Source organism: Malaya genurostris, chromosome 2, assembly GCF_030247185.1.
Source record: "Malaya genurostris strain Urasoe2022 chromosome 2, Malgen_1.1, whole genome shotgun sequence".
Classification (NCBI taxonomy): Eukaryota; Metazoa; Arthropoda; class Insecta; order Diptera; family Culicidae; genus Malaya; species Malaya genurostris.
In genome coordinates this window covers 285,885,902-286,427,973 of record NC_080571.1, presented here as the reverse complement: position 1 = coordinate 286,427,973, position 542,072 = coordinate 285,885,902, and the positions used below count along the sequence as shown (strand labels likewise).

General features: G+C 37.5%; 5 protein-coding genes and 1 long non-coding RNA gene across 11 annotated transcripts; 3 read left to right on the top strand and 3 right to left on the bottom strand.

Annotated features, from left to right (window-relative positions):
- Nucleotides 1–4,128: 4,128 nt before the first annotated feature.
- On the bottom strand, nt 4,129–67,607 carry LOC131430427 (carnitine O-palmitoyltransferase 1, liver isoform). 6 transcript variants are annotated; one of them, XM_058595420.1, is made up of 14 exons: nt 67,576–67,607; nt 67,283–67,498; nt 22,745–22,987; nt 17,901–18,037; nt 17,670–17,826; nt 17,464–17,583; nt 16,564–17,400; nt 16,469–16,494; nt 16,093–16,155; nt 15,572–15,637; nt 5,934–6,072; nt 5,624–5,872; nt 5,206–5,565; nt 4,129–5,139 (listed from the first exon to the last, which is right to left on the bottom strand). In XM_058595420.1, the coding sequence occupies exons 3-14, from the start codon at nt 22,883–22,885 to the stop codon at nt 5,017–5,019; spliced, it is 2,418 nt and encodes an 805-aa protein (XP_058451403.1). In that variant the 5' UTR covers nt 22,886–22,987; nt 67,283–67,498; nt 67,576–67,607; the 3' UTR covers nt 4,129–5,016. The 6 variants fall into 6 exon arrangements, with proteins under 6 accessions (XP_058451403.1, XP_058451402.1, XP_058451404.1 ...); XM_058595419.1 differs by having other exon boundaries at nt 67,283–67,594; XM_058595421.1 differs by lacking the exons at nt 67,283–67,498; nt 67,576–67,607 and adding an exon at nt 29,791–30,309.
- A 7,266-nt stretch (nt 67,608–74,873) lies between these two features.
- LOC131427150 (large ribosomal subunit protein eL38) lies at nt 74,874–75,442 on the top strand. Its single transcript, XM_058590089.1, has 2 exons — nt 74,874–75,011; nt 75,090–75,442. Exon 2 carries the CDS (start codon nt 75,091–75,093, stop codon nt 75,301–75,303), a length of 213 nt encoding a protein of 70 aa, XP_058446072.1. The 5' UTR covers nt 74,874–75,011; nt 75,090; the 3' UTR covers nt 75,304–75,442.
- A 36,497-nt stretch (nt 75,443–111,939) lies between these two features.
- Nucleotides 111,940–479,769, top strand: LOC131429253 (uncharacterized). The gene is made up of 23 exons (XM_058593304.1): nt 111,940–112,543; nt 183,577–183,711; nt 233,401–233,425; nt 233,647–233,843; nt 254,299–254,440; nt 268,718–268,880; nt 300,752–300,952; nt 302,231–302,412; nt 303,976–304,001; nt 357,381–357,402; nt 365,446–365,614; nt 373,744–373,910; nt 378,252–378,280; nt 378,678–378,805; nt 406,288–406,354; nt 406,426–406,591; nt 424,488–424,642; nt 431,398–431,567; nt 432,495–432,562; nt 444,016–444,172; nt 456,285–456,390; nt 478,915–479,020; nt 479,080–479,769. Exons 2-23 carry the CDS (start codon nt 183,652–183,654, stop codon nt 479,355–479,357), a joined length of 2,784 nt encoding a protein of 927 aa, XP_058449287.1. The 5' UTR covers nt 111,940–112,543; nt 183,577–183,651; the 3' UTR covers nt 479,358–479,769.
- Nucleotides 479,770–482,483: 2,714 nt separating this feature from the next.
- Nucleotides 482,484–508,579, top strand: LOC131430424 (uncharacterized). The gene is made up of 3 exons (XM_058595415.1): nt 482,484–482,725; nt 507,992–508,369; nt 508,437–508,579. Exons 1-3 carry the CDS (start codon nt 482,598–482,600, stop codon nt 508,561–508,563), a joined length of 633 nt encoding a protein of 210 aa, XP_058451398.1. The 5' UTR covers nt 482,484–482,597; the 3' UTR covers nt 508,564–508,579.
- Nucleotides 506,445–507,070, bottom strand: LOC131430425 (uncharacterized). The gene is made up of 3 exons (XR_009229526.1): nt 506,980–507,070; nt 506,619–506,848; nt 506,445–506,556 (listed from the first exon to the last, which is right to left on the bottom strand). It is a non-coding gene; the product is annotated as an uncharacterized LOC131430425 (long non-coding RNA).
- A 13,818-nt stretch (nt 508,580–522,397) lies between the features above and the next one.
- Nucleotides 522,398–524,518, bottom strand: LOC131427149 (golgin subfamily A member 2-like). The gene is made up of 2 exons (XM_058590088.1): nt 523,715–524,518; nt 522,398–523,601 (listed from the first exon to the last, which is right to left on the bottom strand). The coding sequence occupies exons 1-2, from the start codon at nt 524,488–524,490 to the stop codon at nt 522,491–522,493; spliced, it is 1,887 nt and encodes a 628-aa protein (XP_058446071.1). The 5' UTR covers nt 524,491–524,518; the 3' UTR covers nt 522,398–522,490.
- Nucleotides 524,519–542,072: the final 17,554 nt, after the last annotated feature.

Genomic DNA, 542,072 nt, shown 5'->3' with positions numbered 1-542,072 from the left:
TATTGTAAACAACATTTTCAATCCGGTAGAAGATGCTACAAGAACTCGAGTCTCTCAATGCATGAACCGCGAGCGAATTTTTCTACATGTCTTCGCTCCACTTCATACTCTGAGTATTTCACGACCCTTAAAAAAATTACAGTTTGATAATGATTGGTGCTGTGTGGAATTTACCAAGAGAAAATCGATGATTCGACTTGATGATTCTCATACTCAGAGATGCCAGGTAAAAATTTCAAATATCTGCAGACAGGGTCTGTAAATCTGAAAAAGTATGTCTTGCTGGCAGCAATTTGAAGCTGTGCAGCATAAATTCGTCCGTTTTGCCTTACGTCAGCTGCCTTGGAGAGACCCCCATAACCTTCCTAGATACGAACTTAGATGTAATCTCATTGGACTTGAGTTGCTTAGTGATCGACGCAATGTTTCAAAAGCAATGTTTGTTACCGATTTAATTCTGGGAAACATCGACTGCTTCAGCCTTCTCGGACAACTCGATATAAATATCAGACGTAGAACTCTCCGGAATAACCCTTTTCTTGTCCACCAGTTTGCTAGAACGAATTATGCGTAGAACGAACCTGTATCAAGCATGATTCGTATATTTAATCGTTGTTATACTATTTTCGATTTTAATTTTAATTCGCTCTCGCACTGGTGTCTATTCTATGTTAAATGAACCATGCCGGTTTTTTGTTGCTGCGATGATATCCGTCTCTCTTTGATGGCACTGATTGAAACGTGTGAAGAGTTGCTAGTGAGCGTTCTTTGATACGATAAAAGCCATCCTTGTTCCTTATTTTACATTTTGGCAAGGAAAGGGTTCCAATCAGCTTTACAGCCCTGTTCAAAATGTATGCCTTCCTCGTTAGTTTGTATAAACGCCTCTTTCAATATGAGAAAATTGTATTATTACCCAACAGTTTTTATGATTTATTTATGTTGGTTTTCTTACCTTTGATCATAGTTTATATTCTGTTTTACCCTGATTCCAGTGGTTCTATTCAACTGTGTGTAAGTGTATTTTGTTGTTATTCTACATTTTTAGGCTCCGTACTTTTACTGACATGTTATTTTATTTCCTTAAATGTTAAAGATAGTTGTACGCAGTGGTGTTTTTGTTCTTACCAATATTCCATTTCGTGTAGTGTTGATAAAAATATTTTCTAATTTTTTAGCTGCACATCCATATTTTCGTGCCCAAGTAGCAATCCGCAACTAGTTCTGATACGACAAAGACCAAACTATGTTGCAACAAGAGCACGAATATGTTTTACTGGTTAAAACATGGTGACAGCAATGTTTCATCATAACATAACTAGTTACGAAATAGTTATTTAGGTTTCCAATAATAACATCTTTGTGTCATATTGAATTAAATATAATTTATAAGCTATCGTTACTTAATCCAAACATATCTTTAATCACAACAATGCTTCTAGCTACTAGTTGAAAATAAGTTTATTTGACTTCAATAGTAGCAACCCGAAACTAGTTTTGATATCACTTAACCCAACTGTGTTGCAACAAGAGCACGAACATGTTTTTATGTTATACTGATTAAAACAAGGTGACTGCAGTGTTTCTTTATAACGTAAACATTGAACTAACTATCATTTGTAAGTTATCGTTACTTGATTCTAACATATCTTTAATCACAGCTATGCTTTTAGGTACTAGTTGAAAAAAGGTTTATTTTCCGTTGCGAAACCATTATAAATACATAAGCGTATATGTAAATCGTTACTGTGAATTGATGTAGTAATAACTTAGATATTATAAGATTATAACATATAATTTCTTCATTGATTCAGATAGTTATCGGTAGGTTTTCCCAACGTTATGATAACGAAAATGCAAACAAAACAACCTTTGTTGGCTTGAATATGGTGAACACAATATGGAGTCTCAAGAAGTGTATGAAACATAAATAAAACCAGGATATTACTTGTTTTAAAACTACTTTTTGCCGAAAATAGTGAAAGGCAGAATAGTCATTTTTGTTCTATGCACTGTCATAAACACGAAGAAAATAATATAGGGATTGAACATCGATTGTGATAATATCATAGTTCTCATGATATATGAATTTAAAATGATGAGAAATCACTCTACTTGGAATAATTTTGAGCATTGTGAACATAGTGTTAATTTGCTGTTTATTTTTTATATCTTTATAAACAGATTTTGATTGAAGGCGCATAAAAAACAGTTAAGTAAAATTTAATTCCGCTCGACAGTTTCAAAATCGTTGTGAAATTTGTACCTTGTATCAAGTTTGTGATTTAAAGTACTCTTCTGCTTTTTTATTGATGATAGAAAAGTGTTCTGTATTCATTCAATGTTTATAATGTCGATTGTGACTAAATTTCAACTAGTTTACTTGAAAACAAGTTATTTTCAAGTTATGAAAAGATAAGTTCTTTCAGTATGGCATTACAACGTAACGACAACTTATTTTTAACCGACATAGAAACTAGTAGAAACTGCGCTTTTTGAGTCATGCAAGTGGTTAGATGTTAGTAACAATCACTCAAATATCTGGTTGCAAACTAGTCACAAACAAGCTAGCGTAACAAAAATTGTTACTTGGGTATTGAATTTCTTTTTCCTTATTCAGTCATCCATTTCCAAAAAAAAGGATTACTGTTTTTTTAATGACATCTTTGTAAAGCCGCTCATCATGGTTTGACGGATAAGAACTGAGGACATGCGGTTTTATTGAAATTATATTAACACTTGGGTTTTATTAGTATTACTACAGCATGTTCACATTTCGTTATCTTCGGTTGATCCTTGACAGTGTTACCATCCGCTCAGGCACTTTTGAACATCTGGTGTACACTGACTCACAATCGAAATGTATCAAGACCAATTTGAAATAACGCACCCAAGGGAACGGTATAAGCATCATAACATTGAGTTACTACTTCTATTCTAATAGATTCTAACTAAAATTAGTGTGCCAATAGTCATCTCATTAGTAGAGTCACCATGTTATTTTACCGATTATTCGACTTTCAATAAATATGTGGTTTTCGTATATGAAATGACTAATGGATATGAGATGAATGGGGGTACCGTTATCCAATTTCTATCTCTTCTATTGGTCGATCGTTAGTCCTGAGCTGAAACGGTGGCCTTTATTACCGTTCTTGCATGCACTTACTCTTACATTTCACTCACACATCATCTCACCCGTCAGGTCCCAAACGACACATCCTCACAATATAAACTAGATGAACATCGTTTGACACCTATCAGTAGTTTGCTCATTGATTCAGTCATTACTATTTTATTCTATTCTACAATATTCTATCTCATTCCACAGTATTCCATAGTACACAAACCACCAATAAATGTCAAAGACGCGGTTTACCGTTCATTTGTTGTCGTCGTGTGAAACCCAATTGGGATACGTTTACTCAACTTAATTTCCACTTCACACTGGTAATAAGGGCCGGTGGTATGAAAATAAAACATAAAAAAGTGCTCAGTTAAGTTCTACCGAGGTTAGATGTGAATCGACACTTTATTCGCAAAGTTAAAAGGTTTATGTCTAACCATTACTATCTGAAAGCGCGTCTAACTGTTTTTGTGGTGATGGTTACGACGACATCGACATTGTTTACGTGTGCTCCAAGTATCATGGCGGAAGATTCCAGCTGATCGATAACTTTAGGACCACCGTATGTTCCAGTCCATGACGTTTTGGCAACCCGAGATCATCTTTATATGACATGTCTCTATAACTTCTTAAAAGCCATAAACGTACAAATCTAGTGACCAACTCATCCTTTATCTTCTAAGGAACGGTATGGGTCACGATGAACGATCCCTCGGACTGCAGAAAACGGCATCAATGTCCCAATGTCCCTAGGGGAGTAAGCCGCCCCTTAATACGGCTTCACTTCCCTTTCTTTCAACAAGATCAACAGCTACGTTGAGCTAACCGCAATGAGCCTAATAAACACATTTTTACTGTGCGGCGAATGACCAGGAACGGTTACAGTCGCTAATAAAATGAAACAAACATTTTTACTAAATAAAAAAAGATTGAGAGATCTGGATGATGGGCTGGAAATATTTTTCGAAGATTTCTAAACTTATTTAGGAAACACATCACTGTTTTACCTATTATTATTTTATTGAATCTACTCTCACATTTGCTATAGCCGAGTATTAACTATTGAATTTGCATTCACTCGGATTTGACAAAATATATTCTACTGAACATTTTTTCACTTAAAATATCATATACATAGTTTTTTTTTCTTGGTAAATTGCATTGCTTGCTTGCCTCGATTCCGGCAATAATTTTTCGTTCATGACTGTGTTACTTTCAAGCTGTTTAATTTTTGTTTTCTGATTTCATAGATCTCTAAAGTCGTTTTCCCTGAGGGTGCTCAGTTTTTTCCCCGATTTTTTTGGTATTAGTTTGTATTTAAATTAAATCGTTTCGCCCGTGAACACAGACAATATATGCAAAATTGTTCAAAAACAGAGTTTTTTGCTGGATATAAAAATTTGATGTATTTCTGAATGGGTACACCTGAAAAGGAAAAGGTTTGCTATTTAGTTAGATTGCTTTTATTTCCCTAATATAATACAACAGTCTAATTACAACAAAGCTTCTCAGTTTTCATTGCTCTAGTAACCGACAATCAAAAATTAAATAATCAGGGATTCTGGTAAAGATATGGGTTTAGTTTTCTGTTCTATTCTCCTGGTCTACAGTCTAATATCAACATCATCTTCGAAACTTAACGAGTAAAAGATCTATCTAAATTATATAAGTTTACAGTTCAGTACCTAAAAACAAGTGATAGCTATCTATAACCGAACAGACATAGTAGTAATTGCATAAATTAGCAGCCGGCTACAAGATGACGGTTTTGGAGGCCTGGCCTACTGTGACCTGTTGTATTCACAGAAAGGGTGGATATGTTGTTTATGTTGCTGTTTTCCTATGAACATTCGATCAACTTATCCAAGAACTGAGATCGGTCAACGTGTTTAGTTTGCTACTGCTGCCGTTCCGTTGGAGACATTCTTCTGCTGTTGGTTTCTGTATTGCTCGAACAAATATTTCAAATCTGCCAACGCTCTGGCGATCTGCTGCGCAAAACGTTCCGAGCTCTACAATGCAAAACCAACAAACGTTGTTAATCGGTGAGGTATTCGAATACCTTAAAAGTAACTTACCGTAGTCTGACAAGATTTTTTCGATGAAATGTGGAAGAATATCAAGTCTTCGCCAGCTACGATGTAGGACACGCCATAACCATCGTCGGCTACAGGACCGAAACCGCCACCTGCACTGATACAATTCGGATGCTTTTTTAGGTCCATCTTAGCCGTTTGGCCGTGCGGTGTTTGACTAGTGGACAGTCGCCATGGTTCACTGAGTACCTCCTTCAGGAATGGCGAATCCAGTTCTAGGTACTTGGAAACCACGTACAGACAGAACAGATGTCGATCAATACCCTTGCCGCACATGGCATCCTGGTAACCTAGCTGGTGACGATCGCAAGCCGCGTTCAGCAATTTGACTCGTTCTTGCACCTGAGATTAGAAGAATGTCGGATAACCTAATCGACACAAAAAAAATAATTGCACTTACACTACAGTTTGGATCCTCCATGGCCTTCACCCAGGCGGCTGATTCGATTGTACAGGGACGGACGGTTTCGGTACGACCCTCACGGAACAGGCGGGTCATCGATGCTTCGTAGGTCAACGAAAACTTGCCGGCATCACGGAAATAAGCCAGTTGTAAAGCCATCTGTAGGAAAGCGTCCGGCGATAGGCGACACTTTTTCATCAATCCTTTTCCGTACGCATCGTGGACAAAAATGCGTAAATCGACATCCTGTGGAAAAGGTTCGGGGGTATAGCAAGACACTGCATTGTGAATTAACGGGCGTTCTTACGTTTAGTAACTGTTGCGCAGCCAGGTGAGCCTCCTGAATAGCGTCCAGCGCTACACTGTTATCCAGATCGAATGCCAGCCGCTTCGGTTTCGGCGGCTCAAACTCGGGAATGCCGAGCGTGTTTCCGTTTTCGTCATATCTGTACCGTTGGTGGTTCATCAGAGAAAAAGAGAAATTCTCGTTAAAGGTTCGGCAGTTGCTTTATAAACGGAGCAGTTACGTGCAGGTTTTTGAGACATATTTGGGCATGCACACTAATGAACAATTCACTATATTAAACGCAAGGCAAGTATTGATTAAAAAGAAGATTATAGACATATTTCTAATTCAAGCAATGTTAGTACTCTGTTGTTGTAAATAGGACAAAATCGAAACGTCTTACATAATACCTATAATAATTGTGAACCGATTTTTACTAAACAGGTAAGTCTTTTTGTCTCATTGGAGTCACCATTAATCAATTTTACTCTACTAAGGTTAAAAAATGGGTATTAAGTGACTTTTGAGCCTTATCAACACGACGGTCAATAAGTTCCCGGTCTGATAGACAGATGGCGTCACTAACTAAAAATCCCTCTAGCGTCTAATAGAGACAGCCTTGAGGTGTTATCCGTTAACATTTCATGACAACCGGTTCATTAGTGTGTTCGTTATTGCGCTTCTAATGACGCTACTATTTAAAATTTAGAAACAATGAAGAAAAAACAATTTCGTTTGTTGATAGGTAAAACACTGTTTCTTGGTGAAAGAAATACAGTGTATGCAAAGAATAAGTCACTTCTAAGAATTATCCAGGTTCTGCCTCAAGCCAATCAACCACTATAGGGACCGTGCACGATTACAAGTAGCGCCATTAGTGGCGAATAGGCGAAAAAACTCGACCATAGCTTTACACTGTTACCATATGTTCACGCTGAATAAAACAGTCAAAAACCTGTTTTAATACAACATAGTGGTGTAATGATCCTTTTCTCACATCAATCATATTCTCATATATAATACTGTGGTATACTATTAAAAACCTTTCTCTCCGATTCTTAAAATAAACCAAAGAGATTATTTGTGCAATAACTAGTATAACCTACAGAATGGAACAGTTATCTGACATCGATGAGAAAACGAAGTGAGTTCCACTATTGTAAGTATTTCGGGCACTAGAACCCGAGAACGTATAATCGAAGTTGGTTCGTATGGCCATCAACTAACATGATTTTAATTGCAACCAAAAAATATGCTTAATTTTCGGTAGGAGCATAAGATCAATTATTTGAACCTAAGATTAGGAATACCGGACAAAGTGTAAAAATAAGTGAGATCTTTTTTTGAGTGTATGACTATTATCTGCCGTCGTTATTCGAAAACCGGGAATACTTTCGAGACCAATTAAGAAAACTTTTTACTTTTTTCGTTTCGATTCTTCAAGTGACGGTATACAATTTTTAACACACTTTGCCTATCATTCCGGAACCGAAAGTCTGATCCGGATGAAATTCAAGAAATCCGTATAGAACCATGAGACCGTTCATTTGAATCTAAGTTGGTCAACATCTATTAAGACATTTCGCTCTCGATCCCCGTCCCTGTCCACCATCTTCATTGGAACTAACAAGATCTTTTTTTTGTCACTAACTTTTTCGTTCCCCCTTCCCTGTCTCTTCACCATCTCGATGGCAACTAATTAGATCTCTGTCGTTTTCAGACATTTTGTTTCCACATCCCCTTTTTTACCACGTTTTCCACAATATTTACTTCTCTTTTATTCTCTTCGGCAATATCATCATCACCGCCCACGGAAGACCGCTCCAGTCGAAAACCAGCATGCGGGTCACCCGCCGGGCCTTCGTAGCCTGGGGGTGTTTCCCGCGGACCCACACGGACCAACGCCATCTGGAAGACTCATGCAACACTCAATTCATCGACCACTGCCGATCGCCGATACGATTTACGAGAACCCGAGATGACATAGTCTAATGATACCAAGAATGGCTTTTATCGTATCAAAGAACGCTCACTCTTCACACGTGTGAATCAGTGCCATCAAAGAGAGACTAATATCATCGCAACAACAAACATCCGGCATGGCTCATTTAACATAGAATCGACACCAGTGCGAGAGCGTATTTCTCTCGATGACATTTCTGAGAATCAAAGGTTAGCACGCTGCTGTGGGGATCTTCTCTGAAGCAACAAACGGTCGTTTGTTTTTCTCGTTTTGGTTTTGAAATATTGCAACCTAGTATGAGAATCATCAAGTTGAATCATCGACTCGATTTTCTGCGATAATTGTCAACTTGCGATTCTCTCTTGGGAAATTCCACACAGCAACGATCATTATCAGACTGTAATTTTTTTTAAGGGCCGTAGAATACTCAGAGTATGAAGTGGAGCGAAGGAATGTAGAAAAATTCTCTCGCGGTTCATGCATTGAGAGACTCGAGTTCTTGTAGCATCTTCTACCGGATTGAAAATGTTGTATACAATATAGATAGCAATATAGCAGCTTCTGTCAAATTTTCGGCAATCACCAACACTGAATGATACTATTATAGTTTTAAGTTAGTCGTTAATTAAGATTAGAAAATACCTTTGGCATCTTAGAGCTTAAGCAGTGTGCCTAAAATTATATTACATTATTGAATATTAAGTCATTTTCGAAAAACACACACACACTGATACATTGCTCAGCTCGACGAACTGAGTGGAATGGCATATGACACTTGGTCAATTTCTACTAGTCGATTTTCAAGTGATTGTACAACCTTTCTATATGAGAAAGGCAAAACAGTTCAGGCAATGAATATTTGTTGTTAGTTTCGTGACTCGTATTTTCAATATACGTCAAACTGGATACTCGTGAGTTTGCTAGCATTTTTACGATTGCAATTTATTTTCTTCCTCCATTCTATGAGTACGGACCATCCTGCGAATTATTTGAACTTTTAGTCAAAATTTGACAGTCGGGCAGTCATTCTTTATCGAGTAGTTAAATTTATCTGAAACTGCGGCCCATTTCAAAGTTTGACGGATGGAAAGTTATTTGGGTCTATTTTCCTCTGAAAATAAAGTAATTGCAAGTAATGTAATAATTGCAATTCAGCGAAAGTAAGAATAACGTCGAGATAAACTTACTTCATTTAAAAAATATTTAAACTTTTTATTGGGGTATTTTCTTTGAGTGAAAGTATAAAAAGAAATTACACAGTAGCAATTTTTACTAAAGGTCTGAAATAAGAATGTTTTAGCAAGATATTTTTCAGTGTTTCCAGTCAAATCGATTAAAAAATCATTTCATGTGCTAAGAATATCGTTGGAGTTTGAGTGAATATGACAAATATTCTACACAAATCCAACTGCAATGACAGAAAATGACGTGGCCGTATTTAGATGCAGAATGAATAATTCGACTCAAAATTTAATAGTCAGTTGATGTTGAACAATCGTTCGCACCACACGCGAATAGTTCCTGGGTTCGGAAAAAAATCCGCAGAGAAAATACGCTAGAAAGTATTTTCAAACTCAGTTTACAAGTTTTACTATAGTAGCATTATTTTTCCACTCGCCGCCTCGTGCGCTGTCGTCGCCGGGCCACTAAACCACGCCCTCCCGCTTGTGAGGAATTCTGGCAACCGTCAGAAAGCCGGCTGCATTCCGGCTACTGTCAAAATTGTCCAGACGAAATTGCGTCATTATCTCGCCTTACGTGTGTTGTTTATTGCCCGCCTCTTTCTTTTTTCCTTTTTTTTACTCGACTTCATTTGATATTCGTCAATCCCGCATGTACGCACAAAAAACGAATCTTGAGACGAGGTAAATGAGATTGAAATATGGGTTTGTTTGGTAGTGAGAAAACAATGTTATTGGCAATAATATTTTTTATAATTAGTATATATGAAGGGCAATAACTGATTGTCTTGTATATGTGCTTTTTATTGAAAAAATAAAACCAAGACGCTAAAAATGTAGAACCGATTCAAAACGGTTCTGCCAATCTTGTATGGCGAAATTCTCTGCCGGAAACGGTTGTTGCATTGTTGTCAGACTTTTGCCGGAATTCTGGCAGAACTCCGACAAAAACGGCTGGCTGACATAGCCAGCCGTCTGGGGGGAATCTGCCCGCCGCGTACAAGTGGGCTCGTGCACGGTCCCTATTGGCAAAATTACGCTAACATGAAATATAAACGCGCTGCTTGTTTAGAAATGATACTTTCAGCAAGAGCTGTCAAATCGATAGAAAAATTTTTAATTACTTCACCTTTTTAACGATTTCTTATAAAAACGGGCAAACTCATTTGAAAAATCATAGTAGAAGTGGAAGAAAAAGTTTTTACTCTAAGGTGGTAATGTTGATCTTAATTTATTGTGCGAAAACTAACGCTTATTTAGAATGGAGCATTATGTGTGGTTCAAAACCATTTTTAAAATACCAGGAAATAACAAATAAAGTATCCAAAATAAATGATACTCGATTGCTAAACATTCTAGTACTCGAGAAATTAACACTACACTGGTTTCTGTTTAAAAAAAATGTTGGTCCGAAAAAAATCTAACCATTACCCAATTTCACACAATCCTGAAAATTTTCCATGTTTAATCATAATTTACATTAAAGTAGTAGCAATAACTTTGAAATTGATTTTCTCCTACTCCAAGCTTACATTGATTGCTGATTGATCTATTTGTACCATTGAATAAACGAAAAATCGTTGCAGATCACGGCTACCGATATGAAAGTTTTTGGTAGAACCCTAGGACAGGACCAGACAACTGGCTTCTTTTTCCAGAAAAATATTTCTCTTCTTATTCCGGTTGCTCCCTGCTGTAAATAATAAATGCCTCGGGATCACTGTTGCCAGTAGAGATAATTATTCATTCTGAAAACTTTCTCCCCTTATAACATGCCATTATTTATCATTTGAAAACACTTAGACAAATGTTATATCGATCAAAAATATAGCTCTGGATTCATTTTGATCAGATGTTTGTTTTGAAGAAAACGTTTAGTTGAAACAGCTTAATAATTTTTTTCTAAAACACTCAATTTTGGGTAATTAATTTTTGCAGCTTTATTTTTATTTTTCTCAAATAGAATATGTTGAATACCTACTTTAGTTAATAAAGCTGCAAAAATTAATTACCCAAAATTGAGTGTTTTAGAAAAATTTTATTAAGCTGTTTCAACGAGATGACACACTTCGTGATTTCAGGCTTTCTCTTTGTATCATCCAGTGATTGTTAAATGTACTCGTATACTTTCCGCATTGACAGGACTTAAAAACAAATTGAACTTATATCCTATTGAAATTAATAATTTTGAAAAGATGTCCCGAAAAATAAAATATCCAATATCAAGCTACATTGTTACCGACGATACTGACAACACTTTTTCTACCACCCTGCAGTAATATTGATTTCAACAACTTGTACTTGCTTATGTCAATTTTAACCAATCACGAGCTGGTCCGAAATTGGTCCTAAAAGTGGATTAACAATTGTCAGGTCCTGTCCTAGGTAGAACCCTCTTTTTCTTGGTTCCATTTTTCATTGGCAGGTGTCGCTACCGGTAATTCAGTTTCGTGGCAATGTGCCAATTGACTGGCATAAGACCCTGTCAGCTTGGAGCGAAAACAATCTTCAGTTCAGCAACGCCATCGCACGGTGTCACATTCAACATATTGGGCCGTATGAATAAAATGTAGTAAAGTCTCTTGTTTGTAGTATCTTCTCAAAAACATAGTCCACAGAGTAAAACACGTTTGGTTTGGTTTTAATTTTCTACTTCATTTTATCAGCAAACACACGAGTAGCAACCTCTGGAGCTACCTACCGAAAAATTGTAGTAAATACTACATGTTCGAACGTTGTTGTGTAGTAAAGTCTCTGCTTTTGACAGGAACGTGATCCACATGTAGCATTTACTACCGAAATTCAAGCATGCTACGTTTTATTCATACGACCCATTATGTCAATTGTATGGGTGCGCAGTGCTGCTATTTTTAGGCGCACGAATTTGACATTCCTCTCCCCTACTTCTGTGTGCGAGATTCGATGCAGACTCGCCTGAGGGCGCCATGCTCGCAAAAAATGTTGTTTCCAATGATTTGTTCGGGAAATGTGAGAGCTGCATATCTTGTTAATATGATGTCTTTGCTGGTATGCTGAATTTAAACGTGATTGCTTAAACACCGAGGATGTGCCGCACTCTTTTTGACATTATAAAAATATCAAAATGCAGGGTATTCACAATTCAATTTATTTTTGATTATGAGAAGAAACCTTGTTTAATCCATCTAGTGGTGTGATAATGCCATTCTCTTGCCATTTAAATAGTCTCATTAAAACATTTGTATGATTCTATCCTCAACTTACATGAAATGTCAAGATTTTAGATCTCCGGAATCGAATTTTTTGTTGTTGTAGAATGTCTGAAAATTGCATGAAATTTCTTCGAGATCTTAACGCTTCATGAAATTCTCACGTCTCATAGTCGAGATTAAAATTTTTTTTTTCGAGATCACACCAAATGTTGACGTTTCATGTAATTCTAAGACATTTGGCAACAACAAAATTTATCGATTTTCGAATGTTTTTTTTAAATTTCGACCCTGGCACTAACGGAAATTTTATCGATTTATTAATTTTAGTTGTTTGACGTAAAGCCGCCATAACTAAGTTCAGTTTTTGCAATGACTGAGCGGAAACATATATTGGAGAAGCCAAATGAATGAAAAACTAACAGAAAAGATGAATTTTTGGAAAAAGATACGCTCAGAGACATTGAGATAGCGCTATTGTGTCTGTTTGGCGTTTTAGAGTGACTAAAACAAGATTCAGAGTGGCGAAATGGTAGCGCGTATGCACGGAATGCATAAGAACGCAGGTTCGAGTCCTTTGCAAAAACTGAACTGACTGTTTCCGCTCAGTCATTGCAAAAACTGAAAATTTTATGATTTCCAAAATTTATTTTTTTTTGTTGCTAAAAGACTTAGAATTGCATGAAACGTCGAGATTTAGTTTTTTTAATCGACTTTCTGGGGCTTAGGAAAATTTAGAGATTAGATTTCCAAAATTGATTTATTTTGTTGTAGCCTTAAAATTGCATGAATTTTCGTTGGAATGAGATGAAATATTAAGACATTCGACAATAAATTCGTCTATACGGCAGCAACTTTTTTTCGATTTTCGTATGTGTTTTTTTAAAATTTCGACTCTGGGACTGAGATGAATTTTAAGATTCCCGAAATCTAATTTTTTTGATCGACTTTCTGGGGCTTAGGAAAATTTTGAGATTGCCGAAATCGAAGTATTTTTTCGATACCAAATGTCTTAGAATTTCAAAACTCTGAGGCTAAGAATTTTTTTTAATATTTCCGAAATCGCCTCTGGTGAGTAATGTATGTATACAGTTTCCTGCGCATTTCACACAACACAACCTTAGTAGCTATTGGAAAAAGTGCACCCATTTCTCACTAAAAGCGCTGTCAGTCTATCCGTACAGTGCGAGATCTAGGTTTATTTGATTTATGCTTCTAGTCAGCCTTTATAGTTAATCATTGTATACTGCTTCTTGTCATCTTTCAGGTATCTTTCTTTCTCGGATACGGCGTTGAGGAGATTCTTTGTCTTTAGATAGCAAAGTCTTGGCATTACATTCCTTTTCTGGAATTTGGTCTTTCTGTTTCAACAGACTTCGCAGCCGATTCTTAGTGTACAGAATCATTGCATGGCTAGTACTATGGATCCTACTGACACTAATGCCGTTTTTCATTGAAAAACACTGGTGGCGTGGATTGCTCTGGTTTTGCACTTTCGAGCAGAAATGCAACATTCTGACGGTGTTTCATTGCGATTTCTGCTCGAAAGTGCAAAAACAGAGCAATCCACGCCACCAGTGTTTTTCAATTAAAAACGCCATAAGAATCCTTCCAGGTCGGGGCTCGAACTTGTCTTTAGATCTCTAGATTCGACTTTTATCTTTAGATTCGATGAATAAACCGATCCATTCCATTTTTGTAATGACTGACAAGTCATACGTAACGCTCGTATCCGTGCTGTATTGTCGATACAAATACTGCGTCCAGTTTTTTACCCTCAAATGTACTGTATTTTAATTTGTACTGTATTTTTACACTGAAATGTACTGTATTTTTCACACTGGAAATGAATTATTCTTGATCAGAGCGCGTCACAACAGTTTTGCGAAATTTTGATGATTAAAAAGTCTCATAAAAAATTCTCTAAGTCAAAATCAACATTAAAAATATCCGCTTCTTAAAAAATGTTTAATGAATAACAGGTGCATTTTTTTAGTTTTGGCCGAACCTAAAAATGCCCTCAAAAGAAAATAAAAAAATATAGATTATGTTCAAATCATTTGATAATTATTTGCTATTAACGATTTGTTCAGTCTAGACTAATGAACAGCGTGGCGCCCGAGCACAGCTGAACAGGCTCGGTTCTTGTGTTCAATTAGGCTGTTTCTTCGTGTGTTTCACATGCATGATAGTATAATTGGCAAAACAATTTATTCGGATAGGAGCTAGCTACGGGTTCGAGTCCCGTCTCTGCGGTGACTTTTTCTCGGTTTTCATTACTTAGTTGTATTTGCATGTTATATCAAATTTATTTACTTCTGTTTTTTATTCACTATTTTTAGAAAAATGCTTGTAAAATGTACTGTATTTTCAAAGTCGATGTACTGTATTTTCTTGATTTTATACGCCAAATGTAAGGTTTTTCGTCAAAAAATATACGAGTGTTAGCCATATGCCATGGATCGAAACAAATGCTAATCGGATGGAATAATGTCGGGAAAATATAGCGGGTGGGGCAGAACATCCCATTGCAATGTTTTCAAATAAGTTATTATGACTTTCGAAACATGGATTCTTGCATTGTCTGCAATGCTTTGTTCAAATACGCACAAATCATCGTCCGTATACGTCACCAAGCAGTGTTTAGTACGGGGTCTTCATCGAGCAACGACACCAAAATGGTCATCTTCGAACTTCTTCGGTTGTCCGTGACGTTATTTGTTTGTGAAGTCAAAGTTACCGTTTGGAAACGTGCAAATCACTTTCTGCATGGTGCTCAGCCAGAGCAGAATATTTATCGTTCACTTCCACTAAAATACGATGACTTTCAGCGTCACTTGTCTTAATGTTTCTCCCCGCAAAAAAATGCTTTATCAGGCACAAATATCGACTGGTAAAGAGTCATTATCTTCCCGGAGAATATTTACTGTTGTATGTGCGAATAATCGACTAGCGCCATTTTTCGTAAAACGCTACGAATTAGTTCCAACACGTGATATGTATGGAACTATTCAGAAATGTGTTTGTTTTTTTACATGGACAACTACACAACCTAAACTGTTAGCCATAAAGCCGTTATGCTGCTGTGCCGCTTATGCCTAGGCATTAGAAACCCACAATTTATTGTCGAATCACATGTTATTTCAATGACACAATTAGAACTGCGTTTCCATTGTTTCGATTCAGCTAACGTAGTTGTTGCATTCCGTTCATCATCGAAACAATGTAAACGCCATCCCAGGTTAGTGGATAGGTGCCGTACAGGTAGTACATGTCAGTAGCGATTGTTCCTTAACACACTAGAAAGCATTTATTAAAAACCATTACCGTTTTTGTATCTGCTCCTCTGCTACAATGTTCTCCCACACGTGTGCCAGTACAGGTGCATCGGCCCTGTATGCGGGTAGTAGTTAAGCAATTATGTGTATTTTTTTTTTCGTTTGATGATTTTTGTTTAAAGGAAATAAAAAGTATTAGCAATCCATATTGTACCAGGTACAACTAGGCTTTGGTAGAATTGGTATGGGGTGACAAATGTTGAAAATGGCCAACACAATATGACAATCATCGAGTAATGAGAATGTAGGTGACAATCAGCAGACGTATTTCATTTAAAGAATCGTGTAAATTATTAGGCAGATCTACCAGCACCGCTCACTAGACTAACCAAACATGGACTAACAACTGTACAATTCGTAGACTAGCATACTCTTTATTAAACGGAAAACTAATACCGCAAAACCGAAGCATATTAAGTATATACAAGGGCTAAAAATGTCTCAAAAAGATTCACAACACAAATCGGGTGTGAATCGGGTGCATTTGCTACTGTAAAAGACATTAATTACCGCGGCTGAGCTTCTTCCATGATAAACGTTTCCCAGATGTGTGACATCACTGCTGCGTCCGCCCTGAAGATGGTTTTTAATGATTTTGGTTGATTTTGAGTTGGTAGAGGGTGTAAGGATGTTTGGATACCGTAGTTGGGCGAGTTTATGAATTGCCACATTGGGAAGACAAATGCATGGATGGAAGAAAAAACATTATTGAAGTGAATGTTACATGGACTACAACTAGAACTGCGGTACAGTTCGATTATACTCTATCTGCTGATCAGATCTGTGTGGGACATCGGACTATGCGTATGGTATATAATACAGCGTGTTGTCCGGATGCTGAAAATGATTACGTGTTTGAAACTTTCACGCAGATATTCGTACTCACCAAGTATGTTCGGCGTTAAATCCGACCTGGAAGGTAAAGATGTACAATTTTAGTAGTGTTGCAGTGGTGGCTTTCAGTTAATAAGTTGACAATACCCTAGCATTGCTTCCTATGCAAACGGTGAAACTCTTGTCGAACCATCGGTCGTGCCCATTTCCGTGCAACAAGTTTCTTCCGAACTGATCCAATTTCTCCGGATGTGCCATATCGAATTCGAACGGCTGCTCGTCCAGTGACAGCACAAAGGCAGAACTCTCGATCAGGTGCAGCGAGGTCTTGTTGACACCTTTTAAAAATACTGATTCTCGGATTTTTGCCCACTTGGTACGATCACCGGCGGTTAACGAAGCTAGTAGCTCCTCTCCTGGCTGGGGTTTATCGTGACTGTGTAGAATCTCCTCAATTTGAATTTGAATTTCACACGGACGTAGAATGCGACCGTTGTGATAAATAACAACTTTGTAGTAGCAACCTCGGAACAGCACTACAATGTGATTGGAATCCTGGTAGTGGACAATTTTGTCGGTTTCAATTCCTGGAACACGCACCGTATTGAAAATGCGTTCGTACTGCCAAGAGCACAGTGGCACCAGCCCTTGCACCAGAATAGGTTCCAGCTCCTGCCGTTCAACGGTTCGCCTGAACTGCAACAGCATATTGATGACGTTAGCTGCACGAGCACTACGGACAGTTGTCGGTTTTGTAAAAATAGCATCCATTCCGTAGAAGTTACTGTTCACCATCAAGGCTCCACGGCTGCGCAGGTAAACGTACTCTTCCCACCAATCGGACACGTAATTCGTTGACCACCAGCTTTTCAAGACCAAATAGAACTGCAGTTTGGTGGCGATACCATCCTGAAACTCCTTTGCCAGCCTCTCCATGCGACTATAGTTACTGTCGTCCAGCAGGGGCCGCACGGATCGTAGATACTGTAATTGAAACATTTTCGGTTTCGTATTTTTGAATTGGTACATTTTTTTCACGAATCTTACCCTTGTCATTGTGTCTTTCACGGCCGGCAGAGGCAACCGGGGTAGAGAACCTTGAAAACTGTACAGACCCGGTTTGTTCCATGTTGCTAATACCTTAACAAAAAGTGCCCACGCTCTCGTCTGTAAATGAACGAAAAGAACGAACGATGAACCTGTAATTCCTTTGCCATCATATAGCAAAAACAAACGTGATATGCTACACTTACCGGCAGGGAAACCTTACTACCCGGTGCCCTCTTTTCGTACATCCAACCTTTGTACATTAACAGCAGCTTCAACGAGTATCGCATTGTGTAACAAATGCACAACCAGAAGAGAAGTCCTGCTAAACCACATGCCGCCACCTGATAGCCCACTGTGTCTCTGGAATCGAAACCAAACAACATTAGTTAGTTAATTATCACACTTTGCTAAATCGGAAGCAAAAAAAAACTTACCCTGGTAATAGTCCTAGACATTTATTAACTAAGTTGAATGGAACCTGTCGTTGTGTGAAATGCAGGGCAATGGCAACGGCTATCACTAACCATAGGCTCTGTAGGTGTGCTGGGTACACGCCGTTACGGACTCCGGTCTGTCAACAAAAAATACAATGTTTTCCATTAGAAGTTACTCAAAAACTCTGTAACATTTGGTGTCTTGTTTCAAATCTGACAGATAATTTGCATTTGCGAGATTGTAGTCTTTTTTAAGGAAGCATTCGATTTACGTATCTTTTTTTACGTTACAAATTCTAAATAACGTAACCTTTTTTTCCAAATAACGTAAACTTTTTTCGCGAACCTACTTCGTAAAAAGTGGTTTTGAAAAATATATCAATATATATGCAATGGCAGTATTCGAATGCTGTATTTTGGAAACTGATATGACGAATAGTTCCCGGAAAATAATGTTTCAACTCGATTCAGAATCCAAGATGACGACTTCCGGTTTATTGATTTTCCTTGAATACCATTACAATATAAGCATTTTCTGAACGGATTTGATAAGATGTCGGAAAACGATGTTTGATGTGGTTCCGAAATCCAATATGGCGACTTCCGGTTCAATAACATTCCTTTAGAACCTTTACAGTGTGAAGAGATGAATTTTGTCGTCATTACGACTTACTTTACTATTGGGTGCCTTTTCAAAATTAACCATATGGAAGAATGGGCAGAACTTAATCGTGAATATCTCGACTTGTAATAATGGCAGCAACATGATTCTTTCACTATTTCATCAAAAATATGATCAGGAATTTAGGATAATATTTTGAACAGTATGAGATAACCACAAACAACTCAAAAATTAAGTTTTCTCAAAATTTGAAAACAACGCGGAAAACTCTTTACTTTCGCTTGGGTTTTTCGCGCAAGGACGACGATTTTAAGGTAATCAGGCACATATCTTCAACTGACTGTGTATAAAAGCGGAACCGTGGTCGAAAATCGATCATTTCTTCTTGTGCGTTTGATGAAAGCAGACGTCGTGGGAATGATTTAATCAACTAGCAGCTTCGGAGAGTGCACCTTCTGCGTGGTTAAAAACCTCAAACGCTCAGGTCGCAACTCTCATTTGGACTTCAGTCGTACAGTGGAGCAGTTGGCAATGAAAGCAAACCTTTGCGTGGTATAAAGCCTCAAACGCTTAGGTCGTGCTTTCATTTGGACTTCGGTCGTCAGGTGGAGCAGTCGTCAGGTCGCAAAGCCAGTCCCTTCGAAGAAGATCGATTACATCATCCTGTTGGTGGTCGTTTGCATTGAAGCAAAATACAACGGAAAATGGACAACAATGTGGAATATTCTGCAAAATCAGCCCTTCTAAATGCTCTAAATGTTACCTAATGAACTATAAAGATTGCTTCTTTGTAAATCGAAAATTAAAATTATCAGTGTCGTGCAAATTTTGATAATTTGATCAGTTTTTTGCATACTTTCATAGTTCTAAATTCGCAACAGTGTTTAAAATCATTTATATCTAATCAGTGTTTAATATCTTAGAAAATTATACAATTTGGCTCTTCTGGGATGCCCGAAATTAATCCTGTACAGCATTTTGATAGTATCTTTTACTAAAACATTGTAATCCGAAATGAAATATCCGACATCAAATTTCTCTAAGGTGCCATTTAGAACCATAATTTTATACCCAAAGAATTATCGAAATTTTACTTCAGGCTACTGTATATGGCCCATTTTTCAACCAGTTGTAGTTTGTAGTAAACTTTCTGCTGATTTGGAATATAAAATGCATAGCATCGACTCAGAAGAAATTCATTTCGAATTTGGCTGTCGTTGTCATCGTGTTGATTATGGTGCGATCGAGGAATCTCCAAGCGAAATACAAAGCTTGTTAGCGCAAGAAGACGGAAGTCAGCGGTATCCGTTGGAAGTCAATGGTATCCATCGGAATTTGAACTGAACCCGTCACTCTCCATCACGAACGCCTTAATAAAAGGTTTTTTCAGAACCACCATTATTTTATCATACTACTATACTGGTTATTTTGTAATATTTGTGTGTCATAATGTTTAATGTAACTAATCTGTACTGTAGTTTAGGTGTATCGTTTCAAATTCTAGTAGTGTGAAAGGGCAAAACTTGCACAATTCACACTATCGATCAACTAATTTATATTCTAAAGTATAAAGTAAGGAGGTCAGTTTTATTCGTATTGACGACATCCAGTTATGTCTCTGACATTACACACCTGTACTTTTTTTTAAACTTCTCCAAACGTGTGTATTTTTTTATCGGATTTGTACGTACCGAAGTTTTCAATAAACCAGAAGCCACTATCAGCACGATGAAATTTTATTTTGGAATGAAATTATTTGATGAAAATCTATCTGTTCGTGGTGGTGCTGGTGTCTACTGTCGCGAAATGAGCCTAGAGCAGTCTCATTCACTTGGTAGATATTGTACTGTGTTACAGGTAGAAATCTACGCGATTCTGCGTGGAAAACAATCGACACATCAGCAGAGAATCTGTGGTAAACGAATTTATTTTTGTTGCGATAGTCATGTAGCTTTAAAGACACTTAGATCGAATGATTCACTGTCGAATCTTGTGATCGCATATCGAACTCAAATTGAAGACCTCAGCATTTCAAATTTTGTTTACTTCTTAAGGGTACCCGACTATTCTGGTATTACTGGAAATGAGGTTGATGAGTTGGCAAGAGCTGGTGCAACGAATGATTTCGTTGGTCCTGAACCAGCTTTACCACTTTCAACTAGTTGGATAAAGCACAAGATTCGTTCTTGGGCTGCATCCAAACATGCCAGCTACTGGCACATCTTGCAAACTTGCGCTCAGAAAAAAGCATTTTTACCCGATTTAAATCTGAAAATGTCAAAGTGTCTACTGCATTTTTCCAAGCATCATTGCAGTATTCTGGTCACAGCTCCGACTGGACATTGCAAACTCAATTATCACACGGCTACTATTCAACGTGCTGAGTATTATTCGTGTGATTTGTGTGAATGCGATTACGGTACTTCATATCATCTGATATGTAACTGTCCCGCATTGACGCAACTACGTATCCGGGTTTTTGGTTCTCCATACATGGTTGAGTGCGTATGTGTATGCGGAGCTACAATTAAAGGATATTCTCTCGTTTCTCACCTAATGTGGTAAGGAGCTATAGTCAGAAGGGTTCATCATTCTTCCCGGAGTGAATGAATCCTTTCTGTATTGATCTTAAAAAGGTTTTGGCATCCTTAATGGGGTGCCGAATTTACTTTTGCTCATAAATACTACGAATCGTTCAGTATGTTTACTCTCTAAATCCTCTCGGGGGTTGGAGGTTTTATTAAATGTACATTTTGGCACCTGCAGATCATTCCGCACCCTTTCGGGGATGCAGAACTATTTGTTTCTTTATGTTTTGTGCTGTTTTCCCATTGCACCCACTTCACAATTTCCTTCCATGTTCCGTTTCGTAATCTTTCCTTCCCACCAGGAAAATGATCTCCAATTAACTAGGGGAACGTGCCACATGAGCCAATTAGTTCTGATTCCTGATACTGGTTAATCATTGGAAGTTTGGCTTGCTCCGCTCTCAGTAACAATGAATCTCCCTGTATCACTGTTACTGCCAGAGTTGCCAGATTATTTTTACAAAAATCTATATCCGGCACTATCGGCGCCGGAACCCGAAAACCGGTATAATCGAAGTCAGTTCGTACGGCCGCCATCTAACATGACGTACAAACTCTACTAGTTCTTATTCAAATTTTGAAGATTTTATACAATTTTGCCATCGTATTCTAAACGATGACTTCAATTTTGGTTGCATCTGAAAATATGCAGTTATTTTTGGTAGACCATAAGACCTTTCATTAAATCCTAAGATTGGGAATAACGGTTTTGAGTCCAGTTTACAACATTTTTTACGGTTTTTGTTTCGCCAGTTTAAGTGACGGTGTACAACATTTAACAGACTTGACCCTATAAATCCGGAACCGGAAGTCGAATCCGGATGAAATTCAGGAATTCAATATGGGACCGTGAGACCTTTCATTTGAATCTAAGTTTGTGGAAATCGGTCAAACCATCGCTGAGAAAAATGAGTGAGAAAGACAAAAGGCCTACCGTAATTAGCATCATTCATTCCTCTAGCTGAAGTATAATAACATGGCGTAAATGTCCTGACTCTACACATTCATAACGTGAGTGAAAATTCAATGACATCTATAATGTCACAGTCAATCGTGTTAATCGAGCACTCAGAAACGAGCAGTGTAGTAAGAATTCATTACTCAGTCCGTATTTGTCAAAAGGTTTACATGTTCAGAAAGATTCATTCAAATTTAAAACAGTGTTGCCAACTCCGGGTTCGATTTGGTACAAGATCCGTCATTGTTATTATTAATCATTCAGTTCTACTGAATTAACTTAAACTACGAATACGTAAAATTTTGAAAACTGTGACCTGATTAAAATATTAAATAATTTAATTAATTTAAGGTAATTTTCACTCTCTTTTGTAAAAATCCTTTTAACCGAGAAAATAGCGAAATCCTCGCAACCCTGTATTTATAATGATTACAATGTTCTGGCAGCTGTTATATTTTGTTTTTGGATTCGACACGTGTGCGCAAATACCGGATTTCATAAACTCATAAACTAAACCACTAATCTCAATTTAATGACGTGTATTGAATGATATACTTTCCTCACCACGAATGATTACAGGAAAACAAAAAAACATGACCGAATCAAAGCACAACCATTTGTTATCGATAACACACATTGGCCGTATATTTGTCCCCTTGTGGACGTTGTTACTCACCCGAAATCGCGCCAATCGCTTCTTCCACGAGCGTACACCGGACTGCCACACCAGATCCAGCACTTCCCGGTCGTAGTTCAGATGCCATCCCTCGTGAGTGATGGAGAATGAAAACGCAACAGCTGAATGGGCTTCAGCCATGGTGAGGCTGCTGCTATTTGCGGTGCACTTCTATAGGCGTCCGGTTCGGTCGATGGGTTTGCACCGGTAACAACTGGACACAATCACAGATTGCAGCAGGACCTGGAACAGAAAATAAAACAATAAGCAGGTGCATTTAGCGAGTTGATAAGGTCAACGACATATTTTTTTTTTTGAATGCGAGGGGAGGGGGGGGGCAGCCCTGATGCCGGCCTGTAAACTCGACAGAGAATTGGTATGACATCGCGGAAAATTTCGGTTCGGCGCCGGTCGACTGATAAGCTATCTCGAATACACACAACTTGTTTCAGGAAGAAAAAGTATTTATCAGATACGGTTTATTTAGGTTCGCAAATTACTGCGCACTCTAAAAACATGACACTGAATAATATCTATTGTTCAGAATATAATGATGTCTAGATTTTTTGATAGTATCCTGTGAAGGTTCCAAAACATTTGAACGTAGTCTTGCTGCAAAATCGGATGAGTGCAGCTTAGAAATTTTACTTTTGCTAATTTAGATTTTTTAATTCTCATTCCCTTAATAATAATAAAATATTTGTTGAAATGGCTATATTTCTAGTTGAATTCAACAATTAAACATGCTGTCATTTTTAGCTAAGGCACACTTCATTTCCATTCAACTAATTTTTTAGTTGAATTAGAAAAATAAAATGTTTTTTTAAATAACTATTTATTGGAATATGAGTTAAAATTAAATTATTAAGAGCTCAAATCGCCTATGTTCAGTATTTTTCTGAATATTTCTAGAAATCCCATATCCAAAGAACATCGATAGTTGAGAAATAAAGTATTTTTTGGGTATCTCGATTTAAAAAAAGGAAATATTCATTATGCTAAGTGCACATAACAATGGGAAGAAGTCGTTCTTGGCTTTAACATATCATATAGATAAGTTAGGCAATCACTGCGACAACCGATTTTGAAACCAAGGCCCGGAGGGCTGAGTGTCATATACCACTCGAATCAGTTCGTCAAGATCAGAAATTGTGTATGTATGTATGTAGCGATCAATGTTCTCAAAGATGGCTGAACCGATTTTCTTGTGGTCCCATACGAATTTCATCCGGATCCGACTTCCGGTTGTGAAAAGGGTAAACAGGTGGAGATCTACAGAGTGAAAATATAAGCTCTAATATTGATTAGAAACTGTTTCTTCGGTTCGACAGCCTCCTTGTATCGATTATATGGTTTTGAGTGCTGTTTTGTTTATTACGCTCCCAGCATCCAATATATTATCAATATTATCAACGAAACGCTGAGCCACAAGACTTTCAAAACATTTTTGTTTAAGTGTGAGGATTTGCTTAACAGAAGATTTAAGATTTAAATAATTTCACGAAGGAATACAGTATTAACATTCTTGCAATTTTTTCTAAAAATCAACACATTTTATTCAGACTTCATGCTCTCTTCAATAATTCTTTTAAGTGCAGCTTTTACCCCAAATTCGATCATTGTTAGTGTTTTCTAGATAGCCAGAAATACCATCAGTTATTTGTATGCCAAATGATTAAGAATTAAATTTGAAGCCTTATAATTAAAATTGAAATTGTTATTATCCGAACTATTCAGTCTTTTGTAAGACTACCACTAAGTAAGTCTTGTTAAGACTTTCTGCAAAATGTGTTCAGGAGATGGGCAAAACCGTTCATTACAAAGAATCGCTCCAAGCTTAATAGTTCTACCGAAAGAATTAGTTCTATTGAATCGTTCTTTCATTTTTCTTTTTTATATATCATTTATATCATTTATATCATTTATTTATCCCGGTTTTAACCTATTTGGATTCGTTCTTCTGAAACTTTGTATGTTTCTTCGAAAATAATGTGAGAGCTACAGATTACAGATTCGATAGTAGTGAGTACTTATTGCATGTATTTCTACCAACAATCATTCTCTTTTTATACGTTATCAAAGGTCACGAATGTGTGTAACTTCTACCAGATTCCTCAAACCAGCAAACATTCCGAAAAACACAACTAACTTGTATACATCCTCAACGAATTCGACATCAACACCCGCATTCTTGTGAATCCTACTATGATATCCATAGGTAATGATGTTTAATATAAATTAAACATTGAACATTTACTGAACAGATCAAACCATCTTCTAAACCTTTCTAAGGTTTTTCACAAACTCTCGGAAACCAATTTCAACTCTCAAAGAAGGAAATCAAATACTCATTGCAAACGACGCAAAGTGGTTCGAATCAATAAAAACGTGGACATAAATCAGTAGCTACCAAACGGTTCTTTTAATGTATATAGTTGCTTTTAAGAAATTATTTACAAATATATACCGCGTAATTTGATTCTATCCCTAATTGTTCATGGCCTACTTTGACAAAAAATATAACCATAACTATTTTTTCTGAAGAGATAGAAATTTTTGTTCTTTTACAAAGTTTTAGAACTATTGAAAATAATTTACTTTGTCAAATATGCCAAAAGTCTAGGTCGCACCGTTTCGGATATACAAAGCGTTTTTATGGCAACCCCCTTAAAATCAGTTTTTTATTCATAACTTGTTTCGAGTTATTTTTTATGCATACTTTGTTTGGAATAATTGAAGAAAATAAAAAAATCCCATATTTTTGCTGAAGGTAGTGCATAGGTTTGTTGTTTCCTGGCAAAGTTATACAACATTTTACCTTTTTTAACCTATGATAAAACCTCACACCAAAGCGAAATATGCAACTTCATGCAGCTGATTTTTACAAAATTTATAGGAAAAGATATGCCCAAAAATATAAAAAAAATCTAAGTGGAACTCGATGTAACTTTTTTTAGGCCTTTTCAAAGTTAGTTTTAGTTATTGAATTATGACAACCCACTTGAAACTAGTTTTCTGATAATAACTTGTTTCAAGTTATTTTTTATACATACTTTGTTTGGAATAATTGTAGAAAATATAAAATCCCATAATTTTGTAGAAGGTAATGCCTAGGTTTATTCTTTTCTGGAAGGTTTATACATCATTTTACCTATTTTTACCAAGGAAACCTTGTATAGAAGCAAAATATGCAACTTAATACAACAAACTTTTGCAATACTTATAGGAAAATATTTTGTCCTAATCCAATTTATTTTCCATTAAAAAAATCCTGAGTACTATTCGTCTGACTCATTTTCACTATGGCCATGCTGAAACCACGAATGGTTAAGAAACGGAGGGCGTCACGCGTCTGCTATTTCTGTAACTCACTTTTGCAATGAGCGCAGAGATGTCTAATTCGCTCCTGAGCTATTTCAGTGAATCGAATCTTTAAAGTGAGCTGATAGCTCACAGCTTTTTTTAAAAGAACCGCAGCTCACCAGTTCACCGCACTGGTAAGCAGGGATGCCAGGTTCACAGATTAATCTGTGTTTCACAGATTTTCAACCTTTTGCACAGATTTAAAAAATAGTCACAGATTTACACAGATTCTGAAATCGATCACAGATTTTTGAAATTGATCACAGTTTAGCACCAGAAATTACAGAGCGGTAGGAAATAGTGAGACCTTTTTTGTGCTTACTAAAATGATTCCAATCAGCTATTATGGAAACGGGAAGACGTACACAGATTTTACACAGACAGGTTTTTGGCTTGATCACAGATTTTTGAAAAAGGTGGAAACAAGCTACGAGCTGAAAGGATCTTCGGCTCTTGAAGAGCGAGTTATAAATGAGAAGAAATGTGTGCATGAGCTTTTGTTCGTTCTTCCAAATGGGCATCTATCCTTCTTCAACAGATTGAATAAACCATCCGACTTCCGGATCCGAAAATATAGGGTAAAGTGTGTTAAAAATTTTATACCATCACTGAAAAGGCCGAAAACCCGTAAAAAGTTTTCTAAATCGACCTCGAGTCTTCTCCAATTGATAGTTTTTATCAATAGACGGTCAAACAAACCGATTTCGGTTATTCTTTTAAGAATCGAAGAAAATTATTTTTAAGAATACCACAGTTTTATATATGATAGTATGATTGATATGAGAAAGGTGGATTAAATACACCACTAGGTGGATTAAAACGGGTTTTTAATATGTGTTTAATATGTGTTATTTTTTCGGATTTTCAATATTTAAAGCTAATTTTGAAAACGCCTAAAAATAGCATCGAGTTCCACTTAGATTTTTTTTCTAATATTGGTAATTGTCAAAAAGTAAACAAAATAAAAATCACAACAATTTGCTTAAGTTGGGCGTGCAAGCATGAGCTTGTTTATGCGAACGCTTTGTGGTAGATACTTAGGTAATAGAGGTAAATCGTAGATGAATTTAAAAAAAAACTGTTTTAAAAATAAAGTGAATATTTCTCAAAAAATAATTTTTTTACATTATTTATATCTTCAGAAAAAATACTTCAAATATTTTTTTCTTCAAAATAAGAAAGAAAAAAAAGATTTTTTTTTGAAAAAAAATTATTTTTACTCTAAATTGGTACTACCCCCTTAACAAAAATTAAGGTACCACTTTCAAAAGAAGCGTGATATAATCTTGTAAAATTCGTTCGAAGACACGTTAGCTCTTAAAAATCAGTGAAAGTCAGTCAGACTTTTGACCGTCTTTTCCAGTTTTGGACCACTGTGCGGCGGACAAGGTTAAAGTCGACAGCTTTTTAAATTTTGCGAATCCTATTGAAATCAATACCAAGATTACAACACAAGTATGATCTCAAATTGACATTACTGAGACAAATTATGATGAAATGAGGATAACCATTAGCCCACTCAAAAACATGAAGGCTCCTAAGAATTTTTTATAATTTTATTAAACATGTTACCTGATATTTCTTTAGCAATCATATTATGCATTATTATTCTGAAATTTAATAGAAATTCAGCAAAAGCATCCGTTCGAAGTGCTGTTGTTGATAAAAACTAAGAACTGCTTTCTGATTCATTAAAAATTGCTGCCAAACCCTTACAATTGTTGAACGAAACATGGGATGTTGGCCCCATCTCATATGGATTGTGTTCCATAAAACCTGTGTGGGACAATACGATGTTTCAAAACTTTTACTGAACTTCTCACTTAAACACAAAATGGAGTATTGCCTCCAACTTTTCATTTGTTTAATCAGGAAAATCGTGATTTACTAAGATTAGGGTTAGTAAATTTTTTCCCGGATTTGCACTAAAATTCCCGAATTTTTCCCGTTTTTCTCCGGTGAAACGAAATTTCCGACTTTTTCCCGGTCACTTGCCACCCTGATAAGACCATTGGCACAATGACGCTAGAATGAGATGTAGGGGCGCTGCTTGTTTAAAGATGATACTTTCAGTAAGAGCTGTCAAATCGGTAGGAACATTTTTAATTACTTCATCATTTAAACGGTTTATCATAATAACGGGTAAACTCTTTTGAAAAATCATAGTAGAAGTAGAAGAAAATGTTTTTACTCTGAGATGGTAACGTTGATGTTAATTTATTGTGCGAAAACTATTTTTCATGAGGCAGAACAACAGTAAACAAGTTCACACTGATAACGGTGCAAAAAACAGTGCTTGACACGTGCAAATCTTCCGTTGAAACGTGACAAGGTTTTGTAAACATTCGCGACAGGCACAATCTTCAGGTCTACATTTGTATTCGATATTCGCGAGCTCGATCCAATGTTATGAATAAGTAGTTTTGACTAACCAGCGTGAGTTTGAAGACTCGTTCAACGCCAGCAGAAAAGCATACTTAAAGTACCTAAAACAAACACGTTATTGACAGTGACCCTGATCTTCACTACGCTTCAGTTGTGTTTGTAAATGTTCGCTCTGGTAGCCGTATCCGGCACAAAAAAAAGCCACCTCAAGCCGAAGGATGTGCGCGAGCCAGTTATTGACCGTTTGGTGCGAGGCTTCAAAACATTGCTACTCGCACTACAGTTATGCTTTTGTCAGGTAGTTTGCCTCACCAGAACCACCTCAGCAGCGACCTTGGCTCAACAGGTTTCTGTTTTTGTTTTCGATTCTAGTCCGTTTGCCTAGCCTACTTTACAATGGGAAGGTTTGATGGTCGGTGAAAGCGAACGTTTTGTTGACGTTGAGTGTTCTGTGCACTGTTTGATGTTTCGGTTCAGTTGGGAAGTTGGGTTGGTATGATTTCATTCACTGATCGGTTACAGATTGTTTGCAGTTACGCATCGGTTCGGCATCATGTTTTTTTCTTAAAAATACAACTATATCAGGGTATTGCTTGTTGCAGAAGCTATGGCGCAATTGTTTCAACCAGAAGCGAAAAAGTTTCTTTTATTATGAATTACAATCAAACAGTAGGAAGATTAACTTCACTAACAATTCAGAACAACACTTGTTCCGATCGGGGGGTTCACCGGTTTGCATGTTTAATTATAAGGAATATTTCTACGACGCAAGCAGTTATAATTTGCAGTACGCAAAGCGTCGTAAATTAACTGCAATTGATCGATGTCAGAGGTTAACTACCATAACCAGTTCGACGACTTAGCGAGCACTCAATGAAGCAACACTGTAAACACAGAAGTTCCGGCCGTTCTGACTATGCACCAGTTTTGGTGTCACTTCCTCACACTACTTCCCGTAATACGATCACACTTCCTATATGGGCTTGAATAAGAATATAATTCAAAACAGCTGAATAACTCAATCGCACTTTTTGTGGTGTTTTTTTTCTTTCAATTTTAGCTACTGCAACTAAACCGTAGGCGGTTCACCTTGAGTAACAAACAAGTACTTGCTAGCTATGTTCTGTTTTAGAAACTTTCCACTGCAAGAAACGATCAGCTGTGGAGACAAACATCAACACGATCATATCGATTCCATCGAGTCACCCATAAACCATAAGTGTACTTCACACCGTGATTTCCGGACTGTCCAGTGCCGCGACGATCGTGTAAAAATCTGATCGAAAAGACCTTCTCACCAGTTCTCGCCGTAAAAGTGCAAGGTCGTCCGATTTCCAATGGTTTACTATAGCCCGCGTTTCGACCGATCGGAAAGAACCATGAAGATTGAACTTACACTTCACACACCGTGCTTCAAGGCAATTCGCGTACAGAGTGTCGGTCGGTTACACAATCACTTGGCTATCGACTGCGGATATAACTGGTGACGTTTCGACAAACTATTTGGTAAATCTTTCGAAGTAACTCCTTTGCTCGGGGCCCACGAGCGATTTTGGCCAGTCTGCTATGGTAAAATTCACACTTGCACGCACGTAGTTTTGCAAACTTGTTGTTTTCCTTCACTTGAAAGTCTCGCGAATTGAAACAGTACACACACGACATACGTAGCAGGCCGGGGGAACCGTTAGTTGCTAAACAAAAATAAAGTAGACAATCTCGCTGTGGCTTGCGTACGGCACACAATTCTCACCAGCAGAGAGGAAACGCGACTGCACTGAACCGACCGCAAAGCTTGACTAAAGGCGGTTATCTGAATGACGACCAGTTTACGCGCACAACACAGCCGAATCACTGCAAGTGAGAGTCAATGGCGGTCAGTGAAGGTTCTATAAACCTTTTTTATCATGCGGAAAAGACAGTTGTTCACTGGTTTGGTTACTGTGAAGTGAGTGATCTGAGCTCACGGCTCCAAAAATGATACGAACTATCCTGATTTATGGACGCATGACTGTACGTACGTCTTCGGAAGTCGCGACGACCCTGCACACGTTGGTAATTTACAGAACAGTAAATGGAGACTTGTTCATAAGCGACCGGAGTCATTCGAATCAAACGTGGTTTCTATCCGGCTACTACCCATTAAATAGCATATGAGGTAGATTGTCATTAGCTGAGAACCTTGGGTAAGTCACCTAACCGTGACCAATTCAAATGTGGATTTACAATTCGTGAATTATATCAGACAGACAGTGTGCACTTGCACTTTGCCGAAGGCTTTTTGGGTGTGATTAGTGGACCTAATTTGCACGGATTGAAACTGGGACATTCGAGTGAACCTTTCCTTCACCCAAGCTTGATTATTCGACCGTTTCATTCGAAGCTTAATATAGTGGTTTTCAGCTGGACATAGAATGCGACGGAATCGTCGCAGAAGAGCGAAATAATGAGCGTCAGAATCACTGATGCCAGGTTTGCATATTGGTATGTAAATTGGCAATTTCGTTTGTTAGCAGACTTTGCAATTAAGCCGGCTTTTTTGCAGATTTTCAAAATTTTTATAAACAATCGTCCATTTTAATGACTTTTGCTATTACTGTAGGGTTTTCGTTTGGTTTTTTCGTCATACTTCTAAATATTGAGGTCGCATAGGACCATTTCTAATACGCAGACGCCTAAAATTTCACCTGGCATCGCTGCCAGCAAATTAGACAGTTGTTTTAACCCCTTCGCTGTCTGTTGTATTGAAATTAACTAGCATTAGAGCCAAAAGAAAAATTAATCGGCTGTTGGATTGAGGCCAATTGCATTTTCAACTGGTAAAATTCTTTAGCGACAATTGTTATTTCATTGTTCATCGGAAGCACCAACAAATGTATATCTGTCAAAGACGACCAACTTTTTAGAGTAGACAAATAGCACAATCGAATAAAGCACGAGGTTTTGAAAACCAAGGCGTCGATTAATACAAAATATAAATGAAAAGGGAACATACTAAGCACAAAATACCCAAGCAACCAGAAGTTCCACAATTACTTAAAAAGTCCACTTTCTTGCTGCTTAAAAGTACACGCTGAACTTTTGAGAACTAGAAAGTACAGATCAAGTTCCGCGTGAACTTTCTAGCTGCTTAAGAAAATACGTGGCAATTTTTGACAGTTCGAAGTACAGAACAAGTTCCGCGTGAGCTTCCGCTGCATAGAAGCTGAACAATGTATTCTAGAAGCAGCTTGGAAGTTCGTTCCGCTGTGTCGCACGAACTTTCAAGTGTGGATAATTACTTAAAAAATGGGCTGCTTAGAATGCTATTGATTAACTTTGAGAGCTGCTAAGCCAAATCAGTTCCATTTATCCGAACTTTTGGTTAGTTGGGTAACCATTATGTACGATTCAGACGATCCGTCTTCTTTTGTCACAGTCAATCTCCGTCACCGGCACCGTCAACATTAATTACATGCATTCTTATGGAGCCATTCACACGCAACGTCACTGTCACGGAATGTCTTGACGGACGGAGCGTGTGAACGTTCCGGTAAAGAAAGTATTAAACTAATTTTGACGGAAGCTGACGTTCCGGTGACGGTGACGGAAAAAAATCTGTGCAAGTTGTAGCCGTAATCTGCCACATACGCATTATCAATATGAATTCATTATGACTGAAGTTTTCCTAATAATAAATAAAAAATTAGTCATTGTAACGGTCAATTTAAAAATTATTTTTTTTCTGGCTTGTGGTCTCGAAGGGGTTGAATCGATGCGAATGACAGTTTCGCTATCTTTGCGGCATTTTGTCGCTATCTTATCGCATCGCAATCTTTTCTAGCCGACAGTGAAAATCACTATATTATGAATGCCAGAAATTAGTAACCAGACTTGCGTGAAAGGTGCCGTAGACAATTAAAATAAAACAATTGCTAAACTATAATTTTGGGAAATAATATGGAATTTGCCAATTGTTTTCGAATTTTGCATTATAATTAAAGCACAATCAGCAATTACCTTCATGAGAACAACATTGAACACACTCTATGAAAAAAATAAAATTACACTCGACACAAATTCAAGCATTGACATGTAAAAATAATCATTCAGGGGTTTTGGTACCTCATGTGTACCGGTTTGTGCACTTGACTAATTTCGTTTATTTTACGTTTCGCATTCATCTCACCGGTGCATTGGCAGATTATGTTGAATTGCTAATGCCACCTCGCAGATCAACATAAGCAGACGTAAAGTATTTGCTCTTTACAAATCACTTATTTGCACCGAAGTGCAATGTCTATATCAGTGATTCCCAAACTGGTCCCTAAAGCCCACTAGTGGGCATTAGCTCATTTTCAGTGGGTAGTAAACTCAAAATAGTTAACAGGTGCGCAATGAGTCGTAAATAGTGGGCTTCGATACCTGAAAATCTTGCTGAGGAAGGCCCTGAATAAAATGTATTCATGACAAATTTATATGTCACATGGCCGGGTAATATATCATTGCGAGAAACAATCCAATTCCAATCTATCACTTGCAAAAATGATGTGATTGGTGCATCATTCAATTCTTGTGAGATTTGTGAGAAAGAAAACGAAAGCAAGAAGATGAAAATTAAGCGCTGTTACGACCAAGAATTGGTCAAATAAGAATGAGTGTAAATAGTTTCAAGGTTTCATTAGAAATTCATATCATGTCTATATTCTGTAATATGAGACTTTGGCATTAAATCTCTAACACTACCCAGATCACATGCACCTAACAAAAAACCCATAAAAAGTAATCCATACTGTAAAACTCAATTAGCTAAGTTAGGAGAGGATAGGATATAAATAAGCGATTAATTTAAATGAAAGACATTCTTAAACTCATTCGTAAACGACAATGTTTCGATGTTGTGTGAAAGAAATATCCATAGTGGATAAAACTACCAAAATTCCAAATTCAATTCATACAAAATTCAGAAAAACAAATGGTCGGAATTCAGACCCAGAATCCTGCTTGGTTCAGGTTTTTTTTCCCGTAGCGAAACCATTATAAACACAAAAGCGTATATGTAAATAGTTACTGTGAATTGATGTAGTAATAACTTAGATATTATAAGATTATAACATATAATTTCTTCATTGATTCAGATAGTTATCGGTAGGTTTTCCCAACGTTATGATAACGAAAATGCAAACAAAACAATCTTTGTTAGCTTGAATATGGCGAACACAATATGGAGTCTAAAGAAGTGTATGAAACATAAATAAAACCAGGATATTACTTGTTTCAAAACTACTTTTTGCCGAAAATAGTGAAAGGCAGAATAGTCATTTTTGTTCTATGCACTGTCATAAACACGAAGAAAATAATATAGGGATTGAACATCGATTGTGATAATATCATAGTTCTCATGATATATGAATTTAAAATGATGAGAAATCACTCTACTTGGAATAATTTTGAGCATTCTGAGCATAGTGTTATTTTGCTGTTTATTTTTTATATCTTTATAAACAGATTTTGATGGAAGCCCAAGTAGCAATCCGCAACTAGTTCTGATACGACAAAGTCCAAACTATGTTGCAACAAGAGCACGAATGTATGTTATACTGGTTAAAACAAGGTGACAGCAGTGTTTCTTCATAACGTAAACATTAAACTAACTATCATTTGTAAGATATCGTTACTTGATTCTAACATATCTCTAATCATAGCTATGTTTTTAGCTACTGGTTGAAAAAAGGTTTATTTTCCTTTGCGAAACCATTATAAAAACGTTAGCGTATATGTGAATCGTTACTGTGAATTGATATAGCAATAACTTAGATATTATAAGATTATAACTTATTAATTTCTTAATTGATTCAGATAGTTATCGGTAAGTGTTCCCAACGTTATGATAACGAAAATGCAAACAAAACAACCTTTGTTGGCTTGAATATGGCGAACACAATATGGAGTCTAAAGAAGTGTATGAAACGTAAATAAAACCAAGATATTACTTTTTTCAAAACTACTTTTTGCCGGAAATAGTGAAAGGCAGAATAGTCATTTTTGTTCTATGCACTGTCATAAACACGAAGAAAATAATATAGGGATTAAACATCGATTGTGATAATATTATAGTTCTCATGATATATGAATTTAAAATGATGAGAATTCACTCTACTTGGAATAATTTTGAGCATTCAGAACATAGGGTTATTTTGTTGTTTATTTTTTATATCTGTATAAACAGATTTTTATTGAAGGCGCATAAAAAACAGTTAAGTAAAATTGAATTCCGCTTGACAGTTTTTGGATCGTTGTGAAATTTGTACCTTGTATCAAGTTTGTGATTTAAAGTACTCTTCTGCTTTTTTATTGATGATAGAAAAGTATTATGGATTCATTCAATGTTTATAATATCGATGGTGACTAAGTTTCAACTAGTTTACTTGGAAACAAGTTATTTTCAAGTTATGAAAAGATAAGTTATTTCAGTATGGCATTACAACGTAACGACAACTTATGTTTAGCCGACTTAGAATCTGCGCTTTTTGAGTCATGCAAGTGGTTAGATGTTAGTAACAATCACTCAACGGCATCCTGGTCTGGAATTCAGATCTTGTCTTAGAATCCATGTATAGAATCCAAGTCCAGATTCAGAATCCAAATAAAGAATTCTGTATCAGTTTCAGAATACAGAATCCGGATCTAAGAGGTCCAGAACTCAGATCCAGAAACCAGGTCCTTAATCATGCTTCAAAATTTTGGCCCAGAATCCAAGTCCAGGGTTATGTTTCTGAATCCAGCTTCAGGTTCAGAATCCAAAATCAGGATCAAGTTCCAGGTTTCCCGATTTTGGTGCATTCCCAGTATCTCTGTCAAATTTTTTGAGTAAAAATCTTATTTGGAATCCTGAATTCAGCTCCCAGATTTAGACCCAAAACCTTCATCGAGAGTTCAAGCCAAGAAATCTTGTTCAGGTCTAGAATCCAAATCCATGCTCAGTATCCAAGTGTAGATTTCTGCCTCAGGTTCAGAATCTGTCAGAATTCTGGTTCAAAAACCATTTCCAGATTCAGTATACAGATCCAGAGATCTTGTCGGATATCCATCTTCAGGGTCCTGGTTCAGAATCCTGGTCTAAATTTAGAATCTCTGTTAATAATAATTTAGAATTGAGGAATCCTAGAAAACTCAGGTCCAGATTCCAATTCAGGCTCACAGTTCAAGTGCAAAATAGGTTCAAAGTTTAGTTTCGGAAACTCTGTCAGAAGTTCAGAAAACAAAATTCTGGCGCAGAATCCAGGTCCAGAATCTAGGTTAAGGTCAAAAGTTCAGATTCACAATCTAACTCTAGGTCTAGAATCCAGATCCATGTTCCGAATATAAATTCTGAATTCTGCTAAATTTTGTAACTGTTTCGATGTCAAATTGAACTAATTTAGCAATAAAGTTGAAGATATGATTTATTTGACACACCTTATGATCAAGAAAGAACCGGAATTTTATTAAAAACGTGTTTAATCCACCTAGCAGTGAGATGATACCTATTTTTATCAATCCGCATGTGTTTTTTGCATGAATATTCTTCGGTGTTTAAGTTTTCATGACATTATTTTAATGACCCTCGTTTTAAGCGACAATTTGAGATTTTAATCACTCATTACTCTGTTATGTCGAAACTGCAAATCGGATCGAATTTGAATCTAGAAGTGTGATAATCGATTAAACATGCCATGATATGTAAGTTCCACTCTAGAGTTTACGGTAGTTTAAGGTACTTCCAGAGCCGGTATTCAGGAACCAGCATAACCCAAACCGATTCGTATGGCCATATGACGAATAAATTACAACAGTTTTGAGTTCAACTTTGAAGCTTTTCGGGATTGTCATCTTCTATATCGGTTTGAATTTTAAAAATTCATCATCATGTAATTCGAGAACCGGAAGTCATAATTGGATAAAATAATTAATTTTTGTATATAAGTTTGTTTTAATTAAAATTTTTGTTTCTGAAATTTGATTAGGCTTTTTTTGAGAAAACGATTGAGCTTTGAGAAACGATTTTATACTGGAACCGGAATTCTAAAAGCGGTATGGCCGAAGTCAGATAAATTCACCTGAGTAGCTGTACACTTTACATTTGTTTCAAAACATTTGAAAATCAGTTAAGACATCTTTGAGAGATCATAGCACGAATTAAATTTTTAGGTGCCTTCTGATCGACAACTGAATACCACTAAAACTGAAAAAAGTTAATTTTTTTATCGACTATCCAAATCTGCTAACCCGATAAACCTGATTAAATTATGTGGAATAGACATTTTTATACAATCCCCGAAACCGGAAGTTGGATCTGACTGAAAAGCAAGATGTTTTATAGAACTTTGAAACTTTTCATTTGAATCTTAGATGATTCTTAGATTTCATTTGCATCTTAGATCGGTTCAGCCATCTTCAAGAAAAATGAGTTACACAATTTTGATTTCGTTTCACATATCATCCTGTAGTTCCGAAACCAGAGGTCGGAACCAAACATAATGCAGGAACTTTGTTTGGGAGCATACGACTTTTCGTATGAATCTGAATTTGTAGAAAAGAAATTTTCCGAGAAAATTAATTGAAGTTATTTGTCACACACGCATTTGCTGATCTCGACGAACTGATTCGAATGGTATATGGATGTTATGTTGTTCCAGCATTTATTGCTGTAAGTAGTTTAAAACAAAATAATTAAAAAAAATTCTGCCATCATCTGGTTTATATATGTCATATTCGAACGATTATGTTGCCAAAAACGAGCCGTGCAAAAATCGGTCCGAGGCTAAATGTCATGAAAAAGAATGCTGTACACAATCCTTTTGGTTCTTAGAAACAATTGTATGTAACAGTATAAAAAATCGTGTTTTCCGTTGCTCCCAAGCATTTCTTTGTCATACAGCGCTCAAAACTCCTACTGCTGGAATAGGGGGAAAAGTCGCTTACAGAAAAATTTCGATATCTCCGTTAAAAATGGACGGATTTTAACAATCTATGGCTTGTTGGATAGGTATTACCGTGCGGAATCTAAGTCTGAAAACATATTCTGTTTTCAAGGTCAATTGTGACAGATACTGTCAAAAAACTGAAAATTTTGACATAAAACTTTGTATAACTCAAAAAGTAAACATCCGATCTCAAAACCATTCAATAGCGTTTTGGGTGACGGGGAGACCTTTCATTTGCGACTAGTTTGATGAAAATCGGTCCAGCCATCTCTGAGATCTCGACCTCTTAGTTGACAACACACATACGGACACACACACATACACACACACACACACACACACACACAGACATTTGCTCAGTTCGTCGAGCTGAATCGATTGGTATATGTCATTCGGCCCTCCGGGCCTCGGAAAAATTTTCGAAAGTTTGAGCGAATTCTATACCTATTTTTTATATATATAAAAATAGGTAAAAACGCAAAATTTCAATTTTTCATAAATTTCTTTTTTATCACCTTCAAAGTACTCTCCTCCTGCGACAATACTTGCATGCCAACGCTTGATCCAATTTTCCATACAAGTTTTATAGGCCGCCGAAGGTATTGCCTTTAGTTCACGCAGCGAATTCTCTTTTATGGTCTTTATGATCTCAGAACGCGTTCCCCGCAATGGCAATTTGAGTCTGGGGAAGAGGAAAAAGTCACACAGAGCCATATCTGGAAAGTACGGTGCTTGATATTGGTTGAGTTTTTGGCCAAAAACTGCGACACAACCAACGCTGTGTGAGCCGGCGCATTATCGTGAAATTCTGCTTTTTTGGCACCAGCCGAGAAGCGACGGGTTTCAAACCCAAAACATCAGTTAAAATGTGTTCGGCTGATCCATAAGAGATGCCCAGCAACACAGCAATCTCTCTAATCGGTACAGAACGATTTTGCAACACGATTTGCTTTGCCGATTCAATGTTTTCTTCAGTAACAGATGTTGTTGGGCGGCCAGGGATCTCATCATGATCCAAGCTTGTACGACCACCTTTGAAGCGTTTATACCACTCGTATGCCTGTGTTTTTCCTAGACACGATTCACCAAAGGCCTTTTCTAACATTTTCAACGTTCCGGAACACTTACATCCATTTGCAACACAAAATTTGATGCACGCACGTTGTTCTAAATTTTCATCTTTTATAAAAATCGCCACACGAAAATTTTTCAACTTCTTTGTATAGACGATATGCGTCAAAATTTGACAGAATGTGTATAAAAGTGTTGCCAACGTTGAGAGAATAAAAGTTTACCGATTGGACAAGCGCGGGAATTTTAAAATGAAATGAAATTTTTCTTTTTTGATCATAAGGTATACTCAAATAGTTCAAAATTAAACTTTTCTGAAATGTTTGGTATAAACGAGTATCAAAGAAGATAATTCATAAGGCGCGTTTGCCTTTTTCGTATTTTAAAAGCTCATAGCTCAGTGATCTGTAAAAGGATTTATATAATCTAATTACCAATAGAATCGAAAATTTACAACTTGAACGTGTATTGCAACAACATTGAAGTTTTCCAATAGTACATTATTAAAAAAACCTGTTTGATTTAACCCATGACAGCACCAGCCAATCAGAACGCGAGATGTCTGCATCTATACAAGAGCATCCATATAAAAGTTGAATGGTTCATTTTTCCTACCATTTGCTGAGCAACTGTTCCCGAAACAAGACACACGAGAGCAACATCGAGGACCTGTCGTCTCACTGTTTCCCGATCTGAATGCACGAGACACCGTCAGCACAATGACACCGAAAATCGGTAGAAAGGCAGCCAAAAAGTCCAGCAAGGCCCATTGCCGAAACAAGACACACACGAGAACCATCTCAGATCTCAATATTTCCTACCAAAAGATTGATCAAGATGGAAGTTAAATTAATTTGCACCGTCACTGACACATTCAATTACGAACGGCAATGCGAAAGCAAAAGTGATGATGTTGAACACATCTTTATACTAGTATACAAATATGCCGTACGAAACAGAGTTGCCACGTATACAGATCAATATGTATTTTTGTCGTGATTACTTTAGTATGCGGCCGAAAACAAAAATGAACAAATTGTTAGAACAAATGTTTCCACTTGATTTGCGCATTCTACTTTCCAGGCGAATCAGAACTGGCTAAACTTAAAGCAATCCTAAATATTTCTTTATCACAGTGATGTGGTCGTCCTGAAAAGCACGGAGGTTTCAACTCCTCGTCGTTACGGATGGCCAGCTGCAGATGGCGAGGGATGATTTTCGTTTTCTTGTTGTCACGGGCAGCGTTACCGGCTAATTCCAACACATCGGCAGCCAAGTACTCCATCACTGCCGCCAGATAGACCGGTGCACCGGCACCGACACGCTCTGCGTAGAGTCCCTTCCGGAGCAGACGATGGATTTTGCCAACTGGGAACTGCAGACCAGCACGGTTCGAGCGGGACTTGTCCTTGCCCTTAACTGTTCCTCCTGTGTACGTGTTTCTGCGTAAAAATTCCACAAGATGCTGTTAACAGCTAGACAGCCAATTCAGTATTACTGGTTGCCGCTCTACTAACTCTCTCTTTTATATCGTCTCACTGTTTTCCGTTCTGCGATATTTTAACAAAGGGAACGTCCGTACACCGCTGCCAGTAGCAGGTATAAAATTAAATGTGATGTGAGAAATAGCGTCATTTAAGTTAAAGCAGCTCTGAACGTACGAGACACCGTCAGCACGATGGCAACGAAAACCGGTAGAAAGGCAGATTTGTACCGTCACTAACACATTCAATTACGAACGGCAATGCGAAAGCGAAAGTGATGATGTTGAACACATCTTTATACTAGTATGGGGTCGTGTGGAAATATGCCATGCGAAACAGGGTTGCCATATATACAGGTTAATCTGTATTATTATTATTATTGTTATCATTATTATTATTATTAGAATGACTCTTGTATACCGAAGATCGTCGATACATTTCAGACCAAGCCATTGCAATGGAAATTTCGAGAAGAATCAGATATCTTCGAACTTCATAGCTTCAATAAAAATAAACTACAAATTTGTCGTGCCTAGCCTCCTATATAAGCAAATTAAAAAGGAATTGTTTCAAGTTTGGAATATATAGTTGTAGAATAGTAGCTGTTTAATGTAACTAATCTGTACTTTAATGTAGGTGCATCGCTTCAAAATCTATTAGTGAAAAAGAGGCAAGCTTGCAAAATTCATACTATCAATCAACTAACTGATATTCGGTAAAGTGATGGAAGCTTGTCAGTTTTTTTCGTATTCACGACATCCAGTTATGTCTTTGACATTGCCAGGTCATTTTTCCAAAAATCTATATTCGGCGCAAAAATCTATCTGTACCATATCGGTATCAGAATTTCGTCAACATAAGTTCACGGAAATGTCACCAAAGCTCATTTTGGTGAGCAAAAAAAAGGTCTCGTTGCTTCTCCTGTCTATCCATGCTGTCAACGAAAATCGGTATTTATCTGTACGATCCGTGAATTAACGGTATTTTGGGAGTACCATATATGTATTGTATAAATCGGTATATCTGGCAACGTTGGTCTTTATTGAACGCAAGAAGGATTTTTAATCAATGACGACATCTGTCTGTCAGACCGGGGACTTATCGATCGACGTGTTACATTTCAAATTAGATGAACTAGGCTACGCTACCAACTTGAACGTTGGCCTTCATCGAAATGTACTTGGCCCGGTCACCAAACCAGTATTAGCGCTTAAGTTTTCGTATGCGTATGTATGAGTATGAATCGGTATATCAGTTCCAGTCCGTTTCGGATCAATACAATCTCATTTATCGGAAGGATGCGGCTTAATAAAAATAGAAACGATTTTGTGCAATTCGAACTACTACGCCCGGATGAGTCGATGATTCAACAAAACTGGTAGTTAACTTTTAGTACAAAATGGGTTATTGTAACTAAACTTCATGAATGATAGAATCATCTATTGTTTGACTTCCGTACAGCAGGACTTCAGTGCGACCTTTGATCTTTTTTCAGCAGTGGGTGTAGAAAGAATGTTTGCATCAGAAACCTTTCCTCGCTTGCTGCTGATCCTAACAGCAATAAAAATCACTTTTCATAAGCCAATAATATATATTTTTTGCGGGTGTCGTTTCATCACTTGTTTACCGCAGAATAACCGGATAGAATGACTTCGAAATAATGAAAACCGGTTCATTCTTTGCCCATAACAACAAAACAAAATGCTCCCACTTCTTCAAAGCACAGCTCCTGTCCCAATGCTTGTGTCGGTTTTTCTACACACTTTATCAGTTCACGGTGGGACTGAAAATGCGGCGATATGAAATGTTTAAATTCCATCAAAAAATTCCGATTTTTTTCTCTTTTTGTTTTTAAATGGATTCAGGCTGATTGGAGAACGCACATTTCAGCAAATCTAAAAGTACTACGAAAATCATCGAGGAGTATCGAAAATGTTACATGATCGACTTTTCATTGATTTCGTAGTTTCAGATGGGTTACAGAATGGTACAACAGTTCATATCCTCTCTCGTGTCAACGTTCTAGAAACCTACTGACATTCCAAGTCCGCAAGAACTTGTTAGCAGCTTGTTCAAACTTGTGCAAATAACAAACAAATAAAGTGCAACAGTAGGCACAAGCCAACTTGAATGGCATACTGACGTTCTAAAATTATCTGTGACGGTTTAGTCGGTCAATGACTCAACGCTCAACCAGTCGATAATTGGACAATACAAGTAATACCCAAGGATGAACAATTACAGTAATGGTAGCAAATCTCCGCAAATCGCGATATCATACGAATTCCAATAAACTCAACCCACTCTGGTTTCGTTCACTTTGCCACATCCATGCGAGCGCAGTAAACTCGACGGAACAAGTTGCTCGGTTGGACTTTGGACCGGCTCAATTTACGTCATTCCGTCGCAGTGTACCACGGGACCTCATCACAACTACAACTGCATCTTCGCGACCCGGCGTTCGGTCGGTAGCATCTCACCGAGAAGTGCTCTGTCACCTCCTCCAAGACAAGCTCACGGTATGTGCCATGTGGCAGAATGTGCGCCGTTCCGAAATAAATTAGCGTCGTCCGTTCTACGGCGAGGCGATCGGGTAGAATGAAGCTCGATCGGTTGGTTCGTTCATTAGTGTTATTTAGCTTTTTTCTTTGTCGTTGGCCTAGTGCCTATTTGATTTGAATGAATTTGCTTGACGGTGGATGATAAATTTGGAATTTGGTGGTTGTTTCTAATGGTTATATTCACCTTTTGTTTATGGTTATGGTTTGTTTGTATTGTTTGGTTCAATTGTTTAGACCGCATGGCGATTGGAGATGCCATCAATACACTCACTGATGTTCGTTGATTCGATAGTTTGTTTTACTGTATTGCTCAATTAAACTGAAACTTAAACATGGAGTGTTTGTTCCCTCACACATATTGTGGGATTTTTTCACGCTCGTTGAGGCAATTGTTGAGTGCTTCATTAATTGCTTGATGATTACATTAGATATTCAAGGTTACATTATTTGCTTCTGTTGTTTGTTTGTGTTCACATAGTTTGACGTTGTCCAGATATTCTTTGTAGGACGTGAGAATACGCACCGGGGTCGCTTTCTTTCTGTCTAAACGAGATTTTGCTATTTTGCTAATATTGGCATATGTCATTCAAGTTGACTGGTGTCAACTGTTTCACTTTATTTGTTTGCTGTTTGAACCACACACCAATAGAATCAATAGAAACTCGATTATGTAACATTCGCGTTACTTGCCGATGATTTTTGTAGTACTTTTAGAGTTTCTGAAATGTGCGTTCTTCAGGTAGCCTAAATCGAATTGCAAAAGAAGTTCATTAAATCTTCAATATAATAATCTGGAGACTCCAAGTTCTTTACATCGAAGGCTTATGAATATTTATTTATTAGATCATATTTTTGCATACATCAATCACAGCGAAATGGTTTGTTCTACAAAGCGTTAGATTTTGGAAAACTACATAAAATAAGCCTAAATCCGGGTGAGCTGCCGCAACGCACCACTAAATCAGAACTTAACTTATTGTTATTAAAAGTTGAAGGAACCTACGACTTATTGAAAAATGATTTTGCGTTAAAAAACAAAACTTGTTCTTGACATTCATAACACATGGGCTGAAAAGTCCCGAGTCTAACACATAGATGGCACTAGTTTTATTGCAGTCACCCTTTTTCAGTTATTACTAACTTCAAAATAACAGCTGTTAAAATTTCATGATGTTCTATTCATACACGGAACGACCGAAATTAGCTCTGCGCCTAATTCGTATTACTGTTTTTTGAATTAGTTGATTTTAACAACAAAATTTCCATAATAACTATAAAATTAGTTAAAATTGAGAATTTACTGTGCTGAAAAAACTCTTATTTTTAGAGAATGTGTTTAGTTGGCGAATATCCTGGGCACAAACCAGCAGTACTTCAATCCAACACGAAATTCTCATTGACAACTAATTTTGTGATTAAAACCAGAATATTTGACTCTATTTATCTACCACCATCATTGCTGAAAGGCAGCACAAAGAAAACAAAAATTAAATTGGAAATTTGGCTAACCCCTAAATGACCATACCTGCATCGGCCAGAAATAGTCGAAAACACGTTTTCGTTCGGCACGTCAGAAAAGACATTGCACTTCGTTGCAAAACAAAAAGTGTTCTGTAAGTAGCAGAAACTTTACGTCTGCTTAGCGGTTCAAATTGAACTGCCGAGTTTAGCACTAAGCAGTTCAATTTGAACTGCTCTGCACTGATGAGTCAAAGACGAAACGTAAAAATAATAAAAACGGTTATGTGCCCTAGCACAAAATTTGGCTAACCCCTAAATGACCATACCTGCATCGGCCAGAAATAGTCGAAAACACGTTTTCGTTCGGCACGTCAGAAAAGACATTGCACTTCGTTGCAAAACAAAAAGTGTTCTGTAAGTAGCAGAAACTTTACGTCTGCTTAGCGGTTCAAATTGAACTGCCGAGTTTAGCACTAAGCAGTTCAATTTGAACTGCTCTGCACTGATGAGTCAAAGACGAAACGTAAAAATAATAAAAACGGTTATGTGCCCTAGCACAAAATTTGGCTAACCCCTAAATGACCATACCTGCATCGGCCAGAAATAGTCGAAAACACGTTTTCGTTCGGCACGTCAGAAAAGACATTGCACTTCGTTGCAAAACAAAAAGTGTTCTGTAAGTAGCAGAAACTTTACGTCTGCTTAGCGGTTCAAATTGAACTGCCGAGTTTAGCACTAAGCAGTTCAATTTGAACTGCTCTGCACTGATGAGTCAAAGACGAAACGTAAAAATAATAAAAACGGTTATGTGCCCTAGCACAAAATTTGGCTAACCCCTAAATGACCATACCTGCATCGGCCAGAAATAGTCGAAAACACGTTTTCGTTCGGCACGTCAGAAAAGACATTGCACTTCGTTGCAAAACAAAAAGTGTTCTGTAAGTAGCAGAAACTTTACGTCTGCTTAGCGGTTCAAATTGAACTGCCGAGTTTAGCACTAAGCAGTTCAATTTGAATTGCTCTGCACTGATGAGTCAAAGACGAAACGTAAAAATAATAGAATACAGTTGTTTGCGGTCAATCTTATTAAAAACAATCCATTTATCTAACTTATGAGCATGTCAGGAATACCTTCCGATTGGTGGAATTGAATTTTTTCCTGAGTTTCACAGTTAGTTTTCAAAGTAAAGTCAGAAAAAAGAGGAATTGGCGCAAAACGGGCATGATAGTGAATTTTGCGGATCTTCTTATTATCATAAATCGATTCTACAGAAAAAAAAGCATAAGAAATACTAATTTTGAAAAAAAGTTTTATAAAATTATTGAGCAAAGTCGCGTTTATGATCGTTTTTTCCCCACTGTGCAATGGCTTAAAAAGTGTTATGGAGACTCCGTTTCATCAGAAACAACAATGAAACGTTGGTTTGCTGACTTTAAACGTGGTCGTAGAGATACCGATAATGCAGAATGCAGTGGACGTCCAAATGAGGCGGTAACACTAGAAAACATAAAAAAATTTACAAAATCGTTTTGAATGATCGAAAAGTGAAGTTGCGTGAGTTAGCTGATATCGTAAAGATATCAAAAGAACGTGTTGGCTTTATATTGCATGATCATTTGACTATGAGAAAGCTCTTTTCAAAGTAGGTGCCGCATTTGCTCACTGTTGACCAAAAACGAGAACGTGTTGATGATTCTGAGCAGTGTTTAGCCATGTTTAAACGTAACAAACCGGAATTTTTGCGTCGATATGTGACAATGGATGAAACATGGATTCATCACGTTACTCCGGAATCAAAACGATAGTCATCTGAGTGGACAGCTACTGGTGAACCTCGTCCAAGGCGCCCGGAAGCGCAACAATCGGCTGGAAAGGTTATTGTCTCGGTATTTTGGGGGGTGTGTGCGTGGTGTAATATTTATCGTTCTACAAAAGCGGTATTAAAATGTTAGAGCCAAATTTTATATGTTGCTGCATTATCACTCTATATCACAGGTTGCAATTTCATACACACTATCCTGTATTTCCGGAACCAGAAGCCGGATCTTGATAGAATTTTATATTAACTTTTGGAATAATATTTTTAATTTTAATCAAAGTTTCTAAGTTCTAAGCCGTTTCTAAGGAATTGGAGTTATTTTCGGTTTGGAGCACACGAGCATTTTTCCGGTACTTCCAGAACCAGGAACGATGATCCGATATACTTAAAACCGATGTATTTAATTATCAACTAACTATACATGCCCAATTAAAGAATTATACGGCTATTTGAATATATTTGGCTCTATTTTTCCGTATCATGTACAAAAACTCGTCCCTGAAAATGAATTTTTTTCTACTTATCAATCTGTAATTCCGGAACCGGAAGGACCTTTCTCTTGCATCTGAATTGAAAAAATCGGTTGAGCGGTCTCCGAGAAAATCGAGTGCACTTTTTTTTACTCCCGAATCGGAAGTTTGATCCGAATAAAATTCAATAGGAACCTATGGGACCAAGAGACCTTTCATTTGACTCTAAGTTTGTGAAAATCGGTCCTGCCATCTCTGAGAAAATCGAGTGCACATTTTTGTTACATAAAAACATACATACATATGCACAGACAGATATATCTCGTACTCGACGAACTGAGTCGAATGGTATATGACACTCGGCTCTCTCTACTTTGGTTCAAACGTCGGTTTTTAAAGTGACTGCATAGCGTTTCTATATGAGAATGGCAAAAACCGCATAACTTCGGGAATCCGCGTAAAAACTGCATAAGAAACCGCGTAAAAAGACCAAGATAAAAGGGAAAGTTGGGGTAAAATGAGCATTTGCACGGAAATCGTTCGACTTAAACTCGACGACTTTTTTTTATACCCCATTTTTGAAATTTTATAAATGCACTAACTTTTCTCAGAGATGGCTGAACCGATTTTCACAAACTTAGATTCAAATTCAAGGTCTTGAGGTCCCATAAAAAATTCATGAATATTATTTGGATCCGACTTCTGGTTCGGGAGTTATGGGGTAAAATGTGCAAAAAAATGAAAATATGTTTTCTAACTTTTCTCTTAGATGGCGCGACCGATTTTCACAAACTTAGGTTCAAATGAAAGGTCATGTGGTCTTATACGTAATTCCTGAATTCCATGCGGATCCGACTTCCTTAAAAAAATTTCTAAATCGACCTCAAATGTTTTCCAATTGATAGTTTTTATCAGTAGACAAACAAACCGATTTCGTTTATTCTTTTAAGAATCGAAGAAAATTATTTTGAAGAATACCACAGTATTATATATGATAGTTTGATTGATATGAGGAAGGCATCATTACACCACTATGTGCATTAAAACAGGTTTTTCTTGAATTGTTCGCATATAAAACCTCGAATAGCTCAACGATTCTTCTTCGAAGACCTGCAATGAGTTTTTACTCACACTTTTTAAAATCTCAAAAACCGAATTTTGTTCACTAAATTTTTCTTTAATAATCACCCAAATCTAACTTCTTGATACTCAATTACTGTAAAATCGTCAATTTCAAGAACTTTTTTTCAACAATGATCAAGTGATGAGTAACGAGTTCTCTAGTTTGTAGATTTTGTTACCCGAAGATTAAATAAACTGTTTTCGGTGCCGGAAGTACCGGAAACAGTGATCAAAAGCTATAATTTGGAACGTACTTTCTTAAAGACGGCATCACCGACTTTCACAAACTCACAGATTCAAATGAAAGGTCTTGTAATCCCATAGGAGACTGGTAAATTTTAACCAACTTCGGCTAAACCAAAGCCTTTGGTTCCAATAGTAGTGGTGAAATGGAGCTCACGTCGTTTTCCCAGAGACTGAAAAACACCGAATGTCATAAACTTAAGCTCAAAAAAAAGAACTTATAGTCGAAATTACTACACTTTATCCGAGTCCGACTTCCGGTTCTGTAGTTATAGGGTAATAAGTATTTTGAGTTTCAAACCGTGACAGAAAATTGCGATACCAGAAAAAAAACCTGTTTTGATCCACCAAAGTCATCCTCCAACACGACAATGTTCGGCCTCACGTCGCAAAAGTGGTCAAAAAGTACCTGGAAACGCTGAAATGGGAAGTCTTGCCCCACCCGCCGCATTCCCCAGATGTCGCCTTTCTGACTTCCACCTACTCCGTTCGATGGCACACGGCCTGGCAGATCAACATTTTCAATCCTTCGAAGAGTTGGAAAAATGGATTGCTTAATGGATAGCGTCAAAAAAGGACTCCTTTTTTCGAGCCGGGATCCGAAAATTTCCGGAAAGATGGGAGAAAGTTGTCGCTAGCGACGGACAATACTTTGAATAATACATCTGTAAGCACTTTTTCGCAATGAAGTTTTAAATTTTGGAAAAAAACGGCGGAAGCAAAGTTGTACACCTAATACATTTTATTACATTTGATCACTGTTGCTGGTACTTCCGCAAACAAAAGCTGGATATTGGCATAGTGACATTCGATTCATTCAACCATACACTAATATGACAAACAAATTTATTTACGAATCTCTATGAAGATTTGAATTTTGGATATAAAAATGTACCGGTAGTCGGACTTGAATAAAATTCAGCAGATCTTTTTTTCTTACTAGAGAAATTACCTAGTAAATATAAAAAGGATGCTTATATTCTTATGGTATCTTGAGACCTTTAATTTAAATCGAAGTTTGTGGAAATCGGTTCAGCTATCTCCGAAAAAAGTGAGTGACATTATTTTTTACATTTTTGGTGCATATCATCCTGTAGTTCCGAAACCGGGAGTCGGATCCTAATGAAATTCAGGAACTTTGTAAGGGACCATGAGGCATTCATTTGAATCTAGGTTTGTGAAAATCGGTTCAGTCATCTCAGAGAGAAGTGAGTGCATATCACACGCACACACACATACACACAGACATTTGCTCAGCTCGTCGAGCTCAGTCTAATGGTAAATGACATTCGGTCCTCCGGGCCTCGGTTCAAAAGTCGGTTTTTGCAGTGATTGTATAAGAAAGGCAAAAAGTTTTCTAAATTCGACTCAAAACTTTTCCAATTTGTCATATTAATTGAAGGCCATGTGAGCCGTTTTTAAATACACTCTGGATTCTCTGGATTCCGGTTCCGGAAGTACGGAACACACTTTCGTATCTTATGAAATGCTTAACCGATTTTAAATGGATGATCTAATGGTTCCATACAAAATTTCTGATTTTTTTTATTTTCGCAAACTTCCGGTAACGGATTTACAGGGTAATGAGAGATTAAAATTTCCAACCGTCATTTAAAACGGTGGTGCAAAATATCCTAAAAATTCTTCTAAGTTGAGCTCAAAACTGTTTCACTAGGTGGCATAACAGCTCAACATAAACAGTTATTCACTGACGAATCGAAGACGAAATGTAAAAAAAAAACGTTTCAAATGCGACAAATCATCGTTCAAAGCTCATTCTCGGGTCAAGAGGCGATCTTGACTCACAGTGGAAATAATATTTGGGGCAGGTGATAACATTACTTTGTATTTCTTTGAAGATGAGTACAGAAACGTCATCGTGCATGGTCCCCGTTATCGCACCATGATAACGCGCTGCCTAGGCTTGAAATCCCGTAGGCTAGATAACAGTTGGTTCCAACTAGCCCAAGTATCACGTGTCACATTGTCAATGTTTTATTGCGATAACGATTCGATTAAAATGTAATTTTTAGCTTCAATGATTGACTTCCTAAAATTTTGATTCCAAGGTCCAATTTGTTTCAGTTTTAATTTGTTTTTTTTTAACCGATTGATACTGTCCAAATCATATCATAGACTGCAAGTCTTTTTGTGCGATCAAAGTTCAAACTTTGTCGACGAACGTGGAACCAAGAACACAAAAAGGCAGGACGTCATTAAAATTTTCGTATATCAGCGGTATTCACGAAAGAGATTAGCTTTTGATTTTGCAAATACGATTTGCGCAAATCACGCATCTTTTTTTGTCATTTTATTTTTTTTTCCTGTTCGAAAGTTCATTGTACTGACGTCAGTAGAATAAGCTCTTCGAGGATTCAAAGACTTTCGAAACAGGATATGATTTCCAGATAAGCCACTTTGTTGACCATGAGCGTCTTCGTTTTTATCTACGATAATCATTAAGGTAGATAAAATTGGCAGCGAGTTTATTTTTTACACAATAGTCAATACCAACACGTGATTCTTCTATAGATCATGTTGCATTCATTAGAACGAGCGGGCCGGAATCACTTCCGTGGATGCGATCTGCTACCATAGGTCAGAATTCTGAAAATGAAGGATCTTTTGTTTGATCGTAACACCAGTATTGCCATTGCCCATGCGATCAAGCAGAATTAGGAATCAAAACAAATTGACTAAATGAAAACCTTCCTTTATTTATTTGAAAGTGTGTTTTATTCAGAAGTCTGTCGCATAAACAGGACGCTAAGTTCCGCAAGCCACTGCAGCAGTAAGATTTTATCATCTCATCTAGAGTTCACGCTGGCTACACTGCCGTTCCAGGTATAATTGTCCCATATATGTAGGAAATCCCCAATGACATGGAACAGTTACGGCAGTAACATTCCATATTAAAATGAACGAATCTTTGTTAATTTAATTATTCTTGTTCAGACCATCGGCATGGACATGGATGAGGAAAACTTTCTTTGAGTTGAACAACTTACTAGTCAGTCTAAAACAGGTGCAAAACACAAAAGAAGATAAAAGCTTCAAATATTCTAATGCCAATGATGATTCATTCCAAGTTGGATTATCAACCAAGTTCAACGTCCAATGCACTATGGTCCGAAACGGGGAATTAGCGTGACAAAAATATTTTCACTATTAAATATTAGTTTTTTGTAGTTGATGTCTTCACAAAAGTTGTTTGTAATCAAATGGCGCTCCTTTTGATGAAAAAAGCTAATAGGGTGGTCCTTATTTAGATTGAAATCTGAAATCTATCTTTCTTAATTGAACTCAAAAATGATTTTGTTGTGTCTCATTTCTCGAAAGAACAATGTATGGAACATTTGTAGAACTAATTTGATACTTTTATTTTGCTGAAGAAAGTATGTTGATACGTTAAGGCGTTTAAGAGTTATGCAATGCTTTTGAGTTTTTGAAAGGTATTTTCAAAACTAATTTAAATAAGTTAAAAAAATAACACCCTTCCAATTTTCTCTTGAATTTTTACTTATATTATGACCTTTCAGGAACCGCATAGGATTCATTTTTATTGATCTGGCATCTAATGAATATTGATATTTGAAGCATGACTAGTTTTTGATGAAAAAACAATCATAACTCTTTACTGGTAGCTCATATGAAAAAGCTTGGTTGAGCAAAATTATGTGCAATGATTAGTTCAACAATTCTTCTAAAGACAACTTTTCGGTGGAACGTTTCATAAAAAAGTTAGAACAAAAAAAGTGATTTTTCAGGAGCCACCCTACTTTTACTCGGGAAAATTGATGTAACTCGATCAAATGAAGAGCTAGAGAGGTGCTTTTTTTAACAAAGTTGCTTGCAATAAAATTTCCTACAACTTTATTGTGCAACAAAATCATTTTTGAGTTCAATTAAGAAAGATAGATTTCAGATTTCAATCTAAATAAGGACAACCCTAGTAACTTTTTTCATCAAAAGGAGCGCCATTTGATTACAAACAACTTTTGTGAAGACATCAACTACAAAAAACTAATATTTAATAGTGAAAACATTTTTGTCACGCTAATTACCCGTTTCTGACCACTGTGCAATGGCTTTCGTTTGTTATTATGTTACTAAAATATTCATTATCTTGTTGCTTTCCGTACAGTCGCCGATGACAGTAGCGCGTCATGCGTAAAATCGGACGCAGACAAGGATTAACATTTTATCAGGACTAGTAATGATTAGCAGTGTCGGAGCATAGACATTGACCGTCGAAAATCCGTTGCTAATGGCAGTACGATTAGTATTATCTGTTCATGGGTCTCTATCCGCGTCGCATTATTCGTTCAATGGCGTAAGTTCCAAGGGTCATTTTTGAAGCAGTTTAAAAACAGTTTGTGGTCATCCTCTTCGGTGACTCGGTCCTACATAATTCGTAATTTGCCATATTGAGCCTCTAACATTTCAATATGATGAAAGGTACTGCAACGAGATCGCGAAGCGATGAAACAGCTGTTCCGTGCTAATGACACAAGGAAGTTCTACGAGAAGGTGAACCGTTCGCGCAGAGGTCATGTGCCACGGGTCGATATGTGCAAGGACACCAACGGGGATCTTCTCACGAACGACTGTTAGGTGATCGAGAGGTGGGGGCAGTATTTCGACGAGCACCTTAATGGCGATGTGGCGGAATACGAAAGTAGCGGCGCGGTAACGAACTTGGGAACGCGTGCGGAGGACGATAGACTGCCGGTCTCAGACCTCCACGAAGTCGAGGAGGAGGTATGTTACCATTTGGATGGTTTCCCCTGTGTGCCAGTACTGAGCGAGCAAATGAGAAGACAAGTCAAAAGCACAGATCTGCTATCATAGCTACCCATATAAATTATAGCAAACTAAATTTGTATAAATATATATGTATATCTTTAGTCTAAAATCACGTCCATTTTTCATAATATTAATTATATCAGATATAGACAGGAATAGAATATGTATTATGGTAGAAATGATAAAACTAGGCACTTAAATTTTAATAGTTCGGTCTATAACTAAATGTAAAATGAAAATGTAAAATCACGTACACAAAATATACAAAATACACTTCAAACACAGTTGGCGGAAACCGGAAACCATAGAAGTATTTGACTAGAAAGTTGAAAAGTTTGTGTGAGAGAGAGGGAGATAGAGGAAGAGAGAGAGAGAGTAGTTCTTGGCAAATCTAAGCCGGACTGACATTTTGGACTCGCACCTCGAACCGAGCAGATTAAAAAGACGCTAGAAAAGTGGTGAACCAAAGTCATTGTAAACCACATCTTACTTACGGTGAAAATTAAAAATAAAGAATCAGGTATGAAACCGCAGCCTCAGCAAGGCCAATAGCACCTACCTCTCTCTCTCTCTACTCGTGAATTAGGACCCTGCAGATGGTACCCTAAGGCCATCGGAGTAACCAAATGTCCGAGAAGTACCCCTAGCATGGCAACGCTGGCAAATGGTAATCCCCCCGAATGCTGCAACGATCATCAGCGAGAAACCACCGAGCTTTCCAGTCAACCAGATAAGAGTTTCCCAGCGCCACCCAGATCCAGCCGGCCGGCCGAATACCGTCGAGACACACACACACACACACACACACACACACACACACACACACACCTACACTAACCAATAGTAAGTAGAAATAAAAATACAAAAAAAGTTGAGACCGTGTTTGCGCTTCTGATTGAATACCCTGTATAGAGCCGACCTTGAGCCTCCGAACCTCACGCTCGAGCTCGCCAGTAAAAGAGGCCTTCGGAGCCCACCCCAGAAGGTCCCCGTGGCTCTGAACAGGGACTAGGGGCAATAGCGCATTGATCCTTCTGATCAGCGAGACAACAGGTAAGTCGGTTGAAAAATAATAAGGCCCCTGGCGTTGACCAACTACCAAGCGAGCTACTAAAACACGGTGGTAATGCACTAGTGAAAGCACTGCACTGGGTCGTTACCAAGATCTGGGAAGACGAGATTTTACCAGAGACATGGATGGAAGGAATCGTGTGTTCCATCTACAAAAAGGGCGATAAGCTGGATTGCTGCAATTACCGCGCGATAACTCTGCTGAACGCCGCCTACAAGGTACTCTCCCAAATCTTATGCCGCCGACTTTCACCGACTGCAAACGAATTCGTGGGACAATATCAGGCAGGATTTATGGGCGAACGCGCTACCACGGACCAAGTGTTCGCCATCCGCCAGGTGTTGCAAAAGTGCCGCGAATACAATCAATGTGCCCACACATCACTTATTCATCGATTGGAAATCAGCCTACGACACAATCGATCGAGAACAGCTATGGAAAATCATGCACGACTACGGATACCCGGACAAACTGATACGATTGGTCAAGGCTACGATGGATCGAGTGATGTGCGTTGTTCGAGTATCGGGGATAAACTCGAGTCCCTTCGAAACTCGCAGAGGGCTACGGCAACGTGATGGCCTTTCGTGTCTGGTATTCAACATTGCTTTGGAGGGTGTGATAAGAAGAGCGAGGATAGACACGAGTGGCACGATTTTCAGAAAGTCCGACCAGCTACTTGGTTTCGCTGATGATATTGACATTATAGCACGCAACTTTGAGAAGATGGAAGATACGTACATCGGACTAAAAGCTGAGGCCAAGCGGATCGGACTAGACATCAATGTATCAAAGATAAAGTACATGAAAGGCAGGGACTCGAGAGAAAATAATATCAGCCACCCATTACGAGTTCTGTTTATTGGTGGATATGAAACTATCTACAAAACGCTGATTAGACCGGTCTTCAAATTGAGGACGACCTGCGAACCCTTCGCAGCTACCGAGGCTGGCGGCGAACAGCCATGAACCGAGTTGAATGGAGACGCCTCCTGTATACAGCAGAGAACCGCGTGGTCTACGACTGAAAGAGTAAGAGTAAGTAAGGTACTGCAACTTTTTATTCAGCATACGTACCCGAGTATTGATGAAGTTCACAAAAAATAGCAAAAAAGATTAGTTGTATACACTCAATATAACTAGTACTAGGTTTGTAATGTAACAGATATTCTCAAATTTTTGACAATTCGACTGGACTGTCTTCAGCAGTGGTTCCCAAACCATTCTGGTCAAATGCCCATTTTGAATATATTATTCGTTCTACTGCTAACCAAGAAAAAAGTAATTAATTAAATTCTCCGGCAATCTAATCATCATTTTAACGCTGTAAAAAATGATTATTAATAATTAAGATCCTAATGATCCAATTGCTCAATCGGCGAATTAAAGAGAGAACGTCTAGTAAGGGGAAATGTAGAATATGTTTTTGTGTGCGAAATTCTACCACAGCTCAACTAAACTAAACAACTAAAATGTGAACCACACCGACCGTGCACAGTCAGATCAAATACCAAGTTCCTCTTATACCGGGAAGTATTTTGAGTTATGTATCATTACATCCACAGTAGTTCAGTTAACAGAACGATTCGTTATTTCATTTTATCACACGGAGAACCCTTCGATCATAAAATTGCGATATCGCAGTTTTTGATTTTCGCGATAGTTGATTTAACTAATTTCTTTTTGATTCAACCAATATGGTTTTTGATTTACATATATTCAAGTAATTGAAAAATATGTTGTTTTGAATGCTGTCAAATGCCGTAGACAGTTGAAAGCAAAACAATAATCGCAATGCAAAATCAACAACTTATTTAGTTGAAATCTGTTCGCGTCGCTTCAAAATGTCAATGAAAACAACATCGATGAATAAAGCGTTTGGTGAAATTGTGTCCATTCGATTTGAGAAATTTATGATTCCATAACAAGTGTTTATCTAACAGAGGTGTTGTGATAAAGTTAACCTTGTTTAAGATGAAAAAGTTTTGGTGACAAATTAGAAAATGTTAATGAATGATCATCTCGTAATCTTTCAGGTATGCGCAAACATTTTATGCTTCAAATTCGATCATTGATTTACTTCCAGCAGACTGTTTTACTTCCAGCTGTTTGATACCGATGATGGTGTTCATGCATTAGCAATAAAACGCTTTTTGACATGAATTTAATTTATAAAAGTAACAGGAGCGAAGGGTTTCAAATACACAGAACGCGCTGCGATTGAATGGCGCGTTTGAATTGCCATCGCAAAATTCCAATTCCCAGCGGTTGATGCACCCAAGCTCATATAAATTGACTAAAATTATCAGTGCATAACTTTGATTCAACCGTTTGAAGGCATCATCTTTCAATACTCATTTTAGGTAAATTTAATAATTTCGCTAGTTTACTCGCCCCTCCGGGCACTTTTGCTGATTAAAAACGGTTTTCTACATCAATCATTTCTGATCGAATCAGAAGTATTTTTTCAGAATTTAGATCTTTACTGATCTCGATTTGACACGATCATGATCATACAAAAATCAAAATCACTTAGAGATCAGATCAGTTCTGATTTCGTAATGTGATTTATTCCTTGGTTAAGATCACTTGAAATCAGCAGTGTTCGGTGGTTTTCCCAGCCTTAATGATATTACATGTCAATATAAAATACTGTTTATATTTTAACAACGATATTTATTTCATTAATCTCAACATACCGAGCTTGTTTCAAATAGATCATGACGTGTATCAGTAAGTATATTTTGATTATTTTCGCAAATCAATAACATTGTTCCAGTGGATTCAACTATTTGCAATGTCTAAAACAAATAAAACCGATTTATTTTTCAACTAACAGAATTTTGTTTCAATAACAACACCAGTTATTTCAACTAAAATATTTGTTGAAATTGAAAGGTATGTGTCCTCACTAATTGACAGCATTTTTTTCAAACAGTTGAATTAGTTGTTTCAACCATCGTTTCTGTTAATCGAAAAACAAAAATGACAGTTTAGTTAAAACAACAATCGATTAGTTGTACCAAATTTTAACCAATCGAATTCAGAAAATCAACTAATATTCTGGTTGAAATGGGATCGCGGGTGGTTCCGTGCAGTTATAATTTCAGTCTGTCTTTTCTTTGGGTAACAGAGAAAAGCTTTGCATTAGGTGTGTTTTCTTGTGGCGTGGACTGCACTGTGATTTTTTTTCATGTGTTCATCTAAAAGTCACTTTTCGAGTTATTGATGGTTTGGGTTTTACTTGTGTGAGAGACAAAAACGAAAACATTTGAAATCAAACAGTTTATTTGCGATTCATCAAGTTTTACGGAGAAAGTAAAGACAAGAATTAAGTTGTAGGGATAAAGATGTGAATGAATGTGTGTATTACTTTTGTTAGTATTTGGTTCTATGTTATGTTAGGAAAACTCGCAGGTCCTCTCACTCAATTATAATTAAGCGATATCTAGATCTGTATTCTGGTTCTGAACACTGAATCTGGTTATCGAACAAGGTTTCTGGATCAGAATACAGAATCTGAACCTTGATTCTGGACTGAGATTCTTTATCCGAATATAGATGAACTTGAAGCAGAATTCAAGTACTAAATTCGGAATATGGATCTGAATTCTAGACCTGGACCGAGATTGTGAACCTAAACTTCTGACAGAGACCTTAACGTAGATTCTAAAATCTGAGTTCGAAACATTGGCTTGGACTTGGATTCTGGACCAGAATTCTGTTTTCTGAAACTAAACTTTGAACTTAGACTGTGGACGTGAGTTCTGTTCCTGGATTCTAGATCAATATTTTGCCTTTGGACTGTGAATTTGGAATGAATTCTGGACCTGAGTTCCCTAGGACTCCTCAATTAAAAAACTTAAACCTGATTTATTGACAGAGATTCTAAACCTAGACCAGGTGTCTGAACCCCAGGGCCCGACAAGTTTTCTGGATCTTAATACTGAATCTGGACATGGATTTTGAACCAGAATTCTGACAGAAGAATCCTGAACCTGAAGCAGAAATCTGCACTTGGATTCTGAGCATGGATTCGGATTCTAGACCAGAACCTAGTTTCTTGAACTTGAATTAGTGACGTAGATTATGAGTCTAAATCTGGAACAGGATTGTGGACCTGAATTCAGGATTCTGAACAAGATGTTTTAATTCTGATAATTTGACATGCACCAGATTCGTGAACCGCATTTTGAATTCTGAACCTGAACCTGGATTTAGGAACAGAACTATGGACTTGGATACTAGGTCCAAATTTTGTAACATGATTAAGGACTTTAATTCTGGATCTGAGTTCTGTACCTGTACAGTGAACCAGTATTCTCTGCTTGGAATCATAACCTGGACCTGACTGGAGTAACTTGACCTAACCTCTGAATATGAATTTGAGATCTGAGTGCTGCATCTAAATTCTGAACCTAAATTCGGGACTTCGATTCTGGACCAGAATTCTTAGTCTGGACCGGGATTCTGGAACGAGATGCAGGGCCTCAACTCTTGACTTATGGATATGAATTCTGAAGTTAATTCTCAACCTGGACTTGGACTTTGGTTCTGGGCCAGAATCCTGATCTTGGATTTGGATTCCGGACCAGAACTCCTAACAGAGTCGGGTGTTCCAGCAATGCTATTACATTTCTATAGAGAAAGGCGAAACATTTCCTAGGATGTACAGGGTCCGCCATATAACTTTTTTTTTAACTACCGGTAATTTCGACATTGGTAACCTTAATGCCACTTCTGATTTGACAGAAACTTAGTATTATCCTTCCGCTGAACGAAAATGGTAGTGTATACGCTTGAGGAACGCGTGAAAATAGTGCCAACTGCGCTTGCGATCAGCTTGAAGAAGACACCGATTTTTGCCAAAAATCATCTTCTCGGATGAGGCATATTTTCATCTCAGCGGGTATGTTAATAAGCAAAATTGTCGCATCTGGGGGACGGAAAGCCCGCACGCTATCATAGAGAAGTCGATGCATCCTCAGAGAGTGACGGTTTGGTGCGGATTTTGGTCTGGCGGCATCATGAAAATGAGGCAGGAGCCGCCGCCACGGTCAATGGCGACCGCTACCGCGCCATGATTAGCGATTGGTTCTTCCCGTTACTTGAAGAGGAAGACTTGGACACCATTTGGTTCCAACAAGACGGCGCTCCGTGCCACACAGCCAACGCTACGATCGATCTTCTGCGCCCAGTCTTCGAAGATCGAATTATCAGTCAAAATTCGGATGTCGTTTGGCCGCCTCGGAACTGTGATTTGACGCCGTTAGACTATTATCTTTGGGGGACTGTCAAAGATAAGTGTTATGTGGACAAGCCAGAGACAATTCAAACCTTGAAGGACAACAGCCATAAGCTGCATACGTATGGCGTACTGCAAGGCCAGCCGAGGCAGCCATTTGAATAAAATTAGATTCCACATTTAACCGGAAGGATTGTACTTTAATATGAAAAAAAAATTTGAAATCAGATGAACCGTTTGTGTTTTATTGCATGTTTAAGAAAAAAAAAGTTACATGGCGGACCCTGTACTTCCCAAGAAAATAGTAAAACTCTCACCATTAGCCTGTGTCCTATAGAGTTAAAGAAAAGTGTTCTGAAGAATCATACAGTAATATGAAAAAGACATCATTGCACCACTAGGCGAATTAAAACAGGTTACATTATTTGAACAGACAACGTCTGAATACTCCATAAAAATGCAAAAAATTTATAATTAATTGATGAGTTGGCATCTACATCTAAAAAATTGCACCTTAATCCCTGTTCTGAGTTCTTTTAGTTTGAAGAGTTGTTGACTGCAATAAAAATGATAAGCGAGTCAATCTTAAACGAAAGGGAAAAAAATCGTTTTCAATTCGAAGAATAAGATGTTCGGATTAGTACCACTAAAAAATGCACAGTCCTATCCGAAAACCCTGAGCGTAGCTTCCACTCCATATCAAACTTGTGAATTATCCTTCGTTCCGCTAATATACTTGATAATTACCACACTTGATACTTTTACAACTTTCGGAGACCATGAAGTCTAGTAGACAACAATCGAGGAATGTCGAAAAATGTGAAGAGTCATGAAAGTAATATCGCAAGTGATGGGAGTAGTTTTTTTTAAGTTTTATTATCATCGTGGTCCAACAGTCAAGTGCCCACCGGTCCCAGAAAGTACGACAAATCTAATTTACAGTTCGTGTAAGGCGTGGCGAAGGCCGGTTCAAACAAACCACGGCGATAATAAAACAATTTCCATCGGCCACAACTGTTAACAGATTGCCGCAGCTCTATCAGCTTAAAGTGTTTATGGTTTGTCAGTTGTTTGTTCCGAAAAAAAAACTTAAGACAATGGGCAAAGCGATCATAATAAGCGGATGTTTTTGATGGGGTAACGTTGTGCCATCCAGAGCTGCAAATTGTCAGTCATGTCAAATGACCTTGACAGACTGACTAAAATCATCTTCAACTGTAATCGGTACGGTCAAAGTGTCTGTCAAATGCAGAGATGCCAGATATTTTCATAGCATATCTGTATTGTTTTGTAAAAAAATCTGTAAATATCTGTATTCACTAATAAAATGAAATTTCTACAATAAAATGATGATAAAAATGTTATTCCAATAAATTATGGTTATAGAATAACAAATTTAATGAGCATTCATTATTCATATCTACGTAATTTTCTTCTTAAGTATGAAAATGTTGACTTCATAAGTTGACATGGAATTTCAACGTCCAATACGCAACGTCAAGTCGGGTCATAAAATTCTCAGTCTGACAAAGTTCCATGATGACTTTCTTGAATATGAGTTCCAATTGGTTTCAAATTATAAATATATTTCAGTGCTCATCATCAAATATCTGCAAAAAAGATATCAATTTCAATTCATGATTTGCCTGTTTTATCTCGTTACTGTAAACAAACTCTAATAAATAGCATAGGTGGAAAAGTTTAATTTTTTTTATTACTTATTGGAAAATCTGTATAAATCTGTATTAAATTTAGAAAATCTGTAAAAAATCTGTACTCTGTATTCAATCTCTATGTACATGTGAAAATCTGTATAATACCGATAAATCTGTATAAATGGCATCTCTGGTCAAATGAGATACTCGATAGTTCAATGACCAAGAAGAAGTATACTCAGTCAAAGACAGGTGACGCATTTTCTCTCTCTCATTCTCCTATTCCCTGTTGAAGTAAAAAAAATCCATGAGAGTACTAACATAAACATAAATTGATAAAGTCTTTGTAAAAAGTCATCGGATTTCGGAGTTTATTGGTGTACATGAATTTAATTCAATATTTATGCTGCTTGATTAATATTTAGTCACATCGTAATCAAGCAGTGACAGGAGAAATGAAGATAATATCAATCGCATCGGCAATCAATTAGGGGCCTGGTGAGTATAATATCAAGAGAATTTAAGTTATGACAGATCGGCTCTCAGACACTCAATATATGATGATTGGTAGAGCCTGGTTGGCAGCAGTCCAGTGACATAAACTTTTCAATCTTCGTCGTGCAAAGTTGCTCGTTGATAGTGACATTTAGCAGCTCTGGTGCCATCATGACATTTGCGAGTACTGTTCCACCCAACTAAAGGAATACTAGACATGACAGTTAAAATGGTTAAAGAATCCAATTTGAGTGTTTTGTCTGTTAGTCTGTGACAAAACTGACCGAAAAAACACAAATCATCTACACTCCACCACGACACACAGAAAAACTATCCAATTTTTGTCAAGACTTATCTATTAATATTTATTACAGATAAAATTTACGTAAAGCTTATGATTTTTTTCTCCAGATAAAGGCGTTCATTCACCTGTGACTCTTATTAAAAGCCCAATAATTCGATTATTTCATTTTTAAATATCATTCAACATCGTCATTATTTTAAAATGGATTACATTCTATTTCTGAGAAAATTAATAACCTTTACAATGAATTCGACGTCAACATTTCAAAAGGGCATAAAAAAAGGCGGGTGGGTAATGTCAGAGACATAACTGAATGTCGTGAATACGAAAACAACTGACATGTTCTTCAACACTTCCGAATATCAATTAGTTGATCAATTGTATGAATTATGCAAACATTTCCTTTTTTCACATTTTTCGCAAAAACAAAGAAGGCTTCACTTGATCTCGATTACTGTGAATTTCACACAGCGAAAAGTGCACAAATCTAATCAAACAGTTCTAAATTTGCACTAAACTGAGGTTTTTTACCTTCGATTTGCGAAGAAGAGATCCTAATAGTTCTTTAGGAAACTTTCAGAGCCATTAGAACGGCTGATTTTGTGTGATGCTCTCCACCGTTGTTCTCTTTTCGTTATTGTTTCACCAATGCAACTGGCAGCTGTGACGTAATCGCTCTTGTCGGAAGCGAAACTAGCTTTAAAAACGACACACAATAAATCTGCTCGCAGTGGCGATAGAATCCAAACTGATCCAATTTTTATTAAGAGATTTCTTTTTACGTGATATCTTTTGTAGCTTTTTCACTAATGGGCGGTCCTAACGGCTATAAAAATTGCAGCATATAGAATTTTAATTTCGATTATTTCATTTTGGATTTGCATTTCATTGAAAGAAACTATCAGGATGCTGTACGGGATTCATTCCTGCCTTTCAGAAGGACCAAATTGTGGAACTCACTACGATATTAAGAACTGTTCGGAACATTTGCTCGAACGATTTGTTGTACAGCAGCAGATATTTTGTTCTCTTCCTCAGAACGCGTTCTGATGGGCTGGTGTTGACATGGGTCAAATGAGACAGGGTTTTCAATAGTGTACTATTGAAAAACTTCAATGCTGTTGCTATACACGTCCAAGTTGAAAAATTTCGATTCTATTGGTAGTTAGATTATATAAATCCTTTCACAGATCTCTGAGCTATGAGCTTTCAAAATACGAGAAAGGCAAACGCGCCTTATGAATTATCCTCTTTGATACTCGTTTATACCAAACATTTAAGAAAAGTTTAATTTTGAATTGTTTGAGGTTATCCCTGGGCGTTAGCACAACCTTGAGACAGATTGAACGATGCTGACGCGATCCCAGGGCTTGTCTGTATCCTTATTCAATTGAGAAGGATGCACACTAATGGTGCCATGTAATGTCTGACAAGAAGAGGCAACAATACACAGAATGGGAACAATAAAATGGATACGTTCCTCTTTCTGAGAGTGCCAAACTTGTCAGGCATTGTCCATGCTACAACAAATACTACACTTTGATCTAGGGTAGAGAAGCGATCCACTAATCAAGTTTGATCTCTTTTGCAGTATGCAGTTGGTTTTATGATGACGGAATCATATACTATTTGTTACCTCTTGGAACCGCAAATGGAGTGGATAACAGCGCCCGAAACATTCACACATAGTAATTTAGTTACTTGTTGGAAATAACTCTCTCTTAGATTACATTGTAGTATGCTTGGCGCTTTCTCTAACATTCGACACTTTTATTTAGATCCAAACTAATGATTCACTCACTCATCAATCATCATTCATATGCTACTATGCAAAACATATATTTATTTCCTCTTCCAAGATTGTAGATTAAGTGCACCATCAAGCCATATTTAGTAAGTATAATTTCAATTGAATATCTTCTTTAAATGTTTCAGCAACGAATTTGCTCATGGTGAAAGGATCAATGCACAATTCCTGGCAGCCAGTGTTCAATTGGTCAACATAGACTAGTTCGTCTGACAAGGAATTGAAATTGTATATTCTGGATCCATAAATGGGCCCGGTTTAGAATCTGCGCTATTCAGCTGCCCGACCGGTAAACCCAGAAAAAAAAAGAATTGTTTGAGGTTATGTCACACAACTGAAATTTTTTTTCCTTTATGGGCTACTCTGGCCGAGGGGGGTGGTTACAACGATCCGCACTTTCCATACCGGACGAACTAGGCTATGGTGCCCAAATGAACACTAGTAACGAAGGAGGAAACCGGCCTATCATTGATAGGTTCCCTCCAGCATGTAACCCAAGCGACAGATTCCTTTACGGTTATCAATTTGCAACGAAAGATACGAATATCTTCTATTGCAAGTTCCCCAGAGAGTTTGTCACTTGGGCAGGAAGTGTGTGCTTCACCCTGTAACCAGACAATCATTGAGTCGTGCGTCTGTATCGTATTGGTATTTTGTCATCCTATCAACTGCTTCTGTGTCTTAAATGTCCTCGTCGATGAAACTTTGCAAAATTTCGCTTTGTATCCGCTTTGGTCTTGGCCCTGCTTTCCTATATAGTCTTTTATGTCTGAAGCGGTACAAACGATTATTACTTTAAAGTTCCTAAATAGATGTAGATATGTTTGATCTACTAACACTATCCATTCTAATTTACTCTGATTGTTTCTATCTTTGTCGAAGTTACGTTACATTTCCTTTTCTCAATTGCATCGCTTTTTTTACTATGCCAGAGAAACCTTTTAATATCTCAATGTGATAATTTATCAAGAATAAAGAAATAATAATAATTACTTTTTTTCTGGGTTTACCTGTCGGGCAGCTGAATAGCGCAGATTCTAAACCGGGCCCATTTATGGATCCAGGATATACAATTTCAATTCCTTGTCAGACGAACTAGTCTATGTTGACCAGCTGAACACTTGCGGCCAGGAATTGTGCATTGATCCTTTCACCATGAGCAAATTCGTTGCTGAAATATTTAAAGAAGATATTCAATTGAAATTATACTTACTAAATATGGCTTGATGGTGCACTTAATCTACAATCTTGGAAGAGGAAATAAATATATGTTTTGCATAGTAGCATATGAATGATGATTGATGAGTGAGTGAATCATTAGTTTGGATCTAAGTAAAAGTGTCGAATGTTAGAGAAAGCGCCAAGCATACTACAATGTAATCTAAGAGAGAGTTATTTCCAACAAGTAACTAAATTACTATGTGTGGATGTTTCGGGCGCTGTTATCCACTCCATTTGCGGTTCCAAGAGGTAACAAATAGTATATGATTCCGTCATCATAAAACCAACTGCATACTGCAAAAGAGATCAAACTTGATTAGTAGATCGCTTCTCTACCCTAGATCAAAGTGAAGTATTTGTTGTAGCATGGACAATGCCTGACAAGTTTGGCACTCTCAGAAAGAGGAACGTATCCATTTTATTGTTCCCATTCTGTGTATTGTTGCCTCTTCTTGTCAGACATTACATGGCACCATTAGTGTGCATCCTTCTCAATTGAATAAGGATACAGACAAGCCCTGGGATCGCGTCAGCATCATTCAATCTGTCTCAAGGTTGTGCTAACGCCCAGGGATGTCACACAACTGAAAATTTTTATCATAAAATTGTGATCATATTTCCGGTGGCATGTAGCAAAAATTATGTTGATTCGTTAGATACAACAAGAGATATTCACGATCAAAAACTTATCACTCTCTCAGAGGATAAATTTTGAAAAGGCGCCCCATAGTAAAGTAAGTCGTATTCACGACAACAATTGACAGATTCTCTTTGTTTACTTTCTCTTTCGACTATATCTGCGTTATTAAACAAATGTTCGTTGCATATTTGGTACTGTTAGAAACATGGGAATATTGTCTTCTATTCTATACGAATATTTTGTAAGTACACGTCAAAATTAAGTAGATATTAACAAAAGAAAAAGTAAACAAATAGAAACTCTCATTGGTTTATATGACCTTATGAAATGTTGGCGTCGAATTGTCGTTATATTTTGCTGGCTTTAAAATTATTACATTCTGGAAAAAAAGGCCGTCCCCCAAATCGTGCCGCCCTAGGTCGGGGGTTCACGAGCCTAAGCGTCAATCCATCACTGACCCCTATTTAGAAACCAAAAACAGAGTCTTAGATGAAGAAGAATAGTTGTCTGGAATTTATCAATTCAACGAACTCGAATTAAATACTCACTCGAAATGATATCTTTAAAAAAAATTAAAATGCTTCGTTTGGATGCTTAAAATTGATTTTGTTAGGAATTGCTTTTTTTATAAGTTTCATGAAATTTTCCAACATTGGTTCAACTTGTACGACAATTGGATTCAATGTTGCTGATGTTATACTACTGAACCTTCACTGAACCAGAGTAGTGCCATGTGTTAGGACAATAATTATAGACAAATGCGGAGCGAACCGAACCGAACCGTGCGCGGGCCGTGCGAGTCACTGGAAACAATGAACTTCTGCCGTTGGCCCTCGAACGTGCCGGTTTGGTGGTACCACGGCGAGAAGGTTGATGATTGTCAGGCAGTTTTTGAAAGTAAGTAACATAAGTAAGCGCACAAAAGTGGACGGTCGGTCGGTGGTCGTAAAACCTCTTGTATTCTCCCATGTATATATTGACTTGACTATACGCGATGTATGCGCGCCTGAGGTCACACAGCCTTCAAGCTGGGTTGGCCGCAAACATTGGACGCTGGTGTGGAAGTTGGATGAGCACGCGCGACGATGCCGACGGACGGCAACGGATCGAAAAGGTTTGTTTTCGATTTAGAATGATGGTTGCTGCTTACTTTGACCGATGTTGCGTAAATACTAACTGTGTTTGAGCGTTGGCAGCTATTGGATGACAAACCTGTTTCTCGTGCTCTTTTCGATGCCCTGTAAGGGCTGATCAAGTTGGAAGGCCTACGAATGAACGGGGTTTGTTTATATGCTAATCTAACAAAGAAAAACGATTTTGATTGGTGAATCCTGAATGAGTGTGACAAGCTGTTACAAAACGCAGTGAAGTAAGAAATCACGATCAGCAACTATCGAACAAAGTTGCAACACTTTTAGGGTGAATGCGTGAGGTGATAAAATTAGGAACAGTGACATACATTTGCCATTTTGGCGCCTCAATTAACATAGCAATAATTCGATTTTGTTGGCGATTGGATGCCACTAGTAAAGTTTACGATGTGTCGCAAATGAAAACCTCGTCATTTACCCTTATCACATGTTAGTCGACTAGTCTTACTCTGATCTTTCGCCTGTGCTCGAATGCAATTACGGCTAACCAATGCACATATGCAGTGAGGTCTACCGCCGGCTACAAGTTGAACTACGCGCTAGATTAGCCATTGAAACTAGGTAGTTTGCCTCATTAGAAAACGCTGGTTCTGTGCGAAGTTCGTTCTAGGTAATTTCCGTAAACAAGTTTACGTTCTAATGATATTCCGTGAACTTTGAACTCAATATGTTAGCATATTGAATGTTAGCTTTTAATTGTTCCAATAAAATTACAGTAGAACCCAACAATTTTGTTGCCACGTTTAATCCGTTTAATCGAGCTACCTGTTCAAGTAGTGCTCGATTTTTAGCGTTTCACAAAATGTGATGTTACTCAATTGCTTTCCGTTGTGGTGCATATCTTTACTGACACTTCAAAGATTATTACTATACTTTAAACTCGAATAATCGTCCTCCATATAACCTACAGGTAATGTAATAAACACAGCGGAAAATTACATCTATCTTTTTCGCGGAACAAACTATGGATCGTCGTAGGGCTCATTGATGAATAAGTGACTTATTACAAGGGACGTGCATTTTGACGGAATCCACTCACAACATACACGCGTACACCAACTTTACTCACGCACCCATACAGACAAATGCAATCGATCGAAAGTAGGTCAGCGAAAAATTAGGCACGTTGACTGACAAGAGCTTTGTGATATGCTTTACGGTATCAATAGTAGGCCCTTTGGGCAGATGGTAATTAAAAAGCATCGCTCGGTGGAACTTACCTTAACAATCTCACTGTATCAGTAACCGTAATGATTTCACGATTCGTTAGAAAATGCTACAAAAAATTCAAGCTTTTCACTCTATTTATAGACGAATTTCACTAGTTTTATCTGGAAATAGCCTTGTGACGTTACACGATCTTGTGTCCAAATCAACAATGATTTCGCATCGCAAATTTCGATAAGTTAGCGACCCTACTATCAGCTACGTGTTTTCTGAAAAAAAAGATCAACACTACACGAACATTTGCAATTGAAAAAGCTATGCAGCGACGAACGAAAATAATGCTTACATGCAAACCACGACTCAAGCGAGACTGCTCTGTGTCTGTCCGCTCTGCTACGAAAATGAAACGATAAGGGACATAAAAAAATGTCAACAGAACACAGCAGGGAAACTGTCAAATGTTTTGTAATGACAACCGGAAAGGCGCGACATCTTACGGATTTTGTGCAACATTTGTTAATGGTAACGAGGGGTCCTACGATTAAAGTTTGTTTAGTAAATGGTAGTTGGAACATATACTGTGGAGTCACGATGGACCAGCCCGGTGGTAATAATAAGGCGCTCCAGCTAGTGCTATCGTAACCAACCTCTCAGTCCTTCGGGGCCATCAAAGCTAGCAAGTCAGTGAGAGCAAAGTAAACAAAATGAAGTAAAATACAACACTTCATTGATTGTGAAAGTCAGTATTACAATTTGGCAGCGCACTTTTCATAACGATATCACATTTATAATCAAACATAAAAAAATCAACTTTCACAGCTAAATATCACAGATATTTAGCAAAAACGAACTTATATACTTTTTCGTTGTTTTCGTCTTTGCGGAAAAGATGATGGTCACGAAAACTTGGCGGCCTAGCAGGGACTTGCGATGGACGGTTTCAAGATAAACCGACGACACGACCTGCCACTCGACTATCAAAACTGTATCGCAGATTTAACTACCCCTCAGTAACTGGTAATGTCAAAATGGAATCGCTTGAAAAAATGTTGGAACTGGCAACACAAGTTGCTAAATTATTGATTTTGAAAAACAGTTACCAGTAGCCTTGGTAATCACATATGGAATGTAAAGAAAAACAAAACATTCTTACTTAAAACGGAATCTGAGTGTAGTTGGCCCGCTGGCAGGTATTAAATTTATTCTTTCAGAGATCTGCCATAGCTGCATAATCTGCCATAGAGATTGTGTCGTATGTCGCTTTGAAGTCAATGGCGCGTTGTATTCTCGATACTTCTGGAGTAGGGTAACAGAGGTATTTTGGCCACTTCATATATTTTGGCCCACCTAACAAACTTTATCAATTTCATCGGATTTTATCGATGTTAAGTAACCCATGTTGCATCAATTTGAAGCTAATCACATTAAATTACCTATTGCGGAAGGGGTTTTCAAAGATTTTATAACATTTGTGGGATATTTTTTCAAAGTGGGCCAAAATAAAATCAATCTTAAAGTGGGCCAAAATACCTCTGTTACCCTACTTGTCTCATAACGAATGTGTAATTCGTAGTGGCGTACCGTACCGGCAACGCAAATTATTCACTACCTTCAGAAGGAATATATTCATCTATCACATTTATCACTTTCATAAAGTTCCCAGAAATACTTACATTCCTCGTTTAAAGTTTCAACTTTTTTATGTCGTTTATTTTGAAGTCCAGCCTGCAGATTTAATAAAAAATGTATCTGTACAAGAACATTCTTGGTTTTGCGGCACTTTTTTTATTTGCACCGCCAGGTTAAGTCGAAACTCGTTTACGTTCGGCACGACAGTAAAGACGTTGCACTTCGGTGCAAATAAAAAAGTGTTCTGTAAGTAGCAGAAACTTTATGTCTGCCTAGCGGTTTATGTTGAACTGCTAGGTTACATAACAGTTCAACATAAACTGTTATATACTGACGAGTCGAAGACGAACCATAAAGTATAGAATTATTGTTATTTTTTGCAGTTTTTTGTAAAAGATTTTTAATAATCATGAAATGTGGAATTATTCCACAACTGTTTCAAACTGTTTGTTTATTTATTCTGGTGCTCCTTGGTAACTAGTTCAAAGAAACTTAAACAGTGTTGCACGAAGAGTTAGTTTTCGTCGTTTTCAAGGGGTCGCTATATTAATGGTAACTGGTGGTGGTAAATCGCTCACGAACACTTTTTATTCCGATTTTTCTTCGGAGTGTCGGAGTGTCAGATTTTTTCCAAGCATATTGTTAGGTTGATCAAGAGATAAGTATATATATATAGTTTTTTAGAAAATAATTTACATTCTATTTAATCTGAAAATGAATCTTAAAGTGCCTACTTCTCATCTTCCAACCACAGAGAACAGATATCTAAGCTAGTACAAACTTTTTCAAAAAAGCTGTGAAAAGCATACAAGTGAAAATCCGTTAAAATTCACCATTGCGTACGACTTTGCACGCATTAATTACCATTATATGGAAGTTCGAACGCAAGAGCCCATAAGCAACTGCTGAGCTACTCAAATTACTTACACACATTGAAATCTCTACTTGGATGTCTTGGATCTCCGTGCTGCTTCAACGCAATACAAAATCGAACCCATGTTCTGTTTCGATATTTATTTGCTTCTGGCCTGCCGCCACTTAATTTCGGGTGAAAATTACCAACGCAATTGAAAATAGCATTGATGACTACAAACTTATTTTACATCGGAGTCGATAATTAACGAGTCGTGAGTCTAAAACTAGAAATGTATTTAAAAAAAAATTAATTTTCGATTTTTATTACACTGATAAAAATCGACACGTTGGACTAAAGTATTCTACAAATAAATGAAAATATATTGAAACACATAGATATTACACTTGAATTCCATCAAGAAAACATCAGAATAATTTCAAATGTTTGACACTTTTTATGCAATTGATCATACAATTACTATCGAATGTCCAAGCATATAGTTAAAAACTTATGGAAATTCCTAGATTTCAATAAATGTTACACTTAATTTCCATAAACTATATATACATACAAATTAAATTTAAGAGAAAATGTTTTGATATAAGTTTGAAGTACCATTTTTTTAATAAAAAAATGTGAATGCAAAATAAGCATACAGAATATGAAAAAAAAAAAAAGGCGGGTGGGTAATGTCAGAGACATAACTGGATGTCGTGAATACGAAAACAACTGACACTGTCAACTGTCGTGAATACGAAAACACTTAACACTTCCGAATATCAATTGTATGAATTATGCACGCATTCCCCTTTTTCACATTTTTCGCAAAAACAAAGAAAGCTTCACTTGATCTCGATTACTGTGAATTTCACACAGCGAAAAGTGCACAAATCTAAGCAAACTGTTCTTGATTTGCCGTAAACTGAGGATATTTCCCTACGATTTGCGAACAACAAATCCTAATAGTTCCTTAGAAAACTTTTAGAGCCATTAGAACGGCTGATATTGTGCAATGCTCTCCACCGTTGTTTTTTCCCAATGCTAATGACTGGCAGCTGTGACGTAATCGCTCTTGTCGAAAGCGAACTAGCTGTGCAGACGACACAAAACACATCTGCTCGCAGTGGCGATACAATCCAAACTGATTCAAGATTTGTTGAGAGGCTTGTTTCTACCTGATTTCGTTTGTAGCTTTTTCACTAATGGGCGGTCCTAACGGCTATAAAAATAGCCGCATACAGAATTTTAATGTCGATTATTTCATTTCGGATTTGCATATTTTATTGAAAGAAACTATCAATATGCTGTAGGGATTCGTTTCCAGCATTCAGAAGAGTCAAATTGCGTAATTCTCTACGACATTAAACTCTGGAAAATTTTTCGCAAAAAAAGGCTTCACTTGATCTCGATTACTGTGAATTTCACACAGCGAAAAGTGCACAAATCTAAGCAAACTGTTCTTGATTTGCCGTGAACTGAGGATATTTCCCTACGATTTGCGAACAACAAATCCTAATAGTTCCTTAGAAAACTTTTAGAGCCATTAGAACGGCTGATATTGTGCAATGCTCTCCACCGTTGTTTTTTTCCCAATGCTAATGACTGGCAGCTGTGACCAGGGTTGCCACATATACAGATTAATCTGCATTTTACAGATTTTTCAGATAAATTTGTGACCAAGATTCTGTATTTGCAGATTACAGATTTTTGGCAAAAAATACAGATTTGTACAGATTTTTTATAGCGAAAACACTTAACACTTCCGAATATCAATTGTATGAACTATGCACGCATTCCCCTTTTTCACATTTTTCGCAAAAACAAAGAAAGCTTCACTTGATCTCGATTACTGTGAATTTCACACAGCGAAAAGTGCACAAATCTAAGCAAACTGTTCTTGATTTGCCGTGAACTGAGGATATTTCCCTACGATTTGCGAACAACAAATCCTAATAGTTCTTTAGAAAACTTTTAGAGCCATTAGAACGGCTGATCTTGTGCAATGCTCTCCACCGTTGTTTTTTCCCAATGCTAATGACTGGCAGCTGTGACGTAATCGCTCTTGTCGAAAGCGTGCAGACGACACAGAACACATCTGCTCGCAGTGGCGATACAATCCAAACTGATTCAAGATTTGTTGAGAGGCTTGTTTCTACCTGATTTCGTTTGTAGCTTTTTCACTAATGGGCGGTCCTAACGGCTATAAAAATAGCCGCATACAGAATTTTATTGTCGATTATTTCATTTCCGATTTCCATAATTTATTGAAAGAAACTATCAATATGCTGTAGGGATTCGTTTCTAGCATTCACAAGGACCAAATTGAGGAACTCAACGCGTTCTGATTGGCTGGTGTTGACATGGAGCAAATGAGACAGGTTTTTCAATAGTGTACTATTGAAATACTTCAACGCTGTTGCTATACATGTTTAAGTTGAAAAATTTCGATTCTATTGGTAGTTAGATTATATAAATCCCTTCACAGATCACTGAGCTATGAGCTTTATAAATACGAGCAAGGCAAACGCGCTTTATGAATTATCCCCTTTGATACTCGTTTATACCAAATATTTCAGAAAAATTTAATTTTGAACTATTTGAGATTATGTCACAAAACTGAAAATTTTATCATAAAATTGTGATCATATTTCCGATGGCATGTCGCAAGAATTATGTTAATTCATTAGATACAACAATAGATATTCACGATCAAAAACTTATCACTCTCTCAGAGGGTAAATTTTGAAAAGGCACCCCATAGTAAAGTAAGTCGTATTCACGACAAAATCATGTGTGTGCTCTATAAAATATATATTATTCTACTTACAACTTCAACAATGTCACTTAATAGTCAATTATAGAAATCATTCTCTTCTCAAAAAATCAACTTAGCTTACAACTATTGACCAGCAAGGCATTTTACCAATGAATAAAGGCAATTTAATCTCGAGCCTGTGTGACTTGAAACGAAAAGGCGGAATTATGAGCTAATGAACCATCAACTACGCCGAATTTTTGAACTAACATTTGAATCGCTGTCTTGACTCTTCGCGCTTCCCTTGTCCTGTGAAACAAATTATAAGAAACTACCGAAAATACTAACGATATTTCTTTCGTGTTTTCATCAACAGCCACAAGACCCCTTCTTTTCAAGAATTCTAAAACCTTATTCACGTCATCTTCAACTTACCCGTCATCTGAAAGTATCAACGTATTGTGAATTATACATATTTGAAAAAAAAATCGATAAATAGGAATTTACCCTCTGTCTAAAATATCCAATATATGGGGCGAGAACCTTATTCAATCAGTACTGTTCTTATTGCTGTAGCAATTTTGTTTTAAAGTTTTATTAATATGTTTGACACTTGCTATTGCCGCAATAGTCAGGGAAAATAAAAAATAACGAGAAGACATATGTGCATCAATAGGCGGAATCTTCAAACTGGCATGTGATGAGACAGGGCGCTGTCATGAGTTTACAAAGTCAATTCTTAAGTTCCAACCTTTCGATATCAACCTGTCCGCACTTCAAACTAAAATGTGGTTACACTCAATTAGGGTATGGATAGCACATTTTACATTTATGGTTAACGCTTTTGAAGTACAAATAGGAAGTTTTTGATTTCTTAGTGTGCCTAGAAACTTGAATTGTATACGAACATTTTAAGAAAGGTGTTGATTCTTAGCAGTGTAGTGTATGTTTACCGATGCTTTTGAACAAGGGGCTATTAAAAGTGTACCATTACTGATTTCTACACTGAAAATCATTTTACCTATTTTTTAGGAGAAATCATTCATTGTCACTAGCTATCCAAAATTAGGTCGCTGTCTGCTTTGTTTTTTTTTTGCTCTCTAAACCAACGATAGAGGCGGCAAATCTCTTATTTTGCCCTGGGCTCCAAATTTTTCCCAGTACGCCACTGCCTGTATGAATATTATTTTGTGTGTTTCATACTATTAAGATCAGGGCTTGTAAATTGAAGCATCGAATATTAACAAATCTGTGCTATTGACACACATTCGTATGTCAGGTAGAATTCACAGCGCAACCTAATCAAGGAGAGCTGCTTCGTTGTTTCATTAGTTCATGAATATGCCCGCTTGCTGAGACCTATGCTTCATGAGGTTAGCATTTGATGAATGGTTCTCATATTGTAGATGCCTATGAGGAAACTAGATTCATAACTTTTAGTTTCGATGAATAATAATTTAAAGAACATTGCTTTTAGTGTTTCTAGGATATACACACAGTGTAAACTGCCAAGAAACAAATTGATCGTTTTGAAAATGTGCTCAAATGCAAAATTTCTGCTATAAAATGTTTCAAGTATGTTTGAAATGTGATCAAATTTGGTCTTGGAATGCGAACATTATGTTAAAAATGATTTCTGTAAACCTACACTTTAAAAATAAACCGTAAACATTGCCTATATGACTTTGCTTCGCGTCTTGTAGCACACTGTGAAGCGTGTTTTTCGTACAATACTAACGAGAGCGAACCCTTCATTTCATTACATTGCTCATGGATTGCTTAGTTCATGCTTAACTGAGACTGAGAGCACAGACAATTTACTTGGCAAAGGGGAATTGGTCTGCTCAGTAGCATATACTCTCACGCATCCAGTTTCTCTCTAATATAGGTCTCTCATTCAGCTATGTCAAGCAAAGTGTTCACAGCAGATGTTTTTTGTTGCTTCGTTCGTTTGAGGATTCACAATACAAGCCCTGATTAAGATAAGTCAATAATTTGTGAAACCTGAAAAGGGGATTTTAAAAGGTCGGAAGATTATAATATTAATTTTGAAATGAAAATACAAAAGAAGTATTAATATAGCTCTAGCAAATACAAATTTGTATTATTTATTATTATTATTTGTATTTGGGGCAAGCTTTGTGTTCTCTATAGAATCGGTAAATTGGCTTCCCTTCGAAAAATGAATAGAATCTTGTTTATTGTGTTTGATTATATTTTTACGAAACAGTTTACTTATGTTGGTACTGTAGGGAAAGTAACAATGCTTCTGACAGCGAAATAGAACCAACCTAGTATTTTGGCTTTAGGCCAATTGTATGCAGATGACAATCGTGTCACCGCGGTGCTAAAATCGAGCGCACTCTGTACTTTGATATTTACTCTTTGTTCTTCCAGGTGTCGCTGTAGATTCTCCGGAAATTACACCGCCGCCATATTTGTGTTTCTTCGGCCTTTCTTTCTCGGGTTGTGCTAAACGTCAACAGCACACGTTCCGTGAGCGGAGAATTTTTTCGTTCTAAATCGAACATATAGCTTTAAAGTGAGTGTTGAACGTAATAATTAATTGATTTTTCAACTACTAATGGATTCTTGTTTTACATTTGGTGAATATCTGCAGAATGCCGCAGGAAATTAAAGAAGTTAAAGATTTCCTCATCAAGGCTCGCCGGAAGGATGCCCGTGCCGTCAAGATAAAGAAGAACGAAAACAACACCAAGTTCAAGATCCGCTGCTCCCGATACTTGTACACGCTGGTAGTCCAGGATAAGGAAAAGGCAGAAAAGCTAAAGCAGTCGCTGCCGCCTGGTCTACAGGTTAAGGAGGTCAAGTGAATTCCTTAGTGATTGTTTTCTGGAATGTTTTGGATACACGGTTCAATTGTATTAAGATCGAGAACTAACAGCTGGTTTATGTCAACCGATTCCAATAATAAATGCTGATCAGGAGGATGAATTACCTGTAAAATTCCAACTCGGTGTGTTCTTTTTATTTTGGCTGTCGCTGGAGTTAATTGTATTTACGACAAAAAAAAGCAATATTCGGAATCAATTCTCAGGTGATAAACCACAGTATCGTAAAAATGTGAATCATATATCGTAACTAATGACAAGTCTGCAGTCTATGATTTGTAGGTTGCTTAAAATAAAACTGACAAGTTAATCTCGTAGTTGCATTCTGATCCGGAAATGTAAGTATTTTATATTGTATTTGAGATGCAAAAACGTGGTCATTTCTAACATCGGTCGATAGAAATTAATTTTGTGTTGAGAAGTATATTCCATCGGAAACTCTGGCGATGAAAACTAATATTTTCATTTTTCCAAATTTTTTTTTCAAAGCTTTCTTTTTGTCTAATTGCAAGCATTATATTACATACACCCTTATTCTGAATAACGACGTGTCGTTTTTTCGATCGTATTTCATTCCTATTCCTAATAACGCTAGCAAAATCAAAGGTAGCTAGGATTCGATCGAAAAACCAATACGTCGTTATTCAGCATAAGGGCGATATTCTTCGATAGCTCTCAAAAACAACGGACTCGAAGAACAACTCATTTCACTCGCTTGATAATTAAAATAACTTTTCGTTTGAAGGATGTATTTCCGTGGAATACAATCATTTTTGTGTTTTCAAAGAAACGTTATCCTGGGAAACCGCGCATTCTGTTTATTTTTTTATTGTTTTATTTTGATCTGTATTTCCCGGAAACGACACATTCTGATGAAAGTCGGCTCTTTCAAGTTCATTACTGGTATTAATTTATTGAGGCCCGGAAAAATGTTTTTATTGCTCATAGTGAAACATACCTTGGAACCTTTTCTTTTGATCGTTCTATCAACGACACGACCAGGCACTCCGAAGGAATCGGAATAAAATGTGTTCGTGAGCGATTTACCGCCAGTTACCGCAAATAAAGCGACCCCTTGTTAATAATAAAAATGAAATTCTTAAACAACACTTCTGGTTGCTACAACATAGTTACCAAGGTACCCTAGAAAAATAAACAAATAAATTGATAAAGTTCGTCTGAATTCGAATATCGCAAGATTGCTTCTGTGAAGTTTTGAAGATTATTTAAAATATTTCTCATAACAGATATATAATTTCAGTTTGACCAGATGGTGGTGTTTCGGAAGAGCCTACAAGCTTTTTAATTTAGTAAGCTTTCAAATATGAATCTCCAGAAAATATGCGAAATCTAGCTGTGTATATACCAGATTTCGCTGTGGAGCTCTACATAAACTTCGACTGCGAATTTCACTATCAATATATTCGAAAATTTGACGAAGTTACCATTTAATTGTTTCCTGATAAAAAATGAAGAGAGGGTATATAAAACAGCCCAAAAATACAGCCGGTTACTCACTCAAATTGTTAACTGTCCATAGAATAAATATCGATTCTACTATGACACGACCGACCGCAGTAAAATGCCCATTCATTTATTTTTCAATAAAAAACTAAAAATAGTTTTTGCAAATGTATTTTACTTTACATCTCGTTCATGGATGTTCTGTTTGTACAAGTACCGAGTGTTTGAATAAGGATGGATTATCTTAAGTATGACTCGCAAAACTTTTAATTCTGTCATCAAAAATACTTCTTTAATTCTGTCATCAAAAATACTTCTTCGCTAAGAATCTTGGTGAAGTTAATCTAAGTCGTCTTAATCGTTTTAATTTTTCGTCATTTTCCCTGTATGAGTTTTTATTGATATTTTGTAGAATTGGTAACCATATAAGCTAACCATTTAAATTAAACCCATAATACATTTATAATTGCAATTTCGTATTCCTTCTTTGCGACATACAATAGAACCGTGGTGAAATACTTATTGTTTTGTTCTATTCCATTTTTTCAATTGAACAACAAACGTAACCAAGGATATTGTTATTCTAGGAGCAACAGTTTATCAACCTGGGTTGCCAGTTCCAAACATATTTACCAAGATCTCATTTTGACATTACGAGTTATTGAGGGGTAATTAAATTTACGATACAGTTTTAAAAGCGAGTGGCAGGTCGTGTCGTCGGTTCTATCCTCCAAGATAGAGTGAATTGAAATTTCCCGGGCCTATTTTTTTTTCTCTCGGCGGCCCTGTTATAAGCTAAGTTATAAGGTTATAAGTAAGTTTATTAGCTAAGTTAGTTTTGGTTTTCGGTCCAGTGGATACTTTTCACTAGACTACCAATTTCTCGTGGAACGACGTGCTCATTCGGTTGGACATGCTGATAAAAAATTGGAAAATATATTCGCTCAGATTTTGCATAGCCTCCTTCTTCACATTCATCGTTGTAACCCAAATCCGGTCAACACAAAAAAAGCACCGCTGTGTCGATTGAGGAAAAGCAATTACCTGGTCTTGCCTGGCATTTTTACACAAAAATTTCCTGGATGATGGTCCCAGTCGCGATGTAAAGAAAGAAACAGGAACAGTCGGTTGGCCACATACGATATACCTTTGCGTCGCTCGCTTGTTGTATTTGAAAATCTCTGACACTTTTCCTCTGCCAATTACTGTATAATATTCCTGTTCAGAAAGCTGTTTGAAGTCAGTTTTGACGAAGATTGCATTATCACGTCTCACATAATCTAACTTCATCAGCATCTTCATGCATAACTTCCACAAGCGTATTTCCGGTCACTTGTTTTGCTTATCGTTACGATTTGGAAACACCACTCTTTTGAAGAGTCGACAGTACGGTTTGCAGGTGACATTTCGGACAATGGTGCGGTTTCCACTTGTATCAGCTGCCCACTGTTTACAAAGTTTCCGCGGACATCGGCTTTCGATTTTCCTCCGATCAAGCCTTCCTGTTTATCGAGAAATGTTATTCAACTACTTATATTGCCTGGGTGACAGTTGATATGGCAACAATTTCGTAAGTATAGTGCGAGAGTGGTTCGAAATTCTGCGGTGCACGAGCAAAACTTTGACGCGAGGCTTAGATACAAAAAAAAACAACAACATGTTAACCATTGTTATTTTTATTAATATTATTAGACGAAGTTGGAGTATTTTACTAGTTAAATGTGCTTCTAGCAGACGTTTGAAATGTCAGTGGTTTTCGTGTATCGTATCTTCCGATAAGAATAAATGTCTTTCTGATATTTTGTTTGACAATTTTGACTTTTACCATTCATCATGGATAGGTTTATACCAGAACAATTCTTCTTCTTTTTAACGTCTGGGTGGCGTCTAGAGATGGGCAATTCGCTCCTGAGCTGTTCCAGTGAATCGAATTATTGAAGTGAGCTGACAGCTCACAGCTCTTTTCAAAAGAACCGCAGCTCATCAGCTCACTCATTTGCTACCCAGTTCACTGCATTATGACGAAGGGAACACGCTACGAGCTGATCGGATCTTCGGCTCTTTAAGAGATTCAATTTAGTCGACATCAATTAAAGATAAACTAATTCGCATTGCATTCATTGCATCATTGCAAATCAGTGATTCAATTTCGATCATGCATATGAAAGAAAACCGGTGCATAAGAAAAACGGCGCACAAAATGAACCTTAAGTTCAAACTAAAAGAGCTGATGAGCTGATACATCGAATCGATTCACTTTGGTGAGCTGATCGGTTCGGAGCTGTTCACCAAAATGAGCTGTTTTGCACGCCTCTAGTGGCGTCAGCTCACTTGAGATGACACCGATCGATGGCACAGCAACTCAAGCTATATTGCCAGTTAATTTTCGTTTATAGTCCAATGGACTTTCTTTTCACTGGACTACAAGTGTGAGATCTCGCTGTGGGACAACGTCGCCAAAGTACGGATAAAAATACTTTCTTTCTCGCGGAATATTCAAATTTTCACCGCACTAACACTAAGACTGCTATAATGCCTAATTTGGTAGAATACACTGCAAAACCATGGATAATTCTTATTTAAGACTAGTATGCAGACTAGTATTCAGAATTCGGAATACTGAACGTTTTGCAACAGATATATTAAGCTAGCAGAGTTTTTGGTGTTCAGAAGAGCCAATATTAATGCTTATTGGTTGCTTGGGTATAGTGTGACTTGTGAGGTAGTGTGAAACGGTTCAATTCAACTGGAACCTAAGTCCTTTGAATATCATATTTGACTAAATATCTTCAAAAAAGGTCACTTATAGAAGAGCAGTTTTTCAAATTTTCTGTTTTCAGTAGAAGCATATTCAAATGTCCAAAATAAATGACAATTTTTGCCTTTCCTATATAGAAAGGCTATGCAATCACAATGCAACCGGAGGGCATAGTTTATTATATCGTTCGACTCAGTTCGTCGAATAAGCAGAATGTCTATGTGTATTAGAGATGATCGAGTAAGTATTTTTTTCAAACTCGCACCCAACCCGTACCCGATCGAAAATAGAAAACTTTTACCCGTACCCGACCCGAACCTGGGATTAATTTTAATTAATAATTAAATTGGTAATGAATTTTACCCGGTTTGAACTACCGATACGAGAGTAACGGGATAAAATGTGCAAAAAAAAAAAAAAAAAGAAAATGTTTTGTCGATTTTCTCAGAATATGTGTTAAATCTGTATCCTGCATGAAATTCGCATGGACGTATACAAATCAATACATTACAGGTGATTCTGTATAAATGGCAACTCTGCTGGTAAATGAAAGAAATAAACACAGTCTAGATGACAGACAGGATGTTTTTGATAGGGTAACGTGGCGCCATCATGCCATATGCGAGTACTGTCCAAACTAAAGGAATATTCGAAATGACCGTTAAAATGATTAATGAATATAATTTGAGTGTCATGTCCGTTAGGCTGTGTTATAGTCCCGTAGCCTGCTATTTTATTTCATTCTGATACGACTTCCGGTTCGGATTTCCCAAGTTACGCGGTTTTTTTCCGCGGATTTCCGAAGTTACGCGTTTCTTTTCCGTGGATTCTCAATGTTATGCGGATTTCTTGTTTTGGCTTAGAAATGCATGAAACGTCGAGATTTGGTGTCATCCTGAAATTTTTGATGTGGAACACATCTTCATTTTCTATATAGGGGTGCAAATTAGAAGCTCAAGGAAAAATACACGTAGAAATGTTGTCAGGTTTTAAACACTAACAGCTCAGTATATTTTGTATCAATTATTAATATTATTTCATTATTTGATTTGAAATATTTCTACGATTCGATTTAAATGTATCAAGCCACGTATTTTCAATTATAAATGATTGAAATTTTGATTAGTAGCGAGCAGTGTCCTATTTTGTCTGCTAAAAATCTCCGGCATATCGGATTTTCCTGCCATAGACGACGGTTTTGAAGGTGTAAGCGATATAACAAAGGGAAAGCATCGCTCTGATTGATCAATGGGTGCAAGAGCGAAGCTGTTGGAAGCACGCGAATCTATGAATAGAAGCGGAATTATAGCTAACGTTTCAGTCCTACGCGTAGCATGCTAGAGGTAGGTTGTTGCTAGACCGCAAGACAAAAAGTGCAATAAAACGATTCGAAGCTTCACTTGGTATGCTCTGATCTTGTGTGATGCGAGTTCGGATGAAATCACATGTTATGTCGTTTTCGCCTCAGAAATTGACATCTACCCCAGGGTAAATTTTGAGTGGTTAAGATTAATTTCTAATTTATATAAGATGAACTCGATTGATAATTAGAAAAAGTTTATCGCTTCAACCGAAATCGCAGAATGGTAGTGAAACTTAACGCTATAAAAATAACTTCTTGCATACAAAACTTGAACACAAGCTTAGCGAAGAGAAGCTTTAATATCAAAATCGTATCGCAGGTATGTACAAAGATAAAATTGCATACATTTGGGATATTGGTATAATTTCGTCGGCTATAAAACAACAATGTTGGTTCTTAATCAAGATCAATTTAGGCAGACTCTCGTGCAATTGCGGATTTAAAAGTGTGACGATTGATTGAACTGTTTGATTGTAGATCATTAGAATTTTTGGTTGACTTTTTCCACATCAATGGCACGAACAACCCCATGGGGCTGAAAATTTTCCGACGATTTTTTCGAAAGATGTTTAGTCGACCGTACAAATATTTGCATTAATTATGGTTTCGGCTTTAGCGGTCTGTTAAATAAGAACGGCTGTTATATGCTGCCCGACGTTTCGACCACTGGTCGGGCAGTATATAACAGCCGTTCTTATTTAACAGACCGCTAAAGCCGAAACCATAATTAATGCGATGATTTTTTCAAAAGAATATTTTTTGAGATTACACCATTCGAACAACATTTGCTAATTTTTTCGTGGAAAAATATTGAGGAATAAGTCGATGAAGAGGTATTTTTGAGAACGGTTCTTAATAATCATGGTTTGCGGTGTCCACTGTATCTCAGCGCAGACTGATCAGATGTCAACAAATCAAAGCATCATAGATAGAGCAGATGTTTTTCTAGACCCGAACGCATCTGTTCGATTTTTTAATTTTTTTTAAATTTTTTGTGGTTGTTCAAAATCAATACTTCGATTTTTCATGAAAAAATCCGCCGTTTTGTAGGTCCCCAAAGAACCAAACAACAAAAAGGAAAACGTTGGGGTCTACTATATTACATGTAGAAAATTTGTGCAAAATTTGAAAAAAAATTTTGCTTTCGAGAAAAACGCGTTCAAAGTTTTGTGGATCCCTGTTGTGAATTTGAAAAGCCTATCGGCCAACGTTGCCAGGACAAAAGGGAAGGCGCACTTCATATATATACACACGGAAAATAAAAAGTACCTATTATTTGACTTCTTTTTACTTAATTTTAAGTTCTTTTAAATCTTTTCTTTCATTCGCTCCTTCCATTGTTGTCAATATACAAAGAGCACATCCACCCAACAGCGAAAGTTTCGTTCAATAAGCTAAAATTAAGTGAACCGTGTCAACCTGAAACTACCTAGAGCCACTTTAGGTTATTGAACGGAACTCCCAAATTGGGTGGAATGTAATTAAAATTAGGTTGTTTTGCGGTTCCGTGCAGATTATAACAAACAGTAATCAACTTAAAACTCTCAGCTTCTCCCACATTGAACATAAAATGATCCATTGCCGGTGATCCTGACAAAACTGGCCTTTAAAGTCGATGGAACGGGGACCTTAATACACGATTTGCTCTGTATACGAAATGGGTCATCGGAGTTCGATTGAGATAACACCAACCTGAGCTGTCGCACGACAGAAATAAATTTGTAAATTTTATGAGTCTCCTTTTTATTACGGTTTGAGGATGATTATAAATTCCTGCAATATATTCCATTAATTTAATTACATTGATAATGAATCATGATTTCTTACTTTTAGTATTGTTCGCTGTCATACAAGTTCTAAACTTCTATACTAAACAAATCAGTTCAATATTCTAAAGACTGTTCCAGAAAGTACGAACGCACTTTGATTTCGCTGTAAATAATTCACAAGTGTTAGATATTCAAATTTTATTCGATATACTGATAATATTAGACTACAACAACAGAATATTATTCTCAACATTTGCTACTTAGCCATCGTAAACTAGTTGGCACACCTTCTTGCGAACGTTCCTCATTTAATTCCGTACAGACAAGTCTTGGCGACAAGTTTTGACACTTTTTTCCAATCTTTTTCGAACTGTTGAATGGTTTCGGCTGCCGAGACATGTTTTCTAAGATGTACCTTCGTTAATGCCCAAAATTCCTCAATTGGTCGAAGTTGTGGGCAATTTGGTGGATTCATGTCTTCTGGGACGAAAGTGACATTTTTGGTAGTATACCATTCCACCGTTGATTTAGAGTAGTGGCAAGAAGCAAGATCTAGCCAGAAGACAACAGGATCCTTGTGGCTTCGAATCATGGGTAGAAGTCGTTTTTGTAAACACTCCTTGGTGTATTTTTCGCTGTTCATTGAAGCAGTGGTGATGAAGGGTTTCGAAATCTTACCGCAGCTACAAATTGCTTGCCAGATCATAGCTTTCTTACCAAATTTTTCGACTTCAATCGATGTCTCAGACTGGTTTAACACTTGCCCTTCTCGCACCGTATAATATTGTGGTCCCGGTAAGAATTTGTAATCGAGTTTCACGTAGGTTTCGTCGTCCATGATTATGCAGTTCAAATTTCCAGCAAGAATCGTATTGTACAGCTTTCGAACCCTCGGCCTGATCGATGCTTCTTGTTTCGGACTACGTATTGGTTGTTTCTGCTTCTTATAGGTTCGAAGATTCAAACGTTCTTTAGCACGAAGAACATTTGACTTCGAAGTGCCCACTTTTTTGGCCACATCCCGAACTGAAACCTCCTTCTTTTGCTCGAACGCCTTCAGTATACGTTTATCCAACTGAATGTTAGCAGGACCTTTTTTCGATCCGTTTTCGGTTTATCCTCAAAGGTGTTATCCTCACCGAACTTCCTGATTGCATTTCGAACGGCTTTTTCTCTTACTCCTTCCATTTTTGCTATCTTTCTCAGTGACAGTCCGCGTTCTGTGCACCTTTTGTACACAATTTTTCGACGTTGTTCTGCTGAAAGCCCACGCATTTCGAAACAAACTAATGAAAACGAATAAACAACTGCACAAGTGGTTAGAGAAGAGTGTATACACCAGGACGTAGCCATAAAAATTGACAGATTCTGAAACATTGCGAAATGGCAGCGGTTTTTGGTTGCGTCCATAGTTTCTGGGACAGTCTTTAAACCAGATACGTTAATTTATAATTGAAATTTAGCTAAGCAAGCCTAACTCGCCTTTATGGTAAATTTACCTTTGGAGTGCAAGTGTTTATTTTCGATCTGTTCTAATTAAATCCGTACTGTAACTGTAAGTTGTATTTTAGGTTCAGTTTCAGTAAGATAATTCTATGCTCACACTTACATGAATAGTAGTATCAATAATTCAAGTAATAAATGGATAATACTGTTCTTATACTATTTTATAATTATAAATTCACTGATGACAACTGTTCACAATCGGCTGTATATGACATGTAGTTTTTATTCTTCTTCATTTGTTCTCTTTTCACTGACCGCTGTCTTATCAATCCTCTTGGAAGGTATAAGGTGCGGGTATTACGTTGCTGGGACTTATGGACACCGAGGGGCTTGCTGAAGTGCGTGGCGCTGTTGACAACTTTGTTCTGTAAACCGCTAAAGTGGGGCTTAGTATAAGTTGAACATACACACGAAGTATATTATATGAAGTTTACTTAACTCTAGAACGCTCTCGTGGGGATACCCAGCACTACACCACATACTAACAGACAGGACACTCAAATTAGGTTCGTCAATCATTTTAGCGGTCATTTCGAATATTCCTTCAGTTGGGACAGTACTCGCATATGGCATGATGGCGCCACGTTACCCTATCAAAAACATCCTGTCTGTCATCTAGACTGCGTTTATTTTTTCATTTATCAACAGAGTTGCCATTCATACAGAATTACCTGTAATGTATTGATTTGTATACGTCCATGCGAATTTTATGCAGAATACAGATTCAATACATATTGCCAAAAATTATATACAGAATTGTGCCTACTTCTTATCCTTCAACGCAACACAAAATCGAACCCGTTTTGTTACAATATTTACTTACTTTTGGTCTGCCGCCACTTAATTTCGGGTGAAAATTACCAACACAATCAAAAATTGTCTAGATGCACAACGTTGAGAAAAATAAATGGTTACCTTCCAACATCGCTAAAAAAGTTAAATATATTATAAACGTAATTCAATAATTTATTGTGACGATTCATTTCCAAATATTATGATGAAATCAGGCATCCCTGCAAGCAGCTGATCGGTGTTGACAAACGAGGAGGAACCAACCTAAGACAAGACCTGACATCTGGGGGGGCTGCTTTTGTTCCAAAATGGACCAGTTTCTGATTGGCTGATTTTGATGTTGCCACCTGCACATTGTGAAAAGAAAAAACTTTTGCAGGGTACGCGAGCAATGATGCCAAGTATAAAGAAAATCAGAAAACATATTTATTAAAATGTATAATTTTAGCTCACCAATGAAAATGAAAATTTTCGGAGAATGTTTCACATTTTTTTCAATCTCATTGGTAATAAATGTTTATAGTGGCAGGACTGTGTAATTAAAATAGGCATCAAGCCGTTTTTCTTTTTAGTGAATTAAAGGTAACCAAAAAATATTTGTTAAATTAGTGTAAACTCGAAAGTGTGTTGAGTTTCACGAGAAGAATGAACTGTTGTGTTCCACACTGTGATCGCATTAAGCATTTCTATCCAAACCTGACTTCTTCCGGTTTCCAAAAGATCCGGTAATACGTCAATAAAGGATTCGATTTTGCGTTCAACAAGAGATATTTCGTGTTTTGTCATCAAAGCTCAATTAATTGTTTTTAAGCATTAATATATAATAAAGAAATGCATTCACCAAAACATGTTTCATGTTTGTTTCAAATCAAAAACCTAAAGTCTAAAAATTTATATGTAATATTTTTTTCCTAGCATAGTTATTAAAAAATCTGTACATATGGCTACACTGTAGCCGATACGTTGGTATTTATTCCACAGGGTGAAAATGACGAGAAGGATGATTCGGAAGGAAGAATAAGAAGCCAGTTGTCAGGTCTTGTCTTAGGAACCAACTAGTAAAAAAACTTTTACAAAATACAAGGGGTGTACCGATAGTAAATAGTTCGCGCAGTACAATATAGGTGGAACTAGTGTATCACGAAATATTAATTTTACAAGAATTTACTCATACTGTCATGTCTGTTAGTCTGTGACTACACTACACAATGTTCGTTATTCGGTTACGGTTCACGGGACTTGATTAACAAAAAAAAATCGATATTTCGTAGTAAAGTTGGCCTAATCTTGTTTAAAGTGTATTTGTCATTCGAGCTCGCAAAAAAGTGTATAACAAGTAAACAAAGAGTTGACCTGCGTCAGACCCTGTCAGCTTGGAGCGAAATCAATCTTTCGATGCAGACTCGCCTGAGGGCGCCATGCTCGCAACAAAGGATGTTACCAAATATTTGTTCGGAAAATGTGAGAACTAAATATCTTGTTAATATGATGTTTTTGCCTGTGTTGGGCAGTTGCAAATAGAGAAAAAAAAACAGAAAAGAAACAAATAGTACGTTGACAGCTTCTTATGTCAAAATAATGTTTTTACCACAGATAACAGATATACAGGCTCGAACAAAATGTTTTAAATCCTGCGTAAATTTCAAATTCGCTATACGTTGGAAACACTACTGCCACTTACTCGACTGTTCGCCGCGATCTTTCAAAACGTTTCACTATGTTCCGGAACGATAACAAAATCCTCCTGCCTGTTATAGACATATTTCAACTACAACAAATTTAACACTTATCACACGATTTCCCTAAGTGACAAAACTTGTCATTTTAACCTAGGACAGGACCTGACAATTGTTAATCCACTTTTAGGACCAATTTCGGACCAGCTCGTGATTGGTTGAAATTGACATAAGCAAGTACAAGTTGTTGAAATCAATATTACTGCAAGGTGGTAGAAAAAGTGCTGTCAGTATCGTCGGTAACAATGTAGCTTGATATTGGATACTTTATTTTGCGGGTCATCTTTTCAAAATTATTAATTTCAATAGGATTTAAGTTCAATTTGTTTTTAAGTCCTGTAAATGCGGAAAGTATACGAGTACATCTAACAATCACTGGATGATACAAAGAGAAAGCCTGAAATCACGAAGTGTGATATGGACGAGAATATTGATTATGTTGGTTGAGAATAGCACCGAATCTTTGGATACTTCTGTATGTTATTATTTTTCTCAAAAAGAATATGTTGAATACTTTTGTTAATAAAGCTGCAAACATTAATTACCCAAAATTGAGTGTTTTAGAAAAACTTTATTAAGCTGTTTCAACTAAACGTTTTCTTCAAAACAAACATCTGATCAAAATGAATCCAGAGCTATATTTTTGACCGATATAACATTTGTCTAAGTGTTTTCAAATGATAAATAATTGCATGTTATAAGGGGAGAAAGTTTTCAGAATGAATAATTATCTCTACTGGCAACAGTGATCGCGAGGCATTTATTATTTACAGCAGGGAGCAACCGGAATAAGAAGGGAAATATTTTTCTGGAAAAAGAAGCCAGTTGTCTGGTCCTGTTCTAGATTTTAACCAATAGCAAAACAAAAATCTAGCGTGAAGTGAATGTTGCACCCAAAATTGGGACTTAGTGAAAGCGGCACCCAAATCGTGGCGACACCTCGTGTTGATCGTGGTGACATCTCCAAGTATTCGCCACGCTGATTGAGCAAATTTTACACACAGTTCATATGTGAGCCTGTATATCTGTTATCTGTGCTTTTACAGATCTCGACTAAACTTTTCTAATCCCATTCTAATCCAGCGAGATCCCTGCTAAAATTTTTTACTCCCAGTAAAACTTGTTTGAGCTCAGAAAAAGTTTAGAGTGATTTGCCCCTTGACGTAACATAGATAAATTATGGAATCTTTTTTTGCGAATGGTTGTGGAATGAAACTGTACCATTAATTTGTAAATATATTGGAATTTAGTAATTTTAGATAAACCTCACGAAAGTGTTCTAGGGTTAAATCTCAATTTGAATTCATTCCTGAACTGTCTTCCCTAGACACTTTATTGTCTTATTTCGAAAAATGGTTGAGTGTGACGGGATCGAAACATTCCATTGAAGCAATATGCTAAGTAGCAATAATTATTAAATTCAATCAAGATACCCAGTTGTAGTCGTTAAAGTTGTAGCCTTTTCCACCTGACCAATGGCCGTCAATCAAAATGTAAACAACATAACCGATTTGTTTGTTTATTGGCTTCGGTAAATATTGTGCTAAATAGCAGTACCAGTAATCAAACGGTGTACCAAACGTTGCAAGCAAGATATACAATATGACACCCATCTTTTCGCATCCTTATGTACGATTCAGACGGTCCGCCGGATCGTCAGCTTCCGTCTAAATTAGTTCAATACTTTCTTTACCTTTACCGTTCACGCGCTCCGTCCGTCAAGACGTGCCGTGACGGCGACGTTACGCGTGAATGTCTCCATAAGAATGCATGTAATTAATGCTGACGGTGACGATGACGGAGGTTAACTGTGACGGAAGAAGACGGATCGTCTAAATCGTACATTACTTGACTGTGGATTTAGCATCCGCCGCAGCCGGGAGAATGTCGAAATGCGAATTCCTTTTTTTATGTACCACTTTTTCACATCTTTGTTCTAGACCGTAAAATCCCGGCTTCGTTGCGAGCTTCCCAGGCCAACGGTGGTGCCAATATTTACAGTATCAAATCGTAGAAGTTGAGAAAGATAAATGACTTTACCTTTTTGGTTCGGACAGGTGGGCCTATTGTAAACGATTTAGTAGGATTTTGTCGGTAGCATGCCGGAACTGTCTGGAACGGTTTCTAATCTGGGTCGAAATGTATCTTCCGTGATTTAGATGCCCTTGGATCGAACATCGAAATGATGAATGTTGTATGAATGATGCTCGGGTCGTCAATAAACAGCTAATTTGAATTTTTAATTTTATTCAGCCTGGTAAGCATACGGTATCGCTATTTGGGTATGTATTTACTTTTGAGATGCCGACATTCGTAGCTCTCACAAAAAGCCGAAGGTAAAATAAGCTGTTGACTCGGCTCCTAACTGTGATGAGTGTTATCAACCCAACTCGGTTCTTTGTATCAAAATGATACAAATCTAAACTTCAAATTAGAATGAAAAATGTAACAAATATTTCAATTAGCGTTTTTGGCTCATGCACTGTTTTCTCAAAATCAACGAAATTTTTTTTTCGATGGCATCCAGTGGTGTCTCCGGAAGCCGCTACGAAAAAAATGTCACACTTTGATTCCTCTAGCGGCCCTTACAGAATCATTAAAAGAGTCATTACTAAAAAGTATGTTAGTATAACGAAATAGTCTAATTAGATCTACATGCCGATTCTAACATCGTCGTTAGTCCACGCTCCTTTACCACCTCCTCCACCAACCCTGGAACTCCATTCGCCTACCCACTTTTTTCTTCTCTCTCACCTTTTAAGAAAGAGCACTATTACTGCCATGCAATGCTTGGTGTTATCAACTAGTTATAGGATTATAGATTTAGTTTTGATTGTTGATTCTAATTGTTAGTGTTAAGTCCAAATGTATCTGTTGGATCATTGTAATCTGTTGATACTGATGAGAAGGTTTTATGCCTGCTGGAGAGAGAGATTGCTAAATTTCATCTCCATCGGGCTTTTCCCTGCTCCCAAATAAATAAATAAATAGTCAAAGTTCTTCATAGAGCAATTCCACCGCTAATGACAGATTTTTTTTTAAATTTTATTTTTGTATATTTTAATTTGGCTCAAAGGGATTTTAAGCAAAAATCCATTGAAAATTTTTCAGTAATGCACTAAGGTCTCTTTTTGCACGGGGGTTATGTGCCGTGCTAAAAAAACCGTGTTGAAAAAACCGTGTTAATTGCGAAAACCGTGTTAAAAAAACGTGTTAATTGAGAAAACCGTGTAAAAAAAATCTTGTGAAAATCGCATTAATTTTGGAAAACGTTCAACAAGTGTATTAATTCCGAGAACAATCGATTGGTTCATGTAGCATGTTCGATGTGCTGTACCTCACCGTGTGCGCCAACATATTAACAGCGAAACAACAATTGTCATCCTCGTGATATACTCTATTATCAACGAGACAATCCACAGTCGATCCACAAAACGCTTTTATTTTCAATATTTGTGTCACGCTAATTGTCTTCGCAGATCCGCATCTACGCAAATAACATGAATTCACGCATGACAAACTAAATAACATCGAAACAATAACCTTTTATTTCACCCTTCATTTACGTTTGTAAATGTGTACCAGTCAAATCTGCCTCCGCGAAAGTTTTAGTTAAAATTTGTGAAAGTGGGCGGTTTCTGATTAACCGGATCGGAACATTCATATTTTTCGAAACTAAAGACTGTCCCAGAAAGTATGGACGCAACCAAAAACCGCTGCCATTTCACATTGGTTCAGAATCTGTCAATTTTTATGGCTGCGTCCTGTTGTTTACACTCCTCTCTAGCCACTTGTGCAGTTGTTTATGTTGAAGTAAATAGAACAAAATAAAGCAGAGTACTTCACTTCAGGTTAAATTGAGGTAACGTTATTTACAAGCTTAGCCTAGTTCTTAATATAATACATATTACACAAATGATGTTTAACTATACTACAATGATCGGCCACTGTCGATCATCATGAGAGATAGCTACTATTGTCTTGTTGTTTATTGTGCGCAGAAAGCTTGCGTTCCCCGCTTGCTTTCTGTGTCACTTCTTACTTCTTGTGGTGAAATATCCTCTCACGCCAGGAATGACAAATTGACCGCTACCACGAATGAAATCTATATTTCAACAGTTTATTCGTTTTCATTAGTTTGTTCCGAAATGTGTGGACTTTCAGCAGAACAACGTCGACAAATTGTGTACAAATGGTGCACAGAACGCGGACTGTCACTGAGAAAGATAGCAAAAATGGAAGGAATGCTAACCCTCAGTTGGATAAACGTATACTGAGCGCGTTCGAGCAAACGAAAAAAGTTTCAGTTCGGGGTGTGGCCAAAAAGTGGGCACTTCGAAGTCAAATGTTCTTCGTGCTAAAGAACGTTTGAATCTTCGAACCTAAAAGAAGCAGAAACAACCAAAACGTAGTCCGAAACAAGAAGCATCGATCAGGCCGAGGGTTCGAAAGCTGTACAATACGATTCTTGCGGGAAATTTGAACTGTATAATCATGGACGACGAAACCTACTTTAAACTCGATTACAAATCCTTGCCGGGACCACAATATTTTACGGTGCGAGAAGAACAAGTGTTAAACCAGTCCGAGACATCGATTGAATTCAAAAAATTTGGTAAGAAAGCTATGGTCTGGCAAGCAATTTGTAGCTGCGGTAAGATTTCGAAACCCTTCATCACCACTGCTTCAATGAACAGCGAAATATACACCAAGGAATGTTTACAAAAACGACTTCTACCCATGATTCGAAGCCACAAGGATCCTGTTGTTTTCTGGCCAGATCTTGCTTCTTGCCACTACTCGAAATCAACGGTAGAAGGGTATACTACCAAAAATGTCACTTTCGTCCCAAAAGACATGAATCAACCAAATTGCCCACAACTTCGACCAATTGAGGAATTTTGAGCATTAACGATGGCACGTCTTAGGAAACATGTCTCGGCAGCCGAAACCATTGAACAGTTCGAAAAAGATTGGAAAAAAGTGTTAAAACTTGTCGCCAAGAAGTCTGTACGGAATTTAATGAGGAACGTTCGCAATAAGGTGCGCCAGCTAGTCTACAATGGCTAAGTAGCAAATTTTGAGAATAATATTCTGTTGTTGTAGTCTAATATTATCAGTATATCGAATAAAATTTGAATTTCTAACACTTGTGAATTATTTACAGCGAAAACAAAGTGCGTCCATACTTTCTGGGACAGTCTTTATTCATCGTTCCTGCTCGATTTCGATATTAATTAATTAGCGAGACAGGGAACATGTGGTTGAATGTTTCGAAGAAATACAATATAATGGAAATCGAGTGCTTTATACATTTAATTTTTATATATTTCTACCGTGTAATTTTGATTACAGAATCATACAATGGCATCGAATTCTGGTAAAATGACTCCTAGACCCAGAAAGTCAATCACTCTTCAAAACAAAATAATTGTTTTAGACCGGCTCGCAAATGGTGAAACGGCTGCATCTGTTGGCAGATCTCTGTTATTGAATGAGACAACTATCCGAACCATTAAGGTCTGAGGACAGAGGGTCGCGTGTTGAGTTTTAAATCGACCACGTAGCTCGCTCAATTCCCTTTGTGCATCGTATTTCTCTTGTACTCTCTCGTATATGAGCAAACTGTACCGGGTTGCAAGCATACATTTTATTATTTTGATGAGAAGTTTTATCACATTAATCTATTGTATGGGTTGGACATTACATGGATTCCAATGAACAATGAAAAAATATTCAACTTTCACAAAGATTGAATGTCTGTGTGTTTGGCAGCCTTGTCGAGCCAATTTTATTTCCCTCTCCTTTTTCAGAATGCTATCAAGAAACAAAAGCGAAAAAAATGGTGGATGCATTGAAACTGACTTTGTTTCACAGAAAAATACAAGACTTTATTTTTATCGCGATAACATATATGTTTTTATGTACTAACAGATCGGCTGAAAAGTTCGTATCGTTTCTATGAGAGGGCGTCACTAGAATTAAATCCATACCATTTTCAGTTAGCACCAACCTTCAAAAGATACGTGTATAAATTTGACAGCTGTCTGAATATTAGTTTGTGAGATATTGCATTTTGAGTGAAGCTACTTTTGTTATTGTGAAAAAAATAGAAAAAAGGTATTTCGTGTGTTGATAAAACACTACTTTTTGATGAAAAAAAGTGCCGCCGATGCCAAAAAATGGCTTGATGAGTGTTATCCAGACTCTGCACCGGGCGAAGCAACAATTCGTAAGTGGTTTGCAAAATTTCGTACTGGTCATATGAGCACCGAAGACGATGAACGCAGTGGACGTCCAAAAGAGGCTGTTACCGATGAAAACGTGAAAAAAATCCACAAAATGATTTTCAATGACCGTAAAGTGAAGCTGATCGAGATAGCTGACACCCTAAAGATATCAAAGGAACGTGTTGGACATATTATTCACGAATATTTGGATATGAGAAAGCTTTGTGCAAAATGGGTGCCGCGCGAGCTCACAATCGATCAAAAATAACAACGAATTGATAATTCTGAGCAGTTTTTGGAGCTGTTATATCGAAATAAAACCGATTTTTTCGTCGATATATAACAAAGGACGAAACATGGCTCCATCACTTCACTCCGGAGTCTAATCGACAGTCAGCTGAGTGGACTGCACGCGATGAACCGAACCCAAAGCGTGGAAAGACTCAACAATCGGCCGGTAAGGTTATGGCGTCTGAATTTTGCGATTCGCATGGTATAATTTTCATCGACTACCTGGAAAAGGGAAAAACCATCAACAGTGACTATTATATAGCGTTATTAGAGCGTTTGGTGGACGAAATTTCAAAAAAAACGGCCTCATTTGAAGAAGAAAAAAGATTTGTTTCATCAAGACAATGCACCGTGTCACAAGTCGATGAAAACCATGCTGAAATTAAACGAATTGGGCTTCGAATTGCTCCCTCATCCACCGTATTCTCCAGATTTGGCCCCCAGTGACTTTTTTCTGTTCTCAGACCTCAAGAGAATGCTCGCTGGTAAAAATTGTAGAAGCAATGAAGAGGTAATCGCTGAAACTGAGGCCTATTTTGAGGCAAAGGACAAATCGTACTACAAAAATGGTATCGAAAAGTTGGAAGATCGCTATAATCGCTGTATCGCCTCTGATGGCAATTATGTTGAATAATAAAAACGAATTTTGGCAAAAAAATGTGTGTTTCTTTTAAACGATACGAACTTTTCAGCCGAGCTGTTAATCGCATCTAAACTAAATTATCTAGACTTTGTCACGGTAGATTTATGATACAAGCCTTCAAAGCCGAGATATTCGATGAACAAGTAGAGGTATGCATTTCCGAGCGTTCCAATTTTCAGCAGTTCTTCAGTCAGAAAAAAATACAACACGACCGCTAAACTCAATGAATCATTCTGAAAATTTCACAGAATATTCTCAACCGTTTCCAAGAAAATTTAATTTGAAACGGGAAAATAGCAAAAAACCTACCACTTTACGGTACTATCCTCAGCCTTTAAGGTGAAATGTAGTGTCATAAAATGCGCGCAAAATTTTATCCGCTTCTGTTGAACGAACCGTCGCACAAAGCATACCAAGAAAAACGGACACATAGAAAGAAGATCTTTTTTCAATGATTGAGCGCAGTGGGCTTACCTCTCGTTATATTGGCTTGTGAAAAAGACTGGACGTAATGGATTTTTGAATCCTTCACACTTTGAATATAGCTAATTCAATCGTAATTGTTAGTGATTACTCTTAGTAATTATGAATGACTAACATGAGGTTATATGTATATGTATTGACCAACTTGCTAACCATGTATATGCCTGTTGTTTTTCAATGTTTATCACATTGTTTGTATCACGCTAATACTTGGTTTGTATTTCATTCAGTAGCTTCTCAATGATGCAGATATAGTTTTGCTATAAAAATTGCTACAATCTAAAATAATACCTGTTATAGGATATCACACAGCCAGGCTTTATTGCTTCAGCAACATCAATGCATTGAACTCAACAGAATTGGACATTATTAGCATTATAAATGACAGTTACTTAGAAAATAAACAATTTTTTACAATACCCATTTTATTGTATTCAAATCGTTTTTATTTCAATACAAAACCCAATGCTGCATAAATTCGCGTTATAATTTTATATGTAATTTTTTCTCACGATATCATGCCACCGTGCCCACCGTGCATTTCTTACGCCACCTCAATATGAAACAGCAGCGCGCAAGCAATAAAAAAATGCGGAAAAGTTTATGTGAACTTTTTCAAATTTCGGTTGTTTTAGCTTAAATTTTATAATTTTGAGTTGCATTTTCAGATTCTTTGTGAAATTCTGCTACAAACACTACTTTTCAGTTCTAAAATCATCCCCGTGGAACGGAACAGTAACCGTTTATACATTTCAAAAACCAATTACGGCTCGGCAAAGCAAAATTTCAAAATTCTAAGAATACTTAGTTATGATAAATTTGATTTCGAAAACTTAAGTGTTTTTGGTTTTTCGATAATCGGTCTAGTTTTTGAATAATTGATCAAAAACGCGAAAAAGGCATGCAAGCGTTATGAGTTTTCCTCATTGCTTTGAAAAGTTTGTGAAAACTAATTTTTTGAACTACTTGTGGTAATCTCACAACGTTTTTCCAATTTTTCAATACCATGTTAATAAAAAAAATTTTCTTTCGCTTCAAAATAAGCTTCAGTTTCAGCGATGACCTCCTCATTTGAGCCAAATCTTTTCCCTGGAGCATTTTTTTAAGATCAGCAAAGAGCCAGTAGTCACTGGGGGCTAAATCTGGCGAGTATGGGGGTGGGGAAGCAGATCAAAGCCCAATTCGTTCAATTTCGCCATTGTTTTCATCGACCTGTGGCAGGGTGCATTGCAGCAATTGCGGCACCCACTTGGAAAAAACCTTTTTCATGCTCAATTTTTCATGAAGGATAGTAAATACACTTCCATATGATATCTGTGTCATCTCAGTAATCTCACGGAGCTTCACTTTACGATCTTTCATTATAATTTTTGTCACTTCACTCACATTTTCCGGTGTAACGGCTTCCACAGGTCTACCCGAGCGTTCCGCGTCATTTGTGTCGGTACGACCACGTTTAAACCGACAAATCGTTGCTTTTGATGGACAAGAGTCCGGATAACATTTTTCAATCCATTGTTTCGCTTGCACGGTGTTTTTACGCAATGTTTTATCAAAACACGAGACTCGGTTTTTCCATTTTATCAAAACACGAAACTCGGTTTTTCCATTTTTAAACAAACTACAAAACGACTTTACTCCAACCTCGATAACTCAGCTGTTTCTGGTCGGAACGACTTAAAATTTTGACCCGTTTCAAGCAAAGGTTAGTACTCTAGAAAGACGTGGTTACTGGTTTACTACGAGCGCCATCTCTGCTTCAGTCTCGAGACTTATTCATCCATATGTTATATACTACTGCGCACTCCACAAGTGTCACGGGAGAAGGATATTAGGTTTTGCACGATGACGACACAAATGAACTGCCGATGAATCAAGTTCATCTTTGACAGTTGCCGTGTACTTGTTTTGTTTTGCGACTGCAAGTTAAAAATTGAAAAAATGACGAAAAAGTGCCTGTTAAAAACGTATTCCACAGTGAAAATAACTAAAAAGATTGCCCTGTGTGTGTTTCCAGCATCAAGGAGCGATTTATGTATGAATCTGTTGAGTGTGAGGCGACTTGCAATTTTTACATTCGAACGATGAAGTTCTGATGAAATTTCAAACTGTAAACAAGTACACGTCGACTGTCAAAAAAAGTTCATTCTGTTCATTTTTGTGAGGTTATGTCATGTTCGTGCAAAACCTAATTTGTTAGTATAAATTTCAATAATGGTAGTATTCGCGTGCTCGGATGCACTATTAAATTCACCGATTTCCCGAGGAAATGCTTCAACGCGAGCTTAAGAGAATGTCTGTGGGCTTCAAGTATTCTGTGAAGCATTGTAAACGAAATCTATTTGGTAGTTAAAACATCGTCATATTCACTGATATATTTGTAAACCTGGCACATCTGGTGATCTGGAAAGTAGGAAATATGAAAAGGAGATCGTCTATACTGGTGTAATATAAGTGAACTTCAGCCCCTCGTAAGATTTTATTTGCACCAAGAAATTAGAACCATTCACATGCAAGGATGAGTCAAATAAAAACTGGACACATTGTAACGCCAAGCATTGCTTCTAATCATCAGAAGCTGTTTCAAAGTTTACATCTACCACAATTCATATATGGCATATACGGTAACGAACGGAATAAACTATTCTCTTGCTCTGTATTTTCAAAATTTCTTAATTCTCGGTTGATTTTTCATTAGGGCGTATAAGCAAGTGACAGTTTCTCTTTAATCACTCTCTCTTTCGATTATTGTGATGTGATTAAAAAGATTTTCTTTGATATCACTATTCTGTTTGAAAGTCGAAAGTTTCGGGTATCATTTGATGCAAAGAGTTGAGTGATAAACGTGGAAACCGCTTGGTAATTCATAGAAGAGAAAGTAAACAAAGAGAAACTGTCACTTGCTTATACGCCCTTTAGAAAAATTAACCGAGAATTTAGACGGAAGTAGACTGCGTGAGGGACGATCGTGAGAATCTGTATGGGTTATTGCGAGTACCACCGGATGGGAATTGCTTGTTTGGTGCTCTGGTGCACGAGATGTATGGTATCACTCCGTGTAAGCCGCTGTTTGCATTATACGTCAATCATGCAAGGGAATCTAAGATAAGATAGAGACTCACCTGTGTGATTGTTATGATCATTTAGTTCCGTTTGCTCAAGATATCATCAATGGAGAAATTTCGCTTGCGGACAAAGTTCGTTTATATTTAAACAAATTACGTTGTCACGGATTTTGGGGAGGCGCCGAGGTTTTTTTGCAGCGATCTCGAGGCTGTACGGTGTCAAAATTATAGTCAATCAAAGCGACAACCAATTGGAATTTTTGTCGCCCTCCGAAAACAATAATACTGAATCTTACAGGGTTTTTTTACCGGGGGACTTCAGGTTTACGAACACATTACGATAGTGTCATATGTATTCGATCATCCACATTATCAGTCGATTCTCAGAGACAATCTCTTTACTATCGCAATGGTAGTCTTTCAACAAGTATTCGAAACGTACATTTACCACATGTTGGTAAAACTGCACGTTGCCTTAGCTTTGGACAAGAACCTTCAGATCAGTTTCGCTCGATTTACTATCAACTTACTGGATATACTAGTACAGACAACGAGCTCAACATTCTGCGTGGTCTGGTCATCATGGAGATAGGGAGACGTTCCTTTAAATTATTGACATCATGTGGGATCGTATGTACCACTGAGAACGAACTGGAGACCATCCTTAAGATTTGTGTATTTATGTATTTATATACTTGACATTTCTTTTCTTATGATTATAGGTAAGGGAGCTCCCATTAGATTCGTGAATAGAGTACTTGAGTGTTTCCACAATGAGCAACAACAGGTGTTGTGGAAAGGGCAGTTAACTAAACCGACTTTAAGAAAGCGTGGAATTAAGCAGTGTTACCCACTTTCTCCCTTCATTTTCAATTTAATTATGGAAGCAGTATTGGAGTCCATCGAGGACGAAGTGGATGACCTTAAACTTAATCAACGTGATCATTTCAGTTTTCCGATTTTATTAGCGTCTGCTGATGATTTATTGATCATTGCCGAAACAAAAGAAAGTGTTGAGCAAATTTTTATAAAACTTCAGGAGTACCTGGGTTATGTCGGCTTGAATTTGGATCACAGCAAATGCAGAGTATTATTTCGCCAACCCAAAGGTGATGCAGTTACCAAAGTGGCAATTTATTTTACCTCCAAATTAGATCACCCTATGACGACAAGAACTCGATGTCGCACTGCTGTTCGAGTGTCGAAGATAGTTTTGAGTTTTTTGAAAAGATATAGAACATCTTGGCAAATAGGTAGATTGATCTATGAGACCATTATTGCACCTGTTATGCTCTATGGAACACAAGTAGCTATCCTAACAAAGTATAGTCGAAGATCAATAAGGGGATATGAGAGACAGATTGTGAAGTCCATGGCACAACTGTGTAATGATACCAATGATTCAATTGGATTGGATCAGTGAATCAGCTTGTACAAAAGAGAAGAATCACTAAAAAGATACGAATGTACCAAATGCGATGGTTTGGCAATCTACGACGACGTACAAGCTCCCGTCCCATTCGAATGGCTTCTCGTCTAAAAACAGAACAATTGAGGTCATGTCGTCCCAGTTTCACATGGAGGTATATGATTGATCAGACTATAGAGCGATATGACGATTTAGATCACGAAGGATGGCGCGAATTAGTTGAAGATAAGGAAAAGTTTAATCAAAGGCTGCTACAGATCTTCGATAAAAAAGAATCAGAGAGTAGTGGGTGGGGTATGAACAAAATTTTTGCAATTTGTCGGAAAAACTTTAATGCAGTTTATCTGTTCTAGAAACCGCCTAATGTACTACTCGATGTAGCTATATAACACTTCAATTATGGATCATTATTCGTATCTCATCGACCCGTCTACACATCACTTTTAGATCTACTAAAAACTATATATATATATATATATATATATATATATATATATATATATATATATATATATATATATATATATATATATATATATATATATATATATATATATATATATATATATATATAGGGTGATTTTTTAAGAGCTTGAGAACTTTTTTAAACAATAAAACGCATAAAATTTGCAAAATCTCATCGGTTCTTTATTTTAAACGTTAGATTGGTACATGACATTTACTTTTTGAAGATAATTTCATTTAAATGTTGACCGCGGCTGCGTCTTAGGTGGTCCATTCGGAAAGTCCAATTTTGGGCAACTTTTTCGAGCATTTCGGCCGGAATAGCCCGAATTTCTTCGGAAATGTTGTCTTCCAAAGCTGGAATAGTTACTGGCTTATTTCTGTAGACTTTAGACTTGACGTAGCCCCACAAAAAATAGTCTAAAGGCGTCAAATCGCATGATCTTGGTGGCCAACTTACCGGTCCATTTCTTGAGATGAATTGTTCTCCGAAGTTTTCCCTCAAAATGGCCATAGAATCGCGAGCTGTGTGGCATGTAGCGCCATCTTGTTGAAACCACATGTCAACCAAGTTCAGTTCTTCCATTTTTGGCAACAAAAAGTTTGTTAGCATCGAACGATAGCGATCGCCATTCACTGTAACGTTGCGTCCAACAGCATCTTTGAAAAAATACGGTCCAATGATTCCACCAGCGTACAAACCACACCAAACAGTGCATTTTTCGGGATGCATGGGCAGTTCTTGAACGGCTTCTGGTTGCTCTTCACTCCAAATGCGGCAATTTTGCTTATTTACGTAGCCATTCAACCAGAAATGAGCCTCATCGCTGAACAAAATTTGTCGATAAAAAAGCGGATTTTCCGAATGGACCACCTAAGACGCAGCCGCGGTCAACATTTAAATGAAATTATCTTCAAAAAGTAAATGTCATGTACCAATCTAACGTTTAAAATAAAGAACCGATGAGATTTTGCAAATTTTATGCGTTTTATTGTTTAAAAAAGTTCTCAAGCTCTTAAAAAATCACCCGTTATATATATATATATATATATATATATATATATATATATATATATATATATATATATATATATATATATATATATATATATATATATATATATATATATATATATATATATATATATATATATATATATATATATGAGAATAATACTGTTCTATACAATCCTATCATTTCCTTCACCATTAATTAAGAAATTATTGTCTCTATCACTTTTATTAAACACGTCGATCCTGCGAATACTTAAGCATTTTTTAGTTCCACTCGTTGGTAAAGCCAGCTGCTCATATATGAAAGCAATTGGAGCCAAGACCTAGTCACTCTATATAAGGACTCCAACGCTTCGAAATACTTCGTGTGTGTTATGGGATACCGAAGAAAAAGTTTTATCTCCCCAGCCAGCCACTTATTAACATCGCTTCTCATTCATCGTTTAGGTTGTCGCCATATAATACATATAATACATGACACTCCGTTTTCTCATTTTACATGAAATTAAATCCTAATCATATTTTCCTCTCTATTGATATTACCTTTACGAAATTGAAATTGAAATGTTTACCTCGTTTATCTCCTACACGCTTAAAAATAGTTACTCAAAAATGAGTAAGATCCCACTCATCTATAGGAAAACTCTAATTTAGATTAACTCCTTAGTTACTGAAACTTGAGTTCTTCCACTGGAAACGATTTTTGGGTAAAATCTACTCATTTACTGAGTAATGCTTTATTTGCCCATGTACCAAAAATAGAGTAATCAGTTAAATTCTGAATGAAATTTTATTCCCCACATATACCAAATTTGCGTAAAGTTGCTCGTTTTTTTTAATTGTATTGTATTAAAATATTAGATAATTGACACGCAATACATAAAATAATCATACTGTGTTTATTTATTATTCCGTTTACAATTGATTTCTAACTTCGAGATATCATATCAAGTGACGATCGCTTGGAGTAGTGTGTCAATCGTAGCTTAACACATATGTCAGTACTGCTCAGACACCAATCAGACACTTGATCCTCATAAATGCCACACTTGAGCATATTTGTTTCCATTCTGAAGCACAGTATGGATCCCTTCTGGACACAATAACTGCGTCGATGGCACAACCAAGAGTACAGTCTAAAAATTGTGGTTTTTGCAGACACAACACCGTTTGTGTTAAGCGACTCACTCTTGAAATACGCGATCTCACTAACAAAAAAAAAGAACCTGTTGCTACAAATGGTTATTACAACTTTTAGACTGATCTTGCGAATAGTAACATAAAAACGAGTTTTTGCGTTAAGCTCAAATTTAGAGTGAGAGTTACTCATTATTATTGATGGTAACTACTCAATTTTTTGACGTTTCCATGTATCATTTGAAAATGAGTAACTAGTACTCAAACTCTGAGTAACTTTTTTTAAGCGTGTATGTCGCTAAAATGGCAGAATTTGTTAGCTGTCGAATAACTTTACAAGGAGAGAGTATATGAGAACGTATGTCGGCTATAAGTAATAGGATCCGATTTTTCACATTACAACCAGAGTTACCATATTCACAGATCCCTGTGCAAAACCACAGACTTCCCTGTCTATTCCGCCACACAGACTCTCACAGACTACGATCAAAAACATGCAACACAGATCCCCCAAGTTGAAACACAGACTTTTAAATGGGAACTCTGATCACAACCCTATAAGAAGTTCAACAAGTATTTCTAATGTACTCAACAAGGGCCTCATATTGGTTCCGTGCCAACTGGCGCGGTACCACAACGATCCTACGTTGAACGATTGTGGCGCAACGCCAGGCAAACTGTTCAGCACGATTCGCTATTTCCTACATACGATACAAAACAAGTGAGCGAGTGAGACAATTTTGGCGCAAGAATCTTCAAAACACAGCTAGCTATTTTATTTAGTTTGATAATGGTAATTGATCAAAAAATTCTCCCGTGTATGATGACACCCCTCGTTCTAGTGTTGAAAATAAGTTTCCTTTTAATCACTCAAAATATGTTTTCCCTGCTCACATTCATTTGTCACGACTGCCTCACTATTTAAGTTCACTAATTAACTCCCGGATTCCATCACTAATGTTCAAAAACACACTGCAATTAAACATTCTTCTAGAGAAATCAGGAGTAAGAGTACTTCTTCTCCAGTGTTCCCAGTTCGTATCCGACAATCATGGGTAGAAGTAGTTTTTGTAAACATTCCTTGATGTATATTTCGCTGTTCATTGAAGCAGCATTTCTGCTATCTTTTTTAGTGACAGTCCGCGTTCTGTGCACCATTTGTACACAATTTTTCGACGTTGTTCTGCTGAAAGTCCACGCATTTCGAAACAAACTAATGAAACGAATAAACAACTGCACAAGTTGTTAGAAAAGAGTGTAAACAACAGGACGCAGCCATCAAAATTGACAGATTCTGTACCAATGCGAAATGGCAACGGTTTTAGGTTGCGTCCATACTTTCTGGGACAGTCTTTAGTAGGGATGTCCGGTATCGAGTCCATACTTTGAGGTATCAATACTTTCTCTCAGGAATCGGGTATTTTTGGTATCGATATCGCATCAGAGCGATACTGTTAGTATCAATACTTTTGGTCTCGATACTTATATTATCGCAACAGATTGAAGTCAATTCCTATTACGACGGAACATTTTCTACCCGTTCCCTATGGAACATTTTTATTTCTTCTGCTTCGACGAAGCGTCAAGATCTCGCATGTGTTGGTATGACGTGGACAAGCCGTCGTTGAAATTCGTTCTCGACAATTTCGCTTTGTCCAACAGGTGCGCTGAAAGAGAATACAATGTGCAAAACACGCACATAAATGTCCCAAGTAGCAAATGTAACTTATTGAACTTTCAAGATGTTTTTTTATTGATTTAGAAATGTTATTTATGTTAGATATGTTTAGAAATATATATTAAAATTGGTTGTGCAACTTATCACTGTTAAGTTTCACAATACTACCGTTAAAATCACTGTAGAACAACTTTAAGTACATCTAAAACAATTGTGCAGTAAATCACCAACTTGTTAATGTTCCACTAGAAGCTCTACAAAAAAATTTACATCGTCATGAAAAACGGGAGTAACTATAACAATTGTGCAACTTATCAAAAACTTTCCAAACGGCTGTCATAATTGTACCGGACACAATATACGTCGAAATTGCTATAAATCTCTTATGGAAGAACAAATTAGTGAAATGATTGATGCTCTCCGCAAGGCAAAGAAGGCTAAGCCGAATTGATAACGTTGTTGTAAAAATATATTTCTGCAGAGTCCGCATTGTTTTTGCTGCCTCATGAATTTTTAGATCAGTGTGTGTAGTTTTCTTCAGTTTTAGAAAAACATTGATATAAAATTCAAAATTTGCAAAAAAGTTGTGCAAGATTTATCTGTTTGAATTGAACGCAAAACTTGCAGACATGAGATTATTATCATAAAAGTTGCAGGAATACAGCGTTATATACGCAATGAAAACAAAAATCAATCAGATAATTTGTATTCGGTTTTCATCTCACGAAAAAAAGCAGACCTGACATCACTTTTTAAAAACATTGAACGAAAAGTTAATTTCATCATAGTTACTCCCATAGTTATATATTACCGCTTGTGCAACTTGTTTTTGCAACTTCAGCACACGGACTTACCAAAATAATATTTACAGTGTGTATCACAAAAGTTGGGCCCTCTAAGAAAAATGACTATACTGTATTGTTGTTTAATTCAACTACAAGATTAAAACTGATGAAAAAACAAAACATAGAGAATTTCTTTCCGAAATATTAACATATTAATGTTTCCTGTTATTTAGATAATATATGTCATAACGTTGGGTGAACCATTTTCTATTCAACTCACTGTTACAATCGATGCCATATTGGAAAATATTCAAGAAAAAATCATTTCGAGATTTTTCATGTTTAATTACACATTAGTTTGATCAAAATCGTCTGAGAATTTTAAAGAATGTTTGAATACACGTATTTTAAACACCACTCCGATGATTCTCATTAAAAATAATAGACTGTTCACATGTTCACAGAAATTGGTTTAGAATCATCAAAACACGTTAATTCAAAGGGCTTGAAAATTTCGGGCGTACGAATACATGTTTCACCATAAAAATGCAGTTCGTTGTCGATTTTTCATTTACAAAAACACAAAAGATTAATTCTACAATATGTAGCATTATTATTTCTCACGTGCAGATTATTTTACAAGCTCCATGTTTGTGTTGAGAGCAGTTGTATTGAAAATCAAATGTGAAACTTATTTATTAGAAATTATGTTTGTTATGTTTTTGTAAACGTCATTCCATTTCTTGTTTACATTACGTAGTAGATTGCACGAGTTTCACAATTGTTTTTTCGCTGATTTTATTACTGCCTGTGATTGGATCGACGCATGAGTTTTTGCATCAGTTGCATCTAACTTGATAAATTGCACAATCAGTAGAAAAATACAAGACAGCAACTTAACATGCTACTTGGGGTCATACTCTCAGAGGATTCAATCATTTCAATTTTTCACACTCATTGCACTCTCTTACAGTGCGCCTAATAGCGATGGAATAATAGCAATAAGAATTGGCTTTTAGTGTAGTATTCGTGGAAATTTATGGACAGCAAAACAAAAAAAAAAGAATTGTGAAAAATCTGATCATATGCAATAATTTTCTGTTGTCAAAATATAGTGCAGATAAATCACACTTTATTAAATCGGAACAACGTGTTTAGTTGATTACATCAGCCTTTACGATATAATATCACAACAATCTTGGTGTCGATCTAAAGGTTGTAATAGTACACGAAAAGATGAATAATTTCCCATCAGAATCGTCTAAGTATTCAGTCAAGCGAATGTAATTTACTGAATACGTTGTTTCGATGTAATAAAATGTGACTTATCTGCAATATTTCTTGAAAACAGAAAATTATTGCATTTGATGCTCAGTACGTCTAATTTTTTTCACATCGATTAATAATTAGATTGATATTGAATTTTTGTTTTTCTGTGTAAAAACATTTTTCTGTATATCATAAAAAAAGCCACAGTCAACAATTTTATGTTGAAATGATTGTTGCGCAAGTGTCAATTGATAGGCATCGATACTTTATTACCTTTTGATACCTGGTATCGATACCCGAAATTTCGATATACCGATACCCTAGGTGTCGATACCTACCGATTACCTTCCGAGTACCATCCCTACCAGATTTGAGGTCGATTTAAAAAAGGCGGGTGGGTAATATCAGAGACATAACTGGATGTCGTGAATACGAAAAAACTGTCACGCTCCCATCACTTTTCCGAATATCAGTTAGTTGATTGATTGTATGAATTATGCAAGCTTTCTCCTTTTTCACTAATAGAGTTTGAAGCGATGCACCTACATTAAAGTACAAGATTAGGTACATTAAACAGCTAATATTCTACAAAGACAGCAAAGTTCGAAGATATCCGATTCTTCTCGAAATTTTAGTACGAGACAATTGCAATGGCCTGGTCTGAAATGTATCGACGTATCTTCGGTATGCAAGTCATTTTAATAATAATAATGATAGTAATAATAACACTCGACCCCATACTAGTATAAAGATGTGTCCAAAATCATCACTTTCGCTTTCTCATTGCCGTTCGTAATTGAATGTGTTAGTGGCGGTACATATTATTTTAATTTCCACCTTGATGAATCTTTTGGTAAGAAATATTGAGATCTGAGATGGTTCTCGTGTGTGTCTCGTTTCGGTAACAGTTGCTCAGAAAATGGTAGGAAAGTGACAAAATTCAACTAGTTCTTTAGGAAGATCTTTAGCACTGAAAAGTGCTTTGAATGTGCCTAGTTGGACTTTTGCGCTGCCTTTCTACCGGTTTTCGGTGTCATCGTGCTGACGGTGTCTCGCGCGTTCAGAGTAGCTGCTTTAACTTATATAATGCTATTTCTCACATCACATTTCATTTTATACCTGCTACTGGCACCGGTGTACGGACAGCCCCTTGGCCAAAATTCCTTTCTTGTTCGCAGAACGGGAAACAGTGAGACGATATAAAAGAGAGAGCTAATAGAGCGACAGTCAGTAATACTGAATTGGCTGTCTAGCTGTTAACAGCATCTTGTGGAATTTTTACGCAGAAACACGCACACAGGAGGAACAGTTGAGGGTAAGGAAAAGTCCCGCTCAAACCGTGCTGGTCTACAGTTCCCAGTTGGCGGCAGAATCCATCGTTTGCTCCGGAAGGGGAACTACGCCGAGCGTGTCGGTGCCGGTGCACCGGTCTATCTTGCGGCAGTGATGGAGTTTTTGGCTGCCGAATTGTTGGAATTAGCCGGTAACGCTACCCGTGACAACAAGAAAACGAAAATCATCCCTCGCCATCTGCAGCTGGCCATCCGTAACGACGAGGAGTTGAAAACCCCGTCCTTTTCAGGACGACCACATCACTGTGATAAAGAAATATTTAAATTTGCTTTAAGTTTAGCCAGTTCTGATACGTCTATAACGCTAATCAAGTAGAACCCTTTGTTCTAACAATTTGTTCAGTTTTGTTTTCGGCCGATTACTAAAGAATTTACGACAAAAATACATATTGATCTGTATACTCTGTTTCGCACGGCATATTTGTATACTAGTATAAAGATGCGTTCAACATCATCACTTCCACGTTCGTAATTGAATGTGTTAGTGACGGTGCAAATTATTTAAACTTCTCGTGTGTGTCTTGTTTCGGCAACAGTTGCTCGGAAAATGGTAGGAAAGCGACAAAATTCAACTAGCTCTTTATGATTCATTAGATACAACAGGAGATATTCACGATCAAAAACTTATCACTCTCTCAGAGGGTAAATTTTGAAAAGGCGCTCCATAGTAAAGTAAGTCGTATTCACGACAAAAATTTTTACGAGTTTTCGCCCTTTTCAGTGATGCAATTCAGGAATTCTGTATGGGACCACCTACATGAAATGTTCGAAATCGAAAAAAAATTTTTTGATGCCAATAGTCTTAGAATTGCATGAAACGTCGAGATTTAGTGTCATATCGAAGAATTGTTTTTTGAAAATATCGACTTTCTGGGACTTAGTAAAAATATCAAAAAAGTCCCAGAAAGTCGATCTTTTCAAAAAAAAATTATTTTTGAGATAACACTAAATCTCGACGTTTCATGCAATTTTTAGATTTTTGGCATCATAAAAAATGTTCGATTTCGGAAATTTCACGTACTCCCCCCTATGGTGCTTTTTCAAGATCGAAAATTTTCAAACTTTAACCGCTGGGCAGCACCCCTTACCCATGTCCGATTTAGCTCAAATTTTGCATGAGGACATTTTTCGATGTGCTTAAACTTTTGAGCACTAGCGCTTTACGAAATTAGAGGTGATCCCAAAATATTGGCATCCTTATATGTATAAGAGCGGTAAAAATCAACGTGTTTTGTCGGTTACGTCACTTATACCATCATATCTCTGGAACCAAAAGTCACAGCCATTTGATCTTTGAACTTGATCAATAGCCCGACAGTACCTTTCAAACGAGCATAGGTTTGTTAGAATCGGTTCAGCCATCTCTGAGAAAATTGAGCGCGTCAAAATACAACGCGTTTTGGCGGTTACGTCACTTATAACTTATTGAAAGATGGCTTATTGGTCAAGTGTTGCTTTACAAAATATTTATTTAGCGTTTAAAGCCGACGTTTCGAAGGAATATCCCTTCATCTTCAGGGCAACTATAGGGTTAACATACATGAATAGTCACAGTTTTCACATTATACAATTTCATAACAAATTGTTTACTCACAAACGATTTCAAATAGTTTTCGTCAAGTGGATTGAAACATTAAAAATGATCGAAAATGGGAACGGCTACTCTACACTAAAAGCACAAACGGTGTGAAAACATTAATTTTGAACGAACTGCGATTTGAATTTGTATGCTTGTTTTAACTTACGCAGTCACTTCCCCCTCACATCAAAACAGATTAAACATTGAAATTTTTCAGTCATGGCTGATAATAGAGCAAAAATCAGAAAGAGATAGATGAGCAGCAATAGACAGCGAAAATGAGGAGATGTACACGTAGAAAACGAAAGAGACTGTTGTTAATGTGAGAGAGAGAGAGTACAACAAACTTATAACATCATATATCCGGAACCAAAAGTCACAGCCATTTGATCTTTGAACTTGATCAATGGCCCGACAGTAGCTTTCAAACGAGCATAAGTTGGTCAAATCGGTTCAGCCATCTCTGAGAAAATTGAGCGCATAGAAATATCTTCGAAAAATGCTCACACACATACATACACACACAGACGTTTTCCGATCTCGTCGAACTGAGTCGAATGGTATATAACACTATGAGTCTCCGAAGATCCGTTCAAAAGTCGATTTTTCCAGGAATTCTAATACCTTTCTATAGAGAAAGGCAAAAAGGTAAAAATGCATATTCTCATAAAATAGGGTAAGGGCTCCCTATTTCATCTCATTTGTAAGGATGTCGCCTTCAAACCCCGATTTTGCCACTAAAATCACTATAACTATTTCATATTACTGCTTCATTCGCCTTGCTCCACATTGAGAATTGATTCACATTTCTTGAAAATTTAACAAATATTCATAATACAGCCAAAAACACTTATGATGTGTTCACTACTCTGCTCCTAATTCCATCTCAATGGATTTTTATCCATCCTATCGTTAATCCTTTATTCATTTTATAAATTAGCAATGGCGACAGCAATCAAAACAAAATATTCCACTATTACCCGCATAGCGTTTTGGCTACCTTGGCAGCCATGGCCACCAGACGGCTACCAAAATTGATTCAGTGACGGTTGTCAAATCCAATTTGACAAAACAAAGTCGCCTGTATCTAAGTTAGCCGAGCGTTTTCATCTACTCACCCTCGCTGGATATGTCAAAGATTTCAATGTGAAAAAATCCTGGTGGATACGGTTGTATCGTTTAAGTTGTATATCTGGCAGCGGTGAGGCAGTCGGTCACCAGAATGTCTGCCATAGCCATATTTTTCCAGCTGGCAGCGTTTAGTCAGCCATCTGGCAGCCATGCGTATGCGGGTACACTCTCAGGTTCAAAATGTCAGAATTCTTCTTAAAAACGACCTAATGCCAACTATGAGACAACAAACGATATTTTTAGAACCAGTTTGAAATCATTTCAACGTTTAAAAATTTTACTGTGCAGGTAATTTGGTGAACTTTAAATAAAAACTAAAATGTAATTGTTACTATTTATTCATTAGCCCTTCTTAAAACAAAGTGTAGAGCCAGAGATGCCATTTATACAGATTTATCTGTATTGTATAGATTTTTGCGTTCGCATACTGATTTAAATCAAAGTAGATTTTGTACAGATTTCCTTAATTTAATACATATTTGAACAGATTCATAGAAAGTGAGAAGTAAAAAATTAGACTTTTTTCTCTGAGTATCTATTAGTATTTGATTGCAGTGATTCTTTAAAAGTTGGAAATCTTTTATGCAGCTAATTGATTATGATCAACATCATTTTATTAGTGAAAACAGATAGAGCAGATATAGACTTTCTATGCAACGTAATACATATTTTCTATAAAAATATCTGGCATCTCTGTGCACATCCGATGAAATCAGCCCGGTGGCAAAGATAGGGCACTCCAGCAAGTGCTATCGTAACCAACATCTGGGGCATTTGGTGGGCAATCAGAGCGCTCAGAGTATGGTAAACAAACATTCGAGCATTTCAATTCGAGTAAAATCTTAATTTCCTTATCGTAGTGATGATATTCTGATCAATGATTTGCGGGGAAGTGCTTTAAAGGGTACTGAATAAACAAGTAGTTTGTAATATCCAATTTTTGTTAGCCATTCTTCTTCGTTGTTTTGGTTTTTGCAGAATGATGCTGGCCACAGTTTCATGACGTCATAGCAGGGGGCTGGATGAAATACACACACCCTTCAAAGCGTTATGTTAACGTGACGTTGGAATAAAACCAGTTCTACTAGATTTGCCACAATGGTTATTTCATTAGTATTTACCACGCTCTTTCTGGTAATATTCGAAGCCAAAACAGTTTTATTTAAATATTAATATCAATAATATAATTAAACTAATGTCACGGATACCAAAAACATACTTTTTGATAATGATTTGAAGAAGAAAAACAATTTATTTTTTGTAACAATATGAGATAACTTGGCAACTTTGCGAAACCAAATGAGATGAAAACAAAGCGCAATCAAGTGAACTAAGTGAAAAACTTTCATCTCATATTTTTAAAGACTTTTATTGTTTGTCGGGTAATTTTTGAAGTTTTAAATCGTTAAATAAACAAGTGGCAAGTGAACATTACTAATTAAGAAGTCATCCAGCATTCAATGGTAGTGTAATTGTGTGAAATAGTGATCATGTTTTGAGACGAATCAATTAGTAGATATTCAGAAACATGACGAACTATAAATATTGAGACGAAAATGTTTCCTAAATTGAAAAGTGAGTTTGTTTTAAATTAAAAAAAACTATCACCGAATAATTTAAAACCATTTCTTCCAATGAGAAAGTGTGACAATAGCTTGAATAATCATTTTAAAACATTCCACAGTTTGGTTCAGGTACGTTGTAAGATATTCATGTTCAAAGTAATGAGGTGAAGGGATGAGATGGAAATAGGAGCTCAGATGAAATAGGGAGCCGTTACCCTATTTAGTTCCTCATATATCTCGAAAATGACTGCATTTAGGAAGTAGACTCCTACGAGCTTTTTCATTGAACGTAGCTTGGAGAATAATATTTCATTGCTGAGATTCATTTATTCCTATAAAAACATCATTTTTCAAATATTATTAAAAAGTATTTCCTCGAGTGGCACGCTGAAGTACGAAACACGCGAGCTAGCAGAAAACACATACACGAAGTCTGGAGCACACGCTCGTGTGCCGTGTTGCTACTAGATCGAGAGTCGTGTGCTTCGTAGAACCAGCCCGTGATTCAACTGGTGTGCTCAACTCTTACACATATTTTTTTGTAGAAGCTCTAGATTTCTAGTTATAATTGTATGAAAATAATGTGCCTCAAAACACATACGCCCTTTTCATAAATTAGTCTTAAGTGAAAAAAAATCTCTAGACCAGTGAAAAATACTTCATTTGCCATCACGAACACACATGCCAAGTTTCATGCAAATCGAAGCAGGTCGTACCAACAGTCAGCCGATTCCGCATTGAATTGCTCTACACCTTGCTTCAATTGCATCTGTTTCGAGTAATGCAAAAACGGCTTCAAACAACAGAAATAAGTTGTACGATATCTTCAAGCCAGAAGAAAATAGCACGTTTCTGTTTACGTTTCATCATCTGTTTACTCGTGAAGTTCAACCACGCCGAATAGTTTGGTCAAAAAGTCGTCTGTTTACGATGGCGTCGGTTCCAGCATCACCTCCGCCACCAACGACGACGACGACGACGACGACGATGCCGAGAATGACCACGTTGTCGGTCACGACTAGGACGATAACCATAATGCCGATGCTGGAATGGCATTCAATAGTCGAACAAGGAAGCTCCGGTGTGCAGCACATCTACTAGCAGTCGCATGCCATCAGTCGGACCTGTTGGACGTGCCGCTCGTGAAACTGGAGAAAGTAAGAACCGTGGTCGAAGCAAAATCGCGCCAAACTAACTCGGAAGCGATTGGTTAGTTGTGAAAATCGTATCCTGGTAAACAACGGTTGATATTTGTTTTCATTTCGTTTTTCGTTGTTTTGGCCGTGAAATACGTGAATGAAATCAACGGGGTGGTTTTGTGTTCAATCAACAAGTGGCCATATTTTGAAATGTACATATAAGTGTGATTCGAAGCTTCTGTTCGTGGGGGTGGTAGTTTTTTCCGGGGGTTTCATGTGCTGAATTTTCCACCGGACAGAAGAGACAACGGAGAAGAAACAAATGATTTCTGTCTCATCGAAGAGATAGACGGTCCGTTATGGAATGCAAAAATAATAATCAAGTGTGAATGAGTGTTTCGTGCTGTGGTGGTCTCAAATTTGCAATTATATTAATAGGAGATAATTTCCGCCGCACCTCGCCGGAAATAGCGTATTGGTTTCGTTTAGAGTTCGGTGACGCAGCGGTTGGCGACTATAGCGACCATAGGATAATTAAGGAAGTGACGCCTCGTCAAGCAATCGGGTCGATCTATCGGGTGAGTTTCTGTCCAAGGGGATTTCCATTGCCGATATTAGGGAATCATTTTTCTCACCGCGGTGCCTATTTCGAGTGGGCATGCTGGTTTATCACAATGGATTTCTCGGTATACTTGCCTATTGAAAATATCTTATCAATGAAGACATCACCTCACAACCTCGAACGAACCTGTCGCCGGCGGAAAAAGATAACAGTCTGAAGAAAACGGCGAGGCGATTAGATTAGACTGATTTTGTCATACGAAACACAACTCTGGGGTATAATTCCAGGTCCGAGCGTGCCAAAATGAAGAACGCATATTTTTTTTTATTATTGATAAGTGTTGTATGATTACAAAATATACCGTGCGATATCTTGTTATTGTTGTCAGTTGGAACGTTGGTTCAAGCGCGAAAATCGAATGTGACTGCTGGAGTATGAAATAGTGTTGATAAGCGTTATTATTAGTGATGACTTGTCTTACTTCCAAGTCATTATTGCGAAGAGATAAATTCCATCAATCAACAAGACAATGATTTTTCAGAAAAAAACTTTCTTGTTGTTGATCTTGTTAAGACGTAGAGCCTTCTTGGGCTAGTTTTAAATTTGATCTAACGAGGAAAACAGATCGGTAAAATGACACTCGAATGCAGTTATGTAATGAAAACCGCAGAGATGGGACTCGAATCCGTAGCTAGCTCCTAACTGGGGAAATTGTTTTGCCAATTAAACTATCGTTCATATGAAAACACATGAAGAGACAGCCTAATTGACTAGAAGATGCAAGCATCAAATTTAAATAACAATTGATTTTAATATCGAGCATTTGGGTTGAGCTAGACTCCCTCTATTGGGACTTCTTAATGAACCGAATAAATGAAAATGTGTAATAAATTACTTAATGATGCTACGGCCAGTGTGTAGGACAATAACTAAACACACAAATTACTAGAATTTCATATCCAATTAAAAACCGGTTCTATACTCGTATCATGGTTAAACCGGAGGTAAAGTGTTTGGTAAGAACGAGAATTAAGGTGAGATTCAGTGCCAAACTAAGGCGCGAAATTTCAACCGCATGAGTTAAACGAATCTTCGCACAAAACGGGCCATGCTAAAAAGACAATCGAATGTTTTAATCGTTTTTAACTTGCGATTGTATGAAAATAAATCGTGCCTAATCCACCTAGCAGTGAGATGATATCTTTTTTTTTATCAATCTGCATGTGTTTTTCGCTTGAATATTCTTCGTTGTGTTTAGTTTTCATGAAATTATGTTAATGACCGTCGTTTTAAATGAATTGTAACTAAAACTTTGGAACTGCAAGGCAATTCGAATACAGAAATTGTATGAAATGTATGTATGATTCCTTTTAATCTAAACGTGTGACAATCGATTAAGCATTCCATGAGGTGTAGAAGTGAGTTCCTTTTTAAAGTTTTTGTCATTATTTGTGGTAGTTCCAGAAACGATATTCAGAGACCAGTATAACAAAAAAATAGTTCATATGTCCATGAGTTAGTATGACGAATAAAATATAAATAGTTTTGAGCCCAACTTTTTTTTAAATTCAATAGTATAATATATTTTTGGGCACACTGCTTAAGCTCTAAGATGCCAAGGGTATTTTCTAATCTGAATTAACGACTAACTTAAAACTAGAATAGTATCATTAGATTATGTCGTCTCGAATTTTCGAAGATCCAGCTTTCAGCTGGCGTTCGGCAGTGGTCGGTGAATTGAATATTGCATGACTTCCAGATGGCGCTATCTATGGCCGCTTCCTTTCGGTTCGTGTGGGTCCGCGGGAAACACCCCCAGGCTACGAATGCCCGGCGGGTGGCCCGCATGCTGGTCATCGACTGGAGCGTAGAGCCGTACGCGGTGATGGTGATGTTACGAAGAGAATGAAAAAAAAGTAAATATTGTGGAAACCGAGGTAAATAGGGGGTATGGAAACAAAATGTCTGAAAACTACAGAGATCTAATTAGTTGCCATCGAGATGGTGAAGAGACGGGGAAAGGGGGAACGAAAAGTTAGTGACAAAAATAAGATCTTGTTAGTTCCAATGAAGATGGTGGACAGGGACGGTGATCGAGAGAATCGGGCGGATGTTAGTGTAGAACCTGTAGGTGGAGATTATACTTTCTGAGCGAGGTATAACAGATTACACTTGGATATTATTGTGTTTGAGGTACTGGTATATAAGAAGCATATAAGAGATATCCCGACTAGCCAACACATCTCGGACCGGAACTTCAGGTGGTCTACCTCGGGCCCTTAGGGAGTCCTTTAATGAAGACCTGGCGTCACGATACTCTGAACACGTCCATACGACATGCTCGATGTCCTGATAACCGTCGCCACAAGCGCAGAGACCGCTCTCCACGATTCCAATACGCTGGAGATGAGCGTTGAATGTGTAATGGTTTGACATGAGCCGAGACATCACACGAATGACGTCACGACTCACGTTCATACCCCTGAACCAAGGTTTCGTCGATACCCTAGGGATAATGGAATGCAATCATCGTCCCAGTTCGCCATTGCTCCATGAAGTTTGCCAACTTTCGAGAGTTTTCTGACGAGAGATGCTGAAAAATTCATTGAAGCAGATTGGTCTTTCGTAAATATCACCTTCTAATGCGCCCACCTTAGCCAATGAGTCTGCCTTTTTCATTTTCCGGAATGGAACAATGCGAAGGGACCCAGACTAACGATATTGAATAAGACCGTTCAGATAAAGTTCGCAAGTGTTCCCGTATTTTCCCCAGGAAATATGGGGGATACTTTCCTGGCTTCACTGCGCGGAGAGCTTCTATTGAACTTAGACTATCCGTGACAATGAAGTAATGGTCTTTGGACAAGGTTTCAATGATCTCGAGGGTGTACTGAATAGCAGCTAATTCTGCGACGTAGACTGAAGCCGGATCACTGAGTTTGTGAGAAGCGGTGATGTTCTGATTGAAGATTCCGAAGCCTGTGTGTCGTCAGTGTAAAACATCTTTTCACAGTTGACTGTTCTGAATTTATTATAAAAAATATTTGGGGCCACTTGAAGGCGTACGTGATCCGGGATTCCACGAATTTCTTCTTTCATGGATGTGTCGAAAAACACAGTAGAATCAGAAGTATCCAAGAAATGAGCACGGTTGGAAACAAACGAAGAAGGATTAATATTCTGAGCCATGTAATCAAAATACAAGGACATAAAACGGGTTTGAGAATTGAGCTCGACAAGCCTTTCGAAATTTTCAATCACCATCGGATTCAGGATGTCGCATCGAATTAGCAATCGATATGAGAGATCCCAGAATCGATTTTTCAACGGTAAGACGCCCGCCAGTACTTCAAGACTCATCGTATGAGTCGACTGCATGCAACCTAAGGCAATACGCAAACAACGATACTGAATTCAGTTTAATGAAATGGGTGTTCGCGGCGGATCGGAAGCAGAAGCATCCATATTCCATTACGGACAATATCGTTGTTTGGTACTGCCTGATCAGATCTCCTGGGTGGGCACCCCACCAAGTTCCGGTTATTGTGCGAAGAAAATTAATTCTCTGCCTGCATTTTTGTTTCAGATACCTAACATGACATCCCCAGGTGCCTTTGGAGTCGAACCAGACCCCGAGATATTTGAATGTGAAGACCTGAGCAATAGTTTCACCCCTTAGTTGAAGCTGTAGTTGTGCTGGTTCTCGCTTCCTTGAAAATACAACCAGCTCAGTTTTCTCCGTAGAGAACATGATACCAAGTTGAAGAGCCCATGTCGACAAGTTGTCGAGGGTATCTTGTAATGGTCCTTGGAGATCGGCAGCTTTGGGTCCTATAATGGACACAACGCTGTCGTCGGCAAGTTGTCTTAGCGTGCAAGATGTGTTGATACATTTATCGATATCGTTTACGTAAAAATTGTATAAAAGGGGGCTTAAGCATGAGCCCTGAGGAAGACCCATGTAACTGAATCTTATTGTCGACAAATCACCATGTGCAAAATACATGTGTTTCTCGGACAATAGATTATATAAAAAGGTGTTCAAAACCGGCGAAAGACCATGCTGGTGCAGCTTCTTAGATAAGATATTTATAGAAACTGAATCAAAAGCCCCCTTGATATCTAGAAATACTGATGCCATTTGTTCTTTACGAGCAAATGTCATTTGAATTTCTGTTGAGAGCAACGCAAGACAATCGTTCGTTTCTTTACCCCTGCGGAAACCAAATTGTGTATCTGAAAGCAAGCCATTAGTTTCGACCCATTTGTCTAGACGGAAGAGAATCATTTTTTCGAACAACTTCCGGATACAGGAAAGCATAGCAATCGGCCGATACGAATTGTGATCGGAGGCTGGTTTCCCAGGTTTTTGAATGGCGATAACTCTCACTTGTCTCCAGTCGTGTGGAACAATATTACCCTCGAGGAACTTGTTGAATGAATTCAGCAAGCGCCTTTTGGCAGAGTCAGGAAGATTTTTCAACAAGTTGAATTTAATTCTGTCTAACTCCGGGGCTTTATTGCTACACAACAAGAGCGCAAGTGAGAACTCTACCATCGAAAACGGTTTGTATTCGATGTCGCGACACGGTTTGTATTCGATGTCGCGACACGGAAGATCTTCTGTTCCGGAACAGAATCGGGGCGTACTTTTCTAGCGAAATCAAATATCCAGCGATTAGAATATTCCTCGCTTTCGTTCGTTGTGTTTTGGTTGCGCATTCGTCGGGCTGTGTTCCAAAGAGTGCTCATCGATGTTTCTTTTGTTAATCCGTCAACAAACCGTCGCCAGTAACCTAGGTTCTTTGCTATAACCAAGTTCTTCATTTGCTTATCTAGCGCTGCTTAATTATGGTAATTATCAGGTGTTCCATATTTTCTGAACTTTTTGAATGCTAAAGATCTTTCCGCGTTCAGTGATGAGCACTCTTTGTCCCACCACGGGTTGGGAGGACGAATGTTAGTATTCGCGCCGGGTATACGTTTCGTCTGAGCTCGAATCGCAGTGTCGAGAATCAAGCCAGCCATGCGGGAATTCGTGTCATTTCTCCCGTATTCAAGATTGTCATATTGAAGTTGTCGCAAATATCATGGATCATAGCTGATCTGTTATCATCATGAAGACAACCCCATCCCGTACCGTGAGAGTTAAAGTCTCCTAAAACTAACGTCGGTGCGGGAAGAAGTTGCATGATACTGCTGAGCCAGTAATACCCAACTGAGGCTCTAGGGGGAATATAGATGGAAGCAATACAAAGGTCCTTGCCTTTAATTGTGACATGACATGCGACAACTTCAATACCTGGTATCGAGGGGAGGTGAATTCGAAAGAAGGAGTAGCACTTTTTGATCCCCAAAAGTACTTCTCCGTAGGGATTATCTCGATCCAGGCGAATAATGTTAAAATCGTGGAAGTTTAGTGATACATCAGAAGTTAACCAAGTTTCGCACAATGCAAATGCGTTACATTTCAGATTATTTACTAGGTATTTAAAAGGATCTATTTTCGGGATGATACTTCTACAGTTCCACTGTAATACAGTGTACGAATCCTTGACCTCGTTCGAAAAATTAGCCATCGAAGGAAACGATTGCAGAGAGTAGGGGCCATTTTGCAGTCAGCTGCATCAAAAACATTTTAACTTTTGGTAGGAAAGTCATCAAAATACCTTTTAGGGGGTCAGAAATGCTGAAGACGGAAAATATAAAGTCCACAATGTCAGTGAATTTTACAAGTCCAGCACTTGATGTGTTTTCTGGTTCCTTGCGGACTTTCGGGGTTTTGGGTGTCCCCGGAAGTGTTGGATATTCTTTCTCAGATTTTAAGTATCCGGAACTAGGAGCTTTTGGCTTCGTCTTTTCGTTTTTTTTACCAACACTTCCTTCTGCTGTTACTTTTGGAGGGCCTTCAAGAGATATCTTCGAACCCTTGCTAGGGAGTTTAGGAGATGATATATTTCTCCTCTTCCTAAAACTACGAGGGACAGTTGAAGATGTACCTTCTTGAGGATCGTCAGAGTCGCAATCGTCCGCAGACAAGCAGGTGTAGGGGTTCTGTTCAGATGGTGTGACGATTTTCAGCATTTCTGCGAACGAGCGGTTTGATCGTTGCTTAAGAGATCGTTTCAAATGATCTCCACGCAATTCATACGCAGAACATGCTGTGAGGTCATGCGGGGCCACCCCATAGTAAAGACACTTTTCAATGTCTCTGTCGCAAACGCCATCCGCATGACTCTCACCACACTTCGAGCAGCGGGGCCGATTTCCACAATGGGAAGCTGTGTGTCCTAGTTGTTGACAACTAGTGCAATTCATTATCCGTGGTACGAAAAGTCGTGCAGGCAGACGAACCCTGTCCAGGAGAACGAATTTCGTCAAAGCCGAGCCGGAGAAGGTACGAGTCCGAGTGGGGATAAGACTTTGTCCCATCCGCGGCGATCGATACTGAATGCAAACGTTTGCAGTCCAGTATCTTGACATTCTTAAGCAAGGGATCTTTAAAACATCCGACCCCATGTTTGAGAATGTCCTCGCATGTCAGACTTGGATCCGTGATCATTCCGTCTATCTCGACTTCGCGAGCTGGTATGTAAACGCGGTAGTCCCGCGTAAAGTGATCGTTTCGAGCGATCTCATTAGCATGTTTCAGACTGGTCAACGAGACCCTGAGCTTATCGGGACGAATTTTTGAAATAAATTTCAAGGTTGTATATTTTGACGCCAAGTCTTTAGAGATTTTCAAAATATTAAGCGGTTTATTCTTCTCTTTGGTCCGGAAATAAACCACATAAAGGCCGGCCGAGGGTGAAGGCTCTTCGGGATACTGTTTAACCCGGTGAGTCTTACTATTTGGAGCAGATTTAGAATCTGTTTCCATTTTATCTTCGGGGGCAGGGGAGTATTAAATGGACTTGCCATAGCGCGGTTGAGGTTCCCCGCAAATTATAGGGGGAGTCAAAATATAAGACGATAAAGCGACACGAAGGGAAAAATATAATACTTAGCTAATGATCCGTAGCAACTCGGCCGCTGAGCATTGCCGTTTCAACCTTCCGAGCGAACGGACGTGCTTTGTGTTTACTGCGAAAAAAACCAGTGCCGTGTGTGATAACGTGACCGGACGATCAAAACTAGATTATATCGCTATTGTGTAATAGACAATAGTGCTTTTTTCTGTGAGAGGTTTTTTGTACATTATACACTGAAGCAGTGCATTGTTGTGAGCGGACGATCGAAACAGTACCGTTAGCCGGTGATTGTTTGATCGATCAAGGCCAGATTTCAGTGGCCATTGTGATTATACTGTGCGGATTATAAGTGAGTGTGCTTTTTTCTCTCGGAGGTTTTTTACACATCCTCGAAGCGGCGATACGCCGATCGACGAGGGCTTGGCCTTGGTGGCCTCCGTTGGATTAAAAGTTAAGTACTATTATTTTGTATATTTTTTTTTTCTTCTTCATTCGACCGTTCATTACCCCCCCCCCCCCCCCCCCCCGAATCATTTATTTCTGCGCGGAGGTAAATTTGAATCCCGACCCCTCCGTTATCGATGATCAGATGGAGACTTCTGTTGGCAGCAATAAGTCTCGCATAAAGAGTTATCCCGATGGGCTTGCACTCTCGGCCGGGCCTTACTCGGTTTATTTCCGGACCAAGGCTAAAGAAAAAAAATTGAATGTTTTGAAAATAACGCGGGATCTGTCCTCGCGATACAATACTATAAAAAGTATTGATAAAATACGCCCAGATAAGCTCAGGGTTCTGCTCACCAGCTCAAAGCAGGCTAATGAGCTCGTTCAAAATGATCATTTTACGCGGGAGTACCCCGTCTACGTGCCAGCTCGCGAAGTAGAAATCGACGGTGTGGTCACCGATTCGAGTTTGACTTGCGAGGACGTTCTTAAGTACGGAGAGGGCTGTTTTAAGGACCCCTCACTTAAGAACGTCAAGATACTGGACTGCAAGCGATTGCATTCAGTATCGATCGCCGGGGATGGAACAAAGTCTTATCCCCAATCTGACTCTTATCGTGTGACCTTCGCCGGCTCTGCTTTGCCCAACTACATCCTCTTGGACCGGGTTCGTCTGCCTGTTCGTCTTTTTGTACCTCGAGTAATGAATTGTACCAATTGCAAACAATTGGGGCATACAGCTTCTCATTGCTGCAATAAGCCCCGGTGTGCTAACTGTGGGGAGGCTCATGCGGATGGCTCTTGCGGTAAGGATGCTGAAAAGTGTCTCTACTGCAAGGAGGGTCCGCATGACCTAATGGCATGTCCTGCGTATAAGCTGCGAGGAGATCGGATGAAGCGTTCCCTGAAGGCACACTCCAAGCGTTCCTTTGCCGAGATGCTTAAGAGTGCCACCCCTCCTAAACTGACAACGAACCCATATGCCTGCTTGTCAACTGACGAGAGCGATTCTGATGACCCTTTGGAAGGTCCATCATCGGCGGTCCCTCATAGCTGTAGGAAAAGAATGAATAAATCCTCTCATAAGCTACCTAGTAAGGGTTCGAAGGTGTCTTCTGAAGGGCTTCGAAAAGTTACAGCTAACGGGAATCGGGACAAACCACCGAAGCAAAAGGCTCCTGGTCTCGGAAAACTCAGTTCCGAGATGGAATTCCCACCACTTCCCGGGACAACAAAATCCCCAAACGTCCCTGAAAATCTACCAGAGAAACAACTAGGTGCTGGACTTATCAAGTTCTCTGATGTTGTGGACTGGATTTTTACAACTTTTAATATTTCTGACCCTCTTAAAAGCATTTTAATTGCTTTCATGCCAACAGTAAAAACATATTTAGGGGACTTTAACTCACACGGTACGGGATGGGGCTGTCTTCACGACGATAACAGATCAGCTATGATCCATGATATCTGCGACAACTTCAATATGACAATCTTGAATACGGGAGAAATGACACGGATTCCTGCACCACCAGCAAGACCAAGTGCGCTGGATTTATCACTTTGCTCGACATCGCTACGGTTGGATTGCACGTGGGAGGTAATTCCTGATCCCCACGGTAGCGATCATCTACCGATCGTAATATCAATCACCAGCGGCTCAAAACCATCGAAGACAATCAATGTTTCGTATGACCTCACACGAAATATTGATTGGAATAGCTATGCGACCGCGATATCTGAGAAACTTGAAAGAACTCAACAACTTCCTCCGGAGGAAGAGTACACGTTTTTGGCTGGCTTGATTCTCGACACCGCGACTCAAGCTCAGACGAAACGTGTACCCGGCGCGAAAACTAACATCCGTCCTCCCAACCCGTGGTGGGACAAAGAGTGCACAAATCTAAACGCGGAGAGAGCCTCCGCGTATAAAATATTCAGAAAAAATGGAACACCTGATAATTACCGGAATTACGCGGCGTTAGACGTTAAAATTAAGAACTTGATTAGAGCTAAGAAACGCGGTTACTGGCGTCGGTTCGTAGACGGCCTAACAGAAGAAACATCTATGAGCACTCTTTGGAACACAGCCCGACGAATGCGCAATCATAACACAACGAATGAAAGCGAGGAATATTCTAACCGCTGGATATTCGATTTCGCTAAAAAAGTATGTCCAGACTCTGTTCCGGAACAGAAGATCACCCGCGCCGCGACACCAAATACAAACGAAACACCGTTTTCGATGGTAGAGCTCTCACTTGCGCTCTTGTCATGTAACAATAAAGCCCCGGGATTAGACAGAATAAAATTCAACTTGTTGAAAAATCTGCCTGACCCCGCCAAAAGGCGCTTGCTGAGTTTATTCAATAAGTTCCTTGAGGACAACATTGTTCCACATGACTGGAGACAAGTGAAAGTGATATCCATTCAAAAACCAGGAAAACCAGCCTCCGATCACAATTCGTATCGGCCGATTGCTATGCTTTCCTGTATCCGGAAATTGTTCGAAAAAATGATTCTGTTTCGTCTAGACAATTGGGTCGAGACTAATGGCTTACTTTCAGATACACAATTTGGTTTCCGCAGGGGCAAAGGAACGAACGATTGTCTTGCGTTGCTCTCAACAGAAATTCAAATGGCATTTGCTCGTAAGGAACAAATGGCGTCAGTTTTCCTAGACATCAAGGGGGCTTTTGACTCAGTTTCTATAAATATCCTATCTGAGAAGTTGCATCAGCATGGTCTTTCACCAATTTTGAATAACTTTTTGTACAATCTATTGTCCGAGAAATACATGTATTTCGCGCATGGTGATTTGTCGACAATACGATTCAGTTACATGGGTCTTCCTCAGGGCTCATGCTTAAGCCCCCTTTTATACAATTTTTACGTAAACGACATCGATAAATGTATCAACACATCTTGCACGCTGAGACAACTTGCCGACGACAGCGTTGTGTCCATTATAGGACCCAAAGCTGGCGATCTGCAAGGGCCGTTACAAGATACTCTTGCCAACTTATCCACATGGGCTCTTCAAATGGGTATCGAGTTCTCTACGGAGAAAACTGAGCTGGTTGTATTTTCAAGGAAGCGAGAACCAGCACAACTACAGCTTCAACTAGGGGGTGGAAACATAGCTCAGGTCTTCACATTCAAATATCTCGGGGTCTGGTTCGACTCCAAAGGCACCTGGGGATGTCACATTAGGTATCTGAAACAAAAATGCCAGCAGAGAATCAATTTTCTTCATACAATAACCGGAACTTGGTGGGGTGCCCACCCAGGAGACCTGATCAGGTTGTACCAAACAACGATATTGTCCGTTATGGAATATGGATGCTTCTGCTTCCGATCCGCCGCGAACACCCATTTCATTAAGCTGGAAAGAATTCAGTATCGTTGTTTGCGTATTGCCTTGGGTTGCATGCAATCAACTCATACGATGAGTCTTGAAGTGTTGGCGGGCGTCTTACCGTTGAAAAACCGGTTCTGGGATCTCTCATATCGTTTGCTCATTCGATGCGACATTTTGAATCCTCTGGTGATTGAAAACTTCGAAAGGTTAGTTGAGCTTAATTCTCAAACCCGTTTTATGTCCTTGTATTTTGATTACATGGCTCAGAATATTAATCCTTCTTCGTTTGCTTCCAACCGTGCTCATTTCTTGGATACTTCTGATTCTACTGTGTTTTTCGACACATCCATGAGAGAAGAGATTCGTGGAATTCCGGAACACGTACGCCCTCGAGTGGCCCCTAATATATTTTATAATAAATTTAGAACAGTCAACTGTGAAAAGGTGTTTTACACTGATGGATCAAACATCGACAGGTCCACAGGCTTCGGCATCTTCAATCAAAACATCACCGCTTCTTACAAACTCAGTGATCCGGCTTCAGTTTACGTCGCAGAATTAGCTGCTATTCAGTACACCCTCGAGATCATTGAAACATTGCCCAAAGACCATTACTTCATTGTCACGGACAGTCTAAGCTCAATAGAAGCTCTCCGGGCAATGAAGCCAGGAAAGTATCCCCCATATTTCCTGGGGAAAACACGGGAACACTTGCGAACTTTATCTGAACGGTCTTATTTAATATCGTTAGTCTGGGTCCCTTCGCATTGTTCCATTCCGGGCAATGAAAAGGCAGACTCATTGGCTAAGGTGGGCGCATTACAAGGTGACATTTATGAAAGACCAATCTGCTTCAATGAATTTTTCAGTATTTCTCGTCAGAAAACTCTCGAAAGTTGGCAAACTTCATGGACGAATGACGAACTGGGACGATGGCTACACTCCATTATCCCTAAGGTATCGACGAAACCTTGGTTCAAGGGGATGAACGTGAGTCGTGATTTCATTCGCGTTATGTCACGACTCATGTCAAATCACTATACATTCAACGCACATCTCCGGCGTATCGGGATCGTGGAGAACGGGCTCTGCACCTGTGGCGACGGTTATCAGGACATCGAGCATGTCGTGTGGTCGTGCGTAGAGTATCGCGACGCCAGATCGGAGCTATTGGAATCCCTCAGGGCCCGAGGTAGACCGATTGAGGTTCCGGTTCGGGATGTGTTGGCGAGTCGGGATAGTTCATATATGCTTCTGATATACCAGTTCCTCAAACACATTAATATACAAGTGTAATCTGTTACATCTTGCTTAGAAAGTTCCTCCTATTTATCGACGTTATTTCAACTGTGGCTAAGAATTATTTTCACCTGCAGGTTCGACACTAACTTCCGCCGATTATCCCGATTCCTCATCTGTCCACCATCTTCATCGGAACTAACAAGATCTTTTTGCTGTCACTAACCTTTTCGCTTCCCCCCTCCCCGTCTCTTCTCCATCTCGAGGTCAACTAATTAGATCTCTGTCGTTCTTAGTCATTTCGTTCCCATATCCCCATTTTACTTCGTTTTCCGCAATATTTACTTCTCTATATTTTTTCGTTATATTTACATCACCATCATCGCCCACGGAAGGTCGCTCTAGTCATGCGGGCCACCCGCCGGGTATTCGTAGCCTGGGGGTGTTTCCCGCGGACCCACACGGACCGAGGGATGCGGCCAACGTCATCTGGAAGACTCATGACATATTCCATCCACCGGCCGGTGCTGATCGCCAGCTGAAGGTTGGATCAGCCAAAGTCGACCACTGCGACCCCAATACAACATTATCCAATCATACTATCCTAGTTTTAAGTTAGTCGTTAATAAAATTAGAAAAAGTCCTTGGCACCTTAGAGCTAAAGCAGTGTGCCTTAAAAATAATTATATTATTGAATAAAAAAAAACTCGGCCGCTGAAGCCAAGCGTTAGTTACAACGACCTCTGAGAATTAATAAGCACAGATCACCGGTTCACGGCACCACACTAAACGTCCGTTCACTGTTCGTATTGTTTTAACACAATAACACCCGGCACCGTCTAACGGTATTCATTGTTTATACTGTATTGATCTACTGCACAAGCTCACAAATACAAAAGATTTGGTATCAATTGACCTTGAAACGGATTAGAATGGATTAACGCACAGCTGCTCTAATGCAAACTACCATCCGATCGATACGACGCACAGTGGTTCGAATCAATAAAAACGTGGACATAAATCAGTAGCTGCCAAACCGTTCTTTTAATGCATATAGTTGCTTTGAAGAAATTATTTACAAATATATACCGCGTAATTTGATCCTATCATTAATTGTTCATGGCCTACTTTGAGTAAAAATGTAACCATAACTTTTTTTTCTGAAGAGATAGAAATTTTTTTTCTTCTACAAAGTTTTATAACTATTAAAAATAATTTACTTTGTCAAATATATCAAAAGTCAAGGTCGCACCGTTTCGGATATACAAAGCGTTTTTATGGCAACCCCCTTAAAATCAGTTTTTTATTCATAAATTGTTTCGAGTTATTTTGTTATGCATACTTTGTTTGGAATAATTGTAGAATTTATAAAATCGCATATTTTTGTTGGTTTGTTCTTTCCTGGCAAAGTTATGCAACATTTTACCTTTTTTTACCTAGGATAAAACCTTACGCCGAAGCGAAATATGCAACTTTATACAGCTGATTTTTACGAAATTTGTAGGAAAAGATGTGCCCAATATCATAAAAAAATCTAAGTGGACCTCCGTGGAACTTTTTTTAGGTCTTTTCAAAGTTAGTTTTAATTACTGAATCATGGCAACCCCCTTAAAACTAGTTTTCTAGTCATAACTTGTTTCGTGTTATTTTTTTATGCATACTTCGTTTGGAATAATTGTAGAAAATATAGAATTTCATAATTTTGTAGCAGCTAATGCATAAGTTTATTCTTTTCTGGAAAATTTATGCATAATTTTACCTTTTTATAGCTAGGAAACCTTGTGCCGAAGCGAAATATGCAACTTAATGCAGCAAACTTTAATAATACTTATAGGAGAACATGTATCTTATCCAATTTATTTTCCAATGAGAATATCTTGAGTACTCTTCGTGTGACTCATTTTCACTATGGCCATGCTGAAACCATGAATGGTTAAGAAACAGAGGGCGTCACGCGTCTGCTATTTCTGTAACTCACTTTTGCAGTGAGCGTCGCCCGATCAACATCTCGTCTTAAAAATCGTGTTGCTTCGCGATAACTCAATTTATTTACACGTTTAAACATGAAATCTCTTCGTAAAGGTTTGTACTTTTGCAATTCTTTTTTATATTTTGTCTAGAAAACATTTTTCCATTTTTTAAATATGTGTTGAAGTTTATTCTAATATTGTCAATTGTAAAAAGTAACAAAATAAAAATCGCAACAATTTGCTTAAGTTGCGCGTGCAAGCATGAACTTGTTTATGCGTGTTTACGCGCGTCCAGACTGGTAGTCGGAAATAGGATAGAAATATCTTTCATATATTTGCATACGTGCATAGCATGTATAGTAATAATCCATGGGGTATTTCATACAAAGCCTTTTTTCAACAGCCTGTAAAATATAACAAAGATACAAAAATTCGTCCAAGGCATGAATGTACGGTTTTTTCTTAGGTTTCAAATAAGCGATTCCATAAAACAACCCTTATAGTTTATTGAATGAAAAAAGTTAAAAATTAATAAACAAATAAAAAAAATCCAAACTTGGGCACGAGGAAAAACAGCCGTGAAAAAACGATGACAGATGTTTTTTGTAGATTCCTAGTAGCGTCTGACCCACTGATTTCGAATATTTATTACAAACTTATCAAAACTGGAAAGAAATTGTCACTGGAAGCAATTGATATGCTAGAACTTACAACAGAATAAGAAATTAGCGATACGGAAAACTCAGACGATAGCGTGACTGATACTGATTGATCGAATGCAATGCGACTAAGTGACATATTGTAATGATTTATTAGGTAACATTAACTACCTAGTTGATTGATTAGGTTGTGAAAAGTGTTGGGAAAAGTTACTCATTTAAATGCTAACTTTGTAGTAGATACTTAGGTAATAGAGATAAATTCTACGTAGGCAAATCCAAAAAAACTGTTTTTAAAATAAAGCGAATATCTCAAAAAATATTTTTTTTACATTATTCATATCTTCAGCAAAAAAAACTTGAAATGTTTTTTTTCTTTGAAATGAGATAGAAAGAAAAAAATTTTTCGTCAAAAACAAAATTATTTTTTTTCGAAATCGGTACTACCCCCTTAACAAAAATTAAGGTGCTACTTTCAAAAGAAGCGTTATATAATTTTGTAAAACTTCTTCGAAGACACGTTAGCTCTTAAAAATCAGTGAAAGTCTGTACAGACTTGTGACCGCCTTTTTTCAGTTTTGGACCACTGTGCGCCCTCTGTTTCTTAACCATTCATTGTTTCAGCATGGCCATGATGAAAATGAGTCACACGAATATTACTCAAGATATTCTCATTGGAAAATTAATTTGATAAGGTACATGTTCTCCTATAAGTATTATAAAAGTTTTCTGCATTGAGTTGCATATTTCGCTTCGCACAAGGTTTTCTAGGTAAGAAGTAAAATTATGCATAAATTTTCCAGAAAAGAATAAACTTATGCATTAGCTTCTACAAAATTATGAATTTTTTTTATTTTCTACAATTATTCCAAACGAAGCATGCATAAAAAAATAACTCGAAACAAGTTATGACTAGAAAACTAGTTTTAAGGGGGTTGCCATAATTCAGTAATGAAAACTAACTTTGAAAAGACCTAAAAAAAAAGTTCCACCGAGTTACACTTAGATTTTTTTTATGATATTGGGCACATCTTTTCCTACAAATTTTGTAAAAATCAGCTGCATAAAGTTGCATATTTCGCTTCGGTGCAAGGTTTTATCCTAGATAAAAAAAAGGTAAACTTTGCCAGGAAACAAGAACGGTGCGACCTAGACTTTTGGTATATTTGACAAAGTAAATTATTTTTAATAGTTCTAAAACTTTGTAGAAGAAAAAAAGTTTCTATCTCTTCAGAAAAAAAAGTTATGGTTACATTTTTACTCAAAGTAGGCCATGAACAATTAATGATAGGATCAAATTACGCGGTATATATTTGTAAAAAATTTCTTCAAAGCAACTATATGCATTAATATTTGTAAATAATTTCTTCAAAGCAACTATATGCGAACCGTTCTGGTTTGGCAGCTTTTGATTTATGTCCACGTTTTTATTGATTCGAACCACTGTGCGACGGTCATGAAAAGAATGAGCCCAACTTTGAAACTATTTTGGTATCGTCTTTTTCTGTCATGAAAAATCAGTGCCCTCTTAGAAAAAAAACGTTCAACGGTGGTCCTTCATTGGTCCAATACGTTGAATCATTGGTCCAATGAAAGTCCAATCAATCGTTCAACGGGAGGCCAACACGGGACCTTCGTTTGCCGATTTTGAAACAGACCGTTGAACCGAATGCCATTTTTTTCGTTCAACAAACCCGGCAGACAGAGGTCCATTGTTGAGCCATTTTTAACATGAGGAGTTGGAGCCCCGTTGGACTAGTTTTACTGCAGAATTTCTGAAGTTTTTTCCACTTATTTATTTTTAACTAACACCACATACCTGCACAAGCTTCTACTTCACGTAGAATAACAACAAATTTTCTTTCTACATAAAGATAACATCTAATTTTCACACTATTTTTGCAAGAGGAAAAACAACAACAAACAGCAAATTGAACGAATATTTCTTGCAATATGTCGTTCAACAAGCGTTAAAAGCCCAACAAAATAGAACGGCATGCTGAGAGGGTGTATTTTTATTCTATTTTCTGAAATTAGTGTAGCCATCTCAGAGAACTCGTAGTGCGTTCCACATAAAGTTTTTGGGTATCTTCTGGGATCGAAAACCGAATATCGGTAAAACTGATATAAGTTTATTTGGTCGTCGACTCTCAAAATCTGTAAACCTGATAAATTTATGTTGAATTTTTACACTAATCACACTATCAATTTATTAGAATATTTGAGAGCTTATCTACCCTTAGCTCGCCTTTGTATGGATGATATGAACTATTTTTGGTACTTCAAGTTCAGAGACGAATTTTATAAACAATTGCAAGGTGCCCCGATATGGTAACCCTCTGTCCCCGTTTTCATGCCAACTGTTCATGGCAAATCTTGAAGAAAGTTTAGAAAAACAGGCATTATTAGCTAATCGCAGGTGGAGATACGTTGATGATATTTTCTGCATCATCAAACGTGATTGTTTAACAAGTTTTTTTGGAAATTATCAACAACCTTCATTAAAACATTAAATTCACTTGTGAAACAGAAAAAGAGAATAGTTTACCTTTCTCAGACATTCGATAGTCGATATTCTTTCTTAGACATTCTTATCGTAAGAGAAGCCAAAAACCTATCTTTTCAAAGGTATAGGAAGCCCAAGTAACAATTTTTGCTATGCTAGCTTATTTGTGACTAGTAGTAGTTTTGTGACAAAAAGCGCAGTTTCTACTAGTTTCTATGTCGGTTAAAAATAAGTTGTCGTTACGTTGTAATGCCATACTGAAATAACTTATTTTCAAGTAAACTAGTTGAATCTTTGTTGCCATAGACATTATAAACATTGAATGAATCCATAATGTTTTCCTATCAACAATAAAAAGACAGTATAGTACTTGAAATTTCAAATTTTATACAAGGCACAATTTCACAAAAAATTTGAAACTGTCGAGCGGAATTAAATTTTAGCTAACTGTTTTTTATGCGCCTTCAATCAACATCTGCTTATGAAGATATGAACAATAAACAACGAAAAAACCTTATGTTCAGAATGCTCAAAATGAATCCAAGTAGAGTGATTTCTCATTATTTTAAATTCATGTATCACGATAATTGTATTATCACAATCGATGTTTAATCCCTATATTGTTTTCTTCGAGTTTATAATAGTGCATAGAGGGGCTGTCCATAAAAGACGTCACGCTTTTTTTTGGGCAATTTTCGACTCCCCCCCCTTCCCCCTTTGTCACAAATTGTCACAACTGCAAAGACCCTCCAACCCCCCTATGTCACATGTCACAAATTTAAAATAAATAAAATTCATCTTAATACATACTCAATACAATTTGTTCTATGATTCTTTATTTAATTATTTTTCCTCCCAAGGACCATCCATATTCTCTGTAATTGAAATAATTGGCATAGAACCAGCTTCTTCTTCAGTTTCATTTTCTTCAGACGGTAGATGTATCCCAGTCAAATCCAAATCGTCCGCTTCGAGTCAATCCACATGATTACCTTCTAGGATGGCCATCATTTCTCGTTGTCGTCTCGCTGCTATCCTGATAGGCCGAATTTTCAGTTTTTTATACGTCGATTTGTTATCTTTGTGTACAGCTCGATGCTTTTGAAGCATTACTTTCGAAGCATGGTACATGTGGCATGTTTTTCAGATTCTGGCTTTTAAATCTGTCTGCGCTGACGAACAAAATGCATCATATGGAATATGGAAAGGATCAGCAGAGGTAGGGAACATATTCTTTAAATTGAGGCTTCTTGTTATAAAAAGCGACGGGAATTTAGCAGTTGAACTGCTGCTTAATCCGTTTGGTGAAGGAATTTTCAATCCGTGTTCAATTTGTTCAATTGGAATAGGAGGGGGTAGAAATCTTTCCGGTAAAATTTTAAAAATTGTTTCGGTGTTTCGAGCAACAACTTGGATTATCACATTTTACGATCTGAGTGAAATACTGGCTGGTTCTAATATGTTGCTGTGCCCATTTTAAATCTTTCTGGAGAATTTCTTCTGCATTAATTTCCGATGTTTCAGGATTTATGTATTTTGCCACAGTCGGATGTTTGTCAATTTCGAGTGAACTCCGTATTTCAGCCAAAGTTTCTCCACAGTGCATGAAATTCTTTTTTTCCAGTTCCAAGTCAATTGTTTTACCTCTGGAGTCCAGATGAGTCCCATAATGTTCATGAGGTAAAATGAGGCCAGCGAGCTCCCGGCTTAGGGGTGCCATTCTTCTCTCGACTCGGTTGAAAGCACTCCTACCAGGTGCGTTGGTAGCAATAAATATTGGATCCAGATTGTATTTCAAAAAATGATGCACTCCAATGTTTATGACTTTTTGGTACCGAGGATTCTCGTCCGGTCCACCGTCTACAGTGACAATGAAAATTGGCTTCACATCATTTTGAAACTTGGTGATGTCATCAAATTGTTCTAAACCAATAATGGTTTCCAAATCCAGAGCATGAGAATATGCCGTTGATGAAGAGTGTTTTCCAGATCTAATGGCAATGAATGTTGGGCCTGTATAACCAACAGCACTTCTTTCCCCGAAAGCATTTTTCATTATTTTAATGGCTGCGTATACGGATGGAATTAACTTGTGTTTTTCAGCAACCACCCAATCGTGGTCGGGCAATGAAATTTTGTATTGCACATGCATAACTATTGGGGACTGAGAATTTGCGGAACACGTGACTTTTCATCTTGACTCAAAAAAAAAACTTCATTTGGTCCAAGAATTGAGGCTATTTCTTCGAGATGCTGTATAGTTGCCGTGCAAAACTGCCCATCAACGTGAAAGGAATGAAGATCGTTCTGATCTTTGACGAGTTTGACGGGAACGGTGGATACATGCCTTTTACCTTCGGAAGAAAAACTCCTTTTAGGCAATAAACGTAAATACAGTGCACTTTTGCTTAAGACAAAGCCTTTTTCTCTCAGCGCTTCAGTCAATTCTCTCAGGGTTTTAATACTTCTCAAAGACTCTTCACTGCGTCTTTCGTGAGATGCTGATCCATGGATTGCTATCGTTACTATCGTGTTCAATAGTTCAGGTTGTTCATCTTCCAACCTTGGTCTCCCACGACTATGCCGCAATTTCCATTTTTTTTAAATTTCCGGATTCTTATCAATAAGTTCAGCCATGAATTTCCTTTTCATTGCACGAGATTTTATCTTGCGTTGTTGATCATTGATTTTTGTTATCAACTTTTTTTTCCAAGGCTTCCAGCTCACGTTTTTTTTCCTTCAGATTTTTTTCTTGTTCTTCGCTAAGTTGCCCACGGTTTCTCCTTTCCATTAGCCCAATCAAATCCGTTTTCAGAAGATCAATTTCAGCTTTCAATTTTGCTTCGGCAAACGCTCTCAGAGGTTTTCGTTCAAGACTATGGGAAATTGAAGTTTCTTTTTGCACCTCAGATTGTTTCAACGCGCAAGCTAGCTTTGGTTCTTCTGATATTATATTAGATGATGTTGGCTCTGAGGTTGTTGATTGTGTAGAAGATATTGATTGTGAAGAAGATGTTGACTGCGACCAAAACTGTAATAAGGTCCCCTTTTTTCTTAAAGCCGAAGATTCGTTTTCGTGGACCAGCTGAGTAACCTTCGCTTGTAGATCTTTGTCCTTCTTGATCAGATTCCACTTTTCGATTGTTTTCTTTTGTAAATTAGCTTTCTTTGCACCAGGAAAAGCATTGATGTAAGATTTGAAAAGATCAGTGTACAGAGTATTTTTGTTCATTCTACAATAAAAAATATCATTTAAAAATGATTTCTCCACCAGCTATTTTAAAATAAACCCGTGGTTATATCTTTGCGACGTGTGCGCTAAAATTTGACCACCTGCATGAAATTCGATTGTTATTTAATATTGACGACATACTTTCATAGAAATAGACCTGTGATGACGCACTTTAAGGATCCAAACGAACCGGCAAATTTGAGAACCAAGCGAGCATGACTCTGTTTTGTGTAGAGATGGGCAATTCGCTCCTGAGCTGTTCCAGTGAATCGAATCATCGAAGTGAGCTGACAGCTCACAGCTCTTTTCAAAAGAACCGCAGCTCACCAGCTCACTCATTTGCTACCCAGTTCACTGCATTATGACGAAGGGAACACGCTACGAGCTGATCGGATCTTCGGCTCTTTAAGAGATTCAATTTAGTCAACATCAATTAAAGATAAGTTAATTCGCATTGCATTCATTGCATCATTGCAAATCAATGATTCATTTTCGATCATGCATATGAAAGAAAACCGGTGCATAAGAAAAACGGCGCACAAAATGAACCTTCAGTTTAAACTAAAAGAGCTGATGAGCTGATACATCGAATCGATTCACTTTGGTGAGCTGATCGGTTCGGAGCTGTTCACCAAAATGAGCTGTTTTGCACACCTCTAGTTTTGTGTATGCAAACGAATGGGCACTATTACTTTGTGTCCTTTCGATATATCAATATTTTTCTGGTTGCCGGTCTGTTACCAGAGATGCCAGGTAAAAATTTCAAATATCTGCAGACAAGGTTTGTAAATTTGAATAAAAAATCTGCAGTCAGCAAGTATGTCTTGCTGGCAGCAATTTCTCTATAAAGTATGACAAGCAAAAATGACTTGGCAAGCTAAAAAAAATCTGTAAATTTGGACGAAAGTCTGCGAGAAACTCGATTTTCGAAAGTCTGCACAACAAAAAATGTCTGCAGCACTATATCCGAAATCTGCAGATTTACAGACAAATTTGCAGATCAGGCATCTCTGTCTGTTACTATGATGTACTGTAGTATTGACTAATCCAATGAGCATTTTCACAACGAGATGGCGCTATGATGAGATATTTGTTATCTTTTGGAAATTGAATATTGCGTAATATTATTAGGTACTAGCTGACCCGTCGAACTTCGTCTCGCCTGAAATCATTTTTTTTTAATTCATGTTTTCGGACAGCAGACGTTGTCAAACGTTGATGTTTTTTTTCATTATTTTACTGATTACTTGGCTTACAATAAACGAATGACGACAAATTCATATCCAACACATTAACTTCGTCCCGAAGAAGAAATATCATCAAGAATTATTGTGGATATGTTCAATGCTTTTGTTACGCGAAAACTAAACAAATGAACCGATTGCCATCTCATCCTTCGAGTCAGTGTATTGAACAGAGATTATAGATCTATTTCAAACTAAAGGTTTGACATATGGGATGATGGATTGGATTGAATCATATCCGACTGGTCGTAGTACGACCGTGAAAATTGGCGACTGCGTTACTCCATCATTCATCGTGAGCTCTGGCGTTCCTCAGGGAAGCCATCTAGGACCATTCATATTTCTGCTATATCTAAATGATCTGAATTTCGTATTGCAATGCATGAAGCTATCATTCGTCGACGATTTCAAGCTGTTTCATCTCATCAAAGATCTGAAAGACTCAAATTTCTTGCAATCACAGTTGGATGTATTTTCTAACTGGTACAACGTCAACAGAATGGTTATGAATGCCTCTAAATGCTTCGTTATCTCCTTCTCTCGCAAACGAACCACGACCATGTATGATTACACTATTTCGCAAGCTGTACTAAAACGGGAGACATCAATTAAGGATCTAGGAGTGTTATTGGATTCAAAACTTAGTTTCAAAGATCGCATAGAATATACCCTCTCTAAAGCATTAAAGATGCTAGGATTCATCTTTCGCATCTCAAAAAATTTCAATAACATATACTGCCTGAAATCGTTATATTGCGCTCTAGTTCGTTCTATATTGGAGTATGCTGTTGTTGTTTGGGCACCATATTATCAAACAAATAAGCTACGCATTGAAACTGTTCAGTGCAAGTTCATTCGTTTTGCTTTGCGTCGCCTGGAGCGATCCATTTAATCTTCCAAGCTACGAAAATCGTTGTAGATATACACTTCGATTTGCTATCTGTCCGCCGTGATACACAAAAAGCTGTTTTCGTCGCGGACCTCATCCAATCTCGAATTGATAGTGCAGATCTCCTACAACAGCTAAGTTTTGACATTCTTCGGCGTAATTTGTGGTTTAATCCCTTTCTCAGAATTCCTCGTGCTAGAACTAACTATGGCATTAATGAACCGTTTTCGAGTATGTTTCGCGTATTCAATACTTGCTCTGATGGATTTAATTTCAATTTATCTCGTAACGCCATTAAAACCCGTTTTCTCCAAATCTTTTCCCGCTAGTTTTATTAGGATAATTAGTCAATATGAATAGTTGTTAGTTAGCTTTGTAGTTTAAATAAGGGTAATCTAAGATTTCGTTATGTATCATGTGGACAAATGTTATCTGTTGATACAAAAGATGAGAATGTTTTATGCCTGCTGGAGAAGGAGAATAAAAATCTATGCTCAAGCCGGCTTTTCCCTTGCTCCTAAATAAACAAATAAACAGATGGATGGAAAAGAGATGACCAAGATAAGTACTTTAAATTTTTAAAAATTTAATAGCAAATCCTTAGGGATTATCGATAGTAATAAATTGGTTTTGAACGGTTGTCCATAACCTGTTTCACCGCTAGTGATATGACTTAGTCGTGTTTGATGAATGTTCGTAGCATGATTATGACAGGATCAATTTTCGATTAACGAATTAGCGATAAAATGAAAAATACTTTGACATTCGAAAGTTCAAATTAGCCTTTTATTAAATATTGTGTCCATTAACTTTGACATGAACGCTGGATTCGTTCAAGAATTGTATTAAAAGGCCTCTCATTCGTCGAGCCACCACATCGTTTTGCTTAGTATTCAGTCCTGAGAATCATTATTCTGTTCTAGCGGAGTGAACATGAGGAGTGATTATACCAGTATTCTTCTTATCGTTGAAGCCAATGTATAAAACAGCAGATCTCACAACTAATGGTTCTTACATGCCACGATTTCTCCTTCAGATATGATATTCATGATTCGCATAAGGTAATTCGTCAAGTAATTAAAAGTTCGGAAAATGAAATGATTTGGCTTAAGCAGCTTACAAATCTGTAGGAAATGTTCAAAACGACGAATGTAACAATGAGAGATTCTCTTTGTTTACTTTCTCTTTGGATTATTACGGTACTCTTATCAATCCTTCACTCAAATTATTTACCGATAATAATAACTAAAGCTATCATCTTTGAATCTGCACTGAATAAATTACCGACAAAAAGCAGGAATGTTTCGCTATAATCGAAAGAGAAAATAAACAAAGAGAATCTCTCATTGTTACATTCGTCGTTTTGAACATTTCATACAGAAATGTCATGAATATGTGCATCCTAAGCAGACCGTTTTGAAGTAAACAACTCTTGAAAACTTACCCGAATCGGCTGCACAAACTTCAGCATGCTTAATGCCAGGAAAATATTTTCATCTGAACTCATTATTTCAACAGCAGAATCCTATCATTGATACGAAAAAAACGTGTTTAATCCACCTAGCAGTGAGATGATACCTTTTTTTTTATCAATCCGCATGTGTTTTTTGCATGAATATTCTTCGGTGTTTAAGTTTTCATGACATTATTTTAATGACCGTCGTTTTAAGCGACAATTTGAGATTTTAATCACTCTTTACCCTGTAATGCCGGAACTGCAAATCGGATCGAATTTAAATCTAGAAGTGTGATAATCGATTAAATATGCCATGATATGTAAGATCCACTTTAGAGTTTACGGTAATTTAAGGTACTTCCAGAGCCGGTATTCAGGAACCAGCATAACACAAACCGATTCGTATGGTCATATGACGAATAAATTACAACAGTTTTGAGTCCAACTTTGTTTCAAAATATTTTTTTTTTTTTTTTATAAAAATTTTTTTTTTTTATTCAGGCCAATTTGCGTACAAGCTTTACGTGGCCGAATGAGCCATGTTTTTATTAGATAAAATAATTTTTTTACCGTTGGATCTCGTTGTCACCCTTTTTCTAGGGGGAGAGAAGCTTCCATTTTTATCTTGCGATGAGTGAGGGGCACTTTGTTCGTGGCTCGTCTCGTCCTCCATTGCCGCATCGGTGGTATCGTTGTTGGTTTCCGTTTTTTCTTCGTTTTCCTTGTAATTCGCATTCTTGGGTTGGTTGTTAGTTGCTGTAGACGCGCCTTGTTGTGCATTAATTGCAGTTGTTGGTGGGTTTGATGGTACAACAGGAGTACTGCGCTCACTAGTTTCCGTTGTTGGGCGGTTGTCCTTATTTTTGTTTAAAGATGTCCTTTTTGCAGTTTCAGTGCAAGGTTTGCCGTAGTGTGCAGGTTGTTCACAAAACTGACATGTAACCAGTTGATTTTCATACGTAATCAGCGTTTTACACGGATGTATCCCGTCTTGATCACAAATGATGTAAGATGGAATTGCTTTACGTAGTTGCATACGTACTACTCGCACGCCATTCCGGATACCCGGAAAAAAATTCCGCCATACTTCCCTTTCGATGGAAAGAACTTCACCGTACTGCGACATACATTCCCGAACATACCCCTCGCTGGTCTGCGGGGGAAGGTCATGCACGCGTACTTCTATGGCATTGTCCACCATGTACACAGGGATTTTATATTTAACATTGTCATGATCAATACTGTGCACCCCGTTATTAACCGAAGCAAATGCAATTGCATCTTTTTCACGTTTGAACATAATGTACACACAGTTAGACGCCTTGTTGAATTGAATCTCACTTACATCAGTAACGTTTAGATGCATTCGTTCTTTTAGTAGGATTTCAATTTCATTTGCTGCTGGTCTAACTTTGCAGCGCTTGAAATCAATACAAATTGAATTTGGCCTTGTAGGCCAAGTTTCAGGCTTTGTTAAATCGTATTTGCCCATTTCGTACACTCGTATTTACCCATTTCGTACACACTACACTGTATTGTCTTTGTTTCTATCGTCTCGACCGTAAGCAATTGTCGACTGAGTCTGATGAGATGCCAGCACGAACTGTTTCAAAATATTTGAAAATCAGTGAAGAGAAATCATAGCACGAATTAAATTTTTAGGTGCCTTCTGAATCGAAAACTGAATACCACTAAAACTGAAAAAAAGTTAATTTTTTTTATCGACTATCCAAATCTGCTAACCCGATAAACCTGATTAATCTGAAATAGACATTTTTATACCAATCACTGCTAACCCGATAAACCTGATTAACCTGAAATAGACATTTTTATACCAATCACCCTGTATCCCCGAAACCGGAAGTTGAATCTGACTGAAGAGCAAGATGTTTTATAGAATCTTGAAACTTTTCATTTGAATTTTAGATGATTCTTAGATTTCATTTGAATCTTAGATCGGTTCAGCCATCTACGAGAAAAATGAGTTACACAGTTTTAATTTCGTTTCACATATCATTCTGTAGTTCCGGAACCAGAGGTCGGAACCAAACATAATTCAGGAACTTTGTTTGGGAGCATACGACTTTTCATATGAATCTGAGTTTGTAGAAAAGAAATTTTTCGAGAAAATTGAGTGAAATTATTTGATCTCGACGAACTGATTCGAATGGTATATGGATGTTATGTTCTTCCAGCATTTATTGCTGTAAGTAGTTTAAAACAATATAATTTAAAAAAAATTCTGCCATCATCTGGTTTATATATGTCATATTCGAACGATTGTGTTGCCAAAAACGAGCCGTGCTAAAATCGGTCCGAGGCTAAATGTCATGAAAAAGGATGCTATACACAGTCTTTTTGGTACTTAGAAACAATTGTATGTAACAGTATAAAAAATCGTGTTTTCCGTTGCTCCCAAGCATTTCTTTTTCATACAGCGCTCAAAACTTCTACTGCTGGAATATGGAGGAAAAGTCGCTTACACAAAAAATTCGATATCTCCGTTAAAAATGGACGGATTTTAACAATCTATGACTTGTTGGATAGGTATTACCGTACGGAATCTAAGTCTAAAAACATATTCTGTTTTCAAGGTCAATTGTGACAGATACTGTCAAAAAACTGAAAATTTTGACATAAAACTTCGTATAACTCAAAAAGTAAACATCCGATCTCAAAACCATTCAATAGCGTTTTGGGTGACGGGGAGACCTTTCATTTGTGACTAGTTTGATCAAAATCGGTCCAGCCATCTCTGAGATCTCGACCTCTTAGTTGACAACACACATACAGACACACACACACACACACACACACACACACACACACACACACACACACACACACACACACACACACACACACACACACACAGACATTTGCTCAGTTCGTCGAGCTGAATCGACTGGTATATGTCATTCGGCCCTCCGGGCCTCGGAAAAATTTTCTAAATTTTGAGCGAATTCTATACCTATTTTTTATATATATAAAAAAAAGGTAAAAATCGTTATATTATTTGATTTTTTTCAACTCACGCCCACGATGGCCAACATTATTCATCTAGCTACATCTACTTGTAAAAGACATTAGAACTTTTGCTTCTGTTTACGGTATAGCTGAAACAGTTATGTGCATTCTACCATAAGGTCATTTGGCAAGTAATGATTTTGATACCCTATTAGGCACGTGTTTCCAAATGACGAATCAATCAAGCATGTGAAATCTCCACACAAAACTATTCGTTGCGCGCCAAAAAAATTATTCGACGATCTAGTATTCTTTCCTTCCACGACCAAGCACTTATGCAACTCGTTGCGCGCCAAACATCAATCGTAAATCTAGCAATCATTGACGACTTTTTCAGTGGAAAATTCCATTGTCCATACAAAATAACTTTATTGGTTTTTCCCACTTTTCCGGTAAGTTTTCCTAATTTTTTTGATGTACGAACCCGGTGGGAGTAAAAACTGATCAAACAAAAAAAAAATCATCTCAATCCATCCATCCGTTCTTACGTGATGCGATTACAAAGAATGATCTCTGCATTTATATATATAAACTAGCTGACCCGTCGAACTTCGTCTCGCCCGTTTTTTTTTAATTTATGTTTTCGGACAGTAGAATTGTCAAACGTTATGCTGTTAATGTATCTTTCCATTATTTTACTGATTACTTGGCTGCGATGAATTCATAAAAAAAATTGTCCATATGTTAAAAGCTTTTGTTACGCAAAAATAAAGCGAATGCACCGCGAATCATCTTTTGAGTCAGTGCATCGAATAGCGATTGTTGACCTCTCAGACTATGGTTTCGACATATGGAATGAAAAGTGAAGCAAAAATAACTGAGATGACTACTTTAAATTGATTCCACAAATTTACAAAAGCTGCCCTCGCGACTTGTAGTTCGTCACTTCTCGCTAGTCTGGTGATGTTATTTAATCGTGTTTGATGAATGTTCGTAGCGTGACAATCACAGGAAATAATTTCCATTAACAATTTAGCGATAAAACTTTATATTTACTTTTAATGTATGACTTCTGGTCAGTCAGTAACTATTTAGTAAATTTTCAACATATCAGAGACTCGGATGTTTCGCATCGCTAAGTTCGACTCCTCTGGTAGACGGTAAAAGTTTAGATGCGAGAAATCTTCTTCTTACTTAAATGAACCTTGTTACGTCGAATTTTCCGCACTTTATTTTCAAATCCTTACTCCTCCTTGAGTACTATGGTTAGTTTGATATTGTTAAAAAACCGAATGACAAAATGAGTAATTCTTGGACATTCGAAAGTTCAAGTTACCATTCTTTTAAATATTGTATCCATTAACTTTTACATGAACACTGCATTCGTTTAATAGCTTTATCAATAGTCATCTCATTAGTCAACACCACATAATTTTGTTTAGTACTCCACCTACAATTAATGAATGGTGGAGTTCGGCACTGAGAATCTATATCAGAAAGTTTTATATGAAAATAATGTGCAGTTCTTCTGTTATAGAGGAGTGAAGATGAGGAGTGATTGTACCAGTATGCAGCTTATCGTTCGAGTCAATGCATAAAATCTCACAACTAATGGTTTTCAATCCACCAGAATTTACCCGACGCGAACGAACTTCAGCATGCTAAATTCAAAGCAAACCTCTATGATTGATCTCATTATTTAAACAGCAGCATCTTATCATTGATTCGTACAAACATCGTTCTATTTATAAGGTGATTTGTTCAACTCACGCCTACGATGGCCAACAATAAACAACTAACTGATTACATTGCACACAATGCATCTTCTGGTAAACAGTATCAGAACTTTTGATCATGTTTACGGTATAGCTAGAACACTCATATGCGTTCCATCATTGAATCATATGGCAATCAATAGTGTTGATACCCAATTAAGCACGTGGCTCGAAATGACGAACCACATGAATTCACACAAAACAACTCGTTGCGCGCCAAAAGATTCTTTCAAAGATCTAGTATTCCTTTCTTCGACGGCCAAACACTTATGCAACTCGTTATGCGCCAAAAACCTATCGATGATCTAGCAATCTTTGGCGACTTTTTCAGTGGAAAATTCCATTGTCCATACAAAATAACTTTATTGGTTTTTCCCACTTTTCCGGTAAGTTTTCCTAATTTTTTTAATGTACGAACCCGGTGGGGGTAAAAACTGATCAAACAAAAAAAAAAGCATCTCAATCCGTCCATCCGTTCTTACGTGATGCGATTACAAAGAATGATCTCTGCATTTTTATATATATAGACTAGCTGACCCGTCGAACTTCGTCTCGCCTGAAATTATTTTTTTAAATTTGTGTTTTCGAACAGCAGAGTTGCCAAACGTTAATGTTTCTTTCCATTATTTTACTGATTACTTGGCTTACAATAAACAATTTACGACAAATTCATATCCAACACATTAACTTCGTCCCGAAGAAGAAATACAATCAAGAATTATTGTGGATGTGTTCAATGCTTTTGTTACGCAAAAACTAAACAAATTCACCGTTTGCCATCTTATCCTTCGAGTCAGTGTATTGAACAGAGATTGTAGATCTCTCTCAAACTAAAGATTTGACATGTGGGATGATGGATTGGATTGAATCATATCTGACTGGTCGTAGTATGACCGTGAGAATTGGCGACTGCGTTAATCCATCATTCATCGTAAGCTCTGGCGTTCCTCAGGGAAGCCATCTAGGACCATTCATATTTCTGCTATATCTAAATGATCTGAATTTCGCATTGCAATGCATGAAGCTATCATTCGCCGACGATTTCAAACTGTTTCATCTCATCAAATATCTGAAAGATTCAAACTTCTTGCAGTCACAGTTGGATATATTTTCTAACTGGAGCAACGTCAACAGAATGGTTATGAATGCCTCTAAATGCTTCGTTATCTCCTTCTCTCGCAAACGAACCACGACCATGTATGATTACACTATTTCGCAAGCTGTACTAAAACGGGAGACATCAATTAAGGATCTAGGAGTGTTATTGGATTCAAAACTTAGTTTCAAAGATCGCATAGAATATACCCTCTCTAAAGCATTAAAGATGCTAGGATTCATCTTTCGCATCTCAAAAAATTTCAATAACATATACTGCCTGAAATCGTTATATTGCGCTCTAGTTCGTTCTACATTGGAGTATGCTGTTGTTGTTTGGGCACCATATTATCAAACAAATAAGCTACGCATTGAAACTGTTCAGTGCAAGTTCATTCGTTTTGCTTTGCGTCGCCTGGAGCGATCCATTTAATCTTCCAAGCTACGAAAATCGTTGTAGATATACACTTCGATTTGCTATCTGTCCGCCGTGATACACAAAAAGCTGTTTTCGTCGCGGACCTCATCCAATCTCGAATTGATAGTGCAGATCTCCTACAACAGCTAAGTTTTGACATTCTTCGGCGTAATTTGTGGTTTAATCCCTTTCTCAGAATTCCTCGTGCTAGAACTAACTATGGCATTAATGAACCGTTTTCGAGTATGTTTCGCGTATTCAATACTTGCTCTGATGGATTTAATTTCAATTTATCTCGTAACGCCATTAAAACCCGTTTTCTCCAAATCTTTTCCCGCTAGTTTTATTAGGATAATTAGTCAATATGAATAGTTGTTAGTTAGCTTTGTAGTTTAAATAAGGGTAATCTAAGATTTCGTTATGTATCATGTGGACAAATGTTATCTGTTGATACAAAAGATGAGAATGTTTTATGCCTGCTGGAGAAGGAGAATAAAAATCTATGCTCAAGCCGGCTTTTCCCTTGCTCCTAAATAAACAAATAAACAGATGGATGGAAAAGAGATGACCAAGATAAGTACTTTAAATTTTTAAAAATTTAATAGCAAATCCTTAGGGATTATCGATAGTAATAAATTGGTTTTGAACGGTTGTCCATAACCTGTTTCACCGCTAGTGATATGACTTAGTCGTGTTTGATGAATGTTCGTAGCATGATTATGACAGGATCAATTTTCGATTAACGAATTAGCGATAAAATGAAAAATACTTTGACATTCGAAAGTTCAAATTAGCCTTTTATTAAATATTGTGTCCATTAACTTTGACATGAACGCTGGATTCGTTCAAGAATTGTATTAAAAGGCCTCTCATTCGTCGAGCCACCACATCGTTTTGCTTAGTATTCAGTCCTGAGAATCATTATTCTGTTCTAGCGGAGTGAACATGAGGAGTAATTATACCAGTATTCTTCTTATCGTTAAAGCCAATGTATAAAACAGCAGATCTCACAACTAATGGTTCTTACATGCCACGATTTCTCCTTCAGATATGATATTCAAGATTCGCATATGGTAATTCGTCAAGTATTCCAAAGTTCGGAAAATGAAATGATTTGGCTTAAGCAGCTTACAAATGTCATGAATAGGATCCTAAGCAGACCGTTTTGAAGTAAACCACTCTTGAAAACTTACCCGAATCGGCTGAACAAACTTCAGCGTGCCAAATGTCAGGAAAATATTTCCATCTGAATTCATTATTTCAACAGCAGAATCCTAACATTGATACGTAAAAAATCGTTACATAATTTGATTTGTTCAACTCACGCCCACGATGGCCAACATAATTTATCTAACTACATCTACTGGTAAATGACATTAGAACTTGTGTTTCTGTTAACGGTATAGCTAAAACAGTCATTTGGCAAGTAATGATTTTGATACCCTATTAAGCACGTGTTTCCAAATGACGAATTAATCATGCATGTAAAATCTCCACCCAAATCTACTCGTTGCGCGCCAAACGATTTTCCAAAAATCTAGTATTCTTTTCTTCAACGGCGAAATACTGAGCATCTCCTTGCGCGCCAAACATCAATTGTAGATCTAGTAATCATTGGCGACTTTTTCAGTGGAAAATTCCATTGTCCATACAAAATAACTTTATTGGTTTTTCCCACTTTTCCGGTAAGTTTTCCTAATTTTTTTGATGTACGAACCCGGTGGGGGTAAAAACTGATCAAACAAAAAAAAGCATCTCAATCCGTCCATCCGTTCTTACGTGATGCGATTACAAAGAATGATCTCTGCATTTTTATATATATAGATATATATATATATATATATATATATATATATATATATATATATATATATATATATATATATATATATATATATATATATATATATATATATATATATATATATATATATATATATATATATATATATATATATATAGATTTCAAAAAGTGTGCTGCGCTTGGACGTCACATTCCAACAACCTGTCCCCCTCCCCACTGTCACAAAAGGTCACGTTTTGGGGAACACCCCCCTCCCCCTTGCGGCGTGACGTCTTTTATGGACAGCCTCAGAACAAAAAGGACTATTCTACCTTTCATTGTTTCCGTCAAAAAGCAGTTTTAAAAAAAGTAATATCCTGGTTTTATTTATGTTTTATACACTTCTTGCGACTCCATAGTGTGATCGCCATAATCAAGCCAACAAAAGTTTTTTAGGTTGCATTTCCGTTATCATTACGTTGGGAAAACTTACCGATAAAGGTTAAAGCCGGGGTAAAATAAATGATATTAATAATAATAATAACTTACCGATAGCTATCTGAATCAATGCAGAAATTGTATGCTATGATCTTGTAATATCTAAGTTATTGCTACATCAATGCACCGTAACGATTTACATATACGCTAACGCATTTGTAATGGTTTCGCAACCTTTTTTCAACTAGTAGCTAAAACCATAGCTGTGATTAAAGATATGTTAGAATCAAGTAACGATAACTTACAAATGATAGCTAGTTCAATGTTTATGTTATAAAGAAACACTGCCGTCACCTTGTTTTAACCAGTATAACATAAAAACATGTTCGTGCTCTTGTTGCAACACAGTTGGGTTAAGTGGTATCAAAACTAGTTATGGGTTGCTACTATTGAAGTCAAATAAACTTACTTTCAACTAGTGGCTAGAAACATTTTTGTGACTAAAGATATGTTTGGATTAAGTAACGATAGCTTATAAATTATATTTAATTCAATATGACACAAAGATGTTATGATTGGAAACCAAAATATCTATTTCGTAACTAGTTATGTTATGATGAAACATTGATGTCACCTTGTTTTAACCAGTATAATACAAAAAACATATTCGTGCTCTTGTTGCAACATAGTTTGGACTTAGTCGCATCAGAACTAGTTGCGGATTGCTACTTGGGGGCCGACCAATACGGATAGAATCACACCAAATACTTAAAACCACTCTCACCACCATACAATGGCGGCTTTTCATAATATGATTCATAGAATGCTCACACCCAAGTAGCACGTTAAGTTGTTGTCCTGTATTTTTCTACAGATTGTGCAATTTATCAAATTAGTTCATATTACTATTGTAGTAACTGTTGTGTTATGGAAAAAGCGCAATTTTCTGTGTTGTGCAACATATCTTTAAGGTCTTCCGTTGTCACGAGCATTTATTCACAATTATTGTGCAACTGATACAAAACTCATGCATCAATCCCATTACAAATGCAGCAATTAAATCAGTGAAAAAAACAATTGTGAAACTACTACGTAATGTAAACAAGAATTGAATTGTTGTTTACAAAAACATAGCAAACATAATTTTGAATGAATAAGTTTCAAATTTGATTTTGAGTGCAACTGCTCGTAACACAAACATGGAACTTCAAAAATATTCTGCACATAAATAAATGGTAAAACTACATATTGTAGAATTGATCTTTTATGTTTTAGTAAATAGAAAATCGACAACGAACTGCATTTTAATGGTGAAATATGGGTTCGTACGCCTGAAATTTTCAAGCGCCTTTGAATGTACGTGTTTTGATAATTGCACATCAATTTCTATGAAAATAACAGTCTATTCTTTTCAATGAATATGATCGGGAGAGTGTTTAAAATAAGTACAAGAAAGTTTTCAAATATTCATGCACCTTTTCAGACGATTTTAATCATATTGATGGTTCAATTAATCTGAAAAATCTTGAAATTAAGTTTTCTTCAATATTTTCCAATATGGCATCGAGGATAACAGTGTGCTGAAAAGAAAATGATTCACCCAACGTAATGATTTATTTGACCTAAATAAATGGAATTATAAACATGTAAATATTGAAAAGAGAAATTTTGGTTTTTAGGTCAAACTAGTTGACTTGAACAACAATACAGTTTAGTCATTCATTTTAGTGAACCCGACATTTATGATACGCACTGTAGGTATTATTTTGGTGAGCCCATGTGCTTTAGTTGCAAAAACAAGCTGCTAAAGCGGTAATATGTAACTATGAGAGTAACTATGATGAACTTAACTTTTCGTTCAATATCTTTGAAAAGTGATGTCAGGTCTGTTCATTTTTTCGCGAGATGAAAACCGAATACCAATTATCTGATTTGATTTTTGTTTTCATTGCGTATGTAATAATGTATTTCTGAAACTTTAATGATAATATTCTCATGTCGGCAAGTTTTACGTTCATTTCAAGCAGATAAACCTGATACAATTATTTGCAAGTTTCGAATTATTTTTCTAAAAATGAAGAAAACTGCACACACTGCCCTAAACTTTCATGAGGCAGTCAAGACAATGCGGACTCGACAGCAAAATAGTTTTTACTGCGAGGTTTTCAATTCGGCTCATCAGTTTTTGCTTTGCGGAGAGCATAATTTCACTATTGTTTTCTTCACAAGAGATTTACAGCCAATACATAGTCCGATACAATAATGACAGCAATTTGGAAAATTTCTGATAAGTTGAACAATTGTTTTTGTTACTTTGTTTTTACATGACGATGTGAAAATTTTGGCAGTGTTTCTATAACTACTAGTGCAACGTGGGCAAGTTGGTGATTTGCTGCACAATTGTTTTAGATATACTTAAAATTGTTCTACAGTGATTTTTTTCGGTATTATCGTGAAACTTAACAGGTATAAGTTGCACAACCGGTTTTAATATATTTAAGAATCTTTTCGAACATATCTAACTAAAAAAACAATTCTAAAACAATTGTAGAACCTCTTGAATTTTCAATAAGTTACATTTGCTACTTGGGCATTGCCCCTCAGACAGGATGCTGCAATTAGAGAGAAAAAATTCATCTTCGAAATTGGAAAGCTCAATGGTTATCCAGAGTGATCGATTCAAACAATCTTCGATAAAAAATTAAGATTATTGAAAAAACAATCACTCACGACATTGGCCAAACCAACAGAAAATTTAAAGAGAATTTTAGTAGATTTCAACCCAGATCCGCTCATCCGCTCAAATCCAAACTGAAAAAGTTTGGTTGGGATGTAGTTTTCAGTAGTACGAACTATCAATTGAAATCTGTATTAGGATCGATAAAAGATCATACAGAAAATTTGAGAAAATCCGGAATATATCAAATCTCGTGTTCTCATTGCGAGAAAAAATATATTGGACAGACGAAAAGGACTTTGGAGACTCGGTTTAAAGAACACATTGCAGAAATAGCGAAAGCTTCTAAAGAATTTGGAAAGGGTTTACCATATTGTTACAAATCGAATGTAGTAGAACATATATTTATCGATGATCATGAAATTTCTACAAATGACATAAAAAATCTGAGACAAATTTCCAACCCATGGAAACTAGACGTTGCGGAAAGTTTAGAAATATATAAACACAATCTAAGTTCGTTATTAAATCACGACCAAGGCAACAAATATTCCTGGCTCATCAAGTTGCTACCTACACACAAAAAAAACCTGTTTTAATCCACCTAGTGGTGTAATGATGCCTTTCTCATGTACATATAATATTGTGGTATTCTATTCAAAATTTTTCTCTTCGATTTTTGAAAGAAACCAAGAGATTGTTTGTGCATAAAATACAGAATAAAACAGTGCTTTGATTCCATAAGTCATCCTTAAGAAAACGAAGTGGTTTCACTATTATATGCACTTCCGGCACCGGAACCCGAGAACCGGTATAATCAAAGTCGGTTCGTACGGCCACCAACTAACATGGCACACAAACTCTACTAGTACGCGCTCTAAATTACGATTTAAATGTTTGTTGCATCCGAAAATATTTGAAGTGACGGTGTACAAAATTGAACACACTTTACCCTATAACTCCGGAACCGGAAGTCGGATCCGGATGAAATTCAGGAATTTCGTATGGGACCGGGAGACCTTTCATTTGAATCTAAGTTTGTGGAAATCGGTCAAACAATCGCTGAGAAAAGTGAGTGAGATCTATTTTAGTATATGTGACCACTATTTCCGGTACTTCCGGAACCGGATACCGGGAACCAGGATAGCCGGAATCGGTTTGTTTAGTTGCCTACTGATAATGTCTATCGATTTGTGAAGTTTTGAGACCAGTTTAGGAAATTTTTTACGTTTTTTGTTTCGCCGGTTTAAGTGACGGTGTACAATATTGAACACACTTTACCCTATAACTCCAGAACCGGAAGTCGGATCCGGATGAAATTCAGGAATTCCGTATAGGACCGGGAGAGCTTTCATTTGAATCTAAGTTTGTGGAAATCGGTCAAACAATCGCTGACAAAAGTGAGTGAGATCTATTTTGGTATATGTGACCACTATTTCCGGTACTTCCGGAACCGGATACCGGGAACCAGGATAGATGGAATCGGTTTGTTTAGTTGCCTACTGATAATGTCTATCGATTTGTGTAGTTTTGAAACCAGTTTAGGAAATTTTTTACGTTTTTTGTTTCGCCGGTTTAAGTGACGGTGTACAATATTGAACACACTTTACCCTATAACTCCGGAACCGGAAATCGGATCCGAATGAAATTCAGGGATTCCGTATAGGACCAGGAGAGCTTTTATTTGAATCTAAGTTTGTGGAAATCGGTCAAACAATCGCTGAGAAAAGTGAGTGAGATCTATTTTGGTATATATGACCACTATTTCCGGTACTTTCGGAACCGGATACCGGGAACCAGGATAGCCGGAATCGGTTTGTTTAGTTGCCTACTGATAATGTCTATCGATTTGTGTAGTTTTGAGACCAGTTTAGGAAATTTTTTACGTTTTCTGTTTCGCCGGTTTAAGTGACGGTGTACAATATTGAACACACTTTACCCTATAACTCCGGAACCGGAAGTCTGATCCGAATGAAATTCAGGAATTCCGTATAGGACCAGGAGAGCTTTTATTTGAATCTAAGTTTGTGGAAATCGATCAAACAATCGCTGAGAAAAGTGAGTGAGATCTATTTTGGTATATATGACCACTATTTCCGGTACTTCCGGAACCGGATACCGGGAACCAGGATAGCCGGAATCGGTTTGTTTAGATGCCTACTGATAATGTCTATCGATTTGTGTAGTTTTGAGACCAGTTTAGGAAATTTTTTACGTTTTTTGTTTCGCCGGTTTAAGTGACGGTGTACAATATTGAACACACTTTATCCTATAACTCCGAAACCGGAAGTCGGATCCGGATGAAATTTAGGAATTATGTATGGGACCGGGAGACCTTTCATATGAATCTAAGTTTGTGGAAATCGGTCAAACCATCGCTGAGAAAAGTGAGTGAGATCTATTTTGGTATATATGACCACTATTTCCGGTACTTCCGGAACCGGATACCGGGAACCAGGATAGCCGGAATCGGTTTGTTTAGTTGCCTACTGATAATGTCTATCGATTTGTGTAGTTTTGAGACCAGTTTAGGAAATTTTTTACGTTTTTTGTTTCGCCGGTTTAAGTGACGGTGTACAATATTGAACACACTTTACCCTATAACTCCGGAACCGGAAGTCGGATTCGGATGAAATTCAGGAATTCCGTATGGGACCACGAGACCTTTCATTTGAATCTAAGTTTGTCAAAATCGGTTCAGCCATCTCATAGAAAACCTAGTGAGATTATTTGACACATACACACACACATACACACACACACACACAGACATTGCTCAGCTCGATGAACTGAGTCGAATGGTATATGACACTTGGCCCTCCGGGCCAATTTTCACTAGTCCGTTTTTCAAGTGATTGCATAACCTTTCTATATGAGAAAGGCAAAAACAAACATAGGAAGTACCTAAACAGTTACTACCTGTGTTTGATCTACCTACATTACTACAAAATGCACAGCTGAGCAAATTTTCTTCAACAGACTTATAAAGACACTGATGAAGAACGCAAAAAGCGTTTCGAAATACCGGTATCTCGTCGTTCACTATTACGTTAGTATCATGACGAAATAGGTTTTTTCGTAGTGGACCTATAATTTCTTTCTTTGAGACGGTTTAGTTGAAAATACAGTCATTTTTCTAATGACTATGTCATGTTCGAACGATGATGTTGCCAAAAACAAACCGTGCTAAAATCGAAACGACCTGAAACGTTCATTTTGGATTCCACTGAAACTATTTATAATGTTGTCAATTGGGTTGATTGAGTACTCAGTAACGAGCCGTCGATTAAGAATTCAGTCGGTTTTTGAGACAATGCGAGATGGAGAAAGTATACACTGTACAAATGTAGTGTTTGTATTTTATTCTGAAAATAAATCCTAAGAATCAGTTTTCTCCATAAGGATTGTTTTGTTATTTTTTTTTGATATGTTGTAGTTGAACAACTGATGAAATTTATTGAAAGTTGTTCATTTTTTTTGTTTAATGTTTTGTGAAAAAACGCAGAAGTTTCAATCTGTCGAAAAAAAAATTTGCTAAATGTCACCGTTCTCAAGAAACAGCCACTGGCCATATTATCAGACCCATGTGGAAAAATTACATAAAAGAAGCGTAACAATTAACTTAAATTTAAAACAAAGAGCATATAAAAACGCATTATTTCACTAGCTTTCTGCTGATTTATTTCAATTAGACATCGAAACAGACGCAGAATTTCATGTAATATTCTATCATCGCATAAGAAAATTCGCCATGCTTCGGTTTACTTTATGTATAATTTTCATTTTTTCTAAGAGTGCAGTGTTATTTACATTATGAGATATCTCATATTAGTTCTTTTGTTTAAAGTAGATTAAAGCATTCATTGGAATGAAAATAATAAATTTAACGATTTTCAACTACATTCCGAATTCTGTATGGTCACCTTGAGCACCAGTGCTTAAATCAGTTTAAATTGACATGCCATCTCCGCCTAGCAGTTCAATTTAAACCGCTAAGCAGCCGCAAAGTTTGCACTATTTATGCAACCCTTTAAAAATATTGGTCAGGTGCATTATTATTTCTGACGTCTCAGGTGTAAAGAAGTGACGGCTTATCACTGGCTGTCACAGAATGTGAACATTTAGGGGTTTGTTGGTTTCTGCAAAAAGGACATATTTTGCTTCAATTTTTTTCGCGTTTCACCTTCGGCTCATCAATGCTTAAAGCAGTTCACTTTGAATGTTGGAGAATCTCTCGACCAGTCAAGAACGATGACTTTTTTATTTTTTAAATACCTTGATGAACGTTTAAAACGGTGGCTTGGTGCACCGCTCTTTTTAAGCCATCGTTTTCATCGTTGGAAGTAACAACAATATTTTATAGAATAATAATTATTCTGAATGGGTGTAATAATAGGGCCAGGGAATGTCGGATCTTTTTGCCCTCAAATACCATTACTGCCATCATACGATCATCCATTCATTTATTCATTTATTCAACCCCAGAGTTTGCGTTTACCCTGTATGCATCGATACCTCATTAAAAAAAGCTGAAAGGATAGAACATGGGGAAAAAATTTGAAAGGATAGCCATTCATAGACGTAAAGTTATCCAGGTTGCCTACAAAGCAAATCCATCGCAGTTTAAACTATTCAACAGGACTATACAGGAATCAATTCGGAATGATACTTAATTAAACTCAAATGCAACAGTGATTGACGTGTTGATACATTTAAGTTTTTATTGAAGGAATGATGCAATGATGCATGAAGGCCTTTCCTAGTCATCAGTTCGAAAGTAGTCTTGATATGGTTCAACGCAGTTGTGGTTTTGAATACAACCTATGGATTCATCATATATTTGCAGTGTTTTTCCAGATCAGTGCACGATTCAGTCAAACGTAAGGAAAAGTGGTAGATCATGTTGGTTTTGTCACACAGCTGACATGCTGACATTCATGCACTAAGCTGAAGTATCATTTTTAGATTGTATGATATTTTAATATATTTGCATTATTGGCATAACAACTATTAGATAATTACACACATTGGGACAATTTATGGAATATATATTGTATTTAATTCGAATTTATATAGATAGGTTCATGTAGAATAATGGCTTGTTTTATAACATTTATATATAATGTTTAATGGAGGCCATTCTATTTCCATGTACCAGTAATGATTACTATTAAATTAAAGAAGTGATGAAAATATGCTTCATTTTAAAAAATAATGGGCTTAATGTATTAAGAGGAATCAAATACAATTAAAGGTAGTTGTATTATTATTGTTTATTTCGTATAAAACCGTTTCATAAAAATATTTTCGACGTTCGATATGTGATATGACGACAATGTATAATTTGTTTATTTAGTAAATCGCTCGAAAGTCCAATAACAGATCGGCTGAAAAGTTCGTATCGTTTCTATGAGACAGCGCCACTAGAATTAAATCCATACCATTTTCAGTTAGTACCAACCTTCAAAAGATACGTGTATATATTTGACAGCTGTCTGATTATTAGTTTGTGAGATATTGCATTTTGAGTGAAGCTACTTTTGTTATTGTGAAAAAATGAAAAAAAAAAGGAATTTCGTGTGTTGATGAAACACTACTTTTTGATGAAAAAAAGTGCCGCCGATACCAAAAAATGGCTTGATGTGTGTTATCCAGACTCTGCACCGGGCGAAGCAACAATTCGTAAGTGGTTTGCAAAATTTCGTACTGGTCATATGAGCACCGAAGACGATGAACGCAGTGGACGTCCAAAAGAGGCTGTTACCGATGAAAACGTGAAAAAAATCCACAAAATGATTTTCAATAACCGTAAAGTGAAGTTGATGGAGATAGCTGACACCCTAAAGATATCAAAGGAACGTGTTGGACATATTATTCACGAATATTTGGATATGAGAAAGCTTTGTGTAAAATGGGTGACGCGTGAGCTCACAATCGATCAAAAACAACAACGAATTGATGATTCTGAGCAGTGTTTGGAGCTGTTATATCGAAATAAAACCGATTTTTTTCGTCGATATATAACAATGGACGAAACATGGCTCCATCACTTCACTCCGGAGTCCAATCGACAGTCAGCTGAGTGGACTGCACGCAATGAACCGAACCCACAGCGTGGAAAGACTCAACAATCGGCCGGTAAGGTTATGGCGTCTGTATTTTGGGATTCGCATGGTATAATTTTCATCGACTACCTTGAAAAGGGAAAAACCATCAACAGTGACTATTATATAGCGTTATTAGAGCGTTTGAAGGACGAAATTAAAAAAAACGGCCTCATTTGAAGAAGAAAAAAGTTTTGTTTCATCAAGACAATGTACCGTGTCACAAGTCGATGAAAACCATGGTGAAATTGAACGAATTGGGCTTCGAATTGCTCCCTCATCCACCGTATTCTCCGGATTTGGCACCCAGTGACTTTTTCCTGTTCTCAGACCTCAAGAGAATGCTCGCTGGTAAAAAATTTAGAAGCAATGAAGAGGTAATCGCTGAAACTGAGGCCTATTTTGAGGCAAAGAACAAATCGTACTACAAAAATGATATCGAAAAGATGGAAGATCGCTATAATCGCTGTATCGCCTCTGATGGCAATTAGGTTGAATAATAAAAACGAATTTTGGCAAAAAATGTGTGTTTCTATTAAACGATATGAACTTTTCAGCCGAACTGTTATGAAAAACCAATGGATAACGAAACAGAACTATAACCCAAATACAAATAATTTGTATTTGCTATAAGCATCCATTGCCTTTTGACTCTTCGAAAGGCACCTATGTCATTGTTGTTGTTTGATAACCACTTCCTAGAATTGCACGGAGAAGCCAGCGAATGCAGAACAACAACAGTATTAGTTATTTCACTCAATTTGTTTGGTTAAAATTGTGTAGGGGAGAGTGGTCCTCAGCCGCCAAGTAAGGTTTATGTCTCACAAAAAATAATGAACACTGTTTTACCTTTCTCATATAGAAAGGTTATGCAATCACTGTAAAAATCGACTTTTTAACCGAGGCCCGGAGGGCCGAATGCCATATACCATTCGACTCATTTGGTCGAGTACGCAAAATGTCTGTGTGTGTTTATGTGAGTATGTGTGTATGTAACGTTTTTTTGCACTAACTTTCCTCGGAGATGGCTAAACCGATTTTCACAAACTTAGATTTAAATGAAAAGTCTCGCGGTCCTTTACAAAATTCCTGAATATTATTACGATCCGACGTCCGGTTCCGGAGTTATGGGTGAAAATATGTGTTCTTACTTTTCTCATAGATGGCGCGACCGATTTTCACAAGCTCAGGTTAAAATTAAAGGTCCTGTGTTCCCATACGGAATTACTAAATTCCATCCGGATCCGACATCCGAATCCGGAAATATAGTATAAAGTGTGTTAAATATTTTATATCATCACTTAAAAGGGCATAAAAACGTAAAAAAAACGAAATCGACCTCACATCTTCTTCAATTGATAGTTTTTGTCAGTAGACGGCCAAACAAACCGGTTTCGGTTATTCTCTCAAGAATCGAAGAAAATTATTTTGAAGAATACCACAGTATTATATATGATAGTATGATTGATATGAGAAGGGCATCATTATACCACTAGGTGGATTAACACAGGTTTTTGTTTTGTAATTTTTGGAGGTTTTTACGGTCGCTTAGCGGTGTATATTGAAACAGAAGAATTATTGTATCTCTGAAAATGGTGGACTTCCGGTTTCGGTATTACAATGCGATTATTGAAAATGTTCAATTTCATGAGTATTATTTCACAAGCGATGGAGAAACGAGGTGCACATTTTCATAAAACTTACTGCTTAAATCATCCAGTTGGCAGATCTTGTTAGTTAGTGAATAATTAAAGCTACTTTGGGACTACTAGTTCCCGGTTTCCGCTTCCGAGAGCACTCACTTCGCTTTCTCAGCAACGGATAAACCGATTTTCACAGATCCGACTTCCGGTTCCGAAATTGTAGGGTGATAAGTGTCAAAACATTCAAATTCAAAATGACGATGCAAAACTGGTACGCGTCGGTACGTGCGGTTTTGCTCCGTTCGCAGCATGCTTTGTTCAATTTCGTATAGCATGCAGGGTTGTCACATTAAAATTTATATTTTTCAGGTCGAAAAAAAGATTAATTTTCTAATTCTTTTATTCAATTGGTACCTAATTGTTAGTGTTTTTACAAGATCATGATAACGATGCTTTTGTATAAAAGTACATTTATTGCTTTTCTCATATAGAAAGTTTATGCAATCACTTGAAAAATTGACTAGTGAAAATTTGCCCAGAGGGTTCCATATCAGTCGACACAGTTCATCGAGCTGAGCAATGTATGTGTCTGTGGGTGTATGTGTGTGAGTATGTGTCAAAAAATGTCACTCATAAAATAAAATATCTCGTAGTCCCAAAAGTTTCTACTGAATTTCACACCGTCAGCGACGATGTAAAAAAGGGTAAAATTCGTCTAGAGTTGACTTGAAACTGATTCAATTTGTAGGCTATATTAGTTACTTACTAAACGAACCGACTTCAGCTATACTGGTTCCCGGTTCCTCAGATATGATTTGATCGATTTTCACAAACAGACTCAAATAAAAGTTTAATTTCATCCGGGCCCAACTTCCGGTTCCAGAACTATAGGGTAAAGTGTGTTTAATCATTTAGTGCGGGGATGCAAAATAAAGAAAAATTCTTAGTAACTTGACATAATTTTTTATAAATTGAAAAGGTTATGTTAGTTTATACCCAAAGAAAGATTCTTATTTTATTCAAGATTGAAAAAAAATTCTTCACAGAATCTTCTAGCGATATTTTTGAAAATATAAGTAATATGAGAAAGGCATCATTGCACCACTAGGTGGATTAAAAAAGATTTTTACATTTGATTTCAAGAAAACAATAGGTTTATGGAGGAACTAAACGTATTCATATAATTTTTTTTTGGAAAAAAATGTGTACAATGATAATTATATGGTAATGAAACTACATGTTATTTTATTGTCGTAAAAAGTGTTAAGAATTGTAAGAAACAAAAATTATAACAGAGGGCGAATACGCTTGGTTTTTTATGCCTTTCTCATATGAAAAGGTTATGCGATCACTTGAAAAATCGACTAGTATAAATTGGCCCAGAGGGCCAAGTGTCATACACTATTCGACTCGGTTCATCGAACTGAGCAATGTGTGTGTGTGTGTTTTTTTACAAGGTGAAGTGCATTTATGCACAGAATGTGGGAATGTCCACTGGAACTACCCACTAAAACACCTTGGATCTCCAACCCTATCTCCCCGGAACTACCGTTATGTATTACTTCAGTGCTCAAAGTACCCTTCCCGACCTTATGCATTGCAATAGACGCTCGCACCGTTCTCTTCTACTTTTGGGCCATTTACCTTTCGACTATGAGCCGCTCACATCGCTCCAGAGGATCGACCAGGAGGATGTCGAGGTCGGTCCGGCGATCCCGGTTGGAGCATGATTTCCGGTTTGCTGGCGCCTCGACGACCCAGGACTGGTCTACGTCGCGAACTACTCAGCTAATCCCCGATGATGGATCAATCATTCTACATCAACGAAAAAGTTCCCCGACGATGGAAGTTTTCCCGGACCGACGTTTCCGAAACCCGTGAACGGATCGATCGGCAGGATGCCTGGGTCGCTCCAATGATTCAGGCTGGAGGATGGCTTCCGGTTCACTGGCGCCCCGACAATCCATACCAGTGCTACGTCGCAATCTACTCGTCTAATCCCCGGTGAAAGCCTCTTAGCAAGCGATTCTATTTTGTTGGTCGTTGAGGGCTTGTTGAACGACATGCTGCACGAAATATTCGTTCGGTTTGTTGGAACGGTTTGTTGTTGTTTTTTCTCTTGCCAAACAAGTGTGAAAATTAAGTGTTACCTTTATATAGAAAGAAAAGTTGTTATTCTACGTGAAGTAGAAGTATTGTGCAGGTATGTAGTGTTAGTTTGAAAAAATAAGTGCAAAAAACTTCAGAAATTCTCCAGTAAAACTAGTCCAACGGGGTTCCAATTCCTCATATTAAAAATGGCTCAAGAATGGACCCAGACCTGTACCCAGGATTTCGTTTCGGCAGGGGCCCTAAGATAAAAATTGTGTTATTGAGGATTGCTTATGTCCTTATTTTTAGTGCGCCGACGCTTGTTCGTGTTGAATTTCATCCGGATATGACTTCCGGAGTTATAGGGTAAAGTGTGCTAAATATTGCACACCGTCACTTAAAGCGGCGAAACAAAATCCGTAAAACATTTTCTGAATTGGCCTCAAAACTACACAAATCAATAGCCATTATCAATAGGCAGCTAAACAAACCAATTCTGGCTATGCTGGTTCCCGGTTTTCGATTAACGACGGAAGATAATAGTCAAAAATGGATCTTACTCACTTTTCTCAGAGATTGAAGAACCGATTTTCCCAATCTTAGGGTCAAATGAAAGGTCTTGTGGTTCTACCAAAAATTACTGCATATTTTCGGATTCAACAAAAATTTAAACCGTCGTTTAGAGTACGATGGTAAAATCGTATAAAGTTTTCAAAATTTAAATAAAAACTAGTTGGTTGGTGGTGACTTCGATTATACCGGCTCTCGGGTTCCGGTGCTGGAAGTACATATAATAGTGAACACATTTCGTTTTCTTAATGATGACCTATATAAGCATATCACTGTTTCATTCTGTATGTTATACTATTAATGCACAAACAATTGCTAGGTTTCTTTCAAAAATCGCACAGAAACATTTTGAATTGAATACCACAGTAATCTATATGAGAAAGGCATCATTACACCACTAGGTGGATTGAAACAGGTTTTGTTAGAAGGATAGCTAAAAAATAATAATAACGAGCATATTTCACGATAGGTTCGTGTCATCAATTTGAAGATTTCGTTTTTTTTTTACTTTTAATAAAGAGCACACGTGAGCCACCGTATAATTCTGTATATTCATCTTACAACTACTATTACAGCTATAATACATATTACAGCTATTAATTAGGGTATCAACTCATAAAATGGTCCATGTTGTGTTTATAACAGTTCGGAATTTCAATTTTCTCCCGTTGTCACGAATTGCCCCGGTCACCTCTAGCATTTTCGGTGTCGGAAATATTACCAAAAAAGCGACGTGGACGTTAACATGCACAAATTTGCAATACGAAACTCTTTATACGCTGTATTATGCTTGAAGAGAAAAATGCAATAATCACCTGGTACTGCCATAATTGCATTGTTGAATAATGTTCGTTTATTACTGCGATGGTGCTGAGAAGGCCAACGTTGATGATAAAAAAAAGGCGGGTGGGTAATGTCAGAGACATAACTGGATGTCGTGAATACGAAAACAAATGACATGTTCCTTAACACTTCCGAATATCAAATAGTTGATCAATTGTATGAATTATGCAAGCATTCCCCTTTTCCACATTTTTCGCAAAAACAAAGAAGGCTTCACTTGATCTCGATTACTGTGAATTTCACACAGCGAAAAGTGCAAGAATCTAACCAAACTGTTCTACATTTGCACTAAACTGAGGATATTTTCTTTCGATTTGCGAACAACACATCCTAATAGTTCTTCAGAAAACTTTTAGAGCCATTAGAACGGCTGATTTTTTATAATGCTTTCCAACGATGCTTATTCATCCATCGAAATGACTGGCAGCTGTGACGTAATCACTCTTATCGGAAGCGAAACTAGCTTTGCAAACGGCACAAAATACATCTGCTCGCATTGGCGATAGAATCCAAACTGATTAGATTTTTGTTAGGAGCTTTCTTTTACGTGATTTCGTTTGTAGCATTTTCACTAATGGGCGGTCCTAACGGCTATAAAAATAGTCGCATACAGAATATTAATGTCGATTATTTTATTTCGCATTTGCAAATTTATTGAAAAAAAAACTATCAATATGCTGTAGGGATTCATTTCCAGCATTCAGAAGGGACAAATTGCGTAATTCTCTACGATATTAAACTCGGAACATTTTTCGCAAAAAAAAGCTTCACTTGATCTCGATTACTGTGAATTTCACACAGCGAAAAGTGCACAAATCTAACCAAATTGTTCTTGATTTGCACTAAACTGAGGATAATTACCTGCGGTTTGCGAAAAACAAATCCTAATAGTTCTTTAGAAAAATTTTAGAGCCATTAGAACGGCTGATTTTTTATAATGCTCTCCAACGTTGCTTTTTCATCCATCGAAATGACTGGCAGCTGTGACGTAATCGCTCTTGTCGAAAGCGAAACTAGCTGTGCAGACGACACAAAACACATCTGCTCGCAGTGGCGATAGAATCCAAACTGATTCAATTTTTGTTAAGAGTTTCCTTTATGTGATTTCGTTTGTAGCTTTTTCACTAATGGGCGGTCCTAACGGCTATAAAAATAGCCGCATACAGAATTTTTATGTCGATTATTTCATTTCGGATTTGCATAATTTATTGAAAAAAAACTATCAATATGCTGTAGGGATTCATTTCCAGCATTCAGAAGGGTCAAATTGCGTAATTCTCTACGATATTAAACTCGGAACATTTTTCGCAAAAAAAGGCTTCACTTGATCTCGATTACTGTGAATTTCACACAGCGAAAAGTGCACAAATCTAACCAAATTGTTCTTGATTTGCACTAAACTGAGGATAATTACCTGCGATTTGCGAAAAACAAATCCTAATAGTTCTTTAGAAAAATTTTAGAGCCATTAGAACGGCTGATTTTTTATAATGCTCTCCAACGTTGCTTTTTCATCCATCGAAATGACTGGCAGCTGTGACGTAATCGCTCTTGTCGAAAGCGAAACTAGCTGTGCAGACGACACAAAACACATCTGCTCGCAGTGGCGATAGAATCCAAACTGATTCAATTTTTGTTAAGAGATTTCCTTTTATTTGATTTCGTTTGTAGCTTTTCCACTAATGGGCGGTCCTAACGGCTATAAAAATAGCCGCATACAGAATTTTTATGTCGATTATTTCATTTCGGATTTGCAAAATTTTTTGAAAAAAACTATCAATATGCTGTAGGGATTAATTTCCAGCATTCAGAAGGGTCAAATTGCGGAATTCTCTACGATATTAAACTCGGAACATTTTTCTCAAAAAAAGGCTTCACTTGATCTCGATTACTGTGAATTTCACACAGCGAAAAGTGCACAAATCTAACCAAATTGTTCTTGATTTGCACTAAACTGAGGATAATTACCTGCGATTTGCGAAAAACAAATCCTAATAGTTCTTTAGAAAAATTTTAGAGCCATTAGAACGGCTGATTTTTTATAATGCTCTCCAACGTTGCTTTTTCATCCATCGAAATGACTGGCAGCTGTGACGTAATCGCTCTTGTCGAAAGCGAAACTAGCTGTGCAGACGACACAAAACACATCTGCTCGCAGTGGCGATAGAATCCAAACTGATTCAATTTTTGTTAAGAGATTTCCTTTTATGTGATTTCGTTTGTAGCTTTTTCACTAATGGGCGGTCCTAACGGCTATAAAAATAGCCGCATATAGAATTTCAATGTCGATTATTTCATTTCGGATTTGCATAATTTATTGAAAGAGACTATCAATATGCTGTAGGGATTCGTTTCTAGCATTCAGAAGGACCAAATTGAGGAACTCACTACGATATTCACCACTTTTGGAAACATTTTTCTTGAACGATTTGTTGTACAGCAGCAGCTATTTTCTTCTCTTCCTCAGAACGCGTTCTGATTGGCTGGTGTTGACATGGGTCAAATGAGATAGGTTTTTCAATAGTGTACTATTGAAATACTTCAATGCTCTTGCTATACACGTTTAAGTTGAAAAATTTCGATTCTATTGGTAGTTAGATTATATAAATCCTTCCACAGATCACTGAGCTATGAGCTTTCAAAATACGAGAAAGGCAAACGCGCCATATGAATTATCCTCTTTGATACTCGTTTATACCAAACATTTCAGAAAAGTTTAATTTTGAACTATTTGAGATTATGTCACACAACTGAAAATTTTATCATAAAATTGTGATCATATTTCCGATGGCATGTAGCAAAAATTATGTTGATTCGTTAGATACAACAAGAGATATTCACGATCAAAAACTTATCACTCTCTCAGAGGGTAAATTTTGAAAAGGCACCCCATAGTAAAGTAAGTCGTATTCACGACAAAATTCTCCGAAAACGAAATGAGCGAAATGGGCTGCTTTTGTTCCAAAATGGATCAGTTTCTGATTGGCTGATTTTGATGTTGCTATCCGCACATTGTGAGAAGAAGCAACTTTTGCTGGATACGCGAGCAATGATGCCAAGTATAGAGAAAATCAGAAAATAAGTTTAAAAAAATGTATAATTTTAGCTCATCAATGAAAATGAAAATATTCAGAAAATGTTTATGTTTTATGTTCGTATGTTTAACTTGTTATATATATATATTATATATATATATATATATATATATATATATATATATATATATATATATATATATATATATATATATATATATATATATATATATATATATATATATATATATATATATATATATATATATATATATATATATATATATATATATATATATATATATATATATATATATATATATATATATATATATATATATATATATATATATAAAGGTGATTTTTTTGAGGTTAGGATTTTCATGCATTAGTATTTGCTCAGATTTTTTGAGGTTATGATTTTCATGCATTATTATTTGCTCAGTATGCTCTGACATTTCATCATGAATAGACTTACTAACGAGCAACGCTTGCAAATCAGTGAATGGGCCCTAGAAAAGTTGGCAGAAAATCCGCTTTTTTATCGACAAATTTTGTTCAGCGATGAGGCTCATTTCTGGTTGAATGGCTACGTAAATAAGCAAAATTGCCGCATTTGGAGTGAAGAGCAACCAGAAGCCGTTCAAGAACTGCCCATGCATCCCGAAAAATGCACTGTTTGGTGTGGTTTGTACGCTGGTGGAATCATTGGACCGTATTTTTTCAAAGATGCTGTTGGACGCAACGTTACAGTGAATGGCGATCGCTATCGTTCGATGCTAACAAACTTTTTGTTGCCAAAAATGGAAGAACTGAACTTGGTTGACATGTGGTTTCAACAAGATGGCGCTACATGCCACACAGCTCGCGATTCTATGGCCATTTTGAGGGAAAACTTCGGAGAACAATTCATCTCAAGAAATGGACCGGTAAGTTGGCCACCAAGATCATGCGATTTGACGCCTTTAGACTATTTTTTGTGGGGCTACGTCAAGTCTAAAGTCTACAGAAATAAGCCAGTAACTATTCCAGCTTTGGAAGACAACATTTCCGAAGAAATTCGGGCTATTCCGGCCGAAATGCTCGAAAAAGTTGCCCAAAATTGGACTTTCCGAATGGACCACCTAAGACGCAGCCGCGGTCAACATTTAAATGAAATTATCTTCAAAAAGTAAATGTCATGTACCAATCTAACGTTTAAAATAAAGAACCGATGAGATTTTTCAAATTTTATGCGTTTTATTGTTTAAAAAAGTTCTCAAGCTCTTAAAAAATCACCCTGTATAACAAGTTGAACATTTTCTGAATATTTTCATTTTCATTGGTGAGCTAAAATTATACATTTTATTAAACTTATTTTCTGATTTTCTATATATAACAAGTTAAACATTTTCTGAATATTTTCATTTTCATTGGTGAGCTAAAATTATACATTTTTTTAAACTTATTTTCTGATTTTCTCTATACTTGGCATCATTGCTCGCGTATCCAGCAAAAGTTGCTTCTTCTCACAATGTGCGGATAGCAACATCAAAATCAGCGAATCAGAAACTGATCCATTTTGGAACAAAAGCAGCCCATTTCGCTCATTTCGTTTTCGGAGAATTTTTATCATCAACGTTGGACTTCTCAGCACCATCGCAGTAATAAACGAACATTATTCAACAATGCAATTATGGCAGTACCAGGTGATTATTGCATTTTTCTCTTCAAGCATAATACAGCGTATAAAGAGTTTCGTATTGCAAATTTGTGCATGTTAACGTCCACGTCGCTTTTTTGGTAATATTTCCGACACCGAAAATGCTAGAGGTGACCGGGGCAATTCGTGACAACGGGAGAAAATTGAAATTCCGAACTGTTATAAACACAACATGGACCATTTTATGAGTTGATACCCTAATTAATAGCTGTAATATGTATTATAGCTGTAATAGTAGTTGTAAGATGAATATACAGAATTATACGGTGGCTCACGTGTGCTCTTTATTAAAAGTAGAAAAAAAACGAAATCTTCAAATTGATGACACGAACCTATCGTGAAATATGCTCGTTATTATTATTTTTTAGCTATCCTTCTAACAAAACCTGTTTCAATCCACCTAGTGGTGTAATGATGCCTTTCTCATATAGATTACTGTGGTATTCAATTCAAAATGTTTCTGTGCGATTTTTGAAAGAAACCTAGCAATTGTTTGTGCATTAATAGTATAACATACAGAATGAAACAGTGATATGCTCATATAGGTCATCATTAAGAAAACGAAATGTGTTCACTATTATATGTACTTCCAGCACCGGAACCCGAGAGCCGGTATAATCGAAGTCACCACCAACCAACTAGTTTTTATTTAAATTTTGAAAACTTTATACGATTTTACCATCGTACTCTAAACGACGGTTTAAATTTTTGTTGAATCCGAAAATATGCAGTAATTTTTGGTAGAACCACAAGACCTTTCATTTGACCCTAAGATTGGGAAAATCGGTTCTTCAATCTCTGAGAAAAGTGAGTAAGATCCATTTTTGACTATTATCTTCCGTCGTTAATCGAAAACCGGGAACCAGCATAGCCAGAATTGGTTTGTTTAGCTGCCTATTGATAATGGCTATTGATTTGTGTAGTTTTGAGGCCAATTCAGAAAATGTTTTACGGATTTTGTTTCGCCGCTTTAAGTGACGGTGTGCAATATTTAGCACACTTTACCCTATAACTCCGGAAGTCATATCCGGATGAAATTCAACACGAACAAGCGTCGGCGCACTAAAAATAAGGACATAAGCAATCCTCAATAACACAATTTTTATCTTAGGGCCCCTGCCGAAACGAAATCCTGGGTACAGGTCTGGGTCCATTCTTGAGCCATTTTTAATATGAGGAATTGGAACCCCGTTGGACTAGTTTTACTGGAGAATTTCTGAAGTTTTTTGCACTTATTTTTTCAAACTAACACTACATACCTGCACAATACTTCTACTTCACGTAGAATAACAACTTTTCTTTCTATATAAAGGTAACACTTAATTTTCACACTTGTTTGGCAAGAGAAAAAACAACAACAAACCGTTCCAACAAACCGAACGAATATTTCGTGCAGCATGTCGTTCAACAAGCCCTCAACGACCAACAAAATAGAATCGCTTGCTAAGAGGCTTTCACCGGGGATTAGACGAGTAGATTGCGACGTAGCACTGGTATGGATTGTCGGGGCGCCAGTGAACCGGAAGCCATCCTCCAGCCTGAATCATTGGAGCGACCCAGGCATCCTGCCGATCGATCCGTTCACGGGTTTCGGAAACGTCGGTCCGGGAAAACTTCCATCGTCGGGGAACTTTTTCGTTGATGTAGAATGATTGATCCATCATCGGGGATTAGCTGAGTAGTTCGCGACGTAGACCAGTCCTGGGTCGTCGAGGCGCCAGCAAACCGGAAATCATGCTCCAACCGGGATCGCCGGACCGACCTCGACATCCTCCTGGTCGATCCTCTGGAGCGATGTGAGCGGCTCATAGTCGAAAGGTAAATGGCCCAAAAGTAGAAGAGAACGGTGCGAGCGTCTATTGCAATGCATAAGGTCGGGAAGGGTGCTTTGAGCACTGAAGTAATACATAACGGTAGTTCCGGGGAGATAGGGTTGGAGATCCAAGGTGTTTTAGTGGGTAGTTCCAGTGGACATTCCCACATTCTGTGCATAAATGCACTTCACCTTGTAAAAAAACACACACACACACATTGCTCAGTTCGATGAACCGAGTCGAATAGTGTATGACACTTGGCCCTCTGGGCCAATTTATACTAGTCGATTTTTCAAGTGATCGCATAACCTTTTCATATGAGAAAGGCATAAAAAACCAAGCGTATTCGCCCTCTGTTATAATTTTTGTTTCTTACAATTCTTAACACTTTTTACGACAATAAAATAACATGTAGTTTAATTACCATATAATTATCATTGTACACATTTTTTTCCAAAAAAAAATTATATGAATACGTTTAGTTCCTCCATAAACCTATTGTTTTCTTGAAATCAAATGTAAAAATCTTTTTTAATCCACCTAGTGGTGCAATGATGCCTTTCTCATATTACTTATATTTTCAAAAATATCGCTAGAAGATTCTGTGAAGAATTTTTTTTCAATCTTGAATAAAATAAGAATCTTTCTTTGGGTATAAACTAACATAACCTTTTCAATTTATAAAAAAATATGTCAAGTTACTAAGAATTTTTCTTTATTTTGCATCCCCGCACTAAATGATTAAACACACTTTACCCTATAGTTCTGGAACCGGAAGTTGGGCCCGGATGAAATTAAACTTTTATTTGAGTCTGTTTGTGAAAATCGATCAAATCATATCTGAGGAACCGGGAACCAGTATAGCTGAAGTCGGTTCGTTTAGTAAGTAACTAATATAGCCTACAAATTGAATCAGTTTCAAGTCAACTCTAGACGAATTTTACCCTTTTTTACATCGTCGCTGACGGTGTGAAATTCAGTAGAAACTTTTGGGACTACGAGATATTTTATTTTATGAGTGACATTTTTTGACACATACTCACACACATACACCCACAGACACATACATTGCTCAGCTCGATGAACTGTGTCGACTGATATGAAACCCTCTGGGCAAATTTTCACTAGTCAATTTTTCAAGTGATTGCATAAACTTTCTATATGAGAAAGGCAATAAATGTACTTTTATACAAAAACATCGTTATCATTTTTTTTTTTTTTTTCCAAATAAAATTTTTATTAGGCTCATTTGCTTTAGCTTAACGTGGCCGATTGTCTTGTTGTTAGGGAGAGAGAAAGGGATGCCGTATTACGGGGCGGCATACTCCCCAGTTAGTAAGGGGACATAGGGAGGGTGGGACCTACACAGTATTGAATTGAAATTTGAATACATCATTGGTTTGTGGCATACATCTTTTAGACACATTTTGAGTTCGATGAATCTTCATGTTTTTCAGCTTGTAGCAATGAAGAGATTATTCTGGATTGGGATGCTTCGTTGGTGTGTTCTGACGTTGATGTGACGTTTTTGGGTAGCTTCCAGCAACTCAGTCAGTTCAAGGCAGGTGCATGCTCCGAAGCATCGTTTACACAGGCCATACTTCCAGCAACGTAAAGAAGAGTGCGGTAGAGCTGTAGACGAGAAAGAGATAGGGAGAGCACTAAATTTGAGCATTGATAGTTTTCAAGAAGTTATAGATGAGAGTCATATAAGGAAGATTTCGAGTTGCCAAGACGTCGCGGACTGGTACGAAGGGTGGTATACCTCGGGCCCGAAGGGAACCTATGAGTTGGGACCTGGCATCACAATACTCGACACATGTCCAAACAACATGTTCGATGTCATGATAACCCTCACCGCAAACGCAGACACCACTCTCAGCGAGCCCCACACGACGGAGATGCGCGCTGAACATATAATGATTAGACATGAGCCTTGACATTACACGAATAAAGTCTCGGCTCACGTCTAACCCCCGGAACCAAGCTTTCGTCGATACCTGTGGGATTATTGAGTGTAACCATCGTCCCAGAGTTCCACTATTCCATGTATTCTGCCAGCTAGCTAGAGTTTTCTGACGACAGCAACTGAAAAATTCATTGAAGCAGATTGGTCTTTCATAGATATCACCTTCTAGTGCGCCCACCTTGGCTAACGAGTCCGCCCTCTCATTGCCCCGTATGGAACAATGTGAGGGGACCCAAACCAAGGTAATCTGGTATGATTTTGCAGATAAAGCACTCAATTGTTCCCGTATTTTCCCCAGGAAATACGGTGAGTGCTTTCCAGGCTTCACTGAACGGAGAGCCTCAATGGAACTGAGACTGTCCGATACAATGAAGTAGTGATCTGTGGGCAGAGTGTCAATGATCTCAAGGGTATACTGAATTGCAGCTAGTTCTGCGACGTAAACTGAAGCTGGATCACTGAGTTTATAGGAAGCGGTGAAATTTACATTGAATATACCGAAGCCAGTGGACCCGTCTAGATATGATCCGTCAGTGTAAAACATTTTATTACAGTCGACTTCTTTAAATTTATTATTAAAAATTTTTGGGATCTCTTGAGGGCGTACAGGATCCGGGATTCCACGAATTTCTTCTTTCATGGATGTGTCGAAAAACACAGTAGAATTAGAAGTATCCACAAAATGAACACGATTGGGAACAAACGAAGAAGGATTTATATTCTGAGCCATGTAGTCAAAATACAAGGACATAAAACGGGTTTGTGAATTAAGCTCGACGAGCTTTTCAAAGTTTTCTATCACCATCGGATTCAAAATGTCGCATCGGATTAGCAGTCGATATGAGAGATCCCAGAACCTGTTTTTCAACGGAAAGACGCCCGCCAGCACTTCAAGACTCATCGTATGGGTTGATTGCATGCAACCCAAGGCAATACGTAAACAACGATACTGAATTCTTTCCAGTTTAATGAAATGAATATTCGTAGCGGAGCGGAAACAGAAACATCCATATTCCATTACTGACAATATCGTCGTTTTCTACAACCTGATCAGGTCTCCTGGGTGAGAGCCCCACCAAGTTCCGGTTATTGTACGAAGGAAATTGATTCTCTGTAGGCATTTTCGTTTCAAATACCTAATGTGACATCCCCAGGTACCTTTGGAATCGAACCAGACCTCGAGATATTTAAATGTGAAAACCTGAGCTATGGTTTCACCCCCTAGTTGAAGCTGTAATTGCGCAGGTTCTCGCTTCCTTGAAAATACAACCAGCTCAGTTTTCTCCGTAGAGAACTCGATACCCATTTGAAAAGCCCATGTCGACAAGTTGTCGAGGGTATCTTGCAATGGTCCTTGGAGATCGGCAGCTTTGGGTCCTATAATAGACACAACACTGTCGTCGGCAAGTTGTCTTAGCGTGCATAATGTGTTGATACATTCATCAATGTTATTTACGTAAAAGTTGTATAAAAGGGGGCTTAAGCATGAGCCCTGAGGAAGACCCATGTAACTGAATCGCTTTGTCGTCAAATCACCATGCTCAAAATGCATGTGTTTCTCGGACAATAGATTATATAAAAAGTTGTTCAAAACTGGTGAAAGACCATGCTGATGCAACTTCTCAGATAGAACGTTAATGGAAACTGAATCGAATGCCCCCTTGATGTCGAGGAAAACTGATGCCATTTGTTCTTTACGAGCAAATGCCATTTGAATTTCTGTTGAGAGCAACGCTAGACAATCGTTCGTTCCTTTGCCCCTGCGGAACCCAAATTGTGTACCTGAAAGCAATCCATTTGTTTCGACCCAATTGTCTAGACGGAAGAGAATCATTTTCTCCAACAATTTCCGAATACAGGAAAGCATAGCAATCGGCCGATACGAATTGTGATCGGAGGCTGGTTTTCCAGGTTTTTGAATAGTAATAACTCTCACTTCTCTCCATTCGTGTGGGACAATATTACCCTCAAGGAACTTGTTGAATAAATTCAACAAGCGCCTTTTGGCAGAGTCGGGCAGATTTTTCAACAAGTTGAATTTAATTCTGTCTAACCCCGGGGCTCTATTGTTACACGACAAGAGCGCAAGTGAGAACTCTACCATCGAAAACGGTGTTTCGTTTGTATTCAATGTCGCGACGCGGGATATCTTCTGTTCCGGAACAGAATCAGGACATACTTTCTTAGCGAAATCAAATATCCAGCGGTTAGAATATTCCTCGCTTTCGTTCGCGTGATTTCGATTGCGCATGCGACGGGCCGTATTCCAAAGAGTGCTCATTGCTGTTTCTCTCGTTAATCCGTCAACAAACCTTCGCCAGTACCCGCTTTTCTTAGCTTTAATCAGACTTTTCATTTGAAATTCTAACGCCGCGTATTTCCGATAGTTATCTGGAGTTCCGTTCCTTCTAAACGAGATGAAGGCTGAAGCTTTTTTCGTTTTCAGCTCTGAGCACTCTTTGTCCCACCATGGGTTGGGAGAACGCATACTAGTTTGCGCGCTAGGTAGTCGTTTCGTCTGAGCTTGAATTGCGGTGTCAAGAATCAAGCCAGCCAAAAATGTATACTCTTCCTCCGGAGGAAGCTCCTGTGATGTTTCTAGTTTCTCAGATATCGAGCTCGCGTAACGTTTCCAATCAATGTTTCGTGTGAAATCGTACGAAACATTGATTGTTTCCGATGGTCTTCCACGGTTGGTGATAGAAACTATGATCGGCAAGTGATCGCTACCGTGAGGATCACAGATTACCTTCCACTTGCAATCTAACTGTAGCGAAGTCGAGCAAAGGGATAAATCCAGCGCACTTGGTTGTGCTGGCGGTCTAGGGTTCCGTGTCATTTCTCCCGTGTTTAGAATTGTCAAATTGAAGTTGTCACACAGATCTTGGATTAACGAAGAACGATTATCATCATATAAGCAGCTCCATCCTGTACCATGCGAGTTAAAGTCCCCTAAAACCAGCCGCGGTGAAGGAAGAAGTTCTATGATGTCTGCAAGCCGACGATGCCCTATCGAGACTCTGGGAGGAATGTAGATAGAAGCTATACATAGATCTTTGCCTTTAATATTAATTTGGCAAGCAACAACTTCAATTCCCGGTGTCGAGGGGAGGTTAATACGATAAAATGAATAGCACTTTTTAATCCCTAAAAGTACCCCTCCATAAGAGTCTTCTCGGTCCAGGCGGATTATGTTAAAATTATGGAAGTCGAGGTTGATGTTAGAAGTAAGCCAAGTTTCACTCAAGGAGAATACATCGCAATTATGAGTATGTATTAAGTGTTTGAAAGAATCAAGTTTTGGGATGATACTTCTGCAATTCCACTGAAGCACAATGATCATATCTTCGATTATCAGTGGTAAATTATCCATCAAAAGATACGATCGCTGCAAGGAGGGGCCATTGTTCAGTCAACTGTTTTAAAAATGTCCTTACTGTTGGCAGTAGAGCAGTTAGGAAGCTTTTCAGAGGATCAGTAATATTGAAGGCTGTTAATATCCAGTCCACGATATCAGAAAATTTCAATAATCCAGCGTTTGTTGGATTTTCTGGTTGTGCTTTGGGGTCATTCGGGTTTTTTGATGCCCCAGGAAGTGCTGGGTACTCCTTATCATCCCTAAGTTTTTTGAACCCAGGAGGTGTTTGCTTCGGTTTTGAGTCAGCACTTTTTGTTTCCGTTTGGTTCTTTTGTGACGAAGAGGACAGTCTGAGGCCTTTACGAGGAAGCTTGGGAGAAGCCAGATTTTGTCTTTTCCTGCTTCCTTCAACCTGTGTGTAGGAAGGTCCTTCGCCTGGGTCGTCAGATGTATCCTCTTCAACTGGCAAGATTGCAAACGGGTTCTCAGGGGTCGATGGAGTGGTTCTTTTTAAGATTTCCGCATAAGAACGTTTGGAACGTTCTTTCACGGATCGCTTCAATTTCTCCGCACGCTGTATGTACGTAGGGCACACCGAAAGATCATGAGGATTCTCCCCGCAGTAGCAACACTTTTCCACTGCTCTTCTGCAGAGATCGTCCTCATGGGCCTCTCCGCATTTGCCGCATCGCAGTTTGTTGCAACAATAGGTTGCCGTATGACCTAGCTGTTTGCAGCTTGTACAATGCATTACCCGCGGTACATACAGCCGAACAGGTAGACGAACTCCACTCACTACCAAATAATTTGGAAGTGCAGATCCGGCAAAAGTCACGCGAAATGAGTCCGATTGGTAAAATTTACCATCTATCGATTTGGAGTGCAATTGCTTGCACTCCAAAATTTTCACTGGTTGAAGGTCGGGGTTTTTGAAACGGCCTACCCCGTCCTTCATCAGATCTTCGATTGTCAGACTTTCGTCACGAACCACACCGTCGATCTCCACCACATGAGACGGGACGTACACGCGGTACTCCTTCGTGAACAACTCGCTGGTAGCAATCTCGTTTGCTTGCTTCAGGTCGGACACAACAACGCGTAACTTGTTTGGCGAAACCTTATCTATTGTTTTTATTGCCGAGTAATGTTTTTCCAGGTCCCGAGCAATATTTAAAACTCTGAGAGACTTTAATTTGGGCCGGAAGTATACCACCCACGGACCCCCCGAGCCATCGTCTTGGTAAACTTTTTGGCGAGCAGGCAATATCTTAGAGGGAGATGGAGGCATCGGAGAGGGAGATGGCATCGGAGAGGGAGATGGTATCGAAGGGGGAGATGGTATCGGAGGGGGAGATGGTATAGGAGGGGTAGATGGCATCTCGGAAGCAAACTCAGCCTCTAAATGTTCTTCGTTCATTCGTTCAGCTTCGCCCTCCTCCGAGACACCCCCACTGTCATCAATATTCATATTTAAAGTGCGGGAGTAAAGAAGTCTCCCGCACTTGAAATGAGAAAGAAAGAAATAAAATGAAAAGAAAATATATGAATAGTAAAAGTTGAAAGAAAAAGTTTGAGAAAATACTTAACAGTATGTCACGGTAAGCTGTTAGGTGAGTTGCTCCTTCACTCCTTCGTTGTGCTTCAGCGTGACCTTGACTCAGGATTTGGCTGCTGCGATGCGGGTAGCAAACAATAGAAATAACTGCTGCCCGAGGATAGCACAATAGCGTCTACTGTCGATACCGATACAAAACCGGTGCACAGACAGAACTCACTTGCGGGGATGCTACTTTTTATCACTTTTATTTAATGCCTATACTACAGCCTCTGCTGTGATAGGCACCTTCGTCTTACCGATGTCGATTGTTAAAAAAACGCGTGTGCTCACTTTGAACATTCGGTTACGAATGACATCGTTATCATGATCTTGTAATAACATTGTGATCTTGTAATAACATTGTGAGAAGAAGCAACTTTTGCTGGATACGCGAGCAATGATGCCAAGTATAGAGAAAATCAGAAAATAAGTTTAATAAAATGTAGGGTAACAGAGGTATTTTGGCCACTTCATATATTTTGGCCCACCTAACAAACTTTATCGATTTCATCGGATTTTATCGATGTTAAGTAACTCATTTTGCATCAATTTGAAGCTAATCACATTAAATTACCTATTGCGGAAGGGGTTTTTAAAGATATTACAATATTTGGTGGATATTTTTATAAAGTGGGCCAAAACAAAATCAATCCTAAAGTGGGCCAAAATACCTCTGTTACCCTATAATTTTAGCTCACCAATGAAAATGAAAATATTCAGAAAATGTTTAACTTGTTTTCAACTTCATTTGTAATAGATGTTTATAGTGGCAGCACTGTGTAATTAAAATCAGCATCAAGCACATCTCTTTGTGTGTGTGTATATATATATATATATATATATATATATATATATATATATATATATATATATATATATATATATATATATATATATATATATATATATATATATATATATATATATATATATATATATATATAATTTAAAATATCTACCCTCGCAAAGGGGTTTTTAAAAAGAGAGAACACTTTTCACTTCTAAGGTTAAACTGAAACTAAACTTTATTTTTGTTCTAACTTTACTCTAAGCCTAACCTAGCTAGCTGCCGATCGTGAGAACCCTGTCGATTTACTATTCCCTAGCGCCGGTAACGCGATACAAGATTTGTTTACCGTGTACGTGACTGATGCTGGGGCGACGATTGTTGTTGATGCTGCGGTCTTCATTCCGTGGGAATCTCGATCGTCTGCTATTGGTGACGTTCTTGGGAAACGCTGGCTGTTAACTCCTCCATCCCTTAAAGAAGCACGACCCGTGCGTTCGACTAATGCTGTTGAAGATATTTTGGTTTTATGATAAACGATGCCTAGAATTGTTGTAATCAGGATAACTGCGCATATGAAGGAACCAATTGATAAATGTTGTTTCAATTCCAAAGATTGAAGGTTCTTCCTGGTTTCGATATGTAGGTCATGTAACTGGGTTATGTTGACGTATTTTTCCAAATGTGTTTCTGCGATTTGGTTTGACCTTAGTGGTGCGATAATAGGGTGACGGAATTGAATTTCGTAGTTTTCAAATAATTTGTTTCCAATAATGATGGTACAATTGTGGAATGAGACGAGAAAAATGCCTTTCAACTCTTTTTGATTAATTCCACACGTGCTGCTCAATGTAATTTTGTTGGTGAGCGCTTTGACTATTATGGTACCAGGTGCGGGTAATTCATATTCGATGGTTTGTGGCAATTCTGAGAAGGGACATTTTCCGTTCAAACCTCTAATCAATGGTGCGATGCAATCATCTGCACTGATGTTTGTCAATAGTTCTCGTTTACAGATAGTAATTTTGGGCGTTTCTTGGCATCCTGTAGAAACGGCTAACGTCTCGTTTACATGTTTGAAGATTACTTTGTGGTCAATGTTCACTGTTTTGTTGTTCACAGGTAGCGGTAATAAAAGCATTTTGTCAAACACAATAGGCTGTACGTTAGGGATATTGATGCTGATAATGATGTTATCTCCTTGATAAAACGCTGTAGTTGTCAGGTACACGCAAACTTCGTCTAAACTATCAATCTTGAATCCTTGCTTGGTTAGCTTTGCTGCTATGACCTCTAGTTCACTATTTGATAAAATTTGTTTGTTTATTATGTTGACCTTGACGAGTGATAAGCTATTTTCTATAGAATGTAATGAGTTTAAGAGCATATCTAATTGAAATAAGATTGAAATTTTAGTGGATTCAGTTATGATATAATCTTCTTTAAGTAAAATTTTAGCTAAACTGTTCTCATGATCCTTGATCTGATTGTTTACAATATTAATTCGTTCTTGAAAATTTGCATTGATAGATATTTGTTTGTTATTTTCATTTAATAAGCTATTTTCATTGTTTTTCAGTGCATATAGATCTGCATTAATATTTCTCAAATCCTGGGCGTCTAAATTTCCGGTGATTAGTTTGATAGTGCTTCCTAACACTTCTATTGATCTTTTTACCTTTCTGTTTCTTGGGAGAAGGCTCATGAATGTATCATTTATCATTGAAAGCTTTAATTCGATTAAATTTGAAAAATCTCCTGTTTTATTGTTGATTCGATTCAACACATTTTTAATTGTAGTAATTGAATTCTGGAACTGGTTTAATTCTATAATGTGCAAAACCTTATCATAGCCTGAACTAATTCTACCTTCTCCAACTTTCATAATTAACGCACCCGGATTATTCGAAATGTCATGTATTTGAATGAATTGAGGATAGGAAAAGGGAATGAGAGAAATGAGTGCGATGATCCGAAAGTCCATCCTGAAAGAAAGACAAATATTAATTTCAAAGTCTTTTTATGTTTTCTTTGTGAATTTCCCGGCCGGACCTATCGAGGATCGTTCTTTGTTTGTCCTCCATAGCTTCAGTCGGTGAAAATCTTTCTTTAGTTTTCTTTTTGATTCCTTGAATCCTTTTGAAAACTATTTCTTCGTCTGCTATGTGAGGTGCTTCTTCTCTTCCTTTATTGTGGAAGGATAAATTTTTTTGATCGTGTCTTATCGTTTGCCAAAATTACCTCATCATAGAAGTTGTCTCTTTCTTCTATCATTTTCTGAATGTCAAGAGGCCGTTCGTGTTCGTCCTTTAGCCCAAAGAAAATCTCTCTCGGTTTGAAACCGGTGGCTGAATGAATCGTGTTGTTGTACAAAGTACAAGCAATTAAGAAAATTTCTTTGTGCGTAAGGTCATTGTACTGGGGCTTTATACATCGAAAGATTTCTGCAACTGTTGAATGAAATCTTTCGACCAAACCATTACTTTCACTGTGATTAGCAGGCACGAAATGCATCTGTACATTCAAATTATTTACCATACCTCTTATGTCGGCTGATCGAAATTCAGGTTCGTTATCACTTACGATAAGCTCCGGTGTACCATAGGTTGAGAAAAGTTTCAGCAGGCCTCTTCTAACATCGACTATATTCCTGGATTTTATTGGGATCAATACTCCGAATCTAGAGAACTTATCTACTGCAGATAAAAAGATGTACGGTTGAGTTAAAAATATGTCAATATGAATTATTTCTAATGGTTTTTTCGTGTTCGGTGTTGAGCCAAGTTTAATTTTGTATGGGTGTCGGTCATATTTGTTTCGATTACATACTTCGCAAATTTTGATGAACTGTTGAATTTTATGCTTCATTTTTGGAAAGTAGAACCGATTGGATATTTGTTTTTCGTTTTCCCAAACTCCTCGGTGGGCTGATTCATGAGTTTGTTCAATGGTGGCACTTTGTTCCTCGAGGGTTTTCAAGTCAACCAAAAGTTTCTGCGTGATGAAAATTTTGAAAGTCTTACATCGACTAAAGTAATTTTTGTATACTATTTGAATCGTATTTATCAAACTTTCGGGACACAATATGCAATTATTGCGTTTCAAGTCCATAAAATCTTTAAATATTGTTATCAATTGGGGGATACCAAATATTAATTTTGTAATGGTTCTTCTATGAACTCTCGGAAAAACCTCTTCGTGAATATTATCTTCTTCGGGGCCAACTTGAAGGATTATTTGATTACTGAAATAATTTAAAGGTTTTTCTGTACACGGAATGTATTCGGAATCATCCGTGTCTGCGGAATGTACTGTTGCGTTATCTGATGATAGTTCATTTTCGTTAACGTTAATTTCTTGAACAACTCTAGACAATCCGTCTGCTACGACGTTTTGTTTTCCAGGTTTGTATTGAACATCGTAATCGAATTCTGCTAAGCTTAAACGCCAGTGGATCAATCTTTGATTCGGTTCTTTTTAATTCAAACTGTAAGTTAACGGTTTATGATCGGTGTAGAGCGTAAATTTTCTTCCATAGAGGTACGGTCGAAAATGTTTACAACTCCAAACGATCGCCAAGAGTTCTTTTTCGATCGTTGAATAATTCTCTTCAGATTTATTCAATGTGCGTGAAGCAAACGCGATGGGTTTGTCTTTACCCAAAGGTCCTTGTGAAAGAACAGCGCCAATTGCATGATTAGAGGCGTCTGTAGTTAAAATGAAGGGTTTATCAAAATCTGGGTATTGGAGTATGTCATTACTAGTGAGGATTGCTTTACATTTTTGAAATGATTTAATGAACTCTTCAGAATGAATGATGGTTTCGCCTTTCCTAAGTGAATTTGTTAAAGGTTTCGCTATTTTCGCAAAATCTTTTATAAATTTTCGATAGTAACCCAAAATTCCAAGAAAGCTTCTAAGTTCTTTTTCGCTCTTTGGCAATGGCCAATTTTTGATAATATTAATTTTGTCTGGGTTTGGCTTAACTCCTTCAGTAGTAACGATGTGTCCTAAAAATGCAACTTCTTTACATAGAAACTCGCACTTATCTAATTGTACTTTCATATTGCATCTAGATAGTGTATCGAAAATTTTTCCCAAATTATCCAGATGTTCTTGAAGACTACTTGAAAAAACGATGATATCATCCATATAGATGAAACATCTTAGGCCAATGTGTTCTCTTAGAACGTTGTCCATTACTCTCTGAAACGTAGAGGGGGCATTCTTTAGTCCAAAGGGCATTCTCAAAAACTCATAGTGTCCATTCTCGACATTAAAAGCCGTTTTGGGAATGTCTGATGCTTCAACTTCGATCTGGTGGAAACCGGATGCTAAGTCTAGCGTAGAAAAATAATTGCATCTCCCGAGTTTATCGAGGATGTCGGTTATGTTCGGGATTGGGTATCGATCATCGATAGTCTTCTCATTTAACTTCCGATAGTCGATTACCAATCGCCATTTCTTTTGGCCGGAAGCGTCCATCTTTTTCGGGACGATCCAAACCGGAGAAGTCCAAGGGCTGACAGAGTGTCTTATAATACCCTGTTCAAGCATTTTGAGAATTTGTTTTTGTACTTCCTCCTTATGACAAAAGGGGTACCGATACGATTTGGAGTAAATAGGCAAATCATCTTTTGTTTTGATGCTATGTTTTATTGCGTTAGTAAAGGTAAGGTGTTCTCCTTCTAACAAAAATACACCCTGATTTCTACTGATGATGTTCAACAATTTCGATTTTTCGTCTGAGTTAAGGTGATTCAATCGCAATTGATCGAATAAACGCTGGCTTATCGGCTTGGCAAATTTTGGTGAAGGTTGGGTTTCAAAATTATTTAATTCAAATTCCATGGGTTGACTAATATCGATTCGCGATAACTCGTTCGAACTATTAGTTATGGCTAAACAAGCTCGACTATTCACTGCGCTATACAAGCCTGAGTGCAGGAGTATATTGTTGCAAATAAAAGTATCTTCTGTTACTAGGAAATCGCCGTTATTGATATTAACAGGAAAGCTTACGAATTTCGTCTCGTTAGAGTTTAATTGTATTCGTTGAGAATGAGGATATTTTCGTTGCATTTGAATTTTTCCAGAGGCAAATTGAAGTTCGTTACTAGCAGTAAGAATATTGGCTTTCAGCAATTGTAACGCCTCGTATCCAATTAATCCATCGAAATAAGGATGAAAATCAAAGATATAAAATTTCAATTTTTGTGTGCCAGGAATCTGAATAAAGGGGTTAAATTCAACAAATTGATTTATTTTATGACAACCATTGATATTTTGAACTGAGGTTGGCTCGGTAAATCTGCATTTTTGAAGGTTTACGTGCTTGGTACTAATGTAATTCTTGTTTGCACCTGTGTCTATGAGAAATTTTAGTAAGCCTTTGGAAGTGTTTATTTCGATGTAAGGGATGAAATTATTTACGTCGGATGAAAGTCTGCCGCCACTTGATGAAAATTTAGATCATCAATTTCGGCTTCCTTGCTATCGGTTTCTTGATTGGATTCTAAATGTTGGGGGTTTGTTTCGACTGGTGGAGGTTCGTTAGTGTTTTCATACGCAGTTTGATATTGTTGGTTATAATTATCGTAATAATAATATTCATTGGGATCATAGAAATAGGAATCATCACAATTTGTTGGAAATTCCTCTATTTGAAAATGTGGACGGTTCATATAATTTATCTGCCTACTTCTAATGGAGCTATCCACTTCCATTGGAGTTGGCTTTGGTTGTGGGTTTTGAGTCACTCTTTGAGGAAACGGAAATGGTCGTTGTTGGGGATTTTGAAATTGTCCTTGCGGTGAGAAGGAAAATGGTCGTTGTTGCGGGAATTGGAATCGTGGTTGTTGGAAGGGAAAAGGTCTTTGTTGTGTGAATTGAATTGGTCGTTGTGGTGGAAATTGAATGGGTTTTTGTGAAAATGGTGGAAATTGTAATCTATTGTTAAAAGGTTTAATGGGCCATTGTGGAGATGAATTTGGCTTTTGTGGAATTGGTGGAGGTGTGCCAAATGGTTTATTTCGTGTGTGAGAGTAATTGCCTTCTTCGATGCATAATCGAAGAGCATCCTTTAAATTTGTTGGGGCCTGAGCCCGGATTATTGGTCCTAACGGATCCTTTAATCCTCCCAAAAATACTTTTAGTCCTAGCTGTTGATAAAAATTGTTCTTCGCAGCTTTCACAGCTGTGTGCTCTTCACTGATGTTCAGCAAATTCACTAACAGAGACACCACATGCGAGATTTTGCTGTAGAATTCTTCTACAGTGTTCACTTGGTGAATAGCGAAGAGGTCGCGTGTCAAAGACACCTCATCCCGTCGGTCGCTATAATGAGTAATTAAATTTTGCTTTATGTCGGTCCAATTCAAATTTGTACCGTACAATTCTAGAATATTGTCTGCTTCTCCCACTATTTTGGTTCGAATTGCTTGAATCCAAACTTGGTGGCAATCTGTTCCAACAGCTCTATTGATAGTTGGCATTAAACTATCAATGGCTCTAATAAAAGAATGCAATTTTATTGGGTTTCCATCGAAACTGGGAAGGTCTCGAATGATCTGGGGAGTCTGGAGAGATTTTAAAATACTCTCGGGATCCCCTGCAGCTCGAGGTAGCATATTTGTTCTAGCCTCGGCAGCTGCTACTTGAGCCGCTTGGGCAGCTTCTGACGCACCTAGAAGCTCCATTCTTAATTGTTGAATTTCGTCCTCCTGTGAGGCGATCTGTTGATTGAGAGCAGCGATGTGCTGTTCCATTTTCACTGATTTGTTTAACTAAAATTAATTTCACTTCACTACAATGTCAATAGCTCACTTTTAGGCAATAGCTAAGAAATGTTAAATGCGTTAAACTTATGTGATAATAGTTAATTAAAAGATTAAAATTACTTACGGTTAGGTTGCGATATTCTCTCGCTGTTAACTAGATGATGGGTCCGGTGCAGCTTCTTCTGGATCTCTTCACTAATCACCGATGTACACTCGGGGATGGCTCTTCGTGCCGAAAGAAATCACTTAAAAAACCGCACTACAATCCTACCGACTGCGCCATTTAAAATATCTACCCTCGCAAAGGGGTTTTTAAAAAGAGAGAACACTTTTCACTTCTAAGGTTAAACTGAAACTAAACTTTATTTTTGTTCTAACTTTACTCTAAGCCTAACCTAGCTAGCTGCCGATCGTGAGAACCCTGTCGATTTACTATTCCCTAGCGCCGGTAACGCGATACAAGATTTGTTTACCGTGTACGTGACTGATGCTGGGGCGACGATTGTTGTTGATGCTGCGGTCTTCATTCCGTGGGAATCTCGATCGTCTGCTATTGGTGACGTTCTTGGGAAACGCTGGCTGTTAACTTATATATATATATATATATATATATATATATATATATATATATATATATATATATATATATATATATATATATATATATATATATATATATATATATATATATATATATATATATATATATATATATATATATATATATATATATATATATATATATATATATATATATATATATATATATATATATATATGCGCGTGGGTATGTGTGTGTGTGAGCGTGTGTGTGTGTGTGTGTGTGTGTGTGTGTCAAATAATCTCACTAGGTTTTCTCGGAGATGGCTGAACCGATTTTGACAAACTTAGATTCAAATGAAAGGTCTTCCGGTCCCATACGGAATTCATGAATATTATCCGGATCCGACTTCCGGTTCCGGAATTATAGGGTAAAGTGTGTTCAATATTGTACACCGTCACTTAAACCGGCGAAACAAAAAACGCAAAAATTTTTCTAAACTGGTCTCCAAACTACACAAATCGATAGTCATTATCAGTAGGCAACTAAACAAACCGATTCCGGCTATCCTGGTTCTCGGCATACGGTTCCGGAAGTACCGGAAATAGTGGTCATATATACCAAAATGGATCTCACTCACTTTTCTCAGCGATGGTTTGACCGATTTCCACAAACTTAGATTCAAATGAAAGGTCTCTTGGTCCCATACGGAATTCCTGAATTTCATCCGGATCCGACTTCCGGTTCCGGAGTTATAGTTGGAGTTTTATGTGAAGTATGAACTGTTGTGTTCCACACTGTGGTCACACTAAGCATTTCTATCCAAACCTGACATTTTTCCGGTTTCCAAAAGATCCGGTAATACGTCAACAATGGATTCGATTTTGCGTTCAACATGAAGGAGATATTTCGTGTTTTGTCATCAGAAAGCAGGAATGAGAATAGCGTAATTCAAACTGTAGAAATGTTACTGAAATATAATAACTACATTTTTTAAAGTTTCATTTTCCGAATGGAAAAAAGTCAGATTATTTTACTAACATATGGCGATGAATACGTCGAGGTGGAAAAAGTGACAACAATTGATTACTCTATCCTATGCCTGAAAATTAAAAAAAATTAAGGCGTAAAGATTTGTAGCTTTTCGTTTGAAATCAGGAGAGGATAAATACAACGGAAATAAATTCAACAGTAGAAGTATGCTCAATTAATAGTTTTTAAACGTTAATACATAATAAACAAAAAATGCATTCAACAAAACATTTTTCGTGTTTATTTCAAATCAAAGACCGAGCCTAAAAATTTGAATTGAATAAATATTTTTTTCTCAGCTTAAAGTAATTAAAAAAATCTGTAAATATGGCAACACTGTAGCCGATACGTAAACAGGTGGTTGGTATTTATTCCACAGGACGAAAATGACGAGAAGGATGATTCGGAAGGAAGAGTAAAGTACGATTCAGACGGTCCGGCTTCTTCCGTCACCGTCACCGGAACGTCAACGTCCGTCACCGTCAATCCGATTCACACGATCCGGTTTCCTATACGTGTCCGTCATGTCATTTTCTTACACGTTGAATTTGAAGAACTTAGTTTCGCACAATTTTATTCCACTAAAACAAAATCTGGGAGCTTTTGAAGCCAATCGATCTGTTGTTTTCCCACCTTTTAATCGAATAAATAACATTCAAAATTAACTATAAAGAGGAAAAAACAAAACAATCAGTTCCACTCAACAACGTAACGTACTTTGCAAATCTACTGATAAGTTTAATTACTTGTATGTGGTATATTTCGTTTAAGAGTGGGATCTTGACACCGAATACATACATAACAAACGTCAGCTCAATACCGTAGTCATATGAATCGTGCATGTGTGCGATAATCACAGTCCGTCAAATATTCTTTCGGAGAAATGTTGACGGAGCTTGCCGTTGACGGACGTTGACGTTGACGTTCCGGATCTCTGCTGGATCGTGTGAATGCGCAAAGGGAAAACTCATTTGACTAATTTTGACGGAGGCTGACGTTCCGGTGATGGTGATGGAAGAAGCCGGATCGTCTGAATCGTACATAAGAAGCCAGTTGTCTTCTTCTTCTTCTTCTTTTCTGGTTGGCGTCACCTCACTTGAGATGACGCCGGATTGATGGCACAGCAACTAAGGCTATATTGCCAGTTAATTTTCGGTTATTAACCAATGGACTTTCTTTTCACTTGACTACAAGCGAAAATCTCGCTGTGTGGCTGCGTCAAATCGTCAAAGTACGACTGAAAATCCTTTCTTTCTTGCGAAATACTCGAATTTTCTCCGGACTAACACGATGCAACGTGCTCACCCGTTGAGAGTTTCACCGGAAGTGAAGCCAGTTGTCAGGTCATGTCTTGGGGAGCAATGGTTACCCGTTTCCACAGAGAACAGACATCCAAGTAGCGATCTCAATGTGTGTAAGAAATTTAATGATTGTTTAGCAAAGTGATCAATAAGTAGCAATTACACAGGTTTCTTAAAACATTTTACACAGGTTTTTGAGTTTAGATGTCTGTTCTCTTTGCCGTTGCTTTGTTCGCTGTCTCTATGATAGTTAGTTTTATGTGATACTCAAGTTACCCGAATAAAAAATATTGTAGAAAAACAATACGATTTGCTGTTACAAAACCTGCCACAATTTTGCTTTGACCATTGAAAAATATTTAAATGTATTGTTACACACTATTCAATTAATTGTGAATATGCTTTTTACAATAGAATGTATAGGCTGATAAGTATCGTAACAATTCAAATCATAAAATTTTCTCATACATGTTTTCTTGGAAAACCATCAAATGTACAGTTTGCATATTTTTTTAAACACCACGTGTACAATAAGTTCAATTGTAGAATCGTAGAAACAGTATATTAAATCGTTGGAAATGAAAAAAATCTTGTCAAGATGCAATAAAATGCATTGTAACCCATATATCTAATTGTGAATATATTGTTTATGCTGTAAAATCAATGGTTTATTTTTTTACGGGTAGAGTACGTTTGGTTCAGATCTTAAAGTTATCAACCAGTATAAAAAGTATCTTTACCTTTTTTTATGTTCCTTTCCAGATTCGCGCAGCATCGAGTCTATTTTTTCATTCAATCGACAGTGGCAGTAGGAGATATGGGAAAAGGACGCAGTAGATGGATATCTTAATTAAAACAACCGCCTTTGCATTTCTCGTTCTGCTCGGAATGAAACAGGTATGTATCGTTCGTTAACCAAGGTGTTGTGTGTTTAAATGCAAAGGATAACATGTATCATACGCACACGCTTACTTCATTTCACCCGACATCAGTTCGGTTTTACATCTCATCCAAGTCAGTCGATAAAACAAAACCGCTTACGTTCGGGACAGAAGAAACCAAGTACAGTATTGTGTAGTGAACAATAGAACGACCTCGAAATGAGTGAACCAAACGAACAAAAGCTACCGCCGACACGAAAGAATACAATTGTTGTTGACTTCAGGCAGTGCAAAATTCGACCTTCGATACGAGAACTTGAAGGTTTGCTTAAGGAGCAAATGCATCTTGACATTAAACGTGTGCATTTACTTCAATGCAATAAGACAAATAATGTTGTTTACATCCAGTTTTATAAAGAGTTGGATGCAATTCAATTCACAAAAGACAATAACAATGTGCACTATGTGGAGCACGAGAACATTAGGTACAACATTCCAGTATATATGGAAGATAGTGCTATAGAAGTGCGTGTGCATGATCTTCCCTCAAGCGTCACCGATTCTTATATTCGCAGAACAATGTCCCAATACGGAGAGATTCTCTCTATCGAAAAAGAAAAGTGGAAGAATTTTTCCCCGGTATTCTAAATGGCGTACGTTTATTACGCATACACTTGAAGAGGCCTATACCTTCTTATGTGATTTTCGGTCAAGCTACAAGAATTCCGTGCAAATCACTTGTTACATATGACAATCAGATGGCCACAAGCTGTTCTCTACGGTAAGCTATGTGATAAACTAGACAAGGAGACAACTACACCAAAGGACAACGGTGCTTCCTTCACACAAACCCCAAGCAACTCCAGTACACCTGTGACAGCCGCCAACAACAATGATGCATCCCCTTCAACGAAACCATCAGTATCCCCTATAGAACAAAGTACACCGGCTGCAGTTAACAACTTATCCTCCAACCAACCAGCAATTGAAACCAATATACAACAAGGTGCATCTACAGCAACTAGCAACGAAAAGAAGACGGAAATCGACAACAATACCATCGATGCGGCAATGGATGACGAGACGAGCCACGAGTAAAGTGCCTCTCAATCCTCGCAGGAGGGAAATGGAAGCTCCTCTCCCCCTAGAAAAAGGGTGACAACGAGATCCAACTCAAAAAAAATTATTTAAAAAATCGGCTCAATCGGCCACGTAAAGCTTGTATGCAAATAGGCCTGAATAAAAGAATATCTTAAAAAAAAAATTCACCCAACATGAATGGCAGTTTCTGTAATCCCAGGTATTTTAAATGCATGCTTTAGAGATATCAATTTTCGCAGTCCGGCATTCATCCCTGAGGCAAAAGTCTTTCTCGTATTCCTGAACAATTGGCATTGCTGTCGAAGAAGTTTCAGTTACACTGATGGACATAAGTTTGCGTCATTTGCACGCTACCGGCAAGTCCATCATTCTATTCACATTAAGTCTAATATGAATTGAAAAACTCAATCGTAGCAGGTTCTTAAAATACTGCTTCATTTTTAGAAGGCGAGTGGATAATGTCAGAGGTTCAACCAGATTGACGTGAAGATGTAACGAGCAATAAAATATCTGACACCACTTGCATACCTTGAAGTCACCAAACCGCCGAAAAATGTGGCAAAAAGTTTGTAACTATAATCTACCGGACTGTAAACCGGGGTTATTACTAACTAAAATGTATCAAATTCAAAATGATTTCGTTCTCGATCCAAATGCATTCCCTAGTGAACTTTTTGTTTCAACGGAAGATCCGTCGGTTTTGATTTTTTGTCATTAATTTATTAACATTTAAAAAAATCGAGTCAAATATTGCCGGTTGAAGGCAATGAAAAAGTCGCCTTGCATAGCGGCGCATAAAGCCAATTCGCAAAATTCTGATTTATTAATACAAAAGAAAAAAGGCGGGTGGGTGATGTCACAGACATAACTGGAGGACGTGGATTCGAGTAAATCTGGTATGTTTCAATCACACTTCCGAATATTGATAATCGTTCCTATTAGTTGATTGTGCGAATTTTGCAAGTTTTACTGTTTCGCGTCTAGAATTGTAACGGTTATCAAGGTCTGCATATTCAGTGGAGGAAAACTTCGCATAATTTTTCTGGGAATATTTTATTGATTCCAAAAAGAACCGATTTGCGGAATTTCTCCGGCGTTCACAACTGTTCAGTGCTTTTTACCATTGCTTAGTTATCTACACCAGAGCCTAAATTTTGGAACAGGATTCAGAAACTGGAACTTAATTCGAGACATAAGCTCGGAACCTAGGACAGGCTCATTATTCAGTAGCAAAATTTAGGTTCGGAATCCAAACAAAATGTCTAGAATTCTGGAACTGAACTCATTTTCAGAATCAAATTTACAGGTTCCGAATTTAGTTCTGGAACTGAGCTCTATACTTGAACAAATAAACTGAATTCAGTTACAAACTTCCAGAATCCATGTTCCGAATTTAGTTCCAGCATGCATCAGATCTGAATTCTGAACTTGAATTCTGGAAATGAATTCTGAAACTGAATTCAGGAATTAAATTCTGACTTTGAATTCAGGAATTAAGTTATGGAACTGAATTCAGGATTCAGAAGAAGTCAGCTCCGGAATTCAGGTTTGGAGTTCAGATATAACATTTAGTTCCGGCAACCAGATCTAAAATTCATATTCTGAGTTTTGTTGCACAATTCTGATGTTGAAATCCTAAATCAGAGTTCTGATTTCCAGTTCCAAACATAAATTACTGAGCATTGCCGTTTCAACCTTCCGAGTGAACGGACGTGCTTTGTGTTTACTGCGAAAGCGTTGAAAACCAGTGCCGTGTGTGATAAAGTGACCGGACGATCAAAACTAGATCGCTATTGTGTAATAGACAATAGTGCTTTTTCCTGTGAGAGGTTTTATGCACATTATATACTGAAGCAGTGTATTGTTGTGAGCGGACGATCGAAACAGTACCGTTAGCCGGTGATTGTTCGATCGATCAAAACAGGCCCAGCGGTGTACGTGATATCACTGTGCGGATTAAAAAAGAGTGTGCTTTTTCCTCTCGGAGGTTTTTTGCACACCATCGCAGCGGCGATACGCCGATCGACGAGGGCTAGGCCTTGGTGGCCCCCGTTGGATTTAAGTTAAGTATCATTATTTAGTTTTTTTTTTCCTTCCTGCATTCGACTGTTCTATTTCTCCCCGATTCACTTAATTCTGTGCGGAGGTAGCTCCGCAACATGTCTAGTCTAAATTCTGACCCCCCCGTTCCCGATGATCAAATGGAGACTTCCCTTGACTATAAAAAGTCTCGCATAAAGAGCTATCCGGATGGGCTCGCACTACCGGCCGGTCCTTATGCGGTCTATTTCCGGACCAAATCGAAAGAAAAAAAATTAAATATTTTAAAAATATCGCGGGACCTGTCCTCGCGATACAATACTATAAAAAGTTTTGATAAGATACGTCCAGACAAGCTCAGGGTCCTGTTTACCAGTTCAAAACAGGCTAATGAGCTCGTTCAAAATGATCCTTTTACGCGGGAGTACCGCGTCTACGTGCCAGCTCGCGAAGTAGAAATCGACGGTGTGGTCACCGATTCGAGTTTGACTTGCGAGGACGTTCTTAAGTACGGGGCGGGTTGTTTTAAAGACCCCTCACTTAAGAATGTCAAGATACTGGATTGCAAGCGATTGCATTCAGTATCGATCGCCGGGGATGGAACAAAGTCCTATCCCCAATCAGACTCTTATCGTGTGACCTTCGCCGGTTCTGCTTTGCCCAACTACATCCTCTTGGACCGGGTTCGTTTGCCTGTTCGCCTATTCGTACCCCGAGTAATGAACTGTACTAATTGCAAAAAACTGGGGCATACAGCTACCCATTGCAGCAATAAGCCACGTTGTGCTAACTGTGGGGAAGCTCATGCGGACGGCTCTTGCGGTAAGGATGCTGAAAAGTGTCTCTACTGTAAGGAGGGTCCGCATGACCTCTCTGATTGTCCCGCTTACAAACTGCGAGGTGATCGAATGAAGCGTTCCCTAAAGGAGCACTCCAAGCGTTCTTTCGCAGAGATGCTTAAAAGTGCCACCCCTCCTAAACAGACAACGAACCCATATGCCTGCTTGTCAACTGACGAGAGCGATTCTGACGACCCTTTGGAAGGTCCATCTTCGGCGGTCCCTCATAGCTGTAGGAAAAGAATAAATAAATCCTCTCATAAGCTACCTAGTAAGGGTTCGAAGGTGTCTTCCGAAGGGCTTCGAAAAGTTACAGCTAACGGGAATCGGGACACAACACCGAAGCAAAAAGCTCCTGGTCTCGGAAAACTCAATTCCGAGATGGAATTCCCACGACTTCCCGGGACTACAAAATCCCCAAGCGTCCCAGAAAATCTACCAGAGAACCAACTAGGTGCTGGACTTATCAAGTTCTCTGATGTTGTGGACTGGATTTTTACAACTTTCAATATTTCAGACCCTCTTAGAAGCATTTTAATTGCTTTCATGCCAACAGTAAAAACATATTTGAAGCAGTTGACTGCAAATTGGCCCCTTCTCTCAGCGATTGTATCCTTCGATGGCTAAATCATCCACCGAGGTCACGGATCTAATCACTGTTTTACAGTGGAATTGCAGAAGTATCATCCCAAAAATAGATTCTTTTAAATTTCTAGTAAATAATCTGAAATGTGACGCATTTGCATTGTGCGAAACTTGGCTAACTTCTGAAATATCCTTAAACTTCCACGATTTTAACATTATTCGCCTGGATCGAGATGATCCCTATGGAGGAGTACTTTTAGGGATCAAAAAGTGCTATTCTTTTTATCGAATTAACCTCCCCTCGATACCAGGTATTGAAGTTGTCGCATGTCATGTTACAATCAAAGGTAAGGACCTTTGTATTGCTTCCATCTACATTCCCCCTAGAGCCTTGGTTGGGCATCGGTGGCTCAGTAATATCATAGAGCTCCTTCCCGCACCGACGTTGGTTTTAGGAGACTTTAACTCACACGGTACGGGATGGGGCTGTCTTCACGACGATAACAGATCAGCTATGATCCATGATATTTGCGACAACTTCAATATGACAATCTTGAATACGGGAGAAATGACACGGATTCCTGCACCACCAGCAAGACCAAGTGCGCTGGATTTATCCCTTTGCTCGACATCGCTACGGTTGGATTGCACGTGGGAGGTAATTCCTGATCCCCACGGTAGTGATCATCTACCGATCGTAATATCAATCACCAGCGGCTTAAAACCATCGAAGACAATCAATGTTTCGTATGACCTCACACGAAATATTGATTGGAATAGCTATGCGACCTCGATATCTGAGAAACTTGAAAGAACTCAACAACTTCCTCCGGAGGAAGAGTACACGTTTTTGGCTGGCTTGATTCTCGATACTGCGATTCAAGCTCAGACGAAACGTGTACCCGGCGCAAAAACTAACATCCGTCCTCCCAACCCGTGGTGGGACAAAGAGTGCACAAATTTAAACGCGGAGAGAGCCTCCGCGTATAAAAAATTCAGAAAAAATGGAACACCTGATAATTACCGGAATTACGCGGCGTTAGACGTTAAAACTAAGAACTTGATTAGAGCCAAGAAACGCGGTTACTGGCGTCGGTTTATAGACGGCTTAACGAAAGAAACATCTATGAGCACTCTTTGGAACACAGCCCGACGAATGCGCAATCATAACACCACGAATGAAAGCGAGGAATATTCCAACCGCTGGATATTCGATTTCGCTAAAAAAGTATGCCCAGACTCTGTTCCGGAACAGAAGATCACCCGCGCCGCGACACCAAATACAAACGAATCACCGTTTTCGATGGTAGAGCTCTCACTTGCACTTTTGTCATGTAACAATAAAGCCCCGGGATTAGACAGAATAAAATTCAACTTGTTGAAAAATCTGCCTGACCCCGCCAAAAGGCGCTTGCTGAATTTATTCAACAAGTTCCTCACGGGTAATATTGTCCCACACGACTGGAGACAAGTCAGAGTTATCGCCATTCAAAAACCAGGGAAACCAGCCTCCGATCACAATTCGTATCGGCCGATTGCTATGCTTTCCTGTATCCGGAAATTGTTCGAAAAAATGATTCTGTTTCGTCTAGACAATTGGGTCGAAACTAATGGTTTACTTTCAGATACACAATTTGGTTTCCGCAGGGGCAAAGGAACGAACGATTGTCTTGCGTTGCTCTCAACAGAAATTCAAATGGCATTTGCTCGTAAAGAACAAATGGCATCAGTTTTCCTAGACATTAAGGGGGCTTTTGACTCAGTTTCTATAAATATCCTATCTGAGAAGTTGCATCAGCATGGTCTTTCGCCAGTTTTGAACAACTTTTTACATAATCTATTGTCTGAGAAACACATGTACTTTGCGCATGGTGATTTGTCGACAATACGATTCAGCTACATGGGTCTTCCTCAGGGCTCATGCTTAAGCCCCCTTTTATACAATTTTTACGTAAGTAATATCGATGAATGTATCAACACATCTTGCACGCTAAGACAACTTGCCGACGACAGCGTTGTGTCTATTATAGGACCCAAAGCTGCCGATCTCCAAGAACCATTACAAGATACTCTCGACAACTTATCATCATGGGCTCTTCAAATGGGTATCGAGTTCTCTACGGAGAAAACTGAGCTGGTTGTATTTTCGAGGAAGCGAGAACCAGCACAATTACAGCTTCAACTAGGGGGTGAAACCATAGCTCAGGCCTTCACATTTAAATATCTCGGGGTCTGGTTCGACTCCAAAGGCACCTGGGGATGTCACATTAGGTATCTGAAACAAAAATGCCAGCAGAGAATCAACTTTCTTCGTACAATAACCGGAACTTGGTGGGGTGCTCACCCAGGAGACCTGATCAGGTTGTACCAAACAACGATATTGTCCGTGATGGAATACGGATGCTTCTGCTTCCAATCAGTGGCGAACACTCATTTCATCAAGCTGGAAAGAATTCAGTATCGTTGTTTGCGTATTGCCTTAGGTTGCATGCAGTCGACTCATACGATGAGCCTCGAAGTGCTGGCGGGCGTTCTTCCACTGAAAAACCGGTTCTGGGATCTCTCATATCGTTTGCTCATTCGATGCGACATTTTGAATCCTCTGGTGATTGAAAACTTCGAAAGGTTAGTTGAGCTTAACTCTCAAACCCGTTTTATGTCCTTGTATTTTGATTACATGGCTCAGAATATTAATCCTTCTTCGTTTGTTTCCAACCGTGCTCATTTCTTGGATACTTCTGATTCTACTGTGTTTTTCGACACATCCATGAGAGAAGAAATTCGTGGAATTCCGGATCACGTGCGCCCTCAAGTGGCCCCAAATATTTTTTATAATAAATTTAGAACAGTCAACTGTGAAAAGGTGTTTTACACTGACGGATCAAACATCAACGAGTCCACAGGCTTCGGCATCTTCAATCAAAACATCACCGCTTCTTACAAACTCAGTGATCCGGCTTCAGTTTACGTCGCAGAATTAGCTGCTATTCAGTACACCCTCGAGATCATTGAAACCATGCCCAAAGACCATTACTTCATTGTCACGGACAGTCTAAGTTCAATAGAAGCTCTCCGGGCAATGAAGCCAGGAAAGTATCCCCCATATTTCCTGGGGAAAATACGGGAACATTTGAGAACTTTATCTGAACGGTCTTATTTAATATCGTTAGTCTGGGTCCCTTCGCATTGTTCCATTCCGGGCAATGAAAAGGCAGACTTATTGGCTAAAGTGGGCTCATTGGAAGGTGATATTTATGAAAGACCAATCTGCTTCAATGAATTTTTCAGTATTTCTCGTCAGAAAACTCTCGAAAGTTGGCAAACTTCATGGACGAATGACGAACTGGGACGATGGCTACACTCCATTATCCCTAAGGTATCGACGAAACCTTGGTTCAAGGGGATGAACATGAGTCGTGATTTCATTCGCGTTATGTCACGGCTCATGTCAAATCACTATACATTCAACGCACATCTCCGGCGTATCGGGATCGTGGAGAACGGGCTCTGCACCTGTGGCGACGGTTATCAGGACATCGAGCATGTCGTGTGGTCGTGCGTAGAGTATCGTGACGCCAGGTCGAAGCTACTGGAATCCCTCAGGGCCCGAGGTAGACCGCCTGAGGTGCCGGTTCGGGATGTGTTGGCGAGTCGGGATAGTTCATATATGCTTCTCATATACCAGTACCTTAAACACATTGATATACAAGTGTAATGTGTTATTCCTCGCTCAGAAAATATAATCTCCACCTACAGGTTCGACACTAACATCCGCCCGCTTCTCTCGATCCCCGTCCCTGTCCACCATCTTCATTGGAAGTAACAAGATCTTTTTTTTTTTGTCACTAACTTTTTCGTTCCCCTTTCCCTGTTTTTTCACCATCTCGATGGCAACTAATTAGATCTCTGTCGTTTTCAAACATTTTGTTCCCACACCCCTTTTTTACCCCGTTTCCCACAATATTTACTTCTTTTTTTCATTCTCTTCCGTAACATCACCATCACCGGAAGACCGCTCCAGTCAATGACCAGCATGCGGGCCACCCGCCGGGCCTTCGTAGCCTGGGGGTGTTTCCCGCGGACCCTCACGGACCGAAGAATGCGGCCAACATAGAAAATTACCATCGCCATCTGGAATCATCTCATCCTAAATTCAATTCACCGGCCACTACCGATCGCCAGATACTATATTACATAATGATACTACTCTAGTTTTAAGTTAGACGATAATTAAGATTAGTAAATACCCTTGGCATCTTAGAGCTTAAGCAGTGTGCCTTAATATTATATTATATTATTGAACAAAAAAAAAAAAAAAATAAATTACTGAACTTAATTCAGCATTAGGATTCAGTTCTAGAGTCTCAGTTTTACATTCTGAAACTTAATTCTAAGTTCAGAATTCAGGAGGACCAGAATCTAGCTTCTGACTTTTACTTTAGAATTTCTCCCCCAGTGAATGCGCACAGTTAGGTTAATAGCGGGCTAAATAAATGGGTATATTTATCTAATTAATTACTCTAGAGTTAAAAAAACAGTTTCCAATCCCAGGCCCAGTATTCAGAAGCTAAATGCGACTACTGATAATATGTTGTTACTGCTGCTGTTTGAGAACGTGAATATGAGCGCGACCTGGGCGTTGGGGGCTTTATACCACGCAGTATTCCTCTATGTGTCGGTTTTTCACGATACGCTATGTGCGGTGATTCGTTCAATTCATGCGATTGAAATTTTGCGCACCGTAGTTCGGAACTGAATTTCACCTTAATGCTCGTTCATACTAGACATTTTAGGAAACTTCAATTTTGAGTCATTTGTGTTAATCCCTAAATGACCACAACTTCGTATGTTACAACTATTCGTGAGGTTCCTTTCTCCACTTTCGTGATGTCGTGTTCGGTTTCTCCCTCTCTTGTTAGGATCCATTGTAACCGGAGAACAAAATGTGTCAGGTTTCTTTGCGCAACCATCTGTTTATTCTTCCTTCCATTTGAAACAGCTGAATTCTCAATTCTGCAACTGATTTCTGAATCTAGGAATGTTACTATACTCAGGATCTGAACTCTTGATGCTGGAACTGAATTTTGGATCCGAAATGGAGTGTTTAAGATGCACTTGCTTTACTTCCGCCATGTAACTTTTTTTTAAAATATGCAATAAAACACAAACGGTTCATCCGATTTCAATATTTATTTTTTCATATTAAAGTGCAATCCTTCCGGTTAAATGTGGAATATAATTTCATTCAAATGGTTGCCTCGGCTGGCCTTGCAGTACGCCATACGGTCGGTCCAGTTTTTTAGTACATTTTCGATTGTATGCAGCTTTATTTCAGCTATGGCTGCACGAATGTTGTCCTTCAAGGCTTGAACTGTCTCTGGCTTGTCCCCATAACCAGGGGCGGTAACTTCAATGAAATATTGAGGGGGGGGGGGGGGGGGTCACAAAAATTATTACTACAGATCATTGAACTTTGCAATATATAAAGCATTTTTATTAAAGAAAGGGAAAGGTTAGAGCAAATAAAAAAGGTGGGTGGGTAATGTCAGAGACATAACTGGATGTCGTGAATACGAAAACAACTGACATGTTCCTTGACACTTCCGAATATCAATTAGTTGATCAATTGTATGAATTATGCAAGCATTCCTCTTTTCCACATTTTTCGCAAAAACAAAGAAGGCTTCACTTGATCTAGATTACTGTGAATTTAACACAGCGAAAAGTGCAAAAATCAAATCAAACAGTTCTAGATTTGCTCTAAACTGAGGATATTTCCCATCGATTTTCGAGCAAGAAATCCTAATAGTTATTTAGAAAACTTTTAGAGACATTAGAACGGCTGATTTTGTGTAATACTCTCCACCGTTGCTTTTTCACCAATGCAAATGACTGACAGCTGTGACGTATTCGCTCTTGTCGGAAGCGAAACTAGCTTTGCAAATGACACAAAATACATCTGCTAGCGGTGGCGATAGAATCCAAACGGATCCAATTTTTGTTGAGAGGCTTGTTTTTACCTGATTTCGTTTGTAGCTTTTTCACTAATGGGCGGTCCTAACGGCTATAAAAATAGCAGCATATAGAGTTTTAATTTCGATATTTCATTTCGGATTTGCATTTCATTGAAAGAAACTATCCGGATGCTGTACGGGATTCATTCCTGCCTTTCAGAAGGACCAAGTTGTGGAACTCACTACGATATTAAACACTGTTCGGAACATTTTCTCGAACGATTTGTTGTACAGCAGCAGATATTTTGTTCTCTTCCTCAGAACGCGTTCTGATTGGCTGGTGTTGACATGGGTCAAATGAGACAGGTTTTTAATAGTGTACTATTGAAATACTTCAATGCTTTTTCTTTACACGCGTAAGTTGAAAAATTTCGATTCTATTGGTAGTTAGATTATATAAATCCTTTCACAAATCACTGAGTTATGAGCTTTAAAATATGAGAAAGGTGTGACCTGTTATTCTCTGGTCACAATATAGTTCCTTTGGTCACTGAGTCCAGCTTGTATATATTTTTCAAATATTGTATATGTTTGTTTATTTCATTGTCAGTAAATGTCTGAGTAGAATTTAAACGTCAATCGCGTTCATACTCCGTGTTTACATGTTTGAGTCACGTTTAAGTTCTGCTCAATAGCAAAGGTTGGTGTCAAAAGTAGGGTTTTGTTCAATTATTTCTTCTATTTATTTATTTAATTTTTTATTTATTTATTTATTTATCTATATATTTATTTATTCATTTACTTTTATTTACTACATATTCATTATTAAATTATATATTATATTCAAAAGTATTTATTTATTTATATTCATCAATTTGTATAATGTGTATAATGTATCTTTGTTATTGTTCAATTCATATATCAAATCATATCACATATTAAATAATATTTAGAAAAAGGAAACAAGTATAGTAGGTACAAATATTAATCAAGACACCAACCAGAAAACGATAATACATTGTAACCGTCATCTGTCTACACACTGTCATCGTCGTCATCATCGCAGCATAAAATGCGGGGTGGCATGCTTTGAAGGCGGCGGTGGGATTGGGATGGAAAATGGACAGCAAGCCGATAAAACCGCGGGAAAACCCTTAAGCGGGAGCTAGTATTTTTCAGACCCGGAAGAGTGAAGATCGCAGCAGCGAGTCACAGGCAAGAAGTGACAGTGCGTTTCAAAAGTCCAAACTAGATCCAAAGGGATCAATCCGTTCAGAAGATCCACACGAACGCTTGTTTCTGTTCGGTTAGTCGAGTCGGGATCAGTGTGGTTGCCGGTTTTAAGCTTTAAGAGCAAGTACGACGCGAGTGCGAAATACGGTCTGTGGTAGTTGTTTGTGAAACGCAGGCCTCCGTTACAAATAGGCCGAGTTGCTGCATCATCTGCATCACTGTTCCATTGCCCCGTAGCAGAGGTCCACCCCGCCCGTCGTCCAGAGAACCATCAAGTCGACCAACGTGCATCACGGCCGCAACGGAGCGTCGAGAAGAAGAATTTCTCCAAGAAATAAACTTGCGCAAGTAGAAAACAGAATCAATTTTTTTTATTCGGTAGAATATAAGGTTTAAAAATTTCAATTGTGTGGTCTTTTTCTTTATACAAGCTGTGTCGTCCATTTTGTTTTGTATGTAACTTGTGTCCGCCGCAAACGATTTGCTCAGTGACCACAGGTGGGAAGAAAAGTCCGCCCTAAAAATAGTGAAGTGAAATTTCTCCGGTGACCAAGAAGATAAACGACCATGAACTGGTGGTCCGGTGCTGAAAAGCAGCCACCAGTAGTGTGATACAAAACCATACGTAACAAAGCCAAACGCGCCTTATGAATTATCCTCTTTCGTACTCATTTATCCTAAACATTTCAGAAAAGTTTAATTTTGAATTATTTGAGATTATGTCACACAACTGAAAATTTTATCATAAAAATGTGATCATATTTCCGATGGTATGTCGCAAGAATTATGTTGATTCATTAGATACAACAGGAGATATTCACGATAAAAAACTTATCACTCTCTCAGAGGGTAAATTTTGAAAAGGCGCCCCATAGTAAAGTAAGTCGTATTCACGACAAAAAGCAACCAAGTAAAAATCAAGAAACTTTTTCCTACTATTCCAGTAATAACCAATCTTCGAAAATGGCAAAGTATAGCACATTTCACATTGTAGTATATTAGTTATAAAATTTTAGTAATTTAGTTAAGAAATATGAAGGATTACGAAGACCAACTACGGGGATAACAGAAAAAGTGTTATAACATGAGATATCTCTAGCAAATTTTATAATATTTATTCCAGTTGTCAAAATATTGGGGGGAATGGCTCCTCCTATAAATCTTTAGGGGGGGGGGGGGGGGGGTGGCAAAAAGTGCCTTGCCTCCCCATAGTTGCCGCGCCTGACCATAACACTTATCTTTGACAGATAATAGTCTAATGGCGTCAAATCACAGCTCCGAGGCGGCCAAACGACATCCGAATTTCGACTGATAATTCGATCTTCGAAGACTGTGCGCAGAAGATCGATCGTAGCGTTGGCTGTGTGGCACGGAGCGCCGTCTTGTTGGAACCAAATGGTGTCCAAGTCTTCCTCTTCAAGAAACGTGAAGAACCAATCGTTAATCATGGCGCGGTAGCGCTCGCCATTGACCGTGGCGGCGGCTCCTGTCTCATTTTAAAAGAAAAATGGCTTAATGATGCCGCCAGACCAAAATCCGCACCAAACCGTCACTCTCTGAGGATGCATCGGCTTCCATGATAACGTGCGGATTTCCGTCCCCCAGATGCGACAAGTTTGCTTATTAACATACCCGCCGAGATTTATCTGTGTCTTATCTGAGAAGATGATTTTTTGGCACAAATCGGCTTCTTCTTCAATTTGATCGCAAGCTGATTTTCAGTAAAACTGCACTATTTTCACGCGTTCCTCAAGCGTATACACAATCATTTTCGTTCAGCGGAAGGATAAAACTAAGTTTCTGTCAAATCAGAAGTGACATTAAGGTTACCAATGTCGAAATAACCGCTAGTTCAAAAAAAAGTTAGATGGCTAACCCTGTATATCCAGTGTTAACCTTCTATACTTACTCAGTAGTAGAGATAGTCGAGTTTCAAGTCGGGTTTGGGTACATAAAAAGATATGTTTTTCGGGTTCGGGTCGGGTACGGGCAGGCTTGTACTGTGAATCCTCAAACCAACGTAGTAACAAACAACAATTGCTGTGAACACTATGCTTAACATTGGAGAATGAGAGACCTATATCAGAGAGAAACTGGATGCGTGAGAGTGTTAGTGTTGAAGTGTTAAAGACAACTTTATTTCCATATGGCATAAATCACACGAGAATTCGATCGTAATAAAACAAAAATAAACTTATCATTATAACCAACAGCAAAACAAAAATCTAGCGTGAAGTGAATGTTGCACCCAAAATTGTGACTCGGTGAAAGCGACTTTCAAATCGTGGCGGCACCTCGTGTCGATCGTGGTGACATCTGCAAGTGTTCGCCACGCTGATTGAGCAAATTTTACACACAGTTCATATGTGAGCCTGTATATCTGTGAAATGAGTGATAACTCGGTTCATGCATATCAATAGCTAAAACTCCTAATAGTCGAACACACTTCAATTTTATTGCTGAATCTCGGTGAAATAATTGCCGAGGCAAAATGTATAATTACTGAGGATCTCGACAATCCTTAATTTGGTAACCGTCAATTATTACCGAGCTTGTCAGCAGCAGTTTTGCTGTTAGCTCGGCAAAAGCGATCGGGATCGTATCATGGATTGCCGAGTCATCAGCAATCGAGCGTAGACAGGATTTTGTTTTATTATTGCATGGAATACTTTTTTTTTATTCAATATTATAATATAATTTTTAAGCACACTGCTTAAGCTCTAAGATGCCAAGGGTATTTACTAATCTTAATTACGACTAACTTAAAACTAGAATAGTATCATTATGTAATGTGATATCGGGGTAGCGGATTCTCGAGTATTCAGCTTTCAGCAGGCGACTATCCATGTTGGCCGCATCCTTCGGAGGGCATGGAATACTTATCACAAAAGTATGAAATACTTATTACAAGTGTATTTTTTATTAATGCTCACTTTAATTCAAAATAAACCATGCAAATCCTGAAAAGAAACATTTGTTTCCAGTGCTCCTAGCTGGAAATAAACAAATATTCTAAAGTATATAGGGTAACGGCTCCCTATTTCATCTGAGCTCCTATTTCTATCTCATCCCTTCACCTGATTACTTTGAACAACGTACCTGAACCAAACTGTGAAATGTTTTAAAATGATTATTCAAGCTATTGTCACACTTTCTCAATGGAAGAAATGGTTTTAAATTATTCGGTGATCGTTTTATCATTTAAAACAAACTCATTTTTCAATTCAGGACTCATTTTCGTCTCAAGATTTACAGTTTGTCATGTTTCTGTATATCTACTAATCGATTCGTCTCAAAACATGATCACTATTTCACACAATTAAACTTTTATTGAATGCTGGATGACATCATAATAAGTAACGTTTACTACCCCTTTGTTTAATTTACGTTTAAAAACTTCAAAAATTACCCGACAAGTAATAGAAGTCTTCAAGAATATGAGATGAAAGTTTTTCACGTAGTTCACTTGATTGTGCTTTGTTTTCATCTCATTTGGTTTCGCAAAGTTGTTAAGTTTTCTCATAATGTTACAATAAAATTGTTTTCCTTCTTCAAATTATCATCAACAAGTATTTTTTTGGTATCCATGACATTAGTGTAATTATATTGTTGATATGCATATTTCAATAAAACTGTTTCGGCTTCGAATATTGCCAGAAAGAGCGTGTTGAATACTAATGAAATAACCATTGTGGCAAGTTTAGTAGCACTGGTTTCTTTCCGCTACACGTCACCATAACACTGTTAAGTGTTTGTGTTTCATCGGCTGTGCACAGAGATGCCAGATATTTTCATAGAAAATATGTATCTGCTCTATCTGTTTTCACTAATAAAATGAATCAGTTCAAATTGTTTTAAAATTTTAATTTAAATGTTTATCAGTGTTCATCATCAAATAGTTGCACAAATAATTTCCATTTTAACATGTGATTTGTCCGTTGATTAAATAACTTTTGAAGAAGTACTGCAATCAAACACTAATAGATACTCAGAGAGAAAAGTCTAACCTTTTACTCCGCACTTTGTATGACCCTTTACAAAACTGTATTAAATTTCGAAAATCTGTAAAAAATCTGTACTCTGACTTAAATCAGTATGCGAACGCAAAAATCTATACAATACATATAGATCTGTATAAATGGCATCTCGGATTCTGCATTTTGTTCTTGAAAGGGCTAATGCCTAAATAGTAACAATTCTTTTTTTGTTGTTTTATTTTTAAAGTTCTCCAAACTAACTGCACAGTAAATTTTGAATTTAAAACGAAAGATAACGAAAACTATCCAAAAAATTTTAAGCTTCAAAATGATTCCAAACTGTTTCTAAAGATATCGTGTGTTGTCTCATAGTTGGCATTAGGCCCTTTTCAAGAAAAATTCTGAAATTTTGAACCTGAGAGTGTAATAGTGCAATATTTTGGTTTTGATTGCTGTCGCTATTGCTAATTTATGGGATGAATAAAGGACTAACGATAGGATGAATATAAATCCTTTTAGATGAAATTAGGAGCACAGTAGTGAACGTATCAAAAGTGGTTTTAGCTGTTTTTTATGAATATTATTTTAATTTTCAAAGAATGTGAATTAATTCCTAATGTGGAACAATGCGAATTAAGCAGAAATATGAAAAAATCGTTATGATTTTAGTGGCTAAATCAGGTTTTTAAGGTAACGTCCTTACAAATGAGATGAAATAGGGAGCCTTTACCCTGTAAAAATTATGTATCCATATTATGCCAAACTTCGACAACAAAATGCGCTTTAGATATCGAGAACTTGACATTAACGAATTTCAGAAATGAGCATGTGAATAACTGAACAATCAGTCAAATTTCGAGTTGCCGATCTGATTCGGTTTTTCATTCTATCGAGCTCGAGAATCGGATTTAGGTGTGAATACAGTTTGCTTTTCGTTTGTGTCGAATGATTGCTTCAAACAATGATTGTGTTTGAATTTTTTGCTCAGTTGCATTCGATTGTTTTTGCCTTTCTCATATAGAAAGGCTATGCAATCACTGTGAAAATCGACTTTTTAACCGAGGCCCGGAGGGCCGAATGTCATATACCATTCGACTCAGCTCGACGAACGGAGCAAATGTCTGTGTGTGTCCGTCGGTGTGTGAGTGTATGTGTGTGTGTATGTAACAAAAATATGCACTCACTTTTCTCAGAGATGGCTAAACCGATTTTCACAAACAAAGGTTCAAATGAAAGGTTTCATAGTCTCATAGCCTGCTATTGAATTTCATTCCGATCCGACTTCCGGTTCCAGAGATATAGGATAACATGTACCAAAAAAGTGTAAAAACTATGCACTCACTTTGTTCAGAGATGGCTGAACCGATTTTCACAAACTAAGATTCAAATAAAAAGTATTATGGTCCTATAGCTTGTTATTGAATTTCATTTGAATGTGACTTCCGGTTCCGAAGTTATATGGTAATATGTGAAAATTTGAGAAAAAGTTTACACTCAATTATCTCTGGAACAACTCAACCAATTTTTGCATACTAGGATTCAGATGAAAGGTCTTATAATATCCTAAAAATTTGTGGAACATTTTATCAGGATCCGACTTCCGGTTTCGGAACTAAAGCGTGATAAGTGGAAAATTACCAATTTTATTAGTATTTTTCCACGAACGATGGTTAAAAACAGGTACAAATCCCATAAAACTGTCCGATAAATTCTTCTAGTTTGCAGAGCTTGTTAGTTTGTGGGCATGAAAACTTGATTCGGCACTACTGGTCCCCTCTTTTACTGTTCCGAGAGCACCGAAAGTGGAGAAGTAAAATTCTTAAAACTAAATTCACTTCGATTTTTCTGCGATGCTTGAACCGATTTTCACAAATCTTGATTTGAAATAAAGTTCATACTGTCTTTAAAGCTACATGTGAAGTTTCATCCGGATCCGACTTCCGGTTCCGCAGTTACAGGGCGATGAGTGTCAAAGTTTTCAAATCGCCATATAGAGTGAAAGAAAACACAAAACGAACAGGGCGTGCTTTGTTCTATTTCGTACACGTTGTGTAGTGATGTCAATAATAATAATAATAATAATAATAATAATAATAATAATAATAATAATAATAATAATAATAATAATAATAATAATAATAATAATAATAATAATAATTATAATAATAATAATCTTAATAATAATAATAATAATAATAATAATAATAATAATAATAATAATAATAATAATAATAGTAATAATAATAATAAAATTATTAGTCCTATTACATGTTTTATGCTGTTTAGCTTGACTTACATATGCAGAAGTAACAGAAACGCAGGTTCGTTTCGTTTGTTAGATTTCGTTTAATTGGTTTAATCGGAATAGAGCATGAGATATTAAGTATAGGTTTAACTACGTTCAAAACTGTTCCAATTTGTAGGTCATATTTGTTGGTAGTAAACGAACCATTTTCGGCTATTCCGTTTATCTGAATCCGGTTTCGGAATAATTGGAAATAGTGATCAAAAACTGCAAAAAGGATCTCACTTACTTTTCTTGGAGATGGCCAAATCGATTTTCACAAACTTATAGGTTCAAAAGAAAAGTCTTACAGTTTCATACGGAATTTCTTAATTTATTATGGATACTACTTTCGGTTCCGGAACTACAGGGTAAACAGGTTTAATAGAGTTTGTGAGATTAGATCCGAACAAATTATCCTATTTCTATTCAATAAACAGTTATTTTTGCGAATTTCACGATTATATTTATGATGTAATTAGTAATATGAGAAAGGCATCATTACACCACTAGGTTTTAAATTAAAATTTCCATTCAGTTAAAAAATGAAATGCATTCACTCTGGTGCTATATACCAACAGATTTACAGACTGCGAATGATTAATGTAACTAAAAATTCTCAGAACAACGCAGTTTTCATCTACCATGCAAACAAATCTGCAGAGAAAGGAATGAGAATGAAAACGACCAGAACAAACTTGACACGTCGATCACAAACGAATAAAGACTGTTCACACCTAAATCCGGATACTTTTTATGTACTAAATTGATATTGTGTTCTACAACTAGGCGATAAATGAAACCGTCAAGTTTTCAGTACAGCGTTGTCAAATTTGGCGTGCTGGAATGGCAATTCCTAATCGTCCTAGTGGAGCGAGAGGGCCTTTTTGTTTTCAAGCAAATTGTCTTATCAAAACATTTTTTTCATTGAAAAATGATTTTGAAAGCAAATTTTGGCAAACCCAATAATTGCCAGATTGAATCCGGTATTACACAAAAGTATGCTTCAACACTCACGTCGCAGAGTGTCAGCAATGATACGTTTGAACTTGATCATTGACTTATTGGCAGCATTCTAACGAGCCAACATTTATCGAAAACAGAGAAAATAGTGCGGTTTGTCGGTAACGTCATTCATGCGATTATATATCTACAGTCGGAAGTGCTTCGCATATCCTGCTTGAACGTAACCCGCTTGTGATATCTCTGAAAAAAACTGTGCGCATAGAAAAAAAGTGCGGTTTGTCGGTCACATCAGTTATTCAATCTTGATCAAAGACTGGATAACAAGTTGAGGTACAACGGTTCTTTCAGCTCTTAGATTATTGAGTGATAAGAAAAAAGTTCGATTGGTCGGTTAAGTCTCTCATACCGATATGTGTCTGCAATCAGCTAAAGAGTGTATTAGAAAAGTCTTAACCTTTTTTTGTCTACAACTTTTTGATGGCAGTCAAACTAGAAGTTCTTCGACGAAAACTAAGGGCCCGAAAACAGATGAATCGCGAATCAGTTGAGAATCGTTCAAGCAGTCCCAGACGACCCAACGACGAGCTGGCAACGGAAGAAACCCCAACGAATGCTACCCCGTGAATGCAAGGAAGGTGAGGGATTACCCACGAAGGGACACTCTGTTTTGGCGGGATTATCTTTGTATGCAAGTAGGCAGATTCACCAAACTCACCAGACTACATCAATCTGTACCACGGAATTCAACTTCATGAGCATCTTCATGTATAGCTTCCTCGACGTGTTTTGCTTATTTGTTTTTTTAGCTCGCAGTACGAGTCTAAGGTTTTCAATTTTCCCCCATTCCTGGCTGTCGACAAATGATCTTCGAACACGTTTTTTTACGTTGGTAATAGTTGAGTTGGTGTCATCCATAAACGCCATCTTCTCGTGCGAGTAGGTTGAATTTTTGCAATGAGCAAACATAATTTTGACTTCTTGTTTCTTATTTTTTGATCTTTTTTTCGAAAATGAAGGGCAGTTGTCAATATTAAACAGCAGTTCGTGTTCGCACAATCGAAAATCGCTTATAGCACGAACGACAAACCAAAAACCATAAAGTGTAGTGAACAATAGTGTATTTGAAATGAACAAATACCATACAACGTGAGACCAGCAGCGAACGACATTGAAATTTTTCCGAAACAAGAAGGCGAACAAATCGTTAAAGTTGTACACGAAATACAATTCAACAAAGCCTGTAGCTCAGTCTATATCATCTTTAGACGTGAACGAGATGCAATTGTGTTGTCTTCGGTCAACAACGAGATTGCACAGTACCGAGTATGGCAACGTAAAATACAACATCCATGTGTATGTGGTGGTTTGTGTTGGGGAAGCGCTTGTCCATGACCTCCATCCGCACGTCAGTGAACGTTACGTTCGAGAAAATGTGTTTTGTTGCGTCGAAATAGAAGTTTGGCGGGATTTGTACCCCAGTATCAGAAAAGGCGTGCAAGTGTTACGATTGCGTTTACATGAACATAATTATATAAATGATTTTCAGACAGGACACATCACATCTAAGTTGTGTGAACAATCAACTCACTATGTTAAACCATGCAGTGGAACTGACAGCTACGGAAAAAACTATACCAATACTAATGAAAGTAAAGAGAGAAAAGAATACCAACTGATAAGAGTGAATCTTTATAATTTAACATAAAAACGCTTTTGGTACTTAAAAAAAATCATAAATTTTAAAGAATTTGTTGAATGTCCAGATTTTATTGTGAACGACCGTTTTTCCTGGAACTGAATCCTATTAATGCTGCACATCAAGGATATTTTCGAACAAATTGCATTGAAAAAGTAGTTCTGAAAAAGTTGCACGATTGAAAATATAGTCTTTTTTTCCAAAAATACGTTTATTTCATAAGGCATTGTACATAAGTTTTTGTTCACCGTAGCATCCACAATGCATAGTACTTTGAACCCAATATATTCCGTAAACACAAATAAAAGTTTGTTGATGCTAAATATCTGTGATTTGTTGATTTTTATATGTTTGATTATAAATGTGATATCGTGCGGTGCCAAATTGTAATACTAACTTTCACAATCGATGATGTGTTGTATTTTTCTTCATTTTGTTTACTTTGCTCTCAGTGACTTGCTAGCTTTGAAAACCCCACAGAACCGAGTTGTTGATTACGATAGCACTGGGTAGAGCGCCTTATTGTTGCCACCGTGCTGGTTTTTGCCAACACGGTTAGAATTCGACTGATGGAGCTGTCAAATTTTGTCTGTTGATTCATGGGTTACTATAATTGATGCCGTATGGGTAGTTTCGTCAGTGTGGATGAAGGTAAACCGACCTCCTGTCACGACGCCATCTTGTTGAGATCTAAATCGGATCTTCAAAATCAGCTGATTGCAACGTAAATAAGCAAATAGTAATGCAATTGTTTCTACGGTTTACCTTGTTTATTGCACGAAAATTAAAGAATTTTGGGTCGATTCTCCGACAATAACTTGTCGGTTTACCAAAAATACAGCAGATAGTGTTATGGAACATCAAGTGGAAGTAATTTCCACAATTTGAGAGTCGCGATGAGTATCAAAACATCGCAGCACAGACTAACAGACAGGACACTCAAATTAGATTCTTCAATCATTTTAACGGTCATTTCGAATATTCCTTTATTTGGGACAGTACTCACATGTGTCATGATGGCGCCACGTTACCCTATCAAAAACAGCCTGTCTGTCATCTATACTGTGTTTATTTTTTTCATTTACCAACAGAGTTGCCATTCATGCAGAATTACCTGTAATGTATTGATTTGTATACGTCCATGCGAATTTCATGCAGGATACAGATTTAATACATATTGCCAAAACTATATACAGAATTATGCCTACTTCTCATCCTCCAACCCAATACAAAATCGAACCCGTTTTGTTACAATATTTACTTGCTTCTGGTCTGCCGCCACTTAATTTCGGGTGAAAACTACCAACACAATAAAAAATAGTCTAGATGAACAACGTTGAGTCAAATAAATGGTTACCTTCCAACATCGCGAAAAAGTTAAATATATTATCAACCTAATCCAATAATTTATTGTGACGATTCATTTTCAAAAATTTTGATGAAATCAGGCATCCCTGTAAGCAGCTGATCGGTGTTGACAAACGAGGGGAAACCAACTAGTAAAAAAACTTTTACGTAACACAAGGGGTGTACCGATAGTAAATAGTTCGCGCAGTACAATATAGGTGGAACTAGTGCATCACGAAAAATTATTTTTATAAGAATTTACGCATACTGTCATGTCTGTTAGTCTGTGATCGCAGTGTTTGGGGCTAAAAAGCGAGGGGCTTAACGTAATCGGTGTAATTACAAATGGCTGGTGCTAACATACCGGTGTCATATGGCTGAGGTAAACTCATGAAAAATAAGTAATTTTCGTTCATTATTTTTAAATGCAAACGTTATCACATATCAAAGAGCTTAAACTGAAGACAATTTTCAAATTTATTTACCCCGGCTTTAAAATATTGACGAAGCTAAGGTGGTTCTACATATTGAGTTTCAATATGCTGCACAAATTGTTAAAATTCAGATATATTTTAGGCTTTGTCAGGATGGAATACAATTCTTTGAAGAAAAATCTGTTTTAATCCACCTAGTGAAGTAGTGACTTTCTAATATTACAAATTACATCATAAATATTACCGTGAAATTCTCAAAAACGATTGTTCATTGAATAGAAATAGGAAAATTTGTTCGGACATAATCTCACAAACTCTACAAATCCATTTTACCCTGTAGTTCCGGAAATAGTATTCACAACAAATTTAGGAATTCCGTATGAAACTGTAAGATTTTTCCCTTGAATACATAAGTTTGTGAAAATCGATTTGGCCATCTTGAAGCTTTTTTATATCATTTATTTTACCCCGGCTTTACATTCTTTAATTCTTTCGGTTGCACTTATAAAATAGGTACAATTTTTTATCAACCACAGCACCGTCTTTTACCAATATCACACACTAGTAGCAGACATCCGTAACCGTTTCGTTTTCTTTATAGCGTGTACGAAATAGAACAAAGCACGCGTCGTTCGTTTTGTGTTCTCTTCTTCCACGTTACACGGTATTGTAATGTCATTCTACATTTGATTTCTAATTTGAAAGCTTCGACACTCATTGCCCTGTAACTGCGGAACCGGACGTTGGATTCGGATGAAATTCCACACTAGCTTCAAAGATAATATGAGCTTCAATTCGAATCGAGATTTGTGAAAATCGGTTCAGGCATCGCAGAGAAATCTAAGTGAATTCTATTTTCGGACTTTTTCATTACCACTTTCGGTGCTTCCGAAACTGGAAAAGGCGGGACCAGTAGTGTCGAATTAAGTATTTCTGTTTTTGCAATGACTGAGCGGAAATATATATTGGAGAAGCCAAGTGAAAGAAAAACTAACAGAAAAGATGAATTTTTGGAAAAAGATACGCTCAGAGACAGGACTCGAACCTGCGTTCTTATGCATTCCGTGCATACGCGCTACCATTTCGCCACTCTGATCTTGCTTTAGCCACACTAAAACTCACAGACATAGTAGCAACGTACATCGAACATGGTCTACGTACGGAATGCATAAGAACGCAGGTTCGAGTCCTGTCTCTGAGCGTATCTTTTTCCAAAAATTCATCTTTTCTGTAAATTTTTTCTTTCACTTGGCTTCTCCAATATATATTTCCGCTCAGTCATTGCAAAAACTGAACTTAGTCATGGCGGCTTTACGTCAAACTAAAAATTAATAAATCGGTAAGTATTTCTGCCCACAAACTAACAAGCTCTGCAAATTAGAAAAATTTATCAGACATTTTGTTGAGATTTGTACCTGTTTTTAACCATCGTTCGTGGAAAAATACTAATGAAATTGGTAATTATCCACTTATCACGCTTTAGTTCCGAAACCGGAAATCAGATACAGATAAAATGTTTTACAAATTTTTAGAAAACTATAAGACCTTGCATTTAAATCTTAGTTTGCGAAAATCGGTTGAGCTGTTTCAGAGCTAATTGAGTTCAAACCGGAAGTCGGATCGGGATGAAATTCAATAGCAGGCTATGGGACCATGAGACCTTTCGTTTGAATCTTAGTTTGTGAATATCGGTTCAGCCACCTCTGAGAAAAGTGAGTGCATATTTTTGTTACACACACATTTGCTCAGTTCGTCGAGCTGAATCGAATGGTATAGAAAGTCGGAAAATGTGTAAAATCACCATTTTTGAATTTCTTTAAAACAAAAAAAAAAACATTCAACCATGCGTCTCCATTAAAGTCCTATTGGAAGAAAACGCATGGTACATAACTATTAGAACTATTATTATTTTGTTGAAAGTTCAAGATGTGAAAAAAGTTCTTCTTACGAAGATTTGCACTTCGCAAGTGGAGTGAAAGTTAACGATTCGCTATGAAAATATTACAGATAATTCTCTTCGCTGAAATTGCAATCTAGTGTTGCATTTTCACATCATCAGTGAGTTTAGTGTAAGGATAACGAGCAAATGATTAGGAAAATTCTGCGTTGTGGGAACAGTCATTTTTGGGTTTTTGTTTTTCAAAGTAAAAATTTTATTGAGTCAATGGAACATTTCGACAACTATCTTCTTTAATTGTCTTCCAAATGAAAACTATTAACAACAGAGTTACTTTTTTACTTCCATGCATGAAAATTTCTAAATCAATAACGTACGTTGGTTGTTACAACATAGCTAACTGCTGTTGCGATGCCAACAGATTGAAGCGTTTTATTACCCCTTTTCTGGCGTGTGTTATTGTTTGAGTTGAAATTTGGTCTATGTACACTTCGGATCTGCGAATTAAATGCGACCTATCGATATCGATTACTACATGTAACTGATTCGCTGGAGTTTTTTCAACGTAATAGAAATCAATTTCGATGAACCGAATTCGACATGATTCGGAACTGTATAGCAAATTGAAACTAAACACTCAGCCAAAAGAAAACAATGGCACAAAATGGTAATACGAGTGTTGATTCTAATACCGTTTTTCATTAAAAAACACTGGTGGCGTGGATTGCTTTGATTTTGCACTTTCGAGCAGAAGTGCAATTTTATGACGGTGTTTTATTGCCATTTCTGTTCGAAAGTGCAAAACCAGAGCAATCCACGCCACCAGTGTTTTTCAATGAAAAACTCCATAACACTCGCATCGATGAAAACAGCTGGTGATTCAAAACTGCAATTTTATGCCTTTAATTATTTGGCGGTCTTACCGTGAACTTTTCATTGTTGGTGTCTTCCACATTATTGACGCGGTTCTATGAAATTGAGCGACCATGTTCCAGCATTCGTGTAAAGACAAATAGAAAGATTAACTTTTTTCTGGAGACAGATTTTGCTAAATGCCTTCAACATTTGTTTAAAAAAAACGACTTCCGGAATTCTAAGATTTCCGAAATCGAAACATTTTATTTAATGTCAAATGTTTCGGAAATGCATGATCTAGTTTAATCTCGAGAAATATTTTTTTGGACATCAATCGAACATTATCTAAGTCTCAGAGAGTTGACTTTGAAAAAAATCGGGATAACACCAGATCTCGATGGTTCATGCATTTATAAGACAAAATAAGAAAACTGCATAACTGTGAGAATTCGTTTATGAAAAAAGTGGTAACTTCGGAAACCCGCGTAAATGAGACCTGATTACGCAACAAATTTCTGATGCAAATGATATTTCTTTTCCTGCTTTTTGTCTATTTTGACAGAACGTCTTTTTTGTTGTAGAAGAAAATACATGTGAATACATTTAAAAATATCTTAATATTTCCTTAAGGAGGGTAGCGTGAATCGAAAAATTGGCTAAAAAAGCTTCTTGAATTGAAAAATTGGCCGAAAAAAGTGTGGGTTATGTCAAAGACATAACTGGGTGACGTGAATACGAATAAACCTTCACACTTCTTACTATCTAAAATCGTTCTCATTAGTTGAAATATTGGGTGAATTGTGCAAGGTTTCATTTCTTTACTTGGTGAATTGTAACGATGTACCTAAACTACACTACGACGAACTCACGACACTACACACTTATTCTAACCGTGCACGAGAAAAACAAACACGCGTCATGAGTTTTGCTCTTTGATACTCGTACATTTCAGAAAACTATGATTTTGACGTTTCGTCTTTGACTCATCAGTGTAGAGCAACGGTTATGTGCCCTAGCACAAAATTTGGCTAACCCTTAAATGACTATGATTTTGAGTTATTTGTAGTAATTTCATACAACTGAAAATTTTATCATAAATTCATATTAATAAATCATATTTTCGATAGCATGGAGAATAAATTAAGCTGTTGTTTTAAGTACAACGAGAGATATTAACGATTAAGTTCTACCCACTCTTGTGCAGGGTAAATTTTGAAAAGACGCCCCATAGTAAAGCATTTTCATTTTTTGACGGTGGCACCACACCTATCCCACTTGTACGCGGCGGGCAGATTTCCCCCCAGACGGCTGGCTATGTCTGCCAGCCATTTTTGCCGGAATTCTGCCAGAGTTCCGACAGAAGTCTGGCAACAATGCAACAACCGTTTCCGGCAGAGAATTTCGCCTAGCGGTTATTAACGGTTCTTTTCTGTCGGATTCTTGCCATACAAGATTGGCAGAACCGTTTTGAATCGGTTCTACATTTTAAGCGTCTTAGTTTTATTTTTTCAATAAAAGATACATATGAAAGGCAATAAGTTATTGCCCTTCATATATACTAATCATGGAAAATGTTATTGCCAATAACATTGCTTTCTCACAACCAAACATACCCATTTTCAATCTCATTTACCTCGTCTCAAGATTAGTTTTTTGTACGTACATGCGGGATTGACGAATATCAAATGAAGTCGAATAAAAAAAGTACGGGTGTGTAATGTCAGAGACATAACTGGATGTCGTGAATACGAATATGACACGCTTTATTTATGCTTCCGAATTCGAACTGGTAGTTGATCGATTGTTTGAATTGTGCAACTTTCCCCTCTTTCATTACTAGAAATTTAAACGATGCGCCTAGACTAAATTACAGATTAGTTACATTAAACATTCTGAAACGCAATTAAATATTATGAAATAAGCAGTATAGTTCTTTATAATAAAAAATGGTGGCTCTGAAAAGAACTTTTTATGAAATCGTTCGTGATGAGAGTGACGAGTTGAGTTAGTTCAGCACGCAGACTCTGAATTCTAAACCCATATTCCGGAACTAAGCTCAGAAACTTGAAGACCGCCATGACTACCAGAATGGGTTGTATAGAGTACGGTAAAGTAAATTTCCGCTTAATTCTTTAGGGGTATTATTATGGTTCTAAAAAGAACCGAATAGAAGAAGCCTGGAATAAAGAACTGGACCCTGAGTTCAAGAACTAAATTTAGAACCAATAACAGACTCAGAATCCAGTTTGAATTCTAGAACTGCAATTTCGAAACTGAAATTAGTTCCGGAATACAGTTCCAGAATCCAGTTTCAGCACGCAGGCTCTGAATACTAAACCTATATTGCGGAACTAATATCTGACATTTGAACTTCTCGTTACAACTACCGAAAAGCAAATGATAGTTGCTACCTGAGCGTTTGAGGCTTTAACCACGCAGAAGGTGCACTCTCCGTCGCTGCTGGTTAAAGGTTTAACTCCCACTACGTCTGCTACCATCGAACGCACGAAAAGAAATGATCGATTTTCACCACGTTTCCCCTTTTATATGCATTCAGTTGAAGATATGTGCCTGATTACCTCAAAATCGTCGTCCTTGCGCGAAAAACCCAAGCGAAAGTAAAGAGTTTTCCGCATTATTTTCAAATTTTGAGAAAACTTTATTTTTGAGTTGTTTGTGGTTATCTCACATTGTTCAAAATATTTTACTAAATTCCTGATCATATTTTTGATGAAATGGTGAAAGAGTTATGTTGCTACCATTAATACAAGTCGAGATATTCACGATTAAGTTCTGCCCATGCTTCCATATGGCTAATTTTGAAAAGGCACCCCATAGTAAAGTAAGTCGTATTCACGACAAAAAGAAAAAAGAAAGAGGAGGGAAATAAACAACGTGTCTTGACGGCGAGATAATGACGCAATTTCGCCTGGACAATTTTGACAGCAGCCGGAATGCAGTCAGCCTTCTGACGGTTGCCAGAATTCCTCACAAGCGGGATGTAGCGCCGATTATTTTTTAAGTTCTGGGAACTTTGTATTAGAGATGGTTGGATTTCGGATATTGATCGGGTTCGGGTACAGAAAAAAGTACGGGTGTGTAATGTCAGAGACATAACTGGATGTCGTGAATACGAATATGACACGCTTTATTTATGCTTCCGAATTCGAATTGGTAGTTCATCGATTGTTTGAATTGCGCAACTTTCCCCTCTTTCATTACCAGAAATTTAAACGATGCGCCTAGACTAAATTACAGATTAGTTACATTAAACATTCTGAAACGCAATTAAATATTATGAAATAAGCAGTATAGTTCTTTATAATAAAAAAATGGTGACGATTTGAGTTAGTTCAGCACGCAGACTCTGAATTCTAAACCCATATTCCAGAACTAAGCTCTAAAACATGAAGACGATTTTTCGCCATGACTACCAGAATGGGTTTTATAGAGTACAGTAAAGTAAATTTCCGCATTATTCTTTAGGAGTATTATTATGGTTCTAAAAAGAACCGAATAGAAGAAGTCTGGAATAAAGAACTGGATCCTGAGTTCAAGAACTAAATTTAGAACCAATAACAGACTCAGAATCCAGTTTCAATTCTAGAATTGCAATTTCGAAACTGAAATTAGTTCCGGAATACAGTTCCAGAATCCAGTTTCAGCACGCAGGCTCTGAATTCTAAACCTATATTGCGGAACTAAAATCTGAAAATTGAACTTCTCGTTAGGACTACCGAAAACCAAATGATGGCAGGTGCTCTCTCCGTCGCTGCTGGTTTAACTCCCGCGATGGCAGTCTTCTCGCCTTGATGGCCAGCAAGCGAATGAAAGTTGCTACCTGAGCGTTCGAGATTTTAACCACGCAGAAGGCGCTCTCTCCGTCGCTGCTGGTTGATGGTTTTACTCTCGCGATGGCAGTCTGCTCGCCTTGAAGGCCAGCAAGCGAATGAAAGTTGCTACCTGAGCGTTTGAGGTTTTAACCACGCAGAAGGCGCTCTCTCCGTCGCTGCTGGTTGAAGGTTTAACTCCCATGACGTATGCTTCCATCGAACGCACGAAAAGAAATGATCGATTTTCACCACGGTTCCCCTTTTATACGCATTCAGTTGAAGATATGTGCCTGACTACCTCAAAATCGTCGTCCTTGTGCGAAAAACCCAAGCGAAAGTAAAGAGTTTTCCGCATTATTTTGAAATTTTGAGAAAACTTATTTTTGAGTTGTTTGTGGTTATCTCACACTGTTCAAAATATTATCCTAAATTCCTGATCATATTTTTGATGAAATGGTGAAAGAATTATGTTGCTACCATTAATACAAGTCGAGATATTCACGATTAAGTTCTGCCCATTCTTCCATATGGCTAATTTTGAAAAGGCACCCCATAGTAAAGTAAGTCGTATTCACGACAAAAAAATGTTTGTTCGGTTCGGGTCGGGTACGGATGCCGATTTATTCATTTTCAACGGGTACGGGTAACAAAATCTGCATGAGAAAATAGCAACCAAATATAAAATTCTATCATTGGAATATCAAAGCAAGAACAAAATATTTATAGAAGACGAATTTCAATTATTGGATATGCTAGCATTCAAAACAGAATAATGTCATCAAAATTTATCTTATCTGATTCTGATGCAGTTAATTCAATAGTATTTTATTTGAAGATAGAACTGCTGGATCAATTGTACTTATCGGGTACGGGAAGTGTTTGTAGGGAAGCTTTATCTCGGATTCAAGTAAAAGTTTTTTTTTAATTTTCGAACGGGTACTGGTCGGGTTCTGGTTTAAGAAAATGCTTACTCGACCATCTCTACTGTACACGGCGTAGCAGCACGCGACACTTCGTGACAGCTATGCGAACTGTTTTCATTATGTAGCGTTTACACTATTGCTGGTTGCCAGCATGCTGGTGCCAGTGTACTGTCATTTTAGAAAAAAAACGTTCAACGGTGGTCCTTCGTTGACCTAATACGTTGGATCATTGGACCACAGTTGAACCTTTTTTTACTAAGAGGACAGTACACTGGCACCAGCATACTGGCAGCCAGCAGAAGTGTAAACGGGACATTAAGGCCAATACGCAACATTTCACTCTTGAGCGGCCCATACACGCACAGTTTCCCAGATAGTTCCTCGTGTGTGACGTCATGACTGAACGATTAACTGAAGTGACGGAAGAGTTCATCCGGCCAAACGTCCGGTTTTTTGACTGAAGCTCTCGTGCTCCTTTTTATCCGATTAACTGATCAGTTCTTCAGTTTATCGTTCAGTTCCTCTGTTTTCTTTTAATTAGAATAATGTGCCTCCATGAAATAAAAACTGACGAAAAGACATGAAGACAAAACGCAATACTCAGCTCACTGACGCCACACACGCTCAGTTCAGATAATCGTTCAGTTTTTTTCATTCCGTCCAAGATTCATTCAAACTGTCCTGAAAACTGAGGGTGTATGAGCTTTTCTCACTACTACTCCGTTATATACAGCCATCTGAAACCGGTATGTGAGCACCAGCCATTTCAAAGTACAACAATGACGTTGAGCCCCTCGCGTTTTGAGCCCCAAATACTGCGATGTTTTGATAGTCATCGCAACTCTCGAATTGTGGAAATTACCTGCACTTGATGTCCCAAAACACTGTCTGCTGTATTTGACCTAAACCGAAAAGTTATTGTGAGAGAGTCGACTCAAAATTCACTAATTTTCGTGCTCTAAACGAGGTAAACTTTAAAACAATTGCATTACTGATTGTTTGTTTACGTTGCCACCAGCTGATTTTGAAGTTCCGATTTTGATCTCATCAAGATGGCGTCGTGACAGGGAGCCGCCCAAGTAGCAATCCGCAACTAGTTCTGATACGACAAAGTCCAAACTATGTTGCAACAAGAGCACGAATATGTTTTTTATGTTATACTGGTTAAAACATGGTGAGAGCAATGTTTCATCATAACATAACTAGTTACGAAATAGATATTTTGGTTTCCAATCATAACATCTTTGTGTCATATTGAATTAAATATAATTTATAAGCTATCGTTACTTAATCCAAACATATCTTTAGTCACAAAAATGTTTCTAGCCACTAGTTGAAAGTAAGTTTATTTGACTTCAATAGTAGCAACCCATAACTAGTTTTGATACCACTTAACCCAACTGTGTTGCAACAAGAGCACGAACATGTTTTTATGTTATACTGGTTAAAACAAGGTGACAGCAGTGTTTCTTTATAACGTAAACATTAAACTAACTATCATTTGTAAGTTATCGTTACTTGATTCTAACATATCTTTAATCACAGCTATGCTTTTAGCTACTTGTTGAAAAAAGGTTTATTTTCCGTTGTGAAACCATTATAAATACCTTAGCTTATATGTGAATCGTTACTGTGAATTGATATAGCAATAACTTAGATATTATAAGATTATAACATATAATTTTTTCATTGATTCAGATAGTTATCGGTAAGTTTTACCAACGTTATGATAACGAAAATGCAAACAAAACAACCTTTATTGGCTTGAATATGGCGAACACAATATGGAGTCTCAAAAAGTGTATGAAACGTAAATAAAACCAGGATATTACTTTTTTCAAAACTACTTTTTGCCGAAAATAGTGAAAGGCAAAATAGTCATTTTTGTTCTATGCACTGTCATAAACACGAAGAAAATAATATAGGGATTGAACATCGAATGTGATAATATTATAATTCTCATGATATATGAATTGAAAATGATGAGGAATCACGCTACTTGGAATAATTTTGAGCATTCTGAACATAGGGTTATTTTGTTGTTTATTTTTTATATCTTTATAAAGAGATTTTGATTGAAGGCGCATGAAAAACAGTTAAGTAAAATTGAATTCCGCTCGACAGTTTTGAAATCGTTGTGAAATTTGTACCTTGTATCAAGTTTGTGATTTAAAGTACTCTACTGCCTTTTTATTGATGATAGAAAAGTATTCTGGATTCATTCAATGTTTATAATGTCGATGGTGACTAAGTTTCAACTAGTTTACTTGCAAACAAGTTATTTTCAAGTTATGAAAAAATAAGTTATTTCAGTAAGGCATTACAACGTAACGACAACTCATTTTCAGCCTGCTTAACAACTAGTTGAAACTGCGCTTTTTGAGTCATGCAAGTGGTTAGATGTTAGTAACAATCACTCAAATATCTGGTTGCAAACTAGTCACAAACAAGCTAGCTTAACAAAAATTGTTACTTGGGCGGTTGTATATAATGGTGTTTCCCCCCAAAATCGGGTAGAACCCTAGCAAATTGATTGATCCGATGTTTAATGAAAGTGCCACTGATTTTCTGTGACATCCGTCATACAAATTATCGTCATACTCTCGAACAAGCAAGCAAGCCGCGACTGTTACAAGGAACTGATTGTCATTCTTGAAAACACTCTCGCTTGTATAGCTTCACCTTTGCATTAAAAATAGACTTTTTTCGGATGGTGATAAAAAGGTCAGACAGATAATTGCTTTTGATCAATTTCCCCTTTTTTCTTTGACTTGACGTCGCGAATCGTCGTGAAAATCGACTTGACTTTGACTTTGATGCCGCGATTCGTCGGGAAAATCGACTATTTATTTCAGCCATTTTATTCAGTCGCTGCTACTGCGTTATTTCCCGCTGCTCGGAAACCAGTGGACACGACTTCCGCTTCCTGATATGTACAGAGGGGTCTTGCATAACAGTGGCGCTAATGGGATCACAATTAGAGATGTCGTAATATCGATCGATTAATCGAGTAATCGAGTAAAGGCACAGTTAATCGAATGAAATTTAATCGATTGAATTCTTTCCGATAATCGCAGTAATCGATTAATTTCATACGATTATTGGTTCGATTAGTATTGTGAATTTCAGCTTAGCATAGAATGCGACGGAATCGTCGCAGAATTGCGAAATAATGAGCGTCAGAATCACAGATACCAAGTTGCAGATTTTATGTGAATTTGATGAATTTTCCTTTTTAGCGAACTATGCAGTTTTGCAGACTTTTTAGAGGTTTTCGAAGTTTTTTCAGACAGTCATCTAATCTAGATCGATTAGAACAAAATCGTCTGGTGACAACGACAAGAATTATTTATTTGTTCATTTGAAGCCTCAATGAGTATATGTATCTGTCAAAGATGACTTTAATTTTAAAGGAGATGATATACAATTTTTTATAGTAGTATATTTTTTTAGTTAAAATCGAAAGTGTTTCAAGTAAAGCAGTAGGTGAACACAAAGATTTCGATTAATACCAATTTCAAAATTATGTTTGTGACTTGGGATGAAGAGGATGAATTGATGCGAATGACAGGTTCGCTTTCTTTGCGGCATTCTGTCGCTCTTTGGCGCATCGCAGTCTTTGCTAACCGCCAGTGAAAATTACAATACAATAAAATGAAAGAAATGACTCCAGTTTCACTTATGTTCATTATAATCTTCTCAATTGTATTCCTCAAATTTCGTTTCGTTTCATTTTGTCAATGAGTTGAGAGGTTTTAATGGATGCCATGTGCACAGATTTTCATTGTACACAGTTATCAAAAACTGCACAAAATTCTGTTGATTTTTTTTTATTCTAATAGATAATCTCTGGTTCATCAAAATTATTTACACTGCTTTTTTATCAAAAGTATTGACATTTCTTTCGCACAATATTTTTAATAAAATTAAACCAAAACTGTTTTGAATCTTTTACCTATAAATCGTCTGCTTAAAAATTTTAAACCTGAGATAATTCAAGTTTACTGAATTGACATTCTGAAAGCTTTAGTTCCATGCTCTCACATTCACCTTTTCGAAGGATATGATTTGTCACATAAACCTTTGCGTTACTCAAAACTATGATTTTAACAGTATTTTACTATTCAAACAATGAGAATAGTAAATTAGGTTTGCTACATAGGATATCATTCGCAACAAACAAACAAATGTATATTGTTTCGGGTGATTTTTTGTTTTTCTTAGTTTGTTCTTGTTTGAAAGAGCCATATTTTGATTAAAAGCTATTATATACTTATTTACTAGTTTACATTATTAGTTTTTGAGTTTATATACCTCAAATTGATTTATTGATTTCTAGTAATCTTAGTGTACGAGGACCGAGAGCTTAATTAAGTAATTTAAACTTCATTCAGAAAAAAACAGTATAATGAAAACGATGAAACGATTAGTTGCTCATCAAACATCAAATCAATAGATTCAAACTCGAATGTTATTACTTCAATCGAGGACATGGTTGCTCCAAATAAATTGTGCTTATTACAAAAATATGTCGTGTTTGTTTTAAAGTCACTAAGCACCCTGCCACTTACTTGAAGATCTGTTATGTACTGGCTGAGTGTATATCATAACAGTAATTGAAGAAGAAAAGTTCTCCCTTTCGTTTGGTCGTTAAAAATATGCTCTATTTTGAATAGTTCGCCTGCATTTCTTCAAAGAAAATTTTGCCATGTGACTTATTGGTGTTTATAAAAACGAGACCAATATTTGATTCAAATTAGAATATCTATTCATTCTAATTACTAGGCATTTGTTTAATTTGTGTGTGAAATAAGTAAGTTGTTTCGAAAACAATCTGGCACCACTTGAAACAACAAATCGACTTAAACAAAATTGACAATCGAACTTAGAGCTAATTTCACCTGACCCGCCATCTATGTTTCATTATTTGAACCTTTCTTAAGATTGATTTTTTCTTATATAATTTCAATTATTTTGTAGAATTCTAGGACCTGTTATTAGAACTGTTTATTTTAAAATGTAAGAAAATTTATTTTCTTTCGTTTCGTGTAATCATTTTTGTTTTTATAAGATGATATGTTGATCAATATCGAGATCTGGAATTAGTTCTTAGTAAAAAACTATTCCTCATCATAATATCGCATATTCGCTTAGGTTTGCGCATCTGTGCGGTCTTTCAAGTAATATTTTATAATGTACGAATAAAATCATTCCAATTTATCAACATAACCTTTTCTCGCATGCTAAGACCAGATCTGAAAATATGCATGGTTTAAAACAGAAATTGGGTGCTGCAACAATAACATAGGTAGAAATTGATTTTTCTCACACTAAAATTAACTTTTCGCTTGAAAACATGACGTTGTATGTAAGTTATAAAAGATTTTACAAGTGAAAATTCGTTTTCCCTTGTATTTTGACAGCTAATATTGCAATCATCATCCTCGCACACGTACGCATCTTGCAGTGAAACACAACGTTAGATCGCCCATCAAATTTAGTCATGCTTAATCGCAAGCTAATCGATTAATCGAGTAATTCTGTACGATTAATCAAGCAAATCGATTAGTTTGAAAAGTTGTATTCGATTATTTACTAATCGAGTATTTCAAAAAACGCGACATCCCTAATCACAATTTTGCCAAAGAATATTGATTCTATTATATCTTTACAATTTGATTAGGTAGAATTTTCTTGTTTTCGAGAAGAATGTAGGTAAAATATATCTCATTGGTAACCCTAGTGTTCAGGGTTGAAAATTACTGCAGCTCAAGATCATGTTGACTTATTAAAATAAACCATATAAACCATTGAATGAATGAGTTTTTATATATCTACAAGATGGTTTTCTGTAACTAAAATCATCAGAATTGTTTACGAGAGTGATGTTATTAATCAGGTTTTCAATAAGTTGGTGAAGGATAGACAAACTGAAAACTGTTTTACTAGAAAACGCTGGTAATCTACTGGAGTATTAGGAAATCTGAGGTTTTGACTATTTACATAGTTAGATATAATGTTAAGTACAAAAATCGTGACATGTATTGCTTATTTTATTTAATTTAATTCAAATTTTATTTTTTATTGAACTGTGAAGCCCAATGAAGCGGAAATTTCATAGTCTCGTTCATAATTAGGCAACAAATCTCTTCATCTTTCATGTCAACGAATTACGATAGCTATAACTGATTACGATAGCTTCTATAACTGAGCCTACCACGTAAGAACTAGAAAGGATGATTCAAAATAATTGAGAACAATGAATAAATAGACGATACATTTTAAAAAAGCCGTAATCAGATAATGCTGATTGATTTTTCAGGAACGGATGTGATTGAATACATCGAGAGTGAATGTCTAAATTCAGTTTTTTTTTTAACAAGTCAGGATAATCAGTTCGAGATTGTAACGAAATCGACTACGCAAACGGCTTAAGAGACATTTAAGCGAACGGATGAAGAGTGTTAATCGATAAATTTATAACGCTTCTGATGGCTGGAAAAATTGTAATCGTTAATGCGAAGGAAAATCCTTCGGGAAAGTAGAGAAAAACTAGAAAATTGGTTCATTTGGAATTGAAAATTTTCCGCTCAATGCATGCTAGATCTCCGATAATTGTTTGGCGTGTATGGAGTTGTGAAATGCTAGCAGACTGTACACGCTCTTTGAACATAACTCATGGTTTGAGTTGCGATTACTCAAATTCATAAACTGGAACAATATGTCAAAATTTGAGTATAGATTGCGTTTTCATTCTCGGAATATTCTTATCGAAATAAAGAATGCAAGAATACGTCGTTTTCCATTGCCGTTTCTAGATCCGGTTTTAAAAACATGAATCAACGTCAATCATAGATGTTTTGTGGTTTCAATTATGCTTACTAAGAAACTCAACATAAGGATATCAAAACAATTCAAATTTTACTCCAAACCGTTCAAAAGGAAACGGTTTTGAATCACTATTTTGCGCATTCAAAAGTAAGAAGAATAACTTTGTATATGAAAATTAACGAAGGAAAATTTCTTCATTTTGAGAGCAAGGAACTCAAATTTTGAGTTGAACTTACTTAAATTTTGAACACAATATTTTTTTCTTATTTTGAGTAAAAATACTCAAGTTTTGACAATTTCGTCCCTTAACGCAAAAATAAGTAGATAGGTGGTAACTCAAGTTTAGAGTACGTGCACTTTTTATGAATTTGAGTGATGTGTCACTCAATTTTGAGTTATGTTCAATGAGAGTGTAGAGCAAAATATGAATACTAGATTATTATTAAAATAGTTTGGCGCCAAACGACCTGATTTGTGCAAAAATTTCACTGAGCCTACTTGATTCACGTGTTTCTTTATTTCGAATCACATGTTCGATTAAGTAAGGGCGCCAAATGAACAGCATACAGGTTTCCATTTTCCGATATATAAATTTGGGTTCAATGCCGTCAAGTCAAATTATAAAACGACTATAAGGAAAGAAAGTGATTAATGTTTTTTTTTATGATTCGATGTTCCTAAAACTCCAGAGATGAGAATCCTCTCTTCACAATAGATATAATTATTGCTGTCACAATGCGCTGAAATTTTATTCAGAGACAACAGGATTGAGGTGTGCTGCCACTTTTAATTAACACCGTTAACTCAACCACCAAAACTATTCGGTTCTCTACTTTTTGGAAAAAAATCCATTCGAATTAGAAAGATGTTTTCTGTTTGTTTTCGGCTTAAATTTTTCATAAGCATTTCCCTTTGAAGGATTCTTTGGACGAAATTTTGTGTAAATTTTTCTCGCAACGACTTCCAAATTTCGTCAATCTTTTGAAATTGCAAGTCCGGTTATTTATTTGAGTCCAAACGTCTTTAATTGGCCCAAATACGATCCAAATTGCATCCACCCAGAGTACTTCGAAATTTCAAATTATTTGCATTTGAGTGGCTATGAACAGTCTTCCAATGTACTCGAACCATCCCGTTTGCCTCGATTATTCTGACTTTAGAGTATTCGAAATAATTTCCATCTAAAGATAATATTTGAGCTGTGAGAAGTTCATCGGGACAGCTACAGATACAGAAATAATAGGAACAAGTACATAAGGTAATTTCAGGAAAAAATAAAGAAGATACAGGAATAAGTGTAGAAACTACAAAACCAAGTACAGAAATGAGAGAAACAAGTAAAAGAAGTACTGGCACAAGTGCAGAGAGTGCAGAAAAGGGTACAGATTGTGCAGATATAAGTACATAAGTTACAGGACCAAATACAGAAAATACTGGAGCAGGTACAAAAAGTACAGGAACTAATTTTGAAACAACCACAGAAAGTATAGAAACAAACACACAAGTATCAGAAACAAGCACACGTAGTACAAAATAAAGTGCAGAAAATCGAGGAACAAGTACTGAAAAAAGTTTAAAGTTCAAAAGGTAATCGCAATTGTTGTCGAGGCAGCAATTTTGAATGGCAAATTAGAAGAAGAGAAAGTTTTCATTCCTCGCATTCCAATGGTGCCCATTGTTATGTCGTTTTAATTTGAACGTCATTTTCTCATCTGTTAAACATTTCCGTTACCGTCAATAATCGTTATGAGTCTGTAGCGTGAATTTAAAGTTTTTTCAGATAGAAAATTGTATGTTGCCTGTACACGTTTGGGTAAACCATCGGTTTTATATATTTTGTCCTGTTGTCCGCGATATAAAAAGGTTGGGGCCACTATCATAGAGCATTGTAATGACTTTTTTTTCAATAGTGATTGAAATTGAAAAGTAGTTTTGATTTTCTACATCTAATCTAGTATTAGTGCGCTACGAAGTGTGCAGGGATCCGCTAGTTATTTTATATATAGAGATTGAAACCCTAGAACAACTTCTCGAAGAAACCATCTGAATGAGTCAACATAAATTTCCAACCTTGAAGTGCAAACTAGCGCCACTAATTGGAGAATTTTCAGATACTGTTTACATTATTTGATCTGTTTCGAACTCCGGAACATTCTTTCCGAAAACACCAGCATTCTTTATCATCAGGGTTTAGAGATATCACATTGGCCCTTCTTACCGTTCTCACTTCCACTTTAATGTAATAATAAAGTAATAACCGTTTTTTTCCACCAAAATTTTGATGATGTGATGTTCGTAATAACCACAAGCTCATCTAAGCAATTACTTTTTTCTCTGAATCGACTTTCGTGATAATGACCTTCATTCACTTTACTTGATTTCCACCGTGAAGTGATACCGATAATAAGGGCCACAATCACTTCACTTGGTTTTCACCGTGTAGTGATATCGGTAATAAGGACCATTATGAATTTTTATCGTCAAATTGTTAACCCACTAGCGCCATTCGGTGGGCAAGTTCTCAACTATCATGGTTTTCATAATGTATACCCTGACATTCCTAATAACTTTCCAACAAAAAAAGGCGGGTGGGTAATTTCAGAGACATAACTGGATGTCGTGAATACGAAAACAACTAACATGTTTCTTAACACTTCCGAATATCAATTAGTTAATCAATTGTATGAATTATGCAAGCATTCTCTTTTTTCGCATTTTTCGCAAAAACAAAGAAGGCTTCACTTGATCTCGATTACTGTGAATTTCACACAGCAAAAAGTGCACAAACCTAATCAAACAGTTCGAGATTTGCACTAAACTGAGGTTTTTTACCTTCGATTTGCGAAGAAGAAACCCTAATAGTTCTTTAGGAAACTTTTAGAGCCATTAGAACGACTGATTTTGTGCGATGTTCCCCACCGTTGTCCTCTTTTCGTTGTTTTTTCACCAATGCAAACGACTAGCAGCTGTGACTTGTGATCCAATTTTTGTTAATAGGTTTCTTTTTACGTGATTTCGTTTGTAGCCTTTTCACTAATGGGCGGTCCTAACGGCTATAAAAATAGCAGCATATAGAATTTTAATGTCGATTTTATCATTTTGGATTTGCATTTCATTGAAAGAAACTATCAGGATGCTGTACGGGATTCATTCCTGCCTTCCAGAAGGACCAAATTGTGGAACTCACTACGATATTAAGCACTGTTCGGAACATTTTTCTCGAACGATTTGTTGTACAGCAGCAGATATTTTGTTCTCTTCCTCAGAACGCGTTCTGATTGGCTGGTGTTGACATGGGTCAAATGAGACAGGTTTTTCAATAGTGTACTATTGAAATACTTCAATGCTTTTGCTATACACGTTTAAGTTGAAAAATTTCGATTCTATTGGTAGTTAGATTATATAAATCCTTTCACAGATCACTGAGCTATGAGGTTTCAAAATACGAGAAAGGCAAACGCGCCTATGAATTATCCTCTTTGATACTCGGTTAGTTAAATTTTGAATTATATGAAATTATGTCACACAACTGAAAATTTTTTCATTAAATTGTGATCATATTTCCGATGGCATGTAGTAAAAATTATGTTTTTTTTTTTTTTTATTCAAGAATATAATGTTTAAGGCACACTGCTTAAGCTCTAAGATGCCAAGGGCTTTTACTAATTTAAAATTTACGACTAACTTAAAACTAGGGTTGTATCATTAAGTAATGTCATATTTGGGTCGCAGTGGTTGACTTTGGCAGATCCAGCCTTCATGTGGTGATCGGCCGGTGATCTGAATATTTCATGAGAGTCTTCCATATGGCGTTGGTGAATATTCATGTTGGCCGCATTCTTCGGTCCGTGTGGGTCCGCGGGAAACACCCCCAGGTTACGAATACCCGGCGGGTGGCCCGCATGCTGTTGATAAGTTTCCGTGGGCGCTGATGGTGTTGTTACAGAAGAAAATGAAAAAAAAATATAGCGAAGTAAATATTGCGTAAAACGGAGTAAAAAGGGGATATGGAAATGAAATGACTAAAAACGACAGAGATCTAATTAGTTGACATCGAGATGGTGAAGAGACGGGGAGGGGGGAAGCGGAGGTTAGTGACAGCAAAAAGATCTTGTTAGTTCCGATGAAGATGGTGGACAGATGAGGAATCGGGATAATCGGCGGAAGTTAGTGTCGAACCTGCAGTTGAGAAATAATTCTTAGCCACAGTTGAAACAACGTCGATAAATAGGAGGAACTTTCTAAGCCAGATGTAACAGATTACACTTGTATATTAATGTGTTTGAGAAACTGGTATATGAGAAGCATATATGAACTATCCCGACTCGCCAACACATCCCGAACCGGAACCTCAGGCGGTCTACCTCGGGCCCTGAGGGATTCCAGTAGCTTCGACCTGGCGTCGCGATACTCTACGCACGACCACACGACATGCTCGATGTCCTGATAACCGTCGCCACAGGTGCAGAGCCCGTTCTCCACGATCCCGATACGCCGGAGATGTGCGTTGAATGTATAGTGATTTGACATGAGTCGTGACATAACGCGAATGAAATCACGACTCACGTTCATCCCCTTGAACCAAGGTTTCGTCGATACCTTAGGGATAATGGAGTGTAGCCATCGTCCCAGTTCGTCATTCGTCCATGAAGTTTGCCAACTTTCGAGAGTTTTCTGACGAGAAATACTGAAAAATTCATTGAAGCAGATTGGTCTTTCATAAATATCACCTTCTAATGCGCCCACTTTAGCCAATGAGTCTGCCTTTTCATTGCCCGGAATGGAACAATGCGAAGGGACCCAGACTAATGATATTAAATAAGACCGTTCAGATAAAGTACTCAAATGTTCCCGTATTTTCCCCAGGAAATATGGGGGATACTTTCCTGGCTTCATTGCCCGGAGAGCTTCTATTGAGCTTAGACTGTCCGTGACAATGAAGTAATGGTCTTTGGGCAAGGTTTCAATGATCTCGAGGGTGTACTGAATAGCAGCTAATTCTGCGACGTAAACTGAAGCCGGATCACTGAGTTTGTAAGAAGCGGTGATGTTTTGATTGAAGATGCCGAAGCCTGTGGACTTGTTAATATTTGATCCGTCAGTGTAAAACACCTTTTCACAGTTGACTGTTCTAAATTTATTATAAAAAATATTTGGGGCCACTTGAGGGCGCACGTGAGCCAGAATTCCACGAATCTCTTCTCTCATGGAAGTATCGAAAAACACAGTAGAATCAGAAGTATCCAAGAAATGAGCACGGTTGGAAACAAACGAAGAAGGATTAATATTCTGAGCCATGTAATCAAAATACAAGGACATAAAACGGGTTTGAGAATTAAGCTCAACTAACCTTTCGAAATTTTCAATCACCAGAGGATTCAAAATGTCGCATCGAATGAGCAAACGATATGAGAGATCCCAGAACCGGTTTTTCAATGGGAGAACACCCGCCAGCACTTCGAGGCTCATCGTATGAGTCGATTGCATGCAACCCAAGGCAATACGCAAACAACGATACTGAATTCTTTCCAGCATGATGAAATGAGTGTTCGCCGCGGATCGGAAGCAAAAGCATCCGTATTCCATCACGGACAATATCGTTGTTTGGTACAGCCTGATCAGGTCTCCTGGATGGGCACCCCACCACGACCCGGTTATTGTACGAAGAAAGTTGATTCTTTGTTGGCATTTTCTTTTCAGATACCTAATGTGACATCCCCAGGTGCCTTTGGAGTCGAACCAGACCCCGAGATATTTAAATGTGAAGACCTGAGCTATGGTTTCACCCCTTAGTTGAAGCTGTAATTGTGCTGGTTCTCGCTTTCTCGAAAATACAACCAGCTCAGTTTTCTCCGTAGAGAATTCGATACCCATTTGAAGAGCCCATGTGGATAAGTTGACAAGAGTATCTTGTAACGGCCCTTGCAGATCGCCAGCTTTGGGTCCTATAATAGACACAACGCTGTCGTCGGCAAGTTGTCTTAGCGTGCAAGATGTGTTGATACATTTATCGATGTCGTTTACGTAAAAATTGTATAGAAGGGGGCTTAAGCATGAGCCCTGAGGAAGACCCATGTAACTGAATCGTATTGTCGACAAATCACCATGCGCGAAATACATGTGTTTCTCAGACAATAGATTATGTAAAAAGTTGTTCAAAACTGGCGAAAGACCATGCTGATGCAGCTTCTCAGATAAGATATTTATAGAAACTGAGTCAAAAGCCCCCTTAATGTCTAGGAAAACTGACGCCATTTGTTCTTTACGAGCAAATGCCATTTGATTTTCTGTTGAGAGCAACGCAAGACAATCGTTCGTTCCTTTACCCCTGCGGAAACCAAATTGTGTATCTGAAAGTAAGCCATTAGTTTCGACCCAATTGTCTAGACGGAAGAGAATCATTTTTTCGAACAATTTCCGGATACAGGAAAGCATAGCAATCGGCCGATACGAATTGTGATCGGAGGCTGATTTTCCTGGTTTTTGAATGGCGATCACTTTCACTTGTCTCCAGTCATGTGGAACAATGTTGTCCTCAAGGAACTTATTGAATAAACTCAACAAGCGCCTTTTGGCGGGGTCTGGCAGATTTTTCAACAAGTTGAATTTTATTCTGTCTAATCCCGGGGCTTTATTGTTACATGACAAGAGTGCAAGTGAGAGCTCTACCATCGAAAACGGTGTTTCGTTTGTATTTGGTGTCGCGGCGCGGGTGATCTTCTGTTCCGGAACAGAGTCTGGGCATACTTTTTTAGCGAAATCGAATATCCAGCGGTTGGAATATTCCTCGCTTTCATTCGTGGTGTTATGATTGCGCATTCGTCGGGCTGTGTTCCAAAGAGTACTCATAGATGTTTCTTTCGTTAAGCCGTCTATAAACCGACGCCAGTAACCGCGTTTCTTGGCTCTAATCAAGTTCTTAGTTTTAACGTCTAACGTCGCGTAATTCCGGTAATTATCAGGTGTTCCATTTTTTCTGAATATTTTATACGCGGAGGCTCTCTCCGCGTTTAAATTTGTGCACTCTTTGTCCCACCACGGGTTGGGAGGACGGATGTTAGTTTTCGCGCCGGGTACACGTTTCGTCTGAGCTTGAGTCGCGGTGTCGAGAATCAAGCCAGCCAAAAACGTGTACTCTTCCTCCGGAGGAAGTTGTTGAGTTCTTTCAAGTTTCTCAGATATCGAGGTCGCATAGCTATTCCAATCAATATTTCGTGTGAGGTCATACGAAACATTGATTGTCTTCGATGGTTTTGAGCCGCTGGTGATTGATATTACGATCGGTAGATGATCGCTACCGTGGGGATCAGGAATTACCTCCCACGTGCAATCCAACCGTAGCGATGTCGAGCAAAGGGATAAATCCAGCGCACTTGGTCTTGCTGGTGGTGCAGGAATCCGTGTCATTTCTCCCGTATTCAAGATTGTCATATTGAAGTTATCGCAGATATCATGGATCATAGTTGATCTGTTATCATCGTGAAGACAGCCCCATCCCGTACCGTGTGAGTTAAAGTCTCCTAAAACCAACGTCGGTGCAGGAAGGAGCTCTACGATATCACTGAGCCACCGATGCCCAACCGAGGCTCTTGGGGGAATGTAGATGGAAGCAATGCAAAGGTCCTTACCTTTGATTGTAACATGACATGCGACAACTTCAATACCTGGTATCGAGGGGAGGTTAATGCGATAGAAAGAATAGCACTTATTGATCCCCAAAAGTACTCCTCCATAGGGATTATCTCGATCCAGACGAATAATGTTAAAATCGTGAAAGTTTAAGGGTATTTCAGAAGTTAGCCAAGTTTCGCACAATGCAAATGCGTCACATTTCAGATTGTTTACTAGAAATTTAAATGAATCTATTTTTGGGATAATACTTCTGCAATTCCACTGTAAAACAGTGATTAGATCCGTGACCTCGGTGGATGATTTAGCCATCGAAAGATACAATCGCTGAAAGAAGGGGCCAATTTGCAGTCAACTGCTTCAAATATGTTTTTACTGTTGGCATGAAAGCAATTAAAATGCTTCTAAGAGGGTCTGAAATATTGAAAGTTGTAAAAATCCAGTCCACAACATCAGAAAACTTGATAAGTCCAGCACCTAGTTGGTTCTCTGGTGGATTTTCAGGGACGCTTGGCGATTTTTTAGTCCCTGGAAGCGGTGGGAATTCCATCTCGGAATTGAGTTTTCCGAGACCAGGAGCTTTTTGCTTCGGTGATTTTTCCCGATTCCCGTTAGCTGTAACTTTTCGAAGCCCTTCGGAAGACACCTTCGAACCCTTACTAGGTAGCTTATGAGAAGATTTATTCATTCTTTTCCTACAGCTATGAGGGACCGCTGAAGATGGACCTTCCAAAGGGTCGTCAGAATCGCTCTCGTCAGTTGACAAGCAGGCATATGGATTCGTTGCCTGTTTAGGAGGGGTGGCACTCTTAACCATCTCGGCAAAGGAACGCTTGGAGTGTTCCTTCAGGGAACGCTTCATCCGATCTCCTCGCAGCTTGTAAGCGGGACAGTCAGAGAGGTCATGCGGACCCTCCTTACAGTAGAGACACTTTTCAGCATCCTTACCGCAAGAGCCGTCCGCATGAGCTTCCCCACAGTTAGCACAACGTGGCTTATTGCTGCAATGGGTAGCTGTATGCCCCAGTTGTTTGCAATTGGTACAATTCATTATCCGGGGTACAAATAAACGAATAGGCAAACGAACCCGGTCCAAGAGGATGTAGTTGGGCAATGCCGAGCCGGCGAAGGTCACACGATAAGAGTCTGATTGGGGATAAGACTTTGTTCCATCCCCGGCGATCGATACTGAATGCAATCGCTTGCAATCCAGTATCTTGACATTCTTAAGTGAGGGGTCTTTAAAACAACCCGCCCCGTACTTAAGAATATCCTCGCAAGTCAAACTCGAATCGGTGACCACACCGTCGATTTCGACTTCACGAGCTGGCACGTAGACGCGGTACTCCAGCGTAAAAGGATCATTTTGAACAAGCTCATTAGCCTGTTTTGAGCTGGTAAACAGGACCCTGAGCTTGTCTGGCCGTATTCTATCTATACTTTTTATGGTATTATATCGCGAATACAGGTCCCGCGATATTTTTAAAATATTCAGTTTTTTTTCCTTTGATTTGGTCCGGAAATAGACCGCGTAAGGCCCGGCCGGTAGTGCGAGCCCATCAGGATAGCTCTTTATGCGGGACTTTTTACTGACAAGGGAAGTCTCCATTTGAACATCGGGAGCGGGGGGGGCAGGTTTTAAATTAGACATAGCGGAACTACTTCCGCGCAAAAACAAATGATTCGGGGGGAAATATAATGGTCAAATAAAGAAATAAAAATAAACGAAGTAAAGGTACTTAACTAAGATCCAACGGGGGACACCAAGCTGGACTTCGTCGATCGGCGTATCGCCGCTTTGATGATGTGCAAAAAACCTCCGAGAGGAAAAGGCACACTTATTTATAATCCTCACACAATGGCCGCTTGTCTATAATCCTCACACTTGGCCTTGATCGGCGAAACAATAATCGGCTAACGGTACCGTTTCGATCGACCGCTCGCAATAAGGCACTGTTCTATTATATAATGCGAAAAAAAAACCTCTCAGAGGAAAAAGCACTATTGTCTATCACACAATATCGTCCTACCACTTTATCACACACACAACTGGTTTTCAATGCTTTCGCAGTAAATCCAAATCACGTCCGTTCGCTCGGAAGGTTGAAACGGCAATGACTAAAAATTATGTTGATTCGTTAGATACAACAAGAGATATTCACGATCAAAAACTTATCACTCTCTCAGAGGGTAAATTTTCCCATAGTAAAGTAAGTCGTATTCACGACAAAACCGCTCTATCTCTTTAGGTTTTTTGATAAGAGCATAATTCTGATAATTAAAATGTTTATTCAAGCACACTGACTACATCTGATGGAGTTATTCTGAGTTAAAACATTTGCTGTTTGACAAACTTTGAATTCTCGCGTTCTTCAAAAGACTATAATTTGCGAGTTACTTGAAGCTCAAATCGTTTTGTCTGTGTTAAGTGATGATATATATCATGCATTTTTAAAGCTCCCCTGGCGGAGCAGTTCTCAACTAATTGTCTGTCATACTACACTAAATTGTTGGTCTAAGTATCTACAACAAGTTTGCCGAAGATTGTGTGGCTCTATCTGTCGACCGAAGCGAAAAAACCGTTCGCAGCCCCAATCACACGAAATCCCATATGCTCTGGGTCCCGTTTATCGCGTTTTTCCGGCAATAACGAATCCGGATACAATGAGTACCGGTAAAATTTAATCCGCGTTGTACGAGACTCCACTGTATTCAGCCGCTGCTGCAGCGTAATTTCTTGCAGCGCCGAAATCGGTGGACGCGAGTTCCGCTTTCTGACATGTATGTTCATGTTCGCCAGGTACTTTTTCACTGTGTGGCCGGTTGCACGAAACTCCCGGTCAAAAAAACTCACTTTCAAGGATCACATTGAAGGAATCCAGGCAAAGTGTAATAAATATATTAAATGTTTATATCCTCTTATAAACAGAAATTCTAAGCTCTGTCTAAAAAACAAATTGTTAATTTATAAACAAATTTTCAGACCAGCCATGCTTTATGCAGTACAAATTTGGTCAAGTTGTTGTTTCGCCAGGAAAAAAACGCTTCAAAGGATTCAGAATAAAATTCTGAAAACGATTTTGAAGCGTCCTCCCTGGTTTAGTACAAATGAGTTACACAGACTCACAAATATAGAACCATTAGATGTAATGTCACATAATATTATAAGCAAATTCCGACAAAAATCGATGCAATCTTCAATTGAATCGATTCGCTCTCTGTATTAGTTAAGTTATTATATAAGTTCCTTTTCCCTATTACACAATACAAGTAGGTTTAGAATTTTCCCTACACAAAAATCTCAGAATTGCGGAAGCAAATGATGTCCTCATGGTAATAACCAAATCATATATATAATAGGGCTGAAAAGTCACCACTTGTGACTGAACACCCAATTTAAATCTTAATAATTTAATTTTAACTCATATTCCAATAAATAGTAATTAAAAAAAAAAACTCCCGGTCAAGCGCACGCAGCGATTTAGCCACTTTTCTCTCGATCTTCCTCTTCAGCTTCCTTTGGAGCTTCTTGTCGCTCATGGTCATTTGCCGTCTCGAACCGGGCTTTTCCTGATGCTCTGATTGTTGTCTAATAGTGCCAAGATGTTGTAGATACCGGAACGGGCGTATCCGGCGTCCACAAAGTGCCGCACGATGTCCGTTTTCGACGCGGCGGAGTGTCGTTCTTTGAACACACACGAAGTTTCTTGACTGTTTTTGCCTCCATGGCTAGAGCTCGACTGATAGAGCTGTCAAATTTTGTCTGCTGACTCATGGGTTACTATTGTCGTTTTCGCATAAGAAAACTAAAACTGACCCAGGGATTTTTTTATCAAACAAGCACTTTTCTCGAAACTGTGTTGGATTCTCACTTATGTCGTTTACGCTTGATGCTAAGCCTAACACAGTTTTCACCCTAACTGCTGTCAAACCGTTTATTTGAAGCTAGTTTCGAACCTAGTTTTAACGTTGTTGAACTGAAAATCGAGTCAGTTTCGAACCTGTTTTTTATATCAGGTTTCCTCAAACCCCCGTTGCTAAGTGCGAAATCAACAAAGTTTCGTGAAAAGTGTTTGTTTGATGAAACTACCCTGGATCTCACCAGTATCCCTTTTCTCCTGCTCACTCTGCTGTCAGCAACGCAAGATAAAACACGATCACTGACAGAATAAAATGAAAACACTCGCGAATGGGTCCGCTGCAGACCAACCCTAGACCTTCAGTCTGAATGACACTTTCACACATTCCATAGAAATCCGACAACACCGACAGGAGACATGGAGACGGCGCTCCGATCGGTTAACAGGTTAACATCGTTGAATTTTGGGACTGCAAATTCACAGTATCCGCCGCTTTAGCATCCTTAGTTTCGCGAATCAATATTATTCAATAAATAGCACTCTCACTACTAAACACATACTTGTCAAACCTGCACTGTCACTCAAAATAACTATTTCAACCAAATTTTTAACTATACGTATCAAACAACACATTGAAATTGTACTTTTTGAGAGCAGCACCAGAACACCGCATCGCACTCCCAGTGATGCCAACTCTCTCGCAACGGTGGTTTGAGGAAACCTGATATAAAAACCAGGTTCGAAACTAACTCGATTCTCAGTTCAACAACGTTGAAACTAGGTTCGAAACTAGCTTCAAACAAACGGTTTGACAGCAGTTAGGGTGAAAACTGGGTTAGGTTCGGCATTAAGCGAAAACGACATATGATTGATGCTGCACGGGTAGTTTCGCCAGTGCGGGTGCGGGTAAACCCATCAAAAATCAGTAATTTTAAATGCAAACGTTAATGCAAATAGTTTACTGAAACGAAATTGCGATCAAGAATTTCTATTGACTCAGAGAATGAATACATGTTCATTCACACCAATACACCAAATCTATTGCAATGGAATGGCAGCGAAATGGTGTGTAATGGAAAAGAATTGTCGTAAGCGGACTTGTTTGAAGTTATAAGTTCGAAGATCTATGATTTCCTTCATCTTTCCTAAAGTTACTCATAGACCAGCCGGTTCCACGTGGAGGTAGGGGTAGGAATTGCTGACCAAGAGGCTAAGGATCTCTGTGGGATATATTTTATTCTTTGCGACATGGGTTACCTAGCCTTTACCAGCTATATCTATGCTTGTATAATTATAACTGTAACTCATTTTCGTTTCATTTCATCGGCAATTCAATTCATCTGCGAGCTTGTGCTTAGATCATTTTACTATTGCCATTCTTATAACTAACACGTTTGTGCTCTTGTTTTGTCGATTTTCAGCAATTGCTAGCCTACAATGTGAATGGTAATGGATTACATTAACCAATTGCCGATCACGATGGTGATGATTTCGCATGACCGGGAACTAACACAGACTTCGATAATCTTCATCCTCAGTTTTTTTCTTCATCTAATTTGACAGAGAATTTCGAGTTTGAGTTAATTCCTTGTGTGAGATTGCAATCACCGTAAAGCGTTGGTAAATTTGGCAAAACAATTGTAGCACGATTAACTTTTGATTCGCAGAGCTTCAAATAAATGCAGTTCGATTCAGCAGCTTCTCGGACTCTCTGCAGCTGAACATTTCCTGGGAATCAACACTCGAGGAGAGTTCTCTCTACCAAGTGTCGGTACATCATGTAGCCACTCCAAACTGCTCGATCGAGAATGCACCGTTCGACAACCAGCGGGACATCAAATGTGCACCAATTGTTACGGAGACGGTATGTGTTGTGTTATGGTAATCGTATAATTCGCAATATGTGCTCATAGAATTACCAATTTCTCCGGGATAGTTTTATTATATTTATTAAATTCGATTTCAAATATCAAATTGGTCCTGCCACGGCAAAAGAGCCTAGCTGCTAACGACTGTTTCTCTTTATTTACTTTTTCTTTCGCATATTGGAGGGGTTTAGGAGCACTGCGCGCTAATAGCTTTGTTTTTCATCTTATCCGCAGTGGTGGTAAAGCATCAATTCCGAACACGCAAAACAACCAAAAAGCGAACCACCATCGCGAGTATAAATTTGCCGATACCATCGTTCGAGCAAGCATCGCCAAACCAAGAACCGATGCTGATGGCAAAGGAACCGATGCTCTAGTTTGTGAGCCTATCGTTACTAGTATGTTCATGAACATCCGATTCGAGTACTATAGGCTGTTGCTTCGGATGAACCGAACTTTGTCAGCTGCGGCTGGACGTTTCAGTTTTTGGGTAGCTTAGCAGAGTATGGTAATTTTGTACATTTCCAGCGAGCGTAGGGTGGCTCAATATGATAAATTGAATTTTAACATTTGCAAATTCGATATTGAATAAATTGGTGAGTCAATAGCAATTAAGATTGAGTAATTTTGGGCATTTACAACGAGCGTAAGGTGCCTGTATATGGAAAATTGGAAATTTTTTGACTAATCTCATTTAGATGCTCTATTGATTAGTTAATTAATAGCAGTTCGAATTGGATAATTTTTTACATTTTCAGCGAGCGGGGGTGGCGCAATATGAAAATTTGTAAATTTTTTGATTTTTACTAATTTGATGTTTTATTAAATATTGATTCAAAAGCATCGAAAAATCGACAACAATTGAATCTTAGACTAATTCGATGGTCTGTTGATTCTGGAAACAATAGCAGTTCGAATTGAATAATTTTTTACTTTTTTATCGAGCGTAGGGTGGTGCAATATGAAAATTTGCATATATTTTGACTTTTGCTGATTTCATGTTCCATTTAATAGTGAATCAAGAGCAATAAAAATTTGATAATTTAGGACATTTTTGACAAGCGTAGGGTGGTGCTATTTGGAAAATTTTAAAATTTTTGACTAATGTCGATTCAATGTCCTATTAATTGACTACCCCTATGATCGCTGAAAATGTTCTTATCATCATCATCATCATCATCTTATTTGAACTGCTATTAATTCATCAATCAATAGAGCATCGAATTGACATTAGTCAAAAACTTTACCATTATATAGATAGAACATCCTATGGTCCCTGAAAATCTCAAAAATGAGCAATTTGTAATTGTTATTAATTCACTATTAAATGAAACATTTTATCAGCAAAAGTCAAAATATTTACATGTTTTCATATTGCGCCATCCTACACTCACCAAAAATGCCCAAAATTATTCAGTTCGAACTGCTTTTGATCCAACAATCAACGAACCATCGAATTGGTATTAGTCAAAAAATTTACAATTTTTCAAATAGAAAAACCCTACGGTGGCAGATAATTTCCAAAGATTTTTTACTATTTAATAAATCATCGAATTAGTAAAAAGTCCAAATTTTCAAATTGCGCCACTCTACGCTCTCTGAAAATGTCTAAAATTATCCAAGTTGAACTGCTATTGATTCAACAATCAATAGAACATCAAATTTAAATACGCTCGTTGGAAATACCTGAGATTACTAAATTTTCTTTGCTATTGACTCAGCAGTTTATTAAACATCGAATTTGCAAGAGTAAAAAAATCCCTTTTCATATTGAGGCACTCTACGATTGATTCCAAAATATTTAATTCTTATTGTTATAGATTCTATAACCAAAACCATAAAATTTGCAAAAGATCCAAAACTTACTATTTTCCATATCGAGCCACCCTACGCACACTAATAATGTCCAAAATAATACAATTTGAATTACTATTGATCGATTTATCAATCGAACAAAACAATTTTTGTTTGTGCTGATCACGTGTGCATTGATAATTTCAAAACCAGGATGCGAGAACTGAAATCAACAAACCATCGTATCGAACGCAGTTTACTCGGCCCTCGCCGATGGTCCGCCAACCGAACGGTTCGAATCAGATTGCTTCGCCGAACACCGAGCACAGAACACCTTCGCATTAACCGAGGGAATAGTTTTCGAACCTATGCTCAGTGAACATTTTTGAGTAATTTTCCAGAAGCATCGGCGTTTGGTTCGCAATTTACCACCACTGCTTATCCGTCAAATGTTTTTGACGGCTTAAGAGGGATATAAATGTTCACTTTCGGTGAACTTCTCAACGGGCGAGCACGTTGTATCGTGTTAGTACGGAGAAAATTCGAGTATTTCGTAAGAAAGAGAGGATTTTTTCTCCATTCTTTGACAACTCGACCTAGTCACACAGCGAGATTTTCGCTTGTAGTCCAGTGAAAGTAAAGTCCATTAGATTATAAACGAAAATTAACTGGCAATATAGTCTAGTGTGCCCCGAATATTATGGTGATCATCCTAAAACGTAGTTTTGTGTCCCAAGGAAGATTCGGAGCGGTGAATGTAGAAGCGTCGTTCGGAGTGTTATGCTCAGGGTTTGGAATATTCATTCACCGGTGAATGAATATATAGCTTCCATTGCATTGCACAGTGGTCCGGATCCACATTTTAGGGGGACAAAACCATTTGTGGCTTAGCCTTATACTTTAGAGCTATGATGTCTTCAGAACAAATAATCAGTGAAAGATAAACCATATTTTGAAACATATGGTATTAGGGTGGTTCTAATCATTAGAGAGATCCAAAAATTATTTTCCGTATGTGTTGAGATAGAGGACTGCACTCTTCGGCAAAATTGTAGGAAAACATATATCAAGCAACTTTGTTGAAAACACTATTGTAGTATCTCTAACGGTTTTAGTGTTACAGCTATTTTAATAGAGAAACTTAGGGTGTTCCTAAAAATATCAGATTTTTTGCTGTAGCTTTCGTATTTTTCACTTCTCGTTTTGGGTGTCTTTGAATATCTTCTAGAGTTTGTTGAAACCAATTTTTTGGTGACTAGCGCATTAAGGTAGCGTTTTCTGAACCAAAGTTATGAGCAAAACTAGTTCAAAAACAGATCAGTTTTAAACTGCTATATCTAACATTGCAGCAAATGAAAAAAAAAAATCTGTTTCTTTCATTTGATAGAAAATACTTTCGAGCATGTTTATAAAAAAAAATGGCGGAGGATATATTTTTTTAATTTTTTTAGATTGTGTTCAAACATTGGGTTTTTTCATTGAAAAATGCTCTTTCATGTAAGACATTTATTAGCTATATATATTAAAATAAGGTATTGCTGTCTTCTCGCGTGTTTAAACTAATTCAGCTGCATAATCGGGAAGATGGAGTACACTCACGTTGGTTGTTACTCTATTCGATAATGCTATTACAGGATCAGACGTTTAAAGAAATCGTTTGAATACATCCTCTAGATTCACTAAACGATTGAAGTTCTGCGGATGGAACTGCCTATACTTGCGAATTGATTTATTTCGACTCTCTTGCGCTTCCTTACTGTACATACCAATAGGAAGCAAAGCATGTTTTATAATTGCAGTCCCATGCACCAGAAGTTTATGCACGGTTGGCGACAGAGCATACCATCCATACAGCTCCACAAAACGAATTCTTGTTTGTTCAGCAAACTCCTGGAAACTAGGTACCGTTCAAGTATATTTCCATTTAACTCGGTGATTTGCGCTACTGTGTTATATTCTTTGAAAAATCTACGGGCACAGATTCCATCATTCGAGTTGCCGCCTCCAGGTAATGGTTCACCAATGCCAGATCCTGTCAGCTTGGAGCGAAATCAATCTTCAGTATAGGAACGCCGTCGCACGGCATCACATTCAGCATATCATGTCAATTGTGTGGGTGCTATTTTGGCGTGCATGAATTTGACATTTCTCTTCCCTATTTCTATGTACGAGATTCGATGCGGACTCACATGAGGGCACCATGCTCGCAAAAAAGGATGTTGTCAATGATTTATTCTGGAAATGTGAGAGCTGGATATCTTGTTAGTATGACGTCTTTGCTAATACGTACACCGAAGAAAATAAACTTAATAATTTCATAAGTTGTGACTTATGAACCAGCACAATTTTGATTTCATTGAAGACTTATGCATTTAGTAAGCACGCATATGAACTTTATAAGCATGACTTATGAAATTCTTAAAACACAATTTATGATTTTTGTAACAATCTACCTTGTGAAAATGTCATTCCTTATAAGAATAGTCAAACCATAAAAATGGAAAACGAAGACACCGTTGTTTTGTTCAAAACTTTGTGCAAAGCGCATCATGTGAAGCATGCAAAACACTTTTTCATAATTCGAAATTACAATTGATAGAGTTGATCGCCTGTGCAGATGAAGAACTAAATTCGTTAGCTTCAAAATATCCCGTTCTTTCAGAAATTGTTTGGAATTGGATTGCGGATTGAAAGAAAAGAAATGTAAGTCTCTATTAATTATTTTATTTCATCACAGTAACACCGACGACACGACCTGCCACTCGTTTATCAAAACTGTATCGTAAATTTAACTACCCCTCAGTAACTGGAAATGTCAAATCGGAAACGCTAGTGAATTTTTTAAACTGGCAGCACAAGTTGATATATTTATTGATTTTGAATAACAGTCACCATAACCTTGGTTACTGCATATCGAAGGCAAGATGAATGTAAACAAAATAAATTTCAGATCGGTTATTATATTACGGAACATTCTAATGGATTTACCTGACTCGAGCGGAATGTAAAAATTGAGGAGTATGAGTTATGTCTTTTATAAAGCCAAGTTCAAAATTCAGGTCTTGACTTGAAACCGTTGTGTGAGAAGGAAGACATGGAAATGACCGACAACGAGCTGAGCGAGGCTAGTGCTCTGCGGTACCTGCATAACGTACGGTAAAATGATTTCATTTTGGAATTCCACTAGTAATCCTCGAATAGTGGCCAAGGTGAAATACTGTTTCCACTGCTGCGCAATCAACCGACACAAAACAATTCTGACACCGGCATATTACACCGAATCCTACTGCCCAGAATAGCTAGCAGTTGAAGTGTACGGCTGGAGGCCTCGTTCGTTGGTTTTATCCATAGTTTCGATTAAATTCCGAAAATCGAGTTCATTTGAATGCATTTCTGCTTAATTGGGACAAAGTTTAACACTAATGGAACTATTCCACCGCTTTCAAAACATGTTTATTTGTTTTGGGGTTCCTTGGTAACTAGTCCATAGCAATTTAAACAGTGTTGCTCGAGAAGATTATTTTTATCATTTACAAGGGGTCGCTAGATTTGTGGTAACTGGCGGTGAATCGTTAGCGAACAGTTTTGATGCTGATTTTTCTTCGGAGTGCCTGGTCGTGTCGTCGGTAACACCTTGTTTATGCATGACAGAGCAATTAGAAAATATTGCGTTTGTGGAGGAAGATAACATCCAGAAATTGGAAGCTTTTGTTAATCCGGACTCGTTTTCACATGACTTTAATATATCTTTTGGAACTGGATAGATTTCTAAAAAATCGCAATATGTAGAAATTCATCATTTGCTATCCACGGAACAGGAAATCATTATCTATTCAGACCAAATGTAGATTTTTTGTAGTAGGTAGGTGCTGTTTTTGTAAACAAATAAACCATGTAAAGAATAAATTCTGTTTCATGAAAAGGCTATAGCAGGATAAGCATGTGAAATCTGCCCCCAAAGGGAATTCATATTGTTATACCACATTCGAAAGGTCATAGACTGGAAACAATTTTCTCAAAGTTTCAACCCTTTAACTGCCATATTGACGGAGCTAGGGTGGTTCTATTGATTTTTATTTTATTTGATTTTTGAAGAAACTGCTTCTCCGAAAAAATTGAAAAAAATCAGGCATGTTTAAGGCATTATGGGGATGCTTTACAATTTTTTTCAAAATTTTTGAAGATGTATTTCTTTTATTAAAAAATACTAGAAAATTTTGAAACATATTTTTTCCCTCTTCCAATTTTTGCACCACCCTGGATTTTTTAGTGATAAATAAAGAATTTTTGGACATGTTAAAATGGTATGTTTTCATATTTTTTAAAAATGTGGACGACCAAAATATTTAATTTTTCCTAAAAAATCAATAACAGTCGACCATGCGTTCCCATCAAATTCTGAGAGAAGGAAACGCATGGCGCTTTATCTTAGCAGTTTCTAGTAGTAGTCGACCATGCGTTCCCATAAAGTTCTCTTAAAACGGAAACGCATGGTGCTTTGTTCTAGTAGTTTATGATGCAACTCAAGCGCAGGGCTTAGAAATCAAAGTAACGAAAAGAAGGAAATGAGTATCAACCTTTGCATAATACATACACGATCATACTTCGGGTACAACCTAGAAAGCTACAAAGCGAGAACTTACTGGTATGTGGTTCACATATGAATGGTAGTAATACATGAACGTCGCGAGTATCACACATATGAAATTCGGTTATGGCAGTCAAGAACTAGAGCGAGTGTCAGTTTTGTACGTGTTGCTGATGGATGTAAAGAAAGAATAATGAAAGAAAGAATGAAAATTTCATTACAGTGTCAAAAGTTATCATAAAGATATGTTATCGAGGGATGTGTACAGTTTTCTGGAAAAATGTATAATAAAGATAAAGTTGGAGTTTTGTGTTTGAAAACTTCAATCGAATATCTTTATGATGGATTTCCAAAACCCAATATGCAACGTCAAGTGAGGTAATACAACTGTCAGTCTGGCAATAATGTTTCATAATGCCAAGACTTGTCTAACTTTTAAGTTCAATTTAGTTACAAATTTTAATATTATATTTAATATAAATCAGTGTTCTTCATTAAATATCTGCACAAAAAATATATATTTTTAAAAGTGATTTGTACGTTGATTCCTAAACGTTTATCTCGTCATTGCAATCAAATACTAATAGATAGCTCAAATACTAATAGATAGTTTAATTTTTTCCTTAATACTTTTGGTGAAATCTGTATAAATCTGTATTAAATTTAAGAAATCTGTAAGAAATCTGTACTCTGTATTAAATCTGTATGCGCATGTAAAAATCTGTATAATACAGATAAATCTGTATAAATGGCATCTCTGGTTATGACAGTTCAAGCAGCGTCAGTCGAAATCTAGTACCACATTGTTAGGATCTCGATCACGAGGTCGAAAGTGATACGTAATGCCTCAGTTCAGTCGAATCGACTTCAAAAATAATCGTTTCGAGCAACTCGATTCGAGATGCATAATGTGAGCCCAGCCAAAAAAAAAAAACATACAAAAAATTCTAGTGGAAGCAATTATATTCCACATATTCACAGATGGTAGAGTGTGCTGTTATTGAAGTCTTCATGAAGCACAGAAGCCGTGAATATAATTTTCTCTCTCGTGGTCTGAACGTCGTTCTTCTCACAAAATAATTCATAGCGTGAAAACTATTTTCACGGGGCTAGAAAGTGATGAAGATTATATATTTAGGTTTCGCTAACAGAATGATGACTGGCTCTCCGCTCCCGAACGGCTGTTAATGGTGACTTTTTTCCACGAATTCGTATTTAATTCGTATCAAGTTAATAGAGGGTTTACTTAAATATTATAAACATAAGTAGCAGGAGCGCAGCATTAGCAATGGCGATCTGGTGATCTTTGCATATACTGCAAACAAACAAACGCTTAGTTTTCTGGCTGTTAGAGAAAAACTAGCTCCTGCACTCTTGTTACTTCTGTAAATCAAATTCCTGCTTGATAGCGTTTAATTGGGTTTAATAGAAGTAGTGCATGATAGTTAATCAACTAGTAGGATAAAAAATAAGTCTTTGGGTCAGTATTTTTTAATTGAATTTCCATTTGTCAATACTTCTTGTAATGACAATAATATTGTCTCGTGTAAGGGCAGCTTAGAACTACTCATCAATTCAACAATACTTTCTCTCCCGAGAGGAAACTGTTTAATATGCGCAATGAGCTCTTCTCTCGATGTTTCAATATGCAATTGCAATATTTAAAATTCAAAACGCTAGATTTAATCGAAAAATGCGTACACAAGTTACCAAGTAAATTGAATTGACGATATTGATAATACTTTGGATAGACAATAATATTGTCACGTTCAAGGGCTGCTTGAGGGGGACGGATATAGCGTGATGGGTAAGTCTATGTCTTTCACGCAAACCGCCTGGGTTCGATTCCCAACCCCGCACATAGGGTCAGAAAGTTTTTATAAACCGAAGAGGCGAATGGCCTTAAACGGCTATCCGCATTAGGCCGATCCGACCGATCCGACCGATCCGACCGATCCGAGCTCTCCGGCGTTGACTTTTTTTCTGCTTCGGCTATGGCTGAGCTGCACATGCACATAGCTGCATGTGCAGCTATAATATGCATGACTTTTCAGCAATGTTTGATGGAAAATTGCTTCCATTTTAATATTAATATTAATTAATGCTTCCATTTTATGAATGTAGATTTTAATTCCCTAATAAAAAAGTTGGCTACACTGCTTCAATGCATTTGTATTCAATCGCGCTACACAAAATAAACAAAACTGAATATTTTCTGTTAAAAAAGCAGTTTTACGACAACATTCCATGTCCATAGCCTTTCGCGTGTTAAATTAAAGGTTCCTATTTTGTGGGATTACTGATAGAAGGTAGTAGTGAATTAAACCGACCATGGCTTGCTGTTCCTCATGCCTCCGGTGTGCGATAATATGCATGAGTGGTCTACTAGGGCAAGCGAATCGGATGTCTATCGTTTAACCCCTTAACGACCAAGGGAAATATGTTTCCCTTCTATAAATATCGTTAAAGACTCTTCAATTACTATTAAATCGATGTTTTCTTTTACTGAATGATAAAGAAAACTTATTTCTAAGGCGACAAGTGTGTTTCTGAACGAATAAGTAAAAAGAACTATCAAACTTTATTGCACTAAAAAAGCTTGTGCAAAATGACGTATAGAAAATAGAACACATGATAAATGTGTTATGTGCAACGTTCACAAGTACATGAAATCGTTTCGTAGAATGCCATAACTAACAATTTATTTTACTATTCTGATAATCAAAGCAATTAAAGCAATGAATTCAATTACGATATAATAATCCCAACTCTTTTAATATGGAACACATTTTTGTTTTCTATATAGGGGTGCAAATCAGAAACTCAAGAAAAACTACACGAAGAAATGTGGTCAGGTTTTGAACAATTACAGCTCAGTCAATTTTGTATCAATTATTAATATTATGTCACTATTTGATTGGAAATATTTCTACGTATTGCTTTGAATGTTCATAGCCATGTATTTGTAATTGTTTATCATTGAAATGTTGATTAATAGCTAGCATTTTGTCTGCAAAAAATCTCCGGCATACCGGATTTCCCTGCCATAGTCGACGGTTTTGAATGAGTAAGCGATATATCAAAGGGAAAGCAGCGCTCTGATTGGTCAATCGATGCAAAAGCGAAGCAGTTGGACGCACGCGAAGCTATAAATATAAGAAATATTATAGCTAACGTTTCAGTCCTACGTGAAGCATGCTGGAGGTAGATTGTTGTTAGATAGCAAGACAAAAAGTGCCATAAAACGATTTGAAGCTTTAATTGGTATGCTGTGTTCTTGTGTCATGCAAGATTATCGTTTCGCCTGAGAAATTGACAACTACCCCAGTGTAAATTTTGAGTGCATAAGATAAATTTCTAATTTATATAAGATGAACTCGATTGATAATGTGAAAAAGTTTATCGCTTCAACCGAAATCGCAGAATGGTAGTAATGATATAGAAACGCTATAAAAATAGCTGCTTGCATACAAAACTTGAACACAAGCTTGGCGAAGAGAAGCTTAAATATCGGTATTCGTATCGCAAGCATGTACACACAATTGCATACATTTGGGCTATTGATGTAATTTCGTCGGCTACAAAACAAATACAAATCACAACAAATAGAGTCTATGTTCGGTGTTGGTTTCTAATAAAGATCAATCTAAGCTGATTCTCGTTGATTTTCGGATTCAAAAGTGGGACGATCATTAGAAATTTTGGTTGCCTTGTTCCACATCAATGGCTCGAACAACCCCATGGGGCTGATCCTTGTAGTTTTTTTTATTTATTTCTAAGAATCATAGGGAAAAATATTTCCCATGAAATTATACGAACCTTATGCATGTTTATCTGGTGATATTCTCTTAATTTGCACCCCCAATAGCTAAAATATTGTCTTGTACTGACATATTTCGTCCTACACATGTCATTTCTTAGAACACATTATTCCTACGGTTTGGTTTGAAAATATTACTTGAAATTGCTACTGCAATTGAACAAAACAATTATTCATCGTTTAAAGATGACCCTGCCAAATGACCATTAATGGTTAAAATCGGGGTGAAAAAAAATATCATTAATAGTACACTAAAGTTTTTTTACGCGGTATTTCATGCGATTTTTACGCGGATTCCCGAAGTTACGCGGCTTTCCGAAGTTACGCGGTTTTCTTGGTTTGATCTGAAATGCATGAAACGTTGAGATCTGGTGTTATCCCGAAAATTGTTTCAACTCTCTGACACTTGTAACATTTTCGATCTGAAGGAAAAATTTTTTTGGTTACATCTGATTTCGACGTTTCATGCATTTCTAATACATTTCGGAAATCTCAATTGTTTTAGGTCTTAAAGTAGATTTGAGGAGGAGAGTTGGCATCACTGGGAGTGCGATACGGTGTCCTGGTGCTACTCTCAAAAAAGTATAATTTCAATGTGTTGTTTGATACGTATAGTTAAAAATTAGGTTGAAATAGTTATTTTGAGTGATAGTGCAGGTGTAGCAAGTGTGTGTTTAGTAATGAGAGTGCTATTTATTGAATAATATTGACCCGTGAAACTAAAGATGCTCAAGCGGCGGAAACTGAGAATTTACCGCCCAAAAACTCAACGATGTTAACCTGTTAACCGATCGAAGCGCCGTCTGCATGTTATTGTCGGTGTTGTCGGATTTATATGGAATGTCCCACTTAGAAAAAAACGTTCAACGGTGGTCCTTCATTGGTCCAATACGTTGGATCATTGGTCCAATGAAAGTCCAATCAATCGTTCAACGGGAGGCCAACACGGGACCTTCGTTTGCCGATTTTGAAACAGACCGTTGAACCGAATGCCATTTTTTTCGTTCAACAAACCCGGCAGACAGAGGTCCATTGTTGAGCCATTTTTAACATGAGGAGTTGGAGCCCCGTTGGACTAGTTTTACTGCAGAATTTCTGAAGTTTTCTCCACTTATTTGTTTAAACTAACAATACATACCTACACAATACTTCTACTTCACGTAGAATAACAACAAATTTTCTTTCTATGTAAAGGTAACACTTAATTTTCACACTATTTTTGCAAGAGAAAAAACAACAACAAACCGTTCCAGCAAATTGAACGAATATTTTGTGCAATATGTCGTTCAACAAACCAATAAAATTGAACGGCCTGCTGAGAGGGGTGTGATAGTTTACAAGTCGATCGTGTCATTCAGACTGAAGGTCTAGGATTGGTCTCCAGCGGACCCATTCGCGAGTGTTTTTATTTTATTCTGTCAGTGGTCGTGTTTTATCTCGCGTTGCTGACAGCAGAGTGAGCAGGAGAAAAGGGATACTGGTGAGATCGTTCCTTGGAGGTATTTATATGTTTTTTATATTTTTCCTGAGTATCGAAAATCAGGTTTTGTTGAGATCATATTGTTTACCAAAACATATCCGGATCTCATTCCCAAAACATTTCCGGATCTCATTCCCTACTAATTAATCTCCGATCCCGTGATGCTCGTGGAGATACAGTGGTACCCGCGATCTCTAGAAATGCGTATCGGACTAACATTCCTTCCTTTCCCTCAGTAGCACAGCCTTTGGTCGTCTAGAAAAGAGTATCGGACTAACATTCCTTCCTTTCCCTCAGTAGCACAGCCTTTGGTCGTAGCCAGTACCGTTATTGATTGTTTAATAACAAAATAGGAGTGAGTGGATAATAGGGTGGGACAAGGTTGTATGGGAAAAAGATGAAAATGTTTATTTTCTCGCTCCACCAAACTTTTCGTTTTCCTTTTGGGTCCCTAAAGCACCATGCAAAATTTTAGCCCGATCGGAGAAACTATATTTTCGCGCTCACGATTTAAAGTTTGTATGGGATTTAGTATGGAGAAATTCACTTTTAACAAAAAAATCGGCTGGAGATCAACCTATGAACTCTAAAAATCGGCGCATATAATATTTTCGTAGGAAATTTAACGAGGAAGAAAACTTTAGAAGACCGCAAAACAATCCGACATTTGTAGAAAAAGTTATTAAAGAAAAACAGACACAATGGCTCATTCCTTAATAAAGGGTGATTTTTTAAGAGCTTGAGAACTTTTTTAAACAATAAAACGCATAAAATTTGCAAAATCTCATCGGTTCTTTATTTTAAACGTTAGATTGGTACATGACATTTACTTTTTGAAGATAATTTCATTTAAATGTTGACCGCGGCTGCGTCTTAGGTGGTCCATTCGGAAAATCCGCTTTTTTATCGACAAATTTTGTTCAGCGATGAGGCTCATTTCTGGTTGAATGGCTACGTAAATAAGCAAAATTGCCGCATTTGGAGTGAAGAGCAACCAGAAGCCGTTCAAGAACTGCCCATGCATCCCGAAAAATGCACTGTTTGGTGTGGTTTGTACGCTGGTGGAATCATTGGACCGTATTTTTTCAAAGATGCTGTTGGACGCAACGTTACAGTGAATGGCGATCGCTATCGTTCGATGCTAACAAACTTTTTGTTGCCAAAAATGGAAGAACTGAACTTGGTTGACATGTGGTTTCAACAAGATGGCGCTACATGCCACACAGCTCGCGATTCTATGGCCATGTTGAGGGAAAACTTCGGAGAACAATTCATCTCAAGAAATGGACCGGTAAGTTGGCCACCAAGATCATGCGATTTGACGCCTTTAGACTATTTTTTGTGGGGCTACGTCAAGTCTAAAGTCTACAGAAATAAGCCAGTAACTATTCCAGCTTTGGAAGACAACATTTCCGAAGAAATTCGGGCTATTCCGGCCGAAATGCTCGAAAAAGTTGCCCAAAATTGGACTTTCCGAATGGACCACCTAAGACGCAGCCGCGGTCAACATTTAAATGAAATTATCTTCAAAAAGTAAATGTCATGTACCAATCTAACGTTTAAAATAAAGAACCGATGAGATTTTGCAAATTTTATGCGTTTTATTGTTTAAAAAAATTCTCAAGCTCTTAAAAAATCACCCTTTATATCTAGCACCACTGCTGCTAGTGAAAGTAACATGATGTGACTTCCCTTTAATGTGCTATAACGGTTGATCCGTTTTGTTTGATGTCTTCACGATAGTTACTCAGCAGAGTATAAAGATTATTTTTAAGTGACAAACCATGCTCCAAACCTTACAGTAAAGACACAAAAAGTCATGTAAATTGTGTTTTTGTGTGCATAAAAAAGTACCATCTATATATTCTAAACTATAAGTGATAGAGAGTTTATATATTCCGCAAAGTTTTTGGATTTGAGTTTATCTAAAATATTGTAGAAGATTTCAAAAACCTATTTCTTCAAATTAAAAAGTTTGACTTTTTTGTGTCTTTACAGTGAGTTTTGGAACATGACTTGTCACTTAAAAATAATCCTCATACTCAGCTGAGAAACTTTTGTGAAGACATCAAACAACTAAAATTAACCGTTATAGCATAATAAAAGAAAGCACAATCATATTACCACCACTAGCAGCAGTGGTGCTAGATATATCAAGGAGTGAGCCATTGTTCGGACCTTGAGTCGGTTTTCCTTTAATAACTTTTTCTACAAATGTCGGATTGTTTTTCTGTCTTCTAAAGTTTTCCTGCACGATAAATTTCCTACGAAAATAACACATGGACTGATTTTTAGAGTTCACAGGTTGATCTCCAGCCGATTTTTTTTGTTAAAAATGAATTTCTCCATACTAAATCCCATACAAACTTTAAACCGTGGGCGCGAAAATATAGTTTCTCCGATCGATCTAAAATTTTGCATGATGCTTATGGGACCCAAAAGGAACACGAAAAGTTTGGTGGAGCTGATATCAATTTTTTGTCCCACCCTAGTGGATATGTACAGTGAAAATTATTTGCTTCTCCCAAGCTCCATTTTCTTGGTTCATTGTACATTTCCACTCATTTGGTCAATCACGAAGTGCAACTACCGGCGATCTACTTCAACTCAGCTCAGCTCAGCTGAGTCCCAAAGTCGATTTGAAAAAAAAAATTGTTTTGAGATTATAGCAGATCTGGGCGTTTCATATATTTCTAACATATTTGTTATACAAAAAAGGCGGGTGGGTAATGTCAGAGACATAACTGGATGTCGTGAGGATATTTCCTTTCGATTTGCGAACAACAAATCCTAATAGTTCCTTAGAAAACTTTTAGAGCCATTAGAACGGCTGATTTTGTGTAATGCTCTCCAGCGTTGCTTTTTCACCAATGCAAATGACTGGCAGCTGTGACGTAATCGCTCTTGTCGGAGGCGAAACTAGCTTTGCAAACGACACAAAATACATCTACTCGCAGTGGCGATAGAATCCAAACTGATCCAATTTTTGTTGAGAGGCTTGTTTTTACCTGCACACCAAAAAAATTTGAATAATACAGGTGACTTAATTCTTAAAACGATGTAATTCATAAAGACATAATTCGTCAAATGACGGAAAATTTCATTTGAATTGACTTAATGCTAGATTCGCTTGAATTTTACTGGTTTCGACTGTAACTTGCATTATGCTAGCAGGTGCGGCTGTAGAATTTAAACGTACCTTTTACCAACCAATCAGATGTATGCTTCTGTGGCTCAGTCGATTAACATACGCACTTGCGTTCCAATGATTCTCGGTTCAAGTCGCGCGGCGGTTGCTATCAGTATTCTTTTTTTGTTTCAACGAATTTCATGTCATGGAGTTTTAGACACAATATTAAATGTTCTTCCACGTGAATTTGCGTGAACTGCGACGCTCCATTTATGTGCATCTAATAAAATGTAAAATCACAGGGATTTTTTTAAGTGTGTGAGTTCGTTTGTCGCTTTTTCACTAATGGGCGGTTCTAACGGCTATAAAAATAGCAGCTTATAGAATTTTAATTTCGATATTTCATTTCGGATTTGCATAATTTATTGAAAGAAAATATCAATATGCTGTAGGGATTCATTTCTAGCATTCAGGAGGACCAAATTGAGGAATTCACTACGATGTTCAACACTTTTCGGAACATTTTTCTGGAACGATTTGTTGTACTGCAGCAGATATTTTGTTCTCTTCCTTAGAACGCGTTCTGATTGGCTGGTGTTGACATGGGTCAAATGAGAAAGGTTTTTCAATAGTGTACTATTGAAATACTTCAATGCTTTTGCTATACACGTTTAAGTTAAAAAATTTCGATTCTATTGGTAGTTAGATTATATAAATCCTTTCACAGATCACTGAGCTATGAGCTTTAAAAATACGAGCAAGGCAAACGCGCCTTATGGATTATCCCCTTTGATACTCGTTTATACCAAACATTTCAGAAAAGTTTAATTTTGAATTATTTGTGATTATGTTACACAACTGATAATTTTATCATAAAATTGTGATCATATTTCCGATGGCGTGTAGCAAAAATTATGTTGATTCGTTAGATACAACAAAAGATATTCACGATCAAAAACTTATCACTCTTTCAGAGGGTAAATTTTGAAAAGGCACCCCATAGTAAAGTAAGTCGTAAGTCCTAAGTTTTGCATATTTGTCGTGAATACGACTTTCTTTACTATGGGGCGCCTTTTCAAAATTTACCCTCTGAGAGTGTGATAAGTTTTTGATCGTGAATATCTCATTTTATATCTAATGAATCAACATAATTCTTGCTACACGCCATCGGAAATATGATCACAATTTTATAATAAAATTTTCAGTTCTGTGACATATTCTCAAATAGTTCAAAATTAAACTTTTCTGAAATGTTTGGTATAAACGAGTATCAAAGGAGATAATTCATAAGGCGCGTTTGCCTTTCTCGAATTTTGAAAGCTCATAGCTCAGTGATCTGTAGAAGGATTTATATAATCTAACTACCAATAGAATCGAAAATTTTTAACTTGAACGTGTATTGCAACAACATTGAAGTTTTTCAATAGTACACTATTGAAAAACCTGTTTGATTTAACCCATGAAAGCACCAGCCAATCAGAACGCAAGATGTCTGAATCTATACAAGAGCATTCATATAAAAGTTGAGTGGTTCATTTTTCCTACCATTTGCTGAGCAACTGTTCCTGAAACAAGACACACGAGAGCAACATCGAGGACCTGTCGTCTCACTGTTTCACGATCTGAATGCACGAGACACCGTCAGCACAATGACACCGAAAATCGGTAGAAAAGCAGCCAAAAAGTCCAGCAAGTACTAGCAATGGGCCATTGCTGAAACAAGACACACACGAGAACCATATCAGATGTCAATATTTCCTACCAAACGATTCATCAAGATGGAAGTTAAATTAATTTGCACCGTCACTAACACATTCAATTACGAACGGCAATGCGAAAGCAAAAGTGATGATGTTGAACACATCTTTATACTAGTATACAAATATGCCGTGCGAAACAGAGTATACAGATCAATATGTATTTTTGTCGTGATTACTTTAGTATGCGGCCGAAAACCAAAATGAACAAACTGTTAGAACAAATGTTTCCACTTGATTTGCGCATTCTACTTTCCAGGCGTATCAGAACTGGCTAAACTTAAAGCAATCCTAAATATTTCTTTATCACAGTGATGTGGTCGTCCTGAAAAGGACGGGGCTTTCAACTCCTCATCGTTACGGATGCGGCAGCTGCAGATGGCGAGGGATGATTTTCGTTTTCTTGTTGTCACGGGCAGCATTACCGGCCAATTCCAACACTTCGGCAGTCAAGTACTCCATCACTGCCGCGAGATAGACCGATGGACCGGCACCGACACGCTCTGGGTAGTTTCCCTTCCGGAGCAGACGATGGATTTTGCCAACTGGGAACTGCAGACCAGCACGTTTCGAGCGGGACTTTGCCTTGCCCTTGCCCTTGCCTCCTGTGTGCGTGTTTCTGCGTAAAAATTCCACAAGATGCTGTTAACAGCTCGACAGCCAATTCAGTATTACTGGCTGCTGCTATACTAACTCTCTCTTTTATATCGTTTCACTGTTTCCCGTTATGCCTACAGGAGAGAATTCTAACAAAGGGGACGTCCCTACACCGTTACCAGTAGCAGGTATAAAATGAATTGCACCCTGACGCAACATCTTCATTAACGTATTTTACGAAAATTGAAGACTACCCTGCGTTCTTCGAATTTTAATGTATGAGGTGCTGATGGATGCTTAACATACAGCAATCGATCATCTTACTCATATTAGTCTATTAAAATAATTACAGGGGTATGTATAAGAAACGACCGATTGCGATGACAATAAAAATGCAGTAATTGAAATTTTAATGATTTGTAAAAATATCTAGTTCAAATGTTTATTATATTGGATAACTCATGCGTTATTGTACGGCAGAAATTCTAATATTTAAGTATAGGAAATGTGTGTTATCATATTTGGTATTGAACTTATTGTTATTATTATATATTCCGGTTATGTCTCTGATATTACCCACCTTGTGTTGCACCAAAGTCTATACTGACGTGCCGAGCGAAAACGTGGTTCAAACTTTTTCTGGCCGAAGCACATTTGGCCATTCAGGGGTTAGTCTAATTTTGTGCTAGAGTATATAATCGTTTTCAATATAGAGAGTTGGCATCACTAGGAGTACGATGCGGTGCCTAGGGGCTCCTTTAAAAAAAAATCTGATTTCAACTTATACTAAAACAATTAATCGAAACAGTTAGTTTGAGTGATTGTGCAGCTGTGGCAAGTGTATGTCGGTTGGTTAAACGTATTAAATGTGTTATTTATTGAATAATACTGATTTGCGAAGCTAAAAAATGTTCAAACGACGGAAACTGCGAATTTACCACCCAAAATTAAACTACGTCAACCGATTGAAGCGCCATGTGCATATCATTATCTGTGTTATCAGATTTATGTTATCAGCTATAAATAGAAAAGTGAAAATTTACAAGTCAATCGTATGATTCAAGCTGAAAATCTGAAATTAGTGTGCAGCAAACTCATCCGCAAGTGTTTATTTTATTTGATTTTTTCAGTAGTGGTGTGTCATCTCGCGTTGTTTACAGCAATGCTAATAGGAGAAGCAGGATACTGGTGAGATCGTTCCTTCGAGATATTGCACATTTTTCTTATTTACAATGTCTTAACATATTTCCCCTCACTAAAAAACAGGTCAAACTAAATTCCGTCGATTATTCGGGGAACGTTTTAACTATATTTATTCAGATTAAACGCTAAGTTTAAGATGTCCGCGTGAAGTTTATAACCGTGTAAATATTTTCTTGTGATTGTGCTTAACTAGGACGTATGTAAATATAGTTTAGACTGCGAGGAAGATCCATTTAGTATTCTATTATTTTGGTTAGGAAGTAGATATCGACATTACTTCGTATCGCGTAAGACGTTGTTGTCTCGATTGATGGCGACCGAGTGATATCTTGTCAGTATTACGACTGTCTACTGAAAAAAATATCAGGACACAATGAATTAAATGTATGAATTGATAGCGAGTCATATTAATACAAAACACTATTAAAATGCAACGTATTCTCGGTAGCCGGCAACCCAGAGCAACAAACACATGATAATAGTACTCGAAAATCTACTAACAAACAAGCCCTTCCTGTGATGCATAGGGGAAATACAGAGGATTCCTTGGTTCCTAGTAGCAACATACATTGAACTAACAATCCTTCCTTCCCAAGTAAATCTGCATTCGGATGTGGACGGCATCGGTATTGATCAGCATGCAGTGATCAATGCGGTTTACACAATGTGAAACTACGTGGTCTTGTTCAATAACGGATCTTGCAACACACAAGTGGTCTCTAATACTAGAATTTACTTTCTTTTTTCGCGAATTGCCAGATTGAATTTAATAACTTTCAAGTCAAAACCACAAGCATTCTATGAGTATTGAAATAATAGAGGCTCTCTTTTGCAGTTAGGTCCTTAAGTCATTGTACGCTTGAAATTTACAAATGTGAGGAGTTTGAAAGTTTGGATCGTTAACCTATTTAAAGGGTGATTTTTTAAGAGCTTGAGAACTTTTTTAAACAATAAAACGCATAAAATTTGCAAAATCTCATCGGTTCTTTATTTTAAACGTTAGATTGGTACATGACATTTACTTTTTGAAGATAATTTCATTTAAATGTTGACCGCGGCTGCGTCTTAGGTGGTCCATTCGGAAAGTCCAATTTTGGGCAACTTTTTCGAGCATTTCGGCCGGAATAGCCCGAATTTCTTCGGAAATGTTGTCTTCCAAAGCTGGAATAGTTACTGGCTTATTTCTGTAGACTTTAGACTTGACGTAGCCCCACAAAAAATAGTCTAAAGGCGTCAAATCGCATGATCTTGGTGGCCAACTTACCGGTCCATTTCTTGAGATGAATTGTTCTCCGAAGTTTTCCCTCAAAATGGCCATAGAATCGCGAGCTGTGTGGCATGTAGCGCCATCTTGTTGAAACCACATGTCTACCAAGTTCAGTTCTTCCATTTTTGGCAACAAAAAGTTTGTTAGCATCGAACGATAGCGATCGCCATTCACTGTAACGTTGCGTCCAACAGCATCTTTGAAAAAATACGGTCCAATGATTCCACCAGCGTACAAACCACACCAAACAGTGCATTTTTCGGGATGCATGGGCAGTTCTTGAACGGCTTCTGGTTGCTCTTCACTCCAAATGCGGCAATTTTGCTTATTTACGTAGCCATTCAACCAGAAATGAGCCTCATCGCTGAACAAAATTTGTCGATAAAAAAGCGGATTTTCCGAATGGACCACCTAAGACGCAGCCGCGGTCAACATTTAAATGAAATTATCTTCAAAAAGTAAATGTCATGTACCAATCTAACGTTTAAAATAAAGAACCGATGAGATTTTGCAAATTTTATGCGTTTTATTGTTTAAAAAAGTTCTCAAGCTCTTAAAAAATCACCCTTTAGAATCAAGCAAAAATGTAAAACGACTCGATCATTTCGTTGAGTCCATGATAAGGTTTCTACACTCGTAGTTTTTCTTGATTTTAACCATTAACTGCCACACTAATTCTTTGTGGAGCATAAATCGAGCACGGTCACCTTATGTTTTTGAATTTTTTTTTCATTCTGACGCGGTACTAGAACATTAACGAATCCTTCATTTTAAGTAGTTAGCCTAATAAACCATGTGTTCGAATTTCGTTCCAGGAGCAAACATCGGTGTTGGTACCAAGGGATCCACACACACTGACTAAACATGAGTGCATCATTTTGGCTCTCTGCACGTACGAAGTGCGAGTGAAACCATTGGACTACATCAAAACAATTTCCGGAATTTTCCAGGTACCTGGTAGGTAACGTTCGTAAGATACTAGTTGAAGAGGTAGTGATCATGCAAAAAAAGCAGGTGAGGCAGTGATCATCCTTCAGTCGTAGGCCACGCAGATGCTATATAGATATATATATATATATATATATATATACAGTATTTTACTCTTGAACCTCTTCAGTTCATGTGCTTTGCCTTTTACGCTTTCATGACAAGTCCGATCCGCTTGAGTTTAGTTTTTCAGAGTTGTGTTAACATAATCAATATATCATATCGGTCTGATCTAGCCTATTCCGACGATTCAAATCTGATGTTGTGGTGACTATTCGACTAGTTCCCAAGAATTAATCCAGTCAACACTCTCGAAATTAGTTGAATCGCAGATATACATGTTGGAGTTTTTTTTAAATCCTATGTAAATTTCGTTCATTCCGGAACGATAACAAAGTGCTTCAGCCTATTGTAGAAATATTCCAACTACAACAATTCGGATAATTCTCACAAGATTTCACTAATGTCGTTTTCGTTTTTAAATTGCACTACACCGGTGTAGCGAAAGCTGCTCTTAAACCGTTCGTTTTAACAATTGCACTGCACCAGTGCTACAATTTTTCTGCATCGATACCACTAGTGTAACACTCATCAAAAGTTTGGTGTAGCTTTGTGCAATCGTTTATTGTAGTCAAGGGTTACTGTTTATGTTTTCATCATTATTGTTCGTTTATTCATGTCATGGTGTAGCACTGCACCGGTGTAGTGCAGTTTAAAAACGAAAACGACCTAAGTGTGAAAGATAACTTTCTTTCCATTTCATTTCAATCACACGGGAATTCATTCGGAATAAAACGAAATAAACTTGTTATTTTAACCTGCAGCAAAACAGCAACTTAACGTGAAGTGAATGTAGCACCCAAAATAGTGTTGATCGCAGTGACATCTGCAAGTACACGTCTCGATGCTCATTCAAAATTTTACACCCAGTTCATACACTGATAAAGTCATTCGTACCCGAGTGTTTGATTTGTGCACACGCGCGTTATTATAGTCGACATTTGTTGTTTGCCGCCTACGAGTCTGCCGGTGAAAACAGATCAAGGTCACGCTGAGGAATCAGGAGGAACAAAGGAATATATCACCTAACAGCTCATCGTGCCATACTAGCTAAGTACTTTTTTTACTTTTTGGCATTAAAAATGCCTTACTCTTCACTATATAGGGCCGGGTGTCAATTAAAAGTTTCAAAAATAGTCGCGTAACCTTTTTGTGTCATTATTTTGAACGTTAATAACTCGGTCATTTGTTGATGGATTGTTATAATTTAACAACCAATCGATTCGGAAACTTTTAACTTAAACATGTATGACGACGTCGTTTCAGTATTTCAATAGCATACTATTGAAAAAATGGATAGAATCGACCTATGTTTTCATCCACCAATCCCCGTTATACAAAATGACGTCAACTTCTTGTTCGGCATAGGAGGCTTTGCGTCATGCATAAAAAACACCGCATCGTTATGCGTAGTATGAAGAGAAATCTATAAATATAAGCTGCACAATATTTCTTTGCCTCAATTCGTCATCTAACACTCGATGTGGATAGACGAATAACCTACTACGACTAATTTCGATTTTGTTTTATTTTTTATTCGCAGTTGTCTACCTACCCAAGCTATGGGTAAAAACCGCCATAGATCCGAGAAGGATCCAAAGGATGCTAAGCGTCTGAAGCCAAGTGATGTACAGGTAAACGACCGTTTGCTGAGTAAAAACCAATATGCTGATCTGCCAGTAGATGTCGAAGAGGAACTGCAGAAGAAGGAAAAAATGCCGCCTTTCTACCTGAAGGGCTTCCCACCAACTCTACGCTCGGATTTCAACACACTGATCAGCAAAGGACTACAGGCAACAATCCGTTTATGTACTGAAGGCTACAAAATAACTGTTCCGGCTTTGAACCACTACAAAGGAGTGGAATGCTATCTGAAGCAGACAAAAGCGGAATACTTCACACACGATATTGCCGCCAACAAACCTATGAAGGTTGTACTTCGAGGACTACCCGACATGATGGAAGCCGAACTAAAGCAGGCACTGTCGGAGGCTGGACTAAAGCCTTTGATGGTGTTCAAAATGAAGCGACATAATACGGATAAAAAGTTTAGAGATCAACTGTACCTGATTCATCTGGAGAAGGGCTCCATCACCATGAGTCAACTGAAAACGATTAAATCGTTATTTCACATAATCATCGAATGGCAAAAGTATAAACCGGTACATCGGGATGTCACACAGTGCACGAACTGTTTGAACTACGGCCATGGAGCGAGGAATTGCCACATGAAAAGTCGGTGCGGGAAATGTGCCGAACCACACAATACCAACGATTGCCTACTAGATGACATCGCTGTAAAATGTGTGAACTGTGATGGCGACCATCCATCTACTAGCAAATCGTGTCCCAAACGTGCTGAGTTCACAAAAATTCGACAACAGGCGTCCCGCAAACAATCAACGCGCAAGAATGTTCCACAGAAGGATGAAGTTAATTTCCCACGGCTCCCACCGAAGAGAGATATTCCGAATTTGCCGCCACTTCCTCGCAGCAATCCAAAGACTTCAGCCGCTGGATCTCAAAAAGAATCTTCCTCAAGAATCCCTCCTGGATGGGGCAATAATCAACCACAAGCAAAGGATGACTCTGGTGATTTATTCTCTGCTGAACAACTGATCGTCATTTTTGAAACAATGACAACAAAACTACGAAACTGCAGAACGCGGTTAGAGCAAATCAACGCCTTAGGCAAATTCATCATCGAATATGCAATATAATGAGTTGGTTATAGTAAATTGGAATGCTTGCTCACTCAGGAGCAAAACTGCTGAATTGTCCGACTTTCTTCAAGAGAAGAATGCCGATATTGCTATTTTAACTGAAACTCATCTTAAACCTGAAATTTCTATTTTTATTTCCAATTACAGGATTCACAGGCTCGACAGGGCAACTACCAGAGGAGGGGGAGTTGCCATTGCCATTAAACGATCCATTCAGCACAGGCTTCTGTCAGCCTTTAAATTGCAACTCATAGAAGCCATCGGAATTGAGATTACAACGACGATGGGACCCATCATCATCATTGCAGCGTACTGCCCCAAACAAACCAATCTTCGAGATGGTACGTGTGCATCATTGAAGCGAGATCTGGCTATGCTCACTCGACGACAAAACAAATTCATCATTGCTGGGGACCTGAACGCACGGCATGAGCTGTGGGGAAACAGAAGACAGAATCGAAACGGATTCGTACTTGCCGAAGATTACGAAGCTGGACAATACAACATCTTCGCTCCGGATCAACCAACGCGACTTTCCAGATCGGGAGTTCATTCCATTTTGGATATATTCATCAGCAACATCGCCATAGACAGCTCTCCGGTTGTCTTCTACGAGCTCTCTTCTGACCACTTTCCAGTAATATTGACGTTGGGATCTTCACCAGAAACAGTGCCTATTCAACCACGGAGGAACTATTATCGCACCGATTGGGTCCAATTTCAACAAATTGCCGACCAACTTATTAATATCAATGTTCCACTAGATTCCCCGATGGAAATCGATGCGGCCCTATCTTCCTTCTAGCATTCAATCACAGTCGCTCGTGATAGGACGGTTCCAGTACAACATATGCCGAGTTCCTCTCTTCAAATCGACAGTGTCACCAAGAAACTCATCCGACTTCGGAATATCTACCGGAGGCAGTATCAACGAACTGGCATCCTAGATAGGAAGACTACTTATAACAACTTAACTAGGATAATCCAGGAAAGGATATCTGAGCTTCGCAACAGGAACTTCCAGCAAAAGCTTCGAAAAATTCTCCCACATTCAAAGCCCTTCTGGTCCTTAACGAAGGTGCTTAAGAAAAAACCGAAGCCTATTCCTCCTCTGATGTCACCCCAGGACGCAGCTGAAGGAATACCTTTAATCACACCAGTAGAGAAGGCAAATGCGCTAGGCCAGCAGTTTGTGTGTTCTCACAATTTAGGACTCAACATTGTTAGTCCATATGAAAGAGCCGTTGCTGATAGCGTAGCTGAGGTTGACCAATCAGACAGCTTAGTTCCTGAGGAAAGTAGAGTCACTGCGAATGAGCTGATGGCTTTTGTGAAAAAATCCAAAAATATGAAGGCCCCCGGTTTCGACAACACATTCAACATTGAGCTGAAACATTTGAGTATTCGCTCATTTGTCTTCTTAGCTAAACTTTTTAACAGGTGCTGGGAGCTTGGTTACTTCCCTTCAATGTGGAAGTTAGCTAAAGTTATCCCAGTTTTGAAACCGGGGAAAGATCCTTCCTTTTCCAAGAGCTATCGGCCCATCAGCTTACTCTCTGCCCTATCCAAGCTGTTTGAAAAGTCAATACAAAGGCGAATTCTTGCTTTTGCAGATGAACAGGATATATTTCTGGAAGAACAGTTTGGGTTCCGGAAAGGAAGATCCACCATCCACCAGCTCACAAGGGTTAACAACGTCATCGAGCAAAACAAATCAGTGTCCAAAACGACTGCCATGGCAATATTGGATATTGAAAAGGCATTCGATAATGTGTGGCACGATGGACTGGTGTTCAAACTGCATCGGTATAATTTTCCCATGTATCTTATTAAAATTATCAAAAATTATCTTGCAGATAGAGCATTCCAGGTTTCTCTGAATAATGCACTTTCAGAAAGATTTACTATTCCTGCTGGTGTACCCCAGGGAAGTATCCTAGGTCCCATTCTATACAACATTTTCACATCAGACATCCCACCTCTTCCAGGTGGTGGTGTTCTGTCACAATTTGCTGATGATACTGCCATTCTTTACAAAGGTCGTGTCATTAATGCTCTGAAAAATAAACTACAGACAGGTCTGGACGCTTTAACAGAATATTTTACAAGCAGGAAAATTGTGATCAATGCAGCAAAAACTCAGGTCATCTTGTTTCCACATTCAAGATCTCCAAAACTTGTTCCATCAGACGAATGCAGAATACGATTCGGTGATGAGGTCATTCAATGGTCCGATGAAGTTATCTATCTAGGACTCACCTTTGACAGACATCTGATATTCAGGTCACATGTTGACAAAATCGTTCAAAAATGCAGCATACTCATTAGGTCTCTGTATCCGCTGATTTGTAGAACATCTAAACTATGCCTGAAGAATCAGATAGCTGTCTATAAACAAATCATCTACCCCGCAATTGAATACGCAGTCCCTGTTTGGCGGGGTTGTGCACGAACACACAAACTTAGGCTTCAACGCATTCAAAGTAAGATCTTAAAGATGATTCTAAATCTACCCCCTTGGACAAGGACTAGTGAAGTACATGAGATGGCCTCACTGGATATACTAGAACAAAAATTCGAACAATACTGCACGAAATTTGAAGAGAGGTGCTCAATCTCTGAAATACAAATAATTCAAAATTTGTACGTATTAGGTTAGGGATAGTTATAAGTAGGTAGACATTTTATAAATAATTAAAATAAATATTATGATTAAACATTAGTATGTAAAACAAGAGTAACTAAAACACCTATTATTAATAACGAATCGTATGAACAACAAAGATGAAAGGCCAAAGGGTCAAAACACTTGTACTGTAAAATGTTGATGTAATACACAAAAATAAGATTAATAAACAGATATTTATGCAATGCGAAAAAAAAAAATATTTCTTTGCCTAGTTGATGTTTGACTGCGAATGAAACAAGTAGCTCGTCCAGTGAGCTGTAGACTGGATTGTATATGCGTTCACTTGCTGGATTGTCGCTTTTGCATTATGCGTTGGTGATATTTTCTGTTTTCTGCGCAACACCGTGTTCGCTTGAGTATCTTATATAGCTATTGAAGAACCGAATCAGCGTGGTTACCGATTTTTTTGAAATATCCCATGCATTTAGCAAATTTTTGGTCGATTTTGCCATTAAAAATGCCTTACTCTTCGCTTCCCGAGGCTTGGTGCCAATTAAAAACATGCAAAACTAATCGCGTAACATTTTTCTGTCATAATTTTGAACGCTTATAACTCAGTCATTTGTTGATGAATTTATTTAATTCAACAACTAATCAATTCGGAAACATTTAACTTAAACTTATGCGATAACGTCATTTGAATATTTCAATTGCATACCATTGAAAAATTGGTTTGAATTGAGTATTTTATTTTGGTTCTCTGGTAACTATCAGGCTAATTTAGAATTATCGGCGATAGACTTTTCGGATCTAATTTGCAGCGCTTGTTCCTCGATGATTTGTTAATGGATTTTCCTAACTTAAATGATTCCAAAGCTTCAATATTGTAAGCTTAAAAATGTTTTAACTTGTCAACGGATCGGTTTGCATACTTAAATCTCCATTCCCATACGAACAAAACGTGACAATGTGACTGAACAAGTTGTTGTCCCACCAGGAATTAAACGCTTCAAAAGATTCAAAAATAGATTCTGAAACTTATCTAAAAGCGGCCTCCTCGGTTTAGTAGTATAAATGAGTTCCACAGGCTCACATATACAGTACAATTAGATGCAATATCATATAGTATCAAAGATAAACTCAAGGTAAGTTTACCTGCGATTTTACATGTATCGTTTTAATAGGAACCCTCGTAGAATTTGGTTAACCGCCAGTTTCAGTTCAATTATTATTTGCTTCAAAACAATAAGCGTCTGATGGCTACACGCGTTGTTACTATGACAATGTTCATTCATGTGTTAATAACATCAAGTTACAATATGAACCAAATTTCGGAATTCCGTATATTCCTAATATGCCAAAGCGAGAATCAATGTAAGTAACTAAATATTTTATGCGGACTGTTTCACATGTTTTCTTCCTCGTATTGTTGCCATATTATTTACCGACACTTTCCGAAGATTCTCGACGATTTTGAAGGATTAATAAAATTACACCATGACTGAGATTACTGGTACAACATTCTCTTGGATCGATTAACTGTTTATAAAATTAATAAGTCCACCCAGTGAACGACCATTATTAGGTTAAAACTGGGGGTAAATAAGCGATATAAATCAAATCAAATTAATAATTTTGTACGTTTCTCGAAAATTATCATCATAAAATAAAATAATTTCATTTGTTCAGGTTTAAATCTTTAGGTTGTTTGTATCTAAAATTGAGCTTTCAAGTAACTTTGAAGTGTAGTGAAGTTTAGTGTATCATTATCATTATCATCTTTATTTTTGTATTTATTATGAAGACCCTAGAAACGTTTCATTTTTAGTGTTAATGTGCTCGGTCGTGTCTTGAATACAACCCTCTAATTTTTCGACCTGTTTTCGGTTTATCCTCAAAGGTGTTATCCTCACCGAACTTCCTGATTACATTTCGCACAGCTTTTTCACTTACTCCTTCCATTTTTGCTATCTTTCTCAGTGACAGTCCGCGTTCTGTGCGCCATTTGTACACAATTTTTCGACGTTGTTCTGCTGAAAGTCCACGCATTTCGAAACAAACTAATGGAAACGAATAAACAACTGCACAAATGGTTAGAGAAGAGTGTAAACAACAGGTCGCAGCCATGAAAATTGACAGATTCTGAATCATTGCGAAATGGCAGCGGTTTTTGGCTGCGTCCATACTTTCTGGGACAGTCTTTAAGTCTCGCATTGGAACATTGTTAATACATGGATCAATAAGTCCCGAGACTAACCGGTGTACGACCACGTTTAAACTCGGCGAACCGCCGACAAATCGTTGCTTTTGATGGACAAGAGTCCGGATAACATTTTTCAATCCATTGTTTCGCTTGCACGGTGTTTTTACCCATTAAAAAACAATGTTTTATCTGTGGTACCTGCGTAAACTCGTTACGTGTGAGCTGTTCGAGAGTAAGAATCTAACTGAGAGCCAATATCCACTGATTCGATATTCACACTCTCCATGTATGTTTGTGTGAGATACAACGTTGGTCGTAACTCAACAGGGCGACACAGATCTACCACATCTCCTTATTTTTCAAAAATTATAGTTTATTAGTTTACCTTTGTCTGGTTATAAAATATTGGAAACATTATACTAAGGGCTAAATCTTTTAGATGGTTTGGGGACACGTTGTGAGCGTCGCATCGGTAATTGTTGATAACTATGGGAGGTATCTATTTCGGTAGAGTTACTGCTTGGTTCTGAGCCCCTCATCCGACAGGTTGTATCATCCACAATCTCAGGGAGAGCACACTCGTCTTCATTATCTGACTGCGCACACGGAACAATTTTTAAATGCGAGGTATTCCTTTCATATTGTCGTCCTGAGTCCTTAGACTGCACTGTTACGTTTGTACCTTGCCTGTCTAACACTGTAGATTTCTCTTTCAAGAAATCGGTAGAAAGCTTGTTTTGCAATGTCATGTTTTTCATACGAACAGTGTCACCCACAGCTATGGGACTCGGTCTTGCCAATCTCCTAGCATCCTCTTTCTGTTTGCCTAAAGCTTTCTTTTCGCAATCTCTGTCCCGAAAATCCGAAGATGGTGGTGCTGTTGTCAAATCATCAATGCGTGGTAGCTTTGACCGTAAAATACGATTTTGGAGAAGTTCACTGGGTGCTTTACCGGTAATCGTATGAGGAGTATTATTATACAGATCCAAGAAACTATTCAATTCTGCTTTCCAATCTCCGTAAATCGCATTAGCTATCTTCATTCTTTTCAATAGAGATCTATTTTGTCACTCTACTTCTCCGTTGGCTTGTGGCCAATAAGGGGTAGTATGGTTTAAATATATTCCATTTATTTTACAGAAATCTTCGAATTCCGATGAAACAAATTGCTTTGCATTGTCTAACGTAATTGTTCTTGGTGGTCCCCAAGTTCTGAATATTTCCCTCAGGTGTTTGATAGTCTCGTTAGCTGTTATTTTGTGCATGATTCTTATTTCCATATATCGACTGAAGTAGTCTATTAATACTAAGATATACTCCCCGGTTGGCATTGGGCCTAAGAAATCTATCGCAATATCAATCCATGGTTTATCTGGTAAAGGGCGTCGCATCATAGGTTCAGGTGGATCAGGAATTTGCACTAGTTGACAGCCTTCACATGTTTCGCAGATTTTAACAGCATCTTGGTCCATTCCGGGCCACCAACAACGATCGCGCAATCTCCTTTTCATCATGGACTGTCCCGGGTGCCCTTCATGGGCAAGCTGACACATTCTATAACGAAGTGCTTTTGGTATTACCAGTTTCATCCCACGCATGATAATATTGTTAGCATATGTAAACTCATGACGAAACGCTGCGTATGGTTTTAAAATCTCATGATTCCAGTTGTCAGTCATGATACTTTCTTGTAATCTTTGTAGCTCGGGGTCTGATTCGGTTGCCTTTATTACTTCTTCGATATCTATGGCTGCATGATCCTGAATAGCCCTAATAGCAACCTCCGTGTCTGAATCAAAATTTGTCTTATAATCACTATCAATGAGCGTTGACAATGTTTGAGCCAAGACTCGGCCAATGAATGAATCCGATTCGTCATTCCACTCTTGATCATCGACGTGTGAAGCTAATCTCGAAATAACGTCAGCTAGATTCGCTGATCCTTTACGGTATACAACCTATTGTAGAATGAATTTACAAATTTATTTTCAAACTTAAACATCGGACAAATGGATTAAATACCTTGAATGAAAACGCTTATATTCTTAGCATCCATCTTTCGATTCTTGCAGTGGGACGTGAATTAGTAGTGAAAAGTGTTTCCAGTGGACGGTGATCTGTTTCCAGTTCAAACGTAATGCCAAGTAGATAGATTTTAAGTCTTTCAACCGCCCATACGATTCCCAGAGCTTCCTTTTCAATCGGCGGATATGTTTTCTCTATTTCCGAAAGACTCTTTGAAGCGTAACATATGATTCTGGGCTTATCTTTTTTGAATTGAATCAGTACTGCTCCTAGCTCGACACCCGAAGCATCCGTTACAACCAAGGTTCGATCCATCGGGTCATAATACCCCAAGTTATCAACCGATCCAATAATTTGTTTCAATTTGTTGAAAGAATCTTGCTGTTCTTCTTTCCAAACGAATGTTATACCTTGTTTAAGAATGTTTCGCAATGGATAGGTTAATGTAGCAAGATTTGGGATGAATCTTGCCACGTAAGTGACTAATCTCAGAAAACTTCTTAGTTCTTCTTTTGATTTAGGCGCTCTGAATTGTGAAATCGATCGAACTTTGTCCTCGGCTGGTGATATTCCATCAGACGAAAGTTCATGTCCCAAAAACCGTACTTTTTTTTGTTTGTATTTGCATTTATGATCATTTAGCATAACCCCATACTGGTTTAAGACACTCAGAGTTTTTCTGACAGCAGCATCATGTTCTTCTTGTGTAGAACCGAAAATCACTATATCATCAATAAATATAACCGTGTTTGAACATTCTGACAAGATACTCTCCATTAGGTTCTGAAATAGTTCCGGTGCACAGTTCACTCCAAATAATAACCGTTTGCATCGGTAGAGACCCCAGTTTGTTATAAATGTTGTGATGTCACGACAACTTTCCATCAGTTCTACCTGATGAAAGGCTTGTCTTATATCAAGGGTGGTAAAATATTTCGCATTTTTGAATTTTGGTATCAAGTCATCAAAGACGGGTAAGGGATGATTCAGTCTCTGTATTGCCAGATTTGCCCGTCGCATATCTATGCATAAACGCAGATCACCGTTGTCTTTGAGAATAGGTACTAGAGGGGAAACCCACGAAGTGGGTCGTGTAACCCTTTCTATAATATCCTGGTCCAAAAGTTCATCCAGCTTAGCTTTAACTTTTTGCAAGAGTGGTATGGGACACCTACGTAATGGTTGTATGACCGGAGAAACGCTTCTGTCAATAGGTAAACTTAACTTGATACCATGGATTTTAGGAAAAACTGTTTTTCCATGTTCGACTCTACTAATTGAATTCGACTGGGAGCTAGGCAGACCAATTTTTAGTAGGCCCAATTGTTGTGCCGTATTTTTACCCAGTAACGGTTGTTGACCTTTCTCAATGACGTAGAATGATGTTGTGGTTTTCAAAACATTTCTACCATCTTCAATTTCTAGATCGGCATCGAAAGCTTTTAACAATTTCAAGGGAATACGCCCGTAAGCGAGAAAGCGTTTGTCGGTATCATGTCTATCATTTCTAACTATAACATCACGAAGTTTCATTAATTCCCAAGTTGTATCATCAATTAGATTATACTGTGACCCAGAGTCGATCAGCATAACTATATTGACACCTCCTACTCGACATGATATCAATTCATCGTCACTATTCCCCACATTGTATACCGGCAGGTCTTCCCGGTGCTTCACAGATGGTTCCTCTACTTCTTCAATGGTATAAATGTTTCGTGGTCTTTTAGTAAATTTTAGTGGATCTTGATTGTTTATAAAAGGTGATTTACGTTTCTGGCCGATTGAATTCTAATGAAAATCAAATATTTTTATAAAATAGATGTCGGAAAGAAAATAACCTTTTAACTTACAGTTTTCTCATTAGATTTTGTGTGGCAAACCGATTGCAAGTGCCCCACCTTTCTACATTTTAGACATGTCTTTGTTGCTGCTGGACGTTGATCCTTATGCCGGTGACGATTATACCCGCACCGCATACATCGTTGATTTGAAATAGATGTGTTATCGTAAAGTCGGTATACGGTGATGGAAGAGGTTTTTATAGTCATTTTTTCCGATTGGTACCTTACAGACTGGAACGCATTAATGATCTTGATTGTATCGTCTAGTGTCAACGTTTCCCGTTCTAGTAGCTTTTGTCTTAATTCTTCAGATGCATAGTTAATAATTTTATCCATTATAGCAATATGTCTGCTTTCGATTTTAGTTTTTCCGAAATAACATTTTTCAGCTTTCTGTTGCACTCGTAAAGCAAAATTTTCGATGCACTCATCTTCTGCAGGAGTCATCGTCCAGAATAGGAAGCGTTCGAAGCTCTCGTGGTGCTTAGGTGCGAAATGATCCGATAATTTTTGTCTTACTGAAATATACGGATCAACAGATGGATCGTTGTTTTCGTTCTCCATTCCAGGAATTCCGTAGAACGCATTTTGCAGTTCAAGACCACCCATGGCTAACAGCTGCATCTTCTTACTCTGGCCGTCCATTACATTAGCTGCTGACATTATGCTTTCGAACCAACGTATCCACGAACACCAGGCATTACGAACCTCCGACGGTGGCAGATGTTTATATTTAAAAGGTGGTAAGTTGTAGGTTGCTGGGTTGAAAAAAGATAGGTTCTGATGAACCACCTGTGCGTTTATAATTTCGTCCCCTTCGTCCATATTTAGATTTCTTTGTTGCTGTGAAGAAAGCAAATTACTTTCAATTTACTTCGAAACATGTTCATGAATATTATCAATAAATCAATTCATCTCAATTAAACAAGTGATACGATTACTCACACATAAGTCAAACATTATTCTCATGCAATGAAGCCGACCGTTTTGTCACGAAAAAAAAAAATTTTTTTTTCGAATCTAATCTTGCTTTCAACAACACTAACCCAAAGCATTTTTTTTTTTAGTTGCCATCGCATTCGCATCATTAAAGAGCGATACTATACAAACTATCTCTACTGTTTAAAACACATTATCATTTTACTTCATCGCAACATTAAAGAGCGAGCCATTATCTATTCACAATTTCATTTTCATAAAGACTCCATTTGAAACAGAGCTTTCATTTTTTTTTTTACATTCAGAACTATCATTGTTCAATATTTCGTTATCATGTTTCATTTTTTTTTTCATATTCCGCAACACCAGCATGGCTACAGAATTCATGCGATCATCTTAAACACACACACATACTGGTGCTTTTATCTCGATCGGAAATGACCCTTTCAAAATGGCGAGATAATCAAGAACCACGTTTTCAATTAATTTACTTTTGTACATACCCTTTTTCTGTCTACAATAATTACGCTTCCGAGTGCAGCAACTGATAATTAATCAAACTGTTTCCCTATATATATTTTTGTTTATTCACGTCGAAGAATTGCTCCAAACAAACGTTTTCCTGTTTTGTTTTATCCTCGTCGCCACTTGTGGTACCTGCGTAAACTCGTTACGTGTGAGCTGTTCGAGAGTAAGAATCTAACTGAGAGCCAATATCCACTGATTCGATATTCACACTCTCCATGTATGTTTGTGTGAGATACAACGTTGGTCGTAACTCAACAGGGCGACACAGATCTACCACATTATCAAAACACGAAACTCGGTTTTTTCCATTTTTTAAACAAACTACAAAACGACTTTACTCCAACCTCGATAACTCAACTGTTTCTGGTCGGATCGACTTAAAATTTTGACCTGTTTCAAGCAAAGGTTAGTACTCTAGAAAGACGTGGTTACTGGTTTACTACGAGCGCCATCTCTGCTTTAGTCTCGGGACTTATTGATCCATGTGTTAGATTTTCCCGGGCTTATAACTAAGCCATTAGATAAGATCTGACAAAATTCTTATCGATTGCTAGGCAATATCGCTATATGATCCTCCGCAAGTTCGACCAATTGCATGGCCAGAACATACACATTTAGGTATTTGAATTAGTGCGGTAAAATTTCATTTTCAATCGAATAATATACGATGAAAACGAAATTTATGGCCGCCGACCGTCAGCATATCCCTACTAATTCATTTGACTTTTGCTGCCATTTTCAAGTGAAGCTCCCAGTATTCATCGTCAGTTGAATAGACGTACCTAGTCATTTGAAGTTTTGCTTGCTTAGTTTTAAGTGCCAAGTAATCTACCTGCTTCAAGGCCTTCGCTCTTGGTAGTAAGCAAGTTCGAACGAATAGAATTATAAATGGAGTAAAGTATTAAAAATGAAAACTGAAGGAGGAAACAATTAATTTATGTGTATTCTGTGATTGATATTTCAGCTATCTGGTTTGTCTTTCATCCATTTTATTGAACGAATTCGAATGTTTACATGAACCTCATTTGAAGGCCGCTCTCACACTATTGAAGGAGATATTTTGTAACTTCGAGAGATCAACTGACGGTAATTAAACTGAGCCTCGATTGAAGAGAAACGAGTTATGAACTGAATGCTGCTCGTTCGGGCCGTCAGCAAACATTGTGTGTGTCAGAGAGTGAAGTTTACTGCAGTGGAGAGATCGTCAATGTGTTCCACATTCAGTTTCAATTGAATTGAATGAAGTTTTACTGCACTGATTTGGATAATGCACTAATTTTGTCATTTATTTTTCAGAATGTGTTGACCAGGTTTGCTCATGTCATTACGAGCGCAATCTGCCCAATATCAGTACCGAAGCCTATGTTACGGAGAATCAGCTGACGATCGGATGGATCATCGGAGATTATGCCAAGGCGGAGCTGCCGGAGGACGTCGACCTAAGTCACATGGTCGTAACGTAAGTGTCAAAAAATGTTGGGTGAAACTAGCCCAAAGAGTAATGTTTACATTGTTTAAGTGACAATAATACACCGAAACTTTTGATTACGAACGAAAAGGGGGGCCCGTAAATCGAGTTTTTTTTCATATAAAATTTTATTGGGCTCATTTGCTTTAGCTTAACGTGGCCGATTGCCTTGAAGAGAGGAAGGGATGCCGTATTACGGGGCGGCATACTCCCCTAGAGTTAGTAATAGAATGTGAGGAGGGTGGGATATTGATTTTGAATTAAAATACATCATTCGTTTGTGGCACAAATTTTTTAGAGTTTTCTGAATCTTCACGTTCTTCAGATTGTAACGAGAGAGATTATCCTTGGTTGGGATGCTTTGTTGGTGTGCTCTGACGTTGATGTGGCGTTTTTGGGTAGTTTTCAGCAACTCAGTCAGTTCAATGCAGGTGTACGCTCCGAAGCATCGTTTATACAGGTCATACTTTCAGCAGCGTAAAGATGAGTTCGATAGAGCTGTAGACGAGAAAGAGATAGAGAGAGCACTAAATTTGAGCATTGATAGTTTTCAAGAAGTTGTAGATGAGAGTCATATAAGGAAGATTTCGAGTTGCCAAGACGTCGCGGACTGGTACGAAGGGTGGTATACCTCGGGCCCGAAGGGAACCTATGAGTTGGGATCTGGCATCACAATACTCGATACATGTCCAAACAACATGCTCGATGTCATGATAACCCTCACCGCAAACGCAGACACCACTCTCGGCGAGCCCCACACGACGGAGATGCGCGCTGAACATATAACGATTAGACATAAGCCTTGACATTACACCAATAAAGTCTCGGCTCACGTTTAACCCCCGGAACCAAGCTTTCGTCAATACCTGTGGGATTATTGAGTGCATCCATCGTCCCAGAGTTCCACTATTCCAAGTATATTGCCAGCTGGCTAAAGTTTTCTGACGACAACAACTGAAGAATTCATTGAAGCAAATTGGTCTTTCATAAATGTCAGTCCTCTAGTGAGTCCGCCCTCTCATTGCCCCGTATGGAACAATGTGAGGGGACCCAAGCCAAGGTAATCTGGTATGATTTTGCAGATAAAGCACTCAATTGTTCCCGTATTTTTCCCAGGAAATACGTTGAGTGCTTTCCAGTCTTCACTGAACGGAGAGCCTCAATCGAGCTGAGACTGTCCGATACAATGAAATAGTGATCTGTGGGCAGAGTGTCAATGATCTCAAGGGTATACTGAATTGCAGCTAGTTCTGCGACGTAAACTGAAGCTGGATCACTGAGTTTATAGGAAGCGGTGAAATTTACATTGAATATACCGAAGCCAGTGGAGAATATGATCCGTCAGTTATGATCCGTCAGTGTAAAACATTTTATTACAGTCAACTTCTTTAAACTTATTATTAAATTTTTTTGGGATCTCTTGAGGGCGTACAGGATCCGGGATTCCACGAATTTCTTCTTTAATGGATGTATCGAAAAACACAGTAAGATTAGAAGTATCCACTAAATGAACACGGTTGGAAACAAACGAAGAAGGATTTATATTTTGAGCCATGTAGTCAAAATACAAGGACATAAAACGGGTCTGAGAATTAAGCTCGACAAGCCTTTCGAAGTTGTCAATCATCATTGGATTCAAGACGTCGCATCGGATGAGCAGACGATATGAGAGATCCCAGAACCGGTTTTTCAACGGAAGAACACCCGCCAGCACTTCAAGACTCATCGTATGAGTCGATTGCATGCACCCCAAGGTAATGCGCAAACAACGATACTGAATTCTTTCCAGCTTAATAAAATGGCGGATCGGAAGCAGAAGCATCCATATTCCATAACGGACAATATCGTTGTTTGGTACAACCTGATCAGGTGTCCTGGGTGGGCACTAGAGATGGTCGGGTATCGGGTATTTTACCCGAAACCCGACCCGTACCCGTACCCGACGGGTTTTTGGTCGGGTACGGGTAAAAAATTTTATTTTCAATCGGGTACGGGTCGGGTACGGGTAAAAGAATTTTACTGCTTACTCGGGTACGGGTCGGGTCGGGTAAAAAAATTTACTACTCACTCGGGTACGGGTCGGGTACGGGTAAATTTTTTTTTCTGATCGATTACCCGACCATTTGTACTTCACATAAATATGTTTACACGTTGACGAGAATTTTTTATTGCAAATCAGTTGTTCCGAAAAATAAACAATTTGATTCAAGGGGTTTTGACATTCGCGCCTAGAACCAGACCTGAAAACTGGCATCTTTTTCCAGAAAAAAACATTTCTTTTCTTCATTTAAAAAAAACGATCAATCATAGTTACGTGAAAAGTTATGTAAATATTTTCCACCCTACTTTTTTATAACATATTTAATAAGACACACTGCCTTAGCTCTAAGATGTTGTGGTCAGACCCTACTTTTCACGTAGGTTTTAATGGACTGCCATTTTAAAGCTGTTTAAGGCACAATCCAGTAAAAATTATTTGATTAATATATAAAATGTATTGTAGTACTCATATCACATTCAGATACCAGAAAACTGTTATTTTAAATATTGGTTGGAGATTTTCAAAATTTACATATAAATCATTAGGATTCTACCCATAAAAACATGAACATTTATTTCAGAAAATCTGCATAGAAGTTCTTCTTATTCTTCACTTTTGGGTGGTGTCACCTCACTTGAAATGACACCGATTGATGGCACAGCAAGTTGAGCTATATTGCCAGTTCGATGTCAACATTTCATAAGGGCACATAAACCAATGAGAGTTTCTCTTTGTTTACTTTCTCTTTTGTGAATATCTCCTTAATTTTCACGTGTACCTACAAAGTATTCGTGTAGGATGAAAGATAATATTTCCATGTTTCAAACATTACCAAATATGTAACGAACGTTTGTATAATAACGCAGATATAGTCGAAAGAGAAAGTAAACAAAGAAAATCTGTCAATTGTTTTTAGGCCCTTTTGAAATGTTGACGTCGAGTTAGTTTACGTTTCTTTTCACTGAAAATCTCGATGCGTGACAGTCGCAAAAGTACGGGTGAAAATCTTTTCACGCGAAATGCTCAAATTTTCACCGTGTTCACTCGTTGAGGGTTCCAAGGGAGGTGGAACAGAAGTTCAATGGCTGTAAAAACCACCAGCTCCCGTTAACATCGTTGGTGTGGGTTTGTGAGGCTTACAAAACGGGCATACTTGACAGATTAATTTAAATCAAAATCATAATTCATTTTGCTTTGTAGTAAAAAAAATGTAACCAAAAAAAATTTCTCACAAATGTTCAAACTACTTACACTCGAAGGACTCATAGTTCACCATTTTCAAAATTGAATTTTTCACACCGGGAATACACGTGAATTATTTGATGTTTGGTCAATTCACGTAAACGAACCGATGATACTCTATTAATTTTAGGGGATGTTCGTGATTTTTCATGTGATTCTAATGTGAATTTTTGTTTGTGTGTCAAGATAATGAGCACGCTTACTTGTGGTTCTAAAGAATTAGATCAAAAGTCGCACTGTTTCGTAAAAACCATACCTACCCAAAATTGAATACAACGGGTATTACGACATTTTGGATCAATAAGCTTCTCGAAAAATTTGAGTAGATATTACTCCCTTTTGTTGACATTTGTAAATGAGTATAAAGTACCAAAGACATTGGAAATCTGTTCATGCTTCACAGTGTATTTATATGTTCAAATGTAAACAAGCATTTTAATGTATTTTACTTACAAACTAGAGCCTGATACGCTCTATCTAGCTCGCTATCTAAAACACTTTATTTTTTCCATCCTGAATTTTGGTAAACTTTTTACTACTCATTCGGGTCGGGTACGGGTACAGGTAATTTTTAATCGGGTACGGGTCGGGTACGGGTAAAATTTTTTATGTTTTATCGGGTACGGGTCGGGTACGGGTAATTTTTTTTTACTATTGATCGGGTACGGGTCGGGTACGGTTAATTTTTTAAATTTTTAATCGGGTACGGGTCGGGTACGGGTAATTTTTTTTGCTGATCACTCGGGTACGGGTCGGGTTCGGGTATAAGAATTTCTATACCCGACCATCTCTAGTGGGCACCCCACCATGATCCGGTTATTGTACGAAGGAAGTTAATTCTCTGCTGGCATTTTTGTTTCAGATACCTAATGTGACATCCCCAGGTGCCTTTGGAGTCGAACCAGACCCCGAGATATTCTAATGTGAAGACCTGAGCTATGGTTTCACCCCCTAGTTGAAGCTGTAATTGGGCTGCTTTTCGCTTCCTCGAAAATACAACTAGCTCAGTTTTCTCCGTAGAGAATTCGATACCCAGTTGAAGAGCCCATGTTGATAAGTTGGCAAGAGTATCTTGTAACGGCCCTTGCAGATCGCCCGCTTTGGGTCCTATAATGGACACAACGCTGTCGACGGCAAGTTGTCTTAGCATGCAAGATGTGTTGATACATTTATCGATGTCGTTTACGTAAACATTGTATAGGAGGGGGCTTAAACATGAGCCCTGAGGAAGACCCATGCAACTAAATCTTAATGTTGTTAAATCACCATGTTCGAAATGCATGTGTTTCTCAGACAATGGATTAGATAAAAAGTTGTTTAAGACAGGTGAAAGACCATGCTGATTATCTCAGATAGAATGTCAATGGAAACTGAATAAAATGCCCCCTTGACGTCGAGGAAAACTGATGCCATTTGTTCTTTACGAGCAAATGCCATTTGAACTTCTGTTGAGAGCAACGGTAGACAATCGTTCGTTCCTTTGCCCCTGCGAAAACCAAATTGTGTATCTGAAAGCAAGCCATTAGTCTCGACCCAATTGTCTAGACGAAATAGAATCATTTTCTTCAACAATTTCCGAATACAGGAAAGCATAGCAATCGGCCGATACGAGTTGTGGTTTTCCTGGTTTTTGAATGGCGATAAGCTTCACTTGTCTCCAGTCATATGGTACAATGTTACCCTCAAGAAACATGTTGAATAAATTTAATAAGCGTCTTTTAGCAGAATCAGGCAGATTTTTCAGCAAGTTGAATTAAATTCTGTCTAACCCTGGGGCTTTATTGTGACATGATAAAAGTGCAAGTGAAAACTCCATCATTGAAAACGGTGTTTCGTTCGAGCTCGATGTTGGGACTTGGTATATCCAGAGATTTGAATATTCCTCACTTTCGTTCGCGTGATTTCGATTGCGCATGCGTCGGGCCGTATTCCAAAATGTGCTCATTGCTGTTTCTCTCGTTGATCCGTCAACAAACCGTCGCCAATAACCGCGTTTCTAAGTTTTAATCAAACTTTTCATTTTGAGTTCTAACGCCGCGGATTTGTGGTAATTTTCAGGTGTTCCGTTGGTTCTAAACGCGATGAAAGCTGATGCTTTTTTCTCTCTCAGCTCTGAGCACTCTTTGTCCCATCACGGGTTGGGAGAACGAATGTTAGTTTTCGCGCCGGGTATACGTTTCGTCTGCGATTGAATGGCGGTGTCGAGAATCAAACCAGCCAAAAATGTATATTCTTCCTCCGGAGGAAGCTCCTGTGATATATCTAGTTTCTCAGATATCGAGCTCGTGTAGCTTTTCCAATCAATGTTTCGCGTGAGATCATACGAAACATTGATTGTCTCCGATGGTCTTAGACCACTGGTGATTGAAACCAAGACCGGCAAGTGATCACTACCGTGAGGATCATAGATTACCTTCCACTTGCAATCTAACTGTAGCGAAGTCGAGCACAGGGATAAATCCAGCGCGCTTGCGCGGTAAGGAGGTCTAGGATACCGTGTCGTTTCTCCCGTGTTAAGAATGGTCATATTGAAGTTGTCACACAGATCTTGGATTAGCGAAGAGCGATTATCATCATATAGGCAGCCCCGTCCCGTACCATGGCAGTTACAGTCTCCTAAAACTAACCGTGGTGCGGGAAGAGGTTCCATGTGAGTAGTCGATGCCCTATCGAGACTCTGGGAGGAATGTAGATGGAAGCTATACATAGATGTTTGCCTTTATTATTGATTTTCAAGCAACAACTTCAATTCCTGGTATCGAGGGGAGATTAATTCTATAAAATGAATAGCACTTTTTGATTCCTAAAAGTACCCCTTCATAAGAGTCGTCCCGATCCAGGCGAATAATATTGTAACTGTGGAAGTCTAAGGTAATGTTAGAAGTAAGCCATGTTTTACACAGGCAAAATGCATCGCAGTTACGAGTATTTAGCAGGTATTTGAAAGAATCAAGTTTTGGGATGATACTTCTGCAATTCCACCGGAGTACAGTGATAATATCCTCGATTTCTAATGATAAATTAACCATCGAATGATACGATCGCTGAGAGGATGGGCCATTGTTCAGACAACTGATTTAAAAAATTTTCTTGCTGTTGGTATCAAAGCAGTTAAAAGATTTCTAAGAGGATCGGTAATATTGAAGGCTGTTAGTATCCAGTCCACGATATCAGAGAATCTCAGCAATCCAGATTTTGTCTGATTTTCTTGCTGTGATTTGGGGTTGTTATGGTGTTTTGATGCCCCTGGAAGTGCTGGATACTCCTTATTATAGTTTCCCAAACCTGGTGGAATTTGATTCGGTTCAGAGTCAGCACTTTTTGTTTCTTTTTGATTATTCTGCGACGAAGACAGTCTAACGCCTTTACGAGGAAGCTTGGAAGAGACCGAATTTGGTCTTTTCCTGCTTCCTCCAGGCAATGGGTAAGATGTTCCTTCGCCGGGGTCGTCAGAGCTACCTTCATCAACTGGCAAGAGAGAAAATGGGTTCTCAAGGTGCGATGAAGCCGTTCTTTTTAATATTTCCGCGTAAGACCGCTTCGAACGCTGCTTCATTGAGACCTTCAACAGATCGGCTGAAAAGTTCGTATCGTTTCTATGAGAGGGCGCCACTAGAATTAAATCCATACCATTTTCAGTTAGTACCAACCTTCAAAAGATACGTGTATAAATTTGACAGCTGTTTGATTATTAGTTTGTGAGATATTGCATTTTGAGTGAAGCTACTTTTGTTATTGTGAAAAAATGGAAAAAAAGGAATTTCGTGTGTTGATGAAACACTACTTTTTTATGAAAAAAAGTGCCGCCGATACCAAAAAAAGGCTTGATGAGTGTTATCCAGACTCTGCACCGGGCGAAGCAACAATTCGTAAGTGGTTTGCAAAATTTCGTACTGGTCATATGAGCACCGAAGACGATGAACGCAGTGGACGTCCAAAAGAGGCTGTTACCGATGAAAACGTGAAAAAAATCCACAAAATGATTTTCAATGACCGTAAAGTGAAGTTGATCGAGATAGCTGACACCCTAAAGATATCAAAGGAACGTGTTGGACATATTATTCACGAATATTTGGATATGAGAAGGCTTTGTGCAAAATGGGTGCCGCGTGAGCTCACAATCGATCAAAAACAACAACGAAAAACCATGCTGAAATTGAACGAATTGGGCTTCGAATTGCTCACTCATCCACCGTATTCTCCAGATTTGGCCCCCAGTGACTTTTTCCTGTTCTCAGACCTCAAGAGAATGCTCGCTGGTAAAAAATTTAGAAGCAATGAAGAGGTAATCGCTGAAACTGAGGCCTATTTTGAGGCAAAGGACAAATCGTACCACAAAAATTGTATCGAAAAGTTGGAAGATCGCTATAATCGCTGTATCGCCTCTGATGGCAATTATGTTGAATAAGAAAAACGAATTTTGGCAAAAAAATGTGTGTTTCTATTAAACGATACGAACTTTTCAGCCGAACTGTTAGTTTTTCTTCCCGCTGTATACACGTTGGGCACGCCGAGAGATCATGAAGACTTCCGCCACAGTAAATGCATTTTTCAGCAGTCTTCCTGCAATTGCTTGCACTCCAAAATTTTCACTGGCTGAAGGTCGGGGTTTTTGAAACGACCTACTCCGTCCTTCATCAGATCTTCGATTGTCAGGCTCTCATCACGGACCACACCGTCGATCTTCACAACACGATACGGGATGTACACGCGGTACTCCCTCGTGAAAAGTTCACTAGCAGCAATCTGATTTGCTTGCTTCAGGTCGGACACGACGACCCGCAACTTGTTTGGCGACACTTTGTCCATAGATTTTATTGCCGAGTAATGCTTTGTCAGATCTTGAGCAATATTCATAACTCGAAGAGATTTTAATATGGGCCGGAAGTATACCACCCACGGACCCCCCGAGGAGTTGGTTTCTCAGAGGAGAGAACGGAATCATCCAGTGGTGGCATCTCGTAGTCAGAGTCTAAACGCTCTACTTCTTCACCCACATACGAGGAATCCTCCTCCTCTGCCCTTGCTGAGATAAGCACCTTCGCCGATGTCGATTATAAAAACGTGTGTTTGCTTATCGAACACTCGGATACGAATGAGTAAATCGAGTTAGTTAGTAAGAAAAGTTTACGTTTTTTGGAATTTACTTCGTAAAAAAAGTTTTGTGTAATGAATGTGGGAAACCCCAATCATATAGCTATTCTCAGAGCGGATGTGAAGAGTAGGTGCAAAAAATATATGTTTGGAATGTTTGGAATATATATTTGGCGACTTCCGGTTCATTGATGTTCGCTGAAAACCCGTACAATATGGGTATTTTCGGAACGGGTTTGATGAGTAAGTGCCGGAAAACCATTTTTGAGGAAGAAATTATTTTGAGAGTAAATGCCAAGGTTTTCAAAAGATACCAATAAACCGTAAGTCACCATTTTGGATTTCGGAAAGATCCCAAACATCGAACCGACCCCGGCATCCGATCTTCAAATCTATTCCCAACATACTCATATTATAAGGGTTTCAAAGACCGGAAGACGCCATCTTAGGATTCAGAAAGACCTCAATCATTTTCCAGTGTCTACTTTTCAAATCCTTCCCGAAAATACCTATTTATGTAAAAGGGTTTTCAAGAAATATCAATAAACTGGAAGTCGCCATCTTGGATTTCAAACATCGTTTTCCAGAATCTACTTATCAAACCCGTTCCAAAAATATCCATATTTAAGAAGTTTCCATGGAATATAAATGAGCCGGAGATCATTTCATTTCATGCAAAAGCCTCTTCTTACGAAGTAGGTTTGTACAAAAAACTTACGTACTTGTTTGAGTCCACCTACTGGTGTAATGATGCCTTTCTCATATTACTCATAACATAATAAATATTACTGCTGAATTCGCAAAAACAACTGTTCATTGAATAGAAATAGGAAAGTTTTTTCGGACATAATCTAACAAAATCTACAAATTCTGTTTACTCTGTAGTTTCGGAACCGAAAGTAGTATCCACAACAAATTTAGGAATTCCGTATGAAACTGTAAGACTTTTGCTTTGAACTTATAAGTTTGTGAAAATCGATTTGGCCATCTTGAAGAAAAGTGAGTGGAATCCTTTTTGCAGTTTTTGATCACTATTTCCAATTCTTCCGAAAACGGATTCAGATGACCGGACTAGCCGAAGTTGATTCGTTTGTCAGCAACAAATATAACCTACAAATTGGAACAGTTTTGAATCTAGTTAAACCTAGACTTACTATCTCATGCTCTATTTCGATGAAACCAATTAAACGAAATCTAACAAACGAAGTGAACCTGCTTTTCTTTTACTTTTGCATATGTTAGTCAAGATAAACAGCACGGAACGACCGAAATTAGCCTTGCGCCTAATTCGTATTACTGTTTTTGAATTAGTTGATTTTAACAACAAAATTTCCAAAATAACTATAAAATTAGTTAAAATTGAGAATTTACTTTGCTGAAAAAACTCTTATTTTTAGAGAATGTGTTTAGTTGGTGAATATCCTGGACACAAACCAGCAATATTTCAATCCAACACGAAATTCTCATTGACAACTAATTTTGTTATTAAAATCAGAAAATTTGTTTCTATTTATCTATCACCATCATTACTGAAGGACAGCACAAAGAAACCAAAACTGAAATGGGTATTATTAACAAGTTTATTAGCCAAAAACTCATGAGAAGTGTCAAAGCAAAACAATCCATTAAAAAGCTGAAAAGGACAATCTTATTGAAACTGCTTGAAAATTGTTTTGATGTTTTTCGCATGTGTTCGATATATCTTTATTTAAATTTCTAAACCGATATGTAAAAATGTCGTAAACGGTTAGTGGAAATCGTATTTATTCAGAATTTGTGCGCGCTTGAAGCGATTGTGCGTAATAATGTTTTACGCGGAACAGTGAAGTGAATTTCGAATGTTTCACTCTAATTGTGATGAAGTTTTTTTGTATCTTCAAACCTTCCGAGCTGCGCCGTCCGGTGTACTATTTGTATTCGGTTTTTGTTTTCCGAGTGCTCAAAGTTTTCAGTGAGAATGAAGAAAACAGTGATTAAGAAGAAAAAAATTCAAAACGATGTTTACGTTTCGTTTATGTCTTTTTCTCCAATACAACATCGTATTTATACCTGCCAATATAGAAAAGACAACCGCGTCTGAAATTTTTTCGGCAGTAGTGTGCCATCTAGTGGCTAGTAGTCATTACGGTGTTACCGTTTCGGTGACAGGGCGCCATATAGCTGCAGATTGCAGAAGCCAATTCAACCATTTATATTGGTTGAAAACAACATTATATTTCTTTAATTCAACTAAAAAATTAGTTGAATGGAAATGAAATGTGCCTTAGCTAAGAAATGACAGCACGTTTAATTTGTGAATTCAACTAAAAAAAATAGTCATTTCAACAAATATTTTATTATTATTAAGGGAATGAGAATAAAAAATCTAAATCAGCAAAAGTAAGATTTTTTTAGTTGTCTCAAAAAATAACTAACTAAAATCAGCAAATCAACTAAATTTTTCGCGAAAATGCTGATTTCGGTCGTTCCGTGAGCATGAATCAGCGGTTTAAAACATGTAGTAGGATTCTTACTATTATTGTTAACATTGACATTACTACACCACCGGCACGGTATTACTGCACTACCGGCTGTGAAAATGTTTATTTTTTCAAGTAATTTCCAATTCATTGACATGCTTTTATTCTTTCGGTCGCACTTATCATAAAATAGTTAAAATTTTTATCTTTTACCAATATCACACATCAGTAGCAGACATCGATAACATAGTACCCATCGTTCGTGTTGTGTTTCCCTCTTCCACGTTGTACGTACTTTCGGTATACTCAAAGACCGAAATCAGCATTTTGGCGAAAAAATTAGTTGATCTACGGATTTTAGTTAGTTATTTTTTAGGACAACTATAAAATTCCTAATATTGCTAATTTGGATTTGTTAGCTTTATTCCTTTAAAACTGCTAGAACAATAGTTGAAATGGCAAATTGTTTAGTTAAATTCACCAGGACAACGTTCTGTCATTTCTTAGCTAAGACACAACATTAGATTCTGTCATCTGCAGATGGTACACAACCGGCTAAAAAGTGTTGCATTTCCGATTGTCCTTACTATTTTGGCAGGTATAAATACGCTGGCGACTTCTTGCGCTGTATTTACTGAAAAGGCATAAACGAAAATGAAACACAGGCAGTCTGCTATCAGCGTAACTATTTTTATTCAAAATCACTATTTTCTTCATTCAATTGTGCGACAGTGACTCTCTCACTGAAAACTTTTTGCATTCAGAAAGCAAAAAAGAAATACAAATAGTATTCCGAACGGCGTAGCCCGAGCGAAAACAACAAGAAGCTACAGAGAAAAGCAACCCATTACGAGTATTCTACGCAAACTGTGTTGGATCTTATTTTCTAGATCAAAAACAATGTTGTGAACAAAAGAAAACTTACCGTTCTTTTTGTTTCGATGCAGCTTTTTGCTGAATAAACCATAACGGATCAGGGTCATTTCGCCGAAAGGGTCATTTCGTCGAATGACATTCCGCCGAATGGGCCACTTCGCCGAATGTCATTTCGCCGAAAGGATCATTTGGCCGTTTCCTGCAATTGTCTTAATATTATAATTGGAATTGATTTAAAATAAACACAAATGAATGATAATACGTTAACGCTCGTTTTACCTTTTTTTATATATATAAAAATAGGAATAGAATTCGCTCAAACTTTCGAAAAATTTTCCGAGGCCCGGAGGGCCGAATGTCATATACCAATCGATTCAGCTCGACGAACTGAACAAATGTCTGTGTGTGTGTGTGTGTGTGTCTGTATGTGTGTTGTCAACTAAGAGGTCGAGATCTCAGAGATGGCTGGACCGATTTTGATCAAACTAGTCGCAAATGAAAGGTCTCCCCGTCACCCAGAACGCTATTGAATGGTTTTGTGATCGGATGTTTACTTTTTGAGTTATACGAAGTTTTATGTCAAAATTTTCAGTTTTTTGACAGTATCTGTCACAATTGACCTTGAAAACAGAATATGTTTCCAGACATAGATTTCGCTCGGTAATACCTATCCAACAAGCCATAGATTGTTAAAATCCGTCCATTTTTAACGGAGATATCGATATTTTTGTGTAAGCCTTATTCCAGTAGAAGGAATTTTGAGCGCTGTATGAAAAAGTAATGCTTGGGAGCAACATGAAGCACGATTTTTTATACTGTTACATATAATTGTTTCTAAGTACCAAAAAGACTGTGTGCAGAATACTTTTTTATGACAATTTGCCTCGGACCAATTTTAGCACGGTTCATTTTTGGCAACATAATCTTTCGAATATGGCATATGTAAACCAGATGATACCAGCATTCCATAATTATATTGATTTAAACTATTTACAGCAATAAATGCTGGAAGAACATGACTTCCATATACCATACGACTCAGTTCGTCGAGATCAGCAAATGCGTGTGTGACAAATAATTTCACTCAATTTTCTCGGAGATGGCTAAACCGTTTTCTACAAACTCAGATTCATATGAAAAGTCGTATACTCCTAAACAAGGTTCCTGAATTACGTTTGAATCCGACTTCTGATTGCGGAACCACAGGATGATATGTGAAACGGAATTAAAATAATGCAATTAATTTTTCTCGTAGATGGCTGAACCGATCTAAGATTCAAATGAAATCTAAGAACCATCTATGATTCAAATGAGAGGTCTTAAAATTCTATAAAACCTCTTACTTTTTAGTCAGATCCGACTTCTGGTTTAGAAAATGCAGGGTGATTAGTATAAAAATGTTCATTTCACATAAATTAATCAGGTTTATCGGGTTTGCAGATTTGGATAATCGATTACCAAATAAATTTATTTCAATTTGAGCGGTATTCGTTTTTGGATTCGGAATGTACCCCCAAATTTTAATTCGCACTACAATTTCTCAAAGATGTCTACACACTCCTCAGGTGAATTTAACTGATTTCGGCTACACCGATTTTAGAATTCCGGTTCCAGTATCGAATCGATTCTCAAAGCTCAATCATTTTCTCAAAAAAGACCAAATCGAACTTCAAAAACAAAAATTCAAATTACAGGACTTAAGGTCCCATACAAAATTGGTGAATTTTATCCGATTCTGGAATTACAGATGATGAGTTTATAAATTTCATGTAAATTGTTTGGCGTAATAATTTATGGCTCTGGAAGTACCATAAATAATGACGAAAAACTCTAAAGTGGAACTTACTTCGACATCTCATGGAATGTTCAATCGATTGTCACACGTTAAGATTGAAATACGCTACGATTTGCAGATTCGAAATTACAGGGTAATGAGTGATTAAAATCTCAATTTGCCGTTTGAAACGACGATAATTAAAATAATGTCATGAGAACTAAACACCTAAGAATATCCATGCAAAAAAACACATGCGGATTGATAAAAAAAGGTATCATCTCACTGCTAGGTGGATTAATCACGTTTTTTTACCTACAATTGTACTTCTTGAATAAATATTGATTCTTGTACTTTTAAATAAAGATTGATTCATGAACTAGCCACTAAGCATCAAAGCAATTACATAGGTGTATCTACCAGGTAAATGTATGTGATATTTTCCGTTTACTAAGTGAAAAATATCTAATGCGGCTTCGCCACATCGATTTGATTCGTGTGCTGTCCGACCTCGCTACCGCTCGTTCGGACCTAACTAAAGCAAAGAAACCTAGCTTTGAGTAGACCGGGCATTTGAGGCGGTTACAAGTTTGTATGCAAGAGGCCGCCGCTTTCGACGGCGGGTCGGCGACCAACTCAGCCGGCGTCGCATCGGCGGCTTTATGCCACCGAGCCATCTTGGCTTCGGTTATGTGGCTGCGCCACATCAGTTATACAAGAGGCATAATAGCACAAAAAATAATATTACATTATCTATTCGAAATTACCCTTTCGGCGAAATGATCTATTCGGCGAAACGGCTTTCGGTGAAACGCCTCTCGGCGAAATGGCTTTCGGCGAAACGACTTTCGGCGAAATGGCTTTCGGCGAAGTGACCGCTCTCACCATTACCAGCTGCAATATTTTGTCATATTGGAAGATACAACGAATTTCGTTCGACATATACAATTAGAGTGCCGCACACCAAACTCACTTCACAGTTCCACGTGAAAAACATTGTTATTTACATTTATATCAATTGTGCACAAATTCTGCACATTTGCAAGTAGTCACAAAATTAGTTGGTAATGGAAATTTCGTATTGGATTGAAAATCACATTGTTTAAAAACAAAAGCTTTTTTCAGCAAAGTAAATTTTGAATTTCAACTAATTTATTAGTTGTTTTGGCAATTATGTTGTTAAAAACAACTAATTAAAAACAGTAAAACAAATTAGGCGCAGAGCTAATTTTGGTCGTTTCGTGATAACTTCCGGAAGAGAAAAAGGAGGAACCAATAGTACCGAATGAAGTTTATATTCCCAGAAACTAACAAGTTCTGCAAACTAGAAGAATTTATCAGACAGTTTTACGGGATTTGTATCTGTTTTTGACCATCGTTAGTGATAAAATATTAATGAAATTGGTAAGCCGACTAAGCCGTTTTAGAGTAAATTGCACATTTTTCTCTAATTTTCACATATTACCAGGTACCTTCGGAAATCGGATTCAAATGGAATTCAATAGCAGGCTCTGAGACCATAGGACCATTAGACGTCTCATTTGAAACTGAGTTTGTGAAAATCAGTCTCGCCACTTTTGAGGACAGTGAGTGACAATATTTTTAATATTTTTTGTGCATATCACGCTGTAACTCCGGAACCGGCAATATAGGGTAAAGTGTGTTAAAAATTTTATACCATCACTGAAAAGGGCGAAAAATTGTAAAAAGTTTTCTAAATCGATCTCAAATCTTCTCCATTTGACAGTTTTCATCAGTAGACAGTCAAATAGACCGATTCCGGTTATTCTTTTAAGAATCGAAGAAAATTATTTTGAAGAATTCCACAGTCATATATATGATATAATGATTGATAGGAGAAAGGCATCATTACACCATTTCGTGGATTAAACAGGTTTTTTAATAAACCCTAAATACCTGTAGAGTCTGACTGGCGTTTTAGAGTGACTAAAACAAGATTCAGAGTGGCGAAATGGTAGCGCGTAGGCACGGAATGCATAAGAACGCAGGTTCGAGTACTGTCTCTGAGCGTATCTTTTTCCTAAAAATCATCTTTGCTGTTAGTTTTTCATTCATTTGGCTTCTCCAATATATGTTTCCGCTCAGTCATTGCAAAACTGAACTTAGTTATGGCGGCTTTACGTCAAACCAACTAAAAATTAATAAATCCTTATTTTTATTTTTATTAATAGAGATTGTTCTCGAAAATATTCATTGGGGGTAGGTTGGCCTTAGTTTCATAGATGACCTCTTCATTCGTGCGAAATTTGTTACCGTTGTTTTGTTAGGCCCGGGACTTTTCAGTCCATGTGTTATTTCGTGCTCGTTGATAAATTAAAATATATAATCTAGACGAGTATCATTTTTCTCCGATATGACTCAACCGATTCCCTCCAACTTAAATTCAAGTGGAAGGTCATACAGTCCTCTCCGGAATTCCTGAATTTTATAAGGATTAGACTTCCGGCTCCGGAATTAAAGTGCGATGAGTGTTTGAATGGTCAAGCCGTCGTATAGAGCGACGATGTAAAAAAAAGGGAAAAATACGTTTGATTTGTGCTCAAAACCATTCCAATGTTTAGGGCAAGTTAGTTGCTTTTTTCATATCATTTATTTTACCCCGGCTCCTGTAAGTTGCTGGTCTTAACACATAACTGGATAAGTCGCATGACTGACACACAGATGACACTATCATTGCCAAATCCATATGACGTTTATGAAGTCTTTTTCGGAACAATGGATTTAAAACAATTTCGTGTGTCCGTTTCATTCTGGATGATACTCTACTTCATCGAAAAGAACCATTAGTTATTGGTTTGCTGAATTTAGTGGTCGTACAGACACCGGTGATGATGAACGTTCTGGCCGTCCAATTGAGCTTGTACTGCAGAAATCATCAAAAAAGTCCACATATTGTTTATATCCAATCGTAAATAGAAATTGGGTGAGATAACTGAGATAGTAGAGATATCAGAAAATTAAACAACAACGTGCTGATGACGCAGATGATTAAGTGTTTGGCCACGTTTACAAGCAGTGTTGGTGATTGCCGAAAATTTGACAGAAGCTGCTATATTGCTATCTATATTGTATACAACATTTTCAATCCGGTAGAAGATGCTACAAGAACTCGAGTCTCTCAATGCATGAACCGTGAGAGAATTTTGCAACATTTCTTCGCTCCACTTCATACTCTGAGTATTTCATGCCCTTAAAAAAAATTACAGTCTGATAATGATCGTTGCTGTGTGGAATTTCCCAAGAGAGAATCGCAAGTTGACAATTATCGCAGAAAATTGAATCGATAATTCAACTAGATGATTCTCATACTAGGTTGCAATATTTCAAAACCCTTGTGTGGAGCATTCACAGACATTTTCATAGACACAACTTATACAAAAGGTTATATGCGCATAGTTAGAATAAGCGGCAATAGTAAAATGATTCTATCGCAATTGTCAACTGCCTGTATAGAATTGGATCGCGAAACGAGAATAAGCGACCGTTTGTTGCTTCAGAGAGGATCCCCACAGCAGCGTGCTAACCTTTGATTTTCAGACAGATCATCGAGAGAAATTCGCTCTCGCACTGGTGTCGATTCTATGTTAAATGAGCCAGGCCGGGTTTTTGTTGTTGCGATGATTTCCGTTTCTCTTTGATGGCACTGATTCAATCGTGTGAAGAGTTGAGAGTGAACGTTCTTTGAGGCGATAAAAGCCATCCTTGTTTACAAGTAAAGCAACGATTGAATGAATTACATTGCGAATTGCTTCCTTATCCACCGTATAGTCCAAATCTGGGCCCTATTGACTGCTGGCTTTTCGCTGATATAAAAAAATGCTCGTCGATAAGAAATTCAACTTGAATGAAGAAGTAATTACTGTGAAGGTAAAATATTTTAACATATATATATATATATATATATATATATATATATATATATATATATATATATATATATATATATATATATATATATATATATATATATATATATATATATATATATATATATATATATATATATATATATATATATATATATATATATATATATATATATTCCGGAACTACAGAATGATGTGTGTCCAAAATTTCTCAGTGTCATTTAAAGCGACACTTCACAAAATGGATTTTATTTTCCTAATTTAGGGTCAAAACTATCTCGATTTGTAGGTTATGCTAGTTTACACCCAAGTAAACTTCCTTGTTTCTATGCAATGAAATATAAGCACTATGAGAAGAGCATCATAACACCACTTGGTTGATTAAAACAGTATTTTCTCAAACTACTACAGCTGATTTACTGGCAGGCATATCATTAATTCAACTGTGCAATATTTCCACATTCGCCGAAACTTTATTCAACATGTTCGAATTTTCTACACTGCACTCTATTTCCTGAAGGGCTAGTTCCAAGGTGGGTAATTTTGCATACCGGGGGGAATGACCCACCATTTCGAAGTATTAATTTATTAAAATTTTGTTTCGGTAGAACTTTGCATGAGACGCAAAAATTCGAAATCTGAAGCGTTTTTGGTATTTTGTCTTGAAACAAAATTGCGCATACGGCATAAAACTACTGTGGGGTTGTTCGAGCTGTTAAATTAGGACTACATAACTAGTTTCAAAATCACTGATGGAAGGTGCTGAACTCGTTCATTCAGTACTTCATAATCGAAAAGTAATGCCTTGGTATTACATTTCTATTGGCGTTCTCGCCAGATTTTTCTCGCTTCGTCAGAAACTCTAACTAACCAGATCTTTTGCCAGATTTTCCCAGTTTTTGTCAGATTTCCGCAGTTCTTTACGGGTTTTGAACTATATACGATAGGTGGTGGGACTTTTTTTTTGCTCGCTGAAAATGAAGCCCGGTCAAAATTTCCTTGTATATAGTAGATCCAGACAAATCCAGATAAATTTTTGAATCAGAGACAGATTTTTGAAAAAAACATAAACTGGCAACTCTGCCCACCAGTGTTTTTCAATGGAAAACGCCATAAGAATCCTTCCAGGTCGGGGCTCGAACATACGACAACTGGCTTGTAAGACCAGCGCCCTATGCATTGAACCGCCAACCCATGATCGAAACCACCGAGAATTTCCTCGAATACGAAGAAACAGCTGATTTTCGATCAAAATGTGTGTCGTGCGTATCGAGCGGCGCACGAAACAAATCCATAAACAGTCCAGATTTTTTCGCTGATGTGCATAATACATTGTTCAAAGAGTCCCGGGACTGACCCAAAGATGACATTTATGATGTCAAACAAACCTTATTTTTCGAAAGTAGCAACCTTCAGATGACATACGTTAAATTTTTACGTCAATCGTTCCACAAACACTAAGCCTACCGATATATACCTTATGATCAAAAAAGAACCGGAATTTTCATTTTAAAATTCCCGCGCTTGTCCAATCGGTAAACTTTTATTCTCTCAACGTTGGCAACACTTTTATACACATTCTGTCAAATTTTGACGCATATCGTACGATTAGTTTTTGTTTGGCGTCTATACAAAGAAGTTGAAAATTTTTCGTGTGGCGATTTTTATAATGGATGAAAATTTAGAACAACGTGCGTGCATCAAATGTTGTGTTGTAAATGGATTTAAGTGTTCCGAAACGTTGAAAATGTTAGAAAAGGCCTTTGGTGAATCGTGTCTAGGAAAAACACAGGCATACGAGTGGTATAAACGCTTCAAAGGTGGTCGTACAAGCTCGGATCATGATGAGATCCCTGGCCGCCCAACAACATCTGTTACTGAAGAAAACATTGAATCGGCGAAGCAAATCGTGTTGCAAAATCGTTCTGTACCGATTGGAGAGATTGCTGTGTTGTTGGGCATCTTTTATGGACCAGCCGAACACATTTTAACTGATGTTTTGGGTTTGAAACGCGTCGCTTCTCGGCTGGTGCCAAAAAAGCTGAATTTCATTCAAAAACAGCGTCGTGTTGATGTGGCCAAAGAGATGAGACAATAACCGAACCTCCAGCAACTACTTGTCCTTTTCTGATCTGAAAAGGATATTCCCGAGAAAAATTATTGGCTCGCATGAGAGAGTCATCGTTGCCACTGAATCCTATTTTGAGACCATGGACAATTCATCCAATAAGTATGGTATCCAAAAGTTAGAAAAAACTAGAACGATTGCATTGCATTTAAAGGTACATGAATTGTGATGTTCCTAGTTAACTCCTGGACTTTTAATAATAGTACGGTCATATCGAACCGCACAGAGTGCAAGTCGATTCGATACTGAATCTTGATTTTCCTAAATGCGAGCGCGCTCATTGAAGAGCAGAAATCTTCTGGAAACCGTGAACTTGTGTATACGAATCTGTCGTATCTGTTAGCGGAAACAATGACAATGGTTTGGAAAATTAGACATGGTTCGTTATTAATTGACGTTTCTATATCTATATAATATCAATATCAATGCATTTCCAAGCAGTATGTATAATGATATAGAAATCAGGTAAAAATGGTTGAGTACGGTTTCATTTGCATTGATGAGACGCTTAAGCTTGACTCCTCGACTAGAAGGTGAATGTTAAGCAGGCTTCCCAAATGTACCGCCGCGCGACATTATTATTGAGGCTGTCATGATACTCTTTCCATGACAGCCTTGTGATAGGTTTCATCACGACAGCCCTTAGAAAAACAGTGCTGTACAGCCAACGTTGCCGTCATTCACTTCGTTCGACAGTTCATTCCATCTCAAGACATTTTGTCGTGGTCCACGACAGCCGAAGAAGCATGAAGTTCTCGCAATTGCGACAGTAAACTTCGGGAACCATTCACTGCGTTGTTTCTGTCGAGAGCAAAATACGACGTGAACATTTCAAAAGGGCCTCAAAACAATTGACAGATTCTCTTTGTTTACTTTCTCTTTCGATTATATCTGCGTTATTACGCAATTGTTCGTTACATGTATGATACTATTACAAAGCTGGAGATATTTTCTTTCATTTTATATGCAAATTTGGTAAGTGAACGTGAACATTTAGGTGTTATTAACAGAAGAGAAAGTAAACAAAGAGAATCTCTCATTGGTTCATGTGCCCTTATGAAATGTTCACATCGAATATTACTCTCCCTTGACCAGGTCTGCGACAGTAGCTGGTGCGGTTTAAATTTGTTGCTCTTGGTTTGCTATGATTTTTGGTTCGAGGCAAGCATGTTGGTTTTTAGTTTTGCCTTTGCTGATTGTTTTGCGCAGCGGTTGATCATTGCGCATAGCAATCACCGTTGTTAGGGCATAGATAACAATATAATTGATAATTAATAATATACGAAACTACTAATACGAAACGGATTGAAGAACGGACTTTGGTTTTAATGAATAGCTAATTTTTATATTTTGGTCGATCTTCTATGAATCGATCGATCAATGAAATTCCATAGAAAGAAAAGTTAGTTTTCAAGAAATTATATTCATAATTAAAGAGCCATGTATTTCAACAGCTGAGACAGTTCAGCATGCTCGTTTCAGGCAGGTTACGTTCGGTTTGTGCACTCTAACATTCAAAATGTATGCGCGTACTGATGTGCGTGGAGCATTATTTTCATCCTCTTTATCTCTTCCTTCAGGATAGTAAAGGCGCGATCGTTCCTTATACAAGAGTGTAAAAGCCAATTAAATCAGATTTTAGATTTATAGGGTAACGGCTCCCTATTTCATCTTAGCTCCTATTTCCATCTCATCCCTTCACCTCATTACTTTGGACATGAATAATATTTTAAAACCTACCTGAACCAAACTGTGAAATGTTTTAAAATAATTATAAAAGCTATTGTCACACTTACCTATTGAAAGAAATGGTTTTAAGTTCTTCGGTTATCGTTTTTTTTTCATTTCAAATAAACTCACTTTTCAATTTAGGACACATTTTCGTCTCAAGATTTACAGTTCGTCATGTTTCTGATTATCTACTAATCGATTCGTCTCAAAACATGATCACTTTTTCGCACAATTACACTACCATTGAATGCTGGATGACTTCATAATTAGTAATGTTCACTTGCTACTTGTTTAATTAACGATTTAGTACTTCAAAAACTACCCTACAAACAATAAAAGTCTTTAAGAATATGAGATGAAAGTTTTTCACTTAGTTCACTTGATTGCACTTTGTTTTCATCTCATTTGGTTTCGCAAAGTTGCCAAGTTATCTCATAATGTTACAAAACAAAAATTGTTTTTCTTCTTCAAAATCTCATCAAAAAGTATGTTTTTTGCGGTATCCGTGACATTAGCTTAATTATATTATTGATATTAATATTTCAATAAAACTGTTTTGGCTTCGAATATTACCAGGAAGAGCATGTTAAATACTAATGAAATAACCATTGTGGCAAATCTAGTAGCACTGGTTTCATTCCGCTATACGTCAACATAACGTTGTGAAGTGTGTGTGTTTCATCGGCTGTGCACAGAGATGCCAGATATTTTCATAGAAAATATGTATTACGTTGCATAGAAACTCTATATCTGGTCTATCTGTTTTCACTAATAAAATGATGTTAAATCTGTTTTCACTAATAAAATCTGTTAACATCATTTTATTAGTGAAAACAGATAGACCAGATATAGACTTTCTATGCAACGTAATACATATTCTATGAAAATATCTAACTTCAAATAGATCAAATTGGCTCTAAATTTTAATATAAATGTTTGTCAGTGTTCATAATCAATTATCTACATAAAAGATTTCCACTTTAACATGTGATTTGTCCGTTGATTAATAAACTTTTAAAGAATCATTGCAATCAAATACTAATAGATACTCAGAGAGCAAAGTCTAATTTTTTACTTCTTTCTTTCTATGAACCTGTACAAATCTGTATTAAATTTAGGAAATCTTTACAAAATCCGTACTTTGATTTAAACCAGTATGCGAACGCAAAAATCTATACAATACATATAAATCTGTATACATGGCATCTCTGGCTCTACACTTTGTTTTAAGAAGGGCTAATGAATAAATAGTAACAATTACAGTTTTGTTTTTATTTAAAGTTCACCAAATTAACTTTTCAGTAAAATTTCAAATTTAAAGCGAAAGGTAACGGAAACGACTGAAAAATTTTTAAACGTTGAAATGATTTCAAACCGGTTCTAAAAATATCATATATTGTCTCATAGTTGGCATTAGGCCGTTTTTAAGAAGAATTCTGACATTTTGAACCTGAGAGTGTAATAGTGGAATATTTCGTTTTGATTGCTGTCGCCATTGCTAATTTATAGGATGAATAAAGGATCAACGATAGGATGGATAAAAATCCATTGAGATGAAATTAGGAGCAGAGTAGTGAACATTTCGTAAGTGTTTTTTGCTGTTTTATGAACATTATTTTAATTTCCAAGGAATGTGAATCAAATCTCAATGTGGAGCAAGGCGAATGAAGCAGTAATATGAAATAGTTATAGTGATTTTAGTGGCTAAATCGAGGTTTGAAGGCGACGTCCTTACAAATGAGATGAAATAGGGAGCCCTTACCCTATGTAAACGGTAAATAAATGAATGGCCAGTGCTGCAATATTACGGACACTAAGAAACCTTTCAAGTCAGGACTGAAACATACAAAACCTGGCTCGTTAAGTTCGTTATACATTGAACCACCAATCGAATAAAAACCTTGAGTGCAAAATTTTAATCGGAATTTGCAAGGCAAAAATCATTTAGGAACATTACAACAAAGCTTTGAATGCAAAAACTGAATGAAAAATTCCGGTTCTTCCAAAAAACATGTTTCCAAGCATGGAATGCAGCATGGTTACCCGTAACAGATTCGAATGTTTATTTCGTTTTATTTAGAAAAAAAGTTTTATTTCCCCAAGTTATGTAATAATGTCTTTCTTGAGTAATATGGTCTCAAGCTTTCCAGACATATCAAATTATCTTCTATATAAGAATAGTATAGTGTTTCTATTAACCTAGAATATATTCCAAAATACATATCGGGTATGGTACGGTTACTTATATGATATAGGGTTGTGCTGATAATCTGCTGAAGCTTTTTCTTCCTGTTATGCTTAGAATTATCTTATTTCCAGAAACGGCATATTAATTATTATATTATTTAGGTCATAGCTACCAGAAGTTCGCGACTTTTACACACGTTGATACTGTCACTTTACATTGTAAAATTTATAACTCGGTTAAAGCGTATCTTTCATCAAGCAGAAGCTTGTGTTCAGTATATTTTGAATTCTTTAACTTAATGTCGTTGTTTGCCACAAAACTTGCTATAAAAGTAACTGAATGTATAGCTGCAGTTAAAAGGACAATTTCATGTAAACTTCTAGAAATATATTAATCATTTCCTCTGTGTGCTTTTACGCTCAATCCAATTTTGGAAATGTAGATCGGTACGTTGGTAAACGACTGGACAATGCGCAATTCAGGCCCCAATGTGGTTCTTAGCCTCTTGTCCAGTAACTCCTATCCCTACCTCCCCACGGTGCCGGCTGGGGTACGAGTAACCATAGGAAAGATCGGGTAACCAACCCCGGTGGGACCTTGGTCGTAAGCTGACAGGGAAGGGGGGGCTTGCCTTCTCTTTACAGAGAGCGAGCCTACCCGAGCGTCTGTTCCCCATGTTGGGGCGGCTCGAAACAGCGTCTGTTCTCCATGTTAGGAGCGGCTGATTACCGTCCTTGTGTCAGTGTGGTACTCTAAACAGTGCTGACACGATGGCCCTCCGGCGAGACAGGAGGTTGGTGCAGGCCTAACAAACCGCCCGGAAAACATATGTTACGAACGATCAAGAAGGAAATACGACTCGGTATAATCGGCAAAGACCTACGCAACGAACAAAGGACTACGATTGGAAGCTTGGCACATGGAACTGCAAATCGCTTGGCTTCCCAGGATACGACCGAATGCTGCATGATGAGCTTCAAATCCGCGGCTTCGATGTCGTAGCACTGCAGGAACTTTGTTGGACGGGACAGAAGGTGTGGAAAAGTGGGCATCGAGCGGCTACCTTCTATCAGAGCTGTGGCACAACCAACGTTCTAGGAACTGGATTTGTAGTGTTGGGCAAGATGCGCCAGCGCGTGATTGGGTGGCAGCCAATCAATGATAGAATGTGCGTATTGAAGATCAAGGGCCGTTTCTTCAATTACAGCATCATCAACGTGCACTGCCCACATGAGACGATACCCGATGACGAGAAGGAAGCATTCTACGCGCAGCTGGAATGAACCTACGACAGCTGTCCACGGCGGGATGTAAAACTCGTCATCGGCGACATGAATGCTCAGGTAGGCCGGGAGGCAATGTACAGGCCCGTGATCGGCTGCACGCGGTAACAAACGACAACGGTCAACGATGCGTAAACTTTGCAGCCTCCCGAGGAATGGTAGTTCGAAGCACCTTCTTCCCCCGCAAAGATATCCACAAAGCCACCTGGAGATCACCTGATCAACATACGGAAAATCAAATCGACCACGTTCTCGTCGACGAACGATTCTTCTCCGACGTCATCAATGTCCGCACCTACCGCAGTGCCAATATTGATTCTGATCACTACCTTGTCGCGGTTTTTATGCGCTCAAAACTATCGACGGTGCACAATACTCGTCGCACAGGAACGCCGATCAATCTCGAGCAGCTACGTAGCATTCGTACTGCAGAGGAATACGCGCAACAACTGGAGCTAATGCTACCAACGGAAGAGCAGCTTGGCGCGGCGACTCTTGAAGACGGCTGGAGGAACATAAGGTCCGCCGTGAGTAGCACTGCTACAACCGTTTTAGGTACGAGGTTATCGAATCGAGGAAATGACTGGTTTGACGGCGAATGTCAGCAGTTGGTCGAAAAGAAGAATGCAGCAAGGACGAGGATGCTGCAACACCGCACTAGAGCCAACGAGGAACGATACAGACAGGCACGGAACAGACAGAACACTGTTTTCCGGAGGAAAAAGCGCCACCAGGAAGACCAAGATCGCGAAGCGATGGAACAGCTGTACCGTGCAAATGATACACGGAAATTCTATGAGAAGGTGAACCGCTCACGTAGAGGCTACACGCCACAGGCCGAAATGTGCAGAGATACCAGTGGTAACCTTCTTACGAACGAACGTGAGGTGATCGACAGGTGGAAGCAGTACTATGACGAGCATCTGAATGGCGAAGCACAAGATACCGAGAACGGTACAGGAATCACTCTGGGTGCACGCTCAGCCGACGACAGATTCTCAGCCCCTGATCTGTCAGACATAATTGAGGAGATCGGCAAGCTGAGGAACAACAAAGCCGCGGGCATTGACCAGTTGCCAGGCGAGCTGCCTCAAACATGGAGGAGAGGCACTGGCTAGAGCGCTGCACTGGATGATTTCCAAGATTTGGGAGAAGGAGATTCTACTGCAGGAATGGATGGATGGAGTGGTATGTCCCGTCTACAAAAAGGGCGATAAGCTAGACTGTTGCAATTACCGCGCAATCACATTGCTGAACGCCGCCTACAAGGTACTCTCCCAAATCCTTTGCCGTCCTATCACCAATAGCTAAGGAATTCGTAGGGTCGTACCAAGCGAGATTTACTGGAGCCCGCGCCACTACGGATCACATATTCGCAATAAGACAAGTACTCCAGAAGTGTCGTGAATACAACGTACCCACGCATCACCTATTCATTGACTTCAAAGCGGCATACGACACAATCGATCGAGAACAGCTATGGCAGATAATGCACGAATACGGTTTCCCGGATAAACTGACGCGATTGGTCAAAGCAACGATGGATAGAGTGATGTGCTACGTCCGAGTATCTGGGACGCTCTCGAGTCCCTTCGAATCTCGGAGAGGGCTACGGCAAGGTGATGGACTCTCTTGTATCTTGTTCAATATTGCCTTGGAAGGTGTGATTTGAAAAGCGAGGATCGGCACGAGTGGCACGATCTTCCGAAAGTCCGTACAACTTTTTGGCTTCGCTGACGATATTGATATTGTGACACGTAACCTTGAGAAGATGACGGAAACCTACATCGGACTGAAAGCTGAAGCTAGGCGTATCGGACTGGCCATAAATGCGTCGAAAACAAAATACATGAGAGGAAGAGGCTCCAGAGAAGAAACACTACGCCTCCCACCACGAATATTGATAGACGGTGACGATATCGAGGTGGTTGACGAGTTCGTGTATTTGGGCTCACTGGTGACCGCCGATAATGACACCACCAGAGAAATTCATAGACATATTTTGGCAGGGAATCGTGCGTAATTTGGACTCAGAAAAACCCTCCGATCGAGAAAAGTACACAACCGCACGAAATTGACCATCTACAAAACGCTCATTAGACCGGTTGTTCTCTATGGCCACGAGACCTGGACTATGCTGGCAGAGGACCAACGTGCTCTCAGTGTTTTCGAAAGAAAGGTACTGAGGACCATCTATGGCGGAGTGCAGATGGAAGACGGAACGTGGAGACGACGTATGAATCACGAATTGCAACAGCTGCTAGGAGAACCACCTATCGTACGGACAGCTAAAATCGGACGTCTACGATGGGCTGGGCATGTCATAAGGATGTCGGACGACAGCCCAGTGAAAATGGTTCTTGAATCTAATCCGACTGGTACAAGAAGGAGAGGAGCGCAGCGAGCAAGGTGGATCGATCAAGTGGAGGGTGATCTCAGAAGCATCCGTGCCTTGAGTGGCTGGCGACGAGCAGCCATGGACCGAGTTATGTGGAGACGTATGCTTGATACAGCAAAGGACACCCCAGGCCTATAGCTGTTAGGTAAGGTAAGTAGATGTTGCAATCACGAGCCGCAAGCAGAAGATGCGGTGCCTTGAAATTTCAAACAGCACATCCAGTTTCTATGCGCTCGCTACAATTCTCGTACACATACATTTTGGTTTTCTGTTTGAGTCGGCTCTCACGCCCTCAGTCCGGAACTTCCAGGGCGAACATGCGATCGGAAAAGGAAACTTATTCGTGAATAGTAAAGCGAACTATTGAATTAAATTCGGATCCGACTTCCGCAGTTACAAGTCTAAGAATGTCGAAAATTTTCTACCGTCTAATTGGCTTAGTAGCTTGTGCCCGTATTAAAAAAAAATCAAACGTTTGGAACTATAAATATTGTAACTGAATAGTGAAACATTCTGAGAGCCGAGTTCATTGCACTTATTTAACGGTTTTCTTTCTGAAAAGAAATTATGTTCTGAAAAATGTAGGTGTAATTCCCCGGTGAACGACCACAATTAAGTTTGAAACCGGGAATAAATAAAAGATATAATAACAATAATAATAATAATAATAATAATAATAATAATAATAATAATAATAATAATAATAATAATAATAATAATAATAATAATAATAATAATAATAATAATAATAATAATAATAATAATAATAATAATAATAATAATAATAATAATAATAATAATAATAATAATAATAATAATAATAATAATAATAATAATAATAATAATAATAATAATAATAATAATAATAATAATAATAATAATAATAATAATAATAATAATAATAATAATAATAATAATAATAATCATAATAATAATAATAATAATAATCATAATAATAATAATAATAATAATAATAATAAGATTAATATTGTAGCAGTCATTTCCGACCCTAAGAAACTCATTGTTTTAGTTATCCTAGGAGAAACAGAATTTAAGAGCAGTATATGACACGAATTAGTCTTTCATTTATTTAAAATTCAAAAATTAAATTTTTAAATTCCCAGTTTTGGTACCGATCATCCCTCCCCATCCCTCCTCCTCCTCCTTCTCTTTCAGAATCTCGGCGAAGACTCAGCATCCACTGCCCGGACCACCCGGCCGCTGCCGCACACCCAGTCGAGAAACTACACTGCTCCATGGGCCATCCGCGGGGGGGGGGGACGGAATGTCGACCAAGGCCCCCTTCTCTTTCAACCACTACACGGACCCCACCTAGATTCAACCTCTACCACCACCGACCACCAGAGCACTGTTTCACTACTATCCGAGGCACGACTCCGCCACCGCGAGAGGCTGGCCTCCCGGAACACCTATCACTGGACCCCACTCCCATCGGACCTCCACCTGCAACCATCACCCGAATACAGGACTGAGACCAGGAGCCTGGTCCCGACCTCCAGAAAGCAATCCGCCACAGACCCAGCACCTAAGCGGCCATCCGCCGGGGGCGCTGCCCTCGGGGATGTTACCCGCGGCCCGAAGCTGTAACATCAATCCCAGTCCAGCACAGAAAAATAGTCTTTAACTTAGTCTTAAGCTTATCCCTATCTTCTCTCTTTCTCTATCTCTATCCCCTCACAATCTAAGACATATGAACCGATACCATGAATTGTAACCATTATTACTGACTCTATGTAAAAACTCCCCCCCCCCCCTTTCCCCGAAATGCCCCACCTTATATCTCCCAGCCACCCCCAAACCCCTACCCCAATCTGATACATACCCGGTGAACGACCATTATTAGGTTAAAACCGGGGGTAAATAAACGATATAATAATAACCGATCATCCCTTAATTTCGAAACAACAAGTTGGATACCAGGGCCGCTTAGGATGTCCTTGGCGGAGCCCACAGAGTAAAACAATAGTAATTAAGTTAGTAGTTAGTTAGGGCACACATATCAATCGTTCCCCCGGGTTCATTAATACTTTAAAAGCTCAATGAAGTGAGTCGAATGGTATATAACACATGGCCTCCATTAAAAATTCGGTTTTCAGAGTGACTAAATCAGTCTCATCTATAATACATCATAATTCAGAGATTTTAATTAAATGATTTGCGATTTGAAAATTTCTTTTGAACTTTTCTTCACAATCCATTCGCGAAAAAAAATTCCTAATGTGCACCATCAGGAAAAAGATACATAAACAACCATCTGCTGAACTACTTTTTATCTGAGGGTTTCCCCAATCAACTTCATTGTTGCGGACCCTATATTTGTGTAGATGGCACTAAAAGATCTACCACCTCAATGAAAAAGAGCTCAACTACAAGGTCCGGGGAGTACATAGAAACTTGCAATGAGAGCAAATGGAAAGTCAATTTAAGCCGCAATGAAACTATATTAATAGGCACTGAGTTTCATAAAAAAAAACTAAAAACTTGTTTTTCTAGTTTTGTGATATTTATGGAAACAAAAGAGGTTTATTGAAGATCGGTAGTAACAAATTAAGAACTCAACGTTTTCATATTCTCATTCCTTCAGCTGCTGGCAAAACCTATGTGAATGTTAAATGAACAACTAAATTTAAGCTATTTTAAATAAATTTAAGCTATTAGTTGATTGATTCTTATGTGAAAAAGAACAATTGAGAATACTAAATTTGTAACAAAGTTTGGGGTAAACCAAAAAAAAAATGATTCTTTTGGAAACATAATGGTTTCATAATATTTTTCTTTTTAAAATACTTTTATCGAAAAGCTGAAAGCACTTGTTCACATATAAACATAACATCTTTTCAATTTTATGATCGAAAACTATTCAAAGTGCACCAAACACTTTATTTTCGTTCAGAGTATTATATTCTATAATTTCAACGAAATCGGTGAGGCACGGGTACCAAAGTGTTCCGACAATTGGTGGAGTAACGTTAAATACACTAAATAATTAAATAGTTGTGAAAAGTAGCTACGATTCGATCGAAAAATCAAAACGTCGTTATTTAGAGTAAGGGTGCATAAGACATTCTCGGAGTATTATTAATGAATGGTAGTGTATCTGTTTCTTTAGGAATAAGAAGGAAGTACTAAGGATCAATACTTTAGAAATTCAGATATATGAGCCGTTACACAAAACTCAGTGTTTATCTTTTAATATTCGCTAACTATTAAAATTCATTGCCTTTGCCGACAATATATATTAATCTAAAACAATTTCTTTTTTTCACAATGGTAATGTGTAATGAAAGCCTGATGTTTCCTGCAAAGGTAATCCCAACAACGCAATCGTATGTGCTAGTACCGTTTCATTGAGGCAACCGAAATAGTGCGAGTGCACTATGAGCTACAGCTCGTCTCCAGAAACAGCCGATTTATTGCTTCAAGAGACATTGATGAGACAGCCGGCTCGCGACAGCCCTTCGTAACAGTAATTCCCTGAAAATCAACCCACATTATCGAAATGACGGAATGCATAATGAATTCTTACTCGACTGCATGATTTTTCAGTGCTCGATCGGTTCAGTGCTAGAATTTTCGCCTGAGTTGGCTACTCGATCAACCTGATTGACAGTGACATTATAAATGTCATTGAATATTCGCTCATTTTATGAATGTGTTAGTGTAAAATTTAGGCGACTTAAGCCATTTCATTACACTTCAGCTAGAGGAATGGATGATGCTGACTAAGGTAGGCTGTTTTGTTAATTTCCAGCGAATTTCAACAGTTTATGTTGGAATTCTAAGAAGAACTGGTTATTTACTAGTTCTGTATATCCGAAAAACATGAAGATTTCAATGTGTATAATCAGTTATGTAATGTTTTCATTTAAAAATAAACTGAAAGTCAGCACGAAAACGTGCAAAATCGGGAAAGAAGAAGAAGAAGACAAATTGACAATTCAGTCCGCATCTTCTCACTCAATTCCGACTGATTTCCGAATCAACCGGTTGTAGGCGAAATTCATTCGGAATCGGTTGTTGCACTGGAGTTGGAATTGATTCGGAATTCATTATGATTTCCACATGAAATTCCGAATGAAAATTTCTCGCCGATTCGGAATTGATTCGGAATCCATTCGGATCTGATAATGTGGGAAAGGATGTCTTCGATTTTCAATGGCTGTCGCCGTAACAGTTCATGCGAATGAGCTAACATAAAGAAACAGGATACAAACAGCCCGTTCGGTTTGACTACTCTCCGGATAGAATACTCTCATCAATCTGGCGAATACAAACTGTCTCAGTGACAGTATTCATTTAGGCATGCGAGGGCTGTTGCCATTACAGTTCGGCATATGCTTCACACATACTGTAGACTGTGGCTTTCGACTTTGCGCTCAGACAGTCCATGCTGTCTCGTGGCGTATGCCATTGAAAAGCAGTACTGCTGGGAAACCTGATGTTAAGTTACTAAACGACTTCTACTTGCTCAAATGAACCTTGTCACGTCCTTTGATTTCATTTATTTCGAGTTACAATAAAAATATTCTTATTTGTATAAACAATACAAATATTACCATTGTTTTTCGCATGAAACTGCAGGTGGGTAATTACCCACCTTTGGAATTTTCAGGTGGGTAGTACTACCCACCGTACCCACCTCTTTCACCGGCCCTGCATCCTGGCTAACAATTAAAATTTCGCGTAGGACAGAATAATCCGAAAACTGAAACTGTCTGAGTGATATGTTTCCATTCACAGGATTCGCCGTGGCCTGAACGAGGATCTGGTTTGGGGTGGCTCGGAGAGCAGCAAAAAGTCCGTTACACTGCCCGCCGACCCAACCGGAAGCTACACATTCAATGTGACGGATTTTCCGGGAAATAAAACCATCTTCCTGGTGCATGTGCGGTTGTACGACAGCCGGAGGTGCTACGTAGAAGCTGCGCCCAGACGAGGTACGTATGCAAAATGTATTCATAGTTTACGATAGAGTTAATGATGAAAGAGTGTGAATTTACTAGCGAGCAGAAAAACGAAAACACGGAAGCAACAGGTCACGCACTTAAAAATGAACTCGGGTGAACCTATCATTGTCATATGAACTTTAGATTATGAATATTTATACTTGAGTCCTCTGAATCTGTCATTTAGAATTAGGTACATATTGTCAAATCTGAAATTGGAAATTGCAATCATGAATAAATTTTATTTACGTTTCGTATTCGAAATAGGAAATAGGAAATAGGAAATTGAACTTCGGAATTTTAAATTGGGAATTCTATTTTGGAAATTTGAATGGCTATACTCGGACAAGACTGTGATGTCTGTCCCAACGAAAGTTCATTTTGTTATACTACTTTGAAGGAAGCCTTCAATGCTGGAAAAATTCTTCCCTAAATTCCAACCCTTCAATTACCAAATTGACGGAACTACGGCGGTTCTATTGATTTTGATTTTATTTGATTTTTGAAGCAACTTTATTGTAGTTTACTGATAAATTAAAAAAAAAGAATCAGAGATGCCTGAGGTATTGGCGGGAAGGTTCACATTTTTTTCAAATTCTGTAGAGATGTTTTTCTTTCAATATGAATATTTAAAAAAGTTTGAAACATATTTTGTAACACTTTTAATTTTGGTACCACTCTGTTTTTTTTAAGTAACAGGTCGTCAAAAGGTGAGATAACTAAGTACTCACAAGTTCTTATCTCAAGCCTCCCCGTGTGCCTATGAAGACATTTGGTTAATAGAGCGGCGTCGACTGGGTGGTTTAGTCTTATGCGTTAGTAGCAGAATGTGAGGGTACGAATTGGTTTGTATCTAATAATTCTTTTGAAACCCGAAAATTATTGAAAATCCTTTCACGAAAGCCAAGTATTTCGCATTGACGTCCTATTGCGTCCTATGACGTAATATTATCAGCAATTTAAAACTAAAATTTTCAACAGTGTGAGATGACCATACATAATCCAAAAATCAGTTTTCTCAAACTTTTGGAAACAATAAACAAAACTCATCATGCTTTTTGATTTGGGTTCTGGAACTAAATTTTGGAAAATTTCAATTTCGAGTTCAGAGTTTTTGAAAATGAGTTCAGATCCAGAATTCTAGACCTAATTCCACACCTTTTTTTTTTTTCAAAAATCTTGATTGGAATCGGTCTCAGCATCCGTGCAAAATAATTTTTTTTATCATACTGAAAATGTGTGCAAAGTTTCATCCGAATCGGAGTATGTGAAGTCTGATGATGATGGTTTGGGGTGGCTCGGAGAGCAGCAAAAAGTCCGTTACACTGCCCGCCGACCCAACCGGAAGCTACACATTCAATGTGACGGATTTTCCGGGAAATAAAACCATCTTCCTGGTGCATGTGCGGTTGTACGACAGCCGGAGGTGCTACGTAGAAGCTGCGCCCAGACGAGGTACGTATGCAAAATGTATTCATAGTTTACGATAGAGTTAATGATGAAAGAGTGTGAATTTACTAGCGAGCAGAAAAACGAAAACACGGAAGCAACAGGTCACGCACTTAAAAATGAACTCGGGTGAACCTATCATTGTCATATGAACTTTAGATTATGAATATTTATACTTGAGTCCTCTGAATCTGTCATTTAGAATTAGGTACATATTGTCAAATCTGAAATTGGAAATTGCAATCATGAATAAATTTTATTTACGTTTCGTATTCGAAATAGGAAATAGGAAATTGAACTTCGGAATTTTAAATTGGGAATTCTATTTTGGAAATTTGAATGGCTATACTCGGACAAGACTGTGATGTCTGTCCCAACGAAAGTTCATTTTGTTATACTACTTTGAAGGAAGCCTTCAATGCTGGAAAAATTCTTCCCTAAATTCCAACCCTTCAATTACCAAATTGACGGAACTACGGCGGTTCTATTGATTTTGATTTTATTTGATTTTTGAAGCAACTTTATTGTAGTTTACTGATAAATTAAAAAAAAAGAATCAGAGATGCCTGAGGTATTGGCGGGAAGGTTCACATTTTTTTCAAATTCTGTAGAGATGTTTTTCTTTCAATATGAATATTTAAAAAAGTTTGAAACATATTTTGTAACACTTTTAATTTTGGTACCACTCTGTTTTTTTTAAGTAACAGGTCGTCAAAAGGTGAGATAACTAAGTACTCACAAGTTCTTATCTCAAGCCTCCCCGTGTGCCTATGAAGACATTTGGTTAATAGAGCGGCGTCGACTGGGTGGTTTAGTCTTATGCGTTAGTAGCAGAATGTGAGGGTACGAATTGGTTTGTATCTAATAATTCTTTTGAAACCCGAAAATTATTGAAAATCCTTTCACGAAAGCCAAGTATTTCGCATTGACGTCCTATTGCGTCCTATGACGTAATATTATCAGCAATTTAAAACTAAAATTTTCAACAGTGTGAGATGACCATACATAATCCAAAAATCAGTTTTCTCAAACTTTTGGAAACAATAAACAAAACTCATCATGCTTTTTGATTTGGGTTCTGGAACTAAATTTTGGAAAATTTCAATTTCGAGTTCAGAGTTTTTGAAAATGAGTTCAGATCCAGAATTCTAGACCTAATTCCACACCTTTTTTTTTTTCAAAAATCTTGATTGGAATCGGTCTCAGCATCCGTGCAAAATAATTTTTTTTATCATACTGAAAATGTGTGCAAAGTTTCATCCGAATCGGAGTATGTGAAGTCTGATGACTTACTGAATTGCTCAGTTTTCTAATCCACTCTCGAAATGAAGGCGAGAAAAACTCTGTTTACAGTCTTGGCATCTACATCCATGCGAAACTTATGCAAAGTTTCATATAAACCGGAATATGTGAAGTCTGATGATTTGTTTCTTGTCCATTTCTCAAATTGGAAATTGGCATTTTGTATTTAGTATTTAGTGCAGACAGCTTAGAGAAACAATTAATTAGAGCTTGACGTATTTTTACTGTAGCTGCTTGTTATTAACGTTTTCTTATCTCTAATTTCAGTGTTCATACCGAATGATGTGTTTAAGGTAAGTCAATATTTCTATTTCAATATATCTAATTTAATTTAAGTTAATTTACAACTCGCGTTTTCCAACTTTCAATGTCACAACCTATTTGACACCAAAGTATTTATAGTTATTGTACCTTGAAAATTAAGAGGTATACCTTCAAAACATTGATCATAAAGGCAAATCAATATTCAATCTTGCGACCAAAAAACTAGATTTTATAACAAATAATCATTAAATAACTCAATTCTTTTGAAAATCATTTCTCACCGTTAGATATTTGACTGTGTCAGGTAGTTTCATCCAGATTCTTTTTCTAAACAAAGCAAAGTCTTGCCATTACATTCCTTTTGTGAAATTTCACCATTCTATTTCAAAATACTGCGCAGTCGTTTTCAAACTTATAGATTAATTTCCTGGCTAGTACTACAATCCTAAGCGCGCTACGCATTTGTGTGGGTATAAACGAATCTATAATAATCGGTGCATAGCATGCCATGACTACTACGGTGGGTGCAGCTGTCCGCATACGCATGGCTGCCAGATGGCTGACTAAACGTTGCCAGCTGGAAAAATATGGCTGGCAGACATTCTTGTGACCGACTGCCTCACCACTGCCAGATATACAACTCAAACGATACAACCGTATCCACCAGGATTTTTCTACATTGAAATCTTTGACATTTTCAGCGAAGGTGAGAATATAAAAACGCTCGGCTCACTTAGATACAGGCGACTTTGTTTTGTCAAATTGGATTTGACAACCGTCACTGAATCAATTTTGGTAGCTGTCTGGTGGCCATGGCTGCCCAGGTAACCAAAACGCTATGCGGGTGCGCTTGATTATTGAGCAATTTGACGTCTCTGTTACGCACACCGATGCAGCGTATACGGATACTGCGGGGTTCGATTTTACACTGACGTAAAAACATTTATGAATTTTATAATTATACACTGCGGAAAAAGTGCTTAGAGTTTCATTAGTTTACAACGTATGAAACAAGCAAGAATCAGTTCTATTTCGTGTTGAAGATTTTTGTGAACAGTTTTATGGGTTTTCTAAGCATTGCACAATTTTTCGTTCCAAATATTCCTTCAATAATTGGCCCTATGCGGCTCGACAAAATTCACTGGGCATCTTTGGCACACTCGCACTAGTATCAACCACACTAATACATTCACGCGTGGATTGGTCAATTCCCTAGGACAGGACCAGACAACTGGCTTCTTTTTCCAGAAAAATATGTCTCTTCTTATTCCGGTTGCTCCCTGCTGTAAATAATAAATGCCTCGCGATCACTGTTGCCAGTAGAGATAATTATTCATTCTGAAAACTTTCTCCCCTTATAACATGCAATTATTTATCATTTAAAAACACTTAGACAACTGTTATATCGGTCAAAAATATAGCTCTGGATTCATTTTGATCAGATGTTTGTTTTGAAGAAAACGTTTAGTTGAAACAGCATTATAAAATTTTTCTAAAACACTCAATTTTGGGTAATTAATGTTTGCAGCTTGATTAACTAAAGTATTCAACATATTCTATATGAGAAAAATAATAACATACAGAAGTATCCAAAGACTCGGTGCTATTCTCAAACAACATAATCAATATTCTCGTCCATATCACACTTCGTGATTTCAGGCTTTCTCTTTGTATCATCCAGTGATTGTTAAATGTACTCGTATACTTTCCGCATTGACAGGATTTAAAAACAAATTGAACTTAAATTCTATTGAAATTAATTTTGAAAATATGACCCGAAAAATAAAATATCCAAGATCAAGCTACATTGTTACCGACGATACTAACAACACTTTTTCTACCACCCTGCAGTAATCTTGATTTCAACAACTTGTACTTAACGATTTATTAATTTTTTAGTTTGACGTAAAGCCGCCATGACTAAGTTCAGTTTTTGCAATGACTGAGCGGAAATATATATTGGAGAAGCCAAGTGAAAGAAAAACTAACAGAAAAGATGAATTTTTGGAAAAAGATACGCTCAGAGACAGGACTCGAACCTGCGTTCTTATGCATTCCGTGCATACGCGCTACCATTTCGCCACTCTGATCTTGCTTTAGCCACACTAAAACTCACAGACATAGTAGCAACGTACATCGAACATGGTCTACATACGGAATGCATAAGAACGCAGGTTCGAGTCCTGTCTCTGAGCGTATCTTTTTCCAAAAATTCATCTTTTCTGTTAGTTTTTCTTTCACTTGGCTTCTCCAATATATATTTCCGCTCAGTCATTGCAAAAACTGAACTTGTACTTGCTTATGTCAATTTCAACCAATCACGAGCTGGTCCGAAATTGGTCCTAAAAGTGGATTAACAATTGTCAGGTCCTGTCCTAGTCAATTCCAAGCACTCAGCTGCTGCCCAACGTTGCCAGGTATACCGATTTCTCGGTGTGTTCTCCAAAAATACCGATAATTTACTGATCATACAGATAAATACCGATTTTTTGTTTTAGTTGGAATAGGCATGAGAAAAGGTTGTCGTAATACCTTTTTTTGCTCACTGAACTGAGCTCCAGTAAAATTTTCCTGGTATTTATGTAGCAGAGATTTGGATACCGATATGATACCGATAATTTTTTGCGCCGGATACAGGTTTTTGGAAAAACGACCTGACAACGCTGCTGCTGCCACCATTTTGATACGAGCATCCACACAGATAAAGGACTATTCTGTCATATCCGGTCCGGTTCAGTGCCGGCACGACACCGTGCAAGGATACTGATATTATTTCATTTGTTTTCTATGCGCGCATCTACACCTATCCGGCACCATGCCGTTTCAGTGCAGCTCGCCGTCAGTGTAGCGTCCGTCCGGCAAAGTCAAATTCGTCGTCTCCGATATTTTTTATTTATTCATGTATTTCATGTAAGGCCCTTTCACAGCGATTTCGGTCTTTAATCACACAATTAATGCACGCTAATACTTGCATTGAGGTAATTCTCCAAAAGTATACCATGACAATCCCAGAAACCCAGCCTTCCATGCACTCGTGCCGCTTCGAAGCACGACTTCAGTCCTTTGTCGAGTAATCATTTTGTTCTCTAGCGTATAATAATGAATCCATCCAAACATGTACTCGAAAGTGCACTTGCGTTCGTCTTTTTAGTCCTAAATAAGTATATGCGAGATCCAGCGGCAGGATAACTTCCTCATCTGCAGAATCTTACCCAACTTTGGTAAGTTCGCACACTTTCTCTTTCCGGTCATCCAGTACAATTTAGTGTCTTTTTTATTATTGTCCTTTATTGTGCCCTGGATTTAACCTCCATTTCATTTAGTTTTGACGATGTTCGCTTCGCATCATTCATTATTATTCTGATTTCGGGAGGGGCCAGGCCCCTCGCCCTCCCCCCCGCCCCCCTCACTAGGTACGTGACGTAATCGACACATACAATGGTTACAGACGATCCGCCTCCTTCCGTCACCGTCACCGGAACGTCAAAAATCGGACGTTTGACCGGATGAGCTCTTCAGTCACTTCAGTTAATCGTTCAGTTCACGAGATTTCCCTTCAGACGCCTGGCAGCGTCTGCCAGAAGGTCGAATTTCGGCAAGAGTCTGGCAACAATGCAACGACCGTTTCCCGCAGAGAATTTCGCCTAGCGGTTATTAACGGTTCTGTTTTTGCCGGATTTTTGCCACTCAAGACTGGCAGAACCGTTTTGAATCGGTTCTATTTAGTGCCTTTGATTTTATTTTTATCTTTTTTTATATATATAAAAAATAGGTATAGAATTCGCTCAAACTTTCGAAAAATTTTCCGAGGCCCGGAGGACCGAATGTCATATACCAATCGATTCAGCTCGACGAACTGAGCAAATGTCTGTGTGTGTGTCTGTATGTGTGTTGTCAACTAAGAGGTCGAGATCTCAGAGATGGCTGGACCGATTTTGATCAAACTAGTCGCAAATGAAAGGTCTCCCCGTCACCCAAAACGCTATTGAATGGTTTTGAGATCGGATGTTTACTTTTTGAGTTATACGAAGTTTTATGTCAAAATTTTCAGTTTTTTGACAGTATCTGTCACAATTGACCTTGAAAACAGAATATGTTTTCAGACTTAGATTCCGCACGGTAATAGCTATCCAACAAGCCATAGATTGTTAAAATCCGTCCATTTTTAACGGAGATATCGAATTTTTTGTGTAAGCGACTTTTCCCCCATATTCCAGCAGTAGAAGTTCTGAGCGCTGTATGGCAAAGAAAGGCTTGGGAGCAACGTAAAACACGATTTTATACTGTTCCATACAATAGTTTCTAAGTACCAAAAAGACTGTGAACAGCATTATTTTTCATGACATTTTGCCTCGGACCAATTTTAGCACGGTTCGTTTTTGGCAACATAATCGATCGAATATGACATATTGGAAAGATGGCAGTACTTCCAAATTCTGAACAATTTCATAATTATATTGATTTAAACTGCTTACAGCAATAAATGCTGGAAGAACAAAACACCCATATACCATTTGAATCAGTTTGTCGAGATCAGCAAATGCGTATGTGACAAATAATTTCACTCAATTTTTTACCTTATTTTCGAAGATGACTCAACCGTTTTCTACAAACTCAGATTCATATGAAAATTCGTATGCTCCTAAACAAGGTTCCTGAATTATGTTTGGATCCGACTTCCGGTTCCGGAACTACAGGATGATATGTGAAACGAACTTAAAATTGTGTAACTTATTTTCCTCGTAGATGGCTGAACCGATCTAAGATTCAAATGATATCTAAGAATCATCTAAGATTTGCTGATTTGAATAGTCGACAACCAAATAAACTTATTTCAGTTTTAGTGGTATTCAGTTTTCGATTCGGAAGGCACCCAACAATTTAACTCGTACTACGATTTCTCAAAGATGTCTATACTGATTTTTAAACATATTGAAACAAATGTAAACTAATCAGGTGAATTTGTCTGACTTCGGCTACACCGATTTTCGAATTCCGTCTCCAGTATGGAATCGTTTCTCAAAGCTCAATCGTTTTCTCAAATAAAGCCAAATCGAATTTCAGAAAAAAATTCAAATTAAAATAAACTTATAGTCCCACACAAAATTAATTAATTTTATTCAATGCTGACTTCCGATTCTGGAATTACAGGAGGATGAATTTTTAAATTTCAAACCGATATAGAAGATGATAATCCCGAAAAGCTTGAAAGTTGGACTCAAAACTGTTGCAATTTATTCGTCATATGGCCATACGAATCGGTTTGGTTTATGCTGGTTCCTGAATACCGGCTCTGGAAGTACCTTAAATTACCGTAAATTCTAAAGTGGAACTCACTTCGACATATCATGAAAAGTTTAATCGATTGTAACCTTTTTAGATAGAGTAATGAGTGATTTAAATGTCAAATTGCAGCTTAAAACGACGGTCATTAAAATAATGTCATGAAAACCGAAGAATATTCATGAAAAAAACACATGCGGATTGATAAAAAAAGGTATCATCTCACTGATAGGTGGATTAAGCACGTTTTCTAAAAATAATTTCCTGGTTCCTGGTGTATAAAAATTTAGTTGCGACAATAAAGAAGGTGATTGAATGCGTTGAGAAATAATGTTGCTGATAAAATAAAGCATTGCAAGGTCGGGGCGTTCTTTAAGTGTTTGAATATTGATGAGCATGCAGCGTGCTTCATATGATGGTAGAGGAAATGCTGTCCAGTTTAATTTACGAAGTGCATATAAAAGAAATTGTTTTTGAATAGATTCGATGCGTTCTTCCATACTAGGCTGCAATATTCCAGAATTTGTCTGACATATGTAATGTATAATAATTTAATTGTGTATGGGTCCTGAAAGTTATGACTGAAGCGTTTAATAAAGCCCAGCATGCTATTAGCATTATTGATTATGGTATTGTAGTGTTCCACAAAAGTGAGCTTGGAGTCTAAGATTACGCCTAAATCTCTTACAATTTTACATTTTTCTACAAGTTGATTTCCTAGGTGTATGTTTGTAGATATAGTTTCATTTTTCCTACTGAAAGTTATTGAGTTACATTTTTTTTTTAAATTGAGTTGGAGTAGACTTTTGCAGCAACAAATGTGGAATAGATTGATTTCCTTTTGGAATATTACAGCGTCGTTGATATTTTTAATTTCCATGAAGAGTTTCATGTCGTCTGCATATATAAGCACTTTCAGATTTTTGAGTATGAAGGAAAAGCCGTTTATATGTAAAATGAAAAGGAGAGGCCCTAAGTGAGAGCCCTGAGGTACGCCAGAAGTTACATTAATTGGTTCAGACAGAATGTTTTGGCAGCGGACTACCTGTACACGATTCGTTAAGTATGATTTGAGCCATTCAAGAAGAGTATGTTTTATGCCATATTTTTGTAGTTTGTGTAGAAGTAAAGGTATGTCAATACGGTCGAAGGCTTTGCTAAAGTCAGTGTAAAGAGTTTCTACGTAGTTGCCGGCGTCCATTGTATTCAGAGTGAATGTCATAAATTCTAAGAAATTTGTTGTAGTTGAGCGGCCTTTAAAAAAGCCATGTTGTTTGTTTGTTATTACATTTTTAAGTTGATGAAAAAGTTTTTCGTTTACAATTTTTTCAAATAATTTTGGAATGCATGAGATAATGGCTATTCCACGGTAGTTCCGAATGTTAGATTTTGCACCAGATTTAAATATTGGCATAAGAAAGGAAGATTTCCATGCTTTAGGAAAAGTACATTTATTAAGTGATAAGTTAAAAAGTAGTTGTAGTGGTAGTGTAAGTTCTTCAGCAAGAATTTTTAAAAATATTGGTGGTATACTGTCAGGTCCAGGCCCTTTTGAGGCGTCTAAGTTTTTCAGTGCTGTCGAAATGTCATGTTCTGATAGATAGTTTACAGAGATGGAGTTGGAAAATGCAGGTATGAAAGAGAAGTATTCACGGTCACGGTCAGTTTCTGAATAAGATGTATATACTTCTTGGAAAAAATTTGCAAAGTGATTGCAGATTTCTGTACTATTTTGCCCTACATGTTCGTCGAGGTGCATTTGAGATGGAAAGTTTTTTTTTTATTCAATAATGTAATATAATTTTAGGCACACTGCTTAAGCTCTAAGATGCCAAGAGTATTTTCTAATCTTACTTAACGACTAACTTAAAACTATAATAGTATCATTTGACTATGTCGTCTCGGGTTCTCGTAAATCGTAATGGCGATCGGCAGTGGTCGATGAATTGAGTGTTGCATGAGTCTTCCAGATGGCGTTGGTCCGTGTGGGTCCGCAGGAAACACCCCCAGGCTACGAAGGCCCGGCGGGTGGCCCGCATGCTGGTTTTCGACTGAAGCGGTCTTCCGTGGGCGGTGATGATGATATTGCCGAAGAAAATGAAAGAGAAGTAAATATTGTGGAAAACGTGGCAAAAAAGGGGATGTGGGAACAAAATGTTTGAAAACGACAGAGATCTAATTAGTTGCCATCGAGATGGAGAAGAGACAGGGAAGGGGGAACGAAAAAGTTAGTAACAAAAAAAAAGATCTTGTTAGTTCCAATGAAGATGGTGGACAGGGACGGGGATCGAGAGAATCGGGCGGATGTTAGTGTCGAACCTGTAGGTGGATATTATACTTTCTGAGCGAGGAATAACACATTACACTTGTATATCAATGTGTTTGAGGTACTGGTATATGAGAAGCATATATAAACTATCCCGACTCGCCAACACATCCCGAACCGGAACCTCAGGCGGTCTACCTCGGGCCCTAAGGGATTCCAGTAGCTTCGACCTGGCGTCACGATACTCTACGCACGACCACACGACATGCTCGATGTCCTGATAACCGTCGCCACAGGTGCAGAGACCGCTCTCCGCAAGCCCAACACGCCGGAGATGTGCGTTGAAGGTGTAGTGATTTGACATGAGCCGCGACATAACACGAATGAAATCGCGACTCACGTTCATCCCCCTGAACCAAGGTTTCGTCGATACCTTAGGGATAATGGAATGTAGCCATCGTCCCTGTTCGCCATTGCTCCATGAAGTTTGCCAACTTTCGAGAGTTTTCTGACGAGAGATACTGAAAAATTCATTGAAGCAGATTGGTCTTTCATAAATATCACCTTCCAATGCGCCCACTTTAGCCAATGAGTCTGCCTTTTCATTGCCCGGAATGGAACAATGCGAAGGGGCCCAGACTAACGATATTAAATAAGACCGTTCAGATAAAGTTCTCAAATGTTCCCGTATTTTCCCCAGGAAATATGGGGGATACTTTCCTGACTTCATTGCCCGGAGAGCTTCTATTGAACTTAGACTGTCCGTGACAATGAAGTAATGGTCTTTGGGCAAGGTTTCAATGATCTCGAGGGTGTACTGAATAGCAGCTAATTCTGCGACGTAGACTGAAGCCGGATCACTGAGTTTGTGAGAAGCGGTGATGTTCTGATTGAAGATTCCGAAGCCTGTGGACCTGTTGATGTTTGATCCGTCAGTGTAAAACATCTTTTCACAGTTGACTGTTCTAAATTTGTTATAAAAAATATTTGGGGCTACTCGAGGGCGTACGTGATCCGGAATTCCACGAATCTCTTCTCTCATGGATGTGTCGAAAAACACAGTAGAATTAGAAGTATCCAAGAAATGAGCACGGTTGGAAACAAACGAAGAAGGATTAATATTCTGAGCCATGTAATCAAAATACAAGGACATAAAACGGGTCTGAGAATTGAGCTCGACAAGCCTTTCGAAATTTTCAATCACCATCGGATTCAAGATGTCGCATCGGATTAGCAATCGATATGAGAGATCCCAGAATCGATTTTTCAATGGTAAGACGCCCGCGAGCACTTCGAGACTCATCGTATGAGTCGACTGCATGCAACCTAAGGCAATACGCAAACAACGATACTGAATTCTTTCCAGTTTAATGAAATGGGTGTTCGCGGCGGATCGGAAGCAGAAGCATCCATATTCCATTACGGACAATATCGTTGTTTGGTACTGCCTGATCAGATCTCCTGGGTGGGCACCCCACCAAGTTCCGGTTATTGTGCGAAGAAAATTAATTCTCTGCCTGCATTTTTGTTTCAGATACCTAACATGACATCCCCAGGTGCCTTTGGAGTCGAACCAGACCCCGAGATATTTGAATGTGGAGACCTGAGCTATGGTTTCACCCCTTAGTTGAAGCTGTAGTTGTGCTGGTTCTCGCTTCCTTGAAAATACAACCAGCCCAGTTTTCTCCGTAGAGAACTCGATACCAAGTTGAAGAGCCCATGTCGACAAGTTGTCGAGGGTATCTTGTAATGGTCCTTGGAGATCGGCAGCTTTGGGTCCTATAATGGACACAACGCTGTCGTCGGCAAGTTGTCTTAGCGTGCAAGATGTGTTGATACATTTATCGATGTCGTTTACGTAAAAATTGTATAAAAGGGGGCTTAAGCATGAGCCCTGAGGAAGACCCATGTAACTGAATCGTATTGTCGACAAATCACCATGTGCAAAATACATGTGTTTCTCGGACAATAGATTATATAAAAAGGTGTTCAAAACCGGCGAAAGACCATGCTGGTGCAGCTTCTTAGATAGGATATTTATAGAAACTGAATCAAAAGCCCCCTTGATATCTAGAAATACTGATGCCATTTGTTCTTTACGAGCAAATGCCATTTGAATTTCGGTTGAGAGCAACGCAAGACAATCGTTCGTTCCTTTACCCCTTTCAGATGCCGAATTGTGTATCTGAAAGTAAACCATTAGTCTCGACCCAATTGTCTAGACGGAAGAGAATCATTTTTTCGAACAACTTCCGGATACAGGAAAGCATAGCAATCGACCGATACGAATTGTGATCGGAAGCTGGTTTCCCAGGTTTTTGAATGGCGATAACTCTCACTTGTCTCCAGTCGTGTGGAACAATATTACCCTCGAGGAACTTGTTAAATAAATTCAGCAAGCGCCTTTTGGCAGAGTCAGGAAGATTTTTCAACAAGTTGAATTTAATTCTGTCTAACCCCGGGGCTTTATTGTTACACGACAAGAGCGCAAGTGAGAACTCTACCATCGAAAACGGTGTTTCGTTTGTATTCGAAGTCGCGGCGCGGGATATCTTCTGTTCCGGAACAGAATCAGGACATACTTTTTTAGCGAAATCGAATATCCAGCGGTTAGAATATTCCTCGCTTTCGTTCGTTGTGTTTTGGTTGCGCATTCGTCGGGCTGTGTTCCAAAGAGTGCTCATCGATGTTTCTTTTGTTAATCCGTCAACAAACCGTCGCCAGTAACCTAGTTTCTTTGCTTTAACTAAGTTCTTCATTTGCTTATCTAGTGCTGCGTAATTTCTATAATTATCAGGTGTTCCATATTTTCTGAACTTTTTGAATGCTAAAGATCTTTCCGCGTTCAGTGATGAGCACTCTTTGTCCCACCACGGGTTGGGAGGACGAATGTTGGTATTCGCGCCGGGTACACGTTTTGTCTGAGCTTGAATCGCAGTGTCGAGAATCAAGCCAGCCATAAACGTATACTCTTCCTCCGGAGGAAGTTCTTGTGTTGTTTCTAGTTTCTCAGATATCGATATTGCGTAGCATTTCCAATCAATATTTCGTGTGAGGCCATACAAAACATTGATTGTTTCCGATGGTCTTAATCCGCTGGCGATTGAAATTACGATAGGCAGATGATCGCTACCGTGGGGATCAGGGATTACCTTCCACGTGCAATCCAACCGTAGCGATGTCGAGCAAAGGGATAAGTCCAGCGCACTTGGTCTTGCTGGTGGTGCGGGAATTCGTGTCATTTCTCCCGTATTCAAGATTGTCATATTGAAGTTGTCGCAAATATCATGGATCATAGCTGATCTGTTATCATCATGAAGACAACCCCATCCCGTACCGTGAGAGTTAAAGTCTCCTAGAACTAACGTCGGTGCGGGAAGAAGTTGCATGATACTGCTGAGCCAGTGTTACCCAACTGAGGCTCTAGGGGGAATATAGATGGAAGCAATACAAAGGTCCTTGCCTTTAATTGTGACATGACATGCGACAACTTCAATACCTGATATCGAGGGGAGGTTAATTCGAAAGAAGGAATAGCACTTTTTTATCCCCAAAAGTACTCCTCCGTAGGGATTATCTCGATCCAGGCGAATAATGTTAAAATCGTGGAAGTTTAGTGATACATCAGAAGTTAACCAAGTTTCGCACAATGCAAATGCGTCACATTTCAGATTATTTACTAAGTATTTAAAAGGATCTATTTTCGGGATGATACTTCTACAGTTCCACTGTAAAACAGTGATCGAATCCTTGACCTCGTTCGAAAAATTAGCCATCGAAGGAAACGATTGCTGAGAGGAGGGGCCATTTTGCAGTCAGCTGCATCAAAAACATTTTAACTTTTGGCAGGAAAGTCATCAAAATACCTTTTAGGGGGTCAGAAATGTTGAAGACGGAAAATATAAAGTCCACAATGTCACTGAATTTTACAAGTCAAGCACTTGATGTGTTTTCTGGTTCCTTGGGGACTTTCGGGGTTTTGGGTGTCCCCGGAAGTGTTGGATATTCTTTCTCCGATTTCAAGTCTCCGGAACTAGGAGCTTTTGGCTTCTTCTTTTCGTTTTTTTACCAACACTTCCTTCTGCTGTTACTTTTGGAGGGCCTTCAAGAGATATCTTCGAACCCTTTCTAGGGAGTTTAGGAGATGATATATTTTTCCTCTTCCTAAAACTACGAGGGACAGTTGAAGATGTACCTTCTTGAGGATCGTCAGAGTCGCAATCGTCCGCAGACAAACAGGTGTAGGGGTTCTGTTCAGGTGGTGTGGCGATTTTCAGCATTTCTGCGAACGAGCGGTTTGATCGTTGCTTGAGAGATCGTTTCAAATGATCTCCACGCAATTTATACGCAGAACATGCTGTGAGGTCATGCGGGGCCGCCCCACAGTAAAGACACTTTTCAATGTCTCTGTCGCAAACGCCATCCGCATGACTCTCTCCACACTTCGAGCAGCGGGGCCGATTTCCACAATGGGAAGCTGTGTGTCCTAGTTGTTGACAACTAGTGCAATTCATTACCCGTGGTACGAAAAGTCGTACAGGTAGACGAACCCTGTCCAGGAGAACGAATTTCGGCAAAGCCGAGCCGGAGAAGGTCACCCGATACGAGTCCGAGTGGGGATAAGACTTTGTCCCATCCGCGGCGATCGATACTGAATGCAAACGTTTGCAGTCCAGTATCTTGACATTCTTAAGCAAGGGATCTTTAAAACATCCGACCCCATGTTTGAGAATGTCCTCGCATGTCAGACTGGGATCCGTGATCACTCCGTCTATCTCGACTTCGCGAGCTGGTATGTAAACGCGGTAGTCCCGCGTAAAGTGATCGTTTCGAGCGATCTCATTAGCATGTTTCAGACTGGTCAACGAGACCCTGAGCTTATCGGGACGAGTTTTTGAGATAAATTTCAATGTTGGATATTTCGACGTCAAGTCATTAGATATTTTCAAAATATTAAGCGGTTTATTCTTCTCTTTGGTCCGAAAATAAACCACATAAAGGCCGGCCGAGGGTGAAGGCTCTTCGGGATACTGTTTAACCCGGTGAGTCTTACTATTTGGAGCAGATTTAGAATCTGTTTCCATTTTATCTTCGGGGGGCAGGGTAGAATTTAATGGACTTGCCATAGCGCGGTTGAGGTTCCGCGCAAATTATAGGGGGAGTCAAAATATAAGACGATAAAGGGACACGAAGGAAAAAAAAATATAATACTTAGCTAATGATCCGTAGCAACTCGGCCGCTGAAGCCAAGCGTTAGTTACAACGGCCTCTGAGAATTAATATGCACACAGCACCGGTTCACGGCACCACACTAAACGTCCGTTCACTGTTCGTATTGTTTTAACACAATAGCACCCGGCACTGTCTAACTGTATTTATTGTTTATACTGTATTGATCTACTGCACAAGCTCGCGAATACAAAAGATTTGATATTAAATGACCTTGAAACGGATTAGAATGGATTAACGCACAGCTGCTCTAATGCAAACTACCATCCGATCGATACGACGGTCACGAAAGGAATGGTCCGCATTACGTTGATTGAAGTCGCCAAAAATATGAAGCTTTACTTCAGGTTCCATATTCGAAATAATTGTGTCTAAAGATTGAAAGAATAATTCAAAAGAGAATTTGTTCGCATTTTCGGGTGGGAAGTAGACAGAGCAGTAAATATGTTCTTCTCCCAATATTGAGACTTTGGCCCATACATGCTCAAATTCTTTATATTTAGGAGTAATAATTTTTTCAGAGTTTATGGTTATGAGGACTCCACCTCCAGATTTTTTCTGACAGAGAGATAAATTTCGGTCGTGTCGGAATACGTTAAAATTATTTCCAAATACTTCTTCGCTGCTAACATTTTCATCCCAGCTGCTTTCAGTTCCAAGGATTACGTCGAAAGAGGAGATTATTAAATTTTAATGAATTTCTTTCATTTTGGCCGGACTTTTTATGCGGTTGAAATTTTGGCAATAGACCAAAATTTCAGTCACATTTTGTCTATGAAGCGAAGAAGTTTTTGAGAATTCTGGAATACTTACATTACTAATTCCTGTTTCTATTCCTTCGTCAAAGGGCGTCGTTATTTCCGAAAATTCGGCCTTCTAAAATTGTGTTCGGCTTCCCGGATTAGTTGGAGTCGGCGGATGTGTTCACTTGTCAAAAATTTCCCATAAGAGTCCAGGTCGGCCAGCGCTTCCTTAGGTTTCATTCCATATTCCTGATGCACTTCGATGAAGATTCGTAGGAGGTGGTCAGGTGCTGTTGGAAGGCCTTCTGAAGCTAATAGCACTTTTATACTAGTTGGTGTCATACCCTCGATGCATACTGTAGGTTGTTGATTTTTCATGTATGACAAATACAGACGGACGACGTGCATTATTTTCGGGTCACGAAGTCTTGCTTTCAAGAAGCGTTCGTCGCCATTTGTAGATTGTGAAGTAAGACGTACAATGGGAGGACGCATTGGATCAATTTCGAATTGGCTGTCTGTATTCATGTCCTGTGATATTGCAGACGTATTTATGTTCTGTGATATTGCAGATGTGTTCACTTTGATGTCATTACTTCCTAAGACCGGAGTAGTGTTGTTTTGAATACTTCTTGTTCCTTTGTAAGGGTTGATTGTTTCACCTTTTTGAAAATTTATGAATTTTGAGGCAATATCTGCACCTGGATTCCCGGAGAATTGAACCCGTGCAGCTGCTAGTAGGTCTTTGTCCAAGGGTAAAATATATTGTAATGACACATTATTGTTATTGTTGTGGCAGGTATTGTTACTATTAGTGTTCAAGTTGCTGTTGTAGTGCACATTATTGTCGTCGTCGTCGTTGTTGTTGTTGTTGCTGCTGCTGTTGTTGTTGCTGTTGTTGTTGTTGTTGTCGTGTTTGCTGTTGTTGGTGTAGTTGTTGTTTTTACTGCGTATACTGTTATTTGTATTATTTTGTTGTTTCCGCTTCCGATGTTTTCGTCTGAGGTTTGCTTTTTCTGCTTGTTTTTCTTGCAGCCATCAAGTGCGCTGTTTCTTGTCATACTCACTCCAGTCTCGTTTCCAGATTTTTTTACTTCCAATGAAGCGCTAGCCACTGTCGCATGTTTGAATTTCCTTCTCTTTGAGTTCTTCAGCTAGAGACTTAGGTTTGGTATTTTGGTCTTTGGTTCCGATACTGGAGATTGCAAGTCGATATTGCTTTGACTTCATCCCTCAATTCTTCCAGAATATTGTTAGGTATTATTGCAGGGACTTCAGATTTGGTAGGTAGTAAGAATTTTTCTTCGAGGCGAAGAAGCCGTTCGCTCATTTCCTTGATGTGCTGGTCATTTACTTTACTAAAATCGCTAACGTTTTTTATGGCACTGTGTAACGAGGCCTCGAATGACTGCATGCGCTGACCTACTTTACCGCAAATGTTGTGGTCGTTTCTGCTGATACTGGACAATGACTGCTTCACGTCGATGAGCAAGCGCTCGACACTGTCGAATATTTCCAGGTAATAGGTTTTCATGTCTGCAGTGGTTCGGTGATACGTTTCCCTTTTATTTTTTTGTGTACTTTAGAAGTTGCTCCTGTTGATGAAGTAGCTTTAGAGTTTCAGCTCCAGTCCTTATTAAATGTTGACAGTCGGCACACACTAGTACCATAAATGCCAGAATAAAATTTACTTGATGCCGCTGCACGCCGATCCAGGCTGAATGGTACGATTTTTCACAGAATTCGCATTTCCAAAGGAAACGATCCAAAACATATAATTATTTAGAATGTCTTAGACATGTGTTACAGAAATAACAAGACAGTAAACGTAATGAAATGTAATACAATATCAGTTCCAGTGGAAAAGTTTAAAGTGTAGTGCCGTGAAAGGCACACCGAGAATTAGGTACATATGGGCCCCTGCCGAAATGAAATCCTGGGTACGGGCCTGTTTCGATTAAACAAATTGAACGAGCAAAGTCCTGCGCTCATGTTACATTTATATACGAAATTCATACTATATAGGGTAATGCTTTCGAACCAGCAACACAAAATTTGCTTTGCGATAGGATTTTTTTTATTAGGGGAGGGTGTTCGGTACCTTTTTATTTTAGGCTTATAACTTTTGAATAAGTGCACATTATGTGGATATTCACAAAGCAATGGAGAGCTAAAGTCCTTAGCTAGCAACTTATTTAAGAAATTGAATTGATTCCAGCGAGTGAAATGTGCTTTTTACCTATTTAGTAAGGTGATCATTTTTGGTCCCTTCAAAAAAGGTGTTCATTTACTAGAAATGGAAAAATTTAAGTAAAAAAACAGCCATGATTGAAAGAAAAGCTTGAAGTAGGAAATGTCAGAGACATAACCGCGAGAATGATGTAGGACCGCATTCGAGCTGTGTATAGATATTAACTGATTTGATACAATTTGACCGTTTAAGATTTTGTAGTTCTAAAAAGGACCATTCGGTTTCGGAAAATTGCTTTTCTATTCTAGGAATTAGAGTGGCAGTTTAAGACAGTTTCCTAAATAAGTTCTTTACATTACTTTTGAGGTCCTGAAAAGGACTGTTAGGGGCTTTGGAGTTCTGAAAAGGACTATTTGGTTACGGATGATTGCGTTTGTATTCCAGGAAGAAGTCATTTGGGCTAAAAAAATTATTACATTTCACTATTTCAGACATCTCAATATTTAAGTGAAAGAAACTATCAAAATGTTGTACGAAATTCATTCCCGGGTTTTTATAAGGGCCAAATTGTGGAATTCTCTTCGATATTAAACACTGTTGGGAACATTTTTCTCGAATGCGATGCGGTCAAATCCGCTCGTTTGGTGCGAATTTCGCACAGCGGAAATATCACATAGCTAATCAAATTATTCTAGATTTGCACTAAGCTGCTGATTTTTACTTTCTTTTTGCAAAGAAGTAATCTTAATAGTTCTCTAGATAACATTCAGAGCCATTAGAACTGCTGATTTGGTATAATGTTCACCATCGTTGTCCACTTTTCGTTTCCTTTTTCTTAAATGCAAACAACCGTTACAATGTGATCGAATAGTTTGAAAATTATATTCGATTATTGAATAATCGAGTAATTAAAAAAAATCCAGGATGTCACCCGCAACACATCTGCTCACAGTGCCTATTGATTCCAAACTGAACCAATTTTGGTTAAGAGTATAGTGGAAAAGAATTTTGATGTCGATTATTTCATTTCGGATTTGCATATCTCAGTGGAAGAAACTATCAAAATGCTGTACGGGACTCACTTCTGGCTTTCAAAAGGGCGAGGGTCATTTCTAAAACTTCTTTTATTTCGATTTATGTCCATTTTCAAACCGTCAAATGTTTTCAACAGCACACGAAACGACCGAAATCAGCTCTGCACCTAATTCGTATTACTGTTTTTGAATTAGTTGATTTTAACAACAAAATTTCCAAAATAACTATGAAATTAGTTAAAATTGAGAATTTACTTTGCTGAAAAAAACTCTTATTTTTAGAGAATGTGTTTAGTTGGTGAATATCCGGGACACAAACCACCAATATTTCAATCCAACACGAAATTCTCGTTGACAACTAATTTTGTTATTAAAATCAGAAAATTTGTTTCTATTTATCTATCACCGTCATTACTGAAGGACAGCACAAAGAAAACAAAACTGAAATGGGTTTTATTAACAAGTTTATTAGCCAAAAACTCATGAGAAGTGTCAAAGCAAAACAATCAATTAAAAAGCCAAAAATGACAGTCTTATTGAAACTGCTTGCAAATTGTTTCGATGTTTTTCGCATGTGTTACGATATATCCATATATAAATTTCTATATCGATTTGTAAAAACGACGTAAACTCTTAGTGGAAAGTGTATTTATTCAGAATATGTGCGCATTTGAAGCGATTGTGCGTAATAATGTTTTAACGCGGAACAGTGAAGTGAGTTTCGAATGTTGCACTCTAATTGTATATGTCAAATGATGTTTTTGTATCTTTCAAACTTCCGGGATACGCCGTCCGGTGTACTACTTGTATTCGGTTTTTGTTTTCCGAGTGCTCAAAGTTTTCAGTGAGAGAGTCAACTTCGCGAAGTTGTATGAAGAAAACAGCGATTTAGAAGAAAAATTTTCGAAAAGAAGTTTATGTTTCGTTTATGTCTTTTTCTTCAATACAACATCGTATTTATACCTGCCAATATAGAAAAGACAACCGCGACTGAAATTTTTTTCGGTAGTAGTGTGCCATCTAGTGGCTAGTAGTCAGTACGGTGTTAACATTTTCTCGGTGACAGAGCGCCATATAGCTGCAAATCGCAGAAGCCAATTCAACCATTCATATTGGTTGAAAACAACGTTTTATTTCTTTAATTCAACTAAAAAATTAGTTGAATAGAAATGAAGCGTACCTTAGCTAAGAAATGACAGCACGTTTAATTGGTGAGTTCAACTAAAAAAATAGCCATTTCAACAAATATTTTATTATTATTATTAAGGGAATTAAAATTAAAAATTAAAAATTCAAAAATTCTTTTTCTTGTTCCGGGAAATACTTCACCGGATAGTGATCTAGATACCTGGATCAGCAACTGCAACCAGTAATGCTTCTACGTCAATCATCAACCTTTCAACAGACAACGGCCTAATGAGTGATGCAGCATTGAACCGACGACACGACCAGGCACTCCGAAGAAAAATCGTAATAAAAAGTGATCGCGTGCGATTTACTTCCAGTTACCATACATTAAGTGACCCCTTGTTAATTTTAAAAATAATCTTTGTGAACAACGTTGTTCTGGTTGCTAAAGACTATAAAACCACAGTGACATAAACAAACAAAGTGTTTTTCGTTCAAAGTTTGCCAAAAAATTATAAAACCTATTTTAATGGTATTATTTTTAGATATTCACGAGAGCGAACGATATTATAGTGAAATTAGCGTTATTAGATGATGCCCAATCCAGGAATTAAACGCACATTATCTACGTTGGACTTGAAATAAACTTGTTTTTTGCAGTAGTGGAGCTTGCTTTATATTTTGATTTGTTCCAGCAGAGGAGAAAATGAAGCCATATATTTGACCGAGGCGCTCTTTTCGTCTTTTAAAGTAGCAAATAGGGGTAGATGGGGTAAAATGTACCCCGTAAGCAAATGTATCTATATCTTAACTATACAGAATAACACGGAAGAGTTTCATGCATGACTATCTTCCGTAATCATTCTTTCTCAAAATTTCGTACAAATACTCGTTGAATACATTGAAAAATACATGAAATATCTTATTTTCTAAAACCCTTAAAAAATTGTCTATTGAAATATATGCGGGGCATGACGCCCGATCATGGAAAACATGAAAAATATTCATTCTAAATTACGCGAAGTGACGATTATCTGAACAGGCATAATGATCTTAAACAACGGGTAAACATTCATCAAAACAACGGATTGAAGCTCATGACAACCATGGGGCAATATGCACCCTCATAAAGCTTCTTCTTCTTCTTCTTTAAAGAAAGCTTTAGACTTTGCGTTGACGAAATATTTGCAGGTGGAAGATTGTTCACTATTATTCATTAAATTGATAACTTATGGATAATTGTTGTAAGCGAATTCTTGAGCATTTTGCCTCACACAATTCGAGTCGTTTTGCCCTAAAAAATATGAGACGATAAATTTGACGATTTTTCTATAAAATTGCAAATACATTGTCTGTATTAGCACTAGTTTTAGAAACCCGAATGATTGCAAAGAAGATCACTGGTTACACAATTAAAATCGTCTTCCTCACCCTAGAAAATCACTATGGAACGAATATCAAAAATTACTTATAACAGAGATTTAATTGGTTTTTTCTAAAGTTTTCCAGATATGATTGAACCATCGCTACCAAAATTTTATAGTAATCTGTTGTTATGGCGGACTTTCAGTTTCATTAAAATTTCAGTGAAAAAAATTGGTAACTATTGAGAAAAGCAAAAGGTGCATAATGCTCGGAGTGCGTTTAACCCCATCTTCCCCTATTTGCACATTTGGGCCATTTTTTGTACGTGATATATATCCAAAATAATCACCTCGATTCTGTATTTCGTTTGAATCGGATTGTTTCGATCGAATACGAAATTTTGCATTCTGTAGCTCGATCGAGTTCGAGTTTTCCATACAAAAGTATCACTCGATCAATTTACAGAATGCAAATTTGTACATTCGTTCGACAAAATCCGATTCGATCAAAATACAGAACTGGGGTAAATAATTTGGTTCAATAGAATTCGTCGTTAGAATCTATTTAATTAATAATTTATTTATTTATTATAATAAATAATTAAATTAAAAAAATATAACATGTAATTTATTTTTTGCAAATAAAAAAAATTAATGTCCCAATAGGAAATTCCAATAGCGCGATTTCTTATTTGCCGTATATTTCGAAAGACGCAAGCGTACTCTCCGCTGTCGCTCTATTTTTTTCCTAATTTGTTTATTACAGATTGTTTATTATTTGCAACACGGTATCGACAATCCATCAGATTCCGACACCTCTTAGCGCCAGTAGATTCCCTACGGCTGTTCCGCTTTGGACACCTTGAAGCCCAACAGAATGATTTACAACAGTCTCATCACTAAGTAGTGATCTGTGTACTTAACATCCTTTCCCTAGTTTCTTTTTGTTACCTATGCGATTGGCCGATTCATCGCACTCCATAAACTCGAGCGGCTGGGAGAAATACTTAACGAGCGATTCCATTTGGTTGGAATTTGACTGATAAATCGATGGGTTATCCCAAACGATTTGAGTGGTCTCTACTCTGCTTGTAATCTAGAACAGAAAAATGCAGTTTTTAGTATTTAAATATAATTTTCCAGTACTAAAAGCTTCAAAAAGCATTTTCTCGCACAGAATAGAAAATCGCTTGGTTCGATTATTTAAATTTATCAACTGACCGAAAACGTAACCAAGGTTACTGTTAAGGTGAAATGTAGCGGAATGCGAAAATCGCGTTTTTGATCAATTATTCAAAAACTAGACCGATTTTCGAAAAACCAAAAACACTTAAGTTTTCGAAATCAAATTTATCATAACTAAGTATTCTTAGAATTTTGAAATTTTGCTTTGCCGAGCCGTAATTGGTTTTTGAAATGTATAAACGGTTACTGTTCCGTTCCACGGGGATGATTTTAGAACTGAAAAGTAGTGTTTGTAGCAGAATTTCACAAAGAATCTGAAAATGCAACTCAAAATTATAAAATTTTAGCTAAAACAACCGAAAATTGAAAAAGTTTATATAAACTTTTTTGCATTTTTGTCGTGAATACGACTTACTTTACTATGGGGCGCCTTTTCAAAATTAGCCATATGGAAGAATGGGCAGAACTTAATCGCGAATATCTCGACTTGTATTAATGGTAGCAACACAATTCTTTCACCATTTCATCAAAAATATGATCAGGAATTCAGGATAATATTTTGAACAGTGTGCGATAACCACAAACAACTCAAAAATTAAGTTTTCTTAAAATTTGAAAACAGCGCGGAAAACTTTTTACTTTCGCTTGGGTTTTTCGCGCAAGGACGACGATTTTGAGATAGTCAGGCACATATCTTCAACTGAATGCGTATAAAAGGGGAACCGTGGTCGAAAATCGATCATCATTCGTCATCTAACACTCGATGTGGATAGACGAATAACCTATTACGACTAATTTCGATTTTGTTTTATTTTTTATTCGCAGTTGTCTACCTACCCAAGCTATGGGTAAAAACCGCCATAGATCCGAGAAGGATCCAAAGGATGCTAAGCGTCTGAAGCCAAGTGATGTACAGGTAAACGACCGTTTGCTGAGTAAAAACCAATATGCTGATCTGCCAGTAGATGTCGAAGAGGAACTGCAGAAGAAGGAAAAAATGCCGCCTTTCTACCTGAAGGGCTTCCCACCAACTCTACGCTCGGATTTCAACACACTGATCAGCAAAGGACTACAGGCAACAATCCGTTTATGTACTGAAGGCTACAAAATAACTGTTCCGGCTTTGAACCACTACAAAGGAGTGGAATGCTATCTGAAGCAGACAAAAGCGGAATACTTCACACACGATATTGCCGCCAACAAACCTATGAAGGTTGTACTTCGAGGACTACCCGACATGATGGAAGCCGAACTAAAGCAGGCACTGTCGGAGGCTGGACTAAAGCCTTTGATGGTATTTAAAATGAAGCGCCATAATACGGACAAAAAGTTTAGAGATCAACTGTACCTGATTCATCTGGAGAAGGGCTCCATCACCATGAGTCAACTGAAAACGATTAAATCGTTATTTCACATAATCATCGAATGGCAAAAGTATAAACCGGTACATCGGGATGTCACACAGTGCACGAACTGTTTGAACTACGGCCATGGAGCGAGGAATTGCCACATGAAAAGTCGGTGCGGGAAGTGTGCCGAACCACACAATACCAACGATTGCCTACTAGATGACATCGCTGTAAAATGTGTGAACTGTGATGGCGACCATCCATCTACTAGCAAATCGTGTCCCAAACGTGCTGAGTTCACAAAAATTCGACAACAGGCGTCCGGCAAACAATCAACGCGCAAGAATGTTCCACAGAAGGATGAAGTTAATTTCCCACGGCTCCCACCGAAGAGAGATATTCCGAATTTGCCGCCACTTCCTCGCAGCAATCCAAAGACTTCAGCCGCTGGATCTCAAAAAGAATCTTCCTCAAGAATCCCTCCTGGATGGGGCAATAATCAACCACAAGCAAAGGATGACTCTGGTGATTTATTCTCTGCTGAACAACTGATCGTCATTTTTGAAACAATGACAACAAAACTACGAAACTGCAGAACGCGGTTAGAGCAAATCAACGCCTTAGGCAAATTCATCATCGAATATGCAATATAATGAGTTGGTTATAGTAAATTGGAATGCTTGCTCACTCAGGAGCAAAACTGCTGAATTGTCCGACTTTCTTCAAGAGAAGAATGCCGATATTGCTATTTTAACTGAAACTCATCTTAAACCTGAAATTTCTATTTTTATTTCCAATTACAGGATTCACAGGCTCGACAGGGCAACTACCAGAGGAGGGGGAGTTGCCATTGCCATTAAACGATCCATTCAGCACAGGCTTCTGTCAGCCTTTAAATTGCAACTCATAGAAGCCATCGGAATTGAGATTACAACGACGATGGGACCCATCATCATCATTGCAGCGTACTGCCCCAAACAAACCAATCTTCGAGATGGTACGTGTGCATCATTGAAGCGAGATCTGGCTATGCTCACTCGACGACAAAACAAATTCATCATTGCTGGGGACCTGAACGCACGGCATGAGCTGTGGGGAAACAGAAGACAGAATCGAAACGGATTCGTACTTGCCGAAGATTACGAAGCTGGACAATACAACATCTTCGCTCCGGATCAACCAACGCGACTTTCCAGATCGGGAGTTCATTCCATTTTGGATATATTCATCAGCAACATCGCCATAGACAGCTCTCCGGTTGTCTTCTACGAGCTCTCTTCTGACCACTTTCCAGTAATATTGACGTTGGGATCTTCACCAGAAACAGTGCCTATTCAACCACGGAGGAACTATTATCGCACCGATTGGGTCCAATTTCAACAAATTGCCGACCAACTTATTAATATCAATGTTCCACTAGATTCCCCGATGGAAATCGATGCGGCCCTATCTTCCTTCTAGCATTCAATCACAGTCGCTCGTGATAGGACGGTTCCAGTACAACATATGCCGAGTTCCTCTCTTCAAATCGACAGTGTCACCAAGAAACTCATCCGACTTCGGAATATCTACCGGAGGCAGTATCAACGAACTGGCATCCTAGATAGGAAGACTACTTATAACAACTTAACTAGGATAATCCAGGAAAGGATATCTGAGCTTCGCAACAGGAACTTCCAGCAAAAGCTTCGAAAAATTCTCCCACATTCAAAGCCCTTCTGGTCCTTAACGAAGGTGCTTAAGAAAAAACCGAAGCCTATTCCTCCTCTGATGTCACCCCAGGACGCAGCTGAAGGAATACCTTTAATCACACCAGTAGAGAAGGCAAATGCGCTAGGCCAGCAGTTTGTGTGTTCTCACAATTTAGGACTCAACATTGTTAGTCCATATGAAAGAGCCGTTGCTGATAGCGTAGCTGAGGTTGACCAATCAGACAGCTTAGTTCCTGAGGAAAGTAGAGTCACTGCGAATGAGCTGATGGCTTTTGTGAAAAAATCCAAAAATATGAAGGCCCCCGGTTTCGACAACACATTCAACATTGAGCTGAAACATTTGAGTATTCGCTCATTTGTCTTCTTAGCTAAACTTTTTAACAGGTGCTGGGAGCTTGGTTACTTCCCTTCAATGTGGAAGTTAGCTAAAGTTATCCCAGTTTTGAAACCGGGGAAAGATCCTTCCTTTTCCAAGAGCTATCGGCCCATCAGCTTACTCTCTGCCCTATCCAAGCTGTTTGAAAAGTCAATACAAAGGCGAATTCTTGCTTTTGCAGATGAACAGGATATATTTCTGGAAGAACAGTTTGGGTTCCGGAAAGGAAGATCCACCATCCACCAGCTCACAAGGGTTAACAACGTCATCGAGCAAAACAAATCAGTGTCCAAAACGACTGCCATGGCAATATTGGATATTGAAAAGGCATTCGATAATGTGTGGCACGATGGACTGGTGTTCAAACTGCATCGGTATAATTTTCCCATGTATCTTATTAAAATTATGAAAAATTATCTTGCAGATAGAGCATTCCAGGTTTCTCTGAATAATGCACTTTCAGAAAGATTTACTATTCCTGCTGGTGTACCCCAGGGAAGTATCCTAGGTCCCATTCTATACAACATTTTCACATCAGACATCCCACCTCTTCCAGGTGGTGGTGTTCTGTCACAATTTGCTGATGATACTGCCATTCTTTACAAAGGTCGTGTCATTAATGCTCTGAAAAATAAACTACAGACAGGTCTGGACGCTTTAACGGAATATTTTACAAGCTGGAAAATTGTGATCAATGCAGCAAAAACTCAGGTCATCTTGTTTCCACATTCAAGATCTCCAAAACTTGTTCCATCAGACGAATGCAGAATACGATTCGGTGATGAGGTCATTCAATGGTCCGATGAAGTTATCTATCTAGGACTCACCTTTGACAGACATCTGATATTCAGGTCACATGTTGACAAAATCGTTCAAAAATGTAGCATACTCATCAGGTCTCTGTATCCGCTGATTTGTAGAACATCTAAACTATGCCTGAAGAATCAGATAGCTGTCTATAAACAAATCATCTACCCCGCAATTGAATACGCAGTCCCTGTTTGGCGGGGTTGTGCACGAACACACAAACTTAGGCTTCAACGCATTCAAAGTAAGATCTTAAAGATGATTCTAAATCTACCCCCTTGGACAAGGAGTAGTGAAGTACATGAGATGGCCTCCCTGGATATACTAGAACAAAAATTCGAACAATTCTGCACGAAATTTGAAGAGAGGTGCTCAATCTCTGAAATACAAATAATTCAAAATTTGAACGTATTAGGTTAGGGATAGTTATAAGTAGGTAGACATTTTATAAATAATTAAAATAAATATTATGATTAAACATTAGTATGTAAAACAAGAGTAACTAAAACACCTATTATTAATAACGAATCGTATGAACAACAAAGATGAAAGGCCAAAGGGTCAAAACACTTGTACTGTAAAATGTTGATGTAATACACAAAAATAAGATTAATAAACAGATATTTATGCAAAAAAAAAAAATGAAAATCGTTCATTTCTTCTTGTGCGTTCGATGGAAGCAGACGTCGTGGGAGTGGAATCATCAACCAGCAGCGAGAGAGAATGCACCTTCTGCGTGGTTAATAAAAACCTCAAACGCTCAGGTCGCATCTCTCATTCGCTTGCTGGCCATCGAAGCGCGTGGACCAGCCAGCAGCAGCAGCGGGAGTTAACCAGCAGCGAGAGAGAATGCACCTTCTGCGTGGTTAATTAGGTTTTGCACGAACGTGACATAACCTCACAAAAATGAACAGAATCAACTTTTTTTGACAGTCGAGGTGTACTTGTTTACAGTTTAAAAGTTCATCAGAAGTTCATCGTTGGAATGTAAAAATTGCAAGTCGCCTCACACTCAACAGATTCATACATAAATCGCTCCTTGATGCTGGAAACACATACAGCGTAATCTTTTTAGTTATTTTCATTGTGGAATACGCTTTTAACAGGCACTTTTCCGTCATTTTTCAATTTTTAACTTGCAAAGCAAATACACCTCAACTGTCAAAAAAGAACTTGATTCATCGGCAGTTCATTTGTGTCGTCATCGTGCAAAACCTAATAAAAACCTCAAACGCTCAGGTCGCATCTCTCATTCGCTTGCTGGCCACCAAGGCTAGGGATGTCGCGTTTTTTGAAATACTCGATTAGTAAATAATCGAATACAACTTTTCAAACTAATCGATTTGCTTGATTAATCGTACAGAATTACTCGATTAATCGATTAGCTTGCGATTAAGCATGACTAAATTTGATGGGCGATCTAACGTTGTGTTTCACTGCAAGATGCGTACGTGTGCGAGGATGATGATTGCAATATTAGCTGTCAAAATACAAGGGAAAACGAATTTTCACTTGTAAAATCTTTTATAACTTACATACAACGTCATGTTTTCAAGCGAAAAGTTAATTTTAGTGTGAGAAAAATCAATTTCTACCTATGTTATTGTTGCAGCACCCAATTTCTGTTTTAAACCATGCATATTTTCAGATCTGGTCTTAGCATGCGAGAAAAGGTTATGTTGATAAATTGGAATGATTTTATTCGTACATTATAAAATATTACTTGAAAGACCGCACAGATGCGCAAACCTAAGCGAATATGCGATATTATGATGAGGAATAGTTTTTTACTAAGAACTAATTCCAGATCTCGATATTGATCAACATATCATCTTATAAAAACAAAAATGATTACACGAAACGAAAGAAAATAAATTTTCTTACATTTTAAAATAAACAGTTCTAATAACAGGTCCTAGAATTCTACAAAATAATTGAAATTATATAAGAAAAAATCAATCTTAAGAAAGGTTCAAATAATGAAACATAGATGGCGGGTCAGGTGAAATTAGCTCTAAGTTCGATTGTCAATTTTGTTTAAGTCGATTTGTTGTTTCAAGTGGTGCCAGATTGTTTTCGAAACAACTTACTTATTTCACACACACAAATTAAACAAATGCCTAGTAATTAGAATGAATAGATATTCTAATTTGAATCAAATATTGGTCTCGTTTTTATAAACACCAATAAGTCACATGGCAAAATTTTCTTTGAAGAAATGCAGGCGAACTATTCAAAATAGAGCATATTTTTAACGACCAAACGAAAGGGAGAACTTTTCTTCTTCAATTACTGTTATGATATACACTCAGCCAGTACATAACAGATCTTCAAGTAAGTGGCAGGGTGCTTAGTGACTTTAAAACAAACACGACATATTTTTGTAATAAGCACAATTTATTTGGAGCAACCATGTCCTCGATTGAAGTAATAACATTCGAGTTTGAATCTATTGATTTGATGTTTGATGAGCAACTAATCGTTTCATCGTTTTCATTATACTGTTTTTTTCTGAATGAAGTTTAAATTACTTAATTAAGCTCTCGGTCCTCGTACACTAAGATTACTAGAAATCAATAAATCAATTTGAGGTATATAAACTCAAAAACTAATAATGTAAACTAGTAAATAAGTATATAATAGCTTTTAATCAAAATATGGCTCTTTCAAACAAGAACAAACTAAGAAAAACAAAAAATCACCCGAAACAATATACATTTGTTTGTTTGTTGCGAATGATATCCTATGTAGCAAACCTAATTTACTATTCTCATTGTTTGAATAGTAAAATACTGTTAAAATCATAGTTTTGAGTAACGCAAAGGTTTATGTGACAAATCATATCCTTCGAAAAGGTGAATGTGAGAGCATGGAACTAAAGCTTTCAGAATGTCAATTCAGTAAACTTGAATTATCTCAGGTTTAAAATTTTTAAGCAGACGATTTATAGGTAAAAGATTCAAAACAATTTTGGTTTAATTTTATTAAAAATATTGTGCGAAAGAAATGTCAATACTTTTGATAAAAAAGCAGTGTAAATAATTTTGATGAACCAGAGATTATCTATTAGAATAAAAAAAAATCAACAGAATTTTGTGCAGTTTTTGATAACTGTGTACAATGAAAATCTGTGCACATGGCATCCATTAAAACCTCTCAACTCATTGACAAAATGAAACGAAACGAAATTTGAGGAATACAATTGAGAAGATTATAATGAACATAAGTGAAACTGGAGTCATTTCTTTCATTTTATTGTATTGTAATTTTCACTGGCGGTTAGCAAAGACTGCGATGCGCCAAAAAGCGACAGAATGCCGCAAAGAAAGCGAACCTGTCATTCGCATCAATTCATCCTCTTCATCCCAAGTCACAAACATAATTTTGAAATTGGTATTAATCGAAATCTTTGTGTTCACCTACTGCTTTACCTGAAACACTTTCGATTTTAACTAAAAAAATATACTACTATAAAAAATTGTATATCATCTCCTTTAAAATTAAAGTCATCTTTGACAGATACATATACTCATTGAGGCTTCAAATGAACAAATAAATAATTCTTGTCGTTGTCACCAGACGATTTTGTTCTAATCGATCTAGATTAGATGACTGTCTGAAAAAACTTCGAAAACCTCTAAAAAGTCTGCAAAACTGCATAGTTCGCTAAAAAGGAAAATTCATCAAATTCACATAAAATCTGCAACTTGGTATCTGTGATTCTGACGCTCATTATTTCGCAATTCTGCGAAGATTCCGTCGCATTCTATGCTAAGCTGAAATTCACAATACTAATCGAACCAATAATCGTATGAAATTAATCGATTACTGCGATTATCGGAAAGAATTCAATCGATTAAATTTCATTCGATTAACTGTGCCTTTACTCGATTACTCGATTAATCGATCGATATTACGACATCTCTAACCAAGGCGAGAACCAGCAGCGACTGAAACTGGATTCTGAGTCTGTTATTGGATCTAAATTTAGGTCTTGAACTCAGGGTCCAGTTCTCTATTCCAGACTTCTATTCGGTTGTTCTTAAAACCATAATAATACTCCTAAAGAATTATGCGGAATTTACTTTACTGTACCTCTATACAACCCATTTTTGTCGTGAATACGACTTACTTTACTATGGGGTGCCTTTTCAAAATTTACCCTCTGAGAGAGTGATAAGTTTTTGATCGTGAATATCTATTGTTGTATCTAATGAATCAACATAATTCTTGCGACATGCCGACATGGAAATATGATCACAATTTTATGATAAAATTTTCAGTTTTGTGACATAGTCTCAAATAATTCAAAATTAAACTTTTCTGAAATGTTTGGTATAAACGAGTATCAAAAAGGATAATTCATAAGGCGCGTTTGCCTTTCTCGTATTTTTAAAGCTCATAGCTTAGTGATCTGTGAAAGGATTTATATAATCTAACTACCAATAGAATCGAAATTTTTCAACTTAAGCGTGTATAGCAAAAGCATTGAAGTATTTCAATAGTACACTATTGAAAAACCTGTCTCATTTGCTCCATGTCAACACCATGTCAGAACGCGTTCTAAGGAAGAGAACAAAATATCTGCTGCTGTATAACAAATCGTCCGGGAAAAATGTTCCGAAAAGTGGTGAATATCGCAGTGAGTTCCTCAATTTGGTCCTAGTGAATGCTAGAAACGAATCCCTTCAGCATATTGATAGTTTCTTTCAATAAATTATGCAAATCCGAAATGAAATAATCGACATTAAAATTCTGAATGCTGCTATTTTTATAGCCGTTAGGACCGCCCATTAGTGAGAAAGCTACAAACGAAATCACATAAAAGGAAATCTCTTAACAAAAATTCAATCAGTTTGGATTCAATCGCCACTGTGAGCAGATGTGTTTTGTGTCGTCTGCACGCTTTCGACAAGAGCGATTACGTCACAGCTGCCAGTCATTAGCATTGGGAAAAAAACAACGGTGGAGAGCATTGCACAATATCAGCCGTTCTAATGGCTCTAAAATTTTTCTAAAGAACTATTAGGATTTGTTGTTCGCAAATCGTAGGGAAATATCCTCAGTTTACGGCAAATCAAGAACAGTTTGCTTAGATTTGTGCACTTTTCGCTGTGTGAAATTCACAGTAATCGAGATCAAGTGAAGCTTTCTTTGTTTTTGCGAAAAATGTGAAAAAGGGGAATGCGTGCATAATTCATACAATTGATATTCGGAAGTGTTAAGGAACATGTCAGTTGTTTTCGTATTCACGACATCCAGTTATGTCTCTGACATTACCCACCCGCCTTTTTTAACACACTTCTCCCTATATTTCCGGAACCGGAAGTCGGATCTAGATGAAATTCAGGAATTACGTATACGACCACAAGACCTTTCATTGGAACCTAGGTTTTTGAAAATCGGTCGCGCCATCTACGAGAAAAGTTGAAACACATATTTTCATTTTTTTGCACATTTTACCCTATAACTCCGGAACCGGAAGTCGGATCAAAATAATATTCAGCAATTTTGTATGGGACTACAAGACCTTTCATTTGAATCTAAGTTTGTGAAATTCGGTTCAGTCATCTCTGAGAAAGGTTAGTGCACTTATTTTCACAATTTTTTACACATTTTAGCCCATAATTCCGGAACCGGAAGTCGGATCCAAATAATATTCAGGAATTTAGTATGGGACCACAAGACCTTTTATTTGAATCTAAGTTTGTAAAAATCGGTTCAGCCATCTCCGAGAAAAGTTAGTAAAAAAAACGTTACATACACGCATACGCACATACACACACACACACACACATACACACACAGACATTTTGCGTACTCGACGAACTGAGTCGAATGGTATATGAAACTCGGCCCTCCCGGCCCTGGTTCCAAAGTCGGTTTTCACAGTGATTGCATAACCTTTCTATATGAGAAAGGCAAAAAATACATAAGTGATTGTAAATGAATCAAATTTCAACATTGTTTTATTGTATTAGATAATAAACAACTCGAATAAATGTCGTCAAGCAAAGCAAAGTCTTGGTATTACATTTATTGTTGAATATGACCATTTAGTTTCAACATTTTTTCAAAGGATTTCGTTTTGACATTACCAGTGTGGTGACATCAGTTCAATCGACGACACGACCTACCACTCGTCTATCAAAACTGTATCGCAAATTTAAGTACCCCTCAGTAACTCGTAATGTCAAAACGAAAACACTAATAAAAATGTTAAAACTGGCAACACTAGTTGATTATTTATTTATTTTTTTAACAGCTACCATGGTTACTATTTATTGAAGGCATGAAGAATGCAAATAAATGTGGAGTGATGTGATTAATGTTACATGGAATGGTGACATGGGGACGCCAGCAAGGTGGCATTCTTGGAATTGGAAGCGTATATGATGAGAACAGATATTGTACTGCTGCAGAGATATCCCAGCGCTTGATCGGATCAAAGATCATGAAAAAACGGAACTATTCTGAACAGTACTACATGAATAATATGGCCAAACTATGGGTGTAAATTTTGGAATAAATTCAACTTTGTAACTAACGAGAGAATATACATTCCCACTTTCATATTTATTCGTGGTTTTTCAAAAACTGAATATTTTTGGCATGATGATACTAAAAGAATACTAGTTATTTTTTGTTAAGTATTGAACCAAAAAAAAAAACATTTTATTACATTCAGTTTTTGCAATGACTGAGCGGAAATATACACACTTAATTTTTTTAGCTGAGTCTCGGCAAAAAAATGCCGAGATTCGCACAGCCGAGTAATCAGCAATCATCTCGGCAAAACTAAAATTACTGAGCGTCTCGGCACCCTCAAATTTGACAAACGTCAAATATTGCCGAAATCGTCAGCATACGATTTACTGCTTGCTCCGTGAAACGTTCACTGAATATTCGGCAATCCAATAAAACGAAAAAATGAAAAAAAATAAATTACCGAATCATCAGTAATTAAAAATCTAGTGAATTAATTTTGTTTGAAATTTCTCAACATTATAAACACGCCATTCAGGATCAAAAATTCATTTTATTGACACTTAAAGGAGGCTCACAAATTTGTTGCCAGTAGTGCTTGAAGCCTCTACCTGAAAACATGTAGCATTAAAAAAACGGCGTTTCCGGATGCGGCCACCTTGAGTCGAACTGGAAATATGAAAATAAAAATAAATTTGTATATATATATATATATATATATATATATATATATATATATATATATATATATATATATATATATATATATATATATATATATATATATATATATATATATATATATATATATATATTGATTTTTGGCTTACAAAAATGTTCAATATTTAATGATGCATATACGGTATTGTTCAAAAAATAAACTTACTTTGATCCATTGAATTATTCCATGCATTGGGATATTTTTTCGCATATCCCCCAAAGTTTTGTAAAGTTTTGTCTCGAGGACGCTTTGAGCCCCGTGTTGGGTGTTTTCCCTTATAATCGCGAGTACTCTGATAAAGTCGCTTTTTATAAAGCGAAACATGTCACTATATTTATTCAATATTTTTACTTGCAAGTGGTTCCACGCTTCTTCGAAGATTATCCATTTTTTCACTCGAGAATTTCATCAGAAAATAATCGCGCAATGCGAAGCGAAAATGTAACGCGGCAATAAATGACAGCTGTCGTGCTGAATCTCGGCCACAGCTAGCGCATATTCCGAAATCTCGGCAAATGTCTCTGCTGATGTCGGTATATCTGTTGTTTACTGATAAATTCAGCAAGCAATTATGCCAAATTTCGGCAAAGTGAAGCATTTTACCGAAATATCAGTGAATGCATTTAACGAAGTTCAGAAAACTGCGTATTGATTACTGAGCAATCAGCAAATTTACATGTTGCTGATCAGTTTCGGCATTTTATTATGCCGAGCTCAAGAAATGGTTTTAAGTGTGTATATTGGAGAAGCCAAGTGAAAGAAAAACTAACAGAAAAGATGATTTTTTGGGAAAAGATACGCTCAGAGACAGGACTCGAACCTGCGTTCTTATGCATAAGACGATGTCCAGCCAGCGACTGGCACCATTAAAGAAGGTGACAAGCGATTATAAATACACTCTTCTACTCAATGCTTGATCGGAGAAATAGGTATAAGACGAGAGGACTAGTGTTTGATGGACAGAGAAGATGTTTGAATGTAAGGTATCGGTCGGGTGACGGCCAGGATGTAGACCATGTTCGATGTACGTTGCTACTATGTCTGTTTCACGTCTTGATTTTGAGAAACACATTATGTGTCTACCCAAGCTGTTTATTGAGTTCAGTAACAGTAAATATCCGTTAACATTCTGCTGTTGATAGGCTTATGAGATATGGGAGGACAAAACGTAATGAGCAAAGCGTATTCTGATGCTATTCCTTTCTTTCGACCTGGTCGTTAATTTTGTACATTGGATCGGTTTCACTTCGTCGTTGTGCAGCCTTTAGATTGAGAAACAAATTAAAGAAATGTACTGATAATTTTTTGTTGTACCTGTAATAGACCTTTGAATATTTCATTTTGTGCGGGAAATCCAGCTTTCAACTTAGTAAGTGAACTTTTCGGTTCCTAAGGACCGGTCAACAGTAGTACTTTTTTAACGTCGAAAAATCAGTTGTGAAAATATTCCACAGATTGTACTGATCGATTGATTTGAAATCCTGAAAGCTACTTTCTCCCAAGTACAAGTCACTGCAGTGTATACTATTAGGGAGTTCCCCTAACTGGTGCGACTGATGTAGCATTCGTGAAATAAACTCGGGGTCGGTTGATATACATCTCTCGCCAAGATTCAAATGGAGAACTTATCAGATTCGCTACGTTCTTCCTACCGATTAAAAATTAGTTGTACTTTTTATTCAACCTTAGTCCAATCAAACTTAACATACCTGATACAAGACCTTTTCCATATTCCGGGATTTCCTTTTCAGACTATTTGTTTATTTAGTCGAGGATCCCTTGGTAACTAGCTCGTAGCAACTTGAATAGTGTTGCTCGATAAAATTATTTTCACCGTTATCAAAGGGTCGCTAAATTTATGGTAACTGACGGTAAATCGTCAACGGACAATTTTAATGGTAAGTTTTCTTCGGAGTGTCTGGTCGTGTCGTCGGTAACACGTTACTTCAACATGGGCAATATTATAAAATTTGATTTGAAAATAAAACAGATCATTAACAAATTTTCTTATTTTTCTAGTACGTAGCAGGATTTTAAATTCATTTAACTTTTAAACATTTGCGCATATTTTTCTGGTATTCAATATTGTCGAATCAACTATTATTCTGAGTTTCGAAATAACTAGAAGTGAAAGTCAAAAATACCATGGCTCTGGTTATAACAAATAGAATAATGTAAAAAATGCAATCGTGGTTACGCTAACCATCATATTCGTAATAGTTATTCAGACAATATACTGTTCAATATTAGCTCTCAAGAGGCAAAGCATTATATAGTAAAAATGAACTTGACCATTGTTGTAATCACCTGATTGAATTGTCGGTTGAAAACCACTATACTCGCATGGTCAAAATGATCCTTGATATAGTAACTGGTACCATAACATTTTTCTGAGTGTACGATTAAATAATAAGCGTGGTATCACCATGGATACAAACAACACATTACCATGGGTGCAAACATCGCACTACCTCGTGGTATTTCCAGGGGTATATTGTTCAGACTAGTTTGCTTCTAACGAATGTCTAGATATATTCAGGAAGGCATTCACAACCCCACACTCATGTCCAGCAACTTTCATTAAAATCTGAGAGGGTGCTGCCGACATTTGTTCGAGTTAGCGTGAAATTCGTCCATATCAGCATAATTGCGTAACTTTTTATTAATTTTTGTCGTGAATACGACTTACTTTACTATGGGGTGCCTTTTCAAAATTAGCCATAGGGTCAGAAAAATTTTCTGGTCCGAAGAGGCGAATGACCTAAGATGTTAAAGCCTCTATAATTGAAACAAAAAAAAAAAAAAACAAAAAAAAAAAAAAATTAGCCATATGAAAGAATGGGCAGAACTTAATCGTGAATATCTCGACTTGTATTAATGGTAGCAACATAATTCTTTCACCATTTCATCAAAAATATGATCAGGAATTTAGGATAATATTTTGAACAGTGTGAGATAACCACAAAAACTCAAAAATTAGGTTTTCTCAAAATTTCAAAATAAATAATTTCAAAAAACTCTTTACTTTCGCTTGGGTTTTTCGCGCAAGGACGACGATTTTGAGGTAGTCAGGCACATATCTACAACTGAATGCGTATAGAAGGGGAACCGTGGTGAAAATCGATCATTTCTTTTCGTGCGTTCGATGGAAGCAGACGTCGTGGGAGTTAAACCTTCAACCAGCAGCGACGGAGAGAGCACCTTCTGCGTGGTTAAAACCTCAAACGCTCAGGTCGCAACTCTCATTCGCTTGCTGGCCATCAAGGCGAGCAGACTACCATCGCGGGAGTTAAACCATCAACCAGCAGCGACGGAGAGAGCGCCTTCTGCGTGGTTAAAACCTCAAAGGCTCAGGTAGCAACTTTCATTCGCTTGCTGGCCTTCAAGGTGAGAAGACTGCCATCGCGAGATTTAAACCATCAACCAGCAGCGACGGAGAGAGCGCCTTCTGCGTGGTTAAAACCTCAAACGCTCAGGTAGCAACTTTCATTCGCTTGCTGGCCTTCAAGGCAAGAAGACTGCCATCGCGGGAGTTAAACCAGCAGCGACGGAGAGAGCACCTGCCATTATTTGGTTTTCGGTAGTCGTAACGAGAAGTTCAATTTTCAGATTTTAGTTCCGCAATATAGGTTTAGAATTCAACTGGATTCTGGAACTGTATTCCGGAACTAATTTGAGTTTCGAAATTGCAACTGGATTCTGAGTCTGTTATTGATTCTTAATTTAGTTCTTGAACTCAGGATCCAGTTCTTTATTCCAGAATCCTTCTATTCGGTTCTTTTTAGAACCATAATAATACTCCTAAAGAATTATGCGGAAATTTATTTTACTGTTCTCTATAAAACCCATTCTGGTAGTCATGGCGAAAAATCGTCAAGTTTTAGAGCTTAGTTCTGGAATATGGGTTTAGAATTCAGAGTCTGCGTGCTGAACTAGCTCAAATCGTCACTCTTCATCACGAACGCTTTCATAAAAATTTCTTTTCAGAGCCACCATTTTTTTTGTTATAAAGAACTATACTGCTTATTTCATAATATTTAATTGCGTTTCAGAATGTTTAATGTAACTAATCTGTAATTTAGTCTAGGCGCATCGTTTACATTTCTAGTAATGAAAGAGGGGAAAGTTGCACAATTCAAACAATCGATGAACTACCAATTCGAATTCGGAAGCATAAATAAAGCGTGTCATATTCGTATTCACGACATCCAGTTATGTCTCTGACATTACACACCCGTACTTTTTTTGTTTCTTAGAGATATTGTGTCCTATTTATTACAATTCGTTGATTGAAAGTCGAGTGATCGGCCAAATAGTATGACGATTCTACTGATGATATGTCAATTAATTTAAAAGCCCCATCTGCTTGTGAATAAAAACAGACATATTCCATTCTGTTGTAGTTACGATGGAAGGGAAATTGCATGCAAAGCTTCTTTTTCACCTTTCAATGCGCTTTGCTGGTTGCAAATACCCAATCATCAACTGAATGGTCGGTTGCGAAGGATGCTTCTCTAAGCAGCATAAGGGGTCATTCACGAAGCACTTTTCAATGTCACCGTCACTTTGGAGATCTTTTGAAATACACTGTTGCGTACCATTCAAAACTCGAGGCACTGTCTAGAAATTGTGGACAATTTGCACGAGAATAAAAATCATCTTTTCTGTAAGTTTTTGATTCATTTGGCTTCTTCAATATATGTCTCCACTCAGCCATTGCAAAAACTGAACTAAATACATGTTATTTAGGGGTTTGGTACCGCATTGTTTCAACCCTAGTGACATCGAAAGTTTTGCCTTCCTCAATGGAAAGAATATTAAATATCTGGAAATACCTCTGAAACTCCTAGCGTTGCCTACCATTCAACTCAGCTACTATGTACAAGCTACTACACGTATAAAAATCCGTTGCCGGTACCATGATTAAGAAATCATGAAACATTTCCTATAAAAAATCTCATGATATAAATCGTTTTGCTCATAAAATCATATGATATGCATGATCTCTTGAGAAGATAAGTTTGCTGATTTTCATGATTTCTTAATCCTGGTACTGGCCTATGACAGGACCTGACAATTGTTAATCCACTTACAGAGCCAGTTTCGGACCAGCTCATGATTGGTAGAAAATGGCATAAGCAAGTACAAGATTTAAGTTCAATTTGTTTTTGCCTTTCTCATATAGAAAGGCTATACAATCACTGTGAAACCCGACTTTTGAACCGAGGCCCGGAGGGCTGTGTGTGTATGTGTGTGTACGTATGTATGTATGTGTGCATGTGACAAATAATGCACAGAAAGTAAAGATGAAACTTACACGACATGTAAACCAATAGTACTATTAAACCGACGTCAGTTGAAATGAAAATCTGATTTAAAACCATGATTGATGTAAAATTATATTGAAATGCATTTACTTTTTCATTGAACAAGGCTGCATATTTACAAATCGCTTAGTTTTGTAATGTAACTTTCCATTCAATTACCTGCTCCAAATATGTGCATGAAAATAAATGTAAATTCACAAAATATTTTTATCTGTGTGCCACTCGATTTTCTCAGAGACTACTGAACCGATTTTCACAAACTCGGTATCAAATGCAAGGTCTTACGGTCCCATAGATCGCTATTGACTTTTATCCCGAACCGACTTCCGGTTCCGGAATTACAAGGAATTAAGTGCAAATCTATGAGAAAATGTGCATTCAATTTTCTCGGAAATTTCGGAACCGATTTTTACAAACTAAGATGCTAATGAAAGGTCACGAAATTCTTTAAAAAGTTCCCGAAATGTTGATCCAGATCAGATTTCCGGTTCCGGTATTACAGTGCGGTTAGTAAAAATTTTCAATTTCGTGAGTAGTTTTTCACAAGCGATGACGATACGAGGTGCACATTTTTGTAAAAATTTTTAGTAAATTCATCTAGTTGGCAGATTTTGTTAGTTGGTGGATATATAAATCTACTTTGGGACTACTAGTGCCCGGTTTCCGCTTCGGACGAACCGGTAATAGTGAACAAAAGCTCCGAAAACGGAACTCACTTCGATTTCTCAGCAACGGTTGAACCGATTTTCACAAGTCATGATTCCAATTAAATCTTTCAGTGTCTTTAAAGATGCTGTGCAATTTCATTTAGATCCGACTTCCGGTTCCGAAATTATAGGGCAATGAGTACCAAAACTTTCAAACTGTCATACAAAATTATGCCAAATCATTGCGCATCGTTACGTGTTGGTACGGAAGAAGAAGAAAACGCACCCACCTAGCGTGCTTTGTTCAATTTTGTATAGCGTGTAGGGTTGCCACATTTATTTCGGAAAAATATAAGTAAAGAATAGAATTGCTCAAAGGAAAACCGGAATTTATTCTTTTCGGAGGCGTTTTGGACAAAAGTCTTCATTGTCTGACTTCGCCTTGGCTTACTCTATTATATGAATAAATGCGAGAGAACTCATGGCCTAAGCAAATTTTACTCAAATTTTGACATATTGTTCCAGTTTATGAATTTATATTTGAGTTATGTTCAAAGAGCGTGTATTAATAATAACAGGGAGAAAACGGAATAAGACGAGACACATTTTTCTGGAAAATGAAGCCAGTTGTCAGGTCCTGTCCTAGGTACCGGCAATGGATTTAGCCCGGGTTGGCGGTTCAATGCATAGGGAGCTGGTCTTACAAGCCAGTTGTCATATGTTCGAGTCCCCTACCTGGAAGGTTTCATAGTGTCAGCAGGATCGTAGTACTAGCCATGCAATGATTCTGTACGGAGTCGACTGCAAAGTCTATTGCAACCAGTGCGGTAAAACTTTATTTCTATCGAATATTATCAGATGAAAAGGTGTTTTATGACCGTTAACTGTCAGCATATTCCTTCTCATTCATTTTACTTTCGTTGCCGAAGCTCCCAGAATTCAACAACAATTGAATAACCGTACTCAGTCACTTGAAGTTTTGCTTGTTCAATTTGTAGTGCCAAGTAGTCTACCTGATTTATTGTCTTCACTGTGGGTAGTGAGCAAGGGCGAATGAATAGACATAAACATCAACACGATAATCAAAACTCTCTTCGGTCAAAATTATAAATAGAGGAGGGCGGTTCTCATTTGAGTTTTCAATTATCACCAGCAAGTCAGAATCAACAATTTTCGACTGTTGGAAATGTATTGAGATGTGTTTCGAAACATTAAAAATGAAAACTGAAAGAGGGAACAATTAATTTATGTTTATTTTGTAATTGACATTTCAGTTATCATGACTGGTTAGAATGTGAAGTTTTCTGCGGTAGAGTGATCGTCAGTTTGTGCACACATGCGATTTCAATAGAATTGAATGAAGTTTTACAGCACTGATTGTAACAAAAAGGCCAAATTCCACAAATGGAATGTAATGCCAAGACTTTGCTTTGTTTGGCAATGGATTTTCATCCGTGTATGAGTTCGAAAGGCTGTCACGGCTGGTTCCGTAGATATATTGGTATAAGTGACATAACCGACTAACTGCATTTTTTTATCCGCTGAATTTTCTCGGATATGGCTTAACCGATTTCAACAAACTTAAACTTGTTTGAAAGCTACTATTTCCACTATTTTGCCAATTTCCACTATTTTGGACCAAATGAAAGATCTTGAAACAAGTCTCATTCAAAGCTTCTGAAGTTTATCTGGAACCAACTTCCAGTTCCGGAATTACGGAGTGAGCAAACAAAATGAAATAACTGAAAGAGCTTTAAACACCAATCCGGCGATCTTTTCTAATCCGACTTTCGATCCCGGAGTTACAGGGTGATAAGCGCAAATTACTCAATTTTATCTATTGCAATCAAGGTGAAAACCGTGGACCGGAGAACCGAATGCCTGAAATGCCGAATGCCACGTACCATTCGACTCAGCTCGACAAACTAAGCAAATTTCTGTGTGTGTCCATGTGCAATTACTTTTATCGGAGATTGCTGAACTAATTTACACAAATTTAGATTCAAATGAAAGGTCTTATAGTCTTATAGCCTGCTATTAAATTTCATCCGGATCCGATTTCCGGTTTCGCTGTTACAGGGCGATTAGTGTCGAAATTTTCAAGCCGCCATTTAGAATGACAATATGTACAACACCGGTACGTGCAACGTGGAAGACGAAAACACAACACGAACGATGCATGCTCTGTTCTATTTCGTACACGCTATAAAGAAAACGAAACGGTTACGGATGTTTGCTATTGGTGTGTGATATTGGTAAAAGACGGTGCTGCGGTTGATAAAATGTTTAGGTATTTTATGATAAGTGCGACCGAAAGAATGTCCGAACAAACTTTTCTGTTTCTATTCAATGAACAGTAGTTTTTGCGAACTCCACAGTAATATTTATTTACGAGTAATATAAGAATGGCATCATTACACCACTAGGTGGATTAAAACATGTTTTTTAAGTGACCACCCAGATAGAAAATTAGCATAAAAAGGATATCGTATATTTGCTTTATTTACATATATAATGAATTGCCATTACTGACACACCAGTCCTTCATGCTACTGTAAAGCTGATGTAAAACCACAATAGGCGAAATATTTAGCTGAAACAACGCTAGTAATGTTCTTTTAAAACACAATGTACAAATGTCGAAATAGAAAGACCGGAAATAGCTTTGCTAATGATATTAAACATTTGAGATTTCTTGTTGAAAATAAATACTTTCATCCGATTTTCTTTTTTCCTTGATCATTAACAAAACTATAATGGAGACAAGAAATAGAAAAAATAACTGCTCAGGATATAAGGGCACTGCATATCTGTAATGTAATTTCAAATTTGATATGATTTTTTTTTGACTTTTAATTCTTCTATTCCGGATTGAGGAACTAATGAACTAAAGAATTCAGTTTCACTGACATAAATACTGAAGGAACAAAACGCAAAACTGAGCTAACGCCACACACTTTAGTTCAGTTATTCATTCCGCCTAAGGTTCATTTGAACTGCTGTAAAACGGAACGTGTATGGGGGCCTTAAAATGCCAAAGCTTGATTGTGTTATGTGAATGATTCGATCTCCTAGCGACAAAAGGGCTAAATGTATGACACACAGAGAAAAAAAATTAGTGGATTAGCTTGTTTCAATATTTTGATGAATATAATAAATATTTTCTTTGTGCGTTCCTGTAAATTTCTTGACAAACAATTTCACAGTACATTTAATTTGAACTGAATCAATTTGAACTTATAAAGTTAATATTTAATGTGCCTTAAATTTACTTAAAACTTAAAACTTATTAGTTGAAATAAGTTATAAGATACTATCTTATAATGATTAGTTATTTCAACTTACACTTTTATTAGTACGTTAGTTAGTGTTGTATACGATTTAAACACTTTTGTTTGTTTTTAAGTAAAAAAAACAATTCTTTCAAACAAATTTCCAAGGTTATGTTTAAAACCACTGGCATCGAATATTTTCTATAAGAAACAAATTATGAAATGCTATGCAGATTTTAATAAAATAATTATCCATACATACATTTGCATTTTCAAAATTTTTCTATTAAAACATGTGCAAACTTTTTTGATTATCCACGGGAGAGATTTGGTTTATAAGAAATAAAATTGATACGGTTAATTTCAACGATAATTTTAGCTATATTATTACACAAATAAGATCATGGATAAAATGAACCCATCTTTCTCTTGGTAGTATGGTAAATCATGATATATCAACAAATACATTGTCAACAACATCTACTCAACTTTTGCTGACATGTAATAAGTAGTAAATCTATTTCAACAACAGAATCAGCCATCTCCGAGACTAATCATTGCGCTTGCGGAGAAGGTTATCGGGATATTGATCATGTCGTTTGGACATGCGTGGAGTATCGTGATGTCAGATCTCAACTAATAAATTCTTTGCGTACCCAAGGTAAACTATCCAATATCCCAGTTCGAGACATTCTTGCTTGTCGTGACCTTTCATACATGAAACTTATTTATCATTTCATAAAGAAAATTGGAGTTTCAATTTAATAAAGGCCCCTTTTAAGACTTAGTTCTGATCCCAGCTGCGTCCATGAGTTCAACCAATAGCTAAATTAGAATAAAAATTATGTAATGATACAAACAAACTCGAAACAGTTTATGAAATTATCAACAAAATGTCTGAAAATAACAGCTTATTTTATAATTTATAGAAGTTAATCGTTTGGTTCAAATAATATTTCCGAGTAGATTTCATAATTAATGACGAGTTACCTAAGATGATATTTAAGCTATAAGAGAATATGTTTTAATAAATTCAAAACGTTGTGACTATGTTAGAATTAAATTAGGATAAGAATGTTATGTAAAAGTGATGCTACGGCGAAGAAAAACTTTTTTTTTTTTTTATTTAATAACATATTTTAAGGCACATTGCGTTAAGCTATAAGATGCCGAGGGCATATGTTTAAACTACTTAAACTAGATTTTTTTTTATTTTCACATCATATGAGCTTTGGGAGATCTAGTCTTCAACGGGTGGTCGGCAGTGGCTGGCTGGATCTTGTACGCTGGAGTAAACTGGCACGACGTTGGTACGTATCACTGTTGGTCGCATCTTTTCGTTCGTGTGGGTCCGCGGAAAACACCCCCGACTACGGGGAGCCGGCTGATGGCCCGCATAATCATCGACTTGAGCGGCTCTCCGTGGTGGTGAATTTTGTGGAAGAGAAGGAAAGAAACAGAGAGAAGTTTATGTTGTTGAAAAAGGTGGTAAGGGAGCGAAACTACTTAGGTCAGCGATAAGATCTAATTAGTTGACATCGAGATGGTGAAGAGACGGGGACGGGGGAGCAAAAAATTAGTGACAGCAGAAAGATCTTGTTAGTTTTTCGATGAAGATGGTGGACAGACGACAGTTGGGGAGGTTCGAGCGGATGTTAGGTACGAGGTTGAAGGAGGATGTTGTGGAACCCTTCAGCAGATCAGACTTGTAAGTTAATGTTCTTTATGAACTGATATAATAGCAGCATATAGGGAAGGTCTCGATGGGCCAACACGTCTCGTACTGGGACCATGGGTGATATACCTCGGGCCCGAAGGGAGTCAATTAGCTGTGATCTGGCGCCACAATACTCGGTACATACCCAGACAACATGTTCAATGTCGTGATAACCCTTACCGCAAGTGCAGAGACCGCTCTCCACGAGGCCGATACGCCGGAGGTGTGCATTCAAGATGTGGTGATTAGACATGAGCCGGGACATCACACGAATGAAATCCCGACCCACATTCATCCCTCTGAACCAAGGTTTCGTCGATACCTTTGGGATAATGGAGTGTAACCATCGTCCCAGTTCCCCATTACTCCATGAAGTTTGCCAACTTTCGAGCGTCCTTTGACGAGATACACTGAAAAATTCGTTGAAGCAAATTGGTCTTTCATAAATTTCACCTTCTAATGCGCCCACCTTAGCCAACGCGTCTGCCTCTTCATTGCCTGGAATGGAACAATGTGATGGGACCCAGACTAAGGATATTAAATAAGACCGACCAGATAAAGTTCTCAAGTGTTCCCGTATTTTCCCCAGGAAATATGGGGGATACTTTCCTGGCTTCATAGCCCGGAGAGCTTCTATTGAGCTTAGACTGTCCGTCACAATGAAGTAATGGTCTTTGGACAAGGTTTCAATGATCTCGAGGGTGTACTGAATAGCAGCTAATTCTGCGACGTAAACTGAAGCCGGATCACTGAGTTTGTAAGAAGCGTTGATGTTTTGATTGAAAATGCCGAAGCCTGTGGACCTGTTGATGTTTGATCCGTCAGTGTAAAACATCTTTTCTCAGTTGACTGTTCTAAATTTATTATAAAAAATATTAGGGACCACTTGAGGGCGTACGTGATCCGGAATTCCACGAATCTCTTCTCTCATGGAAGTGTCGAAAAACACAGTAGAATCAGAAGTATCCAAGAAATGAGCACGGTTGGGAACAAACGAAGAAGGGTTAATATTCTGAGCCATGTAATCAAAATACAAGGACATAAAACGGGTCTGAGAATTGAGCTCGACAAGCCTTTCGAAGTTTTCAATCACCATCGGATTCAAAATATCGCATCGGATTAGCAATCGATATGAGAGATCCCAAAATCGATTTTTCAACGGTAAGACGCCCGCAAGCACTTCGAGACTCATCGTATGAGTCGACTGCATGCAACCTAAGGAAATACGCAAGCAACGATACTGTATTCTTTCCAGCTTAATGAAATGCGTATTCGCGGCGGAGCGAAAGCAGAAACACCCATATTCCATTACGGACAATATCGTTGTTTGGTACAGCCTAATCAGGTCTCCTGGGTGGGCACCCCACCAAGTTCCGGTTATTGTACGAAGAAAGTTGATTCTCTGCTGGCATTTCTGTTTCAGATACCTAACATGACATCCCCAGGTGCCTTTGGAGTCGAACCAGACCCCGAGATATTTAAATGTGAAGACCTGAGCTATGTTTTCACCCCCTAGTTGAAGCTGTAGTTGTGCTGGTTCTCGCTTCCTTGAAAATACAACCAGCTCAGTTTTCTCCGTAGAGAACTCGATACCCATCTGAAGAGCCCATGTTGACAAGTTATCGAGGGTATCTTGTAATGGTCCTTGAAGATCGGCTGCTTTGGGTCCTATAATAGACACAACGCTGTCGTCGGCAAGTTGTCTTAGCGTGCAAGATGTATTGATACATTCATCAATGTTGTTTACGTAAAAATTGTATAAAAGGGGGCTTAAGCATGAGCCCTGAGGAAGACCCATGTAACTGAATCGTATTGTCGACAAATCACCATGCGCGAAATACATGTATTTCTCGGATAATAGATTATACAAAAAGTTATTCAAAATTGGTGAAAGACCATGCTGATGCAACTTCTCAGATAGGATGTTTATTGAAACTGAGTCAAAAGCCCCCTTGATGTCTAAGAAAACTGATGCCATTTGTTCTTTACGAGCAAATGTCATTTGAATTTCTGTTGAGAGCAACGCAAGACAATCGTTCGTTCCTTTGCCCCTGCGGAAACCAAATTGTGTATCTGAAAGTAAGCCATTAGTCTCGACCCAATTGTCTAGACGAAACAGAATCATTTTTTCGAACAATTTCCGGATACAAGAAAGCATGGCAATCGGCCGATACGAATTGTGATCGGAGGCTGGTTTTCCTGGTTTTTGAATGGCGATAACTCTTACTTGTCTCCAGTCATGTGGGACAATATTATCCTCAAGAAGCCTGTTGAATAAATTCAATAAGCGTCTTTTAGCAGAGTCAGGCAAATTTTTCAACAAGTTGAATTTAATTTTGTCTAACCCCGGAGCTTTATTGTTACACGAAAAGAGCGCAAGTGAGAACTCTACCATCGAAAAAGGTGTTTCGTTTCTGTTTGATGAGGCGACGCGCATGATCGTCTGTTCCGGAACAGAGTCAGGACATACTTTTTTAGCGAAATCGAATATCCAGCGGTTAGAATATTCCTCGCTTTCGTTCATGGTGTTTTTGTTGCGCATTCGTCGGGCTGTGTTCCAAAGAGTGCTCATCGATGTTTCTTTTGTTAATCCGTCAACAAACCGTCGCCAGTAACCTAGTTTTTTTGCTTTAACTAAGTTCTTCATTTGCTTTTCTAGCGCCGCGTAATTGTGATAATTATCAGGTGTTCCATATTTTCTGAACTTTTTAAACGCTGAAGATCTTTCCACGTTAAGTGATGAGCACTCTTTGTCCCACCACGGATTGGGAGAACGGATGTTAGTTTTCGCGCCGGGTACACGTTTCGTCTGAGCTTGAATCGCGGAGTCGAGAATCAAGCCAGCCAAAAACGTGTACTCTTCCTCCGGAGGAAGTTCCTGTGTTGTTTTGAGTTTCTCAGACATCGAATTAGCGTATTCTTTCCAATCAATATTTCGTGTGAGGTCATACGAAACATTGATTGTCTCCGATGGTCGTAATCCGCAGGTGATTGAAATTACGATAGGTAGATGATCGCTACCGTGGGGATCAGGGATCACCTTCCACTTGCAATCCAGCCGTAGTGATGTCGAGCAAAGGGATAAATCCAGCGCACTTGGTCTTGCTGGTGGTGCAGGAATCCGTGTCATTTCTCCCGTATTAAGAATTGACATATTGAAGTTATCGCAAAGATCATAGATCACGGTTGATCTATTGTCATCATGAAGACAACCCCAACCCGTACCATGTGAGTTGAAGTCACCTAAAACTAACGTTGGTGCGGGAAGGAGCTCAATGATATCGCTTAGCCGCCGATGCCCAATCGAGGCCCTTGGAGGAATGTAGATGGAAGCAATGCAAAGGTCTTTGCCTTTAATTCTGACCTGACATGCGACAACTTCAATACCTGGTATCGATGGGAGGTTAATTCGGAAGAAGGAATAGCACTTTTTGATCCCCAAAAGTACTCCTCCGTAGGGATCATCTCGATCCAGGCGAATTATGTTAAAATCGTGGAAGTTGAGGGTTACATTTGAGGTCAGCCAGGTTTCACACAAAGCAAATGCGTCGCATTTCAAACTATTTAAAAGAACTTTGAAGGAATCAATTTTCGGGAGGATACTTCTGCTATTCCACTGTAGTACAGTGATTGCATCCTTAACCTCGTTCGATGTATTAGCCATCAAAGGATACAATCTCTGAAAGGAGGGGCCATTTTGCAGTCAACTGCTTCAAAAATGCTTTAATTGTTGGCATAAATGTCATCAACAGACTCTTGAGAGGATCAGTGACGTTGAAGGTTCTAAGAATCCAGTCCACAATGTTAGAGAATTTCAGTATTCCAGCACTTGATTGATTCTCAGTTTGTATTTTAGGGGTACTCGGGGTTTTTGGTGTACCGGGAAGTGCAGGAAACTCTTGGTCTGATGCTAAGTTCGCTAGACCAGGAGCCTTTTGCTTCGGTTTTTGGGAAGCACTTCGAGTATTTGTAATTTTTTTGGTCCCCGCAATGGATATCCTTGGGCCTTTACAAGGCAGTTTAGGAGATGAGATCGTCCTTCTTTTCCTAGAACCGCTAGGCATAGTAAAGGATGATCCCTCTTGAGGGTCATCGGAATCATTCTCGTCGGTAGGCAAACAATCAAAGAGATTCATCGATTCGACAGGTGGCATGGTGTTCTTCAGCATCTCTGCGAAAGTTCGTTTGGAACGTTCTTTAAGAGATTGCTTCAATTTTTCTCCGCGCAGTTTGTACGCGGGACATGAATTCAATTCATGTGGGTTTTCCCCACAGTAAAGACACTTTGAAGCTTTGAAGCTCCACATTTAATGCACCTTTGCTTATTGCCGCAGTAGGTGGCTGTGTGACCCAGCTGCTTGCAATTGGTACAATTCATTACCCGCGGGACAAATAAGCGTACAGGTAAGCGAACCTTGCCCAGAAGGACGTAATTGGGAAGAGCAGATCCAGCGAAAGTTACCCGAAATGAGTCTGATGAAGAATAAGTTTTTGTCTTATCTTCTGCAATTTTTACTGAACTCAATTGCTTGCAGTCCAGTATTTTAACATTCTGAAGAGCAGGATCTCTGAAACAGCCAACCCCACTCTTCAGAAGGTATTCGCAGGTCAAACTCGCCTCACTAACCACGCCGTCAATCTCCACTTCCCGAGCTGGTATGTAAACGCGGTAATTCCTCGTAAAGGCCTCATGGCGAACGATCTGATTTGCCTGCTCGAGGGTTTTCACGACAACTTTCAACTTTTTCGCTCGAACTTTTGCTATCTGGATAACGTCCGAGTAGTACTTAGCCAGCTCACTTGATATTTGCATCAAATTGAGTGATTGTTCTTGTTTGGACCGGAAGTATACCACATAGGGCCCCGTAGAACCGGTTGGCCACACGCGTGTGCGAGAGGGGTTATCAGGGGAAGATAAATTATCCAGGAGTTCTATGCCATCCATTTTTATGGAGAGATTATCATTTGAGGGAGGACGCCCTCCGCCCTCGTTCATAGTAAAGTAAACACACGCTTTATTGAGATATGTTGAGATAAACGGGTAGAATGATAAAAACAAACACTAGGATTATACTTAGCTAGACACCACTAATCCAGTTCAAGGTCAGCAAGATGATTGTCTCTGCTGCTAGTGTGCGGAACCTTCGCCCGGGAACAATCGCTAGCACCGCAAACAAAGAGCTAACCCTCTTGGATACACAATAGAATAACGGCAGTTTTTGATGATAGGCACCGTCTGATCACTATTATACTAGTCTGGTAAACTATCGAATGTGTGAGAAAAAAACCTTTAGCAAGGAAAAACACACACGGCACTGCTTAAGAGCACGAAATAACGTCCGATCGATCCGAGAGATGCGGTACGAATGGAGAAAAACTTATGTAAACTGCCTTAAGAAATAAACGTATTTATGGAAAAAAAAAAACAGAATCAGCCAAAACAAATATTTTTTCCGTTGGCCTAAAAAAGCTAGCCCCGGTCCCCCCACTATATAGCAATTTTATAGTTCATGGGTCTTGAAAATTAAGACTTAATCGTTTGATAAAGCCCAGCATACTATTTGCTTTATTGATTATTGTGTTGTAATGTTCCACAAATGTTAGTTTGGAGTCCAAGATTACACCTAAATCTCGTACAATTTTACTTTTTTCTACTATTTCCAAGAAGAGTTTCATGTCGTCTGCATATATAAGCACTTTTAAATTTTTGACTATGGAGGAAATGTCGTTTATATGTAAAATGAAAAGAAGAGGCCTTAGGTGAGAGCCTTGAGGTACGCCAGATGTTACATTAATTGGTTCAGAGTTTATGTTTTGGAAGCGAACTACTTGTACACGATTCGTTGAGTATGATTCAAGCCACTCCAGACGGCTATGTTCTATGCCATACTTTTGTAGTTTGTATAGAAGTAATGGTGTGCCAGTACGGTTGAAAGCTTTACTAAAGTTGGTGTAAAAAGTTTCTACGTGGTTGCCAGCGTCCATTGCATTCAGAGCGAATGTCACAAATTCTAGGAGATTTGTTATAGTTGAGCGGCCTTTGAAAAAGCCATGCTGTTTGTTAATTATTCCATTCTTCACTTGATGAAAAAGTTTTTCGTTTACAATGTTTTCAAATAATTTTGGAATGCAAGAGATAATGGCTATTCCACCGTAGTTCCGAATGTTAGATTTCGAACCAGATTTAAATATTGGTACAAGAAAAGAAGATTTCTACGCTTTAAGAAAAGTACATTTATTAAGTGATAGGTTGAAAAGTAGTTGTAGTGTGAGAATTTTTAAGGCCCTTTTGAGGCGTCTAAGATTTTCAGTGCTGTCGAAATGTCATGTTCTGATAGATAGTTTACAGAGATGGGGTTGGAAAATGCAGGTATGAAAGAAAAGTATTCACGGTCACGGTCAGTAATAATATACTTCTTGAAAAAAATTTGCAAATTGTTTACAGATTTCTGTACTATTTTTTCCTACATGCCCGTCGAGATGCATTTGAGATGGAAAATTGTTGCTTTTTAGTTTAGTTTTCGTGTAGTCTTCATTTCGTTTTCAATTTTGCGTTTATATTCTTCATGTGCTGCATTTATGGCTATTTTGAGTTGATTGCAGAAGTCTATGTAATTTTGGAGATGAGTGTCACTTTTTTCATGTTTGTAAATTTTGTGTGCTTTTTGTTTTCTATTTTTCAGATGTTTCAGTTGTGAGTTGAACCATACGGGTAATTTGCTATTATATTTTTTTCTTCTTCTTTACTTCGGTAAAGTTTCGGCTAATGAATTGTTTACAGTTTGATAAAATTTGTCTACTTCGTCATCGACATTTCCTTCTACACTCAATACATTTCGCCAATTAATTATTTTTAGTCTACGCTTGACCTCCTCAAAGTCAATTTTATTGTATTCCGGCACTTCCTCATACTCCAAGTCGTAGGGAAGGGATGCATTGTATGTAAATAATGAATATTCAATTGCGGTGTGAAATGCTTCGCTTTTCCATAATGGCAGGACGCTCATTGATATTTTCTGCGAAGAATAATGAACTTTATCAATTTATGTTGATGTTTGTACTCTGTTTTATGTTTCATTTCAAAAGGGAATAGAAGAATGAGAGAGAAAACAGATAAAGTCATTTAGGGGTTAGCCAAATTTTGTGCTAGGGCACATAACCGTTTTTATTATTTTTACGTTTCGTCTTTGACTCATCAGTGCAGAGCAGTTCAAATTGAACTGCTTAGTGCTAAACTCGGCAGTTCAATTTGAACCGCTAAGCAGACGTAAAGTTTCTGCTACTTACAGAACACTTTTTGTTTTGCAACGAAGTGCAATGTCTTTTCTGACGTGCCGAACGAAAACGTGTTTTCGACTATTTCTGGCCGATGCAGGTATGGTCATTTAGGGGTTAGCCAAATTTTGTGCTAGGGCACATAACCGTTTTTATTAGCTTTAGTTTATTAGTTTAGCACTAAGCAGTGCAATTTGAACTGCTCTGCACTGATGAGTCAAAGACGAAACATAAAAATAATAAAAACGGTTATGTGCCCTAGCACAAAATTTGGCTAACCCCTAAATGACCATACCTGCATCGGCCAGAAATAGTCGGAAACACGTTTTCGTTCGGCACGTCAGAAAAGACATTGCACTTCGTTGCAAAACAAAAAGTGTTCTGTAAGTAGCAGAAACTTTACGTCTGCTTAGCGGTTCAAATTGAACTGCCGAGTTTAGCACTAAGCAGTTCAATTTGAACTGCTCTGCACTGATGAGTCAAAGACGAAACGTAAAAATAACAGATAAAGTCGCCTGTGTTTTACTTTTTTCTACTTGGTCGTACAACTATCGAGTATCTCATTTGACAGTCACTTTCACAGTATAGATTGCAGTTGACGATGAGTTTAGTCAGTCTGTAAAAGTCGTTCGACGTGACTGACAAATTGCATCTTTGGTTTCAAGTAGTAAAATTTGCTTTATCAAACCGTCGCTATTTCAACAAAAAAATGTGTTGTGTGAAACCTAAATTTAATTATTTTCACCATTCTTTTCTCGACGTGTACATTAGCTGCACAGTTAAAAAAATCCATGTAAAATTACGCCAAATCTTATGCACACAAAAGGAACGCTATGTTTTGCGTAGTTTTACACGAGAGTTAAAATTTACACGCCCGATTTGGTTTATACAGGCACGACATGTGATTTTACAGGAATGTTAGCAGAGGTATTAAACATCGTGTATTTTTTTGTTAAAGTTGTTAAAAGTTTTGAATGAAAAGTTTTGTATGCCAGGAAAACATATTTTATTTGATTTCACGTTTATTCTTTTTATTTCTCATTTCTCTGATATATATGACTTACAAATATTAGGCGGCATATTTTGACAAGGCGTCTATCGCGCGGTGTACTACACGCTGTGTATTTCCTACTTTGTAGGCGTTCGATTTGGAACCATACTCAGAATTTATTTTCAAAAAATAGAGCTGTATAAACTCCAACAATTTTGACGACAATTTTAAATATTTATAGTTGTGAACGAAGTGAACACCCACAAGATCTTAAATGGCTGAATTCAATTGTACCTTCGGTTAGCCGAATCTGATCTGCGTAGACGTAAAACATGTAGCGTTGTTCTCCCATGCCAATAAAAAAATTAACTACAATTATCAATGATTTTCAATGATTGTTTAAGTAACTCGATTTAACAGTTGCCTTGAGCCTTGAGTGGAACATCAGTCTAATCCGCATTTACGTAAGACTTCTGTTATTTTTTTATGTCTAAACTTACCCACAGATACTAGCAGTGGTCCAGTGATAGGATGCTGATCTTCATTTTCTTCTTCTTCTATTTCATTTATGTTTTCGTCAATAATTATTTCTTCATTTTCCGCATAGTGGTCAATCGGTGTTTCTGTCAAATTTTTCGAAATTTCTGATTTTCTTGATATTCTTCTATGTGCATACATTTTGTGTATCCTGAAACTATTGCTTGTCGCGAAAGGTTTTCTTGTGGGGCACCGTAAAGGTTAATAAACAGGTTGTCCGGAAGAAATGTGCACTGTGGTGTGTTTCATAATTTTCTCGAAACAATTGGATTCGAAACAACACGTTGCGAGAGAACACTTAAAACGATTATCCATTTTTTCTGCTTCTAAATATCCATGACGAAATCGAACGTGCTTGCGGAAGGAACTAAACTTTTTTTCACAATCAACAAACGGGCACTCATGCAATCTTGCATTCCTATGAGTTTTCATGTGCACTAAGTAGTTTTTCACTCCACTGTTTTTTGTACAGCAGATGGTACATTTAATGATTTCTTCCATTTTAAAATTACCTTCAAAACTTTCCACTGCCGTCGAAACTAAACACAAAATTTAATATGGCAGAGCTTAATCTTTGACGTTTATCTTGAATCAATACTGTTCCGCGCCAAATCGTGTAAAATTACACCTCAGTTAGCTGAATATTGAGCAAGTCGTGTAAAATCTCAATAAAAATGTCAAAAATATTCAAGACCGAGCTGAAATTCACATGATTTAAAACATTCATTTCATGTGCATGATATATTGCAGCAAAATACACTCAAAGTGTGATTACATGACTGATATCTATGTGATAAACATTATTATGCCGAGGTTACTTCTCATTTTTTTTAGCTGTGTGGTTCAACCCAGTTAAACACAGAAAAATTTTATACTCTTTTCTGATGGAGCTAACCGTTAAACGCTTTATCTTTCTGGTATACGGTCAGTTTCATCAGACCCTATCAGCTTTGAGAGAAATTAGTATTCAGTTCAGCTACGCCATCGCACGACATCACATTGAACACATCATGTCAATTGTATGAGTGCGCATTTCTCTCACCTACTTGTATTGTCGCTGCAGGTCTAACCTGCTATTCGCTGTGCAGTCCAGCGCAGCGATGATTTCGAGCGACGTCAGTTGAACGTCATTTGCTATTCATCAACTGATAGGACCATGTTACATCCTGTATATTTTGTTGTTTTGATTATGAACCACGTGCTTTAACATAAATGAATAAATTTTCTTGCCTCCACTAACAGAGTACGTAACAAAGGAGTATTACTTTCTGTATACACTTTAATTTGATAATGTATGTTTAGGAATCAATGGGGTTGAGACTGAATGTTACGAGGTAGTGAAATTTCGAATAATTTTGAATGATTAATATATTGCATGGCAGTCTCCGTAGCATTGGTGTAGAATGAACTTCGCCGGAGGGATATAATCAGGCGAGGGAGACGTCGCTTCTGATTTTTTTCTGCAAGCACAATATGTACGAGAATTGTTGCGGACCCGCCATGCTCTCAAAGAAGTGTGTTGCTTACGATTTGTTCGTGAAACGTGCGAGCTAGATATCATAATAATATGATGTCTTTGGTTTTATTAAACTTTGGCTCAATCAATCCAGTTTTTCGTGGGAAACGATGTGTCAATCCAGAAACGTCTTATATTCATTTTACTCCATAAGCTCTATGTAGCCCTAGTATTCCAAACTAACCCTCTGCTGTTTGTTGTTAATGATAATCTAATCGATACTAATAAAATGTTTCACTATCTCTTTCGCAGAACACAAATCAAACGGTTTCAGGTAAGTCGATCCGAGGTTGGCCAACTAACGATGAAAGCTTCACTGATGATTCTATGAGTTGGTGTACCAAAGCAATTAAATTGGGATTATCAGTCCTGTTTGGGATGACATCGGGTTACAAGTAAACGCCTACAGCTTGTAGGAGTTTTCACCAACTGCTAGTCGGGTTGGTCCGTAATGAATGGGAGAGAATAGTAATGGACTACTGAAACCATTTTTTGCTGAGCTCAGATTAACTCATGAATGAATTATTTAGCATTTGCTGAAAATTCACGGAATCGGTAATAAGTTCATATTATTTTCCGCTTTGATGAATTAATAATTTTTCATGAAGTTTGAGTTTGTGGGTGATTGTGCCTGTACTCGCCTTATTACTGCAATCTCTCGATACTACTGATTACTTGGACTGCAATCGTTGCATTGCTTTGTAATCGATGTCAATGCTCTTAATTCAGATCAAATAAACACACCAGGATAGATGTGGTAAAAAGCAACCTCTGGGGAGCTGTGGTAATATCTAAACTAGAGAAGAAAAATTGTAGTCATTTTATCTATCACTTGGTGAATTATTCGTTATTCGGAAATATTTAGTGGAGCAAAAATAATGGAAATAGTTCTGCTCATTGAAATACATCATTTTTCGATATTTTCCTGTGAAAATCTCGCATTTGGGCGAAGGTGAAAAATGACTACGTTTGTTCGAAGCTGTCTCTGTTGGGTTTGTACAAACATCGCTTCTACCTGCAAGAAAACTTGTCCTATCGTATCCTCTATGTTCTTTAATTATTGCTTGTATATTGCTATATGAAATAATTTAAGTTGACAAGGTTTACCCGGGTAGGTGTAAATAGTAAACAAAGGTCAAAATAATAATAAATTTTACCATCATATCTTGGCTTGATGTTTCTGTGTTATCATAGCAATACTTGATATTTTCGTAATATTTCATCAAGGGATCAAGACATTGTACAATATCTGTTCAACATTAAAATTAGTTATAATATCTTATTTCGTTATTGATGAGCTATTTCAATTTCATTAAGTAAATCGATCCAGTAGTTATATCTTCAAATAAAATACCATTGAATAAACTGCATCAGAATCAGATAAGAGAAATACTTAAGATATTACTCTATTCTAAATGCTAGAATATGAAATAATTGACAAATTCATCTTCTATAAATATTTTGTTCTTGGTTTGATATTACAATGACAAATTTTTTTATTTTGTTGCTATTTTCTCATGCAGGCTTTGTTATAATTTTTGATATTTTAACTCTTATTTCAAACTAAATAATGTTAATTTCTACCATTGAGATGTTTGATTTTAATAACAGAATTTGATATTTGTTTGCAAATCACTTCTACCCGGGTATAGTTTGAAAAAATGGGTTTTAATTATTTGTAAAGCCCTTGGTTATAAGTGAATAATATCTTACTATTTCTCATGAATTTTTGAAGAATCTGTAGATACTTTTTGTCCACGCTTAGTAAGTGTATATTAATAATTTATAGTTTTAGAATTTTTAAAATCCATGCAAGAAAGTGTCGTTCAGCTTGTGGATATTATGTCAAATTGCTATACAATTTATATTTTCGAGACGGATTTGATAAGTAAGCTCTTGATATTATTGTCATATTACTTCCTAACATAAATTTGGAAATTCTAGATAAACATATTCAGTAGTGTTTTACTTCTAGATGTATAATTTAGAGCAAATTCAGTAGCTGGAAGATTTATATGGGAGATCTATAATAGAACTGAAACTGGAACAAACGTATCTGAAGCAAGCAGTTTTAGTTTTATTTATTCGAACAGTTCTACTGTCAAATTTAAAACTGGCATACGCTGCCGTTCTATTTTTTCTATTCGCGACCTAGAAGGAGCAGTGCTGCTACCTATGAAAGTTTAATCTGTGTGTGAAGTGAATGTAAACAAAGCAGGGTATTTTTTCACTCAAGTTAAATTAGTTAATTCTCTGTTTTCTTATTTGATGTTTTGTGCGTTGAAGTACGAAATTGTTTAAATAATTCTTATTTAGCCAATAGAACATATTGTGCGGTGTATCGTAGCTGGTATTTCGTCAGTATAAAGCGACAAAAAATTTCTCTTCTGGCACTAGTAATCTGCATAGGTAAGAAATTATTTGATTTTTTTTTTGACAAAACAACTATTCTTAGTTAATCTAATGCAGCAAACCAGTGCATTACAATACAGAAGAAGGTACTTGAGATTTATTTAAGAATTTTTTCCTCTGAATATTGTAGGTCATGGATCTTAAAAGTTGCTCGAATGGGCTTGCAAAAACATTTCATGACAGTGTTTGTAATTCTGATGTTACAGATTTAGTATATCGATTCAATCCTTCCCAAACAAGTAAAATGAACGATCCATAACATGGATTCAATGATTCAGAATCGAGTCAACGAAAACTGCTTGGGTGCAAATCACATTTCTCTGGCAATAAATTGTGTTCCCCCCAGTAAGTATTGAATATTGTTCTAGCTCAAATTCACACAACTGTAATTCGTATTCTGTTCTCAGGTTTGAACCATCCAACTATGCGAGTAATTCTGAGGACTTCCTTTGTACCCGCTGCTTTCTGTCCCTACTAAGGAGTTGAGCTGTAATTTTATCGATTGTCGATCAATGCGTGTCGTCAATTTGTGAACTTAAATATTTATGTATTGATTAAATTTATTCATCTGACAATAAAATATACTTAATGAACAAATGCCAAATGTCCTTCAAACAAGATGTTATCGGTTCGGACATTCCGACCGCCGCTCGTTTTAATCTCGTTGGATGTTAATCGTTCTATTGAGTCGAGTTTCTGTAACAAATCAAAATAATAATTTTGTGATCTGGAACACGGATTAAAAAAAACCTCAATCAATGATTCAAAACAGCTATCACATGTTTGCATTTTCATTCACTAGTTTTGCAAGTACATGCAAATAACCAATCAGAGCGTTCACTGCTAGTGCAAACTTTTATTGTGTGCGGCTCGACACTTGGAGGATGACTGTAGACAAGTCGAAAATATCCAATCCTCCAAGTGTCGAGTCGCACACAATAAAAGTTTGCACTAGCAGTGAACGCTCTGATTGGTTATTTGCATGTACTTGCAAAACCAACAGGATTACTGAAGTTTTCGGAAATTGTAGAATGGATTTTCGCAGCATTCAATATTTCTGAACCTCTAAAGACCATCATAACGGCATTCCTTCCAATAGCTAGATCTTGTTTGAAACCGTTATCAGCGCAATGGCCAGCTCTCTCAGGTTTTGTATCATTTGGTGGATTATTTATCATCCGTCGCAAATGATTCAATCACTGTCCTGCAGTGGAATTGTCGAAGCATCATGCCAAAACTTGATTCATTTAAAGTTTTGTTGCATAGTCAAAAATGAGATGTATTTGCTTTGTGCGAAACATGGCTTACATCAAACATAGCCTTAAATTTTAATGACTTTAACATTATACGTCTCGATAGAGACTCCCCGTATGGCGGAGTGCTTTTAGGAATTAAGAAATGTTATTCCTTTTATAAATTAAGGATTCCATCTACTTCTAGTACAGAAGTTGTCGCTTGTCAAATAAACATTAAAGGAAAATATATTTGCATTGCTTCGGTATACATTCCTCCAAGAGCTCAACTTGGACAGCGACAGCTTAATGAAATTGTCGAAGCCCTTCCTGCTCCACGTTTGATTTTAGGAGATTTCAATTCGCACGGAATGATGTGGGGTTCCGTTTACAATGATAGCAGACCATCTTTAATATATAATATTTGCGACAATTTCAACATGACAGTATTGAATATGGGTAGCATGACACGGATTCCAAGACCTCCTGCACGTCCCAGTGCATTAGATTTATCTCTTTGTTCGACTTCAATTCGACTAGATTGCACCTGGAAAGTATTTCCTGATTTACACGGTAGCGATCATTTACCAATCATCATCTCAATTAGCAGTAACAAAGGCATTGCTAATTCAGTTAATATTCCATATGATTTAACAAAAAATATTGACTGGATTAAATACCAATGTAATATTTCAAGTGTCTTAACTTCCATGGAAGAGCTCCCCCCACTTGAAGTATATGACTGCCTCGTTTGTTCGATTCTGGAGGTCGCAGAACAAGCCCAAACCAAACGATTTCTTGGTCCATCGTCTAACAGAAGGCCCCCAAACCCTTGGTGGGACAAAGAGTGCTCAGATGCTAAGCACGCGAAACAAAATGCTTTCAAGACGTTTTTAAAACGAGGAGGAGGAACTCCTCAGAATTTTGAAAAATTCTTGACTTTAGAAACCAAGTACAAGAGCATACTTCGGGCCAAGAAATGTAGCTATTGGAGACATTTTGTCGAAGATTTGTCAAGAGAAACCTCAATGAGCACTCTTTGGAATACGGCCAGACGAATGAGCAATCGTAACGTAGGAAATGAGAGTGAGGAATACTCGAACCGATGGATATTTGATTTTGCGAGGAAAGTTTGTCCAGATTCTGTTTCTACGCATAGCATTATTAGGGAATCTTTTCCAAATAATGGTTCCATTGATAGCCCCTTTTCAATGATGGAATTTTCCATAGCACTCATGTCTTGTAACAATAACGCTCCTGGGTTGGACAGAATTAAATTCAACTTGGTGAAGAATCTGCCCAACCTCGCAAAAAGACGTTTGTTGGAATTGTTCAACAAGTTTCTTGAGCAAAATATTGTTCCACCTGACTGGAGGCAAGTGAAAGTTGTCGCCGTTCAAAAGCCGGGGAAACCAGCTTCCAATCACAACTCATATAGACCCATTGCGATGTGGTCCTGCATCAGAAAATTGTTCTACGACGTCTCGACACTTGGGTCGAGACGAACGGTTTGTTGTCAGATACTCAGTTTGGCTTCCGTAGAAATAAAGGGACGAATGATTGCCTTGCATTACTTTCGTCTGACATCCAAATTGCCTTCGCTCAAAAGCAACAAATGGCATCTGTATTTTTGGACATTAAAGGAGCATTTGATTCAGTTTCCATTGATTTTCTTTCTGACAAGCTCCACCAACATGGACTCCCAGCGGTTATAAATAATTATTTGCACAACCTTTTGTCAGAAAAACACATGCACTTTTCATTTGGCGACTTAGCATCATTTAGAATTAGCTACATGGGTCTCTCGCAAGACTCATGTCTCAGTCCGCTCCTTTATAATTTTTACGTGAATGACATTGACAGCTGTCTAGTAACCCCATGTACACTAAGACAATTGGCAGATGATGTTCATCTGGGTATCGAATTCTCTGCGGAGAAAACTGAGCTGGTCGTCTTTTCAAGAAAGCATGATCCCGCGCAGCTTCAGCTTCATATGATGGGAAGAATGATCCAACAGGTTTTGACTTTCAAATACCTTGGGGTGTGGTTTGATTCCAAATGCACGTGGGGAGGACACATTAGGTTTCTGATAACAAAATGCCAACAAAGAGTAAATTTTCTTCTAACAATAACAGGATCTTGGTGGGGTGCTCATCCGGAAGATCTAATAAAATTGTATCAGACAACGATACTTTCAGTGATGGAATATGGATGCGTTTGCTTTCGTTCCGCTGCAAACTCTCATATTATCAAATTAGAGCGAATTCAATACCGTTGTTTGCGAATTGCCTTAGGCTGCATGCATTCGACACACACAATGAGTCTTGAAGTTCTGGCGGGAGTTCTTCCATTGAAGGATCGTTTTTGGGAGCTTTCATTGCGACTGCTAATAAGATGTGAGGTACTGAATCCCCTGGTTATTAATAACTTCGAAAGGCTAGTTGAGCTTCAATCTCAAACAAGATTAATGACAGTATATTTTAACCATATGTCACAGGAAGTCAACCCTTCAAGATATATTCCTATCCGTGTCAGCCTCCTAAATGTCCCTGACTCAACTCTATTTTTCGACACATCCATGCAGAGCGAAGTGCGTGGAATCCCGGAACACCTACGCTCGTTGGAAATCCCAAAAATATTTACAAGTAAGTTCAGGCATATTGGCTCTGAGAAAATATTTTACACGGACGGATCACGAATTGAAGAGGCTACTGGGTTTGGTATATTCAACAATCATGTTTCGGTCTTATTTAGGCTACAAGAACCTGCATCTGTTTATATAGCAGAGTTGGCAGCAGTTCATTATAGTTTGAGTGTAATCGTCACATTATCTCCAAACCATTATTTTCTTTTCACAGATAGTCTGAGTGCAATTGAAGCCATTCGCTCAAACGCTGCTGGCAAAAATCAACCTTTTTTCTTGGGCAAAATAAAACAGTGCCTGAACGTCATATTGAATAATAATTATCAAATCACAATACTTTGGGTCCCGGCTCATTGCTCCATTCCAGACAATGAAAGAGCCGATATTTTAGCCAAACGTGGTGCTATTGAGGGTGAAATTTATGAGAGACCGATTGCTTTCAAAGAATTCTATAGCGCGTCTCGCCAAATAACACTTGACAGCTGGCAAGCTTCTTGGGATAAAGATGATCTGGGTCGGTGGATGCACTCAATTATTCCGAAAATATCGACAAAGGCATGGCTCAGGGTGCTGGATGTGAGTAGGGATTTCATTCGTGTGATGTCCAGACTCATGTCCAATCACTACACGTTAAATGCACATCTGCTTCGAATTGGACTTTCCGAGACTAATCATTGTGTACAACACAAGTAGGAAACATGCAGTTTCAATGCAATTCAAAGAATTTTCAAAAATAGCAAGAGATTTTCATTCATGAATATTGTTCTGAAATTATGTTTACTTTTTTTCGCATACCGATCCCTTTTTTTTACATGAGAAAATAGACATCACACAAAGCGATTTTTTATACTCAATAACTGAATTAGTATCTTCAAAGATTTTAGGAAACACTGGTACTTACCATTTCAAACAGCAAAACTAATGGCGTTTTCGTTTTTAATTTGCACTACACCGGTGCAGTGCTACACTGAGGCATGAATAAACGAACAAAAATGACGAAAACATAAACAGTAACTATTGACTACAATTAACAATTCCATTGCACAGAGCTACACCAAACTTTTGATGAGTGCTACACCAGAGGTATCGGTGCAGAAAAAGTGTAGCACTGGTGTAGTGCAATTGGTAAAAACGAACGGTTTAGGTGCAGCTTTCGCTGCACCGGTGTAGTGCAATTTAAAAACGAAAACAACTCACGGCTGCCAGTTCAAGAAGTAATACCATTTGACCCTTCAGAGGAAATATTTTTTCGGGGCACGATGATGAAAAATCATCTGAGATCTAATGTGTGGTGGCCAAAGATTGATACACAGGTGGAGCAGTTCGTTAAAAACTGCAGAGGTTGTACACTGGTACGAAATGTTGGTGGATGTCAAGGTCAAGGATGTTCATGATAGCGCTGACGTAGCTGTCAACGTGTATGAAGTCTTTCAAATATATAGCAGGCGCGGTGCTCGTTCCTGTAGTGTTGTCTTTCCCATGTTTCTCATATCGGTATAAAGGTGGAGGTGTTCGATGCAAAACTTTTCTTTGATATTTTCGGATTGCCATAAAACATTTGAACACGGAATCGGAACTCTGCAATCGTGGAAAAATGTCAATTTTTTGACGTAAGTGCGCCCCGTAGTACGTCTTACTGTACTATGGGGCGTCTTTCCGAAATTTACCCAGGCGGAATGCAGCCAGGCTTCTGCCGGTTGCCAGAATTTCTCACAAGCGGGTAGTATTTTGTTTAAAACGTCAACCACCACGTGCGATAGTAAGCACAGTACCCGAGCAAAAAGCAGCATTTTGAGCTATTTTTGATTTTTGTAATAACTTTGTTAGGAGTTAGGAATGACAGCTTCCAGTTCCAAACGAGCAAACGACCTGTCAATTACAATGTTAAACTAACGAACATGCCAACATAATGAGTGGGTCAAAACAGCTATCGCTCTTCGGCCGGGTATCCTAGGAAACAACCTCAATAAACCAGTGATTTTAAGTGAAATTCTAATAGTTTTTATTATGTTTTTTTTTTACACTTCAGAATGTGCTGAGGATGGCAGCTGTTTGTGCCAGCACATGAAACACTTAAACAACATTCGCGTTTTCACTAAAATAGAAGGTCGTAAAATGGCCGTTAGTTGGAACGTGACGAATCAACCACGACATCCTACGATTGGACAGGAACTGGATTTGCGGCTCGTACGGCTCGTGTAAGTATTCGACTGGTTGGTTATCCAAGATGTATATGGGGCATTCCACGCAAAATCAACCTCCCAATTTTTTTTTCATCTGACTATTTTTTTTCGGTAAAGAACTCGAAAATATTCGACACGTATTTTTTTATTTCAATATGATACGTGGAATTTTCGGTATGATTTTTTGAAATTTCGCGTTTTCAAAAAAAACTTTTTTCAACAGCCTATACTGTAAAATCTAATAAAGATACAACAATTCGTCCAAGACATGAAATGTGCGCCTTTTCCTCACCTTTCAAATAAGCGATTTCATAAACAACCTTTAAAGTTAATGTAATGAAAAAAGTTAAAAATTAATAAACATATAAAAAATTCAAACTTGGGCCTAATTTTTTTTCTCTTTTTTTGTTGAAAAGGGGATCCTTAGGAGCTTAAATCAATCTTGACAAAGTTTCAGAGTGGAAATATCAATACTTTCGGAGCAGTGAATTTTTCAATTACGACTCGCACGCGCGGAGCGTACCGCAGCGCAATTCGCTCGGATACGGGCTTAACTTGTCGACACATGTCGTGCCGCAGATCGAATTATACCCGAGTAAAGACTAACATCAAAATTAGAACAAATTGATATTTGATTATGATAGCAACATCAGGTTGAAATCCTAATATGATATCGACTCATCAAATTTGCAATTAATTATATCTCATTGTGTTATCATTTTGCTGTTTAACGGCAAAAGTTTTGTGAAACTCAAAATATGAAAATATTGAGATCAACAACTTAGTGAATCCATTGAAATTGAGCAAATTTCAAATGGCAGCATAAAAATACAAAGTTAAGTTTCAATGGAAGAATTATTCCTTCAATCCTTTGTTGCCTTTTACAAAAATGCTGTGACATCCTGCCGAAATCCTGCAGTTGACCGCAACCATAACCGCGAAGAAACGATTTTTTCAACATTTTTTCAACTTTTACGCAAATAATGCTTTTTTTTAACCACGAGAATATTGGTGTCAAACCACACTTCTGGTAGGCATTAGATAAATTGGCGATCACGTTTGTCTGAAGCAGGTCAATCTGAATAGTGGCTTTGGCATCCCATCTCGCTGATCAATATTCGATATTTGTAGTCATACGACGTCGCGAAGTTCATTCCACAGTTTTTTTTTTATTATCAGTGCGTCCAGAAATCGGGGACCTGGATGGCGAAAATAATGTACTCGCCAAACCCGTTTTGAAAATATCTATAACTTTATATCTAACAGTATGGAAAAATTCATTGTTTACGAAGTTCGAACATCGAACATTGAATGTCTCAGATTTCAGAACCTAGAGCTAATTCTTAATAATACTTTAGTGGCTTAGAGGAGCCACCAAGAAAATATATGTTTAATTTGTATATTCCTAAGTAGTCCACAAACTATGTCGAAGACACTCTTCAAAACAATTCTCACTCATAGTTATAAATGCTTAGAACTTTATATACTTACTAACGCTAGATATTAACATGAGAAGTGTTTTATCAATCATCTAATAGATCTTGGAACTTTAATACACTTTTCTAAAGAAATCGTCTAACTAAATCTTTATAATTTTGAGTCACAGGACTAATTCTGCATCAAATGATTGTAAATTATAAGTCTACGGAAGAACTAAAATTTTTTTGAAGAGGTTCTGGTTTTATCTGTGGTCAGAAGCGAGATAATCGTTCGTTGTTCCAATTAGTCGAAAAAACAAATGATTTGGAATACCTTATTGCCGGATTCCTAATTCACGTTCCCTGTGTTGTAGGAGATTTCACTGTAAATCGTTCGGTTTTCAGAGCCTCTAAATTCGTATTTCAAAGTGATTACATGTGCGAGTTGTTTGAGATCAAGTAGATAACTTAATTTAATGTTATAATGTTTGAATGCTACATGTTTGGATATGAGAAGGGATTTTTATACTGTGCTCAAATAGCCACGCTGCTATTCACGGTGGATGCGGGATGGAAGCGACGCAACGAGTGTGCATTGACAGAAACTACCTGCACATAACTTTGTGAAACAACACTGCTTGTAATATAACCGAACATTTTCCATCTACTGTCAGCTAGCACTTACAGTCCATAGCAATAACTAAAAGCTCGCATTCCAAAACACCTAAGTTCGAATCCGGTAGTGTCTCCGCGGTAGTGTGGAGATTGCATGAAATCTTTTTTCTTGCTTGCGACTAGTATGGAGATTGCATACAATCTTTTTTCTTGCTTGTGAGTAATATCGCCTAAATGTATACTATCCCGGACCTTTTTTGGCTGTTCTATTTTTAGATTATGCTCGTGACGTGTCATTTCGAGAAAATCTACATCACATTAAGTTTTCAATGTGCTTTCACTGAGAGCAAAACTAGTTTCCAGTTTGATGTCACACAGCATTTTTTTTGCTTTCAATTTTGATCTTTTAACCGTTAAAACGACCAAAACGATAGAAAATTAAGTAATCGATATATTCGAACAGCACAACATCAAATTGAGTTTTCTTTTTAATCTCACACTCTACTCGGGTAACTTTGTCAGTTTATTGTTAGCAACTCGCTTTCAGGCAGAAAGCAAGTAAAATTGGGACAAAGGATTTACGTGAGTAATAAAATAATGGTGACATATAGGGCAACGGCTCCCTATTTCATCTGAGCTCCTATATCCATCTCATCCCTTCACCTCATGACTTTGAACATGAATAATATTTTACAACCTACCTGAACCAAACTGTGAAATGTTTTAAAATGATTATTAAAGCTATTGTCACACTTTCCTATTGAAAGAAATGGTTTTAAGTTATTCGTTTATCGTTTTTTCATTTAAAATAAACTCACTTTTCAATTTAGGACACATTTTCGTCTCAAGATTTACAGTTCGTCATGTTTCTGATTATCTACTAATCATTTCGTCTCAAAACATGATCACTTTTTCGCACAATTACACTATTATTGAATGCTGGATGACTTCATAATCAGTAATGTTCACTTGCCACTTGTTTAATTAACGATTTAAAACTTCAAAAACCACCCGACAAACAATAAAAGTCTTTAAAAATATGAGATGAAAGTTTTTCACTTAGTTCACTTGATTGCGCTTTGTTTTCATCTCATTTGGTTTCGCAAAGTTGCCAAGTTTTTTCATAATTTTACAAAAAATAAATTGTTTTTCTTCTTCAAATTATTATCAAAAAGTATGTTTTTGGTATCCGTGACATTAGTTTAATTATATTATTGATATTAATATTTCAATAAAACTGTTTCAGCTTCGAATATTACCAGAAAGAACGTGTTAAATACTAATGAAATAACCATTGTGGCAAATCTAGTAGCACTGGTTTCATTCCGCTATACGCCAACATAACGCTGTGAAGTGTGTGTGTGTGTTTCATCGGCTGTGCACAGAGATGCCAGATATTTTAATAAAAAATATGTATTACTTTGCATAGAAAGTCTATATCTGTTCTATCTGTTTTAACTAATAAAATGATGTTAAAAGATAGTTCTTTAGATCTCCGTAAATCACGGACGCGGAAATTTTTTACCAATCATAATAATGTGGAAAAATCCTGGTGGGTACGGTTGTATCGTTTGAGTTGTATATCTGGCAGCCATGCGTATGCGGGTGAGAGTGTGATAGTGGAATATTTTGTTTTGATTGCTGTCGCCATTGCTAATTTATAGGATGAATAAAAGATCAATGATAGGATGGATAAAAATCCTTTGAGATGAAATTAGGAGCAGAGTAGTGAAAACATCATTAGCGTTTTTAGCTGTTTTATAAATATTAGTTGAATTTTCAAAAAATGTGAATCAATTCTCAACGTGGAGCAAGGCGAATGAAGCAGTAATATGAAATAGTTACAGTAATTTTAGTGGCTAAATCGGGGTTTGAAGGCGACGTCCTTACAAATGAGATGAAATAGGGAGCCCTTACCCTAGTTTTTGCACAGTTGCAATTTTTCTATGATTTGGTTTTTCTGGTTTACAAAAACTGAATACTTCAAACGTGTGCTGGGAAGAGAAAACTTTCATTATTAATTTCTTGTCTCCGTGTGGCTCAACATAGTGAAACGATTGTGTTCCAGAAATAGTTTTACATTTTTCGAAACGATTTTTAAGAAATTTCTCTGCTTTTACATAATCTTCCGAGCATTTGTATATGACTTAAATATTGGGTAGAGAAGATGCTTTCCTAGCCCACTCGTACAATTCATTCGCGGTCGAAATTTGACAATCATTGATCATTTGTAAACTTGCGCGATGTGCCATTCTTTTGATAGTTCCTCCAGCACCGTCGCATGATCCTTTTCCATGAGTTGTCGCGTGAAAATTCCACTGTGCAAAACGATGAAAATCATGCTCGTGATGAAAAAAATTCGCAAAATGTTTTACATTTTTGAATTGCTGAGGAGCGCCGTCAGAAAAATAAATGCACTTGCGTAGTATTGTGAAAAATATTGATTAAGAGCTTCGAGGAAAACATACACAGCTATTGCGTCATGTTTCTTGCAATCAGAAATAATTACTAATGTTTTATGATCGATTTTGCTGTTCATTTCATAATAGAAAACAATGGGGAATATAGTCGCTTGATCGTTATGCCAATGATAGCCAGTTGTGGCGTTTTGCGATTTTGCGTGGAATGCCCCATATGCTTTGATTATTGTTTAGAGTTAGCTTTTTGGTGTCGATTATAGAGGTTTTAACACACTCTCTTACCAGCCGCTACCTAATTTTGGGTCAAAACGTACCCAAAATCAACTAAAGTGTATCTCCCCAATTTTGGGTAACGAGTGATGACATCAAAATTTAGGTAGGGTAAGGGCTCCCTATTTCATCTCATTTGTAAGGACGTCGCCTTCAATCCCCGATTTAGCCACTAAAATCACTGTAACTATTTCATATTACTGCTTCATTCGCCTTGCTCCACATTGAGAATAGATTCACATTTCTTGAAAATTCAACTAATATTTATAAATCAGCTAAAAACACTAATGATGTTTTCACTACTCTGCTCCTAATTTCATCTCAATGGATTTTTATCCATCCTATCATTGATCTTTTATTCATCCTATAAATTAGCAATGGCGACAGCAATCAAAACAAAATATGCCACTATTACACTCTCACCCGCATACGCTGCCAGCTGGAAAAATATGGCTGGGCAGACATTCTGGTGACCGACTGCCTCACCGCTGCCAGATATACAACTCAAACGGTACAACCGTACCCACCAGGATTTTTCCACATTATTATTATTGGTAAAAAATTTACTCGTTGAATTATCTAATTAATGGGGCAATGGCTTACGGAGATCTAAAGCACTATCTTTTAACATCATTTTATTAGTGAAAACAGATAGAACAGATATAGACTTTCTAAGCAAAGTAATACATATTTTCTATGAAAATATCTGGCATCTCTGTGCACAGCCGATGAAACACACACACTTCACAGCGTTATGTTGGCGTATAGCGGAATGAAACCAGTGCTACTAGATTTGCCACAATGGTTATTTCATTAGTATTTAACACGTTCTTTCTGGTAATATTCGAAGCTGAAACAGTTTTATTGAAATATTAATATCAATAATATAATTAAACTAATGTCACGGATACCAAAAACATACTTTTTGATGATAATTTGAGGAAGATAAACAATTTTTGTTTTGTAACATTATGAGATAACTTGGCAACTTTGCGAAACCAAATGAGATGAAAACAAAGCGCAATCAAGTGAACGAAGTGAAAAACTTTCATCTCATATTTTTGAAGACTTTTATTGCTTGTCGGGTAATTTTTGAAGTTTTTAATCGTTAACTAAACAAGTGGCAAGTGAACATAACTAATTATGAAGTTATCCAGCATTCAATGGTAGTGTAATTGTGCGAAATAGTGATCATGTTTTGAGACGAATCGATTAGTAGATATTCGGAAACATGACGAACTGTAAATCTTGAGACGAAAATGTGTCCTAAATTGAAAAGTGAGTTTATTTTATATGAAAAAAACGATCACCGAAGAATTTAAAACCATTTCTTTCAATAGGAAAGTGTGACAATAGCTTTTCAATTCATTTTAAAACATTTCACAGTTTGGTTCAGGTACGCTGTAAGATATTATTCATGTTCAAAGTAATGAGGTGAAGGGATGAGATGGAAATAGGAGCTCAGATGAAATAGGGAGCCGTTGCCCTAAATGTAAGTTTAGTACAAGTGTCATGCCATAACAAAGCACGCTACTCATTTTAGTCGATCAACTCAAAGTTTAAGTTGATATCGGCCTAATTTTGAATAGCTTATAGAAGATCCAGACTTTCCCAACCAACTCCTAATCTCTTGTACTTTTCTTTCCCAGTAATGTATAATAACGGTATTCATTCATTGTTACTTCACAAAATCGTATCCGGTCAGTCAGACGATCACAATGCAATTGATGTTTAACTATTCATTACGTGTGAGCAGAGATGTCCATCTCCTCTGTGCGATGAAGAGCAAGCAAAATTTCTCCCCTCGCACTGACAACTTCAACGAGAGCTCTTCTCTTCCACATATATATGGGGGTAGATGGGGTAAAATGCACCCCCTAAGGAAATGTAGCTATATCTTAACTATAGAGAATAACACGGAAGAGTTTCATGCATGACTATCTTCCGTAATCATTATTTCTCAAAATTACGTACAAATACTCGCTGAATACATTGAAAAATACATGAAATATCTTATTTTCTAAAACCCTTAAAAATTGTCTATTGAAATAGATGCGGGGCATGACGCCCGATCGTGGAAAACATGAAAAATATACTTTCTAAATTACGCGAAATGACGATTATCTAAACATAGAGGCAGGATGATCTTAAACAACGGGTAAGCATCCATCAAAACAATGGATTAAAGCTCTTGACAACCACGGGGCAATATGCACCCTCATAAAGCTTCTTCTTTTTCTTGAAAGAAAGCTTTAGACTTTTCGTTGACGAAATATTTGCCAGATGGAAAATTGTTCACTATTATTAATTAAATTGATATCTTATGGATAATTGTAGTAAAAGAATTCTTGAGCATTTTGCCTCACACAATTCTGGTCGTTTTGCCCCCAAAAATCTGAGACAATAAATTTGACGATTTTTCTATAAAACTGTAAATACATCGTCTGTATTAGAACTAATTAGAAACCCGAATGATTGGCAAAGAATTTCACTGGTTACAAAATTAAAATCGTCTTCCTCACCCTAAAAAATTACTATGGAACGAACATTAAAAAATTATTTATAACAGAGACATAACTTGTTTTTTAAAGTTTTCCAGATATGATTGAACCATCGCTACCAAAATTTTATAGTAATCTGTTGTTATGGCGGACTTTCAGTCTCATTAAAATTTCAGTGAAAAAAATTGATAACTTTTGAGAAAAGCAAAAGGTGCATTATGCCCCGGGGGTGCGTTTTACCCCAATCTTCCCCCTACACCACTGTTGTATAAAGTGTGCACGCATCATGAGTGCGTTTGTTTATTTCCTTTTACCTCCTCCACTGAATCGCACCAAAGATCTAGAGCAGAGCTAATAAATTCTCTGAGGTGGATGCAGATACTTTCACAGAGGTGTACACGCCGATGAGCACTCTGGTGTATGGTTTACGTAGAAGAAGCGTGGGACACGCAAAATCAGTAAAATAAAACAATTTATCGTTAAATTTTCGGGAGTAGGTCGGACCAGACCTACTCTCTATTAATTGAAGTTCACTGAAGTGTTCGCTCACCATCACGCGCCTTTGAACACTTGGGTGTATTTAGGCGAGAGCACGTGAGAGCGATTCGTGCGAAGAGAATGTTATTCTCTCGCACCAGCTTCTTTCAACACAAGCACGCACTCAAAGTCTGTCTGTCTGGACACTGAGAAGAAGTGCGCTTTCCTCTTTGTGTGGAGCGTAGCAAATGTATCCGCAGTGTATAATTGAAACCTACGCCCTGGTGTATCACTCTAGTGAAATGCCATCTCTGCGTGTGAGTCATAAGTTCAACCGATATTTGATCTCTTTTGAGGTTAAAATTCAGCCAAATATCGTGGATCCATTTGCAGAACATTCAATAAATTCGTTATCAATGACAGTGTTTTTTCTATCATTTCAGACTGGAGTCTCGTGAACAGCGAATCATTTTGGAAAAAACATTTCTATGGAACAGCCTTCGAACAGTAATCGATTTGAGCCGGCATGATTTGGTTGGCCGCGAGTTAACGTTGAAAACGACTGTTGTGGATGGGAATGGGTGCGAAAAGAATATCTCCGTTATAAGTGGTACGTTTCTAGTTCATGCTCTAGCTATTTGTGTGTAGTATTTGTACAAATATTTGCAATTGAATGCATCAAAATATTGGGATGCGTTAGGAAATCGCAGTGCTTCAGATTAAGAAAGTCACTGCAATCGAATACAGAATAGCCTAGATTTATGTGACGATGTTACACCAGCATGCAGTGGTATCCCCGTGATTTTTATCGAGCCGCATCGGTCTGATCGTCGGACCGATTGAGCACCATTTGCATTAATCGTATCAATCGAAAAACGCATTGACACTTTCCGGCCTGATCCGAGCCCAAGTTAAATTCAACCAACTAACAATTTTGGTGAAACTGAGTTGGGTTTGCACCAAACATCGGAGGTGTGAACACACCCGATATGGGAATCAGGTTCGAAACTGACCCGAATTTTAGTTCAAAGAAAATAGGTTTAAACAAACAGATTGATAGTAGTTACGGCGGAAACTGGATTAGAATCGGCATCAAACGATAACGACAAAGATTTTTTAGATTTTCAATAGATGAATAGTTTTATGAAGTTAGGTACAATTAGAGTTCCTTAAACTAGAAAGACGACAGCTGTTCGATTTAAATGAGAGCTTCTTCCAAACTTGGAGCAAAAGACCTGTCAAGTGCAATGCATATCTAACGAAGCTGCCAACATTCCGGGTTAAATGATTTGAAAGTGGCATAGCAATTGAAGACAGAAGAATTTCGAAAACAGTGCAGTAGAAGGTGATGGTAGTATCAAAGATAAACTCTTGATTATAATCCGATAATTATGTTTAAATAACATCCAGTTACAGTATCGTTCATATTGTAACTGGATGTTATTTGAACAAACAAAAAAACTTTGTCATAGTTACGACGCATGTAGCGATTAGACGCTTGTTGTTTTGTTTCAAATAATGATTGAACTAAAACTGACGGTGAACCGAGTTCATCAAGGGATCTTCTTCAAATGATACATGAAAAATCGAAAAACCAATCTATCTTGAGTTTATTTTTGGTAGTTACAATGAATGCCACGGCAAATTGCAACGGTTTCAAAACTAGTTTGAAAGAGGTATGAAATCTCTTTTGCGATTGACCGCCAATGTGCGCTGTAATCGTGCATTTTAGTACATTGGTATTCAGGTTATTCGCGATACAGGTATTTGTTTTGTAAGGATAACCGATTATTGTTGATGTGTTTGGTATTACGTGTATGAGCAAATAGATTTTTGTTTTCTTATAAAACATTATTGCCTTTCTCTATAGAACTATATAGAATTTTATAGAATTATATAGAATAAAATTCCTCCGGCGAACGACCAAAAAAGTTAAAGCCGGGGTAAAATAAATGGTATGAAAAGATGGTTTAACCGATTTCAACAAACTTGAGTGAACGCACTATCGAAAGTATAATGGTAAAAGTAACGTAACCGACAAAACACATTCTCATCGCTCAATTTTCCCAGAGACGCCTGAGCTGCTTCTAACAAACTTAAGCTTGTTTGAGAGCTAAATCAAGTTTGAAGATTAAATTGCTGTCGCTTTGGGTTCCTAAGATATTATGGCATAGATGACGTAACCGACAAAACGCTTTTTTCCCTCCAGTTAGTTTTTTCGCAGATGACTGAACCGATTTGTATAAAGTAGGACTTTTTTCATAGCTACTTTTTGGTTGTAGATCAAGTTCATAGATGAAATGGCGGTCGTTTCTAGTTTCGGAGATTTAAGGTGAAATGTAGCGGAATGCGAAAATCGCGTTTTTGATCAATTATTCAAAAACTAGACCGATTTTCGAAAAACCAAAAACACTTAAGTTTTCGAAATCAAATTTATCATAACTAAGTATTCTTAGAATTTTGAAATTTTGCTTTGCCGAGCCGTAATTGGTTTTTGAAATGTATAAATGGTTACTGTTCCGTTCCACGGGGATGATTTTAGAACTGAAAAGTAGTGTTTGTAGCAGAATTTCACAAATAATCTGAAAATGCAACTCAAAATTATAAAATATTAGCTAAAACAACCGAAATTTGAAAAAGTTTACATAAATTTTTCCGCATTTTTTTTATTGCTTGCGCGGTGCTGTTTCGTATTGAGGTGGTGTGAGAAATGCACGGTGGACTCGGTGGCATTATATCGTGAGCAAAAATTACATATAAAATAATGACGCGAATTTATTCAGCATTGGGTTTTGTGTTGAATTAAAAACGAGTTGAATACAATAAAATGGGTATTGTAAGAAATCGTTTATTTTCTAAGTAACTATCATTTATAATGCTAATAATGTCCAATTCTGTTGAGTTCAATGCATTGATGTTGCTGAAGCAATAAAGCTTGGCTGTGTAATATCGTATAACAGGTAATATTTTAGATTGCAGCAATTTTTATAGCAAAACTATAACTTCATCATTGACAAGCTACTGAATGAAATGAATACAAGCCAAGTATTATCGTTCATTAACCTGTGATACAAACAATGTGATAAAAATTGAGAGTCAGCTTCGAGCCAGTCAGCATGGAAAACTTATTGGAATTCATTGGTTTTTCAATTATTATGAATACAATGAATCAACGCTTGATTTTCCTTTCAAAATCGATTGAATAATAAGCAACTACGAAATAACTTTATATTCCATTTCGTGCCTCAAACATGTGCTTGAGAAAAGATTCACTAAATAATTTTAACTGCATGGTAAGATGAACTCATGCGAGTCAAATAAATACTTTTACGTAAATTCTATCTCATCGGCGGGAAGGGCCTGGTGAACTACTGGCAAAGATATCGAAAATACTTAATGTTCTCTTGTCTTCAATCGTTCTTTTGAAGAAGAATCCATGCTTGCTACTAAGCTCAGGCATATACATGGTTAGCAAGTTTTCCAATACATATACATATAACCTCATGTTAGTCATTCATAATTACTCATGATTTATAGCTCTAGTGTGAGAGTAATCACTAACAATAACGATTGAATTAGCATATATTCAAAGTGCGGAGGATTCAAAAATCTATTACGTCCAGTCTTTTTTACAAGCCAACATAACGAGAGGTAAGCCCACTGCGCTAAATCACTGAAGAAAGTTCTGGTTTCTATGTGTCTGTTTTCCTTGTTATGCTTTGTGCGACGGTTCGTTCAACTGAAGCGGATGAAATTTTGCGCGCCTTTTATGACGCTACATTTCACCTTAATAATGCAAGTCGTTTTACCTCTAGAATGCATTTTTTTTTATCCTCACAATTTTCTTAGAGCTGGCTAAACCGATTTTTTTTTAGTTCCAGGGATATAATGGTATAAGAGACACATAACCAACAAATCGTTTATTTTGCTCTGCTTGATTTTCTTGAGGATGATTCACCATTATTTATAAAATAATCCTCTTTTTAAAGTTACTTTTATATTGTGGATCCGATTTGAAGAGCATTTCATATATATAACGATATGAGTGACGTAACCGCCATTGCGCACTTTTTTTTCCCTACGCTCAATTTCGGAAATGTATTTGATAATGCGGATTCGGAAATGAGTTCATTTTTGGCATTGGATAGTACTACTGTTACGTTCCAGAGAGCAGGATGGCAAGTTCTAGTGAGGCTCATTGTGAAGGACTGGAATGATCATGACGTCGGTATTCTAGGGATTTTTGGCTCCATTTAATTCCCCATCCACCTTATTAGCCCGATTCAGAATCCTCGAACTGTTTTCTGCTTTTGGATCCTTAAAAGAAGACTCATTTTTTATAGAAATGCCCTGGAGAAGCATTTTGCTTACCTTTCGGAATAGTGGAACTAGATAAAATGAGGCAAAACAAAATAAAATTTTAAAACAAAATCTGCTTCAATCCACCTGGCAATGTAATGATTGATGGAGTAGTAACGTGACAATGAAATAGTAGAATTCAATGGCTACAAAATGCGGAAAGAACAGATCCTGAAAATTTCCTAATTTTGAGTAACTCATAGGCTGTAGATTATACAAAAATGGTATTCAAGAAGAAATTGTGAAAAAAGCGAGAGGGCACTCGAGAATACACTGAAAAGAAAGTAGGATGCAATAAAATAAAAAAATAATTAAAATAGTAAAAAAAACGTATCTTCTATGTCCATTTAGGGGTAAGTTTGTGCTTAGGGCACATAACCGTTTTTACTTTTCTTTACGTTTTGTCTTAGACTCGTCAGTGCAAACCAGTTCAACTTGAACCGCTAAGCAGACGTAAAGTTAATGCTATTTGCAAAACACTTATCTTCTATGTGTTTTCATTATGCAGATTAAATGAAAGTACTGAATAATGCAATTTATATATTGAATAGTTTAACTAAAACTCATTTTTTTCTGTATATCTTCATTTCAGTGCTTTCACCCGATATTGGAGCTTCTCAGGTGTGTATCAAATTTGTTAGAGAACTCTTCGTGCCAAACTTCTTTAGACAATTTTTTCGACACCCAAATTCAATTTCATTTCCTTGTGTCATATTAATGCACAGTGTAGATCCACATACATAAATCATAGACCTCCACAAAAAAAAACACTTGCTTTGGATTTGGATATACTATTCATATCAGTGTAGGAATGTATGGTGGCCAACTTTACAGTTGCATGAAACCAATGGATTCAACGTAAAATATTGATATTTTCTGAATATTTTGGAGAAATAATACAACTTTTGCTTTGGAGTCTACTAAAGCTAGCACAGTTTGCAAAAGAAAATAGTTTAGGAAAAGTTTTACTACTGCTTTCCTTTTCAATATCGAATGTTTTGTTTACCTTTGTTCACAGTACATCATTTTCGTACTCCTGGCAGCATGCGTCGTGGGTGGCTTGGTTTGGTTTGGATGTTTTCTTCAACGCAGAATCAAAACACAACGCGTGGCGCAGAATCGAAGAGAAGTCTATGTTACAACATGGTAAGTTTTTATTTTCGTACCTGTTTTATTAAGAAAGGTTATGTAATCAATGTGAAAATTGACTTTGCAATCATACGAACGACCGGATGTCATACACCATTCGATTCAGTTCAACGAGATCAGCAAATGTCGGGATGTGTGTGTATGTAACATGTTTGGCCACACTGTTTTTTCAAAGATGGCTGAACCGATTTTCATAAGCTTAGATTGAAATGAAAGGTCTCATACAAAGTTTTCAAGCATAGTTCTTATACATATTGAATTTTATTCAAATCCAACTTCTGGTTCCAGAATTCCTTCGAGATGGCTGAATCGATTTTAACAAACTTAGATTCAAATGAAAAGAATTACAGGGCGATCAGAGCAAAAAAAAAATTTCTTAGGAAGTTTTTTTTTTCTTAAATGACCATATGAAGAACTGCAATTTCCAAGGAAATTGTTCGAATATTTCTCTGATTTGTACATCTGGTTAGCAGACGACCGAATAATCTCACTTTAGTTATACCGGTTCCCAGTTTCGGGTACCTGAAGTGCATGAAATAGAGGCCCAATATACCCAAACTGAGATCTTTCCGTTGTCTCGCAGATGGCTGAGCCGATTTTCCAAAGTTTCAAATGAATTTTATCTGGATCTTAGTTCCGGTTCCGGCGATGAGAGCATAAACTTTCAAACCGTCGTTTGAGAGCGACGATGCGATAAACAGAATGAATCTTTTAAATTTTGCTGAACACTGTCTACACTCTTAGAAAAAATTAAATTTACGCTTGACGTAAATTCTAGTATGCCGTAATTTCTTCGGTGATGACACAATATTACTAACATGTAAAAATAAATTTTGCGTCTGTATCGATGTAAGCTTCAGCTAAATTAACCATGAAGTGAATGATATGTATTATCTTCACATGCTTTGAATTGTGAATGTAAGTGAATCGCGAAGCACTTTTGATGTGCATCTATAAAGATGTACTTTTTTTCATCGATAAACTAAAGATAAACTCGAGATGGAGTGGTCAGCAATTTTATATGTAACGACGACCCCTCGATGACATCAGTTCACTCGCAATAGTTTATATTGATGATTGAGCATATCTGAGGCGGATAACTACATAAGTTTTACGATAACTCTTGTTGTAGTACATATGTGGAATGAATGCTTCCAGACTCTGAATACTCGGCTTAGAATTCATATACAGAAAAATATCTCTATAGGCTTTTAAAACGTTGTACCATGTTTGGCACCTTATGTTTATTGCGTATACGTTTTATTTATAAATAATAAACAAGTTATCCATGGAAACCACCATTATCACTGAAACTAAAGACTGAGGGGCCAATCAATATATATTAACGAAACATGCCCAATAATTTTCCCTCTTTCAGTTTTAAATTCTAATATTTCGAAACACATCTCAATACATTTCAAATAGTCGAAATCATCTATTTAACTTGCTTGTGATAATTGAAAACTCAAATGAGAACCGCCACCCTCTATCATTATGATCGGAGAGTTTTTTGTTATACATTCGCACTTGCTCACTACCCACAGTGAAGACAAGGAAGACAATGAAACAGGTAGACTACTTGGCACTACAAACTGAGCAAGCAAAGCTTCAAGTAACTAGGTACGGTTATTTAATTGACGATGAATTCTGGGAGCTTCGTTTACAAAAGTAAAATGAATGAGAAGGGATATGCTGACAGTCAACAGTCATAAAATTCATTTTCAGCAAAAAATATACGATTGAAATGAAGTTTTACCGCACTGGATGCTACACACCTTTGTACAGCTTGTAAGTTTTTAATGCCCGATTAAAAACATTGCGTCAAGTTGAAGTTGATCGATCATAATACTTCAGTAATCTAATTGTAATTGGGAAACCACATTACACCTAAGACTGAGCTAAAATCAAGTTAGTAAATTTACTTTACTCTTGACTAGACATAATTTATCGGGCAGTATATTTTTACGTGGTACTAATTTCACACGAGAAAATAGCACAGCAATTGCACGAGAAAAAGATATACGATCTCTCAAAATAATAATAATGTAATATTTTGTACATTCGTTCTTCATCGAAAAATATTAGACTCGTATATATTTCACTTTGCGATCTTATGGTTGATAAAAATATCGATTTTTTGGAAAACTGGCTATTTTGTTAAAACCTATAACTTGGTAACCACACCGAACCTGAATGTCAATAATTTTTCGGGAAAATGAGTAGATATGATAAAGTTGGAGTTTTGTGATTAAAACCGTCAATTGTATGAGTTTTTAGCGGTTTCCATGGTTTGTTTATAGAGGCCGCTACATTTTTCAAATTTTTGTCTATAAATTTAGTGTCTTTAAATAACACATCAAATAATTAGCGGAGTGAAATTCTTCGTTTTTTAATCGAAATTTTTTATATTGCATTGATAACCATGCTCCTTTAAAAAAAAGCATAACTTTTAAAGGACTTAGCCGATTCCATAAAAATATACGAAAATATAAAAAAAATTGCATTTTTGTGTTTGAAAACGGTAATTGTATAAGTTTTTGAAGGTTTGAATGTTTAATTTCAAGATGAAATTTGGACGATAAATGGAAGACTTGGTATTTTCAAAATCTTATAATCCAAAAACGAAAAAATTCAGTTAACGATTTTTTTATATGTTATGTAAAAAAGACTTAATTTTCTCAACGTTTTGAACACAAAACTCCAACTTTATCATATCTACGCATTTTTCCCGAAAAAACTATTGACATTTTTAGACAATACATACAAATATTTAAAAAATCGATACTAGTTTTCCAAAATATCGAAAAAAACGATATTTTTAACCCACCATAAATGGAAAAAAATGCGAGCCTAAATTCTTCGATAGCGAACGATTGTACCAAATGTTACGAATTTCTGAGAGATCGTATATTTTCGCCTTTCTCATATAGGAATGCTATGCAATCACTGTGAAAATCGAATTTACAACCAAGGCCATGATGGCCGAGTGTTATATACTATTCGATTCAATTCATCGAGATCACAATATGTCTGTGTGTATGGCGGACCCGATTTTCACAAACTCAGATTCAAAAGAAAGGTATTATGGTTCCATAGACTGCTATTGAATGTTATCCCGATCCGACTTTCGGCTCCGGAATTACAGGGTAATATGCACAGAAAAGTGAAAAAAATTGTCACTCACTTTTCACAGAGATGACGTGACTGATTTCTATAAACTTAGTTTCAAACGAAAGGTCCCATAGCTCGCTATTGAATTTTATCTTTATCTGACTTCCGGTTTAGGAATTACAAGGTAATATGTGTATAGTTAAGTGCACTCAATTTTCTCGGAAATTTCTGAACCGGTTTTCACAAACTAAGATGCAAATAAAAGGTCTTGAAACTCTTTAAAAAGTCACCGAAAAGTCTATACAAATCCGAGTTTCGGTTCCGAAATTACAGTTCGATAAGTGAAATGTTTTCAATTTCATTAATAATTTTTTACAAGTGCTGGCGCCAGTTACAAGTCAGTTCAGGTGTGTTAGTTAGTTGACAAATAAACCCACTTTGGGACGGTTCCGAAAGCGCCGATAGTAGTGAAGAAAAACTCCAAAACCGGAGCTCACTTCGATTTCTTAGCAACCGTTAAACCGGTTTTCACAAATCTTGATTCAAATTAAAGTTTTCATTGTCTTAAATTTAACTGTGCAATTTCATCCAGATCCGACTTCCGGTTCCGAAGTTATATGGCGATGAGTGTCAAGTGTTTTCAAGCCTTCGTACAAAATGACGATGCAAAGGCTTGGTATAATATTGCTTTTGTGGAATTTGGCCTTTTTGTTTCAACAGACTTCGCAGCCGATTTATAGCGTACAGAGTCATCCCTCTCAGCAGGCGGCTCTATTTTGTTGGTCGTTGAGCACTTGTTGAACGACACACTGCACGAAATATTCGTTCAGTTTGCTGAAACGATTTGTTGTTGTTTTTTCTCTTTCAAAAATATTGTTAAAATTAGGTTTTACCTTCATATAGAAAAAAGATTTGTTGTTATTCTAAGTGAAGTAGAAGTATCGTACAGGTACGTAGTGTTAGTTTAAAAAAATAAGTGAAAAAAACTTCGGAAATTGTCCAGTAAAACTAGTCCAACGGGGCTCCAACTCCTCATGTTAAAAATGGCTCAACAATGGACCTCTGTCTGCCGGGTTTGTTGAACGAAAAAATGACATTCGGTTCAACGGTCTGTTTCAAAATCGGCAAACGAAGGTCCCGTGTTGGCCTCCCGTTGAACGAATGATTGAACGTTCATTGGACCAATGATCCACGAATCAGGAATCAGAACAAATTGGCTCAAATGGCACGTTCCCCTTGATATTTGGAGATTAGTGCCTTGCCATCAATTTGTTTTTAGCATCATTTTCCCGATATATAAGAGGGAAGGATTGAAAGGAAATGGTAATGGTTGGACTAGGAGAATGGGAAAAATTGACGACACAAAAACACATAAAAGCAGAAGTAAATTCTGCACCCCTAAGGGATGCTGAACAATCTGCTGAGGATCACATTTAGTGGAAGCAGAAGTAAATTCTGAACCTCTACGAGGTCCCGAACAGTCTGCTGTTAATAAAACCTCCAACCCCCGAGAGGATTTAGAGATCTTACAAAAGCGACACCATTCTGCACTCCCGGAAGAATGCAGAACGATTCGCAGTATGTACGAGCAGAAGTAAATTCGGTACCCCCTAAAGGATGCCAAACAATCTGCTAAACCCTATTTAAGGTGAATACAGAAGGGATTCATTCACTCCAGGAAGAACGATGAACCCTTCTGACTATAGCTCCTTACCACATTGGGTGAGAAACGAGAGAATATCCTTCAATTTTAGCTCCGTATACACAGACTCAACCATGTATGGAGAACCAAAAACCCGGATACGTAGCTGCGTCAATGCGGGACAGTTACATATCAGATGATATGAAGTACCATAATCGCATTCACACAAATCACACGAATAATACTCAGCACGTTGAATAGTAGCCATGTGATAATTGAGTTTGCAATGTCCAGTCAGAGCTCTGACCAGAATACTGCAATGAGGCTTGGAGAAATGCAGTAGACACTTTGACAATTTCAGATTTAAATCTGGTAGAAATGCTTTTGTCTGAGCGCAAGTTTGCAAGCTGCGCTAGTAGCTGGCATGTTTGGATGCAGCCCAAGAACGAATCTTGTGCTTTATCCAACGCGTTGAAAGTGGTAAAGCTGGTTCAGGACCAACGAAATAATTCGTTGCACCAGCTCTAGCCAACTCATCAGTTCATTCATTTCCACACGGAACCACCCGCGATCCCATTTCAACCAGAATATTAGTTGATTTTCTGAATTCGATTGGTTAAAATTTGGTACAACTAATCGATTGTTGTTTTAACTAAACTGTCATTTTTGTTTTTCGATTAACAGAAACGATGGTTGAAACAACTAATTTAACTGTTTGAAAAAAAAATGCTGTCAATTAGTGAGGACACATACCTTTCAATTTCAACAAATATTTCAGTTGAAATAACTGGTGTTGTTATTGAAACAAAATTCTGTTAGTTGAAAAGTAAATCGGTTTTATTTGTTTTAGACATTGTAAATAGTTGAATCAATGCGAACAATGTTATTGATTTGCGAAAATTTTAGTCAATTTATATGAGCTTGGGTGCATCAACCGCTGGGAATTGCAATTTTGCGACGGCAATTCAAACGCGCCATTCAATCGCAGCGCGTTCTGTGTGTTTGAAACCCTTCGCTCCTGTTACTTTCATAAATTAAATTCATGTCAAAAAGCGTTTTATTGCTAAAGCATGAACATCATCATCGGTATCAAACAGCTGGAAGTAAAACAGTCTGCTGGAAGTAAATCAATGATCGAATTTGAAGCATAAAATTTTTGCGCATACCTGAAAGATTACGAGATGATCATTCACTAACATTTTCTAATTTGTCACCAAATCTTTTTCATCTTAAACAAGGTTAACTTTATCACAACACCGCTGTAAGATAAACACTTTTTTTTTCATAAATACGTTTATTTCTTAAGGCAGTTTACATAAGTTTTTCTTCGCCGTAGCATCACTTTTACATAACATTCTTATCCTAATTTAATTCTAACATAGTCACAACGTTTTGAATTTATTAAAACATATTCTCTTATAGCTTAAATATCATCTTAGGTAACTCGTCATTAATTATGAAATCTACTCGGAAATATTATTCGAACCAAACGATTAACTTCTATAAATTATAAAATAAGCTGTTATTTTCAGACATTTTGTTGATAATTTCATAAACTGTTTCGAGTTTGTTTGTATCATTACATAATTTTTATTCTAATTTAGCTATTGGTTGAACTCATGGACGCAGCTGGGATCAGAACTAAGTCTTAAAAGGGGCCTTTATTAAATTGAAACTCCAATTTTCTATATGAAATGATAAATAAGTTTCATGTATGAAAGGTCACGACAAGCAAGAATGTCTCGAACTGGGATATTGGATAGTCTACCTTGGGTACGCAAAGAATTTATTAGTTGAGATCTGACATCACGATACTCCACGCATGTCCAAACGACATGATCAATATCCCGATAACCTTCTCCGCAAGCACAATGATTAGTCTCGGAGAGCCCAATTCGAAGGAGATGTGCATCTAACGTGTAGTGATTGGACATGAGTCTGGACATCACACGAATGAAATCCCTACTCACATCCAGTCCCCTGAACCATGCCTTTGTCGATATTTTCGGAATAATTGAGTGCATCCACCGACCCAGATCATCTCTATCCCAAGATGCTTGCCAGCTGGCAAGTGTTCTTTGGCGAGACAAACTATAGAATTCGTTGAAAGCAATCGGTCGCTCATAAATTTCACCCTCAATAGCACCACGTTTGGCTAAATTATCGGCTCTTTCATTGCCTGGAATGGAGCAATGAGCCGGGACCCAGACTATAGTGATTAGATAATTATTATTCAATATGTCGTTCAGACACTGTTTTATTTTACCCAAGAAAAACGGTTCATTTTTGCCAGCAGCGATTGAGCGAATGGCTTCAATTGCACTCAGACTATCTGTGAAGAGGAAATAATGGTTTGGAGATAATGTGACGATTACACTCAAACTATAATGAACTGCTGCTAGCTCTGCTATATAAACAGATGCAGGTTCTTGAAGCCTAAATGAGGCCGAAACATTATTGTTGAACATACCAAACCCTGTCGCTTCTTCAATTCGCGATCCGTCCGTGTAAAACATTTTCTCAGAGTCAATATGCCTGAACTTACTTAAAAATATTTTTGGGATTTCCGTCGAGCGTAGATGATCCGGGATTCCACGCACTTCACGCTGCATGGATGTATCGAAAAATAAAGTTGAGTCAGGGGCACTTAGGATGCTGACACGGATAGGAATATATCTTGAAGGGTTGATTTCCTGTGACATATGGTTAAAATATACTGTCATAAATTTTGTTTGAGATCGAAGCTCGACTAGTCGTTCGAAATTATTAATTACCATGGGATTCAGCACCTCACATCTTATTAGCAGGCGTGATGAAAGCTCCCAAAATCGATCTTTTAATGGAAGAACTCCCGCCAGAACTTCAAGACTCATTGTATGTGTCGAGTGCATGCAGCCTAAGGCAATTCGCAAACAACGGTACTGAATTCGCTCAAGTTTGATAAAATGAGAGTTTGCAGCGGAACGAAAACAAACGCATCCATATTCTATCACTGAAAGTATCGTTGTTTGATACAATTTTATTAGATCTTGCGGATAAGAACCCCACCAAGATCCTGTTATTGTTCGAAGAAAATTTACTCTTTGTTGGCATTTCGTTATCAGATACCTAATGTGTCCTCCCCACGTGCATTTGGAATCGAACCACACCCCGAGGTATTTAAAAGTTAAAACCTGTTGGATCATTCTTCCCATCATATGGAGCTGAAGCTGCGCGGGATCATGCTTTCTTGAGAAGACGACTAACTCTGTTTTCTCCGCAGAGAATTCGATACCATGATGAACAGCCCAAACGGACAAGTTATCTAAGGTATCTTGCAATGGTTTATGCAGATCAATAGCTTTGGGCCCAGTAACTGAAACCACGCCATCATCTGCCAACTGCCTTAGTGTACATGGGGTTACTAGACAGCTGTCAATGTCATTCACGTAAAAATTATAGAGGAGCGGACTGAGGCATGAGCCTTGCGGGAGACCCATGTAGCTAATTCTGAATGTTGCCAAATCGCCATGTGAAAAATACATGCACTTCTCTGACAAAAGGTTGTGCAAATAATTATTTATAACCGCTGGAAGTCCATGTTGGTGGAGCTTGTCTGAAAGAACATCAATGGAAACTGAATCAAATGCTCCTTTAATGTCTAAAAATACAGATGCCATTTGTTGCTTTTGAGCGAAGGCAATTTGGATGTCAGACGAAAGTAATGCAAGGCAATCATTCGTCCCTTTATTTCTACGGAAGCCAAACTGAGTATCTGACAACAAACCGTTCGTCTCGACCCAAGTGTCGAGACGTCGTAGAATAATTTTTTCGAACAATTTTCTGATGCAGGACAACATCGCAATGGGTCTATATGAGTTGTGATTGGAAGCTGGTTTCCCCGGCTTTTGAATGGCGATAACTTTCACTTGTCTCCAGTCAGGCGGAACAATATTTTGCTCAAGAAACTTGTTGAACAATTCCAACAAACGTCTTTTTGCGAGGTCGGGCAGATTCTTCACCAAGTTGAATTCAATTCTGTTCAACCCAGGAGCGTTATTGTTACAAGACAAGAGTGCTATAGAAAATTCCATCATTGAAAATGGGTTATTAATAAAACCATTATTTGGAGGAGATTCCCTTATAATGCTCTGCGTAGGAACAGAATCTGGGCAAACTTTCCTAGCAAAGTCAAATATCCATCGGTTCGAGTATTCATCACTCTCATTGCCCACGTTACGATTCCTCATTCGTCTGGCCGTATTCCAAAGAGTGCTCATTGAGGTTTCTCTTGACAAACCTTCGACAAAATGTCTCCAATAGCTACATTTCTTGGCCCGAAGTATGCTTTTGTACTTGGTTTCTAAAGTCAAGAAATTTTCAAAATTCTGAGGAGTACCTCCTCCTCGTTTTAAAAACGTCTTGAAAGCATTTTGTTTCGCGTGCTTAGCATCTGAACACTCTTTGTCCCACCAAGGGTTTGGAGGCCTTCTGTTAGACGATGGACCAAGAAATCGTTTGGTTTGGGCTTGTTCTGCGGCCTCCAGAATCGAACAAACGAGGAAGTCATATTCTTCAAGTGGGGGGAGCTCTTCCATTGAAGTTAAGACACTTGAAATATTACTTTGGTATTTAATCCAGTCAATATTTTTTGTCAAATCATATGGAATATTAACTGAATTAGCAATGCCTTTGTTACTGCTAATTGAGATGATGATTGGTAAATGATCGCTACCATGTAAATCAGGAAATACTTTCCAGGTGCAATCTAGTCGAATTGAAGTCGAACAAAGAGATAAATCTAATGCACTTGGACGTGCCGGAGGTCTTGGGATCCGTGTCATGCTACCCATATTTAGTACCGTCATGCTAAAATTGTCGCAAATATTATATATTAGAGATGATCTGCTATCATTGTAAACGGAACCCCACATCATTCCGTGCGAATTGAAATCTCCTAAAATCAAACGTGGAGCAGGAAGGGCTTCGACAATTTCATTAAGCTGTCGTTGTCCAACTTGTGCTCTTGGAGGAATATATACCGAAGCATTGCGAATGTCCTTTCCTTTAATGTTTATTTGACAAGCAACAACTTCTATACTAGAAGTCGAAGGAATGTTTAATCTATAAAAGGTATAACATTTCTTAATTCCTAAAAGCACTCCACCATACGGAGAGTCTCTATCGAGACGTATAATGTTAAAATCATTAAAATTTAAAGCTATGTTTGAAGTAAGCCATGTTTCGCATAAAGCAAATACATCACATTTTTGACTATGCAATAAAATTTTAAATGAATCAAGTTTTGGCATGATGCTTCGACAATTCCACTGCAGGACAGTGATTGTATCATTTGCGGCGGGTGATAAATTATCCATCAAAAGATACAAAACCTGAGACAATTGGCCATTGAGCTGATAACTGCTTCAAAAAATTTCTAGCTATTGGAAGGAATGCCATTATGAGGGTCTTTAAGGGTTCAGATATATTGAATGCTGAGAAAATCCATTCAACAATTTCCGAAAACTTCAGTAATCCTGTTTTTTTTTTTTTTTTTTCAATTATAGAGGCTTTAACATCTTAGGTCATTCGCCTCTTCGGACCAGAAAATTTTTCTGACCCTATGTGCGGGGTTGGGAATCGAACCCAGGCGGGCTGCGTGAAAGGCATCGACTATCCCATCACGCTATACCCGTCCCCTTCAGTAATCCTGTTGGTGGCTGTGAAATGGAGCCCACAGGATTATTACCTTTTTCTGTGCTAGATCCTGGATTGGTTTGTGAATTTGACAAACCAGGAGGCACAGTCTTTGGTTTTGACTTTTTTTGTTTAACACGGGGATCTTTTTTTGAAGATGAAACTTTAGGTGTCTTTTTTGGTAATTTGGAAGAAGACTTCTTTCTCTTAACTGACCCTTGGGTAGTGATAAACGAATTACCTTCACTATTTTCGTCAGAGTCAGAGTCCTCTGTTTCCTCTAGATTTGAAAACCCGTTTTCGGTTTCCAAAGGGGGGACATCAATGACCGTTTTAAGCATTTCTGCATATGTGCGCTTAGACCGTGCTTTTAAAGAAAGCTTAATTTTGTCTTTGTGCACTTTAAATGCAGTGCATACTGAAATATCCTCATGAGGACTTTCCCCACAATAAATACATTTTTCAATTTCCTTGTTGCAATCATTATCTTTATGAGGTCCTTCACACTTAATACATTTTGGTTTATTGCTACAGTAAGTAGCTGTGTGTCCGAATTTTTTGCAGTTCGTACAATTCATTACATTTGGAACAAAAAGCCGAACAGGGAGGCGAATTTTATCGACATAGACATGGGACGGCAACGCAGATCCGGCAAATGTCACTCGAAACGAGTCTGATGGGCGATAAACTTTTTTTCCCTCTTCTTAAACTACTGAGTACAGTTGTTTGCACTCCAGTATTTTCACACCCTCAAGCATAGAGTTCTTGAAACGACCAACACCATGCTTGAGTAAATCATCTACCGAAAGACTCGCTTCGGTAACAACACCGTCAATTTCGACATCTTTGGAGGGTATGTAAACTTTATACTCTTTAATGAAATGTTCCGAAGAGACAATATCATTCGCGTGTTTCAAATTATTTACCACAACACGAATTTTATCGTTATTTACTTTTATGATCTCTTTGATTGAAGAGTATCGTGATGTCAAACCTTTATTAATTTGAAAAATGTTTAATGGCTTTGATATACGTCTAAAAAAGACTATCCAAGGCCCAGAAGAGCTCTCCTGATATTTTTTCGTTCGTGGGGGTATCGGATTCATGCTAGGATTTACGTCCATGGATTCATCCATTACATTAAAATTTTTAACTAAACTTTAAAATAAAATTTGAAACCAACACTACACAGTACTCAATCAAAAGGAAAAGAAAAAACTTCTACCTTGAAATTGTTGTCTATCTCCGTTGCACTGCCGTGTAGATCCTCGTTGCTCTAGATGTTCTTGTTGGATGCTGATTGTTGGATGTGATGCTACTGCTACCTGACATCCAGCACCACTCGATTTCCGATTTACTTTTGTCTTCGCCAGCTGCAACCAGCGCAGGTCACCGGTGTATACCTGCGTGTTGTATGGCAGTGGAAAGACCGAGTTGTCTTGTCTCCTTCTTCCTTGTGCTCCGCACCGATATGCTTCTGCACCGAAGTGCCTTCGCACCGGTGTGCTTTTGCACTCTCCTGCTTCTGTGTGCCTTTGCACTCTTCTTCTTCAATGTGCCTTTGCACTCTCCTGCTCAGCACTTGTGGCTGTATATTGTGGCCTGGGTAGAGCTTGGGAAACGCCCTTTGTTGTTTCCTTCACCAGCTTGGCCCAGCACTAGGGCTCTCTTATGCAGCACGATTTTACTTTTTAACGGCTGCTGCCAACAGGTCTCTACCTGTAGTTCAACCGTTGTCGTATTTAACGCGTGTAAACCAACCAGCGTTATTAAACTGTACGCTTCTATACACAACCTTCTCGGTTGAACGGCTATTACTGAATGAGATAAACACTTGTTATCATAAATTTCTCAAATCGAATAAACACAATTTCACCAAACGCTTTAATCATCGATGTTGTTTTCATTGACATTTTGAAGCGACGCGAACAGATTTCAACTAAAAAAGTTGTTGATTTTGCATTGCGATTATAGTTTTGCTTTCAACTGTCTCCGGCATTTGACAGCATTCAAAACAACATATTTTTCAACTACTTGAATATATGCAAATCAAAAACCATATTGGTTGAATCAAAAAGAAATTAGTTAAATCAACTATCGCAAAAATCAAAAACTGCGATATCGCAATTTTATGATCGAAGGGTTCTCCGTGCAGTCATACCAGAATGGCCGGGTACCCATAAGAAGTAAACAGCATTTGAAATGCTGAGGTCTTCAATTTGAGTTCGACTTGCGATCACTAGATTCGACCGTGAGTCATTCGAACTGAGTGCTTTTAAGGCTGCCTGACTGTCGGAACAAAAATAAATTCGTTTACCACAGATCCTCTGCTGAAATGCCGATTGTACTGCATACAGAATTGTGTAGATTTCTGCTTGGAACACAGTACAGTTTCTACCAAGTGAATGAGACCGCTCCATCCTCATTTCACGACAGTAGACACCAGCACCAGCACGACCATTCAACAGAGAACCGTCCGTATAAAAAAACTATGTGTTCATCAAGTTGTCGTTCCAGACAACCAGACAACCATTCCTCACGAAGAGGATAGCTCACATTGAATGTTTTGACCTTAAGACTGTAATGCTTCTTGTTTTAGGAACACATGTAGTGGTTTAATGCACAGTAGCGCCTCTAGAGGAGGAGTTATCGTGAATGCTCCTCATCGCCATTAGGACCATCCTTTGGAGATGATTTAGCTTTGACTGAACTGTCACAACTTCTCCTTTCTGCCAGCATACAAGATATTAATATGATCAAATTGGTCTAACAATAGTTGTGTAGATCCAATGAATATATCTGGATTTGAGTCCCCATGATTTTCCAAAAGCTCGTCTGCATTGGCCGAAAGCAAGCTCTTTTAATCCTGAAATCAATGTGAGCAGACCAATTTAGTTTTGAGTCAAGAATAACCCCGACGTATTTAACTTGATCGACCACAGTGACCTCTGAACCGAAGAACTGTAACGGACGAGCTCCTGTGTTTATCCTACGATGAGTGAAAAGCACCATTGATGTTTTGCCCGAATTTACAGATAATCCAACCTGACAACACCATTGCTCAACAGATCGCAGGGCTTGCTGCATTAAATCAAAGAGAGTGTTAATGCTTATACCGGTCAGCAATATACGATGATCATCGGCAAAACCATAAGTCGGAAATCCAAGGTTATTAAATTTTCTTAAAAAACCATCAGCGACTAGGTTCCATAAAAGTAGGGATAGTACACCACCTTGAGGACACCCACAGAAGCGATGAACAAAGAAGTCGATTGCTAAGCATTGCGTGTATCCAATTTGTGATACTTGAAGGTATGCCATGACCACGGGCTGCTTCCAGAATTGAATTGAAAGACACGTTATCAAAGGCACCTTCAATATCTAGGAAAACTCCTAAGCAAGATTGCTTTTGTGAGAAAGCTTTTGCAATGTTGTACACAACATCATGTAACAGGGTTGTAGTGGACTTTCCACGCTGGTAAGCATGTTGCATTCCATGTAGCGGATGCACGCCCAAACTAACATTCCTGATATAGTGATCGACTATGCGTTCCACTGTTTTGAGAAGAAATGAGCTAAGACTGATAGCCCTGAAACTCTTCGCTTCCTCATAAGTGTCGCGACCGCTTTGGGAATAAATTTGACAATTATTTCCTACCAGGTTCTTGGAATATATCCAGTCGCAAGACTAAAAGTAAGTATTTTCTTCAAAATATGTTTGAAATGTTCATACCCTTTCTGCAGTAACACTGGGAAAACTCCATCCTTTCCAGGAGACTTGTACGGAGCAAAACTCTCAACTGCCCATTTGACCGATTCAATCGTCACAACGCTTTGAGCAAGGGCCCAAGAATCGTAACTACCTGAAAAAGTCTTGGGAAGAGCTGTCGATGATGGCTTCATACATCCTGGAAAGTGAGTGTTAAAAAGATAGTGAAGTACATCACCTCCATCATGCAAGTACTCACCATCTGAAGTTCTCGAGAAACCGACATGAAAGTCCTTAGACTTCGAAAGTCACTTATTTAATCTGCTAGCCTCGTTGAGACTAAAGACATTTGTGCAAAGGCTTTTCCAACCACTTCGCTCAGACGATCGAAGAGCATTTTTGTAAGCCCTTCGTGCCGACACGAATGCCTCCGACCCATCTCTGCGTCGGTGGTTCCAAGCTCTTCTGCATAGTTTCCTTAGTCTAGCAAGTTCAGCATTCCACCAAGGAGTTCCTCTAGTAGCTCGCACAATCCGAAGTGGACAAGCCTCTTCATATGCTGCAACTATGAGTGAATTTGTCTCGTCGACAACATTTTCCAAATCAATTGGGGTTTCAATTGTTGGTTGGTACCCGTAAAATCTAGTCGCCAAGCCCTCTTCATAGAGGTCCCAGTTTGTGGTGTAATTTTTGAAGTCATCGCTTGGCGAAGGTTGGTTATGCGGTAAATATGCCGAATTTCCTGTCTATGCAATCAATAGTCATACCAACTGTGACAGCACAAATATCCCGATTTGTGAGCTCCGATATGAGAGAATCATCGAGAGCACTATTTGCAAGTATGCATGCTCGAGGCATTTCACGTGGATTAGTCATACCGATCTTGTTGAAGGCAACAAAGACTGGGTTTAACAATTTTCCAACGTAGAAGTTTCCCTTTGGAAATATGGTTCTTGAACCGAAGCTATAGAAGCTTTACCTTCATGCAGAAGTCTGGATTGATTCATAGTTGCTGTACGTTTATGATGAAGATTGATTTGTGCCACTCTAACTATTATCAATTAGAGTTACAAACAGCTGGCAACGTATTGGACCAATGAAGGACCACCGTTGAACGTTTTTTACCTTTTTACCTTTTTTTATATATATAAAAAATAGGTATAGAATTCGCTCAAACTTTCGAAAAAATTTCCGAGGCCCGGAGGGCCGAATGACATATACCAATCGATTCAGCTCGACGAACTGAGCAAATGTCTGTGTGTGTGTATGTGTGTGTGTGTCTGTATGTGTGTTGTCAACTAAGAGGTCGAGATCTCAGAGATGGCTGAACCGATTTTGATCAAACTAGTCGCAAATGAAAGTCTCCCCGTCACCCAAAACGCTATTGAATGGTTTTGAGATCGGATGTTTACTTTTTGAGTTATTCGAAGTTTTATGTCAAAATTTTCAGTTTTTTGACAGTATCTGTCACAATTGACCTTGAAAACAGAATATGTTTTCAGACTTAGTTTCCGCACGATAATACCTATTCAACAATCCATAGATTGTTAAAATCTGTCCATTTTTAACGGAGATATCGAAATTTTTGTGTAAACGACTTTTCCCCCTATTCCAGCAGTAGGAGTTTTGAGCGCTGTATCACAAAGCAATGCTTGGGAGCAACGGAAAACACGGATTTTTTATTCTGTTACATACAATTGTTTCTAAGTACCAAAAAGACTGTGTACAGCATCCTTTTTCATGACAATTTGCCTAGGACCGATTTTAGCACGGCTCGTTTTTGGCAACATAATCGTTTGAATATGACATATATAAACCAGATGATGGCAGATTCTTTTTTAATTATATTGTTTTAAACTACTTACAGCAATAAATGCTGGAAGAACATAACATCCATATACCATTCGAATCAGTTCGTCGAGATCAGCAAATGCGTGTGTGACAAATAATTTCACTCAATTTTCTCTGAAAATTTCTTTTCTACAAATTCAGATTCATACGAAAATTCGTATGCTCCCAAACAAAGTTCCTGAATTATGTTTGGTTCCGACCTCTGGTTCCGGAACTACAGAATGATATATGAAACGAAATCAAAATTGTGTAACTCATTCTTCTCGTAGATGTCTGAACCGGTCTAAGATTCAAATGAAATCTAAGAATCATCTAAGATGCAAATGAAAAGTTTCAAGATTCTTCAAAACATCTTGCTCTTCAGTTAGATCCAACTTCCGGTTTCGGGGATACAGGGTGATTAGTATAAAAATGTCTATTCCACATAAATTAATCAGGTTTATCGGGTTAGCAGATTAGGATAGTCGATAAAAAAAATTAACTTTTTTCAGTTTTAGTGGTATTCAGTGTTCGATTCAGAAGGCACCTAAAAATTTAATTCGTGCTATGATTTCTATAAGATGTCTTCACTGATTTTCAAATATTTTGAAACAAATGTAAACTATACAGCTACTCAGGTGAATTTATCTGACTTTGGCCATACCGATTTTAGAATTCCGGTTCCAGTATAAAATCGTTTCTCAAAGCTCAATCGTTTTCTCAAAAAAGCCTAATCAAATTTCAGAAACAAAAATTCAAATTGAATTAAACTTATATACAAAATTAATTAGTTTTTTTCACGTTTTTTATATATATAAAAAATACTCGCTCAAACTTTTGAAAAATTTTCCGAGGCCCGGAGGGCCGAATGTCATATACCAATCGATTCAGCTCGACGAACTGAGCAAATGTCTGTGTGTGTGTGTGTATGTGTGTGTGTCTGTATGTGTGTTGTCAACTAAGAGGTCGAGATCTCAGAGATGGCTGAACCGATTTTGATCAAACTAGTCGCAAATGAAAGGTCTCCCCGTCACCCAAAACGCTATTGAATGGATTTGAGATAGGATGTTTACTTTTTGAGTTATACGGAGTTTTATGTCAAAATTTTCAGTTTTTTGGCAGTATCTGTCACAATTGGCCTTGAAAACAGAATATGTTTTTAGACTTAGATTCCGCACGGTAATAGCTATCCAACAAGCCATAGTTTGTTAAAATCCGTCCATTTTTAACGGAGATATCAATATTTTTGTGCAAACGACTTTTCCCCTTATTCCAGCAGTAGAAGTTTTGAGCACTGTATGGCAAAGAAATGCTTGGGAGCAACGGAAAACACGATTTTTATACTGTGACATACAATTGTTTCTAAGTGCCCAAAAGACTGTGTACAGCATCCTTTTTCATGACAATTTGCCTTGGACCGATATTAGCACGGTTCGTTTTTGGCAACATAATCGTTCGAATATGGCATTTATAAACCAGATGATATCAGCATTTTCGAGTTGAAAGTAATTCCATAATTATATTGATTTAAACTACTTACAGCAATAAAAGCTGGAAGAACATAACTTCCATATACCATACGATTCAGTTCGTCGAGATCAGCAAATGCGTGTGTGACAAATAATTTCACTCAATTTTTTCGGAGATGGCTAAACCGTTTTCTACAAACTCAGATTCATATGAAAACTAGTATACTTCCAAATTTGGATCCGGAACCACAGGATGACATGTGAAACGAAATTAAAATAATGCAATTCATTTTTCTCGTAGATGGCTGAACCGATCTAAGATTCAAATGAAATCTAAGAATCATCTATGATTCAAATGAGAGGTCTTAAAATCCTATAAAACCACTTACTTTTTAGTCAGATTCGACTTCTGGTTTAGAAAATGCAGGGTGATTAGTATAAAAATGTCCATTTCACATAAATTAATCCGGTTTATCGGGTTTGCAAATTTGGATAGTCGATTACCAAATAAATTTATTTCAGTTTAAGCGGTATTCTTTTTTGGATTCGGAATGTACCCCCAAATTTTAATTCGCACTACAATTTCTCAAAGATGTCTACACACTCCTCAGGTGAATTTATCTGATTTCGGCTACACCGATCTTAGAACTCCGGATCCAGTTTCGAATCGTTTCTCAAAGTTTAATCATTTTTTCAAAAAGGCCAAATCGAACTTCAAAAACAAAAATTCAAATTAAAGGACTTAAGGTTCCATACAAAATTGGTGAATTTTATCCGATTCTGGAATTACAGATGATGAATTTTTAAAATTCATACCGATATAGAAGATGTAAATTGTTTGGCGTATTAATTTATGGCCATTCGAATCATTTTGGGTTATGGTAGTTCCTGAATACCGGCTCTGGAAGTACCATAAATAATGACGAAAAACTCTAAAGTGAAACTTACTTCGACACCTCATGGAATGTTCAATCGATTGTCACACGTTAAGATTGAAATACGATACGATTTGCAGATTCGAAATTACAGGGTAATGAGTGATTAAAATCTCAATTTGCCGTTTGAAACGACGATAATTAAAATAATGTCATGAGAACTAAAACACCTAAGAATATCCATGCAAAAAAAACACATGCGGATTGATAAAAAAAGGTATCATCTCACTGCTAGGTGGATTAATCACGTTTTTCTAAGAGGGATTGCTTGCCAGCAGGGGAAAGTGTTATAAAGCGTCCCTGCTGGTCAAAACGCCTCCCTTCCTTTTGTAAGTATTCAAGACTTTTCTAAACAAAAGTTTTATCACTAACACTATCTTTTCGTAAGATTTTTATGCTATGCAAGTTTGGTAGTTGTCGTGTGCTGGAAAATATGAAAAAAACTGAAAATATCATTAGGCAGCTTTTCGATGTAAGGTTTTGCTTCGACTAAACAAGCATTTTTACTGTAAAAAACGTTTAATGGTCGGTTACTCTAAGTAGTAATTAACTAATTAACTTTTTTTTTTTTCATTCAGTAAAAACCATTCAAGCGAAGAGGTTGTGTTTCGATTGTACTGGCTCGTGAGTTAACGGCTGCTACCGAGACAATTCTAAGCTTCAGGTAGTTAAACTGCCCATAGCAAACGCAATATTCGGGGCGTTTCCCGACTGGAAAGCTAGCAACGAAGGCCATCCCGTTCATACGCACAGAGGTGTGGAGACACAGAGGTGCGAGAGCATAGAAGTGACGAGTCACAGAGGTGCCATCGCATAAAGGTGCGAAGACGAAGGGGTGCAAAGGCACAGAGGTGCTAAAGCAACCCAGTGCTGATCTACCAGGTACCAGAATTTGTACGCTGCGTAGGATCAAAAGAGACGGCATATATCGCGAGGTGCTACACTGCAAGCATCGCATTTGATCGCCACCAAGAGCAAAAGCACTGTACCTGGGGTCAGGTACAGCAAGTGCAGTGGTGTTCACAACGACGGCAGAGCAACTGAGATAGCAGTAAACGACAGAAGACTGCCAATTGGAAACAGCAAAAGACTGCCAATTGGAAATCGTTGGAAGAGCTTCACGTCGTTCTTCACGATAAAGGAACAGAGACATCAGCTACAAGGTAGATTTAATTTAATTTATTTTTTATTTCTTATATCTGAAATTTTACTAAACATAAGTTTTTATTTTGGTATTATTAATTTACAAAAAAAAATTAATGTAATGGATGATCTCATGGAAGATCATCCGAATCCGATTCCGGATACTAGTAAAAGTTTAAATACTCCGAGGGCTAAACATTATCCACAGGGTACCACTGGGCCATGGATAGTCTATCTTCGAAAAAAAGAAAAGATTTTAAACTTGATGCAAATTACAAAGGATTTGACATCACATTTCTCTGAAGTTAAAGAAATCTGTAAGGTTAATAGAGATAAAATTCGAGTTGTAGTTAACGACTTGAAACAGGCAAACGATATTGTAACCTGTAAATTATTTGCTATTGAATATCGAGTTTACATTCCATCGAAGGAGGTAGAAATTGACGGTGTTGTGACTGAAGCAAGTCTGACAGCAGATGATTTACTTAAAAATGGAGTTGGCCGTTTTAAAAACTCCATGCTTGAGGGAGTTAAGATACTCGAGTGCAAACAATTGTACTCAGCATCTATTGTCGATGGAAAAAAGTCTTATCGTCCCTCAGATTCGTTTCGCGTAACATTTGCCGGATCTGCATTGCCTAGCCATGTCTATATCGATAAAATTCGTCTTCCTGTTCGGCTTTTCGTACCGCATGTTATGAATTGCACGAACTGTAAAAAATTCGGACATACAGCTACTTACTGTAGTAATAAGTCCAAATGTATCAAATGTCAAGGGCCTCATAAGGATAATCTTTGCGATAAAGATGTTGAAAAATGTGTTTATTGTGGGGAAAGCCCTCATGATGATCTTTCAGTGTGCGCTGCATTTAAGCTGCGTAAAGACAAAATGAAGCTTTCTTTAAAAGCACGGTCTAAGCGCACATATGCAGAAATGCTCAAAACGGTCATACATGTCTCCCCTTTGGAAACCGAAAACGGTTTTTCAAATCTTGCGGAGCCAGAGGAATCTGACTCTGACGGAAATAGTGAAGATACCTCGTTTGTCACTCCTCAAGGGTCTGTTAAGAGGAGATTAACAAACCACAAAATACCAAAAAAGACACCTAAAATTATACCTTCAAAAAAAGATCCCCGTGTTAAAGCTAAAAAGCCAAATTTAAAACCAAAAACTGTGCCTCCTGGTTTGTCAAATTCACAAACCAATCCAGGAACTAGCTCAAGAAAAGACAATAATCCAGTGGGCTCCATTTCACATTCACCAACAGGATTACTGAAATTTTCGGAAATTGTAGAATGGATTTTCGCTGCATTCAATATTTCTGAACCTCTAAAGACCATCATAACAGCATTCCTTCCAATAGCTAGAACTTTTTTGAAACAGTTATCAGCTCAATGGCCAGCTCTTTCAGGTTTTGTATCATTTGATGGATAATTTATCATCCGCCGCAAATGATTCAATCACTGTCCTGCAGTGGAATTGTCGAAGCATCATGCCAAAACTTGATTCATTTAAAGTTTTGTTGCATAGTCAAAAATGTGATGTATTTGCTTTGTGCGAAACATGGCTTACATCAAACATAGCCTTAAATTTTAATGACTTTAACATTATACGTCTCGACAGAGACTCCCCGTATGGTGGAGTGCTTTTAGGAATTAAGAAATGTTATTCCTTTTATAGATTAAACATTCCTTCGACTTCTAGTATAGAAGTTGTTGCTTGTCAAATAAACATTAAAGGAAAGGACATTTGCATTGCTTCGGTATATATTCCTCCAAGAGCTCAAGTTGGACAACGACAGCTTAATGAAATTGTCGAAGCCCTTCCTGCTCCACGTTTGATTTTAGGAGATTTCAATTCGCACGGAATGATGTGGGGTTCCGTTTACAATGATAGCAGATCATCTCTAATATATAATATTTGCGACAATTTTAGCATGACGGTACTAAATATGGGTAGCATGACACGGATCCCAAGACCTCCTGCACGTCCAAGTGCATTAGATTTATCTCTTTGTTCGACTTCAATTCGACTAGATTGCACCTGGAAAGTATTTCCTGATTTACATGGTAGCGATCATTTACCAATCATCATCTCAATTAGCAGTAACAAAGGCATTGCTAATTCAGTTAATATTCCATATGATTTGACAAAAAATATTGACTGGATTAAATACCAAAGTAATATTTCAAGTGTCTTAACTTCAATGGAAGAGCTTCCCCCACTTGAAGAATATGACTTCCTCGTTTGTTCGATTCTGGAGGCCGCAGAACAAGCCCAAACCAAACGATTTCTTGGTCCATCGTCTAACAGAAGACCTCCAAATCCTTGGTGGGACAAAGAGTGCTCAGATGCTAAACACGCGAAACAAAATGCTTTCAAGACGTTTTTAAAACGAGGAGGAGGAACTCCTCAGAATTTTGAAAAATTCTTGGTTTTAGAAACCAAGTACAAGAACATACTTCGGGTTAAGAAATGCAGCTATTGGAGACATTTTGTGGAAGGTTTGTCAAGAGAAACCTCAATGAGCACTCTTTGGAATACGGCCAGACGAATGAGGAATCGTAACGTAGGAAATGAGAGTGAGGAGTACTCGAATCGATGGATATTTGATTTTGCGAGGAAAGTTTGTCCAGATTCCGTTCCTACGCATAGCATTGTTAGGGAGTCTTCTTCAAATGATGATTCCATTGATAGCCCCTTTTCAATGATGGAATTTTCCATAGCACTCATGTCTTGTAACAATAACGCTCCTGGATTGGACAGAATTAAATTCAACTTGGTGAAGAATCTGCCCGACCTCGCAAAAAGACGTTTGTTGGAATTGTTCAACAAGTTTCTTGAGCAAAATATTGTTCCACCTGACTGGAGACAAGTGAAAGTTATCGCCATTCAAAAGCCGGGGAAACCAGCTTCCAATCACAACTCATATAGACCCATTGCGATGTTGTCCTGCATCAGAAAATTGTTCGAAAAAATTATTCTACGACGTCTCGACACTTGGGTCGAGACGAACGGTTTGTTGTCAGATACTCAGTTTGGCTTCCGTAGAAATAAAGGGACGAATGATTGCCTTGCATTACTTTCGTCTGACATCCAAATTGCCTTCGCTCAAAAGCAACAAATGGCATCTGTATTTTTAGACATTAAAGGAGCATTTGATTCAGTTTCCATTGATGTTCTTTCAGACAAGCTCCACCAACATGGACTCCCAGCGGTTATAAATAATTATTTGCACAACCTTTTGTCAGAGAAACGCATGCATTTTTCACATGGCGATTTGGCAACAATCAGAATTAGCTACATGGGTCTCCCGCAAGGCTCATGTCTCAGTCCGCTCCTGTATAATTTCTATGTAAACGACATTGACAGCTGTCTCGTAACCCCATGTACACTAAGGCAATTGGCAGATGATGGCGTGGTTTCAGTTACTGGATCCAAAGCTATTGATCTGCAAAAACCATTGCAAGATACCTTAGATAAATTGTCCGTTTGGGCTGTTCATCTTGGTATCGAATTCTCTGCGGAGAAAACAGAGCTGGTCGTCTTTTCAAAAAAGCATGATCCCGCGCAACTTCAGCTTCATATGATGGGAAGAATAATCGAACAGGTTTTGACTTTCAAATACCTCGGGGTGTGGTTTGATTCCAAATGCACGTGGGGAGGACACATTAGGTATCTGATAACGAAATGCCAACAAAGAGTAAATTTTCTTCGAACAATAACAGGGTCTTGGTGGGGTGCTCATCCGCAAGATCTAATAAAATTGTATCAGACAACGATACTTTCAGTGATGGAATATGGATGCGTTTGTTTTCGTTCCGCTGCAAATTCTCACATTATCAAACTTGAGCGAATTCAGTACCGTTGTTTGCGAATTGCTTTAGGCTGCATGCATTCGACACATACAATGAGTCTTGAAGTTCTGGCGGGAGTTCTTCCATTAAAAGATCGATTTTGGGAGCTTTCATCACGCCTGCTAATAAGATGTGATGTGCTGAATCCCATGGTAATTAATAATTTCGAACGACTAGTCGAGCTTCGATCTCAAACAAAATTCATGACAGTATATTTTAACCATATGTCACAGGAAATCAACCCTTCAAGATATATTCCTATCCGTGTCAGCCTCCTAAATGTACCTGACTCAACTTTATTTTTCGACACATCCATGCAGCGCGAAGTGCGTGGAATCCCGGACCACCTACGCTCTATGGAAATCCCAAAAATATTTTCAAGTAAGTTCAGGCATATTAACTCTGAGAAAATGTTTTACACGGACGGATCGCGAATGGAAGAAGCGACAGGGTTTGGTATGTTCAACAATAATGTTTCGGCCTCATTCAAGCTTCAAGAACCTGCATCTGTTTATATAGCAGAGTTAGCAGCAGTTCATTATAGCTTGAATGTAATCGTCACATTATCTCCAAACCATTATTTCCTCTTCACAGATAGTCTGAGTGCAATTGAAGCCATTCGCTCAAACGCTGCTGGCAAAAATGAACCGTTTTTCTTGGGTAAAATAAAACAGTGTCTGAACGACATATTGAATAATAATTATCTAATCACAATAGTTTGGGTTCCGGCTCATTGCTCCATTCCAGGCAATGAAAGAGCCGATATTTTAGCCAAACGTGGTGCTATTGAGGGTGAAATTTATGAGAGACCGATTGCTTTCAACGAATTCTATAGCGCGTCTCGCCAAAGAACACTTGCCAGCTGGCAAGCTTCTTGGGATAAAGATGATCTGGGTCGGTGGATGCACTCAATTATTCCTAAAATATCGACAAAGGCATGGTTCAGGGGACTGGATGTGAGTAGAGATTTCATTCGTGTGATGTCCAGACTCATGTCCAATCACTACACGTTAGATGCACATCTCCTTCGAATTGGACTTTCCGAGACTAATCATTGTGCTTGCGGCGAAGGTTACCGCGATATTGACCATGTTGTTTGGACATGCGTGGAGTTTCGTGATGTCAGATCTCAACTAATAAATTCCTTGCGTACCCAAGGTAGACTATCCAATGTTCCAGTTCGCGACATTCTTGCTTGTCGTGACCTTCCATACATGAAACTTCTTTATCATTTCATTAAATCCATTGGAGTTCCAATTTAAATTTTATTTTATGTTAAACTGTTTTCTCTTCCATGAGTTCAACCAATAGCCAACTATAGGATATTGAATATAAGTGGTGAACTGATACAAACAATCCTGAAATAGTTATAGATCATGTACAAAATAAATGTATTTTATTTAATGTAATTAAAATAGCAACTCGCTTGATAAAAACAGTGTTTAGATTAACTAATGAGTACCAACATACTAATATGATATTCGAAATGTATTAGGTTTAAACTACTATGTATTGTGGATGCCACGGCGAAGAAAAACTTATGTATATTGCCTATGAAATAAACGTATTTATGAAAAAAAAAAAAAAAATAATTAACTTTTAGCAGTGCTAATGTCTTTATTTATAATATAAAAATCCAGAGAAACTAAGCCATTTCTTTGATATACGAATTTTCTCATAACCGTCACTGTACGGACATTATGCCCCACCTTCGATTTAACAGTATGCTTCGAGTTAAAATATTGTTTTAAAGATTTATAACGATTATTAAAACAAAATGTAGCGTTGGGAGGATCAAATATGTTGGTTTCCAGTTGTAAATTATTGATTATGCAATAATTTCTGATGCAAAAAATACCTTCTTTATCTGCTTTTCTTCTATATCGACATTTCAAGGGGCATATTGCATCATTGTTGTGGGGCGTAATGTCTCTTGTTCTGGGGCATAACACTGATTTGTTGTGAGGCATATTATGTCTACGGCAAGCGGAAGAACTGAGAATGTGGTCGTTTTGGAAAATGTGCTTGTATCAATCAATTCTCATCACTTCTACCGGAATCATTCGAAATTATGTTTCTCTACATTCTCGAAAAAAATATATCAGTAAATTTAGAAATATCTCAATGTTTTCTGAAGCGGACATATTATAACAATTTACCCTACTACGATCCTACTGACACTAAGAATCCTTCCAGGCCGAGCTCGAACATACACTGAAAATCATTTCTACTTATTTTTTGAGAAGAAATCACTCATTGTCGAGCTCTTCCATAAGCTACCCAAAATTAGGTCGTTATCTACTCAAACTTTGAGTTGATTGGTAAAAATGGGTAACGTGCTTTGTTATGACATAACACTTGTACTAAACTTACATTTACCTAAATTTTGAGGTCATCACTCGTTACCCAAAATTGGGGAGAAGCACTTTAGTTGATTTTGGGAAGGTTTTGACCCAAAATTAGGTAGCGGCTGATAAGCGTGTACGTTTGCAGCGTGCTTTGTTCGAATTTCGTGCAGCATGCAGGGTTGCCAAATTTAAATCTATATTTTTCAGGAGAAAAATCTGTAAACCTGAATCTGGAGATCAGAATTTTGTATTGAAAATTAGAAAACGTGAATGATAAGAAATTAAAGTGCAACGAAATGAAAAAGTCATTACATCGAATATGAAAATGACAGCTACATTTTGTTTAGAGGTAGCGTATTGTAATTGGCAATCATTTCTTTTCACTATCTTACATTATGACTAAGGTCTGCGATTTTACATCTTATTAGAAGAAATTTTACAAAGAATTACGCTAAAATAATTGCAATAATATAAGATTAATATAGATAAACCACTAATAATACTGTAATTTTAGTGAGAATATAGATAAACCGTCATTAGCAGAGACTCGACCGTTCAATATCCTAATTCTAGGTAAAGTGACTCTAGGTAGTTTCCGTAAGGCACGTGCAAAGAAACACTTGAAGATGAATTATTTACTCCACAGTTGAATCATATTGACTCAATTTCAAGTTGATACGGTTTACTTAATTTTAGCTTATTGAACGAAACTCTCACTGTTGGGTGGTTTTGCTCTTTGTATTTTGCCAACAATTGAAGGAGCGAATGAAAGAAGAAATTCAAAAGAACTCAAAATGAAGTAAAAACAAGTCAAATAATAGGTAGTTTTTATTTTCCGTGTTGTTCGTAAAAAATCGCTTGCCAAATCAAGGCCTACTTCGCAAAGTTGTCGGCAAACACGAACTTGAATTGTTCCGGCACATTCCTCCGTTCAGTTGCGTTGTGAAACTTTCGACCCGGAAACTGCTTAAAGTCAAGTTTGACGTATGTGTCGTCATCGATCTCAGTGCGGTCCTTGTGTTTTACCGAAACCCAGTTGTACAAGAGAATTGCTCCGTTTCTGGTCACGAAATCCGGCTTCGAAAAACTGCGATTGTTTTCAACGCACCACTACATCTTGCTGCGCTATGCTTAATTTCCACACTCAGGGTTTCCTTGTACGATTTGAGCACTCGAAAAACTATTTTTTTTTCTTTCGAGCTCCAATTTTAGATTGAATGCGGCTTTCAGACATTGATAAGACTTTGGATTGCCAAAAATATTGTCTTGTGTGAGGGCTTCAACAGATTTTTTATTGGTCGAAAAACGGATGTCTTTCGTGCATCGGTAAGGCGGTATTTATTTTTCTTGTTAATTTAACCGATCATTTATCAACTTGTTGATAACTTGAATGCTATCTTTTAAGTAGTACTGGAAATGAAACACTACTCAAATGGTGCACTTCTGTTTCGAAATCATAGCAATCCACGGTCTCGATGTTTCTCGGTGATACAATATTTAATTACTATGTAGCTGAAAAAACGATCGAAATGCTTCCTGCACCAAAAAAAAAACATTTATTTGTATTTGCGCTGTAAAAATATTTCCTCATCAATGTGGGTACCAAAACATATGATTGAAATGCTGAACTGACGGTGTTTGCGTCTGTTTAAATGAAATAAAATGCGAATATTGGCTGATTATTCACGTGTCAATGATTTACTGTGTAACTCTTAATCACCTATAGTTATTAATATGCGGATAATCAACGTTTTCCAGCGCTGACCGACATCACCCCACGATTCAGATGGAGGAAAACCGTTTGTATACTGACATGGATATATTGGTAAGTGGATTGATAAATTGTTGATCGGCCGGTTAAATTTTATATAAGATAAAACTCGCATGCTCACTCAGGAAGCTCGAGCCAAGGGCGATGCGGACATGCTTGAAGTGCCCCATGCCTGCCTTCGTATCGGACGGGAAATTGGCAAAGGCGCCTTTGGGCGTGTGTTCATGGCAAGTGCCAGTAAACTACCCGGCTACAACGGAACCGTGATTGTGGCAGTAAAGCAACTGAAAAGTGAGTATTTCGTGTTGATAAACTAATGCTTTGATAATTATTCTACAATAAAAATAACATTCATGTACATTAGAGTGTCACAAAAATAATGTGTGTTTCTATCCCACACTAAATTATTTGGTAACGGTTTGCAGAAAAAAATATCTTAATCTTGGACTCAGCAGGGTGTTCACTCAATCGAATAACCAATGACATGTTCCGTACAATGAGCCAATCTCGTTCTGCGGTCATCGTCCTATTTCCTACTTCTTACTTCTTACTTCTTACTTCTTACTTCTTACTTCTTACTTCTTACTTCTTACTTCTTACTTCTTACTTCTTACTTCTTACTTCTTACTTCTTACTTCTTACTTCTTACTTCTTACTTCTTACTTCTTACTTCTTACTTCTTACTTCTTACTTCTTACTTCTTACTTCTTACTTCTTACTTCTTACTTCTTACTTCTTACTTCTTACTTCTTACTTCTTACTTCTTACTTCTTACTTCTTACTTCTTACTTCTTACTTCTTACTTCTTACTTCTTACTTCTTACTTCTTACTTCTTACTTCTTACTTCTTACTTCTTACTTCTTACTTCTTACTTCTTACTTCTTACTTCTTACTTCTTACTTCTTACTTCTTACTTCTTACTTCTTACTTCTTACTTCTTACTTCTTACTTCTTACTTCTTACTTCTTACTTCTTACTTCTTACTTCTTACTTCTTACTTCTTACTTCTTACTTCTTACTTCTTACTTCTTACTTCTTACTTCTTACTTCTTACTTCTTACTTCTTACTTCTTACTTCTTACTTCTTACTTCTTACTTCTTACTTCTTACTTCTTACTTCTTACTTCTTACTTCTTACTTCTTACTTCTTACTTCTTACTTCTTACTTCTTACTTCTTACTTCTTACTTCTTACTTCTTACTTCTTACTTCTTACTTCTTACTTCTTACTTCTTACTTCTTACTTCTTACTTCTTACTTCTTACTTCTTACTTCTTACTTCTTACTTCTTACTTCTTACTTCTTACTTCTTACTTCTTACTTCTTACTTCTTACTTCTTACTTCTTACTTCTTACTTCTTACTTCTTACTTCTTACTTCTTACTTCTTACTTCTTACTTCTTACTTCTTACTTCTTACTTCTTACTTCTTACTTCTTACTTCTTACTTCTTACTTCTTACTTCTTACTTCTTACTTCTTACTTCTTACTTCTTACTTCTTACTTCTTACTTCTTACTTCTTACTTCTTACTTCTTACTTCTTACTTCTTACTTCTTACTTCTTACTTCTTACTTCTTACTTCTTACTTCTTACTTCTTACTTCTTACTTCTTACTTCTTACTTCTTACTTCTTACTTCTTACTTCTTACTTCTTACTTCTTACTTCTTACTTCTTACTTCTTACTTCTTACTTCTTACTTCTTACTTCTTACTTCTTACTTCTTACTTCTTACTTCTTACTTCTTACTTCTTACTTCTTACTTCTTACTTCTTACTTCTTACTTCTTACTTCTTACTTCTTACTTCTTACTTCTTACTTCTTACTTCTTACTTCTTACTTCTTACTTCTTACTTCTTACTTCTTACTTCTTACTTCTTACTTCTTACTTCTTACTTCTTACTTCTTACTTCTTACTTCTTACTTCTTACTTCTTACTTCTTACTTCTTACTTCTTACTTCTTACTTCTTACTTCTTACTTCTTACTTCTTACTTCTTACTTCTTACTTCTTACTTCTTACTTCTTACTTCTTACTTCTTACTTCTTACTTCTTACTTCTTACTTCTTACTTCTTACTTCTTACTTCTTACTTCTTACTTCTTACTTCTTACTTCTTACTTCTTACTTCTTACTTCTTACTTCTTACTTCTTACTTCTTACTTCTTACTTCTTACTTCTTACTTCTTACTTCTTACTTCTTACTTCTTACTTCTTACTTCTTACTTCTTACTTCTTACTTCTTACTTCTTACTTCTTACTTCTTACTTCTTACTTCTTACTTCTTACTTCTTACTTCTTACTTCTTACTTCTTACTTCTTACTTCTTACTTCTTACTTCTTACTTCTTACTTCTTACTTCTTACTTCTTACTTCTTACTTCTTACTTCTTACTTCTTACTTCTTACTTCTTACTTCTTACTTCTTACTTCTTACTTCTTACTTCTTACTTCTTACTTCTTACTTCTTACTTCTTACTTCTTACTTCTTACTTCTTACTTCTTACTTCTTACTTCTTACTTCTTACTTCTTACTTCTTACTTCTTACTTCTTACTTCTTACTTCTTACTTCTTACTTCTTACTTCTTACTTCTTACTTCTTACTTCTTACTTCTTACTTCTTACTTCTTACTTCTTACTTCTTACTTCTTACTTCTTACTTCTTACTTCTTACTTCTTACTTCTTACTTCTTACTTCTTACTTCTTACTTCTTACTTCTTACTTCTTACTTCTTACTTCTTACTTCTTACTTCTTACTTCTTACTTCTTACTTCTTACTTCTTACTTCTTACTTCTTACTTCTTACTTCTTACTTCTTACTTCTTACTTCTTACTTCTTACTTCTTACTTCTTACTTCTTACTTCTTACTTCTTACTTCTTACTTCTTACTTCTTACTTCTTACTTCTTACTTCTTACTTCTTACTTCTTACTTCTTACTTCTTACTTCTTACTTCTTACTTCTTACTTCTTACTTCTTACTTCTTACTTCTTACTTCTTACTTCTTACTTCTTACTTCTTACTTCTTACTTCTTACTTCTTACTTCTTACTTCTTACTTCTTACTTCTTACTTCTTACTTCTTACTTCTTACTTCTTACTTCTTACTTCTTACTTCTTACTTCTTACTTCTTACTTCTTACTTCTTACTTCTTACTTCTTACTTCTTACTTCTTACTTCTTACTTCTTACTTCTTACTTCTTACTTCTTACTTCTTACTTCTTACTTCTTACTTCTTACTTCTTACTTCTTACTTCTTACTTCTTACTTCTTACTTCTTACTTCTTACTTCTTACTTCTTACTTCTTACTTCTTACTTCTTACTTCTTACTTCTTACTTCTTACTTCTTACTTCTTACTTCTTACTTCTTACTTCTTACTTCTTACTTCTTACTTCTTACTTCTTACTTCTTACTTCTTACTTCTTACTTCTTACTTCTTACTTCTTACTTCTTACTTCTTACTTCTTACTTCTTACTTCTTACTTCTTACTTCTTACTTCTTACTTCTTACTTCTTACTTCTTACTTCTTACTTCTTACTTCTTACTTCTTACTTCTTACTTCTTACTTCTTACTTCTTACTTCTTACTTCTTACTTCTTACTTCTTACTTCTTACTTCTTACTTCTTACTTCTTACTTCTTACTTCTTACTTCTTACTTCTTACTTCTTACTTCTTACTTCTTACTTCTTACTTCTTACTTCTTACTTCTTACTTCTTACTTCTTACTTCTTACTTCTTACTTCTTACTTCTTACTTCTTACTTCTTACTTCTTACTTCTTACTTCTTACTTCTTACTTCTTACTTCTTACTTCTTACTTCTTACTTCTTACTTCTTACTTCTTACTTCTTACTTCTTACTTCTTACTTCTTACTTCTTACTTCTTACTTCTTACTTCTTACTTCTTACTTCTTACTTCTTACTTCTTACTTCTTACTTCTTACTTCTTACTTCTTACTTCTTACTTCTTACTTCTTACTTCTTACTTCTTACTTCTTACTTCTTACTTCTTACTTCTTACTTCTTACTTCTTACTTCTTACTTCTTACTTCTTACTTCTTACTTCTTACTTCTTACTTCTTACTTCTTACTTCTTACTTCTTACTTCTTACTTCTTACTTCTTACTTCTTACTTCTTACTTCTTACTTCTTACTTCTTACTTCTTACTTCTTACTTCTTACTTCTTACTTCTTACTTCTTACTTCTTACTTCTTACTTCTTACTTCTTACTTCTTACTTCTTACTTCTTACTTCTTACTTCTTACTTCTTACTTCTTACTTCTTACTTCTTACTTCTTACTTCTTACTTCTTACTTCTTACTTCTTACTTCTTACTTCTTACTTCTTACTTCTTACTTCTTACTTCTTACTTCTTACTTCTTACTTCTTACTTCTTACTTCTTACTTCTTACTTCTTACTTCTTACTTCTTACTTCTTACTTCTTACTTCTTACTTCTTACTTCTTACTTCTTACTTCTTACTTCTTACTTCTTACTTCTTACTTCTTACTTCTTACTTCTTACTTCTTACTTCTTACTTCTTACTTCTTACTTCTTACTTCTTACTTCTTACTTCTTACTTCTTACTTCTTACTTCTTACTTCTTACTTCTTACTTCTTACTTCTTACTTCTTACTTCTTACTTCTTACTTCTTACTTCTTACTTCTTACTTCTTACTTCTTACTTCTTACTTCTTACTTCTTACTTCTTACTTCTTACTTCTTACTTCTTACTTCTTACTTCTTACTTCTTACTTCTTACTTCTTACTTCTTACTTCTTACTTCTTACTTCTTACTTCTTACTTCTTACTTCTTACTTCTTACTTCTTACTTCTTACTTCTTACTTCTTACTTCTTACTTCTTACTTCTTACTTCTTACTTCTTACTTCTTACTTCTTACTTCTTACTTCTTACTTCTTACTTCTTACTTCTTACTTCTTACTTCTTACTTCTTACTTCTTACTTCTTACTTCTTACTTCTTACTTCTTACTTCTTACTTCTTACTTCTTACTTCTTACTTCTTACTTCTTACTTCTTACTTCTTACTTCTTACTTCTTACTTCTTACTTCTTACTTCTTACTTCTTACTTCTTACTTCTTACTTCTTACTTCTTACTTCTTACTTCTTACTTCTTACTTCTTACTTCTTACTTCTTACTTCTTACTTCTTACTTCTTACTTCTTACTTCTTACTTCTTACTTCTTACTTCTTACTTCTTACTTCTTACTTCTTACTTCTTACTTCTTACTTCTTACTTCTTACTTCTTACTTCTTACTTCTTACTTCTTACTTCTTACTTCTTACTTCTTACTTCTTACTTCTTACTTCTTACTTCTTACTTCTTACTTCTTACTTCTTACTTCTTACTTCTTACTTCTTACTTCTTACTTCTTACTTCTTACTTCTTACTTCTTACTTCTTACTTCTTACTTCTTACTTCTTACTTCTTACTTCTTACTTCTTACTTCTTACTTCTTACTTCTTACTTCTTACTTCTTACTTCTTACTTCTTACTTCTTACTTCTTACTTCTTACTTCTTACTTCTTACTTCTTACTTCTTACTTCTTACTTCTTACTTCTTACTTCTTACTTCTTACTTCTTACTTCTTACTTCTTACTTCTTACTTCTTACTTCTTACTTCTTACTTCTTACTTCTTACTTCTTACTTCTTACTTCTTACTTCTTACTTCTTACTTCTTACTTCTTACTTCTTACTTCTTACTTCTTACTTCTTACTTCTTACTTCTTACTTCTTACTTCTTACTTCTTACTTCTTACTTCTTACTTCTTACTTCTTACTTCTTACTTCTTACTTCTTACTTCTTACTTCTTACTTCTTACTTCTTACTTCTTACTTCTTACTTCTTACTTCTTACTTCTTACTTCTTACTTCTTACTTCTTACTTCTTACTTCTTACTTCTTACTTCTTACTTCTTACTTCTTACTTCTTACTTCTTACTTCTTACTTCTTACTTCTTACTTCTTACTTCTTACTTCTTACTTCTTACTTCTTACTTCTTACTTCTTACTTCTTACTTCTTACTTCTTACTTCTTACTTCTTACTTCTTACTTCTTACTTCTTACTTCTTACTTCTTACTTCTTACTTCTTACTTCTTACTTCTTACTTCTTACTTCTTACTTCTTACTTCTTACTTCTTACTTCTTACTTCTTACTTCTTACTTCTTACTTCTTACTTCTTACTTCTTACTTCTTACTTCTTACTTCTTACTTCTTACTTCTTACTTCTTACTTCTTACTTCTTACTTCTTACTTCTTACTTCTTACTTCTTACTTCTTACTTCTTACTTCTTACTTCTTACTTCTTACTTCTTACTTCTTACTTCTTACTTCTTACTTCTTACTTCTTACTTCTTACTTCTTACTTCTTACTTCTTACTTCTTACTTCTTACTTCTTACTTCTTACTTCTTACTTCTTACTTCTTACTTCTTACTTCTTACTTCTTACTTCTTACTTCTTACTTCTTACTTCTTACTTCTTACTTCTTACTTCTTACTTCTTACTTCTTACTTCTTACTTCTTACTTCTTACTTCTTACTTCTTACTTCTTACTTCTTACTTCTTACTTCTTACTTCTTACTTCTTACTTCTTACTTCTTACTTCTTACTTCTTACTTCTTACTTCTTACTTCTTACTTCTTACTTCTTACTTCTTACTTCTTACTTCTTACTTCTTACTTCTTACTTCTTACTTCTTACTTCTTACTTCTTACTTCTTACTTCTTACTTCTTACTTCTTACTTCTTACTTCTTACTTCTTACTTCTTACTTCTTACTTCTTACTTCTTACTTCTTACTTCTTACTTCTTACTTCTTACTTCTTACTTCTTACTTCTTACTTCTTACTTCTTACTTCTTACTTCTTACTTCTTACTTCTTACTTCTTACTTCTTACTTCTTACTTCTTACTTCTTACTTCTTACTTCTTACTTCTTACTTCTTACTTCTTACTTCTTACTTCTTACTTCTTACTTCTTACTTCTTACTTCTTACTTCTTACTTCTTACTTCTTACTTCTTACTTCTTACTTCTTACTTCTTACTTCTTACTTCTTACTTCTTACTTCTTACTTCTTACTTCTTACTTCTTACTTCTTACTTCTTACTTCTTACTTCTTACTTATTACTTCTTACTTCTTACTTATTACTTCTTTTTTGTTTCTCCTGTGTTCGTTTTTCTTTCTTATTTATTCATTTTCTTTATTTCTTCTGTATTTTGTAGTCCGTTTTCTGTCTTATGTCTTCTGTCTTCTATCTTCTATTTTCTGTGTTCAGTCTTCAGTCTTCTGATTTCATTTTTCTGTTTTCTGCTTTCTGTTTTCTGTCTTCTGTTCCCATTATGCTGCCTTCTGTCTTCTGCTTTCCGTCTTATCTCTTCTGTCTTGTGTCTTTTGTCTCCTGTCTTTGATAAAAGTCAAAAGTCAGTTTGACTTTGGACTTTGGACTTTGGACTTTGGACTTTGGACTTTGGACTTTGGACTTTGGACTTTGGACTTTGGACTTTGGACTTTGGACTTTGGACTTTGGACTTTGGACTTTGGACTTTGGACTTTGGACTTTGGACTTTGGACTTTGGACTTTGGACTTTGGACTTTGGACTTTGGACTTTGGACTTTGGACTTTGGACTTTGGACTTTGGACTTTGGACTTTGGACTTTGGACTTTAGACTTTGGACTTTGGACTTTGGACTTTGGACTTTGGACTTTGGACTTTGGACTTTGGACTTTGGACTTTGGACTTTGGACTTTGGACTTTGGACTTTGGACTTTGGACTTTGGACTTTGGACTTTGGACTTTGGACTTTGGACTTTGGACTTTGGACTTTGGACTTTGGACTTTGGACTTTGGACTTTGGACTTTGGACTTTGGACTTTGGACTTTGGACTTTGGACTTTGGACTTTGGACTTTGGACTTTGGACTTTGGACTTTGGACTTTGGACTTTTTACTTTTTACTTTTTACTTTTTACTTTTTACTTTTTACTTTTTACTTTTTACTTTTTACTTTTTACTTTTTACTTTTTACTTTTTACTTTTTACTTTTTACTTTTTACTTTTCACTTTTTAATTTGAATTTTGAATCATTTTGATCAAATAAATAGGAAACTGGAAATCAGACATTTTTGCTATTAAACCTTTGTGCCAAACACAGTCGAATGCTTTTTCTATGTCTAGAAGAGCAACTCCAGTGGATAACCCAGAAGAATTATTTGATTTTATCATGTTCGTTACTCTGACAAGTTGATGAGTAGTTGAATGTTCATGACGAAATCCAAACTGCTCTGGTAAAAAATTGAATTCTCATTTATATGAGACATCATTCTCAACAAGATAGTTTTTTCAAAAAGTTTATTGATAGAAGAAAGTAAACTAATTGGTCGATAACTTGATGCTTCAGCTGACTTTTTATCAGGTTTGAGGATGGGAATTACTTTAGCTTTTTTCCATCTTTTTGGGAAGTAAGCTAAAGAAAAACACTTGTTGAAAATTTTAACCAAGAGTCTCAAGGCAACATCGGGAAGATTTTTAATAAGAATATTAAAAATTCCTTCATTACCAGGAGCCTTCATGTTTTTAAGTTTCCTAATAATTTTATTTCTTCAACATTCGTCTCACTAACGTCATCTTGTAATAACACTTGAGTTGAAATATGATCATATTTCAGTGAGACTTCATTTTCAATAGCACTCACAACGTTCAAATTAAAATTGTGTACACTCTCGAACTGCTGAGCAAGTTTTTGAGCTTTTTCGCCATTTGTAAGAAGTATTTAATTTCCTTCCTTGAGAGCAGGAGGTTTCTTAAGAACCTTAGAAAGTTTCCAGAAAGGTTTAGAATATGGTTTAATTTGTTCAACTTCTTTAGCGAAATTTTCATTTCGCAAAAGAGTAAATTTATGTTTAATTTCTTTTTGTAAATCCTTAACTATGTTTTTCATAGCAGGATCACGAGAACGTTGATATTGTCGTCGACGAACATTCTTCAACCGAATGAGCAGTTGAAGATTGTCATCGATGATAGGAGAATTTAATTTAGTTTGAGCTTTGGGAACTGAAAGATTTCTAGCTTCGATAATATAATGATTCAAATTATCAATTGCTGTGTCGATGTCCGCAGAATTTTCTAAAATAGTTTCATGATCCACATGATTTTCAATGTGAGATCTGTAATCCAACCAATTAGCTCTATGATAGTTGAGTATAGAACTAATTGGATTAATTATAGCTTCGTTGGAAAGTCTGAATGTTACAGGAAGATGATCTGAGTCAAAGTCAGCATGTGTAATCGGTTCACTACAAATGTGACTTTGATCCGTTAGAACCAGATCAATTGTAGACGGGGTTTTCACGGAAGAGAAACAAGTCGGATTACTGGGATGAAGAACTGAGAAGTAACCAGCTGAGAGTTGAGTATGAAGAATTTTACCATTACTGTTATTTTGCCTACAATTCCACTGGACATGCTTAGCATTTAAGTCCCCTATTACGAAAAATTTTGGTCGATATCTTGTGAGTTTTTGCAAATCGCTTTGAAAGAAATTTAATTGTTCGCCGGTACATTGGAATGGCAAATACGCTCCAGTGATGAAACAAATTCCATGAATGTTTTCAACTTCGATTCCCAAGTTTTCAATAACTTTAGTATTGAAAGAAGGTAAAATTCGATGTTTAATTTGCCGTTGGACAAAAATGGCAACTTCAGAACCCATTCCAGTATACCTGTCAAATCGACGAACCACATGTGGATTACTTTTCAATTTGACATTTGGTTTAAGAAAAGTTTCTGTCACAATGGCAATATGAATTTTGTGAACTTTGAGAAAATTATAAAATTCATCTTCACTCGATTTCAAAGATCGAGCATTCCAATTTAAAATATTCAAATAACTATTTAACATCACTGTTAAATTTTAAATTCATTATAATTTTATTTGCAAATTTCCATCCGATTTGAAATGTTTTAAAAAGTGATGAAGTCGAATTCATTCGGATGATCATTTGAAAAAGTTGATCTTGTAGGTAGATCATTTTATTTTCAGTTATATCGCCTAAATCAACTTCATTTAAAGAAGCGAATGGCATTGAAGGAATATTTGTAGGTAGACTGCCATTAGAACTGCCATTAGAAGATGATATGGCCGATCTACCTATTAATAAATGGTTTTCGTTAGAAGATGAACTGCAAGGCGGTCCTGTGTTTTGATTATTTACATTAGAAAAATTAAGTGGTAGATTTCTACCTGTTATACTAGCATAACTGACATTAGAAGAAGATGATGACGAGGTCGATCTACCTGTCAATAAACTGTTTTCGTTAGAAGACGAATTGGAAGGCGTACCTGTTTTTTGTTTTAAAATCGAAGAAATAAGTGCCTTAGAAAAATTAGGCGTGGCATTTGTAACGGTTTTTTGATTTTGAGGTATGTTCTGTAAATTAAGCGTCGTTGATTTGACTTGTTGTCTAAGCGAACGAGCGTTTAAAAAATTTTCCCTGACAGGACATTTCAAATGATTGGATTTATGATTTCCATCGCAATTTGAACATGAAAATTTATCAGTGGTTTCATTCATTGGACAAACGTCTTTCGAACGCGATTTACCACAATTCAAACACCGTATATCCATATGACAATTTTTGGTTCCATGGCCGAAGCCTTGGCAACGACGACATTGCGTTAAATTTGCAATACGATTATGCCGTTTATAATGTTCCCAATGATTTTTATTGTGGGAAATGAAACGTACTTTTTCTAAAGTTTTCAAATTGTTTACATCACTTCGATTGAAGTGTATTAGGTAAAGTTCATGGGAAATTCCAGAGCGTGCTTTAGAAGTACCATTCGCTCTTTTTTTCATAAGTATTACTTGGGAAGGGGCAAAACCAAGCAATTCTTTTAGTTCATTTTTAATTTCATCAACACTTTGATCATTTGATAAGCCTTTCGAGACAGTCTTGAAGGGTCTGTCTGATTTTATATCATATGAATAAAATTTATGAAATTTCTCGGACAAATATCGAATAAGACGTTCGTAATCTTCCAATCCATCAACCAAGACTCGACATTCTCCTCTTCGTCCGATTTGAAATGAGACTTTTACTTCCGAGGAAAAGTAGGAAGCTCAGTACGGAATGCTCTGAAGTCGGAAATCATCACCGTCACTGGTGGCATAGATTGATGTTTCTTCCCGGAACGACAAGCGTCCATTTTGGGAATTTTTGAAGAATTTTCTTCTATGTCGCTACAATCGGATTCAGGAAGAATCTCGTAAATATTGTTAGACGGCATAGGATCAACGGAAGGGAAATCCGTCCGTTGTCTTTTATTTTTACATTCAGATTCTATAAGATCGTGAATGTTATTAGAAAAATGTTGAATAACGGATTGTGATTTATTCCGTATTGAATTATTTTTAGCCTTAGGCTTGTTGCCTTTCCGGTTGGACGCAGGCATTTTTGAAATGAATGAAATTTTAAATTAAATTAACTAGGCTAAATTAGTCTTCGATTAGACTCCTAGATTGGAAAAGTCTTGATAAAGACTGATTTTGTGGTAGTCTTAATAAAGACTGATTAGTTCGAAGAATAGTTCTTTGAATAGCTAGCCTTAAAAAAGGCTGAATAATTTCTTAGTCACTCTAATATCACTCTTTGTATAGCCTTGAGAAAGGCTGACTAATTGTTAGTCTTTAAAAAGACTGTTAGTGATTCAGGTAGCCTTGAAAAAGACTGAAGCCTTGAATCAATGAAACTCTAGGTAGCCAGAAAAAATTTCCAGGAGCCAAGAGCTATACGCGTGCGGTGCGAACTACTGTTCAACACCGACTGAATGATTTGCTTTGATTCCATCCATTTCAGTACACTTACCATATACCGTCGAATGGATTCGTTTCATGCTCAATCACGCTTCCGGATGTTTGAATTGGAATGTGTCGATAAACAAATTTCAACTGTACCCAAAGAAAACTTATTGTTGAAAAGCGATACTGTTTATTATTACTAAGCCATCCAATACTTTGCTATGACCATAGGAATAAATTGTGGACATCATTTTTGCAATGGAAAATATAGGCTGTTAAGCATCGTTACAATTAAAATTCGTCAATTTTCCCAAACATGTTTTCCAGAATAAAACTGATGTGAACAGTTTGCGGATTGTTTATCTATCTTCTTCTTCTATATATATAAAATAATAACGAAAAAAGTGTGTGTTGCTAATGTTCTCTGGTATGCGTGGGCCGATCTTCAAATGATTTTTTTTTGTTCGAAAGGTGACGTTTATGCGGAGGTTTTAGGCTATAGTACATAAGGAATATCTTTCGGGAAAGTAGAGAAAAACTAGAAAATTGGTTCGTTTAGAATTGGAAATTTTCCATTCAATGCATGCTAGATCTCCAATGATTGTTTGGCGCGTATCGAGTTATGCAATGCTGCTGCCCGCTGGAGAGCAAAATATGAATACTAGATTATTCGCGACTACGAAGTTGAGTTTGACAGCTTATATGTGTGAAGTGAAAGTAAACAAGAAAGAGCAAAAAGTAATGAATTTTCAAACGTACCGTTTTCTTCGATTTTCAGTTTGCTGTTTGAATTGGTTAATAAAAGTGTTTTTAAAAATCTTTGACGATACTGATTTAGTTGATAGATATAAAATAATATCTGTGAGTTATGCTTTTTTACCGAAAAATGAAACAGTGGTCAGTATCAGCAAATAAGTAAACAACATTTCAAAACAACAATTATGAATTAAAACCAGCTTCAATGTTAAAAATTTCTGAGATGTGCTTCAGAACTGCATTTTTTCTATTCGTGGTGTAAGTCTGCAATCGAAGTGTTTACTTTAAATGAGAAAATAATGTATTTTTCGAATCACCATTAGGAGCTGTCAGAAAGTTGTACATGCAGTGTGTTGGTGAACTCGGATGTTTCAGTTACGTTACCGGAGGTTGCCGTTTGGTGGTCAAACGCGTAAGAGTACTCCAGGCTGGACACCTTCTGATAGATGCAGTGACATCTGTATACAATGGCGGACTTGGTGAATTTTGCACTTGTCTAGAGTCAAGTGGCGAGCATCAGCATTTTCATTGCTCTGCAAGTGCCGAGCATAACACAATAGAGATCGTTGCATAAACAGCTTGAAATATCTGTTTCGGTACACAATGATAAGGCGATACAGAACTCAGTAATAGTGACCTGAATAATTCTATATTCGAAGAGACTCCTGAACAATAAAAAAAGGTTTGACCCGCACTTTTCAAATTATTGAAACTGACGAGAAAGAAAATTTTAAAACTTTAAACCATTTTGTGGAAGGTAATCGCAAATTCGTAACTACTATTTATTGTTTTGATTCGATTTTATATTGTTCAGCTATATCAAGTACACGGTAGACCAAAAAATGCTAATGAACTGACAATATCTGGGAATGAATCACCACTGAAAAATATTAACGAATTCTGGAAGCAAAGTGTACTAAAATCTTTTATTATAAAATTTCGGATTGAATATATTGATTTCACAAGCGATAATCATGAGCTCATCTGAAACAAACAGGAATCCTGAGTCGGTTTGGAAAAACGAAAACTTTCTTTTTGCTGAAGATCCTTAATCGTCGAGACGTACGATTCATACCTGTGAACAGACAACGAGTTATACCTGTCTGAATTTGATTTGAAATTATTTTAATACTCACTTGGTAGACAATATAATATATTGAAGGGGCAAAGAAATGAATTTTCATTTTCCCAAATTTAAGTTTGAGGCGTTGAACCCACCGGTTTTAATTTGACATTTTAGGGAAAGAATTAAACGTTATTTTTTTTTTTGCAATCTGGAACATATCGCATCACACGGCCTAACGAATTCCTTTCGTTAATGTTCTCATTAGCATAAAAAATGACCAGGGATTGTTTTTGCGTACCCATCCGAACAGCTTTTCAACTCCACGATCTACGACATTTAGAGAAAAATATTTTCATATAAACCACGATTAACATTTTTCGTACACGGAAAGACCGAAATTAGCATTTTGGCGAAAAAATTAGTTGATTTTCTGATTTTAGTTAGTTATTTTTTGAGACAACTAAAAAAATCTTACTTTTGCTGATTTAGATTTTTTAATTCTGATTCTCTTAATAATAATAAAATATTTGTTGAAATGGCTATTTTTTTAGTTGAATCCACCAATTAAACGTGCTGTCATTTCTTAGCTAAGGCACGCTTCATATCCATTCAACTAATTTTTTAGTTGAATTAGAGAAATAAAACGTTGTTTTCAACCAACATAAATGGTTGAATTGGTTTTTGCAATTAGCAGCTATATGGCGCTCGTTAACACCGTAATGACTACTAGCCACTAGATGGCACACTACTACCGAAAAAAATTTCAGTCGCGGTTATCTTTTCTATATTTGCAGGTATAAATACGATGTTGTATTGGAGAAAAAGACATAAGCGAAACATAAACTTCTTTTTGAAAAATTTTACTTCTAAATCGCTGTTTTCTTCATTCGACTTCGCGAAATCGACTCTCTCACTGAAAACTTTGAGCACTCGGAAAACAAAAACCGAATACAAGTAGTACACCGGACGGCGTAGCCCGGAATGAGAAGATACAAAAAAACATCATTTGACGTATACAATTAGAGTGCAACATTCGAAACTCACTTCACTGTTTCGCGTAAAAACATTATCACCCACAATCGCTTCAACTGCGCACAAATTCTGAATAAATACACTTTCCACTAACAGTTTACGTCATTTTTACATATCGGTTTAGAAATTTATATAGGGATATATCGTAACACATGCGAAAAACATCTAAACAATTTCCGAGCAGTTTCAACAAGACTGTCCCTTTTAGCTTTTTAATGGATTGTTTTGCTTTGACACTGCTGTCCTTCAGTAATGACGGTGATAGATAAATAGAATCAAAGTTTCTGATTTTAATAACGAAATTAGTTGTCAATGAGAATTTCGTGTTGGATTGTAATATTGCTGGTTTGTGTCCAGAATATTCGCCAACTAAACACATTCTCTAAAAATAAGAGTTTTTTTCAGCACAGTGAATTCTAAATTTTAACTAATTTAATAGTTATTTTGGAAATTGTATTGTTAAAATCAACTAATTCAAAAACAGTAACACGAATTAGGCGCAGAGCTAATTTCGGTCGTTCCGTGTAATGTTACGACTGGTTTGTCACATAAGCACAACACAAATTAATAAATTTATCAAAAAAAAATCCTGTGTACTCTTACCTATGCGGATTATTAGCACCGGAAGAGAAATTTTATTTTCTTTCTTACGGGCACAAAACCAACTCCGATATTCAACCAAAACAGTTAAAAAGCCTAAATAAAAGCCGGTCTATGTGTTCATTTTTTCGATGCGCACTACATCACTTTAAAACAACGAGAACCAATGGATTTAACTTAAGCGAAAAAATAACATATTTTGTTTACATTCTCTTCACACACAGATTAAACTTAGATAGATGGCAGCACCACTCCTTCTACGACGCGAATTGATAAAATCGTTTGGCGCCAAACTATCTGATTTGTATTCAAATTTTACTGAGCATACTTGATTCACGTGTTTCTTTATTTCGTATCACATGTTCAATTAAGTATGGACACCAAATGCACAGCATACAGGTTTCCATTTTTCAATGTATATATATATATATATATATATATATATATATATATATATATATATATATATATATATATATATATATATATATATATATATATATATATATATATATATATATATATATATATATATATATATATATATATATATATATATATATATATATATATATATATATATATATATATATATATATATATATATATATATATATATATATATATATATATATATATATATATATATATATATATATATATATATATATATATATATATATATATATATATATATATATATATATATATATATATATATATATATATATATATATATATATATATATATATAATTTGTGTTCAATGCCGTCAATTGAAATTAAATAACGACTGTTAGAAAATAAAGTCATTGACGAGAGCACGTTATTTTATGATTCATTGTTTCCTTTAAATTTCAAAAATGTGAATCTCTATCTTTACGATGGATGTAATTATTGCTACCACAATGCGCTGAACTTTCATACAGAGACAACAAGATTGAAGTGTTCAATGGAGTAATTCCGTTTAAATTCGTAGGATGTTTTTTTGGTTTGTTTTTGGCCTAAATTTTACATAAGCATTACCATTGTCCGAAAAGTAAAATTTTGCATCTCAAGTTGGGGTCAGTTATAGTCATACTTCTTGAATTTCATTAGATGAACCCAAACACAACTGTTACAAAAAGTACATTCAATTGATAAATGATATAAATTTGGAGTAAAATGCGAATATAATTTGGTAGAGTAACGGCAACCCTGTTCATCTCAATATGCAAAAACAAATATGTCAGAGTGAGATCCGATATCTCTGTTCGATAGATGAACTATTGAAAAAGTAAGGGTAAGTTGAAAAGTTGTGCATTCGTTTCGAGTTTTCACGTCGCTATAATAGTAGTGTTGAACAATTTTCGAACTATTCTGTCTGTGGTATTGCTTCTTAGAATCGAAACAAAGATGTTGTATCCGATTTTATCACAATTCGTTGATTCAATGAAAGTCGAGCAATCGGTAAAATAATATGGCGACTCTACTATTGAGATGACTATTTGTACAAAAGGTTTAAGATCATAATTTCAAATATCGCTTAATTGGATCGAGTACTTTCAGGCAAATACATTTATTGCAAATTCATTCACCTTCAGCATCAATAATAGATACTTGATACCTAAGGATATTTTGTGCGCATTTTTCTCAAAATGACCTTCAAATTTTAGAGATTGTTTCAAATTTCAAGTACGGTTATGCATTTGAGCCCAAATGTCTTCATTTGACCCAGATACGATCCAAATTATATATACCCGTTCGAGACGTCTTCGGGCCTATTTTTCTCTAAACATCGGTTTTTTGCAGAGTACTTCGAAATTTCAATTTATTATGTGGCTATAAACAGTTCCGTACAGTATACTCTAACCAACACTTCTGTCGCTTTTACGGACATCATCGAACGGGATTTGAGAATCATCACGTTGATATTTTTTTCCTCTTTGATTCATCAACTTTCCACAAGCTGAAAAGTTTCTGCGATCGAATTAAAAACAGTGTTTGATTTATTTTATCATTCACCTTCATTGATCGCGAACAATCATGGCAACATTCTTCTGAACCCATGTTTCACATAGGTCGTTTGATTATTTTGATTTTGTAAGTTTAGTGAGTCCTACTAAACAGCTGTAGATGCAGAAATAAGGGGAACAAGTGCCAAACGCACAAAAACAAATGTGTAAGGTACAAGAACAGGTGCAGAAAGTACAGGAACGCGTACAGACATGAGAGAAACAAATATTGAAAATACTAGAACAAGTGCAGAGAGGACAGGAACATGTTGTAGAGAAAGCACAGGAACAAACACAGAGTACTGAAACAGATGTAGAAACTGATACATACAATTCAGAATCAAGAGCAGAAAGGACAGGAACAGGTTCAGAAAGTATAACAATAAATACAGAAAGTAAAGAAGCAAACGCAGAAAAAAAGTTCAAAGTTAAAAGGTTAATGGCAAATGTTATCGAGGAAACAATTCCAATGACTTCCACTGATATGTCATTTAAATTAAAACGTCATTTTTCCATTCATTTAGCTTTTATGTTACCGTCAATAAAGCACAAGGGTAATCGTAAGGAGTTTCTGTCATGAAGTTTGAGTTTTTACATGGAAAATTGTTGTTTACCGAAAATGGAGAAACAAAAAATGTTTTTTTTTATCGCAGAACAGTTATTCTCAACCTGTGGCTCCGTCTTTTTGACAATAACCATTAAAATTGATTGAAAGTAGTTTTGATTTATTTAAATCTGATCTAATATTATTGCGCTACGAAGTGTGCAGGGGTCCGCTAGTTGTTATATATAATAATCTAAAATAAAAATTTTTCTATCAAAACAAGATAAACTGTGTTGAACCCACGAGTGTATTTTAATAAACCAATATACAAAATCATGCGAATCAAAGTTTCCGCTTTCGTTCTAGAGTGCCCCAAAGCTGATAAATTCGACGAATTCCAGGACGAGATTGCGATGATGAAACGAGTTGGCCGACATCCGAACATTGTTACTCTGCTTGGGTGCTGCACAATCAAGGAACCGCTGACGATGATCATGGAGTACATCGGATGCGGGGATTTGGTACGTACGGATTTCAACAGATTATTTCCTGTGGTGGTAGAGCTAATTGGATGATGGTTTTTAAACGGATTCTAGGGATTACGTTTACTTTCGTAATGATAGGTGGTTTGTTCGTGCTAAAGTTTCAGGAAAATGTGGCTATGCTCGTTGTTTAACATCTGTGGCTCATCTATCAGCCACAAATGAGTAATACGAGGTAAGACAGCCAGAACACGATGTGTTTTCATGATAAAACACGCTAGGTAATTTTACATCTACCATTAATGGTCATTGTGGAGAAATGTGAAAGCAGTTTTCTCCGCTATTGCTTGAAGAATCTTCAAGGAAAAAACCTGATTTAATTCACCTAGTGGTGTAATGATGCCTTTCTCATATATAATGCTGTAGTACAGGTCCGTACCCAGGATTTCGTTTCGGGAGGAGCCCACAAATAAGAAACAACGCTTCTAACTGATGATTCTTTATGTGTCTAGTTCTAGGTGTACCTTTAGTATTATTTTTATTTATTTTTTAAGAGTGAGTGCAACTAATAACAATTTAAGTAAATACTCACACATTTTGGATTGGACAATGAGAGATTAAAGCAAGAAGATCTATGTGTCAAAAAGAAAGGATCGATTTTTTACATTTCTTTTATCATATAGTCCCATAGTTCAGATTCGTCTTTTGGTTTTGGAAAAAAAACTGAGTGAAGAGTATTAAACCCTTCAATTTCAAGGGTGTGTTCTTATAAGTGACAATGAAAAAAGGAGCAACTATTTTGAAACTATTCAGTAAGCTCTTCTAGTTGATTATTTGTCGACCAGATGGTGCCTTATAATCCAACATGATTTTTTTTTGTAAATTAGCAAATTTCTAAAATAAACTGCAGACATGTTTTAGTTGCTGACTTTTGAAAATCACATTTTTCGTAGACGATCGTAAAAAATTACAGACAATTTGAGACTGCCGCGGTCTTTATTTATTTTTTGCTCGTTAAACCAATTCCGTGCATCATTCTTTATAGGAAACTTGAAGTCCGCCGACTGTTTTTTGATCCGCAAAAACCATTGCCAGATACCTTAGATAACTTGTCCGTTTGGGCTGTTCATCTTGGTATCGAATTCTCTGCGGAGAAAACAAGGCTGGTCGTCTTTTTAAGAAAACATGATCCCGCGCAGCTTCAGCTTCATATGATAGGAAGAATGATCCAACAGGTTTTGACTTTCAAATACCTCGGGGTGTGGTTTGATTCCAAATGCACGTGGGGAGGACACATTAGGTTTCTGATAACAAAATGCCAACAAAGAGTAAATTTTCTTCGAACAATAACAGGATCTTGGTGGGGTGCTCATCCGGAAGATCTAATAAAATTGTATCAGACAACGATACTTTCAGTGATGGAATTTGGATGCGTTTGCTTTCGTTCCGCTGCAAACTCTCATATTATCAAATTAGAGCGTATTCAATATCGTTGTTTGCGAATTGCTTTAGGCTGCATGCATTCGACACATACAATGAGTCTTGAAGTTCTGGCGGGAGTTCTTTCATTGAAAGATCGTTTTTGGGAGCTTTCGTCGCCACTGCTAATAAGATACGCTCGATGGAAATCCCAAATAAATCCAGAATTAGCAGCACTTCATTATAGCTTGAGTATAATCGTCACATCTCCAAACCATTATTTTCTCTTCACAGATAGTCTGAGTGCAATTGAAGCCATTCGCTCAAACATGACTGGCAAAAATAAACCGTATTTCTTGAGCAATATAAAACAGTGCCTTAACGCCATATTGAATAATAATTATCAAATCACAATAGTTTGGGTCCCGGCTCGTTGCTCCATTCCAGGCAATGAAAGAGCCGATATTTTAGCCAAACGTGGTGCTATTGAGGGTGAAATTTATGAGAGACCGATTGCTTTCAATGAATTCTATAGCTCGTCTCGCCAAAGAACACTTGCCAGCTGGCAAGCTTCTTGGGATAAAGATGATCTGGGTCGGTGGATGCACTCAATTAATCCTAAAATAACGACAAAGGCATGGTTCAGGGTGCTGGATGTGAGTAGGGACTTCATTCGTGTGATGTCCAGACTCATGTCCAATCACTACACGTTAGATGCACATCTCCTTCGAATTGGACTTTCCGAAACTAATCATTGTGCTTGTGGCGAAGGTTATCGCGATATTGATCATGTCGTTTGGACATGCGTGGAGTATCGTGATGTCAGAACTCAACTAATATATTCCTTGCGTACTCAAGGTAGACTATCCAATGTCCCAGTTCGCGACATTCTTGCTTGTTGTGACCTTCCTTACATGAAACTTCTTCATCATTTCATTAAGTCCATTTGAGTTCCAATTTAAATTTTATTTTATGTTAGACTGTTTTCTCTTCCATGAGTTCAACCAATAGCCAACTATCTTATATTAAATAAAAGTGATGAACTGATACAAACAAACCTGAAATAGTTCTAAGATCATGTACAAAATAAATGTATATTATTTAATGTAATTTAAAATAGCAACTCGCCAGATAAAAACAGTGTTTAGATTCACTAATGAATACCAACATACTAATATGATGGATGCCACGGCGTAGAAAAACTTATGTATATTGCCTATGAAATAAACGCATTTATGAGAAAAAAAATACTCATCATCCTGTAAGAGTAACGAACATGATAAAAGCAAATAAACCTTCTGGGTTATCCACTGGAGTTGCTCTTCTAGACATAGAAAAAGCATTCGACAGTGTTTGGCACAAAGGTTTAATAGTAAAAATGTCTGATTTTCAGTTTCCTATTTATTTGATCAAAATGATTCAAAATTATTTAACTGATCGTACTCTTCAGGTTAGCTAGCAGAATTGTAAATCTGAATGGCTACCCCTACGAGCAGGTGTTCCGCAGGGTTCGAGTGTAGCTCCAATCTTGTATAATATTTTCACTTCTGATCTTCCAAATCTACCCGTTGGTTGTCAGAAATCGCTATTCTGTGACGACGCAAGTCTGTTAGCCACGGGTAGAAATCTAAGAGTGATCTACAGTCGGCTACAAAGAAGCTTAAATATTTTCAGTGATTATCTGTCAAAATGGAAAATTAAACCAAATGCAGCAAAAACGCAATTAATTATCTTTCCTCATAAGCCAAGAGCTTCTTTTCTTAAACCAAACAATAATCACATTCTCAAATTGAATGGCTTGGAATTGACATGGTCTGATCAAGCTAAATACTTTAACGTATGACAAAAAAACTCACTTTCAAGGATCACATTGAAGGAATCCAGGCAAAGTGTAATAAATATATTAAATGTTTATATCCTCTTATAAACAGAAATTCTAAGCTCTGTCTAAAAACAAATTGTTAATTTATAAACAAATTTTTCAGACCAGCCATGCTTTATGCAGTACCAATTTGGTCAAGTTGTTCCACCAGGAAGAAAACGCTTCAAAGGATTCAGAATAAAATTCTGAAAATGATTTCTAAGCGTCTTCCTTGGTTTAGTACAAATGAATTACACAGACTCACAAATATAGAACCATTAGATGTAATGTCGCATAATATTATAAGCAAATTCAAATTCTTCAATTGAATCGATTCGCTCTCTGAATTAGTTAGTAAGTTAGTGGCCCTTATTACCGGTATCACTACACGGTGAAAATCGAGTGAAGTGAATTTAGGTCCTTAGTACGGAAGTCGCTTCAAAGACAAAAGTAATTATTTGGATGAACTTGATGTCATTCTGAACATCACGCCATCAACATTTCGTTGAAAAAAAATGAGTTTTTTTCACTGCAGTGATCACTTCACTATGAGTGATACTGGTAATAGGGAAAATCAAGTGAAGTGACATGTAAGTGAAGTGAATGTGAAAGTGGAAGTGAGAACGGTAATAAGTGCCAGTATATAAGTTCCTTTTCTCCATTGCACAATACAAGTAGGTTTACAGTTTTCCCTACACAAAAATCTCAGAATTGCGCAAGCAAATGATGTCTTCATGGTAATAACCAAATCATGTATATAATAAGGCTGAAAAGTTACCACTTGTGGCTGAACACCCAATTTAAATCTTAATAATTTAATTTTAACTCGTGTTCCAATAAATAGTTATTAAAAAATACAAACCAAGTAACACATGGATCAATAAGTCCCGAGACTAACAATGGAAACAACATTTTTTTTGCAAATTTTTTTTTATTCATCAACATGATCACCTTTTAGCGTGATACAATGGTTCCAACGTTTTTCCAATTTTTCAATACCATGTTTATAAAAAAAATTATCTTTCGTTTCAAAATAAGCTCCAGTTTCAGCGATGACCTCCTCATTTGAGCTAAATCTTTTTCCCTGGAGCTTTTTTTTAACATCAGCAAAGAGCCAGTAGTCACTGGGGGCTAAATCTGGCGAGTATGAAGGGTGGGGAAGCAGATCAAAGCCCAATTCGTTCAATTTCGCCATTGTTTTCATCTACTTGTGGTAGGGTGACTCGTTGCTGTTTTTGTTCCATCGAAAGCAATCGCGGCACCCACTTGGAAAAAAAACTTTTACATGCTCAATTTTTCATGAAGGATAGTAAATACACTTCCATATGATATCTGTGTCATCTCAGCAATCTCACGGAGCTTCACTTTACGATCTTTCATTATAATTTTTGTCACTTCACTCACATTTTCCGGTGTAACGGCTTCCACAGGTCTACCCGAGCGTTCCGCGTCATTTGTGTCGGTACGACCACGTTTAAACTCGGCGAACCACCGACAAATCGTTGCTTTTGATGGAGTCCGGATAACATTTTTCAATCCATTGTTTCGCTTGCACGGTGTTTTTACCCATTAAAAAACAATGTTTTATCAAAACACGAAACTCGGTTTTTTTCCATATTTTAAACAAACTACAAAACGACTTTACTCCAACCTCGATAACTCAGCTGTTTCTGGTCGGATCGACTTAAAATTTTGACCCGTTTCAAGCAAAGGTTAGTACTCTAGAAAGACGTGGTTACTGGTTTACTATGAGCGCCATCTCTGCTTTAGTCTCGGGACTTATTGATCCATGTGTTAGTATTGTATAACCTGGTGCTAGAACCAAAATACAAATATGTACACTTTTATGGGAATTTATAGACCTATAAGTCCTTTGAAAAATATATAATTAATAATTTCTAATTTCATATTTTCTGTTTATATGAATATATTCCCCAACTCATAAATATATGCTGGAGAGAGATTGGAAAACCGACATGTGAACACAATGATGTAATGAAAACCGCGAAAATGTTACCGCAGAGACGGGACTCGAACCCGTAGCTAACTCCTAACCGGGGAAATTGTTTTACCAATTAAATTACCCTGCATATGAAAACACATGAAGTCCAATTGATTGGACGAAACTAAGCATGCTTCGCTCTACTTAGCCACTACGGTACGGTGTTCACATGTCGGTTTTCCAATCTGTTTCCCCGTTAGATACTGATCATATTAAAACTAACTCAAGGCGGCTTTACGTCTTAACAAAGTCTAAAACAAAATCGTTGATATGCTGGAGAGTTAGCAGAGTTTTTGTTATTTGGCTAGGATGTACGGTATATAAGTTTCGATGAGAATGAAAACTAAATTTTGGAGATACCATGCTCATGCTATTTTGCGGAACGATTTCCTTTGGAATCTTGAGAAAGCAACTTGTGTCAGCTCTAGTCTATTGAGTTGTCCACCGTTCGGCAATCTGTTGCCATCTGAGTACAGGGAAAGGTAGACAGAAAATCATTCAATCATTTTCAATTCATTTGCGATTTCACGAGAAATTCTTCGGTTGAAATTTGAATCACGACAGTATTGCATCCCCGGTTTCTCATACAAGACCTGTGCTCTAGTAGGCGAATGAAACGGGCCGTGTTTGTCATATTCACATCTTTCCTGTGCCGATTCCGTTCCAGCACACTTCGATGCACATTCAATGCATCGAATACGTATGAAGTCAGATCCGAATGGTAGGAGTAGATCTTGAATCAGACGCAATCATCGTCTCGTTTGTAAAACCTGGAATCGAAATGAGGTATTTCGGCGAAACGTGGTTAACCTTGCAACTAAATGATAGACGTAGCACGTAGGGCATGAGTTGAACTGCGACCTTTGTGTTAAATCCCGTTCCTTCCCGCATACGCATGGCTGCCAGATGGCTGACTAAACGCTGCCAGCTGGAAAAATATGGCTATGGCAGACATTCTGGTGACCGACTGCCTCACCGCTGCCAGATATACAACTTAAACGATACAACCGTATCCACCAGGATTTTTCCACCTTGAAATCTTTGACATTTTCAGCGAAGGTGAGATGATGAAAACGCTCGGCTAACTTAGATACAGGCGACTTTGTTTTGTCAAATTGGATTTGACAACCGTCACTGAATCAATTTTGGTAGCCGTCTGGTGGCCGTGGCTGCACAGGTAGCCAAAACGCTATGCGGGTTGCATCACTTCGTCTTAGCAATCATGTTTAACTAGTTGCCAGCAAAAAAAAAACTGACAGTAGGTAGTTGAATACTGTGTGAGTGCGGGAGTTTATTGTTTTTTTTTTTGTTGATTGGCCAGTAATCATTCGGTAAAGTGTTTCATTTAGCTGAAGTTTAGTTCAATAATTTACTGTATTTATCGGTAAATATGTTAAAGATGCCGATGTGGTAGCGAATTACGAAAATACTGGGAAATTAAATGTATATTTCTTTCGTTCAGTATGTGCAAGAGAACAAATTTTTACGTCAATCTTTCTTTCTCCTTCACAGCTGGAATATCTACGTAGGATTCGCGCAAAACATTTAGCTAAAATTGCCAACCATGATACCGCCAACCCGACACAATCGGATACCCTTAGTCTACAGCGTTCGTGTTCTAATCAGTCCAGCAACACTGTTTTCGGGCCAATGATAAAGTATATGGATATTTTACACACTTCGTAAGTGTTTTAATATGGTTTTGTTTTTTTCTTTGTTGACAGATGACATTTTGTGATCCGAAAGTCGCAATTGTTAAAAGTTTTAATATTTATTTGCTGCTATTTTCTTATATTTTCCTGATTAATATGGATATGGAAAAGTATATTTGAATTGGACAAATGGCTTGACTTATCTACTGCTCCATGCACTATGGGCCCTCAATTAACAATGATCGGTCTTTTCTTTGTTTATTTATGTGTTATATTATTACCATTACATTTTCAAATCTTTTTTGTTTACATGAACCTCATAACACGTTGGTCAAAAGGACTCTGGTTTGACAAGAAAAGAACACTTTTTTTTCTAAAATTTCGATTTTTTCATCAATGTATTCTTCTTAAAGAACAATACGATTGTTCCAGTCGGTTTTCCAAGTCGATTTTCTTTATAACTTTTATGCACGATTTCTTCTTAGCCACCAAAAATACTTCTAATTTAACTCTGACAACAGCGAAAAGCCGCTGAGGGCTGAATCTGGTGAACACGGTGGATGCGGTAGCAATTCGAATTTCAATTTCGGAAACTTAGCCATCGTAACAATTGACTTGTGACACCAAGTGTTCATACAAAACTGTGAATTTACTTCCTTTTGGTATCTTTACGATGTCCTCTATTTTTTTTCTTCAATTTTCGATAACGATGGATTGATCTTTTGGGACGGTTTCCGGAGCAACGGGTCAATAATGGTTGATTTATTCTCCATTGTTTTCCATTTTTTCACTAACGTACCAAATGTCATAAAATTTTGATAGATGACAACTGAAAGATGTCTCTATCGAACACAAGAAGTGATTTTTCATTGGTGATGGCATTCTTAGGCCGAAAACTTATTGACTTATTGTTTATCTACAGTTCATATTTCTGTTTTCGTTTGTTTTCTTTTTAAGGAGCTCGAACTCGGATACGTCTTACATTACGCAACCGGATACTGTGCTAAGACCGTCTATAACAGAAAGTAAGTACATTTGAAAAAATTAAAAATAACAGAAAGTAAGTACATTTAAATATATAATTTTGAACTTTTATAACTCAGTCATTTGTTAGTGGATTTAAATAATTTAACTACCAATAGATTGAGAATAATTTGACTTTATATGTCTTTTATTGATCCCCGATTTTAACCTGTACTACATGGAATCAATAGTCCCGGGCGTCTCACAGTAAAGACGTGAATAGTTTCGAACCGTGTATATTTTTGTTGAGAACAAGCCTCTAGATGGCCCAATAACAAATTTCATGACTATCCATCGACTAGTGTTTTAAGAACAGCTGACCGTGTCAGACGAATTTTATTTTTCATCAAGCTATGGAAAAAAAACGCACCAGCGCATTCATGCATAAAAGCCACGGTGAAATTGAATCATTTGCGGTACGGATTGATCCATCCCCATCCCCCGTATTCTCCAGACACGGCACCCAGCGACTATTATTTATTTTCAAACCTGAAAAGATTTCTTCGGGGAAAGAAATTGTCGTCTAATGTTAAGGTCATTGCAGAAATGGAAGCCTATTTTGAAGGCCTTGACAACATTTTTTTTTCGAAAGGGTATCCAAATATTGGAGGACCGACTGGTCAAGTGTATCGCTCTTGGTGGAGATTATACCACAGACTAACAGACATGACAGTATGAGTAAATTCTTTTAAAAATAATTTTTCGTGATGCACTAGTTCCACCTATATTGTACTGCGCGAACTATTTACTATCTGTACACCCCTTGTGTTATGTAAAAGTTTTTTTACTAGTTGGTTTCCCCTCGTTTGTCAACACCGATCAGCTGCTTGCAGGGATGCCTGATTTCATCAACATATTTGAGAATGAATCGACACAATAAATTATTGGATTACGTTGATAATACATTTAACTTTTTCGCGAAGATAACCATTTATTTGACTCAACGTTGTTCATAAAGACAATTTTTTATTGTGTTGGTAGTTTTCACCCGAAATTAAGTGGCGGCACACCAGAAGTAAGTAAATATTGTAACAAAACGGGTTCGATTTTGTATTCCGTTGGAGGATGAGAAGTAGGCACAATTATGTATATAGTTTTGGCAATATGTATTAAATCTGTATCCTGCATGAAATTCGCATGGACGTAAACAAATCAATACAATACAGGTAATTCTGTATGTATGGCAACTCTGTTGGTAAATGAAAAAATAAACACAGTCTAGATGACAGACAGGATGTTTTTGATAGGGTAGCGTGGCGCCATCATGACACATGTGAGTACTGTCCCAAATAAAGGAATATTCGAAATGACCGTTAAAATGATTGAAGAATCTAATTTGAGTGTCCTGTCTGTTAGTCTGTGATTATACTGAAGAGTAAAAAAGTTTTCACGGTAAAAAATTGACTTTTTTCTTTATTAGACCCGGGACTTCTCATTCTATGTAGTAGTTGTCGTCCGAACCGGTTCGGACAGTAAATGGCAAATGACCTTTGCCTTTACTTTCTGACATATCAGAGACTCGGATAACTCGTATCGCTAAGATGCCTAAGTTCGACTCCTCTGGTAGAAGGTAAAAGTTTAGATACGAGAAGCCTTCTGCTTACTTAAATGACCCTTGTCACGTCTCACTTTTCCGCACTTTATTCTTCACATCCTTGCTCTTCCTTGAGTACTATGGCTCTATGATTTCATATTCTTTCTCCTCTTATAATCTCCAGTTAGTTTGATATCGTTAAAAAACCGAAAAAAGTAAATATTGTTGCTTGAAATAACAAAACAGGGATAATCACGCTTTACGTGGCCGATGGAGCCATGATTTTGTTAGATAATAAACTCGTTTTTTTCGTAGAGGTTTTTTTTATTCGGCTCCTTTGCACTTAAGCTAAACTCGGCCGTTTTACAATATTGAGTGGTTATTTATTTTTTGCTGGATTTCGTTGTTATTTGCTTCTTTGGCGGAGAGGCGCTTTCATTGCTATCCAGTGAATGAAGGTGAGGGTGGTAGTGGTTCGCTATTCATGCTCCAGTCCATTGGTTCGGCATCACTGTTGTTGGCGTAATAATCGTTACTTTTTGCTCAGGCATTGGGTAAGTTGTTAGCTGCAGCTGGTGTACCTTGTTCTATAGGTGATACTGATGGTTTCAAAGAGAAGGATGCTTCATTGTTGTTGATGACTGTCGCCTATGTACTGGGCTATTTAAGGTTGTTGTAGAGGAATAGCCGTTGTCCTTTGGTGTAGACGTCTTCTTGTCCAGTTTATCACTTGGCTTACCATAGTGAACAGCTTTTGGACAATATTGACATGTAGCCATTTGATTGTCATAGGCAACAAGTGATTTGCACGGAACCTTTGTATTCTGTCCGAACATCACATATGAAGGTATAGCGTTCTCCAATGCGTAACAAACGTACGATATTGAGAATATCGGAGAAAAAGTTCTTCCACACTTCCTTTTCGATGGAAATAATCTCTCCGTACTAGAACATAGTTTTGCGAATATAAGGATCGGAGACGCTTGAAGGTAGATCATGCACACGCACTGCTATAGAACTATCTTCCATATATATTAGTATGTTGTACTTGATATTTTCATGCTCCACATAGTGCACATTGTTATTGTCTTTAGCGAATTGAATTGCATCCAACTCTCTATAAAACTGGATGTAAATAACATTATTTGTTTTATTGCATTGAAGTAAATGCACACTTTTCATATCTAGATTCATTTGCTCCTTAAGCAAACCCTCAGTTTCTCGTATCGAAGGTCGAATTTTGCACTGTCAACAACAATTGTATTGTTTAGTATTGGCTGCGGTGGCTTTTGTAAATTTGTAACTGACTTGGATGAGATATGAAAGCGAACTGTGAAACATCGACAGGATAACAGGACAAAAAAAGTTCAACATTGCAAGCATTTAAACAGAGCAGTGATGCAAAACACGGAAAAATGGTGTTGCTTGGAGCTCAAACCAGTTCCAATCGATTGGCCTTACCAGTTGACGGCCAAACGTGTATATTCCTTTTTTACCAGTCCCCGGCTTCCGGTACCGGTAAACACCGGAAATAGTTGTCACTGTCTCTATAATGAAACGAGCTCACTTTTCTCTGCGATGGCTTGGCCGATTTTAACATAACTTCTGAATTTCATTTGGATCCGGTTCCGGAATTACAAGGTGACGAGTGTCAGAAATTTCAAACCGTCTCATAAAGCGCACCGGTACGTACATGCACTGGTACGGAAGAAGAAAGCACAACACTGCCTCTACGAACGAAGCACGCTGTATGTGGTGTTCGATTTCATACATGCGGTAAAGAAAACGAAAACCAATACCGAAGCTCGAGTGCACTTAGTGGTATTTTTTTTCTGGTGTTTCGTGGAGTACTTTCCTCACGTATCAGCTCAAGCCCGTTTATTATGTATCTAGAAGTCGACTCCATACAGCTCAGACTATGACCACTCTTTGTCTCCATTTGATTGATCCACCTTGCTCGCTATGCTTCTCTTTTTCTTGAGCCTTCCGAATCACATTCAAGAACCATTTGCAAATGTTTGCCGTCTGTTATCTTGATGACATGCCCTGCCGATCTTAGCTGTCCAATTTCAGCTGTACATATGATAAGTGGATCTCCAAGCAGCTGTTGACAACCTTGATTTATATGCCGTTGATTAATTTCTTATGGTGACGTATTACTTTTCTTGTATCCTTATCCGCAGTCATAAATGAATGAATAAGAAGTGTATCGAAAATAAGCTATCCACAGATTTTTCTTTCAAATTATGATAAAAAGCGATATTTTATTCAAACTAAAAATTGATCCTTTATTGTAAGAGGATAAACTTGAGCATAAAGAAAACCGGATGAAATTTAAGTTATTCCTTCACGAGTTTTCGAACTTTTAATCGAACGCTCTTCATCAAGTTCCGGACAAGTGTTGCATCGCATTTTTTGGACGCTTGAGCCCAAATTTTTTTTAAACTCCTGCATGCTCCCAGCTGCCTTACCAGTCTTCTTGAAGACCCTCTTTACGATTGCCCAGTAACGTTCGATGGGTCGAAGCTGAGGGCAATTTTGTGGATTGATATTTTTCTCAACAGAATTTATACCCATTTCAGCAAGCAAATTGAGAGTGGTTTTGGCATAGTGAGCCGACGCTAAATCCGGCCAAAACAGTGGAGGTGTACTATGCTTCTTATATAAAGGTAGCAATTTCTTCTGGAGACACTCAGATCGATAGATTTCTGCATTTATAGTTCCGGTAGTGTAAAACATGGTTGACTTCAAACCACAGGAACATATTGCTTGCTATACCAGTACTTTTCGACCGAATTTCTCCACTTGAATCGACCTGTCCACATCGCACACATCCTCCCCAATGACGACAGTAAAGTATTGTGGACCTGGAAGGGATTTTTGAGTCCTCCTTTACGTAAGTCTCATCGTCAATCAAAACGCATGCATCCGGACCCTGCAAAAGACGCGAATACAATTTCCGGGCCCTTGTTGCTGCTTGCTTCTTCTGTTATACACTTTGTTCCGAGATTTTCTGCTTCTTGTAGGTCTTTAGGTGATTTCGCCTCTTGATACGATGGACCATTCCGACACTCGTTCCTGCTTTTTTGGCCAAATCACGTATTGACATTGATTTGTTCTTCATAATTAGAGATACCATTTTATGGTCCAGTTTCGGGTTGGAAGAACCGGGTTTTCTGCCTCTTCCTGGTAGCTCATCCAAAGAATAATGTTCCCCAAACTTATTAATAATGATTTTAATACTGGCATGATGAATTCCAAATCGCTTCGCCGATTTTCGCATAGTAATACCCTTCCCACTTAGCCATGTGTCCAGAACTTCAATTTCCACTTCCTTTCCAAAACGCGACATTTTGAAAACGCAGAATTTCAACCGTACAAACAAGTAAAGAATCGAAAGCTGACAGCTAAACGCACAGCATGCTGCGATCTGAGCATAAAAACCATCACAAATACATGCGTACTACACAAATGTATGTGGATAGCTTATTTTCGATACACTCCTTACACGAATTCATGAACCACGCACCATTATTCGAGTAGGATGATGTTATATTTCAAAGCCTTTTCCTCTCATACATTTTGTTTTGACGGTTTTACTGTCAGTCCGATCCCAGTTTGATGAATCCGTCTTTATGAGCTTAAGCCGTTTGACTTTAGCTGTCTTGTTGAGCAATTTCAGGCAACTTGGCTATTCATACCAAGTGATACAGAACGTCGACGAACATTTTACGTTAAAACTGAGTTTTTTAAATTTCGCATGGTTTCAAATTTTCCTTGATTTTGCGCTTGGTATCTATGGTACTTTTTCTGCAAAAGAACTATAACTTAATTGTCCTTTAGAATTTTTACTAAATATTGTTATTATTTGATTTGAATAAAATAAATGTAAAATGATTTATCGGTTCATAAATAAAAACTTTAAACCGTACATTAAAACCTAAATATTTGTCAATTTATTAGTTCTGATTCATGTTTCTCTCACTGGTCCTTCCTTACGAAATTTCTTTCTTAAGCCCTGAACTCAAGTTATAGATGGAAACGCATGGTATTTTGTTCTAAGAGCATGTGATATATGATTTTACAACTAAATACCATGCGTCTCCATAGGATGTAGACAATTTGATGGGGACGCATGGTTTTCCGAATGATTTATATTTTTGAAAGTCTGCTATTATACCCGTCCACATTTTTTTAGAAATCTGAAAAGAAAGCGTAATGTACTCATAAATGATTTATTTTTTATGTAAAATCTAGAGTGGTACCAAAATTGTAAGTGCGATTGTCACATTGTCGCAAAGCTGATTTACCGGCAGCGACACCTGCCAATGAAAAATGGAACCAAGAAAAGGAGGATTCTTTCGGGAAGTTTCATATCGGCAGTAGTGATTTGCAACATTTTTATCGTTTATTCAATAGTACAAATAGATGTCAGCAATAAAAGTACACTCGGAGTAGAAGAAAATCAATTTCAAAGTGATTACTACTACTTTTTTTAGTGTCAACTACGATTAAACATGGAAAATCATCAGAAATGTGTGAAATTGGGTAAGGTTAGGTTTTTTCGGATTAACACTTTTTTAAACAGAAACCAGTGTAATGTTGATTTCTCGAGTATTAGAATGTATAGCGATCGAGTACTATTTATTTTGGATACTTTATTTGTTATTTCCAGGCATTTGAAAAATGGTATCAAACCAAGTTTAATGCTCTATTCTGAATAAACGGAAGATTTCGCACCATGAACTAAGATCAACATTACCACTTCAGAGTAAAAATTTTTTCTTCAACTTCTACTACGATTTTACAAATGAAATTGCCCGTTTTCATAAGAAATCATTGAAAAGGTGGAGTAATTAAAGATTTTCCTACCGATTTGACAGCTCTTGCTGAAAGTATCATCTCTAAACAAGCAGTGCCTCTACATTTCAGTTTTGCGACGATATGCCAACTAAAAAAAATTCGAAAATTTTTTCGACGATATGCCAACTAAAAAAAATTCGAAAAAAATTCGAAACTAAAAAAAATGTAGAAACTTTTATTTTAGCCTGTTTGTGGAAATCGATCAAATCATCTCTGAAAAAAGTGTGAGTGAGTCTCGCTTTAGAGTTTTAGATTACTATTTCCGGTATTTCTGGAACCGGGAACTTGGAGCCAGTATAGCCGAAGTCGGTTCGTTTAGTAAGTTACTAATATAGCCTACAAATTGAATCAGTTCTAAGCCAAATCTAGAAGAATTTTACCCTCTCTTGCATTGTCGCTCTAAATGACGGTTTATAAATTTAAACACACTTTACCCTACACAGAAAGAAAAGATGAAACTTACACGACATGTAAACCGATAGTACTATGAAATAGATATCAGTTGAAACGAAAATCTGATTTAAAACCATGATTGATGTATAATTACATTAAAATTCACTTAGTTTTTCATTGAACAAGACTGTATATTCACAAACCGCTTCGTTTTGTTATGTTCCATTCAATTGCCTGCTCCAAAAATGTGCATGAAAATAAATGTAAAATCACAAAATATTTTTATCTGTGTATGAAAGCATGATGAAATTCAATAGCAATCTATGGGACTATGAGGTTTTTTTTTATTTTATGAGTGACATTATTTGACGCATACTCACACACTTAGCCTTCCGAGCCAATTTTCACTAGTCAATTTTTCAAGTGTTTTCATGAACTTTTTATATGAGAAAGGTAATAAGTGTACTTTTATAGAAAAGCATCGTTATCATGGTTTTGTGATAAGTAGGTACAAATTGAATAAAAGATTTACAAACTTACATATTTTTCACCGAAAAATATAGATTGGCAACCCTGCACGCTATACGAAATTGAACAATCGTTCTGCATCGTCATTTTGAATGACGATTTGAATGTTTTGACACTCATCGCCCTAAAATTTTGGAACCGGAGGTCGGATCAGGACGAAATTTCGCAGTATATTTTAAAACCATGAGAGCTTTAATGTTAATCACGATTCGTGAAAATCGGTTCAACCATTGCTGAGAAATCGAAGTGAGTTCCGTTTTTGAAGCTTTTCTTCAGTATTATCGGTGCTTTCGGAAGCGGAAACCGGGGACTAGTAGTCACAAAGTAGTTTTATATATTCACTAACTAACAATATCTGCCAACTAGATCAATTTAACAGTAAGTTTTATAAAAATGTGCACCTCGTTTCGCCGTCGCTTGTGAAAAAAATACTCATGAAATTGAAACTTTCCACTAATCGCACTGTAATACCGGACCTGGAAGTCAGATCTGGATCAACTTTTCGGGGACTTTTTTTAAGAATTTTAAAACCTTTTATTTGCTTCTTAGTTTGTGAAAATCGGTTAAGAAATTTCCGAGAAAATTGAATGCACATTTTGCCATAAATTTGCACATATTTCCTTGTAATTCCGGAACCGGAAGTCGGATCTAAATGAAACTCAGGAAGATTGTGTGAGACCATAAGACCTTTGATTTGAATCTAAGTTTGTGAAAATCAGTTCAGCCATATCTGAGAAACGTGTGTGACTATTTTTTCCCCTTTTTTGGTGCATATCACCCAGTAATTCCGGAACAGGAAGTCGGATCCAAATGAACTTTGTGTGGGACCTTAAGACCAGCGATTGCATAGCCTTTCTATATGAGGAAGGCAAAAAACAACATCATCGTTTCCAAGTGCTCTGTTTCCACTAGCAATTTGAAGACCTTGGGAGGTTCATTACTGTCTGTGAACGATTTCAGAAATTTGTCAAAATCTGTGTCATTTTTAAATTCTGTGCAAGATATTGGAAATCTGTGAAACACAGATGAATCTATGAAGCTGGCATCCCTCATCGTTCCGCCCGTATACACGTCAACTTGCCAAACGTCAACGTTGGATGCCTCATCATTTAAGGACTGTATCGAAAAGTAGTTAGCAACATTGATTATTGAATAAAAAAGCGAAAAAAAACATATTTTGACATCAGTTTTCGATATATTGTAGAAAAATTACATTTCTATGCATTTCACTGATTATATTGTAGAAAATCCTAGTTTCTGTGAAACGCTCGCACTTTGGACTCGACATTCTTCATTAAATTCTGCACAGTTTTTTTTTGTGACTTTCCTGGTGGCAGCTGTCCAGTTTTTTTTAACTACTGCATGTTTTGGGACACTGTACCTTCCTTCCGAAAGTGCCGCTTGACAATTGCCCAATACCTTTCAATTGGCCGAAGATCCGGACAGTTCGGTGGGTTGATGTCCTTTTCCACGAATTGTACGAATTGTACACGACAACCACTGTGGGCTGAAGCCAAATCCGGCCAGAAGAGAGGAGGAGCCTTATGCTTTCTGTACAGTGGCAGCATTCTCTTCTTCAAACATTCTTCCTCGCACACCTTGGCGTTAATTGTGCCCTTCGTGAAGAAAATCGACGACCGCAAACCACAGGTACAAATTGCTTGCCAGACAACACCTTCTGCCCAAACTTTTCCATCACCACCGTGGTGTCAGCGTCGTCCATCGTCCTGGTACACCGATTTCGTATAATATTGCGGTCCGGGCAGCGCTCGAGATTCTCCCTTGGCGTAGGTTTCGTCGTCGATCAGGATGCATCCGTCTTTATTCTGTAGAATCCGGTTATACAGTTTTCGCGCTCTTGTTTTGGCCTGAGCTTGTTGTACCAGGGACTTTTTCGGCACCTTCTGTTTCTTGTACGTTTTCAGGGAGTTCCGAACTTTGATCCGTTGAATCATCCAGATGCTGGTGTTGAACTGCTTGGCCAAATCTCGCGTCGACGCCGATGGGTTTTTCCTGATGTACTCAACCACTTTTAAGTCCCGGCCGGGCTGGTTTCCCAAGTAGCAAATGTAACTCATTGAAATTTCAAGAGGTTCTACAATTGTATTAGAATTGTTTTTTATGCTAGATAAGTTCAGAAAGATTTTCAAATCTATTAAAATCGGTTGTGCAAATTATCACTGTTAAGTTTTAAAATACCACCCAAAAATCACTATAGAACAATTTAAGGTACATCTGAAACAATTGTGCAGCAAATCACCAACTTGCCCACGTTGCACTAGCAGTTATAGAAGCTCTGCAAAAATTTTCACATCGTCATGTAAAAACGAAGTAACTAAAACAATTGTTCAAATTATCCAAAATTTTCCAAATGACTACAATTATTACAGTATCCGACTCAATATACGCCGAAATGGTTGTTTATCTCCTGTGAAGAAAAAAAAAAGTGAAATTATGCTCTCCGCAAGGCAAAAAACGGTAAGCCGAATTGAAAACCTCGCAGTAAAAACTATTTTGCTGCCGAGTCTGCATAGTCTTGGTCGCCTAATGAAATATTAGGTCAGTGTGTGTAGATTTCTTCATTTTTAGAAACACAATTCGAAACTTGCAAATAAGTTGTACCAGATTTATCTGCTTCAAATAAACGCAGAACTTGCCGACATGAGAATATTATCATAACAGTTTCAGAAATACAGCATTACATATGCAATAAAAACAAAAAAACAATGAGATATTTTGTATCCGGTTTTTATCTCGCGAAAAAAATGAACAGACCTGACATCACTTTTTAAAGATATTGAACGAAAAGTTACGTTCATCATAGTTACTCTCCTAGTTATATATTACCGCTTGTGCAACTTGGTTTTGCAACTGAATCACACCTACAGTGCGTATAACAAAAGTCAGGTTCACTAAGATGAAACTTATTCATTAGAGATTTTGTTCTCTTTTTTTGTAAACATAAATTCAATTCTTGTTTACATTACGTAGTAGATTCCATGAGTTTCACAATTGTTTTTTCGCTGATTTAATTGCAGCATTTGTAATGGGATCGATACATGAGTTTTTGAATCAGTTGCACAACAATTGTAAATAAATGTTCGTAACAACGGAAGAACTTAAAGATATGTTGCACAACAAAGAAAAATTGCTCTTTCTCCATAACACAACAGTTACAAGAATAGTAATATAAACTTATTTTATAAATTGCACAATCAGTAGAAAAATACAGGGCAGCAACTTAACGTGCTACTTGGGAGGGATCCGTTTTCCTACCGGATCGGGGCAAATCCTTCATGGAAAGGGTCTTACCGAACTTCTCGATAATATTTTTGACACTGGTGTGGTGCACTTTCACCCGTTTTGCAATTTCGTTGTACGTGACACCACTTTTTGAGCACCAAGTGTGTAGAATTTTCTTTACCGTTTCCGGATCAATTCGATTCATCATTGAAATGATAAACCGTACCGAAACCAATCGATTGCGCAGCTGTTATTGACATGTAAACAAACATATCACCGCAAGACACGCTGCAAAAAATTAAGCCATTTCAGAGTAATAACAGTTTGAATGTTGCTAACTATTTATCGATACACTCCTTACCGCCGGTATACCGCTCTATATGTAGAGCAGTAACAGTCATAATTGAGTCTTATGAATTCTGATTATTGGGTTTTACATGTCGTCGTCTTACTGGAAAGGGAATTACTTGCTGGTCCTTCGTTTCTAAAACCGACTAAAACGCCCTCCTAACTTTATAGGTATTCTAAACAACAGTCTTATCACTAACCAGTGGGGGCCAGGGCAAAACTTGATTTACCGCCCCAATGGTTTAGTTTAGTGAGCAAACGATAAAAGTTTCTTCAACTCTATTTCTGAAGGGATCGATTTGGTAAGCGCCAAAAAAAAAACGATCTCAAAGATTGATTGCAATTGACAGGTCGTTTGCTTGTTTGGAACTGGAAGCTGTCATTCCAAACGAACAGCTGTCGTCACTTTGGTTACAGGCACTCTGAGTAATATCTCTATATTTTCTTAAGGGGGCCATTTTATAACACTTTACCCTACGTACGTTTGCACTATTAACGCATTTGGCAGAAATCATGTAGTCTTTTATACATTCTATTCCACTCCAGCAACCTACACAACTCTCAGCGGCAGTACTGGACAGGAGAATGCTTCAAGGGAATCGTCTTCGATTGAGTATGTCCTCGACCACAAAGAGCTGCACGACTTTGCCCGGCAAATTGCATGCGGGATGCAGCATCTGGAGGAAAAACAAATCACTCATAGGTAAGTAGGCTTAAAAGTATGTGGTTTCCGTCACACTACAGTGTAACAGTGCACTGTGAATGCTCTCGAAACAGAACAAATAATATTTTCTCCTTAGTAACCGTATTGTAGTGCTTTCCAAATCAGAAGAAAACACTGAAAGCATTCCTTGTTATGTCCGTCCCCCGCATGAGCAGAGGAATATCCAATGGAGGTATTTCCAATGCCAATCGGTTTTGAAAAGTATATTTCTATTGTTGATGCATACCAAATGATAAAAAGAATAATTTTTTTTTTGTTATGTTTATACATTTTATAATCCAAAATTTTCATGTTTACCACACAAAACTTCTCCTGAAGTTAGCAAAGTTTTCTAACAATTTATTAAATACGTTGGTCTTATACCTTGATAAACTATATTATCTCTAAATTGCGGAATACAACAAAAAACAAGCTTTTATACTAAATTGAAGCATCATTTTTCCATTTCAATAATAAAATAATGCCCACATAAGCAATGAAAAAAAATGCGCCATTACTTTGATATAAATTTGCTATCGCTTCATATTCGGGTTTACATGACCTTGAACTGCGTCTTGTGGTGTAATCGGATTTTCGATTCAAGAAGGAAAACTTTTCGAAGGTGAAGTGAATCCTTTTACGATTGCCCTCTTTGTTGCACTACTGAAACTCGCTAAGACTGTAAACTATTATTAGCCTTTTTCCTCACACTTTGAATTGAAATTTCGACATTTCGATTGGTATATCTGTCGGGATCTAGAATTAATTTATTAATGCTACCTGTTCCTGGCAAAAGTTATTCAAAAATTATTTTTGACAGCGGAGAAAATAAGTACGGAACAGACCACCGGTTTGAGTAAACTTTGCAGCCGTATTTTAGTTTAAATAGCAATTGCATAGCTAGTGCTCAAATTCTTTGGTTCCCAAACTTTTTTCGTCGGCTGACCATTTTGAATATATTTTTCGTTCTACTGCCCACCAAGGTGAAAAAAAAATAAATTTCTCTGTGAATTGATTTATAATTTTTGCAGTTTTACTTCTTGCGTGAGATACAAAAACAAAAAACATTCGAGATCAAACAGTATATTTGCGACTTACAGTCTTCTAAAGGGAAAATTGGAACAACATTAAGCTATAGAAATTTCTAAACGGATCCAAACAGGGATATCAAAATTTAAAAAGTCATAAAATCTCGAAATGAAGACCTTCGGAGGAAATTCAAAATGAGCGCAGTATTCCGACAGATCATCATCTTTAGTCAGTCGTTGGGTGAGATACGGAGAATATGTAAACTCTTATTGTGTTTCAACTTCAAAAAATTGCAACCAAAGCTCAAAAGTTGTTGTCTTAATTCATTTGTTGAAATCACAGTAGCACGTTAAGTCACATTCAACCTCAGTAGGCCTCACGCCTACCGTTTGATTTTGCTATCTACTTCTCGATGGTGGAAATGGCCGTTCAAATTTTGCTTGTGCATCGTGAAAATTCATACTATTTGCTCGCAAAGTTTTCTAAATAGATGAATGTGGCCAAATTAACTGTTACTAATGTAATAAAGAAATTACGAGATTGTTTGTCGACAATCAGTAAGTCCAGATTGGGAGAGAATCGAAAGGCGAATGTCGCGAAAACGTCGAAAAGAGGACTGTCGATTTACACGAATTTGTTGAGTTTGATTACAGGTGCCATTCGCAAGACGCCGTAGCTCCGCCAAATAGAAATATATTGGGACATTGTCAATCGTAAACTCAATAAAAAGCAAAAGACTGTTGTCAGTGAGATGCAGTTCAAGCGACGACACCAAAAAATGGTTGATTTCGACTAACAACTACCATAACCTTAGTTACCAATTTTGTTTTGATGGAAAATAAAAAAATCTAAAATTTTCAATCGATTTGAACCTATGATTGGGCGTAATTGCTCATTTACATTGATCTTGCAGGTATGTAAAGTAAGTATTGTAGTCTACTTTAGTGTCGAATAGTAGATGAAATTAAGTTTTTCGACAGTTTCATCAGTAACGACTGTTTTTCAGGGAAACCGCGTTGTTATGAAACTGGCGTTCATTCATTTTCGTTTTCGTCAAACTCGAATCACTTGAGTCCGACGCAGAAGAACATTCAAATATCGTTATGAAGTAGACTAGTGGACATCTCATCATCATCATCTAACAGCTATAGTCCTGGGGTATCCTTTGCTGTATCAAGAATACGTCTCCACATAACTCGGTCCATGGCTGCTCGTCGCCAGCCACTCAAGGCACGGATGCTTCTGAGATCACCCTCCACTTGATCGCTCGCTGCGTTCCTCTTTTTCGTGTCTCAGCCGGATTAGATTCAAGAACTATTTTCACTGGACTGTCGTCAGGCATCTTTATGACATGCCCAGCCCATCGTAGACGTCCGATTTTAACTGTCCGTACGATAGGTGGTTCTCCTAACAGCTGTTGCAATTCGTGATTCATACGCCGTCTCCACGTTCCGTCTTACATCTGCACTCCGCCATAGATGGTCCTCAGTACCTTTCTTTCGAAAACACTGAGGGCGCGTTGGTCCTCTGCCAACATAGTCCAGGTCTCGTGGCCATAGAGAACAACCGGTCTAATGAGCGTTTTGTAGATGGTCAATTTCGTGCGGTTGGGTACTTTTCTCGATCGGAGGGTTTTTCTGAGTCCAAAGTACGCACGATTCCCTGCCAAAATACGTCTCTGTTTTTATACCTCTAGTTTTTTTCTCAATGTCTAGACAGCCGGATACTGAGAGATTAATATGAAGTCATTTTAAGTGGAGGCCAATTATGTCAGCGGAAAAATTTTCTTACTGACGAATAGTCATATTCGAAAAAGAGACAAAGGATGGGAACAAACTGAGCTCACCCCCACAGGCTTACAATATTCATTCGAAAACTAAATTCTTAAGTTAAGTTTGTAAAATAGTGTGTGAAATAAGAAAAACTCGAGGACGAGTATAGCGTAATGGGTAAGTTGATGCCTTTCACGCAGTCTGCCTGGGTTCGATTCTCAATCCCGAACATGGGATCAGAAAGTTTATTCTGGTCCGAAGAGGCAAATGACCTTAAGGTTAAAACCTCTATAATTGAAACAAAAAACGCAATACTACCAACAAAATGGCGAAACAATAATAGCTCCCCTATAGAATCACCACCAGAGCTAAAAATTGTCACACATTCTCAATGACAGAATCCAATCCAACAGCCTCATTTTCAATATTTTTCCTGTCTCATTCGTAAATGACCGAGCCCAGAACAGGCGAAGAAAGACGATGCATTTTCGATTCTCATTGAAAAAGAGAGAGAGTAGAATTGCCAACGTCACTTTTTCCTCTATGACGAAACCAAACCAACGTCTGCAGGGAGCATCAGCAGAATTTCAATTCTCATTCTTTCATCGGTGTATCGAAAATCTGTGACGCTTGGCTATAAAGAGTGACTAACATATGACAAATCGAAGTAATTATATCCCAAAATCTCTTTGTGTTGTGTTTCCGTCAATTAAAACACTATTTTACTCATAACTAATATTTATTATCGCGACTACATCAGTCGCTCGTTAATTCAATTTTATGACTGAGAACAAAAGTAAACGTTTTTCTCTTCCCGCCCAAGCGTACTTACAGCTTGGCCCATCCGTATAACGGTTCAGGGTTGTCGCTGTAGGGTGGTAACATCTCCTCCTTTATTCCTAACCAACGACGTAATCTTCTAAGCGTTTGGGAATCCGAGATACTCTGGTTGGTCTGGAGGATTTCTGAATAAGTGGCTGCGTGGTTGGTTGGTTGGATGTGGTTGAACTGGCATCGTGGAACTCGTCAACTGGACCCAGTTCATTCGCAGATTGTTTAGCTGAAGTTTGCCTTCGTAAGTCGAAGTTGTCTACGAGAATATCAAACGGAGTTGACACTGCTGACGGTTTGATAACGTTGTCGCATCTAGGCCGAAGCTGGTTGATGTGTGATCGAATAAGCTTACGGCGACCTGACTGTTGATCTAGAAGAACATTAAAATTAACTCCTCCAATGGCTTCAACTACAGTTCCGGAAGCCCATATCCATTTATCTGCATTTTGATACAGCTTAGCATAGACTGTCGATCCTGTCGTGAACTTCGAATTACGATAATCTCGAGTACTGTTGAATACTGATGGTCGAAGAAGATCTAATGTTGTCCGCATGGGCCGACCTTGCATTTCCTCTGATGGTGATTTACCAGCAAGTGAGGCACTAGGTGTAGACCGGTAAACTTGTAGAAAAGTCTGCAACGCTTCGACTGATGGTACCTCTTCCCCCTCTACGATTTTGCGTAATGACCGTTTCAAGGTTTCGACAAAGCGTTCTGCCTGGCCATTCGACTGTGGGTGATATGGAGCTGTACGGATGTGGATTATCCCTAGTTGCTCACACATCTTTTTGAATTCAGCACTGCAAAACTGCGTTCCGTTATCTGTGACGATAGTCTCCGGAATACCGAATCGAGCGAAAGTTTCCTGCAGAAATCTGATTGTAACAGATGATGTCGTCTGCCGTGTCTGGAAAATTTCTGGCCATTTTGAGTATGAATCTACTACGACTAAATAGTAGAAACCATCAAGCGGTCCTGCATAGTCTAGGTGAATCCTTTTCCATGGTCCAGCCGCTCGTGGCCATGGTTGCGGTTGATGATGTGTTGGAGACTTCGCAGTGCTAGCACAGATGCAACACTGACGAACTAGATTTTCAATGTCGTCGTCGATGTTCGCCCAGTAGACTACGCTGCGAGCGATTGCCTTCGTCCGTTCTACGCCTTGGTGACCACGATGGAGCTGCTTCAGAACACGCTGATGGTAGCATTCTGGAATCACTATACGCTCGTTCATCATGATGCATCCGTTTACTACGGACAACGATTCGCGTCGAAAATGGAAAGTCTTCAAATTTCGATCCGTAATCTTGCTATTGTTTGGCCAACTACTGTCGATGTACTGTATGACCTGCTGTAGTAACGCGTCCTTGTTCGTTGCTGTTCTGACCATCTTATAGTTTATTGGAAGTGTTGAGAGACATTCCTCAAGACATGCGTTGATGTCATCTTCAAGATTGACTGCTACAATAACGTACTCTTCCTCCGGCTTCTGGTGATTACTTATCAACCGAGAAAGTACGTCCGCGTATCCAAACTTGTCTGTTGCGATATACTCCACGTTGAAGTCGAATCCGAGTAGCAATAATGCCCATCGCTGAAGACGATTCGCTATGTGCAGTGGAATACCTTTCTTGGATCCGAACACTTTCAGTAGAGGTTGGTGATCCGTTTGCAGTATAAACCTTCTTCCCAGTAACATTCGTCGAAACTTAGTTACCACAAAGACCAACGCCAACGCTTCTTTTTTCACCTGACTGTATCGCTGTTCGGTGGTGGTAAGCGTTCTCGATGCGTGTGCAATAGCTTTCATTTGACCATCTGGGAAACGATGCATTATGATAGCGCCGATTCCTGTTTTTGATGCGTCACCAGCTACGATGAGTTCAAGGTTCGGATCGTAGTGCGTGAGCAACAAGTCTGACTGTAATATGCTCTTGATGCTGTCGAATGCAATCTGGCACTGACTATTCCACACAAACTTTCGGTCTTTTTTCAGAAGGTCATCCAACGGCTGTCTGATTCGATGAATTCCGTGGATGAATTTACCATAGAAATTAGCCGCTCCGAGAAAAGATCGGAGTTCACTGATATCTGTTGGTGGCAACATTTTCACTATGGCAGCTACCTTTTCTGGATCAGGCTTGATACCGTTGGCATTGATAATGTAGCCGATGTACCTGATTTCGTCTTTGTAGAAACTGCATTTCTCCGGACGAATGTGGAATCCGTATTCACGTATTCGAGTGAACAACTTCTCTAATATGCGATCATGTTGTTCTCTATCTTTGCTATGAATTAGGAAATCATCCAAAAAATTTTCCACTCCTTCAATACCCGCGATCATCTTGCTCATTAACTGTTGGAAAGCTCCAGGCGCAGATTTAACCCCAGGAGGCAATCGGTTGAATTGGTAGAGCCCACGATGAGTGTTAATTGTGAGCATCCGCTTAGATTCATCATCCACCTCGACCTGAAGATAGGCATCAGATAAATCAATAATACTGAACATTTTGCTTCCCGACAATTTTGAAAAAATGTCGTCGGGTGTGGGTAGTGGAAAATGGTGGGATTCGATTGCCGCATTCAGCCCCGTGGAGTAGTCGGCACAGACTCGAACTTTCCCTCCTGGTTTCTGAACTGAGACAATTGGAGCTGCCTAGTCTGAATAGTCCACCGGTTCAATAATGTTCATTCGCTGCAATCTGTCAAGTTCTTCCTCGACTTTTGGTATTGCGTGAAAGGGCACCGGTCGTTTTGGCATGAATACCGGTTGCGCATCGGGTCTCAAATACAATTTCACCTTTGTTTTAGTACAATGTCCGAGAGAATTTCTAAAAACTTCGGGAAACCGATTAAGATACCAGTCATCTGAACTGTACGAATTGGAACGATTTACCTGGTTACAGATGACTGTCAACGGCTTTGACCAAACATCGAAAGCGTTCATGAAATCCAAACCGAGCAAGTTAAGATCCTTTACTGATGTGACGTAACAGGTTCCATTGTGTTGTTGGATGCCGATCTGCATTTCGCAAGCAAATTTTCCCACTAGCGGTAGCTGTTCACCGGAAGCTGTGTTCGCTCGATGTCCTGTTTTTGAAAGTGTAGGCGATCCGCATTCCCTCCAGCTTTGCTTGGTGATGATGGTAATGTCCGAGCCACAGTCTAGTTGCAGTTTCACCGGATAACCGTTGAAACGTGGAGTTGCATATTTCCGTTGGCTGCAGACTTGATTTACCACGTGGATGCTGTTTGCTTGATTCTGCTGCTTCTTTTTGAGCTGCTGCTTCTGCTGAGGCATCTGCTTATTGTCCTCCGTCTTGTTGACAGTACGGTTAAAACAATTACAGTATCCTTCTTTGTGTCCTTGCTTCGTGCACTGCTTGCAGACGTGATTTGTATAGGAACAATCTTTGACAAAATGCATTGCTCCACATTGCCAGCAAGGTGAACGGGGAACAGCTGAACTCGAGGAATTTGATTTCGCAGGCTTTGCGGCTTGGTGCTGCTGGTGCCGCTGAACCGCATGTACGCCGGAACTGGAACTGATATGTTTTCCCACCAGCGCTGTATCGTGTTTCAAGTTCGATAACCGCTGGCATTCCGTGATGAGCACTTCAAGATTGATGTCCCTTCCGGTTTCTGATTCCAGTTTCGAAAGTAGCCGTGTTCTGACTTCCGCTTCCTTCGAAGACTGCATTCCGCAGATGAAAATCAATGCTTTGAATTGGTCGATTGTGAGATTTGCTAAATCAAAATCCTCACAATGCCGATTTACGACTCCAGCGTATGTTACGTAATCATCTGCATCACTCTTGACTACCCGTAGGCAATCGTAACGTTTGCTGAACAATGACTTTTGCTGTCCGAAGATAACCTTCATCTTCTGCACAACCTCATCAAAGGTTAACTCACGTGGATGTTGTGGTAGGAGGTAGTTTGTGAACTTCTCATGAACTGGAACACTTAAACTGCGCAGTAACAAACGAATTTTCGCTGCGTCATCCAGCTCTCTACCGTCCGCTCTGAAAAGATCTTCATATTTGTTAAACCATCGATCGAATGTCATTCCCGGCGCTGGATCATAACAGAATTCTCTGATTGCCGATGACAGTGATTCAACAATCTGATCTGCGCTTCGTTTCTGATCAACTGCCGGTGGCGCCTGTTGATGTGTAAGACGCTCAAGAATAAGCAACAGCCGGGTGTTTTGCTCCGCCATTTGCTTTAGCAGCTGCTGGTTGGAAACTTCCGCAGTTCCATTAAAATCCTCCGTTTCTCCGTCGGATAACATTTCTGTCGCGGTATTCTATGAAAAGAATTTCAGAGACACTCCTCGTCGCCAAATATGTTGTGTTTCCGTCAATTAAAACACTATTTTACTCATAACTAATATTTATTATCTCGACTACATCAGTCGCTCGTTAATTCAATTTTATGACTGAGAACAAAAGTAAACGTTTTTCTCTTCCCGCTCAAGCGTACTGACAGCTTGGCCCATCCGTATAACGGTTCAGGGTTGTCGCTATAGGGTGGTAACACTTTGGAAACCAAAACTACTACAGATTCGAGCACCATCGGGTCAAAGTCATTATGTAAGATTTTTCTGTCATTTTCGACTCTCAAAGCTTCGGTTGAATGCCGAATACTGCATACCATGAGATTTTCACTGAAAACCGCAAATGATTGAAAGAGCAAATGAAAGAAAGAACACAATTTTGAAACTATTGTTCCGCTTATGTCATCGACTGGACATGGATTTCGTTCTCATAGTTTGCAAGCGAAGCTGACATTAATTTCTCGTTTTAGATTACACTATTCATAAAAATATGAGGGAATATGTAACAAATTCTCTCAAAGTGATAGTGTTCTGAACTGAGTTGAAAGTAGAAGAAAGATAAATTCCTTCCATTGGGAGAATGATAGCCCCCTCAAATGAAAGGTAGTATATGAAGTAGTACAACAACTGCTATTGTGTTTTGTTGAAATCCGACTACAGATTCCGGAGATTTGGGTCGGATAGAAATATCAATTTCTAACTAATCACAAAAAGGAGAGTCTATTGCTTCAATTCGTAGGTCTTGACGAGAGGTTATTGACTGAAGTTCTGTTGACCCCATTGGTTTCCAATTACCTGTTCCAGAAGTTCTGGGAGTAGCAACCGAAAGAGTTGGAAATGGGATCGATCGATTTCTCAAAAATATCTCATGAACTGAAAATCTGTACTGTTCGCGTTTCGTTGATGATAAACCAAAGTGCAGTTGGTCGTTTTGATTTTTGATTTTCAAAATTGAGGTTAATTTTCATTCATTTTCTCTGGGGCTCAATATATAAATTTCAGTTCAAGAAACAAATGCATATTCTCCTATGAATTACGTACAACCTGATTGGTCTAGATTTATTATCTGTCCGTCGCGATATTTGTAAGGCTACTTTTGAGCTATTACAACTGTTACAATGAGGCATTCGATGTCGTAGTCTTTGAACAGGCGCAGTAACTATGGGGGGGCAGGGCACTTTTTGTTCCTCCAAAAGATTTATTGGAGTGGCCATACCCTCCTAATATTTTGGTAACAGGAATAAATATTTGAATATTTACTAGAAATATCTTATGAGATAACACTGTTTTCTGTTATCCTCGTAGTTCGTCTCCGCAACCGTTCATATTCCTTTACTAAGTTACTACAATTTTTAAAATAATTTACTACAATGTGATATGTTCTATACTTTACCACTTTTGAATATTGGTTATTACTGGAAAAGTAAGGAAAGTGTTTGTGATCGTGTCAAAACATTCGGAAGAGAAACTAAACTTGCTTATTTGGTTGCTTTTTTATTTATTAATTTTTTTGCCCACCACACTCTCCCACACTAAAGAGCTTGAATTTGTGAAGCACCCTGGTAGTGGACGCAAACTAATCTCAGCTCAAAGAAAAGAAAAAAAAAATAATTTGGCAAAATACTACTAAAAGAAAGTCTTACGTGACAATAAATATAATAATATAATAAAAAAACGCTGAGATGTTTATATTTTCATGATGCTCAATTTAAAATTATTAAAAAATATAGCGGAATCCCAGTGAAAATGATTTTCTTTTAAGGGATCTACAATAATACAGACTAACTGTTTATTTTATTTGCTCTAACCTATCCGTTCCCTTTATAAATATGTTTTATATATTGCGAAATTTAATGATCTGTAATAATAATTTTGTGTGCACTCCCAATATTTCATGGAACTTGCCGCACCTGTCTTCGAACATATTTTTTTCTTCGGATTTTCTATGCTAGAACCAATTATGGATATAACGAGCTCATTGCTTGCATATGCCGAATATTCAACAACGTCAGCGTAATGTTTTCAAGAAATCGTCCCTCGGTTTTCTGCTGTATTATTTGGATGATTGTAATCTGGTGATGCAAAAGATCAGGAGGGTTTATGCCTTTTGGAGAGCAAGTTTGATATAAACTAACTCTAGAGGGTTTTTCCCTATTTCAAATAAATAAATAAACTGAAAAATATCATTGTACCAATATAATAATAAAAGGGAGGGGGACTATGAAAGTTGTTACATAATTCTTTCTACGGGGCTTCAAAATTATTTGTGACTAATTTTGACAAAGGGGAGCAGGATTAAATTTATCGAAATTTAGCGTAACGTAATTTATGCGTGACGTCATGTGTACGTTTCATATTTTCTAATCTGGTGGCAACTCACTCAAAACTCTGTAATAACTCCGACAAATACATTCCTCTACACACCAAAATACGATGCATCATGTACCAGCCAAATAAGGAGTGTATCGAAAAGCTATCCACAAATTTTTCTTTCAAATTATGATAAAAACGATATTTTATTCAAACTAAAAATTGATCCTTTATTGTGCGAGGTTAAACTTGAGCATAATGAAAGCCGGGCGAAATTTTAGTTATTCCTTCACGAATTTTCGAACTTTTGATCGAACGCTCTTCATAAAACTCCGGACAAGTGTTGCATCGCATGTTTTGGACGCTTGAGCCCAAATTTTTTTAAGCTCCTGCATGTTCACAGCTGGCTTACCAGTCTTCTTGAAGACCCTCTTCACAAGGGCAATTTGGTGGATTGATATTTCTCTCAACGAAATTTATACCCTTTTCCGCAAGCCAATTGAGAGTGGTTTTGGCATAGTGAGCCGACGCTAAATCCGGCCAAAACAGTGGAGATGTACTATGCCTCTTACATAAAGGCAGCAATCGCTTCTGGAGACACTCAGATCGATAAATTTACTGCATTTATAATTCCGGTAGTGTAAAAAATGGTTGACTTCAAACCACAGGAACATATTGCTTGCCATACCAGTACCTTTCGACCGAATTTCTCCAGTTGAATCGACCTGTCAGCATCGCTCACATCCTCCCCAACGACGACAGTAAAGTATTGTGGACCTGAAAGGGTTTTCGAGTCCTCCTTTACATAAGTCTAATCGTCCATCAAAACGCATGCATTCGGACACTGCAAAAGACGTGAATACAATTTCCGGGCCCTTGTTACTGCTCGCTTCTTCTGTTCTACACTTTGTTTCGAGATTTATTGCTTCTTGTAGGTCTTCAGGTGATTTCGCCTCTTGATACGCTTGACCATTCCGACACTCGTTCCTGCTTTGTTGGTCAAATCACGTATTGACATTGATTTGTTCTTCATGATTAGAGATACCACTTTCTGGTGGTTTCGGGTTGGAAGAACCGGGTTTTCTGCCTCTTCCTGGTAGTTCATCAAAAGAATAGTGTTCCCCAAACTGAATAATGATGGTTTTAACACTGGCATGATGAATTCCAAATCGCTTCGCTAATTTTCGCATAGTAATACCCTTCCCACTTAGTCATGTGTCCAGAACCTTAATTTTCACTTCTTTATCAATACGCGACATTTTGAAAACGCAGAATTTCAACCGCACAAACAAGTAAACAAACGAAAGCTGACCGCCAAACGCATAGCATGCTGTGATCTGAGCATAAAAAACCATCACAAATACATGCCTACAACACAAATGTATGTGGATAGCTTATTTTCGATACACTCCTTAGACGTGTCCTTCTATCAGTATTTTCATTTATTTCAATGAATTTCATGTCATGGAAATTTCCATGTTCTTGTACATAAATTTGTGTGAACTGCTAGGCTCCATTTATGTGCATCTTATGAGATGTTAAATCACAGGGGTTTTTCGAAGTGTGTAATCCGAAATAATCGCATCTAATTCCCCACAAGCCCTGCTAGACTTTTATATAATCACCAGATGTTACGAGATTCTTTTTTCGGACTCTTTTGAAAAAAGAAATGTATTTACTTGTCAATTTTTGTCTAGATTTTCAATTTTGTCAAACTGAGAAAGTTAATTATAAGTTTAATAGGCCACTAAGACTTTTTCCTGGTTTAGATTTTCCGTCAACTTGATTATAGTGTCCAAAGATTTTATGTTTTTTTTTCTTTTGCAGAGACTTAGCTGCTCGTAATATTCTGATCGATGAACGGAAAACGTTGAAGATATCCGATTTTGGGTTATCACGAACAGGCATTTACGTCAACACCAGGAATAAGAAGGTAAGCACATGCATTATGGAAGTCAAATTATTTTAGAAAAAAACCTACTCTTAATCTTCCTAGTGGTGTGATAATGCCTTTCTTTTGTCAAACAGTCTATTTAAAACATATATTTTTAATGAGGATAATTTCATTCAGATTAGTTTGGTTAGTTAACAAACGTGGACTTCAACGCTAATGTCGTATATCCGACACATTTTTGAAACCAAAAGTATCAGTAATAAAACATTTAACTTGATCATTGATCACTTTCTGAAAAAAATGTGTGGTTAGAGAAAACGCGAATTGTCGATTAAGTCACTTTTACGATTATATCTACGGAACCGGAATGTCCCGGATTGGCGGTTCAATGCATAAGACGCTGGTCTTACAAGCCAGCTGTCGTATGTTCGAGCCCCGACCTGGAAGGATTCTTAGTGTCAGTAGGATCCATAGCACTAGCCATGCAATGGTTCTGTACGCTAAGAATCGGCTGCGAAGTCTGTTGAAACAGAAAGGCCAAATTCCACGAAAGGAATGTGATGCCAAGACTTTGCTTTTTACGGGACCGGAAGTATCTGCAATTTTATCTTCGGACTAGACTAATGATGTAATAGTAGCTTTCAAACTTTAGGATTGTTGAAGTCGGTTCAGCCATCTCTGCGAAAATAGAGCAAAGTCCGTTATGTCAATTATACTATCTTGATCAAAAAGTTCCCGGAATTTATTCAAAAAATTGAAAATACAAAATTATTCATCAAAATCGATATTGTCCTCTTCAAAGTACTCCCCATCGACTGCAACACACTTATGCTAGCGCCTTATCTAATACATTTTTTATATTCAGTTGTCGGTATGACCATCAGAGTCATCTGCGATTTTTCCACAATCTCATCTCAGATGCTGAAACGGGTTCCACGGAGCGGTTTCTTGAGTTGTTCGAATAGGAAAAAGTCGCAGGGAGCCAAACCAAGTGAATTCAGTGGTTGCTGGAAGATATTCGCTTCGTTTATTAGCCAAATGTTCACGGATAACGATGACATTATCTGACGGTGCGTTATCGTGGTGCAAGATCCACGAGTTGTTTGCCCATAAATCTGGTCTTTTTCGGAGAGGCTCATAACGCTCAAATAGTACTCCTTGTTGACGGTCTGGTTTTGTGAAAGGAATTCATACACAACACCCTTGCAATTGACTCAAACAGTGAGCATCGCCTCTGTGAATTTTATAACTATCCTAGTTGAAAACGGAATCACCCAGAGCGGTACACTTCTTACCTGTAAGGTTGTTCGTGGTGAAATGTGCAAAGCAATTCTGTTACAGCTCGCTTGACCTGGTGCAATGATGTCCACCGCAATTTGTCATGGCATACTATGCATTAGTTATAATAAACTCGTTTGCACCCACACATCCACCCTCTTCTCAAAAAAAAATTGAATACTAGTTCTCTTAGCTTTACTTCTAATAAATCAAAATAAGGACAAATAAAATAATCTTATAGGTCGATATACGAGAACTTATGCCAGAGAAGGAATAACGTTTCAGTGTAATCGACGACACGACCTGCCACTCGTTTATCCAAACTGTATCGTAAATTTAACTACCCCTCAGTAACTGGAAATGTCAAATCGGAAACGCTAGTGAATTTTTTTAAACTGGCAGCACAAGTTGATATATTTATTGATTTTGAATAATAGTCACCATAACCTTGGTTACTGCATATCGAAGGCAAGATGAATGTAAACAAAATAAATTTCAGATCGGTTATTATATTACGGAACATTTTAATGGATTTACCTGACTCGAGCGGAATGTAAAAATTGAGGAGTATGAGTTATGTCTTTTATAAAGCCAAGTTCAAAATTCAGGTCTTGACTTGAAACCGTTGTGTGAGAAGGAAGACATGGAAATGACCGACAACGAGCTGAGCGAGACTAGTGCTCTGCGGTACCTGCATAACGTACGGTAAAATGATTTCTTTTTGGAATTCCACTAGTAATCCTCGAATAGTGGCCAAGGTGAAATACTGTTTCCACTGCTGCGCAATCAACCGACACAAAACAATTCTGACACCGGCATATTACACCGAATCCTACTGCCCAGAATAGCTAGCAGTTGAAGTGTACGGCTTTGTAGTGTAGTTTCGATTAAATTCCGAAAATCGAGTTCATTTGAATGCATTTCTGCTTAATTGGGACAAAGTTTAACACTAATGGAACTATTCCACCGCTTTCAAAACATGTTTATTTGTTTTGGGGTTCCTTGGTAACTAGTCCATAGCAATTTAAACAGTGTTGCTCGAGAAGATTATTTTTATCATTTACAAGGGGTCGCTAGATTTGTGGTAACTGGCGGTGAATCGTTAGAGAACAGTTTTAATGCTGATTTTTTTTCGGAGTGCCTGGTCGTGTCGTCGGTGTAATCATACAATTTCACTCAAGTTTTCAGATTTTTCGCAATGCACAGATTTTTTTTTAACCCTTGGCATCCCTGGGTGTATCGAGTATATCCCTTAGTGGTATATCGCTCGGATCCACGATGTAGGATTAACACTGCACACTTCGAAAAAATCCTGTGATTTTATATTTGATCAAATGCACATAAATGGAGCAATTTTACGTGCAAGAACATTCAATATTGTTTCTAAAATTCCATGACATGAAATTCATTGAAATAAAAAGAAGGTTATGATTGCGACCGCTGTGACTTGAACCGAGAATGATCGGATTACAAAGTACGTCCATTGATCGACTGAGCAACAGAAGCACACATCTGCTAGGCTGGTAAAAGGTACATTTAAATTCATACAGTCTAACCCGCTAGCCGAATGCACATTACAATCGAAACTAGTAAAATTCATGCTAATTCAACATTAGGTCATCATTTGGAGGGCGCAGAATAAGCCCAAGCCAAACGATTTCTTGGTCCATCGTCTAACAGAAGGCCTCCAAGCCCTTGGTGGGACAAAGAGTGCTCAGATGCTAAACACGCGAAACAAAATGCTTCAAGACGAATTAGGAATCGTTACGTAGGAAATGAGAGTGAGGAATACTCGAACCGATGGATATTTGATTTTGCGAGGAAAGTTTGTCCAGATTCTGTTCCTATGCATAGCACTATTAGGGAGTCTTCTCCAAATAATGGTAACATTGATAGCCCCTTTTCAATGATGGCATTTTCTATAGCACTCATGTCTTGTAACAATAACGCTCCTAGGTTGAATAGAATTAAATTCAACTTGGTGAAGAATCTGCCCGACCTTTGTTGGAATTGTTCAACAAGTTTCTTGAGCAAAATATTGTCCCACCTGACTGTAGGCAAGTGAAAGTTATCGCCATTCAAAAGCCGGGGAAACCAGCTTCCAATCACAACCCATATACACCCATTGCGATGTTGTTCTGCATCAGAAAACTGTTCGAAAAAATTATTCTCGACATTTGGGTCGAGACGAACGGTTTGTTGTCAGATACTCAGTTTGGTTTCCGTAGAAATAAAGGGACGAATGATTGCCTTGCATTACTTTCGTCTGACATCCAAATTGCCTTCGCTCAAAACCAACAAATGGCATCTGTATTTTTAGACATTCAAGGAGCATTTGATTCAGTTTCCATTGATGTTCTTTCAGACAAGCTCCATCAACATGGACTTCCAGCGATTATAAAAAATTATTTGCACAACCTTTTGTCAGAGAAATGGATGTATTTTTCACATGGCGATTTGGCAACATTCAGAACTAGCTACATGGGTCTCGCGCAAGCAGCGTTGCCAGGTTGCCAGATTTGTCTGGCAAATGCCAGATTTTGTTCGCTTCGCCAGACACTCAAACTAACCAGATCTGTTGCCAGATTTTCTAATGTTTTCCAGTTTTTTCAAGTTTTCCTAGATTTTGTCAGATTTCGCTAGATCTTTACGGTTTTTGGCCTCTATACGATAAATGTTTTTTAATTTTTTGCTCACTGAAAGTGAAGCCCGGCAAAAATTTCCTTGTATATGGTAGACCCAGACAAATCCAGATAAATTTTTGAGTTTTGACAGATTTTTGGAAAAATAACCTGGCAACTCTGCCCGCAAGGCTCATGCCTCAGTCCGCTCCTGTATAATTTTTACGTGAATGACATTGACAGCTGTCTAGTAACCCCATGTATACTAAGACAATTGGCAGATGATGGTGTGGTTTCAGTTACTGGACCCAAAGTTGTTAACCTGCAAAAACCATTGCAAGATACCTTAGATAAATTGTCAGGAATTGGGCTGTTCATCTGGGTATCGAATTCTCTGCGGAGAAAACAGGGCTGGTCGTCTTTTTAAGAAAGCATGATCCCGCGCATTCTTCCATTGAAAGATCGTTTTTGGGAGCTTTCATCGCGACTGCTAATAAGATGTGAGGTACTGAATCCCCTGGTTATTAATAACTTCGAAAGGCTAGTTGAGCTTCAATCTCAAACAAGATTCATGACAGTATATTTGACCCATATGTCACAGGAAATCAACCCTTCAAGATATATTCCTATCTGTGACACCCTCCTAAATGCCCCTGACTCAACTCTATTTTTCGACACATCCATGCAGCGCGAAATGCGTGGAATCCCGGAACACCTACGCTCGATGGAAATCCCAAAAATATTTTCAAATATGATCAGGCATATTGACTCTGAGAAAATGTTTGACACGGACGGATCACGAATTGAAGAGGCTACTGGGTTTGGTATATTCAACAATAATGTATCGGTTTCATTTAGGCTTCAAGAACCTGCATCTGTTTATATAGCAGAGTTAGCAGCAGTTCATTATAGTTTGAGTGTATTCGTCACATTATCTCCAAACCATTATTTTTTTTTTCACAGATAGTCTGAGTGGAATTGAAGCCATTCGCTCAAACGCTGCTGGCAAAAATGAATCGTTTTTCTTGGGCAAAATAAAGCAGTGTCTGAACGACATATTGAATAATAATTATCACATCACTTTATTCTGGCTCCCGGCTCATTGTTCCATTCCAGGCAATGAAAGAGCCGATAGTTTAGCCAAATGTGGTGCTATTGAGGGTGAAATTCATGAGAGACCAATTGCTTTCGACGAATTCTATAGCGCGTCTCGCTAAAGAACACTTGCCAGCTGGCAAGCTTCTTGGGATAATGATGATCTGGGTCGGTGGATGCACTTAATTATTCCTAAAATATCGACAAAGGCATGGTTCAGGGGACTGAATGTGAGTAGGGATTTCATTCGTGTGATATCCAGACTCATGTCCAACCACTACACATCACTACACTACAAATTTCTTGCGTACCCAAGGTAGACTATCCAATGTCCCAGTTCGCCACATTCTTGCTTGTCGTGACCTTCCTTTCATGAAACTTCTTTATCATTTCATTAAGTCCATTGGAGCTCCAATTTAAATTTTATTTTCCGTTAGACTGTTTTCTCTTCCATGAGTCCAACCAATAGCCTATCTTATATTAAATAAAAGTGATGAACTGATACAAGCAAATTTGAAATAGTTATAAGATCATGTACAAAATAAATGTATTTTATTTAATGTAATTTATAAAAGTAAATCGCTTGATAAAAACATACCAATATGATATTCGAAATGTATTACGTTTAAAGTATGTATGTATATGTATCGTGGATGCCACGGCGAAGAAAAACTTATGTATATTGCCTATAAAATAAACGAATTTATGGAAAAAAAATTAAGCCATTACAAATGAAATTTCCCGTCATTTGACAAATTAGGTCTTTATGAGTACACCTGTAAAATTCAATTTTTTTGTGTGTGTGTGGTGTATCATGATGGCGAAGCGAAACTTCTACAATATTTGTTTGTACATTTTCTAAATCATTGTCAACATTGTTTTCGAGTTCGATTTCACTACCTGAAGCATAACATGCTCAAATTGCACGACGTTACTGAAATCGTTGACTCCTCGTCAGTGCGATCAACAGATGCGTCAAATGTCGTCTGATTCTCTGCATTGCTCGCACCGCTGACCCATCGGACATATTTTCCGTTATTCTCCATATATCTAGCTTATAACACTTTTTTTGTCGTCTGGAATTACACGCAAAAATATGCTCTTAAGATTGGTATATATTTTGAATTGCTTTGGGTGATGCCGTTTTCTTACAAGATGGTTCTGAAAAACTACTATTAAAATTATGACTCCTGGCAGGATCGCCATTGTGAATTTTATAACTATCCTAGTTTAAATCGGAATCACCCAGAGCGGTACACTTCTTACATGTAAGGATGTTCGTGGTGAAATGTGCAAAGCAATTCTGTTACAGCTCGCTTGACCTGGTGCAATGATGTCCACCGCAATTTGTCATGGCATACTATGCATTAGTTATTATAAACTCGTTTGCACCCACACAGCCTCCTTTTTCAACTGAAAACTCTCTCATCATCATTCACAGACTCACAGACCTCTTCTGAAACATTCGATAAACGTCTTTTTTCTTCGAAGTATCGTTGCCAAAACACTCTTCTAACATTTGCAATGTCGTCGCACCATTAAAACCTTTTTAACGCAAAATTTAATGCAAACTCGTTGTGGTAAATTCTATTTCATTTTGAAAATTTTACAAAATCGATGACACGCACAATCGCAGATGTACTCAACTTTTACAAATGCTCAGGTGTCAAAAAATAAAATCTATTCGAGTGACTGAGAGCGCCTCACTTTGGTGATTCCGGGTACTTTTTGATCAAGGTAGTATCATTATATCTTTCAAACCGAAAGCACGTCTCAATTGTTGCTTTCAAACGAGTCCAAGTCTGTTTAAAACGACTCAGCCATCTTCTGGAAAATTGAACAGAAAGGAAAATCTTTGAAACATGCACACTCGCAGATATTTTCCGATCTCGTCGAGCTGAATCGAATGGTATATCGGAAGGGTATCGGGAGATCCGATCACAAGTCGGTTCTTCCAAAAATTCTATTACCCTTCCGTCGAGAAATGCAAAACCTTAGAAATGTGGGTTTTTGACGAAATTTGATTTACTTGTTTTGTATAATTCATAATTTTTTTAAAATTATTCTGCCCTTCGATTTGAATCAATAAAAGCAACAATATATTAAAATATTAAAAATACTTTAATAGATTCTTCCATTAACATAATTAACATTTCTCTATAGTGGCTTCTGAAAAGGGCCAATGATTATTTGTATGCGTTTTCTTCTTATCACTGTAGCTCGGAAATTTTGAAATGCAGAAAATGAAGCACTAGGAAATTGATTGAGCACTCTGAAAACATACACTGGAAATAAAAAGTTGAATTTCAAGAATTGAAGAACTGACCGAAGAAATTAAATCAAGAGAAACTGTTCAATGTTTTAATAATTTTATTTAAAACTTTAAATTTATGTTTATGAAGAAGTTACAGCTGAAATATTCTTTAGGCATTTTTCCAGCTTTAAGTTTCGAGTTTGGAACTCAAGCAACTCAGAATTTGAATGAATAGCACCGTTTGATCCAAATCGAAACAAATTTATGCAGTTGATTTCTGGAATTTCTCAGTTGGCTTATTGGTTATTATTGCAGAAACCGCGATTTTATTTTTAGCGACACGTGGATTGTCGATAAGACCTTGAAATTTTACCTCCGGACTGAATTGTTTATCATTCAACATTTCGCATACTCTTTTGCATTTGGATACAGTCCAAATATTCGTGGTTCATTAATATGTAATCCGCCATATCGAACAAACAAAAACTCATTTACAAAGTTTTTACTGACGATGACTATCAACAGAAATCATAGCGAGTGAAAAAGGAAAAAAAATCAATTATCGCCCACATTGTGTCATCTGGAATCATTGTAACTATCCTTTTTTTCTGTCATTCCCCTGTACTGAAGTAGCGCATTTTTGGTTACCCAGCGAAGCTCAAGCTACCAGAACAGGCAGCGCGGCAAAAAAGGAGTTTTTTTGGCTTCACCACGCAGCATCACAGATACATCAGAATTGGCTTCCAACGATTAAGCCGACGACACGTCCTGCCTCGCCTATGAAAACTCTTTCGTAAATTTGACTACCCCTCAGTAACTTGTAATGTCAAAAATAAATCTCTTGGAAATTGTTGGAAACTGGCAACCAAGACTAAACAAGTTTTGTTTATGAATAACAGTAACTTGCTCCATGGTTACCAGTTTCGATCATGAAAACAAGGCAAATAATTCTGATTAAATTTGGATAAAAGCATCATTCGGCCAAAATTAATTTCTCCAGGTGGTATTTGATAACTTGACATTGATTTCCTGATGTTTAGTACGGGTTCTATTTTTTGCCTAACGGAGCGAGAACGTTATGGTTGAGTGAATTGACTAAACATCGCGGTACTTTGGCTTAATTAACATAGGTCTCTTCGTACTTTAGGACAGCTTTATCAGAATCGCCAAAGATCTGGACGAAATTATTTGACTTACCGTAACGGTCGGGTATCGTACATTGAGTGCAAGAAAATTCTACGAGGCACTCGAGAAACTCCAATGGCATTGATTAATTGTATGTGTTCTGGCTTAAAATTATGGATAGATACAGTCTAATTAGGAAATAACATTTGAAAAACGTACATTAAACGACATTACCTAATATTCTCGCCGGAATTTATAGGAATTTACTAAAAAATATGGCTGTGAAATATAACAGCTCCATTCAAGCTTATTTTTTAATATATAAATTTTGTTTCGCAATATTATCGAATACAATTCTTATTTCATCATTTTATCATAGCCATCATGTAGTATGAAGTCATAACCAATAACCAACTGCAAATCTTCGTAGATCTTCGTTATTCACTAAGTATTTGATACAAACGCTATGGACCATCTCCAAGTCTTTGATAGCAGTTGGAAAGTTTCTTTAATACATTTCAGATGAGTTTTTTGATTGTCTACCTTTGCCGTAGCGGAATTAAAAGTTACTGGAGCGGTCATCCGAATGCGTTAGTCTATTAAGAATAAACATCAATTTTTTTTCAAGAAAAGCAAAGCAAATACGCTAATGATTGTATTTTGTTGCTAATTCGGCCAAGGATGCATAAGGATTTTGTAACACCAGATATTGGCAGCTGAGGTCGAAGGTTGATTTTCGTGTTCTCAGTATCGAAAATTGAAGCAAAAGTTTAAGAGTACTGAATAAAAAAGTCCCGGTAGTTAGTTCTGTGTAAATATCCGAAACTGAAATACATTTTATTATGATCAATGAAATAAGACTGAATTGAAAAAAATATATCAACTAACTTTCTTCAAACAGTTTAGAGTAACGGATTTCAACTTTCGAAAAAGGGCACTACAACATTCCCGCTGTTTGTTAAATTGTGTTGTTTATTTATATCAATGATTCCTTAGCAACTAATTCATAGCAACAAGTACAGTGTTGCTCAAGAGTATTGTTTTTATTGTTAGGAAGGGTTCGCTCAATTTCTGATAACTAGCGGTGAATCGTTAACGGACACTTTTTAATGCAATGTTTCTTCGGAGTGCCAGGTCGTGTCGTCGATTAAGCTGCGTCGAGTGCTCCGAGAATTACTTGTACTTAGTTATAATTGTGTAGCGTTAAATATAATTAGATTTTAAAGTTATTAAAGTGGTTTGAGTAAAAGTTTAGACTTTATTAAACCGAACTGGCACTGTTTCACGGCGCACTTGGAAGTAGTACAAGAACTAAGACGAGCAGAACAGCACAATCCCGTGATCATCGGTAATAAGTACTGGCTAATCGATTCCGAATCCTATGAACTATCGAACATATCCTGACTGGCTTGGTATTCTCATTTTGTTAGCACATTTGCACATGGGAGTAATTGAACGTTCAAGCGTTCTGCAAAATAACTCAACCTACTAACCTACTACTAATTGAAATGAAACATATAGCTGATGGCCAAAACTGGCAAAAATATCTCGTAATGAAATATTTGATGTGGAAACGCGTTTAGCACTGGAACCATAGTATGCCATGCGAAGGATTGTACACAAACAATAATGACGTGACGACCCACGCCATTTTCAACCCGCTCTGGCAGCTGGCAGAAGTCTGGCAAGATTCCGGCAACTGTCAAAATTTTGCAGGCGAAATTGCGTCATTCTCTCGCCACGTGACGTCTTGAAAGATCGTTCTTCCTTCTTGTTTTCTGTTCGATTTCTTTTGATATTCCTCAATCCTGCAAAAAATGGAAACGAGTCTTGAGACCAGGTAAATGAAATGAAAATTGTGGTATATTTGGAGATGAAGTTTGGCATATCATGTTGGGTAATGCAAAGCTATGTTATTGCCCTTCAATTAAACTTCTAATGAAAAAATTTAAACCGAAGGCGCTAAAAATGAAGAACCGATTCAAATCGGTTCTGCCAGTCTTGTATGCTAAAAATCAGGCAGAAACAGAACCGTTAATAACCGCTAGTGTTGCCAGACTCTTGTCGAAAGTCTGCCTGCTTTCCGGCAAAACCTTCTGGCAGACGCTGCCAGGCGTCTAGGGGGAATTCTGCCAAGCACACGCAAGCGGAGAACAATGTAATCTGATGTTCTGAAATGTTCAATATTCAACCAATTGTGACCGATCGAGGGAGGCGTGCATGTTGGCGGTGAAAATTTTTCAATGCTGTCAAAGTTTCTCTAATCGCGTTTTCGCTTGAAGCGAAATCCAATCCAGTTTCGACTCCAACTCCTGTCGAAAAAATACAAGTAAAAAGAGTCCGGGATGACTACCCTGGGGTGCCGCCGAGTTAATTCCGAAAGGTGCATCTGTGCAGTCTCCATAGTTTTGCTATCATGCTATGACATCAGATACGACTGTAACCAATTCAAACAAAAACCATTGAATATAAATCCGTCTGATTTCTACTGTCAAGGCAATCAAGACAAAGAATCGGGTGTGTGGCTATGGAGAAAAAATAATGATCCAAACCAAAATGATCAGTTTTATTTTCTTAAAGTTAAGCATTGATCGCAACAAAATCAGGACCAATTAAATTTGGAATAATCATTCAGTAAAAACCATTCAAGCGAAGAGGTTGTGTTTCGATTGTACTGGCTCGTGAGTTAACGGCTGCTACCGAGACAATTCTAAGCTTCAGGTAGTTAAACTGCCCATAGCAAACGCAATATTCGGGGCGTTTCCCGACTGGAAAGCTAGCAACGAAGGCCATCCCGTTCATACGCACAGAGGTGTAGAGACACAGAGGTGCGAGAGCATAGAAGTGACGAGTCACAGAGGTGCCATCGCATAAAGGTGCGAAGACGAAGGGGTGCAAAGGCACAGAGGTGCTAAAGCAACCCAGTGCTGATCTACCAGGTACCAGAATTTGTACGCTGCGTAGGATCAAAAGAGACGGCATATATCGCGAGGTGCTACACTGCAAGCATCGCATTTGATCGCCACCAAGAGCAAAAGCACTGTACCTGGGGTCAGGTACAGCAAGTGCAGTGGTGTTCACAACGACGGCAGAGCAACTGAGATAGCAGTAAACGACAGAAGACTGCCAATTGGAAACAGCAAAAGACTGCCAATTGGAAATCGTTGGAAGAGCTTCACGTCGTTCTTCACGATAAAGGAACAGAGACATCAGCTACAAGGTAGATTTAATTTAATTTATTTTTTATTTCTTATATCTGAAATTTTACTAAACATAAGTTTTTATTTTGGTATTATTAATTTACAAAAAAAAATTAATGTAATGGATGATCTCATGGAAGATCATCCGAATCCGATTCCGGATACTAGTAAAAGTTTAAATACTCCGAGGGCTAAACATTATCCACAGGGTACCACTGGGCCATGGATAGTCTATCTTCGAAAAAAAGAAAAGATTTTAAACTTGATGCAAATTACAAAGGATTTGACATCACATTTCTCTGAAGTTAAAGAAATCTGTAAGGTTAATAGAGATAAAATTCGAGTTGTAGTTAACGACTTGAAACAGGCAAACGATATTGTAACCTGTAAATTATTTGCTATTGAATATCGAGTTTACATTCCATCGAAGGAGGTAGAAATTGACGGTGTTGTGACTGAAGCAAGTCTGACAGCAGATGATTTACTTAAAAATGGAGTTGGCCGTTTTAAAAACTCCATGCTTGAGGGAGTTAAGATACTCGAGTGCAAACAATTGTACTCAGCATCTATTGTCGATGGAAAAAAGTCTTATCGTCCCTCAGATTCGTTTCGCGTAACATTTGCCGGATCTGCATTGCCTAGCCATGTCTATATCGATAAAATTCGTCTTCCTGTTCGGCTTTTCGTACCGCATGTTATGAATTGCACGAACTGTAAAAAATTCGGACATACAGCTACTTACTGTAGTAATAAGTCCAAATGTATCAAATGTCAAGGGCCTCATAAGGATAATCTTTGCGATAAAGATGTTGAAAAATGTGTTTATTGTAGGGAAAGCCCTCATGATGATCTTTCAGTGTGCGCTGCATTTAAGCTGCGTAAAGACAAAATGAAGCTTTCTTTAAAAGCACGGTCTAAGCGCACATATGCAGAAATGCTCAAAACGGTCATACATGTCTCCCCTTTGGAAACCGAAAACGGTTTTTCAAATCTTGCGGAGCCAGAGGAATCTGACTCTGACGGAAATAGTGAAGATACCTCGTTTGTCACTCCTCAAGGGTCTGTTAAGAGGAGATTAACAAACCACAAAATACCAAAAAAGACACCTAAAATTATACCTTCAAAAAAAGATCCCCGTGTTAAAGCTAAAAAGCCAAATTTAAAACCAAAAACTGTGCCTCCTGGTTTGTCAAATTCACAAACCAATCCAGGAACTAGCTCAAGAAAAGACAATAATCCAGTGGGCTCCATTTCACATTCACCAACAGGATTACTGAAATTTTCGGAAATTGTAGAATGGATTTTCGCTGCATTCAATATTTCTGAACCTCTAAAGACCATCATAACAGCATTCCTTCCAATAGCTAGAACTTTTTTGAAACAGTTATCAGCTCAATGGCCAGCTCTTTCAGGTTTTGTATCATTTGATGGATAATTTATCATCCGCCGCAAATGATTCAATCACTGTCCTGCAGTGGAATTGTCGAAGCATCATGCCAAAACTTGATTCATTTAAAGTTTTGTTGCATAGTCAAAAATGTGATGTATTTGCTTTGTGCGAAACATGGCTTACATCAAACATAGCCTTAAATTTTAATGACTTTAACATTATACGTCTCGACAGAGACTCCCCGTATGGTGGAGTGCTTTTAGGAATTAAGAAATGTTATTCCTTTTATAGATTAAACATCCCTTCAACTTCTAGTATAGAAGTTGTTGCTTGCCAAATAAACATTAAAGGCAAAGATATTTGCATAGCTTCGGTTTATATTCCTCCAAAAGCACAAGTTGGACAGCGACAGCTTAATGAAATGGTTGAAGCCCTTCCTGCTCCACGATTGATTCTGGGGGATTTAAATTCGCACGGAATGATGTGGGGTTCCGTTTACAATGATAGCAGATCATCTTTAATACAAAACATTTGTGACAATTTTAGCATGACGGTATTAAATATGGGTAGCATGACACGGATCCCAAGACCTCCTGCACGCCCAAGTGCATTAGATCTATCTCTTTGCTCAACATCAATTCGACTAGATTGCACCTGGAAAATATTGCCTGATTTACACGGTAGCGATCATTTACCAATCATCATCTCAATTAGCTGTAACAAATGTATTGCTAATTCAGCTAGTATTCCATATGATTTGACAAAAAATATCGACTGGATTAAATACCAAAGTAGTATCTCTAGTATTTTGAATTCAATGGAAGAGCTCCCTCCACTTGAAGAATATGACTTCCTCATTTGTTCGATTCTGGAGGCAGCAGAACAATCCCAAACTAAACGCTTTCCTGGGCCAACGACTAACAGAAGGCCTCCCAACCCCTGGTGGGACAAAGAGTGCTCAGAGGCTAAACTCGCAAAACAAAATGCTTGCAAGACGTTTCTAAAACGGGGAGGAGGAACTCCTCAGAATTTTGAAAAACTTATGGCTTTAGAAACCAAGTACAAGAGCATACTTCGAGCCAAAAAATGTAGCTATTGGAGACATTTTGTCGAAGGTTTGTCAAGAGAAACTCCAATGAGCACTCTTTGGAATACGGCCAGACGAATGAGGAATCGTAACGTGGGCAATGAGAGTGATGAATACTCGAACCGATGGATATTTGACTTTGCTAGGAAAGTTTGCCCAGATTCTGTTCCTACGCAGAGCATTATACGGGAATCTCCTCCAAATAATGGTTTTATTAATAACCCATTTTCAATGATGGAATTTTCTATAGCACTCTTGTCTTGTAACAATAACGCCCCTGGGTTGGACAGAATTAAATTCAACTTGGTGAAGAATCTGCCCGACCTCGCAAAAAGACGTTTGTTGGAATTGTTCAACAAGTTTCTTGAGCAAAATATTGTTCCACCTGACTGGAGACAAGTGAAAGTTATCGCCATTCAAAAGCCGGGGAAACCAGCTTCCAATCACAACTCATATAGACCCATTGCGATGTTGTCCTGCATCAGAAAATTGTTCGAAAAAATTATTCTACGACGTCTCGACACTTGGGTCGAGACGAACGGTTTGTTGTCAGATACTCAGTTTGGCTTCCGTAGAAATAAAGGGACGAATGATTGCCTTGCATTACTTTCGTCTGACATCCAAATTGCCTTCGCTCAAAAGCAACAAATGGCATCTGTATTTTTAGACATTAAAGGAGCATTTGATTCAGTTTCCATTGATGTTCTTTCAGACAAGCTCCACCAACATGGACTCCCAGCGGTTATAAATAATTATTTGCACAACCTTTTGTCAGAGAAACGCATGCATTTTTCACATGGCGATTTGGCAACAATCAGAATTAGCTACATGGGTCTCCCGCAAGGCTCATGCCTCAGTCCGCTCCTCTATAATTTTTACGTGAATGACATTGACAGCTGTCTAGTAACCCCATGTACACTAAGACAATTGGCAGATGATGGCGTGGTTTCAGTTACTGGATCCAAAGCTATTGATCTGCAAAAACCATTGCAAGATACCTTAGATAAATTGTCCGTTTGGGCTGTTCATCTTGGTATCGAATTCTCTGCGGAGAAAACAGAGCTGGTCGTCTTTTCAAAAAAGCATGATCCCGCGCAACTTCAGCTTCATATGATGGGAAGAATAATCGAACAGGTTTTGACTTTCAAATACCTCGGGGTGTGGTTTGATTCCAAATGCACGTGGGGAGGACACATTAGGTATCTGATAACGAAATGCCAACAAAGAGTAAATTTTCTTCGAACAATAACAGGGTCTTGGTGGGGTGCTCATCCGCAAGATCTAATAAAATTGTATCAGACAACGATACTTTCAGTGATGGAATATGGATGCGTTTGTTTTCGTTCCGCTGCAAATTCTCATATTATCAAACTTGAGCGAATTCAGTACCGTTGTTTGCGAATTGCTTTAGGCTGCATGCATTCGACACATACAATGAGTCTTGAAGTTCTGGCGGGAGTTCTTCCATTAAAAGATCGATTTTGGGAGCTTTCATCACGCCTGCTAATAAGATGTGATGTGCTGAATCCCATGGTAATTAATAATTTCGAACGACTAGTCGAGCTTCGATCTCAAACAAAATTCATGACAGTATATTTTAACCATATGTCACAGGAAATCAACCCTTCAAGATATATTCCTATCCGTGTCAGCCTCCTAAATGTACCTGACTCAACTTTATTTTTCGACACATCCATGCAGCGCGAAGTGCGTGGAATCCCGGACCACCTACGCTCTATGGAAATCCCAAAAATATTTTCAAGTAAGTTCAGGCATATTAACTCTGAGAAAATGTTTTACACGGACGGATCGCGAATGGAAGAAGCGACAGGGTTTGGTATGTTCAACAATAATGTTTCGGCCTCATTCAAGCTTCAAGAACCTGCATCTGTTTATATAGCAGAGTTAGCAGCAGTTCATTATAGCTTGAATGTAATCGTCACATTATCTCCAAACCATTATTTCCTCTTCACAGATAGTCTGAGTGCAATTGAAGCCATTCGCTCAAACGCTGCTGGCAAAAATGAACCGTTTTTCTTGGGTAAAATAAAACAGTGTCTGAACGACATATTGAATAATAATTATCTAATCACAATAGTTTGGGTTCCGGCTCATTGCTCCATTCCAGGCAATGAAAGAGCCGATATTTTAGCCAAACGTGGTGCTATTGAGGGTGAAATTTATGAGAGACCGATTGCTTTCAACGAATTCTATAGCGCGTCTCGCCAAAGAACACTTGCCAGCTGGCAAGCTTCTTGGGATAAAGATGATCTGGGTCGGTGGATGCACTCAATTATTCCTAAAATATCGACAAAGGCATGGTTCAGGGGACTGGATGTGAGTAGAGATTTCATTCGTGTGATGTCCAGACTCATGTCCAATCACTACACGTTAGATGCACATCTCCTTCGAATTGGACTTTCCGAGACTAATCATTGTGCTTGCGGCGAAGGTTACCGCGATATTGACCATGTTGTTTGGACATGCGTGGAGTTTCGTGATGTCAGATCTCAACTAATAAATTCCTTGCGTACCCAAGGTAGACTATCCAATGTCCCAGTTCGCGACATTCTTGCTTGTCGTGACCTTCCATACATGAAACTTCTTTATCATTTCATTAAATCCATTGGAGTTCCAATTTAAATTTTATTTTATGTTAAACTGTTTTCTCTTCCATGAGTTCAACCAATAGCCAACTATAGGATATTGAATATAAGTGGTGAACTGATACAAACAATCCTGAAATAGTTATAAGATCATGTACAAAATAAATGTATTTTATTTAATGTAATTTAAAATAGCAACTCGCTTGATAAAAACAGTGTTTAGATTAACTAATGAGTACCAACATACTAATATGATATTCGAAATGTATTAGGTTTAAACTACTATGTATTGTGGATGCCACGGCGAAGAAAAACTTATGTATATTGCCTATGAAATAAACGTATTTATGAAAAAAAAAAAAAATTTGGAATAAAACGAATTTGCTGTTTGTTCAATCCAAAATGCCTTTTTTTATTAATTTAATAGTGCATCATTAGTCATTTTAAAAACAAATTACAGTACAGAGAGGACTAGTGTTTGGTGGACAGAGAAGATGTTTGGATGTAAGGTATCGGTCGGGTGACGGCCAGGATGTAGACCATGTTCGATGTACGTTGCTACTGGCCCTTATTACCGTTCTCACTTCTACTTTCACATTCACTTCACTTACATGTCACTTCACTTGATTTTCCCTATTACCAGTATCACGCATAGTGAAGTGATCACTGTAGTGGAAAAAACTCATTTTTTCAACGAAATGTTGGTGGCGTGATGTTCATAATGACATCAAGTTTATCCAAATAATTACTTTTGTCTTTGAAGCGACTTCTGTGCTAAAGACCTAAATTCACTTCACTCGATTTTCACCGTGAAGTGATACCGATGATAAGGGTCACAATCACTTCACTTGGTTTTCACCGTGTAGTGATACCCGTAATAAGGGCCACTATGTCTGTTTTGCGTTTTAGAGTGACTAAAACAAGATCAGAGTGGCGAAATGGTAGCGCGTATGCACGGAATGCATAAGAACGCAGGTTCGAGTCCTGTCTCAGAGCGTATCTTTTTCCAAAAATTCATCTTTTCTGTTAGTTTTTCTTTCACTTGGCTTCTCCAATATATATTTCCGCTCAGTCATTGCAAAAACTGAAATTACAGTTAATTAACTAGGGTCAAATGGAGAGACTATGAACTTTTGACTTTACTCCAGCCACTAGTGTCTGTGCAGACTTCTTTGCAACCGGTTTAGCTACTTTTGTCCAAGATTTTTGAAATTTTTCCATGGTTATAGCTTATTGTATATATTGAGGAAGCTCTCTCTTCACGCTCGATGGGTCGAAACTCCAAGCAGTGAGGTGGATTAGCCGCTTTATACCATACCAAAACATCTTTGGCTTAGTGACAAAATGCTGAATCAGACCAAAATAGCGAGAGATCGTCATGGCCGCGTAGGAATGGTAACAATCTTATCTTTATGCATTCTACACTGTACATTTCTTTGCTGACCGTTTCGATGGTTATGGCTTGCTCGACCACAGCTGCATATTGGCAGCCAAACCAAATTTTTTTTTTTGAGAAACTTGGCCTTTTTCTTCGTCTTGAAATGTTTTTCTAGGGCTTTTTTTATTGCATGGTAGTATAAAAAGGCAGTTGCTTAAAGTCTTCCAGCAGATGAGTTTTATCGTCCATTGCACAGTGGTCCGAAACGGGAAATTAGAGTGACAGAAATATTTTCACTACTAAATATTAGTTTTATGTAGTTGGTGTCTTCACAAAAGTTGTTTGTAATCATATGGCGCTCCTTTTGATGAAAAAAGTTACTAGGGTGGTCCTCATTTAGATTGAAATCTGAAATCCAACTTTCTTAATTGAACTCAAAAATGATTTTGTAGTACATTAAAGTTGTAGGAAATTTTATTTTGAGCAACTTTGTTGAAAATAGCACCTCTCCAGCTCTTTATTTGATCGAGTTACATCAATTTCCCCAAATAAAGGTAGGGTGGCTCCTGAAAAATCAATTTTTGTTCTAACTTTTTTGTGAAACGTTCTACGGAAAAATTGTCTTCAGAATAGTTGTTGAACTAATTATTGCGCACAATTTTTCTCAACCAAGCTTTTGCATATGAGCTGCCAGTACATAGTTATGATTGTTTTTTCATCAAAAAACTAATCAAGCTTCAATTATCAATATTCATGAGATGCCAGATCGATAAAAATGTATCGTATGCGGTTCCTGAAAGGTCATAATATAAGTAAAATTTTAAGAGAAAATTGGAAGGGTGTTATTTTTTTAACTTATTTAAAGTAGTCTTAAAAATACCCTCAAAGGTCTCAAAAATATTGCATAACTCTTAAACGTCTTAACGTATCAACATACTTCCTTCAGCAAAATAATAGTATCAAAATAGTTCTACAAGTGTTCTATAAATTGTCCTTTCGAGAAATGAGACACACTAAAACTACAGCCGAAAATAGATTGCAGAACAATTTTAATTAATTTATTACCAACATAACTACTTCAATTGAGTTTGAGCAACTGAGGATTAGAGATACTGTGTAATATGGTTATTTCAAATATTTTTATCCACATCGTGCCAAGGGGCTGTCCATAAAAGACGTCACGCCGCGAGGGGGAGGGGGGTGTTTCACAAAACGTGACCTTTTGTGACAGGGGGGAGGGGAGAGGGTTGTTGGAATGTGACGTTCAATATTTTCAATGAGCGCATTTTTGAAATACCTAATTATGTTATTGCTTTGCCCTATTTCCTGAAAAAATCTCCACAATAAACGTTAACATTCTATAGGAAAACGTGTATATATTGATGTAAAAGCTTCTTCTTGAAAATTCGGAAATGAATGATGCAGGAAATCATTTCTGTTGTGATCAGCAAAAGTGCACGGAGGGGTGAGTAAATAAGCGAAATTTATAAATTTTGTCTTATATGAGTAACAAAAAAAGACGGCCTTCAAACGGTTTAACTTAAGTTATGCACTGACAATTTAGTCAATGTATATGAGTTTTGGTGCACCAATCGCTTGGAATTATGGATTTTTTAACTTTCGAAAATCTAATGAGCAGATGTGGAATATAAACCACACAAATAATGAAAGATTTTCAAAAAGTTTGTTTGGTCGGTCGCATTGAAATTTCATACTTCTTGATGTATTTAAAATTCATTCAGAAATACCATGTTGGCGGAGTAATATCAATAAAACCAGCAAAAAACGTTAACATATATGTTGTGATTATCAATAATTATAATGATAAGAAAAACATGTTCAACCATAAAGCATGGCATGCAGCTGAATTATTAACCCTGTTTAGCTTGAATATCATACACACAAGTAACAGCTCGGGTAGAAGTGATTTGCCAACCAATTATTAAAACCAAACATCTCAATGGTAGAAAATAACATTATTTAGTTTGAAATAAGAGTTAAAATATCAAAAATCATTACAAAGTCTGCATGAGAAAAGAGCAACAAAATATAAAATTCTACCATTGTAACTTCAAAGCAAGAGCAAAACATTTATAGAAGACGAATTTTTCATTAATTTTATTTTCTAGCTTTGAGAAAAGTATATCATAAGAATTTCTCTTATCTTATTCTGATGCAGTATATTCAATTGTATTCCATTTGAAAAAGGAACCAGTGGATCAATTGTACTTAATGAAATTGGTATGCCTCATCAATAACGAAATAGCCTATAATAACAAATCTTGATGCTAAATAGATTTTGTCTAATCTATATAGAAGATTCCTTCGATTAAATATCAAGAAAATATGAAGTATTGCTTTGACAGCACAGGAACATCAAGACAAGATATGATGGTAATATTTATTTATTTGATATTCGTTCACTATTCACATCTACCCGGGAGGAGTGCAGGTTTTGCTATGGCAATTCAAACACCGCTTTCAAACGCAGCGCCTGCTGTGTGCTCAAACACTGTGCTCCTGTTACTTCCATAAATTAAATTCATGTCAAGAAGCGTTTTATTGAGTTGATGTGGTGTGAAATATTTTTCTAAACAAATTTTGCATGGAGCATTGCTATTGCGTAGAGAATGCTGTCAAATTAACAATATCAATGTGATTACGATCCAAACTAATTATTTTCATGAAATTTTCATCTAGCATTGATTTCTCTTAATCTAGTATTCATTTTATTGCGAATGAAACAACCCAAACCGGTATTTTCCCCAACTCTGTTGATAACGAGTGTTGAAAGAGTATTTCCCAAAGATACAAAATTGACAATGTTCCATGATTTTGGAAAAGTCTCATTGACACGGGTAATCCTTAGTTATAAATTCCTGTAGGATTGCTGTTATTACTAATTTTCACACCCCTCAGCGGGGGATCAACGATTTCAGGCGTAGATCATGTCATGTCCTATCTTGATCATATGTGATCGAATCATCCAATGACTGAACTTGCATGAATCAAGAATCATTTTAGCTAAAAATCACTACCGATTTTGTGCGACGGAAGATCCGTACCGATTTTGATCGATGTGATTTAAAGATCACTAGATCAGAAGTGATCTTTATTGGGAAAGATAACAAGCGATCTTCCTCGGCAGTGATCTCCATTTGATGAGGTTTTGAGCTTTATTTTCTCAGTCATGTATGCTACACTAAGGAAATATTATTCCTTAGTTAAAGAAACCTGTGTACCCCTAGAAGAATTAAAACAGTTGATTTAAATGTTTCATCAAATCCAATCAAATACTTTTGTTCAATTATATAAATAATATTAGTGAAATAATTTCGATGGTTTTGTAGTTTTGGAGAAATTTCTTTTTAATCTAATGACAGCTTCCCACATATTTGTATGGTTTGTCATACATGTTGAGTATGTATTGAGATGAACTTTATTTAGTTTGAATTCGTGACATGTGACATGTGGGGGGGTCTTTGCTGCTGTGACAATTTGTGACAAAGGGGGGGTGGGGAGTCAAAAATTGCCAAAAATAGCGTGACGTCTTTTATGGACAGCCCCCAAGACGCCTATGACACTGGCCCTTCTTTCTCATCCATTTGTGTGCCGAATAGCCTATAAAAACCGGAAAACGACGCACAATGAGTTTTGGTTCGAATAAATACATTCTACTCATTTTAAACAAACAAATGATTTTCTTGGGTTTCAGGAAGTGCTTTGACTTACAAAAAATCTATTTTCGGCTGTAGTTTTTGTGTGTCACATTTCTCGAAAGGACAATGTATGGAACACTTGTAGAACTAATTTGAAACTATTATTTTGCTGAAGGAAGTATGTTAATATTTTTGTCTCGCCAATTTCCCGTTTTGGACCAAAGTGCATTGTCACGCATGAAAACTTCGTCAAATAATCTCAAAACAACTTGAGAGCCCGGGTTTTTGTCGTCCCATTCTGTATATCGCTGCGGTTCGGTACAGTTTTCACCTTGAACGACTTCATACCTTGCCGATGTTTGAAAGTATGCATGAAAATTGGAAACATTTTTAGCTTTCTAGCTATAGTACGTACCGAAAGAGCTGGTCTTTTCTGAAATATTTGCTTCACCTTCGTGTCTTTCTGGTGGTTCCTGAGATCCGTTTTTGTTTCGCTCCTAGCCTTTCTGGTTGTTATCAAACGTGTATCGGTACGCTCTGGACAGTGCTTGCAGGAAAACCAAGCGGTTTTGCAAGTTTTGTTTACTGATAGATCCGGATTCTCATTGCGATCGCATACAATTGATTTTCGCATTTGCTTTTATTTCGAGACGCCTTCTTCGATTATCAAAAATTGGTTTAACACATTTCATAGGTATGCGAAATATTTCACGCGTTGATGAAATATTTCCAAAGATATACGCATTTAGGGGTGTCCAGATTTTGTCACGCACAAACCTTATTTAGTTTGGGGAATTTAATATTTTCGAAAACATTATTTTTTTAAATGGTCATTTTAGAAAAAAAAAAATAATAGCTGCTTTTTAACAGGTCCCGCTTCGCTGGCTGTCAATTGAAGCAATGCGTGACAATTTATACTCCAGCAAAAGCGACGTATGGGCATTCGGAATTGTTCTCTGGGAAATAGGAACGCTCGGTATGTATTTTCAGTTCTAGAGTTTTCGTTTTTGACAGCCTGATGTTGTCCCTTCGCAGGAGGCTACCCATACCCCACTGTCAGCAACCACGAACTGTTGACGTACCTGAACAACGGCAGCCGGCTCGATCGGCCGGAAATATGCACCACCGAACTGTACGAGCTGATGCTGAACTGCTGGAAATCCGATCCGGATGACCGTCCATCATTTCATCAAATCAACAAATCGCTGCAACCCCATCGGCGAATTTACATAGATTTCAATGAAATCGAACCAACCTACGTATTTCCACCGACATCGGAGCAGATTAGACAAACCGTCATTAACAATAAGTAAATGTGCCAAACGGATCAAAGGTTTCATCTTTGAACTAGACGATAGATGAGCTTAAGCGATGTCGATATTTAATTACACTGGACTGTTCCAGTTACGTGTTTGACCTTACCCAGCGTATTTCCACCGTACGTATTTCCACCGACATCGGAGCAGATTAGACAAACCGTCATTAACAATAAGTAAATGTGCCAAACGGATCAAAGGTTTCATCTTTGAACTAGACGATAGATGAGCTTAAGCGATGTCGATATTTAATTACACTGGACTGTTCCAGTTACGTGTTTGACCTTACCCAGCGTTAGTGAAATGTTTTACCTTATACCGCCCAGGGCATCAGATGTCACGGAAGAAATTCTCCGTAGTGGATATACATGTCATTGCTGTCCAATAAGTGTAGATATATGTTATTAAATTCTAGTTGTGAATATATTGCATTTGAAATTTATTTCCTATGGCAGTTTGATGACAGCTGAGAAGAAAATTTCATAGAACTTGAAATTAGCGGGTATGTCTGTGGGCGTTCCGTATCTGGTACTACGCCACAATCCTTCGATAAACTTGATTCACCATATTTTGTAACAGTATCTTTGCTGACTTTCTCGTTCGAGTTTCATTTGAATTGCTCACGGCTTCAACTAGCAAGTTGATGGCCAAACAAACTGTCCTCGGCTCTAGTCTAGCCACTGAGCTGTATCTATCGTAGCAGCAAGAATGGGAATATATTTCATTTTTTTTTGTATCTAGTAATTAGCACCTAGCGAAGATCATACCTTCCTAGCAATGCTACACAGTTTTTGAAGCATGTCGGTTAGCGAGCGCAAATGTAGTTCTTGTTTTACGCTAAGAAAATATTTGAACGCTGAATCATTCTAGTTATATCAGGCAGTAGGAACGACAAAAACCGTTATTCAATGATTGGTCAAATGTTTTGCTGATTACTGTAATAAGACTGTTACTCAGTTTGAAGGAATTGCTTTGTTATAGATTCAATATGAAAAAGAAATTGAAACGATTCTCTAGTGTCTCTAGTGCCGTTTCACTACTTACGATCAAACTACGAAGAGAGAAACCTAACCGCGAGGTTGACGTAGGACTGCATTCGAGGTGTGTATAGATAGCAATTGATTTGATACCGTTTGACCGCTGAAGATTTATAGTATTGAAAAGGACCATTCGGTTTCAAAAGATTGCGTTTGTATTCTGGGAAATAGGGTGGCAGTTTAGGACGGTTAATTTCGTTTGTAGCTTTTTCACAAAGAGGCGATCCCAACGGTTGCAAAAATAGCAACAAATAGAATTTTGATGTCGATTATGTCGTTTCGGATTTGCAGATTTCAGTAAAAGAAGCTATCAAAATGCTGCCGGGTTTTATTTCTGGCATTCAGTAGGACCAAACTGTAGACTTCTATACGATATTAAACACACACTTAGATTTTTTTCCCGAATCTCGGTATTTTGCTTTTACCGAGATTTTCGGTTTCGAGAAAACTATAAATTACCGAGATCTTCATCGCTTTTGAAAACAAATAACCGATATTATTGGTGTTCAAGCATGTGAGCTAGGGCCGAGATTTAAAGCAATTAATTAAAATAAAATTCTAAATACAAAATTCCAGTTAAAACTCGTTATCATTGATTTATTTATTTCAAAATTATGTTGGCTGTTAAACTAATAGGCTTGGAAATGTAAAATAAGAAAAAATATGTCCCATGAAGAAAATATTGCCAAACATAAAGACTGCCCCAGAATGTATGGACGCACTTTGATTTCGCTGTAAATAACTCACAAGTGTTAGATATTCAAATTTTATTCGATATGCTGATAATATTAGACTACAACAACATAATATTATTCTCAATAATTGCTACTTAGCCATTGTAGACTAGCTGGCGCACCTTCTTGCGAACGTTCCTCATTAAATTCCGTACAGACTTCTTGGTGACAAGTTTTGCCACTTTTTCCAATCTTTTTCGAACTGTTGAATGGTTTCGGCTGTCGAGACATGTTTCCTAAGATGTGCCTCCGTAATGCCCAAAATTTCTCAATTGGTCGAAGTTGTATGTGACAAATAATGTCACTAAATTTTCTCAGAGAAGGCTGAACCGATTTTCACAAACTTAGATTCAAATGAAAAGTCTTATGGCCTCATACAATTTTCTTGAATTTCGTTTGGAGCTGACTTCTGGTTCCGGTATTATAAGGAAATATGTGTAAATTTATAAAAAAATGCGCACTCAATTTTATCGATTTCTTAACCGATTTTCAAACTAAGAAACAAATAAAAGGTTTTAAAATTCTTAAAAAAGTCCCCGAAAAGTTGATCCAGATCCAACTTCCGGTTCCGGTATTACAGTGCGATCAGTGAAAATTTACAATTTAATGAGTAGCAAAAAGTGCTTTGGCTCCCCATAGTTGCCGCGCCTGGTAATGAGTATCAAAACTTTCAAACTGTCATGCAAAATCGGTACGAATCGGTACATGCTGGTACGGAAGAAAAAGAAAACGCACTCGCCTAGCACATAGCGTGCTTTGCTCAATTTTGTATAGCGTGCAGGGTTGCCATATTTAAATCTATGTTAACTTTACATAACTATTTTCAAATTGAAAAGGTGATGGTAGTTTAATCCCAAGGAAAGTTTTTGATTTTATTTAAGTTAAAAACAAAATCTTGACAGAATTTTCTTGTGATGTTTTTGAAAACGTAGGTAATATGAGAAAGGCATAATTACACCACTAGGTGGATTAAAAAAGGTTTTCTTCCAGCCGCTCTCCAAAACATCCATGCAGGACCTGCCGACGAAAAGCCCCTGACTTTCTCATTTCCAACGTGTGGCAAACTCACACTCTGTAACCAAAATCCAGTCGCTTATGAATAGGCATCATGATACCGGCAGGCCGATTGAAGCCGCTTTTATATTATCATTCTGCTCTTTTCCGCTATATTGAAAATGGTAATGGAATAAACTTGGAATTTCTCTAATCTATTTTCGATCTCTATTCTCACCCGTAAGCTGCTTTAGGTGCCAACTCGTTTCTGTGCAAAGAAGACGAACGTGAAAATGAGTTAAAAAAAAGTAGCGACTCGGAAGCGCGGCTGCTTCCGACGACAGTGATAATCACGAAGTCCTCCATGTTAGTCGATTCAATCGGTAGGTGCAGCAATAGCTGAGCCCATTGAACGTCCAAATTCTGCAATCTGTATCTAAAGCAATAACGAAGCATCAGCTATCAAAGCATTAATGGGTAACGTGAGAAAATTACTGCCGCTTCTGTTTATTTCTGCACTGGTTCCTATTGATTCTGAGGGGTCATCAAACGGAGCGTACTACTATGGAAATCCCTACGTACAGGCTTCCGGCTGGAGTAGGTAAGTTCGTTGCTAATAGACCAGAGATAAAGTGATGAGGGCGAAAAGAGAATCGCATTTAAAACGAGTTATCACCAGAGAATTGTGTTTACTTCGGTTGTACGGATGCGATTTAAGTGTTTCGGTTAGTGAAGATACTAAGAAATGTGTTGAAAAGTATGGAGTGAGGACTAATTCAAATATGTATTTTGTACACTGAAAAAAATGAACGAAATTCAGAAGATTTTTTCCGCTTTTGTATCGGCGCTCTAAATGACGGCTCGAAATTTTAAATCCGCATACATTTCAATAGCAACCTATGGGATCAAAAGACCTTTCACTTAAGTCTAAGTTTGTTAATATCGGTACAGTATCTCCAGGGTTGCCACATGCTTGGACTTCGCCCGGCAGTGGTGCGCCTAGCTAAGATAAGACCTGACAATTCTGCATAAAATGTTCAAAACGACGTATGTAACAATGAGAGATTCTCTTTGTTTACTTTCTCTTTTGATTATTACGGCACTCTTAGCAATCCTTCTCTCCAATTATTTACTGATAATAATAACTAAACCCTCTCAGCAGGCCGTTCAACTTTGTTGATTTTTGAGCGCTTGTTGAACGATATATTGCACGAAATATTCGTTCAATTTGCTGGAACGGTTTGTTGTTGTTTTTTCTCTTGCAAGTGTGAAAATTAAGTGTTACCTTTCCATAGAAAGAAAATTTGTTGTTATTCTACGTGAAGTAGAAGTATTTTTTTTTTTTTTATATCGTTTATTTATACCCGGCTTTAACCTAATTTTGGTCGTTCGCCGGGCAAGTAGAAGTATTGTGCAGGTATGTATTGTTAGTTTGAACAAATAAGTGGATAAAACTTCAGAAATTCTGCAGTAAAACTAGTCCAACGGGGCTCCAACTCCTCATGTTAAAAATGGCTCAACAATGGACCTCTGTCTGCCGGATTTGTTGAACGAAAAAAATGGCATTCGGTTTAACGGTCTGTTTCAAAATCGGCAAACGAAGGTCCCGTGTTGGCCTCCCGTTGAACGATTGATTGGACTTTCATTGGACCAATGATCCAACGTATTGGACCAATGAAGGACCACCGTTGAACGTTTTTTTCTAAGTGGGAAGCTATCATCTTTTAATTTGCTCTGGAGAAATTACCGAAAAAAGCGGGAATATTTCGCAATAATCGAAAGAGAAAGTAAACAAAGAGAATCTCTCATTGTTACATACGTCGTTTTAAACATTTTATACAGAATTGACTTTTTATTCTTCCTTTCGAGTCATCCTTCTCGTCATCTTCGCCATGTGGAAAACCTGTTTTAATCCACCTAGTGGTGTAATGATGCCTTTCTCATGTATAATATTGTGGTATGTTATTCAAAATTTTTCTCTTCGATTTTTGAAAGAAACCAAGGAGTTGCTTATGTATTTACTAGTATAACATACAGAATGAAACAGTGCTTTGCTCGCATATGTCATCCTTAAGAAAACGAAGTGAGTTCACTATTATATGCACTTCCGGCACCGGAACCCGAGAACCGGTAAAATCGAAGTCGGTTCGTACGGCCAAAAACTAACATGACGTACAAACTCTACAAGTTTTTATTCAAATTTTGAAGATTTTATACAATTTTGCCATCGCACTCTAAATGACGATTTAAATGTTTGTTGTATCCGAAAACATGCAGTAATTTTTGGTAGGACCATAAGACCTTTCATTTGAGCCTAAGATTGGGAATAACGGTTTTGAGTCCAGTTTAAGATTAAGAACTCGAAAAAACTATGGACTGAAAATAAAGGCAAAAACGTTTTCGGGAATTAAAAATTAACCGGCAAAACCGAATAAAAAATAAATTTCTCTTCAAATATCTTTTGAGTAATTTTATTTTAAACCTTAGTTCAAAAACCACATTTGTTGTTAATTTGTTTAGTGCGAATTTAATAGTGAAAAAGATACAGTTAAAATATTTTGTAGGCATTTTTTCAGCTCCATATTTCTGGAAAACGAACCGTTTGAACAAAAGGATGTGATTTCATACATAATGAATAATGTTGGACCGGCCCCCTGTCACGACGCCATCTTGATGAGATCAAAATCGGAACTTCAAAATCAGCTGATTGCAACGTAAACAAACAAACAGTAAAACATTTGTTTTACGCGTTTACCTTGTTTAGTGCACGAAAATTAGTGAATTTTGGGTCGACTCTCTCACAATAACTTGTCGGTTTACCTAAAATACAGCAGACAGTGTTTTGGGACATCAAGTGGAGATAATTCTCACAATTTGAGAGTCGTGATGAGTATCAAAACATCGCAGTGTATGGGGCTCGAAACGCGAGGGGCTCAACGTAATCGGTATACTTTCAAATGGCTGGTGCTCACATAGCGGTGTCAGATGGGTGTGTGGGACATATGCTTAATTATTACGTATGAGCTACATTATCCAGTAGGAACGATATAGCATTGGAAATAACATAAAGTGGTTCCCATGGTTACATATTGTTGGTATCCAGGGGAATACAATATCAGGCTCAATCGGAGTAAGCGATATTCAAACTCATCCGTCCACTTTTCAATTTAGACGGCAGTGTAAGTACCCGACCCGGCTCTGATAACCGAAGGACAATCTGCAAAATTAATGTGAGCAACAAAAGATAGATTTTCACAAGTAGTAAATTTACGTTTAGTGATCTTCCTCTTAAAAGTAGCCGTTTTAGACAAGAAATTCAAACAACTCAGATTTCTAATTAATAACACCGTTCCTGCAAAAACAGCACATTCAAACGAAACTTACATTTGCCTACAACTTGTTGCTTCATAATTAACTGCTTTCGAGCTACACCGATTAGAAAAGTTCGCAATCCCACATTAATTTTTGTTCTCTTCACAATATTTCGAGAACGACTGTTTATAGGAGAAAAGTTACTATGAGTGAATTTATTGCTTCTGACGTGTAAATTTTTTTTCTTTTCAATAATTGGTTATTTTTCATCGAGAACTTGAATTATTGGAAACAATCTGAAAAACTAAACAGTTCCAGTTGTAACTGTTTAGTTTTTCCGAAGACACGAATCGAATTAACGGCAATGTGTAGGTGGTTTCAGTAGCAGGTTGAAATAAAATTATGAAAAAAAACCTGTTTTAATCCACCTAGTGGTGTAATGATGCCTTTCTCATATCAATCATACTATCGTATATAATACTTTGTTTGTCGGTTTGTTTGACCGTCAACTCATAAAAACCATCAATTGGAAAAAATTGAAGTCGATTTAGAAATTTTTTTAAGGTTTTTCCCCATTTTCAGTGATGGTATACAATTTTTAACCCACTTTACCTTATATTTCCGGATCCGGAAGTCGGATCCGCATGAAATTCAGGAATTACGCATGAGACCACAGGACCTTTCATTTGAACCTAAGTTTGCGAAAATCTGTCGCGCCATCTATGAGAAAAGCTAGAACACATTTTCTTTTTTTTTTGCACATTTTACCCCATACTCCCGAACCGGAAGTCGAATCCAAATAATATTCAAGAATTTTTTATGGGACCTCAAGACCTTTCATTTGAATCTAAGTTTGTGAAAATCGGTTCAACCATCTCTGAGAAAAGTTAGTGCACTTATTTTCACAATTTTTTGCGCATTTTACCCCGTAATTCCGGAACCGGAAGTCGGATCCAAATAATATTCAGGAATTTTGTATGGGATCACAAGACCTTTCATTTGAATCTAAGTTTGTGAAAATCGGTTCAGCCATCTCCGAGAAAAGTGCAAAAAAACGTTACAAACACACATACGCACACATACACACACAGACATTTTGCGTACTCGTCGAGCTGAGTCGAATGGTATATGACTCGGTTCAAAAGTCGATTTTCACCTATATGAGACCTATATGAGAAAGGCAAAAATACCAACTACCTGTTTACATATCGGCTACAGTGTTGCCATGTTCACAGATTTATTATTTAAGATTATGTTTATTATCTAATAACGTTTAAAACCAAATAATTGTTCATACTTCTGCAGTTGAATTTTTTGGGTTGTTTTTTATCATCACCTGTCTTCAAACGAAAAGCTACAAATCGCTTTATTAAAGAATGTTTAAATTGTAAATTTAGTTTTCAAAGAACGATTCATTATTTGCACAAGTCTCAGACATAGGAGATAGTAATAGATTGTTGTCAACTTTTACCACCTCAACATATTCATCGCTATATGGCACTTTAATCGATGGAACATTAGTAAAACAATCTGACTTTTTCCATTTGGAAAATGTAACTTTCAAAAAAATTAGTTATTATATTCCATAACCATTCCTACAGTTTAACTTACGCCACAAATTCTCATTCCTGCTTTAATGACAAAACACGAAATATCTCCTTCATGTTGAACGCAAATTCGAATCCATTGTTGACGTCAGTGTAGTAAAACTTCATTCAATTCAATTGAAACTGAATGTGGAACACATTGACGATATCTCAACTGCAGTAAACTTCACACTCTGACACACACACAATGTTTGCTGACGGCCCGAACGGGCAGCATTCAGTTCATCACTCGTTTCTCTTCCAAACGAGGCTCAGTTTAACCACCGTCAGTTGATCTTTTGAAGTAACAAAATATCTCTTCCAATAGTGTGAGAGTGGCCTTCAAATGAGGTTCATGTAAACATTCGAATTGGTTCAAGATAATAGATGAAAGACAAACCAGATAGCTGACATATCAATCACAGAATACACATACATTAATTGTTTCCTCCTTAAGTTTTCATTTTTAACACTTTACTCCATTTATAATTCTATTCGTTCGAAATTGCTTACTACCAAGAGCGAAGACAATGAAGCAGCTAGACTACTTGGCACTTGAAACTGAGCAAGCAAAACTTCAAATGACTAGGTACGATTATTCAACTGACGATGAATTCCGGGAGCTTCACTTGAAAATGGCAGCAAAAGTCAAATGAATTAGTAGGGATATGCTGACGGTCAGTGGCTAAAAATTTCATTTTCATCTTATATTATTCGATTGAAAATGAAATTTTACCGCACTGGTTGACGTATTACCGAATCTTTTGGAAAGCGGAAAAAGTCAAGTTTGGATCCAAATCTTTAGTGCGATCACAGTGCACAACACTTCATTGTTCTCGTAAAAAGGAAACACACTTTCGAATTACCACTATTTTTCCAAATCTTTTTTGGTTAAACTTTGATTCACTAAAAAGAAAAACGGCTTGATGTTGAATTTAATTACACAGTGTTATTTTAAAAAAAATATTTATTACAGATGAAATTGAAAAAACAGTGAAATATTCTCTGAAAATTTTCATTTTCATTAGTGAACTAAAACTATACATTTTAATTAAACTTGTTTTCTGATTTTCTTTATACTTGGCATAATTGCTCGCGTACCCTGCAACAATTTTTTTCTTCTCACAATGTGCGGGTAGCAACATCAAAATCAGCCAATCAGAAACTGGTCCTTTCTGACATTAAATTGGAACAAAAGCAGTTGTCAGGTCTTGTCTTAGGGGCCTAGAAGAAGCTGCCGGACTTTTAAAAATTCTGCCGGGCCGCAGTAAAATTGAAAACTCCTGGAGATTCATGTGATTATATTCGTTGACAAAAAGTAGTCAAAAAGGAAATGTTCTCTTCTGAAACAGGACTCGAACTTGCAAACGTTCTCCAATCACTTAAATAGTCTGATATTTGATTCGGAATTCAGTGTAATTCCCAAATGGATTCCGATGCAACAATCGAATCCAAACCGACCCAGGTTTTAGCATTTGATTCGGAATCCATTTGGGAATCATACTGAATGTCGAAAAAAATCCAGGAATTTAAAGTGGTCATCTAGTGTGCCGGATGAAAAAGGGGGGTGGTGATGTCAGACGCATAACTGGATTTCGCGAATACTGACACGCTTCCATCACTCTGCTGAATATCAGTTAGTAGATCGATTGAGTGAGTTGTTCAAGCTTTCCCCGTTTTTCACTACTAGAATTTGAAACGATCACCTACACTAACGTACAGATTCGTTACATTAACCAGCTACTATTCTAAAACTGTATATCCTTACTTGAAACAAATCCTTTCAAATTTGCTAATATAGGCTAGGTACAACAAATTTGTAGTTTATGTTTCGTTTTTCTTTTTGAAAACATATTTAGTACGAAAATATCTGGTTCTTCACGAAATTTAAGTAAGAGACAATTACAATGGCCAGAAATGTATCGACGATGTTGGTTTTGCAATAGTGATTTAAATAATTGTAAAAAACAATAATAATATTTAAAATAATAATAATTATTATGAGAATAATACTATAATGGACAAATGACCAAATTTCAAAAAAAAATTTGAGATAATAAAATCAATCATTCATTCAGTAATAGCCGTTCAACCGAGAAGGTTGTGTATAGAAGCGTACAGTTTAATAACGCTGGTTAGTTTACACGCGTTAAATACGATAACGGTTGAACTACAGGTAGAGACCTGTTGGCAACAGCCGTTAAAACGTAAAATCGTGCTGCATAAGAGAGCCCTAGTGCTGGGCCAAGCTGGTGAAGGAAACAACAAAGGGCGTTTCCCAAGCTCTACCCAGGCCACAATATACAGCCACAAGTGCTGAGCAGGAGAGTGCAAAGGCACATTGAAGAAGAAGAGTGCAAAGGCACACAGAAGCAGGAGAGTGCAAAGGCACACCGGTGCGAAGGCACTTCGGTGCAGAAGCATATCGGTGCGGAGCACAAGGAAGAAGGAGACAAGACAACTCGGTCTTTCCACTGCCATACAACACGCAGGTATACACCGGTGACCTGCGCTGGTTGCAGCTGGCGAAGACAAAAGTAAATCGGAAATCGAGTGGTGCTGGATGTCAGGTAGCAGTAGCATCACATCCAACAATCAGCATCCAACAAGAACATCTAGAGCAACGAGGATCTACACGGCAGTGCAACGGAGATAGACAACAATTTCAAGGTAGAAGTTTTTTCTTTTCCTTTTGATTGAGTACTGTGTAGTGTTGGTTTCATTTTTTACTTTAAAGTTTGATTAAAAATTTTAATGTGATGGATGAATCCATGGACGTAAATCCTAGCATGAATCCTATACCCCCACGAACGAAAAAATATCAGGAGAGCTCTTCTGGGCCTTGGATAGTCTTTTTTAGACGTATATCAAAGCCATTAAACATTTACCAAATTTCTAAAGGTTTGACATCACGATTCTCTTCAATCAAAGAGATCATAAAAGTAAATAACGATAAAATTCGTGTTGTGGTAAATAATTTGAAACACGCGAATGATATTGTCTCTTCGGAACATTTCAATAAAGAGTATAAAGTTTACATACCCTCCAAAGATGTCGAAATTGACGGTGTTGTTACCGAAGCGAGTCTTTCGGTAGATGATTTACTCAAGCATGGTGTTGGTCGTTTCAAGAACTCTATGCTTGAGGGTGTGAAAATACTGGAGTGCAAACAACTGTACTCAGTAGTTTATGAAGAGGGAAAAAAAGTTTATCGCCCATCAGACTCGTTTCGAGTGACATTTGCCGGATCTGCGTTGCCGTCCCATGTCTATGTCGATAAAATTCGCCTCCCTGTTCGGCTTTTTGTTCCAAATGTAATGAATTGTACGAACTGCAAAAAATTCGGACACACAGCTACTTACTGTAGCAATAAACCAAAATGTATTAAGTGTGAAGGACCTCATAAAGATAATGATTGCAACAAGGAAATTGAAAAATGTATTTATTGTGGGGAAAGTCCTCATGAGGATATTTCAGTATGCACTGCATTTAAAGTGCACAAAGACAAAATTAAGCTTTCTTTAAAAGCACGGTCTAAGCGCACATATGCAGAAATGCTTGAAACGGTCATTGATGTCCCCCCTTTGGAAACCGAAAACGGGTTTTCAAATCTAGAGGAAACAGAGGACTCTGACTCTGACGAAAATAGTGAAGGTAATTCGTTTATCACTACCCAAGGGTCAGTTAAGAGAAAGAAGTCTTCTTCCAAATTACCAAAAAAGGCACCTAAAGTTTCATCTTCAAAAAAAGATCCCCGTGTTAAACAAAAAAAGTCAAAACCAAAGACTGTGCCTCCTGGTTTGTCAAATTCACAAACCAATCCAGGATCTAGCACAGAAAAAGGTAATAATCCTGTGGGCTCCATTTCACAGCCACCAACAGGATTACTGAAGTTTTCGGAAATTGTTGAATGGATTTTCTCAGCATTCAATATATCTGAACCCTTAAAGACCCTCATAATGGCATTCCTTCCAATAGCTAGAAATTTTTTGAAGCAGTTATCAGCTCAATGGCCAATTGTCTCAGGTTTTGTATCTTTTGATGGATAATTTATCACCCGCCGCAAATGATACAATCACTGTCCTGCAGTGGAATTGTCGAAGCATCATGCCAAAACTTGATTCATTTAAAATTTTATTGCATAGTCAAAAATGTGATGTATTTGCTTTATGCGAAACATGGCTTACTTCAAACATAGCATTAAATTTTAATGATTTTAACATTATACGTCTCGATAGAGACTCTCCGTATGGTGGAGTGCTTTTGGGAATTAAGAAATGCTGTTCCTTTTATAGATTAAACATCCCTTCAACTTCTAGTATAGAAGTTGTTGCTTGCCAAATAAACATTAAAGGCAAAGATATTTGCATAGCTTCGGTTTATATTCCTCCAAAAGCACAAGTTGGACAGCGACAGCGTAATGAAATGGTTGAAGCCCTTCCTGCTCCACGATTGATTCTGGGGGATTTAAATTCGCACGGAATGATGTGGGGTTCCGGTTACAATGATAGCAGATCATCTTTAATACAAAACATTTGTGACAATTTTAGCATGACGGTATTAAATATGGGTAGCATGACACGGATCCCAAGACCTCCTGCACGCCCAAGTGCATTAGATCTATCTCTTTGCTCAACATCAATTCGACTAGATTGCACCTGGAAAATATTGCCTGATTTACACGGTAGCGATCATTTACCAATCATCATCTCAATTAGCTGTAACAAATGTATTGCTAATTCAGCTAGTATTCCATATGATTTGACAAAAAATATCGACTGGATTAAATACCAAAGTAGTATCTCTAGTATTTTGAATTCAATGGAAGAGCTCCCTCCACATGAAGAATATGACTTCCTCAATTGTTCGATTCTGGAGGCAGCAGAACAATCCCAAACTAAACGCTTTCCTGGGCCAACGACTAACAGAAGGCCTCCCAACCCCTGGTGGGACAAAGAGTGCTCAGAGGCTAAACTCGCAAAACAAAATGCTTGCAAGACGTTTCTAAAACGGGGAGGAGGAACACCTCAGAATTTTGAAAAACTTATGGTTTTAGAAACCAAGTACAAGAGCATACTTCGAGCCAAAAAATGTAGCTATTGGAGACATTTTGTCGAAGGTTTGTCAAGAGAAACTCCAATGAGCACTCTTTGGAATACGGCCAGACGAATGAGGAATCGTAACGTGGGCAATGAGAGTGATGAATACTCGAACCGATGGATATTTGACTTTGCTAGGAAAGTTTGCCCAGATTCTGTTCCTACGCAGAGCATTATACGGGAATCTCCTCCAAATAATGGTTTTATTAATAACCCATTTTCAATGATGGAATTTTCTATAGCACTCTTGTCTTGTAACAATAACGCCCCTGGGTTGGACAGAATTAAATTCAACTTGGTGAAGAATCTGCCCGACCTCGCAAAAAGACGTTTGTTGGAATTGTTCAACAAGTTTCTTGAGCAAAATATTGTTCCACCTGACTGGAGACAAGTGAAAGTTATCGCCATTCAAAAGCCGGGGAAACCAGCTTCCAATCACAACTGATATAGACCCATTGCGATGTTGTCCTGCATCAGAAAATTGTTCGAAAAAATTATTCTACGACGTCTCGACACTTGGGTCGAGACGAACGGTTTGTTGTCAGATACTCAGTTTGGCTTCCGTAGAAATAAAGGGAAGAATGATTGCCTTGCATTACTTTCGTCTGACATCCAAATTGCCTTCGCTCAAAAGCAACAAATGGCATCTGTATTTTTAGACATTAAAGGAGCATTTGATTCAGTTTCCATTGATGTTCTTTCAGACAAGCTCCACCAACATGGACTTCCAGCGGTTATAAATAATTATTTGCACAACCTTTTGTCAGAGAAGTGCATGTATTTTTCACATGGCGATTTGGCAACATTCAGAATTAGCTACATGGGTCTCCCGCAAGGCTCATGCCTCAGTCCGCTCCTCTATAATTTTTACGTGAATGACATTGACAGCTGTCTAGTAACCCCATGTACACTAAGACAATTGGCAGATGATGGCGTGGTTTCAGTTACTGGGCCCAAAGCTATTGATCTGCATAAACCATTGCAAGATACCTTAGATAACTTGTCCGTTTGGGCTGTTCATCTTGGTATCGAATTCTCTGCGGAGAAAACAGATTTAGTCGTCTTTTCAAGAAAGCATGATCCCGCGCAGCTTCAGCTCCATATGATGGGAAGAATGATCCAACAGGTTTTAACTTTTAAATACCTCGGGGTGTGGTTCGATTCCAAATGCACGTGGGGAGGACACATTAGGTATCTGATAACGAAATGCCAACAAAGAGTAAATTTTCTTCGAACAATAACAGGATCTTGGTGGGGTTCTCATCCGCAAGATCTAATAAAATTGTATCAGACAACGATACTTTCAGTGATGGAATATGGATGCGTTTGTTTTCGTTCCGCTGCAAACTCTCATATTATCAAACTTGAGCGAATTCAGTACCGTTGTTTGCGAATTGCTTTAGGGTGCATGCATTCGACACATACAAGGTGAGATGAAAAAACTGCAACCAACTTCAGACTGCTGCCATTTCTAAACCGCTCGTCCCACAGCTGTCAGATTTATTCTAGTGACAGCTCATTATATTATTTACAAGCGCACAAAAGCATTTTGGTGGGAATTTTTCAGAAAAAAAGTTATTTGTGATGGAATTCAAGTGTGATAGTGTGATTGCTTTGCATTTGGCTGGAAAACCACAAGTGGCTATCGTTAGAGCCCTCCAGCATTTAAAAGTGAATAAATCTTTTGTGTCTCGTACCATCGCTCGTTACCGTGATACTGGTAGCGTAGCCCGACGTCAAGGAAGTGGACGAAAAAAAACAGCAACATCGGCAGAAATGGTTCGAAAAGTGAAGAAGCGAATTGAACGAAATCCGCGTCGCAGTGGCCGAAAAATGGCTCGTGAGCTGAACATATCGCAATATGCCATTCGGCAAATATTGAAAAATGAGCTTGGACTAAAGCCATTGAAGTTCCAAAAAGTGCAAGATCTTACTGATGCGCAAAAAAAAGTTAGACTCGAAAAAGCTAAAGAGTTGCTTCGCTTGGCCGAAAGTGGTGAACTGCCGGATTTGGTTTTCTCCGATGAGAAACCATTCGTTATCCAGCAGTTTGTAAACAATCAAAATGATCGTGTTTACTTGCCAGAGAGGTCAGCTGAAAATTTGCAACTTCGGTTGGCCACCAGAACTCAAAAGTCGGCCATGGTGATGGTGTGGGCCGCCATAACAGCCGATGGTCGCTCGCCGCTCGTATTCATCGACCGTGGGGTCAAAATAAATGCGCAAATCTATCGCGAAAATATTTTGGAGGGAGTTCTGAAGCCCTGGGCACGCAAACATTTCGGCCGCAGACCTTGGACATTCCAACAGGACTCAGCACCATCGCACTCAGCACGCGCCACCCAAGAATGGTTAAGAAATGAGGTTCCTCGCTTCATTTCCACCGCACAATGGCCACCAAAATCTCCGGATGCCAATCCGTTGGACTATTGTGCCTGGGGTATTTTGGAAAGCAAGGTTGGCACTAAAAAATACCAAAGTGTCGATCATCTCAAGCAAGCGCTTCGCCGAGAATGGGACAAAATACCGCAGAGCCACTTTCGGGCAGCGTGTGATGGTTTCATTGGCCGTTTGAAGGCCATAGTTCGTGCCAAAGGTGGCCAATTCGAACAAATCTAAACCGATTCTCAAATTTGATGTTATTTCCGACATTTTTTGCTTTCATTCAATAAAATTTAAAAAAAAATGAAAAAATTATGGCGTTTTACTTTGTTGCAGTTTTTTCATCTCACCTTGTACAATGAGTCTTGAAGTTCTGGCGGGAGTTCTTCCATTAAAAGATCGATTTTGGGAGCTTTCATCACGCCTGCTAATAAGATGTGAGGTGCTGAATCCCATGGTAATTAATAATTTCGAACGACTAGTCGAGCTTCGATCTCAAACAAAATTTATGACAGTATATTTTAACCATATGTCACAGGAAATCAACCCTTCAAGATATATTTCTATCCGTGTCAGCATCCTAAGTGCCCCTGACTCAACTTTATTTTTCGATACATCCATGCAGCGTGAAGTGCGTGGAATCCCGGATCACCTACGCTCGACGGAAATCCCAAAAATATTTTCAAGTAAGTTCAGGCATATTGACTCTGAGAAAATGTTTTATACGGACGGATCGCGAATTGAAGAAGCGACAGGGTTTGGTATGTTCAACAATAATGTTTCGGCCTCATTTAGGCTTCAAGAACCTGCATCTGTTTATATAGCAGAGCTAGCAGCAGTTCATTATAGTTTGAGTGTAATCGTCACATTATCTCCAAACCATTATTTCCTCTTCACAGATAGTCTGAGTGCAATTGAAGCCATTCGCTCAATCGCTGCTGGCAAAAATGAACCGTTTTTCTTGGGTAAAATAAAACAGTGTCTGAACGACATATTGAACAATAATTATCTAATCACTATAGTCTGGGTCCCGGCTCATTGCTCCATTCCTGGCAATGAAAGAGCCGATATTTTAGCCAAACGTGGTGCTATTGAGGGTGAAATTTATGAGCGACCGATTGCTTTCAACGAATTCTATAGCTCGTCTCGCCAAAGAACACTTGCCAGCTGGCAAGCATCTTGGGATAGAGATGATCTGGGTCGTTGGATGCACTCAATTATTCCGAAAACATCGACAAAGGCATGGTTCAGGGGACTGGATGTGAGTAGGGATTTCATTCGTGTGATGTCCAGACTCATGTCCAATCACTACACGTTAGATGCACATCTCCTTCGAATTGGGCTCTCCGAGACTAATCATTGTGCTTGCGGAGAAGGTTATCGGAATATTGATCATGTCGTTTGGACATGCGTGGAGTATCGTGATGTCAGATCTCAACTAATAAATTCTTTGCGTACCCAAGGTAGACTATCCAATGTCCCAGTTCGAGACATTCTTGCTTGTCGTGACCTTTCATACATGAAACTTATTTATCATTTCATAAAGAAAATTGGAGTTTCAATTTAATAAAGACCCCTTTTAAGACTTAGTTCTGATTCCAGCTGCGTCCATGAGTTCAACCAATAGCTAAATTAGAATAAAAATTATGTAATGATACAAACAAACTCGAAACAGTTTATGAAATTATCAACAAAATGTCTGAAAATAACAGCTTATTTTATAATTTATAGAAGTTAATCGTTTGGTTCAAATAATATTTCCGAGTAGATTTCATAATTAATGACGAGTTACCTAAGATGATATTTAAGCTATAAGAGAATATGTTTTAATAAATTCAAAACGTTGTGACTATGTTAGAATTAAATTAGGATAAGAATATTATGTAAAAGTGATGCTACGGCGAAGAAAAACTTATGTAAACTACCTTAAGAAATAAACGTATTTATGGAGAAAAAAAAAATCAATCATTAAAAAAATATCGATTATTCAGCGCGGATTCAAGCTAATTAACAAGATGGAAAATTATTGGAATATATCAAGAACTTTAACACTTTTTAAACAAATGTGAATGTTTAGCGGTGTTAAGAAATTCTTTCCTTTCACAACATTTTTAAATCTGTATTTTTCAGGAGAAATAAAATACAGATTAATCTGTATATGTGGCAACCCTGTTTCGCACGGCATATTTCGAAACGATACCTATACTACACTGAAATGAAAATCTTATGTATATTCATTAGATTTGTCATATGAATCATATGCCGAATATAATTCATAGAAATTATATAGAAACTTATAATCTTTATTTAATGTGTACGTCAAATCTAAATGGACGTTATCATAATGAAAGTTATAAAAATATCCCATATAATTTATATGGAAATCCGATGAAAGTCGTGAATCGTACTGCTTGAAGCTGAAGGAATAGTTGTGTCCTCGATATTCGTCAACTGCTCCAGATCATTTTTTTCAGGAAGTTCCGCATCTCAATGTAATTTTAAATCGCTGAAAAAACAGCTCATCCAACTTCGTTCAAGGATATGCGTTAACGGACCATGAAATAAATATCCGGTACGTTTCATTACTCTATCTGTCTAGTAAGATTCATTTTTTTTATTTTCAGTCTCGGGATCTCACTTCTCTTTCGCAAATATCATGAGGTGCTCCCTTACCGAACGGAATACTAGTATTAGCTTGAATCCTCAAAGAAAAGTAGTAGTTTGCAATTATCTACTATTCGTATGACCTCCATTGAAAGTTTATATATATATATATATATATATATATATATATATATATATATATATATATATATATATATATATATATATATATATATATATATATATATATATATATATATATATATATATATATATATATATATATATTACTAAACTGGTCATATGGTATATAAATATGAACCTATCTAATTATTAACTTTTTGTTTGAGTGTTTGAACAGAATGATTTTACAAGGATAAATTTTTAAATATTACCATTTAATCCTGTTATAAGTATATCACGTCACTATACAAATTCACTATGTATCTCACGACACTATAAATCTTGTATAATAAACGTCACATCACATATGCACATTTCGAATACAATTTATATTCATCTTCAGTGTGATAGTTTTGTTTAGTTATTGAAAGAATGCTGTAATGTTGTTCCTTTTATATGAAACGGAAGTAGGTAGATTCTTACAACAAGTAGGTAGGTAGATTCTTAAAAAATGAAAGAGAGCTAGTTAAACAATTGCGGGAAAAGCCAGTTTTTTATGTTAAAGCTGACAAGGGAAACAAAGTTGTTATTATAGGTAAGGATGATTATGACAGCATAATCATCCAAAAAATTAATGACGGACCATATAGGAAACAAAGATCCGACCCCCTTCCAGAAATTATCAAAAAAATAGATAAAACTCTCATAGAATGTAACCCTAACTTCGATATCAATCTCAGCCGCCTCAAAGTCCCTAACCCTTCATTACCAAAAATCAAAGGATTACCTAAAGTCCATAAACCTGGGAATGAAATAAGGGAAATCATCTCTTCAGTAGGAGCCCCTACCCAAAAAATCTCCAAATGGCTAGTGGAAGAATTCAAAAATATGCCGAAAAAGTTTTTTAGTAGATCATCCAAGGATCTGGAACGGGGTTTATCACACCATTTTAAGTCGAAAGTAGCTGAGCATGCCTTTTCCGAAAACCATGACTCCACTACAAATGACATAAAAATTTTAAGACAAATTTCCAACCCATGGAAATTAGATTCGGCAGAAAGTCTGGAAATTTTCAAACACAATTCCACTTCTTTACTAAACAGAGACCAAGGAAATAGGTCTTCCTGGCTCTTTAAGTTACTACCTACACACAGGGGACAGACAAACATAGAAAACACTTAATCTCTCCCTACCCTAAACAAATTAGATAATTTTTTCGAGGTGTTTATACCTGTTGTAAGAATCTACCTACTTCCGTTTCATATAAAAGGAACAACATTACAGCATTCTTTCAATAACTAAACAAAACTATCACACTGAAGATGAATATAAATTGTATTCGAAATGTGCATATGTGATGTGACGTTTATTATACAAGATTTATAGTGTCGTGAGATACATAGTGAATTTGTATAGTGACGTGATATACTTATAACAGGATTAAATGGTAATATTTAAAAATTTATCCTTCTATCTAATTAAATTCGAAGTGAATTTAATATGCACTTCATAAATTGTTCCAATGTATGTTGTGCGGGTATCTATTAATGGTTATAAGACGCGCCAATAAATTTGAATCAGACTGGAAATTTCATTCGTTATATGGAAATCCTGTAAAAATAATGTTAAGAAGAGTTTTATGTTTCATAAGATTATCTCATATATTTGACATGATGTTGAACACATCTTGTAACTATTATTAGAAATGCTAATACAAAAGAAGATGATACAATCCATTCCAGGCGGAATCAGTAGGTGCAGTTGGAATACACATTTAAATCCGGCTCTAATTCCGGACAAATTAACTGAGCAGCGCTTTCATGACGATTGACGACTTCCACCAGCAGGCATTTGGTGTGTGTGTGTGTGTGTGTGTGTCCGGCGGTGACTGCGAATTCTTCGGCACAATTCTCCTGTTCGGCGCTGACCTAATTCCAAAAGCGTGAGGTCTTCGGTGTTGCTCTTTCCCGTATATCACGCTTCGGTAAGTGTTGCTCAGAAAATAATAGAAAAAGTGAAATCTTTATTTTCTAAATTATTGAAACACTTCTTATTTCAAAATACGAGAGAGGCAAACAAGCGTCATGTGTTTTCCTCTTTGATACTCGTTGATACTAAACATTTCAGAAAAGTTTAATTTTAAATTATTTGAGTTTATGTCACACAATTAAAAGTTTTATCATAAAATTGTGCTCATATTTCCTATGGCATGTAGCAAAAATTATGTGGATACGTTAGGTACAACAAGAGATATTGACGATCAAAAACTTATCACTCTCTCAGAGGGAAAATTTTGAAAAGGCGCCCCATAGTAAAGTAAGTCGTATTCGCGACGGGATTCAAGTTTGCTTGGTTTGTTTTGATATAAATATAAATATAAAATGAACATTTATACCCAGAAGAAGTTTACTCATCGATTTTATGTTCACTTACTGACTTGATGTTCAGCTGTGCAGTAGGTTATAGAAATAGTGAATGCTGTCATCATGTTCATATAGAAACTAGCAACAAATAAGCAATAAAATTTCTCGAAATAACTCTTCGCCACGTACAGTTCCAAAATGCGTTCGTCGTAGTTTGTTTCAGCGTGTAACATTTGACACCATAGTTTGTAAGTCATAGTTAGCACTGATTTATTCGTGCAACAGTTGGCTCCAAAAGGGCTCTTTCCTCAGTGCCGTTAGAATTCACGGTCCACAAAAAAAGTGGATCAGTAAAGTGTGAAAAAGTGAAACCCCTGCCTCAAACCGGGACCACTGAAAGTGTTAATAGGATTGAACTCATTCTTTGCTTCGGTTGGATTCAGTTCAAGTGATCGAGAATTCATCTGGGAATTGAAAATACGAGGGGGGCTTGAAAAGTTAAAAGAGATACTAATAAAAACCTAAGACGAGACAGCAGGCTTCCTACTATTATTTTGTTGGCTTTCCATGAGCCCTGCTGAAGTATAACAGGTCATGATAGTTGACTGTACACCGCAAAACAACCTAATTTTAAGTACATTCCACCCAATTTGGGGGTTCCGATCAATAACCTAATTTTAGATAAAGTGGCTCTAGGTAGTTTCCGTAAGGCACGTGCAAAAAAATTCTCAAAGATGGGTTTTATATACTCTACAGTTGAGTCGTATTGACTCAATTTCAGGTTTATACGGTTTACTTAATTTTATCTTATTGAACGAAACTATGTTGGGTGGTTCTGCTCTTTGTATTTTGACAACAATGGAAGGAGCGAATGAAAGAAAAGATTCAAAAGAACTCAAAATAAAGTAAAAAGAAGTCAAATAATAGGTAGTTTCCATTTTCCGTATATGTGATTAGCAGATATTTGATTCAATGAAAATATTCTAGAATCAAAAATCTCTGGCATTTGATTCAAGAACGAAAAATCTTAATGAACATCCATGAATTTGAAGAATCGGTATATTTAATTCAGTTTAATTCAAGCGTCAACATAATTTTTTATTTTAATCTATTGATTTAAAGACATTTAATGTACTGTAACAAGCATTTGATTCTAATATTTTTTTGATTTTTTTTTTATTCAAAAGACATCGTTATTCAGGCCTATTTGCGTACAAGCTTTACGTGGTCGATTGAGCCGATTTTTTAAATAAAAAATTCTTTGTATTCGATCTCGTTGTCACCCTTTTTCTAGGGGGTGAGGAGCTTCCATTTCCCTCCTGCGAGGATTGAGGGGCACTTTGTTCGTGGCTCGTCTCGTCGTCCATTGACGCATCGGTGGCATTGTTGAATTCCGTCTTCTTTTCGTTTTCCTTGTTATTCGCAGTCTTGATCTCGTTGCTAGTTACTGTAGAAGCGCCTTGTTGTACATTGGTTGCAATTGCTGTTTGGTTAGATGGTGAAGGTGATTTTGAAACAGGAGCACTGCACTCACTAGTTTCCGTTGTTGAGCGGTTGTCCTTGTTTTTGTTTGTTTTGTTTGTTTTCGCAGTTTCAGTGCAAGGTTTGCCGTAGTGTGCAGGTTGTTCACAAAACTGACATGTAACCAGTTGATTTTCATACGTAATCAGCGTTTTACACGGATGTTTCCCGTCTTGATTAAAAATGATGTAAGATGGAATTGCTTTACGTAGTTGCATACGTACCACTCGCACGCCATTCCGGATACCCGGAAAAAAATTCCGCCATACTTCCCTTTCGATGGAAAGAACTTCACCGTACTGCGACATAGTTTCCCGAACATACTCATCGCTGGACTGCGGGGGAAGGTCATGCACGCGTACTTGTATGGCATTGTCCACCATGTGCACAGGAATTTTGTATTTAATGTTGTCACACTCAACGCTGTGCACCTCGTTGTTAACCGAAGCGAATGCAATTGCATCGCTTTCACGTTTAAACATAATGTACACACAGTTAGACGCCTTGTTGAATTGAATCTCAGTTACATTATTAGCGTCTAGATGCATTCGTTCTTTAAGTAAGATTTCAATTTCATTTGCTGCTGGTCTAACTTTGCAACGCTTGAAATCTATACAAATTGAATTTGGCCTTGTTGGCCAAGTTTCAGGCTTTGTTAAATCGTATTTGACCATTCCGTACACTCTATTGTTCACTGCACTGTATTGTCTTTGTTTCTTTTGCTTCGACCGCAAACGATTCTCGACTGCGTTGGCTGAGATGCGAGCACGATTTGTGATTTTTTTTTTGATTTGATTTAATATAATTTTTTTGATTTGATTTAATATAATTTTGAAATTCAAATCCATATCTCAATGTATTTGAGTCTAATATGCATTGTCAAACTAAATTTGATTCAAAAAGAGTTTTATTTGATTCAAATTTTAATTCAAAAATAGTTTTATTTGATTCAAACAATTGTTTGAAGTTGACTTAAAGACTCAATATATTAAGGCATGTTTGCCGGTTGATTTTACAGCATAAACAATTGATCTATGGGTCACAATACATTTTATTGTATCTTGATAAGATTTTTTTTTCATTTCCAACGATCCAATGTATTGTTTCTACGATTCTACAATTGAATTTATTGTACACGTGGTGTTTCAAACAATATGCTAACTGTGCATTTGATTGTTTTCCAAGAAAACATGTATGAGAAAATTTTATGATTTGAATTGTTACGATACTAAACAACCTGTACATTCTATTGTAGACAGCATGTTCACAATTTATTGAATAGTGTATTACAGTTCATTAAAATATTTTTCAATGGTCAAAGAAAAAATGTGGAAGGGTTTGTAACAGCAAATCGTATTGCTTTTATACAATATTTCTCATTCGGGCAGGAGTGTTCTAGTTCTAGATGCATAATTTATGTCAGGTTTCGAATTTAAATCTAGAAATTATAACAAATGAAACTGGCAGCCCCAGCAGCGTTTTATATGAGTTTCAAATATAGAAAAACTAGAACGGCAGCGTATACCAGTTTTAAATTTGACAGTAGTACTGTTCGAGTAAATAGAACTGAAACGGGGATACCATTTCATTTACATTCCACTATTCATATAATAATACTTGTTATATTACCAACAATTTCGTCGTATGCTTTGTGGTATTGAGTTATCCAACATTTGGAGATTTTATCAATATCTATGTAGAGTACCTGCAATAACCGCAAAAAAAACCTCATAACCGGATTCTTGAATATTTCAGAATACGAAATCAATTGTTGCATTGTTGAATATACGAGGTCTGTTCAAAAAGTTCCCGGAATTTTTTAATTGCGCGCGTCTGGAGAGTCCGGTGGTAAAAATTTTTTTTATTGTGTTGGTACATATGTCCCTAATGTATGGTGAAATTTTCAGCTGTATTCATTGTTTACATTCTGTCTTGTAGCGACTGGTGTAGACGTGTTTTTTTGAGGTCGACGATTTTTGTTAGTTTAAATAATGGAAGAATTGAAGAGTCAAAGAATTTGTATTAAATTTTGCGTGAAAAATGAAATAAAGTGTAACCAAGTGTGCGAAATGTTACAGAGAGCCTACGGCGAGTCTGCTATGAAAAAAACAAGTGTTTGCGAGTGGTATAAGCGTTTCCAAGATGGCCACGAAGACGTTGAAGACGACGAACGCTCCGGTCGACCCAGCACGTCAATAATCGATGAAAATGTGGGAAAAGTGGAAAAAATGATTATGGATGATCGCCGAATCACTGTTAGAAAAGTTGCTGATGAAGTTGGCATATCAGTTGGCTCATGCCATCATATTTTTTCAAATGTTTTGGGCATGAAACGAGTGGCAGCAAAATTCGTTCCAAAACTGCTGAATTTTGATCAAAAAATTTTTGATTTTTTGGCTAAAAACAAGACTTTAATCATGCCCCAACCTCCTTATTCACCAGATATCGCTCCGTGTGATTTTTTCCTGTTCCCAAAGTTGAAGAGACCCATGAAAGGACAGCGTTTTTCATCGATTGAAGAGATAAAGGCAGAATCGCTGAGAGTGCTACAGAGCATTACAAAAAGTGACTATCAGGGGTGTTTCGAAGACTGGAAAAAACGCTGGCATAAGTGTATTATATCTAGGGGGGATTACTTTGAAGGGGACCATATAGATGTAGACGAATAAATAAATATTTTTTAGAAAAATGAGAATTCCGGGTACTTTTTGAACAGACCTCGTAGTTTATTTTGTGTTTAAATTTCCTTTAGCCATTGTCACTAATCTTGCAGCTACCACTGCGAAATACGATAAGAATAACCCTGTGGTAAAGAAAACTGCATTTTCTGTTTGTCAAAGTATTCTTCATAAGGATCAGTGTACTTTTGTATGTGAACGAACCAATTTCTTATCCACTCCGGTGTATGTCTTCAAAACACGCCCTTTGAACGTATCAACAACTTTTTTACCATCGAAAAACGTTGACCGCGCAATTTATTTATTTTACATGAGGGAATAAGACGAAGTCATTGAGGGCTAATATTAAAGCTGCACGACTCATTTGTTCAACGCAATATATGCGAGCTCACATTGTCGGAATGATCGGCATAATTCATCTTTGACGGTTTGTTTCGCTCCCAAATATTCCGGGAAACAAATTTCTTAATGGTTATACCACAGAAAACAGATTTTCAGGCTCACATATGAGCTGTGTGTAAAAGTTTCTCATTTGGCGTGGCAAATAATTACAGATGTCACCGCGGGCGACACCGTTTTGGGACACGCCTTCACATGCGATACTATGGCCCTTATTGCCAGTATCACTACACGGTGAAAACCAAGTGATTGTGACCCTTATCGGTATTACTTGACGGTCAAAGTCAAAGTCTTGGCATTACATTCCTTTTGTGGAATTTGGCCTTTTTATTTCAACAGACTTCGCAGCCGATTCTTAGTGTACAGAATCATTGCATGGCTAATACTATGGATCCTACTGACACTAAGAACCCTTCCAGGTCGGGGCTCGAACATACGACAACTGGCTTATAAGACCAGTGTCCTATGCATTGAACCGCCAACCCGGGACACGGTGACGGTGGAAATCAAATAAACTGGATGTATGTCCTTATTACGGAAGTTGCTCGGAAGATTTTTTTACATGTTTGAGCGACGCTTTTAAAATTTTAAACACCCACCATCCAGAGAATTTCGGAACCAGAATCCGAAAGATGTTTTTTTTCTAATTTTATGGAAATGAATCGCATTGAGTGCAAATTGTTAACGAATTCAAAAATGTCGTATGTCTTAACGAATCAACAAAATTTTTGCTACATGCCATCGGAAATATGATCACAATTTTATGATAAAATATTCAGTTGTATGACATAATCTCAAATAATTCAAAATTAAACTATTCTGAAATGTTTGGTATAAACGAGTATCAAAGAGGATAATTCATAAGGCGCGTTTGCCTTTCTCGTATTTTTATAGCTCATAGCTCAGTGATCTGTGAAAGGATTTATATAATTCAACTACCAATAGAATCGAAATTTTTCAACTGTATAGAAAAAGCATTGAAGTATTTCAATAGTACACTATTGAAAAACCTGTCTCATTTGACCCAGGTCAACACCAGCCAATCACAACGCGTTCTGAGGAAGAGAACAAAATATCTGCTGCTGTACAACAAATCGTTCGAGAAAATGTTCCGAACAGTGTTTAATATCGTCGTGAGTTACACAATTTGGTCCTTCTGAAAGGCAGGAATGAATCCCGTACAGCATCCGGATAGTTTCTTTCAATGAAATGCAAATCCGAAATGAAATAATCGAAATTAAAATTCTATATGCTGCTATTTTTATAGCCGTTAGGACCGCCCATTAGTGAAAAAGCTACAAACGAAATCAGGTAAAAACAAATCTCTCAACAAAAATTCGCGACTACGAAGTTGAGTTTGACAGCTTATGTGTGTGAAGTGGAAGTAAACAAACAAAAGAAAAAAGTGATAAATTTTTAAACGTACCGTTTTCTTCGATTTTAGTTTTGCTGTTTGAAATGGTAAGTACCAGTGTTTCTTAAAATCATTGAAGATACTAATTCAGCTAATGAGTATAAAAAAACCGCTTCGAGTGATGTCTATTTTCTCATGTAAAAACAAATGATCGGAATGCGAAAAAAAAGTAAACATAATTTAAGAACAATATTCATGAATGAAAATCTACTCCTATTTTTGAAAATTTTTTAAATTGCATTGAAACTACATGTTTTCTACGTTTGTTTTAATTTTTTCGTCGAAGTGTTCACTTTAAATGTGAAAATAATGCATTTTTCGATTCATCTTCAGGAGCCTTCAAAAGGTGTTACGTGCACTACTTGTCGGAAGATTTTAGCTACGCTGCCGGAGGAAACTGTTCGGATAGTTGGAGTAGAAGAGATCTACAATGATGGATTTGGCTTATTCTCGACTTGTCTACAGTCATCCTCCAAGTGTAGAGCCGAACACAATAAAAGTTTGCACTAGAAGTGAACGCTCTGCTTGGTTATTTGCATGTACTTGCAAAACCAGTGATGGAAAACGCAAACATGTGATAGCTGTTTTGAATCGTTTATTGAGGTTTGTTTTTTTTTAAATCTGTGTTCGAGATCACAAAATTATTATTTTGATTTGTTACAGAAACTCGACTCAATAGAACGATTAACATCCAACGAGATTAAAACAAGCGGCGGTCGGATATTCCGAACCGATAACATCATGTTTCAGAACATTTGGCATTTGTTCATTATTTATATTTTATTGTCAGATAAATAAATTTAATAAATACATAAATATATCAGTTTACAAATTGACGACACGCATTGAACGACAATCGATAAAATTACGGCTCAACTCCTTAGTAGGGACAGTAAGCAGCGGGTACAGAAGAAGTCCTCAAAATTACTCGCTTAGTTGGACGGTTCAAATCTGAGAACAGAATACGAATTACAGTTGTCTGAATTTGAGCTAGAACAATATTTAATACTTACTGGGGGGAACGAAATTTATTTCCAGAGAAATGTGATTTGCACCCAAGCAGTTTTCGTTGACTCATTCTGAATCGTTGAATCCATGTTATGCATCGTTCATTTTACTTGTTTGGGAAGGATTGAATCGATATACTCAATATGGAACATAACACACTGTTCTCATCAGTATAACAAACACTGTCATGAAATGTTTTTGCAAGCCCATTCGAGCAACTTTTCAGATCCATGACCTACAATATTCAGAGAAAAAAATTCTTTAATAAGTCTCAATTACCTTCCTCTGTATCGTAATTCACTGGTTTACCGCATTAGAATAACCAAGAATAGTTGTTTGATCACAAAATTTCAAATATTGTCTTACCTATGCGGATTACTAGTGCCGGAAGAGGAGTTCTTTCTCGCTTTTTACTCACGAAATACCAGCAATGATGTACCGCAAAATATATTTTAATGACTAAATAGGAGTCGTTTAATCTTTTTAGTACTTCAACGCACAAAAAATCAATTGAGCAAACAAAGAATCAACTAATTTTACTTGAGTGAAAAAGTACCCTGCTTTGTTTACATTCACTTCACACACAGATTAAACTTTCATAGATAGCAGCACCGTTCCTTCTAGGTCGCGAATTGGATCTATCGCCACTGCGAGCAGATGTATTTTGTGTCGTTTGCAAAGCTAGTTTCGCTTCTAACAAGAGCGATTACGTCACAGCTGCCAGTCATTTGCATTGGTGAAAAAGCAACGGTGGAGAGCATTACACAAAATCAGCCGTTCTAATGGCTCTAAAAGTTTTTTTAAAGAACTATTAGGATTTGTTGTTCGCAAATCGAAGGTAAATATCCTCAGTTTAGTGCCAATCTAAAACAGTTTGGTTAGATTTGTGCACTTTTCGCTGTGTGAAATTCACAGTAATCGAGATCAAGTGAAGCCTTCTTTGTTTTTACGAAAAATGTGGAAAAGGGGAATGCTTGCATAATTCATACAATTGATCAACTAATTGATATTCGGAAGTGTTAAGGAACATATCAGTTGTTTTCGTATTCACGGCATCCAGTTATGTCTCTGACATTACCCAGTCGCCTTTTTTATCTAAAATATATAGTTCTATCTAATTATATAGCAGGTGCAATCAAATCGAAAAATCTTTTCTTGATTGATCGAGCAGTAGATGCTCAGAACCTGATCACTGTTCGTACGAGTTGATATTCCGTTTTTTTAATTTGAACCTCAATATAGAAAACAAAGACGTAGTCCTACGCCAACAAAAATAACTTATTTGATTACAACCACTTGTTAGATAGAAAAATAAAATATTGAACTTTCCGATTCTTATAAACTCAAGTCTGAAATCGTTTTGCCTAATTTATTTCAGTCAACCAAAGAACGGCGCCGACCCAAGAACAGTAGAAAACAACCAGTGGAATAACTACCAGCAGATTGGTCTTCGCAATACTTACCCACGGCCTAACAGTATATCGGATAGATCAAAGTTCGCTCGAGATTATTATGATTGGCGAAACAATATGCCGGATCCAGCCCAAATGGGACGTAGCTATGACTACTATCAGCCATTTTGGGGAGGAGGATACCCGATGCGTCAACCGCCGATTGGTTACCCGACCGGTTATCGATCGTACAGTTCGTGGTACGGTCGCCGCAGTGGTCCACCGGATTACTACAACTATCCGTACTATGACCCTAGAATGGCATGGGATGATTGTTGCCCAAGAAGACGAACCAACAGTAGAAGGTAATCGGGGCATGTTCTGGAACGCGTTTTATTTTTAATCGACATCGATCTTATTTTTCACTTACAGAGATGATTACAGCTACTGGGATAAGGCGAATTACGACGATGTGACCACAACGATGAAACCTGTCTCCACTACGATTCGACCCACCACCAGAAAACCAAAACTATTCGTTCCCAATGTGTGGGGCTAGCCGATCATGAACATGTTCTAGCATAAGTTATTTAGAATTTGAATTTATTTTTTTTGTAGAACATTTGTAAATTTGTAGCTGCGCTCATTCTGAAAGAACAAACCACGGTTTCGCAAATTCAAAAATGAATTTAACTAACAACGGAAGCAACAACGAAATTTTGGGAAAAAAATATTGCCCAGAAGGAGGACTCGAATCAACCACTTTCCCTTTTACCGTTGAGATGCTCTACCAACACATACTCTGAACACATTCCAGAAAGCAACCCAATTAAATTATGCTGAACACGTGCATGATACTTTGTACGCGCCAGTCGAAATTCGTACTGTATCACTGTTCGTCAGAATCGTCATCTCAGTAATCTAATAATAATTTTGAATCTATTCTAATGTCAATCTCTACGTTTCGCCTTTGTCTCATCAGTGCATTAGCAGTTTACGCTCAAATTTACGCTAACGCCACCGAATGATCCAACATAAACTGCTGAGCAGACATAAAATTAATGCTTTTTGTATATACAATTGTTGCACCGAAGTGCAATGTATTTAATAACGTGGAGAAAGAATCGAAACTATGTAAATTGTAGTTATTTAGGGGTTTTCGTATCGCATGGGTTGCATGTTAAGACCCATGTCTACTAAGGATAAGGATAAACCAGCAACGATTGACGCACTGGAAGCCAATATTGAAGCATTTATTCGTTAAAAAACGGCCGATATCTTGGAGAGAGTGTGCCAAAACTGCGCATGGGCCATCTAAAGCAGAGCCACGGCCAACATTTGCATGAAATCATCTTCTATACCTTTTTAAAAAATCACCCCTTAGGTAAGGTAACAGCTCTGAGCTCATATTTCCATCTCATCCCTTCATCTCATAACTTTGAACATGAATCATATTTTTCAACGTAACTGACGTAACAACGTTATTTCACAGTTTCGTGAAATATTTTAAAATGTTCATTTAGGTTTTGTCACACTTTCCCATTAAAAAACGTGCTTACTCCACCTAACAGTGAGATGATACCTTTTTTATCAATACGCATGTTATTTTTGCGTGAATATTCTTCGATGTTTTTAGATTTCATGAAATAATTTTCATGATCAATCGACGAATCGAAGAAAGAAGTTGTACGAAACCTTAAAATTATTCCCTTAAATCTAAACGTGTGACAATCGATTAAGCATTCCATGATATGCAGAAGTGAGTTCCTCTTTAAAGTTTTTGTTATTATTTGTGGTATTTCTAGAAATGGTATTCAGTAACCAGCATAACCCAAAAAAAATCGTATGTCCATGAATTAGTATTACGAAAAAATTGAAATAGTTTTGAGCCCAACTTTGAAGATTTTTTGGTATCGCTTCTATGACGGTTTGAATTTTAAGAACTCATCACCTTGTAATTTCAAAATTGGAAGTCGGAATCGGATAAAATTCTCAAATTTTGTATGCAATCATAAGTTTATTTTAATTTTTGTTTATTGAATTCATTTTCGCCTTCCTTTAGCTTCTCTAGTTCCGATACTTTCGGAAACAGAATTCGGAAATCTATGTGGCCGAAATCAGTTAAATTAGCCTAATTGATCATTAGATTCGAAATTTTTGAAAATCAGTATAGCCATTTTAAGAGAAATCATAGTGCGTTCTACATAAAATTTGTTGAGTACGTTCCGGGATCAAAAACCGAACTGAAATAGGTTTAATTGGTCGTCGACTCTCAAATCTGTGAACCCGATAAACCCAATAAATTTATGTGAAATTTTTACACTAATCACCCTGTATCTCCACTTTTTATGGAACCTTAAAACCTTTTATTTGCATGTTAGATGGACGAAATCGATTCAGCCAGTTCGAGGTTCGAGCAAAATGAGTAGCATTATTATAATTTCATTACCCGTATCATGCTGTGTTTCTGGAACCAGAAGTCAGATCCAGATGATATTCAGAAACCTTATATGGGAGCATAGGATTGTTTATATGAGTCGAAGTTTGTAGAAATTAGTTAAGCCATCTCCGAGCAAAAAAATGAAATTATTTTTCACACACAAATTTTCTTATCTCGACGAACCTCTGTAACTACGACTGTTACTTGGTTAAAATGAAGCATGAGACTTACCTCGAACTTAACCTCAGGGGCACCTATCTGCTTCTGTTCCTAAACGTTGGCCGCCGTTTCACGCCGGCCCGAGTGTACTCTGCATCGACCGGAGGCTGGGCACTCACTCTCGTCCTTTATCGGTTTTGGGGTGTTGGGCCAGGACGGACAAGTGACCTTAGACGATGTACCCGAGAGTTGCGTATCACCAAAGAGGTACAATTTTCATCCGGTTCACGAGCGATCAAGCACTACGCGGAGTAAGGGGGAAGAGGGGCGATATACTAAATTGGGTAGCACATACACCGGGTTTATTCGATATCACACGGCCAAACTCGCGACACTAGTCGATTCCCGCCGCATGATCAACACGGTTTCACTAGACCGTTCTACCTTTTCTTTACTTCGGTCTTCACTTTGGTCCAAGGGACCTTTGCGGTAATCGATTCTTCTCGGTGGATTTTTATTTTTCTCGCAACCCAACCCGGTGCTTTTTATCGTAAACTGAATCACCACGCGGTCCGGTAACTTTTTCCCGGCACTTGTTTTATCGCTCGACAGAAAAGAACGATCTGTCCTGGTTGGCATCCACGAGATAAGAGAGCGAGTTCCCCTTCTAGGTCCTAGCTGAACCCTTCCGTTGGCTCGTTGCTACCAATTTTGGCGGATGATCCAATACGCGTTGAGATCGGGGTTGCCAGTCGAGTGCGTTCCGGAATTTGGTAGCAACTCGGGATTTGAAACGACGGTTATTTAACTAATTATTTTCTCTTATCGCTCCTATAAACAATTTTTAAACTACACATATATAAAGCAAAGTTTATGGTAAATGGGCACATGTAACACCTCTTCGAATGGTATAAGGGTGTAAGAAGTTGTTTTCTTCCTGCAATTATTGTTGCAAGCAGTTTAAATCAATATAAATATGAACTTGTTGTGAATTTGAAAATATTTCTAGTACATGTCATTTTCGAACGATCATCAAGCGAGTAGAACTCATGCTACTGGAATAAGGTGAAAAATCACTTTCACAAAAATATCAATATCTCCGGTAAAAATGGACGGATTTTAACAATCTATGGCTTTTTGGATAGCTATTACCGTACGAAATCTAAGTCTAAAAACATATTCTTTGCGGAATCTAAGTCTAAAAACATAACAACCATGAAAAATGGTCAATTATGACAGATATTGTCGAAAAACTGAAAAATTTGACATAAAATAATTCAAAAATAAACATCCGATCTCAAAACCATTCAATAGCGTTCAGGGTGACGGGAAGACCTTTCATTTGCAACTGGTTTGATCAAAATCGGTCCAGCCATCTCTGAAATCTAGACCTCTTTGTTGACAACACACATACACAAACACGGAAAGTTTGCTTAATTCGTCGAGCTGAATCGATTGGTATATGACACTCGACCCTCCGGGCCTCGGAAAATTTTTCTAAACTTTGAGCGAATTCTATACCTATTTTTTATAACGGATTTAAATTCTTCAGCGATCGTTTTTTCCATTAAAAAATAAATTCGCTTTCCAATATAGAAAACATTTTCGCCTCAAGTTTTGCAGCTCGTCATGTTTCTGAATGTTTACTAATTGATTTGTCTCCAAACATGATCACTATTTCGCAGAATTACACCATTATTCAATGTTGGAAGATTTCATAATTAGTAATGTTAATTTTTCACGTGTTTAATCAACGATTGAAATTCTAAAATTACCCGCTAAGCAATTAAAATTTTCAAAAATATGATATGGAAATTTGCAATTTAAAGGCAGGTAGGGATAAGGCCTTTTTAAAAATCATTTAGTTTTTTCTTTGCATTTTCTTATAGTAAATCATTTCAAGAATATTCTGAGAAATTTTCAAGCCTATCAAAACATAACTCAGCAAGTTATGGGCCCTTATGATTTTTTTTAAATGTTAGACCTTACGGGTTCCCTAGAGTAATAAATTGTTTCCTTCGATGTTAGAGACAAAAAAGGCGGTTGGGTAATGTCAGAGACATAACTGGATGTCGTGAATACGAAAACAACTGACATGTTCCTTAACACTTCCGAATATCAATTAGTTGATCAATTGTATGAATTATGCAAGCATTTCATTTTTTTTACATTTTTCGCAAAAAAAGAAGGCTTCACTTGATCTCGATTACTGTGAATTTCACACAGCGAAAAGTGCACAAATCTAACCAAACTGTTCTAGATTTGCACTAAACCGAGGATATTTACCTTCGATTTGCGAACAACAAATCCGAATAGTTCTTTAGAAAACTTTTAGAACCATTAGAACGGCTGATATTGTGCAATGCTTTCCACCGTTGTTTTTTTCCCAATGCTAATGACTGGCAGCTGTGACGTAATCGCTCTTGTCGAAAGCGTGCAGACGACACAAAACACATCTGCTCGCAGTGGCGATAGAATCCAAACTGATCCAATTTTTGTTAACAGGTTTCTTTTTATGTGATTTCGTTTGCAGCTTTTTCACTAATGGGCGGTCCTAACGGCTATAAAAATAGCCGGATACAGAATTTTAATGTCGATTATTTCATTTCGGATTTGCGTTTCATTGAAAGAAACTATCAGGGTGCTGTACGGGATTCATTCCTGCCTTTCAGAAGGATCAAATTGTGGAACTCACTACGATATTACATACTGTTCGGAACACTTTCCTCGAACGATTTGTTGAACAGCAGCAGATATTTTGTTCTCTTCCTCAGAACGCGTTCTGATTGGCTGGAGTTGACATGGGTCAAATGAGACAAGTTTTTCAATAGTGTACTATTGAAATACTTCAATGCTTTTGCTATACATGATTAAGTTGAAAAATTTCGATTCAATTGGTAGTTATATTATATAAATCCTTTCACAGATCACTGAGCTATGAGCATTAAAATTACGAGAAAGGCAAACGCGGCTTATGAATTATCCTCTTTGATACTCGTTTATACCAAACATTTTAGAAAAGTTTAATTTTGAATTATTTGAGATTATGTCACAAAACTGAAAATTTTATCATAAAATTGTGATCATATTTCTGATGGCATGTAGCTAAAATTATGTTGATTCGTTAGATACAACAATAGATATTCACGATCAAAAACTTATCACTCTCTCAGAGGGTAAATTTTGAAAAGGCACCCCATAGTAAAGTAAGTCGTATTCACGACAAAACTTTAAACGCGTTTTTCTCGAAGGCAAGTTGTGAAAGTCCATGTCCATCGTCATTCAAAAACTACTGTCCCAATATTTAAAAAAAAACCCCCTACTCAAGAATGTTAAGATACTGGACTGCAAGCAATTGCGTTCAGTATCGACCGCTGAGGATGGGACTAAGTCCTATATCCCATCAGACTCGTATCGGGTGACGTTCGCTGACTCGGCTTTGCCTAATAACGTCCTCCTGGACCAAGTTCGTTTACCTGTTCGCTTGTTTGTGCCGCGGGTCATGAACTGCACCAATTGCAAACAATTGGGACATACAGCATCCCATTGGTGCAATAAATCCCGGTGTATAAAGTGTGGAGGGAGTCATGCGGATAACTCCTGCAGTGGAGACAATGAAAAGTGTCTCTACTGTAAGGGGGGGGCGCATGACCTCTCTGATTGTCCCGTGTACAAATTGCGTAAGGATAAAATGAAGCGTTTACTCAAGCAACATTCCAAACGCTCATTTGCGGAAATGTTGAAATGTGCTAAGCCACCTACCAAAAATCCTTACGCTTACTTGTCAACTGACGAGAGCGAATATGATGACCCTCTCGAAGATACATCTTCGGCTGTCCCTCATAGCTCATCAATCAGAAAGAGGAGAAATATATCCTCTCATAAGCTCCCTAGTAAGGGTTCGAAGATGTCTTTAGAGGGGGCTCCTAAAACTACAGCAACAGGAAGTGGTGCCAAAAAACCGGAGAAAAAAGCTCCAGATCTTGGAAAATTAAATTCCGTGCAAGAATTTCCACCACTACCTGGGACTTCAAAAAGTCCCTAAAAATCAATCAGAAAATTTACCAAATACTGGGTTTGTTAAATTATCTGATATCGTGGACTGGATCATGACTACCTTCAATATTTCAGAACCTCTTAAAAGTCTATTAATGGTTTTCATTCCTACAGTTAAAACATTTTTGAAGCAGTTGACTGCAAAATGGCCCCTTCTTGCAGCGATCGCATCCTTCGATGACTAAGTCACCCCCCGAGGTCACGGATACAATCACTGTTATTCAGTGGAATTGTAGAAGTATCATTCCAAAACAAAGACCCTTTCGAACTATTAGTAAACAGTCTAAAATGTGACGCATTTGCATTGTGCGAAACTTCTGAAATACCCTTAAAATTCCACGATTTTAACATTATTCGTCTGGATCGAGATGATCCCTACGGAGGAGTACTTTTGGGGATCAAAAAGTACTATTCTTTCTATCGAATTAACCTCCCATCGATACCAGGTATTGAAGTTGTCGCATGTCATGTTACAATCAAAGGCAAGGACATTTGCATTGCTTCCATCCAAATTCCCCCAAGAGCCTCGGTTGGGCATCGACGGCGGTGATATCATAGAGCTCCTTCCCGCACCAACGTTGGTTTTAGGCGACTTTAACACACACGGTACGGGGCTGTCTTCACGACGATAACAGATCAGCTTTGATCCATGATATTTGCGACAACTTCAATATGACAATCTTGAATACGGGAGAAATGACACGGATCACTGCACCACCAGCAAGGCCAAGTGCGCTGGATTGATCCCTTTGCTCGACATCGCTACGGTTGGATTGCACGTGGAAGGTGATCCCTGATCCCCACGGTAGCGATCATCTACATATCGTAATTTCAATCGCCTGCGGATTAGGACCATCGGAGACACTCAATGTTTCGTATGACCTCACACGAAATATTGATTGGAGATGCTACGCAATATCGATGTCTGAGAAGCTAGAAACAACACAAGAACTTCCTCCGGAGGAAGAGTACACGGCTGGCTTGATTCTCGACACCGCGACTCAAGCTCAGACGAAACGTGTACCCGGCGCGAAAACTAACATCCGTCCTGGCAATCCGTGGTGGGACAAAGAGTGCTCTTCACAGAACGCGAAAAGAACCTCAGCGTTCAAACAATTTAGAGCCAATGGAACACCTGATAATTATCGTAATTACGCGACGTTAGACACGCAAATGAAGAACTTAATTAAAGCAAAAAAACGCGATTACTGGCGCCGGTTTGTTGACGGAATAACAAAAGAAACATCGATGAGCACTCTTTGGAACACAACCCGGCGAATGCGCAACAAAAACACCACGAACGAAAGCGAGGAACATTCTAACCGCTGAATATTCGATATCGCTGAAAAAGTATGCTCAGACTCTGCTCCGGACCAGAGGATCTCTCGCGTCGCGACGTCAAATACAAACGAAACACCGTTTTCGATGGTAGAGTTCTCACTTGCGCTCTTATCGTGTAACAATAAAGCTCCTGGGTTAGATAAAATTAAATTCAACTTGTTGAAAAATTTGCCTGACTCTGCCAAAAGACGTTTATTGAGTTTATTTAATAAGCTTCTTGAGGATAATATTGTCCCACATGACTGGAGACAAGTAAGAGTTATTGCCATTCAAAAACCAGGGAAACCAGCCTCCGATCACAATTCGTATCGTCCGATTGCTATGCTTCCCTGTATCCGGAAATTGTTCGAAAAAATGATTCTGTTTCGTCTAGACAATTGGGTCGAGACTAATGGCTTACTTTCAGATACACAATTTCGGGGCAAAGGAACGAACGATTGTCTTGCGTTGCTCTCAACCGAAATTCAAATGGCATTTGCTCGTAAAGAACTCCTAGGCATCAAGGGGGCTTTTGACTCAGTTTCCATAAACATCCTACCTTAGAAGTTGCATCAGCATGGTCTTTCACCAATTTTGAATAACTATTGTCCGAGAGATATATGTATTTCGCGCATGGTGATTTGTCGACAATCCGATTCAGCTACATGGGTCTTCCTCAGGGCACATGCTTAGGCCCCCTTTTATACAACTTTTACGTAAACAATATTGATAAATACATCAACACATCTTGCACGCTAAGACAACTCGCCGACGACAGCGTTGTGTCTATTATAGGACCCAAAGCAGCCGATCTCCAAGGACCATTGCAAGATACCCTCGACAACTTGTCGACATGGGCTCTTCAAATGGGGGTACTTTCAAGGAAGCGAGAACCAGCACAATTACAGCTTCAGCTAGGGGGTGGAAACATAGCTCAGGTCTTCACATTTAAATATCTCGGGGTCTGGTTCGACTCCAAAGGCACCTGGGGATGTCACATCAGGTATCTGAAACAAAAATGCCAGCAGAGAATCAATGTTCTTCGTACAATAACCGGAACTTGGTGGGGTGCCCACCCAGGAGACCTGATCAGGCTTTACCAAACAACGATATTGTCCGTAATGGAATATGGATGCTTCTGCTTCCGATCCGCCGCGAACACCCATTTCATTAAACTGAATTCAGTATCGTTGTTTGCGTATTGCCTTAGGTTGCATGCAGTCGACTCATACGATGAGTCTCGAAGTGCTCGCGGGCGTTTTACCATTGCAAAATCGATTCTGGGATCTCTCATATCGATTGCTTATCCGATGCGATATCTTGAATCCGATGGTGATTGAAAACTTCGAAAGGCTTGTCGAGCTCCATTCTCAGACCCGTTTTATGTCCTTGTATTCTGATTACATGGCTCAGAATATTAATCCTTTTTCGTTTGTTTCCAACCGTGCTCATTTCTTGGATACTTCTGATTCTACTGTGTTTTTCGACATATCCATGAGAGAAGAGATTCGTGGAATTCCGGATCACATACGCCCTCAATTGGCCCCTAATATTTTTCATAATAAATTTAGAACAGTCAACTGTGAAAAGGTGTTTTACACTGACGGATCAAACATCAACAGGTCCACAAGCTTCGGCATCTTCAATCAAAACATCACCGCTTCTTACAAACTCAGAGATCCGGCTTCAGTCTACGTCGCAGAATTAGCTGCTATTCAGTACACCCTCGAGACCATTGAAACCTTGCCCAAAGACCATTACTTCATTGTCACGGACAGTCTAAGTTCAATAGAAGCTCTCCGGGCAATGAAGCCAGGAAAGTATCCCCCATATTTCCTGGGGAAAATACGGGAACACATGCGAACTTTATCTGAACGGTCTTATTTAATATCGTTAGTCTGGGTCCCTTCGCATTGTTCCATTCCGGGCAATGAAAAGGCAGACTCATTGGCTAAAGTGGGCGCATTGGAAGGTGATATTTATGAAAGACCAATCTGCTTCAATGAATTTTTCAGTATCTCTCGTCAGAAAACTCTCGAAAGTTGGCAAACTTCATGGAGCAATGGCGAACTGGGACGATGGCTACATTTCATTATCCCTAGGGTATCAACGGAACCTTGGTTCAGGGGGATGAACGTGAGTCGGGATTTCATTCGTGTTATGTCGCGGCTCATGTCAGATCACTACACCTTCAACGCACATCTCTGGCGTGTTGGGCTCGCGGAGAGCGGTCTCTGCACCTGTGGCGACGGTTATCAGGACATCGAGCATGTCGTGTGGTCGTGCGTAGAGTATCGCGACGCCAGGTCGAAGCTACTGGAATCCCTTAGGATCGGAAGTAGACCGCCTGAGGTTCTGGTTCGGGATGTGTTGGCGAGTCGGGATAGTCCATATATGCTTCTCATATACCACACATCAATATCCAAGTGTAATCTGTTATCCCTCGCTCAGAAAGAATAATCTCCACCTACAGGTTCGACACTAACATCCGCCCGATTCTCTTGATCCCCGTCCCCGTCACCATCTTCATTGGAATTAGCAAGTTCTTTTTTTTGTCACTAACTTAACCTTTTCGCGTCTCTTCACCATCTCGATGGCAACTCATTAGAACTTTGTAGTTTTCAGACATTTTGTTTCCATACCCCCTTTTTTCCTCGCTTTCCACAATATTTACTTCTTTTTTTATTCTCTTCCGTAACATCACCAATACCGCCCACGGAAGACCGCTCCAGCCGATAACCAGCATGCGGGCCACCCGCCGGGCCTTCGTAGCCTGGGGGTGTTTCCCGCGGACCCACACGAATCGAAGGAAGAACAACGCCATCTGGAAGACTCATGCAATATCCAATTCACCGACCCCTGCAGCTGAAAGCTGGATTTTCGAGAATCCGAGACGACTTGATCTAATGATACTATTCTAGTTTTAAGTTAGTCGTTAATTTAGATTAGAAAATACCCTTAGCATCTTAGAGCTTAAGCAGTGTGCCTAAAATATATATTATATTATTGAATAAAAAAAACCACCAAAAATTCAAAAAAATCAAACAGAAACGTTGGGGTCTAGAAAAAACATCTACTCTATCTATGCTGCTCGTTGACCTCCGATTAGTCTGTAAATCATGATTTTTCAGAAGCGTTCTCATAAATACCTCTTCACCGACTTACTTCTTAATATTTTTCCACGAAAAAACTACAAAATGTTGTTCGAATGATGCTTTGTATTATGCAAAACATTTGAGTGAATAAACTGTTGAACGATATTTCTGAGAATAAATCGCAAAAATGATGTTTTTTCTTCATTTTAAATGAAATGAAATGAAATACTTTAAAGACATAAATTTAAAAAATGTCCATTTAACATTTGATAATAAGTAAAATCCTTAAATATCTGCAGCGGTAATCTCGAATCTGTAAATTCAGAGATAAATTTGCATTCGTGGCATAACTAGTTTTCATACACTGGGCTTATTCGTAACACATGGGTTGAAAAGTCCCGGGCCTAACAAAGAGAACACCAATTTTTTGGTTCAAAATCACTTTATTCATCAACGTAATTTCAATCAAGAGCACCGCAATCATTCCAGCGCCACTGCAACATTTTAATACCGCTTTTGTGGAACGATAAGAAGTGTATCGAAAAGTAGTTAGCAACATTGATTATTGAATAAAACAGCGAAAAAAAACATATTTTGACATCAGTTTTCGATATATTGTAGAAAAGTTACATTTTTATGCATTTCACTGATTATATTGAAGAAAATCCTAGTTTCTGTGAAACGCTCGCACTTTGGACTTGACATTCTTCATTAAATTCATCACAGTTACTTTTGTGACTTTCCTGGTGGCAGCTGTCCAATTTTTTTGAACTCCTGCATGTTTTGGGACACTGTACCTTCCTTCCGAAAGTGCCGCTTGACAATTGCCCAATACCTTTCAATCGGCCGAAGATCCGGGCAGTTCGGTGGGTTGATGTCCTTTTCCACGAATTGTACATTATTTTTTGACAACCACTGTTGAACGGAGTTGGCGTAGTGGGCTGAAGCCAAATCGCCAGAAGAGAGGAGGATCCTTATGCTTTCTGTACAGTGACAGCATTCTCTTCTTCAAACACTCTTCCTCGTACACCTTGGCGTTAATTGTGCCCTTCGTGAAGAAAATCGACGACCGCAAACCACAGGTACAAATTGCTTGCCAGACAACACCTTCTGCCCAAACTTTTCCATCGCCACCGTGGTGTCAGCGTCGTCCAAGTCCTGGTACACCGATTTCGTATAATATTGCGGTCCGGGCAGCGCTCGAGATTCTTCCTTGGCGTAGGTTTCGTCATCGATCAGGATGCATCCGTCTTTATCCTGTAGAATCCGGTTATACAGTTTTCGCGCTCTTGTTTTGGCCTGAACTTGCTGTACCAGGGACTTTTTCGGCACCTTCTGTTTCTTGTACGTTTTCAGGGAGTTCCGAACTTTGATCAATTCATTCATCCCGATGCTGGTGTTGAACTGCTTGGCCAAATCTCGCGTCGACGCCGAGGGGTTTTTCCTGATGTACTCAACCACTTTTAAGTCCCGGCCGGGTTGGCTGGGACCCGTTTTCCTACCGGATCGGGGCAAATCCTTCATGGAAAGGGTCTTACCGAACTTCTCGATAATATTTTTGACACTGGTGTGGTGCACTTTCACCCGTTTTGCAATTTCGTTGTACGCGACACCACTTTCTGAGCCCCAAGTTTGCAGAATTTTCTTTCGCGTTTCCGGATCAATTCGACTCATCATTGCAACGATAAACCGTAGCGAAACCAATCGATTGCGCAGCTGTTATTGACATGTAAACAAACATGTCACCGCTAAACACGCTGCGAAAAATGAAGCCATTTCAGAGTAATAAGTTTTTGAATGTTGCTAACTGTTTATCGATACACTCCTTAAATATTACACCACGCACACACCCCCCAAAATACCGAGGCTATAACCTTTCCAGCTTTGGACGAGGTTCACCAGTTGCTATCCACTCAGATGACAATAGTTTTGATTCCGAAGTGAAGTGATGAATCCATGTTTCATCTATTGTCACATATCGACGCAAAAATTCCGGTTTGTTACGTTTAAATATGGCCAAACACTGCTCAGAATCATCAACACGTTCGTTTTTGGTCAACAGTGAGCGAACGTGGCACCCACTTTGAACAGAACTTTCACATAGTCAAATGCTCATGCAACATAAAACCAACACGTTCTTTTGATATCTTTACGATGTCAGCTAACTCTAGCAATTTCACTTTTTGATCATTTAAACGATTTTTTTATGTTTTCAGGTGTCACCGTCTCATTTGGACGTCCATCTTCGGTGACTATACGACCACGTTTGAAGTCAGCAAACCAACGTTTTATTGTTGTTTCTGATGAAGCGGAGTCTCCATAATATTTTTCAAGCCATTGCCTTGCTTTAACGGCATTTTTTCCCATCAAGAAGCAGTGTAAAATTAAAACACGAAATTGTTTTTGATCCATTGTTCTGAAAATAGCAAAAGTAACGTCACTTTTAGAAAATGAAATTCTAACAGCTGTCTTTTAAACAAAACCGCTTCACCAAATTAGCAATAGTATTTAACCGGTTTGCACTCTATGGCATTCGTTATTGTCGTGGAAAAAGCCGCTGAAAACAAGTTTGACTTCTAGCGAAAGCACAGTCTGGGCATTAAATTCCTTCTGTGGAATTTGACCATTCTATTTCAACAGATTTCGCAACCGATTCTTAGCGCTGAGAATCATTGGATGGCTAGTATTAGGGTCCTAATGACACTAAGAATCCTTGCAGGTCAGGGCTCGAACATACGGTAACTAGCTTATAAGACAAGCGCCCAATGACCAGCCAACCAGGGGCAAGCCTGTCTTCTGCAGATTTTACTTATGCGCCGTTCTTCTCGTATAAGATGCAAACATTTTCATCGGAAATTGAGTGCTGGATGACATTGAGAGGTGTTGATCAAGCACCCTTATTCTAAATAATGACGTATCCATTTTTCAATCGTATTTCATTTGTATTCCTAATAACGCTAGCAAAATCAAAGGTAGCTAGGATGCGATCGAACCACAATCGATCGAAATATCAATACGTCGTTGATCAGTACCTTTCAATATCTGCAGAACTATCTGTAAATCTTCAGTTTTCTTAAATAAGCTGCAGACATGGTTTTGTTGCGGACATTTTTGTAGATTTTTGAAAATCGTGTTTTTTTTTTCGCGCAAAACATACTTCATGCATCGTTCTTTTTAGAGAACTACACAAGTCTTTTTTGCAAGTTTATAGACTCGTTTTTGTTGCTGGCTCAGACTTCTGAAAATCATGATTTTCGTTTACATTCGTCCATACACTTGTTTACTCTGGCATGTGATTTATTCGAATATGATGTAACCACAGACCCAGTGGTGTTTACCTGACTACTTAATTAGGGTTCAAGATCATTTACTAACCACAACATATAAGCTTTATTTGCCTGGTTTGTTAAAACCACTCATTTCTTACGTTTCGATTTGGAAACCGCCAGTTCACGATACAGTGTTTCAAATTTCTCCAAATCACACGTTGCACTGCCCTGCCTTTGTCGGAAGCTACGCCGAATCTCCTGCAAACGGTATCGCAGGCTCGGTTTTACCACACGACTGGAGCGGACTGTAGGAGGAACCGGAATCACATCTTCGCAGGCCTTCATCGGGACTTCCCTATCACAGGAAATACACTGAACGTTGAGTAATGGTTTCATCTTGGTACCCGCGGCACGATCGTCCCTCATTTCGGCTGATTTTCCAAATGCCAGAACATCGAGCTTCAGCTGACGAAGTTGCTCGTTGATGTCAGCCGTAAAGGAAAGCAGCAGTTCCTCGTTCGTTTTCGTCTCCAAAATCTCTCGGAGTGTTGAAATTTCCGCTGTGTTCAACTGCAACTGATCCCAAAGCGACGAAATCCGATCTTCCAGAAGTTGACGCGTCTGAGCAAGTGCCTCGGGACCGACAGCCGGAACCGAAGGAATACTAGGCCGATAATGCTTGGATGCCAACTGGACCGATTGTCGGACCCGTGCATCGATGTTAACGTCGTCGGTCTTCTCCTGGAATAGGCGACTCACCAAGTTCTCCAAACGATCGATTCGCGATGTGCAAGATTGTACTTCCTGTAAACGCTCGAAGTCGCATTCCATAGACTGAGTGTGTGATAAAGTTGCTTCCGTTCGGCTGCCTTGTACTATTGCCTTCATAGGCTCTTGTTGATCTGTTTTGTTATCCTCAAAAAGTTCGTTATCTTGAGCGGTTGTATTTTCCAATTCGATTGGAGCTCTCTTCGATGTTTCAGTGTCTTGTGGTTTTCGGGTCTCGTGTGACTTCTGGCTAGTTGGCATTTGTTGTATACCTTTCGAAAACTGATTTTGAAGGTCCTTCTGCTTGGCTAGCAATCTTTGGTAATTTTGTCGCATTCTACCTAGTTCTTCAGTTATGGTTTTGAGTGATTCCTCGTGTTTTGTCTGTTTCAGTTGCAGTATTCGAAGCAACTTCGTTACATAAGATTGCTTTTCAACTGATGGCACTGTTGCTTCCACTTCTTCGGACTTGGACTCGGAATCCTTTTGACTAAATGAGAGAAGAAAAATAGTAGAATTGCAAAAGAAAGACATTTGTTTTCAATTAGTTTTCAAATCAATACTGATATTGCTTGACCCTCAAGTGATGGTGACTGGATTTACCTTTGCTTTAGATCATTAGATCTCTCCATCAATCCTTTTGATGTTTGATTTTGACTTCCGTCTTCAACTCTGTTGATATGTGATTGAATATCACCGTTAGCTGTCGAATCTGTATCATTTGAGAACAGTTGCCCTACTGTACTTTGCAGGGACCTAATTGCATCCCAAATTTCCTGCGTTACACGATCTAATTCGTGAACTCCCTGTGTATTAAAAACAGCAACCTCCGCGTATGGTTCTGTTTGTTGGAAATCTTCAATCGATACCTTGGCAGTCTGATGCTCCACCATGCCCTCTAAGGTTTCCATCCGTTTCTGTAGCTCTTTCAAAATTTCATTGCAATTTTCGGCGGGCTTCTGTGTGATTTCCTGTACCCTCTCCTCCAGCTCGGAAACTACGGAAGACATAGCGCTTATTCGAGTTTCGATTCGTTCCGAGTCTGCCGCAGCTGGTTGCCGGTCTTCCCAGGGAATAACAATCCTTGACCCGGTGATCTTGAGCCAGTGCTCGTCACCGGTCCCGTTCAGCACCCGTTGCACCATCAAACGGGTTCGGCTGAACTCTTGGTCCTGGTCATTGCTCCCATTCAGAGTCACGGCAATGACATCGGTTGAAGTGCTCAGCTCTATTTCATCACATTCGGAAGAGTGTGGCTGACCTCGAATAGCCAAAATGTAAAGGATTTTATGCAGCAAATTGAAATTAACGGAACCAGAGACTGGAAACCCTACAGCCAAATCAATTAATTTCAATAGACTTATACGACGACACGACATGACAAGTGGCGAGCTCAAGCCTGGTGCACTAATCAATGGCTTCTGAAGGGTTTGTTGCAGGCCTGCTTAGTTTGAATAAAATCGCGAAACTAATTGCTTCTCATCATGCCACCGGCCTTTGTCATTTGATGAAATCGAATGTTCGTTTAAACTGTTTATTTGATTTGTGAAATCAATTTGTGCTTGAAATGAACCAACTGTTTGTTCATGTCTGTAATGTTTATCTTTGAAATAAATCGATTGAAACCAATAATCTCCCTGCAGTATATACAAATTTTGTGTTTATTTAACGCATACCAACACTGAATAAAATGCTCCAAGCTTGGAATGTAAGTAAATTTCACAAAATATTTTTAGCGCTTCAGCGACGACACGTCCAACCACTTCAAAGAATGATTAGAATTAACAATTTACCACCAGCGACAACAATTTTGTCGTTTTCGCTTGAGAAAACTGAAACTGGCCCAGGATAGTTTCATCAAACAAACACTTTTCACGAAACTTTCGAGGGTTCGCACTTAGCGACGGGGGTGTGAACAAACCCGATACACCCGAACCTCCATTTACGTACACGGAAAGACCGATATCAGCATTTTGGCGAAAAAAATAGTTGATTTTCTGATTTTAGTTAGTTATTTTTTGAGACAACTAAAAAAATCTTACTTTTGCTAATTTAGATTTTTTAATTCTAATTTCCTTGATAATAATAATATATTTATTGAAATGGCTATTTTTTTAGTTGAATTCCCCAATTGTCATTTCTTAGCTAAGGCACACTTCATATCCATTCAAATAATTTTTTAGTTGAATTTAAGAAATAAAACGTTGTTTTCAACCAACATAAATGGTTGAATGGGTTTCTGCAATTTGCAGCTATATGGCGCTCTGTCGCCGAAATAACGCACCGTAATGACTACTAGCCACTAGATGGCACACTACTACCGAAAAAAATTTCAGTCGCGGTTGTCTTTTCTATATTGGCAGGTATAAATACGATGTTGTATTGGAGAAAAAGACATAAGCGAAACATAAACTTCTTTTTGAACATTTTTCTTCTAAATCGCTGTTTTCTTCATTCGACTTCGCGAAATCGACTCTCTCACTGAAAACTTTGAGCACTCGGAAAATAAAAACCGAATACAAGTAGTACATCGAACAGCGTGGCCCGGAAGGTTGGAAGATACATAAAACATCATTTGACATGTACAATTAGAGTGCAGCATTCGAAACTCAATTCACTGTTCCGCGTAAAAACATTATTACGCACAATCGCTTCAAATGCGCACAAATTCTGAATAAATACACTTTCCACTAACAGTTTACGTCATTTTTACATACCGGTTTAGAAATTTATATATGGATATATCGTAACACATGCGTAAAACATCTGAACAATTTGCAAGCAGTTTCAACAAGACTGTCCCTTTTAGCTCTTCATTGGATTGTTTTGTTTTGACACTTCTCTTGAATTTTGTGGCTAATAAACTGGTGATAGATAAATAGAAACAAATTTTCTGATTTTAAAAACAGAATTAGTTGTCAATGAGAATTTCGTGTTGGATTTAGATATTGCTGGTTTGTGTCCAGAATATTCGCCAACTAAACACATTCTCTAAAAGCAAGAGTTTTTTTCAGCAAATAAATTCTCAATTTTAACTAATTTTATAGTTATTTTGGAAATTTTGTTGTTAAAATCAACTAATTCAAAAACAGTAATACGAATTAGGCGCAGAGCTAATTTCGGGCGTTCCGTGTAATAATCGAGACTACGTAAATCGAATTATGACGTAAAAAATGTTTACGTTATTTGGAATTTTCGACTTAAAAAAGTTTACGTTACTTGAAATTTTTAACGTAAAAAAAGTTTTCCTTATGTATATGTATTGTTAGATATGTATAATATATTGAATAGTTATGGAACGAAAATTATGAGTATTTACAGGAAAAGGATGTTCTAAGCAGCATCAATTTCCGAGATGACGACTTCCGGTTTATTGATATTCCTTGAAAACCCTTTCAATATGGGTATTTTTGGAACGGGTTTGATGAGTACATGTCGAAAAACAATATTTGAGGTAGTTCTGAATACCAAGATGGCGACTTCCGGTTTAACCTTGGTTTCACAATAAATTGAGAATTATATTAAATAATATTTGCCAGTTCCGAAAATACCCATATTATAAGGATTTTCAAGGAATATAAATAAACCGGAAGTCGCCATCTTGGAATTCAGAACCACCTCAAACATCGTTTTCCGACATCGACTCATCAAACCCGTACCGAAAATACCCATATTGTAGTAATTTCCATGGAATATAAATGAGCCCGAAACGATTTTCATTGTATGCAAAAACCTCTTTTTACGAAGTATTTTCAACGTAAAAAAAGATTACGTTATTTGGGATTTTTGTCGTAAAAAGAGTTACGTAAAAAGAGGTAACGTAAAAAAAGTTAACGTAAACGGAGGTTTGGGTGTATTAGAATAAGGTTCGAAACTGACTTGATTTTTAGTTCATTGACATTTACATTGACATAGGGTGGAAACTGGGTTAGGTTTTGCATCAACCGAAGAGGACACTATTGTCGCGGACGCTCGAATTAATTTTGATATTTATGGAAGATTTTTTCTGACGAGATGGCCGTAAGTAAAATCGTCAAATCAGGCCGATCCTGGCCGATTAATGTGCTTTTACGCGAAAGTTTTCTGGTGTGGTAAAGTGTTAGTTCAGCTGTGATTTGTTCGTGCGTATATTCCGCGCAGATAATAAACCGGAACTATCGCTATATTTCGTAGTTGCAAGCGTGAAAAATTATACAGCAAGCGGCTAGTGAAGCAAATTCAACCGGCAAACGGCTGGTGAAGAATATTCGACCGACAAAAACGGCGGGTGATAAATTAAGTAGAGGTACGTGTTTACATTAAAGTATCTAAGCTAGGAAGCCAGGTTTCTTTCGAATCTCAATTCGAAAGCTAGAAAAAAAATCAGTTTTTCCTTTTGTTTTGTCATAATATTGAAAAAGTAGACCTTCGTAAGGTAACTGCTCTACTAAAATGACGCATCAATTTGTAGTCAATAAGAACGGGCATTGCAGATTGTGCAATGAACCCGACAATAAAGAGGATTTAGTGGCATGTGACGAATGTGACCGTTGGTTTCATTTGTCATGTGCTAAACTACTTAGAAGACCGGGCAAATCTGAACGATGGTTATGTATTAAATGCAAAACCATTGAATCAGAAATTCTAAGCTTTAAGAAAAGAGATTCTTCTCCCCATTCAGGGTTTGAAGAAATGTTGAGAATCCAAAGGGATTCCATGAAAAATTTGGTGGATTCAATTAAAGAAATGAAAATTGAACCTCAAGAGAATAAGGTCTTAAGTATTCTCAAAAGGCAATTCTTGATGGATCTGCCGTATTTCGATGGCCCATTCAAGGTATGGCCTCATTTTAAAGCCACATTCGAATAAACTACAAAAGAAGGTGGTTTCTCTCAATTAGAAAATTTGAATCGTCTCCAAAAATATTTGAAAGGAGACGCCTTAAAATTAGTGAGTACCTTGCTCTTTGATAAAGGTAATGCAGAGCTGATAATGAAAAAATTAAATCTGCGATTCGGAAGTCCAGAAATTATCTATTCCAATCTACTAAGTGATGTCCTTACTCAAAGGAATCCGAAGTTTGAATTACCTCAAACTGCCATAGACTTTATAACGTCGATTGACCGATTGGTTAATACTATGATCGTAATAAAACACGAAGAATATATAAACGATCCGAGATTGATTCGTGATTTAGTGGCCAAGTTGCCAAGTAATCTACATCAACAATGGTTGAAATACATTGCTGATATAAAAGATTTAAGTGATGATAATGTTTTCATCCCTAATTTAAAAGATTTCAACGATTGGTTGAAACCCCATGAAAGATTGGCGACAATGCTCTGAAAAAAGTGAGAAGCCAATACGTAATGAACGAATACTCGTTCATGAAAAGAAAATAAATAATAGCGAAAATTCGCGGGTTAAAAGAGCTGTTCTGTGTTTTGTATGTAAAGACAAACATAGAACAGTTGATTGTTCCAAATTTAAGGAAATGGACATTCATCAGAGATACACCTTGGTGAACAAACACGGATTATGTTACGCTTGTTGTACGTATAACAATCATAAAGCAAGCGAATGTAAATTGTTCAAAAAATGTGGCACGAATGAATGTCAAAAAAGACATCATTCATTACTACACAAGAACTTAAATAATGACGCCATGAATATGGACCGAGTTAATCTTCATACGAAGGCAAAAGATTCAATTTTATACCAAATTATTCCAGTTACTTTAGAAAACAAGAATAATAAGGTTCACACTTTCGCCTTTATTGATCCAGGATCATCGGTAAGCCTAATTCGGGACGATATAAGGACAAAATTAAAAATTAAAGGGAGAAATAGCCCATTAACCCTTTCGTGGACAAATGGGGATTTACAACAAGAAATGGAAAGTGTAGAAATATCTGTGAAAATATCAGGGAAAGATAAGAAACCATACATCCTCAAACATGTCAGGAGTGTATCGGAATTAAGTCTTCCTCCACAGTCGCTCAAGGTTAAGGAACTAAAACAAAGATATCCTTACATCAGTGATATTGATTTGCAGGCTTACAATAATGCTACTCCGACGTTACTATTAGGTTTGCCTCATTCATACCTAATAGTTTCAGATGAAATTAAAACCGGTAAATTCAATGAGCCAGTTGCACAAAAGAGCAAGCTTGGTTGGATTTTATCAGGACAGGTACTGGGTAAACCAAATCGTAACAATCATGTTATGATGAATAAAGAAATTATCACAGTAGAATCTATTAACAGAAAGATGGATGAATACTTTAGCACAGAAGCATTCGGAGTGATGGTGCCGAAGAAGACATTAGTGTCAAAGGAAACTAGTAGAGCTAGCTCCATCATGAATGACACAATAAAATATAAAGAAGGGAGCTATGAAATAGGCTTACTTTGGAAGGATGACAATGTCCAATTCCCAAACAGTTTTAATGCTGCCCTAAAAAGGTTACAGTATCAAGAGAAAAAGATGCTCAAGAATTCTGAGTTAAAAAATTGGTACATAAACAAAATAGAAGAATATGTACAAAGAGGTTATGCGCGAAAGTTTACGCTGTCAGAGGCAGGCGAGTATAATCCAAAAATTTTTTATCTGCCTCACTTTACAGTAGTGAATCAAAATAAATTACCAATAAAACCTAGATTGGTGTTTGACGCGCCTACGAAGGTAAACGGAGAATCATTGAACACAAAATTATTGTCCGGACCTGATGCAACTGCTTCCTTGTTAGGATTACTAATAAGGTTTAGAGAAGGTATTTTTGCTATAACCGGTGATATACAAGAAATGTTTCACCAAGTAAGAATACGAAAAGAGGATCGAAACGCTCAAAGGTTTTTATTTAGAGCAGACTTTGAAGCTGATCCCCATATATACGTTAGGCAAGTAATGACATTTGGGGCTACTTGCTCACCAGCATATTCGCAATTTGTAAAAAATACAAATGCACGAATTTTTCAAGAGACAAAACCAGATGATGTTAGAGCAATAGAAAAGAATCACTATGTGGATGACTATCTCGATAGCTTCGAGAGTATTGAAGCAGCATCAAAGGTGTTAAATGAGGTCATTGAAATCCATAGACATGGGCATTTCAATATACGCAGCTTTATTTCAAATTCGGAAAGGCTGCTGGAAAATATTCCGAAAGAAAATAGATCAGACGATAAAACAAAGTTGCTCGGGAATGATGAAGAATCATATGAGAAAGTGTTGGGAGTATTTTGGGAAACAGATACCGACTATCTTAGATACAAGGTTAAAATTCCTAAAGAACAAGGATTTACTAAACGTCAATTACTTTAGCAAAGTATGAGCGTTTAACAATGACCCCTTAGGTCTACTGTCAAACATTACCGTCCAATCACGAGTTTTAATACAAGAACTTTGGAAAACCGGAATAGGATGGGACGATTCAATTCCAGTTAAAATCAAAGAAAACTGGCAAAATTGGTTAACAAGACTCGAAGAGGTAAAATCCTTAAGAATACCGCGTTCTTACTGTCAGTTGCCAAATCCCACTGAGCAGGAGTTACACGTATTTGTGGATGGCTCCGAAAATGCAGTCGCAACAGTTATATACTTGAGAAGTATATGCGAAGGAACTGTTTACATAAACATAGTAGCAGAAAAGGCAAGAGTTGCTCCTACAAAAATGCTCTCCATACCCCGACTCGAATTACAAGCTGCGGTACTTGGAACACGATTAGCGAGAACCGTTGAGAACGAGTTACGACTTCCAATAAAGGGAACAGTTTTCTGGTCTGACTCAAAAACAGTTTTAGCATGGATCAGATCAGAACATCGTAAATATAAACAATTTGTTGCACTTAGAATTGGAGAAATCCTAGAAAAGTCTTTTATTAACCAATGGAAATGGTTTATTAAGGATAACCCAGCAGATGAAGCCACAAAAACTATAAACCGTCAATCTATCTGGTTCAAAGCACCAAACTTTTTATACGAACCAGAAGAAAACTGGCCTAAAGAAAAGGAGTTTAAGGAAACTTCCTTAGAACTTAAACCGTTACATGTTATACGGGATAAAAATATTAATGCCTTTATATCAATTCACACCAACTGGTGCTCAAATTGGAAGACACTAAGGCGATCGGTTGCGATCATTTTTAAATATATTGACTGTTTAAGAATGAGAATAGGTAAAAAATCATTTAGCAAATATATAAACAAGGATAATCTAGATTATGCTGAGAACATCCTTATTCCAAAGGCGCAATGGGAATCATATCCTAAAGAAATGGATACTCTCGAGCGTGGTGAAAATGTCTATAAAGAAAGTGAAATCAGAAATCTAAATCCTGAAAGACTTCATAATGGAATTATGGTATCTAAAGGACGAATAGAAAATGCGACATGTTTGCCGATATCGACAAGGAAACCAATTATTTTATCCTATAATCACCATATAAGCACGCTGATACTTCGTTTTTACCATGAGAAATATCATCATAAAAAGACGGAGACAGTTATCGCGGTAGTCCGCCAAAGATTCTGGATAACAAATATGAGAGTTGCAATTAAAACAGTCAGGAGAAACTGTCAGTATTGTGATAACATGTCTGCAAAACCGTTCCCACCAATTATGGCTGCCTTGCCGGAATTTCGAACAACACCTTATTTCAAACCGTTTACATTTACAGGAACAGATTATTTTGGTCCCTATAATGTAACGATTGGTAGACGCTCTGAGAAGCGCTGGGGATGTCTGTTTACGTGCATGGTAACTAGAGCCGTATATTTAGAGTTGGCTCAAGATATGAGTGCAGACTCGTCCATTATTTGTCTAAGAAATTTACAATTTCGAAGAGGACGAGTGCAAGAATTATTTAGCGATAATGGAACCAATTTCGTTGGAGCTAACAATGAATTTAGAAAAATGCTAAGAAGAACATCAGATGATGGAATTAAATGGCATTTTAATCCTCCTGTTTCACCACATTTCGGTGGTGCATGGGAAAGAATGGTAAAGGAAGTTAAAAGCTTATTACACAATACTCAACCCACTATTCCAGAACATACTCTTAGAGCAGCATTAACGGAGGCTGAGTTTATAATAAACAGTCGACCTCTAACTCATATTCCACTCGAATACGAGGACGATGAAGTACTCACTCCTAACCACTTTTTAATAGGTTGTGCAGGAGAAGCCGTTTGCTCTATTAATGAAGCATCAAAGGCAGAGGTAACTCGCAGACAGTGGGTAAGAGCCCAAATGGTCTGCAAAAATTATTGGGATCGATGGGTCAAGGAATATCTTCCAACGTTGGGAAAAAGATGTGAATGGCAAACTAGAGCTAAACCGTTAGAAGTAGGAGATATTGTAGTGTTTGCCGACGAAGAGAAAAAAGGAACTTGGCTTAAGGGAAGGATAATTGAAACAATGATTGCCAAAGACGGGTAATTTCGAGATTATTCTAGCTACTATGGCAATATTATCTCTGGCAAATGCAATAAATACTTTGAATATAAAGCCAGTACCAGACGGCGGATTAATATTTGATCACATGGGAACTTGTATGGTTAAAAGAGGAGTATGGAGAACAAATATTGTATTTAACATATATCCTATCGAAGACATTGATCTATTAAATCATATTCAAGAGAATCAAAAGAAAGCACTAGAGTTTACGCAAAATAAAACTAAGGACAAAACACTTTCGGAGCTAGCAGCTTCTATTGAAAGACAATGTGATAACGCTATTCTTGAAATTCAAGCAATAGCGCGTCAGAAAAGAAGCAGAGGAAAACTCGGATTCCTTAAAGATCTCCTTTTTGGGGGCGATGATGTGGAAGAAGAATTGAAATCGTTGCGAATTCATGAGGAACAGAAACTTCATGAAATTTCTCAAACGATGAAAATTCTAAACGAAAAGGCAAAGGTTATGGGCAACGATCTGAATCAAAGGATATACCATTTGAATACAGGCATGATATCCTTGAAAGAACGGTATTCTACCACTCAGGTTGAAGTATTCTCCAGGAAACTTCTTGAAGCAACGATGTTAGCATCTCAGTTAGCTGAAGGAATAATACAAAAATATCGTTCAATTCGTCAAGATCCTTTGATTGAAAACGAATTGGAGGAAGTGTACAACAGTATTAAGAAAAAACTACCTGCGGGTTATACAATCCTGCGGGACCCACTTGCTATTAAATTCGGAGTAAAACTTAGCAATAACTCCATAAATATTTTAATGGAGAATGTAATAATAAATAAGGATAACTTTGAAGTATTCAAAGTTATACCAGTTCCAAGTTATGAAAGCGTGATTGAAGTAGATAATCCAATAATCGCTATCAACCATTTGGAAGAATTCTTTTATATCAATGAAAACTTGATTAAATTTAACAAGAGCCACTATCTGGTAAATCTACCTATACTGACAAAAACAGTTGACTGCGTTGCGGCTGCCATCCTTCATAAGGTTACAAAGGAAAAATGTTTGTCGAAAAAGCTAAATGAAACTTATGTTCAGCTAATACCAATTAACAATCAAAATACGGTTGCTCATATAACAAACGAACCAAGGAACATAATTGTTCATTGTGATAATGTGCTTATAAATCCGCCGTACAAGGTTGCTATGGTGGAATTAACTTCCGATTGTAAAATTTTGGCGAAAAAACAGGTTTGGTATGCACAAATGACAGGCGTAAACTATAGAACTAAATCATTCTTTAAATCTATCGATCAGTTAGTTACCTCACGAAATTGAAGTTAATCAAAAGAAATTAGTTAAAAGTAACATGACGTTACCGAAAAATCCGTATGAAGAAGTAAAAATCATAGATGAAAGGGTTTCAGAAAACCGTCCATATGAAAAACATTTATATGCTTTAGGAGGAGCGACTAGTACAATCATAATTACGTTAATCATTATATTCTGTTACATATATATTAGAAGAAATAGAAGACAGAGTAGCAATAGTAATAATCAACAAAACATGTTAGAAATGCCACAGTGACTTATAAGTATGCTACAAATGAGGAGATCTAATCTAAATGAAGAATCAATCATGTAACAATTGAGTTAAATCGGTAAATCACCACGCGGATGATTTACGGGCCCCGGAATGTCGCGGACGCTCGAATTAACTTTAATATTCATGGAAGATTTTTTCTGACGAGACGGCCGTAAGTAAAATCGTAAAATCAGGCCGATCCTAAAATATTAGGCTGAGTTAGAAAATTTGTATAATGTTTTGTTAGGATGTAGCGTCTAGACAAAATCGGCGCACAGTATAGACAGGAAATAAATATATTTTTTCTTTTGCATCTCCTCTGAATGGGAAAACCCATATCAATTGGCCTCTATTGAGACGCGCAAAGATAGAGGTAAAGCAGCAGGTAAAATTAGCATATTTGTCTGTCCCTTTTTGAGGTTTAAAGTGTAGTAATAGAATAAGAAAAGTGTACATATAGATGTAAGATGAAAATAATAAAGTAGTCTGTTTTAAGTTTGGAAACAACTCGTGTGTCCTTTTTTACTATAAAAAAAAGAAATCGCTTCGTTTAGAAAGAAGTCGTTTTCCACAAGGGAAAACGAGAGTTTAAAAAAAATCCCTACTCCGTGTAGGAAGAAATTTTCATTTGGAAAATTTACAACTAGTGACCACTTGTTGATGATGAAAATACTCCTCTCGAGAAGCACTGTTTTACTTGCTGTGAACCAGCTTCCATGCAGTCCTAGCATAAATGAACAGTTACAAAAAAAGGAAATAAGGTATTGCATGAACATGACATAACCTCACAAAATGAGCTGGATGAAAATATTGTGGTGAAAATTCATTACTACGAAAAAATAGATAATTCTGACTACTGACGGTTAGTTTTCTTTGAGTGAATATATTCAAAAAGCTTTTCGTTTCATTTTCGATATTCAGTAATTAGTTTTACTGTAATGAATTGTAAAACATTGTTTTTACCGGATGAGCTGTAAAATTGATACAATTCACAGTCATCTGTCGATGAACTACCGGATCTCGATAAACTCAATAAAAGTATTACGGAATATTCGCTTATATTTTACTGACAGGATCTGATACCTGTAAATGTCATTCCTTTTTCCTAATTCAGTAAAAGATTAACCAAATTTCAGTGAATCAATTAATAATAATGAAGAACTTCAGTAAACATCACTGACTGGTGAGAATTATATCTATCAAATTGATTTATTTTCGGAAGTGAAAAAGTTAAAGCTTAGTGTACTATATTAGTATTAATCATTATTGAATAGTAAGTACATAGTCTAGTAATAATAAATAAATTAACTTTTTGGGGGAAAACTCGAGTTATTTTTAATTTATTTCGCGGGTTTCTGATAAATTTACCGGAAATCAGTTCATATACGGATTATTTGTAAATTTCATCGAACATCAGTAATGAATAGCGGACCTTAAACGATCATTAAAGGTGTCATTACTAAAAAATAATATCATGTTAATGAACGTGTATAGTGCAGTATTGACGAGTTTTCTATGCAAATTTGAAATAAAGAGTGTATCGAAAATAAGCTATCCACATACATTTGTGTTGTACGCATGTATTTGTGATGGTTTTTTATGCTCAGATCACAGCATGCTGTGCGTTTGGCTGTCAGATTTTGAAATTCTGCGTTTTGAACATGTCGCGTACTGAAAAGGAAGTGAAAATGAGGGTTCTGGACGCATGGCTAAGTGAGAAGGGTATTACTATGAGAAAATTGGCGAAGCGGTTTGGAATTCATCATTCCAGTTTAAAACCATCATTAATAAGTTTGGGGAACACTATTCTTTGGATGAGCTACCTGGAAGGGGCAGAAAATCCGGTTCTTCCAATTCGAAACTGGACCACAAAGTGGTATCTCTAATCATGAAGAACAAATCAATGTCAATACGTGATTCGGCCAAAAAAGCAAGAACGAGTGTTGGAATGATCCAACGTATCAAGAGGCGAAATCACCTGAAGACCAACAAGAAGCATAAAATTTCGGAACAAAATGTAGAACAGAAGAAGCAAGCAGCAACAAGGGCCCGGAAATTGTATTCGCGTCTTTTGCAGGGTTCGGATGCATGCATTTTGATGGACGATGAGACTCAAAAACCCTTCCAGGTCCACAATATGTTACTGTCGTCGTTGGGAAAGATGTGAGCGATGCGGACAGGTCGATTCAAATGGAGAAATTCGGTTGAAAGGTACTGGTATGGCAAGCAATATGTTCCTGTGGTTAAGAATCAACCATTTTGTACACTACCGGAACTATAAATGCAGAAATTTATCGAGTGTCTCCAGAAGAGATTGCTGCTTTTATATAAGTGGCATAGTAAACCTCCAATGTTTTGGCCAGATTTAGCGTCGGTTCACTATGCCAAAACCATTCTCAATTGGCTTGCGGAATAGGGTATAAATTTCGTTGAGAAAAATATCAATTCACCAGATTGCCTTCAGCTTCGGCCCATCGAACGTTACTGGGCAATCGTAAAGAGGATCTTCAAGAAGACTGGTAAGGCAGCTGGGAACATGCAGGAGTTTAACAAAATTTGGGCTCGAGCGTCCACAATATGTGATGCAAAACTTGTCCGGAACTTGATGAAGAGCGTTCGATCAAAAGTTCGAAAATTCGTGGAAAAATAACTTAAATTTCATCCGGTTTTCATTATGCTCAAGTTTAATCTCGTACAATAAAGGATCAATTTTTAGCACAGACTAACAGACATGACACTCAAATTAGATTTTTTAGCCATATAAACGGTCATTTCGAATATTCCTTTAGTTGGTACAGTACTCGCATATGTCATGATGGCGCCACTTTACTCTATCAAAAACATCCTGTCTGTCATCTAGACTGTGTTTATTTTTTTCATTTACCAACAGAGTTGCCATTCATACAGAATTACCTGTAATGTATTGATTTGTATACCTCCATGCGAATATCATGCAGGATACAGATTTAATACATATTGCCAAAACTATATACAGAATTATGCCTACTTCTCATCCATCAACGCAATTCAAAATCGAACCCGTTTTGTTGCAATATTTACTTGCTTCTGGTCTCCCACCACTTAATTTCGTGTGAAAATTACCAACACAATCAAAAATAGTCAGGATGAACAACGTTGAGAAAAATAAATGGTATCCATCCAACATCGCTAAAAAGTTAAATATATTATCAACGTAATCCAATAATTTATTGTGACGATTCATTATCAAATATTTTGATGAAATCAGGCTTCTCTGCAAGCAGCTGATCGGTGTTGACAAACGAGGGGAAACCAACTATTAAAAAAACTTTTACGTAACACAAGGGGTGTACCGATAGTAAATAGTTCGCGCAGTACAATATAGGTGGAACTAGTGCATCACGAAAAATTATTTTTATTAAAATTTACTCACACTGTCATGTCTGTTAGTCTGTGTTTTTAGTTTGAATAAAATATCGTTTTTTATCATAGTTTGAAAGAAAAATTTGTGGATAGCTTATTTTCGATACACTCCTTATCATTACTTAGTCATCAATAAAAAAGTACGGGTGTGTAATGTCAGAGACATAACTGGATGTCGTGAATACGAATATGACACGCTTTATTTATGCTTCCGAATTCGAATTGGTAGTTCATCGATTGTTTGAATTGTGCAACTTTCCCCTCTTTCATTACTAGAAATTTAAACGATGCGCCTAGACTAAATTACAGATTAGTTACATTAAACATTCTGAAACGCACTTAAATACTATGAAATAAGCACTATAGTTCTTTATAATAAAAAAAATGGTGACGATTTGAGTTAGTTCAGCACGCAGACTCTGAATTCTAAACCCATATTCCAGAACTAAGCTCTAAAACATGAAGACGATTTTTCGCCATGACTACCAGAATGGGTTTTATAGAGTACAGTAAAGTAAATTTCCGCATAATTCTTTAGGAGTATTATTATGGTTCTAAAAAGAACCGAATAGAAGAAGTCTGGAATAAATAACTGGATCCTGAGTTCAAGAACTAAATTTAGAACCAATAACAGACTCAGAATCCAGTTTCAATTCTAGAATTGCAATTTCGAAACTCAAATTAGTTCCGGAATACAGTTCTAGAATCCAGTTTCAGCACGCAGGCTCTGAATTCTAAACCTATATTGCGGAACTACAATCTGAAAATTGAACTTCTCGTTATGACTACCGAAAACCAAATGATGGCAGGTGCTCTCTCCGTCGCTGATGGTTTAACTCCCGCGATGGCAGTCTGCTCGCCTTGAAGGCCAGCAAGCGAATGAAAGTTGCGACCTGAGCGTTTGAGGTTTTAACCACGCAGAAGGCGCTCTCTCCGTCGCTGCTGGTTGATGGTTTAACTCTCGCGATGGCAGTCTGCTCGCCTTGAAGGCCAGCAAGCGAATGAGAGTTGCGACCTGAGCGTTAAGTTGCTACCTGAGCGTTTGAGGTTATTGACTGTTCAGCAAATGAAACCTCGACTGAACTGATTACTGAATGTTCAGCTGTTTGGAAGTCAGTAAAATTTTACCGACTTCCGTAAATATGATTTGGTGTGTACACACAAAATTTCTTCTTTGGTGTTCGGTAATAATTTTTGCGGTAATGATCTGCAAAATATTATTTTTACTGAAAGATACGTAAAATTTACCCAACTTACGATCATCTGTCAAAGAACTACTGAATATCGGCAAATCCTATGTCAAAGTTACGATACATGTGAGCTCTGAAATGTCATTTCGTTTGCCGAACTCAGTAAAACTTTTACCAATATTCAGAAAATAATAAAAAAATAATGAAGAATTGTAGTAATCATCACTATACATTCGGTAGAAATACAAATCTAATGTCAAATAACATAATTTTCAGACGTAAAGATGTGAAAACTTCTAGATTTGTTGAGAAAAAATAGTGGTGCAAATTGATTACTGTGCGTAAAACAGATAATACTAATTCCTGGCAGTAAGTTTTCACTGAGATAACATATTCAAAACGCCTTCCACGACTTTTTATTTCAGCACTCTAAAAATATGATGGGTGATCCCATATTCTACTGAATTGCATCCGAAAGATATATGATCATTATATTTGTATAAATTATTTCTGGAGAGCAACTGTAATTAAACTCATTCATCACACGCAAATAAATTAATTATTCGGATAAATATATGTTTTTAAAACAAAATTGCTCTTTCCTTTCACATCTCTAATAAAATTTACTAGAAAACACTTTACTTTGCGGGTCAAGACGTTTACATATTTGAGGATTGTTTTGTATATTTCGCCGAACGTCGGTATTGAATGATGAAGTCAGTAGAATTATGACAGATCGAAGTTCAGTGCAACTCTATCGATCATTCAGCAAATGAAACTCTTGCTGAACGGATTACTGAATGTTCAGCTGTTTGAAAGTCAGTAAAACTTTACCGACATCCGTAAAAATAAATCAGTGTGTATTCTTCTGAATGGGAACGCTAACGATGACGACCAAAAAAAATACAATCATTATATTGGTTTAAATTATTTTTGGATAGAAATTGTAAACCATCATTCATCACATGTAAAAAAAGGAATTGATTAGAAGAAAATATGTTTTGATTTAATAAAAAATGCACCTTCCTTTCACAGATCTCCATTAAAATTTTCGAAAAAATTGTAATACTTTAATATAATAATATTTGAGGATTATTTGATTTACCGAACGTCGGTATTGAGTGATGAACAAGTCAGCAGAATTATGACGGATCGAGGTTCAGTTCAACTATTACGATCATTTATAATTTATATTTTTCAAAATAATCCTCAAATAAACCTTGTGTCGGTTTTTATTCCATAACTGTTTCTACAAACGTCGGATCGTTTTGTGGTCTTCGAAAGCTCTCTTCTGCGTTGAATTGCCTCAACGTGCTGGTTTCTAGAGTCTAGAGGGAGACCACCAGACGATTATTTTGAAAAAAAGTCGATTTCCTTACATTAAATTCCATACAAACTTTGAATCGTGAGCGCGAAAATATAATTTCACCCTCTTTCACCCTAGCGGTCAGCGCGTGATGGCGGTTTCTTTCTCGCAGCCCAAGGGTTATGCGCAGAACGATTTTCCGTCCCAAGAGGGCATTTATCTCTAAGTTGAAGCATTTTTAATTGGTTGGGTGGTTTAGCTCTTGCAGGGGTAGATTTCTTCGTGAATGTTATTACCGTTTGCGAAATCATCAAAATTGATATAAAAATTAAGCTTTCCTCGGTGTTCGGTTCGAATTCACCATGTAAGACATTATTCTGTGATGATGTCATTTCAAAGACCTTGCACGCAAGAATAGTGGACTCTGAATGTTGCTTTCATGAAGTACCACGCCAATGATTCATGAATGATGTCACGCTACAAATCTAAATGTTGCCGAAACATGCAACAAACGTCATCCAGTTAAGAGACGTTTACCTGTCACGTAACGTCGTGTGTACAAAGTTAATCCATGGATCGAAATAATTGTTGGTTTATAAGGAAAAAACCTGTTTTAATCCACCTAGTGGTGTAATGATGCCTTTCTCATGTACATATAATATTGTGGTATTCTATTTGTACTTCCGGAACCGGATACCGGGAACCAGCATAGCCGGAATCGCTTTGTTTAGTTGCCTACTGATAATGACTATCGATTTGTGTAGTTTTGAGACCAGTTTAGAATTTTTTTTACGTTTTTTGTTTCGCCGGTTTAAGTGACGGTGTACAATATTGAACACACTTTACTCTATAACTCCGGAACCGGAAGTCGGATCCGGATGAAATTCAGGAATTCAGTATGGGACCACGAGACCTTTCATTTGAATCTAAGTTTGTGGAAATCGGTCAAACCATTGCTGAGAAAAGTGAGTGAGATCCATTTTGGTATATATGACGACTATTTCCGGTACTTCCGGAACCGGATACCGGGAACCAGGATAGCCGGAATCGGTTTGGTTAGTTGCCTTCTGATAATTACTATCGATTTGTGTAGTTTTGAGACCAGTTTAGAAATTTTTTTTACGTATTTTGTTTCGCCGGTTTAAGTGACGGTGTACAATATTGAACACACTTTACTCTATAACTCCGGAACCGGAAGTCGGATCCGGATGAAATTCAGGAATTCAGTATGGGACCACGAGACCTTTCATTTGAATCTAAGTTTGTGGAAATCGGTCAAACCATCGCTGAGAAAAGTGAGTGAGATCCATTTTGGTATATATGACGACTATTTCCGGTACTTCCGGAACCGGATACCGGGAACCAGGATAGCCGGAATCGGTTTGGTTAGTTGCCTTCTGATAATTACTATCGATTTGTGTAGTTTTGAGACCAGTTTAGAAATTTTTTTACGTGTTTTGTTTCGCCGGTTGAGTGACGGTGTACAATATTGAACACACTTTACCCTATAACTCCGGAACCGGAAGTCGGATACGGATGAAATTCAGGAATTCCGTATGGGACCACGAGACCTTTCATTTGAATCTAGGTTTGTGGAAATCGGTCAAACCATCGCTGAGAAAAGTGAGTGAGATCAATTTTGGTATATATGACCACTATTTCCGGTACTTCCGGAACCGGGTACCGGGAAACAGGATAGCCGGAATCGGTTTGTTTAGTTGCCTACTGATAATGACTATCGATTTGTGTAGTTTTGAGAAAAGTTTAGGATTTTTTTTACGTTTTTTGTTTCGCCGGTTTAAGTGACGGTGTACAATATTGAACACACTTTACTCTATAACTCCGGAACCGGAAGTCGGATCCGGATGAAATTCAGGAATTCAGTATGGGACCACGAGACCTTTCATTTGAATCTAAGTTTGTGGAAATCGGTCAAACCATCGCTGAGAAAAGTGAGTGAGATCCATTTTGGTATATATGACGACTATTTCCGGTACTTCCGGAACCGGATACCGGGAACCAGGATAGCCGGAATCGGTTTGTTTAGTTGCCTACTGATAATGACTATCGATTTGTGTAGTT

Bases quoted from the DNA above. Each gene is read 5' to 3' on its own strand.
- LOC131430427 (XM_058595420.1), bottom strand. From the start codon at position 22,885: ATGGCTGAAGCCCATTCAGCTGTTGCGTTTTCATTCTCCATCACTCAC. The intron at 5,873-5,933 runs GTAAGAACGCCC...CCTTTTCCACAG, and splicing joins CTGCGCAACAGTTACTAAAC to GATGTCGATTTACGCATTTT. The intron at 5,566-5,623 runs GTAAGTGCAATT...TTCTAATCTCAG, and splicing joins TGGAGGATCCAAACTGTAGT to GTGCAAGAACGAGTCAAATT.
- LOC131427150 (XM_058590089.1), top strand. From the start codon at position 75,091: ATGCCGCAGGAAATTAAAGAAGTTAAAGATTTCCTCATCAAGGCTCGC.
- LOC131429253 (XM_058593304.1), top strand. From the start codon at position 183,652: ATGGATATCTTAATTAAAACAACCGCCTTTGCATTTCTCGTTCTGCTC. The intron at 406,592-424,487 runs GTGAGTATTTCG...CTTTCGTTCTAG, and splicing joins GGCAGTAAAGCAACTGAAAA to AGTGCCCCAAAGCTGATAAA. The intron at 479,021-479,079 runs GTATGTATTTTC...GTCCCTTCGCAG, and splicing joins CTGGGAAATAGGAACGCTCG to GAGGCTACCCATACCCCACT.
- LOC131430424 (XM_058595415.1), top strand. From the start codon at position 482,598: ATGGGTAACGTGAGAAAATTACTGCCGCTTCTGTTTATTTCTGCACTG. The intron at 482,726-507,991 runs GTAAGTTCGTTG...AATTTATTTCAG, and splicing joins CAGGCTTCCGGCTGGAGTAG to TCAACCAAAGAACGGCGCCG. The intron at 508,370-508,436 runs GTAATCGGGGCA...TTTCACTTACAG, and splicing joins AGACGAACCAACAGTAGAAG to AGATGATTACAGCTACTGGG.
- LOC131427149 (XM_058590088.1), bottom strand. From the start codon at position 524,490: ATGTCGTGTCGTCGTATAAGTCTATTGAAATTAATTGATTTGGCTGTA. The intron at 523,602-523,714 runs GTAAATCCAGTC...TCTCTCATTTAG, and splicing joins TCTAATGATCTAAAGCAAAG to TCAAAAGGATTCCGAGTCCA.